The sequence below is a fragment of the Centroberyx affinis genome, unplaced genomic scaffold (assembly GCF_046629955.1).
Source record: "Centroberyx affinis isolate AG114_WGS23_722 - 3 ecotype Tasmania unplaced genomic scaffold, CSIRO-AGI_Caff_v1 ptg009722l_1, whole genome shotgun sequence".
NCBI classification, from domain to species: domain Eukaryota; kingdom Metazoa; phylum Chordata; class Actinopteri; order Beryciformes; family Berycidae; genus Centroberyx; species Centroberyx affinis.
In genome coordinates this window covers 1-430,693 of record NW_027284623.1, presented here as the reverse complement: position 1 = coordinate 430,693, position 430,693 = coordinate 1, and the positions used below count along the sequence as shown (strand labels likewise).

At 42.7% G+C, this 430,693-nt stretch overlaps 1 protein-coding gene across 1 annotated transcript; it reads right to left on the bottom strand.

Moving 5' to 3' along the window:
* Positions 1-44,021: 44,021 nt before the first annotated feature.
* cdh13 (cadherin 13, H-cadherin (heart)) lies at positions 44,022-330,094 on the bottom strand (the record flags this gene model as incomplete). The annotated part of the gene is made up of 14 exons (XM_071514707.1): positions 330,050-330,094; positions 239,499-239,619; positions 215,226-215,437; positions 206,451-206,564; positions 193,992-193,997; positions 193,198-193,350; positions 173,496-173,640; positions 136,104-136,282; positions 95,253-95,393; positions 81,185-81,367; positions 79,687-79,940; positions 63,245-63,387; positions 46,587-46,820; positions 44,022-44,240 (listed from the first exon to the last, which is right to left on the bottom strand). Coding segments are annotated over exons 1-14 (2,149 nt in total), but the record flags the coding sequence as incomplete, so codon positions are not given.
* Between the last annotated feature and the right edge of the window lie 100,599 nt (positions 330,095-430,693).

Below are 430,693 nucleotides of genomic sequence, written 5' to 3'. Positions count from 1 at the left end.
AAAAAAATTGTATCATCTGCAAACAAAACAAACTGCAATATCTTTGACACTTCACATGTCATTGATATACAAAATAAAAAGTTTAGGCCCAAGACCGAGCCTTGTAGGACTCCACATTCAATCTTCATACACTCAGATGTATTACCAGCAAACTGTACATATTGTTGTCTGTTATCTAAATAGCTGCTTAACCAGTTTAGGACTACTCCTCTCACACCATATGTATGTAATTTAGAAATTAAGATGGTATGATCTATTGTATCAAATGTATCTATTGTATCTTTTTTTAAATCAATAAATATTGTGTACTTCTTACTTTATATTGCTGTTGTAATTTCTTCCATTATTTTCATGAATGCTAAAGCTGTAGATCGATTTGTCCGAAAGCCATACTGACTCTCACTCAACAATTTATTCTTTTCAATAAAACTATCTAATTTTTGTACAAACAGTTTTTCAAGCACTTTGGAAAATTGTGAAAGCAAAGACACTGGTCTGTAGTTAGTCAAGCTGTGATTATCTCCCGTTTTGGTGGAATAACCTTTGCTATTTTCATTCTGTCTGGAAAAATACCTGCATGAAAAGAAAGATTGAAAATATAGCTTAGAGGTTTAATTATACAGTCAATAGTCTTTTTCACTATAATCATGTCGATCCCGTCACTATCAGTTGATGTCTTTTTTTGGGTTTTTGGTAAAATGGATCTAATTTCATTTTCACTCACCTCTTCTAGAAACTTAGACTACAACACTTTACTTCCCCCATTCCAGCCACCCTCTATTTGCCCATCATTATGTTTTTCAGACATCACACCTAGTGCCTCCTTAACGTATGTCACTCAGAATGTCTCTTTTCCACGTCAGCAGCGTCTCTGGACATTTCTGCATCCCCCGAGGTTCATTTACTTGGCTTTTCCCTGTCTTTGTTTTAGCCAGTCAACATTGTTAGCCTTGTTTCAGATAAGTCCCTCTTCCTCTCTCTCTCTCTCTCTTTATCTTTCTTTCACTGTGTCTCCCTCTTTCTCTCTCTCCGTCTCTCTCTCTCCCAGGCAAAGTGCACACGCAAAGTCGACTTGTTCAGAACAGCAGTGTCTCCTGATGAAAACCCAGGGGAAGTGGGCTGGGAATTGCTTTCATTTTATTAAACATGGGGCCATTCTTTTCTTTTGTGTTCAGCACGACCAGGCACAGCTGTTTGCACAATTCAATACCAACTCTCTTACAAATGGATTTTCTTCCTCTGTTTTCCCCCCAAACCTCTTCCTCCTTAACAGCTTTTGGGGACTGTGTGCACAGTTGTAATGTATGTTTGCTCCGGCTCACCAGAGAGGCAAGGTAAAGATTGGAATGTAATAGTAGGTAGATGACAATGCCTCACATTAATGCCATTTCCATCAGGAGAGATGTACAGTGACTTACATAATAATAATAATGATAATAATAATGATAATAATAATAATAATAATAATAATAATAATAATAATAATAATAATAATGATGATGATCTTTATTTATATGAAAGTCTAACAGGCAACCATTGTAGAGCTGCTAAAATGAGAGTGATATGGTCACAACTTCTTGACTTGGTTGGGATAATGTCAAAGGAGCAAGATGAGGATTTCATGCTTACTGCTTATATAATATTAACTGTCAAAGATGAACTTGTTAATGCATACATTTACATGTGTTTTGTCCTTTTAAAGTAGGTTAATGCGATACTTAATTGATCCTCAGGGGGATTCAAGGACACTCAAGGACACTTCAGCAGGACGGATGCTAATCAAATGGCTCCTCAAAGGATGGAGCTAAAGTTAGTGTTACTCACTGGGAAACTGTAAGAGGCTGCTCACTTCCATCCAGGGACTGCTAGTGTTTCTCTGTCTTTCATTGATGTAACGTGTGGTGGCAAATTTCAAAATGCGAGGCACATGGTTTGGAGGAGATGTTCAGAAAAGTACGGGACGTGATTGTGGTCTAACTCTGCGACACTGTCCTTTATCAGAAACCTTTTGTATGAAGTATTCACAAAGATGTCAAGGTCTAGTTCTGTGGTCTCAAAGGGCCAGGCCTCATTTTGCAATAGGACTGACTTGTCAATAGAATTCAAATACTGAAACTAATTTTTACAACGGAGTCCTCATATTTAGAAGCTTACCACTGTAAATATATTGAAAAACATCAAAAACTCTTCATATGTGACTATAGGCAACATCAGACATGTTTTTTTTTTTAAATAACAAAAGTCATCCAGTTTTCATATTGGTTACATTTCATACTGTTGATTGCACATCATGTACCAAAGGTGCACCTTATCTAGTCAAATTCTACAGGTTTTAATAATATTCTGTAGCTTATGCTCAATAAGCCATAAACAGAACATTGTTCCCTGGAGAGATGCGTCATAAGAGTGCGAGGGAAAAGTTGAATAAATGATTGAATGACATACAGCAGTTACTGACCTCAGTAAGCACTGGTGAAAAGACAAGAAAATGCTGTTAGTTATTCATAGACTTAGTGAGATGGCAGGTTCCCCTTGGCAACACATCAAACACACACACACACACACACACACACGCTAATAATATCAGTCCCCATATTTGAGCAGAAAAAAAATCATAGGTGATGTCTTTCATTTCCATTATAAAACACTGTCTCTTTCCTCACAGAACCTGCAGGTGATTAGTAAACAATTTCATTATGGTGATGTTGTGCTGTGCATGCAGCCAGCACCGGCTCATTCTAATTTGAGATTGACAAAGACGTATGGCTTTTCTTACCGTTAAAAAAAAAAAGAGGACATTCTCAGCTCAATTCTGTTACGTGTTCCCTGGCCATGGTAAACAGCATATGTTTCCGTGACGCATGTGAATACTTTGAATATGACTCTAAAGAAAGCCATTAGAGGATGACAAAGGGAAACAAAAACACCCATGCCAAATACATTCCCTGGTCTAAGTCACAGGTGCTGTTTAAGTGTAGATCTTCCGGCGGTGTGTCAGACGTTTACTGCACCCAGCAAACCCTGTGTCTTTGGGATATGTTTACTGCAGGAGACCAGCTCAGCAGTCTGACCAAGGACAACAAGAGGTTATTAAGTAAATCTACTCTCAGCAATTGTTGCCTTCCGCTTGGCTCCCCCTCAGTCTCTGCCAGGAGCCCCCTGTGTGATATGGATTGTTTTCAAGTAACAGGCGGTGAAAATGGCCATCTCATTATTTTTAATGGCTGTTTGAGATGGGCTCCCATTGCAGTGGTGCGCTGTCATTTAGATGCCCGGGCAGCGAGCGGGATGAAAGGAAAAATGGATGAGGTGCAGCCGGAGAGACTCCTCCACTCTGGTAGAGGTCTGCTCTAACTATTGTCGCTGCCACGAGAATATCCTAATGTGTGTTTACTTTGATCAGAGAAAGAGAGAGAGAGGGAGAGAGAGACAGAGAGAGAGTGAGAGACAGAGGTCCATTCGCTGTCCGCTGAAGCATAACAGTGTTTGCATCTGGCTGTAACCCAGGCGGCCGGAGCGCACGCTAATTGTGATCATTTTTCAATCTACATTAGCCAGTTGGCTAGCGAGCTCATCTTTAAGCCCCCACACCCGCCACCACTGTGATTAGGTACACATATCTTCCATAACCCCGGAGCTGCCCGCCCGGAGCCTGAACAAAATGCCATTTTTTTCCCCCAGCATTTTCCATCTAGATGAGTTTTAATTAAGTCTCGTCGCCGCGCTCCCCTGTGGCGGCTCTAATCAGACCGTTGCCTCTTTCTCCCTTGTTTTTCGGAGGGATCCCGCAGCATCTGTCGGGGCCCCCGCGCTCGCCGGAACACCCACTCCGTCAGCCTGCCCGCACGCTGGTACAGACACAAAAACACGGGCGCCGGGGTGAGCATTTAGATACAGCGAAAAACAATCAGTGGGCGGTTGTCGTGTCATTGATTAAGATGGGTGAGGTTATTACATTGCTTGGATATGCACAGATGCTCCCTGATGAAGGCCGAGGCCCAAACAAGTTGGAGCCCTAATTTATGGAGCCAGACACGCGGGGAAAGGCCTTTGAGAGTTTGAGAAGATCGTCTTAATCCTAGTTTTTAGGAAAAGTTGTTTTGTTTGGCGTGAATTGCATCCTGTGGGACATTTTAGGAAAGTTTTTTTTATTTTGAGGAAGACATTATAGTAACATAACGTTTTATGCTTTTACTACTCCTAAGGAAGAATGAACCCCAGGCTAAGATTAAGAGTGAAAAGGTGAAATAATTAGTAAAAGTGGGAGACGTCAGGCATATCTTCTTTCAGGAAAAACATAAAACACATAAAAGTTTTCTTTCAACAACCAATATACAGGAAATTGTACTTGTCAAACAGGATATACTTTGAAATACTCAGGTATGGCAGATGTAAGGTAATTAAATGGATTCAATGCATGGAAATCTTTCAAGGTGATCACCAATGTCACACAATTAAAAATTATAATGAGTATTCATGGCTTCCTGCACACTATGTCGCCTTTATTTTCTATTCCTGTATCTGTGAAATAGTTTGTGTGTCAGAAAAAAAAAATAAAATGAATGTGGAAGGAAAAGGTGACAATTCACATCTTGAAAGGATAATTCCAGTTATTTTCAACCTGGGCTTTACTTTTAGTTTCCGCCATCATGACGATTGGTTGTGTTCCAAAGTTCGTCACTTCACTGTGGAGCTTTACATTCTTCCAGTTTGCCAATACACACTCAATGGCCCAAATTATTTGTATTCATCAATTTAAAATCAAACATAAATTAACTATAGCAGATATAGATAGAGCGGGTTTTCCCAGTCGGCAGTTTGTATTCACAGAACACAATCAACTGAACACAATTAATCGTCATGATGGCAAAAACTAGGAAAATAAGGTCAACTAGAAGGGCACTCGGAGAGCGCAGACCTCCGCCAAGGTTCATGCTATTATTGCTTGTTCGTGAGTCGGATGCAGATCCGCTCCAAAATTTCATGGGTTCTTCCTTGGCCCATGCTACACCCTTCCACCAAGTTTCATGAAAATCAGGCCAGTAGTGTTTCCGTAATCCTGCTAACAGACAAACAAACAGACAAACAAACAAACGGCACCGAAAACATAACCTCTTTGGCGGAGGTAATAACTAGAATTATCCAGATGCTTTGGAAAGCGCCAGACATGCTCCCCCTGTTGCTCTCAGAATATTAAAAATGAATTTGAAATATGATGCTCTTTTGCTTAAGTTTAAACATTTTTAACTTCTAGCATCAGCTGCATCCTAAAAAACATGTAAGGCTGTTAGCATGTTGGAAACATGTAACACAACAGTCTTTCCTTCGTAAACAGCCAGAAAATGAAACCAACACTGTAACAGAGATACAAAGTTCGGCTCTTTAATGAGAATCAATTCCCAACAATGGGCCTCAGTGTTTCCCACAGACAATGTACTTTGTTTAGGATTAATGACTTGCCCTGATGTGCACATCAGGCGCATTAGAGATCGATTTAGATCCATTTGTATACATTGACCAACTTTTGATTTTGTGCCGGCCATGCACCACAGCAGCATGTATGGTAAACACCAGCACCTTAATATAGTCGTTCTTTATTACCTCCGCCAAGGAGGTTATGTTTTCGGTGCCGTTTGTCTGTTTGTCTGTTAGCAGGATTACGGAAAAATGACTTTCATGAAACTTGGTGGAAGGGTGTAGCATGGGCCAAGGAAGAACCCATTAAATTTTGGAGTGGATCCGGATCCAACTCACGAACAAGCAATAATAGCATGAACCTTGGCGGAGGTCTGCGCTCTCCGAGTGCCCTTCTAGTTTAAGAATAAGATCATATCTACGTGATCAGGGCTGAGTGGAGTCGCAGCCTGTTGACAGTCAGTCCAGCTGCTGAAACACACGCTCAGATGGAACAGATGTCCCGGGAATACATAAATATTGTCGCGCCGACTTTACTGCATTCCCTTTCCTCCAGTCTGCAGGATTTTGAGAAATACAACATAACATTGTCGCTTAATATATGCTTGATCGACCAAATTCTTAACGGTGATTAATTGATCGTTGAGTAATCATTAACATCCCTACTCCCGAGTCCTTATGAGGACATCCGCCACAAACAAATCGTTCACGGATCTTCCATCTGTACACTGTGAGTGACAAGCCACTGAAAGCTGCTCACTTACCTGAAGAACAGTTGAGTCTAGTGATGATCAATTAACAAAGTACATCAGTGTTTGATCCCACACAAATGGATAAAAGAGCATCACTGTGCTCCACTCACGATGCACCTTAATCACAGCAACCATCTGTGCCATCCACGCGTTGCTAATTCCCAGATGTGCAAGACAGAGGGTGTGTGTGTGTGTGCTTAGAATCGGCGTTAAAATCATCTAGTGTGACCTAACCTTAGAAGAGAAGGTGTGCAAGGTGTTAACAAACCATGACAAGACACTGATGCACTAATGCAAACATGAGAAGAGCGACTAGCAAGCTTTGCCTTAAAGTCTTTCATCATCAGATAGCAGGTGTTTGTTACTATAAATTCCCCCCCATCTATTTTTGCGACTGATGTGTTAAAGCAGGAAAAAATACTTTGTGATGAGTCAAAAAATCCAATTTGAGACGGTTGGTAAGTTTGACACGTTATCCTTTCATATTTTTCCATTTATCAAATTTGCCGCTTGGCATCCGCAGTGTTCTCCAACTATTTATGAGTCGGATCTAAATGAATGAAGCCTTGATTTTCTTACCGTCTTTCTCTCTGTCATTCTGTTTGCAGCGGGGAGAGGTGTCGCAAATGAAAGTGTGATTAAAATGTATCATTATCAAATCATGAAGCTTAGTGTAACTGCGGTAAAACAACTTGTGGGGACATTTTACAGGTTCTATAAAGTTAGGGCTTATTAACTCATAGTTATTACAAGTTAGTGGATTTTCCCTACATATATAGGTACCAATGTGTGTGTGTTGTTTTCTGCATTTATATTGTATGTGTGAATTGGAGAGAGAGGCAGGAGAAAAGGGTTATTCCTTTTACACTGTGAGACTTTGCTGCAGCGCTGTTTTCATTAAGCCGCAGGAACAAAGCTGTGTTTCCTCCTCATTATTAGCTAAGGGCAAGAAACCTTTGTTTACGTGTGTGAGTCTTCTCCCTGTGTGGCGTATATCATTAGCAGCACAACAATGCCGAGATGAGGCCTTGTTACTGCGAGGCAAGCTTTAAATCACATCACTTTAAGAGAAATTCCACAGAGATTTCAAGAAACGTTTTATATTACACCCACGTCACCTGCTATACACAGCCACAAACCAAACCCCCCCCCCCCCCCCACACACACACACACACACATACACTAATAATAAAGCAGGTTTTAACCTCGCCTCCTTGCAGTCTTTAATAAGTTAGTACAAAAAATCCTAATAATGAATGTAGACTACCTGCATCATAGCAATCAGTCATAGCATAGCTTGGAGTGATGTATTTATAAATGTACTTATTTTCTGATTCACTTGCCATTAACAAAAACAATGCACACTCACACACACAAGCACATGCACATACACACAATCAATAGCTTAGACCCAAGGCTATTACAAAATTTCCATTTTAATTTCACAACCCAATCACCAACAGCTACACTGAGAAGCCTGTTCAGTAAAACCGATATGACGGACGATCGTTTCATCATTCTGTCCATCCTTTCTGCAATGAAGCTGCGTTCTGTACGTATTCATATTTCCTCATTGTCCAATGGGCTTTTGTGTCTGTTGGCAGTTTGTGGCTATTTTCATATTCCTCTACAATCCCCTAAACAGTTCATCAGTGTCTTGTGAAGAGACACTAGCAACCTGTGTGCTTATTTTATTTCTACTGGTTGTTATGTTTGCATATCCATCTTATTATCTGGAATCTTGATGCAATTACCACTGAGGTGTTTTCACCACAAGTCAAGTATTAACCTCATTTAGAACGCTTAAGCTAAATCTTTACTGTTCTTGTGCTTATTGCACAGTATATGAAAATAGACAGGATTTATTCAGTTTACCAAATGCACAACAGAGCTTAATAATATTTCCATTGTTTGTTGTATGAGAAGCACAACAAATTAATCTTGTTCCAGCCTACATGTGTACACATAAATCACATGCTTGCACGTGTGTGTACTTGCACGATACTTTATGTCATTACATGCGTGTGTTCCCACGCTTGCCCCTTTGTTTCTGTGTTTGTGTATATGTTTGCATGCATGGTATGTAAAAATCCATACAACCGAGTGTGTGAGAGGATGGCGAGAGGAGAAATGAGAATCCTACTCAGTGGCACAGAATTTAGGCTACCAAAGGCCATGCAGCCATAAGCAGTTCTTGGCACTTTCAGGTAGGGACTTTTCACTCCCAACCAAAACAATTAGTGGATTACAGGCCTGTGCTTGTCAACAGTGAATGGAGCCATACTGCTAGCAAATGATGCTGGGGAGTCTTAACTCTCTAATCACCTTAGAAATGGGAACAGCGTCAATACAGCAGCCCCGAAGACATCTTAAAGCAGGGATAATGCTGGAGGTTGTTCTTTTGTGTGTGTGTGAGTGTGTGTGTGTGTGTGTGTGTGTGTGTGTGTGTGAAGGGTAAATCAAAGCCCACCTATTGTTCACGTTTTCATTCCTGCTTCTGCCTTGCGCCACAAATTGTGGGGACAGAACATTGTGAATTTTTCTTTAGAGAAGACAAGCACAAAAGAAGAATAAAGAAAAAATAACTGCGAAAACCGCTGTTCCTGATCTTCGTTATCAGTATGGTGATGGTTTCTGCTTTTCCACTGCAATTTTAAAACAACAATAATAGCAAAAAAAAAAAGCCTTTTGGGAATGGACTACATTTTTTCATCTCCATTAAATTAAAGGAAGTGCTCATTTGAAAAAAAAATAAAGAAAGGAAAAGAAATGCTCCCTTTTTTTTCATTTGTGGAATTATACGCTCACCGAGCACTTTATTAGGAACACCTGTACACCTGCTTATTCATGCAATTATCCATTCAGCCAATCATGTGGCAGCAGTGCAATGCATAAGATCATGCAGATGCAGGTCAGCAGCTTTAGTTAATGTTCACATCAAGCATCAGAATGGGAAAAAATGTGATCTCAGTAACTTTGACCGTGGCATGGCTGTTGGTGCCAGACGGGCTGCTTTGAGTATTTCTGAAACTGCTGATCTCCTGGGATTTCACGCACAACAGTCTCTAGGGGTTACACTGAATGGTGCGAAAAACAAAAAAAGTTCTGCGGACGGAAACACCTTGTTGATGAGAGAGGTCAGAGGAGAACGGCCAGACTGGTTGGAGCTGACAGAAAGGCTTCAGTAACTCAGAGAACTGTGGTGAGCAGAAAAGCATCTCAGAGTCGAACCTGGAGGCGGATGTCACTTGGTAGCCGGTTGACACTGAGCTGAAAGCTGATACCTACCTAGTATTAGTATGGTGTTCCTAATAAAGTGCTCGGTGAGTGTAGAAGTGACATTTCAGTTCCTTGATGGTAACAGTGTTTGGTGAATGCTGTTAGACTGTAAGTTCAGTTGGATGGTGGTTTACACTACCAGCCAAAAGTTTGGACACACCACACTTTTCAACAAGCACCGATAACATTTGTTTAGTCCCCCTAATTATGTTATTGTACCCTGTAATTATTTTTTAAGTATGCAGTAATTACAAAATAGTTACAACATAACTACCTTATAAGTCTCTCATAACTACAAAATTGTTACCCCTTAATTTCCAGACTTCTTGTTTTGTTACCCTGTAACCAGTACTGTTATTTTACTAGTACCCAAACTAGTTACACCGTAATTTGCGGGCTGTAAAATAAAGCGTTACCAGAAATTCATACATTGGCATCAACTTCATTTATATTTGTCTAAGAAACACATTTCAAGCATTTAAGCATAAGCCTTTAGATCAAAATGGCTTTAAAGATAATGAAGAACAGAATACATTCCCTCAGGTGTGCCCAAACTTCTGACTGGTAGTGAAGATCTGTGCGCTACACCGGATATTACACACCACTCTTGCCTGTAGGATAAAATCGCTGGCGGTCACAGGCTTCATACATGTTACATGACAATATTCTGTGTCATTCAGCTCTACTGTCACATATATAAAGCCAGTGTTTAGACAGAGATTGGGTGGAAGAGGAAGAGGAGAAAGGTAGAGAGGCTGAGGCTGTGAAGAGCAGAGGGGGAGGGAGGAGGAGGAGGCGGCGGGCAGCGAGGGATGAATGAGGATGATGAAGGACCGGGCCTGGGCAAAGTTTATCCCCAGGGCTTGTACCTTGGCTCTGTTCCCCCAGCCTGAAGGCCCCTTTAGGAGGTGGGGTCAGGCAGCGGCCCAGATCGATGGGCCGAGAGGGGGACTGAGAGCCTCCATGCTAATACCCACGACTGCTGAATCCCCGCTGGATAATGTCATCCATCACCCTGCTGCAGCCACCAGCACCGACAGCGAGAGACAGAGAGTGAGAGGAAAAACAGGAGAGGGAGGGAGGGAGGGAGCGAGAGTGATAGAGGGAAGGGAGAAACAGGAGAGAGAGAGAGACATACAAATAGACAAACAGGCTTAGAAGTGTTTTCTGTATCTCCCAGACTTGATTAGGATAAAAGTGGTATGAGGGAAGCGGGAAGTCCCCGCACTGTGTCTCTGGCCCTTCAGACAGAAAGATAAATGCCGGGTCTTCGGGGTCTAGAGGGACAGAAAGATGTTAATCCATATATTACATATTACTCGCCCCGGTCCCGTTGTCACAGCGCTGATACATCATAGTAGCTATTGATTGGCCCATGTCCTGACAAGGGCTGCTCAATGACATATTTCAATCCTCACGAGGGAACCCCACTGTATTAATTTTCTAACCGGAGACCCGCAGCCTGGCCAAGTGAAAAGAAATAGCAAGGTTGTTTTGCCTGAGGTTTAATTTACTTTGCTTTTCTCACTCTCTCTCTCTCTCTCTGTGTACAAGAGGAAAGTAAATTCTTTATCAGAGGCTCATGATGAAAAAAAAACAAAAGAAAACAACACTCAGCCCTTTTGCAACGTAGAAGCATTTCCAGGTTCAGTCCAATTCTTTGAATGTTCTTAACTATAAAAGCAGACTCTTTTTGTGCAATTTCAAACCCTTTCATGGTGCAATGCGGTCTTCAAGTTGACACTACGTTCTGTTTTATTTGCTTTCATGTAACGGCTTATTTATGATTTTGAATAATGAGGCAGATAAAGGACATGGTAAACACAAGACTAATCGCTCCAACTTAACTTGTGATAGTCAGCAGCTTGAGCAGATTAACAAGGGTTTATACATTGTTCAGGTCACCTAATTTCCCACAATGCACAATTACTATGATCCTGTTTTGATCTCGTTGCCTACGGAGATGAATTGTCAGTCGGATTATCGTGTCATTTAGATAAATATGTCTTTGTGTCGCGTAAGAATCCTTTTGGCTTAGCCTTGGTGAGTCCCACTAAATCTTGGAAGAGGGTGGGAGAGGATCTTTGAGACTTTACATTACGCTGCTAGGCGCTGACCATGGTGCTGAATCATCACAGCAGTTGCAACTGAAAAAATGCATTACAATGAGTCAGTCTAAAGCCGTCTGATTGGATGAGAGTCTTACCCCCTGCCAGCTTAAAAAATTGAGCACTCTTTAAAAATGCAAAGGTATCTGTGATTTGCACACATTTCTGCTATACAGCTTGAGTGCATCTTTGGCTGACATGCATATCCACATGCATCAAGTTCAGTTCAAACCCAAGGTGAAGGCCAACAGTATATAAACTATAAAACACAACTACAACCTCCTGTGTTTTTTTTTTACCTGGCTACTTGCAATAAAAGGCCATACATGAATATTGCACAACTCTCCTGTTCCCACTTACTGTGAGTTGCTCTGCAGAAAACCATCGGCTGAATACACACCAGCAGAGACTTTGAATCAGGGGAGAGGTTTGTAAATTCCTCATAATGGGTTTATACAGCTGTAGCATATAAGTTAACAATTAGGATCTGAGATTTCATGCTCTTTTTGGTGCTGTGACAGAGAAGAAATGGTTGTCCATTACAATAGAACAGATTTTCTCTGTAAAATCCACTGATTCATACTGATATGACACTGTGATTGGTTTTCCCTGGTGTATAATCACAATTGGATACAGTAACTCTGAAACTCCTTAACTGATTGTTATTCAAACTACCAATTTTGAGCCAAGCCAAAGATAGACTGCAACCTTTGGGTCAGTGCCATCGCTTTGTTCCACCAGAGATAATAGCGTGCCGTTGGTGTTAATATATTTACAGTCGCTATCGCCCCATAGAGCCAAGCTTAAACTGTTGCCACCCTTATCAGCGGTGTCCTCCTGAGCCAAGCACGCCGATTCATTTATAACCAATCCGAAGCTCCAATCTAATCGCTCTCTCCGTCCCTCTCTCTTTTTCTCTTTCCCTCTGCAGAAATGCTCTGCGCACAAATAAAGAAGGAGAAGAAAAGCTCACTTAAAGCAGAGCTCTGGTGAGAATGGTACAGCCCCTCAGTGTTTACTGTAATGAGAAAGCGTTTCTTCTTCTTTTTTTCCCCCCTCCTTTCTTTTTCTTCTCACCGTGCTCCCTGTAACATTCCGTAAAGGCGCGTCAGTTGGCGAAATGATGAATGTGGTGTGGACCTAGGCTATCTGTGGAGGCCAGCAGGGAGGGCGAGGGAGCGAGCGAGGGAGAGAGGGAGAGAGGGAGGCTATAAAGACAAACATTCATTCTCATTAGCTCTCAGTTGAATTATTTAGCCGGTTGACTCCCTGTATCTCCCAACTGCACTGCTCTGCACTGAGCTGCCCTTCAGCCATCATTAGGGCCACTGAGGACTTTCTGTCTTGTTTTTCTCTTTTCTTTCTCTCTTCCTTGCTGTGCTTCATCTTTCTGTTTCTCAGACACACACACAGTCTTCTGCATGCATATCTATTTGTCTCCCAGACTGACCCTCTCCATCTCGGTCCGTGGAAGCTGCTTCATTACCGTTCTCCCTGACCGCTGCCCTGCTGACACACACGTTTACAGACAGGCGGACGATGCTGATGGAGGGGGATAAGTGAAAACAGAGAGGGTCCATGCGACCCCTGTAATGGAGCTTGACCCCACTGTGACTCTCCGGTGGCCCCCAAACTTAAGACACATACATATTTCTAGAGAGTCCGGGAACGGGACGAGCTCTCCGCCCCTCTCTGTCTCACTCCCACTGTATGTGTGTATTGTTTGCTTGGGAAGATGTTAGGAGTCTATAGGGACACACTGGTGGCCTATTGTCCTCTATGTCTCAGACACACTGAGTTGCCCTTTTATTGGCTTAGAGGTCAGTAGAGGAGAGGGAAGGCCAGAACAGCACGGGTCAGGACAAGTCTTGTTAATCAATATTGCACATTTAAGAAGGACCTTTTAACAAGAACTCTTCCAGTCCAGTTCATCCAGCATCAAGTATCTTAGGGCTGTTTTGAATCTGAACAGCCTACTTGTATGGCTTCATTTTCCTCTTGAAATAATTCAACGATGCATGCCAATGAGTTTAATTGATACAGTAATACAATTGCATGCAGAAATCTCTGACTAAGCAGCAGTTTTATTCCCAAGAATTTGCCCACATTGCTCAGTTGTTATTCCCTGAAACTCATTATATCGGCATTGCTCAATTGCTCAATCAACAAATTACAGGTTCATGAATACTTCGCAAAATACTCAGTAACACAGTGTGTCTCAGAGAATGACATGGTAGTACGTATGATATCTTACTGTATACTGAATGTCTCAAATAATATAAAGGTCATATTTGACACTATATTCACGCCATATATTCAGGATGCATGCCATATTGGGTAATACAAAACATTAGTAGAGTTTTAACTCACATTCAGTGACAACATACTTCTGCACTGTGCCTCGAACAATGCCATATCTCATAACCCAGTCTAACATGTTTTATAGACTGATGAATTGATGAACACTGTTTATTAGGCCTGGGCTGACTGTCATTTATGATACGATTTAAATTGGCTCGTCATATAACATTAATGTGAAGGTGCCTCTCCCTACTCACACAGTGACATTTGTGAAAAAACGTCCTTATATCTTTATGCTTCCTTTTTGCTGCCATTCTTCTGTCAAGCTTTGGCACACACACACATATATACAGATACGGTTACTGTGAAGCTACTAAATCACTCTAAATATGTCTATAACTTAGTGTTGGCTACTGTAACAGTCACCACTAACATCGATGACGTTAGCTAGGAAAATTTGTTTAACAAGTTCATTAAATTGAAGCCTATTCAAGCCCCATGAACTATTTAAAGGTTCATTTAACTTAAGACTCTCTGGATGACTGTACTTCCTTACACTCCAGTCAAATTTAACTCCTGGTTCATGCTCATATGCAGGCCCGCCGACAGGGGGGGACAACCGGGTCAGTTGTCCCGGGCTCAGAGGGACCCTCTATTTGTCCATAAACTTCTGGAATATTTTGTCAAAAATATATATTTGTGAGAACTTTAGATGGTACACATAAAAGCTGAATATTTTTTTATTTTCCAATTTTCCTTGACAGAGTGATGGAAAACAATTTTACTTACTAGCATCCTTAGCAAATCAAAACGTAGATTTTTTGACAGCTTGGTTTTGAGCTGCGTTCAGCGTTTGAATGTATGAGAGAGAGAGAGAACGAGAGAGAGAAAATCAGAAATCAACTTGTGTAAAAACAGCAAAATATTGGCAGGGACATTTCAACAATCCCAAAAAATGTTGGTCAAATCACAACCAACCCAATCCAAATCTACACGTGTGTGTGAGTGTGTGATTGAGAGGAAACTAAGCGTCTGCTCATCTTCTATTGCTGCCTTTCCTTTGGGACGGACTAAAGACAGTGGCAGTCAGTGAGACATGTTCACACACTCTCATGGTGATCTGCTGAAAAACTTTGGCATTTGCAATTGTTGCTACAAGCGAAAATGAAAGGCACCCGAAAGGCCACACACTTCTGATTACAGGGGATTCAGACAACAAGGAACGTGTTGTTTCAAATGCGGCTGTCTGTGAGCTTCTGTTATCAGTATAAGTTTGTGATGTTGTTAATGGACTGAAGAAGCCAAAAAGCCTGAGATAATCCACTGGTAATTAAGTGGCAACAGCCTCGCCAGCAACAGAGAGAGTGAGAGAGTAAGGAGAGACCGAGAGAGAGAGAGACAGAGGAGAGAGAAGATAGAAAGAGAAAGGGAGAGTGATCCACTGTTGATTTTTCTGTCCACATCGTTAGACAGCGATCTATCTTCCATTGGCAAGATCAATATACGTACATCTGTGCTACAACAGTTAATCATTGGACACACATGTACATTTCTGTGTTGCACACACACACACACACACACACACACACACAGACACAAGCCAAACATAGCCATAGCAATGCAAAAGCATTATACATGCAATTAAGCAAGCTTAAAACATTGTGTGAGCTGACATTCAAGCTTATGTCACCCAAGCTGGGCAGAAATGAATTAGGAAATACTTAAACCACTTGCGGTGCGGTTGAATTAACCTGCCAGAAACTCGTCAGAATTAACACCGGTAACAGCTTTTACTAATCAGAGGGAGCACTGTAATTTGGGAAAAAAGTAAAGTGTTTCCTATCTGTATGTAACCATTAGAAACACATTTAGCCCGCATTCAACAACGAAGGGTGGTCAGGCAGTGAGCGGCCATCCCTCAAACTTTGATTCCCTATGACAGCCATTGTGTCTTAATTGGCTTTCCCTGCTCATGACTGGGCGAAAAATATGCCGACCATTACATGACCTGTTACATAATGTCTGCTTACTGTAAGCTCAGTACACAGCGGGTTGACAAGCGGAGACATAATAGGACCCAGAGGTGAAGATTCCTCCTCTTTCCATGCGGAGAGTACCACACGATGTCAATAATAACAGAAAAACCTAATCACCTTCACAACACTGCTTTAATGAATATTCATCAGTCTTTGTTTTGCTTATCAAATCTGTGTCTGGGAGTTAATTTGAATGTTTTGTTTGTGTATGTGTGTGTGTGTGTGTGTGTGTGTGTGTTGCTTTGGGCCTATTGATGCAGAGAATTTTTTGTTATTCGCCTTAATAATTAGTCAGAAAGCTTTAAGTAAAAACGAAACTACCGTGAAAACTTCCTTACTGCTAAGTACATGCTTGCCAGCTTTGAGTGTCTTGGGAATTGAAAATATAACAAAGAAAAATATAACACCAATAATAGCTCACTACTACAACTGAACAATTACCATTGCAGCTAACATAAGCTTAGCAAGGCCTAGTATGGTTGCACCTGCAACAAAGGATTAAACCCACTTGGAACAGAGATGCAGATACCTAGGAGTATCCTCTAAACTATTCAATGCAAGTACAAAGCAATATATTGTTATTTTTAGCTTTTCAACCCATATTCCAATAATACATGGACAAACTTATTTTTCCTTCTGAAAACCAATGGGAAAAAATATGAAAAATAAAGTCAAAAATGTGCTATTCATATAAACACAAAGCAAATGCCCTCTAGATGACATATTACTTAAGCTGCAATTAGGTTGGCACTAAAACAATTGAGCTGGACCATATCATTTCCAGTCAATAAAGAAACTTGTCCACAGCTGAATTTCTTACGTGTCAGTGATGTGAAGAGGAGCAGGAGAGAGAGGCGATACACTCCAGATAGACGCTGAACACCACACACTCCAGACTACATTAATGCTAGTTGAAAGATTATGATTGAACTTAGATGTGTTGCCAAAGACTTCTCACAGCGCTGTGGAGGACTTGAGCCGCCTGAGCTACCTACTGTGCTGAGAAGAGACTTTCACAGGCACTCTCTCTCATTCTGGCCATTACTTTCACATTAATCTTTCTCTCTTCTGGCATCCATCTTTTCAAGTTGATATCTGCAGAACACAAGACAACACAAGTTGGATTTTCTTGTAAATATAACCCAAAGGCAATCCAGTCGCCCATCCATAATTTACTTCTTTGTTTGCTTCAAATCACCACCGAAACATTTCAGACAGGTGCAGCAACATCAGCTCATGTAGATTCTCGATCTTCTGGCCACCATAAAAAAAAGCCCTGGTCTGTCTAATTCTATTACATTGACATAAAATTACAAAAATTACTGCGGTGTAATTACATGTGAGCATACACACACACACACACACACACACACAAACACACACAGACAGGCACATCCTCAGAGTGTGTTTGCACTTAACACAGACTGAAGTGGAGAAGTGCTGCTTGGGTCAATAGCCTAGATGGGAACTCTTGTAAGAAGTGGCAGAAGTCTCCAGAGTGTGAAAAACTTTGGAGATAATTACTTAGTTGTAGACAGCAATTAAAAAAAGTAAAGGCAAAGGATCCAACTCCTCTCAATGTGACCTTGATGAAGACTGTGTTGATGTTGGCTGGTTTTAGCTTTTGGTCCACACAGTCAGTTCAATAAGAGCTTGTTAAAACTGTTCACGCTTTCATAAAATCGTCTACAAACAAGGACTTATCTCCGATGTGTTTTTGTGTTCTCTTGTTTTTGTTGCTTGTATTCTTCTTTGTCTCCCGTATTCTTTTAGAGGAGACAGCAAAGTGCTTGCGATGAAGGCTTCTCAGGGAGAACCGGACAAAATGTGACAATAATTCTGTATAATACCATAAGTAGCTTAGCTCACCACTTTGCCCACACGCAACCTCTAAAGTCCTCAGCCTCAACTTCAGGGCTGCTGGTGTCAAATTGACTTCAGACGCCGACGGGCAGAGGTTTGATAATAAAGCGTTTCCTGCATTAGGAGAGGGGAGATCAGGGTCGGAGAAATGTTTGGCAATTATGCAAAGTATATTTTCCAATTTTGTAGTTAGTTTATCTTGTAATTGAGTAGTTATACATCGTCAGAACTACAACATATAACTTCTAAATTAATATTCTGAGGCTCCCGGTAACATTGGGCTAAGTCATCCACAACTTCACCTAAACTTAGTGTGTGTGTGTGTGTATGTGTCTTGTGATCTTACTGTCTTTTGGACTGTCTTAGTGGGACTAGTGGTGAAAGCGAGGGTTAAAGGTTAGGAGAGAGAGAGAGAGAAAGAGAGAGAGAGAGAGAGAGAGAGAGAGAGATGCATCCACATATGCATGCACATACAAACACACTGGCATACAAATCGTGTGATGGTAGATACGCATGTGCACGTTATGCCATATATTGTAGATGTCTCAGGAGAGTGAGTTTATTTACAAACTCCACAAAGTACTGAATAGTGAATAAATCTTAGCGATGCCTGCAGGCTATGTGGCCAGGTGAAGCTGAAGACATCCCTTGCAGTGCAGCCATTTTAATTCTCAGCATGACAACCTGCTCAGTCTGATTATTCTATACTCTGCCTTCACGCACCACCTTTAAGAACAGTTATCCACCATTCACAAACCATGGGCACCATTAAGAGAATGTAATCCACCAAAAAATAGGGTCATTTTGAGTTCTGTCAGACCCGCTGCGATCTTCAACCCCGCTGCTTTTGAATTTGCTGCTTTGATTGAGGCACCGTGCTTCATTTCCAAATTACCACCACAAGCTTAACATTCATTTCCTCCACAGGGCGCCAATCCAGTGGTCCACAAAGTCAATAGGAGCTGATTTGATTGGGGCAAAGTGTGAGGCGCGGGACAAAGTGGGAGGCATCGCAACAGTCACTCAGGTGTTCAGCGGCCTGGGAAAGGGAAGCGCGTCATTCAGAGTCGTGCCGGGCTCAGATGGCCGGCTCATTATCCGACGCTGAGAAATCAAAGAGATGGAGGGACTGGAGAGGCCGGAGCTCTGTTAATTGACTTTGCCTCCACAGTTAATAAGGTAAGGGAGAAAAAGTATAGACAGCAAAGGCCATTAGTGAGACTGCTGGCCATAATTAGACTTATGTAAAGAGTTCCTCTTGGCTCAATAAAGGAGCCAGTCAGGTATCTGTATTATCTCTGTTTCAGAGGAGGCCATGCTGGGTGAATGAAGCCTTGTGGAGAAAAAAAAAATGGCTTTTCAGAACCTGTGGTGAGGGATGGGGATGTGAGGTCATCTCTCTCTCTCTCTCTTTCTCAGCTGCTAAACTATTGCGTAATGCAACTGTGTGTTTTATTCTGCAATTGCCCATTGTAGCGATTTACTGCTAAAGAAAGAGCAAAAACATCCGTGAGTGCTCTTAATCTGCAAGCAAATTCCTTTAATTGTAATGCAAATTGACTTTATTCGTACAACATTACTCTCAATCTCTGTTAAACGGCACTAACTCTGTTACATGGTCTCTCTTTCATACTTAAAGCACAGAGCAGTGCAGTGAGGTGTCGCTTACACCCAGCATTTAAAGTCCCTGTGCATTGAACAATCGCATCAGAAATATACATGACTGCATTTACGGCCGCTTCACTGACAGAGTTTCATTTCATTTCAGCTTTCTATTCCATTTTCTCTTGTGATTTTGCTTACAGACACTGTGAGCGCTGGCCTTGCATTCTCATGACTAAGCTGTATTTCTAGCACATCAAACTGAAAGTGTCTTTCCTCCACTCTGACGGGCTTTTGTTACGAATGAATGTACGAAGAGCTGCTGAGACCAAGGCTGTGGATAATAATCTGTGGATAAAATCGTGGAATAATCATATCACACGAATAGGCAAATAGATGACCAAAGTGCACATAATATGCATCAGAGCGGAGGGAGGAGGGAGAGAGAGAGAGAGAGAGAGAGAGAGAAAGAGAGAGAGAGAGAGAGAGAGAGAGAGATAACAAAATGCAAGCCAGCCAAACAGCTACACTAACAGTCAGGGATTAGGATGGAAGGGTGGATGGAAGTTTTTCACTGATGTGGCACAGCAAAATCTGTTTACTTCTGGTATTTCTGTTAAACCAATTATTTCTGTTGAATCAATACTAATCAGAATCCATAGTCCATAAATCCCTAAATAAATTTGCACCCGCAGTGTAAATCTTGCCAACATCTTCAGCACCCCTGCATGCTGAACACGCCTGGATTTACCCTAGAAGGAGGAGAGTGTTGTCATGGCAGTCAGAATTGGGGATACTACACATGCACAGCAAGAACTTTGATGGTCAAATGAATCGTTTTACTTCAAATTAGTCACTGCAAATGAAAAAAACGGTTTCTTTGACTCCCTGTATAATAAAAGCTATCCCTATTCCTTCTAGAATTTACAAAGATACAAGTAATCGCAACAGTTGGCCTTTTTTCCCCCCCCTATATTTTATTGATCTTCAGTTGTGGGTTACAGCCACACTGTTAAAAATCACATAGTGTTGCATCAGTGTAAATCTAGCCAGGGAGCCGCTGTTGCCGCCTCCCTTGGATGCCCTCCTAGTTATCAGGAGGAAAATCACAGGCATCCGACCACGAAGAGACACAATGGGCCCAGGCAGCCAGCAGTGAAAGCAAATTGGTACTCAGGGGAACTCTGCTGCCTCCTGTTTTGCTACCTGTTCCAGTTTGGTGGGGATGACATAATACTCCAGCTGCTGCCGTGGTGGTGGGTCCCGCTGGAATGTGTGTGTGTGTGTGTGTGTGTGTTTTGGGGCTGCAAGCAATGTTGCGACCGTCTACTATGCGTGTTTTCATTCACAAGCTCAGCGTGACGTCTCCGCACACGCTTATCTCCGAGGCGCCTGATGCAAAAACACGCAAAGGTCAAGCTGAACTGCTTTCTTCCCCATGTAAAGACGCGTGTTTACTTTGTACGCTACATTAATAAAGTGCCTCGGCTGTATTATGTTCCCCGCTGGGTTCAATGTGCTGTTCTAAACTTGTATGCATTATCCCCCGGGGACACTGAATTGCATTATATATGATGTGTTACCATGCGGAGGCAGATGTGCTGTTTGCATCACAGCCTCACACCCTCGACAACCATCTAGTTTTCTTTCTTTAGTATGCGCAGCAATGCCTCCTCCTGTCGTGTGCCGTTGTGTGTTTGACTGAACCGCGGAGAAGACACATTACCTCCGAGGGCATAGTGCTCTACAAATATGACACATGCTCGCTACAGCGTGTGACTTTAAAAGACTTGGGACCCGAACCTGTACGGTGGGAAGATTAAAATGGGTCCCCTAAGAAACTGGTTTTAAAGCTACTGTGTCATGTTGCTAAAGCCTTCCCAAATCCCTACAATGTAAAGTATAGCTGAATACATAATATGTCCTGTGAGTCTGCACATTAGTAGCCCAGAAACAGGGCAAAGTGTTGGATTAGAATATCCAACAGCCTGCGGCCCACAAGACGTTTTGTCCCTAGAACAAAAAAAAGTTTGAACACAACTGCTCCTGAGTATATCCTTATAGTATCTATGAGGAACCGTGGGTAAAATATACTGGAAAAGAATTGAAAAATATACAGTACTAAACCGAGTTTACAAAAGGTATGGAGTTTCTCGATTAATGCAGTTTATATCTCCAGGGATGTGGTGTTTTAATATAGCCTGTAATATACGATGGGGTTATCACACGCAGGCAGATGTTGTGTTGTTTGCATCACACTCTGACACCCCCAACCTCCATCTATCTTTTATTGCCTCATTTGCATATCAAGGCCTCCTGTTTAACACCGTCGTGTGCAGACGACGACACAGAAAATGAGAGAGCGGTGCGGCAGCGACCTTGAAATATATCACTGACAAAGTGACAAGGAACAGGAAATTGTTAAAAAACAGAAAGAGGCTTCGTATCAGTATGTTTGTCTTGACTTCACAAAATTAATGTTTGACTCGGAAAGACTATTAAGTTATTGCTTTACAGAATACACTACAGTGCATTAGTAGTGCATCATTGCATGTCATTAAAAAGCTGGACTTCCTGCTGAATGGAGTAAAGACCTACCTAACTTTTTCATATACAGCACAGTGGAATGCCTTCCAGGATTGGGAAGGCAATTCAAAGATGCAATGATAATGTAGATTAGTAAAAAGTCACATCAAAGAGAAGCTGACAAGAAGAAGACTGAATGAAGACACTCGATGCGAAGAGCTCCGCGGCTTCAGCAGACGCATTGCTTCTGCCCCGGCGAGTTGTTAAAGGAATAGTTCACCCAAAAATGAAAATTCAGTTTTTATCTACTCACCCCCATGCCAGCTTTTCTCTCGCACGCTTTTATTTTGAAGGCTAAACGGCCAAACCAGAAGTCTTGTTTCTGCTAATTCGAGCTAGTCTTACCTATCGAGGCCGGGGTGTGCGCACACGTGACGTATTTTGAAATGACAGCTAGAGTGGCAATTTCAGCTAAATAATGGCGTAAATGTCGGTCTTTTCAAGTCACTTTGGGATCGTTTAGCTTCTGGAGACTTGGATTATGCTGTGAGAGCTGCATGGAGCCATTTTATGGTTATTTTCCGTAATTTTTTTCCACCGTGAAGTCAAGTCAAGTCAGGTCCCCAGCAACTTCAGTCGTTCTGCTGTGGAGCTCAGGACCTGCTGTATGGACTAACAAACTTCACCTGAGTTTCAGCTGGCATGGGGGCGAGTAGATGATGACTGAATTTTCATTTTTGGGTGAACTATTCCTTTAACCTCAGAGTGTTCAGTTCTGTAATCCTCTTTCTCCATCTCAGGTCGGTCCTGTCTTCTATAAGAACCACATCTTCACTCAAAAGACGTGACAATGATGCTTAAAGACAAGAACGTGAAGAGCGGTGCAAGGATATTCTCCAGCAGTGCCGGCTCCATGTTGGATATCTTACTGTTATGGAGACTACAGCAGTGTTTCGCAAGCGTTTCAGAATAGGAGACAGTTTTACCAATGAAATCGTCCCAAATGAGATGCTCAAGAGGAATCTAGGGCTTTCACAGTTACCTGTTTTCCAGACATAGTTCAGTGTTTCTGATAAATAAACTCGGTGTCTACCAGAGTCATGATGCATGCGTTTACGTCACGCTCTACGAAGGAGGGACCTTGAGGAAGTCTGGTGGAAATACGCGCTTATCATTGCAGACTGTTAATCAAAACTGATTCTCGACACAAGATGGAGGAAGGTATCCTCATCTCAGCACGGATCAAGGTTAATGTTGGCTCTCTCTCCCCCTCTTTCAGCTGGAGCGTACAGCTTGATATGAATATCCATGCCCTTGAGAGGGGTATCTCTGGTGTGTCAAAGGCTCATAATACAATTGTGATTGTATTCAAAGAACAGATCTGGATCATGCTTTGAAGACTGATTAGTTTAGAATTTTTTTTTTTTTTTCGCTCGAGGGACTTATTAAAAATCCCACCTCACGAAACAAAACAAAAAAGAAACAAACAAAAAACACCAACCTGACAAACAAAAACTTAACTGACGCTGGATAACAGAAACTAAACTCGACAAGGAGGAAAATGGGATTAAAAAACAAAAAATGCATAAATGACAGTATGCAGGAATCAACTCAGATCATCATGATAATGATAATTTGAAATGAAATGGAATTGAACCTCTTCTGCTCTCAAATATAGCTGAAAGACTACAATCAGAAACCATTTTGTATATGAATATATATATATATATATATATATATCTGTTAACATTTATTTTTTGCAGACGTGCAGTTATGGGGGATGCTGTAATAGTGTGTGTGGATGACATGGCTGGCAGGTCGAGGTCTTCGATGATGGGTTATCCGGGGGATGAGCTGGGGAAAAACACAGCTGATGGATGGAGGAGAGAATGAAGTGATCCTTTAGGCCTGGTTGAATATGTCGCTAATTACCACCTATATCTGCCAATGGCCCATTCAGCGTTCGTCACAGGTTCAGGGCGTTACTTAACCTTGCTGAGCCTAAGTAGAATGAGAGTGAAAATGATAATTGAGTGGTCATTACAGATGAGGATCCTGTGTTAATCGGTGCTAAATGATCATCAAGGAGGGAATAAATGAGGCTGAATGGGTGAGTGGGAGACGGCGGTTGGAGGATATTAGCATCATTATTATCGGATAGTATGGCTGCTGTTGGCATCCTCTGCAGAAACAAAGCTATAGGGAGCTGTGAAGAGGAAATCCTCCATGCTGGCAAAGCTATAAAGAGGCCAATTCTAATTAGGAAGTGAAATTAAAATGCTCAACCAATGAATGGTTTTGTTTTTAATAAAGCACAGAGAGGCGGAGGGAAAGTCACCCTGCCTGTCCTCCACAAGATTTTTTTTTATTTTTTATGCCAGTTCTAAACTCATAAAGTTTATTTTTCAACTTTAGAACCATTAAACTTTCTGTCTGTCCTTCCTTTCAGTGCTCACCTTGTCCTACTTAGTCAGTTTTTCCTGCCTTTTAGAGAACATTCCGCTTAGAATTTTTTTTTTTTTTTTTTTTGCCCATGAGCTTCCAATATGAAACGACTTGAATGAAACATGACGAATGAGTCAACTGAGCCCACTTAGAAGAAAGACGCATACATCGCACACACACACACACACACACACACACACACACACACACACACACACACTTGCTTGTGTAGGTGTATATCAAAGACAATAATTGAGTGGGAAGCAGCTGTGATATCATGTGCTGCAATATAACCTGAACCAATCAATGACAATTATCCAGGGCAGGTTAATAAACAGTATGTGTGTTTATGTATGTGGCTGCATACACAAATGAATGCATCTATTTCATTCATCTGTAATAATAATAACAATCTATAGCAAAACTACACCGGTTAGCAAGCAATCTTGAAATTTCACGACCTACTTCATGGTTTTTTTTGGAAGATATGTTGTGGAAATTAGTGTTTCCAAAAGCATGTCATGAAGACATTTCACAACACACTTGGAGATACACTTCATGAACTCTGCCCTCCCCCGCTGTGACTGGAAAGTAAGTCAATACTGCACTGATCTGCTAAATGCTGTATTGATTTGCATTATCATATGCAGCATGTTATCATTACCTACAAAAGAAAATCATGCATTTAACCTACTTCATGTTGATTTTGAATATATGAGTACATGAGTAAAGGATTTTGTAATTGGCTTCCAAGATAGGCCACATAATAGGCTACACACACACACACACACACACACACACACACACTCAAATCCAATACAGTATGTAGATGATGACTTCTGCTTGGGAGAGTACATTTTTTTTAATTTTTGAATACTGATCCACTGAGACACCCTGAGTGTGAGCTGTGTGAAGTGTTCACACCGATCCATTTCAACCTCATAGATAATAGAAACAATGAATAAATTATTAAGATAACATAGCAGAAATAAGACAGATACATCTACTAAGTTGGTCTCCCATTCAAAATTTGTACATGCACACAAAGATACACAGAAGTGCACGAATATAGAAACACACAAATACAAGCAGACACACAGTAGGTCTGTCTGATCGGAGACCATTCTGTTGTCTCTATGTCTGGCACCTCTAACACACACACACACACACACAACTGCTCCATTATTTTTTAGCCCCAACAGACAGACATGGACATAGTGTTTGGCCGAGGAGCCATTGTTCTGACCAAGGATTAGATACAGACTTTCTCTCTCTGTCTCAATCTTTAATTCATTCACTCTTTTATTTATTCACTCACTCACCCCATTCATCTCCTGTCCATGAAGAAATGAAAGGGTTGGAGAGTTATTAGGCTCCGATGTATCATTTGGTGAGTCACACCCATTCACAGCCAAACCATCTACCAAATGAACAGAATAAAAAAAGAAATGTACAATTTCATCCGTCCGGCTATTAGTAAGAGGCAGTGGGCAGAAGCTCGCTCCAGAGACTGTACTTTTGAGAGAGTCAACAAGGAAACAGATGCAGTGTTATTAACAAGTGTGTGTTGTGGCCTGTGTGTGACAGACAGCGAGATGTGAAGCCGCTGCTTTACACTGATGTGTCTGATGCAGACAGTAGGAGAGGAGGCAGATGTGTTAACTTGGACTTCTGCCTGTAAAACTGGATTCACAAGAGAAAGAAGATCTGTCTTTTTATCTTTATTCTTAATGGTATCCATGTGATATTTTCATGTCTGTCTAAAGAGGGAAAGCCCTTACACTGCAAAAATGTCCATCTTAGTATGAGTAATTATTGTGTCTATCCTATTCTTCTTAACACATGTAAAGAAGAAATGCCACTGGGTGAGATAATTCCATTTTTCAAATGCACATCAGCTTGCTTCAATAGCTTTCTAGATTCAAGTGCCAATTACATTCACTCCCACAGTGTTGCCCTCCTCCATGTTGTCAGAAACAGTCCTGTAGGTTTTCTTATAGCCTTTTCTATGCAGTGGTGAAGTCATTAGTAATCCCAGTGTGTGTGCAGTGCTATGAACCTGGACAATGTCAAAGTAAACGAAACACTGATTGAAAAATCTGCAAAGATCTGCATACGTAGTAATTAGCACTGGAAATAAGATGCACTAAGGTGGCAGTGTTTGAAGAAGTGAGCTTGTGATTTAGAGTTGTGCACTTTGTGTCGAAGCACAGCATTCAGGCTTCTGGCTCTTTGAGAGAGTTTTGCACACTGAAACTCAATTGTAAAGAACAATAATTCACACCGCTCACAATGTAGACTGAGCCAATTTTCCCTTATTATAGCCTTAAAATAGTCTTAAATGGAAAAGCAATGTAAAATGTAATTCTAAAAACGTGTACTCAATATACCCTATGTAAAACCGAACTAGTCTTTCATTGCAGTTTAAATTACTTTGTATTAACAGTATTAGTATTATTAGCACCTTAGAGGGTTCCTCATGGGTAGTTTGTGTCCAATCTTTTTGTGTGTTAGCTTTCTTGATTTTCAAATTCAGGCTGACAGTTGCATTACAGCATGGAGGGAAATCACCCTTCCTTAGTCCTCATTTCTTCTTTTTCTGCACTTTCAATCTATCAAATGATAATTAAAATCATTCTGCTGATGGTGGTAATAGTAGTAGTAGCAATAGTAGTATTAAATAGGTATGTCTTAGCAGTTTGCATACTGCAGTACACTTCTAAAAACACAGGGGAACAGAGCTCCCTGTCTGGTCCTCAGGGATGCCTCTGTGCTGTCTGGACCATGCTCTGCCTCATCAATAGCTCGGCCTGCTGGCAGACTCTGCTCAGTGGCTACAAAACACAACAGCAACAAACAACATGTGTTGTTCTTACAGAACAACACATAGACCATTAATGACTTTGCAAAGTCAATGCAGTGTTGCATATCATATAGGTGGCCAAATTATAAACATTTTGCACTTGAAAAAAAATAATGATATATAAATCCTTTAACAGCACAGTGCTTATAACGCTGTGCAATGCATGCCGTATCATATGAGTTCCCAACAGATTGTTCACTTGTATGGCAAGAGTTTCTTGGCCCACTCCCTCTCTGCCGCCATCTGTTTCAGTAACACATAATTTGGATCGTCCTAAGATGAATCCCAACCCAGACACTGAATGTCTATGGACTACTTTTCACACAATGGACTTTTTAGTGACACATTATGGTCACTTGATAGTCCAATCTGCATTGGACTATTCAAATTGTGAGTGTGACCTCTGTTTCATCACCATCCTCCTCATCATCAGTGTTGTGTGGGGCTGCTGGTTGCGACTTTGTTTGCACATGAAACATGTCGGTCAGTTTAGCACATTTTGCTGCATCTACATATACATATACATAATCTGCAGGGTCCCACAGGGTTCTAGTCTAGCTCCCATCCAATTCTCCCTGTACATACTCCCCCTCGGCCATATTATCCACAAGTATAATGCGTCTTTCCATTGCTTTGGGGACAACACCCAGCTTTATGTCCATTCCAAGCCCAGTGACCACGACTGTCTTGACAGTGTACATGGGCGTCTTTTAGATAGAAGATGTCCAAAAACGTTCTTCAACTTAATGAGAATGAATCTGAAATTGTTCCACAGCAAACTGAGTACTTTATCTTCTAATGTGAAACCCGTAGCTACGAACCTAGGGGTGTTCTGCGATTCCTATTTAACTTTTGACAAACAGGTTAAAAGTGTTGTGCAGCTGTGCTTTCTGCAGCTGAGAAATATTACAAAAATTAAACCGCTGCTATCTGCAGCTGAATCGGAGAGGGTCATTCACGCCTTTATTTCCCCTGCATCTCCCTCCCGCCTCACTCAGAAGTCGTTCTCGCGCCTGCAGCTCATCCACAACGCTGCCAAAAGGGTTCAGTCTGGTGCCAAATACAGAGATCCTATCATCCCAATTGTAGCCTCCCTGCACTGTTAGATTTAGAATCAATTTTGCGATATTACTGATTACTTTTATAGCATTGCATTGTTCAGCCACTAGCTACATGACTGACCTTTTAAACCCCTATGAGCCAGACTGCACCCTGAGGTGCTCGGGCAGAGACCTCCTGTCTGCTCCACAATCTAGAGTCAACACCAGAGAGACCGAGTGTTCTCCAGTAGAAACCCTATGCTGTGGAACAACCTGCTTTTATCTCTCTTTTTTTAAACCAATTTTCATAAATTGCTTTCAGTAATAACTCTTTGATTTTTAAAGTAATTATCTGTCCGGTTCATGAAAGCTTTGACATTTGCTGTTCTGAACACTTGGTGTGAGGTACTGTAGGTTTTGCTATCCTCTGGTGCTCAAGTGTTGTGTTTTATGTTTCCAGCAGCAGCAGCAGCGGTTGGTTTGGCATAAACAGAAGAACTGGGTAGTTATCATGAGCAGTGATAGCCATCATGGCTGAACAGACAAAGAGAAGAGCTGTAGCCACCCACAGAAACTCAAACTGCATCAACAGAAAATCCAAGGAAAAAGACGTCACAGTACTGGACACACTGTTTAATATAAAGTTAATATAAAGTTTAATATCTCTCTTCTATGCAAATTAAGTTTCTTCTTCTTATCATTATTTTTACATTTTAATCTAGGTTTATACAGGATTATATACATATATATATATATGATTTTTCAATCCATCCTTTCCATACATCACCTTCAAGTTGGGGCTGAACAAAGTATGTATGCAAGTAAATATTTGCTTCACTAGAGCTCGCTGAATTTGGAGGCAGTGGTAATATTTCTAGAAGAAAACATTAATCATATCAAATGAAATCAACCTTTATTTGTATAACACATTTCATGCAAGTAAATCCAGCTCAAAGTGCTTCACAACACATATGAAAATGCAAGGGAATAGAACAACTAGAAAAGAGAAGCCATAAAAAAACCATTATAGACTATTTAAGAGTAGATTAAAATAGGAACATTACAATTAAAAATAAATATAGTATATAATAGTATATAAGATGAAAATAAAAACAGTTAAAATTACAGGAAAGTTAGGCTAAACGTTACATTTTAAGTTTAAAAGCTTAGTCGTTTAAAAGTCCATATTGTCTGCAGTCCTTAGATCCTCTGGGAGGCTTCAGCATCAGCAGCAGTTGATTATTTGATGAAATAGCTGACAACAAAGCTCTTTTTTTCCTTTCTCTTTGTCGTTTGGCTGCACCACTGCAGCTTTGCTTGATTTTATTTCACTTCTCATAGCAACTGGTACACTGGCAAGAAAATTAGCTTCAAGTCAAGTGGAATAGGAGTAGTGGGGGGTGGCCATGACTCAAGATTGAAAACATTTTTATCATAAGAGGAGTCAATAAGTACATTTCTTTTAAATAGATGAAAAATAAGTAAAATTACTTGAAATTCTTGTCTTCTGTGGGACCCTCTGGGTGCCGGGCCTGAAGGCAGTCGCCTACCTTTGCCTAATGGTAAGACTGTGTCTGTAGCAGTGTGTGTGTCTGTGCCACTGCCAGTCTGACACACACACACATAAGAGGAGAGAGGGTCGATGAAACTTACCACACAGACCGCTACCGGTCGGTTCACGCAGCAAGTCGAGTTGGTCAATTTCTAAATTGATTACTGGACATCCTGAAGCGTTCCACCAGCCCACACACTCATCGTCCCACGTGGATTCTTTCCGTTTCTCCCAATTAGCCATCCCATGTATGGACATGCTTTATTCTGCCTTACATATTAACACTTTTTTCCTGAAACAAATCACACTGCAATGGAAACAAGTGGAATTATCACACCCCATTGAAACAATTTCTCACTTGTCTTAAGGAAAACAAGATTTTAAGACTGAATAAGAAAACTAAATGACTTGTTAAGATGGACAGTTTGCAGTGAGGTTTCTCCCTTGTTCAGATGCAAAAATCTGATGTGTTGTAAACCCAGTCTGACGGATTTACACATTTATTAGACACAGAGAGAGATGTATAAATAATCAACACAAATAACATTCACACAAGGTAACACTTGTGCACACTTCCCTACAGTGGTGCTCAAACGGCTCCGCGGCGGACACACAAACAGCAGAACAGCATTGTGGGAATTTTCAGTAACGGCTTTATTAAATTAGTGCAAAAGACAGACGTAACTCATTCAAAATGTCATCTTTTTCTTTAAGGGGGGTCTTCCACACAAACCCACACACACTACTTTCTTTTTTTTTTTTTTATGAGCGCAAGAGAAAAAGCAAAACTATCCACCATATCCACAGCCTTCGTTGTCTTCTTCTACATCTTCTTGTGACTTGTAATGGGGGATGGAGGGACAGACGGGACGGGGCAGAACCGATGGTAGACAGTAGAACCTAAATGCATGGCAGTCGACAAATAAAGACTCCTGATTCTGCAATCAATCACAGATTCTCGAAAAAAAGATGTTACATTAAAAATAGTCAACACATCGATAGCATTAGAAATAGTGCCTAAAATTCACAAAAAAAGGGATTCCTCTTTTTTACTTATTCAGTGTGTGGGTGACCAAAGAGCTTGCAATCAAAGTACATAAGTTAATCCATACTGTATATTTATACAATGGTAAAAAATAAAATATTTATATAATAGTACTTTTTTTTTTTTAAGGTTCACACCGTTACTATAAAGATATACTGTTTTCCACTCCATGACAACTAATGCAATAAAAACAGAAGCAAATCGAAGAAACGACTCCAGAGAGTTTTTTGACTTTGAAGGCTTAATGGCTACCACCTTGTCCTAAAAGACCACAACCACTGCAGACAAAGAAACAGGCTTTTTTTCCCCTCTCCTTAAAGAGGGAAAACGAGATCAAACACAGTCATCTGTGACGAGAAAAGAAAAAGGAATACATCAAAAAGTCAATGCTTCTCCCCAACCAGGACAGTAGCTCAGCCTTCGCAGTGTTTCCTGGCCCGCCGAGAGAGAGAGAGAGAGAGAGAGAGAGAGAGAGAGAGAGAGAGAGAGAGAGAGAGATAGATAGATATAGATACAGTAGATAAAGAGACTGAAAGGGAAGGAGAAAGAGAGACAGATAGATAGATAGAGGGACAAAGGCTATGCATGGGGGGTTGTTGACGATGATCCAGAGAGGCGGAATGAGGAAGGAGAGGGAAATAAGGGACTGGAGAGGGAGGAATGAGAGGGAGCAGAGGGAAGGAGGGATGGAAACAGGGAGTGGATTTTGAGGAAGCGGGGATAAAAAGAGAGAAGTGGAGGAGAGGGGAGGAGGAGTGGGAAAGGAGAGATCCAGTATGAAGTCAATTCAAAGCATTCATTAGTTCCAGTCTCAATCCCAATCTACATGTTGTTTCAAGTATCTCCTACGGATGTGGCATGTCACTGTGAGCACTGCTAACACCCAGAGTTTGTCTGCCGATGTGATGGTGCGCTGACAAAATTGAATACTTGCAAAACTGTAAAAAAAAACAAAAAAAAAACAGAATAAAAGATGGAAGTGTAGAGCAACAAGGATAGAGTGACAGGGAGAGAGAAGACAGAGACGAGGGTTCATAGTGGGGAGAATGAACCGAAGGAAGGACGGATTCAACAGGTAAAGAAAAGATGGAGGGAAGAGAACAGCAAGGGAAGAGAGCGGGGTGAGGATGGGTGAGACATTTTTTTTTTTAGAACACCAGGGAGTGTTATACAGCAGGAGTGCTGGTGGGGGGTGACGGGGTGGGGGTGGGGTGTATTTTCTTGTTTGATTTGTCATGGTGTGAAGATTTCTTCTTCTTCTTCTTCTTCATCTTCTCTCCTAAGCCTGGGTTGCGTGGGGGAGATAAGTCGTTGCTTTTCAGTGTTGCAAAAAGGACTACAGGAGGTTTCAGCGGAATCTACAGGCCTGGTGGCAGAGCAGAGGGGAGGAGGGGAGGAAGGAGGAAGGAGGAGGACAGGAGAGGAAGGGGGGACGAAACAAGGAGAGGAGACGAGAGGAGGTGAGAGAAGAGAGGAGAGACGGGGAGAGAAAGGGGAAAAGATGGGAGATAAAGTCAAGGTCATCACTGAGACAGATCAATTGCAATCAATTACACAGGACAGGTGATGGTATCACATCATTAATGATTCAGTAAGGACAAAACAGAGAAGTTATAATTGTACACCCTTGGTCCACCTTTAGACAATAGCAACTAAGTAATTGGCCTTAATGCGAAAGTCCACCCTGAAACTGAGTCAGCAGGTGCTATTCCCATTACGCTAGACAATGCAATCAATATGGGGGAACACAAGCGACTCTCTCCCAAAGTTACACCTCAGAGGAGCAAGACTTTGATTTATCACGTCATCAAGAGACACTGAAGATGAATCGGGCGCTGACGTCTACTGAGAGAATACTTAAAATTTTTTACTTCAAAATGAGTTCAGTTTATGGCGGTGCGAGCAGCTCTGAACCGGAAAATATGCCCATATGTTCAGAAAATTAGCCTGGACTCTCGGTGTTCACAACATCGGTCCTTCACTGTCAGTAGAGAAACTTCTAGCTTAGTTTCTGCTTGAGTTCACACCGGAGAGTCTTCAGGAGCCTCTCAACATCAGAGCTAATGCATGTTAATTTTGATTGACGCTGGATTTTCCCGTTAAACACCGGCCATGCAGTGTTTTGAATGGTTCTGGAAAAAAAAACAGAAGCTTAGTGTGTGTTATGTTCTCTGGTAATGTGACAGTTTGTCTCATCAGTCTGGTGGAATTGCTTACAACGAGTAGGTACAAAAATCTGATACAGCCGACACACACTCTGCCACATACGCACACACACAAACAGGCACACACACTACAATATGAAATGTGAGAGCTTATTGATTGCCTCTCTGTCAGCCATCTCCTCCTAGTCTGCTCCCTATTTCTGACATATTTGGAGAAGGCTGAGCATTCTCGCTCTCTCTCTCCTCTCTCTTTCTGTCTCTATTTTCTCACGTGTCACAGCAGGATGGGTAGTTATGTGACCGGAGCCAGAGTTTGGAGCCCAAGCCATACAGACCCAACAAAGTCCAGAGCAGTTCAGATGGGAAGTTTCTGTTGTCAGTGGAGGCCGGTGCCTTCCACTGTAAGAGTAAACTCAAAGCATTGGCACAGTCATACTGCAACCCCAGTGGGATATTTCCACGTGCCTCTACAGATTGGATGGGCTAGAGTGCTTGCTTGTATAGGACTTCTACTGTGCCATAAAAACTCTATTTTGCGAAACGCTTTTGAGCAGTCAAGCCATACAGCAGGTGACAAAGTGGGTGTTTGCAAATATTTCAATGGCTGCACAGCTTTTGTGGGTCTAGTCGCTATCAAGTTGTTCACAGGCAGTTCGAGGAAGTGACGGTGCGCTACTGGAATTTTTTATTGCTTTTCAAAGGGGATATGAGCACTTCACTACGTTCAGTGCATGCTTCACTCCTGCGCCGTGGTCAATAAGAGGCAAATTCAGGCCAGTCAGAACAGTGGGAGAAACTCTTCACTCCTCTATAGCTGTGTGCTATCAGACTTACTTACTTGCGTACTATGTTTTTCATTCTCTTAAAACCATTTTGATCTAAAGGCTTATGCTTAAATGTTTGAAATTTGTTTCTTAGACAAATATAAATAGTGACGTTGATGCCTCGGTATGAATTTCTTTCCAAAGCCTTTGCCTATCCATCAAGGAACTGCATAACTCCATTTGTGTTATTTCATAGTTTTGATGTCTTTACTACTATTCTAAAAAATGGAAAATAGTAAAAAATAAAGAAAAATTTGTGTGTCCAAACTTTTGACTGGTACTGTATAATAAAGTACACTGTGCACTTCTATGTAAGTATGCATGTAATATACTACAAGCTATGTTTGAGCTGAGTTTTCTGAGTTAACTAGCAAGCCAAGCACCCTAACAGACTTAAGCAGCCGATTAGCAAAGGAGCCAGAGAGGTGAGATCACAGTCAAATAAACTGATAATTAATTAGGTCTGTTCGTCATTGCCATAAATGCACCATGGAACTGCACAGTCTGTACTGGTCTGTGTAAAGCACTGATAACTGCTCATTTCAGAATACTATATTATACCTGTAGGGGATAAATAGACACTGTATGCTATGTCCAGTATACATTTATGTGGCTAAGTGAACGCTTATAAAAGAAGCCGCAGAGGGTTACTGCTTCACAACCGCAATATAATTCCGCCGACTGTGGGTTTTGTAAGTACACTGTGACTACAACGTTTCAGTACACAGATCCAGTGGTTACTGTGAGGAAAGGATCAGGTGTACTGTGAGGATTCTGCCTTACTTAACAGGCTTACCTTTAAGCCTTGCCTTTTACTGCTAATCTAGCAAAATGCATGCAGCAAAATGTAGTATAAAAACAACCAATTTGGAGGTGGTAATTTGTCATAGCTTGTGTTTGTTTTCTAAAGCGTTTACTGTTGCATTATGCCTCTCGGGCTCCTTTTTGTCAGTGCGTGAGTGGGTCGCACTGTTGCTCCCGCTGTCGTGGTCACAGCTCCGTTGTCCCGTGTTTAGCAAGTTGGCAGTCAATGTCAGACTAACTCATCATGCGTTTCGACTTCTGACGTGCCAATATGTCTCTCTGCCTTCTTTCCGTCCCTGTCCTCTCCCCCCCCCATCTCCGCCTCCCGCTCTCTCCCTCGACCACTGTGTCCTCCAAATAAGATTAGGGAGCAGTCTTGAGGAATGCGAACTATAATTTTGCCAGACATTCTGAAATGAATTGGCCTGTACACTTCAAAAAATTCTGAAGCGATCGAAGCGTGCCTGATTCGATGGGGGGAATATCTAATAGGGGGGGTGGGGGGTGCTGGTGGGCTATTGATTTTTTTTTTTTTTCTCTCTCTGTTGTTTTTCTTCCAATGGCCCTTTCTCATAACGCTCAGGCCTAAGCGTTCCCAAAAAGGAAATAAAAGTCGAGAAACACTCGAAGGCACTCGAGCCTCAGATATTGGTTTTTGCAAATCTAATGAGACTCTGGCAGCCCTGTTTCACCTCACATGAGGAACTGGATATATAAGAGGCAATTCTACCCCTCTGGCTAAAGAGTCAAGGCCTTGACATGGAAATACATTGCCGAATCAATTCACCTCAGCTCTCTCTCCCAGACACGGGCTACGAACTCACGGGTCAGGAACAGATGAAAAGAGAGAATTAGAGGGAGAGAGAGAGAAGTGGGAGAGAGGTGAACAGAGAGGTTGCTGTATATATATATATATATAATCACCATCCTTAGGGTTGGTTGGGCGTAAATGTGGCACCGAGTCATGTGGTGTTACCGCGAGCCGGATTACTCACAACACCGCCGTGTGTTCTGCTCCCATAAAGAACAGCAGTGGGAAAGTTTAAATCATTTCTATTTTACACCTCTGATGTACTTTATCTGTTGTCGATTTGTGTAACCCTCTCACATATGGATGCACACAGACATGGTGCGGGTGTGACATATATCACCCCCAGCATATATTCTCACGTCTAATATAAGCTCCTTCCTCCTATGAAGTCTATAGTTACATCTCCTCTGCTCAGGCGAACGCTACCTACCTGCACTAGTGGAAACACACCTATTTCCATTTCACAACACCACAGACGAAAGAATACATTCGGTTCCAACCTCTTCACCATACAGTACACACACGGATAACGCAATGAAGTACGGCAGTGATTCAGCGATATTGACTTATCTTACTGGAAGTCTCTCTGGGTAAGGACGTCGGCTTAATGCGTAAAATGTAAATTTAACAAGCAGCGGGAGGCAGAGGAGAATCAAATGGGACACTGGAGAGATCGGTAAAGGTTTCCCAGCCTTTCTAATTGCTGAGGGGGGGGGGGGGGGGGGGATGACAGTTGATTAGCCCAAGTATGTCATGCCTGTTAGATGAAAACAGCGGCATTACAGCGTGAAGAAGAGACATTACAGAGAAAGTGAGAGGACAGGTCTGGGTAGCAGTTGAGTATGATGAAAGCTAATGAGCCTTAACAAACTAGGATTTAATGATGAATTAAATAATAATAAGTTACTTATATTAGTACTTGTGAGTGAATAGTACATTAGTAATGACTAGATAACATTTTATATCTGATTCATAAATAAAATAATTTTCCATCATGACATGTATAGTTACACCCTCATACACAACTATTTTTTCAAATGAGGTATACATTAATTGTTGATCATTAACAAATAACGCTTAAAAGCTTCATTAATTATCTATGAATATTAAATTGCTGAATTGCACATTTGTTAAACTTCATTTTTTTCAGTTTTTGCTGCCTCTAATCTAACGCTGAAACATCATGTACAAACATGGACAGTTTTTAAGCCATTTGTGAGTTTTTCCTAAGTATTTCTAATCTTACTGTAAATGTATTCCTATTCATTCAAATGTATTCATTCATTCTTGTTTGCTACTCATTGATAAATCTAATCTAAAGACAAAAAAACTAACAAAAACAAATTTACTTTTCCAAACATTCAAAAATGTTAGTAAGCCATTTGCTACCATCAGGACGAAGGAAAGATACAAATGATGATGCAGTGAAAGCAATTTGCTTTCTTCACATGGCGGCCCTATTTGATTTACATCATACTTAGGGTGGGAAATCCTACTTGGGAAGACAGTGAAGCAGATGAAAATATACAACAAAATGATCCTTCAGTATCATGGAGAGATGAGCAGAGCTGGAGGCCAAGTTACCCAAGAAGATCCAAAGGCCACAGCAACCGGATTGAAGGGAGCATCCATGATGTTGATTAATAACAGTAGGCAAATCAGCCACTTCATATTATTGTTCATTGCCTACTTCATGTCCTTCCTTCATCCTGATGGCAACAAATGGCTTATAAATGTTTATAGACTGTTATTTGTTGCTTCAGACCAGGGGCTTTAAAAACCTTTACAACTGTTGAACAGATGTTGAACAAATGTACAGGGAAATCATTTATAATACATGAGTAAAACATGAGTACAGTCTGGTGCAACAATTTTATATTCATAAACAATTCATAAACAAGCATTTAAGCATTACTTGTTAATGATCAACAAATAATTTATACATCATTAGTACAAAGATGATAACTTCATGGGTTCCTAAAGAAGAGTATGTAGGTTTAACTATAGATGTATTGACATTAGGTAATGAAAATGATGTACTACCAATATCATTTTTCACTTATGAATTAGATACAATAACTGAATTAACTACTAATGATGTACTGCTCAGTCACAAGTATAATATATATGTAACATGTTGGTATGCAATACATCAGTAGCTCATAGTTTGTTAAGGCTTATAAACTTCCATTATTCTAGAGTATTACCTCAGTCATTCATAGCCCTTTGTCTTAAGGAATTATATACTACTTTTTTTTTCCAAAAAGACTTTTCAATTTTGGTTCAAAGACCAAAAACCCTGCAAAGCTTGATCTAAAGCCAGATTCAGCCCACTACCATACAAATCACTCTCTGACAAGGGGTCCCTTCAAAGGCAGCTGTGAAAAAGCCATATTTTTACTAGAGTAAATAAGCCCCTAAACACCCCGCCTCACTAGCTGGAAGGGGATTAGTGTAGAGCTAGAGAGGGAAGGGGAAAAGTGGCTGTCAAAGCGGAGCGAGGGATCAGAGAGAAGGAATAGGACTAAAACCCGGGAGGATGGAGGTAAATTAGTGGCATCTGGGCTGGGAGTTGTTTGTTGTGTTTAATGGTAAATGCCTTGTTTTACGCCACCCTCCCATTCTCTCTCTCTCTCTCTCTTTCTCTCTCTCTCTCTGTCTTGGCATCTCATTATTACTCTTGCTGAAATGACAGAGAAACAGAGAGAAGCAGTTTTTCTTGCAGTGCATTACAACTACAGGCAAATCTATAGCTGAAGCCCATAATCCTGCACAGAAAAGATTGTAGCATGCGGTTTGAGCTTGTAGACCTTTCTAAATTGAGCATATATGCAGGGTGAATAAGTGCAGTGTTGGATGTAACTAGTGCAGTGCCTGTTTGCCCCGCTGCTGCACAGAGTGCTGTTCGCCCCGCCCCGCTGCTGCACAGAGCACTGTTCGCTTGTTTATTCAAAATGTATTAATATTGAACGTGTCGTGTGTCCAATCCGACGCTGCACGTCCTTGGGTCCCCAGCAATACACCCGCCAAGTGTGAAGTAGATCGGACAAACGGTTCTCGAGATATGCGAAGGACACACATACAGACAGAGATTCCTTGCTTTATAGTATGATGGGTGCAGTGGGTGTGTGTGCATGTGTATGTGTGTGTGTGTGTGTGTGTGTGTGTGTGTGCGTGTGAGCAAGAGAATGAGTCGAAATGTTGGCGAGAGCGTCAGAATCCGTTCACACAGACATTTTCTTTTTATCACCTCCTTTCACAGGCGCTTCTCTCATAAGCCTAATACACATGGCCACTGTGGGCAAAAAAACATTTTAATCTCCAAAGGCCAGCGATGCCCACAGCACCTATATGTGAAAAATACACACTATTTACATACCGTCCATCTTGGCTTACTCACTGCCTGCAACCGCACATCGTATACTCCCAGAATTCTGAGTAACAGTGAGGCTGCTGAAGAGAGACGGAGCGTGTAATGTACAGGAATGCAGTGCAGATCAGTTCACATGTCCGCTGATAGGGGGCAGTGTGGTCATCTCTGTGGTGGTTTGCCACCTGTGACTGGCACTGCAATCATAAACTGAGCATTCATCATTGTAATTACTTCTAAAAATATTAGTTATTCTTACGAGTTACGAGTGTTTTTTTGTGTGCATTTATTGCAATGTATTGCCTTTGGAAAAAGTCATTATAGCTACTGTGACACATACTGACTGCACTTCATTTGTCCAAGTGCTCCAGCATGGAAATATCTCAGATCCTAGTGTGTGCGCGTGCACGTGGGTGTGTGTGTGTGTGTGTGCATGCACGCTCGCTTGTGCATGTGTTTGTGTTTATGTGTGCAAGCATTTGCATCCACAGCAATGATGGGATGAGCTTTTGTGTACTCTGTGTGTGTGTGTGTGTGTGTGTATAGTGTGTGTGTGTGTGTGTGTGTGTGTGTGTGTGTGTGTGTCTGTGGCACGTCGATCACAAAAGGCTTACTATGGAGGGGAGTGAGAGTAGGCCCCTGCAAAGCCCTGGGATTTAGCTCCCGATCCTGCAACAGCAAACAAAGGTCTGCTAAGCATTACAAGATATACAGTATGTTGGCACTCTGCACTAAACACACTCTCCCCCTCTCTCTGTCCTGCAGGCTTACATATATTATTTAAGGGTCTGAAAAGCAACCCCAGCGGAGTGTTACATGGCTGAGAGGTAAGGCAGAGAGAAGCGAGGATATGGATCTACTTTTGGCAGTGTTGCTGAGCTGTGCTATAGGAGCTGCTGGAGAGGATGTGGAGGTTGAGAAGACTGATGGAGTGGAGCGCTCCAACTGAGGTGAGAGCAATAGTACAGTTCCCCACCATGCTGAATTAACTGGCAAGCCTCACCGCCCACACAGCATTTAAGAGCTTTCAGCTTTCAGCAGAGATACGCCTCACGTAGCCTACATGCACACACAGAGCAAAAAAAAAAATCATGAAATGACATGTTTCTTAGTAAAATTGAAAAAAATCTGCCAATGGCAGTGAGGTAGTTTCTTAGCTTTTTTCCCACAATGGAAATCAACTTGTTTCATGAATTTTCTTGAATCAGGTGTTATTTTCTCGATACTATTGGAGTGATCTGCCTTTGTTCTGCCTTGTTGTTTGTGATTTTAAGATTGAATATGGAATGACAAGAGGGACATTTTTCTTGCTTTGTAGACACACAATCATTATCTATCCACCTCTCTCTCTCCTTACACACAGAAATGCATCAACATACTGACACACACAGGAAGGTTTGTGCCCACAGCTCGCTCCTTGCTTCCTTAATGTGATGTATTTCTTGTTGTGGGGCGGGACATAACACAGGGAGGGATAATTCAGAAGTGTAAACTGATGGGATATAAGTTAGGGAAAGAGAGGCAGTTTTATTTGATGGGAGGGGCGGGGTTTTACACCTCCTGGTACACAATGAAGTCACCACTACAGATTATCCATTTTCCAGGAAGCAAAAGTAATACGATTTTGATATAAAAATGACAATATAGTTCTTTGTCATTTGTTTGGCATAAATTGTCAAACAGGTGTATGGTGTGATAGAATGAGCTAAAATGTCAAGAAAGTCATTTTTCATATCAGTTTGACTTTAAACAAGGAATGTGGAGAACAAGTACAAGTAGTTCTTGTCTTGCTTTGCATAACAAAACCTTTCAGACAGGAGAGAGAGAGAGAGAGAGAGAGAGAGAGAGAGAGAGAGAGAGAGAGAGAGAGAGGGAGAAGGGTATGGGACAGAGGGAGAGCAAAGATAAAACAGATCAACAAATAAGAGATGAGCGAAGAGGGAGACGGAACGAGAAAGTGAGGAAAACAGAGAAAGACACTTTGACTTTGATTTTTGATGTTCTTTTAATGAAACATCACACAACAAAACAGAGGAAAACATCACTAAATCACCTTAAAAAGTCACCACCTCCCACTACCCACCCACACAGAGAGAGAGAGAAAGAGAGAAATCTCACGCCCGTGCATATGGCTGTAACCCAGCGGGGGAAAACAGGACAAAACAGTCTAATCTCTGCACCTTTCTTCTCTCCTCCTTTTCCTTCCTCCCCCTCCAGCTCTTTCCATTTCTCTCCCCCTCATCTCTCTGCTGCGGGGTCAGAGTTCAGCCCGGAGATAAGGGAATTGAAACAGGATCCTCTCTCCCTCTCTGTCAGACTATCTGACTATACACTGCAGTGATCAGTCCCCTCTATCTGTCCCCCAGCATAGGTCTCTGTGATGAGCTCTGGCAGGAGTCATCTCTAGGCGTCTGTGGCGTGTGTGTGTGCGTGTGTGTGTAGGTGTGTGTGTGTAGTAACTGTTCTGCTTCTGATTCGGCGGAACCTCTGTGGCCCAGGTCTAATACTCTCAGAGACTCCCACTGGAGACGCACACACTCAAAAGATGTACTGGCGGATACATGGGCACATGCTTGCACACACACACACATCACTTCTCTCCTCGGCCCCATTCACTCGACTTCCCTCCCCGTTTTCTCTCTCTCTCTCTCTCTGTCTGTCTCTCTCTCACATCCAACATCCAATCCCAGGGTGGCATTGTTCACTGTTTAGTCTGTTGACGACACAAACATCCCTCAGCTCACCGTCACTCACACCAAATGAATGGCCGTGCACCGAGCCTGCAGGGCCCGGCATCCAAAGAATCTGTCATCTGGAGCAGCTATTTGGATAATGAATGCCGCTGTCTATCACTGCGCTCTTTACAGTAGAGTAATGAATGCCGCCGTCGTTCAGAGAGAAAAGGACATCCGGGGGGGGGGTGGTGAGGAATCTCATTGCGTCATCCCGGCACGTCGTCCAATTAACGCGCGCCGCTGCCGTGGCAACCGCGAACAACAAAAAAAACCCGAAAAAAAACGCCTCGACAAGAAAGAGTGGGAAAGGCTAACGGCTGGGATACCGGCCGGGAATGCTGACGCAGCACTCGCTCACGGCGACGATTAGTGCGCATTGTAATGGCGGTGCGGCTTTTAGCGCATCACCGACAGAGTGCGGGGATTCTCATACTTTACACATTGTCATTTCAATTTAATAACTTGCATTTGTGTCGTTTGGAATAGAATTTGCAAGTAGCCAAAGGTTCAAGTAACTAATCACATTTACTCATGTTACTGTAACTGAGTAGCTTTTTTTGTACTTTTTTGAACATGTTTTAAAGGCAGTCATTTTATTTTTACTTAAGTACACTTTGACTGAAGTATTGCACTTAGCTACATTTTAAATCACATCCATTACAGAGTACACATTTTGTGGGCTCTCCATAAACAGCAGAAACTGGACATTAAGGAATCTGACTTTACCTTGTTTATGCACTTTATTTTGTAGTTTATTTTGTAATTTGCAATTTTTCCAATTAAAAAATCTAGTTTGAACTTGGTCATCTCGTCTTTTTAGAATCACATGGGAAAGGTCACATCTAACAACATTCTCTTTTCTAAAAAGTAACTAATAACGAGTATATTTCAAATGAGCTACTTTTTACTTTTACTTAAGTAGATTTTCACATCAGTAGTTTTACTACTACTTAAAATATCAGCAAAGTAACAACACTTCTACTTGAGTATGACACTCTAGTAGTCTTTCCACCACTGCAGGTAACTAACTTTGCTAACTGCAGCATGGGAGCACAAGATGACGAGTTCTTGGAGGCAGCAATTCAAACACAGAGCCAGGAGTCTGGTGTGAACGAGTCTTTTGAGAAAGATACACATCGATAGACTGATAGATTGATCCAGAAGAAGATCGATGGGTCATGCCAGATAGACAGATACTGAGAGAAAATGAGAAGATGAGATGCGGAGATACCGCCTGAAAGCAAAGGATTACGGGAGAGTGCGGCTGATTGCTAAACAGAGAATGAGAGAGAGAAAGAGCATGAGTGATACGGGGAAGGAAAAACCGACAGATGAGTGATTGAAGCAGACAGAGTAATTATGCAAGTGAGGGTGATCAACAGAGCAAGGGAGAATGGGAGTGAAAAGACAGAATGATCAACAAATGAGAGATGAGCAAAGAGAGAGACGGACAGAGAAAGTGAGGAAGAAAAGAGAGACAGAGAGAGAGAGAGATTTTTAATGTTCTGTAATGAACCTCACAACAAAGAGAAAAGCTGGAATAATCGGGCCCAAAGGCATCTTTTAGGCCTGAAAACTCATGGCACTATCTCAGTTTATCCAATTACAAAGGGGTCCCGTTGCTTCCAGTCTCCTCTCTTCTTTTTCTCTCTCTTCTTCCTTTCGTACAGTCCCTTTCCCATCCCCTTCTCCCCATCCCTTTCCTCTTCGCTCCTTCCCAGTGAGTACCCACTCCTCCTTTCCTTCTCTTCTCGTCTCTCCCTCCCCACCCACACCCAAACCCTCCCGCTGAACATCGCCTGGGGCGTGCGGCGAGCCAAACTATAAACTACCACGAACAAGCCCAGACGGGAAAACAGAATCCGGGGGCCGAAAAGTTGAAAATGATTTTTCTTCTCACCAAACTAGCTGTTGGACGTCCTCCATTATGTTTGTGTTCTGGATGGAGGAGGCTGAATTATTCATGCTAGTGCTAATGGCTTAAATGAGATATTCAGAGTAAATTCAAGTTTGACTTCCTGGGGAGTGCCCAAGGCATGGTGGCAAAAAAAAACAAAAAAACACCTAACATACTTTTGCAGACAGACAGCATGCAAAACCCATACTGGCCATGTACATAAGTACATGGATGCACACTTATACATACATATCATTCATTCATATATGTACACACATGCTTGCACATGCACACCCACACTCATGTATATACATATTCTTATAGAAGTCATAATGGATTTGCATACCCAAAGGAATACATACATAATATACAAAGCACTGTGAACTGATTCCCTTTTGAAAATCACTTCAAAGTCAGTCTTTCTTTTTTTTTTTTTTTTACATTTAGTCTGTATTGATTTTACTTCAACTTGGATAAGGGTTTCTATTGGCCTCTGTGTTTTAATCCACACAATGATACCAGGAAGTAAAACAGCAACTCTAGTTGTGTGTTCAGTTGTGTGTGTGTTGTGTGTGTGATTGTACTTACAGAGTAGGGCGAGCAGGAGTGTCGCGAGCAGCACGAGAAGGCTGGCGCGGTGGGAGTGGGCGGAGCTGCAGTGCATCCTGTTCTTCTTGCAGACACACACCTGAACTTTGACCTCTGTGTTGTTGGACAAAGGGGGCACCCCTGAGTCCGTGATGAGCAACGGGAGCTGGTAGTTGGCTTTCTTCAGACTGTGCAAAAGCATGATTTGGGAGTGTGTGGCTGCGGGTGACACACAGAGGAAGAGAGGGAGGTTAACTGGTGTGTATGTACAGCAATAGCCTTTGTTGGAATCCACTATCCTGCATATACTGTCCATTTATCCTGCATGAGCACTGCACCAACAACTGCAGCCTACTGTGTCAAGTAGAACTAAATATACATATTATAACACAGAACTCAAGTAACCGGTTGCCAGCCCATTCCTGACAACTGAAAAGCAACTCAAATTGGCAGCGCTTGAATTGTGTGAGATGTGTTGTTGCATTGTGTTGCATCAGGCCTAAACATTTCTTAAGAGACACAAGAGAAAGTGCTGGAGCCAGTTCACATCATGCTGATGGGTGCCACAATCTACCAAGTTTTATTTGTCTGCCGCCGCTGTCACATCGGAAACTTGTTAACTCCAGTTTTGGTGATTTCCAGGTTTTTATTTAATTAGAAGATTTGCATAATCCATTTGGAGTGATCAAGACTCGACTGAGTGGTTCAAATAATGACATAAGGCAACAGTAAACACTTCGTCCCTCATGAGTGAAGTCCTCCTCTGGGCCAATCAGCAACCAATATATCACATTGTTTTGACCTGTAATTGTGCTTATGTACTGTTGATCAATTAAAGCATTTACCTCCCTAATTTTCAGCCATATGCATTTTGAAACCCAAAATGATAATGAGATAAAGTTGCTTAAGGTAAGAGTTTAAAGGAATACATTTGGGATGGTATAAGAAATTAACAAAAGTCAACATTCAATATTTAATTGCATATATGTATAACTATGGGGTAGAAAGGAAGATTTTGAGGCTCTGAAATAAGAAAATATAAATAACATGCTCTTTATTTTGTCTGATGGTGAAGCAAACCAAAATGGTTGAAGCAAACCAAGTAATGACATGAAAAACATGGAATTGTGGTAAAATCACGAGGTTGCACCCAAACATGCTTGATAGCTGACAACTTGTTCTAAACATGTCTGGTTACATTTCTTTATATAGTCATTTTTTTTTTTTTTTTTTGTCTAAGTTCCCAAGAATCAGTGCTACATACAGTATGTGTGAGCAGGGCATGTAAACATCAATATAACACAGAGGGATGACATTATGTATCTGTGTGTCTGAGCATAATGTAAACTTGGACTTGACACTGGACACTGTGGCACTTGACATGAAACTGGTCGTTGCATGTGGGGGCATGCAGAAAACTGAAATGCATGTGCATATTTACACATATAGACATAACCAACCCCCCTATACCCATACCCCTCCAGAAAGACACTCACACACACACACACACACACACACACACACACACACACACACACACAGAGAGAGAGCCAAGATGACCACACTGCCAGTCCATTTCACTGGGAGCGGTCTCCCTTTCTCCCGGCCCTATCTGTCTCCTCCAGCTGTGGTGATTGAGGAGTGTCTGTACCTCCCTCCCCCGCTGTCAGTCACAGCTAATACCTCTGGGCAGGTTTTAGCTCCGCTCTGTCACTCAAACACACACAGACAGCACTGGCGGTCATGCAACCCCTGAATCAATGTCTTGGTTGTCTCTCTAACCTCCTCCCTCTCTCTCTCTCTCTCCTTCCCTCCCTCCTTGTATCATTTTGCTCCTTATCCTTATCGTGTGATCTTTACCAGCCTCCGTGCGAAGACACCTCTGTTCTGCCTGTGCTCATATTATCACCGTGTGGCAGAAGTCGAGATTCTGCCAGAGAGGTGGAGAGGTGAGAGGTGGAGAAAACCAAACTCACTTTTCTAGGTGATTTGGCAATTGCTTTGGCGGTACTGCTAAAGGAAAAATCCACCCTCGGATATTCTTACGCTGTAAGATATCAGCAATTTGTGATGTTCAGTGCGTTCCAGCAGTTATTTTGTGACGAAGCCTTGTAATCTACTTTTTTGGTGCATTCACTTGCCTCGCCCTGCCTCGTCTATTTCTACTTCAGTTAGCGATTCCCAGCATTTCTCAGAATGCCTTTTGACAGCCCTCAGAGAACGTGCCTGAACTGCATTCAGTGCGTGTAGGCGGAGGGAGCAACAGCGATAGCGAGTGAGAAAAAGCCCCCTTACTCAGATCGCAACATGTCTTGTGGCTGCGTTGCATTCTGGTCTATTGAGGCTACTGTGGGTGGAGAAACTGTATCTCTACCTCTTCTTCATGTGATTGTTGAACGTCTGCGCAAAATGGTCTAGAAAGAAGCTCTTGCTCTGATGTAAACCTCATGTTTACTGTTAGATAACAGTTAGATCATTTTCTGCTATCAAACACCATTATCATGCCTATAACTGTACAAGTACAAACAGAGGGTTATGATAATGATTATGACGTTAGGTACTCACAGTTGACCCTGGTGACCTTCCATGTCTTTTCCAGTCCCGGCTGTTTGCCCAGCTCTATCTTAAACGGTCCGGCGTTGGGGTGGATGTCCCTGTCCCGCCCCCCGACTATGGCCACGTTCATGTCATGGGCGTCCTCGCACACTCGCGCTACCGACGGGAACACATAGGGGGCGTTGTCGTTGTAGTCCTCCAGGTTGATGATCAGTGTGCCAGTACCTGTGGCTGGAGGGCGGCCTGGAAACACACACACACACACACACACACACACTCACATATGTAAGGACAAAACAAAAGCATTTAGCATTATGAGCTTATTTGTACTGTAATGTCGCCCTGGATGCTCATCATTGTGTGGGTAATGTGAACAGTAATGATCTGGGCAGATGTGAAAAGAGCAATAAAGCAATGTGGCTACCGATGATCTAAAGTGAGTTCTCCTTTCAGCTTTTGTCATTCCACAGCGTCAAAATGCTTTCGACTTAAATCCCAAGACCAAAACAGAGGCGAATAAACGCCAATAAACTTCATAAGATCCATCCTGCTCTTTTCGCTCAGTTGACCTAATTTAACCCGAACAAAACAAAACCGTGTGTCATTTCAACGCCGGAAGAACATGAATCACCGCGGCTCGTGTTTTTGAGAAAGGGCCGAACGCCGTGTTTGTATGAGATTACACCTTATTGAAGGATGCTGGGTAAAAGAGCAGCTTGGCTGTTCTCTATTACTGCTCTCTGTTTCACAGCGATTAGAGGTTATTAAAAAATCCACACCACATTCAAAACAGCTCCACAGGTCAGCCGGCAATTAACACCTAAAGACAAGATCTGTAATTGGAAAAATGGTTTCCTCCACCTTTTCGAGGTAAAAATATTTGCAGACGTCTTAGGGCAAAGAGCTGAAAAAAAAGAAAACAAGTCAAGATAGATGTGCAATAAATGTCAAGTGGTTCTGAAATGAAAAGCCCAGGCGGGTTTTTTACGGTGCCGTTAGAGAAAGCTGCACCGACTGAGCGGGAAATGTTCCCACCGTGAGATGCTGATTAGGTGAAAGTAAACTTTTTAGGGCAAACATTAAAAAAACACAAACTAATGAGGCAAAATGAGTGTGATGTTTTGAAATATCATCAGGGCAGAACGAGCGCATCAGACTGCAGATAAACTTTTGAGACACGCACATAAATTCCCTGCCAGAAGACATTGGCATTGATGATGCACCCTCAGAGGTCTCGGATGAAACACTTGTATCTTCAAATACTCTTCACAGTCTTTCTGGAATCAAGTCAAGTTGTCTTATTTTCACGCTGACCGCCATGCATCTTTGGAACAGTAAAATGGTATTAGAATAGGTTTCATAACCCATACGCTGAGAAACTATTATATTTCTCATATATACAAAACATGACATGACACATCTTCACATCATCAAGTCAGTTATTTTACTTTTGCTTAAGTACGTTTTTACTGAAATATTATACTTCACTACATTTGAAATAACATCCATCACAGAGTATAGATGTTGTGGCTCCATAAGCAGCAGAAACTGGACCATTATAAACTGACAAATTGCAGAACCATTCACACTGAGTGACTTTGGAAATTGGACAATAAAGTGCACAAACAAAGCAAATTGTCTAATTAAAAGAATCTAGTTGGAACTCTATTCTCTCATCCTTTTGTAATTGCATGGAAAAGATTACATGTAACAATGCACTCTGAGCACATTTTAAATGAGCTTTTTACTTTTACTTAAGTAGATTTTTACACTAGTACTTAAAATATCATCGTAAAATATCAGCAAAGTATCAGTACTTCTACTTGAGTCGGACACTCTAGTACTCCTTCCACCACTGCTTAAAATGTAAATGATGTCTGCAACACACCAAATACATTTTGTCCACGTTCATGTTTACGCATTGGAGGATATCGCCGCTTTGATAGTTATTTCCTTCGAAACGTCTAAAGTCTGCGTATGTAAACGCCGGCCTTGAGAAACAGCCAAACCCCACGGCTCCATGACAGAACTGTCAAACACATCTGATAATGGTTCACTGAGCTTCCCGAGACCCCAAGGAAAGTTTCTGATGTCCGAGGCAAAGCCCTTCATTTGGACGTGGCCTTTTTGAGCGGAAGCGGCGTAAATCGCTGTCCATGCATGCTGAATCTTTTCCGCAGGTGTTTACATAAGCAGAGAGAGGCAATAATCTATGTGGCGATATTTTCCAACACGTAAACAACATATTCGGTATATCAAGTGGAGCGCAGACACTCCAGGGATGTGTTGTAGGTGCTGGTGCTCAAGGATAATGGCAGAAATCCAACTTCATGTGCACTCGCAATGACACACACACACACACACACACACACACACACACACACACACACACACACACACACACACACACACAAAAGGCTGCACTCCCTCCCCTCATTCCCACCCACATGCACTGCACCTCTTGTTCCCACAAGGCCAAGACCAAATCTGATACACTCTCACAGCACCAAACCAACCTTGGCCCGATAACAGAAAGTAAACAAACTGTGTGGTGTTAACAATTAGAATTTTGTCTATTTTGACACCAGTTGTTACAGTAGGCGTTCCGACACGAGATTTTAAGACACATCTACTTTACAAACAGCTGCTTGTTCAGAAAGAGAAAAGAATGATGCACTGCAGAAGTAGACGCTCCTATTTTCCCCTGCGACTGAGAGATTTCCCTGATTGAGAAGCAGAGGAACGGTTACCTGAGTGCCGGTGAGAGCGTTTATTGCATAATCGACATGATCTGTTTGTTCGCTAAGTTCTAAACCGCTTTAATTTCATTCACAGCCGTAAAAACTGTCAGCGGATTGTGATGTGAAATGTCGCCGCCGCACAGAGAGACATCGAACGCGGCTTTATATGCATAACTCCTGCTTTGACAATAGAGAAGACCTTTACTGTAGGAAAACTTGTCTTCAAAAGCAAAACAAAGGCAGAGGCTCCTAACGCCTAACGAATGATCTATTATCACGGAGACATGGGATCCGCACAGTGAGGCTGAGGCTGGCTCCCCCATTAGAGAAAAAGATGCAAATTCGAACCATTTGTAGTGGGAGAGGCAAGTCTCTGTGCTTGGCTAGCTCTAAATGAAGCGGTTTGTCTTCCTCCGGCTTCCTAACCGAACACCCCCCCCCCACACCTAATCACTCTCTCGCTCCATTCCTCTCTTTCTTCTCCCATTCCTCCTTATCTTCATTGCATCACGCTTGTGTCATCATCGGCCCGCCGCGGCGCCAATGGAGCTTGTCTGCTGGCCCCCGCTTCACACCGCTTTGTCACAAAACTTCAGATTAAACCGACCGCTGGTTTCTAAAGGAGATGGGCAATTTATGGATCTTTGCATCTGTATGTATCTACCTGCCTCTCTGTATTAGGAGAGAAAGAAAGGAGGACAGACTACAGAAGGAAGGGTTTTTAGCGGGAGCCCAACGCAGACGATGAAGATAATCATGCATTCATACTCATTCATATTGCCTGAGGCAGTTGAAAAATATTTCCTTCTCTACACTTCACTAGTTTAGTGACTTAACATCACACCGAGCCTTAAACTCCTCTTCCTCTTCTTCTTCTCTTCCCTATTTATAGCATTATATTACCACAGGGCCGTCTTGGTAGGTAGCTGCAATCAAGCGACAGCCGTAGCAAATAATTAGTGTTCAAAGTAGTAACTGCATGCCATGTCATGAGAGTACAACAATTACACAGATCCAGCCCTGTTCCCATAGACGTGCTATTATTAAGTCCCACTTTTTAATGCATGAAGTGGATGCACTAATGAATTACTGCTGCAGTATTATTCCTAACCCAAGAGTAATTATGTGTAAATTCCACCTACTTTGTTTCTTTTCAGTTGTCGGAGGCTTGTAGAAATTATTTGGCAATCACATGATTAAGAGAAACAATTCCATCTTATAATATACAGTACGGCACTCTGAGCATGTACATTATTAGGAACCCCCCTTTTAATGTCGGGCTGCACCTCCTTCTGCACAATCCTTATCTGCTCGCCTTCATTACAGTTAATCTCCCCTCAGGAGTGGCCAAGCTTTGGTTTGCAATGTACCGCTCCATTACAGCGCGCCTGCCAGTGAAGAGCAGTCTGATTTTAGAAAGAAAAAAAAAAAAATCTGTATATTCTACTCAATTCCTATCAAATTAAGAATCATCCAATTTAATCCTATTTGCATGGTAACAAGCTCAAATGACATAAATGTAGATTGAAATCCCTGTCCTGTTTTGCTCTGCAGCCCTCCCAGTGTTTTTACAGGCTGGTCTCCATTATTGAAGGATTAATTAGGGTTGAAGGGATGAAGAGAAAAAAAAAAAGTTTTGACGGTTGCGTGGAGTAACTTCTTTATCCAAGCGAAGAGTGCGTTTTGGACAAATTAGATAGTAAATGATATATTATTTTCACTAAACATTTAACAGTCAGGAGCTAAAATGAACTCTAGACGCGCGGGGATTGATTCTGATAAGTTGGTTTCAGAGCATGAATTACACTAATTAGCGGGCGAGATTAGGTTTAATTGTTTGTCTCCATCAATGTCCCACTTTAAAATTGACTATCCTCAAGAGTAGATGCAAAATCCAATTCCTCTAAGTAATAACGTAATTATATTTCAACAATAACTGCCAGAGATGGTGATGATGAAGTCCGACTGGAAACGCTTAGAGGGAACAGACTCATGTCATGATCCACAGAAAATAAGTTTTGATACTTACTCTTTTAGTATATTTTGTTTATAAGCAGTCAGTAATATACTCAAGCACAGAGTGAATGGGCTGGTAAGGAAACATGGGGATAATGTTTGCCGACGCAAATTGCCTGAACTTATACCTCATTATTGATATGAAATGATCGGCTTATTCCATGCTTCCATTTTCCCATTCCATTTTGAATCATGCTTTTGCTGGTAAATCACTTCAGCATAATCGAGGGAAAAACTAGATTCCTCGTTGCAGAAAGGATTGGGAACCCTGGGCGTATTTCATGGACAGAGCAGATGCTCCTCATATTTTCTACAAGCAGTGAACATTAGGATATTTGACGAGGCGTAGGACGCTTGCGGGATGGAGATGCGTGAACGGAGAAATTTGGCGATGACCACCTGAGTATAGCATCACCCTCAACCTCTTCCCTCATCTTCAGTGAGTCACAGCTCCGAGCTACACACACACACACACACACACACACACCTCGCCCCCGGCTGGCAGGTAGACAACCCTGCTATTCTTCTGTCTGCCCAGAGATGAGAGGAGCAAGAAGACTGATTGACTCCTGGGGCCATCGGCTAATCCACAGCTACAGGCTGTCAAAGGAGCTTTCTTTCTCTCTCTCTCTCCTCCTTGCTTTCTCTCCCTATATCTCTCTCTCTGTCTCTCCACCTCCCACCCCACAACACACACTCTTTTGCTCCCAAGACCTTTGCTTTAGGCTAATGCTCTCTTTCTGTCTGACTGTCACTCTCTTTTGTTATCGCTGTATTTTTTTTTTTTTTACCCATTGTGTGACTTTTTCTCCCGACTGTTGTGGAAGAGGAATGAAAGACGGGGTTGTGACCAGCAGCGGTTTGAAATGTACCAATTTCTGCCCCTGCACAGCATGGCGTGTATAAAATCCATAATCTATTTGCGCTTGGCCTTTCCTCTTGGGGTGGGGGTGGGGGGTGAGGGTGTGTGTGTGTGTGTGGGGGGTGTGTGTGTGTGTTAAAGTAGTGAAGTTTTATGAGAGTTGGTGAGGGCAGGAAGCACAACAAATTCAAAGGGAAAAAAAAGTACAGCCAGTTTCTTTTTTTTTGGCCTGAGAGACTGTGTGTGATTTTTGAGGAAGGTGCAAATTCTATCACTTTCTTTTACTGCGAAACGCCTCTGGCAAGCTCACTGGCCACCAGTGAGTTCAGAGGAAAGAAGGCTTGACCGGTTTCCACTTTTAGACAAGGACAGAGCTGAAACAAGACTATTTTTATCGCGCTGCATTTCTTTTTCTCATTAGAATAACCATTAAATGGCGGGACAGCTTATGTACAAACAACAGCGGCGGATGATGCCCTTGGCTAAAAATATTCAGGATTGTTATTACTATGATTATTTTCCCTCGGCCACATAAAAGCGGATGACGAAGGAAATGAAATAACAACAACCACAGGACTAGAGGAGAGGGAAGCCGGGAGCAGGGGCCGGCATGAGGAATGGCTCATTGGAAAATGTCACAATACATCACGCTGCAGCTAAACAGTCAAGGACACTAATTCACAGGTGGAATACAACAAGGTAATAGAGGAGCGTGAGGAAAGATAAATGAAGGCTGAAGCTGAAATGAGAAAGGGGGGAGGTGAGGGAGGGGGGGGGGGTTTGAAGGAGAGAGATTTTGGAGAAATTATGATGATGAACACACCAGAGAGACTCCGCCATGCCACGAGACTCCACTCACAGTCTCGGTCTAGTTAAAACTCTCCTCAGGTAAATACCCCCACTTATCCCCATCACTTTTCAGTGTCTCACAGGAAAGCAGGGAAAACCTACACTTCATTACGGTCGGTTCACAATAGCGTGATGCTGAGAGGTAATACACAAGCTAACGCACGCACTGCTGCGTTTTCCCATTTCTCTTCATCCGCTGTGGCACCGATGCCTGGGTCTATTCTGGTTAAAAGTCTCTGCTTAAACCCATCCATCAGTACTGTTACACAGGGCAACAAAGAGTATGCATCGCGCTGTGGTCTGCATAGGTAAGGCTGGAGGATGCTGTATGTTTCCACTCTAAGCTGCTTCTCATGGCTTTCACTATGTGTCCCACATCTAGCGAAAGAGAAATTTTACCCTAGAACAGGATTCACATGGTGATTCACATGGTTCAGTGTGTCCAACCTGGTGTGTCTCGGGGCATTCAGGGTGATTCGACAAGGACTAGAGCACATTTTCTAGTTTATACCTGTCAGCACTGGAATGACTGGAATAATGCTGATTTGACTGGTTGAGACTTTCTTTGAGTTCATGACAAAGTCCAGGGGCCAGATTCACAAAACCTTTACTTTTTGTGAATCTGTTACTTTTTCGGAACTTCTGTCTTAAGAAAAAAAGTTAAGAAAAGTTGGTATTCATCAAAAAGTTCGGATGTACTTTCTGAACTTTCTTCTTATGTTCCTTCTTAAGAAAAAAACTTGAATAGAGAATAAATGGAATTCCTGAAAGCAAAGTTCTCAGCTTTGTTCTTGACTTTGAGATAAACTCACACTTGTCTTAGGGTCAAAGAGTTGGCAAGGTAAGTCTCTATTCTTAAGTCTTTATTATTATAAATCATTTATTCTAGCAGAGGTATTCATTTTAAGTTCTGAGTGTTTAAAAAAAATATAATTTACTTTATATAGACACGTTTTTCATGCATTAGCTAGTTCTGATGCTACAGTAGTTAAACAGAAACTCCTATCTGGAGGTACTGTGGGTTATGAATAGAGAATGTCCACAAAGGCCGATAAGGCAGAGGATGGATCCTCTTGCCCTTTCTAATCACATAAAAGTGAAACAATATTGACTCCCCAGACAAGCCATCATTCATCTGGCAAATCTTCTGTCCAATGGCTGGGAGAGAAAGACAAGGAGGTCCTCCCCTCTGACATAAACATCCAGTGTTGCAAACTTCTTAAGACAAACAAATAAGAAGTTCTTAAGAACTTGGCAAGGTCTTGAGAAAATAAAGTTTCTGACGAAGATCCGAATTTTCTTTGTAAGAATTCTCCTTTATCTTAATATTTCATGAATCTGGGCCATGGAACAGTAGGAAGTATCCTAGTTAATTTAAGAAACATTTTAAGAGCAAATTTGAGAACTTTGCTACCAACAATTCCATTTATTTATCATAAAGTTTTCATGAGGAGGAAGTTAAGAAAATACTTGAGAATTATTGTGATGAATATCAACTTTTTTAACACCAGACTAAACTTATGTAAAAAAAATAGCACTTAATTTTTTTTTTTTACCTAAGAAGGTTTTGTGACTCCAAGGCTCTGTTCGAAACCGTTCCCTATTACAGAAATAGTGCACTATATAGTGTATCCGCCATTTTCTACTAGTGTCCGAATTCTCAACGGTTAATTTGATTCACTAAATAGTCCACTATAAGATACCCACAATGCACTACAAATTGTAGTGAACAGACAGTGTACCCTACAATTTCTCCTGTAAATTTCTCCTGTATACCACAATGCAATCTGATCGTGTCTTACCGAAGAAGAAGAAACAGCTAGCTAACATGTTAGCTAATAGAAACTGGTCTATTTACCGGTTGACAGCGTTAGCAAATCAACAAAAGATTAGACACCTCATTCGAGTTTCCTCCGTTTTGAACCAAGAGCAGCAACACTGCAGGAATCATCGTTACAGGTCAGCTAACTTTATCCACCAATACAGGACAGGAGGTGATATGAAAGCTTCTGCTAGTCATTAGCTCACAAGCTTGTTTACCAAACCAAAACAGCTTGCTGCCATTAGCAGACAGCACCAAAGTTGACAAAACCACACTTGCACAAGATTAGAATTTCAACAATTTATTTGTAATTTAATGCTGAAAACTTGTCAAAATCAATACGACCTGAGTCCATTTCAACCTGCTGTCATGATGCTTGGTTTATTTACGTGATGCTGGGCGCATCCCGGTGCGTCACACGAATATCCAGCGCATTTTTTTGACGCAATTATATTTACTGTAGTGTCCGAAATTTCGTTTGGTTGTTGCCCATATAGTTCACTATATGATAAACACTACATGGGGAATAGTGAGTGAGGGAATGAGTGAACCATTCCGAACGCAGCCCAAGAGTTCTGTCTCTTGATGACATCACAGATTCTAGAGCCTTCATTCTTTGGTTTCAAGCTCTGAGAGAGCGAATTGTCTGGTTCAAATACTGATTGAAGTTTTAAAGATGATCTGAACAATTTATGTCAATTCTTCTTTAGGTTGGATTTTCTCCCTCTGTCTCATCACTCATCAGTGTGTCTCTGGTCCACATGAAGTACGTTACTCCTCCTCAAGAGAAAAAATCCTGATGCTGCTCCTTGGATCGTGGATTTAATTGGTAAAATCAATAAGTGAAATAAATAAGGGATCACAGATGTCACTTCACTTCTCGATTCCCCTGGTCAGCGCATCTCACTGAAACACCAGGTGCTTCTCTCATTCTGTAAACTCAGTGTAATGCATATCTGTTTTTGTATTTCCCACTTTCTCCCCATCCATCAGGCCACTGTAAATCCCAGACCTTGTTAAAACTCCCTTCAGATAACCCGCTTCATTCTGTCCCATCACTCACCACCGCCTCCTCGGGGCTTCAGCAAACACTATCACATCACACGCCGCTAATCTGATTGGCTGATCAGCGCTGTAAATGAAACCAGCCAGAGCCAATTACAATAGGCGAAAGTCATTAAGAGAGATGACTTCGGGGAGGAAAGTGGTGCAGGGGACAGGTGCAGCACTGCTAGTCTGGCAAATTACTTTCAGAATAGAGTTTGGGTTATCAGTTGCTGGCTATTATATCAAGTGATTGGAGGAGGAGGGTATTGATATGGCTTAGAGTGGGCTTACACAGCAAGATTTTTTTTGTACTAATTAAACACCAAAATTGTCTTCCTTGGGAGATTTCTCAGATTGGGCCGCTCCCTGAGGAAAAACTCTGATGCAGGATTTTTTACCCTGATAAGCTGCTCGAAGACTAAGTCAGTTTGTTAACCGCTCACAGCGCTCAAGCTACTCACAACTTGGAACAATGGATGTGAAATGATCAAAAAGCACTTTTTATCTGTTTACCTAGTCTTACTTTCATTTTGTTGTTGTTGTCTTGTTCTTCAATCAGAGCTACAAATCTAAATTCTTTTCAAAAACAGAAATAGTTTGATGATTCTGCAAAAGTTGTCTGCAAATTCTGGATACAATTTTGGATTATAACATACTTTTCCATTAAAGCACAACCAAATCAAACAGAAAGCGAAGTCAAACAATACTGGTTTTTATTTAAGTTTCTACGGTACATAAACAGCCATTTATGAACTTGGAAGAGAAATGCACTTTCTGGTTTTCACTGTTGGCTTTCACATTGGCTGTAGCTTCACTAATGTCAGAGAGATGATGATCAGACCAGCGTGTTGTCAGATGGGAGCGTGTGTGTGTGTGTGTGTGTGTGTGTGTGTGCGTATGTGTGTGCATGTACGTATGTGGGCGTGTGGGTGTGCGTGTGCACAGGAGGAGGGGGAATATCACAGATATAACTGAGCGTATCCCCGCTGATTCTAGTGCTGTAGTTCCAGGCGCTAATTGTGGTGGCCTTTACAGGAACAAAGAAACTGTGAGGCTGTGTAATTGAACAACCCCCCTCTCCTCCCCCATCCTATGGCACAGACACACACACACACACACACACACACACACACACACCATCCATCTTTCATTATCTATCTCTCCTCTCCATCTCTGCACATCCGCTGCTCTCATTTGGAGCCGGGTCATCATAACCAGACCCAGAGAACACACATTTAAAGCCGTTCATATCCACAGACGGAGGGAGCACCGGTTGAAAAAATCCTCTAGCGCTGGAGGAGGAGGGGGGGGGAGAGAGGGGGGCAGCACTCTGACTTTTTAAATCTTACATCACACATCATTAAAGAAAGCACTCGTTCACCAAATAGCCCTTATTTTCTGTATTTTGTAAAATAATTAGCCTGATATCCCTGCACTCAGCGAGCTCCCTCTCCTCTCTCTCTCTCCCCTCTCTCTCTCTCTCTCGCCTTCAGCCCAAGTGGGCAGAGGCGCGTTTGTTTTAATGTGCCAGTCGCAGCGGTAACTGATCTCCGAGATGAATCGGTATTCCAAGGACACAAAGCGAGACGGCGCCCGATAAGAGGAACAAGCCAACGACGCAAAGTTTCCTCTCTCGGCAAACTTAGCACCAAAGGTAACACTTTAATCACGGACGTGAACACGAGCCTGTTGACAAGATGTTGATTTCCCCAAGAGGTTCTTTGAGGGGTGGGGATGAAAGAGGGGAAAGGGAGGAAGGAGAGGGAGAGAGGGAGAGAGAGAGAGAGAGAGAGAGAGAGAGAGAGAGAGAGAGAGAGAGGACACAGTGTATCAGTGTATGCTTGGGGTTAATGAGGCAGCGCGGCGAGACAGGGGAGAGAACAGACGGCAAGACGGCATCGGGGCTGTGATCTCCTGCGCTTTCCGGAGCATATCCCATTACACCGCCATTATCCCGGGTCAGGACGCCTCGCCTCCCGCTACCCCCCCACCCCACCCCACCCTACCCCACGCCTGCGTCACCCCTTTGCCTGCCTATGACTCAGGGTCATAATTGATTGGCTGGGCAGGAACACATTTCTGCAAGGTAGTTAACCTGCTCACCTCTCTGGCTGTCTCCATAAAGGGACTGACGGAGAGAGATGGAGACGGACAGTGAGAGCTGAAGAGGAGGAGGAGGAGGAGGAGGAGGAAATCACATGCTGCTCTTTTTTTTTTTTTTTTGTCTCTCTGTCCCTCTCACTCACACAGCCTCCCTCACTCTCTTCTCTCCGTCCCACGTTTCCCCTTCACTTCATTGTCATTTTCTAATTTTCACCCATTCCTCCCCATCGGTCTCTTATGAGCTCGTCTCGCTTTCCCTACCTGCCTTTCTTCTCTTGATGGACACCAGCCTTCCCCCCGCCCACCTCTACCTCCCTGTTAAGACGCAGGCTGCTCTTTAGCTGCAGGTCTCAAGGCTCTAGTATAATAGATGCCTCGCAAACACGCCGACAAGTTATAGCGGGGGCAGTCACGGCTGATTGCTCGCATTCAGCGTGCCTCTATCTGTTAACAGGCCAGTCCCAAATCCCACATTAGTCAAACGTTGATTCATCAATAATTAAATCAAGGCCTTTAGTGGAATTACATTATCCAGTTAAAAGCCAGATGGAGAACCAAAGACTCAGCACTCCGTTACGACTCACATTCATATTCAAAAATGTACAAGACTAGTGTTCTGTTCCAGTCTATGCGATTCTATTCTATTTCCATTTCTTCCATAACTCCCCTGTCTTGGCCTGAGGGTCCCCAATAGAGCGCAGTGGGCTGACACGCTGACTCGTAATGCATTATTATTTCCAGGCTGTAGTTGGAGGCAGCCGGCTAAAGACACTACATGAGTCTATCTATCTGCATTTAGCCCTGCCAGCCTGCCTCGCTGTGTGCCGGAGACATGACAGACACTTAGCGGTGAAATCAGTGTATCAGGGCCGGCCCCCGAAACAGGGAAATTACTCAGCCCATTACGGCAATGAGCGGTGCACTGGTTCCCAGCACTTAGTATGGCAATGAGGCAGCGCGGTGGCAGACATCACACACAGAGACGGACACACGCAGAGACGCGCAGACAAAGGCGCGCTCACACACACACACACACACACACACACACACACACACACACAGAAACACACACACACAGACGCACGCACACACAGAGGGTATCGCGGCTACTGACAGCGGAATACCACTGTCAGTCTTTCTCTCTCTTTTTAGAGAAGAGATGATGAACCTATTATGCAGACCTGTCACAGAGAGATGGACAGATACACACACACACACACACACACACACACACACACACACATTCTCATAGACGCACACAAGCACAATCCTATTTAGTTTTACATCCACCCAAGCGCCAAAGAGTTTCCTTCTGTGACCCATTAGAATTCAGCATCACTTCCCTCCTTCTGCCTCCTGCTTCTGATTTAAACCAGAGTGGATGTGATCTGACTGTGATGAATACTGAGACCTATCACACTGCTCCGTCTCAGTGTGTGTGTGTGTGTGTGTATGTGTGTGTGTGATACTTAATATTCCTGTAATTAAGAAAGCTGTGCATTCTAACCAGGTGCTCCCTCTTCAACTGTGTGGAGGTTGCCTCACTGTGATATAGACAGACAGACAGCAACACACACAAACACACACACACACACACACACTGCAGCCCCTTAAGTCTGTGTCTGAATGGAGGTCTCTCCTTTTCTCGTCTGTGTGTTCAAAGCAAACATTGCTTGGCTCTTTCATGCAGATCTTAAGAGTTTCTAATAGCAGGTTTGGTTGCAGTAGAGAGCGACGACTGCGTGTGCATGCGTGTGTGTGTGTGTGTGTGTGTGTGTGTGAGTATGTGTGTGGTGCCGACGTGTTTTCGGGCGACCGGGCCTTTGATAATGTATTCATGCTTCCAAATGACAAATGGCTCCCACCAGGAGGCGGTTTAACATTTAAATGAGGAGCAGGAGAAAACATTCAACCACAACACACAGCAGAGCCTGGATACACTGGGGCAGGCCAGAGAGACGCTGAATAGCACCAGGACAAAGACGTTAAGCCGGGACGAACACACGCGCGTCCGCTCACACCGAACATCAGCGCACACAGAGACGCACGCAGGCACTGAATATACACACAACCCGAATGCGAAGGAAAGGAGAAGGGTGTAAGATAGGAGGAGGGAGGGGGGGGGGGGTAACAGCTGGCGTCCCGGTGGGGAATCAGAGAGCAGAAGAGAATCTGTTGGCGTGCAAAACCAGCAGCGACTGATGAGAGTTTATATAAACAGCCCGTCAAGCCCTCTGCTCAGGTTGGAACAATATCTCCTCAAACAATATCGCTCCGCTCCGCCGGCCTGGCAGGTGCCGCTGCCGAGGCAAAACTGGGTTGCGGCTTTTCAGTCATTAACTCTGAAATAGAAAGACCTGAAGGGAGGGAGAAATTGTGTGTGTGTGTGTGTGTGTGTGTGTGTGTACAATAGCGCCGCGCAGACACTGACAGATGTGGAGGTGCGCGCACGCACGTCCACACACACAAGCCATGCAAATCTACAACTTCACACATCGTGGAGTGACAAATGGCTCTGTCTGCCTCTCCTGCAAGTGCAGTTGATTGCTATGGCAACAGACTGTAACCTCCTGACTAGAGACTCATACGGCTGTATGATTGTCCAGCTGGGATGACCTTTGACCTAGACATCAACATGAACATCTCATTGCCTCCAGAGATCATCTCTTAATCGCCCCTCTTCTCTTTTCTTCTCTCCTCTCCAATCCAATCAACATCTCAATCCCTCCCTCTTCTTCTTCTCTCGTGTCTGTCCTCCTTCTGTGTATCGTCTCTGCCTCTCATCCTCGGTCCTGGCTTCGCTCCCTGCAGTATATTAACTCCATCTTTCACCATCTGTGCTGCTAGCCTGGAGGGCCGCCCTAGCTGACCTGCCCTCATGCTGTTAACCAGGAGCTACAGTCAATCTGCTGCTAACCATGCAAAAGATTTACCAAGAGTATACGCCCATTTCAAGCTAGCACTCAAGGTCAAGTAGGCTTAAACTGGCCGCGGGACTGGCCTATGATTCTTTACCCTGGCAAAGGAGAAAATGTTGGATTGAGAAACGAGATGGGTGTAATAAGAAATAATTGCGGTCCCACTGCCACACTGTCAACCCGGCAGTCACCTCTCTGCTCTCATACATGACGAGCCCAAAGGTTACAGCCAGTGTATTTGCATTTTGAGGAAGCCATATTCTCGAACAGGTGAGAATCTGATTTCATGGTCGATAGAGGAGATACATTTTTAATATCAGATGTGATGAAATAAGATGAATTACACCTGGATACATTCTGGAATGCGATGCTGTTAAAGACCCCACTCTTGCTCTCTCTCCCTTCCTATCTATTTCGTCCAATCTATATTCTCCTATTTCAGAATATTTTTTCCCATTTTCCTTCATGCACAGGCACTTATCTCCTGCGCTTCTCCTTTTTACCCCCTCGCTGAATACCACCCCGCCCCCTCCCACTCTCGGGCGCGGGGCGGTATTCACCTGAGTTCTCCACGTAAAGATAAAGATGAAGATGTTAGGGTCAATCGATATCCTGTTAGTAGTCTACATAGGTGGGTTGTCATACAATCATTGCACAGATCGCTGCGGGGAAGGAGCAAATTTGGCCTGGCAATGACAGAGCGCTCAGCAACAGAGGCGAGGCAGAGGTCAAGGAGATATCAGTATTCTGCTCATGTTTCAGACACACACGCATGCACAAACACACACATGCAAGCTCACACACAGCCAGAACAGGTCATTAAAGGTGTGAGTGCAGGGATTTTTATGGTACTGGTGGTTAATAAAGTTAATTTCTTATGGAATTGTGGTCCAGCAGCAGCATGGACCCAGATACATTTGATTCCCCTTCACTTAGACATATACACATATGTACATATATACACATGTGTACACACATGCACAATACAATGGACTACTGTATAAGAGTGAGATGCATAACAGTGCAGAAAACAGTATATTCAAAAAGTTTAAAATAACATCAAGCTTTATCGCCTTACCCTCCCTCCTCATTCTCCCTCCTCCTCTGGCTCCAATACTATTCTTACTTTCTCCACTTATAATCCTCCCCCTTCCTCTCCTTCCCACTTCCCCTTTATCTCCGTGTTCCTTCCTTCCCCTTCTTCGTCTCCCCTCCCGCCTCCTCCTCCTCCTCCTCCTACCCACATCCTTACTCCTCTTCCGAGCGCTCATCTTTCTAGGGCTGCCGCACTCCCCGGCACAACGACGCTATTCTGCTGCCTACTAATAGAATCTCACAGGCTCTCTAATGGATCTGTCAGAATCACCCTGAGCGCAGGAGACCAGATAGATAGATAGGTAGGGAGAAAGAGAGAGAGAGAGAGGGAGACAGAGAGAGAGACGGAGACACTGGGACACTCGTTGCTTTCATCAGTGCCTCAGCGTGGCTCCCAGTGGCAGCTCCGTACCATGCGGCCATATGGTGCGATATGGTCTGACGCCGACAGCGCCACTAAAGGCCGTCTCACTGTCCGCGGGATAGTGACAGTTTCACCGTGGCCAGGTGAGACGAACAGACAGGGTGAGTCCTTTCAAAGAGCGCACCTGTGCTGCGCAAATGGAAGAAGTCCTACTTTTTACACGCTTGCTGCAAAGCTGCTGCACTGACACTCATCACCCAAGAGGAGTTCTATTTAAAATGCTAATCAGTGCTAAAATAGTGAATCGAACAGTGGGGAGACTTCTTCAGCCTTCTTCTGTATTAGTGTCTTTGTCACTATTGAAACCCCTTGAATAGTTTATACAACTTTATATCTTTGGTGCTAAGCGCTCATTGCTGTGGTGTTTCTGCACTGCACTTCCCAGAAATCACCTGTCAATCAAACAGTGTGTCCAGTACTGTGACGTCTTCTTCCTTGGATTTTCTGTTGATGCAGTTTGAGTTTCTGCAGGTGGCGCTCTTCTCTTTGTCTGTTCAGCCATGGTGGCTATCACTGCTCACGATAACTACCCAGTTCTTCTATTTATTCCAAATAAACCGCTGTTGCTGCTGCTAGAAACGCATCACCAAGGATTTTTTTCTTAGAAAGACCTAACTGACACTGAGTGTTTGGTACAGCAAATGTAAAAGCTTTCATGAACTGGGTTTAGGTTGAATCACTGTTGTGTTATATCAGTCGGCCTTAGAAAGTAGAAAACCAGACATACTTAAAACAGATTTATTTCTTTGAAAATGTTGCAGTTTATTTCTTTAAAATGTGTCAAACTCACCATTATCTGTAGCGATGAAGACAGCAGTGTATTTGTTGTCATGAACATATGGTGACTCGCGGTCCAGCGGGGCTGAAGTGTTGACAGTTCCCCTGACTGGGTTCACGCTCAGCCAGCCTGCCGGGTCTCGCAGGATAGCGTACCTGTGAGAAAGAGAAAAAAAAACTGTCAACCATAGTCACACCATTCAGTAATGAGCTTTAAACATGTAAGCACCGGAGCATCAACTACACACTGTCTGTCTGTATCTTGCAGAAAAATAGTCTTTGCAATTTTCCAAGCACACAGCCTCTCCTGCCCCGTGGGACCAAATCAAACCATTGATACTGCATTGTGAAATGTCAAAATACAGAGGCAAAATCAACTTGCATTTTCAGACTGCTCGGGAATTGAGTTTTTGGAAAGAACGTTTCTACAGGACGCCGACAACATCTTGAAACAAGAAACATGTGCAGCAAGGTCAGCTGTCAATTAAATGAAAGGGAAAAATTGGAAATACAAGGCTTCACAGGTCAATATTTTTCGACTGAGTGGTACACAGCTTCTGAAAAGACATCAATCAGCGGCACTTTCAGTCAGCCCTTACAAAGAGAGGCAGCTCTTTGAGTTACCTTGAGGAACCACTGCAATATTGCACATGCAGCTGTTTTAAATTGGCAGTGGGCGAGTTTCCTTCAGGTGAGTTAGAAACCCGTGTTTTCATGCCGTGTCTGAGGAGAGGCTGTTCTTCACTGGACAGCAGCCAGTCATGGCAGACAGATAAAATATTTCCTTTTGTGAGATGAGCGTCACTGTCTCTTTGAAGGATACAGCAAATGTGATATTGCAAAACGATGCAGCAGTGGTGGACTGCAGTTGGATGAGGTTTCATCAGCCAAAGTGGGACACTGGATGGTTTGGGTGTATTTAAAGTGTGTGTGCATGAATGTTTAGTGTGCATGTGCCTCTGTGTGTGTGTGTGTGTGTCTGTGTGTGCGTGCGTGCCTGCAGCAGCGGTCATTGCAGGACTGAGGTCTGAAGATGATGGATGAACACTCCAAAAACCCAGGGGGGGGTAACGGCCAAGCTGGCATCGCCTTGGAAACGAGCTGCAGCGCGGATCGCGACCCCACTAATGTGGCCACTCAGCCGGCCGCTGATGGCTAGTAGATGGTGATTGGAAGGGGCTTGCATCTGTGTTAATGTCACAAATGACTGACTTAGGAGCTCAGGTGCTCTAAGACACACACACACCTGCATGAACACACACACACACACACACATCTATGCACACACTTGGTGGAAGGGAAATGAACAATGTTTGTGGGTTTCCTTACAGAACAACATGTGCACACAAACAGATAACTCTCTCTCTCTCTGTCTCTCTCTCTCCTCTCTCTCTCCATCTCTCGCTCTCTCACACACACACGACCACAGACTGCTTTCAACACAAGGCCACACATCACCAAAGTGCTCAGCGGTAAACAAATTGTCTTTGAAACCGAGCTCTTCAGCTAACAGAGCGCAACAAAGCCTTGGGAAATGGCTTTGTAATCAACCTCTGCTTGCACCTCTCCCCTTTCTCTCGCTCACACACACACACAGACACACACACACACACACACACACACTTTCTCTGCCAATGACTATTGTTAACCCCCACATATGTTTTACTGTAACGAAGGAGGCAAGGCACTGAGAACGCTGGAGTAAAGATAATGCAGATTTCAATGTAGGGCACACACTCTCTTTATCTCACACACACACACACACACACACACATATATAGACCTAATTCGATGCTGCTCTTTACAAATGACATAAATATCAGTGAAAATATATAATTTACACACAAACACACACACATACACAAGCACACACACACACACGCAAATGCACACATACTCTGATGATTCATAAGGCCGGCCCCTTCAGTGCAACAGAGCCATTCTCACAGGCTATTAACCTCCATATGTCCCACTCCTCCCATCACTGGCTACACTATCAGACACACACTGTGATCTCTGTGTTATATCAGCCCTTAGTCATCACCGAACCCTGAGACACACACACGCACACATTTGCAGCTTGCAGCACATATGCTCTCAAACACAAAGTAATGACATATTGTTGCCCCACTGTTCAAGACACATCATAAATATTATACAGCCTTTATCCAGTACTATTTTACGTTTCAGTGCAACAATCACTTATTTGCTGATAACGTTGATTTAAGTCATACAGACATTCTATTTTGCTGATATATTTTATGCGCAATATGTATAGTTATGTCTATGTCTAAGTATATCTACAGTGTAGTGTATGTCATATATGTACGTATATGTTTGTATTAGTGTTATAGAGCTGTGGCTGTAGACAAACCGCTTTTTAATAAATCACAGAAAAAAAAGAAAAGAAAAACACCTTCAAAACATCTGCTGTGCAATACATTATCGACATACTCTGCCCTGATACTTCTCTCCGAGTAAAGTGAAAATCCCTCTCCGTTAACCAGGGATTGAAGTCTGAAATACAGCAAAGCGACCCCGCCAGTCAGTATTCATAACATCTTTCCTTGACTGTTCATTTTCATTCCACCTAAAAGCGCCGATCCATTCTAGCGCTCAAACCCTGGGAACCTTTTGGAGACAGGAGGGTTTGTAAGAGCTGACAGCAAAATACAATCCAGTTAGGCGGACTTAGAAGTGAAATATCAGGGTATTATGTTCCTCCCTACAGTAGAAGTTCTGAATCCATAAAGTCTAATGCCGCTGTCTACTCTACTGCGGGCTCAATGGCAACCGCTAAATGACTCAGATCCACCGTTCCTCCTCTCTGTACAAACACGGGGACAGTCCATTAGAGCCCTTTAAAGGGCAAATTAGAAAGACATTAAAAAGCCATTAGGAATATTCATATCTGGATATTCGTGTTTATCTCCAAAACCAGAGTAGGCCCAAACAGATCATTCAACAAAAGAGACAGCGCACAAACACAGCGATAAAGCGCACGTGCTAATTTGGCTGCGCACACACACCCACACACACACACACGCAGTAAAACACACACAACTTCAAGCAAAAGTGGCCCGTAGTACTTTCTGCTTGCGCTGTAGAATAATTCTCAAGATAGCAAGGTGATTTGCCCCGATTTTTGCTTGAATGGCAGAAAGTGCCGTGTTGCGAGGCACACACTGTGACCCCAATGTTAGAGAGAACAGGCCATAATATTGCTCTTTCCACTGGACTGCCATAGCTACACCCTTAGGGACTACTCTGAGCTGCTATAGATGACATCAGAGCCCAGTCAGGGGTGGGGTGTAGTGGTGTGTGTGTGTGTGTGTTTTGGTAAGGGACTGCCCTTAGCTGTAAGAGGACACAGAGGAGCCCGGTCGGGGCTGGCAGAAGGCCGGTGCATCTGTCTCCCTGTCAAGGTGTCTCATTAGAGGTTATCCAGGGCTGCAGAAATAATACAATACCAGCCTACACCGAGTTTTTTCTGTCTTGTTTTTATTTTTTTTTTACATAAGTTTCTCTGAAAAACGTGAGGCCATTCGCAATCCTTTCAGTGTTAATTTGGTGGAAAAAAAACAAAAGACCGGTGAAAATTACGAGTCGTATAAAAAGTTGCTACAATCTGCTTTTCGAGGCAGGAATGCAATGATTTGTGAAAACTGCATTTGCAAGGTTTTTGAAAAACAAGCGATTCACTAGAGGGGCGGCCATTTGACTCTTTGGCCATTTGTTCTGCATGCACTTATTTGCAAAGATACAGTAGAGTAAGAAAAACAAAAGTGCAGGAAATTGAAATTCAATGCCATACGGACGGAACAAAAAACCTGGTGTGAAGGAAGGAAAGAGCAAAAAGAAGGTCTTGACCAATAAATAATGAGAATGGAAATAATTTATGCTGACAGCTAATTCAGAAGTTTTTATCTAGGAGGAGAGCTTCTCTGTCGCCCGTGTGGATGTGTTGAGACGGATGAGGTCTTTCCAGCTCTGATCTAAGACTTCTGTTCCACAGTCTCCCCAGAAACTCAGCGGGATGTCTTGGGAGGATGAGGCTTGGCATCCGGTTACAATCACGTTACATCAGGGGCAAAATGGTGGCATATACAGTATACTGTGTGAGTGTGTGTCAATAGCAGGTGTTAGAGAGAAACACAGAGAGAATGAGAGAGAGAATGCTGAGAGCTAATTTAGAGGGAAGATAAAAGCTGAAAAGTGGGAGCTATAAAGGAAAGGTCTTTGCATAAATGCTGATTATTGCTCTCGTTTGCTTTCACTTAACTACGATGTGTTGCTGACACTTCTTTCCTAAGTAGACTCTTCCTGAGGATATTGCTTGGTTGTCTGCTGCAGTTTCTAAATTGAATGCACTTAGGTTTGCTGGGCGAACAGTAGGAACAATTAGGTGGAAGGTTTATGATCAATCTGGTTTTGTTTATTAATCACAATAGACTTGTCTCATGTCTTCAAGTATAACAGCAGACCTGGATTATGACTGGATTACATATGTGATATTATAAAATGGTAGTTTCAACCAAGCAGTCTGACTGGCCCAAAACATGTTCCAACCATGCTGAGATTAACTACCAATTTGTTGCTATGCCATCTCTTGCAGTGTAGCAAATCCTATTTTAATTCTTATGTACATACACTGCTTTGTAGTACACTTTTCAGACAGTACACTATTAGTAGCCACTGTTAAAAACCCATGGGTGCTGTCTTCACGGCAGTTAGGGGTGTTTAGTAATGCTGATGCTACCTATTGCATCACTGTCATGCCCATAATCACAGAAAAGTAACACCCTCTCAGGAGTTATTGCTCTGTATTTGATTTATATTACACATTTATATTACACATATCAGTGAGACAGCACAGTGTGTGGATGAAGTAGTGGCATTCTAAAATGCCACTACTTCATCTGACTGCCCACCCACTCAGTGTTGGACTTTCAATCATTCCTGCCTTTCTTCCATTTCTTTGTTCCTTCTTTTCGAGGAAGAAGGTGGGAATAACAACTGCTGCAAGTTAAAGCTGCACGGTGGGAGACAAACACACATACACGGAAACACACACACACACACACACACACACACACGCAAACTCCCCCGTCCCGACATCCACCGCTATAGATCCGGTTAGAGTTCGCATGAAGCTCCCCTCGCTGCCACTGAACTCATCCATCTCTCCCTTAAAGCCAAGCCAGTTTGGCTTTTATGCTGTGTCAAGCCTGTGTGGGTGTCCAGGGGCGTGATAGATATTCATGCCCTCACCTCCCTCTCCGCGCGTGCATCATTAAGTTTCACAGAACAGCCATAACAATCCGGGATGACTGGTTGGGTCACGCGGCTATATTGACTTCGCTATCTCTTAAGAGGTAAATTGGTTTCAACTAGCGAAGCAGTGGTTCTCAACCTCGGGGTCGGGACCCCCGCCCTGCCGCCCCCCGCCGCCCCCAGGGGAGCGGCTAGCAAAGAATATTGCAACGCTTATGCGTTTACTTTTGCACTTTTCATCCTTGCAAAAAACATAATAATAATATTTTGCTTTAAGGCTCGCCTCAATGACCAAGTGAAACAGTATGAAAATGTGAATCATCCTTTGTTTTTAGTTTTTTTGGGTGACCGAGTTCATCGCCCTGTGTTTGCGCCTGTGTAGGGGCATCACTTCATTTTCGGAAGTTCGTGAGCAAAACTGTCGAGAGCCGCTGTTCTAACGTACTTAATGAATACATGCCCAGGCAGGGGCACTAGAAAGCCTGGCAGCTCTTCACTCCACTACTGTTTAGCTGATTAAAATGCGCAGCAGTGTGGAGTGGATGCCGATGCATAATGAGACAAAGATCAGTGTCACACGGCACCGGCGCAACGCACGTTTCCCAGCTGTTTCCGCGGGGCCGTAGAGCACAATGATTCAGCAGCAAACTGTCTGAGACCAAGGGATATGCATATCATTTGAATATTTTAAATGACCGTAAGTACAGGTAGATAAAGAGGGGAAAAGGTTATATGCCTCTGCTCTGTTTGGCGGTTGATATAGGGTGAAATAAACCGGCCATTTTCTGCTGATATGAAATTGTAATATGAAATTGAATCAATTTGTGCAACACTTGGGTTAATGTAGCTCTCTCTCCGTGTCTCCCCCCCCCCTCCCCCCTCCCCCCCCCCCCCTCTCTCTCTCTCTCTCTCTCACCACACACACACACACACACACACCAGCAGCCCCATGCAAAGAGCCTGGTATTGATTTAAAGTGTCAGTGTTCCCTACTTTCAGTTTTCTGCAGTGCACTGCAACTTAGACAAGTGTACACGCATACGCTCATAAGTTGTAGGGCAATGACAGCATATCACGGGAAAACTTATGCTTTTCTCTCACTCCTCCCCCCCTCTCTCTCTCACTCTGTCTGTCTCTCTCCTTCTTTCTGTGTCCTCAGTCTCTGCTGGCTCTCCCTCCATCTTACTCTCTTTATCTGTCTCTCTCACACTCTCTCTCTTTCTCTCTGTGTGTGTCTCTCTCTCTCTCTCTCTCTCTCTCCTGCCAGCAAGATCTGCCAGTGATTGGAGTCTAACTTACTGAGAGAGAGAGAGAGCGAGCGAGAGAGAGAGAGAGAGAGAGAGAGAGAGAGAGAGAGAGATAGAGAGAGAGAGAGAGGGAGAGGAGACGGCACCGAGCCAATGCTAATAGTCTGTTTCTATCAGAGAGCTGCTGAGTGTGTGTGAGCAATAGATATGAGAACATCAATCAAAAGACACGCTGTAATAGTACAGAGGTTGAGCAGACTGTGTTTGGCCGTAACGACCGTACACTCCATCCAAATTCACAGCTAGCAAAGCGGGAGAAGGAGGGAAAGAAAGAGGGGGGGGGGGGGGGGGAGAGCAGGGAGCAGGGAGAGCGAGATAAGGAGAGGGATCGAGGACGGTGATAAGACGGGGGATGCGTGAGACCGCGAGTGTGAATAAGTGTGTAATGAAAACGAGTTCTCCCCGCTCTCTATCTGCGACTCCTCTCGGCTCTGTTTCGTCTCTCGGTGCGTCACGCGAGGTGCCGTGTCGTTGGGCCGGCTGGCACGGGGCCCTCGATGGGCCCTCCCACCGCCACGGCGGAGAGGAGGAGGAGGAGTGGAAACAAGGAGCGCGTCTCACTTCGAGTGCACGTCGCGGAGTTAAAGCGGGCCCGCCAGCTGATGTTAACCGTAATACAAGACAGGGGCAAAAATCATTTGCATTCCTTTTGATCTGCGATAACACACTTTGAGGCGGATTGAAAATTCTGTCACTTTTTTTTTTTTTTTTCTGACAGAGAGAGTGAGAGAGGGAGAGGAAGGAAGGCGGGAGAACATTTGGCTTTGATGCCATTGTGCTTGAAAAATCAGCGACTCCCTTTGTGGTCGGCTACAAAGACCTTGGTCAGCCGCTCTGGGCTGGATTTCAACTTTAAACCCAGCTGAGCTGCCCAGTTTTTGCCCAGCACTGCTCCGGGCCATGTGGACAAATTACCCACGTCACACCTGTTCATATTTCTGCTCTGTATCAGCACGGTGCAGCAGGTCTGTACGGGGGAAATAAATGTGACAGTGCTGAGGAGGGGGAAAAGCAAACGTAGGTGCATGTCGCATCAATCATCTGTCGCGGAGACTCGGTCGAGGTTTCTTTGTTTGTCGTTGTGTACGTGTGCGAAGAATGTGTATGTGCAACTGCAAAACGGTGAACGTGTTCCGATGTATGTGGATATCTGAGGGCTGGAGACAGTGACTGGTAATCGGGAGTAGCTGTCAACTTCATAAGGCAGGAGGGTTTGTCATTAGTGTGTGGTTCAAACTCTTTCCTCTTTCCATCCATCTGGAGTCCTCCTTAGAAAGCCATCTCCTGTCAAAGCCTGGCCTTAACATATGGAGATTTGTCTGCGGGAACACATATAGAGTTTGCAGTGTACATTAGTGAGTGCGTGGATGGCTTTGATTGTCGATGGGTTACGCAACAAGCAACAAGCCAAGATTCTCAGCCAAACTTGGAGGTGATGCTGTTTGAGTGAATTAGAGAGAGAATGGGGGCGTGTTGGAGAGAGACAGACAGACAGAAAGACAGACCGAGAGAGATGATTCTGTCTGTGGAGAGTGATGAAAGCGTCTTCACTTTTCTTCCCCTCACTTTGATATCCACCACGCATGTCACCGCGGGTGGCAGCATCAGAGAAGACTGCCTGTCTGTTTGCTCTGGCTGTCTCCTCTTTTGAGCTACCGATGCGGTATCCCACCCTCGCTTCAGTCCGCTACACCTGGGCAGAAATGACGTGTTTCAATATGGATCCGACTTAACTTTCGATTCATCTTTTTGCAGACGCTCCGAAAATCCTCAAGGTGGACACATCACTCATAGGTTAAGATGAAATAAAGCGCTCTTCACTCTCTTTTTGGCCCGTCGACTGCTGTTTGCACTGAGCCAGGTACTCGGTGAAAGTCTAGTGGAGGCTCTCTGCCAACGCCACTCAGCCACTGCGGAAGGTCCGCCGAGTACGGGGAACAAAGAGGCGCCGTGAGCCGAGTTAAGAGTAACAGTCAGCGGAGAGCGCCGGAGAGCGGAGGAAAATCAAGGATGAAAAAGGAAGGTTTGCATTGTCAATATTTGGCAGGAGCAGAGGGGACTATGCAAGGACACTCCCTTGCATGCAGCGAGCAGGCAAACAGTCATGTACCTGTACGTATGTGCACACATGCACACCGACTGAATGAGGACAGCACCAGTTGGCGTAACATCATTTCCATAAATTAGCATGCCTGAGTAACATGGCACACAACACAAAATTTATTATCATAATAAGGCACAAAATAGCACCTCTTTGCATCAGTTGAAAATCATAACCCTGTAATTAACATGAAGAAAAGCAATTTATTTGTGCTTCACAGCACAGCGTCCCTCTCTCCCTGTTCCTCTTGGCATCCTTTAGGATTGTTTTAATTATTTCCTGGCATAGTGACTGTGTGACTGAAGCCTCTCTCCCTCTCTCCCTCTCTCTCTCTCTCTCTCTCCACGTTTGGCACGCCTTTACTCAGCTGCTGGAAATGAGAAACAAATCTACACATCTGATTGGTCTGTAATCAGCCCCCCTCTCATCCCAGAAGGACAGAGAACAAAAAGGGAAACAAACGGAGGAGACGATGTGACTCAGCTTGTTTTCGTGCTGCAATGTGACATTAAAAAGTGCTGTGACACATGAAAAACCCACAAAACTCGTATCCTTGAAACTTTCTCTGTGACAGCCCGTGTTGCCACGCTACCTCAACCAGTAGCCAGTCACATGGCCCTGTCCTGTACTGGGTGGTGCTTTGGTAAATTAGGGGCTTCAAGAAACCCGATAGCGTTCTGCTCTGTTTTGTACAGGTCAAGTAAAAGGGACTCCTGTCACTTTTGACCAATGGCAGTTTGATGCTATTTTGACACAAAAATTGATTCACTATCAACAAGCAGCATCAGCAGAATGCAAAGCTATGTGTGTATAAGTGTGACAAACCTCGAGATGAAATTATTCCTGTGGGGAAGTTGCAAAAATTCATAATGTTGATGAGTATGAAGCTGTTAGATGTCCTCTATGCAGAGATTTGGTTGCTATACTTATTCCTGCTATCAGTGGATGACTTAGCCTTAGCTACCCTGAAAGTTGCTGGGTTATATGAATGACCCAATTGCTAGGGTCTGCAGTTTTTGGATCTTTTTGCTGGGTTAATTTTTAATGTGCTGGGTTGGAAATGGATTACAGAGAGACAGGGAGAGAAAGAGAGAGAGAAAAAAAGACAGAGACAGAGAGTGGGAGAGGAGAGAAAGAGATGGGGCACATGGTTCTAGGCAAAATCAATTTTTTGATTTCATTTATTTGTGGCAAACTTCCGGCCAAACAAATGTGCTCCACTTTGAACTTTGTGGTACTTTAGGTTATCTTTTGGAGTTAGTTTAGCAAAAGTTCACCCAGAGTATTGATTTCCTTTTTTCTTTTCTTTTCTTTTCTTTTTCATCCTCACCGCCTTGTACTTGCTGCACTGCTGGCAAGCAGGATATTTAACTGGCCCGGCCTATCTGACTGGACACATTGCAGGCAGTCTCAGCCAAACAGGCCTCCATTAATGACATCAACTTGTTGTATTATTAAAAACTGATGAAACTCAGTGGGCGACTTATTCCTGCCTGCCTCCCTCCCAACGTACTGTAGCTCTCTCTCAGTTTGTCTTGCTCTCATCTTTCTCTCATATCCTGCATCCTCTATCTCCCTCTTTCTCCTCCTGTTGGTTACCGTGCACAGACAGAGACAATTTGAGGCAGATCTGAGGCTGATCACACTGTCTGACCCTCTCAGGTCAGCCTTTGTAGCGCTCAACACCTCTCCCCTTCACACAGTCTCTCTCATCCTCGCAGTCTGTCTGTCCGCTCATCTGTCTCACTCTCCTTTTCCCCATCTCTTCCCCTACCTCTCCTCCTCAAAGCCACCTGACAGTTTTCATGCCTGAGATTCCAACTCCCCGTCCCTCCTCTTTAAAGTCCCATCCCTTTTAACTTGAATATGACCAGAGTGAGAAGGGAAAGTGGATAGGTAGCTGCTGAATAATGGATGATTCAACTGTTTGAGATTCTCTCTATTTTCAAAGCAAGGAGAAGAAAACAAGCTAAATGTATTTTGGAGTAGAGGGAGAAATGGGGGGCGGCGGGGCTGAGGCTGGTCTCGTCTCAGTCGCAAGACCTCTGAACCTTGGCTAATTCGAGAAGTATGGCGCCATGTGGCAACATATACTTTGAGACACAAAGAAGAGAAGAGGAAATCATTTTATTTTTATGAATGCGAATTTAGTTTGATTTCTATTGATTAAATTCCCAGTCCAGCAGCAGTTCAAAACATTCTGCTTTGTTGATCCAACTATAACTCCTCCCTGTGCTGGAAGTTCTTTGGGCATGTCTACTCTGTTTCAATTCTATCGTCTGGGTTTAGTGAGGACAAGCTGTGAGGTTTTCTCAACTCACTAACCACACAGACAAATCCTAGAGCTATATTTGCTGTCATGTTTATTTTATTATTATTTCTTTCTATTCTTTTTGCTGATGAAAAATAGCTGAGAGAAAGTAAAAGCACAATGTGCTTGTCTCTCCAAAGGTAGCATCAAGTATACAAGGCAATTATCCTCCATGATTAATAAAGAGACACTTCTGTACATTGTATTCAAGCTAAGGTTATAATTCAACAGTACACAAGTAGAGTGGAGTTGAGCCCCCTTATGTTGTAAGCAGACAGAGTGCTTTTCCCCATCAAGCATGCAATTACTTCAGTGTAAACAGTTATGGGGCAAGTGTTGACAATCCTGTCACCAATCAAATGACCCAAACTTTCATAGTGACACTTCAGGTTATTTGCTTCCCTCTTTACAGCCTGGCTGACTGGCACCACAGCAACAAGGAGGGTCAAGGCTGAGATTGAAAAATAAAAACTTTTCCTGAACTTCAGGGTACAAATGTTCCCTCAAGTACTATACATTTCCTCAATATCAAATTCCCACACACCAAGCAGACCACTTCTGTAGTCAGAGGTTTAACAAAAATAAACTTTTTGTCAAAAGCAAGTCCAACTCTCTCTCTCTCCCTTCTTCTCTCTTTGTCACTCTGTCACTCTCTCAGACATGAGACTTGTTCCTTCAGCACTCTTCTAAACCCACGCTGCTGCTCTTCCAGTCTGACTAAAGCCCTAAAGCAGCCAACAGGACTGGAAAACTTCTTCAGCAGAAACATGAGACAAATCCCCCCAGAGCCGGATAGTTTGGCTTAAATACTGTACAGGATTAAAGAGACTCATATTTGCTATAATTATGTAACGTGTCCATTTATGGGGAAAATGAGAGGAGGGACACTATCTGAGGCCAATTTCAAGTTGAAGCACGATACATAACGATGAATGAGAAAATGCAAAGTGCTTTGCAGTGGTTGCGGGTGATAGTTTGCAATGATTTTGCTAAAATAAGATAAAATAAATTAAAAACATAGCTCTTTCTCGCCTTCAAAATTGTTTTAATGAATCCTGTTCCGTATCAAAAAGTCCTATTCATAGTCCCATCATCAGATTCAGGTGAACTGTAAATGCTGTTTGAAACAATTCTTTTATCATTACAGTTAATTACATCTCCTCCAGAAAGTCTTCCCCTTCACATCATCAAGGGCTGTATGAAAGAGCCGGGGAAGAGAAGACAGGGGATGAGATCATTAGCAACTGCAAGGCCATGTGGGGCTCATCAAGCCTGGGATAGTTCAAAGTGTTTACGGTTAAAGTGTAAAATAATTTATTTATTTATTTGATAAAACGTTAAGCCCTTGCAGGCAAATAACCTCTTTCTCCACAAGATTGAGGAGAGAAAAAAATTAAGGGATGTTGTTTTGGGGATACCAAATAACCTGGGTAATGAGGTAGCCCTGGTTAACCCTGCTTAGCCCTGTTTGGCTCCGCTTGGCTCTGGGCTAGAAACCGGGCTAATGAGAAGCCCTGGTTCCGCAGCACAGCCGGTTCCTGCTCGCGGTGGCTCTTTGAAGCATCGTCCTGCAGTCTCAGGCTTTAAAGAGAATCAATAATTGTCATAATTTGACAGGATGTATCTCCAATTAACATTTCCATTAATGTAACTGAAGAAGAAAATGGTCTAGAGGGCTGATCTCAAGTCCCTCTGTGTAAAACATGTATATAGAAGAGTGAAATTACAGTGTGTAGTGCTTGTTCACCAGCTTGCAGTATTTATCACGGTCCTGTCACTGCTGGAGGGAAAGGTAGTTTGGGTAAATATTGTGAAGATGGATCACAATCACTTTTGACATCTTTTGGGGGAAGTGGGGTGCTGCAGTGAGGAGGGAAGACCTCAATTCAACAAGACACAAGACTCAGTTGGCCAACATGTGCCCTACTGAAGACACTGAATCCCCACTAGCTCTGATCTGTAGCTGACGGGACTGATCTCCCTGTGTAAGGAGGCATCAAAAAGAGAGTTTCCCTGAGGGCATCAATAAAAAATCATATTATCATTATTATTACAAATTTACAAGCAATGCATTAATAATTTTAACTTTTATTCCTGCATATTTCCTGTGTGCTTCCTCCAAAATGAAGATATTTTGCCAGTCCTCACTCCTTTAAGGGGCTATTTTAGAATTAGGGATTAAGCCATGTCCATTAACCCTCCCAGCGTTACCTACCTAGCTACCTTACCTAGGGGTTGGGGAAAGATTGTAGTTAATGAAGGTCCTCACAGGTATACTAATACAGCCGTGTGTGCAGGTGTGTGTGCTCTGCACTGCAGTGCGGTGCTACTGATCGTGACCAGCAAGTCAGACCGACTGTGTGCCATGTCAAATTCATTTGACCCACACTTCCCCGGGGCCAGAGCGCCAAACTGACATGCACACATACACACACATCTACACAGTCGTACAGAGGCAGACAGGGGAGGAGAGAGAAAGGCAAACACATCTCTTCCTCCTTTTCTGGTCATTTCTTTCAATGCATGCTCCCTCCCTCTACCTATCCCCACCGCTCCAAGTATCTGTCTTTACTCTGTCCTCAGCATCACAGTTAAAACCCTTCACAGTCCCTGTCACTGGCAAAAGATCAGACGACGTCATGACAATGAATAAGAGAGGCCAGGAAATTAATCCAGAAGCACGGGACAAGAGGGACAAGGAGCAGGAAGTTAGAAAGATGCAGATCTACAACTTCGAAGATGAGTCAGACAGGCGAGGATGGCGTTAAAAAAAAAACAGACTTCTCTTTGGCTATAGATAGACAAAACACCAGCACAATCTTTAGAGAAGGCTCATAAAAATCAACATGTAAACACTAGGCGACCACACACACTTCCCTCAAAACACACAGAAACATTTGATGCGTTTCAAATGTGAAACCGCGTGGAATGCTTCTGTCGCAGTGAAATGAAGTATGGAAAAATGCCTGGTGTAGCATTCACATCTTCCATCATTACACTTTACAGCACCGGAAAGGACGTTCAAATATGCCGTTCGGGGTGTGGGAGACGAATGGGTGAGATGTGGAAAAGGATAAAAAGGATAAGAAACTTGCTAACCTTTCTCAACCTGAATGCGTCACTTAAAACCCCGCTCTTTCAGGTCGTCGTTCAATAGCAACATGCCATTGAAGATTGATGCTTCAGTGGGAGTTTTTCTGTTGCCGTGAAGTTCAGGGGGAGCAGATGTGTTCTCGAGAAAACCAATTGCCGCTGAAGGACAAGCAGGTAAGTTGCAAGTCATAGCTAAATGTAGACCGCAGAATGAGGACATAAACTGTTTTGCCACTTGATATGTGGGAGGCTGGAGACCTGTGGCTGAGACTGCCTTCACTCCCGGACAGCATGCCATGCACTGTGTCCAGTCAGATACACTGGGCCAGCTGAATACTCTGGAGCTGGAGCACAGCAAACTTTTAAATGGGTTTTTATTCCATCAGTTTACATTTCAGTATTTCATTTGAGGTTAAAGGACACAACTGGTGCAGAACAGAACAGAAGAGCCAGTTCTTTTTGAAGTGAATGCACCGAAAACAATCAAATGACCACATCCAAGCATTAAATCAGCCTTGATTTATACACAAAGAGGCAGTCAGATTCTGAACTTCTACATCTCCGCTTCTACACTCACTACATTAACGTTATCAATTTAGTCCAGGGCTGTTAAACATAAAGCTTCTTAGTCTAGGATTACTGATCTAAGACCTTTTAAAATTCCCTACAGCCTACAGTAAGAGACAAATAAGTCCTGTTCCAAGATAGCCTGTGTCAGATTTTCTAAAAATATACACCTCAACTAATATACTGGAAGGTTTTGTTTTTTTTTAGATTTTACATGGAGTCGTGCTTCTGAACTGTCAAACTGCACCAAAGGAAGCCATGAATGTGTAATTGCAAATTCACAAAAACAAATATCATGAAAGTCCAGACCATACTTTATGCAGATAGGCCCAGACCATCCCCACGGATCTGTCTGGGTTTTAATCACGTAACACACACCAAGCGTGACCTAAGCTAAGTGACACACAGCGCAGATTCAGTTAGAAAAAGCTGGGCCAGTATTCGAGAGGTGTCTCAGAGCAGGATTGGTATTCAGACGCCAGTCTGTGCTCTCAGTCATTGTGAAGTTTATACGGTCATGTGACCAGACCGGTGATCTTAGACCGCTACTTATCAAAGCTTTATGAGCGCAGGTCCTGACTCCTACACAACATTCAGAGGAGCAACTCCACATTATGTAGCATTTGATGCTGACACAGTGAGTAAGTTTTACAGCACATAAACCAGCATCAATAATTTGAGCAGTGAAGTCACGATCTGGTGGGTTTTATTTCCCTGGGTCATTATTATCCCAATGTATTTACTTAACACCATTTTTACATGGTATATAACTCCCAGGGTGCAGCAAAAAGAGCAATCTAAATTGAGTATAAATTAGGCCTAAAAGCCAATAAATGCAATGATGAGTTTTCCATCTTGTAAAAGGAAGTGCAGTACACGCAATGGGTCTCCCTCTGGCAGCAAGAGGAATAATTTCAGTCTAACACATAGTGAAACTAATGGCCTTCCTATAATGATGATGGTAATATTTGAGGGAAGGATTTTTCTGTAACAGAGTTAATGAGCTGCCTCGCTCTGTGACTTCTGAATTGACTGGGGTGAATGGTTTGACCTATGCACAAAGCCTCGCTAGTAAATAACCGATTGTCCGGGCAACATTTTTCATCTGTTTACTCAACACTGATAAAGCGGCCTGACAGGCAGAGAGTGAGCACGAGATGCAGGGATAGAGGTGGTGGAAAAGCTTGGAGACGAGAGGGGAGGGACACAGGGACGGAGGAGATGTGACACAGATGAGAGGGATGAGGAGACGGAGTGATGAAGGGCTCGGAGACAGATGAGAGAGGTGAGAAGCGGCAGATGGGGAGATGTCTGGAAACTGAGAGACACGGTATCACGGTAGGCTCGACTTCTGGTTGGCTGAAACTTCATTTTGCATGCTAAATCACCTCGCCGGAGCCGCTTGACAGACACAGTGGGAGTAATACCGAACTCACTCACATGACAGAATTGCCCTTGAACCGAAGAGAACTTGAAGCGCTGCTCAGCGTCCGTTCAGCAAACACTTCTTGATTTTGTCGCCAAGCTGAACTGAATGAAGCTGAATGAAAATCAGAAAGCGCATTACCGACAAACTGAGCCGAGACCCGCGGCAGATGACATTCAAGTAATCACACAAGCAAGAGAGGGGAGCCTGTGCACTCTCTCTCACTCTCTCCTCCTCTCCTATCTATTTTTCTCTCTACTCTCTGTCTCACCCCCACATACACACACACACAAGCACAGTTCTGCAGCTCAATTTCAATTAAGTCTCATTTCGTCTCAGTCCTCTGTCGCAGGCTGATTTACCTCGAGCCCCTCACCTGATGCTCTGTATCTGCAGTATATCTGGGTCTGTGGCGTTGAGCGCGGCCACGAAGCTGCCCACCGAGAGGTTCTCCATCCGGGTGACCGCCTGGGGGTCCGGGAAGAAGACGGGGCCCTCGTTGATGTCCTGGACCGTGACTTGGACGGTGGCGGTGGAGCTGGGGCCGTAGCCCACGTCGGGAACCAGGGGGTCCTCGTTCTCCACCTTGATCAGCAGCGTGTGGAAAGCCGTGGCCTCGTAGTCCAGAGGCTGAATGGAGCGAAAGAGATGTGGATGGTGGAAGTGGTGGTGCGAGGAGAAGAAGGAGGAGAAGGAGGAGAAGGAGAAGGATTAAAGGCAGAGAATATTATTGGCAAGTGGATTTGATTAAAGGAGGACAACAAGTCTTTATTGTGAACATAGCGCAGCTCATAAAAAGAAACATCACTGAGCACAACGCAGAAATTATACAGCGTCTTTGTGTAATCTACAGGGGGTAGACAAAATAACGGAAACACCACATGAAAAGGGACTTTAACTTTGAAGTAACTAAATCACAATTACAAAGGCTGCTACACAGGCGCTTCAAATTAAGTTGAAAGCCAGTTAGCAGTGTGTGTCAGCTTGAAAAGAGCGCTGACAATCAACACTTTTGTATGCGAGTTTTCAAAGCAGCATGAGGCACCTGACCGAGTTGCAAAGAGGCCAAACAGTCGGAGTCAGAATTGCAGGTGAATCAGTCACAATAACCGCCAAATTTTGTTATGTGGAAAGGGGAGCGGTATTGAAAAATCATGACAACATGTGCCAAACGCGGGCAAAAAGAAACAGTGGTCGCGAGTCGAAAGCTCGCCCATAGGGACAGACCTTCAGAAAGCTGGTATTTACGGCAGGGCTGCCATTTGGAAATCACTCGTATCCTCGGCCAACACACAAAGATAGATATCCTGGTGTAAAGAGCACAAAACCTGAACCTTAAATCTTGTCCCTACATCAGTTGGGTTTCCATTTTGAGAAAGCCAACAAATGCCTTTAACCCACAGCAGTTAAACATGGAGGTCAGTCTGTAACGGTAAAGGCAGCGAATCTTGTGAGAGTCATTAGGTGCATTGATGCTCTGCATGGCCGTGTACCAGCCAAGGAATATGCAGCCACTTTAAAGGCAAACACTGCTCCCTCATGATTTTCCCATATTCATATTATTATTATGCTTTCACACACACTGCTAGACAAATTCAACAGTGGTTTCATGGTCATCAGACCTAAACATCTTTGAACCTTTACGGGAAGAAGATTTCCGTCTCTTTCATCCCTCAAAGAAGTGGCGGCTTTCCTTCTTGAAGAACGGTCCGATATCCCGCTACACACAGTTCAGGACTTGTATGACAGCAATCAAAGGAGGACTGAAGCTATTCTGAAGGCAAAGGGTGGTAATGGTTGTTAGGCACTTCCGTTATTTTCTTCACCCCCTGTATCTGAAAGCTTGGCTCATTAGATCTTCCCTCCTAGTTTACCTTGACGACAGACAGCATGCCCTCGTTATTGTCCGGGTTGGTGTGGATCTCAAAGCTCTGGTTGGGGTCTCCATTAACGATGGAGTAGATGGCCCTCCACGCCCCCGTGGCCGGGTCGTCTCTGTCGTCCACCGTCAGGTTGACCACCACGCCCGTCGAGCCCTCGTCCACGTCCGCCTCGAACTGTTGGGGGGAGACAAATTGACGGACAGAAGGAGAAGAAGAAATCGCCGTCAGTGACCAAGGACACCTGCTTCTATAGAGACTGTAATGGGGAAAAACAGAGAGGTGTGACCGGAAAACTACAGCCGTTGCTCCCCATCATCTTTATGTTGGGAAAAACCGTCATCATCATCATCATCAGGAGATAATTAAAGAGGAGTTTAGAAAGTGCTAGTTGATGTCCAATGTTTAAGATATGTGTGCGTGTGTATTATGTGTGTGTATTATTACGTGTGAAATCAACAAACTCAAATACTGAGACTCGCAGCAGTCTGAGCTGCACACTTGGCATCCCGCTTCATTTGCCGTGACTGATGTAGCCGGAGCCGCGTGTTCTCGCTCACATCTTTCGAGCGCTACTGAGAGATCAACGAAACTCGCCATCGCTCAGACGGCAGCGGCGTAACAAGCGGACGCAAAGACATGAAGTACGACAGCGCATTTCTGCACGCCGAGGCTCGGCTTCTTGGGATAAACAGATCTTTGGAATTTCTCCACACCTGCCTGACTGTCAAGGACTGACAAAGATGGAGAGACAGAAAAAAGAAAGGAAAGAAAAGACAAGGGCAAAGACGATAGAAAAAAATAGCCCAAAAAGGAGAGACAACAGAAGAAAAACAAATTCAGCCTCCTACCTCCCTAATTCTGTTATAAAGTTTAAGTTATGAAGTTGTTAACAGACAGACAGGTTTTGACCCGACGACAGCAGAAGATTGTCTATCTGACTGCCTGGTGGACCGGGTTGCATATTCTGCAGCCTAATACAAGAAAACAGGCACTTGCAAAAATATTAATTTAGGGGAAGGACTAACAAACACACACACATGCCCGCACACACGACAGAATACACACAATTCACGTCTCTTTATTCCGCCGCTCAATCTTCACAATGCATCTCATTTATTTCTCATTGTCAATCGCTCCCCACCTCTCTGCCCATTGTTGGCAGTGGGCCTCAATCAGATTCCTATCATCGATGTATTCTGCCAGCTAGGCCCTCGCCACCGAGTGCATTGTGAACATGAGTACTCTCTTGCAGAAGCTCCGGGCAGGCAGAAGCAATTCTGTGCGATTGTCTGCGCTTGTGTGTGTGTATGTGTGTGTGTGTGTGTGTCAGGGCCATTATGGTGTCAGAGCTTACAGTGTAATCTTTCAGACACAGAACACTCTGTTTAAGGATAGCGCCGGTCCAGCCTAGATTACTGCGTCTTCTGTCAGCCCACGGTATTGTTGTTTCACAGATTACCCTCCTACCGCCTTGCGCTGCCTGGCTCCATGCATTTATCTAAAGAGAGACAAACATTGATTTTCTTTTTCTCTCTCTCTCCCCTTTCTGCCTTTCTTCCTTCCCTCTGTTTTTCTTCACCCAAAGCACGCTTTATATAAAAAAGCACTTTATACCATTCACAGTCATTTAGGGCGCGGAGGATGTTTGTTTGTCTGAGCGCTGTTTTTGCCCACATGGGCATTGTTGGCGCTTTTGTCCCGCAAGCCCACTGCAGTCGGATACAAACGTATTATTGTGAAAGCTCGAAGGGTCATGCAAAGATAGGCCGCTTGAAACATAAAGCACACGCTATTTCTGTGAGTATGCTACATTTTTTAAATAAGTGGAATTGACTGAAATGTGAATTTACAGAGCAATCTTCCTTGACTGTGCCTGTTATTTGGAGGTGAAAGCCGTGTTACAAATATTTCCTACATGCTCAGAGACAAGTGTACTGTAAACAGAAACAAACACACCAACCTGCTATAGACTACAGATAGGACACACGCAAACACAGCATTTGTAAGCTCACACACACACACGCACACACACACACACACCACAGCCCAGTGGCCGGTCAGGTCGGGTTTAATCATGTGGGGCAGCCATGCAGTTGGAGGGAGCGCTGTATTCTGTGGGATGTGGCCAGCGGCCCCTGCCCTGCCGCTGATAAGGCCCCCAATTCCTCCTGGAGCACAAAGCAACCAGCCACCTGAAAGACTAGGAGGAAATGACTAACCAGTAGGCAGGGCTGCCTGGCCTGAAATGACTCAAACACAGAGGGAGAGAGAGAGAGAGAGAGAGAGAGAGAGAGAGAGATGGTGTGAGAGAAGAAAAGGCCTGCCTCCAAGTTAGCTTTAATCCCAGCATGTGTGTGTGTGTGTGTGTGTGTGTGTGTGTGTGTGTGTGTGTGTGTGTGTGTGTGTGTGTGTGCGTGCTGGGTGTTTCTATGTGAGACACCCGGCCCAGATAGAGAGCCTATTACAGTGGTGGCTGCTGCTCCCTCCACTCTCACAACTGATGACTGCATGACCAGGCCAGCACAGGCCAAGAGCCAAATAAACCCGCACATCTCTGCAGCCTGGGGGCTTAAACAATGCACAGTCAACCACACACACACACACACAAACACACTCACAGATACACACACACATATTACCAAACTTGCTACAGTGTGGGGGAACAGCAAACCCACCTAACTTTTTTGCCTGGGGGCTTTAAAAGCTGCACACCACACACACACACACCACGCACACAGCCCGACACACACACATACACACACGATCGTTGGCAGTGTCCACAAATCACATAGCCGAATACTTCAGACATTTAAGACGCCGAGGAATAAAACCATGGTTGAGCATTGATTTCCTGTTTCCCCATTTCCTTTTATGTCTGACATTTTCAATGATCTGTCCCATAAATCTTCAGGGTAATGACGTGCCGCCAAGAGATAATTGGCTGATACAGTTATTGGAGGCAAACAAATAAAAAATAAATGAATAACGTCAAGTTTTAGTGGACAGTTTCAGCACTGTCATTTTCTGGTGCTATTCTGTACCTATAATAGTGATGTCGGTGCTTTGTTCAAACAGTTAAGTGACGTCTCACCTGTGGACCGGCGCAGCCTCTCCCTACTACTCTCCATGTCAACAGACACTCATGGAAAGCTAGCGAACTGGGTGTGTTTGTCCTATAAAAATGCTATTTTTTTTTAACTTGATTTATGTATGATATGTATGAAAAATGCACTTTCTTGCTTAGATGACCTGAAAAGCAAAAGCCCAAAGATATGCAGGTCAGATGAATTGGAGACTCTAAAAAGTGTGTTTGATGTAGTATGGTATTAACTATGTTTAGGATGCAGTATATGCTGTATATGTAGTATATATATGTTGTAGTATGGTATACAGTATATAGTGATGCAGTATGGTATATGACATGTAGATGATATAGTATATAAAGCTCTTTGAGACATGTTTGTGGTAAACTCTATAAACACTTGACTAACACTTAAATACTGTATTATCTTATGTTTGCAAATATTAACATCATGCACCTGATGCACCCACGCATGCACCAGTGCTCTCGCCACACAAAGTCATGATTCAGATGACAATTACTGTATATAATTCATGGAAATCACAGAGGAAGGTCAACTTTTCCTTCATGTGACATCGTATCTGTCACTGCATCGTTAAACGGTGAAGCGTGTACGTGAGACTTCCTCATTTCAGGAGAACACGCTCACTTGCTAATCTGCCTCCCACACTGTCGGCGACTGCCTGCCCGCCCACTCACCTCTCATTGGAAACGGATGGCTTCCAGGTGTTGATTGCTTACAGTGTGAACCGGCGCTAATGAGGACAGTAGGCTTCCATTGCCACAAGCCTAGTTTTAATGAGAAACAAACATACAAATAAACACAATCTGTTGTCTCTTTCTTTTCTTTCTTTCTCTTTCTTTCAAAAGCCAAAACTCTAGCTCTACTGTTCAAATAGAATACTGTAGTTCCACTGTTCTCAGTGTCTTTTGTCAGACAGTCCTCACTAGTTTAAGGGGCAGAAAAGTCAACTGGAAAAATCCGATTCTTTTTTTTTATACTTAAGGCATGTGAGCGCCGCCTGTTTGAACATGAACAGAGACAAGAGACTTGACACTGATGCACTGCGTGGACCTGTTCCATTGACCGAGAATGGCAATTTAAAAACACTTAAGTCCAACCGTTTAAGAGCACTTGCGTCCTTTTCTATTCAGGTATTTCTAAGTTCAAAATACCTGGGCGTCTACTTGGATCTACACATTGATGAGGCGGTGAAAAGGGCCTCTAAGTGGCTCCACTTCCTCACTGTAATAGCTACCTACTGAAGTCCTGGTAGACATTTATAGCACACTGGTAAGGCCGTTCCTGGAGTATAGCGCACTGCTGGTAGGCTGCTCACAGAAAAAACAAGCAGCTATGGATAGGGTTCAAAAAAGAGCTGTGAAAATAATAGCCAAGTTTGCAGCTTGCTGACCTACAGGTGCAGAGACAACAGGCCACCGTCAGTCTGGTCAAGCTCATGGGCCGGACTGATCATCCACTCCGTGATCTTATCTCTCCCAACAGCAGAGAGAAGACTGTTCAGCTTCCCTGCAAACAGGATCTACTGCCAGAGATAAAGGCAAGGACTAATAGACTGAAAAAAATCAAGAGCTGCAACGATTAATTGATTAGTTGTCAACTGTTAAATTAATCGCCAACTATTTTGATAATCGATTAATCGCTTTGAGTAATTTTTTAAGAAAAATAAGTCAAAATTCTCTGATTCCAGCTTCTTAAATGTGAATATTTTCTGGTTTCTTTACTTCTCTCTGACAGTAAACTGAATATCTTTGGGTTGTGGACAAAACAAGACATTTGAGGACGTCATCTTGGGCTTTGGGAAACACTGATCGACATTTTTCACCAATTTCTGACATTTTATAGACCAAATAACTAATCGATTAATCGAGAAAATAATCGACAGATTAATAATTGTAGTTGTAGCCCTAAAAAAATCCACTGTACCAATTGGCTTTTTTTTTTTTTTAACAATGAATAATTGCACTGTTTGGTTTTAATCGGTTTCATCGACTTTTAACTGAGCTGGTCATTTTATTTTTGTTCTTCAAACTGCACCTTCTGCATAATTCGATTTTTGTATTGCAAGTCAGAATATGAAATAAACTCAAACTAGCTCTGAGATGATAGCACCTCAAAAAACAAAATAGGCTTAGGCACCAAAACTATGATTATGAGCCATATCATTTAAACATCATTTGCATGAATATTTAAGACAAAAGTTCATAAAGTTAGTTTTCTATTGAATCCACTGAAACGTATTCACCTGCTACTTATACAGTTTGACCCTAAGTCGACAGCAGCCAACCATTTAAAAACAAATGCATAGACCACTTTTACCACTATACAGGTGACTGAAACCGCTGTGTGATACCATTGCAGATACAGCATCAATCAATCAATACAGGATTATAGTGCAACATGGAACCATCGCATTATGGGTATCAGTATCATCAATTGCTGTCAACTGCAGGACCTCTGAAGAACAATTTGGCGCTACATACAACAAGTAACAGCAAAAAAACCAAACTGTTTGGTGTATTTTTTTATTTTTTTTTGGGCTGTGGGATACAATGCATGTATACATTATATATTATATACTGAACAAGGAAAAAGGAAGGAAAAAAGGAACCTCAAACCTGAAAGTGGTATTCCCTTAACTTTAGTTTCTTGTTAGGGGAGACTAGGAACCTAAAACAGTAGACATCTGCTAGCCAAGGCAAAACAGCTGCTTCATTTTCTGAAAGCACAAAGTAGTTCCACAAAAACCTTGATCTCAACACTGTCAACAACGCTCACTGTACCTCTTCTCCAACAGATGAGGGGGGCAAAAAGAGACTGCGAGTCTGGCAAAGGGCCCTGGAAGAGAGACGTGGAAGCCTTGGAAGAGTATACACATCTGTCAGCTTTACGGAGGAACACTAAACGCTCTCTGCCTCATTAACACTACTATGGAAATTGCTTCCTATTTCTTATACAGGCTTTTAATTTGTCTTTCGGTGCCAGCTGGCATTGTGCGCCTGTTACAAGCCAGTGACCCAGACCTTTTTTCTTCGAGCCTGACTGTTGTGTGCAGAGCGGTGGCCCAAACAAGAGAGGAGGGGGGGAGAGAGAGGGAGAGAGAGAGAGAGAGAGGGAGAGAGAGAGAGAGAGAGAGAGAGAGTTAAATGAGTTAAGTTTAAAAGTAAGAGGAACATATGGCTCTTTTGACGGAGCTACAGACTGCTAAATTCATCAATCTTTTTTTTTATCCATCTTGCTCAATAACACACACACACACACACATACACACAGATAAACACAGAGACACTGGCAAACAAACACATGCTCATCCTAGTCCTACCGATAGGACACACAGCAGCAGCACACACACACACACACACACATAGATAAACACAGAGACACATGTACAATCAAACAATCACATATGCTCATCCTACTCCTACAGACAGGACACAGCAGCAGTGCACACACACACACACACACACACACACACACACACACACACACACACACACAGAGCAGCACACACACAAACACGCAAACAGAGACGAATGGAGATAAACTTATTTCATTCCTGGATGTCTGTCAGAATGTGTTATGAATATAGATGGCGGCCGGGGCGGCGCGCTGACAGGCAGCCAGGCAGCCAGGCAGACAGTTGAGCAGCTGTTCATTTGTCCTAATGGAAAGTACTTTGTGACACGTCCCCGCTGCCCCCAAGATTTTCTCTGACAGGGAACACACATAGCGGCGGCCCGTCACATTAAACCTCCTGAGACAGGACTATTTTGCCTGCGAGTGGTATTTGCTGCATTACCACATCACAGCGGGGAGGCGCTGCGGCGGAGGCATTTGAAGTTTTCTTGTCTTCCCTCGGCACGTCACTCACTCTTCCTCGCCGGCTCTCCCTATCGCTCTCTCCCCGCTGTCTCTAAGTCCGTCTCCTCCTCTGTCTCGCTACGTCTCTTCTAGAGAAATTAAACTGTCAAAAGCGGAGAAATCTCACCACGCTACCTGAAGAGAGGGGGAAAAAAAAGTTTCTCCGGGAAATCCAAAATGAAACGGTACCGATTTCAAAATGTGATGCTTTTATCATAATCTCACATAGGGCTTAAAAGTTCTAAAATTCACTGATTGATGGATTGATTTCTCGCCGCACTCATCTAGTAGCTGTGGGCTCCTCTGTAATGCCAAAAGACTCAGGTAAAAGTCAAATTTAGAAAGAAATCCCCTTGAGTTAAACAGGAATCATGTAAATTTTCAAGCAGCCACTTGTCTTTCCTTTATCTGCCGGGAAAAGCAGCTTAACTCAACAGAACCAGGTGCAGACAGACTGGGAATCTGTAAAGGCGCGGTTTCCATTGTTGCCGGTGTGCAGCCGCGATGAAACTGAGCACACGTGATCACTCATCTTCCTACACAATCCTACGTTCCATACCCCCCACCACTCTCTTCCTTTACTTTTCCCTCTATCTTTAATCCTGCATACAGTAAGCGTGCCTGGAGAGTTAATGAGCTTACCTGTGTCTTTATTAAATTTGAACAGCCCCTGCTCAGGCTGCTTCTATAGATAGATTTTCGATGAATCTGAGGCTCAGCGAAGCCGCTTTCCAACCTTTGAGGAACATGACAGCAGCACAGTCCTTATATCTGTCAAGGCAATCGAGATAAAAACCCTCTAGTAATACGGGCAACTTATTAAATAACCGAGTGCTTCAAACCGGGGCATTGAGGCGTTGCAGTAGTTTTACAGTGTTTCGGTGAATAGCCACATCACAGTACCTCATAGTTTTCTGACTTCAAATCCTCAAACTCTGGATGTCCACGCTCAAATGAAACCTCTGACTACAGATATAATGTTACAACATGATGCTGAAGAATTTCACTTTGCATGGCGCACCTACCCCTGTATTTACCACAGTCCCTATTTAGGACGAAATATAAAAGAGGTTGGTATTTCACATTGCCCAATTATATATATCGAGAACTTATTTTACAAAAAGGTCAGTTAATCACTGGCTTCAATTTATCACAGCACAGAATTAAAGCCTACTGGTGAACGTGGTAATTATGCGCAGCCTATCTCAGTAAGGGGTCCCACCCTCCTGAACCATAGGGTTAGGAATAAATGGGCAATATACTGTAAAACCATTGAAGAAATACCACTTCGAATAGAGGCTGTTAATAAATTCTAAAAGCAGCAAGATGCTGTGATGTGTTGAAATGTTCAAAATGCTGAAAAATATACTAAATAAGTATATAAATAACATATTCTCATCATCAAAGAATCTTGCCCACCAAGTGATTCACTTTAAGTTTGCCCACAGAACATATTTCACACCTGATCATAGACATAAATTAAATAATCATCAGCAGTGATATACGTGATAAGTGTTGTGCCTGTTGTAGGAAATATCTCCCATATGTTTTGGTTTTGTAACCCGGTTAGGCATCTATGGGCATCTGTGGCTGAATTGTTGGGGGAATTTTTCTCTAAATCTCTACCTTTCTGTCCAGCCTTGTTTCTGTTTGGTTATAATCCTAATTTAGTTTTATCCTATCAGGATAAAAGAATAATACTGCCAGCCTCAACAGCTGCTAAGAAAACAATAATCAAGAGCTGGTTTGAGGAAAATCTTCCATTATGGGAGACCTGGAATACAGTCTTTATTAATATATTACAGCTTGAGCTGTCCACTTCTAAGGTTAATAATGCTCACAGTAACACCACTGACAATTGGACCCATGCTATTACTCGCTTCAGTACTCTGTTCCAATTTTCTTTCTATCCATCTTAACCAAGGTTGGCATTCTTTGTTATTCTTTGGTATTGTTATTGTTGTTGTTGTTGTTATGATTGTTTATTGTTTGTTATGGTTTTTCTTGTTTTGTTTTGTTCTTTTCTTTTGCTTTTATTGTTAGCTATCACTTTTATATTTTCATTATCCTTGATGATGATGATACTGTTCTTCCTGCTTGCTGCTAGTCATTAACATGAAATTTAAAACTCAATAAATAATTGTTAAAAAAAAAAAAATGCTGAAAAATAACAAGATAGCCTGCAAAGTGTAGCAAACACACAAACACATTTACACACACACATTACACACTTGAACCGCACATGACGGTCAACAGAATGTCACAACAATAATACAATGGACAGTTTCACAGGGGAAACTGGTTAGGAAACCATGGTAAGCACGCAGCCTTTTGAACCGAGAGCTTGTTTGGAGATATGCAGCTAGCCTATCCTGTTCTTCTCATCACACTTCACACTGGAGGGACAATAGGACTCTAGTTATTTCAAGTGGTCCTTCACAGTTCCTCCTAGCGCTCCTCCAGTCCCTGTCTGAGAGACCGAGGAGTCAAGAGGCGTCGCACTGATCACCACATCTGAATAGGACTGCCTGATAATACCCTTCCGGCGTTTGCTATTTAATGCAGACATGAAGTGAGAAAAGCGATCTCATGTATGCACACTCATATGGAAAGTGTGAATTGCCTACATCTGATGTGATAAAAAAAAAAGAAATAACGGTACATATAATAATATCATTTCTCATCGCAAATGTCAAGATTTTTATCACATAGGTTGGATGTCTAATATGATTTGTCTGAATTGGCTGAGGGAGAGTGTGATCTAACAACAAGTGGAACAGAAATGCTATAGCAAGGGACCCTTTTGTTTTTGTTCCCCCCCCCTCCCCAGACCATTGGTTCTTCCTCCAGAGGGAAACTGACAGCCAGCCTCCCGGCATTTCATTTCACCAACAGAATCAAATCTCACCATTGCAAAAGCTTCAAGGACATACTGTACCGCGGCAACTAGATCCTATCTAACAGCCTGCACCAGGTCTTCCTCTGACCTGATCTCGCTTTATATGTGTTTGTGTCAAATGACACATCCACACATGAGCGCGCACCCACACACACACACATACACACACACCCTTCATAGTGCACCCATCGCCTGACAAATATATTTCTCAAATAACATCAACAAACCTGCGCACACAGGCACACAAATACACACACAAAACGCACAAACACACACTCATCCTTCATACTGTAACACGCCCCGAACCTGACGTACAGTACACAAATCCCATCCCGTCCCTTCCCTCTTTGCGACAGATTTCTGGCCAACCGTGCCGTCACATCACCCGGGGGAAGCGGTGTGTGTATCTTGGAGCTAGCGGAGCAATCATGCAAGCCCCGGCCTAATCCCTGACACCCGTTAGCCATCCCCCAAGACAGACGCAGCGCTGACAGGGCCCTGCTGCCCCGCGCCTGGCGCTACACCCATCACCGCTAACGTCTTTATCAGCGGGACAGATGGACGGCGGGGCGGGCATATTTTGCCAGTCGTCACCGAGGAGAGAGAGGGAGGCAGGGGTAGAGAGAGAGAGAGAGAGAGAGAGGGAGAGGGAGAGGGAGAGGGGCATACAGAAAGACAGACAGACAGGCACAGAGAAAGGGAGCAAAATTGAGCAAAGAGAGAAAAAAAAAAATACAGAGACTGGCTGTCAGTCAGTTTGAGTGACGGGAGTGATAAGACCCATCATGGCCTTGTTATGAGGAGCTGGGGAAATAGGCCCAGTCAGAAATGGCGTGGAATTAGCAGGGCCAGGGGGAAGCGGAGAGAAAAGGAGAGATGAGGAGAGGAAGCGAAGGGGAGCGAGGAGGGGAATGGAGGTGGCGATCGGGATATTGGTGTGGAGAGAGGGATGAGGAGGAATCCAAAGAGAGGGAGGGAAGGCGTGAGAGATGAAGGGGCGAAAAGTGCAACGGTAAGGGAGAAGATGAAGCCAGACATCAATTGGTACAAAAGTTCAACAACATCCAACAAAAGTTACCTGAGAGTGCATGCGAGTGTAATACCAAAGCCTTAGCACAGCACAGTATCACATTGAGTATATGTAGATAATATAACCCCAGCTGTGCTTGGCAGATAAAATTCATCAGGACAAACATCTATCGTCTAGCACCAGAGTATACATATTATCTGGCCTTTCAGATGACAGAACTACCATGGGTTTCCAAATCACTTTTTTTCTTGTTTCCCCTTCTCATAAAAACAGGATTAGACCCTCGCTGTAAAAAATTAATCAGTTCAGAGCCCAATCCCCTAAAGTAGAAGCTTCGGTAGCAGAATGTAATAAATTCCCCAGTATGAAAGAGTAAGTTAGCCCGAGATTAAAAAAAAAAAAAAAAAAAAAAAAAGGAAAAAGTTGGGAGATAGATTACACTGAATCATCCATCCTCAAAAAGAACTTGCTGAGGTGAAAAGAAACAGCAGTTTGGCAGGATGTGCAGTGAATTCTTATACCCTTCAGGAAGGGAATTAAAAGTATTTCAAAGAATGAACTGTTGGTGTTTTTCAATTTACACTTCAGTATTGTGTCAGTGATTATCAGTGCTTAATACAATTTAAACAGGTAGCAAAAAGGGTATGTAAGCTTTATTTATAAGCAACAGTTTCACTTCTGGAGAGCTGCTTTAAGCTGTTTATTAAGGGATATCTACAGAGCTGCGGCAACCTGTGTGACCCCATACTGCTATGTACAAGAAACTGCAAAACCTGTTGAATCAATTTCAAAATAACTGTGCACAAGGAAAAGGTGAATGCAGCTCATTTCAATGCCATTGGCTACACACATATTTATAGTTGTAAAAGTGGTTTCCGACCTATCTCCTCTGTATTTGTTCATATTATCCCATCATGTAACAATGGGAATGGCAATTCATGAGTGAATGTCTACACTTGTTATCCCTACATGAAGCCTGTTTATCAAGAAACTGCATCACACATTCCGGCTCACTTGTTTTTGAATTGCTTTACACAATTCTTTTTTGACCATTTAAATGCAGAAAGGCAAATTGGGAAGGAGAGAGAGTAGAGAATCCCTGCTAGCTGACCTAAAAACTTACTCAGGGGCTGAGTGGAGTTCTCATGCAAAGACTTGAGCAGCTTTGAATAGCCCTCTCTCTACTTAAAGCTGTGGTAGGTCAGTTTGAAGAAAAACAGGAACCCTCCTGCTCTAAAGTTTACCTCAGTTGGTCAAATGCCTGAGCCACAAAATTGGCTTTGAAAGCAAATAGCAGAGCAATGACTTATCTTACTCATTTATGTTCACTCATGAGGATTACTTCTGCTGAATTCAAAGAAGATGTCACCTCATAAAACCTACCTACGGGGGCTTTAATGAGTCTTTACAGGAAAACATTTCTAGAACATTCATGTTTGCTTTTTCTTTTGCTCTCTCTCTCTGTATCTTTCTGTGGCCCCCTCTCTCTCTATCCATCTTTTCATCATCCTCCTCCCTGTCTTTCTCTGCTTGAGCTCTGCTCACAAGCTGGAAGAAGGGCTTTTATCGCTTGCATCTGGTCTGCAGGAGGTGGCGTCTTGAGAAAAAGACAGCTGAACCTTCTTCTGAAGGAAGGGATTTGGGGAAAAATTCCTTGAAAAGAAGTGGTCTGAGTTGAATATTGAGTTGAATAATTTATACTGTGAAAGAGCTCCTTGAGAGCGGTCACAGGCACAAACTCGGGAGCAAGCCCGCATGCAAGCATGCACGCACAGACACACACTCACAAACTCACACACACACACACACACACACACACACACACAATACACGTCTTGATGGCGGTCATCTGGGAGGTCATAGATGATTCATGGGCAGGTTGGAGGCAGCCAGGGAGAGTGGAGGATAGAGGATTTATACGAGGAGCTTAGCGCCTTCAAACCCTTGTTTTTTAAAAGCTCCATTTCTCCACGCCGTTAAACGGATCTCCTCCCCGTGAGAAATGAGAACATTAACTGGGACACGGACAGGGTGCACTCTGCGTGGCCCCGCCGCGCCCTCAGAGCTGTAACATTTCACGTCCGAGCCGCGCTCCGTACAAGCTCCCCTGACACCCCAATGCATCATGGGAGGGCTGCGGGGAGAGGTTCGGTCGGGGCAAAGGGTGAGGTGTCTCAAACCCTGACAACAGCTCCGGGCGTTTCTATTAAGAACCGCACCACTCAACGTTACAACTGCTCCTCCGGGCGAGGGGAGGGCCTTTTTTTCCCACAGTGCCTCATTCTTGTTTTTCCTTTTTCCTCACCTCCAGAGGAGAGAAGGAAGGGATGAAGGAAAAAAAGAAAAGAGCCAGGGTAGCAGCTTTTGACAAATTCATCATGAGTTGGCACGAGCACGCAATAGGTGCGATTTATAGTGTGCTATTTTTTATTTTCTGTATGTGTACAATTTTCTTATGTAGCGTGACTGGCAGCCATTGGTTTAGACTGTTAGCTTTACACTAATGCCTTAAGGCACTGCTGACTAAACAAACCAACAGCATCATCGAACCACCACAACATGTCTACTCCCACTCTCACTCACAGATTCCCTTATCTTGCCTGTGCACCCACATCACCTAGCTACAGTGATGCGTTGTTTATTACATGACACATATGTACTTTGCACACATACACACACACACACACATTGTGACCTGTGCTAAGCTTTTCCTTTAGGAGCCAATGACAGAATTATTCTTTTATATGGGAAAGCAGAGGTCACACCGTAGTGGATAAGTCCGTGAGTGGGTGAAAACGCATGTGTACGTGAATGTGTGTGTATGTGTGTGTGGGCGTGTTAGCGTGCGTGCGTGTTGGTGAATCATCCCCATCACCGGTTATGCGTGTGAGCTTGCAGTGACAGATGTTGGGTAAGGCTTTTTCCTCTGTAGAGTGTCCGCTAGTACTCTAACTGCAGACTAATGACTTTCACATTCATGTCATATTCTATACCAAGTAAGAACAAACTCTTTATTAGCTTTATATTGCACATTTCTGACTAACAATCCTAACATTTGACCTCTCCGGAGGGGTCAAACACAAACAAACTGTCCTAAGAGGAGGGAACAAACAGAAAAGGCAATATTCAAAAGAAGTAAAGAAGAGGAAAAGTGACATTACTCACCAGCGGATGTGTGAACTCAGGGGCGTGGTCGTTCTTGTCTGTGATGGTAATGGTGGCGGTGGCTGTTCCTGTAAGGCCCACCTCGCTCCCTGCCATGTCCTTGGCCACAATCTCCAGCTCGTACGTTGTGGTGGGCAGGGTCTGGAGAACAGGGAAGAACACACAGCAACGCATGAGTGTAAAGAGAGAGAGATATGGATATACCGTATATACACAGAAGACAGGCCAGATGGCAATGGCTGAGGAGAGAAAATAATAAAAAAAAGAGAAACAATGGATAAATACATAGTGCTGCAAGCTTGGGAGAGGAAGGAACAAAGAGCGGGAAGATATAAAGTGATGTATCGGCAGAAGGCTGCCAACCAGCGGTTATTTCTACCGTATATGGTGCGGCATTTGAATAGTCTATAAAGGAAGGGAATGGACAGTCTGGCAGACAGAGTCAAGGTCAGAGTAGCGTGTGCCTGAAGGTGCACTCCAACACACACACACACACACACACACACATACACACACACTGCAAGACAATTATATGACACAGAAAGGAAGTCACTCAAAGAGTTGCACTGACGCATCCTCAGTGATTAGCATAATCAGGAAATATTAGAGAATCTATTTGAGAAGACAATCACGGAACAATCGTCATTAGATGAATGATTAGCCGAGAGCGATTGAATTAATCCTCTCAAAGCAAAAGTTAACACTTCATTGCCACATTTTACATTTCCTAATGGCCTTCTAGCCAAGCCTCAAAGCTCTCATGATTGTAATGTCATCACAACACACACCCACACACACACACCCACACACACGTACATCAACAATATGTTTAAAGCACCGGTAAACACTCACCACATCTCTGGGGAAAGTTCAGGAAGCTACATTATGAAAATCACACATATACTGTATATAAGTATGAATAGATAGGGAGGGCAAAGAGAGAGAGCGGTGGGAGAATGCATTTTCCCTGAAGGTATGCAGTAGGATCAAAGTATCAACATACTACACACAGTTTATGCTCATCCATTTTGAAGAATCCTGAGGGCCCGAAGCCGGTTTTTAAACACATCTCCCACAATGCTTCGGGGCATAGAAGATCAAGGTTTCTCGGTCCTGCCTGAAAAGACAAGATTTTTCCTCGACATAATCTGTAAACTCATAGCTCTCAACCAGGGGCTCACAAAATGTTGTTTTTGAATCTGTGGCCTTTGCCTTGCATTTAGAGTCAAATCAGGTTTGTAGTCATTTTCACAACCCTTTTTCAGCTATTTTGTGTTGTTGATTAGATGTTGGTTGAGGCAAATGAACCAGTTGAAGAGATGAATAAAAAACTAAACTCAACCCACATGGCACTTCGTTCTTACAACACACAAATACTTGCACAAATAATTAATAAGATTCCACATTCCTATGCGAGCCAGGTCCGCTACGCGCTGTGCGAGGAGCTGTCCTTGATTAAAATGTTGTTTTCCTGAACCTGAGGTGCAAACCTCCAAATTAGACATATAATATTTTTTCCTACGCTCGCATCATCTCTGCCAGCGTCTGTAATCTATAGAACAATTTACCACCGGAGAAATATAGTCTAAACACACAGCAAGAGGATAGCATTCATAATGATCACAGCAGCAGTAATTATTTGTTGCAATAATTCACACTTAATAGAAATGTTGACTCTGGTATATAAATAACAGGAGGTAGTTGCTGGTAAAGCCAACATTTATTCATCCTCTGCAGTGTTTTCTCCCTGCTGGGGGTGTTAACTGTCACATGCTTAATAAACTTCATCCATCTGTCTCGCTGAAAATGCTGGTGGAGCTTTCTCCTGCATCGTAGATTCACCTCTGCTCTGTGACTGCGTGTGCCTCCTCCCATCGACCCCTCAAAACACACAGGAATGATCGCTTACACACACACACACACACACACACACACACACAGACAGGAACACACACCAGCGCACACGCACACACAGAAATATGTACTGTGCCATTTGGCAGATTTGTCTCATCTGGACAAATCCTTCTATGGGAAAAAAAAAACCCTCTCCTGAGAATCTGTGATAATCATATGGAAATGTTATCATATGGAAATGCTGTGGAAATCTTAATCATATGAAATCCACCACTATATGGAGGCTTTCCTCATACTTATCAGTAATATTTTTTCATGCTTGCCAGAAGAGCAACCATCTGCATGTTTTGACACCGCTAAGAGACAACAGGATTTTCATTAGGTCCTTGTTTGACTCGATGTTGGAAATGCAATGGGTGTAATGTTTGCAGGCTGGCTGATGGCTGGCATTTCTCAGTGCAGTTGCGTTGGAAGATCGCTTGTTCCATTTCACATTTTGCTATAATTCAAACTCCTTGTAGAATCATTTTTCGTGTTAGTGGAAGATTCAATTCAAGTTCCCTGGCGTCCTGGTAAGGCAGGTTGTGTCATTTTAACAACATTAGATGGTTTGATTTAGGTTTTGCAAATTGCTTGTTGGACTTCTTTGTTGGACGTGGGCTTAATCCCTTGGTGAGGATGTAATGTTACCATTGCAGGCGTTGCTAAGTGGATGTTAGCAGTAACATTAGTTGTAGTAGTGAGCTATTATTGGCGATTTAATTTTATTTTCACTGTATGCTTTCATTTGCAAAGATGCTCACAGCCGGCATGCATAACTAGAGCTGAGTTTTTAATTGTTCAAGAATTCCCCTGTACTCTTGCATTGTGATTGATCTCAATCTTTTGAGCATGCCTGTTCTGACTGCCCTAGACCCATCTGTGCTCCACTTATTTCTTTTTCCCTACCTCATCATTTCTCTGGTCTCACTTTCTGAGAGACAGTCCACCTGTGTGTTGTTAATGACACTGTTTGCTGACAAAGAGCTGTGACCCAATATCACCTTTGCCCTGTGCACAAATCCTCTGCTCTGGTCAGTGCCAAACAGAGCATCAGTGGCAATTGTCTGTGTGTGTGTGTGTGTGTGTGTTTGTGTGTGTGTGTGTGTGTGTGTGTGTGTGTGTGTGTGTGTGTGCGTGCGTGTGCACACAAACACTTCCAGTGGATAGAGGCTCTATTCTAGCCCGCTCTCATCATTGATAGCACTCTAATCGATTTCACCTGAGGCAGGCAGGGGGAGAACAAACGATCAATGTCTAGACACCTTCAGGCTCGTTTTAATTATCACATCAACTAGAGTGGGAATCTTCGGCACAGAGAAACACCGCTCATTGAATTGACACATTGAGGTCGGGAGGAAGTTAATGCGTGGACTCGTGCGGCCGCCATCTTGGGTGTACCAACCAAACTTTCATGCTTAATAGTCACCTATAGAAACACTCATTCATCAGTAGGCCTAGACTACCTTCATGTTCCAACTATGCTCAAGCGAGGACCCTTGCTATGAACATGAAAAGGGGGAGATCCATCATCATTTACAAACAGCTCAGCAAAAACTGCAATGCATAAAAATCCCTCCCATGCCAAGTGAACTAAAAAGAGGGAACAACACTGTTTGAATGCTTTTAACTGCCAGTTGCTCTTTACTGGCGACTTTATCTGCCGAGGAAATTATCCAGCCTCGAGGCTCGTTCTGTCTCCCCTGGTAAAATTCTCTCCGCTCAAGCAGCTTGCCCAGGGGAGAGTGTGGAAGGAGAAAGACAATGAACAGGTGTTTCTATCAATAGTTTGTCACACATAGTGGGTGACGGGGGTGTCCCTCACAACCAGCTCCTGCTCGATCAAACACCGCGCAGGCAGATGGTGCTCCACGGACCTGTGAGTTTATTAAACCCGCGCACACACAGTCCCACGCAAACATACACACCCTCACACATGCAGACGCGCATGCACGCACACACCCGCAGGCGCACACTTTTGCCCTCCAGCTGGAGAGGAGCAGGGCTCTGGGATACCTGCAGTCTCAGTGGTGTCTAAACACATTGAGCGTGGCCTCCTCTGGCGACTGACAACGTCTTAATGAGTATTTCCTGAGTCTCAACTCAATTATAAACTCCCTGGCAGTACCTGGCCGAGGAAAGATGTTCACACTCACTCTGGGCTGGAGTTGCGTCAATGGGGAATTCACTCCCCCCCCCCCCCCCCCCCAGGTGTCGGAAAACTTCTGCAGGCGTATAGCGCAGTTTGAGATTCACCATTCAGTCGGCCAACTTCAATTCATTTTTCGGCTCAATTTATAATTCATCAGGAAACATTTGATGGAAGTTCAATGTGCAGCAGTGTCTTTTTTCTTGTTATTGGTCCATGGAAAAAAGTTATTTCTTACAATTTATCTTGCAGGTTCTATTACACAAAAAGCAACATATTGTCAGATGAATGGCAGAATGATCATAAGAGTCCTCCACAAAAGCCTGGTCTACTGTGAAACATAGAACAGTGGTAGTCATCCTTGAAATCCCTCTCTGTGCATCTATTCTGCATCTGTTCTTAGTCGATGCAGCTTTTTTCTCTTATGTTGTGAAGTACAACTGAATACAAAATTCATGTCTGGCTCCGAATAATTCCTCTTGGGAGCAGAGCAATAGTGCAGCAGGAGTTTACTGCTGCATCTATCGCACGTACGAAAAAAGTGTTTGCACTGGTACTAGTGATGAAGAATTTAATCTACCATGAAAGTGAGAGATCAAACTGGTGTTCATGTTGATAGAAATCGACTAAAAGCAGCATAACCTTTTGCTGCATCAAGGTTCAGTCTCTTTGACTAACGGAGGAACTCAGATGCTCATCAGTGTGACATAAATCATCATCCAACCCCTTAAAGAAATAGCTCTGCCCTTATTCCAACATTAAGTATAATTTTCTTTGTTGAAACATAAGTGGGAGAAAAAAAAGCAAAAAAAAATGAGCGATTGTGTTTGCGAAAACCGCCGTGAAACTGAACAAAGGGCTAATGGAGTGGAGCGTCCCGAATGACACGACGGGCCTCGTTTCAGAAGACATCTGATCTGAGAATGACATTTCAGACAGTCACATTCCGCCTTGAAAGGATTTCATCGAAGTCCCTGGAGTGAGCGGCTCATCCGCAGCACAAAGCAAGGAGAAAGGAGAGGACAGGAGTCAGAGCGAGGGAAGCAGCGGGGATCAGCGAAGACCCCTAGCGAAAGGAAAAAGACGCAGAACGAGAGGGAAAGAGAGCTGCCTAACATCTGAGACTCCGCATTAACTCTGTGAATAGGTGTGATATTATAATCAAATTGGCGGTGGGCTCTTTGTTCTGCTCTGGCCCTTCGCTAGCGCCAGCTCTCGGCACCAAACCACTGGCTATTCTTCAGGCCTCTTTTCAATGCTCAGAGGAATGATGACACACATAAAAAGGCTTAGAAAAAAGATCCAACTGGAGTAATATGAAAAGCCACCAGTGACAGTCTTTTTACAAGAGCAACATTATCCCTCTCACCTTTATACCTTGCTCTGCTGTCTTTCTTTCTTCCCTTCTCCCTTTTCTTTCGGGTGCCGAGCTCTTTACCATTTGGAAACATTCCCACTTCTACTCTGTCAGGCGTCCTGTATCCGCCGTCTCTACCTCACTGTCCTCGCCAGTGAAAAGACAGGCGCATTATGTGCCTACAATGTTTGGAGCCTTCTGAATTGTGTCTCTTTTTCCTTCTTTAATCACATCCCATTCACTATTCCCTCTTCTGCTATTGTTTCTCTTTCTTGGTAGACCTTTGTTTTGGGATGTAGCACTGTATACCTTCTCTCTTCCTTTTCTCATGCATGTAAGGGCTGGTGTATGTTGCCTTAAGTGCTATGCTCCTCTTGGGATTCTTTCTTCTGGTGCTTCCATCTTGTCTTCCTTACTCATTGTACGAGTTGTTTGTGGCTTTAATGATACTTTGCGAGATCATAATCAAAGCCCATTCATACTCATTGCTACTGTGTATCTGTGATTTAAGAACTGTTATACTACTATTTATGATACTTTCAGGACTGAAAGCAACAACTGACCTGTTTTCTGTCAGCATCACCTAAGTGAGAGCAGAGACCACAGAACTTGAATGGATAGAACGGGCATTCCCATTCAAATCGACGTTCCAGGATGGTCGGAGCGGCGGCCATTTTTATGCGTACCGCTGGGCTAGCTTCCGTATAAACTGACTTTCGGCGGGTTTTGCAGCAAGACCAACCTATCACTAATGTCAGCTTTCAGTTGAGCTAAGCTTGCTAAGCACTCATGCAGCAGACACATCTGCACAGTTCTCAAACAAGTGTCACAGACTTTAATGCCCAGACTTGCTTTGTTACCATAGCAATTAATCCTTAAAAATCCATAATTGCCATTTTCTGCTGTACTAGCCAAATTATCATGAGAAACAGTGGGAGGACTGTTTTATCCATGGAAGTTCTGCGGCAGACAGTTGAAAAAAATAAAATAAAATCTTGATTGTTGTCCCAGACGAAATGAGTACATCAGATAGCTATGCTCCTTTTCATTAAATATGCCTGTCCTTTTGCCAAATGCTCGTAGCTTTTAGCGAGGGGCATTAGTGGACAGTACAGTAGATGGCTCATTAGGCCATGCTGTCTGCAGCCGGCTGTTTTGCTCTGCTCAGCGGGGTGCGAGCCAGGATGTGAGAGAGACTCAGCAGGACGCAGATCACAGATCAGCGGCTGTAAAACCGATACAACAAACACTAGGCTTGGATCAATGTTGTACTTTTCCTTTCAACTACTGTACCCTTAGAGGTGCTTGATACAGTCTGTGGTGCACAGCAGGTGTGTGTTGGGGGTGGCAGACCTTATCCGACTCAAGTTACCCAAGTCACAGTGGATGTGCTTTGTATCGACTTTTTGCTGCAGATGATACTGTGATCTATTCTAAATGCAGTGAATCAAACGTTGAATATCTAAACATTATTTCAATTCCGAACTCTCTCTCGAATTCTCTCTCTCTCTCTAAAAGATTTCGGCACCTCCTCTACTCACTAGTTGCTGGCAGCTCGGTGCACTCACCATGTGCCTCTATAGACATATGATTAATCACCTTGACAATCCTTAATTACAGTAAGATGACAGCCACGTGAGGCCCTTATCTGGGCCACTGCAACCTACGCAAGTGATCCATTTCTTTCATCAGCCTCTTGAGCACGGTTAGCATTCACTCGCTGGAGAGAGGGAAAAATATGTGGGAGGGGAGTGGGAGGGTGACACATTGATAAGAGTGCTGAATAACTTTTTTTCTCCTCTACTGTGTAATTCCAAAGAGGAATAGTGATGTCCGTTGCCGGCATTGTGTTGTTGTGCTGAATCAAAACAACTCACAAAGGCCTGTTTTTCTTAGGCACAGAGAAACAGATCTTGTGATGATTCACCTAAGTGACACTTCACAAACCGTAGAGTAAGATGACACCATAAATCAATATTCATGTTTGAAAGGGAAAGTAGGAGAAATCTCATCAATCTTTCTTGAAAAAAAAAAAAAATAAAATAAAAACATATTTTCCCCTCCTGAATTGCAGGAAGGTTTCAGTTTTGGCGAGAAGGTAAGATGATTTGATTCTTAAAGGACAAGTTCTGCAATTTTGGACCTATACATTGTCTCCTACATACCTGTAGTACTTGGACCCACTGAGAATATTGACTCCCCAGTCAAGCTCCGTTGCTAGCTTCTTGCTGCTAACAATGAGTCCAAATGACATTTGTCAAAATATCTCCAAAAAAGCCAGTCTGTGCAAATGATATGCTGACAAAACGACATACTGTATTTATATGCATTCCAGAAAGCAGCAGCACCGCACCATTTCCACTCAGTAGATAGTCTTCTCCCAAACTCTACCCAGCTCCATGTGCAATTGTTTACAATCTGACCTGACTGACCACAAAACTAGATCACGCCACACTTTCACCACACTGCAACTGTCTGTGCTAAGAAAAATAGTTCTGTGATTTCCTGATTGGTGAAAGTGTGCATAATGGCGGAATTGTGTCATGTTTCCTCTCAACTCCCCTGTGGAGTCAAACAAATGGCTTTTTTGGAGATATTTTGACAAACCCCATTTGGACTCATTGTTAGCAGCAACACAAGCTCTCTGTTTCAACTGACAGCTGACTCAGGAGTCAATATTCTGTGGGTCCAACTAGTACAGGTATGTAAGAGACAAATTATATATAGGTCCAAAATTGCAGAACTTATCCTTTAACTTGCATCTTTCCATTGTAGTTCTATAGGCAAGTAAAGCCTAATTTTGATGCTTTAGATTTCCTTGGGTTATGCATACTTAATATATTCCAGTTGCATTTAGCAGTTTTTGTGTCTCTTCTGATGGTAAAACAAGTCTGGTGCCAAGTAGAACTTACCACCAAATTGTGTTATTTCAAAAAAATATAACACAATATTGATTAAAATACAACACATTTTATAGAATTCTAAATATAGTCCATTCACCACTGAAGCAAAATGGCCCAGCCACCACCAGGCACACCTACACATGTTTTATTTTCAGTCAGAGGTTCTCAGTGGAAGACTGTCAGAGGAGAGCGTCTTACCCTTCAACAGAGCTGCTATTTGCACAACGCTTCACAGAGTGCAATTATGTTGCTGTGTTTTGCTGTTTTGAAAGTAGTGTCTAACATTGATATGCCATTAAATAAAAAACATAAAAAACAATTTACTTAATACTTGGCTTCTGCAGACTTGTTAATATGAATATGAGTATGTGGTAACACTTTACAATAAGGGTACATTAATTAAAGGTTAATTAATGCTTAATAAGGGTTAGTTAATGCTTGATAAGCATTAACTAACATTAACTAACTTATTAATGCTTAATAAGCATTAACTAACCCTTAATTAACAGTTAACTAATGTGTCTGGTAATAATTTACTAATGGTGTTCATGTTAACTAAGCTATTAATTGATACATTATTTAATAGTTTATAAAGATGACTATTAAATAATGTATAAATTAATACCTTAGTTAACATGAACACCATTAGTAAATGATTACCAGACACATTAGTTAACTGTTATTTAAGGGTTAGTTAATGCTTATTAAGCATTAACTAACCCTTAATTAATGTACCCTTACTGTAAAGTGTTAGAGTATGTTTTTTTTCATATTGTACACATTTTTCACTCATTTATTATTTGTCTCATTTGTCTGTAATTACATGTGGGAGGGACTACACCTGTGGTGTGTGGTATGACAGTTTAATAAACTAGCAGAGTTTTTTTCAGCGTATAGATTTTGGCAAACACGTGGAATATTTACTGCACAAGGTTACATGGCCTCTCATAGGTGGTGGAATTCACAGGCCATTGCCTTGACTTCAGCCTCCATTATTTATAACCAACCTCATTGCATATAAATGAGAAAGCCACTAATCAACCTTAAAAACGAGCCCGGTTGAACCAGCCTTGATGCTTAACAGACTGCTACAGTATTATATTAATATATGGGACCTATGATGATTAATGACATATATATTTCAGAATGCAGACTAGCCGTCAAAGTCGGACTGTGTTCATGAAATACTCCCAATGCAGAGTCCCGCTCATGTAATCCGTCTTTGATTCTGCAGTTAAACATCTGCCAGTTTACAGTATTTCCTCCCAATGGGCTCGCCAGCGAGTCTAGAAGGCATACAGCTGCAGCACACGCCATGATGCAAGATTTAATGAGACTTAATAAGCCATTGTGGCAGGATTACAGTGTCTGTGTTACAACACTAGATGATCGATGTATGCACACGGTAAATACTGCTTTGGAGTATGGACTTGACAAGTACGACTGTCAGGAAACCATGATTCCAGTTCTTCTCAAAAGGGAACAAAATGAGTAGATCAAAGGATTCAGCTGGAGAGAACCTCTCCAAAACAAGAGTGCCATTCAACGTGTGCTGAAGTGAAACAAGTCCCAATTTTCCCCCAAGGCTGACGCTCAACAGGGCTGTCAAGTGGGCTCTGTAGTTCTTTATTTCTCTCTCGCTCCCCTCCTTTCTTCTCCTCCTCTCATTTCATCTTTTCCCCCCTTTCTGCGCACACTTGTTTACGTCCAACCTCAGCTTTTGTGATGTTGTTTTCCCCTCAGACAGAAGTATGTTTTTGGATCCTCATGGGTCCAAATTCTCAAAAAGTATGTCCTGGTAATAAAAAAGCAGGAATAAACACAAGGAACAAGGACGCAATGTTGAGATTTCTTTACTTTGAAATTCTTCAAAAGTGCAAAATGTGGAAGAAAGAACATGACAACTTGTCGACAACGTTGGACTGGAGGTAGCGTACACTAAATGACCACTTTATTAGGTACAGGTAACTAGTACCAGGTAGGATCCCCCTTTTGCCTTCAGAACAGCTTGAATTCTTTGAGGCATGGATTCAACAAGGTGCCAGAAATGCTCCACAGGGATCACAGTCCATGCTGCAATCATGCTGCGAACATCCCATTCCACTTCATCCCATAGGTGCTGTATTGGGTTGAGATATGGAGACTGTGCAGGCTATTGGAGTAAACTAAATTACTGCCTGGAGCCATCGTGAGACGATGTTTACTTGGTGATATGGTGCATTATCCTGCTGGAATAATGCTGCAATATCCATTCTACCAAGGGCAAATGTGGCCATGAAGGGATGCACTTGGTCAGCAACAATGTTTGGGAATGTAGCAGCATTCAAATGATGCTGTGATGGTACTAAGGGCCTAATGTGTGCCAGGGAAACATTCCCCACACCATTACACCACCACCACCAGCCTGTACTGTTGACACCAGGATGGATTCATGGATTCAAATCACAACAGAAACCAGGATTCATCTGACCATGGAGCATTTTTCACTCTTAAATCATCCAATTTTGGTGATCATGCACCCACTTTAGGGTCATCATCTTCTTCTTCATGGTCTGCTGCTGCTGTAGCCCATCCGCTTCAATGTCCGAGTTGTGTGTTATAAGATGCCCTTCTACACATTACTGTTGTACTGAGCTGACGTTTGCATACTGTTAGTTTGAATCAGGCTTTCCATTCTCCTCACACCTCTCTCATCAACGAGGCATTTTCACCCTCAGGACGGCAGCTGACTGGATGTTTTGTGTGTATCGCACCACTCTCGGTAATCTCTAGACACTGTAGTGTAGCTGTTTCTGAGATACACCGACGATCACACCATCTTCAAAGTCGCTTAAATCACACTTCATGCCCACTCTAATGTTTAGTCGAACAGTAGCTAAACCTCCCCACCCTGTGTGCTTTATGCTTTATTTAGATGTGACTCACTGTCTGGAAGAGAGAGCTGTTTGTGCAAACGGGGAAGTGTGCCTAAAAATGTGGCCACTGAGTGCATTTATTGACTGTGAGATAAAGCACAGATAAGAGAGTCTGGCACATTCTTAGGTAACACTGAATGAGCAGAAATATTTATTTTATGGGATGACTGATTGTGGTAACATTGATGCAAATCGACTGTGATGCAGAAAATAAAAAATCACAATACAATTGTGCACGCTCTCTCCTTTCGCTCTCCCCGCCTCCCCGCTCCTCTCCCGCCCTTCTTTTGCTGATACAGTGTACATATTGATTGGGGAATTGCATTACAGCGTTGACCATATTTATCGCGCCTCATCAGGCCAATTAGTAGCAGGATGATAAGCTGCTGCAGCACCAGTGTCCCCCAGCTCTCGCTGATGAGTGCGGGGCTAATTGGGGTCAAGGTTGGGTTTAAGGCTGCGGTGAGTTGGAGCAGAAAGCGAGAGCCGGGGCTAATCTAATCAGGTGCATCATCAGACCACAGCCTAATCGCCGTCAATTACCCACCAGTTAGATGTATATTGGGGACTGAAATAGCCCCCCATTACAACACACCCCCACGCTAAGAGAGGAAGACACATTTTGTGTGTGTGTGTGTGTGTAAGTGCATGAGTGTCTTTGCGTGTTTCTGTGAGTGTGAGAGAGTGTTTGAGTTAAGTGCAATCATCATCCCGTGCCTGCCACCATCAGAGCTATCAAAGGCCCATCTGGGAAGCATGCACACGTGTGCATGTGTGTGAGGGTGTGTGTGTGCCTGTGTGCGTGTGTGCAGCAGCAGCCACAGATCCTCCAGTGAAGAGCCCAGGTGTTCTTGTTTAAGTGTTAATTAGATTAGTGCAGATCAAACGGGGGTGGCGTTCGTCGGGGAGTGGAGGTGGCGGGGCCATCCCGCTGGGGCACCGGGTCCAAATACTCCTCCTCACCCAGCAATTAGGATGAATTAATCATCGGCTGGACTCATTTGATTGGTTACCCCGAAGCTGCGTGGGGAACCGATAGGGGAGTATGCAGATTTCAGGAAAGAGTGGAGAGTTTCTGTGATAACGGGACAAAGAACTATAGACTTGGTAGAGGTTAGAAAGGGTAACCTGGGATTGAGTGAGGTAGGTGGTACTGCACATGTGCTTTTTGAGTGAAGTGATTCACATAATTTCACATAATTTACTCATGCTATAAACATACAAAAACAAAAGCCAAAATCAACTGCAAACTTGAAAAGACACTAGCAGGATTTTATAATTAATTAAGCATCAAAGTTGTTTAACTTTGTCAAAACCAATGTTTAGTATCAGTGTGTTCTGTGAAGCAACAACTATGATGTGGGATTTTTGAGGCTAAACTGAGGAAAAATAAAAATTTTGATTATAATGAAATCTAGCATAAACATTTTTTCTCTTTATCGTCGTACCATGATGATTTCATTTTAGCTGGGATGACGACGTTGATCATTCTAAGTTAAAAAAAATAAAAATAAAAATGTTGTAGCTTCTCTCCAACCTTACATAGCACACTTTGATTTCAAAAGATTGTATTCTCATTGGTCTTTTGTGCTGATGTCTCTAACTAAGGACTGTATTGGCTGCCATGTAGAAAATCCCATGCAGAGTGTACTGTACAAAGATAATTGAATTGACTCCATCAAACGTCCTTCAGGCAGAAACTCTGTATTAGATCTACAACACACACACACACACACACACACACACATTTCTGCAGACAGCCTCGGTGGGTTACCTCTTTTATCCAAGTCCACACACATTTCAGCCCTGGCCAAACAAACCTAACCGATGTGGCTCGGTTCCCACAGAGCCATAGGGACTGGAGACCGGAGTACAAGAAGAGGCACATCAGTGGTAGCACACATCAATCCCACATCAGGTAGCGGCTATTGATGTGGATTTGTGTGTTGCGCACAACAGGGAATGAGAGCAGATGTTTACTCAATCTCTCCAAATGTTTGTGTGTTCTTCTTCCCACTCCAAAGATTACTGACGTGGTAACGGTACAGTAAGTAAACCTACACTCACGTCTGCTTATGGCTTTGGTATGCCTGTGTTTGTGCGTGTATGTGTGTGTGTGTTTGACTACTTTGTGAATGTTAATGTTAGGACAGTCCGTCCCTTTCCCTAAGAAACCATCTGTCCAAAAATGTGTGTGTGACGGTACCAGCCCCCAGTGGGTCCGGTCTAAGTCTTGCTGCCAGTTTCAGATGGTGGCCGATGTTGGTACTCCAGCCTAAAATTCACATGCGGCCCAGAAAGCATTTTCCCCATAGACATCAATTAGAAAACACAGTCCTCTGATACCTTCAACATCACACAAGTACAAAACGCTCTTTGACTTATGCAATGATTAATCATGTAAAATCACTCACAGCCATGTAAAAGGCTGATATTTTTTTGCGTTACGTCATCTCAGAGCAGGAGCTTCAGGGATGAGCCGGCGTCCTCCATTCCCCTGCCTGGTCCGTCTGTCAGCTCCGCTCACACAGTGCCAGGTTGCTTTAATCAAAATAATTTCTCATTTTGCATGAGTAGGCCACTGGTATTTAGTATGTGCAGACAAGAACAGAGCCAGAAAATGGAGGTTTCAGCTGTGTTTTCTGTGCTTGTTCATGACATATGTAGCCAGCAAGCTTTTTTTTATTACTTCACATGTATTCCACATATCTATTTGGTGAACCATTCCTAATATTTGTATGCCATTTGTAATTTACTAAGTTTTGTTCTTTTCATTTTTCAAATGTTTTAAAACATCTTCTACTCTCTAAGCTATTTCTAATTTCATTTCATGAGTGCAACTGTATGGTCCATGGCTTTATTAGGAATGGTCAGCCAGTTTGGCTAAATGTCTCACTGCTTTGCAATCAATAGTGACTATGAGTCTATCTGCCAGGCAGAAGTACGCTGTGTATTTGCAGGTGCATTTGGAGTCATTATGGAGGGAAGTGAACCAGGTGGTTTTGCTTTGAGAGACTCCTGACAAACGATGACTGTATAATGACATCTTGTCAAACTAGCATAGCAAAGTGCTGTAAGTACTTGTACAAGCATGCAAGGCGAAGTCAAGATTTTCATTACCTGGTTCTACTAAGTAACTCCAATAAAAGTTGTGAGGAAGTGAAGTTGCATTTAAATGTCACTGTGTGAAGCCAGATTTATAGAAGTCAAAGCACTTGTACTGTGGTGGAGGAAGAGATGCGATGCATGATGTGGCTTTAATCCTGTGCTTGAGTCCATTGGTTCTGCAGGCTGTATGTACTGTATATGACAGATGGCTACAGGCTACAACATGCATATTTATGGAGTTGGTCTATGCTGTGTGGCTTCGGTCAAGCTTGGCCAAATGTCAAAGAACATTATAGACTATGGGAGAAACTGATTGAGTTGTTTTTCTTTCACAGGAGGTAAATATAAATTGTAAAGGCTTATTTCCTAACATTTCACACTTCTGGAAATGTCTATTTACTTAATCTTTACTTATTTGTTTTTTACTTGAAGCTTATCAGTTCCTTTGTACCTTGAATTCAAAGTTTTATGTGTTTTATGTTTTTTATTTTATCATTAGGTATTTTTATATTGTACTGATAACTTGTATCTGGCAAGAGTAAACATATTCATTCTACATTGCTTTTTTGTATTTCATTTTTTTATTTTTTTTTATTTATTTATTGCAAGACAGAAGACAGAACACTGACAGGACAACACGGGAAAAACAAAACAATAAATACAGGACAGACAATGTGGGACACTGCCTGTGTCCCACATTGTCACTTAGTAGCAGCTTTACAATAAATTGTTAAGGTTGTATTCTTTTTTTATTATTATTTTAAGTAAAGATGGTAACAAACTGCATTGCATTTACATTTTACTAACGTGCATTTACATTTTACAACGAGATGGCCTACTGTGTAAACATAAAAATACAATAAAATGGAAATATATTGAGGGCTGTTTTCTTTCCTTTAAATTTTCATAGATTAGGCTAAATTATAGACTACACAGTGCATGGATAATTCCAAGTGCATTTCCAAATGGTTCGAGGCGATTTTCCTGCGTAGTTTGCGCTATTGAATCACAAGCATTCATGGTCAGAATGTCTGTTTTGTCAATCAAATGTATATCAAACCTTGGAGTGCTATACCTCGTTTCGTTCAGAAAAGGGAGGACTTTCCAGTCAATATAATAATCTCACAAGCAAGGGGACATATCTGAGAGCATGACAGGTGAAATAAAAATACATGGGCTTTACCGATTTGGGAGGCTTCAACGCACAATATGTAATTTTCTCTCTCAATCAAAACAATAACAAAAGACCGAGTTTGATGACGTCGGGAAGTAGCGTGGGATCATGGGAGTTGTTGTCTTCATTGTTAAACAACCACCATTGCCGTTTTATTTTTAGGCTAGGATTCCTTCAGTGTTCATTGTTCAGGAGGTTTTTACCGGGAGCCGAATTATCCACAGAGGTCTCCTCCTCTCCAGAACAAACAGACCTGATAATTGAAACGGGCAAAAACACTGAATAAAGCAATTTCACGTTTCAAATCAGTGTTTCTCCGACGCTCTTCAGTGGACACAGGATGTCAGGAGGGGCTGCGAGCCGAGGGGCTGCGAGCCGAGCTGCCGCTAACGTTAGCTCAGCTTGTTTCTAGGTGCTCAGCTTGTTTCTAGGTTAGAATTCCTTCAGTGTTCATCGTTCACAAGGTTTTTACCGGGAGACGAATTATCCGCAGAGGTCTCCTCCTCTCCAAAACAAACGGACCCGGTAATTAAAACCAGTAAAAATACTGAATAAAGCAGTTTCACATTAAAAATCTGTGTTTCTCCAACGCTCTTCGGCAGACACAGGACGTCCGGGGGGTGGGGGGGGGGTGGCTGTGAGCGAGCTGTTTGCTCAGCTTGTTTCTCTGATGACGTCCGATGACTAAAATCCTTCATCCGGTTAAAAGATATAGTTCAAACCGACCAAGATCTAAAAAGTGATGGTGATGTGACTTGAAACAGTAAGAAAGTAGTCGGCTGGAAATGTTTTAATGTCTGGCCAGCCGGCACTTATGGAAAACTCTGGTCACTAGGCTTTAAGTGCACAATGCATAATTATTTAATTAATAATATTTTTTTACTTATTGTTGCAATTGTTGCAGTAGTTTTTTCTTAAGAGGAAATAGTAACTGCTGGGTTCAGGTAGATTTAGTAGAGTAAAAACAAGTAGGTCTATATTTTCTAAGCAAAAATAGAAAGTCCCTTTAAATGGAAACACTCACGGAAAGAACAATTATCTCAGAGTAAAGGAAGGCCAACTACGTGTGAAACTACTATGTCTCCCTCCCTCTCCACGACACTATGCACATCATTCCAGTCCACTTATTTTATTTTATTTCATTTCATTTTATTTTATTCAGAGCAATTCAAAGTAGGCCTATTCTACAATTCCTCCTACAAAAGTTGAACAGGCTATTGTAATAATCCAACTGAAATTTAAAATGAGAAAAAAATCTCCAACATCTTTATGTTGACACTGGGAATGAAATTAAGAATTGAGAGACAGACGATCATAAATTTCAGGAGATTAATTTCTTAACTTAAATATGCGCAACACAAAGCCAATTTATCCAAGCGAAGGAGCGCCCTCAACTCTCTGGTCAACGCACACAGACAAAGATATTTTATTTTTTCAGTGTATGCGCTGCGTGAGTCGCTTTCATTTAAATAAATGGGCAGCCGTTTTTCCATTCATCCTCTAGTTCTACTATGGAGCCTCCTTGGATGGTACCAGTGTGCTGTAGAGCCACACAGCACACATCACCTCTACAGCTTGTTGTTGACGGCTGTAGGCCTATCACTCCTCAGTCGGCCCCGAGTCCCCAGGCATGAACACACTCAAAACACACACACACACACACACACACACACACACTCTGTGAACCTGCACACCGACACTCATTACTTGATATTTATGCTACTTATCACCCAATTTATTCACTGAGTGGTATCTATGACCCTGTCTTATACTGTCACTAATATTGTTTATCACTGCACTACCTTCACTGCACCTTACAATTAACCTCATTGCACTCATCTGTATACATGACTGTTGTAATCCTCCTTCTTAACATTCATTCACTGCGCTATCATACTGTGTCAGTACTGCCAACAGTTGAATGTGTATTGACAAAGAATGTAAATCTGAATGTTACTGCAGTTCTTGTCTCAGTTCATGCCTCAGAATCACAACACACACTGTGCAGCGTTGTGATTCTGAGGTGTGTTAAGTGTGTTTCTGCAGGAGTGTATGAGTGCGAGTGTGGAGAATGAGCTTAGCAGATTGTCTGCCTGCTAGCCTGCTGCCCTTGGAAGACTAGACAGGTCTGACTTTACAGATATTTGCTTTCATTTTGGTATCAGTGTCGAGTCTCCTGGCTTCATGCAGTGTGACCCTGCCTGCCTGTGTACCTCTCTATAGCTGCCGGGACACCTACCTGACCTGTATGCATGTGCACACACACACACACACACACACACACACACACACACACACACACACATATACACACACACAAAGACACACACACACACCCACATTACATCTCTCTGTTGTAAAGGTCTGCCTGCAGGTGACTGTTAGCGTGTACAGCTTGTATGCTGCTGGTTATTATTCAGCTAAGGCCATAACCAGAGCCATTACTACATCAATAAACGTGTAGAACAGCCCATTAACTCAGGGTTCATGACCAAATGCCAGAGGCTGCTGGAATAATCTCAGTTATGACCTTAAAAAAAATCATTTTATGACTGTTACAACAGTCAAAGTTATCAGTAGTCATATCTGTACAAGGCCTATAAATCTGGCAGTCATTTGAAAGATTACACTAACATTTAAGCTGTGGGAAAAATGATGTTAGTGTATACTGCTCTTCTGGCAACTGATACCTTGTTATGGGTCATGGCTTATGCAAATGAGAGCATGCTGACTTGCACAGTTCCCACAGCATCCTGTGCAAGTCTGACTTTCAAACACAACAATACTGGTGACAGAATAGCAGTGGTGCTGTATCACTGATCGTTCAAGCATCTTGCCATTCAAGTTGTCAGTACTCAAAACTAATTTTGCGGCTGCCAAACGTTGCGTGTTATATCACCAAACCATTCAAACTTACATCCATGACTGCAGACTACGATGAGGTGATGATTTCCCTCTGGTGTTCTTTGATTCCAGAAAGTCTTTGCTTAGCTGCGGTGCAGGGACATTTTTGGACCAAAGTACAGGACGGAAAGTGAGTTTTAAAAGCCAAAAATCTCAGCACATGGCAAACTAATTGGCGAGTCACCGGTACTGATCAACAACTCCTAACAAACCCCTGCCGATATGGTCATTCTGTGCGATGGGAGAGTAAAAACTAAAACTATACTGTATCCTCTGCGTAGCACAAAGCATCGTTGTGCTATGATTTCCTCTGAAAGCCTCTCAAATCAGCGTGGTAAGAATATACTTAACATTGGAGCCAATTATGTTGTGCTTGCTTCACAAAAGAGAGTAGCCTTCTAAGTGTAGCCCTGCATCCAGGGAGCCTGCTATTTGTTTTTTTTTTTGTCTTCTCTACACTGCCGGAGTGCTCTTTCAACAGCACAGAAAGAATACAGTGGCAGGACCACATACTGAGAGCTTAAGTCTGTCTCTCGACTGAAGAGTATTTCCCCATATCTCTCCAAGGAGACTGTTTTCAACGGTAGGAAGAAAACACTGGCGGAGTAAACGAGCGCATTTACGCGCATACAAACACACATACAGGCATGTACACAAACACACACGCATATGCTGTATACACTGTATAATAGAGTGCTGTAAATGCACACAGGCATGTATGCACACACACAGACAGAGATGATAATGAGCGTCGTGGAAGGAGTTACTCTCTACTTTCTTAGAGTGAGAGAAGAGAGTTCAGATTGATGTTAGCATTTGAGTTCTGCGCCTTCATTCTTCTCTATTCTCTCCTCCTCCTTGTCCTTCCCATTGAATCTCCTCTTAACGCTCTTTTCTACCAACAGTATAAACATTCCTTTTCTCTCTCTTTCCATATATAAATCTGCCGACCTCTCCTGGGAATTAAAGCGTTAATATGTTGTCACGGTGGCACTTGGGGGCCAAACGGAGTGATTTGTCTCCGGCTCCAGCTGAAACGGGGACAGCTTGGCTTATAATTGCTGGAAAATGTCACCACAGTTGATTACCAGTGATTTGTACTACTGCAAAGGGAATCCAAATAAAAAAAATAGCGAGTTGATGAGCGCATATTTAATGAGGCTCGTGCATGCTAATGCAGGCGTCGCGCCCCATTCCGCTCGGTTTCCTCTCATAAACACATGCAAATTCGCGGTTCGAGTTGGGGAAGAACACGTGAAGTCATCCTAATGAGTGAAGTACAGAGACGTGACCTGTCATTATCTCAGCTAAGTGGTCAGCGTGGAATTGCGTGGAGTTCTTTCAGCCGCCAAAATATGTCAACAACAGATTGTGCAGGCCCTCCAAATAGCACTTGGGGAAAAAAACAGACAAGGTTGTACAAGCAATTATGTTCTTAGACCGTGATCTTAGAAGGTAGAAATGAAATTCATGTCAGCGTGGTATTTAAAAATCCTTCTCGACACGAAGAAGCTGCTTTACACAGAAGATTCAGGTGAATAGAAATAGCTCATGGTAGAAAGTCATGCTGTGTACGCCGCACTGCAAAATAGGAGAGGCCTTGGTCGCTGATAATTACTTTAGTATGTTTATAGTGTAATGAATTGCATGTCTACACACACTCATATTCCATTAGCACTTGCCACTGAAATTTAATTTTTTTTTTGATCATAGCAATTTTTGTAAAATCAGCAGTGATTATATTGTAGATTAAAGAAAAAAAAACCCAAAAAAACAATCATATAAATGAGGCCAATGTCATTAGACTTTTACATGAACAATTATTCTAAGATTATTAATTCTGTGGACAAGTTGCACAATAGGAGTCCACTTGTCTCCTGCTGAGCTGTCATTAACTTGCCTGGTAAAAATAAAACAAGTAAATGATGACATAAGACAGATCTGTGAGATGAGATAAATCTGTGGTTTTGAGCCTCGGCAGCTCGGGAAAAAAAAAAGTTGTCAGTTTATATGCTAATCTTTGCGCCGAGTCTGTGCTGGCCCAGATGCGCGGGACCAGGACCCCCTCTGAGAGTCTAATGAAACAGCTACGTACACTCACACACACACACAGAGACACACATTCGTCACGTTAAGACAAGTCGCACCTGGCCTGCACAGTGAGGGACACACCTGTCACAGTCAGAGCCACACACAAAGATTCTCGTCAATCTTGCGTGCATGGGCTGGTCTGTCTGCTTATAGCTTGTATTTGAGTAACACACACACACACACGCACACACACACTCATTCTGTTGGCATTCTGTACTCAAACGTATCTGTATAGGCATGGTTGGTAGAAATTCAAAAGCAAATAACCACGGAATTGAGGCAGCATTTTAAAATACAGGTGAGTATTTAATTAAAACATCAACTACGGTACTTGCTTTCATATAGTGGGAGTGGAACGCAAACTGTGTGTGTTTGTGTGTGTGTGTCTGTGCAGAGAGAGGACAAACTTCTGTTCAGCAAAGCGACTTTGCTCGTGTCCCTTGAAGTTATATTCACCAGGGGCTGCTAGTGATGGAGTGATGTACGCCTCCAGGCAGCTACACTGGTTAAGGGCCAAACACGAGGTTGGACACGCACACACTCGCTGTCGTACTCTGATGTTCCGAACACAACTTACTAGTCCATTTCCTTGATGGTTGTCTCTCTAACCGCGGCGTTGCCTATGAGGGGCTGTTGACCTGCCATGCTTTATTTCACATCCACCTGTTTGGATTCACTAATATGTAAATCTGCCCAACTCAAAGGCTCCGCCGGCATCTGCTGGGCGGCAGGCGGGGAATACAGATGCGGGCCGGATAGGTGCTTAGGGAGGCTTCTCACGTCTGCCTACTGAGGAGCGGCACAACAACTTGGCCGCGGCTACAGCGGCTCCGACACTCCCATTCTTCAACTGGATTGATTCGCACCAACCACTGGCAATCTGACTCATCAATATTCAGAATCGCGCCGGCCTAAAATAGCTCCAACCTCAGGATCTTAACCCTTGATGTGGAAGCTGTGATTAGTACCCGGCATCTGGGAAAGAGAGCCAAGCCTACTGACGCTGCTGCTGAAAACGGGCAATGAGAGTGATTATATTTTCTTGTTTTGAGTATTTTTTTTTTTTCATCTCAACCGCTCTGATACTACAAACTGCATGGATTAATTATACTATGATACAATCACTTTCAACTTTGAACATCGGACTGCTGCAACTGCACTTGATGTTACATTTGAGAAGAGTCAGTGGATCCACATGGTCGAGCCTGAAGTGAAGTGCACACACAACCCTATCAAGATGTAAGGCTATGTGCTGCGGCAGCTTTCCCGACTCTAAACAGCTGCCATGAAAATTTCATAATAGTCATCCAATTAGGCTACATCTAAGAATGGACGTCTACTAATTAAAGGCCCATTTTCACTTTTACCCCCTCGTCCTCATCTTTTGCGCACATGGAAAACGCAAATGAACGACGATGAGAAAAAATGATGGATGCAACATCAAATAAGTGGTCTCATCATGTGGTTTTCTCTCCTTTGCAGAAGCGCTCATTTTTCTTAATTTGCTGTCTCATTTTCTGTCTGAAAATGACACATCATCTGCATCTCAGTTTGGAGCACTGGAGAATGAAAATTTAAGACTATATAAGAGAATTGTGTGAAAGCTTTTATAGTAAAAACAAATTCATATCTTGCAAACATGTTAGTTATCTCATGACTAGCTCCTTAAGTTAAGACAGACGGTAACAGCGCATAATTAACAATTGTCTGCGATAGCTAAATACTCAAAAATCAAATACGCGTAATCCTCAGACAAATCACATGATAATATTTTAAATTGTTAGATGCTGAAGAAATTATTATCTCAGGAATAGTTTATCATTTACCATTGCAAATCATGTTGACGATAGTAGTTAGGGGCATATAATGTATCTAAGAAGTTATTTTATTAGTATGTTACAATTCAAAATAATCAATGTCCAACAAGAGTTTTTGGTTCACGGCCCACTGCTCAAGTTAAGTTTCAACCCTTGACATGTCATGCTAAAATGTTTGGGCCCGTTTGCTCCAGAAAATCCACTAGCATCATCTGTCAGACAGAAATGACATACATAGCAGGAGACAAAATGAGCTCAGAGTATATATTCTTGCCTTTACACAGTGAGGATAAAAGTCATTATTTCAACACTGACAGATTATGAAAAGATATTACAGCAGATTATATATTACTTTCAAAGGAGAATGACTGTGCAGGACAGCTGATGAATAGCTCGCACACACACACACACACACACACACACACACACACTATGATTAGATTGTTGAGGAAAAAATAGAAACTCCTAATTGAAATGTGTTAATTAATTGATATGAGGAATTAGGGAATTTAAACATGCATTTGCCATGCTTCGTCTTACTGCGAATAAACAGTCTATGGACCGAGCTCATTAATATTAGATCGGTTAGTGTCTTTAAGTCTATTAGCAGGGGAAGAAAGGGTGAGAGACACGGGGTATGTAGGGGGTCTTTGTATTTCACTGCAGGGTACAACTCTACCCGGCTGTGTGGCTGTGTACCTGTGTGGCTGTCTGAATTTACATGAGGATTACACTACTTAAAACTGTGTCGGCCCATTATGCAAATGCAATGCAATGGACCCATCAATCAACTCTTCTACCTGCTTTAGAGTCTGAAATGGAAGGATGGAGGGATGGAGGTGAAGATCATTTGCATGATAAAAAATCGTCATATCACAGTAGCCATGGCAGATATTTATCTGCAGCTGAATGTCTGCCCACCACCTCAAACTCAATCTCAGCAAGACTCAGCTGAATTTAGCTTTTTTTCCATAAATCCTGCCCTCAACAAGACCTCTACATAACTATTGAGTTAGAGAGCGGGTTAAGGGGGAGATAGCAGCAATCTGATAAAACACTTGCAACTCCAGCATGGCGTTCACCTGAAGCAGTGCAGTGTGTTTGCTTGAGCAACGTTTCTGCTGGATGAGATTCCTCGAAATGCAGCAGAAACAGCAAGGTGACTTCTTGCCCTTCTATCCATCGGCAAGGCTAGTTCTGGCAGGACACTCTCTCCTGCTGTGTTGCATCAGCTGATAGTGGACGCTCCAGTCATCTCACACACACTGCATTGCCGTGCTACTTAAAAGGCCTTCTCACACACACACACACACACACACACACACACACACACACTTGTACATTGCTGACGCTGTGCCGTTGCCGCTGCTGTTGCTTGCAATATGCTTTCAGCCGCCGCCACCCCAGCCTCCACCAGCTTTAGTTCTGCTCTGCACTGCACACATCCCAAGGGGCTTTATTCTCTGTAGCTTATTCCCATGGGCCGATTTAGCTCGCGGTGCTCACCACTTATTCATTTGGTATGTGCAATGCGTTTATTCTGTATGCTGTTACGCTTTATTATTGCTTGGTGGTATGGTTCTTTATTATAGAACCATACCACCAAGTCAACCTGTACTGCCATCTCAATTTGTTGTCAGTTGCAATAAATGGTTAAACTGTTGACGTGAGTGATTCCTGACAGAAAGAGATACTAGAGAAGCTGCAGCCATTGCTTGCTTGAGTGGCAGCAAGTTGTATCAAATTCTCAATCCCTGTAGTGTGCCATGGGTTTCATTTTAAACTGTGATCAGCTGCCGTATAAGCCTGTCCCTTTTGGGGCAAAATGTTACCTCATGCTCACTGCTGCTTATTTAGAAATACAACGGATTACACCATCATATATCTTAAGTTTTGTAAGCAAAGGTCTGAAAGGTAGGTAATAACAATAATAATCCATACAAAACTATACATCGGTACTGTTTATTTCCCTATTTCCAGAGACACATTAGCAAACACCCTCATACCTGCTTGGTATGACGTCAAAAAGAAAACACTGTATCTGAAATCACAAATGTATCAAAGGCAGCAGTAACTAGTGATGGGTCGACAAGCATTACACAGGTTCACTACCTTACAGTCACACATTACATCAGTAGAGCATCGACGAGAGCATCAATAAGTATTGGTGTAGATATGCAGTATCAATCATGGTATCGGAATCAATATAATCCTAACAATATCCAACCCTACTGCCAATAATCTTGTTGTGCCTCTAGACAACTAGCTGTCATGCGAGGCCCACACTGCAGCCCAAACCCTCCAGGTCTGAACACTTGAATGTTCATTGAATCAGACTCTTCCTCATCAGGGACACTGACAAGCTCCTTGTTGGAGCTTTAGTCACCTCCGTCTGAAACACAGCCTCCGGCCCCTAAACCTATCTAAACCCTCCTCAAACTGTTCCATGTCGTTCTCCCTTCTTTCTCTGGCTGCCTGTAGCTGAATTCAAAACCCCCGATGTCGGCAGATGTACAAACTACACAAACCATTGAGTTTGGACGACAATATCAAGTCTAACATTTAGTCTACACCGGGCATGTTGTAATGTTAGTACATGCATAGTTAGGTCCACTGTACATACAGACCTGACCTATATTATTTTTTACAAATGATGTAGAAATTTGCTGATGAACAAATAACGCTTAACTGCTTCATACATTTTTATGAAGCAGAGTTAATGATAATTTTGTTATTTATGAATTATTTATGAAATTATTTACAAGTCCCTCATTTAAATTACAGTGAATGAACAGACAAAGGTTAGTTAGTTAGTAAATGGCTTAAAACCCTTATAATGAACACCTTCAAGTTTAGACAGAAGTTTAAGAACACAGAAATCCTCTGCCCACCTGAAGGGTCGTCTTAGCGACAGCTTCGTAGGAGGAGCGCAATCAATGTAAAAAGTAAAAAAAGTAAAAAGCTCCAGAACACTGTCTACACCTGAATATTAAATATATTTATTATGTGGCAATGTCCTTCACCAAGGTCCTTGACCAAAACATTGCCAGATAATACATTTATTAAATATGCAAATGCAGACAGTGTTCGGGAGCTTTTTACTCCTCACTTCAAACAAATGTACTAACATTTATCATACATGTTTAAAACATGAGTACAGTCATTTTAAAATCCATACAAAATTCATGACGCATTTAAGCATTACGTGTTATTGACCAACAAATAATTCCTACAGTATTAGTAGAAATAACGATAACTTTATGGGTTCCCAAAGAAGGATATGTAAGTATAACTATAAATGCATTCATGTTGAGTAAAGACGTGCAAATGAACTAAAATTTGAACTAATGTCATTACTGATGATGTGCAAATATTTATATGATACAGAAATTCCTTAAGGCTTATAAACTATTATCATACTAAAGTGTTACCAAATTGCCCAGTTGCTGGAGTAGCCGGTTCTACATCTTAAAAAAATCAAACCCCATAAAGCGCTGTGGAGTAGGCTCATCAATCATAACTCACTGACGAGACCTATGGGAGGGTCCAAAATGCCTATGGTGCAAAAAACGTGTAAAACAGGCAATGATGAAGGGATGTAAGAAGAAGTTAGAGTGCATTGAAAGCTACCATGCTCCCATTACTAAATTGTGATCAAACGTTTGCTCACGCTAGGAACATAAACCATACAAAATGAAAGAAATAAAAGCATGAGATCCGTCCAAGTCAGCGTGGCAACTGAAACTCGGGGCCCTGACTCATGGACCACTATGAGAACCAGGGGTAATGTCTCCTCTGTTTCACTCTTGATTTGAGAAAGTCCACTGAGAGATGAGCTGAAGGTTCAAACCAATTCATCATATAGCGTTTTATCAACCTTCGCCTCCGTCTCGCCTCTTAGTGTCTGCTGTTTCCACACATTGATATTGGTACACACTATGACAGAAGCAGAGATGAAGAGTTCAGCGGAGTTCTCCAACTTTGTCCTAGTTTTCAGAGATAGATACAGCCTTGTCCTTCACGCTTGCAGCATGCTGCCTTTATTGAACTGCGCTCACCTGGACGAATGTGAAGCTGGCAGATAAGTAATTCTCACATATACAAGTAGGTGGGTAGGTACTTCATTCCCGCAGAGAAATTCATTTTCCCCATGGCCTAGTTTTCATGGAGAGATGCAGACTTATATTCTTCAGGTGGTCAATTGATACAGGAATGGAATGATTAATACATCATTTATTTTCCTAACATTAGGGAGATAGGGAGTGCACAGCGTGGTCCCTAATCCTTCTTGTTGACAGCCCAATCAGTTACCGTGGTGAGGATGCACCGAGTATTGTGGATTGTTTATGGCGTGGATGTGGTTCATGAATAAATGAAAAGGCTTGCACATTAAGCCTCCATTTTCATCATGCAATATGACAGTTTTTCAATCTGACCTCAGACTTGTCCATCTCCTTCAGGTTCAAGCTGGATCGATAATATATCTGTAATGTCGCAGTGAGAGGGGGCGATGTCACCTTGGTGCGCGGGACTTTTTTTCGTCATTTATTTGTGTGTTTCACAAATCAAGACACCTATGACTGGATGTGCACCTGTTCCTTTGTCGCAGGGCTGTATACGGCCGTTAATCTCCGTCATTAATCTCCATCGTTGGTGTTTTTGGGACTCTCGCAGTCTGAGGGGAATGTGGCATGTTTGTTGATCATTGATTTTGCAGTCAGAGGAGGACAGGAGAGGGCAGGAGAGAGGAGGGGAGGGGGAACCGAGAGCCAATTTCACCATGTCACCGTGCCGCTGAGCGAGACTACAAACGACCCCGTGACTAAACAAGTCTCCCTCACCGCATTTCCCCACACTTCCGGATTCTTCCCCCCCATTAGATCATCCCATAATCCCTCACTTTATCCTTCCACGTTCTCACCCCCTCCATCCCCCGCCTCCCTTTCATTTTCTCTTTCACAAATTTCGCAATTAAAGACCCATGGCCAACGATGAAACGGAGATAATCAGATTTCTCTCACAATGCTCGGCTCAGTGGGGAAAAAGGTAGCTGCAGGTGTTCGGAAGGGTGATTATTACAGGATGTGTATGTTTGTGTACGTGCGTGTGTGTGTGTGTGTGTGTGTGTGTGTGTGCACGCGCCACCGTTGCCTGGATATGTGTGCATGGTGAGTGGGTGAGTGAGTGAGTGACTCGCTTCTTTCTCTCTGTCAGGGTGCCGCTCTTATCTTTGGGGCCCAGAGGCCACAAGACTTATCAGACACACATTCATCAAGGCAGGTCGCCGCCAGAACCCACAGCCTCCCTCTGACAGCTGGGCGATGGCTTACACACAACCCTCCATTCCCAGGTTCATACTTAGAAGAAATGTCAAATATTGACTCCATTCCGTTGAGCAAACTTCAGAGGAAGTTTCTGTGGCGACTGTCTGCCAGTGCGGGTGCTGTGTACCTCTACAAGCGTGCCGAGCCATGGATACTGTATCTCGAGTCTTCAGGGAGACTAGGGAGTCTCTCCCCCCCCCCCCCCCCTCTCTCTCCATCCCTCCCTCCCTCTGTAGCTCTGCCTGTTGTATACTTGCCCTTTGAACACATGACATTATAAAGAGCCTTTGTGGGCTCATTGTGAAACTTGTGGATGTAGCTTATAATGCGCCTAGTGTTCCCTTGCAACATATATAATGGATAGGATTTATGCCTTGCTGCATGCGGCAATGTGGTTGAGTGGAGCGATATGGATGAAGTGCCATCACAAGTCATTCATCACCATTCATTAGCTAACACTTTATAGCAGAAATACAGGGGGACTCAAAATATATTAAAAGAGAGGAGGCTGAAAAATACAAGACCGCTGTGTAAGTCCAGTGAAAGTCAAATGTAGACAATTTAAAAATTACATTCATGTAATACATCCAAAACAACAGTTGCGATAAATTCCTTAGTTTTATGCGGCAGGGCAACATATTGCAAAAGGGTCAGCGGAGGTATTCCCTCACAGGATATTGAGATACTCATATAAATACAACGCCGAGATAGCTGTCAGTCCATATTGAGGTTTTATTTCCTAGTCATATGCAGGCGGCTTCCTGCGGGACTCGGCTGAATGCAATGCAGGCAGACATCCGCGATAGAAATACACACCGATGTCTTCTTTATATCTATGTCCAGAGAGAATATAGTGCCTCTGAAACTAGGGGGACGGTGAGCAGTAGGAGGATAGTGCTAGTTTGAGTGCATTCAATCCAACTCTGCCTCCAACTGGATAGAAATAGATTAAACTAGATTAAACCTAAAGTGGAAAGACAGAACGTTTAACTCCCTATTTGACAGTCAGTGGGTAGTGGGCTTAACAAAATAAAAGCCAATTTACAGAATCCCTCTGCTGGGCTCCACAAGGAGAATTACTGTATGACCTCCGCGCACACATGCCGCAATTTGTGTCAATGCCAACTTCCCCTTCTCATTTTCTCTCCCACAGCAGAACGAAACTATCAACACAAATCCCGGCCGCCGACAGCTGATCTATGTCTGAGAGGTGAAGATGGCTTTTTTTTTTTTTTGGCGGGGGGGGATCTATACGCCGGGGCCGTTAAAGACGGTCACCTGAAGAGAGATAGGCCCCGATAGCATTGTGTCCGCTTTAGCAGAGGCAATGAAGCGAGCTGGATTTCATCAGCAAAGAGAAAGTGGCATGGGAAAAGGAACAATAAAAAAAGGATTGAGCGCACAACAACAAACTTTTCCAATCAATGCGCTTTCTCATGGAGACGGGCTGAAATTAATTCTCGCCTGAAGGGCTATTGTAAGGGGAGGTTCACTGGAGAGTAAGAGCTGTTGACAAATACTCTCTATCCCCGGGTCAATGGGGATAGGGAAGGGAGAGCGGAAGGGAAGGAGAGGGGGAGAAGGCGACGGGTGAGGGGAAGGCTCGTGAGGCATGAGAGAGAGAGAGAGGAAGGAGAGAGAGAGCCCTGAAGAGGGAGGTAAGAGTGTTGAACCTCTCTCTAAGCCTAATGACAGTATAGCGTCACCGGCGCCTCCCTGACATTACCGCCACGCTCGCTTCCACTTAGCGCAGACTTTTCCCTCCTAGCAGCGAGCGCCGACTCTCCCCCTAATTATTCCGCCCTCTGTCTCCCTCCATCTGCATCCCCCCACACTCCGTTTGTCACTCCTCTTCATCTCTCCGTTCCCCCGGTCTCACCCTCCTGTCCTTTCCTCCCCGCGATTCCCTCCCTCCTCCTCTCCGCTGCCCTTTCAATACCTCCTTAGGACACAGAAAAAGTCAGGACTCTCAACGCTACTAGATTACTTCTGAATTTTGAAAAGGTCTCTGAAGTTTTTTTTTGTTTTTTTTTTCTGCACGCATAGCAAATGGAATGAGCCAATATTTGAGCTCCCCTCATATTTTTCTTCCTTCGCCACTTCAGCTTTGTTTATTGTAGACACATTATGCATTTTAAAATCTTTCCGCTCTGTTCTCCCAATTAGCAGACCTGAGGCTAAAGTCATTTTGTGATGATTAGTGAGGGCAGGGAGGAATACATGCATAACTCGGAATGGGAGCTGAAGTCGTCCACACCGCTGAACTATAGGAGTTATTAAAAGTGTCAAGCTTAGTCTAACCACATTACCACACCTTTTTGAAGATATGGTAATGGAAGGCATGGTTTGATTTTCCAGTGAAAGCCAGACAAACAGCAGCAAAATTGTGCTAATAAATGGGACTCCTAGGGGTAACCGAACACAATTTGGAGAAAAAATTGCTTTGGTGTTGTTGGTAGTATACTAATTTACAGTAATTTGAATGTACTGAGTAGTTTGTGTGCCGACCACCAAAGAGCCAAATCACACAATACAGTTTCACCTGGTGATCAGACTACTTTCAGACCCATCTATCACATGGTATAACACAATAATCATCTCTGGAGGTTGAATTTGGATACTGTATATGTTGTGCTACTGTCTTGTTTCCACAATTCAGAGCTACCCGGTCAGCTAAATGATCAGCTTTTTGTCGTCAAGCGTGCTCAAGCCTTTTCTTTTCCATGCACTATGAAGATTATACTATCAATCACTGTTTTCCACAGTTATATATAGATGAATTAAGGGGCATATGAGATTTGCACATCTTGACAGAAAGGCAACCTTTAATTCGAGAAATTGTTTTCTCAATTAGTGAGTGAAAGAATTTAAACTTGTTACAGAATTGATTGTGATTATAATTATGCATCATTTATTTGTCTCTTACCATCTTATTATGATGTTAATATGATTTACTTATTAAATTAGTATTAATCATACTGGGTGTTATTGAGACTGTGTGCTTAGCTTGTGTAAACACAGACAGCAGTAGGCGCAGAGACACAAGGCCGCAACCTTCAGCCGAACCCCCAGAGTGAGGCGGCGGAGCGGCCTCAAGACGTCAGCCAACCTTTCAGCTCGCAGAACTGAAAGGTGCTGAACTCTTAAGTTTGTGGCAAAATGGAAAACTGTAACAGAAGTCAGGTAAGAGAAGGCTAGAGCTATTTCGGAGATGATGCGACTGTTTCTGTGTCTTCCCCAGTGGAGCACCTTTAACTTTGCCTCCTGAGTCCTGAGGCTTAATTCTCTAATCAAGGTTTGATTTGAGGCATTCCAGTTGACAGGATGAGCTTTGTTATCATCTGCCGGCTTCCCAGAAGTAGAGACTCTGTTCTTTGGACAGATTGTGCTTCTGCGGTGTCTCGACTCCTGCGCCACATGGACATAAATAATGGATGTTTGAAAAGTCATTACAGAACTGCGGGGTGCCGACCAAGTCGCTGAATGTACATTATAGGGAACTCATTGCGCTCCCTCAAACCATGGGGGGAGAGATGACTTAGCTGTCATTTTATTCCTCGATAAGAGGGAGCCATTATTTTGCCTTTTTCTTTGAACACTAAAAATACAGTATTTCAGAAGAAAAAGAAAGGAATCAAAGTCAAAAGTGAACTTTCAGGAGAACTATTCAGATGAACTGAATAGTATATATTATAAGAGCCTAGCTACTGTTCAAAATGTCATAATCTTTTGAAATTTACCTAAAGAGCGTGGGTGTTCATGGGTATGTTAGGATGAAAACAGCATGGTCAAATAAATAATTCTAATAATCTACATGGATTGCTTGTTTTCTGACAGTGTGTCCACACAAATCCTGTCTCTCCATGTGTGTTAATGTGGAACAGACCCTCAGTGACTGATTCCCTCACTGCTCCTTGCTTTAAAACCTCCATTATCAAATTTGTCCCGTCTTATTCCTCTCAGTTGTTTCATCCCCTTAGTGTCTTAATGATCCAATTCTTCACCTTCATTCCTCTTATTTCCATTTCCCCTCACTTGTCTAGTTCCCGGCGAGTGTCTCCTGTCTGTTCCTTTGCTGAATGTAATTCTCCTCCCTGTTGTTCTCGCCTGTCCCAGACTCTCATTGACTCCTACTGTCGGTGAGACTCAATTAAAACAAGGGGGGGGGGGGGGAATAAGATTAACAACACACATTTTTACCCACAATGCCCAGGGGGCTCAATTTATCTCGAGGAATGCTTGGCTTAAAAAAAAAAAAAAGTGTGTGATTGACACCTCTAACCTTCATTGGGATGTAATCTTCATCTTTAGCACTCAGAGATCTAATTAATTAGGGGGAATCTCATTTCCTCACTAATGCAACTGGACAGAGGCATGATAGAGGAGGGAGGAGGAGGAGGAGGGTGAGGAGGGTGAGGAGAGGGAGGGAGAAGGAGGTGGCGCCGTATTTCATCAATGCCTGTGAAGGGTGTCCACCTTGTTCATTTCGGGAAGGAGCAAGAGAGCGTGAGGTAGTTGGGTTCACAGCAACTACACCGTATTGATTACGGCTGCTGGAACTCTGGCTACCGGCCATCGCATGAGGAGACACTGCAGTAACGCTCTCTAGAAGGGGAGCGCTTGGTAACGTAGTCGAGCGTCTCACTTTCTTTTCTGGAGTCATCATCTGTTATGCGATGAGGAGGCGATGTCTGATTGTTGATCATTGTTGTCGGTTTTGTTTTCTTGATTTACCCCAAAGTAAAAAAGTGACATTTGCTTAAACTGAAGTTTAGCAGAGTGATAGGTTACACATTATATTAAATCAGTTTGAATGGAATGCTCATGAATTATCCACAGTTTCCTATAAACATAATGTCCATTTAGACCAGAAGTTTTGTCAGTTTAAAATATTACAAAAAAAACATTCCTCCTTCCTCATTCCTTTGTTTTGTGTTCAATGTTTCTTTCTTTGATCAGCCAAAGCACACGTTTGGTTTTCCAGAACTTGAGAAAAGAAGATCCCGCACACTGCTCTTGCTCAGCATCACAAGTTATTGATCATACTAACGTTTCGGTCCCTCTGGACCTTCGTCAAGAGTATTTAGGTCCAGAGGGACCGAAACGTTAGTATGATCAATAAATTGTGATGCTGAGCAAGAGCAGTGTGCGGGATCTTCTTTTCTCAAGACTGAAGTGATACTTTCCAACGCACCTGCATCGGAGAAAGTTGGATGTGCAAATATCTCCATGGAAAAAAAAGTTTTCCAGAACTTAAAAATACTAACTGAACTACAAAACTATAAAACTATGAAATTAACTACTAACAGTTCAGCTTGTTTTCATGTTAACAAATGAGAATTATACTTCTGCCTAATATGAGCTAGTCATGGTAAAACATCTGAATCAGACCAATAAATAAAAAAAATAAACCAGGCTATATACATTGTCTTGTATGTTGATTAGCAGTGATGTTAAACATAGCTGCCCCTATCGACAGCACTCCTTTATTGCCTCTGATCTCCTGCTTTATTTGATATGCGTGACTCCATCTCAGGCGCCACATTCACAAGGGCAATTATTTACTTTTACAACACGTTGTGTGTACAGTTGATAACCTTTCTTAATATGAGAGTGACTTATTAATTTCATAGACCCATGAAACCACATCGACTGTGAGAGCGAGGAAGATGAGACTTCGCCCACACAGCAGCAGCAGCCTGATGTGGCTGAACAGCAAGGAGGAGGCAGCGCCAGTGAAACTGCCTTTGTTGAGCGAGCTTCACACCTGAACTGCAAAATTAAGGAAATTAAATGTTCAACAAATGAGCATCAAAAACCGTATGGCTCATTTGGCTGCTTGTTAAAGACTGGAGCTCCCAAGCTGCCATAGAAATCTACTGATGAACATTTTCATATGAAGTTACAAACGTTTGGATTTCATGCTGAAAAAGTTTTTTTGAAGGTTTATGTTTCATACTCTTGTAAGCTACTGGATGAACTTTTGAATATCATTATTAACCAGAGGTGGGGACTCGAGTCACATGACTTGGACTCGAGTCAGACTCAAGTCACAATTTGAATTGCTTGAGACTTGACTTGATGCATGAAGAGAAGACATGAATCTTAGCTTGACTTGGGTTCTGGTGACTTGGGACTTGACTTTCACTTGTACTTTCTAAAGTCTTGGCAAAAATAATTTATGTTTGTGTAAATTACTTTGTTAAGAGGTTTGTTCCGCCAGACGACTGTTTTCTGAATTTGTATGGAATGATTGAATTTAAGTTGAAACTGATTACAGAAATCAAACTCATGATGCTCTTTATCCTATTAAAATGGTACTGCATTGAAAAGTCGTAGATATTTTGTTTTCTTTAAGATATATAAATTGATACTGGACTCTTGATTTCTTCTGACTTGAGGTGTTCTACATTTAGACTTGACATTAATGACATGGACTTACCTTACTAGACCACCTTACTTGACTTGGTAATCTACATTTAGACTTGAGACTTGTGCCTCAAGACTTGAGACTGACTTGGGACTGGAGCAAAGTTGACTTGGTCACACCTCTGTTAATAACCGTTGTAGTATGTTGTTAATCTGTTGAATTGATCTTCACTTTTGGGCTGAAGTTGATTTCATACTGCAATGTACTGAGCATCAGATGTAGGAACTGTAGGCTTATAGGCTTCCCCAGTCGTTCCTTAGGACTTCTTAGCCTATGTATTAGCCACTTGGACTATTCTTTTATATTCATCTATGCAGAATAAATAACATACAATGATTTTGTGAAGGTTTTCAAGTGTTTTCCACGATTATTTTAAAAATCTGAAAATTTCAGTCTCCTGGATGATCTCCATTGTTAAAATAGTCTACATGTGAATTAATTTCGGCTGCTGTGGAGAAATATTCTAGACACTGAGAACCTTTGAGGGAGTGATGAGACTGTCAAGACACACACACACACACACACACACACACACACACACACACGCACTTGTCACAACGACACACAAACACACACACACACACACCCTAGCTAAATCAAAACAGAAACATGTATTCAGATTCAAACCAATCTCAAAAAATTCTCTTGAGTGTCACCCAAACTGAGACGAGCCTCAGAGCGGGATGAAAGCCTATAGCGTCAACAACTCCATAGGAGACTTGACAGGATATAGCAGAGATTTTCCATACAGACTATTTTTGAGGGGTACGAAAAAAAAAAAAAAAAAAAAAAAAGACCTATGAATATATTTCACACTACTTTTAGTCTACACTGGCTATAGTTAATTTATATGGGCCTTGATTCTCTCAAGTCTTTCAGATATACACGTCTGCATCTTTGAATAACCTCCACACGCCAAATCAAGGAAGTAAAGATGCCGTTTCATGCAGTCTTTAAGATGCCTGCTGTACTTCTCTCACCTGCATCTCCCAACAGATACAGAACCTTAACCTTCTTCCCAATCATTTGCCCTTCTTGAGAGAGACTCCACCCGCCGCTGACCGTTGGAGTCTCTCTCCCCCGCATCTGCTTGCCTCCTCCCTCTTCAAAGAGCCTCCATCTCCGGCCGCGCATTCTAGCTGCCTGCGTCTCTCTCCACCCAGCTCATCTGCTCGCGCCTTTCCAATCTCCAGATCATAATAGGGGAATGAAAGAGAGTTTATAAACTGAAGTGCACATCAGATCTGCTGTAATGAAATCTTATCAATGTGTTCCCTGTGCTGTATTATTTGCATATAAATGACATAATATAATAACTCTCTCGGGCCTCTACCTGGGGAGGAGTAAATATTTCTCTGTCTGCTTTGTCTCGTCGCGGTGACACGGGGAACGAGACACTAATTGAAGAGAGGAAAGCATCTTTATGTGACGACTGACATTCAATTATGTTTGGGGGATCAGATTAGGTGGTGGCCCCAGAAATGTTTGAAAACAACATTTTGCCGAGCGGTAACTCTGAAAGCGGCAGAGGCTGTAATTTAAATGGCTGTTTGAGGCCCCGGCTGAATGGCGTTGCTCTGAATGGAATCACTATGCTATGACCTGGGAGTAATTGGATGTCCAGAGTGAAGTGTTGATAGAGAGGGGAGACAAGGTTGACAGAAACAAAAAGCGAGCGACAGAGAGGAAGAGAGGCAAAGACAGAGAGAGAGAGAGAGAGGAAAATGAAAATAAGCAAGAAAACAAGACAATGGGCCGAGCAAACAAAGGGAAAAGGAACAATAGAGGAGGAAAGATGAGCCGCAGAAAAAAGACAAGGAAAGTGAATGCCGCCTTTCTGAGGAGCGGGACCTGCCAAAGCCTCAGCTGTCATTTATCACAGCCCACGGGCCCGTAGCCACTCTGGCCAGCGAGCCAAATAAGCTATTAGACAGGATAAGCTTTCTTATCGGCCCGGCGACCATTGAGAAGTCACACTGGCAAGGTCAGAGCAAACAAACGCTGGGTCCCTCCACTTGGAGCCACCATCGCTCGCACATTAAGTCCTGCTGATCAGGCATAATAGTGAAGATTCATCTATCTCCCTGTCATTCTGGTTTTCTACTGGTGAAGCATAATGGAGGAGGTAATGGAATGTAAATATTTCACAGCGGAGGTGACTGAAAGGTTAGTGCTGTAGAAGATCAACAACACAAAACCAAAGAGCCTTCTAATATCTGTGCCTCAAAGAATATAAAGGTTCAATGCTAACATATTAACAGAGATGATGGTCTTAATGTCAACACAACAGGCTATAATGAGACGGAGCAGACTTTTAGCTATTGTGCCGACTCTGATTGGAAAACAGCGCTTTTGTCTGACCATCTCTTTTTTTTCCCCCAGGTAGAAATCTTGTTATTGCACCAGCTGTGATTGCACTACTTTCCCGTCTGAATGTCACCTTCAGGTAAGAAAAAAAAAAAAAAAAGATCTTGTCATTGTACTGTCTGTGATTGTTAAGCAGTGTTTCTGTCTGACAGAGAAAATGGCTTTAACAAGCACTCAAAACACATCGCCACAGACAGGAATGAGGGGGGGAGAGAAAAAACAAAAACAAAAACACAAAAAATAAAAGGAACTTGCACTTTCACCTTGGCATGAATATAAACAACCACGCATACGCAGACTGACACACACACCGAGACATCCATTTTATCCCCATGTAATTCACCTTTGTAGAACATGGGGGGGGGGGGGGGGGGGTCGGCCGACTCCATCGATTGGCTATCCTTAGCAGTGACAGCTCCCAGATTGGCCAGAGAGTATTAGAGAGTCAGAAAGTCACACTGCCATTAGCAGTCTGTCCTGTCTGGTTACAGCCTGCCCTGCACACGGACACTGCACACTATACACTGGAATAGATTACAATGAGTGGTGTGTGTCTGTGTGTGTGTGTGTGTGGGGGTGTCTGCATGTCTAGGAAATGTGATCGCTCTATCATTGCAACTTCCCAAATACATTCAGCGCCGAGGCATGAATATTAAAACCGTAACCCCCACCACTCCCCTTTCATTTTTCTTATTTAGTGCACATTATTACCTCTCTGAACATCGCTTCCTCATTAAGGCAAAGTTAACACAGCTTTGTATGTGTGTGTACCGCTGCTTCTTACACTCAACCTCAAGTTGACATTTCACTGTGCCTCAAGGAAATCAGAGGGCTTAATGAGAGGAGAAGAGCCAGAGCAAAAAACTGACACACACACACATAATGCATATGTATATGTATGAAGCAAAAGACCGTCGCGTGAGTGTTTTACATGCATGTGTTCTGAGGCATTTGCTCCTCGCGAGTTATGCGGTGTGCGGAGTGAATACGGATTTGCGGGAGAATTAGCGCGCCGGCATGATAATGAGGCGGCCCGGGCAAATTCAGAAGAAGTTGAAGTTCATTTCTGTAGACTGGGGGGAAATCCACCGTGCTCCCCCGCCTGCCAGCCCCCCGTCTTCTCAGGTCTGCTCTCTTCTCTTCTGATTTGCTTCCTTCTCCTCTAATTCTGAAGTCTCTGTAATGGGTGTAGTCCAGCTGTGATGAGGGGAGGTGGTGCATGAAAGAACAGTTGACTGGGGAGGCTACGGTTAGACCGATGTATCAGTTTGCCGATACGCTGGGCTGATATTTGCCTATTATTAAACGTCAGATATCAGTCATTCAGTGTTATACGATACGATGGAGGTTCCTCCCTCACCACAGCTGTATGAAAACAGTCTGGAAATCCTGCAATGCAATTTTATTTCCTTTGCACATTTTATTTTTTTCATTAAACTGTTCAGTAATGGGTTTTTTTGTAATTCAATTCTTCATTAAATAATGTGTCCCAGAGTTTCCCCATCCCATACGATTGAACAGGAGAAAGAGCTGGTAACCCTAAAAGAAGTTCATTAGAGTTTCAATGGAGTATTTCAGTGTCCCAGTGTGAATCCTTGTCCTTTTTTGGCATGGAAATGGTCAAATTTGAAGAAACTGACTACCGGCACAAAATATCAGCCATCGGTTCAATTTAAAAATACCGGTTACAGTATCGGCATTCCAAGACGCATATCGGTCGAACCCCAGCGGAGACATTAATCACCGAATTTTGACCAACTAACACACACACACACACACACACACACACACACACACAGGCACACACGCAGGCACACACACGCATACTAAACATTATTCAGGTCCATCATTCAGGCAGACAGCGATAACACCTCACACACTGCATCTGTCAAGCTGCCATACGCGCGCCCTCACACAGGGCAGCGAGGGTGGAACAAATATTTTTTTAATGTCGGTAAGAGATTCCAACCCTTCATGTCTTCTCTCTCATTACCAGTCGACCTGCTACTCCTGTTTCAATATTCATCAGAAACAGTCAGTTAAAGGGCAGCCACTTCATAAACCCCCTTTTATTTATTATTGCAATGTTCTGTTCCTATTCAACACGCATCTGCATGTGCAAACACAATAACCTCTCACCCCTTTGGTCGAATTTTTCACTTGTTAAGAAACATAAGACTATAAGAGTGAATATGAGACTAAACGACTGGTTAAGATGGACATTTTTTTTGCGGCGTTCTGACGATTAAGAGAGATCCCCACTAAGTCTCTGTGTGCAGCCTGCGATGGATATGAGCACTCCTCCGTCTTCTCATGAAAATGGCCTCGTCTCATAGCAATATTAGCTGTCAAAAATTACGGTCCGCCATTGATCCGAGCGCGGCGCGTGTCAGAATAATGCGAGAGTGAGGAGAGAAGTGTCTCGGATAAAGTCGGGAGAAAAACACAGAGCGGCGAAATAAATGTGCATATCAAGACAGAATTTTACGCTTCAGAGAAAAGCACTAGAGGGAAAATCAACCTGATTTCAATGTGACAAAATTGATTTTCCAATTTTCTCCGGATTGCTTTCTGCTTCCCCGGGGCAGGTGAGGTGTCTATCCAAATACACTTAGCGCTCCACCTGAATTATGTCTGAGGCGTTTAGAGGATGGAGGGGCAGGAGTGTGGTCATCTCTCCCTTTTGTCTTTCTGTTTGTCCCTTCCTTTTCCTCTTTGTCTTTGTGTGCGTTCCTCTCTCTTTATCGCTCTCGCACGTACACACACACGCGCGCTGACAATCTGCAAAAACTATATTTGGCGTGGCAGATGGGATGGATGGATGTCACGCCGGAGCCATATTTATGTGAATGTGCTGAAGTGGCCGGGTTTAAATCTCCCAAGACCGAGTGGAGGACAGTTTAAAACTTCTGCCTCCTGCAGTTCCATCTGGCTCTGCTGACTGACTGCGCATTTGAAGAAGTCTCACTTATTTTTATAGCATGGCACTATTGCAGCCTCCCAGAGGAATTATTTGAAAAATCTAGCATACTAATTAATGATGTGCATTTTTAGCACCTAGAATCACAGCCATGGATTAGTCATAGCCCTTTGGTTTAAAAATCATTATAATGGATTTCACTCACATTTTATAGACTGTGACGCCAACTCACTGGGTGTAATCTTTGTATCATTGTGACTCATCGCAAAATTCGAAGCACTTTTAAAGCCGTGCGGTTCTGTTAATTTCTTCATGTGATGCCAGAAGGCTTGAAGGCTAAAAACAAGCTGCTCATAACAACAAGGGTGTAGGTTCAATAATCAAGCGTGACCCCAATTGTGATTCTGGGACGACAAACTTGGGTCTCAGGTCTCGGTGACTTTGAAGGACTTCTTACTAATGACTTCAAAAGATTATTGCCCGTGGAAAATATAGAGATAGGAAGAATCTGTGCTTTTATCAGAGATTTATTGAGGCCACAAACAGGCTGACAATTTGGCAATGTGCCTTTTTCAGAGCCATTCCCCTGCACATCCGAAACGTCAGCCTGTGAGTGGTTGTAATAAATCTCGGATGCGGACAATAGGGGGAGTGCTGCCATTCCCTCCTCTTTTTTTTTTTCCCATGGACAGTTATCCTTTGAAGTATCCTGAAAGATACGTGCTTTAAAAAGTCTAAAACGCTCTTATGTCACACAGCGGAGAGATTTGAATGACTAGCGTGCATCTGTGGAAGCGTTCAATCTCTGCAGCACCTCACAAAACCAGCGTAAACAGAGCTCGCTGCGTTGATTACATCTCATTTCACCAGACTTTTAATCAATTACGCCTCTATTAAACAGCCTGTACTGTAGCTAGGGGAGCAGCTCATCGGGTGCGGGTTGGCTGCTGTGGTTGAAGCAGTTCCGGATGGGAGGTTTTCAGCCGGGCTTGTTGGACACCGCCAGAGCCGGCGGATGAGTGTGTATCACCTCAATTAAACCGTGCGCTAAGTGTCTGACAACAGCTAATATTCCTCTTCCACCGGCGAACCCAATCGATGTTCTGGCATTCGTCACCCCTCTGAAAAAGCAATCATTCCGTTGTCTCGCTCCGGTTAGAGAGGGAAATGGAGAGGCGCTCATCTCGTTGCTGCGCCCGCTCATTAGAATGTGCCGGCGCTTCCCTCGCATCAAGAGACACACAAACACATGACGACACACACAAACACACGCTTACTGTATACACCTCCTTTCTCCACTCCCACATTCTTGACAACAGCAACAGTGCCATGTTGAGGAAGAGTACTATGAAGCACATCTTACAAATACCCAATGGCAAGTGTCATGCTTGTGAAAGGACCCCGACTGTGCAAAACCCGACACTGTTTCATCTAGAAAAGGACCTTCACAAAACGCAGAGCACACACACACACACACGTGCTTGCCAGGGGCCACCCACCTCTCTGTCAAGTAGCGTGGGGGAGATGACGGTGACGATGTCGCCCCTTTCCGGATCGATGTAGAACATGTTCGGGGAGGGCTTGTCCGGCGACTGCCTGACGATGTTGTAGCGCAGCACGGCGTTGTCTGTGGAGGGGTCGTCCGCGTCGAACGCCGTCATCGTCATCACCGTGGTTCCTGGGGAAGACAGTGGAGGACAGGACTGAGTCTGACCCTACTTCCATATTCAGGTTTCTATCAGAAATCCATTTTTCACTCTAGATGAGTTAACTGCAAAAAAAAAAAATTGGTTTAGCTTAATGTCCCAATGGTTGCATTTGCAAGCGTGTTGCCAAATTGTGAAAAAGATGAGAACATAACCTCATTTGTCTGAACACCTCAGAAATGGAGGCGGCTGAGGAAGAGTGAAGCGCTTGGAGCAGGGAAATACATTAGAATTCTGTAAGAATTATTCAAATTGTGAAATGTTCATTTGCATTTTCAAAAGCTCTGCATCGCGAATGCTTCAGACGCACATATCGATGTATCAAGGGAACTCCAACAATTACGCACAATTAATAGAATATATGCTCATGCAAACGCAGTTTTGTGCTCACTAACTATGCCTGTTGAATAATCCAGTCAAACCAAAATGCAAGACTTGCTTATACTCTATTGTGTTTGGAATTGCAGCCATCATGGCAGCAGATGTATGACACTATTAATTTCAAACTAGGTATGTGCTGCTGCCTAGACGGCCACTTAAAAAAGTGAGCCTTTCCTATTAATGCGTTTTCTCCCTCATGTCAGTTATAACAGCAGGGTGCATTTTATTTGGTAATGGAAACAAAAATGGAAATTTTGCCCGCTGCAGCTGAGCTGAAATGGGAGGCAATCCTTGACACACCCTCAACCCTCAATCTCCATCTCTTGTCAGCGATGAGATACACTCGCACAAATTCAGAGGGATACACACTGAGCGCACACATGCCGACGGCACATACACACCAATGTACCCAAGCACACGCACACACGCAGGCAGGCGAATGCACGGATAAGCACATGTGCGCACACGCACACACACACTAATAGACCATGTTCAGCCCTGTCTCCTCTGGGTAGTGTTTTCCATTTCTCCAGTGCAGACAGAAGTGTCCGTCTATCTCCATCCAGTACTTCATGTTCTCTGCTGCCATCAGCTTGCAGTCAGACAGCTCTGTTAAAAAAATGCCATCAGCTGAATACCTCTTCAATTTGTTTAAGTCTTAAGTTTGACTCCATCTAAGAGAGATGTGTGAGTGCATTCTGATGAGGATGGTGTGTATGGGACACAGATGGATACTTCTGACTGCGGGGGATGTTTGGCACACTCAAATATAGGACTGGAGATAAAGTGTGTGTGTGTGTGTGTGTGTGTGTGGGTGTGTCTGAGTGGATCCATACAGACGGTAAAACTATATAACCTCTGTACGAATATGCTTGCAATCTTTAGGGTTAAACAAGTTTTGCTAACACCTCAGTATACTCATTACTCATATATCCTGGGTAAAGAAATACTGTGTGTAATATTTCTAATTTCTATAACCAGTGAAATAAGAGGTAATGATACATACTAACTCTAAAACGACATGACTCTAATGAAGGTAAATTATGATACACTGCTGCTTCACTCTTTCATTTTTGTTGGATAAATTTCCTGCAAAACAGAAAACAGCTGACAAGGGATGCAGAATGTATTGGGTCAACTTACATTAAATTGTTACCTACATTTCTCTTAAATTCTTAAATTCGCTCAAGTTTCATGTATTTTCCGACAAGCAACCCATTTTGATTCTTATTTGACCCACATATTTTACAAAACACTCCCCTAAGCACCGGATAGCAACACTGGGTAGCATGGCTCATAAACATCCATCTCCTTTCACGCTTCTCCTTAATACCCGACAGTACTTTGCCACAGTGCATTAGCCAAACCCCTCAAATAAGACACAAAAGGGCCACTGCAAAATATGCAAAGTCTACATCAAATAAGCTAGAGTAAATGGTGGCTTAGTGCCAATGATCTTTAGTCCAGTTGAAGGTAATGGGGGGCAGAGAGGTGTGGGTTTTATCCCCTTGGCATTTGCACTTCAAGGTGAACCATTAATGGTTAAGTAAACCAGTAATCCTTCCTCTGCAGGATAATTACACACTCCCATCTCTTTCATTACCTATACTCTGTTCCACTTCACACCTCGAAAACCACACTGTTAAAGATGAGTCCAAGCGTGTGCGCACATACACACACAGACACACACACACACACACACATACATGTGTACCCACAAACGCATGCACACACACACAGTTTGCACACAGACATATAAACTCCACCAAAGTAGAGTGCTAAAACCTATCCCTAAATCAGTTATCTTCATCAGATCTCCTAATGAACATATATATCTCCTCCTGATAACATATATATACACAGTATAAACATATATATATATAACATATAACCTAGAACCCAGTTCTCTTGAACGCAACACAATCACATTACCTGTTTTATATGACATAGGAGTCAGGCTGACCCTCTTAATCCTCTTTGGCTACAATAACAGATAGCATAAGACCAATCACAATTGAGTATCATGTAACCGGTAAGCACCCATCAGTCCGGACTACATCATAGCAATCAGCATCAATCAGCCCACTTGCTAAACATCTAGCATGCTGTAATGGGATAGCAGGAGTGGGTATAACTCTAACGCTGATGTCTGTTGTGTTTAATCATAAAGCGATTACATCTGGGCGGCCTCGGTTAAGACTCATTGTCCTGCCTTATCAATTCCATCCTCTGGTAGGAGCCAAGGCTCAATCAATGTTAACCGCATTGGATGGTTATATGGTGGGTGAGCAGGGCCGCATGTGAACGCACTGGTCTCCCATTACCCTGCTATCGAATGGACCCATCTGCTGTGCCACTGGATGATATCAGCTGGGACTGGACGGAGGGAAAAGTGATATAGAGACAGCAGAGAGAATTTGTCTGTAACACTGTGTGTTGCATGTTTAGTATTGTGCTGTACTTGTACTTGAGTATATGTGTGGTGTGTGTGTGTGTGTTCTGTCAGAGGCACAAAAACTGGTGCAAGGACCAGGACTATAAGGTAAAAGACCACCAATGCACACATGAAAACACAAAGACTCTCTCACACACACACACAACACACACATACACATATTGTGGTGTGATTTCATCAGACTGGCTGGTGGGACATGGCGGTGTTACGTACAGCTAACTCCCTCTATCTATCTCAACCACCAGGGGAAATCAATGAGGTGCCGCCAGATCTCTGGGTGCCATCAGGGAACTGACACACAGCGAAAAGCCAAGATGAAGGGAGAGAACATGGATAAGACGGGGGGAAAAAAAGAGTAAATGTGATGCTAGCGTGTGTGTGAGTGTATGTTGTGTGTACGTCTGCATGTGTCTGTGTGTTATGTATCTGCGTGTGAGTGTACAGGGGAATTTGATTTTAAATAATTCAACATGTACAAAGGGAATTCCAATATTTGAAATGGGATTTATATTAATTTGAATCAAGCATGACTGAGATGGCCAAGAGTTGACCTGTTTTTTTCTCAGGGGCGAGTGAGATCAAAGGGGGTTCAAAGACGAGCCTTCGTACCCCATTATAATACTGTTGAGACACATGGCGATGGCTTAAGTAGATTCAACAGAAGGAGGATGCAGTAAAGTAAGAGGTAGTAGTAGAGCTATACTGTATGTACATCAATATATTTGAGAGAAAGACAGAAGGTGAGAGAGCGAGAGAAAGAGAGAGAGAAAGGGAGAGGAGAGGGAAATAACTTTTACTCCCTCTTTCCTCGCCTCCTCCTCTTGATGTGGGCAAGTTAAGTGAATGGGGAAGAATAAAATGGTACAATCAACAAAGGGCGCTTGATGTACTTTTCATCACCATGCATTGTTGCTGCCACAGCTATTCAAAACAACACTTACGGTAGCAACATGCTTCTGTCTACAGTCGCTTTCATTCTTTGTATCGCCATTTATTCCCACTAACATCAAAAAATTCCATCTCCTATTCAGATGTAAATATGCATTCAAGTGCATTGAGTATTAGGGCGAGAGTTCTGGAAGTGGGGCCGGTATATTGGTGAAGCAGCACGGCTGTTTATTTTACCGAATGCTACCTTTCTACTGTATCTGTTTCCCTATTGTGGTGTCTACACGTCCTGCTTGGATGCTCGCCCGTCTGTTTGCCTCTGTCTCTGTTGTTGATCTCTGTTGAGATCTCATTTTAAAGATCAGATTTTTGAGATCACCATCGCTGTGTGTCCACACTTGGCCTGAAAGCGGCTGCTATGCGTCTCCTGCAGCTGTATTTATTTTCCCCCACTCTCCCTTCCTATTTCTTATCGTTGGTTGTATGCACATTGCAGCTGGATTGTGTCCAGATCACAATGTGAGCCTGACCACATTCTGGTTTTGAATGACTTTTGTGCATCCGGATGTGTCATTGAATGTGTCCTAGCGTGATCCAATGATAAAAGTCACATTGAAAAGACAAGTGTAACCATAATTTATCTGTCCAATCGCTCTGTCTGTCTGTAAATAAGTTAGGTGTGTGTTCTTTGCCTGTTTACCTACATATTTGTTAAATTGCTGTATCCCAATGTGCTTGTTTGTGTGTCTTTATTTTATACTGCACTAGGCTGTCAATTTATTGGACCGCTGTACACCTGTTGGCCAGACTGCCTGCCTATCTGGCTGGCAGACTGTCGTCCTGCTGCACTGCCGTACGCCACTGTAGCCAAAAGCATCTCTAGAGGGTCCCCTGTTGAAAAGGCTGAACACTCTGGACACTTTGTACATGTCGTGGCTCATTCTCAAGTGGCAAAAAGAGGACTTGGCAAGATAAAAAAAGTGGAGAGGAAAATGAAATTAAAGAAAAATGGCACTTGTGTTTAGTTGCTGTAGAAACAAAAAAAGAAGGCAGTTGGCTAGGCATATTTTCCCAGTTTTAAGAAAAGAAGTATTCATGATGAAGCCCGAGAGGATGCTGTTGCTTTGTGACTGGTGTTACATTGATCATGTACAATAATGACACATACAAAAATGAGGCCTGTGTTTTTCAAAGGGAGAGCAAAGGAAGGAAGGGCAATAACCAGAAAAGCTAAACCTAATGGCTGAAAACATACCTACCCATATACTCAGGACTGCTCTGGATGGGAAAATGAGTCAGTATTAATTAGTACTACTTTATTTAGTGTTAAATTAGTCTGCTGTGGCTGTTTGTTTTTAACTGCCCACCTCCAGTGTGCAAGATTTGCTATCTGCACAAACATTTTCTAACAACAGCTGGAAGCATCATATAGACCTTTCAATACATTTCAGAAACGACATAGCTAAAATAAATCTACTGATGTTATTTCATTTCAGTAGTGGTTTAATACACCCACCAACTTCCAAGGTTCCAAAAGGAATTGGTTTGGTCCAAATGTTTGATTCTTTGTATTTGTATTCTAATACTACTACTTATAATAACAATAACAATAACTGTTCTTCTCTATTCTTTATTTCTACTGTCATTTAGCTGCATTTGTGTATAGTGAAGGCATTCAAATTAACTATTGCCTATCAATTATTCTCTATCTATTTGTCCTCCGACTGATGTCTACAACTGATGTCTGTTTTGAAGTTTCATTTACATCTAAATATACCTAAGACTACTGATTACCAAATTGATTCAGATTCTGATGTTTTTACAATCACAATATACATGTTGATGTAGATTCTAACTTAATGTACAACAGTTTGTGTCTACACACAAACCAGAGTTTAGCAAAAAAGCTACCATTGTTTTGCCGAAAGTTTCACCATTCAGTGGGTCACAAAACTTTTCTAAATGAATTAATTCAGATGCAATAACAGTAGCAGCTGAAGCGGGAGATGTGGAAGGCTGTTGTCGAAGACTGCTGTGCGGAAACTAAATATGAGATAATGAGCCCCGAGCTGACAGTCAAGTGAATGGAGTGAAATACAGTCCAGCTGCCCTTTTCTGCCTCCTCCATAATACAGTTTCTCCATTCTAGCTTCTCAGCCAGCATCTGCTCAGGCCACAGCTGGCCCACTGGCTAAAGAAAGATAATAAATCATTTATGTTGGATAAAATCCATTGTAATTTGCATGGAAAGAACAAATCTAAAACTACAGATATTCAGCATCTGATGAGGAGTTTTAAAAAATATTTATTTTGATGCTCAAGTTGAGCTGATGGATTGGAGGGTACAGTAAATAATAATGCTATACAATAGATACGTAGATAGACACAGAGAGACAGACATATATAAGTAAATAAAAGTAAAGCACATAAGCCACAACTGCATCCCAAAAAAAAATAGTTATGCATGGTAACGCTAGTTCTATGATAACAGGCTCTCTAACAGGGCTCTATTGGCTTAAAAACTCTTTGCATGCACATACTTAGCCAATCAGGATGAGCCTACTAAACCCTATGGCTTCTCACCCTATATAAGGCGAGTGTACCTCTACTCTGCATCCACTAAGTCTTCAGTGACTTCTGGAGCAGCATGGTGACCGGTTAGAGGGCTCCACCTGAGATCATAAAACTAGAGATACCATGTATAACTACCACTCCACATAACACGCCAATGCGCACACCTGGACCTAGAAAAACTATTAATGTTCTTAGGGGTAAAGGATGGGTTTGTCAGAGTGTAGCGCTACCCAAATCCCCTCTCACCAGTAAACAACTGGGGCAGACAGATAGCGGACACAAGTCACTCACTCTCTTTGCCGATGTCAATGCCAGCAGCAGCGCTGTCTTGATTGACAGTGATTTAAGAGAGATCTGTCTAATAGGCTTGAACGGCTCTTTGGAGAGGGCTTGGAGAACCAAAGGCAATCCAAACTTGGGAGAGGCAGGACGTACCACTGGATGTTTCCTCCTATCGTCCTATTGCAATGCCAACAGGTATTTTGCGTACCATGGAGCCATCTTGTGGTCCGGGGCCACCACAATGACCCTCAGTGTCATTAGTAGAGGAGGGATGAGATGGAGACGGAGGGGAGGGAAAGCATACAGCAACCCTATTGGTCACGGAGATACACCTAAGTTGTTGGCTGCCACTGCACTGCCAGGTGAAATAATTTGTTGAAAATAGGGCAGGTGGAATATTTTGTTAAACCAAGTTAGGATTTATAAGAAAGCTTCTAAATATATACTGTATAAAATACGTTACACATGTGCCACTCATACTATACAAGTAAACAGATATAATAAAACACATTACATATTTAAGAGGCTGTAGTGTGATCAAGGCTGTGCTGTTAAAATACCTTTGTGACTGACGGAAAGGACAGTGGGACAGTTTTTTTTTTTTTTTTTTTTTCATCACAGCATACCGATAGCACATTTGCTAATGAGACTCTAAATAACAAACTGGCTAATGAGAAAATAAATAACACACTGGCTAATGAACAGAGGGGCTGTCCCCTGGGCAAACATCTCTAGTCTACAAACACTGACAATCAAAGCTGGATAATGAAATCACAACCTAACTTGATAATTGAAAAAAATACATGAATTGTAATAAGTCATTTGAGCAAGAGAGAGACAGAGAGAGAGAGAGAGAGAGAGAGAGAGAGAGACAGACAGACAGAGACAGTTAGAGACAATTAGAATATCATAAACAACTGGGATCTATTTTCCAAAGGTAATTTGTAATTTAAAATTTCTTCTAGACAATATGAGTACTTGACAATGGCCAGCAGATCAAAATAAACCTCCCTAATACTGCCTCCTACCCCCTCTGGTCTAAGCATATGAACTCTATCTGCTGCATAGTCTTGTATCCTTAAGTGGTATAGTTTATATAGTCAAAGTCTGTAAACAGCAGAAGAAATTATTTGCATGCATCACGTTTTAAATAATGCCCCTGTTGATATTTCCTAATCTATCCATCTATCTATCTATCCATATCTACCACTGAGTCTATATAACAGAATAAAATCAAACCTGTATACCCCAAAATGTTTTAAAAATGTGTGAAATACTAAATGGACATTGCTCCCTAAAACAGTATTCATGCATGCCATTCTTGCAATCGTGGTCAGTTCTTAATCTCAAGTGTTTTTCAAATTTGTGAACTGAAACTCTAACCTGTGATGTCACCCACTGTTTCTATAGGTGCACCTCCCATAAAATGAGAGGGTATCTTTGGGCATTCAGAGTATTTATTTGGATTTTAACACCCAAATGAGCTTCATTTTAAGAGTTTTATGCTTATACTCCCAACCCCTCACCCTGTGTAAACAGTTCACAATGTCCATAAAGTTGGTTTTATTGTTCATCGTGAATGCAAACGCTCCTACAAATGTTGATAACATTAAAAAAAATAGTTTTGGCTTCCTTGTTTCTTGCTTGTTCATCTACACAAATATTGACTGAACTGCCCAAGGCCATACAAAAGTATTTGGAAATGTATTTTTGCGCTGGATTTTCATTTTATGCCTCTAGTGATTCACTATTTACTCCTTCAGCTTAAACGTGGATTCATTAATTAATTTATTCTCTTTCCACCAGCTTATTCCTATTCAGAGTCACAGGGGGCTGGAGCCTATCCCAGCATGCATTGGGCAGAAGCATGGATGGATTACTGAACGGGCCAACCGGGCACAGGCCCAGGGGCCCAAGAGCTCAGGGGGCCCCTGAGCTCTGACCATTACTGTCCAAAAGCCTCGTAATGTAAAGTCATGGTTTACAAAGACCCCAAAATTTGTTTTCCACTCCTGATCTGTCAGAATAGGACCGGCGGTCTATCACAGGGCGAGCTGACAATCCAGCTGACTTGCATGTCTTTGGACTGTGGGAGCAAACTCACGCAAACATTGGTACCTGGCAACATTTACTCATTACACCATTCAGAACTGCTGAGACTCAGCTGATTTCTATGGCCTAAATTGCCAAATTTGGGCCTTGTCTGTCTTCCTGGATTATAGTTCCCTTCACCATTTTTGGCAATGTTTGTTGTGATTTCAATCAGGGTGTATTATTTCCCTTGATCCCTTCTGTTCTTCCCTGATTCCCTTCCACAGCTCCACTCTACTCTTCTCCCATATCTGCATATCTCTGCATGTCCCCTCCTCTCCCTCTGGCATTATGTATGGTACACGTCCCATGGCGGAGCCAAATGTCAGGCCGCGAGGCTGGCAGACACTCCACAGAGGATAATGACCAGCCGAGCCGCCTCCTCTCATGACCCCAGAAAGGGCAGAGGAGTTAGAAAGAAGAGGCGAGGGGAAGATGGGAGAGGAGAGAAGGGAGCAGTGAAAAGAGAAACGCACACAAGCTGAGTAGAACTGAGTAGCGGCAAGGAGAGAGGGGTGGAAAGGAGAGAAGGGCACGAAAGAGAGTAAAGAGAGGAGAGAAGAGTGGACATGAGAGGCGATAAGAGATGAGAGAGAAGAGTAAGAGAAACAGGGGAGAGATGAAGAGAAGTGAAGGTGAGAGGAGATGCAAAGGAGGATGGAGAGGAGATGAGAGCAGATGTGTGGGTAAGAGAGGAGAAAGAGAAACACAGACGGATAAAGAGACAAAAGAGGAGAGGAAGTGGGTGGGTGGGGGGTTAACACTCTGCACTACTTTCAGGATGAATCAAAGCTGTTTGACTCAGCTGTTCGTATAAGAGAGTTGCAACAGTAATCAGCAAACTCGATAACAACCTAGGGTGTATTGATTAAGGGAAAACTTCAGCAGCCACACCACATGATCCCATCATCATTAAACTAAATCTAATTTCCCTGCGGCTGTGATGCCACCAGACATGTCCAAATGTTTCACGCTTTTAATGTTCTGCCGGAGCGAGCCTCCAGAATCTCATTTCAAAAAACAAGTCATTAATCTGAAGAGGCGAGGAAGTGACAGAATATTGCTTTAGTTTTCTTAATCTTAATTAATCATCCTGGTGTGTCAGACAGCAGATTATGTCTGCGGCTGCCCAGCATCCTCCTCCAGCAGAAGTGTTGGCTAGATCCACAAAGGTTATCTCCACAGAAGAATCAGAGAAGCTAGGCTAGACAGTTCTCCATTGGGACAGTTGGGAACAATGACAAAGGTTCATGGACAGCGGATGGGTAGATGGTAGATGGAGTTCCTCTCATAAGCAACAACTATTACAACAATTCAATGGCAGCCACTTAATGATGCCCATGACAACCAAAAATAGTCTATGATGTGTCTAATTTATGAATTTCACTTCTGTGGTCTCTCTCCGTCTCTCTCTCTCTCTCGCCCTCTGGCTTGGCCTCAAGGGTAAGTGTCTGCCAAGGTTGAATCATGAGGTGAAACCATCTTCTGCAGTCCATCAACATGGACTGCAGACTCAAGGCAACTCATAAAAAAATGCTGCACCCTAGAGAACCATTTGAATGAAAGACCACAACCTCTCAGACGGGGTTTTATGCAGGAAGCATGCCGACTACTGAGAGACAGATTACACAAACAAGAAGGCTCTCCAAAAAGGGAGGTATAGTTTCATGCTGTTATAAAGAAAAAGAGAGAGAGAGTCTATTGGAAGTTTCCTAAGTTGAACAAAAATACGAAATCAAGGTAAAACATAATATCATTGTAGATGCTACATGTAGCATTTTTAAAGATCAATATGTCATTGTTATATTGATATTGACACCTTGGTATAAACCGCATATACCATAAACAAATGAGACCAGGACCCCCTCCCTGGTGTCGCTCTGTGTGTGTTTCTTTTCTCTTTACCATAGCTGAAGAAAATAAACATGTTGGAAGTGATTCCATCGGCCGATCACTCGCTCCTACACCTGCTATTGTGAAAAACCCTGAAAGCTTTAGCTCAGTTTGCACTGTTTTGTACCATAAACCCATCTTCCTTTGTGCCGTAAAACAATCCAACAGATTTCTTGGCATACAGTGTAAAAAGCAGTGTAGAGGCTGGTAAAGGCTGTCAATCTTCTCGCCGATGGTTTCATTTGTTTATGTTAATTATACCGATGTCTCAGAATTCATGTGGTAATTATTTGTTGATGCTGAACCTTTAAGTTCACGAAACGAGCAAAGCCAGCTTGGGTGCTGAGCAGAGTCTGCCAGACAAAAAACATAAGAGTGTCAAAAAAAGTACTTTGAAAAATGAGAAGTGCGTTTCCCTCTCCTTACCGCCTCCCTGGGAGAGACCCCACACTGAGAGCTTACAATGAAACTTTGGTAAACCCCACTCGAACTTGATCCCAGAGAATTGTAACATATTCTGTCTTGTAGATACATCAAAACAACAGACAGAAAATAATTGGCGGAAGTTAATAAGATGATGAGGAGGTCTACTCACATGAAAGAGTTCTTGATGTCAATGCAACCTGAGGAGACACATGCTGTTTAAGTTTTCCTTTGAAGGTTTTAATTTGGGGGCTTGTCTCAATAAACAAACAACATGCTGCTTATTCATTTGTTCAAATTCAGCATGGTAATGTATGAAGCCCCTCAGTATTTGATAAAATATATAGACATTGTTCATTATAGTCACATAGAATGAAACCTTGAAAATCCAAATTATGCATCAAAACAGAATTTATGTGTATACATATGCGGCCATATAGTGTACTCTGTATATGGGCAAACAGGTGTATGTGTGTGTGTGTGTGTAAGGACATGTGTCAGTCTCATTGGAGCGCTGTGCTGTGAGTGCAGCAGCTGCTGGTGTGTGGTGATGAGACATTCTAACCAGGAATGGATCTGCGGGGAAGAACATCTGCAGTCCATCTTTTTGAGCAGCTGCACACACAAACACACATAATCACAGACATGCAAGCAGACAGACACAAACACACACAGGCAGTCACGCAGGCATATAGGTGCACACAAACACACAACACGTGTGACAGGTGTACTGCGCTACCTGACCTGCCGACTTGCTGTGTTCAATTTATTATGCTCGTTTGTCTGCCGCCATGCTTCCCTGGACATACAGAAAGAATGCATTCCAGTTATAATGCGGAATGGGAAGAAGCAGCTGCAGATAGATTTCATAGTTAAATCAGTGTGCTTCCCCTCTGGATATATAAGATTAACGATAACGCTCCATGCAGTTGTTTGAATAGAGGGAGGATAACCTCCCATGTAATTCTCACAATGGTCCCAGTAATTCAACTGGGATTGCATGATTCACCAATCCTCAATCTCCCTGCTCCTCCACCATGGAGGTTCCAGCTAATGACTCCACTCACTAAATCAAGACAAAAGATGCTTCCCCTTAAAAGGGACACTTCAATTAATTACCCCGGGAAAATCCCTCTAATTCTGTACTGGGGGCTCAGTGAATAAAACTGAAAACCTATTAGTGGGCATTCATCTGATCTAGTCCAGGAACAGGAGGCAATCAATGCGGAGCAGGCAGCTACTGTATAGCAGACTGGAGAGAGGGAGATGGGGATGGAAGAGAAGGAGGCAGGGCTGCAGAAAGAGTCAGAGCACTAAAACAAAAGGTACTGTATGGGCACCAGCAGCTGCTTCCTCACTTAAATTATGGGTCGTTCCATATTTCAGAACCTAACCTACAGCTGAAATATCATTAAGATGCGCTGACCATCGAGAAGCCGCATTTTGTGAATGGCAGAGCATGGAATCTGCTGGTGTTGATCCACCAGACTCTTCACGCGTTAATTGCATGAAGAGAGCCTGGTGACAATGATTGACTTTAATTTGTTTTATGTCTGATAATAATTGGAAAGATAATTGCCTTTTCCACCATGTTTTGGCATGTAAGAAAATATATTGTCAGGATTAATAGTTGACAGTTTGAAAAGCAAATTACATGCAATTTCTTTAGCAATGTCTTTTTTCAGTCGCTGTTTATTGATTAAAATGCCAACAACATTTATGCCATTCTATTTGGCGAACATACTGTAGCTTGTTCATTACATGAAATAAAGTAGAGCTGTATTAAAAATGGAAAATAATCAGAAGAACTGGCTTTAAAAACAGAGATGCTGCTTTTTTTCAATCAAAGCCGCCCATGCACAGAGGTCTGTGTGTGGGTGTGTGTATGTGTGTGTGTGTGAGAGAGAGAGAGAGAGAGAGAGACAGAGAGGAAGAGCAGATTATGCACGGAGGGGATAATGTTGTCAGTTGCACCACCACACTGTTTAAGAAGGTTACGGCTCTACAGGGGATGATAAGGCGAGTACAGAAAGCAAAGGGAATCAATAGGGGTGCAGAGAGATAATGGCACCATCAGGACCAATAGACAGAATATACTGTACAGAATGGAGAAATGGGGTGGAAGGAGTGTGGATCTAGCAGCGTCGGCTAAATTCTCATTTTTTTCACCCAAAATGCACTGCTTGCCCGGGGTCAGAATGAATGATTTCGCTGATAAGGTTGTACTCAGATGGTTGTAATATACATGTGACTCAACTATTGATGCATATCTCTTGATGAAAACATTACGTAAAAGCTGCTGCCCTCATAGATTTATTAAAACTAAGTAATAAACTTGAATAGACTTTTCCACAGCCAGCAAAGATTTGTGAGGAGTGAAATATGATTCAAGGGCAGAAAAAAAAAAAAAAAAAAAAACTTCAGAGAACATGGAAACAAACACAAACACGCCCGAAACAGACCGATCTCTTTTAATTAAACTTTATAGAAGAAAGAAATAGAGACAGGAGGGAGTCACTCAAATTGCCTCAGTTGTTTCCACAGTAAAAGTTTGATATTTCCCTTTGTTGTTGCCTCTTTACCCCAAAGCAACACTCAAAGTGCCAATCATCAAAGAAAGCGAAATTCAAAACTTCATGAAACACCCAACCCGTCGCAGGTAATCCATTCCCTGAATCAATTACTTTTTTTTTTTTCCCTTTCTGGGACATGTCTCTTCCTTGGTGTGCTGTTGTCCCTGAATCTTTTTGTCATCTTCATTCTTTTGAATAATTAAAGAAGGAATTGCTGGGCAAAAGTAACAGATTGCTAGTGCTGCACTGGCATTTGTTTGTCCTTGACTTAGATGGAGTGGTTATGATCGCGACCATTCAAACCATTCACTAAGCTTGCTGTTTTGGAGGACACTGCCATGAGAATGACTGGAGGATGATAAAGCAGGCTATTCCAAAGAAATTGCTTTTTACATTCTTGGGTGAAGCGCGGTGAGCATGCTTTAGAAAGAACCTCGAAGAAATGCCCCCTTTGCATTGAATTCAAAAGCGGACCCAAAATGCACTTGGATTCCGCAACTTAACCGTACAGCTTCAGTCCTCTCTCCAGTGTATTCTCTCTAATAAAGCAGAAAAATGAGAAACAAGAATGAAACACCTTCATGCGCTGGTGTGATGCGGCTCTGATCTCATAACAACTCCGCTAAGTAAAATCATAGCATAAGAAACACTTTGCTTCCAGGAATTTGCACAATTTATGAAGTATGCCAAGCAAAGGCATGATAAAAGTGAAACATTTCACAGCACCTGGCCAGTCACATAATGCCATTGGAAACTGCACTGTCAAGGATCAAACAAACCCGACTGCAGAATGCGTGAGTGAAGACACATGCAAGAATCACATTTAAAACATGGAATCAAAGTTAACCTTACTGTAGAGAAGAGACAACCGTGGCATGATGACAATTAACTTACCCCTGCTATTATGGGATGGTCAATTTCACACATTTCAGTTTTTGAGGGGCTTGAAAATACTGGTTAACCTTCTCCTTCTGTGCATGAAATCTTATGACTTTGCTCAGTTAAGGTTATAAAATATGCCGCACACTTGTGTTGTGGAATGTCTATGGTGATTATGTATACAAAGATAATCTGTTAAACATGCACAACCCAAAATAAACATGTGTCTTTGATGAATTTTATTATTGAATTCATCTAGATTTTGACCGGTTCTGATTGTAACCATGCAACTTTCGATTTATTAGAAATACTAACAATAGCATGGCATATAGCACATAAAATCTACAGTATAGCTAGGCATGTCTACACTGGAAAGCAACCCACAAAAGCACTTGAGAACAACAAGGGGCTGTGAGTGGTGCTGGAGATGTGTGAAGGTCGTAACATCATGTGTGACAACGTTTTCACATCCTGGGTGATTTTTCTGGAGGAACTCAGCAAAGCATTCAACCAACCTGCACTGGACACAGGTACTGGCAAAATAAATAAGTAAGTAAATAAGTGAATAAATAAATGGGAAAAGGATTGGTCTGTCCTTCCTGATGGACAGTAAAACCACATACATAAAATGCAGAAAATGCACTGGCAGAAAGCACATTTAATTTTGTTCATTGTGAGTATTGACAGACTGAGGAGATCAAATCACAAGTGTTAAGTGTTAAACTGGGATACAAAATACATGGGAAGGTGAAAATAGTTATAGCACGTTAATCAAAAATGTAATACTCTGAAAGAATAAATTCTGTTCATTACACTGTTGTTAAACAATTAAATAATGTTTCTAATGTTTTTCTTTCTGGCAAAATACAGGTCTTGCTGGTTTTTACCCGATTATTTGGCTCTTTTGAGTGTATTTAAACTGTACGGTTCAGTTTGACCCTGGAACGTTATTGGTGTATTTTCTTTTTTTCAACATAATATAAGAGTTAAGTCTATGGTGCATGAGCTGCAACTTCACTGGCTTTGTCTGTGTATTCCTCGGCATCCCACTCAGCTAACATTCAGCAATTGACTGCAAACTCCTACCTCCAGTTGGGTTTACACACTGGGATCACATGTGATCCATAATGGATTTATGCTGCTCCACACTATGTGCAGAGCTCTACACAAGGATCCCATGACTCTACTACACTGAGATGAAAACGGTTAGCATGGTAAAGTATTGCAACAGACATTCGATTCACTGGTGAAATGTTTACATCACGAGACCTTGGCGCAGAGCTGGTAAAAGACGGGGTAGCGTGTAACCCAACATGCACAACATTTTCATCACAATACTGTGCATATGCGAATGATGCAGCAGTAACAGGCGAGAGAGAGAGAGGGAGAGAGAGAGAGAGAGAGAGAGAGAGAGAGTTAGATCACTGAGAGAGGAACGAAGAGATATAAATGGGATCAAGGGGGCCACAACAGGTGAATCCAATTTTTATGAATCTTATTTTTTCCTCTTCTGATATTGTTGTGAAAACTTAAGAACTAAGAAATAGACAGCTGTTCAGACAGAGGGCTGGGCGGAGTGAATGGCTACAGAAATCTTTCAGTCTGACCTTTAGCTTGTCAAAGGCATGTCACACTGCTCTGACAGATGCTCTTTGGTTTCTTCAAATAGAGGTTTCGCTCTCGGCTACAGGGAGTCATATGATATACAGCGCTGTATGCATCCTTGTGCGTCACAGAACAATGCCGTGGCAGAGGAGTCTTTGAAGTGTAGTGACATGGCTGAGTAAATTTCCATTTAAAACAATTTATTTAAAGCAGCGCTTTCATACAGCGTGGATTCCATCAAAGATCAAAGAAGACAAATACAGGCCTATTATCATCAAAATGCTGGCTAGCAAAATATTGCCTTCATGTATACTACACTTCTGCTCCATTTTCTAATAGCAGAAAACACTGTATATCATTAATATGGAACTTTTGAAGAGAAATGGAATTAGACGAGAAATGTGAAACTATGTGCAATCATGGGTGTTATTTGATATTAACATGCCGCCTTGCAACCAGCGGAGCAAATTTCAAACCCTGTCCTGCATTTCAACACAAAGGTTTACCTGAAGACAAGGTCACATCTTAGTGAGGAACAGGGACTCTTATCACACACCCTCTACCAAACACACACAAGCAAGCACGGACACACGGACATACACACAAACACACACACACATAGGTACACCTGTCTATAATTTTATCATTGTTTTGACTCTTCAGTTTCCCTCTGGCAAGGCTGAAAGAACTTTAACTTTGGAAAGATGCAGTGGTACATTGGAATATCCTTGTCCTTCCCTTCCCTAAGGATTCATGAGGGGTTAAAGGAAGGCAAGCTCCATAGGCAAACACAGAGTGTCAGTGATTCCAATTGGAAATAGCAACTCTGCTTGGCTATTTTTGTTTTCCGAAGTCTGGGTTTGTGCAAAAGAGTGTACAAGCCAGCAGGCTAGTGTGTTAGCCAGTTAGCTAGTGAACTCTGCATATTTCCAAAAGCTGAGGTAACTATGGCTACAGAGAGGAATGCCGCTGTCTATCTCACTATCACTGTCCATGTGAACCGCAAATACACTGCTGAGGAGATTTTGCAAAGGAGGCAGGAAGGAGCTGCCACAACGCTGACTGGTGATGGATGCTGCACAGCCATAGGGCCCACAGAGATCGGGAGTATATACTGCAACAAATGGGGCCCAGCACAGTTTCTGCTTGAATCCACGGCTCACATGGAAGAACAGGGATCATTTTGGGCTACTCAGCATCAAAGTTTCAATGCACATGTGAGCAGCGGCGTCTTGGAAACTTTCCTCCATACATACAACAGGATAAACTGGTAAGTGCCTTCAACTGGCCTTTGCTGTGCTTTGTGTATCACTTTTATGATCGATTCCTTGTGCTCTTTTTATTTACTTCAGTCTAGATTGCCTTGCCAACTTTTGCTAGGCTAGTCCAGTTAAGTTGGCTAGCCAAAAATGGGTTTCTCACCTCTCCTGCCTTGTTTGGCTGCGTCCCTTTTTGGAAATAGCTGCACCCTGACATGATGCCATTGGTGTAGTGCAAGGCATGTTGGGAAACTTGGTTGGTAAACAATTTCATGAAGCTGGCTACTCTGTGTCTCCTGGTTTCTCCCCATGCCGTTTCTAACAAAGCAGTAGTACAGTCTAGTTTGTTATGGAATATATAGGCATGGTTAAGCCTGTTTATCTCCATTAACCCTCCTGGTGTTACCTTCCTATTATTAAGAACAGCTTAACTGTAATGTACAGTATAGGTTTACCACCTATTGCTCACTGATGAATGTCCACTATTTTATATCTAGTATATAGTTTGACATAAACACAAAAATTTTAAATGAATCTCTGGTTATTTAATTTTTTTCCCCAGAGCTAGTTTCAGAGTTTCACTTTTAAAGAGCACCCTCCCTGACTCCCCTGTTGTCTTCACCCTACAGAAATCTAAAAGATCCGTATTAGACAGCGAAGGGAGTAAGATGCTAAACGGAAGAACCATTTCACAAAAGAGCCCATTTTGATGATAAACAGCTATATCAAAGCACATTCATCCCATAACACCCGCTGTATCAAAGTACATGCTCCATCAAAGCCGGCTCAATCACAGCCAAAAACACAGTAACCTGTTCTCCGGAATGTGAAGATCCAGGCTCCACTCCTGCACCCCCTCCTCTTGCATTGGCTTCTGATGCAACTGGAGGCAAGACCAAAGTGCATGCCTAAGATATGGGCCGGTACACTCTAGCATTCATTTGGTCTCTGGCTGTGTTTGAGACATAAACTAGGCATTAATGTGTGGTTCTGTGAGAGCGTGCACAGCAGGACTGCTTAATGCCAGCAGGGTGGTAATCAAGTTAAAACCACAGACATATAAAACAGACAGGAACAGCTTTCTTTGGCTATACAAACTATACACGTCAATGCAGCAATATATATAGGCTATATATATATACATACTGTACATACATTATAATTAGTCTAAAACTCTAAAAAACAACTTTATCGCAAAATGTCTGCTGATTACAAGAGTTGTACAATAGCTGTTAATATTCTGGATACATCATTTTCCTATTGCTGTGTCTATTCTTCTGCTATGGAAACTTTTTTCCAGCCTCATGGCCCCTAATCGGCCTCAAGGAGGTTATGGTGAGACAAGCCTCCTTAGTCCAGCCAGTAGTCCAAGGTCAGCTGAGGTCCCGGTCTCCTCTGGTCTATAAGCCTTGACTGTCAGAAACAAACCGTTTGACAGGGCTCTGTTTCTACTCCGTTGCTGCCGTCACAGACACACACACACACACACACACACACACACACACACAGCCTCAACCAAGGGCAGAAATCTCATTAAGATCAACTAGATTGCCGAGATAAAATGTCACTCAAAAATATATCAGCCATGGCGGACTGAATCTCTGCATCCATCAAAAATACAGCAGCACCCCCCGCCTCCTTTCCCCGCCACCACCACCACCACCACCATCCATGAGCCTTCAAACGCTTTTGATTGTTTCCATCCAAGTCCCGACAAAAAAAGAAAAAAAGAAAAAGAAATTAAAGCTGCAAGCAGCCTCGAAAGGTATTCACAGCGCGCGATCGCCCAGTACAGCGACTGCCTAGTACAGCGACCGCCTCTGAACATCACTCGGGGCCGGTGCGAGAGGCGTCCACAAGCGATCAGGAGTGACTGCGAGTCACGGTTTATGAGTAGATGCCGTTAATGTGTGATTTCGAGCATTAGTGGTTAGCTTAGCACAAATTGAAATCGGTACCGTGTCGTCGTGCTTTGGGCTAAGTCCCTAAGGGTGCAGTCACCAATGTGCCCACCGAGATTCAAGGTCATAGGCTACTTTGAAGTGGACTTGTGATAGATTGACTTTTGTCAGAATCTGATGGTAATAACGCTGCCATTTTTTACCCGATCGTTACGAAAAGTTTTATTTTTGTTTGGGCATGTCCATGGACCACGCATACCAAATTGGTGTCATTTGGACTTACAGTTCAGGAGGAGAAGATTGTCAAAGGTTTTTCAAAATTTCCAAGATGGCGGAAAATCTATCCAGACGGACCTTATGGGTCCCAATTTGAAATTTGTTTAGCATGCCGAATGACAGCTATATACCAAGTTTCAAGTGTCTAGGTCAAACGGGGCGGCCGGGAGGACCGGTTAAGTTTTGCTGCATGTTATAGTGCCCCCTGTGGCCGAAATGCGACAAAACCGTTTGGACACCTGCTTACCGGGGTGTGCTATGTGTGTGCCAATTTGAAAACTTTTGACCAATCAGACGCTGAGCTAGAGCCATTTACAATAGGGGAATAATAATAATCATACTATAAAGCAAGGAATCTCTGTCTGTATGTGTGTCCTTCGCATATCTCGAGAACCATTCGTCCATCTATTTCACACTTGGCGGGTGTATTGCTGGGGACCCAAGGACGTGCAGCGTCGGATATGAATGGCCAACATGTTCAATATGAATAAACTTTGAATAAACAAGCGAACAGCGCTCTGTGCAGCAGCGGGGCTCAAAGCAAGCAACTGATAGCCTACGCCTATTTTGAACGGGCACTGCACTAGTGATAATAATAATAATAATAATAATAATAATAATTATTATTATTATTATTATTATTATTATTATTATTATTATTATTATTATTATTATAATAATAATTATAATAATTATAATAAGAATCTGAACAAAAGCAATTGGTATTCCCAGCTACGCTGCGAATACCAAATAATAAGAATCTGACCAAAAACATCTGACCTAAAAAGAAATACATGTATTTTGCATTCACAATGGGAGGAAATATCAGGATGGTGCTTTACTCATTATTCATCGCTCTCACAAGAATACAACACTGGAGGACTGGCGAAGGATAGGCCTAATCTGGGATGCCATCATTACTGTAATTTAATTTCAGATCGTATTCAGTTTGAGGTCATTGTTCCTCTGGGTGGAGATGAAAAGCGAATGAGGCAACTCAGTGTAATCTACTTCTCTGAGGAAGGTGGTAATCACTGTGATTAGTAGAACTGGAGAAACCCAGGTTAACCAGGAGAGCTCATTTGACCGAGTGGCAAAGCTTCTCGACATCTCACACACAGATACAGTATGTGAGCACTATCCACACACACAGACACACACACTCACTGATAGTCAACAATAAAAAGCTTGATCCCTCATTCAGTTTGGAGATTGTGGGCTAGAATAGTGTGGCATACTGTATTTCCACTCAGACCTTATTGACTGCTAGACTGGCATAGATGCATTCATCAAACAGTGAAGAGAGTGTCCAAAAAATTCACTACTCAGCTTCAAATAGCCATCTGCCACATTCACAGCAGTCAAAGAAAATACATTATAAAGAGAATTATTTTCTTTTTTGAATAAAGCGATTTAGTGTATGATCTATATCAATGGCAATTTGTCTCTAGTCCTTTGGAATGCACATGGCATACAATATGCAAAACAAAAACAGTGTTGGAGTCAAAGTGATGGAAGCTGTGCCAAAACTTTGGAGCTGAAACTCCAAATAACAGTGGAGTTGGTATCTCTGTGTGTGTGTGTGTGTGTGTGTGTGTGTGTGTGTGTGTGTGCTGTCTGTCTCTTTCTATCATTATAGGCCATGTGAATTAATTACATGCGTTAAAAGTGTGCAAATATATATGTTTGTGTCTCAATCCAAATCCTAATACCTGAGAATGTAAAATATCGTTTGAAGAAGTTTAAATATTTTCTCCTTTGTTGTTTTTCACAGATTGTCTTAATAAACAAGGGCTGTGGCAGTGACAACATTTGCCAAAGTAACTTAGAGTTACAGTACAAGTTCTGTTCTAGACAGAAACAACATGATCAGGATGTTTTCAACTCATTGCACAGGTAAGACAAAACGTTTTTTCATATTCACATTTATTATGTGTCCATTATCAGTTTATGTATTTTTATTGTTATTATTATATATCATAATAATAATATCTATATCATCTATATCCATAGGTGTCATTTACACTGGGGACGCTGGGGACATGTCCCCACCACTTTTTGAAATGGCCGATTTTGTCCTCATCACTTTTTAAAAGCATAATTTGTTAAAAATGTTCTGAAAAATAGCTTGCACTAAGAAATGTTAACTAACAAATGAGAACGCTTTGAGAAAGGTTTATTTGCACAATAAGAAAACATACAATGCAATGTTAATATAGAAGAAACAAATGCGCATTGTCCAAAAAAAGTAACAGAAGCTAAAACAAAAAAAATCCCCCCTAGCCTACTGATTCTAAAATGACCCAAAAACGTGCATGCGCCGATCAGTAACTTTAACAAATACTTGACATGGTGTTGCAGCTGTGGATGTGATGCATATGGATGACTGTACTTGTGCGGTCGACGTTGTGCGTTTTATGCTGAGTATTTTCGTATTGTCGACTCTGTAGTAGCCTAGGCTATGCCCTTTTGATGCACCGTTATGCAATTTTTTTCTCGCCATAATTATCTACTCTGACCTCATACCGATCCCCCCCATTACATTGCCTAAAATTGCCTAAATTTTTTTTTTTCATCTGAGCCCTTATGTCCCCACCACTTTTCAACACAAAGTGACACCCTTGTCTATATCAAGCTATATCATTTCATATTATTACACTGTACTGTATATTCTGTAACATTTTACTTGGAGTGTATTATTAGACATAATTATTAACATATTTTAACACATCATAATGATTTTACAACAATATGTCCCCTTTGTTACATCAGAATATAATGTGTTAGTGGCAGTATAGATGCCACATTTTTTCAATATCTATTGTTTTCAATGTAGATGCATGGCAAGCGCTGTGGAAACCTCATCGTCTCGAGCATTTTTTTTTTTTTTTTTTTGGTTGCTACAGTGTCGACTCTGAGATAAACATCATTTTGGAACGCTGCAAATTGCACTACTTCCGCATTACTTCCATAAACATGGAGAAGTTAATCATTCTTGTACAGGGCTATACCCAGAATTGTATTATCTACCCCGTGAACATTATATTGCCCTGAATAGAAAAAGCAATGCATGGAAAAATAAGTATTAATAAGTACGGCAAGATTGCTTTTTACATTTTTTTCTGCTGCATATGCTTTTCAAAAGTCAAAGCAAATTGCAAGGGTTTAACACTGATGGGAAGACGTGGCATCTGTACATGCTTTATGAAGGCAGTAACCTTCTGTGATTATGAATGGGAGAGTGATGTTACTGGCAGCACCAAAGTGCCAATAATCACAGTAAAGAATGTCCTCAAGGATGGACTTATGGCTTTTATGCAAGGTTACAAACGCATGTGTCTGTCTGAAAAGTTGCTACAAAGCAGTATACATACATAAGAATAAAAAAAACACTAGAACACAGTGGCTACATTTACATGCACAGAGAATTTCATTCTTAATCCAGTCACTTGAGTAAACTGGTTTTAGGTCAACGTGTCATTACTGTTGGAATACCCATTTCTTTCCCCTTTATTAAGAGCAATCTACTGCTCAGTCAAAAAGGGAGGGGGGAGCTGGTGGCTGCATCTTTTTCATACATTTCTGCTGGCACACTGTTCTATTTGTAGGTGAGACACCAAAGGTAGACAGGAGCATTCTGTCTGCTTAGTCATGGCAGCAAGGAGACTCAAACGCTGGGTAACAAAGGTGCATGTAAACAGCTTAACCCAAATGAGACCTTAGCCTGAGTATGGCCAATAGCTGAATTACTCCATGCATAAAAACATAGTCAGTGACTAGCTCCCTGGTTACAACAAGAGTTGGCATAGCAACCAAAAAAGGCTAAAAAACTGTTATGAGATGAGAGATGATATTAGTTTACACAGTTGCCCCAACTAGAATATTTTGTCTTTATATGATTATCGTGTTTATGCATTCATAATGGGCTTAAAAAGTTATTATAATGGTGGTAATGATGCGCTATGTGCAACACTAACATTCTTTGTGGTGAAAACACTAAGGGAGAACAAGTTTTAACTTTAAATGTATGAATCAAAGATGTAATAAAATGGCAATGCAAAGAAGAGGGACTCTTGCTTTGATGTGCATTTCATTTGATTGATCATTATATAGGAGATATGAGAAAACTAGAAATAACCGCCTCGCGGTTGTATGCCTCCGCCAACAAGCCAAGTTGCAGTTTACATCCATGTCTGTCCAGACTCATAAAATATATATAGTGAAGACTTTGAAGGAATTTAATAAAAAGGTATTAAGTGTATTTTTTGGCGAAATGGAAGTTATCACTATATTGACATGTATGATTCCAGTGAATAATTTCCAGTGAGAAACATGCTGTCTTCACTTAGAGACTATTTTTACAGAGGAGTACAGAGGACTGATAGAGAGCTTCATCACATGGTGCAATGACAATCACCTGAAGCTCAATATCAGCAAAACCAATGAGCTTGAGGTGGACTACCAGAGGAACAGGAGGCCCCCTGTCCTGGTTGTCATCCAGGGAGAGGAAGGGAAGAGGGTGGACTCATACAAGTATCTTGGGGTCCAAATCAATAAAAACTGGACTGGACTCACAACACTGAAGCCCTCTTCAGGAAGGGACAGAGCAGACTGTTCTTTCTGAGGAGACTCAGATCCTTCAGTGTGTGCAACAGGCTCCTGCAGATCTTCTATCAGTCTGTAGTAGCCAGTGCTCTGTTCTTCGCGGTGGTGTGCTGGGGTGGTGGCTTGGAGGTCAGCAGTCTGAACAAGCTGTTAGTCTATGAATCAGTCTTTTCAACAGTTTTTTTTTTTTTTCGAAAAGCCCGACTATGTCCAAACATCTTACAATACAAGCTGTGCTTGCCATAAAATACATAATTATGTGTAGGTTAGCCTGTAGTCTATTTGGTTAGGGACATCCAAGTAAAGGGTTAACGGGCCTTCCCCTTAAATAATATTTTTTATTAAGGATCTAATGGTCGTTCTTAACAGAAGTTTGGGCAAAATACTATGTTAATACGTGTAGACTATGTAAGATGTATCATGTTAGTTGCTATTAGCTGTTGCTAAAGCAATATGGTTTGTCTGCCTGGATCTTGCCATCTTGGCAAAGCTAATTAGCCAGTCGATTATTTTCATTGTCGATTAATCTGTCGATTATTTTCTCGACTAATCGATTAGTTGTTCGGTCTATAAAATGTCAGGAAAATGGTGAAAAATGTGGATCAGCGTTTCCCAAAGCCCAAGATGACGTCCTCAAATGTCTTGTTTTGTCCACAACCCAAAGATATTCAGTTTACTGTCATAGAGGAGTAAAGAAACCAGAAAATATTCGCATTTAAGAAGCTGGAATCAGAGAATTTTGACTTATTTTTCTTAAAAAATTACTCAAACCGATTAATCGATTATCAAAATAGTTGCCGATTAATTTAATAGTTGACTACTGATCGATTAATCGTTGCAGCTCTAAAAACATTATGATGTCACAGTGAAGTTGACCTTTGAACTTTTGGATATAAAATGTCATCACTTCATCATTTTATCCCATTAGACATTTGTGTGAGATTTTGTCATAATTAGCGTATGAATTCTTGAGTTATGGCCAAAAATGTCTTTTGTGAAGTCACAGTGACCTTGATCTCTGACCACCAAATTCTAATCAGTTCATCCTTGAGTCCACGGACGGAGGGATGGAGGGACGGAGGGACAACCGGATGGACGGACGGACAACCCAAAAACATAATGCCTCCGGCCACGGCTTTCACTGGTGCGGAGGCATAAAAAATATATCTCAACACAAAAAATGTAGTTGCAGAAAAATACTATGTATGATCTTTACCTGTCAATAATAATCATAAATAAAATATGACGGGTGCACTGGAGCTACCGTCTAAACCAATTAGTGTCTAAGTCTACTGGGAATCCTTTCAGATGCAGAAATTACCTCTAGTGCTCAAAACCATAAAAGCATTCATGGAGGCAATTAGAAGGTTCTCTCTGGTGTGTCTAGAACATAAATACTGTACCCGTGTTTTCTCATGGGACTAAACAAACCGATGCATTCCTTGATAAATGAATGCAGAAAAAGCAATTTTTATAAAGCTTCAGGGAAATATGACTCTGACAGCATTCTATTTTTATCAAGCGTTATATGTTTTTTTTTTCTCTCCATCGCTAAACCATTTTTCAAGCTGTCAGAGAGAAAATAAAAATAAATGAAGAAAAGACAAGGGATATATCCAAATGCATCTCATCCTCACTTTTCACATGGCTACACCCATCTCAAACCTCGTATCAATACACTGTCCTTCTACTGTACAGTCGGTGCAGTTCCCGCTGTGTGAATTTCTCACGTGGCCTCTCTCGAACACATTTCTCTCCCGCTGTCACATTCCCATTGATTTCCGTCTACATTTCCATTACACAACGGTAAACTTAATATGAAACATGAATGTCTTTGCTTAAAGGTGGGATACATGGTATGATTTTTGGAGATTTGACAGTTCCATTACGGTTGCTAGCCTGCTCATTGACTTGTGTTTTGACAAGAGCGGTCGCCGCATGATCACCACTCACCTCAGCGATGACAACACCATGTAATTCCCTGGTGATGGATACATCTCTTTGTTTCTACACAAAGCCCTGCAGAGTTGATTACAGCACAAAATGCACAGCGGGCCGCGGCCTTGTTCTCATGTGCGAACTTTGTCATCTCTGCTTGTCTGACAATCCCGGATCAATACTCAATCAAAGAGTTCATTGCCTTCAGCAGATCTGCTCCTGCTCTCTGTGGCGGCCCGGCAGCTGAGCCGATGGACTACTTACAGCCCTCTAAAGAGAGATGGGGCCGTGGCAGAGATGAGAGAGAGAGAGAGAGAGAGAGAGAGAGAGAGAGAGAGAGAGAGAGAGAGAGAGAGAGAGAGAGCAGGAGGAGGAGTGAGAGATTTTCTATGCCCATGTACAGTACAACTCAGTTCAAGCACAGCGGTACGGTGCAGTAATTTGGGATAAGTAGAAGCGGTGCACAGTGGATGGAGCAGCTTGTCTCTAACAGACTTCTTCCACTCGTCCTCCAATCAGTCTGCTGTGCCCATGACCGTGTCTTAAAGAAAGAAAAGAGGTGCTGTACTTCTTTTTACTACTACTTTTACTGTACTACTTTTTTGGAATAATATTATGAAAATGAATCTCTCTCTGAGTTAGTTTGTGGAACAACAGGAAAAAAAGAGAACTCCCCCACTCAATTAACCAGCGCAAAATCATTGCAAGTTGGTTTTGGTCAGTCGGGGCGAAGATGGTGATGATAATTATGAGCTAGTTAGGATTTTTATGGTACATTTCTACATGAAATAAAAAAGCTAGCATTTACAGTCCTCATTTCCTTCTTCCTTTGAGATGTCCTTAGTGTAAACAGTCTATAAATACACTTTTCTTTCATTTTCCATTTGCTAAGACTCCGCTGTTGCACTAATTATCTGCAGTACGCCGCGAGACGCGAGAGTATCAAACAGACACGGTATGTGGCAGCGATAACAGCCAAGACTCGTAGTAAATCTGTTTTCAAATTCTATGGCCTAGGCTCTCTGAATGTTCTATTTTTCAAACCGTTCTAAAGTAAGAACGCTCACCTACCTTCAGCTTTCAGCTCATGTTGAATACAATTATTGAGGAGACATTGGCAGTGGTCCCGCATCAACTCAGCTCTACGAGGCTTGATAAAAAAAATCAAAAATATCTGGACACATTTCAGAACAGCAAGGCAGAACCTCTGGTCTCTCCTATCATTTCCATTCAAACATGTTGACCTTAGCTAAGATGGGAGCATTATTCTCTGAGGTTGAGATGCAGTTAGTATCTCTGGCGGTGCGGCTTGCCGAATCGTGAGCCAGACAGCTGTGATGTTCAGCTAAACAGAAAACAAAACAAAAGTATCGAAACCTCCTGAGCTCGGAGCCGGCCGCTCATTACTCTACATTACACAGAGTAGTGCGGTACAAACCACTCCTACAAAACCAGCGTATGTCCAATACACCATTATCTCCTCTGGAAGCTTGCTCTTCAGAAACACTTTTCCCTTCAGTAAAGGCCTTAAAGGCTGACTAGCGAGGAGCTGGTACCCGTTATAAAAGGGTTATGGTGTCTGGGAGCGCTCTGGTGAAACAAAGAGGGGAGATAATCTAAATTGGAGAACTCGGAGTGCGATGGGGGTTTTGGCGGGGCCAAGGGCTGTCTGGTCCTGTCGGGGAGGGGGGAGAGGAAACGGAGAGATGGGGAGAGATTGGTTTGTCTGGTCGGACTCTCTGAGGGTTTTCAGAGTGAGGCTGAGTGAGAGGAGCAGGTCCCCGCCGACGCAGAGAGGGGGACAGATAATCAAGCCGGAGTTGATGTGGGACTGTGTGTAGGGGCAGAGGAGAATAGAAACTCTTTAATAGATTAGCAGCACTCATGTAGTGGAACGGCCACCAGGGAAGCCAAGAGTTGAGCCATTGTCACACCTTGAAGTCCCAATCCTCTGTACTAGGGATGTTCCCGATGCTCCCAATACCGCATTCGGCAAAGCGGGAATAATGCGTTTGACCCGAACGCTTTTTCCTTCCCCAATTTTTTTTCCAATATTATTCAGATATTTTAATCGCACGCCTACGGCGGAGAAAACGTTCAACTGAAAATAACTTCTCTTCCGCTCTTCCTCAACTTCTCATTGAACTCGGAAGAGGAGGAGGGGGCGGGGTTTATTTGCGCTCCACAGCCAGTCTGCCTGCTTCACACAGATGGAGCCGCAGAGAGAGAGAGAGAGTTGTTTGTTTTTATGCTTTTCTGTTTGCTCCGGGAAGAGTCTATTTGCTTTGATTACTAATTCAGCATTAGTGAGGTCAATTTTTCTCTGTTTCTTGTCCCGGCGGGTCTGATCTGCTCTGCTGATAGACTTTGCGAGGCGGAGTTGGTTTGACTGGGAGTAGATGAAGACTCTCTGTCCTCTGAGCCTGTTCAGTCTCCCCATCGCTCCACACCACTGCTCTTAGAGAAATTGGAGTAGGGGCACAGTATCCAAAGATATAGGCTAATTCCATCCAAGGAAGATTTTGATTTTTGATCCAGTTTCATAAAGCAGTTCAGAGTGAGAATGAGGAAATATAGTTGAAAAAAAAAAAATCAGTTTATAATCGCCTCTTTAGTCTTCACCAGTGTTCATTCAGTACATACTAGTATACAATGAGTTGGAGGTGACATATTTTTCCTGTTTATAATAATTTTTGGCAATGATTGTTTATAGTCGTGTTGCTAAAAGGCTAACTTTAACAGTTTACAAAACATCAAGGTTGTTGTTTTGTTTTTTGTTTTTTCTAATATATCTTTAAAAAGCAAACTAGGCTAAATGTAAACAAGTTTAAAGCTTCAATATTGCAAAAATAGCAATGGCAATGGTTACAAGGAAAAAACAAAAAAAACAAAAATTTGGGGGACTTTTAATGTTTTTAATGTTTTTTGTCTAAACCACACTCACTTGTGGTTTAAGCCCCGCCTACTTCAGAGTGTATCAGAACACAAAAACAAACAATTTGGTTAGTTGAACAGATACAAAAACAAACAGTAGCATCTCCACACAGTCCTACTGTGCACACCTTCATACCACTACAGGCTGCACATTCCTCTTTCTGGCAAGGACCTAACTATGAAATTAGGACTGAACTCTCATCTACATAGCATTCATGCATGACAAGGGGAAGAGAGAAAAGAGGGAGGGAGAGAAGAGAGAGTGGCAGAGTGAGAGACAGAGAGAAAGACTGTGTGTGTGTGTGAGAGAGAGAGAGTGATGTTGACGCTATTTAGCTTTGGAATGATGCAGGGAACCACATAAAACCCACATGGGAGCAAAATAATTTACTCCAAACCAAAGAAATGTATTGAAATAAAGTCCTATTGGCATATATTCAGATCAAATCACTATTGAAAATAAAGCCCATTTAGAATGCAATTTTTTCTCTCAGCGGGGTAATGCATATCGCTCCCTATGGTAATTCAGAAGAAGATAGCTCAGTTAAGAAGGCTCAGGAAAATCAATGATGCCTTACTGGGGAACAGAGAACAGAGGCATATAAATGAGTGAATAACCTAGGAGTTTCTCACTGGATTGAAGTCTGCATTTCTATCACCTGGCCATAAGAACTGTTTATCCCATTGCATTCACATCAGAGTTTCAGATAGCCCTTTCAACCACTCATCATTCATCATACAATCTCCAATTTCAAATCTTGTCACCGGCATATCAGATAATGAGTCTCAGGTTAGAGGGAACCGTGACTGAACATGAGTCACCCAAAAAATTTGAGAAAAAGAAAAAGTTGACCAGGCGGGCCTATTACTGCACTGAACCAAATGGTGTTCATGTATGTACATCCATATGCAAAAAAAAAAAGATGAAAAAACCAAACTCATTTATCCTGTCAACAATGCCCCAGAGTTAATTGGCCACCAGCCCCAGCAGCTACCTTGAACATTAATTTGCCCGGCTTTCTCCGCCTGACAAGCTGATAATGAGGCATTGTGGGACAGTGGGTCACCTGGTGGGGTGTTGGACAGACTGCTCTCCAGCTAACAAAGAGAGAGAGAGAGGGAGGGAGAGGGAGAGAGAGATGGAGACAGAGAGAGAAAGAGAGAGAGAGACCATAATGGGACAACCGGGCACCATCATGCTACAAATTACCTGCCAGTTTTGGTGTAACCTCTCAGCCCAATCATTATCTCTCCCATGAATCAATCTCTCTCGTTCTCTTTACAACCCCACCCGCTCCACCCCCCCCTCCTGTTTGCATCTTGCACCCCCAAACCCCCCCCCCGCCCCCAAACCCGCACTTTCCCCTGCCTCCTCTAACCCTCCCCAAAGGAACCTGCACCAGCAATTAGCTATTGATTTTGTTCAAGTCTTATTTTTTTCTGGAAGTTTTTTCCGGCACCTGCCGCCGTACGAATGCGGTCACGTGATACCGCAGAAGAAGAGCCAACGTGCCCCATGAGAGCCGAGGGACTCGAGAAGGGGAGCGGGGACGGGCCGGAGCAGCGGGACAGAGATCATACTAATGACTGCAACGGAGGCAGTGCTGCAACGGTATGGCGGGTAGAGGTCCAGACAAGTGACCATTAGGTCTAGACGAGTGGTCAATATGAAGAATGTCTGGCCACAATAAAAAGTCTGGGACACCTTGGGTGAAATGGGAGGGCAGCTGTGGAGAGAGGGGATGGTGTGAGGAGAGAAACGAGAGGATGAACTATGACCGGTGGACTGCTGCTGATGGATGGTCTGTAAGTGGATGGGAAGACAACATGTAGCTGATATACAGTAGTGCTGGTGATAGATTGTGTGTGTGTGTGTGTGTGTGTGTGTGTGTGTGTGTGTGGGTGTTTGTGTCCCGCCTAGAGGCATGTGATGCATATATCCTGTGTGTGTGTGTGTGTGTGTGTGTGTGTGTGTGTGTGTGTGTGTGTGTGCCTGTGCATTAGAGCAGAGAGCAGAGCAGAACAGCAGACCGGACCCATCCCTCTCTCCCTTCACAGCAGGAGCCCGGGCCTTAATTACTTCTGATATAAACACAAATTAGTCTGGAACACAAACAGAGACACAACTATGAGTAATATCTTCATTTATACCCCATCATGTCCAATTACACAAGATATATCTCCAGAATGCTAGATTTAACTAGTCTGCATGGTGTTGGCAGAGGAAAGATAACCATAAATTACCAATAACATGACATTCTCAACACAGTAATTTTCCACAAGCACAGCATTTTCTTCCTGAATGTTAGATTATACAATTTGCTCTGTGCAATTCCACTGACCCATACATTACTTGCAGTAATGTCATTGTTTTGTTGATGACGCCATATTGAATCCTGAACTGACTCCCGAAACAAACGTTCAGTTAATAAGGGAGCATACCTATCATCTCTATTTTATCAATCAACGCACTTGACTTACCAAGCACCAATTTAAATGCCTGTCATATGTTGTGCTGTCGCTTGTAATAATGGTGTCGGAATGGAGCGGGGGAAATTTCATCATCTTCCCACCAGTAAAGAGAGACATACAAAGTACCAGCAATTTGTAAAGGTAATGCTATCTTACCGGTAATAAGGAATAACTTTTTTCTCTTGACGATGAAGTACTTTTGGATAGTTCACCCACGCTGAAGGGAAATACCGAAATGCATCAGGCTACTTTTGTACGCATAATGAAGCTTTGTATTAGTTCAAGTCATGCGCGTCACATCAGCTGATCCAAACAAACACCAATCACGTTCGGCACAAACACGGCGGTCCATTTAATCTGTCAGCTCCTCATTCATCCCTGCAGTTCATACCTGGCACTGTGCTGCTTTCTCCCTCCACCACCCCAGCCTCCTTCTGTCTGACTCCTTATTAATCAAATACACTTACGATGGTATGTTTCTGTAGGCTTGCCTCTGACTATATTCCATATCTCAGTGGTACTCTGTTCTGTTACCCCTGGGGGCTTTGACTGAATCTTTAGCATGCTGCTTGGATTCATACAGGGAGCATCTAGAGAGCAGAACCTGCACCGCCAAATACAACTGTATAACCATTCATACAATAATGGTTTGGAGTGTTCCTGACTGAAAAGAGTTTCACCGGAATAGAGAGACAGGGTTGTGTATTCAGGGTTGTGAATAAGATACTGTACATGTTATATCATGAACATTCAGTTCATCTGCAATGTTAGCGGTGCCAGCAATGTTGATCAGTTCATCTGCAATGTTAGCGGTGCCAGCAATGTTGATGGCAGAGTAAGGGTCACATCCTCCAAGGACTTCAATTTTTCAAAAGTACCTTTCTTTTTCCACCCAAGCCATTTGAGACATTTGCTTATTCATGGTCACTTGGTGTATAGTCTGTGGTTAGAATAGCACAGTTTTCTGGGAGTTAATGTGTCAACAAAACACTGGCATCACTGCAAATCATGGATACATGCTATATAAAGAAATTCTTGCCCAAAGTTGGTTTGAAAAAGTTATGTTACTGTTTAAAAAACAGAAAACCTCCAGTGAAGTGGGGCAAAAGCAGGTAAGTCAATATATAAATATAAAGTCGGGAAGACAGCGAGAAGATGGAAAGAATAGCAAAACAGCAAATATGGGGGGAGGAGGGAGACGGAGGGAGGAGAGGGGAGTAGGTCGGTATGTACACACAGCCCTGGGGAGAGAAAAGAGAAGGAGAGAGATAAAGAGGAATAGAAAAAAGGAAGAGTGGAGGAGTAAACAGAGAGGGAGGAGAGGGCTTGCCAGGAGACTCGGGCTTTGGCTGCCTTTGTTATCAGTTTGCACAGAAATGTCAGAGCACTGTGACATTCTCCCCTACAGCTTCCCCTGCTGCCCAGCCACTGCTGTGTGACACACACACCATGCTGCTAGAGCTGGCACGCATACACACACACACACGTTCACTTATGCATTCACTCACTTGCTCACACACACACACACAAACACGGGAGCACAGGCACACACATTTGCTTATGCACTCACTTATTCACTCACTTGCACATGCACACACACACACACACACACACACGGGAGCACATGCACACATATTCACTTACACACACACACGTGCTTGGGAACTACAACATACAAAAGCACAGGAATCCATTTCTCCACTGCAACAGAAACAAACAGCGAGCCACACACCCTGCACAGTACAAACGGCCCCTCCTCTAATTCCCTTGCTAGTTCTCGGAGCTTGCTTGAGGCGATGGCATTACGTTTTGAACTCGAAGAAGGTGGCAAGAAACGGGTAAAAATGCGTAAATTAAGGGGTGAATGCTTAACGGTGGCCTTGCATCTATTTATCAAGTTCAAACACACACACCGCCTCTGTAGCTACTCCACTATTCTGACTCCTAGCTGAGCATATGGATGAACCCAACTGAATTCTGAGTTCACGAGGTCAACCTATGAACGCAGCTATGCGATGGGTCAACTTCCCTTAAGGCCTCGATTAAAAAGTATGGTGGTTCAGAGGTCAGAGGTCAGGTATGAGGACTAAAGGGTATAAGACCTGTTTCCCTCCGGCTCCATACAGTAACAACGTCCAATCACCATTTGACCTCCAACCTCCCAGTTAAGGTTTGGACACCCATTTAACATAATCAGTGGGAGGTTGGGAGAGAGCGGCAGGGGGGGTCAAATAGTCACTGTAGGCTATCTATCTATCTATCTATCTATCTATCTATCTATCTATCTAGCTATCTATCCATATATCTAAAACAGATTTTGTTGGCATTTAGGGGGCCGCATCAAGCAAAATTGAACGCTTTTAAAATCTACAACCCTTTTAGTCAGCCTCACATTACAGGGACTTGCTCTACAGCTACCATAACCAGTCCATAATTATTTTGTCAGAGCACCTTGGGGACCCATTTTTCCACTGTCTTAGGTGGAAACAAGATAATAACACATACAAAAACACTTTAATGGGACAGCATCTTTTTGGTTTGTTGACTACTTCACCACCAAACCAATAAAAACTAAGACATCTACAAGGGGTCAATAGTCATTTATCACAACATCTCACAATTTTCTGACATCTTTGAAAAACATTTCAGCTCATAATTGAGAATGAAAGTTATTTTATTTGCAAATTAACTGAATGTTAAATTTCTCTCTTCTTCTCTTTGTGTGTTTTTAGGTTACTGTTAGGTTTGGTTTCTATTTGGAAATGCATTGGCCTGGAAGCCTGTGGGGAAAAACTGTGAGGTTGTTGAATGTAATTTGAATGATTGATTTATTAATTGATTGAGCACTGAGGTCGGACTGACAGGCTGGCTAAGTAGACTATTTAGTGTACGGATTTGCAGAGATATGCAAAGAAATCAAACAGTCTTCAGTACTACATTCTTCATCTTATCTCTGAGCTCAACTGGATCTGGCATCCATGGCAACGAAAGCAGCAAGGAGCTGTCAGATCAAGCCACACTGAAAATAAAATCAAACTTCAGTTCATTTTATTTTGTTCAGTTTGGTTTATTCAAGGAGGCTATAATCCACTCATGAAATAGCAGTTTACAGGGAGCTCGGGGGAACAAAAGTATTTCCTTAGAGTCTCCAAGATATATATATATTAAAAAAAAAGAAAACTGTATCATGTAATTGCATATAAAAGAAAATCTGTCTCAATTCTATCTAGCCAAGTCACAAGAGGGCCTCCGGTGGATGATATCAGATCTAAACCAGTAATGTAAAATGAGTTTTTTGAAAATTTAACGGTGCTGAGTGTGCAGAAGTCAGAGTTAACTTGTCTAGTAAACAGAGTTGGGGCTAAAAGCTACTCTGATGATTCATGTGTTTTGGGAGACCTGGACCTCACTGGGGCTGAACCAATAAGAGACTAACCTGCCAGGGATTTGTCATATCTCTGATTCACCCCCAGTGTGCTGATTTTCTCACTGTTAGACATACATACGATAAAGATGGACACACACATGTAAGTACACACACACACGCTGCTTTACAGTCAAATTAATGGAAATCATTCCGGCCCTAAGACTGCGGGCCCAGAATGTGCTTTTAGTTTGACTACATTAGTCTAACAACATTCAACTATGGGAGTTGTCAGCCTATTATCTTGTTTTGTATACCCGGTAACAACATTCTGTTGCTTACCTAATATACCATCGCATAAGCAATGCCTGCATTAGCAATTCATAACACAAGGTCAGCATGAAGTTGACAACTGCTCAAAATGTCTCTATGGGAAGCAATGCTGTAACAAGCTGCTGCAGTCCAAAATAATGATAAGGTGTTGCCTACTAACTGTAGGTGTATGACAGTGTGTATGTGTGCGCCCACAGCCACATGCATGTGCCCCAGTGTGTAAAAATGCTTGCCTACTTGGGTGTGTGTGTGTGTGTCATGCCTCTGCCTGCCAGCTGACTGATCCCTCTTATCTGCGGAGCTCTGCTGGTGATTGAGGTTTATGTCTGTTTGCTTTATGTGCTAATGATGTGAGCACAAACAGAGTGAGGAGTATGATAGGATCTGCACTGCATGGGCTTTTGTTTCTCCCCATTAGTCAAATATATACAGGCAGGCACATCATGTATATTGAATGGATGCAGAATGAACACTTGCATGTAAAGGAGTTAGCGTTGGTGCATTCCACCTGCAATCACACACACACCCACTACTGACCATCTGACTGGCAACTACGACAAAGGCATTCAACTAATGTATTCCTCCAATGCAATTTGAACAGTATTTTTGCTGCTGTGACACCTGGAAGACTGGTAAACTTGGGGCTTTTTTGCCTGTGATGTCGTGCATGTGTTGGTTGTTTCACTTTAAATACAGTATATATTGTGTGTGGAATTTGATTTCGTTCTGGCAGAGAATGTCAAAGGCAAAGAAACAAAAATGAGAGAATACAGACATCATTTCTAAGGCATGTACACAAATAATCACACACGCACACACAAACAATAAAACCTGTGTAAAGGCGGCAATATACTAACAACATAGTTTTACTTGCGCAAAATAGAAACAGTCAAATGGGGTGCAACATATAACTGTGTATACCCACTGCGGCTTTGTGTTGTTTCGTTTATTTCCACGTATAAAGATTAAAGAGGTAACCATAACGTGCAAGCTGGAGATAGCGGAGAACAACAACAATCGCTGCGGAGAAAGCGCGACAAAGGCAGCTGAGGGAATATGAGCGGTTAGAAGCTGCTGGACCGGTCACAAATATCCACTAACAAACACAGCGAGAAATTATTTGTTTTGAAAGAGTTGACCACGAGACGGTAGCGTGGTGCGAACAAAGGCACTGAACTGGAAACGGGAATGGAGAGACGCTTTGCCACAAAGCAACACGAGCGATCGTGTGATATTTCAGACCGACTGTAGGCGATCATGCACCGGGGGCTGGTGTGCGAAGGATTCATTTAGTCCAAAGCCAATGAGGTGCTGTGTTTTTCCTCCGCAAACGTGTCCTTTTGTCTGTAAGAAGAAGTATACCGCGGCCCGAAGATATAATGTAGGTGAGGAGAGCTGCTATAAGTCCTGCTGCAAGGAGGAAATGTAATACAGTGACAAGTGCAGGTCTCCCACACACACACGCACACACACACAGTGAACAGATAAGGAAATGTGTTCTGTTGGCACAAGCCTTGGACACCCAGGGCTCACCCTCACTGTGTCTCTGTCTCACTGACTTTCTCATTTCTTTAGACCACAGAGGGAGGGAGGCGCCAGGCCAATATGTACATGCACTTTCTCTGAATAACCAGCTTTCTCACCAAATTGCAAGACATCAATGCTAACAACAGTCGAGAGCATCAGATAGAGAGCACAAAAAGATTCCTTGCCTTTCTCTGGTTTTATTATAAAAGGCATGTTCAATGTCTGTGGACCACCCTACTAGACTATTCAATGCCTAAATACCTTTTTAAAGAATTTTGAGATTTAACACAGCACATCCTTTTCTGTCACAATAGTGGAATCCAAATGCGCTATTGACTTTATCACTGCAATTACACACACAAACCAGCCAGCTCAGCCCGTGAATGCAGATGCCATCAATGCAATGATACCTAGCTTCAGATCGGTGGATGTCTGACAGGTAGTAATCATAGCGTATGCAACACTGCTGTCCAATTATATCCACCAAAAGCACAGTTCTCTGTAGTTCCAGCCCTAGAACAGCGCCACCTACCTGTAGGAGATCCCTCGAGCACCTCTCCCGAGTAGCGCGTCTCTTTGAAGATGGGCCGGTTGTCGTTCTGGTCGATGACGATGACCACTAATATGGCTGGTCCTTCAACCAGGTTCCCACCCAGGTCTGTGGTTGAAACTTCCAGCTGTGTGGACAGAAGAGAGAAAGGAGTGTATTGTCAACAACATGGTGTTTTGGGAGATTCTTCAATTACAGGGTTTAGACAAGGTATTCCCCAAGTCATTTTAGAATCTGTAACTTTATTTACCATGTTGAACATGCATTCCAAGGAGAAATCTTACTTAAAAAACAGAAAACATGTTACTGTAATAGGCTGTTCTGTTCTGTTCTGCTCCAAAGACAAGACTCTAATGAAAAGATGGCCACAGTTAAAACCGAACATTATCTTCCCTACAAACGTCACTCTCTTTTTATCTCCAAAAAAAAAAGACAGTGGCGCTTGAGAGCAGAGTTTTTGACATTTGTCTAAAGACGGACTGAACACAGTGGCAATTATTCTGCCTTTTGTTGCCAGCGGTTGGCAATTACCCCGGACTACAGTGAGCGAAGCACTTGCTCCTGAATGGCTGGAGCAAGGCAGTGAAGCCGACCTCCTACTTTGTCGGTTGGAGGGAGAGGGACAATGAGAGGGAAAATTAACTCCTGGATGCAAAGCTCCACTCTAAGCACCTTAACAGTCAAGGTCAAATACCAATTGGGGTATAAGTTGAACACTGACCATGTAATCACTCAACCTCAAACATCTATACTGTAGAAATAGCTGTATTCATTTGATTGACTGGTGGGGAAGAACAACTTTTCACTTTGTCTGGATTATTTTTGCAGGGTTACGTCTGAACTAACTCCCTCCCTCCCTCCTTTCCTTCCTTCCCCGTATTCTGCCCTTTGTTCCTTCAATAGGCCTAACTTCTTCCCCATACTTACAAACTCACATGCTTGCATGCGTACGTCTCTATCTTTTGTGTGTGTGTGTGTGCGTAGCGAAATAGATCCCTTTACGGCTGCTTCACCAAAAATGAAATAAATAAACAAACAAATAAACAGATAAACCCTTTCAGCCGAGCCTGTTAAGCTTTCTTATTCGAATCATCTCATCCTCCTCCTCTCCTCCACCGCGGGCCCCTCCATAGGCCCACATCACATATTCATGCGCTCTGCTTCTCCTTACTCTGCAGTATTGCTAGTCATCCCCTCAGTTCACCTGGGGGACCGTGCCAGCTTAGCAGAGTACAGTTGAAATATGCACAGTATCCACGCAGCAGTCCTTTGCCTGTGACATAAACAAGCAGCTATTAATCTGGGGAGGGACAACCCTGGCCTGTTTAGTCAACCCAGAAAGAGGCCCGTGGCTCTTTCTCTGCCCTGCAGGCACTTAAAGGCACTCTACCTGTCTGACACTTGAGCGAGAAATCGAAAAATCAGCAGGCTTGAAGATGGGCTCCACCCTGGACCAGAGAGGGTGAAGACGGAATCAGAATTGTCTGTGTGTTTTCAGGTTTACAGTAGGCTTGATTGTGCACTGTCTGTCTCTAGGCATCGAGTTGGAGACGCTTATAGGTGCTACATGTAGCATTATAACACATCAATATGTCATTGTCAAATTAATTGTGATATAAAAAAACAAATGAGACCATGGTTGAGATGATTGGTAGCCTCTATCTCATGCCAGTGGCTTTGTCAGTACTAGTTAGTGTTAGTGCCGCATTTCCCATAAACCCTGTTGCTTCCTGACGATATTGCGTCTTGCATTTGTTTACTTTTTGGCTTTACCGAAGACAATAAACATGCTGGAAGTGAGATTTCAATAGGCCGCTCACTCGTTCCGCCATCTGCCGTCGCGAGAAACTCTGAAATCTTTAGCTCCACTTGCACTGGAGGAACAGCGGTCTACATTCTGTTTTCTGGTGAAGAGTAATCCTGTAAAATCCGACCCGGTGGCGCATGATGTAAAACACGGCAAACAGAGGCTGGTAGAGGCTGACAATATTCCCAGCGATGGCGCCCTTTGTTTACTGTAATTGTAGCCCTGTCTCAAAAATGTATTGATGTTCAAATGCTACATGTAGCACCTTTATGCACAATGAGGGAATACAAGGACGAGGATAATTAACAGACATACTGTGGCTGAAGCGACTGCATGTGGACACCTGCTCCTCAGACTGCGAGTGAATGTGCACATAATGAGGTTTGGATGCTGCCAGCGCTCATTGTCACAGAATCAGGATCAATTTTGGTATATTGTAAGCGTGTCTGCCTCCAGACCGGCAGAAACCCTATCTGCTGATGATATTATATGAAGTCAGCGATCTATATCCTATAAAGCCACCATAAGTAATGGCATTACCTCCACTTCAATCTTAATCTAAAATGGCCAGCTAACGAGATCACCTCACTTCCTTTATTAGCACTAGAGTGAGGGCGGAGATATTCATCGGAGAGAGAGAAGGAGAGAGAGAGGGAGAGAGTCCTCGTTCATCCACAGCGCCACATTACCAGCCTCTCCTCTTCCTATCAGTAATGCATTACATCACGCTACCTCTCTATCACACGGGTCATCCCACTCCGCTCCCACTATCTCTCTCCTCCGTCTTCCTCTCCCTTTGTCCTCCCTATCCCTCCATCTCCACGGTGCCCGGAGCATATGGTATAATGGCAGTAATGGCACACATGCAGCTGAACCGAGCGTTTTAGGTGTTAGGGGCCTAATGGTTTCATACATCATCTCGTCCTCCTTTCCCGCTCTCCCCCTCTCTTTCTCTCTCCCGCTCTGCCTTGAGAATATACCATGGGAGGATTTTCGTGAGAGGGACCATTTCCCCTCTGTCTCCATACTGTAGAAGTGCTGACTCTCAACTAATGGTGTTCCCAATCCAACATGGATTTTACAACCTCTGCACTGAGCACCTCGGACACACACACACACACACACACACACACGCTATATGGCAGAAACAAAAGGGCCTACAGGCACATACATGCAAAATAATTATCGTCTTATCCCAACTAGCATATGCATTCATGGCTTGACATACACACTGACACACACACACACACACATACTCTCTTTTCTTCTCAGTATGTCTGAGCTGTAATGATAGCATTAGCTGTGAGGTGCCTAACATTAGATCATTTGAATGGAAAACCACACCAACAACACAGCCATAACCCCTGTTTGGCAGACAGGGGGAATAAAGATTACAGATAATCAAACGCACATTGTCTCATCGCAAAGGAAAACACGCCGCAACCTTTCAAAACATAGCCTGCCTTTAACAACTTTGATTTGCATGTCTCTCTCCGAGCCGTTGAACATGCAAACATCCCCGTTGCTTTCACATCCATTTTTCTTTTTGAGGGGTGGAAATGTGGGGGGCATTTTGTCTTTCTTTCTTTCTCTCTGTATTACCTTTCATGAGCACACCATACATATCAAAACGGGATCCTGATCCCACTTAGCTCCGCGCTTTGTTGTCACTGATCCAAACAGACAGAAAAGCAAGACCGGAATCGCGCCTGAAGTATGCGAGCCGTGATAAATTATTCATTATTATAGATGTATTTTTCATACCTCCTCTGAAAATCCTAATCTTTTACTGAGGAAATTATTTCTCCGCAGACAGCCTTTATGTGAAATAGTGAGTTTGATTAAACAATTGTCCTTGGAACAATGGGAATATTCATCAAAAAGTGTTCGGATAAAACAAGGTACCTTTTGAGAAACACTTACCTCGGCACTGCTAATAGGTTCTAATGAACTCTGGTCTTTTATTTTTGCTTTTTTTTATTAAACATGCGATAACAAATCCTCTGTGGTTGGATGCTTGTGCATACTCTCACTTATGCACCCTTTCTCCCCTCTTAGTGAGTAATGAAAGATTGCAGAGAGAATGTGTGTGTGTGCGTGTGTGTGTGACAGAGAGAGAAATATAAAGGGAGAGAAAGAATGTGCAGGCATGTTTGTGTGTAAATACTGTATGTGTGCATTGTTTATTAGTACGTGCATATGGGAATATGTGAAATAAGATCTACTGAGACCCAATCAGCCACTAGCATGTAGCATGTATAAGTTATACTGCACACACTGTACACACCATCACCATCAGTCACTTCTACCTCTGGGGAACTGCAAACCCCTAAGAGCCAAACAGTCCAAGTTAATTGAGGGAGAATTCTACTCTAAAATGAGAAAATAGTATCTAAAATATATATATATATATATATATATATATATATTTATACACAGTCTATCTCAGTTGTCCAGATGTATGTATGCTTTACATTTGATAAAGTTATTGAATTATTCTGATGTAATGCGCATAGAAAATGACCCATTACATTCCCCGAAGGCACCAAATCTGTAGAATCAGTGAGTGACAGGAGGGAGAGAGAGAGAGAGAGAGAGAGAGAGAGAGAGAGAGAGAGAGAGTGTATACAGTGTGTGTGTGTGTGTGTGTGTGTGTGTGTGTGTGTGTGTGTGTGTGGGCGGGGCGGGGGCGGGGGGGTTTAAGGAAGACCCGAGGCGTTGCATTCCTCGCACGGCTCATCTCTTGCCAGGAAAATGAGGAGGCCATTTTGTCTCCATCAGGGATCACGGCAAAATATTTCCTCAAGTTGAAAATTAGTGTCTAGTATGTGCGCATGAGAGGGTGGGGAAGGGGGTGGGGGGGGGGAGGGCAGTGATTTCATTTGGAGGAAAATTACTTATTAAAAGGCGGGGAGAATGGGAGAAGATGGGGCCCCGCTCGCGCCAAATCAGTGGCGGTCACAGAGGAGATGATGACTCCGCGGCCATTACCGCTGTGTTTATTGGCCGATCCGGCCCCACCTTCAGAGGGCCGGTCTGCGCCTGCCAGCCGCCCGGTGTCTATGTGTTCCCTCCGCATTACGGGTCTCCACGAATGTCTCTCTCCCCACCTCTGTTTCTCTGTCTTACCCCTCTCAATCTCGCTCTCTCTTTGCCCTGCGATTGTGCCAGAGGAGCCGGAGCGGGGGCCATTTTCTCTCGGAGCCGGAGATCATTATCGTTCCGCGAGACCTCGAAGCTTTCACATGTTGGAGGGCTCTCGGTTTGTTTTTGCGGCTGGCAAGTCCCCCTTCTCTCCGAGTAAAAAGCCCCACTTAAATGTTGCCCGTATCATCATTTCCCATGAATAAACAACATTGTATTTATTCCAAATGGATTGTATATTATCCATATCTTCAATTACCTCGGCTACAAAGGGAGTTCCTCATCCGTGCGAGGCTTCAATTTGATATGTGCTGTTGACTCGCGCACAGCTAGACCTCACATTCTGCCGATTTCAAAGAGCAGTGACACAACCTTGGTGCAAGCGAGTGGTGGCTCCTCTTCAGCGTGGAAAGGATTCATAGTTATCACTATTCAACACATGGGACAAAAGTACACATATAACACTCTTCTCTCAATTAGCGAGAGCCAGTACACAGACGCGTACACACACATCCACACACAGATGCATGCACATATACAGACAACGCCGTGCAGCTGTACTTCAGCTTAAGTGAGAGTTATTCACTAATCACGGAGTCTTATTATGAAATGTTTTGGCTTGCTTCAATGAGACAACTTACATTAAATATTCCCTTCCTTCTCCGTATTCCTCTCCTCTCCTCTCCATCTGTCTCCATGGATACCTCATAGCTCTGAGTCTTGAAAGGCCTTTGTGGCCAGATGAGAAGCTCGGTTGATTACAGGGGAGGGAGTTAGGTAGAGGTGTGAGTTGAAGCCCCAGTCAATTGGGGCGCTCAGCCTATTGTGGCAGAGGCAGGGGATAGGGTGGCTGAGCTGGGGCGGCTTTATCACAGCCTTAAACACCGACAAGAATAGAAAGAGTGAAAGGGAAGTGCTGAAAAGGGGCCCCGAGTCATGCATATGGAAGCGGCTCCGTTTCCTTCCGCCGCCATCGCCTCATTTCACATTCACCCGGCATTCATCTCCTCCCAAGCCATTCAAGTAGTCCTCCTTTCCACTGGGGAGGGCAATTCAAAGACCCTGCCTGCCTGCCTGTCTGCCTGCCGCGTTCTTAAGATCCCAGGGAAACTGCTCTCCTCCAGATCTCAGGTGAATAGTGCGCCGCACCTCCAAAACACTCCTGCGGCTCAGCCTCTAACGGCGGGCCGTGTTCCACCTCACAGAAGCCCTGCTCTCGCCTTGACGCGGTTCAGATCGACCCCAGGAGGGAGAGTTTCCCTCCCCCCGAGCTCACCTCAATCCTCTCCCTTGGAAACAGCGAGGGGGAAGATAATCTGCTCACGGTGAAACTGGCTGCGCTGCCTCACTCTGTGCACCGCGGAGGATGTCTTTGATTGGTCAGATCAGTGTGGAATATCCAGGAACAGAGGCATCATGGAAGTGCATCTGAACTCGAAAACCTTGACCAGCAAATGATGGGGGGGAGTATGTGATTGAAGTCAAACAGTGGGAGTGTTTTGCTGTAAGCTCGCAAAATATTTGCTATCATAGATGGCATGATGACACTCCCCTCAGGGAGTTTCAACAGTGCAACACCTATCTGCTGTGTTTAAGTCACAAAGACCGATACGGTACAAAGAAACATGCCTTAAACTACTGAAAACTGCTTCAGTGCACAACAGTTTCATTATGTTGATACAGTACCGCAGCATGTACACCGGTGGAGAGAAGCCTTTCACTCAACTTCATTCAAATTCCATACCCTTTCTTTTACGTTTTTCTGATAACTCTTTTGCCTCAGTGAGCTAAAGCAAGGTGTGATGACAACAGAGGCGATGTTTTTTTCTCTCTTTCTCCCACAAGAATTCCACCTTTTCCTCTGTTCCTCTCAAAGCTTAGACCTCGAGGCATCGGCTTCTCTCGGAAACACCTGGCAGTCCCGTCCACATCTGCTGCATCTACCTTGAATATTTCAATACGCAACCCGAAATTAAGCCATAGAAGCAGGCTGTCAAGAAAATAGAACAGCTACAAAGTCTGGCATGTTTTCATGTAGCATGCTCTCACCAGAGCTCTCCGAGGGACGCAGATAGGCCAAGAGAATGAGAGAGAGAAAGAGAGACAGAGAGAGAGAAAGAAAGAGGGGGAGAGAGAGAGGGGGGGATCAATGATGAACAACAAATGCAGAGTGATGTTTGAGTCTCTTTTCTGCAGAGTGAAACCACAACTTTATGCCATCAAAACCAAGACAGGCTACGTCAGCATTGTGAACAGCAGGAGGTAGAATCCGATCTGCACCGTCTTTGTGCATGTCTGAAATATGAAACGATCAGAGAAATATGCTACGCAAAATATGAAAGCCCAATTCCAATTTTCTCCAACCTCCCCAATTCCTCAAAACTCCCAGTGGAGCCTGGAGAGGAGGAGCAAATATCGCTACTTGCTGCCAAATTCATCTCATCTTGTTATATGTTCAGAAACAATATAGCCTAATAATACTACACCGTTCATAACATTATTTTTAACTATGAATTCATGTCTTGTATTTACTGAACATAGTGCATTGACTGTATTATAAAGCATCTATTCAACTCAACTTTATTTATATAGCACTTTACACACAACACAGTTGATCCAAAGTGCTTCACAACACACACAGAGGAAAATAAAAGCAAAATAAGGAAACAAACACAATAAGAGAGGAGAAAAAAATCAGAGTGATGATAAATAATAATGATAATAATAATAGTAAAGGCACATGGTCACACAGAGCCCAAAGTGGCAACACAGACCTACAGAGACTTCAGGAGAAATACCTGAGCTAGTTAAGTTAAGTTAGGCACAGTTAAAAGCTAGTGAGTAGAAGTGTGTTTTAAGATGACTCTTGAAGATCTCAATAGTGGGGGAGAATCGGATGGTGGGAGGAAGAGAATTCCATAGTTTAGGGGCAGCGATAGAGAAGGCCCTGTCCCCATAACACTTAGTCCTGGATCTCGGGACAGACAGAAGTCTTTGGTCAGACGAACTCAGTACTCTGACAGTGTGATATGGGTACAGGAGTTCTGTAATGTAAGAGGGGGCGAGACCATTTAACAGCTTGTAAACAAACATCAGGATTTTAAAATCAATTCTGTAGCTAACAGGCAGACAGTGTAGGGAGGCAAGAATGGGAGTAATGTGCTCCTTCTTTTTTGACCTTGTCAAAACTCTTGCTGCTGCATTTTGAACTAGTTGAAGACGGGGTAAACAAGACTGAGTGACACCAAAATATAACGAGTTGCAATAATCAAGGTGGGATGATATGAAAGCATGGATGACTTTCTCCAGGTCAGAAGTACAGAGAATTGATCTGAGTTTGGAGATGATGCGGAGCTGCATGAAGCTTAATTTTACTACCTGATTGATTTGTTTGTCAAACTTCAATCCTGAGTCAAATACTACTCCAAGATTTTTTGCATGTGGTTTAACAGAGGGGACCAATGGGCCAAGATGAGGAGAAATAATGTTGGTCAAATGCTGTGGTCCAAATAAGATAACTTCAGTTTTATTGTCATTGAGCTGAAGAAAGTTCACAGCCATCAAGGATTTGATGTCTTGAAGACAGTTATTGAGGTCAGTTAGTTTGGTGTAGTTATTAGGCTCTAGGGGGAGGTAGATCTGTGTATCATCTGCATAACAGTGAAAGGAAATGTTGTGTTTCTGAATAATGTGGCCTAGCGGTAGCAAATAGATGGAGAACAGGATTAGACCAAGTATGGAACCTTGGGGGACAACACAGGACATGGGGGCAGAGGAAGAAGATGAGTCGCTAATAGAGACACTGTATCCAATGAGTTTCTGCTGCTTCATGACTGTTAGTACTGGAACACTGTAAATGTTACGGATTTTAACATTGTATTTACTTCTTTTTCTTTTTCATGTGATATATGCTTTGGCAAAACTCTTTTCTATAAAATGAATAATAAATAAAGCTCATTTTCAATTGAATTGAATAATTATTCACTCTCAAAACCACACATACTACCCGTAGCTCTGATCTACAGGATCAAGGCTTTCCTGAGAGTCCTGCTTATCGACTGATGTGTTTTTCTTTTCAGTACACATTTCAGATGTGAAAATATTTACAAGATTAAGACTGCTGCATTAACTTTCTGCATATTAAAATCACACTCTGGGTATGAAATGATCACAAGCACGGGCAGAAATTTCAATTTCTACTTTTCATTTTCCACACACAATTTGAAAGGAGGCTAAAGGAGAAGGATTTCACAGCAACGTACCATAAGAAAGCTGCTGTAGTGCCCAAAAGTCCTTAAGTTCCAACCTTAACAACTGCAAGATTCCTTAATATGATAATAGCCGTTTGTCTTTAGATATGATAAGAGAGACAAACAAGATCCTAAATACTCCACGTCTTTTAATAGAAATGCCTCGGTTTCCAAACTTGCACTTGTAAAGCCACTGTACATGATTTTAAAAGCCTTGTTACTCTTCATTATCATCATGAATATATCTGAGGAATGGTAAATTATTGAAAGACTTTAATGTGCTCTTATTTTAGCAAACACAAATGCCCTTGAAATATCAGTTTGCATTTAGTTATGTGTGGGTTTCTCTCCTGTTTCCCAAACAGATTAACAGAGTCACTGATCTGAAATGTTCCTCATTACATCAAAGGTAAAGCAAACCCTTGGGATGAGAAAAAGATATAAATAGATGGGTCTTTGTAAGGAGAGAGATTGAACGAAAGATGGAAGGTGAAAAGGAGTGGGGGAGTTAAAAATATGGAGAAGATAGAAAATGATAGAAAGGATCTTTCATTCAGCTGGCCGCCTGGCAAGATAAAAAATAATCCTGCTTCTGAAAGGTGTTGAAAGAGTCACAAAGGCTCTCCCTGGTGTATCGCGGTACAAAATAGCCCCCCTGCTCTCCTAAGGTATAATTCAATCTCCTTTTGTCTGCCATTGATGGCACTGTTGCTAGGGCCAACAGAAAACTAGGCTTACCTTTCTGCCCTACTACTTTTCCAATTCTTCAGATTTGGCCATACGGTGCTTGAGATGCACTGAGAACTGAACAATATGTCCTGTGTTTAATTGCTGTAGAGGTGTGTTTTTTTCCTCAATAAAACAAGTTCTGTTATATCCATTGCAGTTCTAAGTTATATTGGAAATCATGCCATAACCAGCACCTATCAAGTTGCTGCAGCAAGGTGTCATCAAATGTGAATATGGGAAGAGAAATACTGTCAGCTAAGGTAGAGTAGATACATTTGGTGCACAGTGCACAGTGAAAGCATCATCATAACATTATTTATGACATATTTTGCTACACTTAGTCCTTGTTTCCATGCATATTAGATGAAGGTCAAGTACTGTAATTCATGTGTGTGCACATTTTGAGACAATTTGAGAATTAAAGGAATAGTTGTGAAAATTTTGTTATCTTCTCACCCCCATGTCAGCTGAAACTCCATTGAAGTTCATAGGACCACCAAACACATCTCTCAAACTAGTGTTGATGGGGCCATCTTTTTATAGCTCCAAAATAACATACAATATAGTATACAATAGTTTGATTAGAATTTGTGCAAAACCTGAATGGAAACATAGCTACTGACAATGCTAGGTTCCAGAAAGTATCAACAGTCGCACCCCACAGTAGCTAGAAGAGTCTTCTTTCAGAGCACTGTAGGATGTATGTGACCAGAACTTTGTCAGTGAGGAAAATATAGGAGATAATGAAGTAAATATTAGACTGTAAAAAGATGGCCCCTACTAACATCAACAGTTTGGGAGAAGGCAGAGCTGGAACTGCAGGGGCTAACTCACGGTGTGGTTGGTGTTCCTATGGACTTCAATGGAGTTTGGACTGACAAGAGGGTGAGGAGATAATGACCGCATTTTCATTCCGGGGTGAACTATCCCTTTAAATTATGAATTTGTCTTTTTTCCCTGTACAGTTCTCCTTCCCTCCAGTCAGCCCTCTAATGATCTAGTGGCCCATTTCAGTCCATTTCCTGTCTTTTGCGGTCAGCGTCAGTCCATTCAGTATACATGCTGGGAGTGCTTCCGCCTCTAGCCACTGCCAGTCTTTCTGCCTGTGTCAGCGGCTGAAAAGCGGAGCTGCCCCGGTACTGAGGCAGAGTGCATTATGGGTCACGCCACGTGCCTCGGCGGGTGGGCGGACAGCCTGAATTAGCGGCGGTAATGCCTGAGGCTGAGCAACAGGGCACTCGCTGCCTAATCAGGTTATCCGGGAGGAGGGGCGCAGCGGTGTGACCGCAGGGGTTTGAGGGGGTAGCTGGAAGGACAGCGGGACGGTGACACAGCTCTCAGAGCAGATTGATCCTGACCTAGAGGAAAGCTTAAAGACAGGAAGAACTATCGAACACAACTTTGAAGAAAATCTCTCTGAACTTGAAGCATTACTGTAAAAATAGCTACAAAGAAAGATTGAAATTTATCTTTTTTTTTTCCATTTTTGCGAAGGTTAGGTAGACTTGAATATGTAGTCGGAAAACTCAGAGTAGCTGCTTGAGTAACCAAGCAACAGCTTCAACGGGGGACACATATGCGCGATTTTCAACATAGCGTGAGAGTGTTGCCAATATAGTTAACTAAACAATTATGCATGTGAAATTATAGACCACAGGTGTTATCAGTGGAGTGCACTGGTGTGTGACCCCGAGGCCCGAAAGTGTTGTGGTCATATTTCTTATAGGTAAGAGCTAATACAGAGGCGAAAGGTTTGTTTACTCGGGGTGTAGGTGGTGGTGGGAGTGGTGTGTGTGTGCGTGTGTGTGTCCTTTATCTGTTGCCCACATACAGGGACTAAGTGCACATCAGGCCTGTTTTCCTGTGTGCATGGCAGCATAGCCTGCTCTCCAAAGCTCAGGAAATTACAGTCCAGCCAAGCAGAAAACAGGAGTGGGATTTGGACAACAGGCTTCACCTGTCTCAGGCCTCGGCCTCAAAGTTACACCTGCTGTAAATGAAGAGGACATTATGGAAGGGTGTGTCTGTTTGTGTGTGAGCATGAGTGTGTGTTTGTATGTGCATATACAGTATGTACATGTGCGTATGCGCATGTACTTCCTATTGGTAGAACTACTAGCCCAGACAGATTGTTGTTAGCCCAGTAATAATAATGTGATATTAAAATTTAACAAGGCTTTGTCATAAAATTATAAATATTGATATACAGTACCAGTCTTGTTTTGGTCACTTTATTTTTTACTATTTTTCACATATTAGAATAATAGTAAAGACATCAAATCTATGAAATAACACAAATGGAATTATGCAGTGACCAAAAATTGTTAAACAAATCAAAACTATCTTATATTTTAGATTCTTTGAAGTAGCCGCCATTTGCCTTGATGGAAAGGCAAAGGCTCTGGAAAGAGATTCATCAACTTCTTTTCAAACTTATTTATATTTGCTAAAAAAACAAATTTCAAGCATTTAAGCATAAGCCTTGAGATAAAAATAGTGTTAAGATAATGAAAAACAAAGAAAATGAAATGAAATGAAAATGCGGATTTTATAAAAGAAACAAAAGCAGACGAAAACCAAAATCCAAATTCTGAATATCCACTCTACTCCTCTCATCCCCTATTCTCCTCTCCTCCCTTCCCTCTGTTCCCCTCTCCTTTCTTCTTCTCTCTCCCCCTCTCCCCGCTGTCAGCCTGTCAGTACACAGCCATTCCTCTCTCCCAACTGTCCAGCTGTCTAAATAAAATCTTTTTTTTTTCCTCCATGTTTCCACCATTTCTTAGCTGGAGGTGATGGTGGTGGTGGAGACACATTCCCCCAAATCGATGCATGCATTTTGCTTGGCGGTTCTGTTAGCAAACAGAGAAAGTGTGTTTGCTTTATTTGACCTCAGCTGAGCTTCGTTGGTGTCCACACTGAAGCTACAGCGTGTGTTCCCACTGACTGACGGAAGCAGTGACACTCTCTCGGGAGATAGCGTGCTGGTGTCTTAAGTAAATGTTTAATTATGGGATTTCTTTATAGTTTGAGGTCAGAACATCTCACTTGCCAACCGGCCTAGTTCTCGTTCTATTTCTGGACTCGCCCGTCCAGATATCGTCTCGGCTGAGCGGGCACGTTTGACTTCTAGCCCTGTAGATGACATCATACATGAACACATTGGAGCATGCAGTATGTGTTCGAGTACACACACACACACACACACACACACACACACACCCCCTATGTAACTACCAGCAGGTCTAACCACTGGATCTCCCCGTTATCACCAAGTCACTGTTCTTACACCTCAGCAACTTCACGGATTAATCAAAAATCCTCCCTCTCCGACACGTAAAAAGGAGAAAACAGCCACAGAGGAGCAAGTAAAAGCCACCAGGACAAACAGAAAAGGAAGCAGCAACTGTAAAAATTGATTAAACAACAAGTTTGTACAGGCATTAGTCAGCTCTGTGTTCCCTGTGCTGTGAGGTATAAGGATTCTAATCAAATCCCGCAAAGTCACTGAATTAGCAAATTGTGGGAATTACATGTAATTTCTGTCTGTCTGCAAAAATGAAAGGCTTAAAGCAATTTAATGCTTGTAGAGTTAAGAAGTTTAATGCATATCTGAGAGAACCTGTCGTGAAATGCTTTAATAACATCTGTGTATGTGCTTAGAGGAGGTAAGTATGTCATCTGTTCTTTTTGGGGGGGAATTGTAAAAAAGAAAAGCCAATTTTAGGGATGTTGTGGGTCGAGGAGAAGGCCAACAAACCGTCGACTGACAACAAGCCATCTCCCCCCGTCCCCCCTTCATACTACAAAACCCATGCGCTTCAGACTATGTAAGCAAGAGTAAGTAGCCTAATTAGTGCTGAAATAGTTTTCAAATGCAAGTAAATGCGTTTAGATATTCTAACTGGTACTCTGCCAGTTTTCTTGGCACTCGGAGCTGTGTGTGCCGTATTGTGCATGGGTCTTGGCATGGTGTGTCTCGTGTGTTAGGGGAAAAAGAGGCTGTCTTCGGTATGCGGTCATGTAGCTTGCACACAGCTCCGTACTCAGCCGCAGGAAGAAGTCACACCAGCTGACCTTAAGTGCCGTTTGAATAGACCGTGTGCAGTGGCGACGGCATTGTCCAGAATGTTGTAAAACACCGCCACGGGACAACAACAACAGGTAACAGCTTTCACTGTGTACATGGATCGGTTTATGCTATTCTCCGTTTTCAACATCGGGGCGCTGGATTTTGGAGCAGACTTCTGTTTGTGTCCATAACATGGCACTTCTCTTCGCTGCTTCCTCATCACTCCCAATACAATAGAATTCTCCTCTGATTTATCTATCTCAAAACTGGAAGGCTAATTGCCGTAATGGTGGCGGCGCTCATCAGCGGTTTTGACTGCAAGTGAGGGGGGAGTGCTGGAGGCTGTTCTCACCACAGACCACACAACACAAATATGCAAAGCAATGACAATAAACGATATAGACTCGCATGCATCGTTAAATTATTAATATTCCATCCTATATACATAAGTTTATTGTCTACAAAATAAGACAAAACAAGTTTGGTGTCACCATAATAAAGAGTCACAGGCACAGTGCTTCTGAATCTATTTCCATGGGAACGACCTGTCACAGCATACTGTCATTTGATGGCTGCTCTGGCAAAAGGGGGTACATATAAGTAGAAATATGTTTTGTTTCTTTTATGCAATTTTGAAAAACCTAATTATACTGGTTTGTACAGAAAGAAGAAGTCATGGAGGGTGAGCGCTGCACATTTATTGAAAGCTGAGATATTTAAATTCCAAAATTCAAAACAGCTGTCAATTGACAGCTTGGCCTTTCTGGTGCTAAGGTGGGTCCATATGGTCTTTAGCGAGCCCTTCCTATGTCACTGTGTACTGTGGCATGACAGACAGGAGAGGAAAAAATGAAATGAAAGAGGGAGAGAGGGAACAGAGTGTGCTGCCTTTCAGATCTGCTGTCAAAGGACATCACAAGGGAGGCTGCGGCTTTCTACTGCAACTCACAGGCTGCAGCACTGGGCTCGGAGGCACACAGCCCACAGGACACCGGCCAAAAGCCTGACCCACAACAAATAATTGGACTTATTTATTTATTTTGTTCAAAACATATGCTGGTTTCCTCTGCCAAAGATGACATTTAAAGATAAACAAATGATAAAAGTGCACCCATCTCCGCGCGGGGTGATATCATTAAATGTGTCAAAGTCGCCGATCAGAACGACCGCCACGCGCTGCTGTGGCATCAAAATCCTTGAAACTCAACTTTCTTTTCTGGAAAGTTGATATAATCCTTTGTCTGTGGAAATGTAATAAACCTGAGGCTCATGAAGACTATTGAAAACCACATATAATTTTAAAAATGCATGCTTGTCGCCCGGAGAAACAGGCTCAGGTTTTTTTATCCATTAGCATCGCATGCTATCGAGGCATCTCAGAGCCTGGGTGGATATCAGAAAGAAACACAACTAGGACAAATGTTAACTTATGATAAACAATTCAGTGGTCAAACAACGTCGGCTGCACTGTTTGTAGTGGTTAACAGAAGCACTGTATGCTCTCTGTCTGCCTCAAATTTCAGCATCGCCAATGCAAGCACGCACAGACGACTCACTACACTTATTGTTGCGATGACCTGCATTACTGAGGGTCATCTCTCTACCTGTGTAAACAAGACTGTTATTTATCGCTTCACGTTCTATCCTTCCTCCGTTCTAAGCCAATTAGAGCTATTCCCCGCCACTCTCGACCTGACCCGGGCTCGCCGTAACCACGGTGATAAGCCCAGCGCTCCTCTATCTCTCTCTCTCTCTCTCTGTCTCTCTCTCTCTCCACCCCCCTCTCCCTTCCTCTCCATTTTCCATCTCATTAACATTCATTTTCACCCTAATTGAGCTTAATAAGAAAATAATGTTTGACATTAAATCCTTGTGAACATGTGGCCCAGCTGATCGCTGTGTCTGTTTGTTCTTCCGCAGCAAATGTTTACTTTGCTAGAGGTTTGTTTGTTTGCCTTGCTTGGCTCTGTGGTTCCTGTAATAGCCTATTTGGAATCCTCAGTTTCCATCTGTCTCGCGTCCAACCTCTCGCTGTTGTTATGCCGCAGTTTTCTAAGGCATCTTTTTCCGCGTTCTGTTTTGTTAGCACGCGCACCGGCGACGTTTCTGCATCCGTACATTCTAAAAGCCGAGCCTCCGAAAAACCCCAGCCGCTGCATTTGGATAGCGACGCAGTCGACTTTATCGATTTAAAGCCACTGCCAATAATATTTTGATATGTAGTGACCTTGCGGGGAAGGTGGAGCATCTCTCTGCCAATAGCAATCAATCACCATTACACTGTAAGAAAGGGGGAAGAAGGAAAGGTGTGAGCGGAAGGAGGGAGGGCCTGTCCAATATAACCTTGGCTGTCTGCACAACAGAACATTGATGCAGTATATTGACCAAGTCACTAAAGAGAGTACACAGCTTAAACACACATAAAAGCAAGGCATGGGGTCTTGAGCACAGCACCTCCGGAGGGCCTGTATTGACTAGCAGTCAGCTGGACAGACAATAGATTGACGCATAAGGCCGGACGAAAGGGATCACACTCTGAGGAGAGAAAGATACAATCTATATCCAAAAGAAGTGCCTTCAGTGGAAACATCATGGTGTTCTATGATCTGATTTCTCTTGATGGATAACAGACTTGACATTTACTGACATTTGCTACGAATGTTTGACATTACAGGCTTAGATACTTTAAAAGAAAACCATCAGGGAATGGAGATTTGTGTCGTGATAATTTTACATGTGGGCGTCCCGGCGTGATCAATCAGCGCAAACGCAAAATGTTACGCCAGAAATGGACATCTCAGGCACCGACATGCACTTTCCTGCATGTGGGTGATGTATGACCGTGCATACGGTATATTTAACAGGCATTTCCTACATGAAAAAAAGGCTTTGCCGTAAGAAAGAGAAAGACGCCAGGCTGCCAGTTCCACTTTCCCTTTAAGCTGTCTTTAGGGTAACGGAGATTTTAATCTACCTCTGAATATTTCATGTTTCATCGCCACACAAGCCATTAGCTACAGTGGGAGAGGAGACTGGAACGACATCCGAGGACCACTGGGCACTATAAAAAGGGATGCTGTCTTCATTCTCTGCACAGTGTCAAGCCATCAATAAAAAGCCAAAGCCACATTTGATTGCGGACCTTTGTTCTGAGTTTCTCCTAATGATAAGAGGAGAGACCAAGAGACCGCGTGGGGCAAGAGAGAGTCAGGGAGGGAACATGAAGCCTACACATGTGTGTGTGTGTGTGTGTGTGTGTGTGTGTGTGTGTGTGTGAGTGTATGTGTGTGCGCGTGTGCGAGCAAGTGCATGTGCACATGTATGTGCATAGAGCGCCTTGGCGGCTTGTCTTCAGGGATCACGACTATTAGATTGGAAATGATGACCATAATTAGTATTGGCCAGAACACAATGAATGGCATAATTGATGTTAGAAGCTAATTTACTCCAGGCCATGGAAACAATGACATATTGGACTGGTCCAGCTTTTCCACCGTGATGGAATTATTTAGTCATTAACCGAAACCTTCAATTAAATCTCACTGCACTTTTATGGTGAAGCCAAAATCACACTTTTGTATGATAGAGGTGACTTTTGGATAGGAGGCTTAAATGATGCAATTTAAATGATGGGTCACCCTTGAAAAATGCATTTGGTGTGGTTTGGGCTAAAGAGGTGTATACTCAAACATGCTTGAAAGCCGCAGCACATGCTCATGCACACACACACACACACACACACACACACAGAGCACACATCAGTGTGTACCTAGGGTCTTGACAACATTAGGAGGTATAATGTCACTGAGTCAATGCTGAGCAAATAGCTGGTACATACAGTTGTTAGATCAGCAGCCCTCAGTGCTCCTCACTGGCTCATTAACTCCCTGACTTACCTCACTTCTCTCTCTCTTTCTCCCTTTCCCTTTTTCTCCCCTCTTTCCATTCATACCCTTCTACTTCCTTTCCTTCCTTCCCTCTCTCTCTCCGCCTCCTCTCCTCCCACTGAAGTGAGCGGACACTGCGGGGTTCGATGGCAGAGGGGTTGGTGGAGAGCTTTGCAGCACTTGTGAATGAGGTGTCAGATTTTCCCCCTCCACTTCCACGCGTCCAGCGGCGGCAGGGTGATACTCCGCATATCCGTATGGGCAAGTAAGCTCATGCGCTCATGTGTCAGGGACGGCGAGCGTGGCGGCGAGTATGAAGTGGTGCCTGTGCGCGAATGAGGAGGCGGCGGCAATCCAACACCTCTCATGGAGTGACAATATTCAGTGTATCTGCATGCTGCTCTACCTTAGTGCTTCTTTTTTTTTTTTGGGGGGGGGGGGATTTCAGGCTCTTCAAGCTCCTTTCTTTTTCTACATAATACCCTCCTCCCTTCCCTTCTTTCTTCTCTCCTCTCGTCTGTTTCAGCTCTGTCATTGTGTCGTTTAGCGGCTCTGTGCTGAGCTAAACTTTTCCACGCCGAACAGAGCTGAACAGAGTGAAATCTTAACGAGGAAGGTCCCCAGACCCCCGTTCTCCACTCGACTTTCTGCTTTGCCATCATTTTTCCCCCGCCATTCTCTCTTTGTCTTCTTCCCCCGAGTCCTCTGCGCCAACTGTTGTTGGACCCAAATAACTTTATTTCACTGAGCTGAACATTTGGAGGATAAGCGCAAGAACTATTAGATAAGCTTTCTGGGCAAGACACCACAGGTGGACCGGAATATTCTGTTAACTGCTTTATTCAAGACTCGGTCGTAGGGTGTCAAAGGTGCATGTAGACATCTTAACCCGAATTAGACCTTAACTGGAGTACGGCCCATGCATGTAAACGTAGCCATCGAAGCGCCAAAGCAGAGATAAAAGAGAAAAAAACATGTGATCATGTGTGTCTCCTCCTTCCCTCCTTCCCTCCTGCCCCCTCCACTCTCCTCCTCTCACATCTGTTGGTATTTACGGAGTGAATTATTTCTGAGTCTTTACAAAAGCCAGTTAGCTTATCAACAGCTTGCACCCAGCTCAGCGCCCCCCTAACTCACGTCTAGTTTCGGAAAATAGGATAAGATCAATTGTTCGACTTAAAAAGTAGACTCTCTCCGCCTCCCCCCCTTTCTCTCTGTTCTTGGGGAAATGCTTTCGTCAGGCAGACAAACCCCCAAGGCGCCGAGCTCGGCAGGCACCTCAAACGGGCTCTAATGCTCTTTTATCATAAAGAGAGAAAAAGAAACAAAAAAAAAAAAGAAAAAAAACAGCAACTTCTAACTGATATCATCAATTCACCCATGAGGAAAGAAGTCCATCCACTCTTAAAGCACACTGCCAATATATGCATAGTCGGGGCAGAATCAAAGTGCGCTTGCACAAATCAACAGCTCCGACGATCTGCTCAGTTATCTCCATACGCCAGCGGCTTGCCGGGCGAACGCACGGATCAGGGCGGTGCGGACGAGGCGGTGAATTTCGAAGAGATTAATCAAAGTCTCCGTAAAGGTGTTTGTCCTTCAGATTCCTCGCCGTAACTTGACCGAGATGAAAAGGAAATAATGCGAAACGGGAATTCGGTCATTAACGCGCCGATTTCAGCGGCCGGGCAAAGGAAAAGAACAAACATGTCGAGGAATTCAGAGAAAGAGAGAGAGAGAGAGAGCACAGGTGGATAGAAAGAGAGATGCACACACACACACACACACACACACTGACCTGGTAGGAGTCGATGGCCTCACGGTCCAGTGAGCGGCTGACTGACACGTCTCCTGTGTCCATGTTGATGGTGAAGAGACCTTTGGGATCCTGGTCAGCGCCGTGGCCCGTCAGTCGAAAGATATAGTTCCCCGGCTTCTCTGCTGAAATCACCTGCACACACACACACACACACACACGCGTAAATGACTCCGACAATTGTAATTGTGCTCATCCTACCTTCTGAAACAACATGAATTACTGGTTCTACAGGTTTTTTCTTTTTCGAAAACCAAAGCACCGTATAATGAAAAACCGTTTCTCTTCAAATTTGTTCATACATATTTGAGTAAGATGAGCTTATTGTGACTAGAATGTTGATGCAAATCCCTGATTGCTACCAATTAAAAATTTATTTCAGACAAGACTTTGATTTGATTGCATCAGTTGGCAAATTTGACTCATGTAAAATTAGAAAGTTTGGATCTTCTCCCAGAGCATTAGGGCTTACTCTAACCACTTGCTGATGCATGAGAGGATTTCTTCTAGATAAGTAGAGTGGACAGTTAAATAAATATAATTACCCATGCCTCAATAATTAATTGTCAACTTCATGTAGGTTATCAGTTTTTTTCAAAGGCTCTTGTCTTTAGGCTGTGAGAGGAAGTTGTGGAACCAAACAACAACCAACCGCTGTGAACTGAGCTCCTGGTCATGTTTCTGACCTCTTGCATTGCCAAGTCAGCTGGCTGACAATCCTGTTCTATTTTAAAAAGGGATGATCTGACTGGGAAGTTTGGGATTAATGTACTCACATGAGACTGCCACATAGCCAGCAGCATCCACAGGTAGCCCAGCATCGGGAACAGGCAGGTTAGAAGACAGGACAACACACAGAAAACACACCGGAGATTTAGATTCACACACCAAAAAACACAAAAGCAACAGCAGCCAAGGTCTTGCAGATCAGAATAGATGCTGACTTCAGGTCAGATATTAGAAAGGGAAAAATGATTAAAAAAAATAAATAAAAAAAAAAAGGTTAAAAATGCTGAAAACTAAAAGTTGCTGCAAGTTTTTGTGCAGAAAACTTTTGTTACAGGTTTTCTGCTTTAAAATAAAACAATCCATGCATACACAGAATATGGAATATTTACTTTCCCCATAAACAATCCTTGATGCCCTGCCAAGTGATGTATGGTTTAGTGTTCAGTAGTACAACTTGTTGTTACCAAATCACACATCTGTCACCAGAATAATCCCCGACAACTGCAAGCATTTTGAGAACGAAGAACTTCCCCCAAGCATCTTCTCTATGGTACAACTGCCAGTCTCCACACACACACACACACACACACACACACACACACACACACACGCGGCCATCACCGCTCCTGTCGCCCTACTGAGCCTCAGCGCTGTCGTGTGTGCGTAGAGGATCTAAACGCTCTCTCTCTGCGCTGTGCCTCGGCGTCAGATGGGTGCCAGGAGGTCACCTTTAATGAGCGGGCGCTTTACACGCTGCGCGGGACGGCGGCTGAACTGAAGCCGTTTGAAAGTGCATGGGAGATGCAGACTCCACTGTTACAAGCCTACGCCAGACAGAGCTCAGGCCCTTACAGCCTCTCCGCCGCTCTCCCCGCCGTTTATCTCCGAGCCCCGCTTCATCTTTCTCCACCACTCCCTCTCTCTTCTAGGGCTCCTCACTCCCCCGCTTGTGACTCTCTGACACGTCCGTCCTCGCTTTTCCGCGAGCCATCCATCTCCCGTTCCCCCGTTCATCATTTTCCGTCTCCCGGTGCCGTATATATATATCGCTTTCTCTCTCTCTCACGCGCGTGCCCTCTGCTTTCACCATCTATTCATTTAGTCTGAAGGACCGAATTATCGGAGGAAAAAGTGTCAGAACCCGTGGGCCCCTTATGTAACGACAACACTACAGCTCAAGGCAACTATTCATGGATGATACCCATATCCTGTATACACTCCTGAATAGAATCCTCTTCCTCCCTCTCATCCGCATCCTTGTTCTCCTGCTTCATCCCTTCCTCTCCTTCCTTCCTTCCTTCCCTCTCCTCCTCTTTCTCATTCAGAGATTCTTGTTTTAATAGATATGAACCCAGCAGTGTCTCACGTTGCCATGGGAGCAACCCCCGACTCCTCCCACCCCCCCCCAACACACACACACACACACACAGGTGCTACAGCAGTCTTACAGGACAGAGTCGTAATCACAGTGGCAGCCAACACCTGCTGAGAGTGACAAACTGGGTCAGATGAAGGAAAGAAAAAAAAAAGAAAACGAGGTGCAGCTTAAGTTGGATTCACAGATGGCTTGGCGCCAAACTTGGATAGACAGGGGGGAGGAAGTGGAGGGAAGAACAACAAAGGAAAGTACGGGGGGGGGAGGGGAATGAAGACTGAAAAGGAGAGTAAGTTACACAGAGGCAGACTGAGAGAGAGAGAGAAAGAGGGAGAGAGAGAGAACGAAATCGACTGTGTGAGAGAGGGAGGGAAAGATCGCTGATAAAGACACAGTAACTTCAGCTGAAGAGGAACTGAAGTGTCAGGAGAAGTTTGGTGTGATTAGGAGACGTCTCTGTGGGGGAGCAGTGTGATAATGTGCCCTGCGCACACACACACACACACACACAGACACACACACACACACACACACACACACACACACACACACACACACACACACACACTCACAGACTTGTGCACATGCTGGCACACCAACGTGCACCCAGTGGCTTTGTCTCTGCTGAGTCTGTCTCCCTGTGTGTGTGTGTGTGTGTGTGTGTGTGTGTGTGTGTGTGTGTGTGTGTGAGGCCTGCTGGGAGAATCTCACCTCTTTCTATCAGCTCTCATTACCAGCCGGGCAGACATGAAAGACTGCCGGGCTCACGGTGCTGCGGAAGGATGACAGGAGGTGTGGCGGTGCCCCGCTACGCCGCACAGCACCTCGGGACAATGTTGCAAAACAATTGTCACCTGTATGTGTGTGTGTGTGCCAATGCATGTATGTGCATGTGTCTTAGTATGTGTGTGAATAATACATTAAAACCTGGATAAGACACATTGTTGTCTGTGTTCCTGTTATATCTGTCAGGAGGGGAGCACTAAACCTGCCTGGGAATCACAGTTCACATCAGCATTATTTGCATGGTGTGCCGCTTGTATTGCAGCTGTGGAATTGCAATGTACACGTGAGCGACACACATACACACACACACACACACACACTGACGCTGCCATTCTCTCCGAAAAGTTGACCTGATTTGTTGTGTAGCTCACAAAAATCCGGTGAAGAGTGTCTTTCTGTGTCAAGACAAAAATCATTGCTGTCAGTGGAGTGTACCAACAGATTGTGTAAAGATGGCCCAAAGGAGCTCTTCACACTTCTGAAACATCATCACACCGAGTCATTATCATGCACATACTGTATACACACACGCACACAACTCCAGTGTGTGTGTGTGTGTGCGCGTGTGCAGTAGCATCCCTCAGTGGTGCTTCAGTCATCCCTATCAAGGTCATACAGCCAGCTGCTAATGACAATCACTGGCCATGAAAGGACTCCTGGGACCAGGCCAGGCCTTTATATGTGTGTGTGTGTCTGAGAGGGAGGGAGGGAGGGAGGGAGAGAGAGAGAGAGAGAGAGCGCAGGGAGCATGGTGAAGAGATGGTCTGATTGTGCCTGCACACGTGTGTGTGTGTGTGAGAGAGCGCCTGAGTGTATAAGCGCGTGTGTATGTCTAAGTGTATGTGTGTTTATATATGCATGCCAGGCCTGGCCCAGACAGCAGGTGCTCTGCCTGATTGTCCTGCCACTCTTGCCTGCTAATTAGAGGGACGAGGAGAGGTGGAGAGGCCTGGCAAAGACATGGGAGGGTGGAATCAACCAGAGTCCTCCAATGGCGCCAATTAGCCGGCTTTGATTGGTTAGCACAGGCCACCGCTAATCATTAGCTATCAGCCACTGTCTCCTCAGCCAATCAAGTCAGGCCCCGAGAAGGACGGCGATGAAGAGGGACCCTTGTAGGGAAAAAGAAAGATAAACAACAGCAGGAAGAGTCAAGAGCGTCAATAAGCGTCTCGGCTGTGTCAAGAGGGTCGAACGGGGGCTGAATTGTTGGAAGAGAGAAGATGCATTGGGAAATAATTGTTTTTCAAAAAAATGTAAGTGAGCTTTTATCGGCGCATTCCAACGTCCTTTCCTCCTCATATGCGTAATTTTTTTTTTTTTTTTTTACATTTCTTTCAATGCAACAACTGAATGTGAAAATTGCAGTACTTTAGGGACAATGAGAAGACAGATTAAAAACTGGGAAAAAAAGCCCATCACAAATCACAAAAGCACCTGATCAAAACACGACAAAAAAGAGAGTTAGTGAAAGGGAAGAATATGAAGGAGAATAATGAAGTCTGATTTTAATGCCTGCGGCCAGGAAGAAGGGCTAACTTTGTTAGCTCGCTCAGGCAGGATGAGCAATCACTCCGTCTCCCATAACCTCGCGCAAGGACGCCGTCTCTCGGGCGGGTTCACGCCGGGCGAATCTGCTCTTTATTGCTTTCCCTTCAGTTTTTTTTTTTTTTTAAGCTCTTCTCATCAAAATGGATTTCACATCTGCTTGATGCATCTGGGGGTCCGGGTGTGCGAAATGGAGTTTTTGCGTCACACCGCTTGCGCTCACTGCCGGCGAACATCCGCCACAAATGGGCCTGATTAACATGTCGAAAAACAGAGGGGAAGGAAAAGGCAGGATCGCTCTGGTCTTCCTGAGACACTTAAGAGAATCAATTACACTAAACGAACGGGGCCGCGGGCCGCCTGCGTTCCGACATCGCAACATCTCACAACACGACTTGCCCACTTCCTGCTTTGAAGCTCAGATGGTATTGAATAGTAATTTCTCTTGGTGGAAGGAAGAGAGACTGCGAAAAAAGACTGAGATAAAAAGAGAGAGACAGGGAGAGAGACAGAGAATAACAAATGGAGGAAAGAAGGAAAGGAAGGAAGGAAGTGTAGTAACTGCACCCACACCTTCATTGTCATCACACATCTGGAAGGGCCTTGCATCCTGTGTGTGAGCCTCTTCCCTGATAACGGATCAGGAAAGTGGATGGAAAGTGGTTGGATCGTAAAGGAGGCCACTGACCTCTTGGTAAATCACTCCATTTTCACCCTAAGAGCTGGTATCAAGGACCAGACCTGGTAAATAACCATAAAACACCAACACTCAGCCCTGTCTTTGGTAATCCCCAAAGAGACAGAGAGTCTGAGATGACACCCATTGGAATGTTGCCAAAATCAAGAGAAATCTTTGATACAGACTCATGAAACTTTGGGTATCACATTGTGGTGGACTCTAATGTATATGACTAATTTTATGTGTAACTGTGATGTTTTATATAATAGTTATTTACGTTATTCAATTTCGTTATCTTTACATAGGGCTTCGATAGCCATGTTTGATATTAAAGTGTTCAGGAATTTGTGCTGAGTTTAATGATGTTAATGTTACGACGGTCAGTTATATTGGATAGATCTGGGAACCAAAATTAGGGTTTCATGCATATGTAATGAGCCGTAAAACTAGACATGCCAGCCCATGCACACACCCCTCAACTGATCACAACAAAACCAAACACACACATTTCCAATGCGGATTTCATGCACTTTACGTGGTCGCGACACGTGTGCTAACAGAGTCTGACAACAACTTTGTTCCACAGTTTGTCTCCAAAGACGGACTCAACTGCATCATCATCATCAAGCCTGTTTCATCCAAAACAGTGAAGAGAGCCTTGCTGCCTTGCCTGTCTGCCTGACAAATACACACACACACCAGCACGTGTGTCTGTGTGTCCTGCCTGCTACAACCTCGCTATCAGCTATCCTGCTGAGTTTAACTCTGAAGAATCATCGGAACCTCCAGAGTGGGTCGGCGTTAGCCTTGAGAGACCCACAGCCCTGTCCAGCAGCCTGTGTGCTCCAGCCTGCGTGCTTCACTCTGTTGCGGCCTGCTGAGATCAACTGAACAGACGTCTGATCTTCATCCTCCAGCACCTCGTCGAGCCGAGACTCCTCATAGACTCCTCACAGCCTCCCGGCCTCAGCGTGCTTCATCTCCCTGACCTCCGCTGGTGTCGTAGGTACTGATCACTGTCCGCTGGGCATCAAATCATACATCACCAATAGCTATTCCATTACATTCACACATCTCACACATATCACACACTTTATTACGGCTCCCTATAGTTATAGTAGCCTAACCATTCAATTATTCAAAGATTCATTTGAGTCAGTTTTCCAGATAGTTATACTGTCGCCCCTTTATTCCTATCTTGACCACTCATGTCTTCCACTGCTCATCTTCCATGATTGTGTCTGCTAAAATATTGGTTTAATTATCAGTATTGTATATTCACATGATCATTTATTCCTATTGCCATTGATTCATCACAATTCATAGGTATACCGCTTGTATATACTGTACTATATTCACTTGTATTTACCTGATTATTGAGTGTGCTTTAGTGGCAGCTTGTGTAGTAGCTAGTGTAGTAATAAATATATTATTATTATATTATTCTGCATAAAGTCACCTCCTGTGTTCATTGTGTGGGTTTAAATTCAAACATGCCGAGAGTTCACTCCTTCAGATGAGACCTGTTGATGCTGTCTGTTATCTGGTGCCCCGTTCTTAATTCTCATTGAAGCTAACTCTAAATTATATTGATATCAGACACCATTAATACCTACCACCACTACAGAAGGAAGGAAGGAAGGAAGGAACAAAAGAAGGAAGAAAGAGAGAAAAAAAGAAAGAAATAGCAGTATATCAGAAAGCAGCGAGACAGAGGCATGGAGGGAGGGTGAAGGAGACAGACTGACAGGCAGAGCGAATCAGGATGCGCTCTGTACAGAAACAGTGGAACAAAGGTGCCAGACACGTCTATTCTCCTTGCTATATTAGCTGGGGCTACAACCAAAGCAGGCCCTCGCTCCTCCCGCCAACAGTGCTTTATTGGAGCTGTCATGTCATGTCAGACGTGTTGTGTTGATTTGCGCTCCGGACCCCGAGGTAAGGGAGGATAAACACAGCTTGAATAACTGACAGCTCCGCCGCAGCACAGACCGTTAAGATGCCTCTGCAGATGGAGGTCTGGGACATTTCGCTCGGTCACGTTCGAGACAGAATATGTGATTTTATGGGACTGTGCGTTTTGGCATTGGTGTGCGGACGTTTGCACATGCTTGCTTGCGTGAATGGGAGAAACTGAATTTGCGGCACTGGCGGACTTTTTTCGTATTAGCAAGACTCCAGTAAGGCCATGAAGGAGTGTTTTTGTCCAATCAATGACTATCAGTTTTGTTAATCAACCACATTAAACACGACACAATAAAACTCTACATAGTCTGGACGCAATCCAGACTCAATGCATATAAATGCGATGTAAAGACATGGAGTGGGAGAATGGGGAAAAAGTATTGCAGACTGATTTAAATAATTACAGCCACAGGAGGCACACAACAGCCAATTTCATACCGAGTGTGGTCATAGAGTGATGTGATCACATTAATTCTGATGTTAAGAATCAACTCAAACTCAAGTTTCAACTCAAGTGTGTAATCTGTATAAACTGAAAATAAAATAAAATGTTTGAAAGAATCAACTCAAAAATCACATTGAATTAGCAACTGTAACTAGGGCTGAGCGATATATATTGAATAATAGACTAGATATCGTCTGGGATTTTGGTTATTGTAATATTGAGAAATAACTTAAATGTGACTTCTTCCTGGGGACACAATTTTCTGAACTTAATAGCCTGTTCTGGTTGAGTAAAATGAACAATGAACAATTACTGATTAGACATTACTGATTAGTACTGATCATTACTAATGATCATTACTCATTTTCAAAATGTTCTTGTGTGTAAATATCTCATGAAAGCATGATTACTCATCCCCAAAATATCGTCACATTATCGATATCGAGGGATTCGGTCTAAAATATTGTGATATTTGATTTTGTCAATATCGCCCAGCCCTAACTGTAACCACAGCCTCAGTTCACTGCCTTGCATGCACACCGTACAAAAGGAATCAAGCTGGAGTCTTGATCCCAGACATGGTCCAGGTGCAAACATTTGAACTACTTGAGGTACGCTTGACTTATCATCCTAAACAGCCTGATAAATGGACACATCCTATCAATGGTGAGGGAAGAGGCGGTCACCAGGACAAGTACATTTAAGTGGATTTAAAAGGATATGTGTGAGACGCTGTGTGCTGCGGTAGCTGCTTGTGGGCCCCCAGAGGGAGGGCAGGGGAGAGACCTCTGTATCAAAACAATTCCACAGCTAGCAGGAGGTGTGACAGATACAACAAGGTGCCTACCCTTCCACTGGGAGTCCTGCTGAGACACACACACACACACACACACACACACACACACACGTGCACGCGCACAGTCGTACGTGTCAAAGCCTGGCCCTCGCAATCTCCCATCTCCCCCGCTGCCTGCTGCCTATCTCCCCGGGAGGAGGTGGGGAGCATGAAAAATGAATGGCTGCCATATGGAAGTGGTAGGTTGCATAAGGAGAGGAGAGCTATTGGTGTGGAAAATCAATTTCGCCTGGTCTCCGATGTATAGCTTCTATCGGGTAAAATAGCCCGCATTAGGCTGTCTTCTCATGCAAAGCTGACTGCGGGGAGGCAGGCGGAGAGGGATGGAGGGAAGGATAAAGGGATGAAGGCAGGATGGAGGGAACGTGAGAGGGAGGGATTGGAGGGAAAGAGTGAAGGGACAGCGGTGGGAGAGAGAGGGAGTGAGAAAGAGAGAATAATTTGTGTGTGACATACATGGACTGTGCATGCGATGTGCGGCTCAGTGCAGCGAGTGTGTGACGGTGCAGCCTACTGTACCAGTAGCTGCCGTTTCAGCTCGATCCTCAGCAGGTCCGTAACTCCTAGAGATAATTTGTGTCCCCTATGGACCAAACTTATCTGCTGAGTCTTGTTCCTCTCTTCTATCTCTCTCTTTCTCTGTGCTCCTCTGTCCCTGCAGTGCGCTGGGGGAGAGATCCTCTCGTCCCTCTGTGGACTACACTTGGCCCCTCAAAATACCACACACACACACACACACACACCAAACCCGCTGTCCTTCACTACCGACCTGGCACCTCCAGGCCCTCACAGTGCTTCACAGGGATCATTTCGAGCGCAGTGTTGGTATGAGCTGGAGGCCCAGGCTCCGCGCTGTGTGCGGTTGTGCTCTCCAGGGTACAATTATCTATTATGTGCAGGGCTCAGTGTGGGATATCTTTTTTTATCTGGGTCTCTGCGGGCATTCGGAGATGCGGTTGATCGTGCGGTGCTGAGACTTATCTACAACAAAGAGGTTTGACACACAGAGATACATCAAAGCTTTGTAACGCACAAAGAGGCAAACGCGGAGTCGTACACGGGGTCCAGAATGAAACTTTCCGATGGACCGCAGGCTCCAAGGAGACTCTTCTGTGAAATAATTTACCCCACAATACAGAATTACCCACTGGCCAAAATTAAACAATGAATTTCCTTTGGAGGGGAAACTAATTGAGGAGTTCCAGTGTCATTGCACAATGGGCAAACGGCACGCTCACAGTATCTTTGGCCAAGTCTACAAGGTTCCAGCTGGCGAGTAAAATCCTTTAAAAATAACTAAATACTTGCATTAAGGCGGTGTGCCTTTGAGAATATCAAGTCATGGAGAAAACACTCCCAGTCTAACACCGAGAGAAAAATGATCTAATTATATGGCAACAGTACATTTGAAAAGTACGCTGTTGAGTGCTGCTTAACAATGATTGGCAAAGTGGAAGTGGTAATGTCACCACATTAAGCCAAAAGCCCCTCTGGGAATTGTGTGTTGGTAACAATACTGTATAACACTAGTAAATACTGACATTCATGCCATCAATTATGATATACCTTTATTGGCGTAGAATATAAAAGGTGTATTTCAATTATAAAATCAAAGAATTTCCATGCGAGTCATGGAATTTAAAAAGACTAAAAGGCAACGTGTGCCGTCTTAATGACAGCAGGCCTGCTAACGCTTTAACGGATTAAAATGGTTGTGAAATGCGGGTTGATGCATAGCCTGTCAAACAGTGATGCTATACACTAATGCAGATTACTTTTTCCCTCCTCGGGCTTTGTTGATGGGAACTGAAAGAACACTAATCTGTCTCCATTTGGCAACTTTTGTTTTCATCAACAAAACACATTTGTCACTTTGCTCCAGGTCCCGAGTATGTCCATAACGAGTGGAACATGAAAATACCTAGAATTTCATACTTAGCTCAGGCGTACACACGTGTTTCATCATCATACACGTGTTTCATCATCAATCACCTGTAGAAAGGCAACAAAATGTAAATGTGATTTACAATACCCCCTTACTTCATTAGCATGTAGTGTAGCCTCGAAAAATCAAGTGATCATTTTTTTTGTATGTTCAGCTTTGTGGAAAAATCTGTAATTCTTGAATATTTTTAAACACACGCACACACACACACACACACACACACACAGTCACACAGCAGTAGGTACTTCAGAGAGAAAGTTAAAAGCAGCAAAGACAATATTTTAAGTGTCATGAAATAATCCCATCCTTTCATTTAATGGAAATATAACCTTCAGCCTGGTCTCCTCTATCTGTGGCTGACACTCAACATTGCTAAAACCTCTAAATGTGGTTCTCCTATGTTTCCTTGAGCTGGAATGAACACAAACACTTAGTCAACGTCGCATCACGTTGCCTCAAGGAATGTGCTGTGCCGCTTTCGCTAATTTGCAATGCCCATCCCTAAGTTGTGTTCAAGTGCTCAAATTTTCTCCCCCTGACCTCATGTAATGAGTTGAGCTGAAAGATAAAATATGGAAATCTGTGCCTGTATCCATCAAGATATTCACAGCACAGGGGCCCATTTAAGATTACTGACCAGGTCTATTTGAGCTACTCTTTTGTTAATGCCTGAAAGACAAAACTGATTACCGAAAACACACACACACACACACACAGCTTGTGCCCCTCTATTAAGCTGCAGATAATGGAAGCTTTCAGTATGTTTCCTTCATCACAGTTCAATTACGCTTAAATGTACTGGCAACAAACAAATAACACCAATATCAAATGACCTCGACAGGTGTTCACTCTAAATGATCAAGTGATATTGTTAGGGGAAGAAGCAAGCACTCTCCTTTTATTACTTAATAAATCATGAATGCATACATCAAAGCAAGGGCATCAAGGAAGCAAGCAAGCAAATCCATTAAAAGTTTACCACTCATTCATTACATAAACACCTTCTACTTTGTTGTGATACTGGACAAATCTTAATGGGAATCTTCATCAGAAAAATATTCTGTTAGTTTTTGCGCTATTTTGAAGGTGTGAACCACAGCGTTTGAAAGTAAATAGCAAGAAAAAAATATATATTATGGTTTTCTTGCTTGCTTGTTTGTTAAAGTACAACAGGCAGTCTATTAATGTCAGCCAGATTAAGAGTAAGAGTTCAAATTTCCCACAAATATATTGGACCAAGATCAGTCCTTTGATTGTCCATTGTGTATTTATGGAGCCAAGATGATCTGTCTCACATGCCAAGACTCCTGTCCACACTGTTATTCAGATGATATTAAAGGGGAATCGCTCTCCATTAAACAATTGACACGTCATTCTTATGGCCCAGGACAGCTGTCAGTAGAAATAGCATGCCACCTTCAAAAAAGGCAGAATAAGCCACTATACTTTTCTTGTCTTTTAATTTTATTTTCTGTTCAAGCAGGAGCACGGGAGCGGGCATCAGCTTCCAACCTCTTTGATTGAGTCACATAAGTTATAAACTGCTACAGGTTAATGGGCTTTGACAGAGTTTAACTCCATGGATTTGCCAGCTAAATTCAATCTATGTGTGGGTAATGACATGAGTAAGCGTGCTCCTTTTGCACAAGTGAATGTGAACAAGAGTTGCAAGAGGGCCAACCAACACCATGGCAAGGGCATTCATTTTACATGCAAATCATAGCTAACATTAGGTGAGCTAACTATCCCTGTTGTTGTTATTGCTATTACAAACTAAAGATTTGCTTAAATTGTGATTTAATAGCTTTTTTGTTTTAGTTTCATGTCTGAATTTACTCCTGCCACAGTATCGTGCCTCATGTTTTCAACAGACAGCCATATGGTTTGTGTGTTTGGTTGGCAATACCAGTTGTTTTGTACTGTAGCCAAAATTACATTAGCTGTAACAACAACTCGACAGCTGTCAGATGTCTGTGGCTTCAATGGTTTCAATTTCAGCACTTTTGCAGATTTGCATGTTTTGATGTTATAGTGTGGATAACCTTCCCCTACATTGGCCTCATATCACATAACAAGGTGAAGCAAACATTAGAATTAATTTGCTGTTTAATGAACTTTTATCTGATCATATTAATTAATGAGATCACAGAGAGCCAAGCTCAACTGAAACTGAAATCCCACAAGGTCAAATGACTTTCTGAAATAAAATGAACTGTAAGATAAGGCCACCAAAAGTCATCGGATAGGAGAAAATGGTCATAGGTAACATTTTGCTTTTAGATTATATCTACAGTGGATCTATAGCGAATCAATGCAATTGTGTTACATTGTGTTAACACTAGATCAATGAGTAGAGTAGATCAATGAAAACCAAATACCCTCCCAAAACATTTGGTTCCAGAATAGGGGTTGAGACTGAGTTTACAGATGTATTCGATGCCTGTCTGAACCTTTTCATCAATGTGATCTTTATATAATAATAGCACTATCATACCTAATCAAGAAAAGGTTCCCTATTCTTGAGTGGATACTGACACAGTCAGCTTTTTTATCTTTTCCAATTAATTCTCTATGGAGCTGTGTAGCAGTGTAACATCACAGATTAGGAGGCAGGTCAAGCTATTCTCTTGTTTCAGGCTAAGTAAGACGGTAATGAACATTCACGAAACTGACCAAACTGTCACAGGCCATAAGAACAGCATATTCAGAAGCGTTACAATAACGTACCTATTGAATACTTGATTCTGTGCCTCGGGCAAATTTGTCTCCATGGAGCGCATTTTGAATGCGAAACACCCGGCTCAACTTTCATTTTCCCCTCACAAAAAAACAGCAGCGTTCGCCTTTAACACTAAGATGCTGTTGGGAAATCAAGCCCAAGTGAACAATGAGACCGTGCTTTCTTACCCTGCCAATGTTCCTGGGAAAGGGAGCTCTCTGGTTCTCAGTGACGATCATAGGAGGGACCAGCAGGGATCTCTTAGACCTGTAGGGCAGCGTCTGGCCGAGACCCAGGATGTCCTGCAACACAGAGGAGCCATGTCATTAAACTTCAGACTCAACATTCTGGCTGTTTGTCTATTATATGTCTTCCCATGTCACACAATGGGGGAAAAAAATCAGCAGTTGTCCCGCACAACCCTAAAAGTTGCTTGTTGGCATTGTTAGCATCCAAAGAACTAAAGAGCAAGCTTCCTGCTAGCCATAACCATTAGTTGTACTGAGCAATGCTATTAAAATACCATCCCCGACACACACACACACACACACAGACACAAACACACACACCACTACAAGCAGTTAAATATGCATTTGAGAACTTGAGAAAAATGCTGAAATGAGTTACTCCTGGAGCAGTTCCCAATGCCTGTCTTGTGGCAAAGAGTAGTGTGTAAATAAGTAAGGACATTTAAAAAAGGGCTGAGCACCTGCATCTAGCAGGCAGCAGAGGAGAGGAGAGGAGAGGAGAGGAGAGGAGAGGAGAGGAGAGGAGAGGAGAGGAGAGGAGAGGAGAGGAGAGGAGTAAAATGAGCAAACCTCAAATTGTATGTCGTCGGACATGAAATAACTGTCCCTGCTGCTTTCGTTGCAATTTAATTTATATTCTTTAACAATAACATTCAATTCTTTTCTGTTTTCCCCCAGCCCTTGCGTTAATGAGGGCAGGAGGGAGAAGGAAAAAAAGCATGAATGAGTGTCAAAGCAAGAGCAACAGAGATGTGAGGGGAGACGGTGAAAATGAACAAATGAAAGATGACAAGGTTTTCGCCAAGCAGTTACATTGTTCATGCACAAGGAGGCAATTTGAAATGTTATTTTCGCTCTTGAGAACACAATAGAATAATGAAATTTCATCTTCCAACCTCCAGCTGTTGCAAACAAAAGGCATGGTTGTTATAATATAGCGAGAGTGGTTTTCCGCTCTCTCCTTCACGTTGTGATCACTGATGCAGTCAGGGCCCTTCTGCCAGCTTGGATGTTGAAGAAAATTGTGTCTGTCATTGACACCATGAGCGAGAAGCTGGAATCATGGCGGCTAACATGGAGGTGACGACCTACAGGGGAGGACAGTCTGGTCACTGTCCGCTCACCTGGACACATGCCTAGTGGAGGCTACACACACACACACACACACCCATACATATACATACACTACAAATAATCCCACAAAATATGCATATGCATTATTACGTATGCATAAATACACATTTTATTCATGCCTGAGATGCAAAGGTACATACATTGTACAATAACACAAGACAAACAGTACATACTGATAATCATTTAGTGCTAGGTGTTCTAGACTTTTTATTTAAATTTTGTGTTATACATACTGTTGTGTTTGTTCCTTTGCCCTGAGTCTGGCTCTGTTTATGTCTAACACAACCTACCTACGTACTTAAATAAACCTTCTTAACACTGATCCTTGGTCTGCCCCATGCTGCCTATGCCGACACTTCATCATCAGCAGCGTAAAAGCAGCCACTGCTTAAATAGTTGAGCAAAGAGTCAAAGGAACAATGACAGGAAAAAACAACAAAACAACCCCAGTAGTTTAGCCCTGTGTGAACTGACAACAGTTTCAATATGAAAGGGAAAGCACTGAGGTTTTTTTGTGATTTCATTTGCATCGCAAATAGTCTCTCCTCTCCTTTGTCCTTCCCCTTTTTATGGGCTACTGTGCAGCGTTTTATTGACAACGTGTATGCACATGGCTGTGGCTGTGTGTGTGTGTGTGTGTGTGTGTGTGTGTGTGTGTGCGTGTGCGTGTGCGTGCGTGTGTGTGCGTGTGCGTGCGTGTGCGTGTGCGTGTGTGTGTGTGTGTGTGGGCGTTTCGTGTGTTTACTGTTCACAATGCTGTCTGACTGGGAGTCTGGCAGCGCTCTCACCCCTGTCAGGATGACGGAAAGAGAGCAGGTAGGAGGTAAAAATTGAGCCATTTGTTTACAGCGCAGAGTGCCGGCACTCAGACACGGAGAGGGCAACACCGCCACCGCTATCCAGAAGACCCCCCTGACACCAACACTCCCTCCCCCATCACCACCACCCGCCACACACACACACACACACACGCATCCCATCCCCCCAGGCTCCAAAGGTTGGACAGAACACAATGAAACGGTCATCATAAACACAAGCCGACCAGAACAAACCACAGACACACCGAGCGCTCTCCGAAATGGCCACTGTTATCAAACCTACTGGGGGGTGACCTTCCAAATGTCAAAGACAAAGACACCGGAGCCGGACCAGAAGCGGTTAAACAGAGCGCCTCGCCACCACAAGCGATGGTATGACCTACTATGTGTCTAAAGAGCGCAGCCGGCGGTGTGTGTACATGCTTGTGATTGGTTTACGAGCGAGTCGATGGACTTTTAGGCGCTGCCTGCCTGTAAAAAAAAAAAATCAAGAGTCGGCGAGTCTGAGGTACGGGGGATGGCCGCGTCGATCCCATCATGCACAGGTCTCAGGTGGGCGATATTTGTGAGGCAGGGGGGAGGGAAGAAGAGGAGCCGGGAGGGAAAGCCGGGCAGCGGCGAGGTATTTTTAGTGGCTGACTGGTGAGGGAGTGGTGACAGGGGGTTACAGCTAAGATGGAACATGCTGTCAGATCCGCGTCTTTACTGAGCTGAGATATGGCAGATATGTAGCGGGAGTGATGGCGCTTTAAAAACCTATCAATGTTCCGCAGGTGGATCATGCCGCCGAGGGGTGTTGGCGAGCGCGCGTTCAGCTGGATACACCCGTCCGCGCCGTCGCCAAGGACAGCTCGCCGCAGGGCATTCTGGGAAAGACAACTCGCGCCCCTAGCTTCCCTTTTTTCCTCTCGCCTTTCTAGTCTGCCGCCTCGCCTTCTCTTTCTCCCACCTTCTTTTTTGTGTCACTTAGCTCGCTCCCTTCCTCTGCCTTCCCCTCTCTGCACTCCGCAGGTGTGATGAATAGCGTTCTTACAGCTTGGTGACACCCTAAGAGAAGGTAGTCATGAATCTTTAATGTGTCCTGTTCATAAATTACTGCCGCACCATCACCCCCGATTTATCCTTTATACATTTGCTTCCCTCTCTCTCTCTCTCTCTCTCTCTCTCTGTCTCTCTCGGATGATCATTAGGGCATTTTAGTGTACTGAGCTGAAAGTGTTGTGAACTCACGGAACAAAAATCTGAGCGCGTCAAGAAGATTTGAATATATTTGGGCAATCGGTGAGACCGAGAAGTACAAGAGTTTGCCTGTGTATCTGTATTTGTGCATATACGTGTGAAAGTTGTGTGTGTGTGTGTTTGAGTTTGCGTGTGCGTCTTTGTGTGCATGTGTTTACAGTATATGTGTGTTTACATGTCATCACTGAAAACCACATATCTCAAAGATTTGAACTTTTTAAGTGTTTCATCTGCCCAAAAAGTTTGAGAATTTTCTCAACCCATAAAGAAGCGGGTAATCCTTCATTTGAAGTGAAAACAAGAAAACATGAGGGCCTATGTGCCTTACACTGCACTACAGTGTATGTTACAATACATCTTGGTTCGTACATTATGTGTGTGTACATGCCACGCGTATGTACTGTATGTGCATGTGTTTGTGTGTGAGTGCGTGTATGTGTGTGTGTGTGTCTCTCTGTGTTTGAGGGAGAGAGACTGATGGAGCCCTTGTCATTGACTGAGAGCAGAGTTACTGTGGCAGCAAAGTCACGTCCTTGTCCATTCTGCCATTTTCACTCTCAATGCTATATTGAGAAGTGTCATTACTCATTTCTGACAATGTGTTGGAGACCTAGTGAGAAATAGATACTATCACCAAGGCCAACGTCGGCCAGTGTTGACAGGGATACACAGACATTCAATTTGGATTGAGCTATTGGATAGGCGGTGCAGGTAATGACAAAGTAAACAGCGAACGAGGCAGTAGAGCTTGGGTAGAAAATAATCCATACATACATGAATAGATTGTGATTTTAATTTTTCCCGATTTAGAGTCAGTTCTCAAGTTAAAAGTAACAGTCACACCGACGGACTTGTTCACACACAAATGCCCACACTCACCTGATATGACACCACTCATCTCAGCTGTTGACAACACACTGTTACCCAACTTTATACCAACAGGTATATTCAACAAAGCATAAACACTTTTCATTTTAGTCGACGGCATTAGCAGGCAGAATGGGGATGCAGCAAGACACTCCAGATAAATGACACTTATTCATACGATTTAATTAGCTAAATTAATTAGCATGCCAATTAATTCGTGTCAAAGTGCTAATGTGTGTGTGTACGAACTCACCTGCAGACAGTGGTTTGGAATGTTCATTCAACAGAAGCTACATTCCTTTATCAAATCAAACTCCCTATGAAAGGGTTGCTGAACGCATCTCAGCCAGTCAAAACAGCACCTATTAGCATGTAACAATGTACAAATTGAACATAATTAAACACAAAATGTGCATGCTAATTGTGTAGTCGTATGGCTTTATTTCTTATTGGTTTTGAAGTAAACAGATATGTGCATATTGCATTTGTTTTATTTTTCTCTTATTGTTCTGGTACCACTGGTTATTGGTGTTGTGTTTTTGCATTATGTTGTTTTAATGTTTTCTAACTTCATTTTATCTGTATTTTATTTTATTTTTCCTTGTACAAGCACTTTGTAACCTTGTTAAGAAAGGTGCTATATAAATAAATATTATTATATTATAATATATTATATTATATTAGAGTACACATTGTGTGTGTTGCCTTAATTCTTCCTTGCTGAATAAAATTAAATTGTTTTTGGGTCAGTTGTTCCCCTAAACCATATCAATGATGCACATAATTTTATATCAGAATATACAGAACATTGGCTGTAGCTACATCCCTGACCTCGTAATACCCTAAGATTCAGGCTGAAAACAAATTGGTCATTTCAAAGTCATATCAAAATCAAAATGAGTTGTCACCAATAAATGTAATCCTCCGGTGAGGTTCTTGCAAATATTCAGGCCAATGACGGGCCATCTAGTAAAATCTAATCATATAGAGACTCTTTCATGCCATGGCTCAGGTCTACTCAACCCCTTAGAGTAGAGACCAAAACAATACACAGGCAATCTGACTGATCCCATTCTACTGTACAGTGGAGCATTTCTATCTTGATGGAAGTGGAAGTGGTCTATTCCAGGATGAAATGGTCATGACTGATCACTGAATGGTGGGCTGAGCATGAAAATGATGTGAACCTTGCGCTATGGCTGGTTTAGTCGCACTGGTTTTCCAACCCAGTTGAAAAATTGTGGGAGACTCTGCAGGTGTTGGAGACAGCCATTTCCATCTTAATAATCAAAACACCATTAGGTGGAATTTCTCATAGAAACACAGAGGTTCAGATACTTGTACAATCAATACCAAGGTATTAAAACTGTTTTTGGTGGGTTGTGGTGCCAAAAACCCCTTTACCATGCTTCATGTTGTTTCCTTATTTTGATATTTACCTATAGAGATGTGAGAAACATTTTTGCAATTAACAAGGCTCTTTTAATTATGTACATTCATTTTTAATTTAGCTGTTTTTGTAAATTATGCTGAAGTGGAACCTTTTGGATTTCTCTCCAGTATCTACTCAATCCCACACATAAAAGCTCACAAAAAAATGTGTAAGTTAGTGGATATATTAAACAATTGGTGGGGAAAGATAGAGGGCGAGGAGGAAATAATGACATAGACAACAGACAAAGGCAGTAAACAGAATTAACAAATGACAGCTAGAGAGCAAGCAAAAGAGAGATAGAGAGTGAGTGGGATGGAAATAGAAAAAGAGAGAGATTATTTGTGTTGTGCTGTATAATGTGAGCTGTTGTGCTGCGGTAGCAAGATGTCACATCTTAGTCATCCCCAGAAAGCCTTACTGAACATTGAAAGCCGAGTGAGAGAAAAATCTATTTGCCATTGCAGGATGAGGATTTTGCTCAGGATGCAATATTACATTTCATTCAGTGTGCAGAAATGGATGAAACCTAACAAAAGCAAAATAAATAGGCTTTTGGACTCAGATTATTTTGCCTCTTATCAGTTGTTACATTTGAATGGTGCCTGTTTATGCCCCCCGAAGGCAAGAAAATGCCCTGTTGTTCTGCATAACACAGCCAAAACAACACCGAATAATATACACAAAAAAGTCCATATCTTGGTGCATGCATTTGTTAAATTGAAATGCATTCTTCCATTAATTCACATATTGATCGCTTGCGAAAAAGGGGAATAAATTACTCTTTGAATTCAGAGTTTTGCTCATAATAGGAATCATTCATCAGCTGCTTCTCTCCCTCTGGGCTTGTGTTACACCAAACTAACAGCCCACACCGAGGAATTAAAAAGTGATTCTCTCCACCTTCGCTCACAGCACTTATCAATTATCACCAGCCATTATTTTCTGCCATGATACCATTTGTTATGCCAATAAATTCACCCTGGGATGTTTCCGCTTTGCATTAGAGAGGAAACAAAGGGAGGTTTGGGCAAATACAAGCTCCAACTCTGACAGGAGTACAACAGAGAGATTTAAATAAGAAAAAGCGCTGATGTGGGAACTCGCCGAAAAGAAAGCTGCTCTCTGGTAGATAAAATGAGTAACAGGGAAGAAGCATCAAGGCATCTTGAGATTGGGGATTTACAGCTCAGCATCCTGGAGTGGTCAGTCTTGTCAGTAGACCACAACTCAAACCCCTGTCTTATTGGAACAAGCTTTTAAATATGCCATGTGTTCGCTACAGATTCCTCAGAAGCTGTTGCCTTTCAAAACACATGTTGGATGGACCACTGGAGAGGATGGGGATGCAGGGGGAGATCAAACATCAGAAAGCTATGAGCCACGGACTACAGGAGATGGAGAGACAAACTATAGATTCTTTTTCCAGTCCTCCTCTCTCCGTCCCTCCCCATCTTTCTTCGGCTGATAGGAGCCCCAAGGAGCTCAAGGAGTTTCCGCAGATTAATTGATAGTGAAATAATGAGAGCTTTTAACCACCGTGCCTCACTAGAGGACTCTTCCTCTCTCGCACGCTGCTATTAGCTTTCGTAAGAAGTCCTCTCCTCTGCCCGGCTCCTCTGACAAGCTTTTTGGTCGCCTTCCTGATCTCTCTACCCTTTGCCTAATTCATGAGCTCCGTGATTGTGTGTGTGCTCAGCAATTAACAGTGGAGTAACTCTACTTTTAGGAGAGACAGAGACTTTAAAGTGTCTGGACACAGGAAAGGGAGAAGACATGATCTGAGATATTAAGCTCCCCTGGCACAGCTTGATGGCCTCTCAGAAAGGGAATTCATAAAAGATTAAACAATAAAAGAGAAAATGTTGAATGTTCGTGGCCATACGACTTTCCCTTGTATCAAAAAGATTATCTGCCCTTGATACCAAGGTATTTCAAAACTCCGGGTGTGATACTGTATGTTTCCACTACCCAATTATGTTCTTTGGTCACGCAGTAACATTTTGTACAACCTATGAATAAATAATTACACTTCTAAATGGTTGATAGCCGATCCAAATATGAACGATTCATTTTTAATTATACTGAATAATGCGTTGAACTGACAAAAACTGAAACAGTAATGCAATAATTAATGAATTCTCCAATTTAATTAGAAGTAAATATGCCACAAAGTTAAATGTCTCATGACAACGATTCACAAACAAGAACGTCTCACATAAACACACACAGTGGAAAGACCGTACGGTCACGCTAGACATAAGAAACTCCCCTTCCCACACACATGACTTGCCAAAGACTAATTCACTTATATCCTGGACGGCTTGCCAAGGCAACACCCATGGACTAGCTAACTGAATAAACAACGGCGAGAGGCATAAACAAATGAGGGGCGAATGACGCCGCGAAGGGGATGGAGACATTCATTAGGCTCCGGGCTGGAGGAACGGCACCAGCAGGACACCGAGGGCTGCAGCGGGGAAGACAGATGATCTGTGAGAGGGGAAGGGAACACCTACTGTACCTGCAGTCCCTGGAAGCTCTTTCTAATCAAGTTAGTGGCTTTGGACGGAGAAGAGGGGGAGTTGAGGTATATGGAGGATATGAATGAGGGAGAATGGTGTTTGTTTAGGTGTGCAGGGTTTTGAAAGCAGGCACTGGCTGTGGGAACGAATTTTGGCAGGTTCTTACAGACAAAGGAAACGTTTGCGGAAAAAAAAACGAAGCCCCACATTGGCTTCGAACTCTGCAGTGTGTACAGGATTGCTGGCTGAACTAGTCAAATGTTTCATACACCAGCCCCCGGTGCAAGATCGTCTGCAATTGGTCTAAAATGTTACATGTTTGCTTGTGTTGCCTTGCAGAAAAGCTTCTGCTCTCGTCTTCCCATTCACTGCCTTCGTCTACATCTCCATGCTAACATGTCGAGCTAAACCCTCCATCTTGTCTGAACATGTCATGTCCCTTTTTCTTCTTCTTTTCCACTTTGTCAGCGCAAGATATAATAAAACAGCTTCTAAATCCTCATACTCCTAAGCTGCTCTTTCTCACAGCCGTTGCCATTTGGGTGACCGCTATTTCCGGCTCCCCTAGGTTACAGTTAACCTCTTTAATCTTCATGCGCCCTCACACACACACGCGCAAATTTGTATGCGGCGGCGTGCTTGACTGTCTTTTCAAATTCCGAGCCAGTTCTACTCCGTTGTAAGCATAAGCTCTACTCACCCTGAGCGTGTGAGGCGACTGAACCGGCAGTCCGGCGACGTCCACCTGCGCCATGTCGTCTGCATGCGCGCTGAGCCCGTGGATGAACATGAGCGGCCCGCTGCGCAGGACGTCCCGCCGAGGAACCAGATTCAGATCTCCATCCACGTGGAAGCTGGGGTCCGACACCTCGAACGTCACGCCTTCGTTACCCGCACAGTCGTCAAACTCGACTGGAAGAAATGGACAGAGAGGACGCATGTTATGCCCTCGTAATCAAATTGCGAATAACAGAAACATCCAAGAAACAAAATACACTGAGGAAGAAAGTGATGGCATACATACACTATTAGGAAAAGAACTTGAAGAGAGCCAAGAGATCCACAAAATCAAACCACTGTAATTCTCAGATATAAATTCAGACAGATGCCCTGGAGAAAGAGCTGATGATGTTCTCGAAGGGCTTTGTGAGCTATACTACAATAAAAGTTAGTGATCGCTATTCATACATCTCATCATAATATTCATGACTCGCTGCACCACATGCTGAGCGCTGTTAGACTTCATCATTTGTCTATCTTGCTTTTATACGACTTGTTGCATTTAGAATGCACGTGCCGCCATTTCGGGGCTGCATGAGACGAAAGGAGTGAGGGAGAGGAAAAGGGAAGTGTCACCTTTGAGTCATGCGCATGTGAAGAGTGAGCATGCGCGTGTGTGTGTGAGCCTGTCTTGTCTGACTGAGGGAGATACCGCCAAGGACTCTACCAGGGTTTATCCCTTCTGATCGTGTTCATCCTCTCTTTATCTCTCTCGCACACTCCCCTCGGTGTCGCGACATGATCCCCATGTCCTCCCCCAGCCTCAGCCCCTGACAACCCCCACCCCCCTCCCTCATCCTTCACCTCTTCTTTACCTCCATCTCCCATGAGGCTTCCTACTGTTTGGCATCCTGGAGGGAGGTAACTAGAGGAAGGCCGCACGTGTGCATGCGTGTGTGTGCGTGTGGATGTGCACATGTGCTGTTGATTAGCAAAAGCAGGTAACAACAGGCATCACGAGGCATATCCCCCTGCCTCTGAATGAAAGTGTGGGCACATTTCACTTCTCTCCACTTTTGCTTCAGACATATGGTGGCTTATATAACTCTTCATTATTCATTTCCAATTCTGTTTGAGATCAGGATTGCTTGGAATTATGATGTACGGGACACTCCACATGGCTATCAATATTAATGCAGCAGCATGTTCCTGGACCAGGGATGTTGTGTATGTTTGTTTCCTAGCAGCCAAGACTCCAAGACACCAAGTAGTAGTAAGATCATGGTGAAAACAGCTAAAAAGGAGGAGCGGAAGATAGGCTTTACCGTTCCTTGGGGACGATGCCTCTGCTTGGCTGTCAAGACAATGTCCTACATGATTCATCAATTATGGATGAGATCCTCTCGGCTTAACATAAGGCGGAAAACTCTGGTAGCTCATGACCAGCTGAATGAATTCTTTCACGGAAGAGCAGTAAGTCTGTCCTCTTTATGCTCCCTTCACATTGGGGAGAGGTCATCTTTCTGAGGAAGAAACGGGTTTAGAAACGGGTTTAGATCTGAGCCCATAGTTATCAAGCCTCTCAGAGCGGCTGATTGTGGATCAGTACTGCCTCTCTGAAGATACTTGATAAAAACCAGCTCCAGTCCCCAGTGCACGTACTGCAAAACTTCATTGCTGAACCAGCTCATTAAAAGTTGAAACTACTGCCTTGATGCTGAACTGTTAAGTAGCTCACCACCTTATGAATGGATGAATTTGAATTATTCCCATACCAATACCCTATGTTATACAAAATAGTAATCAACACACAACCAATTAGCATCTGATTCGGTATAGGGTTGGGCGATATGTTAAAATTTTCCAACCGGCCACCGTCAGCCCATCAACCGGCGATTGCCGATATATTTGCGCAGGTGTGTGTGTGGCGCATGTCATAGGCGGGGGAGTCCCCCACTCCCCACACGCCATCTTCAGCAAACAATCATGGAAGAGCTCGTTGCCAAAAATAATACAAAATCCCCTATTTGGGATTATTTTGGTTTTAAACCGAACAACTGGCAAGCCGAAGGACCTAAATGAAGTAATTTGCCGTCTTTGCAAACGAGTAGTGCCGGCAAAAGATTGAACAGCTGTCCGACACTATTTGAAAAAGAGTCCGATGGCGTCCGCTTGCAGCCTCCAAATGAACAAACAGGTGGGGATAACATTTTATGCTATTAAATGTTCAGGGAGCACAACTGCACATACAGCTTTTGGTCTAGTTCTCAAATATGATTTATGAATTGACGTTGCTTTTCAGCACCAATTGAACGGACAGCAACCACTAAAGACGGCTTAATTGTCATTTAGTCACTCACTGCCCTGTTTTGTGAAAGGCTCGTCGGAAATCAGTGCAACAAGAACGTGCATAATATGGCCCATCTCCAACTGCCAGTTCCTATTCGCGCAGGTTAATTATTTACCATTAAATTAGACCATTAAATTATCAAAATAAAATGACAAAAATCGCCCAAAACAATCAACCGGCGATGGACTCAGCCAATCGCCGATAGCCGATATATTCATCCTATCGCCCAACCCTAATTCGGTAATACATCGGTCTAACTTGCAAACATGTCTCCTATGAAAATGCAGGATCAAGTACAGGAGGTGGCAGCCCAATTAGGAGAGCAAGAAGCATTTTACAAAACTGTTATATTTGTAAACACTTTCATTGAGCAAATCCACCGGTGCATTATTTGGATTCGATTCAACTCTCTAAACCTTTCTATTTGCCATATTTTGCTTTAGGGATACTACCGCTGCTAAAACTACTACTACTGTAATAAGAATTAGAATACTGCTACTACTACTTCTAATAATAATAATAACAATAATAACAACAATCATCTTCATCATCATGCTAATTTCAGTTTCCTCTGAAGCTTCAAGATGCACCGATATCATTGCAAGGGTGCAGAATTACTAGTTCATATTAATGTCTGCCATACTTAGTAGCAATACCCAGTTTGCATGGGATTACCACCATATGTGCAACAGTCCAACAGCATGTGTGGCATACATTTTCCATTCATCGCAAAATGTCATTGCCTTTCATTTTGGGGATGAAGTGTGGACTAAGCAACAACCCTCAGAGGATTTGGGCCTTCATGACTGATGGTCCTAATGAATACAGATTACCACGCAGTAGGGGTAAAGCTGTGCTTCTATTTAAGTACAATGGCCACCCACTGCCATAATTAACACCTATTGCTGTGACTGTTATTGTTCATGTTTCTCATTAAAAGGGAGCTGCTACTGTATGTAGCTGGGATTTAACACAACCTGTAAGAAGCCTCGCTCATATTGCTATGTCTGCCTATCCGGTCCCTCTGCCAGCAGCACCTACCCCCCCTCCTCCTCCTCCAACCACCCACCCCGCTGCCTTGCCCTGTACCTGACCTGAACTCACCTCCAAACCTCCACCTCCATCTCCCATCACCCCAGGACCAAGTGAAATTGGAAGTCCATGGTTAGCACTGCGTGACTATAAAATCAATATGACTCAAATCTATCAAAGCACTCATTCAATGCACTTAACCTTTGCGACTGTTTAGTGTGGCTTCTTTTATCTCTCTGGCTACAGACATTCTAAAATCTTCCCTCTGGACACAATCGTCTTCTGCCAGCTGGAAGAGGAGAAGAAGAGAGAAGAAAAGCAGTGGAGAGGAGACTAGAGGAGGGGAGAGGAGATGAAAGGGAAAGTAAAGGAAAGGAAAGGATAGGAAAGGAAAGGAAAGGAAAGAAAAGGAAAGGAAAGGAAAGGAAAGGAAAAAATCAAAGGCTACAATGGACACTGGGGGAGAGATAGAAAGTCAACAACCTACTCTCCAGGGAAACAAGGCTCCATCTCAATATTCAACTCTCACTTCTAAGCCAAAGCATGAAAGATGTGTTCATTTCCATTCCCATTACAAGCCTCAGATTTATTTCAATAACATGGGCGCGCTCTTTATAGCCTGCAAATTGCAGCGCCAAACAGTGTCAGTGGCATTTCAAAGGCAGCCAGGGAGTGTTTGATGCTATTCTAATGTTGTCAGGTTTTGGGGGGATTTCAGAAGAGAGCATGGTGAGCGGGCGGCTTTGAAGTCAGGCGACAATGACAGAACGCAACCCACCCCACTCTCCGGCGCCATCACCACGCACCCACTTTCTTTCTTCAGAGTGCTGGCTCAGGGTTGAAATAGCTGTGCACAACATGGATTAGGGTCGCCAAAATCCCTCACTGATGACTCGAGAGGAAAGGGGGGAGAGGTGGAGGGGGGGTGGGGTGTTCTTCCACTTTTTCCTCAAGTTTGACATTCAAGTTCCTTTCAGGTTTCAAAAAACCCCCCATGGAGCCAATGAATGGCAAATGCTCCAGAAACTTGGTCAATGAGGGCCACGGTCGTTTCGGCCTCTGATCGGTTATTCTTCAGCTTTCTCAGCACCTGATTTACCATTTCAAAGTTCTCTTTTAAGTTCTCAGTGAGTGGAAATATATACAGTGTATAATCTGGGGATTGTGTGAATGAAAATCAACCCCCCCCCCCCCCCCCCCAACACACACACACAAAAATAATTCAATTGAATTTACAACACCAACAAACATTTTACACCTTTTACTTCTTTGCAAATGATTAAAAAATGACAAGCTACTATCATCCATTGATGTCTCAGCAAGTGTTTCGACACAAAATCCCTCTGTGAAGCTGTATACTTTTCTCTTTATCCTCAAAGAACTGAACTGAATTATTTTACTCGAGCATTATATCAATTATATTCGAAAACAACAAATCTATCAAACATTGTCCAAACAAGCCATCAGACGATTGACATCAGAACGAATACGTCTACACGCAAAATAGCAAGCTTGAGGACGCCCTACCTTTTCTGCCTCTCATTGATGATGCAACATGTTTTGACATCTAACAACATCATCCATACGTATTTACGTTGGCTCCGCTCTCTTTGTCAGCCACAAAAATTGGATTTGTGTTTTTTTTTTTTTTTTCTCAAGTACTAAAGTTTTCCTGTGAGGTGTTTCTGAGGACAATTTTCTGCATTGTAACTAAATGTCAAGTCTCCATGATGGGAGAAGATGGGAATCGGAGGAGTAATCTCAAAGGTGGCAGCGCGGGTGTGTCTGAGCTGATAGCTGCCGCGTCTAACCAGAGAGAGTGTGCTCTGCCTCATGAAAAAGGCTCAGGAGAGCACAATTCTCAAATAATCACCCGGCATTAGAGTGGGAGCTGCTTTTGAAAATGTATTTACACCCTGAATTGCATTTACCCCGAGAGTTTCCCATCGCGGAGCATTGTGTGGAAGCCATTATTGAGATTCAGAGGGAACAAGGCCCGGGCTTTTCATCCGGAAAGATAACGATTTGAGGGATTTTACCAACCGGGGTGTTATAGGACGACAGGATCTTGCATCTGGGGTTTTAGAGACGATTAACCCCCTCCCCTCCACCCAATCCCATCACCCCTCTCACACACACACAAGTTAGCGTTTCAGACTTGAGATCGCTAATCAGCAGGGAAGGTAGGAAATGCGTGGATCGTGAGTCATTAGCAAAGCGCATTTTATGTCTCATGTCACTCACAGCAGCCTAATCGCGTCCCCTCCTGTGTGTGTGTGCGTGTGTGTGTGGGTGTCTATTTGCACAAATTCCAGGGCCCTTCATCTTGTTCTGATGTATTGCACTGTCCACTCCGCTGGAGACTAAAGGCAATCTTAAAGTCCAGTTAACTTTCTAATCTGAGACGGCATCATCGAGTTCTGTGATGGGATGTTAAAGGTCAAGCCAAGCATGCTAACTACTTTGTTAAATGTTTCTGTCCTGTCAGTACAGAGAGCACATCTCAACTAGCTCTACTACTCTCCCCTTCACAGCCACCATAATGTCACACTGTGGCCTCAGTAGCTGAATGAGTTGTGGAGATTTTATGTTTACACATACAAACAAGCATAAGCATACACATTCAAAGACAAGATATATTGGATATTGTTAATTTTCAATTTTGGTGTGAATGTCAATCAATCAATAACTCCTATTTATATACAGCTCTGGAAAGAAATTAAGAGACCACTGCAAAATTATTAGTTTCTCTGGTTTTACTATTTATAGGTATGTGTTTGTGTAAAATTAACATTTTTGTTTGATTCTTTAAACTACTGACAACATTTCTCCCAAATTCCAAATACAAATATTGTCATTTAGAGCATTTATTTGCAGAAAATGGTCAAAATAACAAAAAAGATGCAGTGTTTTCAGACCTCGAATAATCAGGCATGTCATTGGCAAAGGACAAAAAAGCAGGAAAATATACAGAGCGCAGAGCACGGTGCGGTGCAGCAGCCGGCAATCACAGCTTTCATGCGTCTTGGCATGCTCTCCACCAGTCTTTCACATTGCTGTTGGGTGACTTTATGCCACTCCTGGGGCAAAAATTCAAGCAGCTCGGCTTTGTTTGATGGCTTGTGACCATCCATCTTCCTCTTGATCACATTCCAGAGGTTTTCAATGGGGTTCAGGTCTGGATATTGGGCTGGCCATGACAGGGTCTTGATCTGGTGGTCCTCCATCCACACCTTGATTGACCTGGCTGTGTGGCATGGAGCATTGTCCTGCTGGAAAAAACAATCCTCAGAGTTGAGGAACATTGTCAGAGCACAAGGAAGCAAGTTTTCTTCCAGGACAACCTTGCACATGGCTTGAGTCATGCGTCCTTCACAAAGACAAATCTGCCCGATTCCAGCCTTGCTGAAGCACCCCCAGATCATCGCCGATCCTCCACCAAATTTCACAGTGGGTGTGAGACACTGTGGCTTCTAGGCCTCTCCAGGTCTCCGTCTAACCATTAGACAACCAGGTGTTGGGCAAAGCTGAAAATTGGACTCATCAGAGAAGAGAGAGTAATTTTCTGCAAACAAATGCTCTAAATGACAATATTTTTATTTGGAATTTGGGAGAAATGTTGTCAGTAGTTTATAGAATAAAACAAAAATGTTAATTTTACTCATTTTACTCAAACACATACTATAAATAGACCAGAGAAAAAAAACAGAGAAACTGATAATTTTGCAGTGGTCTCTTAATTTTTTCCAGAGCTGTATATATTGGGTCCTTCCAACACCCCTACATCCACCCACACACACACACACACTGACACACACAAACACACTCACACCAGCACCACTGCCACCCACACACCATAGTCAAAAAAACAAAAAGAGTATGCACTTCACTTTTCCACTTCTTTTAAGGGCAAGCATTCATTTCTATCAGACCAGAATGGCACATTGTGTTATTCTTACCCATTCTTATCCAACACTCTGTGGGTTAATTACTGTCTCATGAAAATAGCTCATGTTTACTAAGGCTGACAAAGGCTGACAAAGAGTGACAGCCTCTCTCACTTATACTCAGCGGTAAACTGAATCCAAAAGGAAATGGCTGCATTTCAAATCCACAGTCAAAAAATGTAATTTAACTGTAATGTCTGTATATTTGACTTTTGACACGAACAGTGGGTCAAATGTAAGACAAACATGTTTCTTTGAAGTTACAATCCCTTGTTACTGGTTGATATCCATACTTTTTTTTCTTTTCACCTCAAGGTGCATAATCTCAATGCATTTCAGGTGACAGAAAAATAACTACTTAATTATAATATACAATGTGCCCTCCATGTGTTCTTACAAATATAAGTGTTACAAAATGTCACTGTCAACTCACACCTTCAGTGAAATAATTCCATTTTTAGTCTCTTTTTTTCTTGCCACAATAAAAACTGTCACAACAGTAAAGTAGACAAGTCACACTGTGCAGCACTGACATTCTTAAAATTATTTAGTTGAGGTTCAGATAAAGTTTTGTGGTGAATCACCGTCTTAGAAATGTGCAAAAGCTGATTATGATAAGCTGGCACTTACAAAATAGATCAGTCACTAACAGCTTAACAGCTTACTTGAAGTCGTTCTACAAACTGTGATACACAGCCGCAGCTGTTTGGTAATACAGCAATCTTGTGCAAATCAGAACCACCATCATTCACTATGTACATGAGGGGGTTTTTCTGGGTGTAGCTGGTGCTTAGATACACATTTATAGGAATGTGACACGTAATACACATGCAGGGTGGCAGTGGTTTGAATGGTCACATTGATCTGTGAGGCTCCTTGTTGCCTCCTTGTTGAGGCTCCAGTGGGCATCCAAAGAGACTGTTGGCTCCATTCTCTTACAGTCTGCTGTCTGTTTCTCTGTGACTACGACCCAAATCTGCACTTGAGGTTTGTTTCTGTGTGTGTGTGCCTGCACTCACACGTGTGGAAAAAGCAAAAGAAGAGAGACAGAGATAGAGAGATAGATTGAGAGAGAGGGAGAGAGTAATGATGGTGAAATAATGAGGGCCAGCTCAGTGCTTTCTCACTCGAGGCTCTGGGTGATCCTCTTCTCGTTATCACCCTGAGTTACGGCCCGTCCACCTTACCAGGCCAGGAATGCCAGGACACTGCAGCCACACACACACAGACACACATCACAAAATAATGAGCCTAACACTTGTCTCTACTATTCTATTGGAGTCCCATTTAAACTGACACCAGAGGGCCCAGGGCATGACTGATGACCGGCCACCACCATGTGAACAGTCTAATGGCCAGCAGGTTTTTTGACTGCTCTGGTGCACTTACCGCTGCATGCAGTTCACCGTGCGTTCACATCCCACCTCAGGCAAGGCTGCCACACCTCTTCATTCTCACATCACTATCTACCATTTAAAAAAAAAAAAATACACTGAGAAGAGATAGACTCTCCAGTGGGCAGCAGCCATCGATGGCTTTAAAAAGTATGGTTACGCACTGCTTCTTACTTTTGGCCAGATGTGTGCATGTGAGGTGCAGGTGGAGCTGCACCTGCAACACAGTAGCAGGGCTGCGGATATCAGCGGTGCTCCAGATGCTGTGGCTTCGGTGCCAGAGCCAGGCCACGTTTAAACGCAGAGGGTAATTTCTGAGCAATGTACGTTTGTCATCATCGGAGTGCCGCTTTTTTTACCACAGGCGCTGCATGCTACAGTAAATTAGTGCAGAGCTATTCATCCGCCCTGAATGGAATAGCTTGGAAAACTAGAGGAAATGACAATGAAATGACAATGAGTTGACTGAGCGACAAAGCGTTTGCAGGTTTAAATCTGAGAAGGTTTTTGATTGGAGAATAACATGTGTCAGGATGTACAACACAAGCAAATGCTGGCCAAGTCCTAATTATATCAATGTGTTGCACTTTAGAAGCTAGAGAATATAGTCGAATAACTGGCACTATAGTGTCACTATGGCAAAAGCACCTGAGTCATTGATAAAAGTACATCCATGTTGTGTAGAGATGCATCGATTGCAATTTTCTTGGCCGATTCCGATTTCCGATTTTTTAAAAGTTTGACCTGCCGATTCCGATTTTGGCCGATTCCAATTTTCTTTCTTTCTAAGAACTATAATTGACAGCATACACAAACATTTTTGTAACTTTTCTTTAGTGGAAAATTTTAATTCAATTGTATGTTCATAATAAAACATTGACTATTAATAACTTACATTTTCTCCAAAGCTGCACCAGGTTACAGGACCTTCTTTCACTCTCACTCAAACAAATCTCAAAATAAAAAAGTGCTCCAGGTTACTGGACAGAGCTTTTTTGTACAAATAAAATCCAACTGAAATTGAATTGCAGTATATCCCACTTTATCTAACATGTTTTACTTTCCCAAAAGAAAACATCTATATAGCAACACACCTAATGTCATTTCTTTACATCAAAAGGATATCCATGCACCCCAGCCCAATGTAATGGAGATTTAAAGCGTCATAGTGCCATCTTGTGGTGAAAAAAAATGATTTTTCGTTTTGACTCTGCTGAGATCGGCCAACACTTCCCAGAGTTTCCCGGGGGCACGGTGCCGGCCAGTGCCGATAGCTGGGCGCCGATTTGTTCCCGGTGATCCATCCGAGATTTCGGCGGGGGTCCTGACGCATCGGCGTCAGGACCCCCGCAGGTGTCCAGCGAATGGGTTTTTCAGCACCGATGGGTACCAGGCCGACCTGGGATTGGATCGGGAGGATCAATGCGGCCCGTGGGCGCAGTGGAGAGGACAGCGGCGGAGAGAGGAGACGGGACGCGCTGGAACAGCTGAGTTTTTACCGTTGTCTTTAATTTGACCGACACAGAATCGGATATATGAGACTGATCTGCCGGTCACCGGTCATTGCCGATCAGCTGAAAACCGTCCGATTCTGGTCACCAGCCGATCGATCGGTGCATCTCTAAAGTTGTGCTGTGGGTGACATGTTGTTGCTCCTTCCATACAAACAGGTAAACACAAACATGCTTGCTGCAATTATACCCGCTATAATATTTCTATGGTGATGTGGCCAGTCTTCTAAAAGCCAGTTCACATACTGCTGTTCTAAGTCAAACCAAGGGGGCAAGATAGTGGATCTAGTCCCATTGAAAACGATGATGTGCTGCTCTCAAATTAGTAACCGGATTTCCTTCACCATTCTATTTAAAGTGAGCAAAAGCTAAAACTGATCCTGGGTCTCTTCTCTCAGTCCAATTCATTCTCTAAAATATAAAATGTGAGATGTAGGTGGTTGATGGAAGGTCAAATAATACTGAGGTACAGAGCTGCAAAGGAAGGAGTGTGACACCACTGTTACTATCCTCTCATCTTCTAAGTCTATCTATCTATCTATCTATCTATCTATCCATCTATCCATCTATTTGTCTATCTATCTCCCATATTATTTAATTTGGATATTTGGGAGCATAATGTTCAGCCTTGACAAAGCAAGGCAAACAAGAAAGAACCTTGGGCTCATTAGATTTTAACAAGGTTCTCTGAGCATCGCTCCCCTGCCATAATTGCTATGTGTATTTCCCCCCCGACGGGCTGCAGCACTCTTGTTTATTATCTCCCACGTTCGTCAAGATGCAAAGAAAGTCACAGTCAGACTCCTCTCCTCTCACTCGCTGGCAGTCAAAAAAATTCACACACAAGACAAAACCCACAGAATTGGAACTGTCTGTTGACCTCATTATTACCAACAGCGCTTCACTCTGAGGTCTGAGGCAGATAATGACAGGAAATTGTACTTTCATGTTGCAGAGCTCAGTTTCTGACAGGAAATGAGCATATATTTAATATGCCTCCATTTAAGTGTTGTGTCAGTTCTGATGTGTGATTTAAGCTGTGAAGTGAGTGAACTCGTCACCGTTGCTCAGTGACTGTAAAACACCTTGTCGGTAGGAAGGTAAACATGATACAAAATACTATGCCGTGGAAACCAGGCTGAGTTAAATTTCATTCATTAATTCATTCATTCATTTGTTCATTCAGTTAGCCAGTCAGTCAGTCAGTGAAAAGACAAGCTGTTCAAGTTCCTCAGACCAAATAACATGCTGCGCACACCTATTGCTACAATGCAGCTAAGAAATAAACAGACAAAAGCACTCTGACAGCAGCAGTAAACACTCAGCTCCTGTCTACCCAAGAGTTGGAACTGTTTAGGCCTAAAGCCTAGGTCTTTGAAGTTGCCCGTTTCAAGGTTAGACCTGCTTAAATCTGAATTCATTTAAATTCCCATTTCAAAACCCGTCATTGCACTCTTCACCTTGTTTTTTTATGTGGAAAAATAAATGAAAATGTATCAGCATATATCTACGTGATTCAGATCCCCTGAAGCCTAGCTTGACAAGGTTAACCACAGCAATGGATCTGAAGGGAGCGACTGACTGTTATTCCAGCGCCATAACAAACTTCAATCACTCTGTGTTTGTTTGTCAGGAGCAGGGCAAGGCTTTTCATCAAAGAGGGCCAGGGCAGTGATGGCCGCCGGCAGATGACGGTAAGATAGCCAACCAGAACTAAGACATAGAAGCATTGCTCCAGTCAGGCAGACAGATAATTAGTCAGTAAAACAGGCACCCAGTCAGTCTGTCAGCAAGCCAGCAAACCAGACAAATGAAGATGTAGTCCAGTGTTTCCCCTAGGATGGAGTTGTAGCAGCAGAAGTGAAGCATGCGCGCATAGCATGCATGCAAAATTAGGTTTTTTGCACAAAATCTTTTTTGTGCGCTCGCAAAGCGCGCCCTGCCAGGAGGTTTCTATGTGTATCAGCCAGTCTTTTAAACTCATCTGAACATTCAAACATGTGATTTGACAAACAAGCTATTAGTTTATGTTTGACCCATATCACCCACTGGGTGACCGTTTACATCCACTGGGTGTTAGCTAGCGGCTAGCTAGCTGTCATTCATTCTTCCAATTATTCATTCTTAACTGTCCTTTTTTCCAGAATTAACTTGCATCACCACACTGTTGTATTATCAAACAGTGTTAATTTACTTAAATGTAATGACATTTTCAATGATAAAATAACTTACATTTATGACGTTTCTTTAAGGGAATCCTATCCAAATAATATGTAACGTTAATATCTCTGTGAGGGAATCTGTCAGTTGTCTTTGAGATTGACAGCTTCCGCGCGTCACGGGGGCCCTTGCGCATAGTAAGGCCCGCCTCCAGGAAGAAGAAAACAATCTGTGCATGTGGAATACCTGCTATCTTTGTATCAAGATGGATCTTCCAAATGTTGTTTATTTCACAGATATGTGTTTCCTTGCGTATTCCCATCAAATGATTGCGTTTGCTGTAACGTTACTGTGGGATACTCACGTGAAGTTGCAGGACTTTGGCGAATGATAATCCTGAATCCGTGATCAGCATTGCTTGCATTGTTGACATCTACCCGGTGCTTGTTGTTATAATCGTTGTGCTGACATTATCAGGTAAGCCCAAAGTTTCTCGTTTATATGCTTTACTCACAGGTGTGTGAATTGACCTGGATATGAAGCGTCCCTAGCAGCGGCGTAACGCCACTGCTAGGTGCATATAGGGGAAACACTGTAGTCAGGCAGTCGGTCATCTATCTATACCCCACCAGCCACATACGCAGCCGGGCAGCCAGTACGATGGATGCACTGCCCTACACAGCAACCCTAAAACTACTCTGCCAGTCAGACAGTCCGGCCAAAGCTGACAACCAGTCAGTTAATGAACCAGCAAACAGCGAGACAACCGGCCAGTGAGGCATACAGCATCAAACAGCGGTTAAGCTCTGAACAGGTCACCCGGCCAATAAACCACAGATAAGCTACCATCAGTGATTTTGGCTGGGAGGAGAGGAACGATGTCCCCGGGGGTCACGGGATAATATGTGAACGTGGGGTGTGTTCTATTACACTGATTGATAGTCGGACCTAGAATAATGGTTTTGAACTGAGCGCCGTCAAAATAATTTTCAAGAGCAGAATGTCATTCCATATCCTTTGAAACATATGATTTCAATTGACTGACCATCTGGTACTGCAGGAACTGCAGTGCGGCGCTCTTACTAGACTTGTAAATGTACCTCTAAATATTATGTATGTGTCTGTATGTGTTACATACTGTGTATGTGTGTGTGTCAGTGAGTATGTTCTTATTAGGTGCTCAGGCAGGAACACCTTGAAGAGCCGTTCTGTGTGTGTTCATCAGTGCTGGTGGAGTGTGTGGCTGCATCTGTACACACAGGATTAGCCCCAATGAGATGCCAGATGGCGGTGAGATTGAACGTGCGTATATTTACTGTTGCTTTATGCCACTCAAATAATGCATAACCCCCCTAGCACACCTGTAGTATATGTGCATATGTGTGCATAGGTGTTCTTCAAGCTCTATTATGGCCAATGCAGAGGAGGTGAGATTTGCCAACCCATTTAACAGCCGAGAAGAAAAAGCAGAAAGATCCCTGCCAACAGCAGTAACACCCAGAACTGTCAATCAAGCAACACCGCTCAATGGACACACACACACACACAGAAATACACAAACACACACACACACACACACACACACACTCACACACACACACACACACACACATACATACATACATACATACATACATACATACATACAAGCACACACGCGCGTGCATGCAAACACACACACACACATACAAGCGCACATACATGCACACACAAGCAGACACAAGCACCCAACAACGCATTCAGGCATTCAGGCAGATCGATAGGCTTTCAGGAAGCCAGTAACACCCAGGTTGAGCCCCCGAGGCTCTGGCCAAGTTGCTCAGCACTTTCCCTGGCCACTCAAGGGGAGCCATGCTGGGCCCGGGGCCAAGAGCCAAAGCCAGGAGAGAAGCATAAGAGTAAGAGAAAAACTTTTGACAGAAAGTAATTCTGCCACTTCTATGACAGGGGCCATCATTATCTCTTTAGTGAGTGCACAGTTCACTTGAATGTCTGCTTGAAGGTCTTGTGGAGGTATAGCCTTTGTTAATGCACTTAAAAGTGCACCGTCAAGGCTTTTTGGGCTTAAAGGATAATACTGGCGTGTTTTTTTTTTTTTTTCTAAGTTTGTGCCAATAGTCTAGGTTGCCCCTCTCCTTTATATTATTCCTGCTGGTGTCTGCACACAGTCAGCATAGTTGGAGATATCGGGGCTCATTTCCCTCCCTTCAGAAGAAGCCGTTTGCTGCCATTCATTTTTGTACAATATGAAAAACAATTTCCACAGACTTGAAAATTGCCTGAGAAAGATAGTCCATCACAGTAAGTTTCTCTGTTTTATTGTTATTCAGTTGAGGTGTGTTGTGTTGAGTATTTTCTTGTCAGTGCGTACATTCCTGTTGTCAGACCAGAGAAGATTTCAGGCTATTTGATTGGATGAGGGAGTCTCTCACTGTAAACATAGGATGTAGACAAAACATTTGGCCAATTGCTGTCATCTTTTGTGATTATGTTACACTCTGCTTACTGTCAATCACTTGACATCCACAGGAAGAAATAGAAGTCTCCGCCAGGAAATAATCCGTCAAAACATGTTGCCTTACGCACTCTACTGTTGCATCCATGTCTTCTTATATTGTTTGCATTTGTTAGCTGGGACAGCACTTAATTTCAAGCTCGTTTTGATGCAAAGTTTGATTGGGGGAAATGTAAATTAGATGTAGACAGCAGTAAATGCGCTATAAATCTAAACAACACCAGTATTCTTCTTTAAAACTGAAAACATAGGGATGCTGTTTCTATCCCTTGCAAGTGGCCTTTCAATTAAGGAATAGGGACAGTGAAATAACACAAACCAGCTGCCTCTTTCTTGTCACTCAAACATAAAATGGCTGCCCAAAACTATGAGTAATGCCTCTTGTTGTGAAAGGAAGACATAAAAGGGAAGCGCAGAGAGGAAGGTATGAAATAATGAGGTGCAGATACTCATGTGGATGGTTTGTTTGTGACAATGAAAGAGAGATGCGCGGCAAGTTTCATGGTTGTCCTGTGCTGCAGCTGCTGAGAAATCCCACGTTTCTACACTACATACACATTTACCAGAGAGTACTCCAAATGGAAGAAACCACCACATACAACCATATATTCACATGCACGGCTAGATTTATGAGTGCACACACCCACAACAAATTTTGCAGAAAAACAAAAATCACTGTGCGAGTGTGTGTTTCCCTGTGTGTGAATGAAAATGCAGATTGAAAGCATGTACTACAAATACAAAAGCAATACATGTACTGCTGTATTTTCCAAGTAATATTAGAACACTTTAATTTTAAGTTCATATTCTAAATTATATATCTACAGACGCTGATGTCCATGAGCAGGTTCCTAGCTGGTGCAAACTGCTCTGATTGACTGTCTTCTCTCATCATTCCATGCCATCAGTTACTTTCAGAGTGTAGATAAGCCAAGGCCTGGGCAGGAGAATGTAATATTAATCTTGACAGTTCATATCTGCTTGCCAAAATCTGCTCTCTAAATTCCTTCAAAGCTGCAATTAAAAACATCATGTTACTAATTGATGAACACCCTCTTAGTGAACAGCCTGCATTGAATTAAACATGTGGAGTTTATTTTTCATTCGGGGAGTGCTGCGAATGATGTTTGTTAGACCTCCTAGCAGATGTACTGCGATTTGCATCAGCAATGTAAATTTTTTTTCTCTGTTAAGTAGGTTAGGCAGAGCCAAGCCATGAACATAGCAAGGCGGCAAGCGTGATCTTCTTGGAGGGTGTGAGAGAGAGAGAGAGAGAGAGAGAGAGAGAGTGTGAGAGAGAGAGAGACAGAGAGAGAGAGAGAGAGAGAGAGAGAGAGAGAGACAGAGAGAGAGAGAGAGAGAGAGAGAGAGACTAGGAGATCAAATACCAGCCAATTGCATCATGATTGCAGATGGGGTCTTGGCACCACTGTCCCTGTGCCCCGGATGCCCTGTGATTGCAGCCTCTACAGGCAGCCTCTCAGGGCCGCTGATGCCAGCTTGAGTGCCAGTGGACCAAGATGCCAGTTCACAGCCAGCAGCAGGTGTACTGACAGGAAGGTGTGATATCCCTCCAAATGGCATCCAAGGTGAAAATTCATAACTGCAATCTACTTTTTAAAAAAAAGAAATATGAGCAGCATTATCTACTGTCAAAGTAATCCTACAGAATGATATAAATAATAGAAATAGGTCTTCTTTGCTTATGTAGGCCTATGTAAGGATGAATGTAATTTGTTTTTTGCTCCAGATGTGAATATGTTTTGATTTGTACAGGGCAGGAATTATACCACAGCCAAACGGCCAGTGCCGTGGATGCCCCAGAGTGTGGCCGTAATGCCCCTTCTGAAATTAACTATCCACACGGCCAGTTTGGCATGCCCTGTTTTCAACTGGCCGTTGTGCCCTTAAAGTAAAGTTGCGGATTTCCTCATTTAAAACTACATGCAATGCAGCAAATAAACAAACTCACGTTTCCCAGTGTTTCCGTCATCACGCTGGACATCAACAGTAGTGCGAGATTTCTCCCACTCCCGCAAATATATGTGTAACGTTCACGTAAACATTAACAGCTAATTATGAATTAAACTGAGAGGGAGAGAGAGAAGCCATCGCTAACTACTAAGCTAAGTAACTAGCAGATCTGAAAAGCATGTAAACAACTGTGGGATTAGCGAGAAAGTCGCTAAAAGAAGGAGAGAGCTATGAGTGCTTGAGCAGAACTAGTGTAAGTTTAAATGTACAGTGGGTAATTAGCCACTGTAATGAAGAATATAGCAAAATTAACTGGGTTGAGAGCAGCAAAAACGCTATCACTAGCAGTAGCCTGCATATGAGGCGTTTAGGGAACATCAGTAAATTGTAGCGTCTACCGATAGTCTGCATGTGAGGTGTTTAGGGGACATCTGTAATTTGTAGCTATCCGTGAAGCCTTATGTACATTTTCTTATTCAGTACATGGTCTTTCTCAGTCATTTCTTAAAAGTCAAGCATACAGACTCTGTAGAACACTTCACTGGCCAGCAGGCGTGTCTGGAATTTGCATCTCAAATGCAATAATGACACTGAGTCATATTTCCCACCTTCCTCATAAGACCTGCTATATGACACTCATTACTCATCTATCACTTATGATTACTCTATTTTAGCGAAGCAAACATTTTCATCAGAATTGAAGTTCATTTACATGTTTTGGCTGAAGGTGTGCATTAGGGCGTACGTATAGTGACGATATTCCTGACCTGATATTCTCAGAGGATTCATAAATTATGCAAACACTTTGCATGTGATTCCTGTAAATGTCATTCAGTGTAAATTATGCTGCAAAAGATCCATAGTCTACATGCAGAAGAACAGTATGATCATTATTCCAGTCAGAAATTCTCATGGCATTTTCTTGTGTCACTGATGATTTGTGATCTGCCATACAGGGATTTGCTGCGACTTCAGCTTTACCTTCAACTCTGTCTCTCTCTCCTCTCTCTCCTCTCCACTGCCCCCCCACCGTTTCCTCCTTCCTCCCTCTCCCAGCAACACCATTCCCTCCATCCTCCGTATCAACTTTCCTAACTTACTATCGACCAGCAGCCTCTAGTCACAGGTTGACCCATATAAGGGTGTATGTAGCTGTGGGCCAGAATAAGTCTACTAGGAACCTGTCTGGTTTCTTCCTTTACATGGGTTCACTCCTCACACACACAATCACTGGCTCCCAGCAAATACATTCCCATCACACGCATAAATACATATATGCATACATGCTCACATGCACATACATATATAAAAACACATGCACAAACACGCAGACATACAGACACACACACACATACACACACACACACAGTTGCATAGCCATACCAGTAATGGCCTTTCCTGTAATTACAGTCATTTGTCAAAAAGCACACCTTGATTTATAGTCAAATTAAAAATACACCGGAAAAGAAGCTGCAGGTCCCGGTAGCTCCGGCTAGAGAAGGTGATTAATGCTGCGCCATTACAGGCGTGAGAGTGGCATGATCCGGATATGCACCCTGCCGTGCCGAGAGAGCAGAGCGAGAGCACCGATCCACACATCCATAGACTGCGGATGACATAGAGTGGTGGTGGGTGGGTGGTGGTGGGTGTGCGGCAGTGTGGCTGGGTGATATCACCAAAATTAGTAAGTAGAGCAATAGCGTGTGAGGCACAGCTGTTCTCCAGTCGCAGTAAAGCTAGGCTGTGCTCTCCATGCAAGGGATCTCCTTTTTATTTGTCTTTTTGCCATCTTCTGTTTGACATTTGAGGACCCTGAAACGCAATACTCTCTTACTGCGCTAACTGGTAAATATGATGACAGTAAGATTACTGCTATGCTTCTATTAACTGGGGAACATCTGAGGGCTGTTGGTCTAAAGCAAGTAACCGACAGCACAAAGCAGCCATGGTGAATGGATGTGTTGGTTGTACAACAATGTCACCACAATGCAAGGGGCAATGCACCGAGGCAGCTGACTAGAGAGGAAATCCAATGGTACCACTGAAAAACAGCAATCTCTTGCATGAGCAAAGGATACGTACATTTGAATGAAATGTAGCTGAGGAGGTAAGCAACCTCTGCATCAGGAAATAAATCACAAACCTGCTCTTTAATACTCTGCATGATGGAGTATTTGATTAGAGGTGAATAGGTCTCAAGGTTCGGTGCTCTTATCAAATGAACAAATGGAACTTGAAAAGTGTGTGTGTGTGTGTGTGTGTGTCGTGTCGGCGCGCACACTTCCAAGTGCCTACACAACACATTTGCGTGCTCTGAGCAGGAAGGACAGAACACTTTATCACGTGAAAAACGTTGAAATCCTAAAGCGGAACCCAGCAGGAGAGAAGCAAAAATAAAAGAGATGAGAGAGCTGTTCCATTTGTCCAATTTATCTAAAACCGCTAGGCTATATCAGAATTCAAGTACTTTTAAATTGGCTCAATGATAAAGTCGGAGGGAACACGGAGCGAGAGACAAGGTTCGTGCCAGGGAAGAGGTCTTTGGAGCTCAATGCAGTTAATATGCCTCGGGCCTTCTGCCAGCCAGGAGAGCTCCACATGCACAGTCCACTGCCCACCCTGGAGTGGAAGCCTTAATGGTAGCGACGCCAAGCCCTCTCCGCAAGGCTTAGAGAAGCCCGCCACCTTCAGTGCCATTATTACTGAAGTCAAGTCTTAAGGGAGAATTAATTACGGGACGCGAGGGGTACGGCGTGAGAATGCTAAAGGCTGCCGCGTTTTTCGGAAACGGTTTGATCACGTTTGGTGGTATGACTGCAGAGACCCTGGTAGAGCCATGTTCTCGCTCTGCAGGATAAAGATAAGGCACTTCTCCTCATTTCTCCTCCGCATTCTGATCCACTGGAAGCGCAGCATGCCCTATAGCATCCCAATATACTATAAAAACAGGACGATTTCTCCCCCGAGGTTCGCATGAATTAGTAATGGCTTTTTATTACGGTCCCCGCAAAAAGTATACACTCTTAGCCGTAATCGTTCATGAAGGAAAAGTCCATTTGTTGCGCGGTAACGGCATTATGCACTGCCATTATTTCTGACAACCTGCCAGGTTACGGTGACAGCAGACTGCATCAACTTTACTGCCACCTCGGAGAGGTTAGCGCCGAGGCAAGAAACAAAAAGGCTTGCAAAACCGAGGCGAGCCATAACTCGATCTCAAAATCAATACGTCTCATCGTCGTATTTCTCTGCATCATGACAGAACCCACTGAGAGAAGGAGAAGTTTAACAATTAAAGAAACTTCGCAGAACTTAATTTATCCGTCAGTGAAGGCGATTCTCTTCCCGGGTCGCCTAATGCATCTGCACACCGTGGAGGAGCTGATTGGTAGCAACGTTCGAAAAAAAATATGACACTTCATTTTGTGATATATACCTATGAGTTTGAGGCCTATTCCCTCTTCAATTCACGGGCTCTATCAGACAACAGTTTGCTTTCTCATGGCAATGGTTATTACCACAGTGATACAGAGAAAGGCTCATATTGAAATGGAAGCGCAGCACTTGGAGAGATTAAAGGATCAATTCCATTGAGTATTTCATAAATTGGACTCCATTTTTCATTTTATTCATTATACAGCAGAAAAGGCATTCCACACCTTGGAGTCAAACATCTACACCTGAATAAACTCAGTTCCTTGGTAAAAAAGAACTCCCCAGGCTTTTCTATTAAGTCTTCCCTATTACTTTTTAAAATTTGAAATGAATCTTTGCTTTTTCTGAGTATGCTTTTCAAATTGAGCTTTAGGCAATGCAAGGTTAATTGCGCTATCTACAGTCACACAAAATTTTCTCCAGTGTAACATTTCAATCTAGTCATACACGTGAGTTTAAGTAAGTTGAATCCTCCAAAACGCATCAATCGTAGCACTCTGACTTCAGGATGAAAATGATTTAACTGGCAAATGTTGACAGACTCAGGAGCAAAATTGGCCTAGGATAAACTGTTATCCTTCAGTATGCATAAGGTCCAGTTTTACTGATTGAAAGACTGATGCCACTGACATTACTGGAGAGTCAAACGGTAAATATACATTATCCAACAGGCTTCACATGGCCCTAGCTGCTATTATAAGTCTACAGGGGACATAAGATGGGCGGGAAAGTTATCATCTGCATTCACAGCCACTCCTCTGTTTGCTTATGCATTTTTATTTTCGTTTACATCAATTATTCATGTAATACTTGTTGTCCATCTGTAAGTAATGACCGCTCGCGTGTCAGGAGAGGGACAAGTGGAATGAATGAAGGACAGACGAGTGGCAGAGAGAGACAAGTAGCAGAGCGAGAGCCAGGAGAGAGGACATCTGAAAGTGGAGTGACAAAAAGAGCAGCGAGGGTGTCAAGAGCGGGAGAGAGAGAGACTGACAGAGACAGAGAGTGAGTGACTGCGGACGCGTTTGTTTCTCGGAGATGGCCATTAGCCAAGATGGATGTCCTTGAACCCGGGTCTGCGCCAACAGGTATCTCTCGCTAACAGACCGCCCCTCCACTGGTAATTACACAGGAAGGTCTACAGCAGGTGGCACAGGGCTGAGCACAATTTACATAAATCTGCATGTGTCACTAGGCCTGGCTGCACCCTCTGGCACACTGTGTGAATCATGCTCACACTCAGCAGACGATTTGTTCAAATTTAACAAAATGGATGTGTGGAAAGGTAAATTGGTGATATTCTAAAATCTATAGATGATGGGGAATGCGTTGAATTATTTGGGCTAACAAATGACATTCCCTCTCCCTATGTGTGCGCACACACATACACACACACGCACACACACAGTAACTGCAGAAACACTAACTTGGTCATGTAGGTATGTACTTTACATACATACATAATCACACTCACAAAGCACATGGACTCCTTCTTTATTTGCTGTTGTGCAACTAGTAGATGCAGTGAGTACAGGCTGTCAGCAGCCGCTGACACAGCCTGTATTTCACTGAGGTATCCAATCATGCACCTTTCAAGAGAAATACTAAAATGCATGCAATTAGCTTTATTATTTTCCTTTGTAGTTTCCCTTTATATGTTGTTTTTCATTGCGCTTCTGTTGTTTTTCAGCATGCTGTACAGCTTCAGAAATCACTGAGGCTTTGTCTGTGCAGGTGGTTTGAGTCTTTAAGAAACTAAAAAATGATCAAAACCCATACAACACATTTGTGTTGCATAGTTAAGTATACATAAACAACAACATATGTATGTGTGCTCCCATCTGTGTGCCTCTCGGAGTTTTCCTCTTTCTGTTAAATCCACTCTTAGCATGCACATGCATATTTATGCCTGTACTATAAGTGTGTGTGTGTGTGTGTGTGTGTGTGTGTGTGCGCGTGCATGCCCATACTTCTGTCCATGATGTGTGGGCAATGAGACCCCCCATGGTGAGAGGTGTTTCTGCTGACAGGAGCATATTCAAGGTAATGGAACCACTCTGTTGTCCCAGAGCAGTGCACTAAAGCAGAACTGAGCTCTGTCTCCGACTACACGCATCGCTGAACCTCCAGATGACAAAATGCCTCACTGCCTGACCGAATCAAACACAATAAAACCGAAAAAGAGGGGAGAAAAAGATTGAAGGAGAAAATGCTCAGATTTGTCATATTTTGCTGCCTAGGTAGTAAAATATGTATTTTCAATTGGAAAAGCGGTCTGTCAGTGGAGTGCCGCTTTAAAAAAAAAAAGTTTGTCCTGTAGTAGAACACTCCCATAAGCCATGTGTGACCCTTCAGCCATGAAACAAGTAAACCTGTACTTTTCATGTAGATACTGTACACCCAGTGGATGTCACTGGAGCAGGTAATGCAATGCTAACATCGGCCCATGTAGCCTTGTCATGTAGAGAAAAACACAGCAGAATTACTAAATAAATAAAGAAGTGGGTGGCTGAATAAGTAAATAAATCAATAAATAAATGAGGGGTGGGGAAAGAAAAGAAGTTCCACATGAAATGACTGACTGCATTAATCAACTATTAATTATACCCCATATGAGTTTACACATTTTCATGGTATTTCATCATATTTTACAAATAAAATAAGAGGTGAGTGCAAAAGTGAATGAATTATTGAACGAATAATTGAATGAACACTCCGTAGCGCAACTAGTTAACTGCACCTTGTCAATCTCCATGGGGAGACATGCCTGCAGCCATAACTCACATCCCCAGAGGAGCACACTGTTAGCAACTGCAGCAGACACGACTGCTGACCTCTGTGGAGAGGGAGCGGAGCTGTGCAGATAGGCATTACCGCTGAATCCCAGAGGAGCGGACTGGACCAATAAGCTGTGGCAGCTATATGAAGTTAAGATTGGACCACTGTGGCCCCCGAGTCTCGCATTGCAGGAGTCCGTGGGGAATCTCACTGGACACTGCAGAGGAGGGAAAAAAAAAAAGGTGACAAGGCTGCCTCCCAGTTGGCTCAAGACATGGAACTGAGTTTCTATGACGACAACCCCTTGGTTGTGAACCCGGCGACCTTCCTCTCAACTCTATCTTTAAGGGTTTGATCATAAACCTGCGGGGATCAAAACAAACAGTTTTGCATAAGGGGGAAAATACAGGAAAACGCAAGTCGGAGGCTGTTGAGGACTGAGATCTCCTGAAGGCGAAGTCGACTCTAGCGTGGTAGCTTGTGCGCTGGAACTGAAGAAACTTGAGCAAAATAGTCACAGGCCACAAACATGCACACACACACACACACACACACAATTAACTGAGCAGCCAAAGCTGCCTTCAGGGGAGGAATAAAAGAAGAAAAAACGAAAGACTTTTGTAAACATCACCCAATCAAGGAGAATAATTCATTTGCAGACACAAATGTTGTTGTTGTTGTTGTTATCATTGTTGCGCAGAGAAGCCACCACTTCTATCTCCTGTTTATAACAAGTATTTGCATGAATTCTAATGACTGCTCGGAACAAAACAGCCCACACACACTGTCACCTCTCCCACTGACCTAGTGGAAGCCCGGCTTTGCTCCGCTCAGCTCAGCTCCCCTGCTTAGGCTGCTATTTAAATCCTCAGGAGCCAGACAGCTAGGCTCAATTTGAATGTTTATATATGTGTTGTGTGTGTGTGTGTGTGGAATGACACAGAGAGAGAGAGAGAGAGAGAGAGAGAGAGAGAGAGAGAGAGAGAGAGAGAGAGAGAGAGAGAGAGAGAGAGAGAGAGAGAGAGAGAGAGAGAGAGAGAAAGCCAAAGAGAGAGAGAGAGCGCAAGGGAAATTGTGACTCAAAGCAGCCATTGTCAGCTCTGTCTGTTTTTGACTGTGTCATCGTAGCTGGTCCCCGTTCAGGATGTAAAACTCACCTTGTGTGAGCGGCTGGCCTTTCTGGAAAGGTCCGCTGTACTCCACCTGGTAGTGTTTGACCTGGAAGCCAGGCACACAGCCCTCCTGGCCTCCATCCTCCTGGCCACCTGCATGGACAACCTGCAGCAGACAGGACAAAGTGAAGGTCAGAAGAGGACACGTGCGTTCACTCACACACGCACAAGGCACAAAATTCCAATTTAAATAGTAGGGTAGGTACCTCCTCATTAATCCAAAATGAACAGTGTAAGGTAGCGCACATATATTTAAAGCAGGCCTCTGTGGATCTTATATGTGGACTGGATGCAGCCGTGTTGTCCAGTCTTCAGGTGGGTTTATTTCTGGGAAAAATTTCTGGGGGATCAATATTTCTACAAGAGTAATGTTTGTCTTGGCTCTTTTTGGCCGTGAGTGTCACATTCTAAAAAGATTTTAAATAAAAAAAATATATATATCAAACTGTAGGACGCTTCTACCTTTATAACAGGTGCATTTTCATCTTTATTTTTTAAGAAGTTGCTAACCAAAGCTCAAAAGTGGGCAGCAATAGATGTTTTGGCCCTGCACTTATTTTATTGGATTTCAGATGATCCTACAAATGTTTTTACTGCACATCACCAGGTTCAAGATCCTGCCATGGGCATTTTTTTCGAGATTGATTTTTTTTCCATTAAGAACAAGTAGTTAATATTTTTAATCATATTTAATACATGAAAAAGTCAATACTTATTAGACAATAAGTTCAAGTCTCCTTTTAAGTTTATTTTTCCACTCTGTGCATCAAACCAAGGTTGGTGAACTTTTGAAATGGATTTTTAGAAAAACAATATAAAAAAACAAAAAACAAGGGGAAAGTAACTGTCGTCAGGGTCAAAAGCCAATTTGATATCTCTGGTAATTATCACCATTATTTTGTCCTGTCTTTTGTAATGGGGCAGGCTTTCAATGTTGGAAATAGAGACGACAATGACTTAATTTAAGGTTTGTTTAAATAAAAACTTGTTCAAAGGCTTCCATTTTTTCTCTCAACACTGAAGGCCTAGATGTCATTTGGCTGTAAATTAGATTTTTACAATTCAAATGAAAACAGCTTCAGTAACCTGCAACACTGTGCCTCCTTGACTTTTCCTTGACCCATTTTTTTTTTCTACAAATCACATTTATTCAGTTTTGAAATTATGCAGGAAAAACAGCACTTTAACCCCCCTATTGCAAAACAACCATCTTTTGAAGGCTGGGCGTTCCCATGGAAACGGACTGGGAAGTTGAAACAGAGACCAAACCTACTGAAAACAGAATTATGGCAGAGCGAAAATAACAACAATATAACACGTTGTATGTAGGTTGTAGCTATGTGATATGGTAATTCAAAGTTACGCAGGCATGTCGTCTCTTTCAAAATATACAAAAAGTGTTTTTTATTTTCCATTTCACATTGTGTTATTTTTAACAGTGACCTATTTTCACATGCAGCTGAATTCTTGTCTAACAAAATAAATAATTTCATTCTCTTAAGGCAAATAATATGTAAAGAAATTATTTGATTAACTGGGTTTTTTTGTATTTAATAGTCACATAAGTGTACAGTGCCTGCAGCGTTAAAGAGGAATAAAACTCATCTAAGTATTCAAGTTATTCGAAGTTATTCCTATGATCTAGGAGAGTTCAGTCAATATGTGTGAAACCAAAATATGTATGTGACCAAAATCTGAACTTGTGAAGTTAGAGATGGAATGGGAAAACGTGGCCCAGGTGACTGTCAGCACTTAGGAGGATTTTCTCGGGATAACGGTACATTTTCTGGTCCAGAATTGAAAATATTATTTTCGAGTAAAGCTTGCGTCGTCTGTGGGTCTTCATCAGTCTGCCTTTCACTGTCTATGAGCTGGCACTTAACAATGTGATGATACCATAGGTTCAACGTTAGCTCTGTGGTTCCTGGCATTGGGGAGGAGCTGTTCATTCCCACAAAATAAAGTGGTCCTAGACAATATGAATAAACAATTAAACTGAGTGGTTGTTTCCTGCTTGTTTATTCATCCACTCTATGCACTCTATGAGGAAGGATAAGAACAAGGTCTGCGAGCTTTGTGAACTAGATTTTGAAAAAATAAAAATCAATCTTCATCATCAAGGGCCTTTGTACGTTTTCATACAAGCTTGTTCAATTAAATAATTGAAAAAAGTACTGCAGATGAATTATGTTCCTACTCGCAGATGTTCCCGAAAATTCCAGCGAACATTTAAGATATTGCAGGTAAGAGCCTTTTAAAAAAACAGGAAAGTAGGTGCAAAGAGCTCGGCATGCAGGGACAGAACAGTAGCAGTAATAACCAATGCATTATTTTTTGTCAAAATGGATGGATCGGGGGATGAATTGGCTCTAACCAAAGGCAGAGGAAGAGAGAGAGGTTTCATGGAATAAGTTAAAATGTTTCAAAAGGTCAGTAATTACGCTGTGTCCGAGACTGAACTGACCTGAACTGAAACTGACGGACCTGAGAGAGTGAATGGAATTACTCACTCACTGTAAATCTAGGAACCGTGTGTGTTACTGTGTGTTACTGTGTGTGTTACTGTGTGAACAGGCGTTGCTGAGGTAGTGTAGGAGGGTATTTCAGGAAGAAACAAGATTTGGGAAACAGCCCACTGGGTTAAGTTTGAATTCATTTTTTGAGTCGACAACACAAAATCAATATCATGCATCCCTTTGTGCTAGTCTGCGGTGCCTGCTGGACCTGTCACCGTCCAGACAAATATAGATTAATAAAACAGTCAAAAGTTTAAAAGATTGCTGAAACACAAAATGGAACATTTTCTGTCTTTGAAGGAAACAACAAGGTCGTTGCACATGATTTCTATGTCTTTTTCTATTCATTTATAAATTATTAGTTACAGTTGCTGATATACAAGAACTGATATGATTGTGGGCCTACGACACCTCCAGAAGGCTCAACAGTAGTTTCGGCATTAGCTGAGCTTTCTTTCTTATAATTTCCATTGAAAAAAACAAAACAAAAAAAAAAACACAAAACAAACAAACTGTAAGCAGCTCTTACAGTAAATCCTGCGTTATGGCTCGTGCAGGTGGACATATCTGCATTCGTTTATCCTGCCTGTTAACTGCAAATGTTGATACAGATGCTACAGATATTACAGCCCCGCAACGGAAATATTTTATGATTTAGTAAACCCAACAAACCCAGATGAATTTCTGAAAACAACCCGCGCCACCTCCCCCTCCAGTATGTAGGTCAGCTCAACATTTGTGTGCAGAGGAACGATTAGTGAAACACTACAAGGAGAGAAAAGAGGCGGGGGGGACCCATTGATCATCAATACATCAGCCCAGCATTGTGAGCAGGCTTCCATACTGGATTGAGATCAGACAGAAGGAGGCCAGTGCAGTGTGGGAAAAGGAGGGGGGGGGGGGGATGTTAGATGGAGGGGTTTCATGCCTCAGTGGGCAAGGCGGTCAGATTCAAATATCTGTCAGAAATACCATCTACTTTACTCTCCCCCTTTTCCAGTGAGCATGTCCTCATGTAAAATAAATGCTGCCTTTTGATCGGCATTAAATAAAAAGATGCTGAAAACTGAACAAAACGTGACAACTCAGCATCTACAATGAATATTCAGGCTTTCGCACAAAGTCGAGAGACTATCCGGGATCTCGGAGGATTATCCTCACACAGTAGGACATTGGCCCAGGTGGCCACACACCATACAGTATGGCAGACATGATACTGGTGATTAGGTATCTGCCAAATGTGCCATCTGACACCAGTGTCAAGTCAACCAGTGACCACCCACCTGCTCCTGCTATCTGTTGACCCTCCTCTGTTACCTCCCACTCAGATATCATGACTGCTTTAATGTGGAAAATGCTGATTGGAGATAGCCCGGATTCACACCATACTTATTTCATCTCATTGGTACAGGCTTGCATCAGAGAACTGGCATTAAGACATTATTCAGCAAAGACATCATAGTGAAAGGCCACTAAGTATCATTTTCATTCAGACAGGAAGAATTGACATTTCAAGGATTGTTACCAAGATCAATACAGGATTCATCAATTACACATAATACTGATTCTGTCTCTCTCGCCCTGGCACACAAGAGCAATAAAGAAATCACCCAAAACTGTCTTCTATTTCAAAGTGCTGTTTCAGTGCTTGACTGGCAGAAGGACTAAAAATACAACACTGAAGGACAATGGTGCAAAGGCCCATTTATGTCCCCAGAGTGTTTAATAGTAATGATGATTTTCTCAATATCGTGTGAGCTCAAGTATCCCTTTTGCAAGCTAGTTAGATATTAGTTCATTAGTTAAATACAGTTGAGTGTTCATGACTATTCCACTTGCATTTATTTGGAACTGATGAAAAAGGGAAGAGGAAAATAGCTTCCTCCTTATTATTTACTACTACTCAATAAACCTCAAATCTCCAAAAATCTATTTTTCTTTCAGCAGCAAACAACCTTCATTCCAGATCAGATTGACAGCCATGCTCACATGAAATCATTTAATGGGTTTAGAATTGTGTGAATGATCACATAAATGACCAAATAAGCTTTTTAAGAGAAGAGGAAATAAAGAAAACATCAAAGTGGGAGTTACAAGGTTTTCACACAGCAACAGCAGCAGCATCCAGACTGTCTATGGAGATTTGCCTGCATGAGGAACAAGCTTTGGCAGACGTTCAGCCATAGAGGTCATTACATGTAATGTCCCTGCTAAGTAATCACGGCACCCAGGGGACTTACTGCTTTTCCTGCCGGTGTCAAAATGTTAATTCAATTCTATCACAAGGTTCCCTGACAAGGCTGAATACAATGCTTGTTGGTCCATAAACTCAATCAGATTGACTGGAGGGCCAGGAGCCTGTCAGCATAGCAGGGGTACATGTAACACAAATGGATGTGCATGACAACACATGCATATGCAGAGAGAGACATAAACATGTACATGCATAAACAAATGCACACACTCAAACACACATACAGTTATGAGCACATACACTTACACACAAACGCATACTACACAAGCAAATGCACACACACACACACACACTAAACATGCCCCTCAGCAGGACACAAACAATGTGAATGCCTGTTTGAATGTCCATTTAAGCGGAAATAATACAACCCACCCAGTCCCAGTGAGTCACAGTGGGACAGCGTAATCATTAAGGCAGAGTGATGACGATGACAATGTTGTCATCACACGCTACCATTAACATGGGCTAAATTCTCCGTCAGGGAGCCATTTAAGAATGTTCTGGAGACGTGAAGGTTGTATCAAGGTTGTATCATTTAAGACTGACACAAATACACAAGCACAAAGACACAAAAGCTTTTTATCTATCTGCTGGTATGAAAATCACTCTTTCCACAGAGAAGAATTAATTACAAGGTTCCCACAATCCTTGAAAGTTTGTAGATTTGAGAAGAATAAAATACGTTTTTTGTTCAATAAGTTTTTGAAAATGAATGGATGGCCTTCTCTCTGTCCTAGGATCAACATTAACATCCTGAGCAAAACCCTGTGATGGATATTTGTGTTGATACAGCAGCAGTTTTAAAATACATTTCACCATGATTTCCTGACTTGACAGGACCTTGAAAGTCATTGAAAAGTCCTTGAATTTGATGTTGAGTGTGGGAACCCTGTAATTAGAAATGTAATCTAAAAAGACGAGATTATGTGTGGAGCTGATTTTACAAAAGACAATATATTACAAAACTTATGGGTTTACTGTGTGCGTGTGTGTGTGTGTGTGTGTGTGTGTGTGTGTGTGTGTGTGTGTGCGTGTGCGTGTGCGTATGCATGTGTGTCTTTGTGTGTGTGCACACCTGTATTCATGCTTATGTATAGCTGTGAAAATGGAATGAAAGGATTGGATTCATATATCGCTTAAAGCCAGCTGGCTGTTGTATGTGTGGTAGGATTCGAATTATCAGGGCATAAGGATTAGTGTGTAATGAATACAAACATGCACATCTGTTTCCAGGTAAACAGAACACGAGCGTATGCGCGTCCATCGCGCCCGAGAGACCTTGACTTTTAAGCATCGCACAGCGGCGCTTAACACTTGCAGTGATGGAGATATAAATAAAGGCGTGTCCACCTTCACATTACGATGCATGGATCCCGACTCTGATTTAAGTCCAATTGTATGCGCCTTTCTTTGCGCATCCAAAACCCTGCAATGTGTCTGGCACTCTCATTAGTTTCATGATGTAAAACAAGAAACCTTCATACCAATAAACACCATAAACATCCATTTAGCATGATATGAATTGTTGAGTCACAAAAACATTGAAGTAAACGAATTAAGCTGTGCAACGCTGTTGGCCTCTAAACATTTGGAATGTTATTTAAACCAATTTGCCGACTCAAGACACATCCTGCCACTTATGTGCTCGACTTTTAAAGGGTTCAACAAAGGAGATGGGTGTACCAGGCCACACGGAGGGTGCCAACAATTCATTTAAATGTGCTGAGTTTGATAGATACCCAGTGTGCTCAGCGTTTGTGCATGGGTAAGGCCGCGATCGTTGACCGGTAACAATGATAAGCAGAGCCAGATCACACAGCCGATATCTATCCTGTGGTTGAGGTAACATGTTCCCTTTCCATCCCGGTGACAGGTGCAGCTCTTGCGTAATGGCAGCAATGTGCAGCGCAAACGCACCAAACAATATACTGGCCAGATACTGAGGGACAGATTCATCATGTTGTTTTCCAGAACTCTACACAGTCTACTACTAGGACAACTTTACGATGTCCTACTACTAGTGGTGGTCCCCAGATTTGTCAGTGGAACCGCCGGCTGTCTGCAAACACGCACACACACACACGGCAAACATACAAACACAGACACACGCACATGCACACGTGTGTAGCATGCACATCACCTCTCCCTGAACTTCAAACTCTAGGTATTCTCCTGAGGCGTCCAATGAGGAACACTAATTGATTCTGTGTGTTTCAGCCTCAGTATCTTCCCTGTTTGATGTCTCTGTGAAGTCATCACTGTTTTGCAGTGATTGGCTCAGTGTGACTTCGCCATAGCAGAATGCTACATGGAAGGATTACTATGGTCCATTCTAGGGGAAACAAAGAGCCTTGGGTGCACAAAAACAATATCCGTCCAGCAGACGCAATTATCATGTTCAAGCAATGGTAGACCCGCAGCAAATTGTGCATTGTGCAGCAACTTAATGAGACGATCAACACACAGCCAAAGAGATAAACAAATCTGTAAGCATTTACAGGGATGGGTGGATGGAAAGAGAGACAGTGAAAGAGCAGTGAAACAAGCAAACAGACTGTAAATAGTCAGGTAATACAGAAGATAGTCTAAGTGTCAGCACAGGATGAATTGGATCCAGACCCTTGGTAGGACAGAAATACCCTTGTGCAGACACACAAGTCCACTAGGCAGGGCAAGACCTATTTATGTGCAGATCTGATTTTCACCTTTAAGTATGACTTATGCATAATACAAGAGATAATACAATACAAATTCCTTCAAAAGGCTGCTTCATTAGGAAGATATAATTTAATATTTAAGGAGAGAGAGAGAGAGAGAGAGAGAGAGAAAGAGAGAGAGGGGGGGTGACCAATCATTATTATAATTTTGTTTTATATGTGTTTTGGCAATGTTGACCTCTACAAATATAGAGGGGAGAGAATGACAGAGGAGAGAGAGATGGAGAGAGCGATAAATAGGAAATAAGATATATGTGTGTGTGTGTGGGCGAGTGGGGGGTGGAGATGGCATCATATAGATCTGTTTGCATGGTGGAGAAGTAAACACAGCTACCTATTGACAAGCACTTGGAGGGCAGGTCTTTAGGTTTGTGTTAGCTCTGTAAGTGCAACTGAGGAATGCTCAATTGAGTGAAAAGATCCATACACTTTACCTCCAGCATTGAAAGCATGCTACTCCACTGGAAGCTCCGTTCCTAACATTAAAGGGATAATTCAGGAAGGAAACCAAGACAAGACAATGCCAATACAATTTGCACCAGCTGCACATCAGCGGCAATCAGCAGCCTGCGTTTGTGGCCACACTGGTTCTGGTTTTGTTGACTTTTAGCCACGCATTATTTTTCCTCTCAAATATTTATATATGTATACATTATCAATACTAAAGTCAGGGAATACTTTAGTGAATACTTAAACTTGATCTTGAAGGCAAGTAACCATGGATGGAACGTGACAAACTTGCTCCTGCATACAACAAAATCAACAGTGCTTTCACATGGAGTTGCATAGCCTACCATTCATAAAAGTTATTATTTATAGTAATTTACTTAGGGAATTGCTATGTCAGTGACTTTTCCGGATAGGAAATATGAAATTGCAAACATTACCACAGGAACATAATTAAAGGTTAAAGTAGATATAAGGGTATAATTAGAAATGTTTACTCATCAGTCCATGATGAATATGTGTAATTGAAACCAAAAGGAATATGGAAAAGTAACCATTTTTCCAAAGGTTATCATGGAGAGATGGGATCATGAGCTGTTGCCGGCTTGGTAGAGGAAATCCATCACAAAACTGGTATGCAAATGGCTTAAAAGCCTATGCAATGTGTGTTAAATGGGGCTAAACGTAGGTCGAAGAAAATAGACTTGAAGCGTAAAAAGACGGAGCAGGTGGGAGTGATGTGTTCGTGACGGACCTGAGGTGTTGCAGGAATGGAGCCGATATAGACAGCAGCACTGATTAACACGACAGCTTTCTGTTCTGAGAGATGGACGGCTAAAAAAACACATCTGACTCGCTTCTGAGGCCTGTACTACGAAGAAGGATTTGGGGCTAACACCTTCGCTTTCCATAAGGATTTATTATATTAGAGATATAATAATTCCAGGCGATTTGCCCACTCTGGCTATAAAAGAGGGCTTCTATCAAATAGCGGGTAGCTTACAATAGTTGGCTATAGTTATCAATAGTGAATGAAATTTACTATTGCATGTGACAGGCAGTTATAAGTCTATTTACCTACACATTTACACTGCATTACACAATCTGCATTTTTCCTCCAGCCATCCTCTCTAGCCTTGGCAACAGCAACTGTGTTACTTTTCACTGTTGTATTTTTGTATTGCTCATATTTATTCATTATAATAGTATGTTCTTATTGAGAGAAAAAACAAATGTTAGTAGCCTAATCCATTTCTTTCACATACTTCCCACTTCTACAGTCTACTTAATGTGTTGAAATTGTCGGCAGCATTATATTTATGTAATACCACAATTGTTAGTTTATTGCTTTTATTGTTTTATTTTATTTTTGATACTATTTTTATTTCTTATTTTTAGATTCTACATGTGTGGTTGTATTCAATGTCATTTTCCCTGCTGAATAATTTTACTTTTGCTGCTACAACGATTTAATTTCCTCACAGGGATCAATTGCATTTCATTTAATCTTAAATCCGCTGCTCTGGATCTGTCCGTGTTGCATGTGATTGGCTATTTGTTACAAAATCCACCTCTTTCATGTGAACGCGCACATAGCTCAAGTGGGAAAGCCTGGATTGAGTTAACGAGTTGATAACCAACTTTGTGATACCAATTAAGCATGATAGCGGTTGTTAGGGTTAGTTGACCTAGCAACCGCAAAGATATCCTGGATATGTTGAACTTGCTTCGTAGTATAGGCCCCTGGTATAGACCGGTCATTATGGTAGGCCCGCTGTAGCTACAGTGTTGGTCAACTGATATTCACGTGGGAGGGGGCGGCAAAGGGTCAGTGCATCGCTCGAGTGTTTGACATCCAATTCAGTTCAAGTGTGAAGGACCAGTCAGGTGATTAAGGCAATGACTTGGCAGAGCACACAGTAAATGTCACCTCTGGTGGAAATCAATATGGCCGCAAGAATCCACAGTGCATCTGATAGATAGAGATGGAGAGGGTCACTATACCTGATATTTGCCGAGAAGGGAGGGAGAAAGAGACTGAGAGGCAATGGTAGTTGTTATAAGCAGTGTGTGTGTGTGTGTGTGTGTGTGTGTGTGTGTGTGTAAATACAATCAAGTGCTGGAAGAAGTAAAACAGAAATAGGTAGATTGAGAAATGGATGAAGAAAGAACAAATTTCTTTCACCGGTCTGTGTCTGTGTCTTTTCCTCATGCATTCTAACGTCCCTATTGTTACAATTTATTTTCAGCCTTTTCTTCTTTATTGGGCAATACACAGTAAATGGATGAATGTTACTCCCCTGAACCACACTTGAACCCGCAACATGGACAGTCCATTTATATGTTCTTATCTATTAATCGCAGAACACTTCTACCGTCTCTCCTTAGCCTGTCTCTTCTCATCCCCACCACTCTGTTCTTTTCAGTTTCTATTATGTGTTATTAAAATTAAAGCTAATAAAAATTGGAATCTATCTATCCATCTACCCATCTATCTATCTGTTATTATCTGTGACCCGAATAAGAATCGCTGTAACCTTGGTAACTACTAATGTGGCTCCAACTAATGTACATTCACTGTGCCGTACTGTGCTCTAATGTGTTGTCATGCGCATGTTTCTCAGTAGTGTTTATGCATGCGTGTATCTGTTTGTCTGTGCATTGTGTGTGTGTGTGCATAAATGTGTGTGTCTGTCTCTGTTATGCGTGTCTGTATGCATGAGTTTGCCAAGGCTCCAGCAAGCCAGCCAGCGTGCATGCTTCTCATGTGTGTATGTTTGTGTGTGCGCCTATGTCCGTGTCTCTGTATGCACGGATTTGCCAGCCGTCCGGCAAGTCAGCCAGACAGCCAGCCAGCACCCTGACATTTCATCCAGCCACCGCCTCTCTATCCCCACTCTCCATCTCTCTTTCCCCCTCAATCTTGCTTCGCTTCCGTCTCCATCAAGGTAAATGTCAGCGCACACACCTCGGTACCGGCCTGGCTGACCCACCCAGGCCTGGCCGTGTCCGCGGCCCGAGCCCGAAAGCCAGAAAGCCGGGGGAGAGAGAATCAATCAGGCTGGGCCTCAGACACCTGCAGCTGGCAAGTTAGCCAGGCATGGAGCACCGGAGTCACGAAACCATCTGGTTCCTGGCCCGGGCTGCCGAACCCTGGCCACACCTGCTGGGCCTGGGAAACAACACCGGAGCAGTAAACACACAGCCACACCGTAGAGGAGGGGCAGCGGAGCACGGAGGGAGAGGAAGAAAAAAGGACACTTGCTGCTCGTCTGTGGTTGCTGGTGCCGCGTGAGCGCAGCATTCGGGAAGTAATAAAGAAGAGGAGGGGAGAAAGAGAGGAAGGGAGGTGACAGAAAGATAGAGAGAGACAGAGAAAGAGAAAGGAGATAGAGATATACAGGGAGAAAGAGAGAGTGTCCTGGTGGCCCCATGCACACAAAACTGAGAGAAATACATATGTAAAGCCGTGTGGGGAGATTACGGAATCAAATTGAACACTATGAGAAACATGATAAGATGGAAATATGGCACTCCAATGTATAATGTACTTTCCAGCGGTATACCTGGATGCCTTTACATGTATCTATGAATTTTATATGAATGGGTGGCATTGTACTGTAAAATACTGTGCTCAATGCTAAGCCATAGTTAAACTCACAAAGTGGCCTGAAAGGACAGCAGCTCAAAGCAGTGTGCAAAAAGCACAGTGGTGTGCCATGAAATGAGCTCGGTTTCTCTGGAAATTTTGCTCAAATGTTAATCAAATGCTTTTTTCATTACAATCTACTAGAAACAGCCTATGATCATAACCCTCGCTCAAAGTCAAACATAACCTTAGACAGAAGTACTTTTATTCTTGTATGATCATACCAGGCATCATGTGACATCTCTGCAAAATTAATCATTAGGTGTGCCTTGGAATTGTAAGTTCCAGAATTAAAATGGTTGACACCCGCTGCTATTGGAGGTATGGAACAGATTTCATTTTTAATGTAATTATGTGTAACTGTGGTCTACATTCACAATGTGTAACGGGTCAATGTGAGAATGGGCTGCAGAACCTACAGAATGAATAGAGCCACTATGCAGGAGGAACATTTGGACATAGTTTTTAGACCTTTATTCTTGTGACATTTTTTTAAACCATATGGCCTATCCATAACTACATATAATTACCCCTAAGTAATCCTATTTGAATTTTAAAAAAGAAAAAAAAACTATTCTTTGTGTGTATTCCTGGCTCCATTATTGGATGGTTTATAGTTGGCTATACTACGCTTTATATTAAAAACTTTTTTACTAATTGTGACAAATGTATTCAAGTTCAAATGACAATTTAAGATGAATCAGCTAAGGGAAAAAAAATACACTGCTGGAAACTGCAGATTCCAGCTGACAGATTTTGGAGTTTAAACAAGCTAAATGTGCTGGCGCCGAGAACAGGTTCCATATTGAGTGCTTGAACATTGAGGTCATAGGGAAATACACAAGGATGAAACCAAGCGTGTGTTTACCAATCTATTTCTATTCATAGATCCCCGACTCCAAGCCAAGCTGAGCTAACAGCGAGCACACTTCCCTGGCACATCAGAAATCCTGCCACTTGAAGAGCAGGAGACAGCAGAGAATTGGGCAGGTGACTCATACGAAGCATCTGAAGAGCTTGTTGGCACTGTTGCTGCCACATAATGAGGACTTAACTTTTACACACCACTATAAAACAGATTTGACTTTAAACCTTTAGTGTTACATTTTATTTTCATTCAGGCAGGCGGGTCCCATTGCGATGCAAATCCGACATCCCCGGGGGGGATGTAGCGTTGCGTGGTAAGTGAGCTGGCGTAACCCCGACAGTATCATTTCCTCACCGTCAGTCTGCTCAAATCCCTTTTCTAGTTGGCAAGCTTGTCAATACTTCCACCTCACACACCTCTCACTTCACCGCACAGGAATGGGGAGAGAGGTGTGAAGTGAGGGATTGAAAAACAACAAGAGCATCAGCTGCAGGCACCAGCTGCTATCCAGCAGAATTCATTTGAATGCACTTTATTTTTTCCCTGTTGGGATTTGGCATGTCAATCTGAGCACTTCCAGCTTTATCGAGATGGAATGTTCATTCACCTTGAAAGGGCTATTTTGTCTAATAGCCTGGGTAAGTAAACTTGAAAGAAGACTGTTTTGTTTTTTTGGTTTTTTTTTTTTAAATGCGCCAGTGACTTTCTTCTGTCTTTGTTTCTTTGTTTGATAGTTTGTTGTGTCTGCAACAAAGTTTTGGCCAATGAGCCTCCTGGCCGTGGCAGTGACAGATGGTAACCCAATACAAACAAGTGGGCTCCTGAACTTTAAACAAACGACGCCACATAGACAGGGAGGTTATACCTTTTCAGGTGTTGTCAGTCAGAGCCGACTTAACTGGACCGGTGATGCTATCGCACTTTGGCCTCACAGGCCACAAATTGCAATACAATTCAAGTTTGAATGTCTCTAATCAGGGGCCCGCTCCTAGACACAAGCCTATCGGAGGCCGGCATCGGACGGTGATGCACTGGGGCAAACGAGGGGGGAAGATAAGCGATGGGAGGGATTGTCTGTGGACTCCGATTCACGAGGCCCGCATTATCACTCAGCCTGCGTCTGGGGCCATTGTCGTCCCGCTGGTGGGCGCGGCGCAGGTATCGGCCGGGGTGGTCGTTAGAAGTAAAGGATTGAGGTCGGCGTTTTGTTTCTTCCTGCGGTTTATCTGTCGTTATCAGCTTACCTTTCTCCTCTTTCGCTGACCTCCATTCATCAAAAGTAACCGCGCTGTTGCCGTGTTGCCGATACCCTCTCCTCCAGCGCTCCTCCCTCCTCCTCCACCTTGAACTGTCATGGACCTCCCTCCGCCTCCCCCCTTGCCTTTTGTTATTCTTGAGTCAAGCACTTTCTCTCTTCCTTCTAAAACTCTCTTCATCTCCTCCCGCCCATTTCCTCTTGTGAAATAAGCACAATTCTTAAAATGCAAATACAATGCATTTTTACTTCAAGTCTGATGACTGGGGCTCCCAGCTTCTACCAAGATTTCTACTGTGAGTGAAGTTTTTCAATTGTAGCTAAAGTTTTTCTTATTTAATCATGATCAAAGCCTTTCCCTAACCAAGTTATTTTAGTTGTCTAAACCTCACCATAACCTTAACCAAACCCTTAAATAAAATTGTTTTTACTTAACTGTTAGGTAACCTTTAGGTGAAATGGTGTGTCCAATTCGTTTCATTGTCACAGAATCCAATTTGTGGTGGAGGAATGTAATCTTCATATAATTTGTGCCCACAACACCTCATCTGCGTTTCAGACTTTGTACCCATTTCCCAAAATTTGATAAGATCATGTTGCCCTTTTCTCCATTCCTCTGCTTTCTCCTCCTCTTCTCTATCTTCCTCCTGTTTGTTTTTCTACTCCTCCTGCTGCATTTCCTCCTCATCTCCCGATCCGTAGTTGAACTGTGAAATAATCCAAGTCTCGTCTATGCTTTCTCTCTCTCTCTTTCTCTGTGTGTCATATCTATATATCTGTATGAGAGAGTTAGTTAGACAGCTTAGTGAGAAAATGCCTATCTTCAACAGCCCGGCAAGGTTAGTAAACACTTCTCTTGAAACGGTCGCTTCAATTGATTCTAGGAGAGACCTTCAGCACACAATCCACTTGTGGACGGCGTTTTAAAGAAAATATCTTCTAAATAGTGAGTTGCATATCATCATCAAATGGTACACACTGCTTCAAAGATCAGCCTGGCAAGTCATTTTGGAGTCTTTCCCTCCCTCCATCTGTATTGTTGAACACGATGATTACTGAATGCCAGGGGGGTATGCTAAAACATCACCAGCATCAATGCAGTACACCCTGATTAAGCCATCAATAAAGGAACCAAACTGACACTACAAAAGGCATTATGCAGTATGCAAATGAGCACGTCTCGTTATATCCTCAGATCTATCTGTTTGATCTCACTTTTCTGTCTCCCCCTCTCTCTCTCTCCCTCGTTCCTTCTGTTCCACTTTTCACTCTTTCACTAAAGTTCTTCACTTTCTTTGTCTCCTTCCCTCTCTCTCTTCCCGTCCAATCGGCAGCCTCCCCGCTCTTGCTGTGCCGCGGCGATGGTGGCAGCCACGTGCTCATATTCTTCTCATAACGCGCACCAGACACTTGATGTACTGTAATTGCATCACTTAAGCATTAAGTTAAATGGCTGGGAGAACTCTTTTTGTTATCTGCTTTACAACCCTCGCAGGAAGAAAAATCATTCTGACTGGATCAATATTTGCCTGAAATTCCTCTATCTTCTCGGCAAAGAAAATCCTTTGTTCAAACTCCTCTGTGAAAAAAAAAAATATCAATACAAAGATTGCCCGAGAAAAGTCTGTTTAAAAAAGAAAAAGACACAAATGCTATATTAGTATACAAAACACAATCTCTTTTTTCTCTCTCTCCCTGGGGGATTTCATCTCATCTACATTTTCCTGGTAAACTTAATAAGCCCTGAACATTTACGCATTACAAAGGATTGTATTAGGGGGAATTTTGGTTTTGTCGCACTTGTCTTGCCAACAACGGAGCAAAAAAAAAAGCATTCAAGAATAATTATCCACAGCAAACAGCAAAAATCTCAAGAAGCAGTGTTTCATGTCATGCTTCATAGAACAGATATGGAAAAGACAGGCGATGCAAGCATGAGTTTAGACAAATCCAACAGGGATTTAGGTAAGCCTTTCCATTTTCAGGCTTTGAAGAAAGACACGACACAAACACTCACCGTACCTATAAAACAGAATTTACTCCGTAAAGTGTTTCCTTATAAAAAATAACTTCAAAGACTTGAGGCCTTGCAAGTCTACACAGACGGACACGGGCCTTTGGAAAGCCAATAAAAAAACATTTCCAAGACACGGTCGTGGAATTCGATTCTTTTCTCCTAACCTCCTAACCTGCCCCTAACCTGATTTCATGAGGTAGGAAAAGTGCATTTTCAAATGCAGCAGTACATCCAATCCCATTTGATCCCGTCAAAAGTACATTGTAAATTGGGAATAATATTCCATGCTGCTTCTCAGCTGTGGGTACACACTCGGGTGCCAAAGTGGATAGATTATTCTCCAGCAGAAAGTGCCTTCTGGCTCTATTGCCCTTTGAATACATAAAACACTGGATAAATACGGTGTGCAAGATCTCATGATGTTCTGTTCACCACCAATGTTGAATGGTTCCAGTTTCACTCCATTGAAGAAATGCAGTGACATATATGATATAGTGATAGTGATATGATGCTATGGTAAGGCATTGTTCATCAAACTACAATGGCCCACATTGCATTTACTTTTTTTTGTCAAGTGAATGTCTGACATCTCCCCTTTGCATCTGGGCCTGTGAAATGAGTCCTGAAATTTAACAGTAAGTGTAAAAGGTAAACGGGGTGATCATTACATTTTAAAAGACGAAAACATGTCTGTGTGTGTCTGCATTTACATACATGTTTGTGTTTCCTGACTGATTGACTGGTCTGCTTATTTAACCTTTATTTAACAAGACAGCCCAATTCTGGACAGCTTCCAATTTACAGCAGCCTGGTGTATGTTTGGCCTGTACATGCCAGTAGTGCGAGCTGTGATGAAGTGACTCGGGGCCGAGGGTCATCTATACCTGCCTTAGATAGGAGAGCTACATCATTATAGACTTAGAGCACAATTCTCCATCACTAACCTGTCGCTCAATACCACTTATTCTCTCTCTGCTTCTCTGTCTCTTTGCTCCTCTCCCTTGTCCCTTGCTTTTTTCTCCCCTCACCAGAGGAAACGGAGGGGCGAGGAGAGGAGTCACCATCAGTCCTCTCCAGCTACTGCTGTTGATCACACAGAGCTGGCAGGTATTGTCGCGACCCCGCAGCCATTGATTCAGCCCTTAGTGACAACCGGAGGTGTTTCCTCTCTCTCACACCACGTCTTTCGCTCTTCCATCTGCAAGCACTTCAGCAGGGTGGTCTCCTTTTCCTGTTAGCCTCACACCATCCGCGACACACACCGACGTGGTTTTGGCTGGGCTGAGACAGGAATACGATTGCTTGTGCATCACACCTATATCATTACCTAATATAATGCATGTGTAGTAAGTCCTACATACCCTTTTTGGAAACCCATAAAGTTATCATGCACTCATGTGTTACTCATATATTATAAATTATTTGTTTGCATATTTGTTAAACAACAACAGACTTTAGAGTTTTTTAATCTAAAGCTGAAATTGTTTATCATGTACAAATGTGTATACAGATGTTTTAAACTGTTTTAAGCTAATATTTTATGAATGTGCTGTAAATGTATTTATAAATTGTTTGTTACTCATTAATAAGAAAAAAGTAATCAAAATGTAATCAAATGGCAACAAATATGTCTGTGAAGTTTGAACAATCGATTAATGGTGTTGATCCATAACATCAGCTAATATCAGTCAGCTTCTTCATGTTGTTAACATTGCATGTGTCTCCAAATCAACTAGGCTGAATTGTGTTGAGATGTTGCCGATAACCAATTTTAGCAGTTTTAACAAGCTAAAGCTAAAGGTGCGAGATGATGTCATATACTAATATGCCTATGGATATATTTGCTACACTTATTTGCCACTTTTAGCAGAGGGAGGGGGCTACGCTGTGTATTGGAAGTGCTGTGATCATCAGACTGTGATCATCAGACCTCTCTGGCTTCGATACCCCAAGCAAGTAGCACAAATTTATGAGCATTGGCATCAGCCATACCTATTTGTTGCCAAATGCTTTGGGAATCAACACATTAATATGAAAAGAGCTGGTTGCTTTGAGAGATAAAGTCAGCAGGGGGGTCTGAAAGTCATTTAGTGACAGAGTCACCAAGCTCCAACAGTGAATTTGACTGTGAAAGAAGTGCCACTAAGGACATGAAGCATAATAATGTTAGCATGTTACTAATACTATAGATAAAGGCTGTTAATGCTGACAGTGAAAGTAAAAGTCCCTAAAACGCTGTTCAACAATCATACAGGGAGAAATCCATAGTAGAAGAGGCAGAGAGACCAATTTCTCCAGTTGCTTCAATAGACGAGAATTCAACGCAGCTACAAAATATGTTGCAGAAGGGGTACGACCCTCACTTTGTCTCTACTGGCAATGACAAGTAGCACTATCGCTATTGCTTTCTCTAAAGCAATAGCTCCAGTTAAAACTGGAATAAAGTTTGCTTGATATAGATATTGGATATTCGGTGGATAATATCAAGTTTTTCCACCTTCAGTAAATTGTAAAGCAAGCAAGTAAAGAAACACCGATGAAAATATTTGTGATTCCTGGAAGAGGAAGAACAATTTACAACCACTGGTCTCAATATTTGAGAACATTTTTTTATAATGTATAAACATTGAAATTTCAACAGCTCATTTCAGGTCAGATAAGAAAAATATCTTCTCAAACAGTGAACAAAGTGGTTCAATTGATTATCACAGATTGATGATATCCAACAGCGCAACAGTATCTGAGGGTGGAATTTGCCTTTAAGAAGTTGACCTAGTTGGATTGAAGATAAATATAACATTAACAACATGCAGAAGCTGACTGCCAACCTTACAGTAGCCACTGTTATTAATCAACATCATGGATGCTCCTTTCAATCCAGTTGCTGTGGCTTTTCATTTGGATCTTGTTGGGTAATTTGGCCTCCAGCTCTGCTAATCTCTCAGTGATACTGAACGATAATTTTGTTGTATATTTAAATTTTTGTTTGTTTTGTTTGTTCTGTATTATTTATTTATTTTTATCCAACAACTGGTTAAGTTTGCCTTCGCTTACATCTGCTTCACTGTTCTCCAGGCAGGTTACATGACATGAATCCAATAAAGCAAATTAGGGCTGCAACTAACGATTATTTTCATTGTCGATTAATCTGTAGATTATTTTCTCGATTAATCGATTAGTTGTTTGGTCTATAAAATGTCAGAAAATGGTGAAAAATGTCGATCAGTGTTTCCCAAAGCCCAAGATGACGTCCTCAAATGTTTTGTTTTGTCCACAACCAAAAGATATTCAGTTTACTGTCATAGAGGAGTAAAGAAACCAGAAAATATTCACATTTAAGAAGCTGGAATCAGAGAATTTGGACTTATTTTTCATAAAAAATTACTCAAACCGATTAATCGATTATCAAAATAGTTGGCGATTAATTTAATAGTTGACTAATCGATCGTTGTAGCTCTAAAGCAAATTGCTGTCATCATTTAATTTCTTTCCTTCATTCTGATGGTAGTAAATGGCTTACTAACTTTTAAGAATGTTTATAGACTGCAAACTGTTTTAATGTTTTAATGAGTAACAAACTAAATATGGATGCATTAAGGATTAGAAATACTGAGGGAAAGTTAAAACATATAAATGGCTTAAAGACTTTACACAAGAATGATGAACAGTTTCCACTTTGGATTCGGGGCTGAAAAAACCTGTACGACTGTTGAACAGATGTTTAGCAATGTACCATGTACTCATGTATAATAAATGAGTAAACGTGTACAGTCTAGAGCAACAATTAAATATTAATTAACCCAATTAACATTCTAACATTAACATTAGGTAATGGTGTACAAATGCTGTACTAGCAATAGTCTTCTTCATTTATGAATCAGATATGAAATTTTAACTTCTTATCCATGTTATTTATTTAGTCCATCATTAACTTTTTAAGGCTTATGAACTTTCACTATTGTAAAGTGTTACTGTTATTCTTTAGTAAAGGTACATATACATTCATACAAAAACATAAATATGCGTATGTGCAAGAGATGCAAAGATTCATAAATAGACATTTATTCATCATACAGATCTCCTTCGCTGTCAGAGTATCTTCTGTCTATTGGCTGCTGAACTGCTAATAGCTAATGGATGTATTACAGTAGCTGTATTTGGTATCACTGGACCATCATCTGCACTAATTGCTTGTTAGTCCACCCTCTCTCTTGCATTGGGGCGATCTAATTAATCAGATGGTCTATGGGATAAAAATATTCTTGCCACACAGCAATAGGACTACCACAATATCTTTCATGTGATGTTCCCTTTTGATTTCAGAAGCACTCAAGACCAATTAGATATAGCACTAGACAGGGTTATATAGATAATTTGATTATACAGTTGGCCCTGAAGGCAAAATGATGGAAATGATTTCATACAAAACACTGCTGACATGCTGTAATTTCCGTCTCATATAGACATAAGAATATGGGTAAAAACACTTTGTCTATTTTTAACAAGTATCCAGCCTTTAAGTCTGAACAAGTGAAAAAAGCTATCAATGGGGTGAGATCATTTTGTTTGTTTTTAATGCAATTTTACAAAAAAAATTTACATATAACTTGAAATAAAGCACATCACTCCACTAGTATCAAGCTAATTTCACTCAATTAAGAACATTCTTGAAACAAGTGGGTTTATATTAGAAACCAGTTAAATTGATGTTGTTGGTGATGTTTTAGATGTTTTCACCTTCAAAAAAATGTTTCAAGGCCCAATATGAGGTTAAATTACTTGTTAATGTGCTCTCCCCTACTTTATTTGCACTTTATGTAAATGACTTAGCTCAAGAAATCAAGCAGGCCGATCTAGGTATATCGATTGACAATATGAACTTAAGTATTCTGTTGTATGCTGATGACATTGTGTTGGTTGCCGAGAAAGAGTTTAATTTACAAAAAATGCTGAATATTATGAGTTTATGGTGCAGTAAATGGAGACTTGCTGTTAACAGTGAAAAAACACAGATTATACATTTTAGAAAGATGTGAAAATGTGAACAGCAGAGCAACCATATATTTCAGTTTGGATCAATGCCCTTAAAAGTACACCACTTCTTATAAATATCTTGGTTTTGTCTTTAATGAAAATATGAGCTTTTCAGAAGGAAGAAAAGCACTGGCAGAGTCAGCAGTTAGAGCGTTAGGGTCTGTGATGAATAAAATGTTGTGTGTGTTCTGACCTTGGTTTTTCATCATTTTCAAAACTTTATGATTCAATGGTTGGCTCAATTTTATTTTATGCTGCAGGTTTTGAGGATGCCCCTGACTGTAATGCTATCCAGAGTCGAGCCATGAGGTGCTTTCTCGGGGTGCATAAATATACTGCAAAGGGGGCTATTGAAGGGGACATGGGATGGGAGTCATGTCTTGTAAAGCAGAGATGTGAAATAGTTCGTCTATGGAACCGCCTTGTCCAGTTGCCAGAGGAAAGGCTGACCAAAAAGATCTTTAATTGGGACAGAGCACACAGTTATCCTTGGTCAAGAGAGGTTTCTGCAATATTTTCTCTTTCTGATTTACATTTAATCTTCAGGAACAATTTGCAGTGTAATATAAATATGGTCAAACAAAAACTGTTAAAGATCCATAAGGAACGATGGAAGGAGGAGATTTGGAAGAAGCCAAAGCTCAGAAACTACGTTCAAATTAAAGAAGATTACTTCACAGAACCTTATATAACATTTAATTTAAAGAGAGGGCAGAGGTCCTTATGTGCTCAGTTAAGAACTGGTACCTTACCACTGGCAATTGAGGTAGGCAGATATAAAGGTATTCCTGAAGTGCTGCATTTATGTGTTTTCTGTGATCTTGGTGTTGTTGAGGATGAATTTAATTTTGTGTTTCACTGCCCCATGTACAGCGATTTGAGGAATCATCTATTTGAAAAAATTCAGTTGAAGAACCCTGATTTGTTTTGGTTGTCTGAAGGTGATATGTTGAGTTGGCTCTTTAATGAGGAGATTTTTGTCTTAGCAAGATTTATAGAAAATGCATGGCAACTAAGACAGAGAACACTGTATCCAACATAGGTCATTTCTGTCATGGAAATTGAATGTTTATGAAGTGTTTTCTTTTTGAATTTGTGGAACTGTATATTATGATGTGTCATGTGGCCATCCTGACTGTTGTTGTTGTCTAGTGTCTTGTAAGCCCATATCGGCTGGGCACTATAAATGGTGCAGGACACTCAAATAAACACATCAATCACTCAATCAATCATGTTAAGATAGGCATACACAAACACACACACAAACACTTTTATTCACACATTTTTCAAAAACTTACAAAGACTTTCCATTATCCATTACTCCACAGACAAGATAGCCGTGTGTCAAAACAAGTTTTCAATTTCCCTTCAATCCGTCCATGGAATTAAAGTGTTGCTTGTCTGTTGAGGAGCCAACCTTCTCTGCCCAGTGTTTACAAAGTAATCTCCAGATTCACTGCCAAATGGTTCAGAGACTGCATTTCCTAAATGGCCTTCGTTTGCACCTTTTTAATGAATAATCCATAAGTGTTTGATTTAACAATAACTCATGAGCTTTTTAGAATTCCTCATTGGCTGCTGGCAAGGGTGCGCCAATAAATATGACGGAGTATTTATGTATGCTGTGAGCTCTCCAATCCAGATCCAACGAGAGAGGAGGGCAGCTTTCACGGACAGTGTGTCTCCCACTCATCTTCCAATTTTCCACTGAATAAGTTGTTGTATTAATAACAAAGTATGATGAATGCATCACTGTATAAATATTAATGCTCTATGAATCTTACTCCATTCCTCTCTGCGAGTACCAGCGCAGCCTTACTGTAGCGAGCCAGGACTAAGTGTGTAAATAGCAAAACAGTTTTAAATGCTTCCTCATTCGTCTACGCCAAGGATGCGAGTCTCTCCAAATTTGACCAGTTCAATATGTATCTCAATATGAAGTTTGAAATTTAATTCAGAAAAGATATGCTTGAGCAGGTAAGCAATTTGAAACGATTCTTTTCATTTTTGATCTGATATGATATAATTCAATAAAACTGCCATGAAGAGCAGAGTTTACCTGTATAAGGTGTGCTTTTTTTTTACTGTGTTTGGGACTTATGGCAGGGGCTGAATTTCAGTGCGAGATTGCGGCTATTGCACATGATTACATCGACTCCCGCAAATCTAGCACTAGGACTGTAAATCTAGCACTAGGACTGTGTTCCGCTGACAACACACCTGGCGCGCTCTCTCTCCTTCTCTCTACGAGGCTACGAGCCCCCTCTGCTGTTGCAGCATCTCTCACTAGCATATACAGACAGATTTCAGTGGTGTGAACTTGAAGGCATGCAAACATGGACTGCTGGCTAAAACGTAAATCTACATCATCTGAAGGGGAACCGGACCCCTAAAGGACTAGCCGCTAGTCCTTTAGGGGTCCGGTGTTTTTTTCTGAGTGACTAGCCATTTGCGCTAGTCACAAGCGCAAACGGCAGTACCAGTGATGTCAACGTTAACAACGTTAATCCTCCGGATCCTCAGACAGGTAACGGTGACGTTACTAAGAAGCAGCAGTCCAAAGACAAGTTTCAGGCTAACTGGCTCAGAATATATCCATGGCTCGAACTTAACAACGGTGAATTGAGCTGTTCGATTTGTAAAATGTACGGTGCTGCGCCTTTTACCAGCCGATGTTACAAAACGTCAACTTTAAGTCGCCACTCATACAGCGTTTCTCATACAGCAGTTTAGAACCAGTTTAGAACATTAGAAATGAGTTTTGGAGAACGACTTTTACTTTTATACTTTAAGTAAATTTAAGACCATGTACTTTTATACTTTGGTAGAAGTTGAAGTACCGTTTCAAATCCTTTACTCAAGTCAGAGTAGATTTTTAGATGAGTATTTGCACTTTTACTTGAGTAAGGAATTTGTGTACTGCTACCACCTCTGGGTAAGATTAGGACAATGTAAGACCTGTAGTTAAGCTCGCAAGTAGTATCCCCCCCCCAAAGTGTATAAATCCCCCCTATGTGAAGCATTTAAGGGGGGAATTCCCCCCCATTTTGAAAAATGAATTTCAGGCACTGATCATGGTAAAAAAACAAAATCAGCGTTACCCTGATAATATCATTAGCTTAATATACTGTATAGGCAAGGCACCTGTATAAAATAGCTTCAATTTATAACCAGTCTGCCATTTTACTGTGACACATATTGGATAATCATTATACCTCTAATCTTTCTACACCCTGGTAGTAAATGCTTCCTCATCCCTCCCTCCTGTAGTAACACAGCACACTAACAGTCAGTGTATCATGGTGTTAAAACATAAACAGCAGTGTTTCCGCAGCCCTCTTCACTACACAGTAAAAGAACAGAGTCGTAAACATCGCCGCAGTCCTCTCCCCTACTTACACAGTAGTAAATATTGAATATGCTGGATATACTGTAGTGTCGCTGTATGGAAATAATTGTAACGGAGTAGTAAATGTTTCCTCAGCCGGCCCCCCTCCACCCCACCCCGCCCCGCTGACCTTCCCGGTGTCTCTGGCCCTGAGATGGGATGTTAATGCCCGTGTCTGGACGGCTGCCACGCTGCAGCCTGCGCTCTAATGGATTGATAAAAAAGCTCTGAGCGCAGAATCAATCATGATATAAACCTGGAGGGAAGCTTGTTAAACTCTAAGGAAAGTTCCTCTATCCTAATGCCCCTAATCTCCAGCCATTTGCCGTGCGCCAGAGAGATTGCCATTCTTACCCTCCTATCCTGCCATGCATTAGGAGGCAGCGCAGCCATTCAGGCTGATGGACCTGAGGTGGGTCTGAGGAATGTAGGGTGGTTGCAAAGGAAGACTGGTTTTGCTGGTTCCATGAGGTCTAGGAATATGTGGAGATATATATATATATATATATATATATAATAAAGTGTATTGATATGTTTGCCTGAGGCATGTAATTGCACATAAGGATTTTGTTTTTCTGTTTTCTCTGTGAGAGCTTGTGTTGAAGGATTTTTTGAATAACTGAAAAACATAAATTATTATGTCCTCAAAAAATGACCTATTTTAGAAGCAAATGTCTTAAGATGACTCCTAACTTCAATGCTAGCCCATAATGTGCTTAACTTTCATGCCAGCAGTCAATATGGGAGAGTGGGTGTTATTTATTTGTATTTTATTTTATTTATTTTTTTAAACTGTGGATATCTCATTTTTGAACTGAAAATGTTCATATGGAGTCAGAGCAGCAGATAGGTAGGAGCAGGCTCTCTGCTTCGGCAGTGACATGAATACCAACCAGAAAAGCAAAGGGACAGGTGTGAGCGGCAGTGTGGATGTTCTGCAATCAGAAATGTGCTGCAGGGGAAGGAGAACTCCCGGCGGACCAGGACCATAACAGAGAGATACTGTATATCTGATAACACACACACACACACACACACACACACACACACACACACACACACACACACACAGACACACACACACACAGACACAAACACACACAGATATGTATGCAAGCACATGTGCACAAACCCTAGAAGACAGTGTGCACATGTGTGAATAAGAATCAGCTGCTGGTGTGTCAGATTGTGGGAAAAGTACAATATATCACATTTATGAATAGCTCTATCATGTTATGATGATCATGTTGCTTTTAAAAGGATTGGATGAACTCTTTCCTTTCATGGATTGTTTTCATCATCTGACCCCAGAAATGCAATTGCCCTGAGTTCCAATGATGTGGCTAATGTATATCCAATAGTGGAAAAAATGAAATGAAGGAGCGCTACCTGGGCCGGTTTATAGTCCGCATGCAAAACACATCATCGGGTGGTGTTCAGTATGGGCAATAGTCACGCAGAGAGCCAAATAAACAAGGTGGCCTGCCTTTGTTGTAAGTAGCACACTGATCTTGGAGCTGAAGAGAAGACAACCTTGTAAAGAAAGTGCGAGGCACAGTGAAGTAGTAAATAAGTAAAAAGCCTTTATTATGCCATTATATAATACAGTGCACCCTGACAAAAGCTCCCTGTGAGCTGAAATGTGTTGGTAGTTTTTATCTTTGCCTAACCACGCCATAATAAAGGCTTTTTAGTTTATTCACCACTTCAGTGTACCTCAGATGTCTTCATAAGGTCGGTGTCTCTACACTTCCATGATCAATAAGATGCTTACTACAAACAGACAGACAGACTCCCTTGTTTGGTTGCTTCTCTATATTAAAACAGCGGTTGGATAAAGACTAAAAAGTAAAAAAAAAACTGAATGTCAGATCACTTGCGAGGCTGTGATGACTGCCTTTCCTTTCACCTTCCTCTCTATCCATGCTTTGCTGTTTACTGAATTCTATTTTAGCGCAGCTCCGGGAACTAAACTTCTATTTTTACGGATAGCAACCCATTATTTATAAGGTTATATCGTTTCTTCTCGATCACTGCCAATGGCTCGCTCCCTCCCTCGCCATCCGCCTCCTCCCATTCACTCGAGCCATTCCCTTAAACATCCTTTCAAAATTCACATCCCAATGACGGGGTGAATAGCGGCGAATGGTTGAATGGTTGAGCCGAACCTACGCTTCTGCCTCTATAAGAATTCAACCTCCTCTGCAGTTATTCCAACGCTCTCCGTTTAAGCAGTGCGCCCGCTGGCCCTAATATTCTATTCTGCTCCAGTGTCATTCCGAAAACAGAATGTAACCAATTCCAGGGAGCAAATTGAGGGGCTATCAATTGTAGTGGGGGGACGTTTTGTCACGATGGGCACGTCGGCGCGGAGATGGAGAGAGGGCAGGCGTAGGAGACTGGGGGTAGAGGGGGCTGGAGGGGGTTAGTTTGCCACCATTTCCGTGGGTCAGACACTATTCTATCGCCTGACAATAAATCTGATTTAATATCTATTGTGCTGCAGGTCCTGCTAGGGTGCGAGTCGGCAGAGAGAGCGAGTGAAAGAGAGAAAAAAAAGGGGGGAGCGAGGCAGGCAGGCGGAGTGGTATAAATAAAAAGTGAAAGGAGAGGAAGCAGAATGGGATATTGGGGGCATTGTTGTATTAAATCAGAATAATAAAGCTGTGCATGCACAAACAGTATCTAATAGAGACGTCTGGGAGCGGGAGAGCCACGGCTCCCCACCGCACGCCGTCGGCAGACTGCGGTGACGCCGACACAAGGACACATCTGCAACAGCCAGTCTTAATCAGCACATAGCAATGCAACTCCTACACACAGAGGAAAGTGGCTTACACCATAAACAGCCGCTCCGCTTTCTGCCGGTGCCATGGCTTTAATGCTGCTGTAAAATAACGAGCGCTTCCACTGGTGTAAAGTGTGTTGTAACCTGATGAAATGCTGTCAAACTTGGCTGCTCCCTAAACATAGTGGGTTTGTCGAGCGGTAGCACACAGGCTTGGACACTGCCTATGCTAATAGCCACTGTCACAAACACTGTGAGTTTAATATCAGTGTTTTAAACTATATGCCCTGAGCTCCATAACACACTGTGTGCTTAGATGATTTACTACTAGTTGCTGCAGTTTAACAGCCTCATTGCCTTTTGAAGGGAGAAGGAGAGACCCGTAAACAGTTACTAACCCCCCCTCCCCAGTCCTCAGTACATGTATATGGCACCCTATTTCAAATAGCAGAAGGGGTTGGCAACAGAAATGCTGCCCGTATTGCATTGACACTGTGCCATAAGTATTATAAACGATGGCATGTATACAGATTTGTGTCAAAACAATTGGCTACAGGGAAGCAAAGCATGAGTGTTTGAAGTTATTTTGATTCCCTCTATCTGTATATCCTCCATGTAAATAGATTAGCGCCAGTTTCTTATGATATGAGTTGGGCCCCCAGATACTGCCACAGGCCTACTTCTGGTGGGTCTCCAAATAAGCCAAGGGTAGATATATGTTTGCATGGAGCTGGGTTCCAGGGCAAGAGAATAAAAATCTCATTTGGGTCCCAGGCTGTAAAGGTTTAAGAAGCGCTGGATTAGGGAATTGTGTAAGACAGCTCTGCTCTGTATGAGGAAACAATTGGTAGACTAAACCAGAATAGACTTCTCCTCTCTCAAAGGAAAAAAACGGCTCAAGCACTAACAGTTAAAGACCTTGTGAAGGGCAAACACCACAGCCTACTGTGTGCTATTACTAGTTTGTGTGGTAAGCCATCACTTTGTTTGAAGTCACGATAAGCATAATTAGAGCCTTTCTTTTTCATACTCTGCCCTATGATGGGAAAATCTGATGACTAATAGAATCTGATGCTGAATCACATGGAAATGGATTGTAAGGGATTGACTGCTAAATTGCCTGTGACTATTTTCTGATTATGGAGTTGAACCCTCATGCTGGATTCAGAGGCTATATGGTGTATTCTCCTTTCTTTTCTCTCACGTCATGTCATCTCCCTCACTGGTGATGTCAACACCTCAGAGTTAGCATTCCATATCCACAGTATCTGCATGTCTCACACCATGCAGCAGCTGTTGCTGAGACCAGCATGTTTGTGATCACGCACAGTAGAAACTATAAAGCTCAGTCATCTCATATGAGAGGATTGATGGTCTACATGATGAAACTAATGTGGCTTCTGTTACACTCAGTTATTTTTTCTCCTTTCATGCGGTATGTCCATTTATTGTACTTTCTCAACCATGTTTTTCCTGCTTCTTATGTCTTTAGTCTTAAATCCTCAAAGCAAGAAAATTTCTGCATAAAAGAACAACCAAGTATGATCTCACATCATTATCTCTCCTAATCAGAGTTTACACCAGCAAATTCCGCCATCTTTTTACAACCCATGTTGACGATATAGCACCAGTGCTTGACTATCCACGCTCTGGCCACTCAGACAGTTACTGTACATCAACAGGCCCTAATCAATAGGAGAAAAAGTTTTCCTCAACCTCTCCCTTTTGTCTTGCGTGGCACTTCACCAGCAGTGCTTGATCACTTGTCTTCCCCTGCTCATTACAGCCACTCAGACAGAGTTACTGTACATCAGCCAGCCCTTGTCATTACAGATAAAAATGTCACTTCTTCAGAAACCTCTCCCTTTCCTGTGACAGCCGAGTATCAGTGCTTGACCGCATGTCCCTTCCTCATTATGGCCACTCAGACAGAGTTACATCAGCTGGCCTGCGTCCAGCCTCGTCAGCTGTATTTCTGATGACAGGACATGTTGCAGATGTGAGGTCAACACACACTGAGCTTGTCACTGCTTGTAAATGTCTCAATAGCACACAGGGGTCAATGGGGTTGAGGGGTGGGGTGGGGTGGGGTGGATGGATGGCACGCTCCTTGTTGATATACAATACTGAATGGATCACCTTGTCAGCTATACGTTTTCAATAAAATATGAGTAAAAAAACAATTAACCTGCCATCCACACCCCACTTAATAATTGTGGACAAATCACCCACTGATAGCGTATACTGAACATGTATATGCAGCAGTACAAAACACCACCTAACTAGCCAGACAGACAGTGACTGGGTCCATCTGTTCAGGAATCATGCAGCAGTGGCAGCAGCAGCACTTAACTGATTCCAATTCTGGGAAATTGCCTGTCGACACCAAGTAAAACAAAAGAAGATGTAGATGTGGATGTAGACAGGTCAAAATGATACATGGAGAAGCACAATTCATTATGTCTCTACAAGAGAGGGGCGAGACCAGCAAGTGGCATCCAAAAAAAGTTCTATTATCCTCATTCAAGAGCCTCATTATAGTGCATACATATTAATGATGGCTTAAACCCCGCAGAAGACACTCTTAATAGGCTGGACCTGTTGCTAAAGCAGTCCCTGGAATGTATTAGTGTGCTGTTAAGAGAATGAAAATTACTATTTATAGTCATGTTTTCACCATAACCTGTTAATTGGTTGTGCTCAGCGAAAGCTCATGCCTTCCTAGTGAGCCTTCTTAGCCTGTCATCGTCACCACATTGGTCAAAGGTTCTGTTATGAAACATGAGCAGAATTTCCACATAGACATTCAAAGATCTTCAAAAAGTGAAAGTACGGAATAAACAGATTCAGACTTTATGCAATTTTTTTTCTCACTTGAACAGCCACTTTACTGCAAAACAATGGTTACTTGTTATGTGCATAATCTCACACACATCCCAAAGGCGCAGCAAGCAGTCTTCCATGAATTCATTTGGTTTGTTACTGAAAGCTTTGAATTTGTCCACTGAACGATGCCCGTGACTCACGCAACATAGTGCTATGAAATGATGAAAAAATAACAATATTGTGATTTACAGATCCCCACAGGGAAATTGTGGTTTTACTTGCTCCCCTCCACAGGGAGGTCAGAGGTCAGAGTCAGTTACAGATTCAGTGTGTTGCTCAAGGACGCTGCAGCAGGGCTGATACCTGGCAACATGACCCATCTTTATCTCAGGTCACCCAGTTGAAGGATGGTCTCTCTGACTACTAGGCTAAACACAAAAAAGAAACATCTGTTTAGAAAGCTAATAAGCTATTTTGTGTACTTGGAAAAGTAATAATGGGGCTTTTTAGGAATTCAATTCAAATCAAAGCATTATAACCAAAAGAAGGAATAATCGCTTTCCTGGAGAATCTTTGATTCTGAAGGCTGGGGAAAATAGAGTTGAGATGTATTATTTAGTAACCAATGGCTCATCATTTACATAGCACTGCAGTTTTGGAGAAAATAATCACACAGCCAGTTTTACTTTCAAGTAAGGCTCTGCTAGTCCATTCACATTATCTCACCAGCTTCCTTAAATACATTCCAGTCTGTACCTTCAAAGCATCCCAAAATAGTCTCGTCAGCATGTACTATTTATTCCCGCACAACCTCCTGCATGATGTGTTGTCTCCGCACAGCTCAGGTTACAACACTTAGGGCTGAATCCAACACTTCATTCACTGCAATAATTAGAGTCAATAATGTCAGATTGACTCTGGTCAGTCATGTAGCTCATTTTACAGTACTGTGGAACACATTAACAGCCTCTAGTACTGAAGTGCAATACTGACCGTTGTGTGTGTGTGTGTGTGTGTGTGTGTGTGTGTGTGTGTGTGTGTGTGTGTGTGTGTGTGTGCCTTTTTTCACATGCATCCAGATACTGGAGGACTATGTCTGTGCTCTCTCTTGCTCACTCAGCCTCTATGATCCTGTTTGATTTCAAAATGAACGCTCCCTAATAGAACGAGAAACTCCTTCACACTCCCCGGCTGGAGATAAATGAACGGGGATGCGGGACAGTAGCAGAGGTTGAACTGGGGTCAAGCACCATTCTGCCAGACAGCCCAGGAGACCACACTACCTGTCACAACACAGACACCCCCAAGGGAAGGATGGAGGGGAGAGGGAGAAAGGCGGAGAGAGAGGAAGCAAGTGAGGCAGAGATAGAGAGAGAAAGAACTAAGCCGAGGAAGAGATAGAGCCGTATTGATGAGGTGTGGAGAGGAGGGGGGGGGGGGGGGGGGGGGAGCACAGGAGCCATATTTCTCTCTCCAAGCCATTCTGGTACAGGCCGCTCAGCGGTGCCAGGCTCAACGTTCCCCATTCAGCCAATGGGGGTTAGAGCAACCCCTCATCTGTCTTACTGGAGGTAGGGAGGAGGGACAGGGGGAAGGAGAGATGAGGAGCAGGCAAGTTTCAGGCCCAGGGATGGGGGGGGGGCAGTCCGTCGTTTGTAGTGCAACCTCTGGCCAACGTCCTTCTTCCACTGCCAAGGCTGAAAGCCAGGAGGAGGGGGCCGTCGATTACGCGGCCCTCATGGGGGGCTGGGGAGGTTGTGGGTGGGTGGGGAGGGGGGGGGGGGGGGGCTCTGGCACTTGCTCCACTGACAACCGTGTTATTGAAGGGTGGGGACGTAATTAGAGGACGCGCCAGCGAGTACAGAATGTGGAACATCATTAACAAGCTCACATTGTTGAAGTGGGGACTGTAATTAAAGGGTTCCCACAGCACTGGGAGAAGGGTTTGATTGGAGGAGTAGAGGGACAGAGATTTTGCTCATCTACCACTAGTAGCCGGGTGTGACCTTCACACCGACTGTGGCAATAGACGGTGTGTGTGTTAGTGTAGACAGTGCATGTGTCTGAATGCATGTACAGTATATGTATTTTCACTTGATGAAGAAAGAAGAAAGATGCAAGGTCAGTTAGATACTGGAGTCCACAATCTCTGCCATTGTTCGTGTAAATGGGAAAGAGACAGAGGGGATCAGTGAATGGAACAGCCAATCTACTGTTCTCTATAAGGAAAAGGTCAGACGAGAAAACAGCCAATAAAAGGGCAGAGAAGAAAGTCATATTCATGCCTCCAAGGGCATGAATAATATTTCTCTTTAAGGCCGAACTGTGAATCCATTGCCTTTCCCCTACAGAGGCTTTTGTGGCTATTGAATGCATGCAAAGCAATTTAGCATAGTTCCTTTTCTCTTGCCCTCTAACTGGCTTAAGTTCTAACATGGACATTTGTGGATTTCTTGCCTCAGCCATTCAGTTCAGTTCTCGAGGACAGAGCGGGGTCTTTTGGGGGTTAAGAGTCAGCTTGGAATTCAGACGTAGTTTAGACTCTGCCTGTGAAACAAGGATGTCTGTATCTGTAAGCTCTGTATCTGTATTGGAAGCTCGACCCGATGCTCCAAAGTCCCAGAACAACAGGGTGAGTCACACAGAAGACATCCAGGGTCAGAGCTCTGCGCCCGGATGTCTGACCCGGTTTGTTTCCCCTGGAGGAGTTTGGAGGTCAGAGGGCTAATATTTTATGTTACTGGCCTGCTGCTGGTAGGGGAACTTAAAAAAAAATAAGCTTGTCAAAATGTATCAATAGGAGAGATGGACATAGAAAACAATACATAGAGATCATGGCCTTGGAAAGTACTCTCATGCAATATTTTAACAGACAATAGGCTTGGGGTTTATAGGAGAGAATAATAACAGGAAAACACACTAGATATTACCAAATTAAGGCATGGATGCTGAAACAATAACGGGAAATACTCACTTATAAAAGGCTTAATTAGTCTAAGGCATTGGAAAACCATGTACTGTTGTCCACTGGAATCATTCCCCCCTCCAAAACTATCTTTTTCCCTGTTCACTCCACATAATCCTGTCAAGCCAGAGGAGATAGCTGGGTGGAAACTTTACTGATGTGCCATGTATGTGTCCCTTCGCAACTTTGAAAAACTCTACACATGTTCAAGCAGTAGTGCAAAAAGCAGCAGAGGAGGCAGAAACGGTTGCTGTGAATGCTCCGTTCTCTGGCAGCATAGTTAGAAAAATTGTCACGCTCCGCAACAAGAAATCTCTCTACTCTTACTGAGCTGGATAGAGGGGGAATGTGTAATATGTGTGTGTGTGTGTGCATGTGTGCGTGCGGGGTGGGGGTCACTTTTGTGTGATTGTTGTGATTTCATTACCCATTGCTGACCGCATGCAAAAACAGGAGCACAGGCGGACGCGCACACGCACACTTACCGCCTGCAAAATGGCCATTCGCATAGACAGATAATACCATAACACCCATAGACATCTGAGCCCTTTAGCCAACACTAGCTCCATTAACACAGCCATTAGAGAGGGGCGATTGATTCATTTACCTGTAGAGCTGCAGACAACTCATCAGTCACAGCAACCCTCCCACCCCACACACTCCGCTATCAGGCACCAAACAGCCATCTGAGCGGTATTGATGGCTATTCTGCTGAAATACTGATTTCTCGCATGCTGCTCCATTACCCTGTGGTCCCTTCCTCCCATCCTTACCTTCCTTATTTTCTTTTCTTACCCATGCTTTCCTTTTCGCCCGTTCTTATGTTTCCTTCCTTCTTTATTTACTTTTGCCTTCCTTCCTTTTCTTGTCCCCTTCCCACCTTCATTCCTTCCTAACTTAATTTCCTCCTATCAGCGGTACATTAAGGATGTTAGGGATGGAAGACAGCCTTAACCTTGGAGGTAGAGCACCTTGGGTTGATCAGTCTGTAGTAGACAGCAGGATGAGAGTAACGGAGGCTACACTGGTTGGGAGGATGATAACTTTTTCCACGATCAAACATTCTGTGCTGCTAAATTACAAGTCCTCATAGCAGAGTAAGGTTCAAGGCAAAGTGCCTGAATAACAGCAATATTATAGGATACTGCTCTTTTAGAAAACATTCAATGCTTCTTTTCATTACTAATACAGATACTATGGGATTCGCATACCAACCTATTTCTAAGAGGGTATGTGACAGAAGAGGTCATTTCCTTTGTGAAAATATGCAAAAATGTGCTCACCAGCAAGCACATTGTACATAATAGGGCATAAGGGTTGTACATTATCCGTTTGTGTATAATACAGATAGGTGACGTGAGGTTTTATGACAGCACCTCAGCAATGAATGCGCGCGTGTGTGTGTGTGTGTGTGTCAGGACGTGGGTAGTGAGGAGAGAAGAAACGGAACAAAAATGAGGATGAGAAAAAACGAGAATAGGAGAAAAGAGGTACTGTCTAGTCTTTGTATTTTGAAACAACCACAGGAAAAAAGTTTTACACCAGAAGCGCTCCTTAGACAGCGGGCTTATGAGAGCTGCCTACATGCAATCAGATAGCGCAGCGAGCTGACACATATTGTAGCACAGAGTTGGGTTTCCCCCGCTTTGGGCAGAGCGCAAGCTGCAGACTCAGAGTTCAGATGAGCGGAGAGAGATGAGAGTTTGGAAATCATATCTGGACAGCCGCATCCCTGCAGGCCTGCATAGACTCTTTTGGTCTCTGTGGTTCTTTTCTTTATCTTTTGTCTGTCTATATCTCTTCTCGCTCCTCTGAAGGATGCTCCAAGGTCAAATGAGTTCATCTGTTCTACTGTGAAGGCTGAATTAGTGTAAACTAGTGCTAAACTTGCTTCTTCACTTCTTCACACATTATTTTATGTAAAGTAGTGCCACAATGAGACAGAGTTAACACCATGCATTATCTACTGACCTATACAGGGTCTAGATTGACCTTTGGAGAACCATGATCATTCATAGGAAAGATTTTGAAAAGACTTCATGGGGCCCCAGGTGGTAGATTTATCTGTGATACAACCATCTAATGTTAAATTATGCTGTTACAGACCTTTTACATGCAATTTGTTTGCCTACAAAAAATCTATTCCTTTATATAGATTACTGTATGCCTGGCCCTATGTAAACAAATAAGTATAGATGGTACAGGTAGGTAAGTGCCAGAAGCAGAGATGCAGTGTCCCGTCGGTCTTGGCCAGGTCTTTGTTTTCCATTAGTCAGAGTTATGGTCCTTAAGGCACTCTGTGAGAGCACTTAAGGGTGGCGATAAATACACACAGACACTAAAACAAGGCTGACTGACAATTCAGGGACAACACACACACCTACATCCCCCTTGAATCATCTGCCCCGGGCTCCACTGCGCCACTCGGCACCCCAAACGCTCTTTCACCGACTTCATAGAAATGGCCTCTATATCACTGTTAGGGTCTACTCAGTGTCGATTCAAGGAATGGATTTCCTGCATGAAGTCCCCCGCATTAAAAGTTGAACCGTCGTGACAAAAATGATGAGCGATGGTTTTATCATTGATAAATCAACCGCCTCGGAGCCCATGATGTCATCTCAAAAGCTTTCTCTGAATGACTGAGCTTCTCTGGAAACTGAATGCCATGCATACACTCAAGTGTGCAGGCCAGACCCAGGTCAAACTACTATCTGAAAAGTCTTCAATTGTTTTTCTGTGATTGATTGATCTCGCCTGGCACGTTCGCGAAGGGCTCATTAATCTGGTTCTCTAGGCAGGCGCAATCAAACACTCAACTGGGCAACATATTGAAGAGTCAAGTTTGAGTCGACGCCAGCAATCATAGGTTGGACTCTTTTCAGTGAAACTGTCAGAGGATTGGTTAATTAAGAGGTATTTTCAAGGCAGAAATGCAGCAAAGTGATGAGCACTCTTATCTGATATGTGCCAAACACAAAATAAGCATGGGCTCTGCCAGCCGAAATCAAGTCACCACATTTCATAGTGACGAGTACAGACACTCTGTTTGACACAGGATAAATGCAGTACAACGTCTGACTCTCAATTCGCACTCCTGTCTCAACTCCCACTCTGTAGTTAGTCATCAAGCGAGAGGCGCTGAACATTTAGTTCGATGTTGAAATATGTAACATTATATTGCTCCGTCTTCACTCAAACATGAAGCACCAAGCTCTTACGTCGCAGCGAGAGCTAGAGAAAGAGAAAGAGAAAAAAACAGAGATTCGGGGGAGAGTGGAAAAGCCTTTGACGATGAAGCAAATCTCATCTAAAAGAATCTTTCGCTGCTCAATGGGCGAGATTGGATGGGAGAGATGTGAACAGTGATATGTGTTTAACATTCATCAGGTGAAATCTGCTGCTAAAATTGAGGGGCTGAGGCAGCAATGGAAAACAAAAAAGGAAACCGAGTGCAGTCGAGAACTAGCACTTCAGTGAACAAGCAATCAAATGGTGAAAAACACAGCCTCATTGTTGACATAAACCATAATTATACCACAGCCTTACACTACATTTACAGATATGAGAGCAATTGCAATAGGGGAAATTAAACAAGGGCTGTTCTGATGGAGTACCTGTATAATCAGAGGTTATATCTGATGTTGAGCTGAGTGTTTGAAGTGTATGTGATTTTGTGTGTGTGATTATATGTGTATTGCAATGAATGTACATTTTTACTAATCTCTCTGGATTAAAGGAAAATGTGATGAATATATTTTTGTTGGTGAACCCACTTTCTCTCAAACTACCTTGTCTACTACTACTTCAGTTAGTGATTTCCTATATTTCCCAGAATGCCTTTCGACAAGCCCCAGAGAACTTGGCTGAGGTTTTGGCATTCAGCTGTTTGTTATACATGTAGGTGGCAAGAGCACGAGCATAGTAAGAGCAAAAGAGTCGCGCCCCCTCACTCAAAACACAACATATCTTGTGGCTGCATTGCATTCTGGTCTATTGAGGCTACTGTCAAAGCAGAAATTAGTATATTTGCGTCTTCTACAGTGAATTGCTCACTGTATGATTGTTGAAGGTCGGTGCAAAATGGTGAGTCTACAAAGAAGCAGTTCGGCTATGAGGGACCGACACCGAAACCTGACCTTTATCTTTACCTTTTAGACCAGCCATGGGAAACGATGTACCATGGAGTGCTGAGAGTCTGCAGGTTTTCATTCCAGCCAAAGACTACAGCAGGTGATTTCTCTAATTAGCACAACTTCAACCGGAGAGGAGGGACTAATCAGTGAAATCACCTGCTGGAGTGTTTGGTTGGAATGAAAACCGGCAGACTCTCAGCCCACCATGGCACGATTGCCCAGACCTGTTTCAGATAGCTGAACATTTTTCTGCTATTAAACTCCATTATAACTGGGCAGAAAATATCTCAATGTGACGTCACAGTTACCCAGAGGAATATGAAAAATACACCAAACAACAAAATGGGCCCAGGAATGCAAAGTACATCACCAATAGCTGCTTTCAAAGTTGTTTTAAGGTGTATTCTTTTAAATTACACTGAACTGACTTGAACTGAATGACCTAGAACTGAACTGATTTGTCTCGAAAAAGAATTGCATTTAATTGTCGTTTACAGAGTCTAAACCGAGGAGGAGAAAAGGCACTGATTGCCAGCATACAGCTCCTAAACAATATTAATTGAGTCTTGACGTCAGGGAACACAAATCAATTGAAACATACCTCGCTGTATCTAACTGCTGCACACAAGCACACTTCCCAGGACATGAATATAGATGTGATTGAAATTTAGGACAGCGCTTTTATTCTCCATTTTATAAACGGGATCCTGAGAATGTCGCCATCCACGATTTGAAGACATTTCCTGTGAAGGGTTCAGTCTTGGCAAAATAAAGCACCTTTCAAATTCCCAGTGAGAGAAAGAGAGAGTGAGCAGTTACTACTACTGTCACCTCATCACCTGGGGACCATTCATCAGCAAGCAGTGAGAGAGGGAGAGAGACAGAGGAGGAGGGACGGGGAGCTGACAGGTTGGTGCGGTGGCAGGGGAGTAACAGGCCCAGACGGTCTGAAAGCGGTGAGCACCACTGAACCGGATACACACACAAACCAGCTGTACCCAAAACACACACCGCATGCACAGCGGCGACGTCAAGCTGTGCCTGCAGTGCGTATGAATGCATGTGCACACACACCCAGGAACACGCTTCAAGATTTCATTTGAATCAGGCTTTGCATGTGCAGGCCCCGATTGAGACCTTTTGCATGTGGTTGTCGTTCCACTGGGAATTGCAATTGCAGTCAGCATACATATTTTCCTGATTTTTGTCCCTATTGTTTTCGTTTTTTGATGGAATTATGGGGGACTGTGGATTGGTCTCCGTTCCTTTGTTTAGGCTGTTAGTTTGCTTATTCGTCCGTCACTGCTTTAACAGAGAGAGAGAGAGAGTGTGCATGTGTGTGTGTGATGGGACAGTAATTGGGGGGTCATCATACTATAAAGCAAGGAATCTCTGTCTGTGTGCGTGTCGTTCGCATATCTCGAGAACCGTTCGTCCGATCTACTTCACGCTTGGCGGGTGTATTGCTGGGGACCCAAGGACATGCAGCGTCAGATTGGACACGCGACACGTTCAATATTAATTCATAAACTTTGAATAAACAAGCGAACAGCGCTTTGTGCAGCAGCGGGGCTCAAAGCAAGCGACTGATAGCCTACGCCTATTGTGTGTTTTTTTTTTTGTGAACGGGCACTGCACTAGTACAGTATAACAATGCACCATTATAAGCAGAGATGTGGTACCCTGTGCTGTTCATTCCCCACCTCTACAGACCACAACACACAACATTTTCTTGGCTCTTTTGCTCTTCCAATACCGCTCATTTTGATCCATCTCAGCTTGAACCCCCTTGGATTAGCTTCTGTGCTTTTTCCCCCCATTGTGGGTTTGTCCGTTAATGCAACTTAGTCTAATGCTTATTCAAAGCTGAATGAGCAAAATGTGTGCAATATTATAATAGCGAATTTCATTTGCATTAAATCCAATATGCATGGCACTCTTTGGCTGCAAAATGACTAGATTATGATGAACTAGTGTACTTTGTAGAGAATTTCCCTGGAAAGCAGGGCGTAAAGCATGGTGCTGCGCCTGCTACTGTACTGACAAGACATTTCATACAAGAAATTGGCATAAACACAAACTGTCCTCAGCGGCAGTGAATTGGATCTGTCATTCTCTCAATGGAGTAGGATTGGAAATATAATGCATAAATCACTCAAAATCCTTGTAATTACACACACGGGCATTTAAGCATGCATGGAGACAGGCGCACACGCATACACACGCGAGCAGATAAACACACTCACACAAACACGCACACTAGCACGTGCACACACACACAAGCACACAATATCTGCCGCTAGCATATAGCCTGTCTGTTGCAACCACTAGCTTGCTACTCCAGAATGCCACAACACAAACAAAAGTTAATGCAGAAGAGAATGAGGCAGGTCAATTCCCAGTTGTTTTGAGAGGTCAATTATTCATCCCATCTTCCAAAAATATGGACTGCATGGCAAGGCAAGCCGAAGGCAAATACATTCAGTGTGAATGTTTCATGCTAAAAGGAGAGGTCCAATTCAGCTCCAAATTTCACACAAAAATGTGGATATCGGCATATTAAGTCATAGAGACCCAGACATGCAGATGTGCGTGCACGAACACACACGTCCATGCAGCCTCTGCTGTTCATCTAAATTTCCACTCTAATTGGGTTTTTAATTGGATGTGATATCGCATGTCAATTCACTTGACATGTAGTCTCTTCTTTGATTCCAACTTTGTTCATTATTAATAAAATGCAGTTTCCATCAGAGTTCTCATCAACAGTGAAATATCAATGTCACCACCCACATAGCGGAACATTTCTCTCTCCAGTTGAATTGAAAAAAAGAAAGTTCCACATAAAAATCTAAATCCCTATTCTCTGTGGTATCTTAGGCTTTGGTGTAAGTGAAACTTCAGGAATCTAGGATTCATTCAGCCTTCACACCCAATGCAGATGCGTTTGGGTTTTTTTTTTTGGTTTTTGTTGTTTTTTTAATACAGTCAGTTGGCCTCTGGATGTCTCTCTCTGTAGGTTGCTTTCAACTTTCTTTGCTATCCTATCCTAAATTATTTTATTCTATTCCCTTCTCAATGTCATTTTGAGACTTTTCCTGAGTGCTTGTGTGCCTTACCAAGCACACATGATCATTCTTGGGTCACAGAGATATTTTGTTACATCTGTTTCTGACTTTTGCACACCTTGCTACTGGTTGCTTGTATTGTCGGTCACCTAGGGATTCATGCCACTCCTATAGTTAGACTCACTGTAAGTTGCTTTGGCTAAGAGCCTCAGTTAAACGCCTACAATGTGAGTGTTAAAATGCTTTCACACATAGTGTGTGTGCATATTCTCCTTCAGACTGTGTATTGTATGCAATCGCAAAAGTGGAAAATTTAAAGAGATTGAGTGAGCTGCAGAGAGACGCAGACTGGGCTCCAACAATGACCTCACTGTCGGTGTGTGTTATAAGTTTATCTAAATTGGCGTGTAGGCTACTATGCATTGACACTACCCATGTTTAACCTGAGGAAATGCATTTTTAAACCTCTTTTTCCTCAAGGCAACACTGTGATGTTTTGTTTTGATTTTTTTCTTCTTCTCCTTGTCTTTTCTGGAAGGCTTGCTGTTTTGCTTCTCCTGCCAAAGGATTTTGGAACGATGTAAGAGATGAGGAGAGATCATGTGCAGCTCTAAAATTTTGAATTCAGCTACTGACATATCTGGTTGTACAGCCTGATCTCATGGTAGTTCATTGAATTTTGTGCTAAAAAGCAATGTACACTGGTTTCATAGGCTGTCTACAAATATTTGAAAATCTGTTACACAAACAGATGAAGTGATTCCTTAGCGGGCGGCTGAATGTCAGAAACAATTCAGATCTTTTTCCTAACCTTAACGACAGTTATTTCTCTTGCTTTATTTATGCTTTACCATAACATACCCTACAATAAATTACACTTTTCCTTCCCTTCAAACTAACCTTGAACAATTTTTGTTATTGTCTAAGCAACTGTTTTTGTTTGTTTGTTGTGTATTTTTACCTTGACCATAAAGTTGCCAAATGACACATCAGTGGGAAGCTGAATATATACTGTAGCATGCCATAACCACTGTAGGGTGAAAAAGTCCTCTACAGCATTCTACAACACAATGGGGGAATTACATAGTGTATTATTACCAGTGCGCACAACCAATTGCACTTCAATTGTATCCAGGCCAGGTATGACGATGATGATGATGCTATGGACTGAAGGCATAGCTTAAGTCCACATAAACAGGCAACTCAAGCAAGTCCATTCATCTGAACACCTAATATAATTTGGTCAATAGGTTTGGCCAGTCCGCAATGAAAAATAACAACAGTTTACTTTTGGGCAACATGTGTGTGTCTGTGATGTGTGTTTCAGGAACAAGCCCATGCTTATATACAAAAAAGCTCACATGTGTGTAGAAGCATGTGTTAGAGTTGTGTTGGTGTACAAAAGTTGTGTGTCCTTTCTCTCATACATGTGAGCACACATGCCTGTGCAGGAGAGCGTTCGCTGTGGGTGTGTGTGGAGCATGTGGAGTCAGACTCAGACAGACATTACAGATATTGGCGCTGTAGATTTCCGCTCCCTGTATCTTGGTCCAGAGCAGATGGCCACGGATCCATTCAGCCAAGGCCTTAATAGAGCCACAGCTGCTGGCAGACAAAGTGAATCTCCCTCCATATGCACTCCCTTGGAAAACACAGCACTGCTCTGTTTGCTCTGCTGTGGGAGTGTGACATAGTCAAGCTATGACTCAGAGTCCACTGATAGCTCTCTATTCGCACCCGTCCACACAGGGTGATTTGTCCAAATTTAACAATAGGTGACAGTGGACAGGTACATTCTTGTCTCCCTCCCACATTTTGTCTAAAAGCTGGTGTTAACAAGGTGGCAAGGACACAGTGCATTCAATATTTTCAACTAACAAGGGCCTATCTACCGACTGGAGTTGCCACCTGTGAGAAATGCAGCTGCGACTGTGAGGTTGCAGATGCCTTTATTAGTAGGCACCTTTATTAGACCAGTTTTCTCTGGTCATAGAGCTCCAATTCCAATCGACCTAGTTTTAATAACTCATCATATTCACAGCAGTGAAATAGGCCTTTAAATCCTTTTTTTGTGTGTACTCTTATTTATTCTATAGCTCAGACACATGCACTTGAGGTTTTGAAACCTTTTGTGTACCAACTTGTGTTGTTCAAGGATCAGTTGATACTCCTATCACTTTTCCATTTGCATCTATTGAAATATTTTGTTAGCCATTGTTTACCCAATGCACCATAAGCTCTCTTGTTAATTTCATTTAAAATCCAACAAAAAAGAAAAGGCATATCACTATTACTTAACTCAGGCATTTATCCATCTGTCTATGAGACAGTGCTGCCGTTATTGTTATTCAGTTACACAACTTCATAGTTCTTTGCTTGCAAAAGCATTTATGACTGTGATAATACAAAATTACCATAAAATCACTCTTCAAATTTCAATTAGAGTAAGGCACCAATCCCGACAGGAGACTTTGACTGAATCCTGCTACATTCTGGATGCTGTGTCTATCACCACAGATACATTAGCATACAGGAAAGCAGACACAGCTCCAAGGCAAAGCAAGGCTCTCTGCTTTTTCTATTTCTCTGGTTCTGAAGGTCTCTCTCGTCTGGAAGTTTTGCTCCGTACCTTACTCTGAGGCTCTCTCTCTCTCCAACACTTGGCAACAGGCGAACTATACAGCTTATATTATACACACACACAGCCCAGTAGAACAGGATCACAACGCCTTTCACACCCGTCTTTGTATATAATCTTAGTTCCAAATGTCTTCTTTTTCTAAAGATATACCAATTTCTTTTCCTACATGTTTCTTTTGTGGTCACTATTCAATGTCGATTGGTCTGCTGTGGATTTTGCAGCTGTTCTGATACACAAATCTAAATCCTTATCTGCCCGTTCTTTCATGTATTTATTTGTAAACATGTTGTGTCTGACATGTATTTCTGCATTGTGTGATGACTGCATTTGTTTTTGCCTCCTTATGAGACCGTGATCGCAATAGGTTTTCCTCCTGCAGTCCATAGACATGCAAGTCAACTGGACTAGAGACTCTAAATTGCCCATAGGTATGAATGTGAGTATGTCTGTGTTAGTTCTGGGATGAACTGTGCTGGGTGTTTCTCTGCCTTCCGCCCAATGCAGGCTGGGATAGGCTCCGGGCTCCCTTGTGACCCTGAAGAGGATTAGCCTAAGCAGGTAGCTGATTTACCAATTCCTAACTGTTTTATATGAGCTGTTTAAAGTGTGACTGCCATTATCAGTGTGCTGATAGAGACGAGTGTCGAATCTGCAGCGCAGGTATTAAGAGGGTGAAAGTATGAGCAAGTGCAAAATCACAGTTGGAGAGGAGATCTGCAGATTAATAAGCAGCCCGTCTGGGAAAATTGTACGGCAGGTCAAACAAGGAAAGATACAGAGGAGAGGAGAGAGATACTCAACTTACACAGAGGAAGGGACAGTAAGCGCTAACCTATTGGGAAACCAAGGGGCTTGAGATTTCTAATTAATATTAATTGAATCACTTTCCACTGCTGACTGCTTTGTTTACTGAGTAGCAGCCAGCACGGATCAGCAAGCCCACTTGCTGCAAGGAGAGAATCACAAACACATACATACACAAGCATGCATGCACACAAGTGCACACACACATACATACAAACCCAAACACATTCAGGGTGTATCTGAATGTACTCTGGGAGATCTACAAGAGAGAATTCATTAAAGTTGCTGTGTGTGTCTGTGTCTGTATGTGTGTGTGTGTGTGTGTGTGTGTGTGTATGAAACTGTGGAGAGAAACTTATCATCAAACTTCAGTGTCTACATCAAAGTCCAAACAATCCATAAAGTGCTAATCTGTTTTGGCACTCTGCAAGCACAACCAAGAGACTGCCCACGTGCAGTTAGACACAAACACACACACACACACACATATATACACACTTCAAAGTTTGGTCTGCTGGAGTTTTAAGTTGTTATCTAGCTTGCTGCAGCAGTCTTATCCCAGGTGTCTCATGGTGGATGTGTGACCACTAATGGCGATGCTGCTTCAAAGCTGCTCCTCTGAGTTTCTGGGAATGTTTGTGTTTGTGTGTGTGTGTGTGTGTGTGTGTGTGTGTGTGTGTGTGTGTGTGACGGGTGAAATCGTTTGAGGAAGTTTTGAAAGGAAGAGAATAGATGGAGAGGGTGCAGGAGGAGCTGTGAGGAGAAGGACAGGGAGGACAGGTTGATAGCATCAGGTGAGTGGGTGAAAATGGCCCGTCAACACTGAATGACAACAAGTGAGGAGATGCGATTGGGAGTGGTGCACAAGAGTGTAGAAGTAGAAGAGGAAGAATATAGTGAGGAGTGGGGGTGTGGTGACATAGCAGGCTGAGGCACATGCAGTGTGCTGGAGGTGTTGCGGGTTTGGGAGCGGCAACTTTTTCACGTCTTCCTGTCTCTGTTCCATCTTTCCTGTTGCTCTCCACTTTATGCTAGGTTATGAAACAGAAAAGATATAAGAATAATCTTTAAAAACATTAATAAGGTGGGAGGCGAGAAGGAGGCAAAGAAAAGTGGGTTGGGGGTGTGAGGTAGAGGTAGAGAAAGGTGAGATGAGGGTGTGAGGCGCAGATGGAGAAAAGTGGTGGGGTACAGATGGGTGGAGGTGGGAGGTTGTTTGACATTTAGTGAGGGTTGAGCGGAAGGGGATTGTAGTGGTTTATATCAGGTCAGGAGGGTATAAAATGGACTGGCTAGTTTGGTGAAAAGGGTGAGCTGGAGGAGAGGATGTGAGGAAAACAGGAGGATGCTTGAAATCAATAAAGTGGATTTGTGGAGTGGTGACATCGAGGGGTGTGGAATGGGGAGTAGATGGCACTAAGGACAGATGGTGTTTAAACACCCTCAATGCTGAGAGAGCTGGGGAGCGTGTCAAAAACTCAACAGAGGGAATACTGGTGTCCAACTTCCGCCACGGTACATCCCCGTGCCAACTGGACTATGCCAGCGCCCCATGGCACCAGTCTGGACAGGCCGGCCCGTCTGAACAGCATGGGGAGCAATCAGACTATTCATCTAGACATGCTAGAGCAACCACTGAGACACGCACACACACACAGGTTTAGAAACATACTGGTCAAGTCTACAGACATCATGGACACACCCGCATGTGTACACAATATCGGGAATAATAGGGAAAGGATACAAACATGTTGCTCCAATTTAAAACACCAAACACAACCCAGAGAAATAGCTCTAGTTTCCCTTTTAAGGAAGGAACAACCAAAAAAACAAACATGAGTGAAAAAGAAAGAAAAAAAAACATGACCTATTGTTCCAATCAAAGGCTCCACTGGATGCACAAACTCGGCATACATAAAGCAGAAACCAAAGCAGACACAAAACCAAAAAGTAGGACAGTCAGACTCCCCTGTCGATCTCTCATTCAGTCGCACCTTCAAGTCGTTCCCACCGCATCAGCCAAACAGCAGGAGTCTCTGCAGCTCAGCTCCGCTGTGACAGTGATGATTACCGACCTCTTAGACAGAGAGACATGCGTCAACAACACATGTCAGTTTGTGAAGCACATTGGGACACAACTGTCTCCAAAAAATACAAAACAGCAGTCAAAATCTGTAGGCCTATATGGCCTGCACACTGAGCATCTGTGCTTGTTAAGTACACTAGCGTATTAAGAACAAATTGATGGGTCAGTGAGCAGAAGGACCAACAGAGCACATACACAATGTGGAGGTTTTCTGTAATATGCAAGGTAAATATGTAAAACATAGACTTAAAGAATAACACACACACACACACACTCCGGTCATTCTCGACCTGTACCCTATTTTCCCACCTTTTACCGATCAATTCTGACCAAAATCTTGTCAATTGCTTCACTATTGAGCTACTCATGTCTTGCTTACACATGTACACAGCTCTCCAACACAGTCCTAACAGGCCAGTGGACTCCAAAAATCAACCCCAAAACCATCCAAAGCAGTCTTTACCAACACATCGATCGTCATTCTGTATGGAGACATGTTTTTAAAAAGATGTAAATGGAAAATTATCTAATGTCTGGCCTTTCTTGTACAGTTTTGATGTTACCTTGGCCATTGCTTCAGCACTCACAAATGTTACGGTATGGGAGTTATGGTTCAACATGCTGTCTTTGCAATGATGGATATTTCTACAAGTTGTGTGAACTGTTTGGTGTAATGCCAATATCAAGACGGTAGATGGACTGGGCATTGTGTCAAATTATCTACCTGACTACACACACACACCCCCATCCCATCCCATCCCTATAAACAACCCTGTGGGAAGGTTTACCCTCTGATCAAGGTCTCTCACCTGGGAAGCTCCAAAAGCACATCAGGGTGACTGAATTGAATATAGATATGGGTAAATGAATTATGAATGGACATCAATCCAAAATGTGCGAATGCAATAGCTTTTCAAAATATAGCCGCAAGCGGCGATTGCGGGGTCCAAGCACAATTTGATAAGACAGACAGATAGACAAAACATTACAGAAGGTAGAAAGACACACACAAAAACTGACATGTTGTGAAGATGGAACAAGCAGTCTAACACCGGCCTTTGTGTTGGCCCGTGACTTCTATCAAGTTAATCTTTTCATTGCAACTACATTGCTGGAGTTCACAACTGCCAAACTTTATATTATTTGTCCTTGATGACTAACGACTTTGGAAAGGACAAGTCTGGATTTGATCCCACAGCCTTCCACATGAAAGGCTGATGCTTTACCTATTGAGCCAAATGCCTGTTACAGGTTTATTGAGGAGAAACTAGTAGTGTGATACTGCAGCCTATGATTGGCAGACTGGCTAAAACGTAAAGTTGCTTGTTATAGCGCCATCATCTGGCCAATGTGCATGGGCTGCCTTGCCTGAGTAGTGGTGGGCCATGGCTGCTGTAAGACTTACGGTTTCTGAACTGCAGATACTTTTAGCGGAGAACATCAAAGAAAGAAAGAAGCAGAATAATTCCAGCAAATACAACAGGGTTCCAGCACTACGTGCTTGGACCCCTAATTAAAATGGATTTGTGGCCATGAGTTGAAGTGATGGCCCTCGCAAACTTCACACAGACGGTCGAGTCCAACAGATGCGCAGACATGCAGATCGATGGGAAAACTGAAATACTGGCATGTTTGCATCTCTCTCTCTCTCTCTCTCTCTCTGAATGCAAACTCTGGCACTGTGTTTTTGCAAGCCTACATTTATACATATATATATTGAAGCATGCTTTGATATATTCCAATCCAACAGACCTTGAATGAAAAGGCTTAAAAATAACACTGCTTTAAAGTGAAATGGAACTGACTACCGCACACATAAGCAGATTCAACCAATGAGTGACACCCGTGGGTGCCAAATAGGGGCGAAAAGCAAGCAAGTCTCAAGGTAAAAAGGTAGAGTTGCGCGTAGGTGGTGCAGCCAATTCACATGTGGTGAAAAGGGGAGAGAGGGGATCCAGTGTGACATGTACACAGACACACACACACACACACACACACACACACACACACATACACAATTCTGCTATCTGTCAGAGCTATTCCCATGTAGGGACAGCTGAAGTTGATCTCATTAACTTGCCCTTCATTCAAACAGCTAATTACACAGACACACAATCACAGCCTTCACAGAACAATCAAGTCCTGATGGAGGGAGAGAGAGAGAACGGAGAGAAGAGATGGTATGAGAGAGTCCACCACAAACACAGAGAAAAGAGAAAGAACGAGAGAGCGAGAGCGAGAGCGAGAGAGAGAGAGAGAGAGAGAGAGAGAGAGAGCAGGACAAAAAAAAGCAAAGCAAAAGAGAAAAGGGAAAGAGAGAGAAGGCTTCATTACTTCTAAGCCTTCGACAAGTATTTTACTTGAGCGTAAGCTGATTTCCCCTCTCACGTACAGCCATGGATTGGCTCGGAGTCAGGATCTTTCAGAAAAGCTATTTGTTTCCAATATCCCTAATAAAGGAATTAATGTTATGTTAATGACTTTTCAGCCTATTACTGCACTGCTGATGGATCCATCTGTACTTGAGAATGTCTTTTCCCCCAGAACCCTGCCGCATGCTTATTTGTGTCACAGTCTTTGTCAGGTAATTTATGGGAGGACATTAAGCCGTTAATACATTGTGTTACAAAAAAGACGACAGTTTAATGGCATTGCGTAGATGAGCAAACTTGCCATCAATAATGCTGTGTGATGAAGCCTGTTGAAGGCCTTTTGGGAGTGGGAAACAGTGGCTGCTGAAACTTAAAAGAGAAGCATAAGAGTGTGCCTGTGTGTGTAGGTGTGTGTGTGTGTGCGCGCACTTATGTATGTATACGTGTGTATGTGCAAACGCCAATGCATGAATTTTATATGGGGGCGGCATTAAAGATACATCATTGTCTGGAAGGAAGGAAGGAGGGACGGGGGAAGGAAGGGAGGAAGGAAAGAAGGAGAATATGAGATCGGGGAGGAAAGACAAAGTGAAAACGGAAAATTGGATTAAGAAAGGGGGAGCAAGCAAAGGGAGGAACAGTTGAATAAGGAAGTTGAAGCAGGAGAGAAGTTGGAGCGAAAGGAGGAGAGGCAGGGTGAGAACAGGGCGGGGAAGAGGTAGAGGGGGTGGAGAAGTGCAGAAGAAGAAGAAAGGAGATGATGAGAAGAGGCATAATGAAGACGGGAGGAGACGTTACATAAAAAGGATTATGAAAGAACTGATTCCAGTCACAAAACTGTTTATTGCTGTCATCGTCTTGCCCGCTCCCCCCCGCTCCGCTTCTCCTTTTCTCTCTCTCTCTCTCCTTCTGTTCCGTCTCTCAACCTGTCTCCGTGTCTGATGAGTGCTGCTGTTTACGTAAAATCTGAGAGTATCCTCAGTCATGTCTCTGCTGCTGTCTTCCTCTCACTGCTCCTCCTTCTCTGTCTCTCTGACCGTCTCTTTCTCTCTTTCTCTATCTCTGCATTGTTGCCTGTCTTTTCCAATCAGACTCAATGTTTGACAGGTAGCCACTTTAAATCTCACTTTTCCCCCAGGTGTCATCTTCCCTCAGAAGCCTGGAGGGATGCATAATAGACTAAACAATCCATTCAAAGGGGCACGTGAATGAAGATGTATGCGCGCCATGTACATACATCCACACACAAACTATTCCCAATTGCAGAACGCAGAGATCAATACTCAGTTCAGTAGTTTGAGCTTGACGAAGCTTGGATGAAGCTTCGTCAACAGGAGAACGTTTTATTGAAATCATTGATCATTTTATTTGACATTTCAATAAGCGTGGAGGGATTTAAGCCCCTATATAGCAATGTCATATTACAGAGAAGAGCTATGCTCCACTCCTCGAGAGCAGCCTCCGCTCGTTCTGCAGCCGCCCTGCCCCGCTGTCGCTCAGATGACTGGGAATAAAATGAGCTAAGCAGCAGAAGATTAAGACGGATTATAGCGGGTGTAGTAAACCATGTGAATGCTGTCATGTCACTATGGAGATGAAGGCTCATTATGGTATGCCCTGTATGTCCTGTGTGTGTAGGGAACATGTAGAGTCAAGCACTTATGATGGAAGCTACCAATATTGTCAAGGGGAGGAACTGAAATTTGGCCCCTACAGATGTATTATGATATACTGTAAGTCACACATTTTATATTATCACTGCACTGCCGCTGCATGCCATGAGAAACTGCATGGGTATCCAACAGTCCTAATGCCTGATAAATGCGTTCATTAACAGCTAACTCCAATGGCAATCCCGACCCCACTGAATGACTAGTAGGAATAATAAGGTATTGTTGAGGTATTCTTGCGCTATTAACAGGTAACGCTAACGGTCACATTCCCATCTTTTAACAGGTAATGTCTTAGGTTGAAAACGTACCATAAACATAAAACATAAACATACCATAGTTGACATTAAGACACAAATGTCTGGATGTTGGTTGTTACTCAAAATAACCAGGAGAGCTGATATTGTCGGTTGATTGTTCCGGACGTCATATGGAATTATGTAGAAAAAAGCGAAAAATGCAACCCAGCACTGAACAACAGGCACACTGTGTGAGATAAGTCTGTTTTTCATACAGTACATTATTGATCTTCGCATTGACAGCTTTAAAACTGTATATTACATATTAGGGGTTAGTGCATTTTAGTGTGTTTAGAGTAAACATTTTATGATGTAAAGTGGGTCTCCTGTAAAGTTAAATAAGCCTGAGCTCATAGTGTTTGGTCAGAAATGTTCTTTCAAGGTGAAAGGTGAGATTAAAATCTGATCTATCTTGTCGCCTGCTGCCTACCTGTTGAAATCCATCTTGAAATATCTATTATTTTTTATTTCTTCTTTCTCTGTTTCTGTCTCTCTTGCCTTCTCTTATTCTATCTCTCTTCATCTTTCCTATTTCTTCTCATTCATCGGGCTGAGAGAGCGACAAGGATCCTATACAACGGTATTGGAATAAATGGCCCCCTGCCCTGCTATCGACAGGCACCGGTCAATTGAGTTTAATGCATGGCTGCCCTTGTGTTTTGTTTCTCGGTCTCACAAACAAACTCATTTATTTTAATATCATGATGTGTCCATTTGCATCTCTGAGCTCTAACATCAACTTCACCCTCTTGTGGGGCTGTGCTAGGGTAGGGTGCCATCCATTAATTAACCAGTTAATCAAAACCAATTAATCTAATAATTAATGGCTTGATTAACAGAATTGCTATAGGCATTTCAAAACAAGGTATCCAATATCTAAAATAAAATAGACTGAGAAACAGCGGGTAATTATTCCCTGCCATGTTGAGTGAATATAGAAGGGTAACTGGGCTATGTGGCTATATTGAGCTTGAATGGAGGGAGACAATTATCTTGTCAAACTGAAAGCGATGACAAGCGCTCTCCGTATCACAGTGAAAGAAAGAGACAAAACTGAGGCAACTGGCCGACCATGTGAACAGACAGTGACTCACTTTAGAAGACAGAAACAGAGGAGGGAGAGAGAGAGAATGGGAGAGCTCTGAGTTTTGCCCGCATATTTAAAAGCTGATATAAAAAAGAGAGCAGCACTCAGATATCAAACGTTCTGAGTCTAAGAAACATACATATATACTGTATACTGTCTCCCTATTGACACACACAAACACACAGATAAGAGGGAGAAAGACAAACTCTCCTCCCTCTTCTCCCAATCTAGGCCACTACATCATCTCTCCCTCTTTGTAGTTTTCCATCTGTCCGCTATATATATGTGCTGGTATTGAAAGGTGCCATTTATCAAAGGAAATACATGCGGGGAAGGAAAAGGCTTTCTCAGCTAATCCTCCCGTCTTAGTTATGAGAAGACATCCTTTCAGTCTGAGCACACCTGGGGGGCAACCATTCTCTCTGTCTTTCCGTCTCCTCCATTCTCACAGTGTTAACAGTCTGCCAGTCTGCCTTGGAGGAGGACAGAGGATCTAAGAAAGACAGATCCGTTGTCATCACTTCTGTCTGGTACACTAGCTAGCTAGCTAGCTGGCTGGTTCATACAAACACAGAGAAACACACACACACGCACAGCGGAACTCAAGACTTTCCATCCCAATCTCCCTCAGAACATTGCACTCAATAACAGCAAAACCAGAGCTGCAGAACAGAGTACAAACGAGCAAAAGAAAATCCCCGAATCTGGGAGCTCAGTGTGCTGTGGCGTATTTTCAGCCTTCCTGGATCACTGCGTCTGAGCATTCACTCCTCTATGGCAGCCAGGCTGCTTCAAAACATACACACAAGAGCGCTCATACACACGCGCACACACACACACACACACAAACAAAGCAGCTGTCAATCACTCAGCTTAGCTTGCTCAGACACTCAGAACAACCAGCCGCTCAGTCAGACTTAAAAACTTGTTGGTGTCGCCTCCCCTCAGAGGAGCTTTAGGCACTGAGTAGAAAACTAAGATGGAACATATGAGTTATTGATCAGATCAATCAAAGCAGTGTTCCAGACGCACAAACATCTCTTATTTGTCACAGAAAAGAGTGGAGCTGGAGCAGAAACGCTGACTGAGTTATCCTGGCACTTTTCCATATCTCTGCAGCAGCCAAGCAATACCATGACAGTAAACACCAAAAACAAAAAAGTTACACAAAGGTTCCTCAAACAATTTGAAATGGTATCAAGCCATTTTCAAACTGGAGAAACACTTTGAAGAATAGGGCCCAGATAGGGAACTAAAGTATAATTTGTTTAATTTGTTTATTTGTCTATTTAAAGATTAACAGGTGGAAATACTGGTTAAATGGCATGCCAATATGCCATCACTGTGCTGCCACTGTTGCCCCACCACTGGCTGGCCTTTGTTTTGATTTTTTGAACATTCTGACTGAGCCACTGATACATTCTATCAAGTGTGTGACGAGTTGAAATGTATTCTGAAGCTGTTAGTGAGTTATTGAATTTTGCCTTGTTTGTAAACATTATTTTCCAACAGCAAGTCCCAAGCTTAAAAGAAATCTGTGCATAATCATAATCTGTTTATTTGACCTCTGCTCATCTTGTTTTATTTTATTAACTCAAAATCATTCTACTGTGTAATTGTGTAGTCTCAAAGACGTGCTGCTGTAATCATAAAAAATGTGCTTTTTTGATTAGCTCATGAAAACATTGTCACAAGCCACAGTGATATAAAGCCAAACACCACAAAACGTGATGCCACTCCCATGTTGCCCAGATGGGACATAGATTATTGTTGTCAAAACCTTCTTCTAGCACACCAACCATAAAATTAATACAATACAGTTGCACATATACTTGCAACTTAATTGTTTTAATTTCTCAAGTTAATTTCTCCTGTACAGATGGAACCAAGATCCCTCTTAAAATATGATTCTACATACAAAAAGTCCTGTATGGTACAAGGATTCTCCCTCAAGAAAGTGTGAACTCCTGCAATCTAACAAAGCATCATTCTAATAAAAAACAACAACACAAACCATGGGACATAAAAAATGATAACTAAACTCTCAAATATCAATAAAACTGCCAGAGATATATTTCTCTATTAACTGCAACCGGAACAGCTCCACAGTGACCTTCACCCTGATAAAACCACTGTCACTACTCTGAACAGAATGATCGCCACACCGACCATAAACGGCCATCATCACATCTATGACGCCTGACAACGTTACCATGACTCCTGGTGTTGTTGGGGCTGCATATGGAGGAGTGGATGGATGGCGGCACGGCTCCTCAGCCTCGGTTATGCCGAAGTTATGCTGATCTATGGCAGCTTCGGGCACAGGCTGCTTCATCAATAACTCATGCAACAGCTCATTTCACCTTACTAGCGAGCAACCTGCATGCCTCACAGGCACTTCCTGCAAAGCGCAAAACAATATAGCGCTGGAGAGGACTAGTTAAAATTATATAATCTCCGGAGAGGACTGGAGTGGGTGTTAATGACAGAGCACTCGCTCAAGAATACATAAGCAGATGCGTTTGCGAATTGGTGTGTATGTGTATGCATTTTTATGAATGTATATGTGCGTACGTGCATAGAGTGTGTGTGTGTGTATTAATGTTGCTGTAGCTGTACTCCCCTGCAGGTTCACTCCACAAATATAGCCCATGCCACATGTATCATCAACAGCGAAGGGGGGACAGATAACGATGCAGGTCCTGTCATGTTTCATGCATTCAGATAAGGCAGCCGGCGAGGGAAGAAAAGCTATGAACAAGGTGAGCAGTCAGCGGAGATGACAGGCTGCAACTAGCAGTGAACCATGTTGGTACACGGCCTTATTCTTAACACATCTACTGTGCCACAGTGTATCCTGCGATAATGTAGCACCACAGAGGACGCAGGCCAACATTTTCAGCATGGATGACACATATCCTATGCTCCTCGTACTGCGCACTGAACCAAGGACATTTTCCCTGGATGGGATCCCTTCCCGAGGCAAGAAAAGGCCCCAAAGCACCATATCCTGTCAAGACACTCATCACAAAATGCTAGTTGGAGTAGGAGGACTTATATTTATCATGCTGCTCAGAATAGGACGGCTGATTGAGAATCACTGGCTGAGTCCATTCTATCCTTCCCATATGAAAGGCACCACTAATTTCATATTAGCAGTCCTACTCTCAGGGATTTAAATGTAAATATGGGTTTGACTGGCACTGCCTTCAAAAGTACTGTGGGTATTAACGGGTGTGAAATATGGGAGAGCACCTCTGTCTAGACAGAAAGCATTAGCCAGTGAAGCAGACCGCTGACCCATCACCTCGTCCATCTGTCTCTTACTCTTCTCGCTCTACAGTTTCACCCCCACACTCTCTTTCTTTAGCTAATCTCCCCTCTGTATTGCGTTTCTCATCCCTCTCTTGATTTGGCTCTCTTGACCAATCATCTCGTCTCTCGGATTCCTGCGCCCCTTTTCTATATCTCAATCACTGAGGCCAAAATGAGAACTCATGCGCAATATCACACTGCACTGCACTTCGCTAATGAAAAGGGGGCTTGTGTAGAAACAATCAATGTGTGTGTGCATGTGTGTGTGGTGTGGGTATATGGGAGTTTCTTGCTTTTTTCTTTCTTTCTTCCCTTGTCTGTCTGCATAACAGTTTTCAAGCCTGGTATTTCTATCTCTATGCGGCTGACAAGACACGGTTATTATTCACTAAGTGCAGGATAGCATAGCGCCTGTGTATCACTAGACTGGTCACATCCTTAAGACCTTGTATGTCTCGTCTGCTGTCTGGTTAAGTGGCTGTTTCTTTGTGCGTTGCCAACTGAGCATGAGGTTTCAGATATGCGACAGGCCTCCCCGGAGTTCACGCGAGTCATTCCCACCCTCCCTGCCCTGTCCAAACCCATTGTGCTGGCTGAGATGCCGCTGACTGAGCTGTCTTCAATAATTCATTCTGAATCAAAGCGAGACAAAAAAAAATGGATTGCAGCAAAAGACATTACTTTCTGCACGGAGGAACAGAGTCAAAGCTGTTCAAGGCTTCTATATAAAAGGTAGGAGTTCAGCCGATAGTTGACAGGGTATTGTGCTATGAATACAACCTGTATTCTGTGCAATGTGAAGCACTGTAACACCTAATGTGTTTTACATGCTTGTGTCCGGGATATTGGGGATATTCGATTTCCAACACAGCTGTGAATAATTCAAGAACGTCTTATGACTCAGAAATAATTTAAAGCTGTATTGTGCAGCCTCTCCGTGGATTTTCTGTGTTGCTGTATTTTGTTTGTTTAGTGAGATTGTATAATAGTTATGCATTGTGTGTACTTTTTGTGAGTGTGTGTGCGAGAAGGTGTGCGGATGTCTACAATATTACTCCTGTCTGTCTGCTGTAGAGTAGCGTGCTCCCCTTTCATCTCCTTACCACCTACCTCCAAGCCCCGCAGCGGGCCAGCTTGGCGGCGCCAGCGCTCTCGTTAATCACGCAGTGTCAGGCCTTTAATAAGTCCTTGACGGGGGTTTCGCCGTGAACGACACTCTTTATCAAAGGTTTACACTGCCAGTGTGTCCGGGAGAATGATTGATCCCACCGCGCTCGAGTCTGCCCTTCATGCTGACTGACGGAGCAGCACCCACACAGCCAGGCACAGCGGTAGACGGCTATGGGAGAAGTGTGCAGGTGTGTGTGTGTGACTGAAGGTATGTCTATGCGCAAAGGTGTGTGTGTGTGTCTAGTATTATATGCGGCGGCAGGAAGCAGGCGGGCTGGCAGGGGCACTGGGCTGGCCGCGGCCAGCTATGCCAGGGTGATGGATACTTCTGCCCGTTCCATTTCTCTCCTCACCAACCAACCCTACATGCTCCTGCATCTCCAAATGCAAAACACTCCCATTATAGATGGCGTGATAAAGTGATGTTTTAACCTTGCCTGCCACTTGCTGGAAAGGAAGCAGGCAATCCACTTAACAAATGAAGTAATATCAGCAATCGGTTGGCCTTGTCTCTATGCTTATGGACATTATGTATGAAGCATTATCTGGGATCCGCTGGCCTTGTCTTGAGGGAGGATGGAAATCTGAATGAATTAGATGAATATCAAATCCAAACTTAGCCTGACCCTTCCTTAAATCTGTAGAAATAAGACATACAGTGGACGGAAAGGAAAATTTGTTTGCTAGCCTAGTGCTCCATCACTTTCCCAGGCATAATATTAGCCTTAGCACCCAAACTTTTTAACTTTAAAGATTAGATTAGATGAAACGTTAATGATCCCCGTGGGGAAATTAGGTAATTGCAGGAGAAAAGAGGATATGCATATGAATAAGACAAATATTGAGTAACAAAGCTTATAAAAACAAGCAAAAGCAGATTTAACGGTTAGATTTAATGCATGGTCGAGTAATCCAACAATGCAGACCAATCAAATTTAAGATGACATGTATGTGTTACAGGTGTCATTCATGCTAGCAAGGACTAAAGAACCCACTCAATGTCAATCACCTATCAGTCTCAATTTGAGTCCTGTACTTACCAGCATGACAGACAGCAGTGCTACAGACCCACCCAAATCTAAAGCACACATGTGATTTGGATAAAGGATAGTATTTCCATGAGAGGAGGGAGTTAAACCACCTTCTCCAACTCCATCCTACATTACTGTATATACCAGGCCAGCTCTGCTGAAAGGGCCACTATATTAAAGGCCATATGGGCACTGTGCAAGCAGCAATGCCCTCAAGCACTGTGTCACTAGATCCAGTAATATGTATCAGTATAATGTAAAATCTCTCTCTCCAAAAACATGCAATTAAAAGGACACCATTAAAAAAGATCAAGAATCTCTGTTTTAGAATTACTACAGAGCAGCCTGTCAAATTAGTGTCTCTTAGCACAGCTTAGTGAAGACCAAAACTAATCTTAGATAAAAGTGTCATGTAGTGTGGCAGGTACCAGGGCTTTGCTTTGATAAGATTAATAATGCTAGGATGTGCTGACACACACACACACACACACAGCTCTCACAGACAGGCAGCCCTGCTTGTTTCAGGGTGGGCTGGAGATTTAGGCTAATCTTACTCAGGAAACAAAAACACAATTGAGGAGTGACTCTAATGGTTACATGTACAAATACATCTAGACTAGGGACTTGCAGGACTTTTAAGTTAATCAGTGGCAATTGGTGGCATTTGCGGAAAAGGGAAAGAGAGGAGGGAAGACAAACAATTGACAGTATGGGGTATGAAGGAGGGAGGGAGAGAGGGAAAAACAGACCAGGAAGCAGATAGACCAAAGCAGACAGAAGATTTGATTAAATATTCCTTGATTTTACATTCATTTCTGAATAGAGAGCATTGTGCAGAAACACGGTGGTAATGATATTTGTGAGAGCTTTGGAGGTAGATCATAAAAAAATGTTGAGCTTAAGCTTGCCTTTGGGGTTAATACAGCAGAGACAGTGTATTGTGTTGATTGTATTCTCAAGGTGGTCATCACTGATCTAACCATTATAATTAGAGCACTCACTGCTGGGTCCAATAAAATGGAATTGGTTACACTTCACTCTCTCCAGTCTGCCATTTGAGTAAAGTAATATGTACACAGAATTAACACTAGGAAAGCGTAATTGTATAATTAGCAGATACATGGCTAATTAATTCTCCTTGGTTTCTTTGAGATTTGTTAAAATAAAGTGCACCCCTTCGGATTATGAGGTACAAGAGAGTTATCCATCAATTACCATTTGGTATCAGGTGCTGTGCATGCTGTAGGTTAGGAAAAAAGGCTTAAAAATGAAGTCACAGCGAATAAATTCTATATTTATGAAGTGCTTTTAGCAAACAGGTTTGTCACAAGGTGGCACAACAACACTGTCAGCTCACGAACACAGCAAAACTCTCAAAAGCAAATTCAGCGCCAAAACCTCAAACTTTGATTACCAAATGTCTTAAATTGTCCTGCAGCTCTGAAAAGACAAATCACATAATGGTTGAGGATATCGCTGCCAATTGGACTAGGGGGGCCTGTTTGTAAATGGCAACGCAGGAACATGAATGGCTGGGGGAATTTCTCTGGATGAAATCTAAAGAGAACAATTTGGTATTCTCTGGAAAGACGCCGCAGGCACAGCAGCGATCTGGAGGCTGGCTGTGGAGGCTCACAGACTCACTCTGACTCTCTCTCTCTCCCTCTCCTTTTGTTACACACTTACACGCGCAAAAGCACACCCACACACACACATATACACACAGACAAATGTACACACAACACCAGTGTCATGAGGTGGTAGACCCACCATCTGGCAGAGTGGGCAGGGAGCTAGACAGAGAGATAAAGACGGGCAAAAGGGAGGGGACATAAAAAAAAAAAGTGTGTATTAGTTTAATAGTTTGCCTGCTCCGTCTGTGTGTGTTTTATGTGTGTGTGTATTTTGCCTAGAGTCTCCCTCTTGGCTGTGAAGTCCATCCATGCGCCCGGCAGCGGCCCTCCTCCACAGCCTCTACAGGTCGCTAGTCCTGACAGACATTCTGTCACAGATAGCTATGCTTTTTTGTTCCAAGCAAAAGAAAAAAAACAAAAAAAAACAACACCTGTTAAACAAAGGCCTCTCATATTGTTCCTCCAAACCTTTTAGCCAAGGCGCGCCTAGGTAATCATCACTGTGACAATAGAGAACCACGGTGTTTTTTCCCCCTGAGCAATGTTCCAGCTATTGGTTAAGGAACAGATAGCGATGCAGCAAAACAAGGGAACATAAGGTCTGAAATGGTTGCTCTGCCTCCAACACAACAGCAAGATAAAGAGGGGGAGGGCGTACTATAAAGAGACAATATACACTGCAACCTTCTTGTACGCAATGGAACAATTCCTAATCCAACAACCGCTATTATGTTGTTCCCGCTAAATGGCCCAATCAACCAAGCTCTTTGCTTTAAGGCGGTTGAATATAGACTGAGCAACGCACGCACGGAGAAATGGATGGAAGTGGAAGGGGCATTGGCAGCAGTGGTAAAGCCAGCATCCAAAGGCTAAATAACTACAGTTTCACCCTCTCACACGCCTAGATTGAGCCTGGTGGGGTTTTTTTTAAAAGGGAGGGTGTTTATCCAGCCAAAGCTCTGAAGGCCTGCAAACAAAAGGTATACTGTTATGACCACGTAGAAAATGCATCAAATTTGTTGGTTTTTAAATATACAGTATATTGTGAAGAGGTGGTTAGAAGGAGAGAAAAGCAGGAGTGGAGGAAAAAGGATAATAGCGACATTGCCAAATGTTAGATCTACATTCACTAAGGCTGGCAGTGCTCATTTACATATGGAGGTGAATGCTGAATGATTTGGAATAACAGAGTGCAAAAAGATGTTTTTTGTCATTTGATGCTCCAGTGTTACATCTCATACTGCCTCCATTTCTGTTTTGTGTCCTCGGGTTTTTGGTTCCTTTGTTTGTATTTTGAGATCTTCATGCTGCGCAGTCAAGTTTCTATTCATTTTGAAGATTTGTTTTTTTCTACATAAACAGAATGAGTGCTAAGAAGGGAAAGTGGTGCTATTATGTGTACAGTAACTTGGGGGATTCTGCTCTCCTACGTGGAGTTCAACTCTGCAAATCTACAACACCTCTTTCTAAAAAAAGGGCAGATTCAACACTGGGAAAAGCTCTTAGATTTTGTAAGAGATTCTTAGAAATGTTCTCTTACAATTCTTTTCATTTCAGAATAACCAGAGCAGTCTTCCCTGAGGGATAAAGCATACACACAATGAAAAACATTCAAGGATCCCTTCACGAGTGAGGTCACACAAAATCAGCTATTCAAGAATCTGTAACTTCCTGCGTCCAGCAACAGTTGTAATGGACAAAAGTGGGTTCATGGCAAAGTTTCTGCAAGACACTGCCTCTGTCTTATAATGAACAACCCTACATTTGCGCCTAAAGGCAAATTCCATCTTGAATTAGAGAGAAGAAGACCAGCGGCTCATTTTTTCTCTGCCTCTGTGTCTCTTTCTCTCCCTCTGTATCCTGTTTCTCAAATGTGTTGCATTGTTCTGTACTGAGGATGGCAAGCGAACGGCAAGCATTATTTCTCTCTCTTTCTCTCTTTCAGTCCGCTACCTTGCTTTCATTTTTAGCAATATGGCTGGCCTTGTAGTCCTTTATTATTCCATTGCATATCACTTTCTTTCGGAGTGCATATAAAGTGGGTTTGTTGCATTACAGCTACTTGAGCCATCTTGTGACTCCTGTGACACTTGCAGACTGGTCTTTATGCCAAGGTTTTTCAAGGATTTGCTTTATAACTAAAGCAAACTTTCAGGATACAGCTCCAATAAAATGTGATTTATCAAGTTTGCAGATGGGTTTTGAATTGCTGAGTGGCAAATCTGGTATACCAGACATTAAAAGCGACTAAGTATTAAACAGCCATAAACTAAACCACAGGAAAAAGGCATATTCCACCAGTAAAATTAAAATACGCATATCGTTGCGGTTAAGTGAAAACCTTGTATCTCCCAAATGTCATCTTTTCAGGAACTAAGAAAAACAGAAAAACTTGTTTTCAGCTTGGCCACCACGTATTTTTGAGCTTATCCAGTGGGGTGTGCAAGGGCTTCTTAAGCCCAGGGGTGCCAGAATTTCCTCAACCCATAGGAGCCGGAAATCCATCAACTGAAGTTAAAACAAGAAAATCACCAAGATTAGAGTTATGAGGTTTTTGCAAGACAACAGTGCCATGTAGACTAGAGGATAATATTTGAAATAAGAAAAGTTTTCTGTTAACATAAAGTTGCAAGATACTGTAAGACAAACTTTTAGGTCAACTACAGGCTGCAACCTAAATTAATACATCATCTGTTAGTATTTTTCCCCTTTGCATTGTAACTGAGCATTCTAACTTTAGCCCCCAGCCCAAACCTCCTCTGCACAATCATGATCACCAGCATTCCTGACTCAATTTCACAGCCAGATGCCACCAACTGATCCCATCTCCCCCTCTGCTGAGCAAACATCATCCACGTTCTATATTCATGGCCAATATGCAGCTAGAACCTGGCGTGGTGAACGGCTTTTTACCATCATTAACACCAGGGCCCCATCAACCCATCACCCTGAGAACCCATCATCCCTGTCATCTTGAAGCCCCATTTATGACAGCGCCAATGACAGGAGATAATGATAGCTAATTCAAGGTCTTAGGCGCTTGTCAAGCGATAAAGATCGATCACCGCACGTCACGCGGTTTCGGTGAAACAATGGACGAGGATGGCGGCTGCTCGTTTACGATCAAACAAACCGTTAACTACAGTGGGATTCCATCTCAGCCTGTTAATCTTAGGGTTGACCTAGTCATCAGTTAGCTGATGTATGTAGCAGCTGTTAATGGATGTTCCTGAGATCCTGGCATGTCAAACGCCAATCGTCCCCGGAGCCGTGGGCTGTCACACTGCCACATGTCAAAAGCCTTGATGTACGAGCCACTTTCTCTCTGCTTTAATGCATTTAAATGGGGCTGTGAGTCCAGTAGGATCGGCCCAATTTCAGAACCAGCGGTAAAGGCTCAATCTCATCTACTGCCCTGGTGGACGGAGCGTGTACATAGGAAATGAAATTGAAAATCCATCAGGCACACACACGCATTTACACACACGCAAGAATCGCGCATACACCGGGCTTTTTTTCCCACAAACTCTCTCACACACACAAACGCAGAGGGCTATATCTCACATTTCAAAGCGTTATAATAACGGATGTGTGATGAGCTGCTGCCTGATGTAGAAAGCTAATCCAAGCAAAAAAAATAGATTTACTAGAGTAATTGAACTACAGTCAAAGAATTATGAGGGTGAGAGAGCTCCAGACTGCACTCAATGTAAAGGTATTCCAACCTTGAATTTAATTAAAATTATTTTTTTTCTCTCTTAGGCTCTTCATAGCGTGTGTGCTCTCAATCATGAAGTCAAACCTTACTCACTTAACTTGCAAAGCATTCATTAGGTCTTTCAATATCGGTGGGCTGTTGATACTAGCACCTTTACTAGAGAATTACCATTATCTGCACATATGGGGATGTATTAAAATGTAAATGAAATAGGATGTTCAAAGAATAATGATTATGCATGTGAGTAAGCATACCTAGAAAACCGCAGAAATATGCATCTGATCATGCTTCTGAAACACTGGTGGGAATGACAGGGAAGTCTTATGAAGCTTGCATCACAAGTCAGCTTCATAGACCTTAGTATCACAAGGTCTCAAAACTCAGGAAAAGCTCCCATAACCAAGACACAGCTCAAACAAAATATGGGAGCCAGATGTCAGAACCAGACGATGGATCATAAACCCGGAGAGACATTCAGTATGGAGCTACTGAGTGACCACATCCTGTATTTTAAGATTATCAGTGAACCAAAACTAAAAAGAAAACAACACATAGGCTATATTTCTGTTTACTAGGAGTGGTGTTTCCCTGTGTTGACTCTCTATTTGGCCTAACCCTAACCCAATAAAAAATTGGATATTGAACTGTCAATATTGCCCACCACTGCAATGATGGAGGCAAGGGTATTATTTTGTTGAACAGATTCAGGTTTGACAGTCTGTAAAACCTGCAATAAGCCTTGGCCACCTGCCTTAAGAAGCTGCAAACCAACCTAAGAATCTTATTAGTGTGGCTTTCAATGGAGAGTGGCAGTGTCTAAAAATGCTGTTTCAGAGGCTTTTCCACCCTGACAAGAATAGAGGGAAACACTGAATCCTTCTGGGGAATTATTTGCATGAAAGTGGTCAAAATTATATGTACAGAATACTGGTACAAAATATTGGCAATCCAAAAATATCAGTATCATCACTGGACTTCAAAAATCTAACCCTACTATAAAGTACAAATTGCTAACTTAATAATGCTAACAACCATAATGAAGTGAACAAGTACACAAGTTTGTACTGTGTGTATGTATAACCAGCCACAGGCCCAGCTCATTCTTATACATTCATCTAAGATCCAACCCAGCCTTACACATACGTCCAACTCCAAGCATCCGCTCCAGCCGTAGTTGTTGAACCATCATCCACGAACCAATACTGGCACTTTTAATGGGTAAAGAGGCTCCAAGAAACTAAACATTTCTCCCTCCCTGTTCTCAACTGATAACAAATGACAAACAACAGAGATGCGGGCAAACTCCCCAGACACTGGATTGCCAAAGCATGTGTGTGTGTGTGTTTGTGTGTGTGTGTGTGTGTGCGCAGAGTGAGGACATCCCCTTTCTATGAAAGAGCTCAAACCGTTGAGAACCTGTCGCCATCCTGCCAACACCTGTCTTCCAGACGGATGCTGTGGACACATCCACAATGGAGACGGAGGAGGAGGAGGAGGAGACATCAAGAGGCAGTGACATGTTGGTTTGGGCTCACTGTCAGTGTGGAAATGTCAGCAGAGCACACCACTGGTTCCCAGTGAGGTGAATGTCTCGCTGGCAGGAGGACTCTATGAATGGCTGGATGGTTGGTTAACCCTGCGTCTGTAAACCATGCCTGGGAATGTAATCACTGTTGTAGTGCACTGCAAGGCCAAGGTTAGGGTTGATTCAACTCAATCCACAGACTGCCATGCATCTTCCAACACAGTGGAAATGTCTGTGCTACAGAAGGAAGCATTTGCTTTATTTCCTGGCTATGCCCAGGGCATTGCTCCAAAGCATACTACAGGATCAGTCATGCAGCCATGTTTGTCGAACTGCTCACAGCATTTCACATGGCCTAACTTAACAAACTGAATTAAACTGCACCGTGATGACCAGGTAACACATTCACCACAATTGCTGCAAATGTGCGATGTGATTTTGGTTCCTATCATTACATAGATAGTAACAGTCAAACTGACAGTATTCTCTCAGTATACAGACCAAGCAAGCATACACTGTTAATGATTATGTATAGGTGAGTAAACTGATGGTAAGTCATTCTGGATGACAGTGTCATCTCAGTGCCTCAAGTGTAATGTAATGTAATGATTACCATTCAAATACAATCATTACCATGGCTCAAATAGGAGACACGATGTCTGCCACTGGATCATATTATTTCTATTATAGTAACTGTGTTGATGTTGGCACTTTTGTTTGGCTGAAAACCTCTAAAAAGTTTTATAAGTTAGAACTTAACTGGAACCAAACTCCCACGCCAAGATACTGAAATTTAATTAGTTCACACTGACATCAACCATACTTTTGTGTGAAACCACAGATTTTGAATCACAGTAAAATGCAAAGACATTTGCAAGGTCTAATCTGCCCAATTAGTTCACAGCTAAGCCTAACCTAATGCACTGTATTCTATAATCAAAGAGAATGCGCACCTTTCTTTTTATTATTCTGCCCACTGTGACTTCAGTAATACAGCCTGAACTCATGGTTATACACTTCTCAAACCTCTCAAACAAAAGCATGTGCACAGTACTTGAATTTATTTATGTGCAAAAAACTTAAGGCCAGCAGCCAGAGAGTCAGAGGCTTGTGTTAGAGGACCTGTGGCCTTTTCTGGATATGAGGGCCATGTGTTTCACAACGTTATAGGCTTGGTCACATCACTTTGTGATACTGACTATCACTTTATCACTTTGTGCAACGATTTATTTTAATACTGTACTACAGACAGTTAATTCTTATTATATTCAACGACAGGCTATAATATTCTTATCATATTCTTATAATAATATTCTTAATATTCAATACCAGGCTATTTTAAGTTAGTGTAGTTAATGTCCCTTTCATTGAAACTATGTTACAAACAATTGGATGGAATAACCCTGAGCAGCCACTTTATCTCTTATAAGCTCACCTGGTCTCAGGTCTTCAGCATCAGATGGTGGGGGACCAAGGAGGTTCTATGACCTGCAGCTTCCATCTTTGTGGCCGTTTCTGTATATGAGGGCCATGTGTTTCACAACGTTGTGAGCTTGTTCTAAAGTTGACAGATAACCTCATATTACATCACTTTTTGCAAAGATTTATGTTAATACTGCAGTACTAACCTGAACGTGGAATTCATCATCCCCCTGCTCTCAACTCTCTTCCCCTCTCCACTTCTGTCCAAACTACTAGCTTGGTAGTTTGCATTTATTCCTTGTGATGTACTAGCTAAGTTATATCTGCAAGCTAGCCAGTCTGCTCGGACGGCTACCGACCGAGCCTAACACACAACGCCGCTAGTCTTAAACCTAGCAAGCTCACCTTTCCTCTGAAAAAAAAAAGAAAAAAAAAGAAAAAAGAAAAAAAAATCGTAAGAAGCTGTTTCCCCACATTCTGTTTCCTCTCTCTTTCTCTTCGTTCTTTTTTGGCTCCCCGACTTTGTTTTGGTTTTGGGCATGTTTGAGTGAAAGCAGCACTCACGGTTATTCATCAGCAGCAGTCAGTCACCGCGATTGGCCACGTGCGAATCTCGTGCAGGTGCTGACTAAACCATTTGGAGGGGGGCGAGGAGGGGCGGAGGAGTGGCCTCAATATTTTTTATGGATGCAAAATTCTGTCTCTCAGCCTATTCATTTTGCTGATATTTGTTTATTTATGACACTAATTACTTGGAAATTTTAAATTGTACACCAAACAATTTTTTTTTAGTCCAGGCTAGGGTGACCACATTTTCAAACCCCCAAACCGGGACCATTAAGTGTACCTCACGTTCATGCACGCGCACATGTATGCGTTTATGCACGCACCATAGGCGTTTTCATCAGGACGGGGGACAATTATTTCAGCGCTTAGCACACATAGTGACTGCACCTTTCAACACCATGGACAGCGCCTCAGCAAACCAAAAATGATGTGTTGTCTCCAAAAATGTGCATTGTTGGTTGCATTGTTTATGTTTTTTGATTGGGTTAGGTAATAATGAGCGGAGCAGAACTTAATAAACGTCTATGTAAGCGCTGAAAACAAGTATAATAGTTATTATTATTTTAATTGTGGTGAAAACTGGGACAATTTGGTAGCCCTAGAGTCCAGCAGGCCAAAAACTAAGGTTCTGATAATGAAACAGTTTGTTTTCTAATTAGTTGTTTTATAACAACTAAAACAAGATCTTAACCCTAACTACTTGCTTAATCTTACGGGACGCCTTGACTTTTTTTTTTTTTTTTTTTCATTTTAGCCATGCCACTTGGTAAAAATAAGGAACACTAACAATGTTGTGAAGGACAAATGCAGTCACTTTTTTCACCACAGTGTTACAAGTGTAAAAAATGTGAACATAAATAACCAACTAAAATTCTAACCGTCATCAAGAGCAATGACTCCTTCAAGTCAGTGTCTTCCTTAGCCTGACAGTCGCAGGTTCTTCTCGCCCAAACCTAACCTAAACCCTGGCATTAGTTTCAGATATTGTCTAGCCCCAGATAACAGGGCATTAAGATCCCCAATTGAAGATTGAACCAGTGATCTCACTATTCCACTGCACCTTTGCTAAACACTCTGATGGCAGAGCTTGTGTTTATCATCACTGGAAAGCTGCTTTTGTGTGTCACTACATGTTTCCACACTATGGTTCGCTAAGTATGGGGCTCAACTGCAGTGGTGTTTGATTTGCTCTGATTCAGACATCGCGGGCCCGCCACGAATGCAATCATGGAATCACATTGCCCATTCAAGTGCACTACCTCCAGCCTAAAGGAATACATCTATTCAGTGAGCTATGTAGCTTTGGGCCGCTGACCAAAGCTGACGAGACCATTCCACCCCTGCGCTTTCTAAACTTTCCCCAGAGAGCAAGTCTCTGCTTCCTTAAACAGGGTAAATTGAATTAGGACATTCTAGCAGCCGGCAAGTGTGAAATTGAGTTGAAGTGTACCCCGAGGTTAGGCGTGCGAGATGCGGGATTTAAACACCCCAACAGAACAGAGCGGGATCAAGCTTTTGTCTGCGAGCTGAATTCTAAACAAGCAACAAGACAGAAGATAAGGGACAGCTGGAGCTCACTCGGTTAGGGCAGTAAGGAGGTTTGTGGCTGTGTGTGGGTGGGAGCGCGTGCGTGTGAGCGTGCGTTTGTGTATGTTTGTCGATGTGTGCTGGGATTATATCACCACAGGGACAATAAAGTGAGCAGAGTGATATGCAAGCTATCTGGAGAGGATTTCCCAGCAGAAGCCTTAATCTCATTCATGTTGCAGCTTACAGTGTCTAAAAACACAAAACCAAAAGTCTCAGCCGCTGAGAAGAACACAACTACGGAGAGAAGTGATAATGCACTCCCTTGGCCTACATTTTTCACGAAAAAGGCAAGGTATTCATCTGTCAGTCTCGGCGAACGCACGCTCTCTTTTTTCAATCCGACTCGTATAGTTCACTCAAGCGAAATGGTGCGGCGCGCGCGGCCCTCAAGGTGTGAAGATTAAGAAACCCAATAACCCTGCAGCAGTTCTACAAGAATAGAACAAACTCGGTGAATGTGAGAGAGGAACATTTCACTCTCTTCTTTACTTTATTCTTTTCTACCTGCTGTAACGGTTGCTGTGTCGTGTGTTTGGCCGGAGAGGACTGTGAAAGAATGTCGGACATGCCGCCGGATGCTTTTTGATAGATATTTTTTCCCGCCGCGCACATTCCGCCGAATATTTCTGTCATGCAAAAATAATAGAGTTCGCGCGAGTTTGGTATGAGACGTGGATTCCCATCCATCTAAAGGAGAAGCAGCACCTGTGAAGAGCTCGCCTCCATCCATCCGGTGTATGTGCGGTCTAAATCATCTGTGTGAATGTGGCCTGGCCTCACACAATGCCGCTATCCATCACCGCACCGCTGTGGCCTTCCCTCCGCAAATCAAAACACTGCATACAAACATCCTCTAAAGCCCTCAGCAACTTCCATCTCCCACTTATCTCCCCTCCCCTCCTCTCCTCTCTCTTGCTATGACTAGCTTTCGTTTTACACCCTCTCCTTCCCTTCTCTTGTGCCTCGTTCGCCCTCCGTTCTTTTTCCCTCTTTCTATCCTATCCCCCCCCAGCCGGAGGAGCCTCCCTCCATCTCCCACATCCACCTTTATTTCCAGCCTTGATGCCAAGTGTTTGCCTTATCAATCACATTTTCTCGTGCTTTCTTTCCTTCCATCCTTCCAGCGAACAGACTGTGTTCCATCACTCACCGCTCAACACCCACCTCCGACACCCCCCCCTCCTCCTCCTCCTCCCCGTTGTGACGGTTAATTCCATCAGTCACACGCCTCTCACACGCCCTCACCAGCCCCAGCCACTTCCATCAGAGCGTTAATCCATTTAAGAGAGAGAGCAGCTTCGTACCCTAGTGGTGTGAGGTGAGACAGAGAGAGAGAGAGAGAGAGAGAGAGGGAGAGAGAGAGAGGCTATGCTTTGTCAGTACAGAGATAAATGCCATGCCACAAAGCGCAGAGAGTAATTAGACGAATCTGACAGTGTGTCATTGTCAGGCTAAGGGTAGACTCTGCTGGGACTGAGGCTGAAAGTCAGTCTTGAACTGGGGTTGAGGTCGGGACCAGTAGTAGTAAGGCAAGGGACTGAGCTGGAGCCACAGATATTAGGGCAGGTTTGGACAAAGGTCCTAGGAAGCTATCTATGATTAAGCCTGTTACCTTACCTCTTTAGTGATACTCTGTCATCATTGGAGCACATGTCCTTATCAGTGAATGTTTGCATATTGGTACCCACACATGCAGGTAAAGACCACTGATGTGCTTTGTTGAGAGTAGGTGAGTAGGTGCATGAAAATGTGCTCCACTGGTTTTTCTTTGAGACTGCTAGTTCAAGTATTTGGATGAACGCCCCTGATTTTATGGTTTCATACTCTTGCTTCTTTTGATGTTGATGTTTTTGTCTAGAAAGTTAAAGTTCAGCTTTAATTTGAAGGTATTTCCAGGCAAATTGGTAGAACAGGTACAAAACTACAATCTCTTTTATCTGTGGTGTTCCCATTTTAGGGTGCCGAAAGTATCTGAGCAGATTAAGATTACGTTCAATAACATAGTCAGTCTCCAAATTATTCATTCGTCATGATGCACAATGACTTCTAGGAGACTGCAACCCCATGAACATCAACAGACTCCCAGACTTTTTGCACTTCACTGTATCTCTGTAATTATTTCACTGCAGCTACATTGGCTTTACTTTACAGTAAGGTATACGTGATTGACTACATAATTATCGTCAACCAGGATCTAAATCACATTGTTGAAAGTGTCGTCTGTCACCTCTTGGTTTAGTTTCACTGTAATGGCATGTTCTCTTATGGTGATTGATTTACTTACACTGATTTAACCAACCATGTACTTCATACTGCCTCGGAGTAATTAAAGGGCCAAGTGTAGCTACAGCTGACTTCTCACAGAGATACACTGGAACACAAAAAGGCTGCCAAGCGCACCTAAAATGTGTGCATTGTACACTGCAAATATTGGAAAATGAATATTTGATAATATCCATTCATTTAATATTTGATAACACTTTATCAAATGTAATTTTAATCTATCCAAATACTTTTGACACCAACAAAAGAGGCTACAGTCTATGTTCTTTTCACTGCACTGCAAAAAGTGAGAAGTTGTCCAGTGATTTTAACATGTTTCCAGACCTATGAAGCTTATTTCATGATATTTTTAGTGGGTGAACCAACCCAGTTTTCAACTCATTGATCACTTGCTTGTCCTACACACCCACCTACATTTTCGGTAAGCCTTTTTGTCAAGAGTGCAAACACCTACTTATGATATTTTTAGTCAAATTATCTCACTGCACTGGCTGATAATCTTGCTCCTTTCAATAATTTTCACTTGATACATCCCAATATGACTTCTTTCAAGAAATCATCATAAAACAATGAAGAAAATCTTGAAACAAGAAACCTTCTCCAAGACAATTTCACTTTTATCAAGTCAATGTACTGAAACAAGTTCATCCTGAAAAAACTGTCAAATTTGGTGAAACCAGTAAAATCACCTGCCAGTGCAGTAAGATGATTTCACAAAAAAATCCTAAAATACTAAAGCCCAAATAATAAAGGTATAATATGTAACATTTCCGCATTAAAATATCTAAAAACAACTAGACCTATGTTATATATTTTTTTGAGTTGTGTACTTACATTATCCCAAATGTTTCCAACAATGTTCAAACCCAGAGAAATCCGTAATTTTATTCAAGGTAACGGTGCGTTTCATTTGGTTGCCTGTCAATGGCGTCATATCCCCTTTACCCCCTAACTTCCAGGGAAACACGGGAAACACCAGATGATACGTCAGAGAGTGAGGAAGGAAGTCGGCCAACTAGCTAGCTAGCCACTCTAGCCGCTCTGTTGTTTTTTTCATTCTACTGTTTTTATTGCTCACTCGTGATGAATCACGATTATTCATTCCTGTTTGCTGCGCGTTCTATCGCCGAAGCTGTCCCCGTACAAAAACTCCCATGATCCCACACTACTTCACAACGTCATCAAACTACATCTTTTGTTATTGTTTCGACTGAGAGACCCCTAGCGGCACAACTTACAGACTGTGCGTTTAAGCTTGATAAGTCTGGATACAAGAGAAAACTAGAAGGGCACTTGGAGAGCGCAGACCTCCGCCAAGGTTCATGCTATTATTGCTTGTTCGTGAGTCTGATCCGGATCTGCTCCAAAATTTAATGGGTTCTTCCTTGGCCCATGCTACACCCTTCCACGAAGTTTCATGAAAATCGGGCCAGTAGTTTTTCCGTAATCCTGCTAACAGACAAACAAACAAACGGCACCAAAAACATAGCCTCCTTGGCGGAGGTAATAACTAAACAAGTTTGTTTTTGCAGTGTGTTGGATGAAAATATCCCAAAATGAAAGCTGACAGTCTAAAACAAAGCACACTTGCACCTTGTGTCATTTAATAAGAGTGCGGTGTCTGAATCTCAATGTGGGCAAACAGCGATTTACTGACTGTAAAAGATCTACAGCGAGAAGCAGCTGAGAGCCTTAAAGTCCATGACTGAAGCCTGTTATAGAGCAGGTTTGGGGGCCTGCTGTGCCGGCCAGAAAAAGGAGTAATGAATGTGGGCTTTGCTGAGCTGAGGTGTGATTATGTGGGGCTCTAACATCTATCCTGGGTGGAGAGGACCATTTCTGCCCTGCTGTAATTCGCTCCTGCCTGTGTGCGCTGGAAAACTTCTGGAGTCTCATATAGTCTCAGAGCCTCTGAAGGGCCCTGCTGAGGAGGGAAATACTCGCCGAGCCGCCTGAACAGAGACCCGGACCTCACCAGGGACCTGTAGGGGGAAAGTAATAATTAATAATGGAGGGGTGGGCGGAGATGAATTGAGGTAGAGAGAAATGAAAAGGAAAGCCGGAGATAGTGGGAGGGAGGAGTGAGAGTTGTTTTTTTGTTTTTTTTGTTCTTTCTCAAACACACGTAAGAGTTGTTTGTCATCGTTTCGTTCTCATCTGCCATCATCTCTGATGCAGTGCAGTCATTTTGTTTTAATTTTCCTTTAATCTGATCAGCAGCTGTTCTGCTGTTGTTCTCTCTTTACTTCATTACAGGCTCTCCATCATTACGGTTCTCTTCTGCTGTCTACTCTCTCTCTCTCTCTCTCTCTCTCGCTCTCTTTCTCTCTCTCTCTCTCTCTCTCTCTCTCACATTCTTACCTCTGTCATTGAATGAGTCTTGATTCTTTCATTGTTATTGTGACTTATGCGGCACTTTTGTGACTTCATTTTGTACCTGATCTAATGAATGTAGCGCTGTCCCCTTTAAACACTTAAATATTCTCTTTAATATATTCACTATTCAATTCCCTCTGCTCTTTTGCTCCTCATCTCTCCATCTCTGCTCCTCTCTCACTGATTCTTCCTCTGTTCTCTGACAGCATCCATCTCTCTTTATTTTTCTTTCTCAGTCGAACTCTGCGGCTGCCTTACAGTACGTTTCACACATTATTTAACATCCTATTAGTCTCTCTCTCTCCCTCTCTCTCTCTCTCTCTCTTTTCATGCCAGCCCAGTTTATGAGCTTTTTAATCATCTCATCCTCGCCCCCTCCCATCTCTCTCTCTCTCTCTCTCTCTGCTCCTCCTATCTTCCCTACACCTCAACTTTCTTTTCTCTGTCGCCTACACTTGGTTGCTTCCCTCAACCCGGCTGACCTTTCCGGCGAGAAAAACAGTGAGATGGAGAGAGAAAAAGAGAGAGACAGAGAGAGAGAGAGAGAGAAACTCCAGAGAGATAGAGAAACATCACAGACAGCCACTGGAGAGTCCCTCTCTCTCTCTGCCACCCCTGGTTGCTCAGCATTCTGCTCATGTACCTAAAATCAGATCACCCGTCTGAGAGTGCAAGTGTGTGTGTGTGTGTGTGTGTGTGTGTGTGTGTGTGTGTGTGTAATTTCCATAAGCTGAGAGTCTGTCTAGAGTGGCTGGCCTGAGGGCTGATGATCAGTAGCAGTTCTATCCTCCCTCTGTCGCCAACCTCAAGGGGGGCCACACAGACACACATACACAAACACACAAACTCACACACACACACACACACGCACCACTGCTCCTGGGGCCGTCAGCGCCTCGGGCTCATCTCTGTCTCCCTTCCTGTTAGTAGGTCTGAGGCTTCATAAGCTAGGTTTCTCTCTCCACCGACACACACACACACACACACACACTCGCTTCTGACAGCATGCATCCTGAGAAAAGCCAGAGGAGAGAGTCTAGCCGCTTGATGAAAACGAATACAGAGCAGCGCAACACGGAATCAAAACACGTCTCCGTACAAAATACTGACAAAACACTGATGCAGAGACAAAACGCGGCGTTCCTTAGTCATTTAGAGCTCACTGCTTGAACAGACAGACATTCAAACAGGCAAATGCAGACACACACACATACAACCCCGAGCCTAACCCAAGGTTATATATATATATTTTTTGGCATCTTCTGCCTCCGTACCAGCTGTGACCATCATTTCCCACTCACTGTGTTTTGCGCCATCATCCTCCCTCCCTCCCTCCCTCCTTCCTTCCTCCCTCTCTCTCTCATCTCCTCTTTCTTCTGCTATCTGCCCCGGTCTTGTGGATGCTGCTGTAAAACAAGTGTGATTTGTTATTCCCGGTGGCATGGCCCGCTATCAGGCAGCCTCTGTTGTTGTGATAAAGCTCAGAGCAAGGGAAAACAATATCGAGGGATGGGTTGGTTTGGGGCAGTGGTGGTGGTGGGAGATGGTGGTGGTGGTGGTGGTGGTGGTGGTGGTGGTGGTGGGGGGGTATCAACAGGCTGCACGACTTTAATCTCTCGCCTACAAAAAGGCCAATAACAAATAAAAGGAAAACTTGCCCTCCCGTCTCCTGGCTCCCTCACCCTCGCTCCCTCTATCTCAATCATTATAATGAAATCCCATTACTCATTCACAAAGGACTTCATTGGATTTGATAGATTACGCGTCGGACAGCTGTATCATTTTAAGTCGTGTTGGCGCGGGAAGGCCGGGGTGAGAGTTGACTCCCACCCCCCCACCCCGAGAGGAGAGGATACAAGGAGGCAACCCTGCAGTCCATGTTGCCGCCTCCCATGTCAGCAGCGCTCCTCGCTGTCTCGTCACTGCCAGTTCACACAGGAGTTAGCTACAGCTCTTGTTTTGCCACATAACTGTAGCGAGGCGCGCTGGATTAAGTGAAGAATAGAGGAACTGTGGGGCCATCCAATATGAGCGGCAACATAACAACGCAAGTGGAGCCTCCTGAATAAAATATGCCAAGTGGCACTGAGCCAGTTAAGTGAACTGGAGCCTATTTTCTATGCAGTTAGTTATCAATGTGCAGATAGGGGCAAGGGGAGATGAAAAGGGAGGCGTACAGGAGCTGCTGACTGATGTGCGATGGGCCGCTACCTGCAGCTCCGAGTTAATCTCTCTCTTTCTCTCTCTCCCCCTCTAACACACGCACACACACACACACACACACACACACACACACAAGTCACAGGCTCAACCTGTTTCCCAGTTGTCTGCTATTGCCAGCTACCAAAGGCAGGCCTTAATTCCCTCCAATCACAACTACAAAGCCCAATCTCTCCACCCAGAGAGAGATCCAGCAGGATAAAAAAGATTGCCTCAAACCATTCTCTCTCTCACACTCTACACTCATCACAAAAGCGCGCACACACACACACACACACACACATGCGCGCACACACGCATGAAGCCTCTGCTCACCGGCAGACAAAAAAAAGGGAAGGAAAGCACAGAAACATACAGAGGAAAGGATTCCACATGCAGTTCCACACACAAACACTCGCGGACACACACACGTGCCTGTTTATTGTTTGTCAGTTTTCATTTCCTTCCTTATTTACTCTGCCTGTGATACAACGGAGTGAAAATTAAATAATGGAAAATAAGGCCGTGTTTTATTTGTTATTTCTCTCCCTTCTGCTTTAAAGTTATTGAAAACTTGTTCTTGTCACCATTGTTTACCACTCGGCTTAAGGGAAAATTGCATCCATGCTTCTCTCTTCCAAATCCATTTTCCATTTCTGTTTTCTCTGGGAGTAATAGAGCAAGAAGTCAGGTAGCTCCTCTGCAGGAAATGCCACAGGAGCCTGAAAGCTGCACGGCGGATGGATGTAACCTCTACTGCAAGCGTGTCGATGACAACCTTTTGACAAGAGCACTGCAGACAGGCTAGTTAATGAGAGACACATTATGGCTGATGTTCTTAGATTCTACAGACGTATTACACTTCAAGTGCTTCCTTGGCTGAAATGCCATCAATTCATTCTTTTTATGTCTCAGCTCAAGGCTCACGTTAATGGCTTTTATTGGTCTCCATACTCCAAATAAGTCATGATTAAAAAGAGAAATGGAGGCATGGGTGCCGAATATGAATGTAAAGAAATGGATCTATAAAAAGCAGAGCCAGTGAAAGCATCAAAATAATGAGCTGAATGGATTTTTTTTCTCAATTCCTCGCTGGAAGCTCTCCCATCAACGCTCCGGCTCCGGTGCCGTGTTCAGACAGCCTGCAGCGCCCTGGCTAATGCCTGTATACAGACAGATGATCCAACCTGAATCCAAATCTCCCTCCAAATCTCTGCAGCCCTGGCTGGTAATATGACAATAAAAGGAGTGTTTATAGAACACAATGGCTACTACTGGAGCACAAGCGGGACTGGGTTAATGACGGAGGAAAACGGCGGGGCTCAGAGTCACGTTTGCACACCGAACACGTGCGAGAGATTCTGATTGTTTCTGGAGGTTTTCCGTTTGCCCACAGGTGGGGGAAATGCAGGATGCGTCACATTCAGTAGAGGAAGTCATCTCACACTGGGTGAAGGGAAGGTTATCAGGGAGGGGGGGCGGATATGATGAGGGGTGATAAAATTGGGACTTGGGTTTTACTCGAATCTGCCGACTACCGACAGGCTGGTGAAGAGGCAGAGTCACAGAGATAAGGCGAGAGAGAGAGAGAGAGAATGAGATGGGAAAGACAATATAGGTAGTTGCTTTAGAGACCGGGGGTTTGTCATTCTACGCAGCAGCCGGGACACACACTCTGGCCGGATAAATATTCATGGCGAGTGGAAAGGGTCGCTCGCTCCCCCTCCGCCCGCCGCTGGAAGAAGCCGGGTAAATCTCCACGTGAGAAATGACTCTGTCAGGACCCATTTCAGAGCCACAACTCAGCTCAGACCCTGTCCACCCACCGTCCGCACATCAACGCCGCCACTAAGGCTCCATCTCCTGTAATTCCTCTATCTTCTATCCTCCCTCTCTCCTCTCCCAGCCTGGGTCTCCTCTTTTCCCCCCCTGCTCCCCTCCACTTGCTTCGAGCTTTTCTTCCATCATTCCCCATCACCTTTCAACCTCTCTCTCTCGCTCTCTTCTCCTCCTCCCCTTCTCTCTTCATCCGTCTCCACCACTCTCCATCTGCAACCCCATTGAGATTGAAAGCAGAGGCGCTGGACAGACTGTTAATTTCTGGCTAAATGTCGGTGAATGCAGAGCAGCTCAGCGCCTTGAGATATTAATTACTGTACGGCTCTCGGCGTTGCAGAGGAGAACGGGAACGAGAGAAAGACGGGGTATTTAAAGTGCTTTTTTTCCATCAGGAGAGAAAGATGGGAGAGAGAGAGAAACAGAAAAGAGAGGGGTGAAAAGGCAGAAGCAGAGAAAAACAGCGATAGAGAAGGACAATTGCAAGAGAGAGGAACAGAAAAACAAAGACATTGTGAGAAAAATTAACAGCCGAGACGAGGCAGAGATGCCTGGAGGACTTTGACCTTTCCAAGGGAGAGTTGGGATGTCAGGGATTAAGTCCAACCTGAGCAGTGAGAGCCGAGCTGAGTTAAACTGAGTTGAGTTGAGCGTGGAGGAGCCTTGACTACAGGCTGAAAAAGTCAAACCAAGCACTGTTAAATGAAAGACAGAGACGGCCTAGACCTTGCATGAGAACACCACTGTGAATAAACAGGTCAGGACTCATGGTAACTACTTCATTCTGTATGCTAGGTTTTACACACTGCTCTCTTAAATTTTAATGGCCTAGATAACATCCAAATGTATGACTCAGAATCAGAATGAATAAAAAGGGCACTTCCTGGTGTGCTATGGTATCACCTTTGGTACACTTAAGATGGCTGCCGTGATTTTGTGGTTGTTGCCATAGAAATCAGCAATATTTGGTGTCTAGACACCAAACACTCATGGATTCTACCACTGCTTAATGACAACATCATCAAAAACTATCTGGCAGCCATCTAAATTATCCATTGATAAGTATTGATAGCAATAGTCTACTACTCTATAAAATCTACTACTAGACTACTAGTTATTAGGTTAATTTTCCAACTGAACAGGGCCATGAAAGAGGTGAAGAATATATTGAATGTGGATCAATTGTACAGACAAAAGCATGTGGTTGTCCGAGTGCATGCATGTGTGTGTGTGTCTCTCTCAGTACAGTGTGTACTCTTTGGGTGCGATCACACCTACAGTTTGTTTCGGTTCACACTGCTGAATACAAGCGAACCAGGTCTTATAAACCGGGGAATTGTATTGTTCTCATCCGACCAAACGACCAGACTATAGGAGGCACCGGAGTTCGACTGAACCGGTTCAAACATGCTTGGTGTGAACGCACCCTTTTTCTACACGCACATGCTGTGTATGAGCGTGTTATTAGAGAATGGTTGTGGTGGTGCTGCTGACCCTTGGGTCGCTCCAGCTGTCAGTTCCCTGGGTGTCTGTGGAGCCGGAGTGAAGCAGAGGGGTCCAGCTGTCGACCAGTCCAACCGCCCAGTAGCACTCATTAGCACTTCCCTCCTGGCATATGTGTGCGTGTATTCGGGCAAGCCTGGTAGTGTACATTTGTGTGAAAATATATATTCTCCCCTCCAGGAGAATATAGGAGGAGTCAATTTTCCTGAATGTGATGCAATCAAATGACAAGAGGTCTGTGTCTTTGTCTGCTTTGATGGACAAATGATGAAAAAAGTCTGTCATATAACTCATATAACTCAAAAATTCATGTGAATACTATTGGAGTCTCTGTGGGGGCAATTATAATGGCATGGCCAGTGGATCCACACACACACAATCATGCACACATGCAGTCAACTCAAATCCCCATTGTCACAGGGTTCGGTATGCATCCCAGCCAGCCACCAGGACCCCAAACTAGGAATTTTTCAAACCGATTTCTAGCAAAGATGTCACTGTCCATTTGCTATGAATTTTGATTAAAAAAATATTCTGGGTGATGCTGCTGTAATCTCAAAAAACATTTTTTTCTCATGACACTGTATCAGTGGATGTCAACTCATAAGCTACATTGTCATGTACATTCTTCATCTTGGCAACATCACTGTCATGTCTGTTCTCCCACACAGTTATTCTCACTTCTTGGCAATGTCTAAAGTTGCTTTCCAGCGTAAGTGCAGGATAGCAGTAGCGGCTTCCACACACCCGCCCACTGCAAAAACAAAGTAAAATGCCAGAGCCTCTCCGCATGCAAAATGGGACGGAAAAATTAATTGTCTCGCCTTTTCTGTTGTGTGTTATCAGGGAGCACCTGTGGCCAAGTCATACACTTGACATGTGCATCACTTTTGGTGTGTGAATGCCACAGTGCTATTATTCTATCCCTTAATAATAATTCATTTAAGTGTTCCCCTGGCTGACGTCTGTGTTTCAGAGAGCTAACCCATTCAGTTTCAAGAGCGACTGACTCATTTGTACTGTATCAACATAGTCGCCGGTAAGCAGAGTGAGATGTTCGGGTGAGAAAGAGAGTAAAAGGCCTCTGAAATGCATGAAGTAGGAGAAACAGACCTGAACAAGCACACACACACACACACACACTCAGAAGCACACACACACACCTTCAAATGCTAAGCTATTAACCTCTTTTGAAAAACATTCTCACCTCTGTGGGCGATTGTGTAGGAAGAGTTGAGAAGCAGCGCCGTGTGTGTTTACGTGCGTGGGTTTGTGAGTATGTGTGTGTGTGTGCATGTGTGCAGGTGTCTGACTGTGCATCAGCGAGTACAAGAATGTGTGTGTGTTGCAAGTGAGCCAGACTAGGCCAAAGCAGGCTGTAATAAATCACAGGACAGAGCCATGTTAATTTAAGCCTATGTCCTCTCTGATGGTGGGAATGTACTGCAGCTGTAATAAATGTGCATGTTCTTGTCCTGAATACAAAAAAACATAAGATGCTGTGATGCTCTGGGGATAAAGAAGCATGCACAGTAGCCAAGGCACAGACTTTAACTGGAATTCCTAAATAGTAACAACCACAGCAGCATCTACATCAATATCAAGATATAAAAACCACTGAAAAAAAGTAGCCTAATATTTTGTTCACTGGATAGTAGGTTTTGCTAGTGCAGGTTCAGGGATATTGAAGCAAATGGTGTAAGTTTTGTAACGCCAAAACCACCTACCAAAGCCCTGAACAGCAAGGTAAAATAAACAGTCATTCGAACTAAACTTGAAGCTGCAATATGCAAGATTTTAATGTAAAAATACACACAAGTGGGCACAGAAAGTTGGGCTGCAATAGAGAAAAGTATCCCATTTCCCCCTAATTGAGATCTCATAGCTTCGCCGTATTTTTCAAAATGGTCACTGGTAGAAAAAATGAACTAAACAGCCTAAACAGCAGTGAGTCAGCACTCCATCCAGAGAAAGCTGGCCTCATCAGTGATGGCTGAACCTCTTCACCACCTCCAGCCAACCAGCCAGAGAAGAAATGTAGTTTTGGGTCGTGCTGACATCACATTACATTAGTTCACGGCCTCTACCTGTAAGTCGTTCCAATGAGTTTGCACTGGCATGGCCTAAAACACATGCATCAGAACAGCCCAAATCTTTTTCATCCGCTAAAGAAACCTTCATTGACTGTCATGAGCTTAAACTGACATCAAGATCTTCAATTAGCAGAGGAATGAAGAGAATATATGCCGATAGCCTAATGGAGCAGGGAGTGCATGATGACTTAATGCCATTTAAAGTCTGACTGAAATCTAAGACTGGCACAGACAAAAAGGTTCCCTATATATTAGTCTTAATTTACCGACTCTCATACTAGCCAAAATTAACTTCAGAAACAAATCTGAGGCCACTTCGGAAACACGACCCCACACCAGCACACCTGAAGCAAACCTGAAGCAAACACAAGGTAGCATTGATAAAATAGCTCTTGTAGGCTCAATAAAAAAGTGTCCAATGCTCTCATTTATGGCTCATTAACTCCCCAAGACTCTGAAGAAAATAATGTTAGTCAAATACTCCAGGCTGCATGTGAATACACACGGTCGCTATGACTGAAAAGGACATGGTCCCTTCTCCTCTGGCCGCATTAGAAATAATTATCTCCCATCGATCTTTCAAACCCTCTGTGGAGCAGTAACATGAGCGTGGACTGTCTCAGCCTTCAACAATCTGTCAACAGTAAGTGTGTGTGTGTGTGTGTGTGTGTGTGTGTGTGTGTGCGTGTGTGTGTGTGTGTGTGTGTGTGTGTGTGCGTGTGCGTGCATTCCAGATCTACACAGTACACTGTTTTTGACAGTCTAGGAGAGCTCCTGTACTCCTGCCAGTGGCTTGTCCCAGTACAGCAGCCGACCGTGTCTCTTAGTGGGACTCCAGGCGGGGGGGAAAGGCCCTGTTTGAGCAGGGTCAACCACAGGGGGCCCTGTAATGGTGAAATGCACTGATAACCGGCCACCCGGCGCGGCTCTACTGCGGCATGAAAAACCAAGCCGTCGGTGTGGAGGCCACCACAGCGGAAAATTGTGTCCAGCAAAGCGTGCAAGGTGGGGAGAGGATGTGACAGTGGAGACATGCAATCCTAATGAAAATCAAATCCAGTCAGCTAGCTCCGCAGAGAATCTCTGTGGCTGCAAGCCTATAGCGCTGCTGCAACTCCCCTATAGCTGATAGCAGAGGCCAAGCTCAGATAATGGGTGGGATGGAGGCTAAATGTATAATGAGGGTGCATATCGCTGGTGTCAATTGAAAACCTTGTATCTCCAAAATGGCCTATTTTCAGGAACTACGAAAAACTTGAAAGCCTTGTTTTTAGCTTGATGACCACGCATTTTTCACTTTATCCAATGGGGTTTTGAAAGGCTTCCATAAGCCGAAGGGTTGTAGAACTTTCTCAACTCCTAGAGGAGCATGTAATCTTTCAATTCAAGTTGCAACTTGAAAAGCACCACAGTTGGAGCTACGAGGTTTTCCCCAAACAACGTCGATATGCCTGATTGGACGAGTGCCTAGTGTAGTGTGGAGTCGTCGCGTGTGTTCGTGTGTATATGCACACTCCGTCAGGCCAAGGCCAACGCCACATCCTCATCTCTAGCTTCATTACCGCTGCCTCAGCCATCCCATGAGGATCACCGCGCAACTAACTTCACCAAAAGCCCTTAAGTGTACTGGCAAATATCTATCTAAGCACTTATCCAAATGCAGAGTAAATGCTATGCTCCAAACTCTATGCTTTAATTACTGCAGGTCTACGGGCTAAATTCCCGCATGGATCGTCCGCGGTGGGAAAGCAACAGAGGTAGTTTCACTCCCTTTGGAAGGGTCTCTTCAGATCAAAGCATTTGCCAAATGGCTGTTACAGATGAGTATGGATAGAAATTGTGCAAGATACTGTTATGGGGCAACGGAGGGCTTCGACACCACATGGTAGTTATGGTAGGTCGGGCGCTAAAGGCACAGCGGTAACATAGTATGAGTGGAGATGTTTGGAGGGCACACGGAAGACAGTGTGATCAAACCGATTTTTTCTCTTATCTCAAGACCCTTCCATCCATCTATAAAGCCACAACAATAATTCAGTTCCCCCAGAAATAGCCCAGCAAAGCCTCTTAATGACTAACACTCTCCTCTAGCAGGGCCTTTTGTTCCTGGTTTCCGAGGAATGTGAGGTTTGTAGCTTTGTAGATGAATCTTTTCATTTCAGACGGAGAAAGCTCTACGCTCTGTGTACACATGACGCTGGAATGAATTGAAAGTGTCAAAAATAGCAGTTGTACAATGTTTCGCGGCCTAAATATTGCACAAAAGCAACATCAAAGTGAGGATCACGAGGACACCACTCAAAGACAGCTTGAATTACACAATAAAACGTGAACAGTGGGATTTAGAGAGCGCCAGTACATAAAACTGGCACGGAAAAGGTCATTACCAATCCAGTGGCATCCTCCTTGCCTTTTTTCATCATTTAATTTTTTTTTTTCCTCCCATCATTTAATTCATTTGTAAGCTCAAAGCCTTGGACCTGCCTGCATTAATATGAGATAAACCCCTGAATGGAGGAGGACATTAATTGTGTCTAAAGGAATTCAATTGAAGTGGCAGCCCTCTCTGTCAGTGGCAGGCAAAAGTTGGCTTTCTCATTCCCCCACACACTGACATCAAAAGCAATAAGTAGGGAGAGCTATTCTAATTGCCTTGAAGCGACCTGCCTGCCTAGGCACCAATATCATGCTTTGTGTGCTCACTCCAAATGAGTCCTCCAATTTCTGTCTATTTCTTGACTGTCAAGTTCAGGGGGTTTAAATCGCCAATCTGCCTCAGCAAAGCACCTTTGGAGAAACATGCCTACCAAGGTACACAAATGCACAGGCACACACACACACACACGCAAACAGACATACACACCCACACATGCACAGATATGGATCATACAAGTGGATCTGAGTGGCAATTGTCCCTGACAGCCTTCCCATAGGATATCTGGCACCATGTCGCCATCTAGGCAGCAGGGGCGGTACTGCGTGCATCAGGTCAAACGAAAGCGATTGATTGCTTCTCACAGATCGAACATTTCACTCGCCTGCATCAGTGAAGCAGGGGCAAATGCAAGGTGGGAGCCTGACACACAGGGAGAGAAAGGGCAAGAATTAAAGGTAAAAACAGTCCAACCTTCTCTGTCCTCTGTGTATCTGCTTGTTACCTACACCGAGTGAAAAGAAGAGGGAAAGACTAGAGACATGTCGGGGAGTGGAATAGGAGAAGTGAGAGAAGGGAAGAGAGGTGATGTGATGAAATGAGTGAAAGAGGCTGTGCAGCAGCAAAGAGCAAAAAAAAAAGACAGTGATTTGAGGATTGAGTGTGCTGGAGTGACTTCTTTTAAAAGTCAAGAAGACCTTCTCAGCTATCAGTTCCGTTTAAAAGCCAGGGGGATTTGATTACTTCAAAGACACATGCTGAACACAGAGTAGACTAAAAAAAACTAGAGTAATGTTGGAAGAGAATCAAAAAGTAGGGCTGATGCCTTCAAACAATCTTACACTCAGAGAGGAAAGTAGCTCATCAGAGAATCACTTTTCACCGGAGCTTAAAAAACAATGTTAACGTCAAGGTGATGGAACATCTTGGGTTAACCTATTTTACCACCTTGTCTAGCATTCCAACTACTTTGCTATTCTCAGGTGGACAGCCCTGTTTAACTGCTGCGAATGCAGTATTTGATGTATTTCCACTAACCTTGAGATCTGTAACAAATCAGTTAGAAAATGACACTCAGCCAAAGAGTCAACATGGAATCAAGAATCAATATGAGGAAGAATCAAACAGTCACTGCAGATTAGGGAGTGAGAAATGAGAAAGTTTTTTAAAGTGCATTGGTCAGCAGGAGTGCTTGTGAGTTTGTGTATGTGTGTATGTGTGTGTGTGTGTGTGTGTCCCCGCATACAGCATGCAGCTCAAACAGCTTTCATCATAAATCAGTGTGATGCAGATCTCTGCCACCCACTTATCTTTTATTCTGTCAGCCATCTTCGCATAGGTCCGCTATGGCGTGCCTCACACACACACACACACACACACAAACACACACACACACACACACACACACACACGTACGATGCACACCCTCCGCCTACACCACTCGAAGGGGTAGCCCTCTCCTTGTTAAGCACTAAAGCCATTGCCATATATGTCCTATTAGTATTCCAGAGGTAGCCTAATCCATAGGGGATAGTGCAAGGTAAGCATACAGCAGGCCATGCATCACATACTGTCTGTCGGGCATTCAGATCCATACTCCAAGATTTCTAGACCTCATTAAACACTAAAGTTGCCATCCCATAAAAAAATTCTCAGTTGAAGACCTCAGAGAAAGCCAGAGTGACAAAAAATCTGAGTTTTTTTTTTTTTTTTTAGGTGTTCATCCAAATTTGTGTGGGAAGGCCTAATTGGGGCTAGGTCAGGTTGAAACCTAGCGGTGTGCACCCACCCTGAGGTACTTATTACCGCACAACGGTTAGCTGTTAGCATTTTGAATTTTCCTCCCCAATGCTCCATTTTCTTTGATAACTGCCAGTAAATACGAGCGCAGGCAACGCAGGAGCCGATTTCCTTCGCCTTTTCTCCTGAATAAGCATACGCAGACAAGAACACCATGTCACTGAGTTTGATTTATATCTAGTTCAGTATAGTTTCTCACCTACCAATTTAGCTACCTAGTGGCCAGGGAGGCACTGCTGTAGCGGGGGCCGTCTATCTGCAGAGGCACCGCTAGGGAGCGAATACTCACCTACCAATACACTCATGAAAAATAGATCAAGTGTGGCTGGCAGAAATCTCCATCACCCAGTATTCACCCTGTGGCTACAATTAACAATGCAGTCAATGATGAAAAGCGAGCTGTTCAGAGACCTACAGTGAGTGGCTGTTACTCATAAACTGAAGAGCGGTCTGCGACAAGTCTATTACCTTAAAAATAAAAGCGCAACACACTAACCATGGAGCACCACTCGTTGAAAAGGCTAATGTAACACACAATATCTTTGTCTGCTACTATCATCAGCAAAACCACTCTGTTGGAAGAAATGGGAGCCTGCGGTACCAGCTGGCTATATGAATGCTCTGCGGCTTCACACACTTGGTAGCAATAGAGAGGAGTCATCACAACCACAGTGAAGAGGAAACTTGTGCCCTCTGCCAAACATAGGCTCAGTTTTGTGTGTGTGTGTGTGTGTGTGCGAGAGAGAGAGAGAGAGTGAGAGAGAGAGAGAAAGAGAGAGAGAGAGAAGGGCGACGTACCTGGATGTGGTGTTTGTGAGATAAGTGACAGGAAAACAGAGTGGGTGAATCGCTCATGAATATCTGTAATGTGTGTGAGAGAGAGTGTGTCAGAGTGTAGAGTGGAGGAGACAAAGGCAGAGAGGGAGATGGAAGTGAGAGAGAGAGAGAGAGAGAGAGAGAGAGATGCATGGTTCACACCACTTCTCAATACCGCTGACTGTCCTCATTCCTGCCTCCCTCCTGCTCTATCTCTCTCTCTCTCTCTCTCCCTCACACACACACACACACACACTTGAAATGCTTTTTTGGGGATACATTGCAGCTGCTTTTCTTTCAGCAGTTATCTCTACCTGTCTATCTGTGTGACTCTTTATCTGTCTGTCACCCTTTTTATCTTTATGTCTGTTCATCTTGCTGTCTGACCACAGAATTGAGGCGGGAGAACAAACTGAGTTGAAAGCGTCAACTAGACAGACATGCAGGGCGTCGCACTGCTGTGTCCTTCACATGATTACTGAGGCCTACTGCGTGTGTGTGTGTGTGTGTGTGGCTCCTCTCTCCTTTCTCTACACACTAAAACTCACCAGTGCTCACAAATAAGCCATTAATCCACTCTCCTAGGACACAGGCCTATTTTTTTTTCCTACTTGGCACATCTCACCATTATACCACGCAATGTCCATTGGCATTTTGCATAATTAGGCTACTTATATAAAACGCGAGCAGATTCTAATGGGGCGCTAAGGGGACATATTTACTTTAATTACTACTCTCACTATCGCTATCTCTCATCCTCCCTCCTTTTGTCCTCCTCTCATCCCTTCCTCAGGAGAGAGCGCGGCGGGTAAGTCAGGAGAAATGAAGAAGATTGTCTTTCGCTCCAAGGTCACACCCTCGCTGAACGGAGTTAAGACACCGCTTGACCTTACAGTCCATTACAACGCACTGCTGCTCAACCACAGTCACCAGGGAAAAAAAACCTCTCACACTCAAAGTCCCCAGTACATCAGATTTTCCCATTAGGAGAGAGAAAAAAAAAAAGGTGTGTATGTGTGGGCATGTGTACCTGTGTTGGTGCATGTGTGTGTGAGTGTGTCGGGCCAGGTGTATGTGTGTATGTGTGTGAGAGAGAGAGAGAGAGAGAGAGGGAGAGAGAGAAAGAGAGAGAGTGTGTCCCTACATCATTTACAGGAAGCTCTTCGAGATGGATGTTTTCTGTAAATAACAGCCGGCTCCAAGTGACTACAAAGAGCACTCTACCACCGCAGACCATGGCTGGCTCTATGCTTTTACACAGGACACAATGCAGATAACTAGAACGAGAAGACTAGACGAGGAGGCTAGACGAGGAGACTGAAAACCCAAAGCCCCATACTAGAAAGCCTATTAGCCAGCCAATTGTTAGAACCACAGTAACACCAGGGTATATTCAGACAACAAAGTCTAGATTGGGCTGCTTTCACTTGAGCCATTTCATGCTTTTATACCTGGATGTGTCTGTGTGTGTGTAGGGGAGGGGGTTCACAGTGCAAACTGCCCTGCAATTTTGGAGCTCTAACCCTTATTTCTTCTTCTTCTTTCTGCTATGGAACCTGAAACGGCGGACAGCATTGTGAGAGGAGAGGAGAGGAGAGAAGAGGACGGGAGAAAGGGCAGAGGGAGAAAGAGAGAGACAAAGACAAAGCAAGGGAGAGAAGGCGTGTGAGCGAGACAGAGAGAGAGAGAGAGGGAGAGAGGGGGGAGAGAGAGGGGAAAGGGAGAAAGAAAGAGAGAGATCATCCTCCCCTTAATGACTGGCATTCCTCATTAGTGTCATCATTAGCCTTTGTTAGCTGGTTGTATTGTTGCTCCTTAACCAGACTCCATTATTAGCGCCTTTACAAAAGCCCGCCATCAAAACAGCGCTGAGTAACAGAGGGATGGTGGGCCTGATAAGACACTTCACACGCTGAAAGCTTCTCGGGAGAGACAAGAGGTTAGCTGAGGACTTAGCCGGCTGGGGTTGAGCTCCGAGAGAGAGAGAGAGAGAGAGAGAGAGAGAGACAGTCATTCATGTTTTTTTCGCCGTCGCGGGACAGCGACAATGACTTTACGTCTCTATAGTTCGTAAAGAAGACGGCATAGAAAAGTGCAGGGGTTAGATAAGGACTGGGCTTTCTGCGTTGTCCTCTGAAGAGGACGTCGATGTGGAGTTGTGCACTCACAAACAAGTCCTGTTGGTATAATGGTAGAGTGCAGAAGGATATGATTGGACCTAGAACTATAAAAAAGGAAGGGAGAAATTTTAACACACAGGACAGAGCATGCGCCCGCCATCTAATATATGTCTATAATTTGAAAGAAGGGCATGTGCGCGTGTGTGTGTGTGTGTGTGTGTCCATATCTCACACTTGTTGCTACAGTGATAAATAATAAATGGTGCTGACATACCAGGAATGGCTGTGTCCCCTCTTTTTGATACTGCTAGATCAATGGACTAGAGAGAGAGAGAGGAGGGCAGGGGGATTTGGAGTGGAAGAGGACATGGGGATAAAAGGATAAAGTACGGGTGTCTGTGGCAGGCGTCTCCAGACATGTGTGTGTGTGTGTGTGTGTGTTTGTGTGTATGTATGTGTCACCGCGAAGGTCAGTCCTGTCCATGAGGAGCAGGACACCATGGCAACTCGCTCTCTCCTCAGACCCACACTTTAACATTCTACTGGAGACCATGACCCCCCCCCAACCTCTCTCTCTCTCTCTCTCTCTCTGTCTCTCTCTCTGTCTCTCTCCCTGTCTCTCTCTCCCTCTCCTTGCAGCGGCTTAAACAGGGACTTTAACAGTCCGTTGGTCACTGCACCCATAAACGTCCATGACAGCAAATCTTCCCACAGACACGCCCAGGTGCCAGCCCAGAATTTAAACTGTAAGTATAACTGTCATCCTCTGCTGGAGAGAGAGAGAGGGGGGGAGAGAGAGAGAGGGAGAGAGAGAGAGAGGGAGAGAGAGGTGCGTACATGTTGAGAAAATAAATGAGGATTAAGGTTTGTAAATCACATTAATTAAGGTAAAAGACTGGTTACGTGGAGTGAGGGAACGCGAAAGGGAAAGAAAGCTGGAAGAGACAAATATGCAAAACAGACAAACAGACAGGGGGAAGAAAAGGAGGAGGGATAAAAGGGGGAAAGGTAGAAAGAAAAAGGGAGAAAAATCCATGCACCTGCAGCTCCCAGCTGTGCTGTGCTTATTCTGAATCATTGCTCCACCCGGAGAGACTGCTTAGCGTTTCATTTGGAAAACAGGGATTTATTGCCAAGGAGGGGGCTGTCGCTGGTGTGGGGTGGGGTGGGGTGGGGGGTGGGGGAGGGTGGTGGCTGGTGGGAGGTAGGTGTGTAAGGCAGCTTATTGTGGAGGGGAACTTGGCTCCCTACCTGAGTGTCTATAAATAAAGAGTGCTTCATTTGATCCCACGCAGGCTACACAGTAATGTGGTGAGATTGGACGTTACATACTGATTCTGAAGAGAGGAGCGGAGGAGAGGAGAGAGGAGTAGGAGAGGAGAGGAGAGAGGAGGAGGAGAGGAAAGGAGAGGAAAGGAGAGGAGGAGAGGAGAGGAGAGTAAAAGAGAGGAGAGGAGAGGAGAGAAGAAAAGAGAGGAGGACAGGAAAGGAGAGGAGGAGAGGAGAGAAGATAAGAGGAGAGGAGAGGAGAGAAGAAAAGAGAGGAGAGGGGAGGAAAAGAGAGGAGAGGAGAGGAAAAGAGAGGAGAGAAGAAAAGAGAGGAGGAGAACAGGAAAGGAGAGGAGGAGAGGAGAGAAGATAAGAGAGGAGAGGAGAGGAGAGGAGAGGAGAGGAGAGAAGAAAAGAGAGGAGGAGAGGAGAGGAGAGGAGAGGAGAGGAGAGGGACAGGCATCTACAGTCTTAATGTGGAGGATGCGTCTTCAGAGCCAGGTGGTAAAATGCTCATGAAATGCAGAATACTCCTTTTGATTACATCAGTGATCAGTGAAGCCAACACCTAGCTTTTCCTGTTTTCTCAGCAGAGGCAGGGAGGGGAATGTGTGTGTGAGTGTGTGTGTGTGTGTGTGTGTGTGTTAATGAGCAGGGTGTAAAGCTGTGTGTTGGATATATAGCATATGATTGACTATGGTATATACAGGATATGGTTTCAGAAGTGTGTGCTAATTGACACATGCTTGATTCATATTGGAAATATGTACATTCTGGGTATCACGGATTCAAAATATTTACAGGTAGCAGGTTTGGCGGAACAGCCACAGGATAGAGATTCCCCCATGGAGCTGGGTCAGCCTGTAAATCAGCCAGCCAGAAAGACAGGCCAATGGCCAGCCAGCACCATTCATCTAAACTGGTAGACATCTGTGCACTGTCTGTGTGTGTGTGTGTGTGTGGGGTGGTGTTGGTGGGGAGTCGTCATAATCAATAATATAGGGAGCGAAATCATTTCTTTGTAGACACTATTAGCCTGAATCACGAATGAATCACAGCATCGAACCGCAAATGTAGCCGTGAAAGGACGGCATGCCCAATTAAAAAGGAATAGTAAAACACCAGAAAGCCTGTGCTGAGCCTACGCAGGTCAGACAAGAAACACCAAATGAGCTGTGCTGTCTGCTGCCTCTCCATGCGTCCGAGGGAGAGAAAGAGAGAGAGAGAGAGAGAGAGAGAGAGAGAGAGAGAGAGGGAGAGAGAGAGAGAGAGAGGCAGAAACAACAACAGCGGAGTTTCCCAAACCAGCACTTTGCCTGCCACGCTTCGAGACTCTCCCATTGCTGTGTTTAGAAATAGTCTGGCCTAGGTTAGATTCAAAAATAGCTTCCCCCTTACACCTCAACAATGCCACAGCAGTGACAGTGGCATTGTCATACCTGCCCACAGATGCCCCGTTTAAAATGAATGGGCACTCCATCGATCCTCATAGGGAACATCTGTGTTTCACTTGCAAAGTCTCTCCTGGGAGGTCAGAGGTCAGACCTGGGGCTGGGGATGGATTCACTGCCTTGCTCAAGGACACTCCAGCAGGGCGGGTGCTTGAACAGTGACCACCCTGCTGAGCAAACTCCATCCAAAAACTGGGTGTCATCGCTTTCAAAAACAAACCCTTATTGCTTTTTGATTGAGTTCTGTGCGCCTAACAAACCCGATTTGATGCTGTCCTCCTCTGTTTAAATAGTCGGTTAAAGACAGACTGGCAGAAGCAGCTGTTCCGAGTTATCACTCTCTCTCTCTCTCCATATTAAAGTCAGATCAAACGGGCGACTGGCTCTATCAGAGTGGGAATTACGGCTTTATTAAATATCCCGAGAGAGTCCACGTCGACGGGAGAGGAATAGACTGGGCAAAATATCCAAAGACACGCCGCAAATGACAAACCGGCGGCAGCAGCAGCAGCCGCCTTAATCAAGTTAGTTCTTTCTCTCTTTCTCTCTTTCTCTCTCTCTCTCTCTCTCTCTCTCTCTCTCTGTATGAAATCGCCCCCCCGTCCTTCTTCCTCTCCTCCACCCCTCCCAACACACACACACACACACGCACAAGCCCAAAGAAACGCTCAACTTGGTAGCTGAGCGGAATATAGATGCGACTGAAGACAAGAGTCGGGGCCGTGATTTGCACATAGACATAAGCAACACTCTGCTCTCCCTCTCTCTCTCTCTCCCTCTCTTTCTCTCTCTCTCTCTGCACGCCAGAATGTGAACGGCATTCCTAAAGTGACTGACCACTGCAGATTGCCAAATCCGACACCCTCTGCCCCCCAACTAGCAACTAGGTGCAATAATAAATGCTCGATATCCGGAGAGACAGACGAACGGGTATGAACTTGCTCCGGCAAACCACGGCGTTTATCTGGCAGTGTGCATGAAGGCACTATCCGTTATGTAGGCTGCCGAGTCGGGACAAACTTGACAAACCACCCATTTGCACCATACAGCAGTACAGTATAGCCTGAACGTCACCCTTTGAATAAACCGGGGGAAACCAGACGGATGGTCCTGCGTAAAAGGAGAGTCGGATCGCGCTCCATCTCTGTCAGATTGTCCCAAAATCTCACACACACACACACACACACACACACACACACACACACACACACACACACACACACACACACACACACACACACTCATTCATACACACACTCATGCATCTCCCCCTCTTACCTGGTGGACGAGGAAAGCCAAGAGGATGCGGACTCCAATCTCCATGGTCGGTTCAATTTCTCTCGGAGTAAAACACAAAATTTCAAGACAGGGTGATAGAGGCTGGAGCAGCTCTGCTCATAATTCCACTGTCCAAGCGCCAGAAACAGAGTAAAGCCCTCGCCGTGAGCCGTGAGCTGCCAACTTCCCCAAATACAACTGCAGTCTGATCAGCAAAGCATTGGATAGTGAAGCCGAGACCACGACCAATAGATTTATGAGGAGGGGGAGGAGGAAGAGGAGGGAGGAGGAGGAGGAGGAGGGGGGGGGGGGGGGGTGTTCTGTTGCGCCGGAACCTGGCGATTTCGTCTCAATCAAAGGCGCAGTCAGCGTCCCCAATTTTGTTAATGTCAGTGACGAATTACAGGCGCCCACTTGTCATTTCAGGAGTTTGAAAATACTGACAGGTGCGGGTTTTGAGGCTGCATTAACATCACAGGCATCATGTGCCATTATACTGACGTGACAGGTTCATAGTCTGGACCGGCGACATAATTCATTCAAGGTGATCTACGGTTTCTGTCGTTATGATCAATGCAAGAGTGAGCGCGCACGCCACGTAGTCTATTAAAATGCATCCTGTGTGGACAATAGGGGCGATGCGCGCGGGGCGCCCCTTAGGGAAAAGAACTATATAATCCTATAATAAATGTATCGAAGGATACTACTGCACACAGCAAAAACTATAAGTCCCTATAGGGATATTATAGTGATACCACTGGAGATAAAACATACCAGTAAGTACGTTAAGGTCACTAAAAACTCCGAATTGAGGTCATTATGTAGGTCACACTAGTCTGTAAAATTCCTTATGATTTTTCAGTAGGGGCGCTGGCACAGCCTAACATGTTATTTTTCCCTTTTTTTCCCCTCCCACTCCTCTCTCCCTAATGAATTCGTAATTTGTGTGGGGAGTTTTATTTGGGTGTTTTTTTTTTCTTTTTGCGGCCGTCAGAAGGAACATTTTCTTTTTAGTCGGTGTATGCACCTCAGCCTCAGGGCATCTCTCTCTCTCTCTCTCTCTCTCTCTCTCTCTCTCTGTTCAGAGATGTGACAGGTGGAATGGTGGTGATGACGTCTGGAGTGGGCCAGGTCAGACTCCCTGTGAGATATGTAAGTCCTATGTGTAGAATGTGTCAATTAAAAATAGGGGCCCCCCCCCTATTTTTAATTAATCATGGTGCCTTTCGGTAGACCCCCCCGGTCTACCGAAAGGCACCATGACACAGGATTTACCTCCGAATTTTACTTTTTATTTTGCTTCAAAAGTGGGTTGCGGTTCATTCAGAGGCTGGTTCTAGGCTAGATGTCTTCAGTAAGGTTTAATAGCATAAAATCGGACTTATTCTAAGGCAGAGGAGACCAATGATGGGCTTGAATTAGGCAGAAGGGTGGCATTGTGAGCTGGGATGATCAATGCCAATCCATGCTTGATGCTGAAGTGTCCTTGAGCAAGATCCTGAATCCCTACCAGCTGCAGGCATGACGCTCTGATCCTGACCCCTGACCTCCCTGGAGGGTGGCAGGAGAAAAGATTGTTTCCCTTTGGGGATCAATAAAGTATCACATGATGGGTTGCAAGTTTGAATCCAACCCTCTGGTTTGTTAGTGTGAGTCCTGATAGCGTGTGTTGCCTCGTGTGTGCGTGTGTGCATAGATTCCTTTCATTTTGGGTATTTAGGGTTTTATCAGGTCCTACATCATCACTATTTAGGCTGAGTTAGTAGTTGACAGGATGATATTGGCTTGGGGACAGTAGGGTAAGAAAGCATTTCTTTAACTATAGGCTGGGACCCAAAATTTGTCAACAAGATTGTCCCCATCGGGCCCCCAGATGACGAATATGTCTTCATTGACCTGAGTCCCAGGATAGGATTTTACTCAATTTGGCTCCCCGGGCAAAAATGTATAATAATCCCTGGACTAGAGATCTGTTCTGAATGAACGTCGGCTTACACATCAGCCAGCAGTCCACACGTAACACAGAAGGTTACTCAGTGAATACCAAACTTTTTCCCATTCTGGGCCCAAAGGTCAGATGTCTATTAAAGCAGCCCATCACTCTTTCTTAGGGGGCAGAGCTGTCACGGAGCGCACTTAATCTTCATGCAAAGTACCCTTAACTTCCAACACGCAGACAAATCATAGAGAGAGTAAAACAGACGAATGTGTCCCCTGCACAGAGGAGGAGCAAAGGAACTCTGAGATAATGGGAAAATTGCACGCTTCTCTCTCTCTCTCTCTCTCTCTCTCTCTCTCTCTTTCTCCCTCTCTATTTCTGTCTCTCTCTCCCTTTCTTTCGACACACGCACATGAGGGTGTATATCATGGCAGTGACAGATTTCTGCATATATCCATCTTGAGCAGGGGGAAGAGAAAAAGGTTAGCTTCACACAAAGTCAGGTGGGGTCTCGGTATATCTCTCTGTGCAGGAAAGCAGTCAAATTCGCCCCTTTCCGTTCTCAATGGATGTGAAAAATGAGGGCAGGAATTGTTGTGACGCCTGAGGAATTGCTTTTCCTAGACAATTTTTGTGCCATATTCATTTATCAGTGAAGTAAAGGCAGTGGGAACACATCAGCGGTGACTGCCTGGTTCAAAGCACACAAGTTCAGCTGTGGAGGAATCTACGCACACAGCCCAGAAAGAGAGATGACTGAAATAATCAATTAAAATGACATGGGTGGATGAAGACTGAAATGTCAAACAGTGCATAACACTTCTTGTCAGATATCTCTAAATCACCTCTTGATATTTCAGTCTTCGGCGATCACGAAAAAAGTCACTTCCATTGTGAAAGCCATGGTTGAGTGGAATCAACAAATCAAAACAGCAACTTCTGTTCAGTGGCACAGTGAAGAGGGACTTACTCAATCAGTTTGACAGTTTTTAGGCTCAACCTGATTAGGCTAATATGTTCATGGCTCAGTTTTGCAAATACTCATGCAGAGAGAATGTTAATTGCGACATTTTAACAGATGCTCGATTGTCTGGAAATTGGGAAATTGGGACCATGTTTTGTCTCATGAAGTGAAAAGTTTTGTGTTATGATATTTGTGTGTGTATGTGGGTGGGTGGGTGGGGTGGGGTGGGGGGGGGGGGGTCCACATGTTTTAAAACGAGGTCGGGGTGGGGGGGTTGGGGGTCCACATGTTTTAAAACGAGGTCCTTAGAATGAAGAAGTTAGACCCCTTGATCTACAGTATATGAGACAAGAGAAGAGACTGAGTTTGCCTCAGGCATCGGAGCAGGGGGAAAATCACATTATATTCCATTTCAGGTATTTTCTTCGCCTGCATGCTTTCCATGAAATGGGCTGGCTAAATGTGGAGATAACAAGGTTGAGATGATGGTTGAGTTGTTAAAGAAAAACATATCCATGATATTTTCTGACATAAAAAATCTCATATTCCCATATATTTTTTTTAAAATTCCCACATTTTCCTATACTGTTGTTGAACACACAGCACTGTTATTGGAAATCTAATTGAAAGTTGCATCGCCTACTGCTGGTCACAGCGCACCAGTCAGTTTGACGCTCTCATCAAATATGCTGTTGGCAAACATCCTCATCAATCCAAAGCCAAAATTTATCATTTCAAGTTTTGCTCCTGGCAGGAAAACAGCTTTTTTTTTTTTTTTTTCAGGCTCTGGCTGATGCCATACAGTAGGTAAGCAACCTCTTAAAGGAATACTATCCCAAATCCTACCAGTGAAGCCATGCAAATGGAAATGGCCAGAGGCTAATATGAAATAGGGGCATGATGAAGGAAATGACTCAAGACTTTGCAGAACACATTATTTTCCGCAGTATTAAGTATTTATAATGATATTTATAAGTAACTATTTCCTTCAGTCTTTCTGTTAAATTTGGCAGCGTCTTCATCTGATGCTGCTGAAAACCTTCTGAACTATTCTCCCGTCATAATTTATTTCTGCTTACCTTATTAAGACTATTTAATACATATCATTGATTGAAAGTATATATTGAAGCATAATGAAGTATATAATTATATTTTTCTATAAAAGGATAGAAAATATAACTCCAGGCAGCAATTCTTTGATTTACCTACAGCCAGCCATTATGATGGAAATACCAACCCTATATGATTGTGACACTTGTGACATGTATGTGTGTATGTGCATCTTTATTTGCATTGGCATCACTGTCAATGGCAAAAGACACAAAATGCTGTCATTTGGCTCCTCTTTAAAGAATGATGATGCATGATCTACACATGCTTCAAACTAATGGAATTTGGTGAACCACATTTCTTGTGAATGCAAATATGCAGAGTCAAGGCCAGGTTGAGTCCATAGTTATTAGGGGGAACTCAGAGAATGCATTTTAATATTGCTTGAATGGCTATGAATGTTGCATAATTGCCATGTGTATGATAACATATAATCATATCATTTCATTGTCCAGATCACAGCTACATAGCTCCCCTCCCACTGCCTCTAGACAATATAAATTCCCTGTGGTCCTTAAACCTTGAACTGTACCTCAATATAACCATGTATGCATGTTTCCAATTATTCCGATTCATTAGGCTAATCATCCGTAACAACAACACGAACACACTGGGGACACGGAGAACCAAATAGCTCCATTTATCTGATTTAACCCACAAAACCTGCTTGTGCTCTCTCTCTCTCTCTCTCTCTCTAACACCTGTCCATATTTATTATTTGCATGAAGGTAAACAAAATACTTCTCTCAGCCTTCTGGTATGAAAACAGTAAGCCAGTAGATCTAAGGGGAATACAGTTTTCTGTGAAATTCAGCATCAATATGAATTGGACCAGATCTAGAAATCTAGGTCTAGTGACACATGTCATGCATTGTTTTCTTTTTTTAAGATGAGCTCACCCTCCCTGGGAAATATTACCACTAGATGGGGTAAAAGTGTTCAGTGTAGTGTGGCTGGTCTTTCATCTGGGACTGCTGAGAGAGAGAGAGAGAGAGAGAGAGAGAGAGAGAGAGAGAGAGAGAGAGAGAGAGAGAAAGAGAAAGAGAAAGAGAGAGACACATTGCAACTAGCCTAAAGATCACAGTTTCTCTCAACTTTGTACCTCGCTTCCATAATCCATAACATACAGAAACCTAGATGGACATATGGGGTAACATCATAACATCATTGCTAATAAGAGCTGTATGTAGGATGCATTGAATATGTTGGGTGGCTCTAGGTCTGCTCTTGCTGCAATGAAAAAACAGGAAAATGAAAATTCTCAAAGGTTACATTGACCTTGACCAGAGCACTTATAATCTCCAGAGGAGCACTTTTGTTGTTAGCAGTGAAAGGGCAAGCAATCGTTAGTGATTTAGTCCAGACTGTTGCAGACGATACAATAATTTGTACAGGAAACTCCGAGGGCGTCTATACGGCTGTTAAACTCGGGTTTAGATGTGCTTTTTGCTTGAGAACGGCCTGTTTGCTCAATAAAATAAATTTTGTTTTTATATTCCTCACGCCACATCCTGCTTATAAAACTAGCCTGAGCACTTTACTGAGGATATTTACAACCATCGATCCCGAGCCGGCCTGGGGAGCATGAGCAGATGGTAAGTAGCCAACGAGTGACTGAACATGGCCTCGTTGAGATAAACTATTGTTATAGTCCAGGATAAATTAGGCTTATAACCGTAAAGCATTCCTAATGGCGGAGATAAATCAAGGCATCTTGGGATGATTAGACAGCCGCTCAGAAAGTCTCATGCAGTTTTGCATGCATGGCCACGACACTTTGTTTACCCTCGTGTTTCACATTATCATCTCATGCTCACACACATCACAGACCCCACAATCATACACTCCAATCAGATGATTTTTATTCATTTTCAAGTGTCTAAATAAGCAGCCAGCGCAGCAGTCAGAGTGAGAAAAGAGGTGGATAAATAAAGTCAAAGTGTATTTATTGAACTTGTTGCTACATTCAGTGCTGCCAATTAATGTTTTACACTGACAAAAATGATATTGATTAAAACCACTGTGTGAAAATACTCTATACTGAAGTGTCTGCCCTGCCATGTGGTCTCTCCTGACATCATTGTTTAATTGTAAGAGAGAGAGAGCTTACAGAGGAGATGTATGTGGGTTGGTTGTGATCTCCAGACATCTTTCATGCAAAACAATCCAGAGACCAATGTACTGTATGTATTTTACTATAAGAGTGATGCTATATGACCATCTGACTGATATTGATGTTCATATTGTCATGTGGCCTGTAGAGGTTTGCTGATTATGTGTCTTCCAGGCACTTGTGGGGTACAGATAACTCACTGTCAATGGCAATGACAATACCAGTTTCTCTTAATGCCTGTTAGTATTACAGTGATTGATAAATCCTAGTACTGCCAATAGAGATATGAATGTTGAACAATGGTTGAACTCATAAAAAATGAATCACCTGAAAGGGACTACTGAGCTGTAACCCTTGATCAATACTTTCTATCTTTGGTTTTGGATGTGCCAAACCAGGAATCAAAATCCCTAAATGATTTTTTTCACTCCCTGCTATCCTTACTACATCATCATCATCTTTTGGTACCTGCTGAACTAGAGAAATTCATAAACCTCCACCCTGCTTCTACCCAGAATTTTGCATATTTCTTCTTCACAAGAGGTTAAATTGGAGAAGATGTACTGGTGGGCGGTGATATGCACTATGCACTATAACATGCACTATGGCAATTCAATCTGTCCAAACACAATGTAGAAGATGATCTCACTCAACTGACTCAGATATTGTGTTCGACATGTGCATGTTAGCACAGGTCAGCCTGCTCTCTCCATCTCTATATGGGGGTCATCCAGCAACTAGAGGTTTTCAGTCCCAGTGTGTGATAACCTAACTGATCCGAGACAAAAATACCTTGGATTGAGAAGAGACTAGAGAAAAACAAGGGTGGGACAGTAGCTGCCATGTTGGTGCCACCGGTGATTTTTCCCACTATGATACCCATAGGCAATGTACTGTAATGGGGTCGATTTACAAGCCACCCCTTAGCTGCTGGTGGCCTGCTATCTTCTGGCTACCTGGAGGCTTTCTGCCAACAACACAACAAAGCCACCAGACCGTAATTAAGACACAAATCCATAAAAAAAAGTCTGCTGTTCATCTCAGTCGTTTTTCTTATCAATCAACTCAAGTGCGCACTACCAAATAATGTATAGGCAACGAGTGTGCTGGGGGAAGGTACAAGCAGAACGGGTATTGATCTTCCTCTGTCCCCCTCATTAAGGAAGCCCCTTCTAGAGTACTTTCAACTTCCCAACCCAGCACCGCTCTTTTAGTCTAACCAATTGATCTACGAGTGTCTGATTGCGGGGCGTTGTGCACCGAGATGAACTCTCAAAGGGGTTTTAGATGTTCCACCTCTTACAGAAAATGAGTGAACGGAAACATATACAGTTGAGTAGAGACAGGCTACACATCCAAGCACCTACACACACACACACACACACACACACACACACACACACACACACACGGAAGGGTCCTTGTTTGACAGCAAGATAAATCACAGTCAGTGCAGAATCTGTTTACTCTGGTGGAGTATGTTTTAACACCCATCTAGCACAACATTATGTTGAGATTTTACTGACATATTGATGCCAGCAATGTAGCGCCTCATTAAAATGCAGACCCAAAATGTTTTGAAAGGCCAGAAATGTACAGTATAGTATAGTGGTGAATTTTATGACAATAATATACTAAATATTTGACGTTGGATGCAGACTGAAATCTGAAATGAAATGAAAATGATTTAATATGTTCATTATATTAATCTATGAAAAAGTTCATAGGATTGGTCAACACATTTAACAGTGTTAGTTAATCAAGCTCAAAACAATGAAGGCTTTTTTCTCATCTTGCTTTCTAGACAGCATGGTTTCTGCAGTAAACAACATTGAGTTACTGGGAACTTCTGACTGTCGGAAACATCTGATTTCTATTAAGTCTAAATGGTTTGGCGTCTATTTCTGTCTCTTTGTCTGCCACTACATATCTTATCTTCCTGCAGTTTTCCTCCTGCTCTTTGCTCTTGCTTTTATGATTCAAACCCTTCGGAGTGCAACAATTTATGCATATCACTCAAAGTATATATCCAGACAGTATGATTAAAGCTGGAAGTGGTATAGATGCACACTAAGGAGCTAAGCAGGGGGAAAACAAAAATCCCACCAAGGTACATAGTTCTCCCTCGCTTTGAGATTCCCATGAGTATTTTTTAGATCATCTGTAATGTAAAGATATAGTTTTTTTTTGTTAGCTTGTTAGGCTGGACCCCGCAGGTACCAAGATGTACCATGCATATTTATAGCCCGTAATTTTTATTGTCTATAGTCACAATTATGCTGGCCAGAACAATGCAACTGATCCAGATCTACGCTGGATTTGTGATTTAGTGTCCATCTAAATATCCATCTTAATTAACAAGTTGTTCGCTTAACTATTAACTCTTAAAATCTTACATTTCAATTGAAAAAACATCTGCCAATGGGATGAGAGAATTACACGTGTTTCCAATGCAAATCAACTTGTTTCCAGGTTTGTCTTGAACCAAGTGTCATTTTCTTGATACTAGCGGAGTGATGTGCCTTATTCTGCCTTGTGAAACATTGAGAAACATTGTGAGGACACTGCATTGAAACAAGTAGAATACTCTCACAATGCCTATTGGAAGGTTTTTTTCTTATAAAATACAATTTTACACTAAATATGACACCAAATGACTTGTTGAGATAGACATTTTTGAATTTTCACATAAAGGATGAGTAAGCTGGAAAGGGTTAACACCATTCTGTAGTAAGAGATGATCAGTACCAGTGAACATGACCAAGGTAAGCACCGTCTGAAAATAAATGGAGAATGGATAAAAGGTTTGTTTAAGGTGTCTTTGGTTGTTATCATGGATCGATAACAAGCAAGTGGATACAGCCAGTCTTTTCAAAAAATTTTTTTGTTTTGTTATATTCTGACTCTACTTGGTTCAAGCAGTGTTGGGCTTGTTACTCATTTCAAATAACTTTGCATGTTACTCCCTGAAAGCAATATAATTCCTTACTATGTGACTATGTGTTTTTCCTGTAGCCTATACGTTTTGTTTGTTGAAATATTTGTTTACAATTTTGCTTTAAATGATATGGATCAAGGTGTGTTTTTCATTTTTATGTTGCTTTTCACACACACACACACACACACACACACACACACACACACACACACAAACAAACAAACAAACAAACCCACTATCACCAGCCCTTTCATTTACAGGTGAGTGAAAGTAAAGTTTGTGATGGAGTCACTTGAAGTTGGTGACAAGCAGCGCTGTCCAAAATGAAGCAAATCAATTGGACTCACTCCGCTCCAACACCTGCCGCCATGCTGGCTTGGAGCTTTCCTCTTTCATGAAACTTACTGAGTGACAGCATCAGCGGCGAAGCACACACGCTTCTCCTGTGTGTGAGAGGCAGACACTCACCTAAATCAAGCTGGAAGTCTCTGGGGAGAAGGCTGCTCATTTGCTGACTGGATTGTCATTCAGAGCAGTGGGGTAGAATGATCAATGGTCCTAATCAATGATTTAATTAGGCTATTTCTCTCACATACTGGTTATCAGGCCGACTTGTCAGACAAAAAATAGAAGCTGTGATGTTGTGGTGCACACACACACACACTTAGAGATGAAAATCCACACGGTACCACTTGATACCTATCACCTCCCATTAGACGCCGAATACGCATTAACCCTTCCAGCAGCGCAGTGCTTTTTTATTACTGGGACCAGAGCTGCTGTCCGTGATATTTATTATGTTTATTCAAACGCCAGCAAAGACTCCACGTTACAGCTGGCCGTGCGAGTGTAATTTATTGGTAATATTATTTTCTGCTGTGCCCCATTTATAAGATACATGCATACTGGGGTGTGTTGTTGTTGTGGGCGGCAACAGCTATACAGATCTCCACGACATGCTCATTTCACAAACGCACGGCCATGAATTCTGATGTGTTGTATGGCATCAGTGAACAAACACTTGTAAACAGGAATGTAAATAACCAACACATTAACACGCCAATTATTACCCGGAGCACTCTTTCACCTCTATGCGGTTTTATTTACATATATTTGGACACACAACGGTTTTCGTAGCAGATCTGTCGCCAGGCAGTGATGGGGTCACCGGCTGATCAGATTCTCTATGTGCTCGGATTCAATTTGTTGACAACTTAAATTACTCGCGACGCTTGAATGCCCAAATCCATTTGGAGCGTCTAAAGAGGAAACATTTCACCTATTAAACATTTAACTCAGGTGGGTATTCTGGAGCGCTGGATATATGAGACTTACAACTGTTTCACTACGTCTCTGTGTGTCGCTTTGTATGCTTGTCTTTCAAATTAGACCCAACATCACTCCGAGTGCGATGCATAATTAAAATGAATAAATTCTGTCTCAGCAGCTCTGCGGCTCAAGATAATGTGTGTGTGTGTGTGTGTGCGTGTGTGTGTGTGTGTATGTGTTTGTGTTTGTGTGTGTCTACTCCAGCAGCAGTAAACAGCTTGATCTGATTTGCCATAAGTCAAATCTACCTCTTATGACATTAATAGAAAAATCCACCCTCTGATACTTTTACACTGTTATATATCAGTCTGTGATGTTCAGTGCATTCCAGGAGTTATTTTGTGATGAAGTGTTGCCATTTACTTTGTTGGTGTATCCACTTCCCAGAATGCCTTTCGACCACCCCCAGAGAGCAGACGTGAACTTGCTGCTTTCAATCAAAGGTGGGCATAAGGGCATAAAAATACAGCTAGCCCACTAGTTTGTGAACACTGGGGCGTGTCTGTGATCATAGTCGCGCCCCTTACTCAAATAGTCTTGTGGCTGCATTGCATTCTGGTCTATTGAGGGTGCTGTCAGTGGAGAAATTGATATCTCTGCCTCTTCTATGATGGATTTCTCCCTGTATGACTGTTGAACGCTGGTACAAAATGGTGAGACTAGAAAGAAGCTCTTGCTCTTTGAGTCTGTGAGACTGACACCAAAACCGATGATTACTGTCAATTTTTTAGAAAATGTTCCTGCTTTTTTTAGACACTTGGCCAGTAATCGATGAGAATAAGACCACCAAATAACAAAATGGGCCCAGAAACATAAGGTATGCCGTAAGGTACATTGTTAAAGGCCGTGTTTTTCCTTTAAGAGTTCGATATTAAGATGACAGCTTCCTTTATCAGACATCCTGAATGGAGACATTTGCTGCTGCATGTCCTTCTCACTCTTTCTTCTTTTCTCTTTTCAACACAATAGTTCTGTCTGCACAATCAAAGCAACTAACTGCTCCGACTTGCTATGAATTCATCATAACCTGCACCTAGCAGATGTGAAGGGACTGTCATAATTGTAGTCAGAGAAGCCAAGGGTCCTCTTTGTGTGTCTGACAGGCCTAAAATAAAAAAGTTTGCAGAATCTTGTCAAAACTGGAGATGTTAAGTCTGCGTCAGCGAAAGTACAGACAGGTAGATTTTAACAAGCAGAATTAAATACAGGATACCGTGACACATTTTCAAATCAATCAGAGGGTTCAACGCAAGACCCTCAGGAGGTTTACTCTCGCACTTTCATAAATTACACAAAAGCTGTTATTTTTTGTACAAACAGACAGTCTCCCTTTGATTCCCATATTACTGTAACTGAAAAGAAACTTTATATATGTACAATTTCTTTTGTTTGTTAGGGTTAGGGTTAGCTTGACAAAAAAAGAAAAAAAAAAAAACCCACACAACACATACAAAAAACACATTCTTATTTTTTAATGTCAAAAAATTTGATTAATGCATAGATTTATTTCTTTGAAATATCTCCCAACACTGAAATTAGTTGTACTCTAAGATTAGCAGGACTGTAACATCCAAGAAATCATGCAAAATTTAATTTGGCGCAAATTAGAAGGGGCTTCTTACCTCGGGTTACCCTTTATATTCACTGTATATACAGTATACAGTATATATACAGTATATATATATATATATATATATGAAAAGTAGCAGTCTGAATAGTGGCAGAGAAAGAGAAGAACAGTGTTTGTGATAGTAGTTGCTTGATGACAGCAGCCATCCTAGGACTCCTGGTTTCTCATGACTAAAAGACTGTCCAAGATGACATTTAGCAGAACATATAGGGACAAATAGCTTTTCTGGTTAGTATGTGGGTTGTACTCTAAAGGTCATTAATCAGTTTAAGTTGAGTGGTCATTGATTTGAGAAATTGAAAAAAATATATATAAATATTGCAGACATTTTTTTTCTATCGATTTCAAAAGTTTCTTGGCCTATAACTAACTGCCCTTATAACTGGGCATTTGTGTGAGCTTGCCTATTACTTTGCCACTGACCTTTCCAAAGTTCACTTGGATGACCCAACTTTTTATATGTGTGTACATTAATTTGTGTTCACATGCTATATGCCTGTGTGTGCATGAGTGTCTGTGTATATCCTTATTCTCTTAACTGACTGTACACAGTGTGTCCTTGGGCATTTCTCATCATTATGCCCATGAATATTCTTTCCCTGCCTGCTCAGTCCACTTTTCTCTCTTCCTGTAACATTCCCCTCTCCATTCTTTCTGTGTGTAAATGGTTTTGCTTTTTCCGCCTCCTCCATCGAGGCAGGGAACACACTGACCAGATGATGTTTAAAGATAATAACCGAGCCATAATAAAGGATAAAAGGAACAGAGAGGATCACAGGTAAGATAGAGGAAGGACACAGTAACCTTTGGAAAGTATCATAGTTTACGTTGCTCCAACTGAATGCCATGCTGATATAATTCTCCCATTCCCTCCCTCCCTCCCACCCTCCTCAAGCCTGTAGTGGATGGCAGCCTCTCTCCCATGCTCTTCTCCTGTGAAAGAAAAGTAATGGGGGAAAAAAAAAAACAACACAAAATAATTCAGAGTGTAACATAATGGCCCATTAAGGTCTCCCTTTGCATTTGGCTTAGTGGCAGTATTGGCCCAGCAGCCCCGTCGCAAAGTCAATTCATTAAGCTCTGGAATGGCAACGCTTGCCTTTAACAGCTATATAAAATCTAAATTAATAAAACAATGGCGTTTTATCACCTTTGAGGATAAGAAAGGGAGTCGTTAGCTCACTGGCACTGTGGAGATTTCAACTTTATTATGCACACTGATATTGCAATAGTTACAATACTTGTATGACCGGTTAGCAATCTATATCACATGGGCTGCAGCACCTGAAGTATTCTAAACAACTTTCTAGTCATCCAAACAGATGAATGATGAACCAAGCAGACATGTTTTCAGGTAGAAAATATATGGTGGGTGGGTGATGCAAAAGGTGCAATTTGATACTTAGACATGGTGGACAACCAAATCTGAAATCCAGTGAAAATTAACCTGAACACCAATTCTATCTGCCACACACCAGTGGGCAGAGAGTGACTCCCCTGTGGTGATGGGGAGGTGATGTATAATGTAAAAAAGAACATGAATCATCATCATCATTCCAATTACAATCTACTGCAATGCAAAACAGCGGCTGGCCGTCGCAACCACAACAAACAATTAACACACTAGAATTGGACATTTACCTCGGGCTACAATACACTGGGGAGGACACTTCCCTACTATTACAGCTAAGACTGTCATTTATCTTTTGGCACACAGCTTGCCGCTTGGCTCACCAAGCATCACGTGTAGCAGGCACAATGGTCAAATGAGTTTCTACCTGTGTGGTTGGGGTGCATTACGCACAACCAGCACTGAACATACAATGCAGCCTTTAACTGGCCAGCAAGAGACCGACAGCTCTATACTTTCCTCATTAGATCACAGGTGATTGTGATTACCTAATGGACAGGTTCCACCGGTCACACTTAAAATACTATGGGATAACTGAGGTAATATGTTATAAGTCTAAGCAGAGGTGGGTGGAAAAGATATCCTTGTGTATATAAACTGATGTTTGCAGCAGTAATGCCTATCATTTAGGTTTGTGGCTTATTTCAGTCAGTCAAAGCATCCCTACCTGATTTCTTCTGTCCTAATTAATTACTGTCTATTTATAGTGTTATTCAAACTGTACCGGTGTCTATGATACAGTGAATGTTTAACCAGGCAAGCCCAGATTGGCACTGGGTCAGAGGAAATCTCTCTATTCTTGTGCACAACCCTGAAAACAATGAACGGCTATTCCGAGTCCTTGAGATAATTGTGTTACAATGTGAAGTTGTGAATAAGATGACAGGTTAGCAGCTAAATTATGATAAATGGATGGCTGCACTCATAGAAATGGCTTCTCTGAGGGATCTAGAGATGATTGACAGTGAGAAATAAAAGCTGAGACAATCAATTGCTATTGATTGATTTCACAACGACAGAGGTCAGACAGACTGGCAGCCAGCGTGAGAGGGAGAGGCAGATTAACAAAAATGTATCACGGCGTACCTATAAGTCATAAATGGAGACAAGGTTATGAATCATACCCTATCATTCATTATCACAGTAGTTCATAATAATGGATGGAAGAGGAAATTTCAAAAAAAAAAAAAGGTCCCCTGGCCCAAAATAAGTGACTGGATGTCTACTGTGATTATGTGCATATTATTGACATTTCACCATTGCCATACCACACAGTGATATTCATAAGATAGGGAGGCATAATCATTACAATCACAATAGGGAACAGGGGAAAAAACAAGGACTAAATCTACCTACCCTTTCTACTAAAAGTAGAAAGGGTAGATAGATAGCTAGATAGATAGATAGATAGATAGATAGATAGTTAGTCTTGGTAATTTTGGTAAAGGGGGAAAATCAGCTTGTTTACATACAGGCTTTTGAAAGAGAGAAGATGACGGAATTCCGTCTGGATTCGGGATATTAGTCAGACAAGCAGTGGAGCAGATTGCCTGCTGACTTTCTGCTCCTCACTGTGTTCATCAGATCTCTTGCGGCGTGGTCTGGATGAAAACACACTGCACAGTGGGAAGACGATTATGATGGCACACGCCACATTACACACAGTGTATCCAGTCGGAGTCGCATAGCCCCACGAGAGAGAGAAATGTATGCAGATCACCAAAGGGATGAGTCATTTGTAGCATCCATGTACCAGTGTGGAACCCTATGGAACTTTGCTATAAGCTGCACTCTCTCTTCCACATATGTTGTCTGTTGTAGGATATAACTGAAAATAGTACATTACAAACAGCTGGTTTAATTGTCGGATTTCCAGTTGTGTCTATACCACTGCCTTTAAATTCTGATTAGGGTTTTTTGTGTGCGGTGTGTTGTGTAACTGCTCTAAGTGTGCAATTAACTTACTTACGGCGAGCAATACAGTATATTCGCCGGTGCACCCTCCTCTAAATTGCACAATTAACCTAATCATGGCATGTTGTGACTCTGAATAGTTCTGGGCCAAACAGCTTGAGAAAAAGAAGAGATAAGAAGCGTATCCTTATCTCAAAGAGTTTGCTTGACTGGATAAACACAAAGCCCCCGCAAGCAGAGTTCAATAATTAGATCAATTAAGCCAGTGGGTAATCAGATGCAGAAAGAGCCAACTCACAAAGCTTCCTTTCAGGATGTAAAATGAAGAGGCCAAGTGAACCTGCAGCTCGCATTGTGCTGATAGAGGGGGAGCTTAATCTGGATTCATTTGTGGGTAATGCACAATTACACACACACACATACACACACACCTACACACACACACACACACAGTTTCCTACCTAAGGAGGTGTGCAGAAGGAGGTGAGTACGCTCTTGTTTGTATGGTGAGAAACTCAGAATACAACCAACTCAACTACAAAACATTAGACTCCTCTCCACTGATAATCACACTCTGAGAAAGTCAGTCAACTCCTTCATTTATACTCATTTCCAGCTCTATTTAGGCAGCAAAGCCAATCTCTATAAGCAGCACACCCCTCCATCCCTCCATCTCTTCCCTCCTCTCTCACCCTGTGTCACCCTATCCATCTTTGCTTCTCTGCCTGTGTTTCTCTCTCTCTCGCCCAATCCTACTGTAGGACATATGGTCTGATTTACAAGGGAAGGAACACACACACACACACGTACACGGAAACGTATGCACACATGCACACATGCGGGCAGGCATCAGAGCAGCATCTCAGAAAGAGCTGGCAGTCTCCAAGCTCCTCAAGGCTGCCATCGATCAGTCTCCTGTCTCCTAACGCAGGATATTAGAAACGGGCTAAAGGGAAGATCATTACGACTCAAAATGCTAACCGTACCAAACCTGCTTTTCATCTCCGTCTTCTCACGCTGAAACACGCGGCAACACTTTTCTTTTGGAGACAGCTGCTCAATACAACAAAGTATGGCTTATATAATATGCTCTGTTTGCTACAGCTGGATGTTTTTCCTTGGCATCTTCCACTTACAGGCATTCTGTTGCCTTTTGATCCCTCTCAGGGTGGAAAGAATGAGCTGAGCGGGATCTCTCCATGGTGCTGAACTATTTCCAGCTGAACGGCTGCCCTCAGGCCACAGCAACCAGAAATATGCACCGACAGTATGAGACAGTGCTATCCATGGTGCTACAATGCTGGGTAGACACCACGAGCTGGCACCGGCTCCGCTCCCTTTAGGACATCACTGCAAGCGAAATGGCAGAAATGGCACAGTTTATCCAGACTGATGCTGTGAAAACGACTGATGATCGTGTGATATAAAAGTTGATATTTTTGTACTTTTTTGTGCGTAATTTTCAAAAAATTCCAGTATCGGCAGTAAGTCTGCACTGGATCAAGTACTTCCCCCTGTTGTCCGTGAAACTACAAATGGCCACAGAACACATGCAGAGAACTCACCCAACAAAAAGGATTTTAATTGTAAATGTGTTCCAAGTGCAGCGGCTGAAAACACATTGAAAATCAAATGAAGCTCAGTATGTGTGCGCTGTGTGTGCATGCACATGTCTGTGTTCCAGCTGAGGCATCGACCAAGGTTAGCCTGTCCTCAGCGAGGGTCAGAGGCACGTGTCTGAAAAAGGTGAGGGTAGAAGGCCAAATCCCATTCATCATCCTCAAATCAATATATCATATTCAAAGGAGCGCGGCACACTGAAAGAACACGGCATATGGGGGATTTGTCATTCATTCTCTGCTCCACACTCATGTTTTGTAACGAAAACTAAAACGTCGCTCTGCAGAATGTAGGCTCACATAAATTCTCCACATCGCCTCGGTTTTCCTCCATTTAGCCGGCGTGCAGCTGCTTCAGGTCTTTTCTCCAGCAAACTACAATACCTTTTAAGGTGAAGTGGGGAGGCTGTCTGAGAACAGACCGTTGTTAAGGTGATTTGGAGAAACAGGGTCACAGCAGGCTGACAGTCAGCCTGTAGCTGTCAGAGCTGTCATAGGTGGAACACTGTGTGCGTGCATCTGTATGTGTATGTGTGTGTGTGTGTGTGTGTGTGTGTGTGTGTGTGAAAGTGCATGCATGTGGGAGAGAGAGAAGGCAAGGGAGAATATATAGACTATGAGGCTGTCTACCTAGTCAGTGATTTCAGTGACGGGTTAATAGAGGTTGAGAAGAATACATCTCCGCTACATTAAGAGGTTAGTGGGAGTCAAGAAATACACAGAGATGCAGGTTTTAACTTCTCCACTGACAGCGTTAAACACACTCGTAAATTACACACATTTGCACACACCGTCACGCATGTAGACAAAGGATATGCACACACAGACATACTTGTTTTGTTTTTTTTTGCAACCCCAGCTGATGTAAATTCACAGCGGGAGGCAAGTTAAATTTCACACTCAATTAAGATGGCTCCAGCACACATGAACACAAGCCAGTGTCTGTATGTGTGTGTGTGTGTATGCGTGCGTGTGTGTACATGTGTATGTGTGTCCGTGCACGTGTAGCTGAGCGTGTGAGACGGGGAGGACAACACCAGAGCGGACTGCTGCCAGGAGCCTCTGAGAGCGGTGCTTAATCACAGCACCATTAGAAAGGCCATGTGAATACGTCCTGCCTCTCAGCCATCCTTCCACTCTCATTCATTTTCCTCCAAGAAAGAATGATTATTGCAATATATGCTTCATTTCATAATTGGACTTTTCACATAATAACCCCATCTCTTTCACTTTTATGGATATTTCCTCAAAATAGACAGTCATCGGTATGTTTTGCTTTCATTCCAACAATTACGAGATGCCACTCATAAACCGCATGAGCAGCTTTCTGAAATTAGCGCTGAAATAAATCCTCCTTGAAAGCACACTTGTGAAATGAATACACACATGATTATGAGCATGGAAAAATGAATAATAAATTAGTGGCTTTAAAACATTTTATTCACTTATTTATTAATACACGTTATATGGCGGCTCTCCTGACTCAACAACAACATGCCTCCCCAGCATTTTCAAGGATTGCATTAGAAAACATATTACAGCTATCCTCGCTATTTTCAGAGCAAGGATTAGAGAGGTGAGATCCAAACTGAGCTGAGCAGAGAAACTGCTCATGCTTATATACTGGACTTAATCTACTGGAACTACCTCGGAAACATGCTTATTATGTTACTTTGGATACTTCTGAGCAAGAGTATTTGGAAAAGATGCCTTCTTTAAGAAAAAGGTGGAAACTGGAACACTGAATAATACAATGTGACTGGAAAGTTTTGTTTTCTAATGGACCTTCATTTCAATTTCACATAAAAGAACTCAAATTTGTCTTTGACTTTAAAATAATGAGGAGCTAACAAAACATTAACCAGTAGCTTGTGTTATTTGTGCCGGTGTCAGTTTGATATGTTGCTCATTACCCACTATATTGGATAGAGAACGGGTCAAATATTACTTAAAGGGTAACTTCGGTATTTTTCAACCTGGACCCTATTTTCCCAACTGCGGGTGTCTAAGAAACTAATGGGGACAACAATTTTTGAAATTGGTCCAGTATTGAGCGAGATCGCTTCAGCCGGCAGCCGCGAAACAGGCTGCAATGTAATCCGACGGGGCAAATGCGCACCGTCAATGTACGTCCACTAAAAGTGCTTGTTTTTGCCACTGACTGGCTCAGATTGTTATTATAAGTGTCTGACAACAGTATGGAAAGGACCCTATACAGAAATGAAACGTACTTCCTTACCTTTAGCTTGATCCCGTCTGTGTGTAACCAAGTCTCGCCCAAGTCCCGCGAGAGCTTAGTTGTTGCAGGAAGTCACCTGTGGAAACGTGAGTGAGAGTTGGAGAGAGGAGTGCCACCGGGAGGAGTTTGTTGTGTTGGAGTACAGAGATCGTAGCTCAGTGTTATCTAAAAGATTTTCTAAGTCATGGCTGAATATTTACCTGATTTCGACAACGTGGAAGAGGCCTTTGAATTCGATGGCGGCCCGTATTTATTTGAGCCAGAGTATACGGATGAAGAGCTCCTACTCATTGAAGAGCTACCATCATCATTCATTGCCAGTAAGTATCTCTATGATATCTGCTAATGTATAGGATATACAAATGTAGGCATAAAAGTGGTCTTATAGGTCGTATAATAGATAAGCATAAATATGACATTTTTACACCACGCACACACACTTTGGCAACAATATTACACAGATAATTTCAGCTTGTTGATATCACTTATTGTATTATTATGAATGTCAACTGCTGAAAAGGGGAAATGAATCTATATACATATTTTATAATCAATCATGACTCAGTTGATAGGCTATTTTACACATACTACTGGCTAGCTCCGCCAAGGAGGTTATGTTTTCGGTGCCGTTTGTTTGTTTGTCTGTCAGCAGGATTACAGAAAAAATACTGGCCCAATTTTCATGAAACTTGGTGGAAGGGTGTAGCATGGGCCAAGGAAGAACCCATTACATTTTGGAGCGGATCTGGATCCAACTCACGAACAAACAATAATAGCATGAACCTTGGCGGAGGTCTGCGCTCTCCGAGTGCCTTTCTAGTTTAGTGATTGTTTTTGCCGTGTGTACTGATGCCAGGACAACGCAATAACTTTAGCTTATAACATTACCTCCACTCTGTCTGCAGCAGGTCTCTCCACTCTTGGGACAACATTTTTCTTTAGGAAAAAGTGCTTTGGGATAGGATTTCGTCTCCTCTTTGGCTGGCTGTAGTAATCCCGGTCAAAATGGTCACTGCAGACCCGATGGTCTGCAAGGCGCAGCGTATGGACAGGAGTGTTGGCATCCATTTGTAGCACAACTAGCCACAACTTCAGCGGGTCACTATCCAACAAAGGCAGTCTGTGAAAGCTGCGCGAAGTGTTGCGCGACATTTTGTTGGCACAATTCGGAAATGCGCAAACACGAACCATTGTTTTTTTTATTTTTTTTTATTTAGATCTTTTAGATAACGCTAAGCTACGATCTCTGTACTCCAACACAACAAACTCCTCCCGGTGGCACTCCTCTCTCCAACTCTCACTCACGTTTCCCCAGGTGACTTCCTGCAACAACTAAGCTCTCGCGGGACTTGGGCGAGACTTGGTTACACACAGACGGGATCAAGCTAAAGGTAAGGAAGTACGTTTCATTTCTGTATAGGGTCCTTTCCATACTGTTGTCAGACACTTATAATAACAATCTGAGCCAGTCAGTGGCAAAAACAAGCACTTTTAGTGGACGTACATTGACGGTGCGCATTTGCCCCGTCGGATTACATTGCAGCCTGTTTCGCGGCTGCCGGCTGAAGCGATCTCGCTCAATACTGGACCAATTTCAAAAATTGTTGTCCCCATTAGTTTCTTAGACACCCGCAGTTGGGAAAATAGGGTCCAGGTTGAAAAATACCGAAGTTACCCTTTAAGAGCTGGGCTGAACCTCTTCAGTGGCAATATACCATAGTGACATTTTGATGTCAAATGTCATGTCAGGCTGTTTGGTTCCCATATTCTGGACCTAATTCCGCTTGTAGAGCACACCGTCCACATGAAGTGCAAAGAATTGTGGGATAAATACCAGCCACTGACAATGTATTTTTCCATTGAATTACCTGGAGGTTGGAGAGGAAGTATAGAAGAGTCTAAGGACACAATATCAGCCTAGAGATGAGGAACACTGAATAAAGTGGAGGATCCTTGGTAAAGAGGTGGGAGGATGGAAGGGTTAGGGTTACATGAGCATGACTGACCTATCAATGCCAGGAATGACAGATGAACAGATGATTCTGAGAACAGAAGTGCAGAAGGTCTCCGAATGAAGGAGAAAGTGGAGAGAGAGAAGGAGAAAAAGAGAAAGAGAGCATATTGAGGGAGAGTTTGAGACTGGCCAGAAAATAGGCAGTCAGTCCTGTAAAGTGAAAAGAGGAGGACAAGGTATTGTAATGGGGACAAAAAGAACAACTGGAGTGCCTTATGCTGTTATATATCATCAATTTGTCATATTCGATGAGTTATTTTGTAATAATGTGTTGTATTTTACATTTTTGGTGTATCCAATTTCCCTGAACCTGCCTCATTCACACTACCAGTCAAAAGTTTGGACACACACATTTTTCTTTGTTTTTATTATTTTCCACATTGTAGAGTAATAGTAAAGACATCAAAACTATGAAATAACACAAATGGAATAGATTCTTTAAAGTATCCGCCCTTTGCCTTGATGGAAAGGCAAAGGCTTTGGAAAGAAATTCATGCATAGGCATCAACTTCACGATTTATTTATTTATAAAAACATAGTTAGGCTACATTCAATCAGGTGTGTCCAAACTTTTGACTGGTATTACTTCTAGTTAGTGATTTTCTACATTTCCCGGAATTACTTTTGACAACTAAGAACAGACGTGAACTTTCAACATTTGGTGGTTTGCACATGTAGGTGGAGAGAGCAATAGAAAGAGCAAGAAAGTCAGAGTTTTACCAGTGGAAAAACAGCCCCCCCCCCCCCTTACTCAAAATACAACATCTTGTAGCTGCATTGCATTTTGGTCTAATGAGGCTACCGTGGGTGGAGAAATTGGTGTCTGCCTTTTCTACGATGGAATTCTCCCTTTGTGATTGTTGAACGTTGGTGCAAAATGATGAATCTAGAAAGAAGCCCTTGCTATTTGATTCAGAGAGACTGACACCAAAACCTGATATTTACCAGATGCTCTTCAACTGCATTGTGGAAATATTTTGACGTAACGTCACATTGTCTACATCCAGCCAGCTATCCATAGGAAAAAGAAAAATACACCACCAAAGAACAAAACAGCTGTTTTTAACAGTGGGTTTTTTTAGTTTTAGGGTGGAGTTTTCCTTCAGAGTTTTCCAGATTGCTTGGTTTAAATGAAAAATCCACCCGAAAATACTTAAACAGCATTAGAAATAGCTACTGGCAATATACCTAGCAATTCCGGGCCCATGACTTTAATACAGCCTTTTCTCTTCAAAAGCACTACACAACTGTTCCATTTTGGATGATAGGTTTGTTTTTATCCTGGGCATGAAGCAAAAGCTGAAACTCAAGAAAAACAATGGCTGCCCCAAGGCCAAGATGCCATGACTGTCGGCTTGAATTAAATTCCCCCATTCACCCATCGCACCCTCCTTTAGGGCCTCTGTTGTCAAGGCAGAGCTTTACAGACAGAGTGGATTCAAGTTGTTTTTGTCACTTTTCACAGTGCTTTGAGAAACAGATGCTGGTTTATGCACACTTCAAATGAACATGGGTGTACATACAAACATGCACACACACGTATGCGCGCGCAGTACACGCGTGGGCACAGGCGCCCACAACAGAGTGTATAATCACACTTTCATCTGACCAACGTTATGCATGCGGCTCACACGGGACCCACCAAAATATTGATTGATCCTTCAGCTCTGTTTGACTGTGTTTGTTTTCATCTCTATCAGGACCTATTAGGAAAAAGAGCCAGTGCTGCTCTGTGGTTTCTTCCTCTTAGAAGACAGGGGGAAGATTGAAAACAGCTCAGCACTCCAGGAGGAGTGAGCCTGCTTTGAAATCCAGGAGGCAGGATGATGGGATAAGTATTCACCTCACATAGCCGTCCCTGAATGGCCTCCGTCTACCTTCGCTCTCAGCACTCTCTTGCGGACTCGCTGACTGGGGTCCATGCACATTCAGTGTGTCGCCGAAGGATGCGACGGAATCTGTCGAGAGAGAGAGAGGCAAAGAGAGAGAGGGAGAGAGGGAGATCATGTGGGTGTGGGTACATGTGTTGAACTTGGACCCCAAATGAATTGTTAAACATTGCCATATGTTGTGTCCTACTGTCAGACAGTGACATGATGGCAATCGCTCCACTGGAATTCCTGGGACCGCATCCAGCACCCACTTCTTCAGTCCACTCTGTTGCCTCTGCTCCTCTCCATAACCATTCACCACATTTCACATGGCCCTGATGGGCAGCGATTTAACCACTGTACAATACACCGGGGAATTAACCACAGGCTTCTGAATTCCATTGCGTTCAGTAATCACCATAATAAATTCGCAGAATCCAATTAAGTCTGCGCGTCCCATCAGCGTGTGAATGGTTGTGGGAGAACAGACGGAGTTTAGCTCCAGGTACACAGAATTTGTGGCAGGGTTTTTCAGACTGACAAACAAAGAGGAGGAGAATTATGAGAGGCAGGGAAGGAGAAATGCACACTGAGAATAAAGGATGAGTGTGTGTGTGTGTGTGTGTTTGTGTGGGCGTGAGAGCGTGTGTGGTGTTAGTGTGTGTGGGTTTGTGAGAGGGGGAGATGTAGGAGGCCATATGGACTGTGACTTCCCTGCAGCCCAGCAGGAGGAGTCCATGGAGCTGTCTAGCAGTGCGTTGATCTGGCAGGTTTTAATGGTAAAGGCAGGCAGCAGCCAACAACTCCTCACTCCCACAGCAGTCCCACAAGTACAGGCCTCTCCACCAGCCAAATGGACCCTGGCTATAAGCTAGAGGAGGCTGGAAAGTGTGTGTGTGTGTGTGTGTGTGTGTGTGCGTGCATATATTTCCATACTTATGACCACCAAATGTCCTCACAAGGATAGAAAGATCAGTGTGGTGAACTCCTTTATGGGGCTAGTTTAAGGTTGGCACTTGGGTTTATGATTAAGGTTACAGTTGGGATTAGCTTTAGGTTCAAGTAAGGTTAAGGTTAGTTTAGGGTCACTGGCATAAGTGCCCAAAAAAAAAAAAAAATGAATCAGCTGGCAGGGCCCTGGCAGGGCCCTTAGGCCAGCCAACCAAAACTACCAAACCTATCCATAACCCACCTGCCTCTTTAGTACTTTAGTAGAACTAGACTTTGTCATTGCTTTGTCATTTGCTTTTTTAGCTTGAGAACAATCTTTTTAGCCTTCTTAGCTGAAATTTGTAGTCACCATCCTCAGGGTCATGTCTTGAAACTCCAGTGGGTGGAGAATTTCTCTTTTTTTTATAATGTATATTTTATTAGCCTGATATTCAGACTGAACGGCCATTTCGTTACCACTCCATTATTCAGTGTGAGATTGCCTCTTTGTTAGCTGTTTTCTGTGGGAGGGGCGGATTGATTTTCTCCTAACCAATCACTAGTGACTTACGTATCCGACAGCTCTTAAGTTATTTTCAGTGACACTGATGCTGGGCGTATTTACTAACTTCACCAAGAATGTCGGCCTTTTTTGACAAAAATGTCGGATGTCCAAATATGTTGGATGAGGGGGGATTTGATTTCAACAAATATTATTCTGCCAAACGCCAAATAAAAACCATTGCACGAACAGTTCAAACACATTGGCTTGATTGTTTCTCCAAGCGAGAACCAGAGCAACACCAGACTCCCTGAATCCCTCGACAAAAGCTGAAGAGTGGGTGGGTCATCTGGAACGAGGCTAATATTTTATTGCTTTTCTCAAAAACTTAACACTTCCAAAAAACAGAACAAATCCCAATATGGGTTGACAGACAGACACAAATACTCCCCCACCCCACTGACCACTGTAGACCTCTTATATATGCATATGCATCAGGAATTATTAACAGTTTAGAGAGAACATTTAACATTTGTATTTAAAAAATGCATCATGAAGGAAGCGGTAAGAGTTTTCCAAGGGCAAAAACTCTGTAATCTGCTGGATCCACATCTTAAGGGTTGGACTAGTATTTGAAACCTATTGAGACAAAATACATTTCTTGGCAAAACAGTAGACTAGTATTTGTTTTTGTTTTTTTTACAGAAATAAAGTGGTATATTAAAAGCAAAATGGACTCTCAGTGAAAAAACAGACACATTTAGAATAAATATTGATTATATTGTTAGTAATAGAGAAATCTAGAGAGATGTGATGAAGCGTAGAGGAGCTCCTCACCAAATCCCTCCTTCTCCAAGTCAAAGTGGGATTTGACCAGTGGCTCCCACTCATCCAGGCAACCCAGAGTGGATCCACAGGGTGAGCAGCAGTCAGCCACAAATCCAGATGTGTCACATGGGGGGGAATAGAGGTATCTCTTTCCAACTGCATCCAGGTGGTAGTCATCGTCAAAACCAAAGGGGGAGCGCTGAAGCAGTCTCAGTCTCTCAATGATTTTGAAGTCATCAGCCACTGGAGCCTCGACAAGGCGGAGCAGGTTAGACTGAGCCTCAACATGCTGAGCTGGGTGGATGGATGCTCCAGCATTACCTAACGCTGTGTCCTCGGTCATGAGAGGAGACTCTTTCTCTGTGGGAGGAAGGTCTCCTTTGTCCATATCCAAGAGAAGTTTGTATGCTGATGAAGCTGTGCTGACTATTGGTTCCCATATATTGAGGCTCTCAAATCCACAAGCAGGTTTGGAGCTGAGACCAACAGCAGACTGAGGTGAAAGGTCACAGTCGAGCTCAGCAGTCACTCCAGATAAACTAGAGGCTTCAGCATAAAGGTATTGCTCCTTGTTCAGGACTTTCGCAAACATGCAGTTGATGTTTTCATAGCGATCGTCATTAAGGGCATTGAGTCGAGCGACCATTTGCATGGATGCTGAAAGAAATGCAATGGCAACATCTTAATAATCAAATAACCATAAGGCCACCAGATGTAACTTCATTCAAGGTCAACATGCTTCATCATAGCTTCATCTTATGCCTTTCATCATAGTTTTGTTTCAACAACAAATCTGTCAATTTACAATGTAAATCAAACTACGGAAGAACTGGACACAAATGCAAATGCTTCAACACATACTAGTCTCTCCTGACTGTCTGTCTCTTGTTTGTCTGTTCAGCAAAATCCTCTGTCTTTTCCTGTTAAATAATAGAATTATAAATACATGTGGCTTACCAAGATGGAAATGACTCTCCATGTTTTCCTTTCTAAAAGGTAGATATTGTTGATGTTTCTCCAAATGAATGCAACTTGAGTTTTCTGTCTCAATGTGCAGGTGAACACCGATCAGAGATGAGACTGTAAGTCTGAGTTTGTCTTCAGGTCAACTGCTCCTTTATGACACTGACATTCTAAATTCTATGAACTCTGCTGCTTTCTGTCCAGCTGCTTTGTGACTCATCAGATGAAGCTCAGACACCAGTAAACTTTGATGACAGAGATGTCTCACTTCGTACATGGTTTATAAACTACACATGATTAAAAAACACATAACTGAATTTTTGGAATTTGTATTAAGATACCGTATATTTTATCTATTTAACTGCTAATTCCTATTGCACTTTCACTGTTTGAAGCCACAAGTTAGCTCGCTTGAATGAAGCATCAATGTACAGCAGCTTAGCCAACCAAGTGAGGAATATTTGCATTGCACACATGTTCATTTTCTGTAGGCCTATGACTATTGGGCTGTTTCACACATCTCAGATTAAAAAGTGTCATGTTACGTTTTACACACACCGTTACAAACACATGCAAATTTGGAGCAAATTCGCTGTCAGACTGAGTGCAAAACTGCAGGTCTGCTGGAGTTTCTCACACAAGCGGATGGGGAAGAAAGGCGTGTGTGTGCGGTGAGTTTACAAGCAGCAGTCTGGTGTGACAAAGAACATAACGTGACGTGTAGTGATCACTTTAGATCAATTTCTATATACTGACCAACTTTTGATTTGACAAATAAACCTATGACATAGGAAAAAAGCGTACCACCATTTCGTTTGAACAGACAACAGGAAACACAGGCTTTCACCTCTGACCTATGACTACCTGTTTACTACCCCGCCCCCTTGTTTGACGGAGAACCTGCAGCTCCTCCTACATATCGTAATGTTCTGAAAAACCATGAAGGTTCAGGGCTTTCAGAAGTTCGTTTCAGCCGGTTCTCAGAAGCAGTTCTGACGAAGCAGTCCTGACGAAGCATATCAAAGCCTTTAGGGAAAGAATGCAGTCAGCGGAGGTCCACACAAGTATAGTAATACAAATATGTGTGTGTGTGTTTGTGTGTGTGTACGTGTGTGTACCTAATTCCCTGTGTGCATAGCCAAATGCGTGTGTGCTTGTTTGTATATTTAAGTGTGCATGTGAGAGACAGAAAATGGGAAAAAAGCCACTTATATAAATAGCGAACACAGTGTGAGGTACTTACATTATCAATACAATGACATTCGCAAACGCACACACACACACACACACACACGCGCACACACTCACTCACAAATACACACCAGACCTTAAGTGCTCCAAGCATTTCTGAACAGTTCCCTTTCAAGCTAAACCGCTGAAGTAATCAGAACTACAATAAATACCATTAGGAAAGCACAAGAATTGGTACAAAGGAAAAACATTTTCAATTAGCAATCTTATCACCCCTCTGTGGTGTGGGGCCACTGCAGTGCAGAGACAATGGACACAATGCATTTCCATTCGCAGCTGTCTGCCTCCACAGAGCATACCTTTCCAAACAACAGGCTGGCTCTGTAGATGTAAAACATTCTCTAATTAGTGTTTTCGGGTTATTTCCTTGTGTTCCATTGATTGGCCATTGTAGCGAACACAATGGTGGAAATTATACATTTTTTGTGTCCGCAGTTAATGTCAAACTGCTTTCATTAAATTTGTGTGTCAATCCAGACTTAATTAAGATTACACTTAATCACCCTGGTATTTTCCGTACTGAAAAGGTGCCCAGTGTGTGTGTGTGTGTGTTTGTGTGTGTGTGTGTGTGTAAATGGAGAAATGGGTGACTACAGTATATACTGTATGCTGTAAATTCACCTGTTGTTCTTCATGTTGTTCTTCTGATATTTTTCGCATATATTACATTTATATTGATATTGTATTTTTTTTTACATACAGTATATTTGAAGCGTTATTTCATGCAGGTTTTTGTACATGTTTTATCATATTGTTACATTCTATATGTTATCACTGCATTTCACATCAGATGATCTCTTTATCTTGCCTTGCTTTATAAAGGCATCTTGTCTAAACATTTCAAACCGCGTACGTGTTTGTGCAAACATTATCTCCACTCATCGTTACATTCCTGTACTTGGGAGTTGGGCAGTGCTGGAGAGCGGTGTGTGTGTGTGTGTGTGTGTGTACATGCATAAGTTACACAGGGAATACTAGTGCAGTGATAATACAAATAATCTTACCATTCACACATTATCAATTATAAATTATAGAACATTTTTGAAGTAGATAACAAGTTCATAAATGTTTTTTTTTTTTATTTGTTTGTTTGCGTTTTGCATTTATTTGCATTTTTTTGACCTTGAGTACTGTAAAACAATTGAGGAACATTTTTGAAGCACAGTGCTGCCCACATTTGGATAGTCCGCTAGGCTTATTGGTCATTCCCATCATGACATGTTTGTTCTCAAGAAGGATAAGCACGCTGCCACATGAGAACACAACCACACAGATCTAAAAGACATTCCTTAACTGGATAGCCTCCTATAAGTGGCCACTGCTGACGAGTCTGGGGCTCTACCTTCAACAATTTTGTGTCAAATGTATATAATAATTTGTTTGATTAAATGTTTTTGCTATCTTGACCATGTCTTGACAGAACTAATTGACTTGTGTAATTTAGGGTGAAAAAACATTATGCTAATGTGACTTCTACGGTTTGATGACAGAGATCCTTCTCACACTGCACACTCTCACACCTTCTCACATTGCACTGCTGATGCAGAAAAACTTAGTTCAGCCATGAAATTGGTATGTGCTATGAAGTGTGCACATAATAACACTAAATTTGAAGGCTCGGGGTTATGCCCAACTGCCCATGCTTTTGTATAATGAAATTAATATCAACTTTTAGGACTAAAGTCAGGACATGCACAGGAACATCTCTAAACTATCAATGCTGAATCCCCTAATTGGGAGCCCTATAGCTCAGCCTTCAGGGAGCCAAGCTGTCTTACTGTGTGTAAAAATCTGAGGCAGTACACAGAAGATGAAGCACCAGTGGATAAGAGTTTGAAGAGGTAACAATGTGTCCCATCAGTAGCATAAGGCAGCTGGATATTGCCTGTTGTTCTCTTGCACTCACTCACCATCTATATACTGCATATACTGTACATGTATGTTGATAGTTAAAGACAGTACAGACTCTGTGCTTTCATGATGATGACATTCACACTCCAAAATACAAGGAAGAATGCAACACTGAACAATTCTCCAACTTGCAAATCTGCAGCCTTCGTAACAGTTTATGTTTGTTTACCGTTTGTCTTCTGGGTTTGATTTTCTGATAAAATTGCACCTGGATGCAATGCTGTTTAGCAGCTGACTTGGAAGTCCCAGATGTTGGACTTTCCCACCAGCACCTGAAGGCAGCATAATAGCAGCTAAAATACAAAAATCGGCTAATGGTGGAAATCCCAGATCCGGATCAGCACCAAAATTGAATCAATCAACTGATCCCAACGTTGAGGGATTTGGTGGATATATGTCCACCAAATCCGTTTGGAACTTTTTGAGATATCTTGCTATCAAACAAACGGAGGGATGAAAACATTACCTCCTTCCAACTTTGTTGGTGGAGGTATAAGATTTCTAAATGAACTATGGTTATAATCTGAAGGCTAAAGGGGGAATACTTCCTCCCTAGAAGGCGGACAGGATAGGTTGTTGATCAATACCAATGACTCAAGCTCAGGTGCTGAGATTTCTGGCTTTCAAAACTCACTCTCCAGCCTGCACTCACCCAAGCTCCCTGAATTTTCCAAGAGCATGGATCAATTTCTCAGCATCCTGTAATGACAGGGATAATGCAAATATGGAATTTTATATCTTTTTTGAGATTCATAGTCTTGACACAGGCTCCTCAAGTTAGAGTTGTAGTAGATTTGAATTACTGGTCATTATCGTTTTGAAGAGAAAATATGCTGGCTGATTTCCATATGAACATTCAACATGCATGTATTGCGCATTAATGGAGAGATATACTTAATTTTTTTGGGCTAATGTGGATATCCATCAAACAAAGCATCCCAACTGTTCGAAGATTCCAGAGCACCTAATGCTGCAGAGCAGGTATTAAAAGACAATGCACTGACATGTTAAGGATATGTCTAAAACTATGAAGATGATTTAATTGGTATAAATTTTCATTTGTGCATTTTCCTGAAATGTCAGAAATCTTACCTTGTCTTATCTTCTAATCTCTTACTGTAGCCAAGGCTTGACTTCAGGAATCCTGAACTTTTCTTTTTTGTGATATTTAGTAACAGGAGAGCGCTATATCCAATCTCGCATGTGTTGAAGTCATGCAGTTTATACAGACACGCCTAGATTTTGTCATCTTTCTGATCAATTATTGTCCCAACGTTTTCTTCTGATTACAGGCATATCACATCATAAATGATTTAACTTCATATTGGACTATTAAAGTATGCGCACAAACAACACAGCTTCCTTCAGATCATAATAGTATGATGCATTAGTCATATCCTTAATTCTTAAACTTTTAATGGGACTTATTTATCCAATACAGAAACCAATTAAGGATGAACAATAGCTTTGTACTAACATTTGTGCTAATCACTAAGTCACAGAGGTTGTGCACAGGTTTCATTAATGCCTTGATTGTATTTTATTACTGTATGATTACCTTTGACAGACAAATTCATACCCAAGGCTGTATGCCATGTGATTCTTTGTTCAGGAGGACCTTGTGCTTGTAGTGGGGATTGAAAGACAGACTCAATTTAGTTGGCTGTGGTCAGAGAAATGGCAGATCCATATTTCTTTCTCTCTCTCTCATCCTGCTTAATTGGATAATGGGCTTAATGGTAATGGGCTCAGTGATTCAAGGGGGGAGCAGATGAAAAGACACTGGAAAGCAAAGTGATAGGAAGAAAGAGAGGCAAATGGAAAGTGGTAGAGAGAGGGAGAATAAGTGGAGACATACAGTATGTGGGTATTTTAGTTTATTCTAAAAGCAGAGAGGAGAGGAGGAGAGGAGAGGAGAGGAGAGGAGAGCAGCATCCTCAAAGTTTCCCCACACCTCTGTCTCTGCTGTGTCCTTCAACATTCACTCCTATCTCCTGTCAGCCAGAAACAACAGAGCAAAAAACCTCTCCTGTCCCTTTACCTATAATGTCACACCAATATGCAACTCCAATGAGAATTAAATGGAGAGGATGGGAAAGGAGACATTATTCAAAATGATTTTCTGAGAATGAAGGTACATTTCATGGGTTTGAACAAACACTATAGCACCACTGCAGTACAAAATCCTACAAAGACGGTTCACAAAGTTTGTAGTTTTTTTTCCCACCTTACTAATCAAATGATGCTTGGCTATCGGAATTTTTTTTTTAGAGCAGTTCAATCACTTCACTTCTTGACTGTGCAGGGATCAAACCTGTGTCCTTCAGGTTATGGGATGGTCTCTCTAACCATCAGGTCAAATAATATGAATGCCCATTTTAATACAAACCAAAATGGAAAAAATTACCAGGACACCACAAATTCCAAGCAACAGTGTTTCCCATACCTAAGCATATTCACACCTTGAGCAGCATACTAAAAACTGGTCCAGTCATGATTTTGCCAGCTTACAAAGATTGAATTGGCTTTGTCTTTCAACAATACATAAAGACGTATTCATGCTTAAATATCGTCTTGCCCTGATTACTTTAATGCCTTGTACTCCTGTCTGAATGTACAAGCTGTGGCATGGCTCCAGATGCTGCTGTGCGATGCTCTGCTGCCAAATTACTGACAAAGAGTAAAAGCACGTCACAGGATCATGTTACCCCTAATTTAGCTTTTCTACTCCGGTTGTCTGTTACGTTTACATATTACGTTACTTTTATATTGGACTGATTACTTTAAATGGTCAGCTTGGTCTGGCTCCTAGCTAAATTCCCAATATTTTGCCTCCAAGAGTACAACCTGAGCTAGTGTTCAGCCTTTTTTTTTTACCCAGTTTCATTCCCATTGTATTTGCCTGTTGTATTCTATTTTCTTAATTTATGTCTGGTATTTCTATTGTTTATCTTAACAGTTTTTGTTTATCATTGTGTTTTTGTCTGTAAAGCAATTTGTAACTTTTGTAAAGTACTATGCAAATAATCTTTATTATCATTTACTATTACTACCAGTCTCATTTACATACAAGGGCTTTTTCATTGAAGCCGGCTGGATTTTGTCCCCTATTACCAGAAACAGCCTGTGAAGTAGCTATATGGGGACTGCCTACTGTCCATTCAAAAAACTCAAAGTAATGAAATTATCACCAACTTTGCCTTTTACTGCTTTAACAATTAATAGGCCTACTGTTTGTGGCATATCCACTTTGCTAGAATTTAAATATTTCATTACAGCTAATTCAAGTGATTTCACATCCCAGTGTTGTTCATGAATGGAAACTTCTATTTTGAAAAAGGGAAAGGGAAATGGAATTTGCATATGCAATGTGATGAAAGTAGAATGATTCTGAAGAGTAGCTTAATTCACCTAAATATGGCTGCACGTTTCCAATTAATTCAGATCTGTTTTTCAGAGACTTTTGTTTATTGTTTGTTTATTAAATGGATCCCCATTAGCTGACATCTTGGCGACAGCTAATCTTCCTGGGGTCCACAAAAAGGACATAAGACATAATACATACAATACATAACATAAAACATACAGTTAAAATGGTACAATCAGATACTAGGTGTATAGCATCAGTACAAACAATATACATTATATTTGGTCAAATACAATTGGTTCCAGTTATATGGTCAGCGGCCCCAAGTGTGCCTTTAATAGTTTTTTGAATGACAATTTGTTTTGTGTGCGAGTTATGTGAGGAGGTAGTGAGTTCCAAGACATTATTGAACGGTAAATAACTGTGCGTTTGAGGAGGTTTGTTCTTGGGGTTGGAGTATCAAGTGACCTGAGCTGGCATTCCTGGTGTAATGGTTATGTCTGTTGCTTGTGTTTAGTACTTGGTTAAAGAAATATTCAGGTGTCTGATTAAATACTACATTTCTGAAGAACATGAGGAGGCTATAGTGGAGTTTAATTTCAACTGAGAACCAGGACAGGTGAATGTGAATATATGCTAGATTTGTTGAGCAATGGAGTGCCAATCTGGCAGCTCGATTTTGAACTAGTTGTAGTTTATTTATGTCTTTCTTAGCTGCCGCTGACCATATAACTGGACAATATTGCAGGTGACAAAAGACCAAGGACTGTATTACTTGACAGATAATAGAGGATGTTAAATAAGTGGAGCACTTTCTAATCATTGCTATGCCTCTTCCCATTTTGGTCACAATGCCGTCAATGTGATCAGACCACGACAATAGTCCATCCAACATTACACCCAGTAGTTTTGTCTTCTTGACCTGTTCTATTGCCATCCCTGACATCGATAGATGCAGCTGTGGGTCTCCAATAAGCATACTTCTTGAGCCAAAACAATACTTTTAGTTTTGGAAATGTTCAGGGCTAGCTTGTTATTTTTCACCCAATTAGACACTCTCTCTAGATCTTGATTCAAGATGGTTACTAGTTCATTTTTTGTTGAAGCAGTGCTATACAGTGTCGTGTCATCTGCATACATTACCATGTTAAAATTCTCAATTGCTAGAGGCAGATCATTTGTGAAAATAGAGAAAAGTAAGGGGCCCAAGCAGCTTCCTTGTGGAACTCCACAGCTGTTGTATATACAGTCAGATAGGCTACCATTAAAAAAGACTCTCTGCGATCTCTCAGATATATAGCTGCAGTGGCGGCGCCAGAGATTTTCTTTTGCTGGTGCTATGGGGTTGCTCGACTTTTCAGCGAGGGTGCTCTGAAATTTAGTGTTTCCCATTAATGTGCCGGTCGCCACAGTTGAATTTCTACTCAAACACCCCCGACACACGTACACACATGTGCGCGCACACACGCTCAGTGCGCACATACGCAGTACCCGCTCCGCAACAGTTACAATGTCATTCTGTGTTAAACACAAGGCGAGATATTCAGCTCATGGGATATAGATGTAAGGTTCACAAGCCTGCCTTCGTAAACACACCTCTCTGAATATAAGATTTCACACAACTGGCAACTATGCCACGGACAGGGTTTGCACACAAGCAGCAAGCAACAGGCACAGGTTTGTGCTAATTTCAGCCTCAGATTCTGAGATCACAAACTCATACTGCCAGTTACCAACACCTTGACTAATGAATCAACAGTATTTCGTTCCTCCATGGACCTAATGTTATAACTATAAGGAGTCAGAATTTGTGCCTCAACCACCAAATGCATTAAATTCATAATAGGCAACAGAGGGAAAAAAAATCATGCACTTACCATTATGTGCAATTTAATGTTACAGTGCAAATAAGAGTCTTAAATTTTCTGTATCGTGGGCAGGTGCAGGTCCCCTTCCTCATCTCCATCCTCCGGCTTTTCTTGGTCCTGGTCAGTGACTACTAGCGTTGTGTCTACACCTTCATGAGACCTATTATCACCTGTATTAGGTTCACAGTCACTCTCGTTTCCAGGTTTTGATTGAGTCTCCATACGTGGACGTTTATGGAGTAAAAAACGATCAATGGTAACTTAGCTAATGCTACAAAAAAATGCGCTCTGGCCTCTGCCTAACAGGAAGTGGAAGGTCAAAAGTTCAATGCGTGGGGCGCCCCGGTGGCTCACCGAGTAGAGCACGAACCACATAAGGCTCAGTCCGTCCCGCAGCGACTGGGGTTCGAATCCGGCCCGCGGTCATTTGCTGCATGTCCTCCCCTCTCTCTCTCCCATACCTTCCTGTGTCTCTCTCACACAGTCTCCATCAATAAAGCATAAAAATGCCTAAAATGCATCTTTAAAAAAAATAAAAAAATAGTTAAATGCTTGCTGCGCCCATTGGCCGAATCAGATCACCTGTATTGGCTTTATGTTTTTTAGTCTAAAAATAATCGGTTTGTTTTATTAATGTATTTATTCATTTTTCAAATTCTACATTATAGTATTCACACATTAAAAATTAAAATTTCTAAATAAACCACAGAAATTTCTTGGGGGTGCTAGGGGGGTGCTATGGCTATCCTAGGGGTAGCTACAGCACCCCCAAGCCCCTCCCTGGCGCCGCCTATGGATAGCTGACAATCCATATTTCTTTAGTTTAATAATCATTATGTCATGATCTATTACATCAAATGCAGCACTGAAGTCAAGCAAGACTGTGCCTACCATTTTCTTATTATCCATTTGTTTCAGCCAATCATCAGTTAACTGGGCTAGGGCAGTGGCTGTAGAGTCACTTTCTCTGTATGCGTGCTGGGACCTAGTGATCAGTTTATTCCTAGTAAAATAATCTTGGATTTGTTTGAAAACTATTTTCTCGAACAATTTTCTCAGTACAGGAAGTATGCTTATTGGACGACTGTTTGTACCTGTGAAGATTGATTTATTATCCTTTGGTATTGGAATCACCTTTGCCTCTTTCCAAACCTTTGGGCAAACCCCATAAATAAGCCTTTATTAAAGATGAGACAAATTGGAGTAGATACATGAGTAGAAGCAATTCGTAACAGTTTACCATCTAGATGGTCTATACCAGCCAGTTTCTCATTTGGCAGAGACAACAACAGCCTCTCGATATTAGGGGTGGGACAAAATATCGATACTGGAATATATCGTCATACTTCCTCTTGCGATACGTTATCGATACACTGGCGCCAAATATCGATATTTTTATTAAAACATGCAGGCGCTCTGAACGGATTCCCGCATTAAGCCTGTTACCATTTTGAATTACCAGTCACTACTTAATGACTCCTCGTGGTGGCGCTTATCAAATGAATGAGGGTAAAGTGAACTGAAGTTAACTAACTTGCGGTGAAGAAGACGAACAACTCACTCAAGGGGAAAACAGCGGACAGCGAGGGAAAGCAAATCAGAGAGGCACCCAGGGGGTTCCCCAAGCGCCGGCTGCCGGCTATTTAGCCGTCTACTCACCTCTGTCTGGCCGGCTACTTTTATAACTGAATGTCACTAAATGTACACACTATCAGAATTTGGTAGTGACGACCGAATTTATGAATGAGAGTGACTGCGCATATGTATGGTATATACTGGAGCAGACTGAAGTAAAATGACTAGACTGTGTCTGTACGGTTAACAGGAGTCACTCCATTCCTCCGATCTCGTGATGGCTCTGGCTATGGAAATAATGTCTGTAACCATAGTAACGTTTACCACTGCCTGTATTTTAAGTTTGTTTGACACCAGTAACACCAGTAACCAGAGGCGTCAATTTATCCATAAGATCTTAATAAACCGCCACTGACAGCGGCGTCACTTTCTCTTTTTCCACCGCAGGAACTTGATACTTTTAACCGCAACATCTGGGCCGAGACCGCAGAGCTGGTAGGAGCAACTGCAATGTTGAGGAATATAAAATTTGAGAATGTCCCACAACACTTACCTCCGTCTCTTTCAAATTAAGGATGATAATGTTACGTAACATAACGAGTGTCGCGCCACGTAACAACCAGTTGTCCAGTCCCGTTCTGGTTCCCACTACTAACCGAAACCGCTGTCAAATTGGGTAGTCAGTACCTGATTTTTTCAGGAAGTGAGTTTGGTTATAGAATGCGGTTGTCACTCTCCTTAATAACCGAACTGCGTGTGAAATTGCAAGGAGAGTTGTGAGTTTCATAGAGGTTTCAAAATAATAGCGATTTCTGCTGAACCTCTGATCGCGCAGCGAACGGTTGCCATGGTAACGACGGACTCAACTGAAGCGTTACAGCTGAAACTACTGTATAACGCTAAATACAAGGCATTAGCTGAGGAGATCATTTTAGGGGCTTCATGTAACGCTCCTAAAGAAATTCCTGGCCTTTGATGTTACCACCCAAGTTTAACCAAGTCCCACTGACTCCATTTTGCCAATGTTCAAAATATAAATGGGAGAAGTAAAGGGAGGAAAAGGGAAAGATTAGAGGGACTTCTGTTTTAGGAGGTTTGTTAAAACCAGTATGCAGGTGTTATGACCATGTAAAATTGGGGGCATTTTGCCACTGCAAACATCCCTTAGCCGGCTACTTTTCCCATCTGGCTGGCTACTCAAAAATTTGGGGAACCCCCTGGGCACCACAGTTCCTGCTTTTTGCCTTTTTAGGGGTATTTTTTCTTCTTCAGTTACACAGATATCGTGATGTATCGTAGATGAATTGTCTTGCAATATATCGAGTATCGCAGAATCGCTGTATCGTGATACCATCGTTATCGTGGGCAACATATCGTGATAGTATCGTATCGTGAGTTACTCTGTGATTCCCACCCCTACTCGATATCATGGGTGTCAACCTGCACAAAATCAAATTGACAGTTTTTATCCTTCATCATACAGTTCTCAATTAGTGTGCATAGGGAGGAGCCATCAGTGGGTGTCAAGTTCTTTCTGAGATTATCAACCTTGCTCATGAAGTAATTATTGAAATAATTGGCAATCTCAACTGGTTTTGTTAAGGAAGTACAATTAGTTTCTATAAATGAATTTGCCTGATGTGATGACCTTCCCATTATTTCATTCAATGTTTTCCATAGTTTTTTTCCATAATTTTTAGAATCATTGATTTTACTCTGGTAATGTTTCTTTTTGCTTCTATTCAGTTTGGTTACCTGATTTCTTAATTTACGGTAGTTTTCCATATCAGATAGTAAGCCAGATGTTTCACCCACTTTTTTTTGCCTCATTTCATTGCGCCATGAGTGTTTTTAAATCACTACTGATCCATGGGGCACATTTTGCCCTTACAGTTGTTTTTTTCAAAGGTGCATGTTTGTCAGCAATTGGCATAAATAATCTCATGAATATACTCAGTGCCAAATCCGGGTCCTCCTCATGACACACTGTTGACCAGTTAGTGTTTCTCACATCCTTCATAAAAAGTTCTTGCTGGAAGTGCTTGTATGACCTTTTGTGTATAATCCTACTGGCTGCTTTAGGGACCTTAGTTTTCCTTTTTAGTGCTATTAAGTTATGATCACTAAAACCAAGAGCTACTGATACTGCTTTAGAGCAGTGTTCAGGAATATTTGTGAAGAAGTGATCAATGCATTTAAATGATGATAATCTATTCTTGTTTGTTCTGGTTCTTGTTGGTAGTGTAATAGTTTGTGTTAAGTTACAAACACTAGCTACTGCAAGGAGCTTCTTCTTTAGTGGACACACAGCTAGCCAATCAATGTTTAAATCACCTTCAAAATATAATTCACGGTTTTCATCACTAGATTTGTCCAGCATTTCACAAATAGAGTCTAAGTATCTCGTATCCGCACTAGGTGGCCTATAGCAGCAACCCACAAGTATTGGTTTAGTTTGTGGCAGGTGAACCTGTACCCACAGTGCCTCTGTATCACACAACATTAAATCCCTTCATATTTTTACTGGAATGTGATTCTGGACATACAAAGCTACGCCTCCCCCATATTTATTTTGGTCTTTCCTGAACAAAGTGTATCCATCAACCGCTAATTCTGTATGCTCAAATGAGTGGTCTAGATGCCTTTCAGATATTGCCAGTATATGGATATTGTTTGGCTGCATCACACAACTTAATTCATGGATCTTATTTCTTAAGCTACAGATGTTTAAATGAGTGATCAGCAGGCCTTTGCCTGGGATATTAAGAGTGTTAGAGCCCATGTTAAAATGACACAAAGTAGTAAAAAGTCAGATGGCAGGAGTAGGGCTTAATGACCCGACTCACCCGTAGGATAGGTGGTTTTCCCACTGCCTCGTTGTTTCGTGGGAGGATAGGTTATCAGTCTGTCATGTCTGAGATAGGCAATGTCCCCTTTCTCGCGCGCTGCCCTCATGGCTGGCATGAGATCCCTTCTCTTTCGGTGGACCGCCTCAGTGAAGTCCTCATTGATAAAGATGTTAGTTCCTTTCAGGTGTCTAGCATTCTGAAGAGCAGCTACTTTGTCCTTGTACCGAAGAAACTTTACAACAATCGGCCGTGGTCTGTTGCTGTCCGTTCCCGGGTCTTCCCGTTTGATGAGCTCGCTCCAGCTCCAACTCACGGCTTTTCCCAAGCTGTAGTTTTTCCGACAGCAATCGCCGCACCTTTTCCTCTGTCTCTGCCCATCCTTCGTTTTCGGTTTCTACCATTCCATCGATAACCAGGTTATTTCTCCTGGACTAGCCCTCTAGATAGTCAATTTTTTTGTTTTCGCTCATCGTATGAATGACCTGTTGCTGATTATTGCAGGCGGCCAGCTGTTTTGCACTGGCTGATTTCAGGTCGTCCGTATTCTTCTGGGTGTATTGAATTCTTGTTTTGAGATCATGTAAGTCCTTCAACATGTCTTCCATTCGCTTGTTTGTAGAATCCAGTATGATTTGAACAAAACATTTGAAGCTCTTCTCTTGTTACTGAATGATCCCTATAAATGTCTCCTTTTGTTGTTGTAGGAGTTCGCGCACCTGAGCTATAGTAACCATGATTGCAGGAAGTGTTGTTCACCCGTGTTAGCTTCTGTTAGCTTCAGCTTGCTGCTGCCGGATTGCTGCTGGATTCACTTTCAGAAACTGTCGTTGTTGTTGTTGTGGACCTTTGCTTTCAGGATCTTTGTTGTTGTGGATCTTTGTTTTCAGCCGCAGGTCTGTTTTCCTTCTCAGGAAAACTGCCTCTCTTCAGGCAGACAGCAGTGTCTCTCCTCTCTCTGCTTGGTCTCTGGGCACTGATTGCCTGATTGCCTTTTGGAGAAAAAGAGGATATTCATAATTTACAAATCATAATCAATATTTGACTAACTTTAATTAATTTATGGACAGTGCACTGTACTTTAATGCTACTGGTATGCCTTTATAACTTTCACTGATGTTGTCTCCTGCTACGGTCGTGTGGAACACGTGCACACACACACACACACACACACACACACGCACGCACACTCACCTATTCTACTCATTACAAATCTCTCTACAACATTTTCGACAATGACGTGTCACACCAGCTTTTGTTCATGCTGTTTGTGCATTAATGTGAAAAGACGAGGCAGACTTTGCTTCACATACATTAATTCAGATAAGAACACACAGCAAACTTCCAAACTGTCCGATCTGAATCACAGTCACAACAATGAATACGTCACTGGCCAGGAATGAATGGATCAATCAATCAAGCAAGCAAGCAATCAATAATTGTTATTAAAATTTGCCTTGCAGGTAATATAGCATGACAAAACATTAAAACAGATACATTAATTGGCAAATAACTAATACTAAATAAAAGTTAGCTGAGTTCTTCCAGCTCTTATGCCTCATTGTGTATTATCACCACCATGTCTCATTTTCTGCTATCTTCAAAAATGTATGCCTGTTTGATTAAAGCTAATAATGCAGTTCAGTTATGATAAAGAATGCAATTATGCAAGCAAATGCATTTCTATACTTTCCATTGCCAGTCACACACATTCACACACACAAACATGATCATACTTTCAATTCCCTCTTAAATACAATTTACTCAGAGATATTACAGATTACAGGCAAACTCAAATCTGTCTTCAGACCAAGGCCGCTGCTGTCAGAATCTCAATGAGGCCATTGTCGTCTTCAATTATCCTGTTTTATAGGCTGACATTCATATTTCTTTTCTTACTTTCTTTCTTCTCCTTCCCTCTTTGTCCTCTCCCATACGCCGTCCTTTTCATTTCCTCCCCTGTCCTGTCCTCAGGTCTCCGCACCTTTTTTTCTCCCTTCATCTTTTTCTACGCTACTCTCTTTTTTCTCCTCTCTCACATCCTGTCCTCACCTCTCTCCTCTTCCCCTCTTCTCTCCTTTCGCCCTGTCTCCTCCCAGCCGTCCGATGTCCATCAAACTCACGATAATGAGAGGTAATATTTCCGGTACATATAGCCACTCAGGCCTGCCCTGTCATGCCCTGTATCCCCATGCTCTTCTTGGCAATGAGTCAGCATCTGGTTTTCTGGGGTCAGCAGCTAGACCATGTGTTCCTATTCCTGAGGTGATGACAGCAGTTAAAAAAAGTTAAAAACCCTTTGTAGACATAACGTTGATGACAGTATAACTTGAAATTAGTTGTTATACAAAAAAAATATTAGAGTAGTGTGTGTTGCGTGAGGGACAATATTCTTTCACTTGCATCAGTAAGTACTAGGATCCTCTTGATGAAACAATGCAGATTGATTCTCCATTGTGCTGTAAGAGTGCTTTCCTTGAATATCTTTATATTCTTAATAGTCTCCTAATTGCTTGTGAACTTGAATCTGCAACATTGTTCCGGTAGGATCTGAGGTGCCACACTCAAGTCTGAGTCACACTGTCGCCAGTGGTGTAGTGGTGCCTGGAGAAGTGGGTATACTCTTAATTTATGCCCACATTTTTTTTTTTTTTTAAAGCGGCCCGTCCAGCAAAGGATAAACGCCCTGTGTTATAAACAGTGACATGTAAGACTACTCTTGCATATTTAGTTCACCCAAAAATGGGCCAGTAGGCTAGTATTTGCACATTGTCACTTAACTTCTGCTGCTTGACTTCAGGGAGTAAGGATCGTTATGAAATTAACATTAGCCACAGAAGAGGTGCAGATTTTGCAATCAATACTGGCCCACAGACTATAGGGTGAGACAACTACATAATTATGCATTTTGAGTGAACTATTCCTTATTCCTTAGTCCATCCACACATGGAAATTTAACAACTCTTCTCTCACCTTGCAAGTAGTCTATGGGCCAGTAGTTTCTTTTGTAAACTGTCTCTTGGAACAGCTGATTTGCAACAGATGATGTAGGCCAGAGTGTGCCACCATTATAAAATTAACATTATTTGTCAAGGGGCAGGTTGCAAATATTACTGGTCCTACACAGGCCTAATGCATGAATATAAGATGTATTCAAGATGAGGCAAACATGGTGTTTCAGTCAGAGATTAGTTTATTTTTAACAAACTCAGTCAGAATGACCGGTCGCTTTGGTACCCATCGGTACCGAAAACGCCGTTCACCGGACACCCGGTGACGCATCGGCGTCGGGACCCCCACCAAAATCTCAGCCGGATCACCGGGAACAAATCGGCGCCCAGCTATCGGCACTGGCCGGAACCGTGTCCCCGGGAAACTCCAGGAAGCGTTGGGCAGTAAGCCCTCAGTGCGCCGAAACCTCCATGCTTGTCTGTGTCTCTCTCTCTGCCGACAGAACAGAGGGCTTCAGGTGGACTGAGCTCGCGCATATGCATCAAAATAAACATTACGGCAATATGATATAATTGTATAGATTCTACTTTAGCTTCAGCTTACATGCATGATATTGGTCAGCGTGCTTACTGTGTGGGAGAAACGGGCTCCCGATCTCAGCGGAGAAACAAGGTGGCAGAGAAAAGAAAACTTAAATTTCTGGCTCTGTGATCCTATGATGTGCCACGTGCCACGGCCGACCAATGGTGTAACTTCATCACTCAGTCAGTGACAGACATTCACGTTTATAGGGCTGGCTCTGCTGTTGCAGTCCAGCCAAAAATTTGCAGCACACTACTGAATGATGCGCATCAGAGGGGATTCAGAAGTGGGTATACGCAATGCCAACTGAAAAATAAGTAGGTAAATGCAGTGTACCTGCGTATACCCTGCACTACACCACTGACTGTCGCTCTACTTCCTACTCTCCTCCTCCTCCTCCCCCTCTTCCAGTGGTGTAGTGCAGGGTATACAGTTTCCCGGGGGCACAGTTTCGGCCAGTGCCGATAGCTGGGCGGCAATTTGTTCCTGGTGATCCGGCCGAGATTTTGGCGGGGGTCCCGACGCCGATGCGTCACCGGGTGTCCGGTGAACGGCGTTTTCAGCACCGATGGGTACCAAAGCGACCGGTCATTCTGAATGTTTGTTAAAAATAAACTAATCTCTGACTCAAACACCATGTTTGCCTCATCTTGAATATATCTTATATTCATGCATTAGGCCTGTGTAGGACCAGTAATATTTGCAAACTGCTGCTTGACAAATAATGTTAATTTTATAATGGTGGCACACTCTGGCCTACATTATCTGTTGCAAATAAGCTGTTCCAAGAGACAGTTTACAAAAGAAACTACTGGCCCATAGACTACTTGCAAGGTGAGAGAAGAGTTGTTCAATTGGATGGACTAAGGAATAATAATAAGGAATACTTCACTCAAAATGCATAATTATGTAGTTGTCTCACCCTATAGTCTGTGGGCAAGTATTGATTGCAAAATCTGCACCTCTTCTGTGGCTAATGTTAATTTCATAATGATCCTTACTCCCTGAAGTCAAGCAGCAGCAAATACTGTGCAAATACTGTGCAAATACTAGCCTACTGGCCCATTTTTGGGTGAACTAAATATGCAAGAGTAGTCTTACATGTCACTGTTTATAACACAGGGCGTTTATCCTTTGCTGGACGGGCCGCTTTAAAAAAAAAAAAAAATGTGGGCATAAATTAAGAGTATACCCACTCTTCTAATCTATCCCCAACCCTCACAGCTCTTGTCTAATATCTACTCTGTTCTCCTCCTCCTCCTCCACTACCTCCTCTCTCCACATCCTTCACTTATCCTCCACCTTCTCTCGCCGCTGCAATGCTTCCGCCTCCTGCCTTTCCTAACTGTACATCTCGTTGAAATACGAGCATATAGACAAATTGTGTGACGAGCTGTGGCACCTTGGTGCAGAGATGAGGATAATGCGAGGCAATTACCAAGATGTAGAACTCACTAATGGACTTTTACCATTGTTTGTCTCCACCTGATCTCACCTCCTCCTTCAGTGGGGAGGGGTGTGGGAACAGGAAGGGAGAAACAGTTATGGTGAGCTGTGAGTGAACTTCTGAAAACTGTTCCTCAAATAATTTTTTTTTTAACACTCTGAAAACTGAAGACAAGGAGTTAAGGCTACAATACCATATAATATCATAGGCTACCATTTACTATACCACAGGAAAGTCAGTTAGCAAGGGGACATAGTGCACATTGTGCAAGACAGTGAAAGTTAAAGGTCCCATATTCTACATTTTCCAGTGTTTTATTTTATGTCTTGAGGTCCATTAAAAGTTGTTTGTGTGGTGTCATGTACCAAAAACACTCTCAATCCATTTTTACATCTTCCAGCATCTCTCAAAGCCAGTAGAGAAATATGGTGCACAAAGTACACAATAGTGGATTGCATATAAAACAACATTCAGAGATTTACAATGTGAAGAAGCCAGCACAGAGAATATACCATAGTACACATACACATCAGTGGGCAGCATGTAAAGAACCTTAACAGGTTCAGAAATTTTAATTACAGTATTGATATTACTGACCATTAAGCCAACAAAAAAAAAAAAGAAACATAATAAAGAAAAGTGGTGATGTTGGCGGTTTATTTTTAGCATGAGCAACTTGCCCATGCTCCTGATCCTGTAGGGTGCTGATTGAATTAATAATACAACAACCATGGTCCTCACCGGTTCAATTATACAGCCTCTGAGCTCATTTTGATGGAAAAACACAACATACGTCTTGCCACACACACACACACACACACACACACACAGAGGCAAAAGCACGTTGCTGGCCTTGGCAGAAGCACAGTGACTCCCATCATTCTCTGTCTAGCATATTGAGTGGCAAACTTCTTCAAGGGATATCGGTGAAAGACAGATTGCTGTGTTGTTCTTCTCAGCCTGTCCTGGCATTGTAATGCTAGGTGCATTAACAGAGTCAAGAGACGGTGGGAAATCACTCACACACAAACTCTGTCTAACGACAACCTTGCTCCTCAGAGGAAAACGTAACAGAAGAAGAATGATGTTGAACATTGATCCTATGCCGTGCCTCCAGACTGGCCTGGCCTCTCTCTCTGACAGGATATGACAACATAATATAGGACCAGAGCCCATGACGGAGCAGGGAGTTTAGATCATAAATCAAATACAAGTGGAGGTTGAGGGGGTTGGTGAAAGTCATAGGATTTGAGGAAGAAGGATAGAAACAGACGATGTTGAAAAGGCAATGGGAAGCATGGTGGATCATTTAATTAAAAACCTGGCCTGGCCCTTTCTGTGCGGAGTTTGCATGTTCTGTTGGATTTGTCCCACAGTCCAGTACCATGCTGGTCAGGTGAATGGGAGACTCTAAATTGCCCATAGGTGTGAATGTGAGCTTTATTGTGTATGTGCAGTATATGATGTAGTATGGCATATGATATTGTATGTAAAGCCCTTTGAGACATGCTTATGATAAGCATGTATTTTCTGTCCTACCTGTGTAATATGGTGTGTTATGTACAGGTAGAGAGAGGGACAGAGTATACGATTATGAAAAAGTGATTAAAATGAAAAAGACACCCCCTGTCTTTTTCATTTTAATCATAAAAAAAAGAGACAAACTGATGTAAGAAGTGATTAAAAAAAAGCGACAGTTGTACCTTCTTGTGTGTGTGAATTGATGTCCCTTTTCAACAACTGATCTGAAAGAGGACTTAGCGGTAGACAACAGACTGATTCAAAGCCCCTAGTTCCTTGCCTCATCTCTATATTCCCTCTGAAGACCATCAAAAAACTGCCAAAGACCAGCGCAGCATGACACCAGGCCACTGCCACTGATCAATCAGGTAAAGCTAACACTCATCAATGATTAAACAGCAGGAGGACACAGTCATGGACATCATTACCTCTCATCATGATGATCTCAAATGAACAAGAGTTATGGCAGAGATATGCAGTGCTAGAAGGGGTGTTTTTTCACATTTTAACTGTAAACATGGGATATGTGGTGACATTGGATATGTGATGCCACATATGTGGTGTTTTTTATAACACGGACCCTATCAAGTGTATACAGCTTTTTTTAGTTAGCTTAGGAAGCTTTTATACCACTGAACTGCTAATGTTCCAATAATATATTAATGTTTGCAGTTTTAAATATCCAACGCTCCATTTGTGGGTTGTCTGCATCGGTGTAATTAAGTGGTTTCTATTGTGGTGGCTCGCAGAGGAGGTGTGGAGGTGAGAGAAAACAGAGCTGCCTCTCCATCGAACACCAGGACAGAAGGGGGCCTTTTCAAGCCTCCCACAAGATTTACTAACAGCCTCCTTTACCAATGTATAATTACCACAGCAGTTTTGCTAATTTAAACATTCAGTTACAGTATATCATTATGGTTTTCCATTTCCAGCAACACTTTATTTCTTAAAGGTTCAGTGCAATGAGAATTGTTTTTCTCAATTTCATGATAACAAAGGACCTGTTAATGTTAAAGTTATCCAAATTATTATAACAGTCAGCATTGTGGAAATTTGAGTAACGCTCTTTGAAAAACTCTGGTTAACAGAATCAAACAGATTTAGAATTCTAATCTACTTCCTGGTGTAAATGATGTCACCTACATCCAGGTTTTAGTGAATGCTCTGATTGGTCGACAGTATGCATAGTTAATCAGGTGTTCCATAGTCTCTCAGACAACAGCAAACCAGCTACTTGCCAAGCCAGCCAAAATCTCCTTGCCTTCATTGTTGCTGGGTGCTGAAGTTCCAATACTGGATATTTGTTCCCCAAAGATAGAAATATTGACCTGCAGTGGATGGCAGTGTCATAGGGAAGATTAGGATCCCACTCAGTTATACAAGCTTTGTACCATCTAACCATCAGAAACAAGGATGTTCATTGCATTTCGAAGTTTGTCCCTGGTGGTTTGTGGTCATGCCTGTCCTATAGCCTACTATGTGATTGCATGTAATGGTAGATGCCAGGTTGAAGATGCCAGGTTGAAGTCTACTCCTGCTGTGTCATTATTAGTTGTACCTCTCATACAGTATAGTAAATATGGGCATACAACAAAACTGCTGACAAGATAATTCAAGAGATTTGTAGGAAGAAATCTTAATGGAGCAGCACTGGGCCCTTTGGGAGAGACAACAACCAAGTCCTGTATCAGGGCTAACGCTGTTTGAAAAGTAAGAGTTAATGAGTTTGTCGCGGGGGGACAGTATGAGGCAGGGGCTAGTGAAGTGCTGCATGCTATCTACTGCATACAGAGAAGAGCTGGCACGTAACGTTATATGAACGGTTTAATGCTGCCACGGTTGAGGCAAGAATCACCAGAAGGGTCAATCTGCGAGCACATGATGAAAGTAAGGACAATGCTCAATCAAAGAACATTTATGTATTTAATACAGGTCATGTTGTTGCTGTTGTTGTTGTTGTCACAAGGTTGGTGTATCTAGCTGATTGATTATTCAGTGTTCATATCTGGCTGTCAAGTTTCGCAATGTGTCCTAACCTAGCTAACATGCGAACATTAAATGCTCTTTTCAATGGCCTCATGTAGCATAGTAACTAGCTAGCTTTTAGCTTGCCTGCAAAATCCAAGATCTCTGCATGTAATTATGTACTGTAGCCTATCTTGACTATGTGCAACAACTTGAACCGATGCAAATGAGAGTTTGACACATAGTTATATGCAATTGAGAGAGGATTGTTATTTTTAAAGGGCATTTCGTCCAGTTAGAGGTCGAGAGCTTAATTTGCAGTTTCCTAAAAACATCTTTTTTCTAAGGTTATCAAATTCCATTGACTTATGGTATTATCTGGATTATTTTAATGGGAAATTCCACCAAAACAGACTTTTAGGTTGCTACAGAGAGAGAAATACTCTATGTGTGGGATAATGACTTTTCACACCCTGAGGTCCCTCTCAGCTGTTCTGTCACCTGCATGGTAGTTAACTAGCAGTAGACTGGATTCTGTAACATTGGGACTTTTCTCACAGCAGAGAATCCCTGCCCAGCTCCCATGCTATTCCTGTATCACTGCTGTTAGAATTTTAAACATGGACATTATTTACGTAAGACCTCGGACTCGGCAAGTAGGCTATAGCTGATGGCCATTCACTTGCCTTCAGAATTGGATCACAGTTTGTCTATGCCCATAAGGAAAAGCATGCATATATGAATGCCCTCCAAATTAAAGATAAAAACCTATAAATATTTGTATATCAAAATATTATAATATAATTTAATATAATATAATATAATGTAATATCTGTAGTACAGTGAGCCTGAAAATTCAGGTTTTGTTTTATCCAGCAGAAGCCAGTATGTTTCTATTGTGTTAGAACACAAGTTTAGTATTATAAATAACATAATAGAATATTTTGTTTGCCCTGCTCTCTGTAATATGTAATTTTCTTTTTTCCTCTTTTTTTGTCATCGGCAAATAAGGCCGTCCTCTATTTTTTATCATCAGCAAATGGGAACATTTTATTTATTTATTTATTTTTTATCATCAGCAAATGGACCGTTCTCTATTTTTTTTATCATAAACAAACAGGACCTTTCTCTATTTTTTTTATCACCAGCAAATAGGACCTTTCTTTCTTTTTTACCATCAGCAAATAGGGCCATTCTCTATTTATTTTTATCATCAGCTAATCGCTCCTCCGAAGGCGTGATTTGGAGTGGTGGGCGTGATTCTAGGGGATTTGTACTTGAGTGTCCTGTAGTCTGCAGGGCAGCAGATAGACTTGAATCACTGGATCACAAAATAATGCTAGGACAGTGAATAAAATGCCAAAAAAATCAGTAAGGAAATAAAACTAAAGTAAAGTGAAACAAAAGTGAAACTGGCCACTGGCGAAAACTAGCATAACTGGGGAAGCTAAGACGTGTTAATTGTTGAAACATTGAAAATGTCAGCATTGGTTGGAAACAAACAACAAACGTTGGAAACAATAACTGTTTGATGAAAGCACAGAACAATGGAGTTAATATACAGAAAGGTTTGAGCACTTTGTTCTGGCAAACCGTATTAAATTAGATATTCTTGTTCCAACATTCTTGAGTGTTGAGTGGGAGTGACAACTTTTAATCAGCTGCGAATCAGAACCTGAAAAGCCTGGTGGCTTTTCTACTAAGATTCGTCTTAAAAGTAGAAAGGACCAGTATGCTCCTAAGCTATTGATCATTGCAGAGAAATTCAGACTGATTCAACTGAACTCTTCCACCATTTTTCCTATCATTATTACATAATGTCATGGTTCTTTCCAGAAAACTTCCTACGAAGTTAACAGTTACATATCAGTTCCTTTCGAGGAAAACCTTAAGAAATTGTGGACCCGGAACACAAAGCGTTACTGGTTTTCCCTCTCCGGCGGCTGGCCACCTTGAGAAGAACAGTTTCTGTCACAACAGCCATGTTCAGCCGGTGGAGTTTACTCAGAGGCAGAGGCTAATCTCTGAGAGCCTGCTCTACGGCTGCCAGTGCCTTTTAATGTGGAGCGACAGTGACAAGAGTCTTAAGGTCATTTTTGCCCACTGTATTAAAATGTGTCTCTTTTGATATGGTGTGTGTGTGTGTATGTGTGTGTGTTTTAACAATGTCATTATAAGAGAAAGGAGAGACATATAGGAAAAGCAAATCATAGGAGGTGTGCTCATGGCACTCGCTGCTGACTGACTAATATTGTGGCTTCTAAAGCGCAGACAACCCCTGACTGTCAGTATTAGGGAAATGGGAGTGGAATGATGGGGTGGCGGGTAGCAGAGGGGTAGGAGGCTCCGCAGGCCATGTATTAGGTTAGAGCTTTAATCTCCATGTGGGGCAAGACACTGAGCCCAAGGCTTTCTAAAAAAACATCTCTCTCTGTGTCTCCCTGTGTCTCTCTGCCTCTCTCTGTCATTCATATCTTATAACAACGCTGATGTTCCCCCCTGCCACTCATTGCTTAACCATTTTCATAATTACAGGCTCTCCCAATGTGTGGCTGGCATCTAATGGGGAGATGAGTTAACGTGCATGACGTTAAGTGATTTTCTTTTTTCATGGCGTACAAATTGAAGCGAGCTCTGCCACCCACCACTGTGTGCAGTCAAGAGTGTGAGCACATTGGCATGCGAGCGTGCGCACGTGCACACGCACACACACTAATCCATGCACATACACACACACGCACATGCATCATGTGAGCTCAAACTCATAATCTCTCTCTCTCTCTCTCTCTCTCTCTCTCTCCATCCAGCCACAGTGAGTCAGCTGGTGGTGAAAAGTGGTTTAGTTGCAGTAAGTGGGTGTTCTAATCTTTTCTATTGATGAGACCTTCCTGAATCTACAGTATCTTCAGACTGAAAATACTCTCTTGCTCCATTCCAGCCAGAAAATGTGCAAAATAACACTAGGTATGGATTTAACCACAAGGATTTAGAACGCCTGTTTGTTGTTTTTGTTTAATTACCTCAACACCGTAAACAGCAGTTACCTTCTTGGATTTAATTACTTTGTGATTGGAAGAAAACAAGAATAATGGTGTTGTCACAAAATATCATGGGAGACTAGAACAGGCACAGAGGTATGTGTTAACCACTTGCTGTGATTAGAAAAAGCAGTAAGGTGAATGTGAGTATGATGAAGGTTAAAAAAAAAACTAACGTTACTTCCGTAGATTGAGTTTGAGCCTAAATCTTGGATAATTATATGGATAATGGATCATTCTTACCATTTGACTTTGTTGAAGTTACTAATAAGAGAAATGTGTTGCAGCTGAGTTCTTCGGGGCAAAATAAAAAAAACCTGGCTCAGGTAAAATGTGTAGGTGTTGAGTTATTTTCATGCTGTATCTGCTGTAGCAGTGTTTGGGGCTTAGCTAGTTCGGCTCAATTACTTCGGAAACAATTGGAATTCCAAGAACAAGCCACTGTCTCATTTCTTCCGCCGGATTTATAAAGGAGATTTTGGAATCCCTTCTCTCGGCTGCAGGTTTGGTGTCCTTGTGTGTCCTTCCCCGGTCCACTCGCCACCTGCTCACTCTTGTTTCGCTATTTCCGAATACTTCCATCAAACATGTTGTGTCCAAAGAAATCTGCTTCTTTGTCATTAAATCTCACAATCCCTACCTGTGCTGAAAAATCAATGTTAGTTGGTTAAGTAACTTAAGTGTTAATATGTATTTTTTAAACATAATAGGTTATTCATAAAACTCTCTGACCCAGTAAACTGACCCAGATTTTTGGATATTTTGGTTTTTTTGTTTTTGTTTTTTTGGTTTGGTTTGTTTTTTTTTGTTTTTTTTCGGTATCACAAACCCTTTTGATCATTTGCAGACTGTGAACTCACACCATGGTAAAAGAAAATACCTCTAGTGTTTTAGACAGACAGAAGCTTACTGCTAAGCCTGAAATATTAAAATGAAAAACATGAAAAAAATCACAAATGTTGCAATAACGCAACTTGCAATGCAATAAATGCAATATATTATGCTACCAATTGTCATCAGTTTTTTAATGAGCACATGACAATTTCCACCCACATCTTCTCTTCTGATACAGTTCTGCAAAGTGAAAACTGGCTGTTTCTGACACTCCGTCATGTCTTCGACGCTGCCCATTGTGCTTGTGTGTTAAATATGCAACATCAGCTGGCATTATGATTTTATTGGCTGTCAAAATGGCCCACCACTCAGCATAGGGTCACAGCAATCACTATCACGGTGAGTTCATGAATCATTTCAAAATAACAAGCTATTTTGTGCGAGAGAATACATTTACTGTGGAGTTTAATGAATAACCCCCATAGACAGTTATTCAGGGTGAGCAAATTATGCGAGTTTGTTATGTAGGTGAGCAGAGCACTGATACCCTACATGCTGGGATTAATAGCCTAACACTTCTTACTCACCACTAGCGTTAATAATGTGGCTTCTTCCCAACAAGCTGTATTTGCAGAATGGCACCCACTGCTCCTTTAATACTGGTTTGCATAGCACTCTGATGGATTTCACATATTTCTCAGTCTGAAATTTGAATTTTTCATGTGTTTTGAGGCCGTTCATTTAAGAACATGTGAGAATGCTGAAAATGTAGATGGACGAATAAATCCCTGATTACAGCGCTAACCTAAAATTGATTTTTTTTTTGTCTTTTTGTTTTGTTTTGTTTTTTATTATATCCAAGGTTGAACATTTTGACTAGACTTGTGAATAAAGCAAAGCACTTGTTTAAGCACCTCATTGGTACTGATTGTGGTACTGAACACAAAAGAGCCAGCGGCTAAACCTCCACATAAATAAAAACATTATTAATTAAAAGCCTATAATTGAAAGACAACCACTGCTATGACACAGGTGTGGGGATGATGTAACCAGTTGTGAAGAGTGTGTCTTCTTAGGTGACTCTTGGTTCTGGCACAACCTTTACATAATATTGGAGAGATCGGGTAGTGTCTCCTTATGCAATCCTCAACTCAAACAACGAAACAGAGTCCAGCTACCAGTCAGCCAGCTGCAAAAATAAAGTAAATCATACAATATTAAAAGGAACAGAGAAAGAAAAGCCATCAAAAAAAGGGAAAAAAAGAGGAACATGCAAAAGAAAAAGCTGCTGATGCTCTCAGTGGATTCACTTTCTCTCACAACTCTCTTCATGTGAACCATACAGAGAGAGCGAGAGAGAGAGAAAGAGAGAGAGAGAGAGCATACGAGCGTGCGCTCATTTGTCATCTTTTTCAGCACTACTCACAATTCCCACTATGATTTATCACTCTTTGTAGAGTCTGGGTTAAACTGAACTTATGGTAACAATGTCTTTCTCCTCTCTTTCTCTCTCTCTCTCTCCCCCTCTCTCTCTCTCTCTCTCTCACTGTCTCTTACTCTTGATCTCTCCCTTTGTGAATAAAGTTTACATCATGTTCAACCAGGCAGTCAGTCAGGGACATGGCTCTTGGCAGGCCAAAGAGAAAAGAGAGATGAATAGAGAAGAAGAAAAGGTGATTAAGCGGCTGCAGTATCAAAGGGCCCCTCCTATTGCAGAGATGCCATTCTGCCTGGTTATCTGGCAATGCAGAGAGAGAGAGTATACAGGGGGATTATGGCCAACAGCTAATGAGTTATTAGTCCTGGCAACACTGTCAGGAACGATGGTCTATAGCCACCCAATGTACACACATACACATACACACAAGTATACCTGCATACACATGTGCACGTACAAGCACATGGACACACACACACAGGCTATACAGTCATGTGGGTAAATGGCGGGGATGTTTGTGTGTGTGTGTGTGTGTGTATGTGTGTGTGTGTGTGTGTGTGTCTCTGTCACAGTACAACCATTTCTCATAGCAATACCCATTATTGCTGTAATAAATGTATTACTTCAATTCTGTTTAAAGCTGCACTAAGCAAGTTTGCATGTTGGCAGCTACAAAATGGCAGTGAGAGGTGACTGTTTCAGATGTCATATCAGTCAAATTCACACTCCATGCACCTAAATGCTTTCTTCTTAGTGGCCGGTGGTGCAGGGGTTCAACCATCGTTGGTGAGTCCAGCTTTCTCTGGACAGAGCGCTTTACTCGGTGGGAAACATTTTGTATTTCGCTCTTAAATTTCAATTCATCATCTCATGTGCATTAAGAATATTTCCCACCAGTGACCACACCAGACACTTGAAATGATTCAGGGCCATTAGGGTGAATCTATGGGGTATCAATTAGTCGGGACGGTATGCTTTTCTCTGCTGCAGCCCCACTTTGTGATTCAGGCTGATAAAACGGGTGTATTTTTTTACATAATAATCTTGCCCAGTGCAGCTTTCAATATGTACAATAGTTCTTCTCAGTCAGCCAAGCCACAACTCCACCACTCCAGCCCATCCTCTTCAACAAATTCTCTCTTTCTCTCTCTCTTTCTCTCTCACTGCCCCTCTTTGAGTATCCATTCCCTGTCTCTGAACTACTATCCCAAACTCCCCTCCTGAGTCGGGGCAGGCGAGCCGACCCGGCGCAGGCCGACACTTGATGACATAGATTGTTTAAGTAAGTGAGACATCTGCGCGGTCTCTCCATGGCCTTGCTGACCGGGGATCATAGCCATCTCACTGCCAGACCATCAGACTTCATTATCCAGCAGCAGGGGAGACACAGGGAGGCCTTAACTGGGGCTCAGCAGACACACAAGCCAGCAAATCACCTCCATCTCTGTGTTTGATAGTCTATTTTATCCTTTGCCTCTCTTTCTGTTCCTGCCTGTTCTGGGCTGATGCGTTCTGATCTCCACACTGAGCGGTGCAAGAGATGGACAGGGAGAGTGAGGAAGAGACAGAAGAGGGAGGCAAGAGAGAGAGAGAGAGAGAGAGAGAGAGAGGGGTGGAGGAGGTTGCAGGGAAGAAAGAGCTTGTCGAGACAACCCTTTCTCCAGTGTTACCAGGAGAGCAGATGCCAAGCCAGAGTGCATAGATGAAAAGGATACATTTTGCCCTCTCTCCCGCTCCCTTTCTGTATCTCTTATCTGCCGCCCTCTCTGGCATTCTCTTTACCTCATGCTCATTACCTCACTGCCTTTTATCAACAGCACATATGAATTTTGCTCCATTTCTGCCTCTTTCCTTTCCCGTTCTCTCTTCTTCATAACCCCTTTCTCTGCCTGCGTGCCGCTCCCTCTCTGTAGCTGAGGATGATAGAGGTACAGAACCATAGAAGCCTACAACCATCTGCAGGCCTCTGATTCATCCCTGCTGCTTCTTGATCACAACAAGTGTTGAACAGGAATCACATCTTAGAAAAGAGACATGGCTTAAATGTTCCCACGTGCCCTGCACTGAATTTTATAGATGCTATACATGCAATTAAACTAGGGAGAAATTTTTATGCTGCACTGTAAAGGCTAATCTGTTGTATTCTATTCTATTCTTTCTACACTATATGAATTGTGTTGACTCTTGTATCTACAGTATAACAAAGTCAAAGGTTCCACGCACACATTTTAATTGAGAACAAATGTAGATATAGATTTATTTTGGCATCAAGGCTCTGTTTTGTATGACTCCCTGTGAAGCGTAATTTAAATCCAGCTAAAAGCAAGAGTGGTGAGAGATCAATGCAACCCCCCAAAACTGCATTAACCACAGTCAGACACCAATTACACTATGTGCACCGGTGGAGCGCCCACCATACCACCAAGCCAATATCCCACTTTGTCTCTCTGAAGCGAGACGCCGTGACGAAATGCGAAGCTATTGCACTTCTGGATCTAACCTGGTCGTTCTAGCTGTGTGTGAGACTTTCTATGGCCCTCTTTACACCTTGCATTAACATGTGTCTCGTATCCAGATTGTATCTAGATATGATTTAACCTGATTACATTTACACCTGGTATTAACATGTGTCTCCAGTGTCCTCATTGAGATCCGATTGAGATCTGATCACTTGTCCAGCAACAACCGAACGTCACATCCTCCTCTCGTTTGCATGGGTCCCAAAAAAAAAAAAAAAAAAGATGATACCCATCTGTGAAGCCGCGCTATGGACTATGGTTTCTGCGGTGTGCCTGGTGTTCGCGGTGCGGAGGGTCTGTGCGGCGAGTGCGGAGCTCCACAGGGGGTCTGTGGAGGGTCCGCACCGAGCTCCGCGCTCCTCTCAAAACATGAAACTCTGCGGAGGCCTCTGCAAACGCCGCAATCAGTTCAGAGGCTATGATTGGCTAATGGTTGCTATGTTAGTTGGTTACCAGGGAAGTAAGTGTAATCGAGTGACAGCCAAGTGACAGCTGACAACCGGCAAAAATGGACAATAGGAGGAGATTCTGTGCTCTCCGTGAACACCACGCTGCTACCGCATTTACCATGAAATGCTGTGGCTCTGCGGAGAGAACGGTCTGCTGTGAACACCGCAAACACCGGGCGCAGAAACCATAAATTTGCATGCTTGCTTTTGGAAGCGGGGGAAGAAGCTGTCTTCAACAACTGGAATGCCGAAGACGAAAGTCGGCAATTGCATTTACACTTGTGTTCAATGTGGTCACAATGCGTCCCTGACCACCTCCGGAGGTGGTTTGGCCGATCGGATCACAATCCGTCCTCAATGCGTCTTGGGTGCATTTACACCTGTTCTTTCATGTGGTCAAGCACCATCCGCAATCCGATCACCCAAAACGCATGTTAATGCAAGGTGTAAAGAGGGCCTATGTGTAAGCCAGGCCGCCAACAAGGAATACACTACCTACTTGAAGAAGAGTCGGGCATTCTACTTTCATCCTTACTGTGTGTACCCAGCGGGGAGCTGATATGCAGCAGGAAGCAGCAAATTGCAAGCATGATATTCAGCATGTTTAGCCAAGCATATACAAGCACTTGAGCCCATTTGTTTTATGAGCAATCAGGGCTTAGGTTTTGAAACAAATGGTGTTCGGTGGTGGGTGGCAGAAGATCAGCGACCCAACGCCTTGGGTAGCCAACTACACAATGTGTGCCGGTGGAGCGCCTACCATACCACTAAGCCAATATCCCACTTTGTCTCTCTGAAGCGAGACGCCGTGACGAAATGCGAAGCTATTGCACTTCTGGATCTGACCTGGTCGTTCTAGCTGTATGCGAGACTTTCTATGTGTAAGCCAGGCTGCCAACAAGGAATACACTACCTACTTGAAGAAGAGTCGGGCATTCTACTTTCATCCTTACTGTGTGTACCCAGCGGGGAGTTGATATGCAGCAGAAAGCAGCAAATTGCAAGCATGATATTCAGCATGTTTAGCCAAGCATATACAAGCACTTGAGCCCATTTGTTTTATGAGCAATCAGGGCTTAGGTTTTGAAACAAATGGTGTTCGGTGGTGGGTGGCAGAAGATCAGCGACCCAACGCCTTGGGTAGCCAACTACACAATGTGTGCCGGTGGACGCCTACCATACCACTAAGCCGACATCCCACACCAAAGCAAGATGCCATGACCAAATGCAAAGCTATTGCCTTCTGGATCTGACGTGTTCATTCTAGCCCTATGTGAGACCTTCTATGTGTGGGCCAGGCACCAGGAGCCATGTGGCCATTCCTTAGAAGATAGAGCATCTGCTATACTACTCTCATTACTCGCAATATATGCAGGGCACAAGAGGAAATTGCTCGTAATACATCCATGCTGAATGTCTAATTAAACTGTAAATAATGAGCATCGAAGAGGAGCCTTTGAAATATTAGTTGTTCCTTCGTTGTTGCGAAACACTGTTGATGATCATTTCCGGACTGCTGAGAGCCCCATAGTAGGCAAGCTACAACAATCAGATATAATTGAATAGGGCAACGTAGCTACTTGAGCTCTGCTTTCAGCAATAGCAACTCATTTGGCAACATCAGAGAACCATTGTAAAACCTGCAGGAGGAGCGACGTGTGTAAAGACTGGAGGGGATGCAGATGGGAATTATTCTATTCCACTAAATGTACCCAACCAGTGTATAGCAACAGCATGATGCAATCTTAGTGCATGTGCTCTCCACTGAGGTGACAACCAGCATCTCATGCATCTGCCAAAATATACCTCTAATTTACATAACGTGACAATGAATGAATGCAATTTAGCTGTAAATACATAGCTTGCAACATGAGGGCAAAGACCGAATCCATTAGACATTAAGCTGACCTGAGAGTAGTGAGAGTAGTGACATCATTCGTTTGCAATGAAGTCCCTTGGGAAGAGGAAGGTGGAGCAGGGTTGATAAAGACCATCAAAAATCGGAACAGTACTGTGAGTCACTGGCCGGAAAGAGATTTATTTATATCAAAACAGAGCTATGACGACAGCGCAAGCCATCAGCTCCTCATTGGTTTGATCGGATGGAACGTCAGTGGCTAGAATTAAAGTATCAGGAGCGGGATCCATATCGTCCCTCAGTAAGCCTACATCATCCTCCGATTCAGATGTCGAGGGACATGATGCAGAGTTTGACAGGTTAGCCTAAATAGGCTGCCCAATATGTGATGGCAATACGCAAGCTCAGATGGCTTGGCCACTCATCTAGTCGCTTTAGCGCACTGAAATTTGCATGAACGTGAAAATAGAATATACATTAAAAATGGCCATCCTGACATCTCTGCACACACACACACACCACACACACACACACACACTCACACACACACAAACACCTGAAAAAACAGTCCTCGATAGTGATGCAGTCAGGATGTCAGGTTTTTTTCAGTTTTCATACACGTAAAACAACGACCCGAAACCGATCCACAACTCAAAAAAAAAAAAAAAAGATTCAGGAGGCTAGGTAATCACTAGTCCTCGACACCACATCTAATTCTCCCCCAATCCATCTGCTTCAGCCCCTCACATCTCCACACGCCATTACAACAGGTTTCTCCAGGGAGGCCCGCTGGTAGTGAAGGGTATGCTGGGAGTCAGCCTGAACCGTCTCTGGATGGAGCAAAACCCCATTTGAAATGGGATGGATAGAGTGTGATAACCTGGCCACTCCAATCTGTCCTCCAGCAAGGGGAGCCACGGTATGTGATAACACCCCCACTCCAATCTGACGGGACACTGCCAACCACAAACCGCTTTTTGGCCCCACTCAGTGGCATTGTTTGGCTCGGGTATCTACCTCAGCTTTTAGCTGGGACCTTGACACCGTCCACAGTGTCAAGTATTTTAGGAATACCTAAAAAGTGTCACTTTCTCTTTTTCTTTTTCTTTAGTTTTTCTATTTGACTCCTCCATCTTCTGTGCGGTTCTTTCTTTGTTGTTCTACCGTTTTCATTGTCTTCTTTATTGCCTACTTTGATGTCTCCCCCACAAATACACACACTCACACACTCTTCAATCTCCCAGCCGTATCACTGGAGGGCTACCATATGACTGATCTGCACGCCAGCTACAGTGTAATCTTCTCTCTTCCCCTCCTCAGCTGAAGGATCTCTCTTTCCCTCTTTTCAAGATTTTTTTTTTTTTTTCCCATCCAGATGGAAAATCACCTGTTTTTCTGAAAGAGATAATGGGATAGCTGCCGGCTACAGCGCATCTCGATGGGAGAAAAAACCTTCCAAAATACCCCTCATTGGGTTAAGATAAAGCATGTTTAACTAGGCTTGAAATGGACAGTGTAGTATAGTCTTCCATTGGTGTAAGTTGTTGTTCCACCTGCCAGCATCACTCATCTCACTGAAAGCACCGATGTGTTCATGTCTTACACATTCAGATGCAACTGAATTCTGTAGGACAGAAAAAGTAGGATAAAAAAAAAAAAGATTATATGTCGGGGGAGTCTAAACGTGGGAGTGATAAAATTATGTTAATGCATTCCCAAAACATTCAAAACACTCAAAGTACATCAATAGAAATGTGGCCTAGCGTACAGAGGAACATAATCACATAATTTTTCCACCTTTTTCCTTGGAGGAAAAATTGTCATGATTCCCATAATGGTTAACTGGAATGTAAAAGTTCATGAGCGCATATGTTCTTTTTTGTATACTACATATTGCAAAAGTTAAGGAGTGATGTTGACTCCTATAAGCTAGAGATATTATACCAAACTAGTATATCTCTCCAAAACACTTGCCATTTATTTTTCTGTTTAAGATAATCAACAAGGTATTTTTCTCCCTTGCATTATCATAATTGTTCTGTCACAAGACAATTCAGATCAATTCCAAAACTTTTATTCATAAATGGCTTTCCTTGAACACTAGGAGCTGAGCTCAATTTTTATTGTGTCCAAGGGCAATGCAGAGACACAAAACATTAAATTGATTAAATAACTACAATATTCTAAAGAAAAACAACAGGACAGCATAACAACAACAACAACAAAAAATATAGCCGCAAGCGCCCATTAGTGGAGTTCCAGCCCATAGGCAAAACAATAGGGCTCCAGCACCTGCGGCCCTTGGACCCCTAAATAGCCTGCCCACATGAAATATTCACTGTTCTCAGAGATAAAATGACTGTCTAGATCCTGTTTAGAGACAAGCTGATATGTCCAATCTGCAAAATCAGGGTTCTAGAAAAATCGTTGCATCTCTCCTTGTCACCCGTTTCTGAAAATGGGACTTTGCAAGGTTTCCCTGGGCAACAATGTTATCAGAGAACTGGAAAACAATGTATGGTACGGCACAGCACACTTTGATGCAGCTAAGTCGGTATTTACTGTAGAAGAGCACAAGGTAAGGCAAACAACAATAACTGACTAGTTGTCTCTTTTTGCCCACAAACATATAGGGACAAGAACACACACATCACACACACACACACACACACGCACAAAAAAAAAACACAGCACTGTGGAGCCATCTGGGTTCATTTTAGGAGGGCAGTAGGGGAAGGAACTCACTAACCGAACCCCGTCTTTGCGGTCTATTATTTTTACAACTCTCATAATCTTTACACCATGGGACCATCATTCCAGGTTAGATCCCCCATTTACAACCGTGACATCAGATCAGAAATGTCATTCCCTGTGATACCAGAACTCCTCCGGCATAAAGGTTTACAATCCACGGAATTCAGGCCATGTTTAATGGCAGCATTGTAGAGGAAGGGGGAATTAGACTGATTTGAATAAATCGATGAAAATTCTACCTTGTCTGTTTTTTGTGTGCAATCTGTCGGAGCCGCTGCTACAGTTTGACAGCAGCAGGTGGAGGCTGTGGTTTTTGATCTCCACTCTGAGGATGATACAGCACCGATGCCAAATTGGTTCAGTGCCACTATTGGCTCTTGCCGACTGTAGTCGACGGCTAACGGTGGCGCTCTGAAGACGAGACCATTTCCTAGTCGTGTAGTAGTCTTTGTCATGCCTATATAGATTACTGTCCACCATGCCCAGCGCTTCCTCTCTGTATGTAAATTATGTGTACTTGTGCATAGTGTGTACAGCCATCACGTGTGTACGTTTCTGTGTATCTGTGCTCTATCCAGATATTCTGCTGTTTGGTATGTTGATTAAAAGTAGAAATAGGAAACACACGTGTTTTATGGGGCCACAACAAGGAGACACTAATGGCCCAAAGCATGATTAGACCTTGTTACTCTGTTCTCTCATGATCTCACCAATACCAGACATCAGCTGTTAGCTTCCTAACACAACAACGTATCAACAAGCTGAAACCAAGAGTATAATGTACATTGAGATATAAATTGGATTGAATAAATCAACTGAGGAAGTGAGTAATGTTGAGTTGGTATAGTGTCAGTATAAACCATAGCCCCACTTTCCTATATAATTATTGATTTTGTTAGGATTCTTCTTCTTTTTCTGCCTGAAGATGATTTGTACCTCAGAGACCATAGTGTCACCTTCAGGCCAACCTTGCAATAGCAACATTTTTTTTTTTTTATTTCCTCTATAAAGTTGACTCAAACTACTTTTACACACATCATACTCATAACTGTTTGGCCTTGATGCATGAATAAAGTGATGATGAAGATGCACACACAGGAAGGGAGGCGTAATTCATAAATGCTATTAGAGCAATCAAATTTAGTACATAGGTTTCAAATTTCACTGAGGCAAAAAAAAACAAAAAAAAAACAGCCAGATGGTGGCACTATAAATGCAACTTTTTGCCCAATAACTCCTAAATTGTAAGGCAATTTTTTTTAACTTAGATTACTCTGTTGCACATATTGTTTTTTTGGCCACCATTTTTTTTTCATAATTTTTCCATTTTTTAAATTTTATGCCAAACCAGTTTTTCGCTATTTCTCTCACAAAGTTGAGCATATGTTGATGCACTAAATTGTGACTATTGCACAGAATTTTGATACTCCTAACTATTTGGTTGTGAAATACAAACGAATTTGATGGTGAAGACATTCAAACAGGAAGGGAGGCATAATTCCTAAACACTTGATGAGTTGATGAGATGATGAGAGAACTTTTCTAAAATGATGAATCAAGCTTATCTTCTAATGGCCGCTTGCGGTTATATTTCTGCTTTTTTTAATTTTTTTTTTAAACAAATTTTCTCTTACTCTACAAGGAATTGGTAATTAGACAGCTCTACTTGTTCAGAAAGATTTAGTCTTTGTTGAACTGGCTGTAATTTGCTGAAATGTTAATTATGTTTGAAGACCAAAAAAATATAATTGGAGTTAATGTTAGTTAATAAGGTAAAAATGGACCAGGAATGTGCAGGTGTTGCATGATGTGCTGCACTCTGCTTTCTCTCTCTCTCTCTCTCTCTCTCTCTGTCTCTCTCTCTCCCTCCCTCTCTCTCTCTCACACACACACGCACATCTATTAACCTGACAGCAGAGGGGCGTCCAGGCCTGACCTCCAGCACCCAGCCCTCTAACCCACAGGCTAATTATAAACCTCATTATGTTCTCTCAGTCCTGTTCCCTCATCACATTAATTCTGCTGTGTGGTCAAACAGCCTGAGGACCCACTGGTGGTGAGTGGCACAGGAGAAAAGAGACAAGCCCTGTCCACATACACGGCTTAGAGTTTGCTTAACAGGTCTAAAAAAAAAAACCCGGCTTTATTCAGTCATCTTTTTTCAGACTTGCGTAAAGTTTTAATCTTTAGATTGTAGTAGTTGTATTATTCTTTCAATTTTATGCAAGCTTTCCACTCTGAGAATAACAAAAGATACGCTAGTAAGAGGTTTCAGCTTCAAGCAACAACTACAGTGACACACCATATGAACCATATGGGGTTACAGACGGATCCATGCAGACACTTTGGCCAATGCAGCCAGCCAAACCATGTGGCATTCTGTATTAACAAGCCAAAAGACACTGAGTCGGTGTGAGAGGTCTGACACTTGACAGGGTCAGACAAGGAGCTGGATAACCCATTTGTGCAAGTGTGAGACCCATTTCTATATAGACGAATGTCACGTGTGAGGCATGCTGGAGAGAGAGTGGGAATACAGGAGGACATATGGAGGGAAACAGCTTGATGATAAGAATCCAAACCAGTGTAATACAATAAAACCATGTTGCAATTATTAAGAAAAGAACAGGAGAAATAAGTAGCCTGCACTTATATTGTGATTCCATCTTTCCACACACACAGACACACACACACACACAAAGAGAGTGAAGGAAAGCAGGATTGACCAGGTAGCAGCTGCTGATACAAATGCTAAATCCAGAGTATGAGAGCACGACTCAAACTCTACAGAGGATTTTACTGTTTTTACGGTTCTGTTTATTTGAAATGGCTGTTCATGGTATAAAACAAGCTGACCAGATGCCAGAGAGTCACTGGTTTGTTATCAAGCACTGGCACGGTGTATCCCAGTTTCAGCTGCCAACTGGGTGGATGCTGATCTTCTATCTAAGGTGTCGAACAAACTGTGCCTTTAAGCAAGGCAGTTAACCTGAACCAGTGTCTTAGATCAATGAATGTTACATCTGATATCTGTACATTAATGCTGGAAAAAAATGACAAACGTTTAAGATTGTGTTGGCATAAATAGGTATGATCAGTAAAACTCTCCTTTACTACTGGTTAATTAGGGGCCAGGTCCCTCTTGTATTTTTGCCAGTTTCTTCTACTTCTTCTTCCTTCGAGGAAAACTGCCTTCCCATGCATGAAAATGCACAAAACTTTGCACGTAGGTTCAGTCCCATGGCAAAATTCATCAACTGGCATTTGAATTATTTGAATTCTGTCCTCCTGTCAGCCATTGCAGTCAATGGAAAATATAGAGCATCTCTAAACATCAGTTTTTCACTCATGGAGCATTCAACCCTTGTAAAAATAAATTACAGACATCTCTATGTTGTCTAGATAAAGTAGCCTACACAAAGTCTCAGAATTTTATCTTGAAAATGAATATTTGAAACTACTTTATAATCTTCCTTTGTATGGATGGACAGATCTTATCATGGGTGCTGCTGAATAAACATGCATTCTTTGTTGTTACTTTCGCTACATCTGGCCAGCCCTGTCCATGACTGCTTACAGTCCTAGTTTATTTTTACTATACAGTGTAAACAGTTAATAAATTATAAAAGAGCTCTTGGCCCTAAAGGTTGTGAACAAGGCAACGTGTCGGTCAACAGGAATTAAAGCGAGACAAATATATCATAGCATTAGAAGCTGCCATGTAGACAATGAGAGAGTGTTTAGCCATCTACTTGGGGTATGTTACCCTGCAGTGTCGGACAAAATGTTACATCACAGTCATAAAGGTGCTGATACACCTGGTTTTGGTCAATGTAGGCAACACACCCAATGCCAACTAACCAAGTGAAAACACAGGAGTAGGAGATTAAGTGTGTGTTAAGGCAACTTCTTTATTAATCAATCAAATTAATCTTTAATAATTGATCATCATATTTGACCAGACATTTATTTTCCCTGGTCATCTCTGCCTGAACAGTTGAACCAAAACAGGATCTACCTGTCATACAGAGCTGAATTCTATTCCCAGTGACTCAACAATAAGTCCATTCTGTCTCCCACAGAAACCTTTTCCCTGAACAACCTCAGTTCATTTCAGCCACCAGTATCAACTGTGTTTGAATGCTTTTACCTCTGTTCTGTAGTTGTGAGTTTGGTTGTACGTTTGATGTTGTTTCTCCACTGTTGATTTGTCATCCAGTAACAAAACATCCATGGACTGGATGGAAGGAGACAGGGTCATCTATAGACCCATCAAGGTATGTGAGCATTTATTGCAGTTAAATTGTAAAGATTTTGAGCTGTAACTAAAATGTAGTTTGAGTGACATTATCTAATTTCCTTCAAAGGCATTGTTCGATGCACCGATATACAGAGACTCTGTACAGCTCTGCTGGGAGAGGAAATATTATATTTCACAAGTAAGAACCACTTTTGTTTCAAGCCCACACACAAGAAAACACCAGATCAATTCTGGTAAAGTGTCTCTTATGCTTATACATGAGGACATCTGATGTTTTCCATTCTGTTGTAGAAAAAACTGATGGTGCAGTTGTTGAGGCTTCAGCAACAAAACCAACTCCCATCTGAGCTGACAGCTGAGGACATGACTGACTGGCTGGTGGAGCAGGGCAAGAAATCTCTCAGGGGGCGGTGAGACTTACTGAGACATATGGACAGTCCACCACTCAGTCTATCATCAACTCTGCTACTCTGTTACTAATGAGAAGAAAATAGAGCAACTGTTAAGATGACCCTTCTGTTTTCTTTCTATGTGAAGATTGTGGAGGTTTGAACTGGAGAGTTTTGATGAAAGTGTCCAGCCTCTCCTCATGCTGGTAAGACCATGATCATGAAAAGACTCAGTTTGAAGTAAATTATCACATAACAGTAGATTGATCCTGTACATATATCAAATCTTAATGGTGCCTCCCATTTCTTGTTTCAGATGTGGGAGGTGAACATCAGCATGAAAATGAGAGACATTGAGTTTGAAGCCCGAATGGTGCTCAACTCACCTGAAGCCAACAGTCCTTGTTTTCAGTAAGTCACATTTAAAAGATAAGATGAAACTTGAATGATTCCTGTGGGGAAATTGGGTCTTTGCAGCAGCTAATAGTAATAAGATAGGTTAAAGAAAATGTGTATTTCAACTCATTTTGAGCGTCTCTCATCGTCAGAGACCCTCAGATCATCCGGCTGGCTGAGGAAACCACCAGGAGTCTGATGGAGAAGCAGCAGCAGCAGCCCAGCTCCAGCCTCCTCGGCCCAGAGGAAATGGCAATGCTGGTTGTGCCCAAAGTGCTGCAGGGCTTCTGGATTCATCCGGCGAGCCTCTCATGTGTCATGCCCTCGCTGCAGCTCAGCGACCTGGCTGTCGGACTCACCAAGGCCGTTCAGGACAAGCTCTCCGCCTCTCTGACCTCCACGGACTGTCAGGCTGCCTTCTCCCGTTCCATCCGGGATGAAAAGGTCTTTTCTATCCAGGAGAAGGTGAGAGAGAAGTTCACACCAGACCTCCTGGTGGAGGAGCTGAACTGCTTTGAGCCTGAGCTGCTGACCAGGATCGTTGACGTCACAGTGGGGGAGATCTGTGTGATATTCGAGCCACAGAAACACACGGAGGTAAGAAGACCTGCGCACAAGTATGATAGAGTAGCAGCATAAGATACTGTGGAGTAAAAAAAAACAACCAGTATAATTTTCCAAAATTAAAACTGTTTCTCTCCCTCTTCAGGTGGAACTACATGATTCCACTCAGCCAGCTGTGGATGGAACCATGAACTCCACCCACCTTGATGGAGATTTGAGCCTAGAAGAGGACACAAGCCTTCCTACTGAAGGTCCTGTGGTTCCTCTGAGCCTCCCTACTGAAGCTCCTCTGGTTCCTGTGACCATCCCTACTGAAGGTCCTGTGGTTCCTCTGAGCCTCCCTACTGAAGCTCCTCTGGTTCCTGTGACCATCCCTACTGAAGGTCCTGTGGTTCCTCTGAGCCTCCCTACTGAAGGTCCTGTGGTTCCTCTGAGCTTCCCTACTGAAGGTCCTGTGGTTCCTCTGAGCCTCCCTACTGAAGCTCCTGTGGTTCCTCTGAGCTTCCCTACTGAAGCTCCTGTGGTTCCTCTGAGCCTCCCTACTGAAGCTCCTGTGGTTCATCTGACGCTACCTACTGAAGCTCCTGTAGTTCCTCTGAGCCTCCTTACTGAAGCTCTTCTGGTTCCTCTGACGCTACCTACTGAAGCGCCTCTGGTTCCTCTGAGCCTCCCTACTGAAGCTCCTCTGGTTCCTGTGACCCCCCCTACTGAAGGTCCTGTGGTTCCTCTGAGCCTCCCTACTGAAGGTCCTGTGGTGCCTCTGAGCCTCCCTACAGAAAATCCTCTGATTCCTCTGAGCCTCCCCAGTGAATGTCCTGTGGTTTCTCTGAGCTTCCCTACTGAAGCTCCTCTGGTTCCTCCGAGCCTCCCTACTGAAGCTCCTCTGGTTCCTCTGAGCCTCCCTTCTGAAGGTCCTGTGGTTCCTCTGCGCCTCCCTACTGAAGGTCATGTGGTTCCTCTGAGCCTCCCTACTGAGGCTCCTCTGATTCCTGTGAGCCTCCCCACTGAAGGTCCTGTGGTTCCTCTGAGCCTCCCTACTGAAGCTCCTCTTGTTCCTCTGTGCCTCCCTACTGAAGGTCATGTGGTTCCTCTGAGCCTCCCTACTGAGGCTCCTCTGATTCCTGTGAGCCTCCCCACTGAAGGTCCTGTGGTTCCTCTGAGCCTCCCTACTGAAGCTCCTCTTGTTCCTCTGAGCCTCCCCTCTGATGCTCCTCTGGTTCCTGTGACCCTCCCTACTGAAGGTCCTGTGGTTCCTCTGAGCCTCCCTACTGAAGCTCCTCTGGTTCCTCAGAGCCTCCCTACTGAAACTCCTCTGATTCATCTGAGCCTCCCTACTGAAGCTTCTCTGGTTCCTCTGAGCCTCCCTACTGAAACTCCTCTGATTCCTCAGAGCCTCCCTACTGAAGCTTCTCTGGTTCCTCTGAGCCTCCCTACTGAAACTCCTCTGATTCCTCTGAGCCTCCCTACTGAAGCTCCTCTGGTTCCTCTGGGCCTCCCTACTGAAGCTCCTCTGGTTCCTCTGACCCTCCATACTGAAGCTCCTCTGGTTCCTGTGACCCTCCTTACTGAAACTCCTGCCATTACTGCAGTCCAGGAAGGTTTGAGCAGCAACCTGGTTGGCACTGAGGAGAAGCAGGAGGTGCAACAATCCTCTGACACCACATCAGGTAGGAGTTCTTCATCAGGTCCGTTCACACTGTAGCTAATATGTCCACCAAGATGAACTGAGGCACTGACCTTTCTTTTTTACTTTTCAGAGGTAAAAAAGACGAAGAAGAAGAGGGTCTGACGTTTCTTCCGCCGGCTGTTTAAAACACTCTGCAGCTGCTGCTGTGCAGCTGAGGAAACAGAGAAGGACTGAAATTCCCTCTGCAAAAAATAAATTCAGTCCTGCATTGCAATCAGTCCATGTCAATTTATTTTCATTTATTGTGAATTGATGCAATGCAAAATGAAGAAATTATCATACAGGAATTGCATTTTGTTATCATGTGAAGACCATGTAACTCCAATTTTGCTGATTTTGATGTTGTTGTAACTTCAATTGAAGGATTACATGCTGCTCTATGGGTTGAATAAATTCTATGGCTCTTGGTGCTTATGAAATACTTTTAAAACCCTTTGGAAATTTGAAAAATGCATGATGGTGAAGCTATAAAACAACCCTGTTGTTGTCTTAGTTCTTGAACAGTGATAAGCGATATTTTAAATACATTATTTAAATCCAATAAATTCCACATGAGAGGTTTGCAGAGGTTTAACAAGACTGAAGAACATTTAAGGATACAGAAAGCATCGTCATTGTCTCCGCTACACAATCTTGGCAACTGTTACTGCAGAGACTGAACCCAGTAGTTGTTTGGCTGTTTTTAGTTGGACTTGCAGTCAGTAAGGCCCTAACAGCCAGTTTGTGAACATGTCCAAAGCTGTCAGATATCAGGAACATTATCTTACCAATATAACCTAGGTCAAGGTAATTTTATCTAAGAAGGCTGCGTCAAATGGATGGTCTGTCTCAAAAATGAGCACAAGCCATTCCAACACACACACACACACACACACACACAATAAACATTGCTTCATTAACCTTTGTTATCACCGGAACAGAAAACAACTGTGTTGGGTTAATACATCTGAATGCAACTCCAAATGAGGACTGATTTGACACCTGTAGAGGGCTTGCCCTGCAGTCTGTGCATGGGAGGGGGAGGGGAACTGGAAGTGTATGTGTTTGGTTCTGGAGGTCTGAAGGGAACAGATGAAACACATTGAGTGTCAGCTGGTCACTCGATAGTTCAGTATGAGACTCCAACAAACTGAATGTAGTTTGTTGTTCTTTTTCATATGGTGAGTGGGCAGTCCAATCTCCTCAGTTTCATTTATTTATTGATCTCCATAGGAGAGCAGAGAGGGACACAGAGTAGCGAAGGGAGACACAGGAGAGAAAAGGCTCTGGTGGGATTTGATAGGCCAGGAGGACAATATGTGGCTCCAGAGAGAGGAGAGGCAAACACTACTCCAACATTGATAAAGAACTGACGTTTTAATCAACCTTTTCAAACACACTTCAGGTGTGTAAATTAAAATTAAAAGGCTCATGTAACTAAAAACATGGATTTTACCTTTTAGGTAACCATTCCATTTAATGTCCCCAAATTACTAAGTATTTACCCGGTAAATATATGGTATATTATAGTATATTATTGGGTTATTACCACTGTAAATAAGTAGGTAACTACAGAGAAACTACAGCTGAAATACTAAGAAAAACCTCCACTATTACCCATCAACTCAACTAAGTACCAGGTAGTTGTGACTGTTTTAGGTTGGTAATAACTCAGATATAATTGCGTACTTCCTAGGAAAGTAGGCAACCAATTCTTAGAAACACCTCCTCTATTACCCATCAATTCAAGTTACAATTGTAGTTATCCAAGGTTTATGTTGGAAACAGCCTAAGTTTAATTATGTACTATCTAGAAATTAAGATAGTACTTTCCAATAAATTACTTTTTCTTATATACTCATTGTTCATGGCTACACCCATTTATAAAGGGTTTATTAGATATACCTTAGAAACTATGGAATTGTTTTTATTTAAGTTGAAAAATTACATCAATACTTACCTGGTAACAACCTCCGCAGGAACAGTTTTCCTCTAGTGTCATGGTACATCTTCTTAAATACTGGGTACGTTCTTGCAGATGTTTTTACAATTTACTCAGTAAGTAAGCTGAAACTGTACTGTAAAAGGAAGCCTTGTTTGTTTCCATGGTATTACCATGTTCTTACCATATCCTTTGTAATAGAATATTCCATTGTCCATGCAGTTAACAGGAACTTGTACCATATATGTTCCACAACATTACTAAGTAAAACATGACAATTTACTCAGTAAGCTGAAACTGTACTGTAAAAGGAAGCCTTGTTTGTTTCCATGGTATTACCAGGCTCTTACCATATAATTTGTAATAGATTATTCCCTTTTTCATGCAATCAACACAAACTTGTACCATATATATTCCGCAACGCTACTAAGTAAAACATTACAATTTACGGAGTAAGTAAACTGAAACTGTACTGTAAAAGAAAGCAATGTTTAATCCCATGGTATTACAAAGTCCTTACCACATCCTTTCATCAAAATGGATGGTTTCCTTTCCCATGCAACATAGACAAACTTGTACCATATGTTCCATAGTGTTACTAACTAAAACATGACATTTTATTGAATAAGTATGCAGAAACAGGAGAACTGCAGGAGAAATTGAGTACTCCAATTTGACAATAAATTAACTAAGTAAAGCTCTCTGAATTAATAAATGGCAGTGCCTCCACTTAGTAGTATTTTATTTTTTTTACTTGCATTCAAACGTCAGTCACATTTGCTGATCGCCATGGCGGCACAGAGAAAAAAGTACGACCTGAAATTCAAGCTGTCAGTTGTCAAATTTGCTGAACAAAACAAAGGGAGAAGCAGCAGCAAGACATTTCTCCATTGATCCCAAGAGAGTGAGAGAATGGTGAAAAATAAAGTTGAACGAACTTCAACATCTGTCCGAGGAAGATGGTAAAAGGGCCAGAGTGCGTGGTGGGGGGAGGAAGAAATAACACAAATGAAAATACAACCTCTTGCTGCCATAAACTTTTTTCGGCTTTCATCCTTTCTAAGATAGGCTACTGGTATTTTGATACGGGTCTCTCTCTCTCTCTCTCTCTCTCTCTCTCTCTCTCTCTCTCTCTCTGTCTCAGTGCATGAGATGTCTCTCGGAGCGAGATCAAATGAATGGTTCGTAATTGATATGTTATTCAATAGCGTAATTTTTATACAAGTAATATTCATACTGGTTTAAATAAACAATTTGATAGTATTTTCCATCTTTGCTGAGCAAGAGTTTTGTGCGAAAGGAATTAAAGGCCTGTCCCATATAGACACCTGTCCCAAATATAGGCCGGTTGAGTTAAGGGTTTGAAGCAAATAAAAGCCTGGGCTATTAATTGAAGTTTTACGGTATGCAACTAGCAAGATGTGAAATATAAAAACAGAAAATAAAAAACAACTTCCAATTATCAAAGCAAATACCCAGATATTCCAATATCAATCTTTTACATTCCACAGAGGCAAAGTGTGTACCTTAAAATTAACTGACCAATCTTACTTTCTTTAGCTTATTCTCAAATGAAATACAGCAATTGTGGATACACACACACTCAACAACAGTCTTTGGAATAATAGTAGATCTACTAAAATAAATAAAAACATCCAAATTTAATAATCGTTGCAGGCCTAAGTCGGTGCTGGGGTGCGTTAGGCCTTTAAGATGAAGATGATATTGCGTCCATTTCACTTGCTCCGAGCAAGGCAAAACCAAAAATAACGCAGTGCAAGTGCATAGACCTCATGACTTGATGACAGAGTTTGTGATGGTAGACCTGATGAGGGCGATGCAGGAAAATGGCGCGTGAGGCCGACAGCAGGCGGATCCAAACAGGCAAACGTTGTCTTCCCGAAGCGAAGCATGTGGAAACAGCTGGAACAGTTGTGTTGTCCTCCTGGCCCACGGAGGATTTCCTGCTCCTTTCTCTCCCTATGCGGTACAACAGTCCAGTTCCTATATGCATAAAATCCAATTAAAAATCAAGTACATAACACAAGGATGTATCATAATCTATTATTAGCTTACAGGCTATCTGATAGCTCGTTCACATAAACAAATGGCCAAAGCGATTGCTATGCTAATAACGCTAGCTGTGATTAGCATTTCTTTAGGTTTAAACCATAACATTTAGCTACAGTACCACACTTATAATAATAAAGTCATGCTTTATCTTAACAGCATTCACACAGGTCTAACATGTCGTCAACCCAGTTAGGAATATTATGATGGTGTTTTCAGGACGGATAGTCCTTTCTCTGCTGCTTCCACATGTTCTCCCTGCGCTAAAAAAAAAATACTATAATATAATATACTATAATTTACTGGGGGACTGTAAAAGGAAGGGTTACCGGATTGGGATGCTACGTTCCATGTTAATCCAGTCCTGTTTGTTGTGGAATCATTCCCTAATGTTTAGCTCCCTCTAGTGGTCAGTTACTCTAACTATATAAAGTCATTCACAAAGCCTCCATCTTAGTATTGCATCGTCGGTGCACGTGTGCAAGTCCCGGTTGTCTGTCTGTGAGGTCCAGGCAACATAGACCTACGCCTGTGAGTATGGCAAGTTATAGTTTTATGTAGGCTACTTCAATGTAGTTATGCTGATGGTTACATGAGAACTGTGCCATTTTGAATTATTTTGTCATGCTGGAAATAATTAGCATCTTGCTAGCATTGCTAGCATTTTACTTAACTTGTTTTTCTATTTAAGTGTTACATAGTTGTTTTGGCAGATAATCTTCTTACTGGAATTTAAACCTTTGAGATAAGATTATCTTTTCTTGTAAATGAATACTTACTTTGTGTAAATAGTTACCTTTAATGTTGCTGTTGTACGATGTTAAGCAAAAAAAATCACATACAAGAGGTCGTAATTTAATGCTTTTATTTATATGTTGTTTAAATTTTTCAAAAGAAATTAAGGAAAGACTGAATGGAATCTGGAAAGAATAAGAAAAGAGCAAGTAAAAAAGCATCAATTTATTCACGCCTCAAGTGTTTACTGGTCCATACAATAGGCTACCTGGTAGCTCTCTGTATCGCATCGAGCGAGGACAGAATAGAAAAAAGCATATACACGCAGCAGACTCGAAAATGAAAATGAATGTGCTCTAGAACTGCATAATTCATGTCTCTATCATCAATTGACGAAATACATAAAATGCAGCCCTACAAAGACACAGAAGAACACCACTGCCAGGGTACAAGTCTCCAGTGCTGCAGTTATTATGGCACCAGCAAATATGGAGGCTGCATGATCTGAAGCATCCTTCAGTGAAAAAGAAGCAGATGTGGTGAAAGAAAAGGTACACCCTGTTCAGAGTACTAGGAAATAGAGCCAGAATCAATCTTGCTCTTATGTCAACGAAGGCACACTTGACACAGGACAAGTAGATGTATAAAGGGATTCAAGAGAGTTATACAAAAGTACAGTTGTGCACCATGTGACCTGAACTCTGTACCCCACCCATCTCTAATATTACTGCTAGTCAGTCAGTCATGCCAGATACGATGATCTGCCGGAAAAGGTAGTAACAATTCTGCAGAAGTCTGATGCCCACAGGGCTATTGAGGATGGAAATAATCTTTCCTCAGCGTCACATAAAATGTGGCCTTATCTACAAGAGAGGAACTTGATCTTCTGGTTAAGAGGCATGAGCCGCATCTGAACAGGCAAAGAGGGTTACCGCCATACACTTTAGTGTCACAGCAGGACCTAATGTTGTGTGGAAATGGCTTGAAGAAAACCACAGAGCCCCAAAGTCCTTTGAAAATGCTCTGTTAAAAAAATTGAGAAATTCCCAAGGTTCTCCATCAAAGACAATGTAAAATCTAGGGAGTTCGGAGGGAGTTCCTTCTCTTGGAAATCAAACTTGCTAATAAGGAAGTTTACTTACCTGTTGGACTTGTATATCGAGACTCAGATCGATAGATTAACCCCACAGTGGAAAAGTTGCCATATGGGTTACAGGAGAAATGGGTCACATACAAAGAAAATAATCATATTGCCTTTCCACCTTTTCTCAAAATTCATTTGCAACCAAGGCAGGAGAAGAAATGACCCAAGTTCCATTTTTCTTATCATCTGCCACAAGTTTTTAAAAGTTGGACAGACCTGGGAAGAACAGCAGCAGAACCCAGGTGCCTATAATAAAGACAGGAGTGTCAAGTGAAACTGCTGCCAATCATGCCAGTTCCTCGGGGATGAAGACAGAGAACCCAGACAAGCAATGTCCTATTCATAGAAAACTCCATCCCCTCCATAAGTGCTGTAGCTTTAGAAATAAACCATTCGCTGAATGCCTAGCTTACCTCAAGGAGAAAAACTACTGCTTCAGATGTGCCTCCACTAAGCACCTGGCAAAGAATTGTCAAGTTGTGCTGAAATGTACGGAGTGTGACAGTGACACACACATCTCAGCTCTACACCCTGGGCCAGGCCCCTGGTAATACAGAGCCCTCTACAATGGTGGAACAGCATGACAGGGAGAGAGACGGAGACATTACCCATACGAGTGTAAGAAAATATCAGTACACTTGAGTATCTGGATTCTATGTTTTGCAATTCATAGTGTTCCCATGATGTCACATGCATTTCCTACTAATATGGTGCTTTACCATATACACAGCTCATTGGCTGTGGCTGTCATTTGATTACAATCACCTGTTATTTTCCTACCAAGATGGCCGTGTGGTGATGTAACAGAATACTGTGAATACTGTACAGATTGCCAAAACACAGTATCAGTATTAAATTAATAGATTATTACATTTAGTTAATGAAGATGTAGTTTGTTGTCTTGGGTTTAAACGCCCGGTCATGGCTGAAACCGGGAGAATTAGACCAAGGCTGAAGTGTGGGCTCATTTTGGGTTCCACAATAAAGAGGTCTCTCGGGAGATAGACAAGGGTTATGCCACCATGCCAAAACGAAATACTAAATACTCTGGGGACAACAAATTTGAGAGGACACTTGTGGAGGTACCATCCAGATGTTAAAAGAGCAAGCGGCTAATGCTTAACCCATGGATCTTTCACAACTCACGTTCGGACAGTTTATTACATCAAAGTTACCGTCAATCTTTTACTTAATTTGCAAAGACTTGTGCCTTTTGTGTGTTGTGCAGAATGAAGGCTTTCACAATATGGTGAATACAATAGAGCCTCTTAACACTATACACACCCGACAACACGTTGTTATACGACGAGATGAAAACCGCAGTGCTAGAATCTCCCGGCTCTACGGAAAGTCACCTTGACATGCGACGCCTGGAAATCGAGGGCTACAGAATCTACATTACCATTACATCCCATTACATAACGGGTGAGTGGAAGCTGGATTCTCATGTGCTGCACACAAGAACCATACATGACAGCCATATACTGCGGAGAATATTGCAGGGCTATTGGAGGAAACCGTTACTGAGTAGAATTTGGAAGCAAAAGAACCCACCATGGTAACGGACAACGTATCTGGACTTGCAAACATGACCCAACTTCAGTGTTTCAAGCCTAAATCTTGCTTCTCAACACAATAGCCAGCACCCAGTTTAAACTAAAACAAGACCTTCTATGTCTGCCAAAACACTGGTTGATCACAGACGTTGTCACCAGGTGGAATAACTCTTATGACATGACTGAGAGATCTTTAGAGTGACAACCAACCATCTGCGCTGCGCTCCTGGCAGCAGAGGTCAGAAAGAGTGAAAAGGACATCTTCACACTGTGCAAGGCTGACATCTATGTGCCGAGGAAGTACTCAAGCCAATGAAGGATGCCACTTTGGTCATGTCAGAGGAGCGTGTCCCTACTCTTTCTATCCCAGCGTCACCTCATGCGAAACTCATCAGTGACAGAGTAATTTCTGAGCGACTCGCAGACAGTGAAAAACATCCAGGCTGCCATAGCCCAAGATCTGGGAAAGACAGATGTAAATGAGAGGGAGACACTGTTCATAGCATCAGCTGTTGATCCTAGGTTTAAAGACCCTTTCTCTCTGAAGCAGAGACCAGGGAGACAAACAACAGCCTGACTGATGCTGTGGCCATAAATCAGCAACAGAGGGTAAGTCAAATAATTATTACTTATTTATATTACTACTGAAAAGATGTTGCCATTGTTGTTTCAATTGTTCAGTTGTACTGTACGGCTTAAAGGAATAGTTCCCCCAAAAATGAAAATTCTAAAGATTGGTCCTCAAAGACTTCTATTGTTTTCGAGGAGGCTGCTTCAGAGTCATGCTTCACCAGAGTTTCAACTGGCATGGGGTTGAGTAGATGATGACGAAATTTTCATTTTTAGAAGTCATTGCCTTCAACACTGTATTCAGACTCCAGGCCAAGATGCGATCATGGCTAGCCTTGGCACGGTCGCTCTGTTGAAGACGAGGCTTTTCTTTTATGCATAAGGTCTTAAAAAATGAGCAGACGGAACCAGCATCACCTTTGAAGAGCAAAGATGAATGTTAATATTAGAATGTAAATATTTGGTGTATACCACCCACAAAAACCTGGACAAATCAGGGTTGTATTTGTTTCAAGTGCAAAGCATGATGGCATCTCCTTGAATCATGTGCTACTAAGTGGCCCTGATCTCAACAACACATTGCTGGGAGTGCTCATGCATTTTTGCAAAGAACCAATAGCAATAACTGCAGACATACACCAGATGTTTTACTGCTTCATCATCTGAGAAGATCACCAGGATGACCTCAGGTTGCTCTGGTACAAGGATAACAACATGAGAAAAACAATGTAAAATCCCAATTTTCTATTTATCTGAGGCAGAGAGTTGACGTTTTAGAATATTGTACCAACTTTTCTGATTTTCCAAATGTTTGTTTATAATGAGAATATTGAACTGATAAGCCTCACTCCATTACAAACAAGACGCAAGTGTTTTACATCCGATCACATGGCATCATCCAATTCGTTTAGCTGTCAGTTTATTTATGTAAAACTTCCTGTCTCAGAAACCAGACAGACTGCTTTTTTCTGTTTTCTGCATTAGACCTGCTTACTCTCTTTTTTCTACTACAGCATTTGTCACAGTAAAGGTTAATTTGTTGAGTAAACATATTACACGGTATAATGATTTATGATTTATTTATTTTTTTACCAGGTAGTACACCAATGCTACTCACAAGACTCATTATCTGGGTAACATCAAAGAACAAGCCAAGACTACACTTAAATGGATTTCTGCAGTTCTTGCTTGGAGAAGCATATTTCATAAGAAAAGTGTTGCTGCCCACAAAGACAATTTGAGATATTCCCAGTAAAAAGAATTATATGGAATTCTATAACTTTGTACACTTGTGTTCCATCACTGAAGACCGCTAAGATGATAATGACTCAGAACAGTTCTAACAGAAAAATAAAAGGTTTATTAAAACAGTTAATTATGAAGACTTTTTACATTCACAGGTAAATTAGGCTGTCAATTAACATAATATGTTTGCACCAGGTGTTGATACTTTATATTTTGAACATAGTAGTTCAGAAGGGGTAAAAACGGTACTCAGAAGACTTATGGCTAAGACCACATGAAAAACAAGCTAAGACTGTCAGTGAAGGGGGTCAGATAGACAGTCAACAGAGCAGTTTTCCCTCCGATGACACTTGACACGAGACAGGATTTATCGCTCTGCTCATCAGGTCTAAACTCGTAGTCTATTAGGTCTCGATAGAGTTTCATGATGATAACATTTATAGGTGCATGTGTTCCATTGATGTCTTTTTTTTATACCAGCCTGTTTTTATTCTAGGGAGAGTAAATATAGGATACATATTATCACCTAAATCACACAGTATTGTGGAGTTAGACTAATGCACATATCGGATGATAAATAGTCTATTATGGTTCACAGTAGTGGTGCACAATGGCTGTGTGTAAAGATACAATGGCTGCTTTGGCACTGTTAAAGGATGTGCCAATGCAAGACTAAGGTGAGAAGGAGTCTTTAGAGACCATGCTTATGTTCTGGCCCATGACAATGATGTGCAGTTTTTTTACAAACCAGGTTAAATAGGGGTTTTTTGGGGCATCCTAGTGGCTCAGTGGTCTAGGGCGTGTACTATGTGGCCGTGACATACTGGGTTCGAGTCCCACCTAGGATCCCTCTCTCTACCAGTCTTTCCTGTCTCTCTCCATTTTCTACTATCTCAAAATGTCCAAAAAAATAGAACTATGTGTGTGTTGGTTGTTTGTTGTTTTTGTTTTTTTGGTGGTGGAGGGAATATGAGACCTTCCAACGTGGACCATACAATTGCCATGGGGTATTTTTCACTACTACTGTTATAACTACTACTACTGCTACTACTCATACTACTACTATGACTGCTACTACTATCACTACAGTACTACTAACAAGTGTGCTAGTTATTTTTAGGTGTTTGGGGCGTAGGCATTATTGGAGTGGCATAGAGCAACAGTAAATATACACATGCTCAAATGTCCGATCTTAAGGCCATCTGGCATCTCATCAGAGCTAATCCTGTGCGTACATGCTCACAGACGCAGCCACAGATCCCAGCAGCACTGATGAACACACAGATGAACATGAATGCTCTAGACCAGCTCCCAAGCACCTAATAATACTGCTACTACTACTACTACTACTACTACTGCTACTATGACGACTACTACAACCACTGCTATTACTACAGTACAACAACTACTTCTACTGCTACTACAACTACTGCTACTAGAACTACTACTATTACTACTACTGTTTCTTGAAAGTATGAAACTGGTGGTATCTACACAGCATGAGCCTGGCAGAATGATACCTCTGTTTACATTTCTGTGCTCAATGCATTTCGGCGTGGACACATTTCTTTTTTTCACATTCAAATGTGATATTAATGAAAATATGCTCTCAGATGTTCTCAGTGGGGTTTTGAAAAGGTTTAGAATGCGGTAATACATAAAAAGCACAGCAGTAGATGAAAAACAGTCAAATGAAAACAACACAATTTGAATTGTCACTTGCAATGTGTGTGTTTTTTTCCTCACTAAGGGAACTGTCAGTTAGTATATGTGGGTGTGCCTTTGACTGGCTAGTTGAACACATCCATCAAATGTTTCTTTGCTCTGAATCACTCTCACTTTGTGCTGGCTGTGAAGTGAGTCGGATTAGATGAGTTTAGCAGTAGCAGGAAACAGATATGAAGCAGAAGGGTTTCAGCGTCTCTGTCTGGCTAAATATCACAGAAGTTTACTACAGTGCAGAGAATAGGAAATAGCTTGAAGGCTTTCTAGATATTATTTTGCCAGCAGAGAAAAACCCTCTGCGCTGGTTCAAATTTTACCCCAATACAGTAGATACTAGAGATAAGGTCAATTAACTTGCATTCAAATCAGAATGAAATGTCAAACTGCTTATCATTGGCTAATTGTGATTTTTTTTTTATTTGATGAGATATACAAGATAATATCAAATATACAATCAACTCAAAAAATTTGCAGGATTTGAAAGTTGAAACTGTGGTAGATAGATTAAGAAGAAACAGTATGAAACTGTGGGAAATCTGTTTGTTTTTTTGTCTGTATTTATGTGTGGTAAGTCCCTGATTAAATCCACATTGAACCCAACATATGGGCAGCACAGGGTGGGCCTCTGTTGGATCACTTGAAATGTTTATGACTGGGGCTTCTGGGTTTACAGCAAATATTTCTATCTTTTTTTTGCAAAACAGACTCTCCTCCCTGTCCAGGCATCCAAGCTTAAGTGCAATGCCCTTTTTTCCTAGCTATTTGAGAATTGCTTTTAATGAAAATTGTGGTAGAAAGGACGTGTAATTATTATTATTACCCTTCTTTGCATGTGTGTTCCAGCCTGGCATAGAACTGGGATGTTTTTGAGGTTGAAACATCTCCCACATATGTGTCAAATGTCGCACATCAATTCAAAAGCATGTTGAAGAAAATTGTCAAATTATATGTGTGTGTGTGTGTGTGTGTGCGTGTCTTGCTTTCCATGTAAGCCTTAGTAAGTTAGCTTATACGTTTTCACTCAATGCAAGAAAAAAAAGCCCCTCAAAAAAAACAAGCCCAAACAAGTTCGAAAGACCCAAGATTGTCCAGCTAATTACATATTATCTGAGGCAACAGGCAGCCATGGCAGGACAGAAAAAGGCACACACTCAACCACTAAGCAGGCAATTACAATTACTATCAGTTCTACAGGCGCAGTGATGAGGAAGGTGATGATGACAATCAGGACCACTAACAAAGCATGGCGTAATCAGAACTAGCAATTGGACCCTGCAGCCGCAAGAACAGGGCTAACAAGGTTCCCCGCTGAGAGACAGACACAATCCAGGTAAGTAGGACAGAAGTGTAATCAGTCACATAACACTCAGGCTGCACCTATGGCAGATTGCGCAAACAACTAAAATTCCAACAATTTTGAACAACAGTTACGAGAGTGAGTCACTGGTTCCTGTTGCCCAATTCTAACCAAAGCCTTAACGACTTGTTTTTTTCTCTCTCTCTCTCTCTGAAATCACCCCTAAGGTCAAAAATAATATGTGTGAAACTGAAGGTGGAACCAGCTTCATTTGATTACAGCTGTGCATGTTGAGTTCTCATGTCCTTGTGTTGAGTTCTTCCTTTTTGAAGTTGCTTGCATAGCTTGTTGTGTTCTTTTGTAATATGGCCTCTACCTCAGTGTCCAGACATGACAAAAGACAGATGAGCAGGTGATCTCTCTTTCTTTTTCCCCTCCCCCCCTCTCTCTTTCTCTGAGGTTGCCATTTTGGATGCTACTGAACATATTTATTGTTGACTGTGCATGTTATCCTGTAACACCGATGAAGGCTATTGCAGCTGAAATGCGTATTTTAAAATTAAAGCTTTGTCAAATTGTTCCCCAAGAGTTGCTGAATTCTTTTCATTCCTTAAGTATATCCAAATAGCAAATACCTGTAGATAGAAAAAAAAATGGTTGGTCAACTCTAGCTCTAGCAACTCTGCCCTGTGATTGGATTGTTTTGTGCATGAGGGGCAAAAACCAAACAGTCGCACCGTTTTCCTCTATTAAATGTGACTGCTGGTATGTGCAAGGAATGGTTATAAAGCTTGTGCTAAAAGAGGTGAATATCAAGAAGTGTTCCTTTTAAATAGGTGAACACACATTTTCCACACTTTAGTGGGGTTCAGCAAATGCCCAAATGGTTAATTTATACTATACAGTCTCCTGTGCTTTTCAGTTGGTTTGGTCTTAAAAAAAAAATAGGCCTTGCAGGGAGGTTGAACTAATGAATTCATTTTCATATAATTAAGTTACAACAATACATTTTTATAGTTTATTAAGTAAATATATACTATAACCACTGGAAGAGCAACTGCAATGAATTTCTACGGTTTTTGTTATGTATCTTGGGGCGCACCCTCAATTTTAAATCCCTGTTTTCCCCCATACCTGCTGCTTGAATGCTTCAAAATTGTTTGGTTTCATTTTGCTTGACTAATGTCACAGTGCCTGTATTTAAAGTCACAAGGAAGCAGCACATGAATGGTGTCTTGCTTCCGTAATTTGATGTATTTCTGGTTGAAACAGGACATTGGGGCGGGGCATAATGCATGGAGGAAATGTTTGCAAGAGTTCAAAAATGCTGTAGCTCTCACAAATGTGAGGAAAAAAAGGAGGTTTTTTTTGGCATTTATTGATAAATAGATGTATGTTATATACAGAGAATTAGCTAGCAAGATGAAAAAAGTAATATTTCATTTCATGGTGACGGTAACACTAAAGCAAGCCTATCATGATAGACTAATCTGCTTCAACGGCCAATTCGGCTTGAAGTCAGCTGGAATAATGTCACACACAACCGCTGGCTGTTAAGCAGGTTGCAAGTCATCCTGGAGCCAGTGTATGTAGCATTGTATATTTGTATATTTATTCATGAGTTATTGCATAGCAGCCATTTTATCAAAACAATCGTTCAAATTGCAAATAACTGCAGACAAAAGATAATAAAATAAGTGTTTGTAACTTATCAAATACCTGTTGTTATCTTTGCAATGTATTCTTTTCTAAGATAAAATACTTGTCCTGATATAAAAAGATTTTATGCTGAGCAAAGGAATCTGAAGGGCACTTATGGTACAATTATGCCAAATTTAGATCCATCACTCCGACAGGCTGGATTGGCAGCAGCATACAGGTGCGGACTGCAGAGACCAGTGAGCAGGATTCTGCTGATGTGCGCCCCCTCTCTAATTCCAGATGCCACATCAGTGGATTTGTTCTGCAACCGGACCTGACAGTTTCAGAAGCAGAGAGCTCTGTGTAATCAACTGACTTACTTCACACTGATCACAGTATCCTTCCCCACTAATCTGTACCTCCCCATCTAATCATTACATCCATTTCACTGATGCAGTGGTAAACATAAAGGAAGGTAAACTGTGACCAGCCAGTGATCATCATGGGGCAAACAACAGCCAATGTAAACAAAAATCAATAAGATATTCTGAAAGCATTATATTCTGAGCATTATTTATGGTCAGAATATGGATTTCACATATAAACATTAACGTGATGTGAACTGTCCACATGACCGTATGTGAGTTCACATGACATGTGCCAGCCGCATGTAAAAAAATACATGTGGGGGTGGGTCAATTTTAACAGATCATTACAATCATGAAGATACATTGTCAGATACAGTAATCATTTTGAATGTGCTTGTATGATTCCATGTACAAAAATATCACGATTACAATATCTTCACATTATGTGTTCACATGTGAAAATATGTCATGTCATCACATGTACTTACATGAGTCCACATGTATGATTTTCATGGTGTCACATACCAAAACATGTACTTCACGTGATCATAATCCTCTCACATGTAACAACATGACATCACATAATATCATCTGTGAAACACGTTATCACATGGAATTCATGTGGTTTTTCTGAAATCCTCCTCTTGTCATATGAGGATTTCAGAAAAACCACGTGAACCTTGCAAATTTCTCTGTTTTTCTCAGACTTTTTTCTCTGATTATTTCCCTAGAATATTTTTCAGGGACATGCTGCTTATGTTATGTGTGGTTCAAATACTGCATTTCTCAAAGCATGATACTGTGGAAAGGGAAAATGTTAAGGAGGCGGTGGGGACATTTTCACCTGCCCTACCCTTTGTCAGCCTACAATGGTAAACTCTATTCTGCAACTAAGAAAAGGCTGGTAAACTGAGTGGATGTACCCTCTTCTATCTTCCTGATCCAATACAATATATTCAATATATGAGCTGCTGCTAATCTCTCCTCCTCCACTCTGCTTGTGCATCCCCCTCCAAGACCTCCTTCCATTGCTCCTTTCAGTATGTCTAATCAGCAGACCACCCTTAGCTATTCAGTTTGGTTCAAGGTGACGTCAATCTCTGTTTCGTCAAGGCCCAGTGTATTACATGAATCTCCATTCACCATCACTTTTGCATTCAGCCTATCAATTTTGTCCTTTCGTGTCAATTGATGGAGAAGCAGTGGAGTAGCAATTACATAAACAAAACCACCCTCTCTCTCTCTGTGCTACCTCCCTCTCTGAGCAGGATCCGGTACGACTGTTTGGGAGGATAGAAGGTGTAACAGATGAATCCTCGCAGCCCAGATGGATCAGTAGGTGGTCTGAATGCACCTGAGCTCTGCTGCTGCACTGGAACCCCTGGTGAGATGAAGGATTCTGTTTACTGAGAAAGAAAAAAAAAAGACCTGTGAGACGTGTCTGCGTTGTTCGCAAACATCATGTCTACCTGCTGTAAAATAAAGACTTAAATCAGGAAAACATTCCTTTTGTGAGAAGACAGAATCAGCCAGCGCTCGTGCTACATGTACGCATGCATACACACGTGCACCAACACACGGGCACAGACACGTGAACGGGTTCTGTTTCCAGTCCTTTATGTAGGAGTTGCGTATTAGCAAATATTTCTATGACTGATGTGGTTGGGAATGCCCCTTTTACTTATTATGCATACATGCCTTCAGTATGTCTGTGTGTGAAACAAAGTGCAACGATGGAGATGGCAAGCAAAGCAGCGCGACACAGACAGAGTGCGGGGCAGAAACAGAGAGGGGAAGATTTCCATTTACTCATGTATGCATCTTGTAAACAGATGACTTCATCTGCCCCGTGCTTTCTGTGACCAAAGCATCATGCCACAGAGAGTTTCCTATCACTCCCTGTGCTCTTCCTCCCCCTACTGGCAGTGACACACACCTGCAGGCACTACTGGCTCCGGCCGTCACAGCTCATAAACATGGCCATTTGTTACCATAGCGCCACTATAGAAAGGCCATGGCCCAAGAAGCAGAGCGCTCAGCTGCTGCCAAACTCATACATGAAACAGCTCTTCGCAAATACTGTATATGTCTGAGTAAACAAATACACATCCACATGCACACGATGTGTGATACTGGATGGAGCACGAACACTGGAGCTATGGAGCTAGAATATTACACCTGTGGTTGAAGGATGAAAAATCCAAGGCAGTCTTCTCAAAGAAATGTTTAACTGTTTTCTTTCAGGATTGCCTTAAATTTTTTAACATTTTCTTGGTTCTTTTCACCAACTTCAACTATCTGTGCGGACTTCGCTGAAGTCAATGTGCTATTCCTACTCTGTCTTAAGTAATATATTTGCATATGTTTAATTTGCATAAGCATATACAGATGCACACACACACATAAATATACAGTACTAACCACTGAACCACCGGGCTCCCTGTAACAGCTTCAGTAAAGCTGAAAAATTGTTTTATCTTTGCCTAATTTAAGACAATCTACTAATGATACTTGGCTATTTCAAAGGGCAGGGAAATGACTTTGCCCGGCATCTATTGCACGCTAAGCCATCCCGGTGGGGGGATCCCTATTTGCCTCAGCCCGCCCAAGGTTTCTTCCAAGTTTTCCTACTAAGGTTTCTCTTGGGAGTTTTTCCTTGTGTGCATTAGGGTCTAAGGCTGGGGGTGCCGGGTAGGTTAGGCTGTAGAATAAGTAGATTGTTTGTCTTGCTAAAATCTGCTCTTGCCTACCCTGTGTTTTTCGTTATGCTTGTCCTATATAATTTTGTTCACCACAGATTGTGTTTAGTTAGATGTAGCTAGACACATCCTCTGTAAAGTCCTCTGAGACATGCTTGTGATAAAGGGCTATATAAATAAACAAACTTGAACTTGACCTTGAAATTAATGCATGAACATACAATACCACTCTTGCCATGCAGTTTCAGCGACAATGGCCAACATGTTAAAACTGTAACAATTCTTATCCTCTCAAATTTCAAAGGGTAATGAATGGTTCAGACAGAATGCTTTTCCCTATGAGTGAGTAGTTTACAGGAGCTGGAAAACGTGCCTGTCTGGTAAGAGGAGAACTATGGGTTAGCTAGGCATCCATCTATTTTCTCCCCATGCGTTATCCCTCAGAAAGAGTACTTGTTGACAGATTTTACCCTCAGAAGCTTCACTTTCTGGTAGTGGAATTGATTTGATTGCTAGATGTAGGAGGCCCTGAGGGGAGAGCAGCAGAGAGCCCAGCTCAGTTGATCACCTGGTGATGCTACACTCTTTTTTTTTGTGATCTATTGTTTATTAAACTCAGAATAGGTAAGAAAAAATGTATACACTACATAGGCACATGGGGATACTGCAAACAAATATAACACAAATATAGATACATATAGATATACACACACATACACACAATACACACAATACATAAATACACATCTACACAACACCACAACCCAGCAGAAATGACATACAAACATATAAGCATACAAACAAGGCCTGTAATACTGGACAATAAGGAGTATGAAAGAATGGAAATCAAGACAGGGCCAACTAGGCTAAACCTGGTTAATTCTTTGAATAATCTCGATAACCTTGGACCAGTTAATAAGGGTATCAACATTTGTACCATTGATTCTAGCAGTGGACCTCTCAAGTACACAAATATCTAGAAAAAAAGTTAACCAGGTTCTCCTCATAATAATAGCGGGTTCAAACCAGTTCTTAATGATGGTTTTCTTAGCTGCAGTTGAAGCTGCCATTAGTATTCGCTTCTCCTGAAAGGAGATAGACACATTTGGATTGAACCCCAAGAGATAGAGAGCAGGGCAGATGGGAAGAGGTTTACCAATAATGCTACCAACAACTGTATTAATGTATTCCCAGAAATATTTAATCATAGAGCAACGCCAGAACATATGGAAATAATCCCCCCTCACAGTCAGGGCACTTAGAACATATATCATTCATATCATGACATTTTCAATCTAAATCTGCGCTCAGGGGTGAAATAAAATGTATGTATGAATTTAAAATTAACTTGACCTTGAACTTAATACATGAACATACAATACCACACTTGCCATGCAGTTTCAGTGACAATGGCCAACATGTTAAAACTGTAACAATTCTTATCCTCTCAAATTTCAAAGGGTAATGAATGGTTCAGACAGAATGCTTTTCCCTATGAGTGAGTATTTTACAGGAGCTGGAAAACGTGCCTGTCTGGTAAGAGGAGAACTATGGGTTAGCTAGGCATCCATCTATTTCTCCCCATGCGTTATCGCTCAGAAAGAGTACTTGTTGACAGATTTTACCCTCAGAAGCTTCACTTTCTGGTAGTGGAATTGATTTGATTGCTAGATGTAGGAGGCCCTGAGGGGAGAGCAGCAGAGAGCCCAGCTCAGCTGATCACCTGGTGACGCGACAGACTCTTAATCCTAGGGTCGCCGGTGCAAGCCCCACCCTGGGCATGCTGTAGCATTACAGCTGGATTTTGTGGAGCATTGCGCTCTCAGCGTGCAAGTTAGAGGTGCATCCACCCTCATATCACAGAGAGGCAGATATAGCTACTGTGGCTCAGAGAGCGAGTCAGAGAGATTAGAAGTAATGGATTTCTTGTTCTCAACCATTTAACATGCTGTGTATTTGGGGAGCAAAGTAAATTAAGTAAATGCCCACACACAAAAGCAATGACATATTCCACTACATAAAAAATGCAAATATCGCTTGCGATAAGATAAGGACAGTAAGAGTATTCTCTTGAAACACTGCATCTCTTATGCCAGACATCACCAGCAATGAAATCATTCATAGGCTGTTCAATTATTTGAGAGTGTGTACTCTGTCTGCTGTCACAAAGTAAATATGTCATTGTGTGTGTCAGAATTTATTTTTCCCCATAGTGCTCCTTTTCCCAACCAGTAATTGCTATGATACTGATGTCTGGCCACGGGGCAGAGTTGATGTTTACACGCCGCAATCAAGGTGCTGAGGTGAGACTGATCGAATTACTCAGTAATGATAACAAGCACAGAAATTAAATATGATGAGTCAAACAGAGCTGCCTCCAGTCTCTCTCTCTCACTCTCTCTCTCTCTCTCACTGCCTTTAATTGTGGATCATAAATATCACACAGGCACCCTGGGATACGTGTCCGCAGAGAACATACAGCACCTGTTCATGGCTGGCTGTAATATCCAGGCAGTTAAATATAATGGTGTCGAATGTCAGGCATGACTAAAATCAGGGATAAGAGAAGGGGGAATAAATGAAAGAAAAGAATGGATTATGATTGCAGAGGAGTACAGAGAGTAACAGAGCGAAAGCAATCATTAAATTACATATTCAGCGCGGCATTACAGTGTTGCTTAGGGCCCACATAATTCTGCTTGTCAGTCTTCACTGCTAGGAAATGGTGTGAGAGCGTGTGTGTGCGTGTGTATGTGCACACATGTGAACACGTGGGTGTGCATGCGTGTTTGTGTGCACACTCGTGAAAGATTCTGAGCTCCTGAAAGCAGGCTAAAGGGTTGTTTTGACAGCGGAGCAGAGCTTAGAAGAATGTAACACTTAGCCAGCGTGTCAGGGATCGCTCTTAATTACCTTCAATCTGAGCACCACTGTTTGTTTCACAGACTAATGACTTAGATGGGGATTAAGCACTTGGCTCTGTGCTAATTAGCCCGCTAGCACTCCCTGGGCATCCCAGAGCAGACCTCAGACAAACAGCCATCAACCAGGGGGACGGCATTGTTTTTTTTTGTTTTTTTTTTACCTCAGGCAGGCCCATCCCTCCCTCCCCCCGCTCCTCCCCTCCCCCCGCTCCTCCCCTCCCCCCCTCTGTCCTCATTCAGGCATATTGGGGTGGACGGTTAGGTGGACAATTTCCTGACGAGAGAGTGCAGGGAGAGATCGAGAAATGTGAGATGTGAGAGATGTGTGCATGCGCCCTTATAATGAGTCGAGGTCACGGGCAACAGAGCAACGCGTGGAAGCTATTAAAAGCATCAAACTGTTTCAAACCCACTTCTCACAGCAGACCAGCAGACTAGACATCAGAGTTGATCTATATCACGAGTCGACCATTGTGGAATTGCACAGTTTTATTATATAGAGAGAAAACTAGCACTTAGGTGTCCATGGGCAGATCAGGGTGGTGTGTGTATATATGTGAGTGTGTATGCGTGTGTGTTGTGTGTGCGTGCATGTGAGAGCATGCGTCCGGGTATGGGGAGGGATGAAGGTGGGGGCTTAGTAGGACTGGTTGAGGACAGCAATCGCCATTGGGAGGAAATTGTTGCGGCAGACGGCGGTGCGGGCATTGATGCACCGAAATTGGAGGGTAGTAGCCAAACTTTGTCCTTTTCCTTCCTCTGGCATTACAGAGATCTGTGATGGAGGGTAGCCGACCCTCTCAGCCGCTCAGATGACATGAGGCAGTCTTGCCTCACCAGACTGTGATGGACGGTGCGAGGAAGCTTTCAGTTATTGATCCGGAGCACTGGACCAGGATTGGTGGTGACATGTCGAGCTGTCCAAGTTGATGCAGAAAAAACATCCTCTGCTGGGCCTTCTTCATTAGAGTGGACGTGTTCTCATCCCATTTGGGTGCTGTAGATGTTGGCCCCTAGGAACTTGAATGACTCCACTGGGTTCACAGTAGCGCCATTGATTATATACATTATATAGCGATGTTTGTCCATTACAGCAAGTTTTTGGAAGGGTATTATACTGTACTGTAGCAATAATGTAGGCCTTGAAAATGTTGTAACTGTGGCTATGCTATCCTCTCATGTTAGTTTCACATCCAGTTAAAATTTTCTAGTATTGTCCCTCCATTCTGTTCCTGGTGTGGAGTTAAACTTTCTCATCTGCGACCTACTGTAGTATCTGAAATCTGAAAATAATTAACATCCCCTAATCCATATCTTCCATCAACACATAAAGACATTAACATATAGTCCGATTTCCCTTCAATGTTCTCCTTCAGAAAGAAAGATTAAGATTAAGAATGAAAACAAACATTTCCTCATTCCAATTTAGTTCTTTGATTTAATTAACTGCTGTGCTGCAGCCGAACCCTCAGGAGAGCCTGTGGATTAAGCATCATGATTAGAAATACAGAACCCAACCTCATGAAAACTGCTGCAACCAACTTAGCATAGTTAGAGGCAAAGATCAAAACTGTGTGGCTTAACACTCTAATTAAACAATCACCTCTTTTTTCATATTGCTTTCTATGTTATTGATTTGCATAATTTCTGGAAAATCATCCTTTTGTATTATCTCCCCGTTTCCTTTCAAACAGGCATGAGATGGAGACAGAATGACTGATGAATAAATCAAAACAGCTACCTCTGTACAGGCTTCTCAGAGGGTGTTAATAGACTAGTTGGCTCATGTTGCCATTTATTAGTGCTTCTTGAGAGAGGAACTGGAAAACACAGACACAAAATGCATAATTCTGACCATTCTGAGGGCTGATATGCTCCTTTGAGACCAGTGGAGCCATTTGATGGTGCAGTCACATTTTGGGCCAAGTGGAGCAAAACATTTCAACCCATATTTTTAATAAGGGGCATAAGATATACATTCAAAATGCAGATAAATCAATTAATAAACATAGTATAGTCACATTTTGGGCCAAGTCAATCAAACATATTCAACCCAAAAGAAGAGGAATCCTCAAAATTATGCAGTAAGACTTGAACTTGAACTGTTTTGTCAATGTAATGTAGTGTTATTTCATTTTATTGATTTAAAAGGAAAATGGAATCTGATAGTTAGATCCAACACAATATATAGCACAATATATTTTGAGTATATTAAAGGCCCTGTGGTCTTTGTAAAGTACATAGTGATTATTTTGGATGACAAGTTAGGGTGCGAAAGATAAGATAAGATATATAAACATAAGCAACTGACATTTTTCATTTTAATTTATTGTTCTCATAATGTGAGCATGATTTTAAGGACTATACAAATGAACTAGAACATGTTCAGTGGAAAGTATGAATGAGATGTATGAGATAGAGTATGGGTTACAGCATTATGACGGTGTGCAAAATAACTGCAGTAGAAAAAATTGAATGCAGAATATATACTATATATGAAATAATGCAGTACAAAATAACTGGAAAATTTCACAAAGATATCAACATACTGTATATGCAATATATAATGATAAGGACATGAGAATACGAAGAGAACAGATATGTGAGTTTACATCATACATACAGGATGTCAAATATATGCAATTTATTCACATTAACAGGTCTGCAGAGGGCCAAATGTACTACAAATGTACAGTATTAATACAGTATTTAGGCTTGTAGATATGCGTGGTAAAAAAAAAATACTCACCTTATCAGTATATTCAATTTACAGATGTAGATAATGTGTACAGAATGTGCTGATTTGTATGTGCATTGCCAGCTGACCCCTGAAATATGACCAGATCAGAAACCATGCAAACAAATGTATCAAAACACTCAATTTAGTCCTCATCCTCCCTTCTGCCACGGCCTCCAGGGAGCCCCAGACAGTGCCGGCCTTTTTCACTAGTTAGTTAATCCTGTTTGCATCTCCTGCCTTGAACACCACCACAGAGAGCGGTGCGCTGACCACCACAGATTGGTAGAACATGTAATCCGGTGTTGAAAGCTGATCCTCCTCAAGAAAAACAGCCAACTCTGCCTCTGTGTTTTCAGTATAGTCCAAGTTGTCGTCGATCTTACTGAACCCGCAGTTATTTGCAGGGCCGCACATCTGCACCTCCTCACCCTGGATGGTGACAGGTGTCTGTAGCTTCACCCACAGCTGTCCTCAGTAGCTGGGTGGCGTGACCCAGAGCCGAATCTGCAGTCTGATGTGTGGAGATTGAAGAAGGAAGGTGACAGGACAGTGCCCCGGGGCGCCCCCATGCTACTCTGCAGCATTTCCACCACACTGCTTTGGAGGCAGACAAACTGCGGACTGTCCGTTTAATAGTCCATAATCCAGGACACCATGCTGTTGTCCATCTGCGTTACTTTGAGCCTCTCCCTGAGGGGCTGGATGGAGGTAAAAGCACTGCAATCAAAAAACATGATTGCCACCGTGCTTCCCTGGCCTCTCCAGGTGGGAATAAACCCTGTGGAGCAGGTGTGTGATGGCATCATCCACGCCTGTGTGGGCCTGGGACACAAGCTGAAGGGTAGAGGAAGTGAAGAATAGAATAGAATAGAATAGAATAGAATAGAATAGAATAGAATAGAACATCTTTACAGTTGTGTAAAGTACACTACCTGTTGCTGGTGAGTGAGTTTCTCTGATATTGCCATTGACATTTTGTAAGTAGTGTCAAATGGACCATTCTGACTTGCTAGATTGGCCCTAAAAATACAAAGTCACAAGCATTCTCAGTACAAAAGAACAAAGGTTTTGTTAAATTATCATTAAGTAACAATAGTAATGTATATAGATGAACAAGAACAATCCCAGTGTTGACCAATGTTGACATTTACAATACTTCATTCTGCCTTTGTAGCTTCGTAAGGTTGTAAATTATGTCATTTAGTCATTACTGCAGTTCCTTGACTTGTTCGCTGCCCTTCAGCGTACTCTCCGTCACTAAGCGCTGTTTCTACAGAACCTGGACACACTCATTAAGAAACACTAGACTGCAAGGGCTGACCCCCCCATTTCCAGCACGCAACAACAGGACAGCAGGACAAGAGCAATCAAAGGCATCATTGCAGTAGTGTTTTCTCATAAGGCTTGTGAGATCACATACTGAAACTGCATATCCTTAACACAACAAGCCTAACAAACCTTGTAGGGTAGGCTAGAAAAATACACACGGTTATTGCTGAATTGAATATTTTCTCCGCCAAGGTCTGCAAAATGTCCCACACCAGTTACTTCCAGTCACCAGTCACTTTACAGAACAAGCTCACTTTCTAACATTAAAAAAGTGGCACCTCTAGTATATGAAGATTACTTGTGACTGAAAACTTCCTTGTTCTTGCAACAGATATGTTAAGAGGGGGCATTCCCAGTCTTAAGCAAGATCCACACTGTGATTGTCAACTCACATCCCACCATCACCAGCCCACCGCCTAGAGAGACAGTTATGGTTGTAATGGGAAAGTCATAATTTATAGGGCTAATAATTAACCTGTAAAATGACAGGTTATAAGTTTTACCAATTTAAGATAATGCTACTCTGTTTATCCCATATCTTTAATTATTGAATCCTTTCATGAATATTTATATCAAATATATTTAATCAGTATAGCTGATCTGTGATTACAGTAGTGTCACGTTTATATTTTCATAATTGATTATACAGCTGTGAACACTGGCATACTGTGGCTGAGAACAAAATGACCCTTTAAATATTGAAATATTGTACCATTGCTGCCAAAACCACATTGAAAGAGTAAATTGTTGTAGCATGCCAAAATTGCTTTCGAAAAAAAAGGTTCTAGAGAGCTTGAATTTGTTTAGAGCTTAAGAGTGTTAAGAGTGTGCGTTTTTGTGTGTATTTTGGCATGACATGATGTGTGCACACGCTTCTGTGTGTATATGTGTGTGTGTGTGCATGTGTGAAAGAGAGAGAGAGATAGAGAGAAACAAGAAGAAAAAAATAAACCATTAAAACCACCCAGATTTTTGACCATTTAATTGTATCTCCATGTGAAATTTTAATCTGAACACATCTATTTCATCCCTCTTTCAGTTCCTCTCTCCCCTGCTCCTTTTCACACAGACACCATGGGGCCTGTGAAGAAATATATTTCTTCATTTCTTTCTTTCTTTTTTTTACCTTCAAGATTATTATTTTCCTCGTGTCTCATCAAAGCAAGCCTTTCAGATAAATCCACTGCTGTAATAGACTTATTGTGTGAGCCCACCAAGGTGGTGAATTCTATTTCTGGGTCTTCCTGTGAAATTCATATTCATTAACCAGAACCCTAATGTTCTTTGAGGTTTTAGAAATACAGGTGACTTTCATTGAAAAGCACCAGGCAAGCAGGGAGAATATGCAAGACCTTAAATTGGGCAAGCTGGTATGAATAATCCATAGACTTTCATATAAATTCTCATTACATTCTCATTACATGGAAAATATGATATTCACATGAAAAGCAATAACAGAAACATATAATATGTGCATAATGTATGCATACGTGACAAATATTGAGTGCTATTAATGTAACAAAAGTTTGTATTCTCCACACACTGCTGAACTGTAGCCTACTGGCAGATAAGAGGTCATTAAAGTGGTTTGAAAGTGGCTTCAATCAATCTGTGCTTTAATTACCTACGACAAATGAGCTTTAAAATGTTAATGCACATATTGGCAGGAGAGTGAAGGTTTACTGATTGTTGTGAGTGATTGTCCTGTGATGTGTGCCAGAACAGCACTTCCTTATTGAGGTTTCGGCCAGTTCTGGAGCTGTATAAATGTTCACTTCATGTCTTGGCTTCGTTTGACTCTGAAAGACATGCGGAACGCTGCACTTTTGGTCATGTGATGCAGGGAGGTCCCGCTTTATGTGTAAATTGGCAGGCAGCAGAAGTCATGCTAATTGGAGAGTTGTGAGACATTGTTTGTTACTCTTCTTTGTTGTTCTCACAGCTGACCATCACTCCTAGCTTTTTGGGGGTCTTAAGGAATACCTTACGTTTTTGGCCTGTTGGTCAACTTACCTGTTAAGTGATTTGCACTTTGACACCAAAATCATCCCTATATCTCCAGTAGATCGTTCGCTATGGTGCTCCATGCTAACACTTTAGTATACGCTATGGTGAATGATAGTAGACAAATAGCACCATCTCAAAAGTGAGAAAATAAGAACTTGTTACGGCTATAAAGCTAAATGGTAAGAAATCTTAAATGATATGTGTCTAAGTCTGGCAGTTTTGTATGGGATATTAGTAAAATGTACACAAAATACGATATAAAAATGAACAACTCCTTTGAACTACCAGGGACTACTTTCCCTATTTACATAGGAAGTGAAGGTGGAGGTCAATGGGGGACTGTGCACAGCTAAAAATGACTCGGCAGTGGATGAATATGTGATTGTGCACCTGTTGGTTCAAAAAATATACCTGTCTAACTTACATCAGCTAGACCTATAGCCTATTGAGTTAATGATATTTCATTTTCAAAATAGGCCATATGATTAAAACCACTAACAACGTTGTATTTCTAAAATGTCAGTCTTCTTACTTAGGATAGTGCTAGTCGCCTGCTATCACTCAACAACTCACGCTAGAGTGTTAGCATAGAGCACCAGAGCAAACGATTTATATGGACGACTTTTTTCTCCACTTAATAGGTAAGTTGACCAATGAGAAGATCTACCAAAACTTGGTGTATTCATTTAAGCTAAATCCAGAGTGTATCCGATTGTGCCAGAATCAAACACTTATCCTTTATTATCCCAGTTCTGCAGCTATAACCAGCCAATCTTACAACTATAGAGCAGATGTTGTTGGCATTTATCCCAAGTGTAATTTTCCTTTTTTCCCAAAACCAGTTTATGATGCTATATGAGAACATTATTATCTACAGTATAATATCACAGAATGTGCCTTGCACGCAGAGAAAGCAGCCTTAAGGCCTCAACATCTGTCCCAGAGCAAAAACCAAGCAGCGCAGACACACAGCAGTTCGCCAGAAGGCGCAGTCGCACGTTCAGATGCAGATGCAGATGCAACAGCTCACGTCCTTCCCTCCTTGTCTATGTACAAGAAGGCAGCGAGTCCAGGAAGCAACGTTTGAGACTCGGCCCGGTGACCGAGGTTTGGGGCGTCGCCTTCACTGCACTCGGCCAATCGGAGTTCAGGGTGAAACTTTGTAAACAACTCTTACACGCTGTTTTAAAGCTCATCTGCACTATTTACTACGGAATGCCGTGTCGGTGCTGCAGCCAAAAGAGCCGAAGTGACAAACCTGGTAAGACAGCGTTTCTGACGCAAGTTATATTGTTAATGTGAACAGTGTGCGTGTGCGCGCGCGCGTGTCGCGTGTGTCTGAGAGAGAGAGAGAGCGAGAGAGAGAGAGAGAGAGAGAGAGAGAGAGTGAGTCCGCCCGCGCGCGTGCGTGCGTCTGTGTGTGTTTTCTCGTGACTTGTAGTAGTGGTGCTGGTGCTAGTAAAAACGCTCCCACAGTGTAAGTGAAAGTTCCCGTAAGAAAAAGAACTGTAGTAATCCTATAATGAGGAAGAAGAATACTACATAAACATACTACAGGCAATCCTATAAAGTACGATAAAGCCAGTTAACAAATCGCTCTTTAGCACCACAGACAGTACGAGTCCCTATAGGAACATTCGTGTGTTCGTTTTTTTTTTCAGGTTGTCTGTCACCCCGGTTGAAAGATAACACCTCAGACAGCACGAGTCCCTATAGGAACATTCGTGTGTTCGTTTTTTTTTCAGGTTGTCTGTCACCCCGGTTGAAAGATAACACCATGCGTAGTTAATTGATCGATGTGTCAAAAAATATCCTGTTGCCTGCTGTGTTGATCGACTGAGAGCTTGTACATGATGGTGAATGCATAACATGCGATAACAAGTGGCATACTGCTGCCTGCTAATAACCCTCGTGCAAGATTTTGATTGACTAACAGAAAATTACAAATCCATCCTGTGAATCAGTGTTTTAGCCTAATATGTACGACAGTGTGTGTTTTGTGTCATCGTTATACGTTACAAAATCAGATTGAGAGCTTGTTCAGGGTGTAGTATAGTGCCCTTCCCTCCTCATATGGACTGTGGATTGACTGTGACAGTGTAAATGAAGCCTCTTCCTCACATTTGGTGCTCTGAATGCCTGCCTGCATGATATAGGTAGATTTGGGGTGTTTGGGTTAGAAGAGATAGTAGAGAGAAAAGAGAGAGAGGCTAAACTTAACAGGCCATTGTTTTATTCTGGGAGTCATTTTCTTGGACAGCCTAATGATGGAGCAGAGTTCACTGAAAATCACTCATCATTTGCCCACCGATTGAGTGAGACAGACCTGCTATTAGGCAGCTTTGCAGCCTCTAAATCTCGCTGGCTGGTGATAAGTTTAAGTATCAAGAAGTGCTTGGCCTATTTTTTAAGTGTGAGTCAAGAAATTGTGACAAATGGCTACCCGGAGAATTCCCATTTGTGAAAATGTTTAATTATTTTTAAATGCTCCTGGAGCTTCACAAAAGCTTTACAGAAAAACCATCTACTATTGAATATTATTTCTTTCTCATAAGTAGCAGCAGTCACTTTCCAGAGAATTCTTGGTTATCTATATAATATAATTAAGTTCTGCATTGAGTCTCTCTCTCTCCCTCCCTCCATCTCTTTCGCTTTCTGTCATCCTCTCTGTTTGTCTCTGTCACTGTCTGTCTCTCTCGCTCACACGCACAGAGAGAGAGAGAGAGAGCGAGAGAGAGAGAGAGAGTCCAAAAGTCACCAAAGAAATAAGATATTGATGTTTTTTCATACAGAATACTGTGGCTCCGTTTGTCTTACACAGGCTGCCCCTGCTCTTTTGTGTGAGTCCCACTAGTGGGGAAAGTGTATTGTGCTGGAGATCTGTTGTGCTTTGGTGCCTGGCGTTGTGCTGTTGGTTTAAACCGCCTGCTATGGGCTACAGCACGTCTTTACAGTGAGCGGATGTGGGCACAACCTTCGTTGTGGAACGTCAACATCTGCACGCTCTGTGTTCCCTCAGCACGCCCACTTCAGGAGGAGGGGCCGGGGGAGAAGGGGGAGGCAAATGTTTCCTGTCTGAAGAGCTGAGAAACAGAGGAGGCCTGACTCTTGGCACAGGAGAGAGAGAGAGAGAGAGAGAGAGAGAGAGAAGGAGATAGGGGGAGGGGGAGACAGTGGCTTTGTACATGCAATCATGAGTTTCTTCACAGTAAATTCTTTGGAAATGGGACAATTTTTTTTTTTTTTTTTTTTACTGCGTCATGTGGTTTGGAGAGCTTGCTAAGTTTCTTTCTTGTACTGTACTACTGCCTCACTGATAGTGGAGTTCTGTTGTGGAGAATATCTATGCACCACCAAATTCCACCAGTCACAACTCAGGCACTATCATGCTCAGGGCATATTGGGTAGGAGCTGAGTAGACTGTATTTACTCAGCTCCAAAAGTATTTGGACAGTAACACATTTGTTGGTGTTTTTGGCTCTGTTTTTGGCTGCTTTTGGCTCCAGCGTATTATTTTGGATGTAAAATGACACTGTGACAATGAGGTTAAAGTGAAAACTGCCAATTCAACTGCAAAAGTATTTCACCCATATTGGATGAATGGCTCCAGAGAGGGAAATTAGTGGGTAGAAAGGATCACTAAATTCAGTACTCAGTTTCTTTTCCTTGCAGTCATTCAGCTCCAGAGTGATTTAGAGCAAAATGCATAAAAAGTGCACTGCTTGATTCTTACAAAGATACATAGAAAAGCAAAGAAAAAAAGGCTGGGAAAAGAAAAGAAAAAGATCTCAAGATTCTGGTGGTGATGTTTATGAAACAAAGAAATTGCACATTAACAATTTCTGACTGCATACTAAAGAGGCTGTTTTGTTGATTGTAAGCTTTATCTGTGGAAATAATTTCTCACTCTGAAGCGAGGTGACAAGTTTACATAAATAGCTGTACGTTCAACTGTTCATGCAGTATGAACTGAAAATAGTGTCAAAGCTATACTTGACTAAAGCTTGACTATACTTGAACCTCACAGCAATTGCCATACCACATCCAAAATAATGACAATATGCAGCTAAAATGTAAAAAAAAAAAAAAAAAAAAAAAAAAAAAAAGGTCACTGTGACAAGAGAAGGTTTTTCAGAGAATAGCATTTTCTTTTATATATTTAATCACAACTAACTGCGTAGGCCTCAGCTTTCTGTGAAGATTTTATTGCTGTTTGAATCCCCCTGAAAATTGAAAACTGAACATGCGTGTCAGTAATATTGAGTTGTGTTGACATCTTGCAGTGAGATGGGAAGTGTTGTTTGTTTTCATGTCAAGCTGCTCCCCAAGATATCAAGATGCAGTCTTACACGAAACACATTGACGTCATGGCTTCCTGTCACACACATAAACAGAAACAAGGCTTATTACAGCAGTGAGACAGACAGACCGCAGTGTTTCAGTGGTTTTGGTTTTAAATGCGCAACACAGAATGTACTGAGATCATAGTTTTGATTGGAATGACAGTCACCTTTATTGGCCGAGCGCACTTTATGTTGGTCCTGATCCATGCCAATAAACAGTTAAGCTACACTGATTATTACAAAAAATGGACATGCATGACTTCACATATAGAGGAAAAGCAGAACCATACAATATGACAGTAGGCTATACATGTAAAATATGCATGTAATCAATATCATAGTGCATTCAGTATGTGTACAGTTGCAGAAAGGTTATGAGGGTGGAGAGGTAGTTTGAGTGACCAGGTAGAGCATCATGCAGTGTATTTATATGGTTACAATATAATAGAGGTTATGAGGACTAACGCAATGCTGATGTTGTTTACAAGTGAAAGTTCCTCCATAAAACTCAGCTTCAGTGGTGAACAGCATTTTGACACTTATTTGAATCCACCAGCTGGGTGAGAGTGGCGTCAGGAAGATGCTGGCAGATGGTGATGGTGGAACCAGTGTTGGGCCGGGTCAGTTGCAACCTTTCCTGCATGCTCCCCTGCTCTGGCATCATGGGAATCCTTAATGGATGACTGCTGGCAGCCAGTAACTCCCCACAGTGTTGTGGACAATATGTTGTGTTGGCTTCAGTCATTATTGGATAGGAAGCTTCGCGTTAGTTCAGGCTGGACACGTAAGTCATGCGTGCCACATCAGCTGATCGTCAGCTGATCCAAACAAACACCAATCACGTTAGGCACTTCAAACAAGGCGGTCGATTTAATCTGCCAGCCCCTCATTCATCCCTGCAGTTTCTACCTGCCACATACTGTACTGGCTGTGCTGCTTTCTCCCTCCACCACCCCAGCCTCCTTCTGTCTGGCTCCTTATTAATCAAATACACTTACGGTGGTATGTTTCTGTAGACTTGCCTCATAAAATTATGTATATTCCATAGTGGTACTCTGATCTGTTACCCTGGGGAGGCTGTGATTGAATCTTTAGCATGCTGCTTGGATTGGATTTTCTAATTTGCATACTGTAGGAATGAAACTGGGCTACTAACACTCAAAAATGTTTCAGTCCAGAATGCTTTTTCACACACAAGATGCAAATAACTTTAATCAAGCCTGCTGTTGTCAGAGTGCCAAGTCAAACATGTCAAACAAAAGAAAAGGTTTGGTTTCTTCATAGATTTGTGACAGAGCATTACACTGTACAGAGCACAGCTTTTACGCTTTTATTTTAAACTCTCCTTCACCACTTTGCATCAGATTCTATGAAAAGACACAAAATGTATCGAGTTTGCCAGTGGCTGCTTGCTGAGGCTTGTAGTGCAGTGTTGTGTGAAGTGATCAGTGAAGTAGAAACATAACTTTATAAAGTCACATCACAGCTGTTTTAAGGTATGTCTTGTTCCGTGATAGGTAGTGCAGATGCTGACACTGTGATGTTGTGGTGTTGAAAATTCCCCTGAGTGGCTACGTCAACGCATTTCCCTAAGTAACTGTTATGTCATGAAGTCTGGGCAGGGTTTTTTTTTATGTGGTAGACAATGCTGCTTCTCTTGAACTGAGACATTTTTTTACTTAGAACTTGGCAACAGTCTCTACATCCATTGGCCAATATGTATGCATGTAGACACACACACACACACACAAACTATCTAAAACTTATCAAGTGATGTAGCCTCACATTCAGTCTTGAAATCTTATTTTTATTAAAACGAGTGAAAGATTCTTCTATGGAGTGAGAAGAATTCCACCAAAGCAGTTTCACTTCTTTTGGGAATTTTTGTGTCACTATCAAGGCAGAATAAGTTGATTTGCATTAGAAACAAGTGAAATTACCTCACCCTACTGACAGATTTTTTTTTCACTTTTTACCCTTAAGAAAAATAAGATTTTAAGACTCAATACTAGATTAGAGGACTTGTTACAATGGATGTTTTTTTTCTGTGTGCAAAACATCATTACACTGTCATTAGCCTCCTATAAAGAGCTTTGGCGTCTGTCTTATAGTTTCATGGACTGTTTACTAGAGCAGTTTCTAGGTCCCAAATCAATGTTGCCGTCAACCTCACATTGTGATAATCAAGCAATGCTGAGAACACTGGTGATTTTTAATTTCATTGCAGAAGAGGCTTTATTGGATTAAGCATCCCCATGCGCTCTTTGTCTGCTTTAGTCACTTTGATTCTGCTGTTTTCAATTGTTTGTTCACTCCGTTGGAGGGAGCATAATTAGTGTAGTAATGATTTTTATCAAGGGTTTAGTACATAGACGGTGAAACTCTGACCTCTTGTGGCGAGGAGGCGCTGTGCAAAAATATGTCATCACATCAACATGTTTTAAACCATCAGGTGAATATTCACACATGTTGTAACAGGCAGTACAGGCGAGGTACACTCTTAAAAGTATTTCTATTTCAGGACATATCCGTGTGCCTAGTAGA